The 548,141-nt window shown below is 37.7% G+C and overlaps 4 protein-coding genes and 1 non-coding gene across 25 annotated transcripts; 3 read left to right on the forward strand and 2 right to left on the reverse strand.

Moving 5' to 3' along the window:
- Positions 1 to 521: 521 nt before the first annotated feature.
- Positions 522 to 84,161, reverse strand: LOC149078056 (solute carrier family 7 member 14). Of its 2 annotated transcripts, none has more exons than XM_089241625.1 (11): positions 83,948 to 84,161; positions 48,054 to 48,216; positions 47,688 to 47,841; positions 19,745 to 19,975; positions 17,337 to 17,545; positions 17,087 to 17,245; positions 10,392 to 10,588; positions 10,163 to 10,287; positions 7,365 to 8,007; positions 3,262 to 3,389; positions 522 to 955 (listed from the first exon to the last, which is right to left on the reverse strand). In XM_089241625.1, the coding sequence occupies exons 2-11, from the start codon at positions 48,177 to 48,179 to the stop codon at positions 618 to 620; spliced, it is 2,310 nt and encodes a 769-aa protein (XP_089097751.1). In that variant the 5' UTR covers positions 48,180 to 48,216; positions 83,948 to 84,161; the 3' UTR covers positions 522 to 617. The 2 variants fall into 2 exon arrangements, with proteins under 2 accessions (XP_089097751.1, XP_089097752.1); XM_089241626.1 differs by having other exon boundaries at positions 48,054 to 48,213; positions 83,948 to 84,029.
- LOC149078057 (uncharacterized) lies at positions 24,627 to 28,580 on the forward strand. The gene is made up of 3 exons (XM_089241627.1): positions 24,627 to 24,825; positions 25,178 to 25,261; positions 28,141 to 28,580. Exons 2-3 carry the CDS (start codon positions 25,252 to 25,254, stop codon positions 28,461 to 28,463), a joined length of 333 nt encoding a protein of 110 aa, XP_089097753.1. The 5' UTR covers positions 24,627 to 24,825; positions 25,178 to 25,251; the 3' UTR covers positions 28,464 to 28,580.
- Positions 84,162 to 95,607: 11,446 nt separating the features above from the next.
- LOC149078058 (cationic amino acid transporter 2-like) lies at positions 95,608 to 124,867 on the forward strand. The gene is made up of 5 exons (XM_089241628.1): positions 95,608 to 96,124; positions 117,139 to 117,566; positions 118,918 to 119,435; positions 121,565 to 122,190; positions 123,711 to 124,867. Exons 1-5 carry the CDS (start codon positions 95,866 to 95,868, stop codon positions 123,881 to 123,883), a joined length of 2,004 nt encoding a protein of 667 aa, XP_089097754.1. The 5' UTR covers positions 95,608 to 95,865; the 3' UTR covers positions 123,884 to 124,867.
- Positions 114,838 to 114,909, forward strand: TRNAA-GGC (transfer RNA alanine (anticodon GGC)). Its single transcript has one exon. It is a non-coding gene; the product is annotated as a tRNA-Ala (tRNA).
- Positions 124,868 to 131,649: 6,782 nt separating the features above from the next.
- trol (terribly reduced optic lobes) lies at positions 131,650 to 460,132 on the reverse strand. 20 transcript variants are annotated; one of them, XM_089241633.1, is made up of 99 exons: positions 459,683 to 460,132; positions 294,860 to 295,178; positions 241,625 to 241,790; positions 240,996 to 241,165; positions 240,338 to 240,484; positions 237,956 to 238,075; positions 237,165 to 237,284; positions 236,517 to 236,648; positions 233,606 to 233,722; positions 232,272 to 232,394; positions 231,937 to 232,047; positions 231,313 to 231,444; positions 230,619 to 230,636; positions 230,468 to 230,488; positions 230,018 to 230,125; positions 229,215 to 229,331; positions 224,518 to 224,640; positions 222,234 to 222,344; positions 221,769 to 221,888; positions 221,038 to 221,151; positions 220,753 to 220,863; positions 216,983 to 217,090; positions 213,011 to 213,118; positions 212,397 to 212,507; positions 211,724 to 211,840; positions 209,358 to 209,474; positions 206,754 to 206,870; positions 204,611 to 204,724; positions 203,283 to 203,393; positions 202,530 to 202,637; positions 202,054 to 202,164; positions 199,456 to 199,572; positions 199,014 to 199,124; positions 197,721 to 197,777; positions 197,040 to 197,267; positions 194,565 to 194,615; positions 192,807 to 192,917; positions 191,110 to 191,229; positions 190,830 to 190,961; positions 190,120 to 190,407; positions 188,377 to 188,501; positions 188,064 to 188,276; positions 187,421 to 187,597; positions 187,125 to 187,270; positions 186,623 to 186,734; positions 186,333 to 186,458; positions 185,586 to 185,713; positions 184,838 to 184,876; positions 183,220 to 183,365; positions 182,944 to 183,017; positions 179,318 to 179,458; positions 178,776 to 178,958; positions 177,411 to 177,503; positions 177,219 to 177,302; positions 176,826 to 176,944; positions 176,119 to 176,344; positions 175,728 to 175,830; positions 175,528 to 175,601; positions 174,444 to 174,584; positions 174,105 to 174,305; positions 173,542 to 173,634; positions 173,360 to 173,443; positions 172,551 to 172,790; positions 171,972 to 172,085; positions 171,691 to 171,818; positions 170,585 to 170,671; positions 170,398 to 170,459; positions 169,452 to 169,739; positions 167,015 to 167,121; positions 166,709 to 166,883; positions 165,710 to 165,991; positions 165,050 to 165,328; positions 162,868 to 163,016; positions 161,775 to 161,892; positions 160,911 to 161,091; positions 160,587 to 160,684; positions 160,207 to 160,479; positions 157,907 to 158,005; positions 156,369 to 156,560; positions 155,806 to 155,820; positions 155,070 to 155,330; positions 154,745 to 154,907; positions 154,516 to 154,613; positions 152,472 to 152,543; positions 150,408 to 150,680; positions 148,715 to 148,951; positions 147,879 to 147,992; positions 145,922 to 146,101; positions 145,363 to 145,512; positions 144,922 to 145,230; positions 144,241 to 144,459; positions 143,875 to 144,122; positions 143,216 to 143,393; positions 141,212 to 141,346; positions 140,877 to 141,102; positions 138,599 to 138,682; positions 134,835 to 134,938; positions 133,617 to 133,764; positions 131,650 to 133,522 (listed from the first exon to the last, which is right to left on the reverse strand). In XM_089241633.1, the coding sequence occupies exons 1-99, from the start codon at positions 459,746 to 459,748 to the stop codon at positions 133,462 to 133,464; spliced, it is 13,878 nt and encodes a 4,625-aa protein (XP_089097759.1). In that variant the 5' UTR covers positions 459,749 to 460,132; the 3' UTR covers positions 131,650 to 133,461. The 20 variants fall into 20 exon arrangements, with proteins under 20 accessions (XP_089097759.1, XP_089097755.1, XP_089097767.1 ...); XM_089241629.1 differs by having other exon boundaries at positions 148,715 to 148,978; XM_089241641.1 differs by lacking the exon at positions 233,606 to 233,722 and having other exon boundaries at positions 148,715 to 148,978.
- Between the last annotated feature and the right edge of the window lie 88,009 nt (positions 460,133 to 548,141).

Here is a 548,141-nt window from a genome sequence, read left to right on the forward strand (position 1 = left end):
CGTAAACAAGAATACTTTTAAAAGACATATTAGTACAGAATACGAAACACCGAACATCAATATGAATTTAAAGGGAGTTATCATCTTAAGGCTACACATGTAGATTCATGTAACACAAGATACAGTTGTAGGTATTCGTTTTGTAATTACAATTTACTTTTTTTACGTAGATCTTCCAGAGTCGTTATACGAGTCCATGCTAAATTCATCCACATTCAATATCCTATGTGCGTGATACCAATCAGTATAATTATATTCAATATATACTCCTCGACTTTGTTTTCTCTTTTTATCCAAGTAACACCCTATACTCTACATTTTGTTATATGTACATGTCCTTTCCATGTTAACTGCAACATGAAAAGAAGCACGTTTTCTTCTGGGATTATCATTTAGAAAAAAATTTCCATATACATTTATTTTTTTAAGGTAATTTCTTCCTATAAATTTCTTTCCCGGGCTTCAGAGAAATTAAGAAAAATAATTTCGTTTCTTGCCACCTAAAAATTTTTTTTTTTAAAAAATCGAAACCAAAGGAAGAAAAAATGAAACAAAATTTTGTTTCTAAACAGAAAAAAGAAACCTCACGCACCCTCACAAAAAAAAAAAAACCCAATCTATTGTAGATCCCATTCCTTTCCGGGATAATAATCATGTTGCAGCTGCGGTGGTGGTGGTTGTTGTTGTTGCTGTGTGCTTGCTAAGTATCCATTAGCCGTTTGAGGCTGCATCCCGTACCCCATAGTTGATGTACCGTAAGGTTGCGTCGCTGTCATGTTGGTGACCCCGTAACCGAGATCATCCGCGACGTAAGGCTGCTGCTGCTGCTGTTGTTCTTCTTGGGGCGGGTTGACCTGAACGATCCGGTCCTGGGGGATCGTCAACTCGAACGGACCATCCGGTGAAGCCTCCAGGGAACTGTTTTTGATGCCGTACTTGAAATACATTATAAGGCCTGTGAAGAATAGAAAAAGTTCGTGAGGAATCGATGTGTCTGAATGTTAGGGTATGCATTGATAACACTGATAACCGATAGAGATAACGCTATAGGTATCAAGCCATTGACGTATGTCAACAATTATGCTTAAATAAAAGTGGTCACAATATTAGGTGAAATGAAAAAGTGACAAGTTCTGCAGGAACCGAAGGTGGTGACAAGCATCCAGGAGAGGAGGAGGAGGGGGGGGGGGGTGGATATTAGTTTGTCCAAAAATTTCTATAACCAATGGTATGACCCTCATGATTGAGTCCCTGGGATGCAGAGCAACTACCAACAGCCAGGTTCCTGTAGACATAAAAAAGTCTGCACCAGGCTTCAAAGAACAAACTGATCCGGTATGTTGAGTGTGGTTGCAGTGTCTTTGCACGATAACACCCTTCTTGCTAAATTCCACTGGAAAATACTGCAACACCCAACTTAAATGTTATCCGCTTCTGTTTCAACGTGAGTCATTTGTTTCCCTCCTCCCATGGGCGAGAGAAAATACAGGGGGGGGAGGGGAGGGATTGGGGGCATCCCCCCCCCCCCAGCGTAGAAGGTGGAGCCGACTTATCTAATGCATATGTGTACATATGAATTGACACCATCATTATCTTGCACCCAGGATATTCAAGTGTATTTCCGTCTACGTCTCCTCCTGAAAATCATCAAAAAGAACCAGGAATTTCAGACGCTTAGCCAAAAGACTAGAGGGATAGGCTGCCCTCACAGTCTAAGACAGTGGTTCTCAACCTATGGGTCACCGGGGCTTCCGAGAAGGGTCGTTCAAATCTGATAGCAGTCAGGAATTTTCGAGTTATGGATCACGACCCAAATTTGATTTACAGGGGGCTCCCGAGATGGGTCGTACCGATCCACTTACAGCCAGGGATTCTTGAGCTATCGGTCATGACCCAAACTTGATTCGCATAGGCTGTAGAGATGGGCCGCACAAACCCGCTTACACAGCCAGGAATTCTTAAGCTATGGATCATGACCATAACCTGTTCCGCATGGGCTTCCGAGTTTTGTCAGATAGAAATTCTTGAGCTGTGGGTCACGACCGCAGTGACTCTGATTCACAGTGACTTCCTAGATCAGTCGGACAAATCCACACATACGGTCCTGTTATAAATGCACTTATTGCAACTACTGGTTTCATTAATTTCGAAAAAAACAAACCGTTCCATGGGCAGTACCTAACTAGCCATTCCTGTTCCTGGGGGAGGGCTAAGTGCAAGAATTTACATTTAGCCCTCCAAGTGGGCCCTGTGCGGGTGCAGCTGTTGTACCTGCCTAGTTACGACACTGCCCATGGGTAGCGAAACTGATCTTGTTGTTGATTTTGGGCCGCGGCTGAAAAAGGTTAAGAACCCTAGTCCTGAGAGACTTCTTTAAGAACAACGTACAGGCACCTGCGAAACACTGGGATTCTTGCCAGCAGGGCGGGGGGGGGGGGCTTTGGCAATGACTTATGATTCTATATACGTCACATACAATTTAACGGTAACATAATACACACACAGAATGCATAGCAAACAGGGGGTATGGCATTTTACTACCGTCGATCCTAGAGCAGTTGTTCCCAACCTTTTTTTAGGCCATGTCCCACCAAAGCATCTCTGAAATCCTAATGCCCCTCCACCCCGTACTTTGTTCCACCTGCCCCCCATTTCTGTCTACTTTCACTTGGTCAAAAGCAATGGTTTTGCCAAACTTTCTAAACCCAGTTAGAAATTTTTTGCGCTGTCTCTCTTGATGCTAATAAAAAAAATTCCATGTTTGTAAGTGCAACATTCACTGAGATATTCGACTTCGAAAGGAGGAAATTTGTGAAAAAAACAACTCTAAATGCCGAAAAACCATTTTACCCGCATTTAACGCTGTTCCCCCCCCCCCCCCAAATCTGCTCCGTTTTTCGAATATCTCAGTGAATATTGCACTTAGAAACATGGAATTTTTTTTAGCTGGCATCAGGCAAGTCAGGGCAACAACTTTCTAGCTGGGTTTTGGGACACACGGGAACTGTATAAAAAGTTAATTTTTGTATTTTAATAATTATACAACCACTTGAAACATGATTGACATATTTCAATACTACTTGTTATTTGGAAACTTTTTATAACCGGAAGTATAACTCCAGGATCAACGGTTCGCCAGTAAAATGCAATACCCCCTGTTTGCTATGCACCCTGTATATATTTTATCGTCAGAACTCGTCGCGTTCTCATTTGATTAATTTTTAGAAATTATAGAAAGAAAAAGCTTATCTCCTCTCTCACCTAAAATCATCCATATTGTGAAACGAACTAAAGTAAGAATCGAGAGTTTGAATATGAGATAAATGTTGACGATGATTGCTATCGTCGGAACATATGGCACGCAGGGTGCTTTGAATTTTAGGTCACACCTGAAAAATAATCAGTATTAGAATACGGAGAAAGTCCTATTTGACAAATAAGAAATCGTTTTCGTAAGAGAAATTCCATCATGAAAATTTACATCTCACGTACAGAGGTTATAATATTAAGCAAAAAATAAAATCAATAATTTTGTTTCATTACCCACAAAACATATCGCATAGAATCCAAGCTCGATTGGTTTTTTAAAATAGTTTCTACCGACTGAACGGTATTTGACCCAGCACGTGCACTATTCTAGAAGTACTTGATGGAACCTGTCTTTCGACATCGTTTTTGAAATCACCTCCGACTCTTTCAGAGACATGGCTCCCGTATCCTGCAGCAGGAACCCCAGCCCAGACTTTTCTCTATAGTAAATTTATGGAAAAAATAAAAGAATGCCGAAAATCGTCCCGGGCCCCCATGCTTTTAGACCCGTCATTGATGAGAATACCCGTCTTTCGACATCGTTCTCGAAATCGCGTCTATCTGTTTTAGCACCAGCATCAATGGGAGAAAGGCATGCCCTTCAACAACGCACTTGAAATCGTCTTCACCTTTTACAGACCCGTCGTTGATGAGGGAAAGACGTTGCCTACTACTACTTCACCGCACACCAATTCCGGTCATATATCGCCATATAGCAATTTCCAACCAGTGGAGTAGGGTGGGAAATGAAGGCTCCATCCATCGGGGTTTACGGAAAATTCACCGCCAACAATTCACCGCTAGGAAAATTCACCGACCAACAATTCACCGCCATGCAATTCCCCGACCAACAATTCATCGCCATGCAATTCACCACTAGGAAAATTCACCGACCAACAATTCACCGCCATGCAATTCACCACTAGGAAAATTCACCGACCAACAATTCACCGCCATGCAATTCACCGCTAGGAAAATTCACCGACCAACAATTCACCGCCATGCAATTCACCGACGACAGTTCGATGCGAGTCAGTTAGCGAGGGAATGAGCGATTGAGTTACTGAGTGAGTGAGTGACCCAGTGAGTGACTGAGTGACCGAGTGAGTAAGTGATTCAGTGAGCGAGTGGGTTACTGATTCAATGAGCGAGTGGGTTACTGATTCAATGAGCGAGTGGGTTACTGATTCAATGAGCGAGTAAGTCAGTCCGTGAGTGAGTGAGCGATCTAGTGAGTGAGTGATCTATTGAGTGAGTAAGTGCCGTGTCCTAAAGATATGGCGGAAAGTTTAAATAATGACTTTATGAGAAGAAATTCAGATGATACGGGTTCGGGTTGCTGTATTTTTGAAATATATGACATCCATATTTATTGTGGGCATCTTTTTCTCAGCCACCTCGCTGGGCATTTTGCCTGTTGTGGCCTTGTATTTGTATAAATTACAAATTGCTGTTGCCCAATACAAGATAGTATATTCAACAAAATTCCATTAACTCTGTTTTACTCAGAAACTTCTAATGAAATGTTAAAAGGGATAATAACAGAATTAAAAGATAATAAAGTAAGTGGATACGCGATGAATTAACTTCCTAAAAATGCTTAAAATCATCTCCTGTTATCACTTTGATGTTATAAAAAACATCGCTGATCATCAGTAACCAATGGATTTTTTTATGATGAACTAGCTGTTACCCGCGATTTCACGTGATGTAATTTCAGGAATGCCGCCTTAGTGCGTATCTAGTATATGTACTCTATATTTACTATATACGTATATATATACTTCCTATGCAACGGAAATTAGTGACGATTTTTTTATTACGGGAATCGGTTACGATTTTTGAGTCAAGTTTTAATTTAACTCTTGCATATATCGGGACCCATTTGACACATCGGGACCAAGTAATGTGCATGTACCCCGAGTTTCCCACATCCTACAGCAGGTCCCCTAAGCTGAAATGGATGGCGGGCCCCCAAACTAGCTTTTTCACGTTCCCCTCTGTGCTTAATTTATAGTGTGAAAATATCAAAAAGCGATAAGAAACGTTCCGGCCCCTGTCAGCCCTGCCCTCGTGGGGGTCATGCCGAGAGGTATGTATACGTAAAATATACATATATCACCAGTGCTCCCAACATACAGGGTCGGGGTACCCGGGGATTGCACATATACCTTCATGGGGAAATTAAAAGGTTTCATTTCCAGGGGTCCTTGCGATAGTGGAAGCCCAAGGTATATCCAGTCTGGGACCCCATAAAATTTGCGAATTCGGTGAAGGGTAAATTCTTTAATCTCTGCGCAGAGTTCCGGTATTTCTTTCTCCTAATCAATGTGATGGTTTTGCCCACTTACAATTTGCTCCATCCAAACTTCATTCAAACTCTGTTCTCTTTTTATGGCACCGATATATATCTGGGTGGTGAGCAGATAATTGCTGTTGGAACACTCGATGCCATCCTTCTGTAGAATTGTTGGTATTAGGGAAACCGTTACGCGTTCCTTGAAAGCAGTTTCAAATGTCGATGTCAAAGCGCGGCTGACGACGACCACCACCACGAAGAGGACGCCCGATCCAAGTGTCTTCAAATCAACACTTCATCATAAATACGTTTTCGGAACAATCGGATTTTTTAATCATTTGTGACACTACTAGGTTAAAAACTAACTAACTAACCAATTCACTCACTCCCCAATTCACTCGCTCGCTCAATCACTTACTCACTCGGTCACTACTGGATCACTCACCCGCTCAATCACTTACTCACTCGGTCACTCACTCCCTCGCATTGAACTGTTGTCGGTGAATTTTCCTAGTGGTGAATTGCATGGCGGTGAATTGTCGGTCGGTGAATTTTCCTAGCGATGAATTGCATGGCGGTGAATTTTCCTAGCGGTGAATTTTCCGGACACGAATTTTCCATCCATCGGTGGTCGCCCTAGGTTCGGTAGGTAAAGAACTTGCTTCTGATGTTCTATGCCCGGATTCGAACCCATGGACCTTGATGGTAACCTTCATAGTGGAAGACGAGCATCTTTACCACTGCGCCACTCGGGCGCTAGACGTTGCCTACTGGAACCCGTCTCTTGACAACACTTCTTGAGATGACCAGGAACTTTTCCAGAACTATCAATGATGATAGAAAAACGAAATGCGGGAACCGGTCTTTCGACAACATCGTGATTAAAATTACCTCCAAATTTTTCCATCATTTATAAGAGAAAGACATGTTAAAGTACGTTTGAAATAGTTTCTTAAATCACTTGTATTTCTTCTTCAAAAACCCCCGCTGGTGAGAGAAAGGCACATTGTAACCTTTCTTCCGACATTTGAAAATCACCTCAACCTTTTGTAGAGCCGTCATGAGAAGAAGACACGCTGATCTTTTGACAATGCCCTTGAGATCGCCCCAATCTTTTTCAGAACCACCGTTGATGAGTCGTTTCAATATGAACTACGTCGTTTCAGATGAACCCGTCTTTCAATATCACCTCGATTTCCGAACCACCGATGACGAGCAAAATAACTGTCCAAGCATCTTCGATTTCATTCAAAGGGGGTAGCCTAAGTCACAGGGAGCATGGTCAGGTACTTTCGAAAAATACATAACTACTTTCTTTGTGATTCTAACTATAGAGAGGAGGAAAATTGGGTTGCAAACATCAACGTAAAAAACAATATATGCAAATAAATCATTTCGATCCTACAGTGCATGATTTTCTTTTTTGACAGATAACAGAAAAGATTTACATTTCTTTTCTTAACTGAGGAGTTTTACTGCCATCTATGAATGGCATTCAAACGAAAATGAAAAATAGGAATAATGAATGTCTCAACAATGAAGTAGGCAAAGGGAAAAGAAACATATATTTTAAGTAGACGTTGCCAATCGGCAACATTATGCACTGTAGGGTTAAAGATTGTGACTAATCTAATTTAGACTGTGAATGTTAAAATTATTCTCATTCTATATTTTTAACTAGCTTATTTAAATGCAACTTCTTGTTTTTTTTTTTCTATGAACGTACTGAAGTGAGGAGCGCAAGATGCCAACTTACTTTGTCTGAGGCTGCCTGGAGATGATGAAAAGGCAGAACATGATGCCGAACAGGAACAGCAGCAGGAAGAATATGGCCGCCCCGCTCCTGTTTTCTAGAGAAGATATACCGCACACAACGATCAGGTCTAGAATGAATATCAGCAGGTAGAGGACCCCCACCATCTTCATGACGAAGATCCCGGTGGTACTGGAGGCTTCGCCGGGGTTGAGCCAGTGGTACGGTAGGAAATACAATATCTTCCTGATGATCCTCTCAGGCACAGTAAACACTGCCGCCAGGGGCGGTGGTTTCGGCGGTGGCACAGACCCGTAAGTCGCGTCGGTCTTCCTTGCCGCATCGGACATCAGAAGCTCGTCGTCTCTTAGGGCAGGATCGCCGCGGGGCAGAGGCTGCCCCGTGTACGGGTCGATCTCGCCTCGCGGTGATTCGTCGCTGTCCGATGAGTCGTACCGATTCGTACGCTTCGTGTGGACCGTCGTAGTCGTAGCGGCTGGAAAGACCGGGTGCGGCATCTCCTTCGATGGCGTCGGGCAAGCTGATCGGATCGACTCCGGCAGAAGTTGCACGAGGGTCGTCCTCGGTGGTTGGTACCGCAGCAGCAAGACGCATGTCGATACCAGGGTGTAGGCCATCAATGTGCCTGATTGGAGCAAAAAGCAAAACGGTTAAAGGATCACTCGAATTCGATGTACAGGGTGGTTATAAAATAAGTTCCCCTCCCCCTGCTCAGAGATCTCTAGGGACGGACCGGAGAAACCACCAGAAACGTAGTCTCTGTCGCAGGAAGCAACGTAAGCACTTCGCCACCCAGGAAAACTTTTAAGACTGATTCATCCGAATTCTTCTTAAAATTGGTGTTAAGGCTATTAAAGCCAGGGAGAAGGGATTTTTGAAAGAAATTTTCATCACCAGATGGGGTGTATTCATGCAAATTTGTAAGGCACTGACTTCAAGCTTTTAAAGTGATGAATCATTATTGGAAATTCGAACCGTCTATTGTGTGCTTATAAATTTTTATAAGAAAGTAAGCTCCGTGGTTTTGATTATTAAAATCATAATTACAAATGAGACATTGCAGCGATGTTAAAGAAGCTTGAAGAAATTGGTGATTTCGGTGTAGCACCTGGAAGAGGACGCCGAAGTGATTTTTGACGATGTCTTCGTGGGATTGCTGGTGACTTTCTTGTAATTTTTAAGGTATGGGGATTCTCTTAAAAAATTAGATTCATTAAACAAATGTATGAAAGTCAATCGAATGCAAAGCTAATATTAATTCATTGCTTCATAAAAATCATTGGAAATAAAGTTTCAAAACTTATGTTTCCACGTTTTTGGGGATAGACATTCCTGGAGGGGGGAAGACACGGTTAAAGAGGATGATCACTAGAACGCTCCAAGAGCAAGATACGACGACTAATTTTATAACCACTCTTGTACATATGGCAAAGGCAAATAAGGTAATGAAAATTTGATGATTTTATCACCGGTTTTCACACTTGTGATAAGATTACGCATCCCGCTACTTCGATTCGCCTTCGTGTTCCTCTGGCTGACATGGTATAAGCTCATGTGAAGGATTGTTCTTATCTTCAAGATACTGTGGCTATAGCCACTGGGAAAAAATATCCAAGCCGACTGATCATCCACCATTAATGCACAGTGTGACGTCAGTATTATCAATACAGCCAATAAATGTTCTCTAGGCCGTTTTTGTTTAAGGAGTCATTCAAGTGTATTACGTCAGCATATAGGAGGGGGGGGGTTTGGATTTGCTGACTTTTGATGACAGGGGGGGGGGAGGGGGGTTTGAAGGTTGCTTACGTCATCAACCACCCCTTTTTGAAGATATGAAATATTCTAAGCTGATGACGAAATTTTGCTGACAAGGTGTTGAATCAGGAGGAGGTTATCTTTTCCCCAAACTGATCTATGCGTAAGATGTGTCGATCAATAATGATAAAAATGATTGAATGATTATTATTTTATCGTTCGACACAAGATGACGCTACAAAAGTTCAAGTGCAATATGTAGCTTTACTAGACCATATATATATCAAATAAAATTTGTTTTTTTCGACAATTCGCTACACTTTTCAATGTTAAAAGAGGTACGGCAGATACTTGAAAAATGCATTGTTTAGACAATATAGAGCGCTACGCTTTTCGAACTCAGGGTCAGCTCATGTGAATCGCATGAAATTGACGGAATTATTATCACAGATCAATACTACGCAACACTGTATTATCACTAGGGCTCGGATTTTTCATGACCTAAAGATGAAACTTCGTCGGGCAGGGCCGTCATTTCAACTTTCTCCGGGGGGGGGGGGGGGGCAAAGCACATGTACTCAATGTATGTATATATATATACATATACATATATATACCATTTTTAGTGTATTTTCAAAAGCCGTGGGTGGGGGGGGGGAGGGGCAACGGCCCCCTTCCTGTCCCCCCTAAATGACGGGCCTGCTGAGGGGTAGAAAAACCTGAATTTCAGGTCTAAAAAGAACCTATTAGCAACGAAATTTCATTTTTAAGTCATAAAAATATGAGCCCCTTTTTGATTATCACTGATTGTATGTGTACATAATATAATCCCCCCCGCCCCTCCACTTTATATCTCTTTATATCTCATGATAGAAAACAAGGCAAATTGCATATTGATAAAAAGTTTTCAGATTTTTTAGGACGGTCTCAAAGATTCCCGTTACTTGTGATGATTAATATCGAGTTTGTGGGAAATAAAGACAAAGAAAAATGTTAAAAATTTGTCAAAAACATTTTCCTCTTACCAATCGACATCATTTCTACTAGAACATCCAGGCTCATAATCAACGAGACGAACGCAGTCGCTACGCCTAAAACCGAAGTGGCAAATGCCGGGGTGCCTGTGATAGGCCAAACCTGTGAAAGTGACCTGTAAAGTGAAAGAAAAAGGTTTAGATTGGAGGAATTTAAATATACAAATTAGAAGTAAAGATCAACGGATATGTATTTTTGAAGAATTAACGTTAACGAGACCTGAAAATGAGGCCGTCCTTCGCCATGGCGTATACAATCCTGGGCATGGGGAACATAGACCCGAACATGCTGACAATAAGCCCAGCCAGGGCCCCGAGAGCCACCACGTACTTCGACTTGTAGGCTCCTTTCTGCGCGAACATCTCCACCAAAGCGGATTCCGCGTCGATCTCCTCGTATGGGATAATCAGCGTGAGCTGTGGATACAGGTTTCGATCGAATGAAAAATCAATCGACAAATAACATCATCCATTTTTTAAATCATGCAAGAAAAACCTGGTAAATTTCGATATTTTATATGTAGTAGTAATTATACATACGTTCAAAAAACAACTCAACTTGGTTAAATAGGCCGTATGTACTCTACAGGGTGTCCCGTAAGTCCTAATGCGGCCTTTATCTCATCAACCATTCGTCGTAGAGGTATGGTACCAATTTGAAAAAAAAATATGCTCGAAACGTATTCAGAAATTATCCTGTACCAGTTTTAAGAGTGAAAAATACAGTGAGTCACAAAATAAAAAATATACACGGCCCGGGGGCCTCGAAAGGAGAGGGGCCTCACAAAAATGAGAAGTGGTTGAAATTTTCAAGAATTTTCCAGGTAGGGCCTCAAAAACATCACTTGGCCAGGAGGCCCATGATGATCTTAAGACGGTCCTGGGTACAGGGTGATTTTTGATCACATTTTGAGAATTTTTTAAATTGGAACTACAACTCTACCATGAATTGCCGTTGAGATAAAAGACGCATGACTACTTGCACGACATCCTGTAAATCATCATTTCTCAACTGTTTTTCTTTTGCAGAGCCCTTTAAGTAATAGCCATATTCTTGGAAACCTACGGCGTCTCTGCCTCCTAGGCAGGACCGCCCTAATTAGACGCGGAAGCTGGTGCGATAATAATTTCGGGGCTTCATTGTCCCGATTATAATTATATATTTTGTGGTGGAGGGGAATCGGGAATCAAAAGATTCATGCATTATCTCAGAATATACGGGAATGCTGAAAAATATGTACTAAAAAAATACAGACACGATATCAAATGTAAATTAACACAAAAATTGCAGTAAATTTTGAATCGATGAAAATTTAGAATTGAAGAAAATTTTAAATTGATGAAAGAAATAGTTTGGTAACATAAAAATTAGGGTCTGATGATCTGAGAACTAATGAAAATTTAGAATTGATGAATAAAAAGTGAGAAATAATTGAAAGGTATAAAATTTGAATTCCAGCACCACAATGAAAATTCGGAGTTAATCCCAGAATCGATGAAAATTCAGAATTAGTGAAAGAAAACAATCTTAGGATTGAGAGAGAGAGAGAGAGAGAGAGAGAAGAGAGAGAGATGAAAATTCGGAATTGAGATGGAAAAAAAATTCAGAATAAATGAAAGAAATAATTCTAGAATTGCTGAAAACTGAAAATAAACGAAAGAAATAATTCCAGAATTGATGAAAATTCAGATTGAATGGAAGAAATTATTATAGAATTGATGAAAACTAAGAATAAATGAAATAAATAATTCCAGAAATGGTGAAAATTCAGAATAAATGAAAGAAATATAGAACTGAATTCAGAATAAATGAAATAAATAATTCCAGAAATGGTGAAAATTCAGAATAAATGAAAGAAATATAGAATTGAATTCAGAATAAATGAAAGAAATACAGAATTGAATTCAGAATAAATGAAAGAAATACAGAAGTGAATTCAGAATAAATGAAAGAAATACAGAATTGAATTCAGAATAAATGAAAGAAATACAGAAGTGAATTCAGAATAAATGAAAGAAATACAGAAGTGAATTCAGAATAAATGAAAGAAATACAGAAGTGAATTCAGAATAAATGAAAGAAATACAGAAGTGAATTCAGAATAAATGAAATAAATACAGAATAAATGAAAGAAATACAGAAGTGAATTCAGAATAAATGAAAGAAATATAGAATTGAATTCAGAATAAATGAAAGAAATATAGAATTGAATTCAGAATAAATGAAAGAAATACAGAATTGAATTCAGAATAAATGAAAGAAATACAGAATTGAATTCAGAATAAATGAAAGAAATACAGAAGTGAATTCAGAATAAATGAAAGACATACAGAATTGAATTCAGAATAAATGAAAGAAATACAGACGTGAATTCAGAATAAATGAAAGAAATACAGAATAAATGAAAGAAATACAGAATAAATGAAAGAAATACAGAAGTGAATTCAGAATAAATGAAAGAAATATAGAATTGAATTCAGAATAAATGAAATAAATAATTCCAGAAATGGTGAAAATTCAGAATAAATGAAAGAAATACAGAAGTGAATTCAGAATAAATGAAAGAAATACAGAAGTGAATTCAGAATAAATGAAAGAAATACAGAAGTGAATTCAGAATAAATGAAAGAAATACAGAAGTGAATTCAGAATAAATGAAAGAAATACAGAAGTGAATTCAGAATAAATGAAAGAAATACAGAAGTGAACTCAGAATAAATGAAAGAAATACAGAAGTGAATTCAGAATAAATGAAAGAAATACAGAAGTGAATTCAGAATAAATGAAAGAAATACAGAAGTGAATTTAGAATAAATGAAAGAAATACAGAAGTGAATTTAGAATAAATGAAAGAAATACAGAAGTGAATTTAGAATAAATGAAAGAAATACAGAATTGAATTCAGAATAAATGAAAGAAATACAGAATTGATGAAAATTCAGAATAAATGAAAGAAATACAGAATTGATGAAAATTCAGAATAAATGAAAGAAATACAGAATTGATGAAAATTCAGAATAAATGAAAGAAATACAGAATTGATGAAAATTCAGAATAAATGAAAGAAATAATTCTAGAAATGATGAAAACTGAGAATAAATGAAAGAAATAATTCTAGAAATGATGAAAACTGAGAATAAATGAAAGAAATTATGCCGGAATTATTTCTTCCGAGATGAAAATGCCGAATTCCCGAATTATTTCTTCACAGATACGGTAGTCGTCTTATTCCTACTAGCTGAGGAAATCGATGATAAAAATCGATTATATAAATTCTTAGTTTAAATTCTTAATGACCAATTTGCTACTGAATGTCTTAAAAAAAAGAGTAGACGTTTCTTTCTGGTTTTTCCTCTTTTTTCATTCTCATTATTCACCCAGTACAGTACTAATATCTGAAATGTTTTGTAACATTAACTGCATAAAAAAAATTTGAAATAAAAAATTTAAAGTTCAAAAAATTTAGTATGTGTGCTACGTTTGAGTAAACCGCTGATTCCCATCATCCGAGGGTTTCAATGTCCTTGATAAAGACGCTCCATAGTGAGAATGTCTTGATGAAAGCGTTCGTTCACCTTGTTCATCACTAGAAGCACTAAAATTTTTCGGAAAGAAATCAAAGTGCGAATGCGTAAAAAGTGGATGTTTAGTGACATTTTACATCCCATGCTCTCGTAGTTCAGTAAATCGATCATTATGGAAACATAGTTATTGCCTTTTCTTTTATCAAAAAAGTCGCAGATAATCGTATTGAAGAAGGACCAAGAGCAGAAGCAACTAATTCGTGATTCCCCAGCTTGGAATCAAAAATTTGATCTTTCGACATTTTTCTAATTAAAAACGATTAAGTTCCAAAAAATGTCGTCTTTTTTCTCTCACCGAATTTGGGAAACATTTCGGAAATATTAACTTCTTTACTGTGCCGTCTTAACGCATAGGCCCATCGGGGGCCTTATGAAAATTAGACCTGTTCAAAACTTTCAACAGTAAGCATGTAAATTGACAGACAAACATTTCTAGCTAAGTATAAGGCATTCAGAAAAATCACTTTGCCTGAGGTCCATGATGCTCTTGAGATGGCCCTGCTTCTTTATAAAGAGCTTTTTACGAAATTTATAAAGAGCTTTTATTACTAGGCCCAACTTGATATGAAGTGGAGGCAAAATAACTTTACCTTGGCCCAAAAAACAAAGTAGGGAAACAGTAAATTTCCTCACAAACTGTTATGTGATGTTCTCACGGATCACTCCTTCACTTCGTAGTGTTTATTGGGAATGCTTTATAGACAAAAAAGCAGAAACATTTTCTAGCAGAATCTACCCTGTAACCAGAACAATAACTTCCGAAATAATAGCATATCTACCATTAATGACCTTTATGCTTGATTGCATGTAGTAGCATAATCACGCATTCATGTTCATTTTCATGTTTATTGCATGCGCGCGGGTGGAAGGGGTGAGGAAGAGGTAGGACCTGCCCCCTCCCCCGAAAAATGTTAGAAAAGACCGAGTTATAGGGAATAGCATGCTGATAAGTCTCACGCTCCTCCTCAACAGATCATGGCCCGCGGCGCTGTCCCCATGAAGAGGTTCTAGTGGGTTGGTCGAAGAAGACCTGGACCGTGCTGGAAGCTGTGCATGTATGTGTCGTGAACCTAACGGGAAGTCCGTTTCTGAGCAATGCTTGTTACGTGTAGTGGTGCCATATGCCGCCAATTTTTCTAACTGCGAGTGAAGTGTAATGATATGCGAGTCCGTCACCATGACCACCGCAGCGGCTGTGGGTAAACCCATTTTTATTATCCACTCATTTTTTTTATATAACCGCGTATCACACACGCACATATTGAATTTTTTTAAAAACACATAAAAGTATCTGTACGGTCACTTTTGAACTGAAACCAATATCCCCCTTCGGCTAAAAAAAGTCCAATTTTTTTCAACCTACAACTCAAATTTCCAGCTTGATGTTCAGAAGGCTGCAAATAGTGTATCGAACCATTCAGGTCGTTCAATTTAATCGAAATGAGACGACGCATCATAATTGGGCCTCTGTACTTCTCTAAAAGGGTTATACCTAAAACCGTAATTGGTGGAACGGGGTTTCAACGGATAGTTATAATCCATCAAACCCCCGTCATCATGACTCTGCCAATTCCTGTGCAGTAGTGACGTAATAAATATTTTTATATTATTTTTTTGTGAATTCTATATTACTTTTAATTCATATCAACGGCAGTAAAAAATTCAATAAAATGACCAAAGTTATCAACATTTGATAAAGATGGAATCATTAATTTTCTATCACGATAATGTTAGGAATGCATTTCTGTTCAGTATGGTCCGAGCTACAACTAAGTGTGAACAGGCGGACGGCAGTTCGTCAAATTAATTAGAATGCAATTCACTCTCAAGTCTCAATGGCTTAACGGCCTGCTGAAAGAGTACCCTTAATATATATATATACGGGGTGATTATAAAAAAACTATCCCGACATATGGGCCCCTAACTATCATATCATTCACAGAAACTGAATAAAATTTTGGCATAAGGTATTTTGAGGTATGCGCTCAAGAATGATATGGAAAACAACAGTGTCACTCTAACAGTTACGGTTACAGTGAGAAAATTTCGAAAATATCAAATGGCAAAACCAAGTTTTTTGTATTGGAATGCGATCTCCATACTAAAAAACACTAAATAGTGTTGGAATGGCACCTGTAGCACAAAAATCCCCGGAGCTAGGCAAGGGAAAAGGACTTTGCCGTGCACCAGAGCATTAATGTTCGTTTCATTCGTCACACCGTCGTTTCTTCGGCTGAGATCCCAGCCTGATTAGTCCTCCACAAGGTCATGTGGAAAACACAATAAAATGCTTTATTTTATGCCGCTTATCTGTCCTTATTGGTTGTCCTCACTTTTAGCCTATCTACCGCCGGTGATTTTCATGCTACAGTTGCCGTTCGAACGCTATTTAGTGTTTTTCAGTATGGAGATCACATTCCAATACAAAAAACTTGGTGTTGCCATTTGATATTTTCGAAATTTTCTCACTGTAACCGTAACTGTTAGAGTGACACTGTTGTTTTCCATATCATTCTTGAGCGCATACCTCAAAATACCTTATGCCAAAATTTCATTCAGTTTCTGTGAATGGTATGATAGTTAAGGGCCCCATATGTCGGGATAGTTTTTTTATAATCACCCTGTATATATATATATATATATATTATTACTCCATCACACTGCCTTTAAAAAATTCCATAAAAATGAAGGAATTGGTATGTCTGGATGTGCGACGACGGGGGAATTTTAATTTTGGTACGGGAAAAGAAATCAGTTCAAACTTTTGTCGATAGAGAGCGATAACGACAAGCTCGTCAGGCATGATTGGAGATTTGAACCTTTTTTTTGAATCTCTTCTGTGTCCGAAACGTTCGTGAAGCTTCAGATGGGGATTCGCGGCTGTATAACAACTTTACGAATAGTGCAACATCATAATGAAAGGGTTATGTGAATGTTAGTATCAGGGAAATTCAGAAATAAGCGGTTAATCGTACACCTTGCATTTTACAGGACTCTGCTTTGCTTTCGTAGAGCGCCATCTATTGACAAAAATCTGAGCTAAATTTTTCCCCGTGTGGGAAAAAAAAAAGGCCCTGATGATATTTCAGGAGAACGGAAATACTAAGCGATCTCGGGAAAGGAGGGGGGAGGAGAGAAAGAGGAGCCGAAATCCAAAATTCGGGAAAAATACAACGATTATCGGGCACTCAATATAAGAGCACCGTGTTGAAGATGTCTACACCCTAGGGGCTCCGCAAACAAACCTGCGGTTGAGAAACGGTGATTCGTAATGATACAGCAAGAAATACCACGTTCACAAATTCCTGAATTGGATTTCTAAACACTCACCATCATGCTCGACGTGATGTAGGCAGTGAGTACTATCACAAGACTCAATATGACAGCCATCGGGATGGACCATTTCGGGTTTTTAGCCTCTTCTCCGGTCGTCGCAATAATGTCGAATCCGATGAAGGCGTAAAAGCATGTCGCCGCACCTGAAAGAACCTGAGGAAGCGGGGATCAAAAATAAGATACTGGAATTTCAACAAACATGCAAAATGTCACTTGTCTGAGCAATTGCCACGTAAAAATTTACCCCCGACCATCCCATCGGCATGAATCCGCCGTGTTTCGTCCAGTTGCTGGAATCGATGTAGAAGAAACCGGCCGTCATGATGAAGACCCAGATGGATAGATTGATGGCGTTCAGTATGTTGGTGAATAACAGCGATTTCTTAACCCCGGCTACCATCAGAAGTGTCATCAGAAACGTTATCAACGCTGCCAATATGTCTGGTGTATGTCCTGTAGTAGACAAAAGAAAAAGCGGTCGAAGTGAATTCGATATACACAATTGAAATATCACGTGACAGTCGTATTTTAGACCAAGTTCACACAGAAGTACTGGGTGTCCCATAAATTCTACCTGCCGAATTAAGAGATTTGAATTGATTTTAAACTTTTTTAGACCTTCCAGCCCTCAGCGTAATTCCAGGGCCACACTCGTGTCAAGCCAAGCCCAACAGTCATTCGCAAATATTTGCTTCCGATATTTGCCTTCCCCGATGCAAAGAAGAAGCAGCCTCATACTGGACCAGCTCGACTCAATTTTCCTTGGCGAATATTTGCTTCGAGAACACTTTCGGTGTTGTGACTGCTGGCGGTCTTTGTCGACCAATGTGCTTTCAGGCGAGAAGGAAGGCAGCAACTTTGACTTGGGCTGGAAACTAGAAGGTACTGGTCGTTCTGTTCGACCAGCTTTCCAATACCTTTCACCCTCCAACATTTGGCGATCATTGCCAATAATAGAGCAGCAACACTACTTGCCAATGACGAATATTAGAACGTATAGGGCCTTCTTAACACGAGCGTGGCCCTGGTTTTAGGCACAAAAGAAAACACAAAACCTGAAGGCATATCAAAGACATGTCAGACAAAATCATGAAGACATGTCAGTTATACAAATACAAATACAACACCACAACAGGCAAAATGCTCAACGAGGTGACTGAGGAAAAAGTTGCCCGTAACAAATATGGATATCATATACTTCAAAATTACAACAACCCTATTGAAAAGGCAATTACAAAAACTAGAAACAGTATATATACAAGATAAAATATTATATACAATTTTGACCTTAAAGAATACTTATGGTTGTCTTATTCTAAGAATGGATAGCTTCTCGATTTACCCCAACATGTTTATCGTATTTCTTTTTAAACGTGTCAATTGTGTTAGAATTTACAATCCCCCAGGTGTAAGCTATATTCCATTTATTAACAACCCGATTAGAGAAAAGTTCCCTGCGTCACAATAAAACCAAGCATTCTATTCAATTTTTTAACCACCGCTGAGCAATGTTCAGAAAACCTGAGCCGCTCGTCAATGAGAATTCCCAAATCGGTCACCCTAGTTGCATCCGGGATAGTGACACCATTCAATCTGTAAAAGAAACATGGGTTGTTCGAGCCAAAATGAGCGACCATGCACTTGTCAACGCTAAACGTCATGCTCCATTCATTTGTCCATGCTCCAATCCTGTTTAAGTTGATCTGGAGCAACTTCCAATCGCTTTGATTCCCGACTACCCCCATTAGCTTCCCGTATCTTCTAGCAATCCCATCAATACCCTGATCGAATTTATCGATAAAAAGTGAAAAAAGTATGGGGCCAAGGACGCTTCTTTGAGGGGACTCCACTCTTGACGCCTGTCCAATAATAGAATTCCCCGTTCACCATAACTTGTTGTGACTTATCTCTTAACCACGATTTTATCCAACTCAGCAAGTTGCCCCCAATCCCAATCTTGTGTAAAAACGCCTCCAGATTCGGACTCGATCGAATGCTTTCTGGAAATCAAGGTAAACAACATCTACATTTTTGTCCTTACAAAGCCCCATACACGTGATCATAAGAGCGAAAGAGATTAGTTACACATGATTTCCCTATTCTGAACCCATGCTGATTATCCGACAATACATTATATTCTCGTCTATCCACTTCACCAATTGCCTTTTGATAATAATTTCCAAAATTTTCGACAGGGAGCTCGTTAAACTCAGTGGACGATGATTGGACACAGCCACTCTACTACCCTTTTTAAATATCGGAGCAACATTAGCAAGCATCCAATCTCTTGGGACGATACCCTCAGCAGCACTACTCCTGTAAATCTGTGCGACTGGCCCCCAACAATTCATTAGTAAATTCCCTGAGGACCCTGGGATAGATATCATCTGGTCCCGGTCTTTTAGAAGAATAGGCTAAGACACCACTTCGAAATATTAACTGGATCCACACCTGCTGCATAGAGCGGCGGATGTGGATCCGATCCTTCAACTAGTGGAAAAACAAGTTTTCCAGTATGGCTAGCACAGCGAGGGCAATTTTAATGGTCGAATGTGAGTAGTCACCCTAAAAAAAAACCGGTTTTCGCGCAGATCACAATCACTTAGCGTGGCGTGGGTGTGGACCCGGATTTACATTAGAGAAATAACCTACCCCATATAGTTCCAAGGCTCCCCCTTATGGTAGCTCCAATCGTTCCACCGGACATGGCGTCGATGCAGGCGCTTATCGCACAGGCTCCAGCTGCCGTACCGATGAGATATTCCAGTACCATATTCCATCCTATGACGAAGGCTATGAACTCTCCTACGGTGACGTAACTGTACATGTACGCCGAACCCGTCGTGTGCGGTACTCGAACGCCGAATTCTGCGTAGCATACTCCTATGAGAAAGCAAGAAATGAATCAAGGAAACGTTAACATGTGAACATGATAAATAATAACCCTTCCTCTCCCCCAACCCCGCTTATTTCCCCCCCCCCACTCTGCAATATCGATTGAAAATGCAAATTGCGTCCATCGCGTGGAAAGCATGTAAATTAATGGCGTGATGAGTCCTCTGGTCGATTCTCACTAATAAGGAAGGAGACTTTATTACGGGGAAAATGGGGCATTCAATCCAGCAGCCCCATAATTTTTCATCTCCAAATATACCCTGTAAAATATGAATTTTCTCACCCAAGGCTATAAGAATCGGTCTCTTGAAATACAGACCAAACTGTTTATCTTGGAGTTTGGATACAGAGCCATTGTGAGCGTACTTGGGCAGCCAGTTTGCATTACTGCATAGACACAGAGCCCGACGGTGACTTGGAGGGGTGAGGGCAGCATGTAATGTATGGGACAACACGAGCACTGCCCTTGATAATGGGATTCGGTACTATGATTTCGAGAGTAAGTACGAATATTGATGATTGGATACTTCCACCTGGGTAGGAGTCCCTACAACAGGGGGTGCACGAATCGCTGGTCAGATCAGATATGCGGTAGTTCTGCGGCTCACGGGCCAGAAATGTAGGGTGACCTATATTTCATGGGAAATTCCCGTAATTGTGGTCATCCTAATTTTTTCATTAAAAAAAAAAAGTTAAATTTTTTCCCATTATTTTCAACGAGGTTAACGTGAATTTTTGAGGTCGTGAAATTAATTTGTTCAAATTGGCTACTTTACTAGCATTTGACAATTTTTTGGCTCAAATTGGCAAACTTGATTTGATTTTGACAATTTTTTTGGACCGAATTGGCAAGCTTGACTTTGACAATTTTTTTGGCTGTGACTGGAAACCACTTGCCTCTGACAATTTTTGTGGCTGTGATTGGCAGCGATTTCCTTTGCCATTTACAAATTTTTTTTGGCTGTGATTGGCAACTTTACTTGCTTTTGAAAATTTCTTGAATGTAATTGGCAACTTTACTTGCTTTTGAAAATTTCTTGAATGTAATTGGCAACTTTACTTGCTTTTGAAAATTTCTTGAATGTAATTGGCAATTTTACTCGCATTTGATAATTTTTTGGCAAAAAAATTGGTACTCGCATTCGATAATTTTTTGGCAAAAAATTGGTCACAACTCGTATGGATCGCGATTTTCCGTTGTTTTGAGTAGGAAAATACAGTCAGCCTAGGCATTTATCGTGTTGCGTCTGTAGATACTTTACTGCCGGAACACTTTTTGCTAGCCGGAGATGGAACATTTTTGAAACGCATTTGTTCCGCGCGCCGGAAGTTGTGCACCCCTGCTATAGAACATCCCTTGGTCCGAAACCCATGGTGCTGCTAAAAAGACTCTGAGGAGCAAGGCCGTCTTAACCATGGGAACCACCACCAAGTGCATGAGAGGGGGGAGGTTGGTGAATATGAAATGTAATATTGCCATTTTTTCGAAAAATTTGTTTGGGAATTGGTAGGTGGTTACTTCAAACTTGGTGTAGGGGGCTCCAGAATACTATTTTACACGGAGGACATATAGTAAGCTTACTGATAACACGGCTCTAGGAGCGTGGGGACGGGGGGAAAAGAGCCATTCAGGCAACATTCATGACTAGGAACTTGATTTTTATGATCAGTAGGCACGCATTCAAATACTGTCAAACTCAGGAAAACGACATCAAAGATTCTGCGAAATTTTGTTGTTATAACCGAGGTGTCGTAACAACCGAGGGTGACGTTTTTAAGACATTTTTCGACGAAAAAGTTAATCAGAAGCAATCAAATATTATACAGCGCATGGAATTTTCTTATTTCTTTAAGATTTAGGGTGACCATATCTGACGGAGAAAAATTTGTAAATACAATACGGGACATCACGTATTTTTGCCAAATTTCGAAATTTCAAGTATTGCTTTTAAATAACCTTTGGAGAGAAATACAGCGATACGCAAGTCTGCTAAAATGTAGACTATTCAACGGAGAGGGGGGGGGGGGGTTGAGCTTGAAAAATATGAGGGAAATATTTATAGTCAAATTCATTGTGATATAATTTATAAATTATGGAAATTGTACTATCATTCCTGATTCTCGTAAAGACAGGGGAATCAAAAAATAGCTCCGTTGAAAAAACGGGACATTTTCATAAAACAATAGTTGGGAAGGGTAAAATACGGGCATGTGTTTTTTACAGTGGTCATGTCAATGAGCAAGTCGAAACATCAAAAACATGCAATAAATCTTTTTTTCATTCAATGTTTGTTATAAAAGGTTCACTCTTATCTTAAGAATTTCTTAGGGAAAACGTTATTGGAAACGGAAACAACAGTGACGGAAAATTTGTCGTTATATCCGAGGTGGTTGCTTTTCATCGACGTTAGAGCAAGGTTCATTTACATTATTCTCTATGGGAATCAGTCCGGACCGCCAATTATTCACGTCCAGGTGCCGTTACAATCGAGTTTGTAATTGGTTGACGATTTTATCATATTTACTAATACAATGTGTAATGCATAATCACCGGTGAATGCGATAAGTTCACAAAATTTATCAAACTAACGAAATTGTTGGTTATTACGCATAACAACAGGCGTTTTTATGCATCCGTTATATTATCAGCTTTTATTATCCGTTACCGGATTCATCACATTTACCGTGACATCATAGACGTACAAAAATTTTCTTTTTAACGTCTTTTATGGGATGTTCAACTGCAAATACAGCGCCTCTACAATTTATGCTTCCGATAAATTTGTATTGTAGGGACTTTTGAAGACATTTTTTTGACATGTCAGTAAAAAAAATCTACATATGCTTTATATAGGCATAGGCGTAAGCAGAATTTTCTCGAGGGGGAGGGGTATACTTTTCCCTGCAAAATAACATTGTAATCTTGGTTCAATGGGGGAGGGTTAGAATTCAAAAACCCACTTTGTGTACGCCAATGTATATAGGTATACCGAACAATACATGGTGCGTATCAGTGTTTCCCAAAGTGGGAAATATCGCCCCCTGAGGGGTGATGGAATGATCGAAGAGGGTGGTAGAAGCTATGGGTTTAGTATAGTATCCTATGTGTTGGCTTGAGTTGGGGGCGATAAGAACAAAAAAATGTTGAGGAAGAGGAATGGGACAAAAAGTTTGGAAAACTATGTTGTATACCTTAGTTTCAAAACCTTTTTTGTCCCATCGCCCCCTTCTTCAGAAATTTTTTTCTCCCATCGCCCCCAACGCAATCTAACGCATAGGATTCTATGTTATACCCGTAGCTTCTACCGCCCCCACTGGAACATTCCATCGCCCCCACGCCCATGTTGGGAATCACTGGTGTATACGATACATGCTCAACTCATGGTTCGCGGACCAAATGTGGCCCTTATGAAGCACGTGGCGCCAAATCGAAAATTTATGAAAATTAACTGAAAACAACGCATTGTCAGATCATTCATAGTGACCCGCGTTGCAGCTCAGCATCACTTGAGTGGGCTGTGGCATATTCCTGGATCTATTAAGTGGGCCGTGGAATTTTCCCAGATCAATTAAGTGGCACGTGGCCCATTTCCAAATAACTTAAGTTCCAGTTCCACATCTGATCACTTAATAGGTCCACGACACATTCCCGAATAATGTGTGTGGGTGACCTTCTCCTTACCAGATTATGGGCCGCCGCTCTTTCTGGGTGAAGAGATATAAACAGGCTTTAAAAGAAGACCTAGGCCATGCTGGAAGCTGCGCGTGTATGTGTTGTGAACCTAACGTAAAGTTTGTTTCGGTGTAATCATTATTATAATGCTACTTGCCAACTATATCTCGAACTGTGAGTGGAATGTAATGTCCGAATATTTGTACCGTTGTAGGCCCGTTGCTCTCTGTGGCGAGACTTTTTAACTGAGAGATCGGCTCTCACATTCACGCCTCGAAGTTGGGAACTACAGAAAACCAATTTTAGCCGATCAGCACTGTGGCGCGGTGAGGCTGGAACCCGGTCTCGCGTTGCGAGTCCGTTACTATGACCACTCGACCACGACAGTGACACTTAGGTGACCCGCGGCATATTTATAGATCGTTCGAATGACCTTGACTTGAGTTGCCCGAGGCACATTCCTAGATCCCTTGAGTGATCCGCTGCATACTTACAGATCACTGCGGCACTTTTCCAGAACACTTAAGAGACCATCTGCACACTTACTCACTTAGATCACGGCGGCACAGTTCACTCAAGCGGCCTACGCCCAGGGCCGTCTTAAGAGCTTCAAGGGGCCCCCGGGCCAAGTGATTTTTCTGAGGCCCTAACAGGCAAATTCTCGAAAATTTCTACCAGATTTCATTTTTGAGAGGCCCCCCCGGGCCGTACCCAGGTGGCCCTCATGCCTTAAGACGGCACTGCCCACGCCGCGTTACAGATCAACCCAAGTAGTTTGCGATTTGCTCCAGATTACGTTAAGTTGCCCCGGGACACGTTTTCAATTCAGTGTAAGTTACCCGCAGTCTTCTAATGGTTGGAAACCCTTGGCGCATATTCGCGTTTTGCTACTTCCTGATGGTGACGAAATACACTTTCCCTATTTCGGTTTCAAAATGTTATCACGTTTTGGAGACATCGTTATCCAAACACTTGGGCTATTATTACGAACAGGGAAACATAATTTTTTTCCTTGCTCCGTTCATAGACGATATGTTATCTTATCGAACGCATTTCTTTTCCTCTCCATATTGAACACACTGAAATAAGCCTTTACTTCGAAAACGATACGCTTCTATGTGAGACAACGTCAGAGAAACTCTCCGAAGAATCGCTTTAAAATAAGGTAAAAGAAGCTTGTGTATTTATTTATTCTGGGAATTGAAATTTTCAATGAATATTTAATCGAGTGATTAACTCTTTAAGCGGCAATTAGAAACCGCTAAACTCCTCTTCAAAATGCCGTATCTTTTTTAATGAAGTAGGCTTTCCACACCGATTTTTTAGCCAGCGCAAACTCAAGGGGTATAGGGAAAAGTTTTCCATTGAGAAATCATTTTTACAAACGATCTGGGCTTTTCAATGCTAAAATAAGAGGTTTTCCATGCAGGCGAGATATCTCGTCATTGCCGCTTAAAGGGTTATTCCAATTTTTTTTAAGTTTATACATTTGTGTAATAATCTCTTCATCTTTTCAGATATCAATTTTCACTCTACGTATCGTTGACTCCGCTGTCACAGGCGGCCTCAGAAAGCCTTAAAGGAGACCGTTATGTATTTGGGTACGTACTACTTTAAAATATCATGTACCGTAATCCGGGCCTAAACTGAACTGAACAAACCGAGCACGAGAGACTCTGTTACATTGGCGATGCAATCTCAGTGCCCCGGGAGGCACGGTAAGGCCGGAAAAAACTCCGGTCCGTAGTCCGGCCGGTTTATCAACGGAACAGGAGAAAAGATAGAAAAGTGAAAAAAAAGTAACAGACAATGATAACAATTAAGCTACATACACATAAAACATCACAGAGCCCTGCGAGGCCTAGGCCAAAATTATATCAGCAACGCGGAGGGAGCACACAATATGGGGGAAGAAGCTGTAGCAGAGTCAATATCACTTTTGTAGGGCATCCCCTGTGAGGGGGGTCACATGTCCAGGGGTCAGCATGAATTGTGTACTTAAATCCAGCCACATCAAATTCACGAGTCCGTTGTTCGTGAGAGCTCGTAAGATATCGGCTGGTATCCCGTGTCGGCTTAAGGGCCACCTGGCTTGGCTGCACAGGTTCAGTCCCTATTCAGCCTGGTTCCCATTATATCCTTCCGCTCACATGCCGGGCCTCCCGTCCGGGCTGCATGGGAGTAGCACTGTACCCATCACGAGTAGGCGTCATGGGGCCGTATTCACCGACATGGTTTAAACTGTAGTCACAATTTTTGGATAAGAGATCAACATATATTGGTTAAAAACCAGAATTTGACCAATCCATGTTGATCTCTCATCAAAAAATTGTGACTATAGTTTAAACCATGTCGGTGAATACCGCCCTTAGTCTATTTATTCAACCCTTGGCCTCTTTTCTGTTAGGTGGGCCTCTCTCGTGTCTTTTGTCGAGTGTTTTGTCCCGATGACAAAAATGTTTATGGCATTTTTGACATCGGGATTTATGTACATGACATAGCGAAGTGTTGCATATGTTGCATCAGAACAGAAAATATTCATTAACAACAAATGCAATCCGGGGTTGGGCTCATGGTACTGTGCAGGCAATAAGAAGGCAAAGAGACCGTGCAGTATACAGAATATGACAGACATGTGGCGTCAGGTGTACAAAATTCCTAAAAACAAGAGGGTATTGCTGTATAGAGGGTTATATATTACATCATGTTATGTAGCATATAACATGATGCAAAACAAGGAAGAGGACTTGATGCAGTACAGAGATTATTTGCGACACTCATTATCGTATGAGACAGTTCTAAATGATGCAGAGAAACAGAGAGGGATCTGTACAACACGTGGGACCCAAACCCTAGGGTAGTTCTGAAGCCTTTCTCTGCGTATGGCAGATTATTTTACAAGAGCATGTTGCAGCCAAGTACAATATATTCGAGATCTCGTAATCCGGGGCTACTTTGCACCTAAAACGGCAACTTTGCACCAATCCTGAAAAAAGATTCATCGTTGCCTAGCGGCTATTCTAATCAAGATTCCCTAAACGGTTTTGATTTTTCCCGACAAGAGACATTATCGATCCATTATCCTAGCTAACAGCACAAACCGCCAATTACTGGTGAGCCGTTAATTCTAGAGGCATACTTACAATTAGAAAAAAAGTATCCCAATAACGTGTAGACCTCAGATACGTCATTTCAAGATGTTGTACAGTTATTAAGATAAAAAAAAATTAACTTTTTATACTGACACCCTGTGATCGAAAACACAATTAGAAAATTGTTGCACCGTCTCTCCTGAGGCCAACAAAAAAAATTCCACGTTTCTAAGTGCAATATTTGCTGAGAAATTTAAATTAAAAAAACTGAGGAAAAGCTTGGAAAAAACAGGATAAATACCGGTAAAACCACTTTTACCCCATTTATCCTGTGTGATGTGGTGCCCTCATGAGCTCGTATTGAAATGTGGTAGTTTTATGTTCCGCAAATCAAAATAAACATTAATTGCAATGTTTGTATCCCTTTTTATGCACAAAGAATAATCACGCCACAGCGCCGTCTGTGAGTGTCATTTTGAATGATTTTCGTAAATTTATCGAAAAAAAAATTTCTACGCCAAGATGAGTATTTGTGCCGCATTGACTTTTTACCAATTTTCGACAAGTGTTATGGACTTTTCGCACACGCTACTTTCTTCTACTTTTGACCGTGCATGCACCTCGTACACATTCCTTTGCGGAATTTCTAACGAATCGGTACACGCAGTGATGGTAACCTCTTCCAGCAAAATTTCCCTCAAAAATTTCCCTTTTGACTAAATTTTTCCCACTCATTCAGAAAAATGTGCTGCCATCTAGTGGGGGATATACGTAATCAAGAATTTTACAATAGAAATGTATTGCACTGCATTAATTTTATTTTTTGCAAAAATTCTTTTATTTGATGAACTTTCAAAATTTCCCACAAATGCTATGAAATTTCCCACTTGGGTGAATTTTGCCCAATTTTTTCCACGAATATGGGAAATTTCACACGAGTTACCATCACTGGCGATAATGTTCATTGGCGCTGTAAGTCAAACGAGTCGCAACCAGTGATGGTAACCTCTTCCACCGAAATTTCCCTTTTGACTAAATTTGTCCCACGCATTCAGAAAAATATGCTGCCATCTAGCGGGGAAAACACGTAATCAAGTATTTTACAATAGAAAAGTATAATTACTTTATTTTTTGTAAAAATTCTTTTGTTTGATGAACTCTCGAAATTTCCCATTTGCGCAAATTTTGGCCAATTTTTCCCACGAGTTACCATCACTGGGTACACGTCGGTACGTGTAGTGCGAGTGTAAGTAAATGCATAGCGCGACAACGTATTTACGTTGTCAGAGTTGTTTTTGCTGGTGCTGCCATCTATTGAACTGAAAGTGGTTTTTTGGCGCTGATATCACCCACATTGTATCTTATTAATTTTTAATTACTAATTACAGACCGTATTAGTGGATGGAAGCCTTTGAGAGAAGACTACTACAACGAAGTACCAGAGCTGCCTGGTGTTTATGAATTCAAGCACTGTAATTCTTTTTTAGTGCAATACATAGGAATGACTGGTGCAAGTTTGAGGAAGAGGATCAAAGATCATTTTTATGGGAATCAAGAGATTGACGTGTATATTCGTCGCAACGAAGCTTTTATAAGATTCAGGTTCAAAATCTGTGATTCTGAGTATGAGGCTAGAGAAGAAGAAATAAGACGATTGGACGCATTCGAAAGAGAACATGATGATTTGCCGGAATATAATCTCCGCCACTGAATACAGTGGATTTAATTCTCCGCGTCAGCGCGGAAGTTTGGACAAAAAATTAACGTAGTGATTATTTTAATTATAAATTTTGTTTTAATGGATAAATAAATAACCGTAATATTTTATAAATAATCCTCAGATTATACGTCAAAATGGTTTTTTAGCGCTCTTTATGAACTGTTGCGTATTATCAAGTTGCGTATGATAATTTGAAATCAAAATAACTATTTGGAAATATACAGTCGAATCCCGTTATAACGATCACCAAGAGACCGCAGAAATCACTTCGTTAAAACGAAATTTTGTTATAAAGGAATTCCAGATTTTTTGTATTGTTCCTATATAAATTTATCTGGGGGATTAGAAAAGTGTTTGTTAAAACGGGATTTTCGCTATAACGGTATTCGACTGTATATATATTTTATAGATAACAGAGGGCGTTTACGGAGTGCATAGGAAAGTATGTTTATCCTGGAGTAATTAACGAACCATTGATCCTACAAGCATATTTAGGGTCATTCAAGTATTACGTCAGCATCGAGGGTTTGGGGGGGGGGTTCGGATTTTCTGACTTTTGATGATAAGGGGGGGGGTTTGAAGGTTGCTTACGTCATCAACCACCCCTTTTTGAATATATATTGAAGAAATATTCTAAGCTGTTGACGAAATTTTGCTGACGGGGGGGGGGGGCGAAGGGGGTCAGTGTTTTGCTGACTTTTGCTGACGGGGGGGAGGGGATCAAAAATGGTTGAAAATCTGCTTACGTAATACGACGGTTCGCGAGTTATTTCAAGATAAAGGAATTTCCATATGCATACTATATTATAGCTGCCAACTTTGGAGAATAAGAATCCGGGAGGTTTTAGCGCGGATCCAAATTTTGTACAAAAATAAATGTAAAAGGAATCTTTTGAAACATTTTTTAGGGATTTTTCAATAATAAAAGGGATATTTTCCCGTTCCAAAAACGTGACATCGTGTAAGTCATCGCCAATCATGGCCAACCAGTAGGTTAATAAGTCCTTGGGTTAAATTACCTTTCAAAAATCGAATCTCGCTAACCAAAAAATCTCCGTCTGGCCCGAAGATAGAAGGCCTCTGCTCTGTTTGCCATAAACGTCATTCAGACTACCTAGCAAGTTTGCCACATTTTGAAACACATCATCTTATTCCGTTTCTTCTTATTTTGGCGTAGACTCTTCCTGATTGGCTCACAAATATCGCATAATGATTGGATGTGGCGCATAGAAATCGCCAATTCTGAGCGCGATAATTTCTTTTCCTGGCACGAGTAGGGAATTTTTTCCCCTTAATATTCTGATGGAAAATGGACTAACTTACTGACGTCACAAGCCAACTGCGGAGGCCTTCTATGTCTAGAAGGTGCTGGCCCGAAACGGGACATATGGATAAAGCAGATATACACGCGATCGTGTTGATTTTGAATTTCGAAAGGCCGGATTGACGCTTGCTGATTGGCGAATATTGTGTTTTCCCCCTCAGAAATGAAATATTTTTTGTGATTTGACGAAATGGCAACAATTTACAGAACGCTTATGAAGCAGCAGTTTTTTTTTTCCGGGTAAATTTTTGAGGAATAATTTTTTTCCCTAAATGTAGGGATTTTTCACAATCACGAGTGAAATTCGGGACATAAAAGAATTTTTCGGTAGATAGGGTAGAGATTCGGGAGCCTCCCTGAAAATCCGAGAGACTTATCAGCTATGCTATATATAGAAATAAATGCGGAAGAGTAAATGATCTTTTGCCTGTTATAATCACAGACTATTAAAATAGCTCCATTTCGTCGGTAACCAATCCGAATGTCGCACGACTGGACTTAAATGCAGGCTCACAGTTTCATTCTTACCACGACGTTTGACTTGTACAGACGCAATTTTTCCGTTGAGCAGCCGGGAGTTAAGATTGGAGTAACCAACCGAAGTGGTACCCACAGTCAACGTGATAGTGGTTATATTTTTCCTCTGAAGACGGGTACTAGTGTGCTGGGGTACTCAGGGTCTTGTCTGGACTTCAGGGTACTAGTGTGTGCCGAAATGAATTAGGAATTTCGTATCTTTTGGTGTATAGGAGAGACTGTTGTACCTTGGTACATTATTTTTCAAACTTTTTCTCCCAGTCAATTTCTACGGCAAAATTTCAACAAATTCATTTTCGGTATCTGTATACCGTATGAAACATTAGGTAAAATTTACTTTTTTTTTCTTACTGTTATCATGAAATATGGATTTTTGAAAAGGTAATGATGTTACTAGGTACAACAATTGGGAGGTGGGGCGGGGTGGGTTCGTACCTTGACACACACATGTACTGTTGTATCTTGAAATTATACAAACTGCGAAAATAATATAATGAGTATTTGTTTAAATATAAATCATATATTTTTAAATAAAAAATATCAAAATAATGACTCAAAATATGATTGTAGGGAAATTGGAGTAGTGAGGAAAGAAAGTCGCCAAGTTGCATTTCACTGCCAAATCGTTGATCCTAGAGGCATACTTCCAATTCCAAAGAGTATTCAAATAACGTGTGGACCTCTCAGATACGTTATTCATATTACAAGGGGGTTGTATAGTTATTAAACGTTATTATTTAACGTTAAAATAATAAAATTTAACATTTTATACAGACACTGTCCTTAAAAACCCAATAAGAAAGTTGTTGCCCTGTGTCTCTCTTCTGAGGTAAAAAAGAAATCCTCATTTGTAAGTGCAATATTCATTGAAATATTTGAATTAAAAAATTGGGGAACAATTGGGAAAGAAAAGAAAATACTAATGGGGAAAACTCATAAACTAACTCCTAAACTCCTTGCAACATGAATGACGTATCTGGGGACTACACGTTGTTTTGAATGGGATGTATGCCTCTAGGATCAACGGTTCGCCAGTAAAATGTGTCCGAGGGACTTGTCTTACTGACCTGGATATACACAAAAGTAACAATAATGGAGGTAGGGACGTATTTGTGTAGATGAAATGCATAATTATTGTACATTATACTAGCAGAAAGGAAAGTTGAATGTTTTTAAATCTTTAGTTCTGTCAGTTCCTTTGATGCTGGATGATTGCATTACAGATACAGCATCCGTGATGCCAACATTTGCTATATCTGGCGATGACGAACAATAAAATATTTTCTCACCTCTCCTCCTAAGAGGAGCTTGGAACACTTGTTAAAAATTTATGTTGGACGCATCACACCCCGTGAACTTTGTTTCTTACCCAATAAATTTGACGAGGCTAATAACCAAAGATGAAATGAAAATAGCTGAAGTTTTTGTATGAGGGGGAAAAAGTATGGAACTAAAATTTATAAAATATATTTTTAAACACAAAATAAAAAAAAATATTAAAAGTTAATGTAAGTTGAACATTTCGAGGTGGACTTGAGAAAATTTCAAGTTTTATACTGTTCCAAGGTACACGATCTTCCACAATTTGTAAAAAAATATTGATTACATTAATACAAGATTCATTGGTTATTTGTGGAGATGAAAATAGCAAAGAAGAAAATTCATCACTACCCCCATGGGGACTCGAACCCCGGTCTCTCGCTTGCCGGACGAGTGCTCTACCATCATCAAGCAGATAGAATATTTCAACCTTGGAGGGTATATATATGTATGTTGAAAGGCACCATACATGGATGGCGTCAACAATCAACTAATAGCTCGTAAATGACATAGGCCAACCAGATGGCCATCTGGTTGGCTTATGTTCTAGACTTTTTAAGCTACACATCTTTAGTTGAAGAACATTTTGGGACTTACGCAGCACGAGAATGGCCCTACATAGGCCCTATGTCATTCACGAGCTATTAGTTGACGCTGTCCATGTACGGTGTCTTTCAACATATATATACGCTCCAAGGTTGAAACATTCTTTCTGCTTCCATAGCTTAGATGGTAGAGCACTCGTGCGGCAAGCGAGAGACCGGGGTTTGAGTCCCCGTGGGGGCAATGATGAATTTTCTTCCTTGTAATCTTCATCTCCACAAATAACCAGTCTTTCAATGAATCTTGTATTGACAAGTGGAAAGGATATTTTCTATATGCATTGATAACGTTATTCACATTGCTTGGTATGATTTAGCATTAGGTATGGGTTATCAAGTGACTGCTTATATTATAATTACTAAATATAGTTCACTAAACTTGCAATGTTGAGAAGAAACATGGCAAAAACAAGCGCACAATTTTATTACTGTCTACTTAAAACATGCCTACTTGCAAAATCTGTGTTAAAGCCACAGACAAAGAGCTGAAACAACATTCAATTGTGAGATTAGGTCATTTCTGATCACTTGCACTCAAAAAACATTAGCTAGAATGCAATACTATCAAAACTGTTTCAAGTGTTTCAAGGTTTACTATGGCTAAGGTTCAAACTGTTTGCTCTATATGACTTTTACGTTGTTCTTCTTTAGTGGAAGAAATTCCCGGTTGAAGAAGATCAAAGAACATGTTTATGGGTATCAAAAGAAATTGATGAATATCTTACGGACAAAGCCCGAAATTGGCCAATTCGTGAACTTGCCAGCCAGTTGACCCCATAGCGCCCGAGTGGTGCAGTGCTAAGATGCTCGTCTTCTACCATGAATGTTACCGTCAAGGTCCACGGTTTCGAATCCGGGGGAAGAACATAAGAAATACTGTTGCGGATAATTTTTTACAAGACTTCGAGATTGCAAAACCAGAAGCGGTTCGATGGACAAACACAAATTTATTTACAGAACAGCAATTTACACGTATTTACAAGCTAATCGGAGAGCTAACAACTTTCTCGCAAAGTTTAAACACAACTGACTGTTCATCGAATCTCTCTATTCGAGTCTCTTTGAGCCTGCATCTTGTGAGCGCCACGGTATTTATAACCCGGATAGAAACTTCGAGAGAAATAGAACATTCCACAAAATTCTATTTTAGTTTCCTAGTCGGAGGCGCCACCGTACGGAGGGGTTGAACCAATGTCTGGAGGGGCGGGACTTTCTGGATTTTTCTCTACACGCCCTTCCAGTTCTCCACAATCGCGCATTCGTGCGCTTAACCGAAACCGGTATCAGCTCCCGTTGCCAACGGAAGGTTGCGATGAAGGATTGCGCCATCTATCGTTCATAGTACGTAACAATACGTTATTTACCTACCGAACCTAGGGCGGCCACCGATAGAAGGCGCTTTCATTTCCCTTCCAACTCCACCGGTTGGAAATTGCCGTTTGGCGATATATAGCCGGAGTTGATGTGCGGTAAAATAGGCCAATTGATTCGGCCTATGTCTGAAATTCCGCCGGAAGGGGCTGAAGATCCATGTAATATTGGTATGCGGCTATCCATTTTTAGTCAAATGGCTTGTACGTTTCATATACATGATAGCTGTCTTCATGGGGAGAACGACACGAGCGATTTGATACTCGTGAGCACTGGGCGAAGAGGGCCGCTGCTATTAATCTTCTTTTTCCAACACAACCTTGCCTCCTTTGAGATAACGGAAGTAAGTTGCTTTGCGTCAGCCCGGGGTTGTGAGCGCTTCTACCTATCCATCTAATGTTGTCAATTGTGTTAAGTGCACTGTTGTCAATAGAGTAGACACCTTTAAGCAATTTGGGGATTTTTTCGATTCAAAACTATCTTTAAAAAACACATAATAATCATTTGAGTGTAGAGATTAAATCGCAACATTAGGAATGTTTCCAATCCATTTCAAAACTACTTTATTTTGTGGTAGTAGTATCAAGATGCCACATATTTTTGAATTATGATACTATATGTTGGGGGGGGGGGGACATATTTCAGCAATCTTTAAGTGGAACATATTTCAACCCCTATAAGTGGATCCCTTTACATATGTATGTTTTTGATTTACTGTCAAAGCCACAAGTTGGCCACTTCTTGAAGTGGCCAGCCCAGTTTACCCGGCCAGGTTCCAAATTCGGGCTCTGGTCGGGCTTTGACCAGCCCCTATAAGTGGATCCCTTTACATCCCTATATATGTATCGCTAGGATATCGATATTCAGATTGTTTTGATTTAGGGTCGCAATAGCTAACTACAATAATTATGGTTAGCTATGGATAATTATAAATGGCCATAACTATTACAAAAAAAAAAAAAAATACTCCAACGCGGCCATGGCCCCGAATCACAGGGATCGATGTATAGGGACCAGCGGAAGCCCGAATTTCAAACATTTTCTGAGTCAGTTGGGCTAGCAACTTCACGAAGTGGCCAACTTCGGGCTTTGGCAGCAACATAATATATGTGAGTATTGCTTTTGTTTCACCTCGTTTTTATTTTTACCTACATACATGCATCAATTATTGTTTTTGTGGGCTCACAAGCTAGCTCAGCCCCGAAATATTTTGTGTCTGTGTTTCAAACAGTTGAATAAATTATCTTATCTTAATATCGATATCAATCCGCCAAAGACCGTGTTTCACAAAGTGTGCGTCGCGGCGAGCTAGATATACTGATTTACGTGCCTATTTATGCTTTGAAGTGGTTCCATTTACAAGTGTGTGTGAAAATATGTACTATTCTGGGGAGTCGCAAATAAGCCACGAATCGGGCAAGGGAGTCGCGGGTGGCGAAAGTTTGAGAAGCGCTGCACTAAGATATGGATAAACCGATTCCTTTGTGATCGTTAGGATTGCCACAGCTAAACATAATTATCACAAAAAATACGTCAACTTGGCGATGGCCCAGCATCATACCTTTTTTTTTTTTTGGATAGGAATTTCCAGGCAATTCACGAACTGGCTGGACAATGCCTGAAATTTCGGGCTTTGGCCGTATTCAGTCACAACAAAGATTCAGGTTTGAAGTTTGTGATTCTCAGTTCGGGGATAGAGAAGATGAAAAAAATCAAACGATTTGAAATAATTGAAATAATACACGGTGATTTGCCGGTTTGTAATCTCAGCCAATAAGTACAGCTGAGGAAATCATTCTTATTGAAAACTAAGTAAACTGATGTAATTTTCAGATATTTATACATTGAAAAAAATTTTAGTGCCAGTTTTTCCAACATAAGATATCATCTGCAGTATTTTTCTACCCAAGAGACTCAAATTAAAATAAATAATTTCAAACATATAGTTTTCTTAAAAGATAAAAGATGGCGCATAGTTACGAATGAAAGAATCAAAAGATTTTCGCCCTAAAAAACAACCTGACCAATAACACCTTTCGGTTCAATGAGATTTCATTTCTGGTAATAAATATGGCCAACAATCACTCTATTCATTTCCATTTTGGTGATAAATCGGCTGATCTTATTACGTAGAGAAACAGGCGGAAGATACAGGTTATGGCCAAAAAAGTCGAAAATGCCAATTGTTGACGAAATCGCTGGAAAATTAGTTATACGAGGAATTTTTTCTTCTATTTCCAAAATATATCTTCTTATCAGCAAACCGTTGAAATTACTTATACACTGAAGAGCCAAAAAAACTGGTACACCTGCCTAATATCGTGTAGGGCCCCCTCGAGCACGCAGAAGTGCCGCAACACGACGTGGCATGGACTCGACTAATGTCTGAAGTAGTGCTGGAGGCACCATGAATCCTGCAGGGCTGTCCATAAATCCGTAGGAGTAAGACGGGGTGGAGATCTCTTCTGAACAGCACGTTGCAAGGCATCCCAGATATGTTCAATAATGTTCATGTCTGGGGATTTAGGTGGCCAGCGGAAGTGTCTAAAGTCAGGAGAGTGTTCCTGGAGCCACTTTGTAGCAATTCTGGACGTGTGGAGTGTCGCATTGTCCTGCTGAAATTGTCCAAGTCCGTCGGAATGCACAATGGACATGAATGGGTGCAGGTGATCAGACAGGATGCTTACGTACCTGTCACCTGTCAGAGTCGTATCAGAGGTCCCATATCACGCCAACTGCACACGCCCCATACCATCACAGAGCCTCCATCAGCTTGAACATGTTGACATGTAGGGTCCATGGATTCATGAGGTTGTCTCCATACCCGTGCACGTCCATCAGCTCGAAGCAATTGGAACCGAGACTCGTCAGACCAGGCAACGTGTTTCCAGTCCTCAACAGTCCAATGTCGGTGTTGTCGAGCCCAGGCGAGGCGTAAAGCTTTGTGTCGTGCAGTCATCAGGGGTACACGAGCGGGCCTTCGGCTCCGAAAGCCCATATCGATGATGTTTCGTTGAATGCTGACACTTGTTGATGACCCAGCATTGAAATGTGCAGCAATCTGCGGAAGGGTTGCACGTCTGTCACGTTTAATGATTCTCGTCAGTCCCGTTCTTGCATGATCTTTTTCCGGCCGCAGCGATGTCGTAGATTTAATTTTTTACCGGATTCCCGATATTCACGGTACACTCGTGAAATGGTCGTACGTGAAAATCCAAATTTCATCGCTACCTCGGAGATGTCCCATCCCTCGTGCGTCGACTATAACACCGCGTTCAAACTCACTTAAATCTCGATAACCTGCCATTGTAGCAGCAGTAACCGATCTAACAACTATGTCAGACACTTGTTGTGTTATATAGACGTTGCCGACCGCAGCGCCGTACTCTGATTGGTTCCATATCTCTTTATTTGCATACGCATGCCTGTACCAGTTTTTTTGGCTCTTCAGTTTAGTTTTCAAAGCCTACAGGAAATCTGAAGTGAATCGAAACGCGCATTTCATTGAAAATCGTTGAACATGACGTGACATGAGATAAGAAGCCCGGCGGCAGAGACTCCAAATTTTTATGTTAACATCATGCCCCCCCTCCCCCAACATCCTGTAGCAGGGTCTTTAGGCAGGGATCTTTAGCGGGAATCAGATTTTTCACGAGTCCCTGTGTGAATTTATAGTGTGAAAAAAAAAATTAATTTCAATTGTGCCCCGGGCCCGCAGGCTGGAACCCTGTCAGCCACACCCTTGTAGAAAGGCAACGTATTTCATCCGCCTGATTGCTGAACTGCAATTGCCCGTCCCCGATAGTTTAAAATCTTATACGCGGTTATAAAATGAAACCATTAATTTTTTTTAATTCATTCAGTCCCATTAATACGAGGCCCGCATATGCACCTGGGGAAACTGGTACAGAATGATTCGTGAACACATTTTGAACATTCTCCACTACACGTCTACGATGAACGGTTAATGAGATAAAGGACGAATAAAGACGTACGGGACACCCTGTATAGTCATCCTAATGATAAAGGTAAAAACTAGACGATTTTTCCATGTGGATGGATTATAAGATGTCATTTTTTCATCTCAAAGTAGAGAAATTTGTTTATAAGCAGGAAATTAGGGTATTATAGGAATTAGCTAAACGATTAGAATAAATTCTGAGACAGCGAAAAATACGTTAATTAGTTGATATTTAAATTTCATGTGAATTATTTGGGGATTATTTCAAAGCAGGTGCCAGCCTTTGCTTTAAAATTACATTTTTGAAATCGTAGGAGTACAAAAAAATGCTATTTTTGTAAAATTTATGAAATTTTTCATCATTTCCAAGAGAAAGCATTTACTCTATTTTTTGAAGTCTTTAACCCTATCATGCATAAAGGATGTGCATAAATTTTTTGTTACCTTCCATTAATATATATTATTCCATCTTAAATTTTTCCATTTTGCACCTTTGCACTGATAGTTCATCAATAAAAGGCTGTAAAATTACAAATAATGAGAATTGTCTGTATTGTATTATCTATTCCTAATATATCCCCCCCCCCCACACACACACAAAAATAGATCTTATTTTTACACTACAATAGTTTGAAATGTATTATTTTGACCTTTTATATCCTGCACAGACTTTTCAGAGAATTTTGGTTAGTTCTTTGCATAGCTGAAAATCCCTTCTAGAAAATGTTATTTTTTTCATTCAATTATAAAAAAAATTCAAATTGGGGAAAAATTATAGATACAGTCAAACCTCGTTAGTGCGTCACCCGGTTAACAAGTCACTCCGCTTACCGGGTCATTTTTTGGAAGTCCCGATTGTCTTCAGGCAGGAATCGGCACATTTATGGCTTACTCCGTTTAACGAGTCACTCCGCTTACTAAGTCATATTTTTGGCTCTCACAAGAGTGACTCATTAACGAGGTTTGACTGTATATATTTTATATTAAAGTTCATTTCAACCTCTGTATGATGTTGGAAACGCGAAATCTGCTACAGTTGCAGCGATATTGACTATTGTCAATAATAACATCATCCGGGAGACGAATCTTCCATAAAGAAATAAATACAAAATAAGGTATATATATTTGTGTTGGTTGCTCATAGGGCGATGACTTGAAAGGAAAACCCAGGCCTTAATTTCCCTCCAAGATCAATAACTTCGCGTGTGTATGTATAAATCAATACGGACGGACACTATTAACAGCTTTGTACTAGAATATAATTCACAGATGGCACTCACGATATTTGGCGTATGTGACAGAGGTTTTTAACCTTCTTTATCCGCTACCCAAAATTAACGATACGATCAGTTTTGTGACGTACGGAACCATTTCGAATTTTAAAATGATTGTTAAGTACAGGGAAACACCACGTTAGTGGGTCACCCGGATAACGTGCCACTCCGCTTATCGGATCACGTTTTTGAAATACTGATCGCTCATCAATGGCGTTATTATGTTTTTCAACTCCTGATAATGCGTCTCCACACTCCGCTTAAGGGAGTTACTTTTGTGATAATAAGTCTTCATTAAATGCGCACGATAAACCCAATGCTTAATTATAATTAAGCTCTGGACTTGTAATACCATCAGTAATTATTGTAGGTTTTCCTGCCGTTCGGTAGAGCATGGGGTCTATTAATACAAGGTCTCTAAATGTTCCTGGCCTCCAGGTCATACTTAAGTAGCCTCATGCATTAAGATAATCCAGCAACTATGGCCAAAATCAGATTTTCATGGGTTTTTTTCAAACGAACAGCACAATAGACAGAACAAACTTTTTGATCCAAGGGAATACAAATAACCTTCAATGCTTCGAACTAATGAATTATATACAAAATTTCTTGGCAACATTCAAAGGTATATTCTACAATAGCTGCAGAGGCAACTCGCGCGCAAAATATATTGCTTTCATATGTTATACTAGACTCTGATGTATTGCAAACGAAACATTACAGACATATTTTTCTACATCAAACATACATATTTTTCTCCTTAAAATTCACAAATTCATTAACCCAAAAATGAAACGAACAACTCAACATCTATTATTTCCAGTTTTATTGCCTTCTTACACGTATAAAATGATTGTTGCTGCCTAATAATGACATCAAATTCTCTACGCATTCTAGGAGCAAGAAAACATAATTTGGCATCAAACTGAAATGGCGAATTAGGCGTTCACATGAAAGTCATGAAAATGATATTTTTCATATTAATTACGTTACATTATCGATAATTTTTCGGTAGATATTGCAATCTATAATGCTTTCATCATCTAAACAATTATTTAATTCGGAAAACTTTGAAAAAGTAACGCAAATTAGTCTTTGAACTTGTGTGTCTTTTAGTGAACCTCGATATTTGTTTTCCATTGCAATTTCGATCAATAATTACTGGTAGAGAATAAACGCATTTTTATATTTTTCAATATACTTTGATGATCTTGAAAAATTTATCATTAGTATTATTATTATTATTACTGAAGTAGTTTTTATTATAAAGCTATAAAGAGTCTACAGCAGCCAAAATAATGGCCCTATCTTGGGTTTTTGTGAAACTCCTCGAGATTGAAAAGAAAATTAAGGAAATAATATAAATTAGTATAATTCATTTTAATTAAGTCGATATTTATAATTATTTAACAACAAAAATTTATTAATCAACTAATGAATTAATTATTTAATTAATTTATCAGTTAGCTCAAGAATTCATTAACCACCATAATTAATTATTTAACTTACGCTAAACTGTAAAAACCCGTTTTTAATGAATCAATTAACCAACATGAACATGTTAGTTCATGAAGCTTACTGATGAATATATATAACTATAATTCATTAATAATTAACTGATCGCATGTTATCACATTTTAATATCAATTCTTTTACGCCGTTCTTTAAGATGTGTACTATCACTATTAAACTACTGATCGGAGGGGTTTAGAGGGGTCGTTCCCCCAACCACGAATTTGACGAGATGGAGGTAAATTCCCCCCCCCCACCCCCGTAGACCGCGACTGGCCACAGCTCTTACTATAGTCATTATCTTTATACTGATTCACAGAACGGATTTAATTTCATTCATTCTTATATTTTAATACTAGGCTCTACAGGTACTTTCTCTTTTGGACACGCAACTGTACGATAGCGATCACTATGATGGAAGTCTTGTCTCGGAGATTTTGAATTCACCTCAAGTTTCAATCAACAGAACCGTCGTAGGAAACTCCAGTGATGATTTCAAAGTCCACCCTTCCTTTGGTACACTTGACTAATTGTTAAATGAATTGGAGCATCTTCACGGAACGGCCTGTTCTGATGATCGTAACGTTAATGGGACTGAATCCGACTAGAGATGTGGAAAGGGTGCTTAGAAACGTTTGTCTAGAGAAGTTTTAATGGAGTACCAATTAATTTTAAAGACTTTCGTCAGAATCCTCTAGGTTGCTCGGCCATCCTGATTGAGCAATTAATTAATATTCACGTGAGTCATGGACGTTTAAATACTCATCACTGAAAGTGGGTTTCGGTTTTCAGGATCACGGAGATCCAAATTATGGCCAGAAAGAATCCTTTGACTAATTATAATTATCAGTGTACACAACTAGTAGCCGGTCGGAAACTCCGAAATATGACGGCAAAAGCTCAACAGGTCGCTTTCAACTGTGAACTCGCAATACAAAATCCCTTTGGCTGGCACCTGGGCTGGTCGGCAACGTCAAAGACATGGCTGAAAAGCAAGCAACCGCGCCGAATGAGGCATCTGTTCGCGTGGTGGTGATATTTGATAGCTGTTTTTTAAATGTTTGTAAATTAATTGCTATTGTAAATGTTTTGCTATTTGTAATTTCTTAATGTGTGTTATATTGTCGTGTATGCACATAGCAATTAATACATGCATAATAAAGCACCCGACACCGACAGCCCCCCCCCCCATCCGGGGGCTCCATTATTCCATCCTATACATAGGATTTTAATATGGGGGGGGGGGGTTAGACTCATTGGCCAAGATCACTATTGCGTCACTAGAAGACGAGGCGGGGCTAAGGAAAAAACGCTTTAGTATACAGTATATGTTACGGTAAATACGATAAATTGGTGTTTTGCATAATTGTCAATCGTTTCCGTAAGTTTCATAAATTTATCACTTTTGGCGGTGATTATACGTAGCACCCAAGCATTGGTAGTAAATTTGATAAATACTAAAAGAATTATCACTTTTACTGGCCATTATACATAATATCCCAGCATACCTAGCTAATTTGATAGTTTAAATTTATAATTTTTACCAGTGATTACGCATAGTAACTAAGAGTTGCAGTGATGCTCGAGTGATGCTGTTGTAAGATGTTCGTCTTCCACTATATTGAAGGTTACTCTCAAAATCCACGGGTTTGAATATGGGCAAGAACATCAGAAACAAGTTCTTCACCTACCGAGGAAACCACCGATAGATGACGCCTTCATTTCCAATAACCAACTCCACTGGTTGGAAATGGCCGTGTATGGCGATGTATAAATAACCGGAGATGGTGTGCGGTAAAATAGTTTAACTGATGAATTTAAATATGAGAAAAAAATTACCAAACTAGTCTAGTATGTTTGACCTACCCCGATTTAAGAGCTTGTCATGACCCCACATGAAGTCAATTGTCATCATTCCCTGAAGTCGGTTATGCATAATTACCGGTGAAAGCCATAAATTTCACGTATATATTGAATTAATCAGGTAGGCGTGGTGTAATGTGTAATATATGTGTAATCACCAGTAAAAAAGAATTTTTTTTTAGTATTTATCAAATTTACCAACGATGCTCGGGAAAAATGAATGTGTCGGTAAAAGTGATAAATTTGTCAAACTTACGGAGATGATTGAAATTATGCATGATAACCGATTTATCACATTTACCGTAAAGCATTTTGATCCTCTTGCCTCTTTAGACCCGCCTCGTCTTTTAGTGACGTAACCTCGTGTTAAAATCCCATGTACCGATGGAATAACGCATCCGGGGCAATAACTAAAATTGACAATTTTCGATAGAGACTGGGTGGTGAATGAAATTAAATAACAACCCGCCCACCGGGCCATTTTTGCCATCTATAGGCAAAAATTGATAACTATTCTAAAAACTACCCACTCTCCCTTTTTCGATAATCTTATGAGAACTAGGTCGTTATAGGCTTACGAGTAGGCACTACGAATAATTTCAGAATTATATTGATTTCACTCTGTGATCTTAGTATCCATAATTTTCAAATTATTCACATTTTATAATGGCGATATATTGATAGGTGTCAATTAGCGATGAATAGCTGTATTTTCTACTTTCGTCTACTATTTATTTCCCCACTCTTTTGTGGGTTGAAAATATCTTATCTCAGTTAATTTGCGATACGACAGTGAGAAATAGATGCAAAATTTAACAGTGTCATCTAGTGTTTTTATTTATTGGGTATTCAAACCTCGCCATTTTTGACAATACAGAGCTATGGCCTAAAAAATTTTATTAAAACAAAGTAAAATATATTTTATTATAATAATTTTAATAAATAAAATTGAATATTTTGTCCGTTAATACAAAAAAAAAGTTAAATTATACATAAAATAAAGTAAAATGTATTAATTGAAAGATTCAGCATATTGAAAATGATTCACTACTCGGGAAACTTGCTGACATGGGCTTCCCGCTGCATTTTCTAATATTCTTCTACGGCTAACTTTCAGAGTCAAAAATGGGAAAACATTATCGAACGTGCATCCATCAAGAGCCTCAGTTCCGCAAAGATCCTGTTTAGGCTCGCAGCTCTGGTAGGAATCATGACACTTTTTGCGGACGACGCCATCATATTCGCCAATCATAGGAAATGTAATAAATGCCGTGAAAATCTTCAAGAAATCGTCGAGGCCATTGAGCTGAACCACAGCAAGTGCCAATTTATTTGGTTCACGAGAAAAGCGGACCCAGGAAACGCTCCCATCTATATCGGTTTCGGGGCCGTGGAACCAGTAAGAAAAGTGAAATACCTAGGCTGTATTCTGGACCGGCTAATAACTTTTGGTCCGCAGATTGACTATGTCAGAAACAAGGCCACCCAAGCCCTGGGCATGCTCTCCAAAATGACATTTCCTCAAGCTTGTCTGTCCTTAAAGTCATACTATATAAATCTATACTTCGACCAATTATGACATATACAGTCCCGTTCTGGGCCATCATGGCAACATGCAAAAGCTACAATCTCAGCAAAACAAGATCCTAAGATCTCTTGTGACGGCACCTAAATTTATAAGTGGAGCTGACATTAGGAAAGACCTGGATATACACCTTCTTACAGTGGACTTGATCAAGGAGCTATCTACAACCCACCATGACGAACTACAGAACTCTGAATATGGCCATCTCAATGAGATAGCTGATTACGACCCATTGCAGAGAGCAATATACCATAGGCTAGAAAGGGTATTGCAGACTGACTGCACACTTTACTGTGATCTTATAAAGAAAATTATGTATTCTATTATTATTTTTGTCATAAATGTTTTCGAGAAAAATGAAAAAAGAAAAGAATACGAAAAAAAAAAAGAATAAATTTAAAAAATAGAAAAAATGAATAAATTGCAAAAAAGATAAATTGGGAAAAATACATATTTATATTGTGCATAAACTATAGTAGAGTTTCTTACTTTGTAGAATTTTTGAATGCGTTATATGATATATATGTGCTAAATAGCTCAATTAATAATTTTGAAGGTCAGACATGTTTTCCAAAACCATAGGAAAAAAGTCAAACATGTGCGCCCATTATGAATCCCCCCAATTCAAAGAAGAGATTTGGTATATTTATTCTCATCAGGACGTTTTCGTTTAGGAAATTCTCTCGCGACATCTTAAATCATAAACTTTATCCCCCCTCGAAGGGGTGTCGTGACCAACACTTCGGGAACCACTGCATCAAGACAATAGAGGTGAAGAAAGAAAAATATTTTCAATCGTCGTATCTTAAGGGTGGGAAAATATTATCCGCCTCAGGTGGCGGAATTCGTAGGGTCGGCTCTGGATGTGCAGTTTTTCAAAAAATTTCAGTTTTGAAATTAACTTTTTATACACTCCCCGTGTGCTAAAACTTCGAATTATTGGAATATAGACCATTTTGCAAAAAAAAAAAAAAAAAAAAAATTGTTTTAAATGCAATCCTTATCGAGGTATTGAATATATAAAAGCACTTTGCTTTGGCAAGTTTTTATTGATCCAAAAATGCCATTTTTAGGGACTACATAATTATAATGAACGCAACCACTTCACGTCTTTCTTTTAATTCACAGTAAATATCAATGACATTTTTCGACAATTATTTTCACAATTATAGCATTTTTTACATTTTTGAATTAAATTTACGTTTTGAAATTTGTGCGAATCACATCCCCAATCATTAGCGATAAATACTGGAAACTTCAAAGTAAAATTATTTTCATTAGTATTGCATTTAAAGATATGAAATTTCTTTGTAAAAATTTCCATATATTCAAGCCGCATTTATGTTTCACTAATTAGAAATTTTAACACAAGAGAGCACATAAAAAATTCATTTTTTTATATCCTTAAATAAATTATATATATATATATTTTTATACGACCCTTTGAGAAATATAAGATATTTTGAGCAACCACCCGCAATTTGAATGAAAGTATGTACCTAAAGTCAACGGTTACTGCGATATACGCTGAGTAAAAACAATTTGAGACAGCCTGTACAGTCGAATCCCGTTATAACGAACTCCAAGAGACCGAAGAAATCACTTCGTTACAATGAAATTTCGTTATAAAGGAATTCCGGGTTTTTTGAATTATTCCTATGTAAACTTATCTGGGGGGATTAGAAAAGTGTTCGATAAAACGGGACTCGATTGTATTATAACCGGAGGAAATTTACACTGTAACATTCAGATAAAAATTCACCGAGATATCGGTGATTGAAATTCTTGATTTCGCTTACTTTTCGAATACTACAAAGAACGAAATCTTAAAAATTCCACGGAGGTGGAAAATAATTAAGGATCTCTCACCATAGAAGAGAAACTCAAAACCTTTCATAGACTTTTAGTTGGCTCTAAATGGGAATTTAAGCAAGATAAGATGCTTTTGTTCATGCTACAACCATCACAAAAGATTTGCAAATTATTTTGTGGGCATTGAATTTATCGATTGGTCAGTATGCAACCCGGAGAAAAAAAAAACCCCGAGAATTTTTGGCGCATTACGTGAAGTTTCCGGAAATAGTCAACGGTATTGATCCGTAGATGAACCTGTAGGTGCATGGCGATCATTGAAATTACTTGACACGAAAATCGAGCCAGAAATCACACGCACACGGTATATTTTGTTCGATGAAAAACACATTTACGAGCAAAAATCGACAAAAATGGTAATTTGACTCAATTTTAAATCGAGTCAATTGCATTGGAATTTCGTGTTTAGACTTTGATACACCGTTAATCCTGTTTTTGTGCTATTATGTGTGACCTCTACAGAATATAATAATTTTAATTTCCCTCATTTTACATGAATTTTTTTTTTGCATAAAAAAGGATAGGCAAACATATGTACAACGTGTCGACCTTAACAGTAATTTGACAAAAAATACAGTGCAAGGTATTGTCACCATTTGAGGAAAAAGCTACGGTACTCATACTACAGTAGACATATAGTCCTGAGGGTGGAGGTTCTGTGATGTGATGCGGAGTATGGGTGTCTCCAACATTCAATGGGCACGCATCTTTAGCAATTCTAGATATGAGACAGGACGCACAAAAATACAGGGTGAATGTAATTAAAGTTTCCGTGTACCCTGAGCAGTTTTTCCTCAAAAACTGCTCACATCCGAGTGCAGCCAAATTTTTAGGATATTTTAATGAGACTATGAGAGAGAGATTTATGAAATTTAAAAAAAAGTTCATTTTTCGACCACCAGGTGAAAAAGTGGAGCTTTTTTAATTGCATTTTACATTTTGCGATGGTCCATATAGCGTATATACCAAGTTTCAATGGAATAGGTCTACCAGAACGGGCGCTATATAGGTCGGAGTAGTGTCAGTATACTGTGTCTACCGAATCTACTATCGTGCTATATACACTATATATATTTAGAGTTTGCATTAAGCACTCTGGGCTAGCACCTTTGAGAACTCTACTGATCATTTTTCTTGATGAGTTTTTGACAATAAATTTAGAAGTAAATTGCAAATTAAGTTCTATCTACGAATCTGAATTTGTCGGGGTTCAAATGCTGAAGTGCATGAATTTTCTATTCAAGCTTCACCCCTATCATAAAGGGGACGTGCTAGAACAGGGGTACTACACCTTTTACGAGAGTGCGGGCCACTTCATTGGTTTGAAAACGTGTCGCAAGCGGCCCGCGGTACATTTATAGATCACTTAAGTGATCTGAAATTGTGCCGCGGTATACTTGAGTGATCTTTAAAGGTACCGCGGGTCACTTAACTATAAATATTCCGCGGGCCGCTTAAGTGATCTGAAAGAGTGACGCGGGTAATTTTAATGATCTTTAAACATACTGCGGGCCACTTAAGTGATGTGGAACTACACTGCGGGCAACTTAAGCGATGTGGAACTACACTGCGGGCAACTTAAGTGATGTGGAACTGCACTGCGAGTCACTTAAGCTATCTGTAAATGTTTACAGTGGGTCTTTTAGGTGCTATAGAACTGTTCTGGGGGGCCACTCGAGCGATCTGTAAACGTGCCGCTTAGTTCATTTTTAAAAATTGGGCTATCAGGTTGCGGCAGTGCCGTCTGAATGCATGGGCTCACCTGGGCACGGCTTGGGGGGGCCCATGATACTCTTAAGACGGTCCTGGGTCGCGGGCCACATGACATGACTCAGAGCACCAGATTTGGTCCGCGGGCCATTTGTTGAGTATGTGTGCGCTAGAATGCATTCTCTGAAACTAGGTCAAGACGAGATAAATCGTCCACGCCAGTTGATGTTTTATTGAATTGTCAAGTTATTGTACCTCAATAGTAGCGGCATGAGTGAACTTACCTGAAAACAAGGAGGCCACTGCGGCAACTATGAAAGATAAGACTACGGCGGGTCCCGCCATGTTGTGCGCTACCATACCAGCGACGAGGTACATCCCGGTGCCGACGCAGCTGCCGATACCCAGTGACGTCAAGTCGAGCGTCGTCAGAACTTTCTAGAAAAATCATCATAAAAATGGCAATCAGATATGCGGTAATTCTTATAGTCATATGGAATGCAGTTAAGGAAAATAATACTATGCTATTTTCTGGATAACGCCACTTGCCAAAATTTATCAGTTATTTTACAATAATCATACATTTTGTAAATTAAGATTATTTTACATCTATGAAAATACATATAAATAACTACACAGGGGACTCTTACTTTCAGTTGCGTCTGAGCTCGCGCTTCCGCAGGGTCGGCAGTTTCGGCATCCTTCGTGCGTATGAGTTTGCTGAACACCACCAATATCTTCTGTCGCAGGTTCTGGGTTCCTGGTATGAACATCATGGCTGCAGTCTTATCAAATGGTTGCCGCAATCACCTACTGAAGAAACAACATGTAGATTCAACTTGAGACCAACAAACTACGAGTACGAACTGTAAAAACATGTAATTTGATATTTTTATGGTAATGTGAATGTATGTATTTATTTTGAACAGAACACTCTGAACGAGTTCAGCGGGAAGCTTTTTTTGCGTAGCGCAGTGGTTCTCAAACTTTTGTCCTACCAAGGCTTGTACTAGTCATGGCCGCTTCAATGGCCAACGAAGCTCGAAATCACGTGACTTTACCCGCCCGATCTCGGGCATGGCTGACTCGATGTGTTTGGTCACGCGGCACATTCCGGCTGATGCGCTGGCGATGAACGTAAGGAATGTACAGAGTGATTCAAAAATAACCATCGGGTTTTAAAAAAATATATAACTTGAAACATATAAGTTGTACTGTTTAATAGCAAACGGGGCTTGAAGAAGCAAATGTTACATTTTTATTCCCGTACATTCAATATGTTTTGTGTTTTGTAATATGCGGCATCTTCATCGCTTGTTTCAGTGTAACAAGCGTACAGAAGAAAATATGGGACACCGTCCTATCAGACGAGTCTGTAATGCAGAGGTCTTCAACCTTTTTATTGTCGCGGGCACTGCCTGTACACAGCATCGAAAGAATAGCACCGTCACGGCCGGCATTCACGTCTGAATGATCTTAATCCTCGAATGCAATTTGTACAGGGTGTTCAATTAGGACGCTGATCAAGTGTTCGCGAGCAGGAAATTTGGCACGAGCATAGAACGCTTTCAGTGCTTCAGAGTGCACCGTGGTGCCTGCTCTAAGGTCACAGGTTGTTACTTGTAATACTTTTTTGCAATATATTATTTTGAAATCTGATGATTATTTTTGAGTTAGCTTGTATTTATATTCGTAGGGAAGGTAGAGCCCAAAACTTCATCCCCAAGCACCCTATTTTAGAAGCGATTCGGACGAGTTATCAATTTCTATAATGTTAAGCCCTATGGCCTGCTCCTGGCGAGAGTACAGCAGTCAGGCGAGGATATACAACTTGCGGCCTAGACGACAGCGGACCCATGACTACTGAAGACCAATGCCGACAATCGAACTGATACGTGGAAGTTGGAAAACTGTAAAAACATGGATGACTGTGATTAGCTGATCCACTGCGATGCGAAATTTTATATTCATTATTGGCAATCATTAGATTTAGATTATTAACAATCATTCGATTAACTGATGATTGCTAGATTCTTTACGGGATGGAATATATGCCATCATCTTAACTTATTACTAGCAAATTCGCAGATGATGTGAAGCTAATGGGGGTAATCGGAAATGAAAGCGATAGGGAGTTGCTCCAGACCAACTTAAACAAGATTGCAGCATGGGCAAATGAATGGAGCATGACGTTTAGCGTAGATAAGTGCATGGTCGCTCATTTTGGTTCGAACAACCCACGGTTCTCTTACGAGTTGAATGGTGTCACTATCCCGGATGCAACTAGAGTCACCGATTTGGGAATTCTCATTGACGAGCGACTTAAGTTTTCTGAACATTGTTCAGCGGTTGTCAAAAAATCGAATAGAATGCTTGGTCTCATTTTCAAAAAGGTCTCTTCGCGTTCTCCTAAAGTCATTCTTCCGCTTTTTCGAGGCTTAGTTCGTCCTGGACTGGAGTATGCTGTAAGGTTTTGGAGACCATACCTACAGAGGGACATAGACTTGGTTGAAGGGGTGCAGAGAAGAGCTACGCGTGTCCTTATTGGCACACAGGGCTTGAGTTATGAAGAAAGACTTCATTTTTTGAATATGTTTACATTGGATGAACGCAGGTGTCGAGGAGATATGATCGAAGTGTTCAAAATTTTCAATGGGATGAATAGGATGGACCATGAACTTTTAGTACACCGCCAATCGACTGCTTTTACAAGGGGACACCAGTATCAATTGGTGAGGGACAATGCAAGGTTATGGTGTCGCAGGGAATTTTTCTCCAATAGGGTTGTTAATAAATGGAATAGCTTACCCCCGGAGGTAGTAAATTGTAACACAATTGACACGTTTAAAAAGAAATACGATAAACATGTTGGGGTAAATCGAGAAGCTATCCATTCTTAGAATAAGACAACCATAAGTATTCTTTATGGGCATTGTATAATATTTTATCAGGTGTATATATTGTTTGTAATTTGTGTTAATTGCATTTTTAATTGGGTTGCTGTATTTTTGAAACATATGACAACCATATTTTTATGGGCATCTTTTTATCAGCCACCTCGTTGGGCATTTTGACTGTTGTGGCGTTGTATTTGTATTTGTATCTTATAATCCTGTTTATAATTTTGATTGCCCATTGGCGTTTGATGCTTAGATTTTAATTACCTGTTATATCATTTCAGATTGAAGATTGTTTTTATATATATTTTAATTTTTGTTGCCTTCGTCTGGGCGACAATGTTCAGTTGTTTATAATAAAACTTTCCGGATACACCCATCCTTCGGGAACGCTTCGATATCTCTCTGAGATGGGAAGCGGGGAGTGTCCGGTCTTCAAAGGTCAAAGGTCTGCTCCTGGAATATCCAGCTTTGGAGCGACAGAGGTCAGATATCAGCGAATCTGACTTTTTTTAGGCTTAATATGAGGGCAGTTTAGTTCCGCCCAATGCTAAAAAGATTTCAGGCGTAACACAGTGGTGCGTTTTGCGAAAATCATGGCCAAAACCCCACCAAAAAAGAAAAGTTTTGTCGTTCAACCCTGATTTTTTTTTGCATATGAAAAGTAAATAAACCCCAGCATCTCGACACAAATGTTATTTTTTACGAGCATCAACTCTTAGTTTTTGCCCAAACGGGGCTCCAATGCGATGGTTCATGTAGCAGTGTGTGCACAGGGTCAGAACTGGGGGGGCTGGCGATGGCAATTTTATGTGGAAACAAAGAACACCGTCATAAAAGTATCGAATTTCAAAGTTGTGTGTGTGTGGGGGGGGGGGGGGCAAAAATCCTTGTGACGGCTCTGAGTGTGCATACCACACATCAATCTAAACCTTCTACGAAACCTCTCTCGTCCAGAAATTTCGTAGCTCTCCAGGGAATTTCATTCAGCTAAATTCGTTTCCTTCACGTATGTTAGCAATTTAAAAATGCATTTTGAATTTCGTTTTTGGTATGTTTATCAAAAAATAAGTTATTGTTTCAACCAAGTCATTTTTTTTAAAAAAATGTCCCGATGTGTCATCGTAAAATTCATTTCCTTTAGCATGTTTAGTTTATGAAGAAAGTGAAATTAGCTGCTTATATATATCTGCTACTCCGCTGACTGCAGCGAATTTTTCTGAAGCTTACCTAAACAAATGCAGAATATATATATATATATATTTTTACTTAACCCACACAGGTTCAATGAGGATTTTATAACAATAAATCTGGATGATATGGACGAAAATGGTCATTTTTTTGTTGTATAGAACAAGGAAACTGTTCGTATAATTCTATTAATTCAATGTATTACTCAGAGCTCAATGAAAACCATTCACAAGTGGTCGTTTCTAAGATGAAAGAAAATAAGGCTACTGGGTACGGTAACACCTAAAATGTTGAAAATAATTTCTAAAGATCATCTTCACGTAATAAAAAATTTTATCAAATCATCAATATTACATGGATTTTTCTATCCTGAGTCAAAATATTCCATTGTGCATCCGATCTTTAAAACGGATGATGTGAATGATCTGGGAAACCACAGACCCATTCCGATTCTTCCGGTTTTATTTCCAAAAATATGGAAAAGTGTATGAAAAGCAGTTAATCAACCATCAACTTTTCTTTCTCCTAACCAATATGATTTTCAAAAAATAAAATACACAAATGGCCAAAAATAATTGAATTAAATGATCTCTTAAATAAAGGATTTAACGACAATTGATGGTTGTTCTTCTATAACAGTCTTTCTGGGCTTAAGCTTTTGCTTTTGTAGACTCGGATATACTAACTGGAAAATTATCAATATCGGGAATAAGAGGCAATATGTTAAAATGGTTTGTAACTAATTACTATAATAGTCAACAGGCTGTTAAAATTAATGAAAAAATAAGCAGGTGGAATGTGCAGGAAATTCAGGGAGTCAAAAAGGCGTATCACAAGGATCTGTTCTAGGACCATTGTTGTTTTTAATTTATATCAATGATTTTTGCGAATTGAAGTAAAATGACAAATTGAAATCTTTTACTCAGGGTACTGTTCTATACATCAAGGGCACTGAAATAGAAGGTCTCGTAGATGTAGAAGAGGACTTGATTAAAACTAATTTAAAGCTAGTATAACATAAACTAAAATTAAACATACAAAAAACTGAATACATGTGTTTAAAATCCTGATGAAAAAAGCTAACAAAGGAATCTGCAATTCAAATATACAACTACTGTCACTGTGAAATAACAACCCGTCACTGTCAATAACATGAGCAACTGTCAAGAAATAAAGGGAGTATCTGAATATAATTGTTTTCGGGCATAATTATATATAATACAAGATGATTTGAAATGATCATTGCATTGCGAGGAAGTAATTAAAAAATAAGAATTTTTACAGCTCTTTTATATAAATTTAAATATATTGCAATTGAAAAATACCATAAAGATGTATTTTATGCTTATGATATATTAAATTCTGATATTTGGAGGAGGGAACAATGGCAGCATATATCAACTGAACAACACGTACAATAGAATAAGATCCTAAATAATAAATATTTCTAACCCAAATAAAATACAATATCATACATTGACACTTAGACAAAACTATACGTAGAGGATTGTAAAATTTACATTATTAAAATGTAATTGGTTAATAAGAAACAGAAATATATGAATTAAGCTAGACAAATAAAAATATATCACGTCCCACAAACAAATAAAACACTTTTTTTAAAAAAAGCTACTTTTATACAGCTCTAAAAATACTGAACTATTCCATGGCATTAAAAATATAATTAATGTTACAAATTCCGCAAAAGATATTCTGCCAATAGCAAAAAACTTAAATTATGCAGATATGATACAGTGAGATTCATTTTACTCAGATAAGACCAACGAGAGCAATACTATAATAACCAACTAAAATACCATAGTAACCAACGCTGCTGCATTTTAACAACTCCAAGTTGTATATTTCTTTTAGACCTGATGGAAAGATTGCAAAATCCGTGCAGGTCACAACAAAGTGTGTGTTAATTTTTTTTGGTCTACATTGTATGTTGACGTTTACTGTGTTTTTTGTATTTTCATCTAATTTTGTGCGTAATTGAAATGAAAAAAAAAAATTGGATTCAGGAAAATTTCTTTAGAAATGCCAATTTATTGGCCATAGCTTTCAAATTGAAAATTGCAAAATATGTTTCAGGTTTTTTTTTGTCTTTTTAATTTCAAATTCAAAGTGATTCACTCTGAGAAAAAACAGGAACTTTGACCGAATACTTAGGGCCCTTTCACACGGAGCGGATGCGGACGCGGATGCGGGTCCGGAAGAAGTTTTAACAATTGGAATATACTGCGCCTTTCAGACGAGCCGGAAAATCTCCGCACCTACGAAATGTTCATGCTGGTCCGGACGTCGTCCGTATGTGTCAAAACCTAAGTGCGGGCTCCGCATCCGCACATAGAAGTTTTGACAATAGGTCTATTCGGAGCTATTCAGACGATGCGGATGCGGAGCGAATTCGTCCGCATCTTTGACTACTTTTTGAAGGTGATTTTGCACGGAATTTTTTTAATTATTTGCCATAAATACCCTTAAAAACACCATATGAGGGTCCCTGTTCATCAAATACGATGTACCCACATACGTCTATCCCTTTGTTTCGTTCTGAGATTGAGATATAGCAACTTTAACTGCCTTTTGTCCATATTTCACAATTTTATACAATAAAACCTGTCAACAACGGCCACTGACGGGACCAAAACTATAAGCCGTTCTGTTCATTATGAATATTTAATTGACTACATACTTTAATAACTTTCAAATTTAATTTAAAAATTTTAATTTTTTTCTTTTTAAATTTTTAAAATTATAAATATTTGAAATATTATTTTAAATATTTATTATTTTTTTTAATTTTTAATCTTTTAATTTTTTCAAACTTAAAAAAAAATTCTTTTATTAAACAACGTTATCCACGTACGGTGTTCACTCGGGGCCGGATTAAGACGTTTGAAGGCCCTAGCACTTGAATATTTTTGGTGGTTCCCCCGATACCTACAAGTTTATTTTACTCAATATTCAGTCTATAAACTTAAAAAATGAAATTTTATATTTCAGAAGTGACTAATCTAAGGATGGGATTTCACTCTAAAAGGTTTATGAAAGTTATTTTATAAAACTTGAAAAAAGCAACTAATAAATTGCAAGTGCAACCGATAAATATATTAGTTGCTTTTTTAAAAGAATTATTATAAAATTTCTATAGTGTAATCCATACTTGAGGCCGGGATTATACTATAAGGTTTTGTAAAAGATCTTTTATAAAAGTTGAAAAATTCAACCAATAGGCGCATCGGTTGCATTCAAGCAAATGCAACCGGTGATCTTAATGGTTGAATTTTTCACGTTTTATCAAAGAGCTTTTACAAAACTTTTATACTGTAATCCCGGCCTAAGACAGAATTGTGATGTGAATATTTCTAAGCACAGACATTTTGAAAGTCCCAACCCCTCCCTTTTTTTATACTTGCAAATTCTTTGATATTTGCTGAATTTTTTTTTTTTTTTTTTGGGAACATCGAATGTTTTGGATGTTTTTGGATTGGATTTTTCGAACATTGGATGTGTTTTTGGAATTTTCCTTCATATTTTTCTGAAAAGACAGGTATTTTTTCAAAATTTTTTGAAAATATTTTAAGATATTTTCTCCCATCGACTACTTGTGAGGATCGGAATGGAGGCATCTTTAGGCTCAATGATAAAAACCACCAAAGAATGCCTCTAGGCTGCCTATGGGCACTGAATCAGGGGTGAAGGAGAAAAATAATTACAAAAATCGCGAAAAAACAGTTTTTATGCACGAATTTCGAACTAAAGATGCGGTCGATTTGTCCGAATCTTCAGTGCTCGTTTGAAAGGGTATGCGGACCCGCATCCGCATCCGCTCCGTGTGAAAGGGGCCTTATAAAGGATCGTGGCTCAAATTTTTAGTCAACAATGCATCGATGTAAGAAAGCAATGCACCGAAAACGTAAAAGAAAACAGAGTAAATTGCGCACGCGCGCACACACAAATCTCTACTGGTCTCAATAAACATTCTAATTTTCTGCGAAGCACACAAAGAATCGGTGGTGAAATCCACATCAGAATTTGCCGAGAGTAATAAGAGAAAGTATTAAAATAACTGATTCATTAAAGAAACATCAAATACCTTAAAAACGTAAACAAATTTCAAAAGTTTCTAGCAAAAATTTTCAATATGTGATGCATCAATTAGTAATTTTTCCGATCCAATTCATATTTAGCATTAAGAAACAGCGAAGAAAAGCATTAAAAGATTACCGCAAAACGTCGTCGATAACACAAAATTGTTTTTTTTTTGGAGCGATATTGTTAATAAATCATAATTACGATCATAATAGTACATTGATAGTTACGACTATAAGATATTACACCCAGAACTCGACCAGAAATATTTTCCCATCCATTACGAACTTTTTATTATAATTTTCTGTGTTCATAGTACGCTTTAGGCTTATTTTAATGTTCTCTTTTTACTTGTTTTTCGAATGAGAATTCTCTATGAATTCTAGATTCTATTCTTTTGTATGAAGCATGTTTTTAATACATGTTAGCAGTATTCTAGAGGTGCTTACACACTACTCTAATATGACGTGGGACCACGCCACGTCACTGTATAATGGTCTATATATGTTACTTCAACTCAAATATTATGTATGTGATGATGGGATATCATGAACAAATTCATGCCATGTTTTTTCGCAATTTTCTCAATAGCCATAATGCAAACGTGTAATTTTTTTACCCATTTCACTTTCTTAAAATCCATTCAATCATAATAATCCCTGCCGTTACAAAAAGCATATTTCTTGTTCCAAAAACAGTTTTCTCAATGTTACGCGAAGCATTTCAAGGCGAGTAAAGATTTTCGACCACGTTTTTATTTTGCAAAACGTACCACTGGGCGTCGGTCCCACAGAAAACTTTTGCCCTAAATAGAATTCGTCAATGATATATATATACAGGGTGATTATAAAAAAACTATCCCGACATATGGGCCCCTAACTATCATACCATTCACAGAAACTGAATGAAATTTTGGCATAAGGTATTTTGATGTATGCGCTCAAGAATGATATGGAAAACAACAGTGTCACTCTAACAGTTACGGTTACAGTGAGAAAATTTCGAAAATATCAAATGGCAACACCAAGTTTTTTGTATTGGAATGTGATCTCCATTGTGAAAAACCCTAAATAGCGTTCGAACGGCAACTGTAGCATGAAAATCACCGGCGGTAGATAGGCTAAAAGTGAGGACAAACAATAAGGACAGAGAAGCAGCATAAAATAAAGCATTTTATTGTGTTTCCACATGACCTTGTGGAGGACTAATCAGGCTGCCATCTCAGCCGAAGAAACGGTGCGACGAATGAAACGAACATTAATGCTCTGGTGCACGGCAAAGTCCTTTTTACTTTTTCCTTGCCTAGCTCCGGGGATTTTCGTGCTACAGGTGCCATTCCAACGCTGTTTAGTGTTTTTCAGTATGGAGATCGCATTCCAATACAAAAAACTTGGTGTTGCCATTTGATATTTTCTAAATTTTCTCACTGTAACCGTAACTGTTAGAGTGACACTGTTGTTTTCCATATCATTCTTGAGCGCATACCTCAAAATACCTTATGCCAAAATTTCATTCAGTTTCTGTGAATGGTATGATAGTTAGGGGCCCATATGTCGGGATAGTTTTTTTATAATCACCCCGTATATATATATATAGATCTAGCTAGATAATACCCTACCGTATCTACTCAAAGCCTCCTAGATACTACAAGCCTGAAACATGTTTTCGTGACGTCACAACCCGGGTCCTACCGCGTACACGCTTCTCATTTAACTTATAGGAGGCTTTGATCTAGTACGGAATATTGCAACCTCTCAATAGTTTTGATCATTTTGTCTTTGTTGCTTGTAATCCCGTTAGTTTTCCGGCCTAATATGGATCGAACACCTGCATTTTGATTGGTCGGCGAGTCCGTTCTTCCGTTCTCGCAGATTGACTGACCCAGACAACTTGTAGCACATCCAATAATCTCGAAGCCCACCGGAAGGAAGATCGATATGCATTACACTGGCTTTCAACTCACATGATTGATATAAATATCGATTCCGGAAGATCAATCAGATGATCCACGGGATTTCGTCTGGAATCGTTCCAGACAAGATTTCCGCCAAAAAAAAGGGAGACGATGGGAGGGGGAAAAAAACCATCAATGCATCGTTTCCTACAAAATGCGACTCGACTCCAATATTGGCCGCTATTCAAAAGCTTTCGTGGGTAACTGGATACCTGACGAAAAAAAGTGCAATCGAACCACGATTCATAGTTATCATTAATTTCACAAAACTCTGGCACTGTTACGAGTTTGGCGTTGTTATTGAATGACGGTTGAACCCGTGGAATCCCTATGTGAGAAATATTTGTTCACTGAAAGTTTCTGGTGCCAAGCGAGATTGGCGCTAAATCGGGTGAGCAGTGACGGAGATCGACTGTATAAGGGCATATCAAAATATTTAAGGCATCTAGAAAAGTGATTCCCAACGTGGGCGTTAACGTCCCCTGGGGGGGGGGGGGAAGATGGAATGTTCCTGGGGGCAGTAGAAGCTACAGCTATAACATTGGATGCTATGGGTTAGATTGCGTTGGGGGCGATGGGAGGAAAAAATTTCTGAAGAAGGGGGCGATGGGACAAAAACGCTTGGGAAACTATGATCTAGGCCATAGTCTCAAAAACTTTTTGTTCCATCGGCCCCCTTCATCAGAATTTTTTTCCTCTCATCGCCCCCCAACTCAAGTAAACCCATAAGATCCTATGTTAAATCAGTTGGTTCTATCGCCCCCTTGGACCATTCCACCGCCCACTTTGGGAAACTGATCTAGACCATATATGCTCAATCCATGGACCACGTGCTAAATGTGGCACCTAGGAGTTATTTGATGAAGCCCGTGACTTCGAACTTAATTTTGAACTAAGTGGCACTTAAACAGATCATTTAAGTGACCCGCAGTACAGTTCCCCAGTACTTAATTGGCCCGCGGGACATTTGCATATCGTTTGAGTAACGTGCGACACAGCTCCAGAGCAATTTAGCGACCTGCGGTGAATTTTGAGATCACTTGAGTGACCCGCGGCACATTTGTAACTTATTCGAGTGACCTTCGGCGCTGTTCCAGATCGCTCAAGTCCCCCACGACATGTTTACGGATCACTTGAGTGATGACTCGCGGCACAGCTCCAGAGAGCACTTGAGTGGCCGCAGCATGTTTTCAGATGATTTAAATACCCACTTTTATAGATCACTTAATTCTGGTCGTCTATTTCAAGATACAACTACTAGTTAACCGTACATGCACCTCGTACACATTCATCTACGGAATCACGAACGAATCGGCACATGCCGGAATGAGTGTTCTGAGTGTATGTGTGGCCCTAACGTATTTATGTTGTTCAGTTGCGCTTGTTCCGTGTTCGTGCTGCCATCTGTCTTCCATTTTCTGAAGTAAAGATGGAAATTGCTTAAATTTTCATGTTATGTCAGTATCATGTTGTTGGTCTGCCTGCTCAAGACAGATAGATATACAGTCGAATCCCGTTTTAACGAATACCGATATAGCGAAAATCTCGTTTCAACGAACACTTTCTAATCCCTTAGATAAGCTTACATAGGAACAATGCATAAACCTGGAATTCCTTTACAACGAAATTTCGTTACAGCGAAGTGATTTCATAAGTCTCTTGAAGTTCGTTATAACGGGGTTTGACTGTATTTCAAAATACTACAAGTCACGTGTATGCGTAATACCGTACATGTGCAAGACATACTGGCCCAGCCTGGCCAACACCATTAAGGTAACTTTTCTATTGATAATATTTTTCTATTCCAGTTCAAGAGTCACAACACTTGTTGGCGTGAAGCTTCGTGTGACGTCACTGAAGAAGGTCATCTCACTTCTTCAGTAACATCACGAGCTTCGCGCGGAGGCTTTCTGCTATAGATGGTGTTGTATATTGCATATTCCGTTACAGGAAATGGAAACAAAACTGCCCAGCACTGGGGACGGAGGCTTTGTTTCTTCGTTTCCCGTCACAGTGGAGGCGCTGTATATATATTTTTTGTATACATTGTGTATTTAGACCATTCTCAAATCTCTCCCACTTCAACATGCCAGCTTCTTCTTCTTTCTTGCCCACAAGTCTTTTCCACACTCCTTTCGAAATCCTAGGGGGCCGTTCAAGTATTACGTAAACAAATTTTTAGCCATTTTTGACCCCCTCCCACCCTTGTCAGCAAAAGTCAGCAAAACGCTGACCCCCTCCGCCCCCCTTGTCAGCAAAATTTCGTCATCAGCTCTGCCCCCCTCTGAATCCTAACTCATATTTTCATAAAGGGTGGTTGCTGACGTAAGCATTATTCAAACCCCCCTCCCCCCCTTGTCATCAAAAGTCAGGAAATAGGAAACTACCTTCCCCCCCCCCCATCGATGATGACATAATACTTGAACGGCCCCTATGCTTCGGTCTTCGACTTTTTCCGACACGACTCTGCCTCTTTTGAGGTAACGGAAGTAAGGGGGTCATTCAAGTATTACACGTCAGCACCGAGGGGAGGGGGTTTCTTTGCTGACTTTTGATGACAAGGGGGGAGGGGGGAAGGTTGGATGATGCTTACGTCATCAACCACCCCCTTTTTGAAGATATGAGATACTCTGAGCTGCTGACGGGGGGGGGGGTCAGTGTTTTGCTTAGTGCCCGAGTGGCATTGTGGTAAGATGCTCGTCTACCATCGTGAAAGGTTGTTGTCAGGATCCCGGGTTCGAACCCAAGGGAGGAAATAGATAAGTTATTTTCCCTAACGAACTCGAGGCGACCACCGATCGACAGCGCCTTCATTTCCAACCCATCTAACTAATGGCAGTAAATTGCAATATAGCGATATGGCCAGAGTTGGTGTTTGGTGAAGTAGTGTTTTGCTGACTTTTGCTGACAAGGGGGGGGGGGGAGAAAGGGGTCAAAAATGGCTGATAATCTGCTTACGTAATACTTGAATGGCCCCTAAATTGCTTTGCATCGGTCCAGGACTGTGAGCGGTTCCATCTATAGATGGTGTTGCCCCTGCTCGTCATGAAACAGCCCTTATTATATAGCCCTTGTTTGGGCCCCCATTAATTTGAAACGCGGTAAAAGCATTCAATTGCAAAAAGGAAAATATTGATTTTTCCGTTCAACTGAATCTCGGGGAACGGCGTCTAATCGTTAGTAATGGCGTCGAGACCACGTACGTAACTGCCCGCCTTTGTTTACTCGTGTATAAATCCATCGTTACCGAGAAAAAGAAACTGTAAAAAGCTAACAAACAAATACACACGCACACACACACAACACAACACAAAAGAAAAACGCCGACATTTCCTGAAACAGATCAATACAGTCTTCTTCCAGACAAAGAAGCTTAAGCTTACGTAGCTGTGTTCCAGTTTTTTTTCCGGGCTGTTTTGCCCTACCCTGAAATCAATAGCGTCCACACCTTAAGCCAGAGGTTTCCAACGAAAAAGCTCTCGCGGAAACCCCTTAATGGCTATAGAGCTGTTCCACGGGACCCCCAAACAAGTCTCGAATATTTCCCCCAATATGAAAGGTGTTCTCCACGTCACCATGATTCCACGGGAAAAATGATGAGCTGGGGAGAACCACCTCTTCCTTCTAAACCGAGCACAATACCTATTGCCATTGGACAATTTACTACCGTTCTACCCCTTTTCGGGGGAAAATGAGTTAAGCCGGAAGTATTCATGTTTGTTCCAAAAAATTAGAACGCCCAACTATTTACGAGCGCAGTTCGTGAAATACTCAAGTTATAAAAGCCCAAATTTGCAATAATGGGCTTTATATCATACAGGCTGCAAAGGTAAACAGGGCGTATAGCATTTTCTTGGTGAATCATTGAACCTAGAGGCATACTTTCAGTTGTAAAAGTATCCAAATAGTGTATAGTACTCAGATATGTCATTCATAGGCTGACCACATTTCTTCGAGAGAAATACGGGAAATTGTGATTCCAAATACGGGACATCGCCAATTATCGCTAGGAATAACGCTAAAAGTGCACAAAGTTGCCAAATATTGCTTAAATTATGGGAAAATCGCAATGGCGGGAAACGAAGCGTTAATGCGAATTGCAGGGGATTGAGATGAATTCCACGAAATAAAACGCTCACCAAGACAAATGTGGGAGATTAATGTTCATATTTATAGTTGTAATTATCATAATATAATTTATGAGTTGAAATGAATGTATGAAGTTAATCTTTGACTTCAATACAGAATAAAAATCCAAGTAGGTGTCATGTAAAAAACGGGAAAAACCAGGACACTTTTGCCAAAAAGTCGGGACGGCCAGAAAAAGAAAGAAAACCGGGACTAGGATTTCGAAAGAAGTGTGGAAAAGACTTGTGGGCAAAAAAGAAAGAAGCTGGCATGTTGAAGTGGGAGAGATTTGAGAATGGTCTAAATACACAACATATACAAAATATATATATATACAGATCCTCGACTGTTACGGGAAACGAAGAAACAAGTTCTCCGTCTACACAGTGCTGGGCAGTTTTGTTTGCCTTTCCTATCACAGAATATGCAATATATACACACACAGAAAACACACATAGCCTGCACTGCGACGGAAATAATCAAACAGAACCTCCGTTGACAGTGCTGGACATTCATATATTTGAATTACACACAAACATTATTTATTTTGCTTGACGAGGATACCATCCCTGCAACGAGTAGTTATCGAAAGACGTTGGCGAGGAACGCCATGGTTTTTTCATTCCTGTCGCCGTCTCGTATTTATGTTTGAGCGCGCAATAAATGTTTGAAAAATGGATGCTGTGTTTTCTCTCCGTAAAGAGCCCACATGAATGAATTAGCTGAGTACAACGTGTTATTTGAAAGCTGTTTCTAATTGGAAGTATACCTCTAGAAGCAACCGTTCGCCAGCAAAACGCCATATACCCTGTTTGATGTGCACTCTGTATGTTATTAAATTTTCGATCCGCTAAGGATACTTGGACCACTACTAAACTAGACATGCACCTCGTCCATATTCTTCTGCGGAACTTCTAACGAATTGGTACATGTTGGAATGTGTGTGTACGTATAATGAACTTTTCGTGAAGTTTGTTTCTGTGTAATGCTTGTTGTGTGTAGTGCTGCCATCTGCAATCAGTTTTTTTTAAACTATTCGTTTTTCTCAACTCATAGTGAGTGAAGTGTAATGAATGAATTATTATACCGTTGTAGGCCTGTTGCTCTCTGCGGCGAGACTTTTTAAGCTACAAACCTTTAGTTGAAGAACATTTTTGGGACTTACGCAGCACGAGAATGTGTCGGCCATGGTTAGGTTTCATTATTCACGCCATTAATTAAGTATTGTTTATATAAGGATATCTGTATTTACAGCGTTGACTTAATTTTACATAACATGGTAAGGTGTAATATGTGCTTCGTAATTGTGAAGTCCCGAAATGTTCTTCAACTACAAGTGTGTAGTTAGGGAGTGATTTGTGAATCAAAGTCGTCACAGTTAATAATAGCATTGGACTTGGCTCTACATCAGATATCACAACTTTTTACGGCTAAAGAATCTCGAGACCTGGCTTCACTTTTTACATGAAATGCTTTTGATGGGATTTTAATTAAATTGAACATTTTTAATTTTTATTTGTCTATAATAGTCTTTTCCTTTTCCGAATTGTGAAGTCTTTCAAACATATTCCAGGGTTGTTATGAAATTTTTCTATTCCGGATTTCGTTAATTTCAACCTCTCAATAGGAGTCGAAAAACTAAGGTTGTCTAATTGAAAAGCAACAGATAATTTGTCGACCAAGTCCAAAACATCTTTTAAGAGACAAATGCTTACAACTAAGTTGAATTCAGATACTGCCTTTAAAAAAGCCTGGAGGATTTGATGTCAGCCCACTTTTTTAAAAATAAAGGTGGGTGACGGGCATTATATACGGGGGTCAGAGCTAAAAGTTACGAATAAGCCCGTATAATCAAGTTGGAGCTTCTACACGGCTTACCTCTCTCTGAGAAACCCAGGTATATACATAATTTCTTTCAAACCGAACACCGCCCAGGCTCTATTGGTTTTAGCCCTTGCGCCTGTGAAGGGGCGGGACCGTGTCGGAAACCTAGGTACACATAAAGTATTCACTTTATGTTTATTGTCTTGTACATTTTTTTTTTTCAAAAAAAAAAAAAAAAAAAATTCAACCTAAATTTCGAGGAGTATTTCGATTCGCTAAGAAAATTTCGAGAAGTGAAAATGAATTTCAGGGGGTGAAATATTATTACGGAACGCTGGTTGTGTAACTGTCAAGGATTCCGCCAGAGCTTTTACGTTCGCGAAACCTCACCGTTATTGCATGTACCGATTTTTTAGACATCTCAGAAATGTTTGCGAGTTGCACAAGTACGGTTACGTAGTATCATAGAACTATAGCACTTCCATTAAACAATACACTACGATATTGAATTGCACACTCTTCATAGAACATGCATGAAACACCCACTGTATATGAAACATTTGATACACGTATTTTAAAAAGTAATTATTTATCAAATTTTACTTTTTTAAAGTATATATTTACCACATATGTACAGCTTTTTCTAAGTTTAACTAATCACAAATTTTAAAAAATGTTTACTAAGAACAATATCCCTTTACTAATAAAAAAATTTGTTTGAAATATATCAAATGCACAAAAATTCATCGCATAACGTTATTAGCTACTATTCAAAACCTAGATGGCGCTAACACCTAAATTTCAGAGAAAAAAAATTTAATTGATGCGATTAAAACTTTAAAAAATACAACTTTTCCGTTCATAATAACGATTTCTTAATAATTCGTTTCCACATCCAAAGTCCTAAAAGAAATCGTGGTATGGTGCAGTGTGTTCCGTGATGTTCTGCCGCGGATTGTTTGCTAGAAAAACATCTGGATTACTTAGTGTGGATTACAGACCACTGCAGATTATCTGTAGTCCAAAAAATTAACCAGTAACTGATAAGTTAACTGGCGGATAAAAGTAGAGGTTATATAAAATGTAACGTGAAAAAAACCAGCAGTTCACCGGCCTGTATTAGTCGCGAAGAATACTAATTTGCAATCGTTTTAAAATTCCCTTATACCAGTTAACGGTGAACACGACCATTAGTCTTGAAAACGCGCAGTAGAATTTATCGATCCGAAGTTGCATCAGGTAGTCCAAGGACAGTCAATTGCAGCGGCGTACTTTCTGCACTACACAAGCATTGATTATTGAGGGATCCATATTCCATAAATAGTCGGTGGCTTAAGACGGTGATCAAGTGCTCGCGAGCGCGAAATTGGACACGAGCATTGAGCACTCTGAGTGAGCACCGTGGTGCTCGCGAGCGACGAATTGAAGATGCCTTATCTACATAAAGACGATGGGTACGATTACGGACTGATTAACTGTGGACGACGTTACGATCACAATTTTTATTCCAGATTCCTTATTGCATATGTGTATACATGAAATATCGTTGTTTGCTATTTTCACATGAATTACGGCCGTATTCACCAACAAAGTTTAAACTACAATCGCAGGTTAAAAGATTAGCGATCGACACGGATTGGTTAAAATCCTCAATTTAACCAATCCGTTTCGATCTTCAATCCTTTCACCTGCGATTGCAGTTTAAACTGTGTTGGTGAATACGGCCGTTAATAAATTTCCGAATACAACCATCCTTTGGGAACGCTTCGATATCTCTCTGAGATGAGACGTAGGGTGTGCCCGGTCCTTCAATGTTCAATGACAAATGAAAACCCCAAATCCCTTTGTACCAATAAAGCGAAGGCCTCCAGCAGCAAGATCAAAACAATGGACTCTTTGCGCCAATGGAGCCTCTCTGCCAGTTTGATTAGTGCGTTTGCCGAGAGACATTCAGGAAGCTCTAGGGTTGCCGGATTTTTCAATTCATTCTTGGCCTCAATTGGCGTTGAAAATATTATTACTGTAAAACTTCGATTTACCGTCACCATCCGGACCAGAGCTGTGACGGATGACCGAAATCTCTTAATACATACGTACAGTAACGTGATTTCATTTCGGGCTTGGGACGAAAATTAATATAAAATCCTTTAAAAGTAAATAATACATACATATTGTATTTAATTTTACACACAAAACGATCAATATATAAACTTTAATATAAGGTCAGCCCAGACAGTGGTGATATTGAAAATAGCGTCCTTTTTGTTGTATCTCGTCCAAAATTCTTTGACAGTCATGACATCCTCCTATGAAAGCAAGCCTTCGAGAGAGGCTTTTCTGTAACGTCGCTTTATATTTTCAATTATGCCTGGTCCATAGTATGGATAAGTGGAGTTGTATTCACTGGGAGAAAAAGGAAGGGCGTACCCAGGATCTGAACTAGAGGGGGGCAACTCACTGGTACTAAATTGATACGTCTATGCTGTGTCAATTACTACAGTTTAATTTCTCTTTTGGGGGTGGGGGGGGGCAGTTGCCCCTCGCTGCGTACGCCCATGAGAAAGAGGCATTTTATTTTGCCATCATGACTTCTGAGTTCACAAGAGAGGTGTGTCGGGGCATTGCCCATTAACAGCAGTGTTTCCTGCGGCAACTGTTTTTCGGCCATGCGAGCTCTAACTAGAGGCACGAAAACCGTGTGGAACTATTCTGAAAAAAAATTTTTTTTTTGATTCATCCAAGCACTTTTTTGGGTATGATAGTTTACGGGCAATGCGTTCATATTTAAATTTTTGAAAAACACATGGATTTTTGGATTTACCAAATTACAAGCAGGGGCAATCCATGATTGCTGGTGGCATTTGGACATACCATAGCAGTGATTTTTGGGGACTGTTTTCTCCATCGTATTTTTTTTAAGACGATGACGGATAACAGAAACTGACAGTTAAACGAGTGACGGCTAATCGAAGTTTTACTGTATTTATACATTTCTTTCGAGTGACCCATAATAATATTCCGGGGGATTTTTTCGTACTTTTGTGCATATTTAAATGAGTAGAATCAATGGTAATTTTTTCGAAACTTTTTGAAGACGTCACCTTGTGACCTTTTCTTTGTTAGTTCTTTGTCCCTCTTCTTTGCCGCCACGTTTTCTCCCCCATTATTTCATAATTTTCACCCTGTGTTTTCTTTCTCAGACGTCGAGACGTGCTCTGGTTGATTGACTTAGACCTTGGCTGACCATATTTTCTCGAGAGTGGAGTTGTATTCACTGGGAGAAAGAGGAAAGGGCGTACCCAGGATCTGAAGTAGGGGGGGGGGGTAACTCACTGGTACTAAATTGATACGTCTATGCTGTGTCAATTACTACAGTTTAATCCCTCTTCTGGGGGTGGGGGGCAACTGCCCCCGCCCCCTCTGCCCCTCGCCGGGTACGCCCATGAGAAAGAGGCATTTTTTTATTTTGCCATCATGACGTGTGAGTTCACAAGAGGGGTGTGTCGGAGAAATACGGGACATCGCCAATTATCGCCAAAAACGATGCCAAAACCAAAGTTGCCAAATATTGTTGAAATTACGGAAAAATCACAATGGCGGGAAATGATGCAAAACTGCAAATTGCAGTGGATTAAATTGTATTCCACTAAAAAAAAAGTTTACCAAGGCAAATGTGGGAGATTAATATTCTCATATATACAGTAGTTGTAATTATCATAAAATAATTTATGAGTTGAAAAATAATGTCAATCTTTGACTTCAATAAAGAATAAAAATTCAAGTCGGCTTCGTGTGAAATACGGGAAAAACCGGGACACTTTTGCCAAAAGGTCGGGACGGCTAAAAAACAGAAAATACCGGGACTGTCCCGGGAAATACGGGATGTATGGTCACCATACTTAGACCTTAAACTTAGCATCGTTTTGCTTTCTAAACACACACACCCATATTTAGGCCTTTCTTTTCCTCTTATTTATTAAATTCGAGAAGAAAGCGAAAGGAGATTATTTCGTCGAGACATGGGTCTGAAGAGCTCGGATCGATTCCCGTCGAGGAGTCTCATGAAAAATACATCAATCTGTAAGTGTATGTGTGTGTGGAGGGGTTACCTAAATGGTTTCATGTTGTGATGATAATCGATATGTGTGTAATGTATTAAATATACATTATATCCAATAGGATTTTTTGTTTCATTCTTCAAATGTATGTATTGTCGATCGGTGCATTAAAAAAATATTAGCCATTGATGTCGATTACGATAATTTACATCTGCTTTTACATCGGACTTGCAGCAGATCGTTTGATAATGTCGTATGTAAGGCACTACGTAAGAGTGGAAGTGTCCGTTTACGATCGCGAGTAATGGCTGTGAGAACATGGGGATGACCAAATTTGACGTTGCGAGATAGCACCAAAAAATGATAATTTCATGACCTTCATTGTTCATAGTCATTAAATGAAATTTAAATGACGTGATTTTTTTGATTGATTTTATTAGGAGAAAATATCATTAGTTCATGACCTTCATTGTTCAAGGTCATTGAAAGCCTTTTGAATGACGGGATTTTTTTTATATTGATGCCATTCAGGAAATATATCGTCATTTCATGACCCTGATTGTTCATTTTCATTAAAAGACTTAAAATCGTGTGATTTTTTTTTTTTTGATTGACGTCACTCAGAGAAAATGGCCGCGTTTTCACTTCATATTTGACGTCGGGTGACTACTTGGGTCTTTAATGGATACATAGGTCCAAGTCGGTGCTCGACCAGGGGATTGGAAAACACTGGTCTAGACCTATATCTAATCCCGAATAGCTCTCAACACTTGATACTATTGACATTCTTATGAGTTATATAAAAATCAATTTCAAAAGCATTCCAACCATTTCATTGGCATAAATATGAAAACATAGCCATCCAAATGACAAAAATAACATAAAAATTTTGAAATGGTATTAAAAAGGAGAAAATTTGTTTTTACCACAAGTATTAAATAGAAGTTTTTTTAAAGGGCGGGGGAAATAGTTTAAAGTTCAATATTAGAGAAAAATGAATGAAAAGAATGCAAAGGAGCGTTTTTTAAAACGCTGTCCATCGCGTGTTCAGAAGCAGCAGCACGACATCCGTTGGAAAACTGCCAGAAATGAAAAGTCAGCGTTTTTTTCAAAGGAAATGACGCTCCCATAAAAACACCCGTAAAACGCCTAAAAATACGTATTTCCAGGCTGAAAGGATAAATCATTCCCGGAATATTTCTTTGGAAATAGACCGGCAGAAAATGGCCGAAACTTCAATATTATACCGCTTACTTCATCACTTATAGATATTACAGCTCCACGGTCTATTGACCAGCCATTAAGCTCATGATTTATGTAATTATTTGTATCAATATTTAATGATGATAATATCATTATTTTATTATATAAAAGAAGCTAAATATAATAAATTATAGAAGAGTTATAAGCTGTAATTGGGGACACGTATGATTTTTACACCGATTGACACTGATGGTGTTTGGATTGTGATGGGCCATCACAGTGTTTGGAGCAATTGGTATTTGCATAGCTGTGTATTTAGGCATGTTCAACATGCGTTGGTTAATTAAGGACATTAAATTTTCGGGTAGCAATTTTTTCAGGTACAGTGAAACTTGTAATGGCCACCTCCGAACAACGGTAATCTCAGCATAACCGGCCACATTTTTTGTTAGAATCCAACGCGTCCCCTTTGACTTAACGCTACCCTTAACGAACGACGGCCACTTTGAACATGGTGTCCCTTATAGCTATGAGAAAGAAAAATATTTTTCAAGAAGATTTTCGGGGGAGTTTTCTCGCCCTCCTCTCCCTCGCCCCCACGAATTCCATTGAAAAAAAAATATAAAAATATATGTACTCTTTCTTTTCCTGGGTACAAATGCCATATTGGAGGCAGCGGAAAGGGAAAAGAGCCACTCAAATGATCTATAGTTGTGCCACGGGCCACTTGAGTGACCCGTGGGGCATTTATAGGTGACCTAAGAAAATGTGCCACGGACCACTTAGATGAGCCGCGGATCACTAAAGTCATCTGAGAATGTATCGCTTAGTCCATTCTTATAAAAATCAGGTTTTAGATCGCTGGCCACATCAGATGATCCCGAGGGCCACATTGGGCCCGCGCGTCATGGGTTGAGCGTGTGTGGTGTAGTTGGTCGTGGGTGAGAACAAATAACTATTTGAGATTTATATAGTACACCGTCTTGGTCCATATCAGATTTTCCCGTCAAGTCGTTTCTGTTGTGTTTTCTCAGTACTGCAAGCCGAAATTTTAGGATACCAAAATAACGCTGTAGGTAGAGTAATCAATATATCATAATATTATCAATTACATAATTATTGTAATCAATTCAATAATTCAACTTTCATGTTATTATTTATATTTTCCACGCAATTAATATCTCTTTAACAATACAAATCGAATTGAATCGAATATTTTCTCTCATGTGAAACGGTAAAAAAAAGCATGAACAAATTATCATTACTTAATACAAAAAAAACCTGAAAAAATCAATTAATTTCCAAATTTGATGAAAGAAAATTATGAAAATATTAGTTTCACATCGTATAAAATTTCAAGTATAATTCAAATTTGTTTAACATTTCAATAATTTTTCAAAATAAAATTTAGGGAAAAGTGAAAAAATTGAATAAAATATTTAAAAAAAAAACATATATGTCTATGTGAATCGGTATTTCGGAAAATTCGGAAAAAGGGAATATAGAATTTGGAATTTAAAAGACGGGGGAAATTTTTCTTTTTACCGGAAGCTCCAGATCTCGAATTGATCTCCGGACAATACGATCTATAAAGTGAGAAAAGTTCAGGTAGTATAAGACAGATTGAGATCCGGAAAAAAGCAAACAAAATTTTCTTCTGGTACTGACAAGGGCAATTTCTAGAGAAAATTTTTCGCAGAAATTTTTTTTCTTCTTTCATTTTCCATGGAAATCGAAAATAGTTCAGATATGGGGGGAAAAAAAAAACACGTGTGAAAAAAAACATTTCTTGAAAAATCCAAGAAATAAGGGAAAAAAAGCAAGATTCCGGATAGAGCAATGGAATTTTCTTCCCCCTTCGGAAACTTATTTTTCTAAAATTTATGAATTTTTATCTTTTATGAGAGGAAATGTATGAGGAAAAAAATTATATGAGACCTGCAAATATTATTCAAATACAAATTTACAACTTTTATTCATAGTGATTTATTTATGTTTTTGGAAAAAAATTTTTAAATGAATTTTTCTGAAATTTAATTAAATTATTTGATGTCATGGAAAAAGTACTTTGGTATGTATGTATGTATATGTTATAGTAAATGTGTGATTTGTTATTTTGCATAATCTCCACTCGTCCCGGTACTTTCCTGGCGAATATGCATAATACCCAAGCGTCGTAATTTCCAAATTTCCAATTTTCGGTAAATTTGAGGAATGCTAAAAAAAATTATATGTAATGTCGTGGTACGATCGTGAAACATGTTAAATGAGGGTACATTATATCAGGGTACAATTGTAAAATTTGTTAAATAAAAGTTCGTTATATAGGGATCCGATTTTAGAATTCGTTGTATAGGAGTTTGTTATATTGCGGTCTGATTGTATACGCACGCAAAAAAAATTGTAAAAATTCATTAAATAAAAGAATTTGTTAAATTACAGTGCGTAAAACCGGATAGTAAAATTTGTTTTATATAAGAGTTCGTTATATCGAGGTTCGATTTCAGAATTTATGAAATAGGAATGATTTCGAGGATGTTTGGAAAAAATTCGCAAAATCAAAGTTCATTCTATCCGGTTTTGACTCTGGCTCACAAGTACTGCCATCTTAATAAAAATCTTATCATTACAATGCAATCGAGTTACCATATTAATATGAAATGATGATTATGCATAATAACCTGCCAAATGTGGTGAATTTAGTACGATTCATCATGATTTATAAAATCATCATAAATTATACAAAGATACGTTTTGGATTCCAGGTTGTGTAGCGGCAGTGATTTGACTTTCGGCACAGGGGTCCGGGACATCAAAAGGTTGGGAAACACTGGGTTAGAGGGTGCAGATAGAGCTGCAGCCGGAATTCCAATGTTGTGAATTAATTTTTGTGAAACCATAAATTACTGTAGAGGATCCCGTGAAAAATGTTGGCTCTCTCTTTGGAACTCACCATAAATCCCGGAATATGGGACCTGTTCCAGAATATTAAGGAGGGGGGTGTTTAGATACTTCAGAACCGTATGTATATGGGGGAATGTTGTGAGAGAGGACTGTTGCCGGGACTGGTAGGATGGTATCTGCATTTACAGTTCATAAGAGAATCCCACCTCCTCTCTTCTTCTGTTTCTTGATATTAATACTTTCTTTCAAACCGAGCACAACTCCTGTCTATCGTCATGGACAATTTACTATCGATTGAGTTACGCCGGAAGTGTGTGTGCGCGCGCGCGTACCCGACGCCAGTGCGTATTGTGTTTGATTTTCCAGTGCTGCCATCTATACTTCTGAGTGAAGCGCAATGATTGAATATTTGTACTACTATTCTGGGCCTGTTGCTCCCTGTGACGAGACTTTTTTTAACGGGGAGATCGGCTCGCGTCCGAGCCTCGAAACACAGAAATGATATTATTACTGATTACAGCGGGGCTAAGTAGGTGATGCAGGTTTGACCCAGCGCCATACGCAATTTTAGAGAAAACCGGACTCTGCAGATCCTGCCAGTAGAGCACTGGTAGAGGGCGATGGGCAGAACCAACAGCACCTATAGAAGGAGGCCTCCACATTAAGCTCGTGACGTCACTGAAGAGGGCCATGTCTCACCTATATAGCCATTGGATATAGCAAGCCGACGCATGCGCCATCTTTACGCTTTTTGTAGTATTTCAAAAATGGCTATAGGTGATAAGGCCTCCCTCAGTGACATCACAAGGTGGTGTTGGCAGAACCCCCGAATGGAATACCAATATTCAGCCCCGTAACTAGGCAGGTGCAACAGGTGCACCCGTACAGGGCCCACTTGGAAGGGGCCCAGAAGGTTTCTAAATGCAAATTCTTGAACAGGAGACACAGAAATGGCTAGTTACGGCATTGCCAATATTTAGCGCGCGAGGGTGCTCAACCTTTCGAGTGCGGGCCACTTGATTGGTTTGAAAACGTGTCGTAGGCCATGTAATTGGTTTGGAAAAAAACACATCACGGATCATGTAAGTTATCTGTACATATGCCGAGGGTCACTTAAGTTATCGGTATTGTGCCACGGGCCACTTAAGTGATCTGTTCGTACTCCGTGGGCCGCGTAAGTGCTCTAGAACAGTAACGCGGGTTACTGAAGGGATATGTAAATATTCCATGCGGGGTCACGTGAGTGATCTGAAATTGTGTCGCAGATCACTCAAGTGATACGAAACCACACCGCAGATCTCTTAAGTGATCTGTAAATATGTCGCGGATGCCTTGGGTGATATGGAACTTCGCCGCGGGTCATTCAAGTGATTTGTGAAAATATGCCGCTTTTAGTTCATTTTTACAAACTTGGTTTGAGGTCACGGGCCATATCAGATAACTCCGAGGGCCACACATTTGGATTTTCCTTCCTTTCAAACCGAGCACAACTCCGGTCCATTGCCATGGGCAGTTTACTGCGGAATGAGTTGTGCCGGAAGTGTGTATGTGCGTGCCTGAATGAGTCTGAGTGCGTATCTAGTGTTGTGCGTGAATATTTCCAGTGGTGCCATCTATTTTTCAAACTATATGAGAGAGGTCTAATGATTGAATACTGTCTTATTTGAACCGCAGCTTATGGGTTGAGAATGTATGGCATAGCGCAGGTACGTTCAACCTTTTACTCGCGTGCACCACGGTGCTTCATTAAACACCCATAGTGCTCTATGCCCTTATCGGATTTCGGGCTCGCGAGCACTTAATCGACTCTTCCCGATTTTACATCTTGCACAAGTTGCATTCGAGGATTGAAATTATCCTGATTTTTCACGCATGCATTTGTATGTCAAACTTGGAGTAAAAGTGCTCTTCTTTTGATGATGGGTGCTCGCGACTAGAAAAAAGTTTTAAGATCTCTGGTTTTTTTAGCGATTCGACAAAGGCGCCACCCTCTTAATTTTTTCCCAGTCTGTTCTAGGCTATGCTACTGAACATGCAGCATAGGACGACCCCGGGGGTCTGGGCATTTTAGGTAAGTATCCTTCATCAACATTGATTGAGGCTTGGTTTTTGGCTAGACACTTGATGGTCTTGCTCCCCTGCTGCGGGGGCTTTCTGCTATAGACGGCGTTGGAAAGAACGGAGTGTAAGAGGCGCGAAAAAAAAGTAAACAACCGCACTACGCCTGCACGGGGTCGGAAAAGTCGCTAAGATCCCCGCAGGTCGTCTGCTACCGCTCAGAATCATTTCCCTATACTTTCCATGCAACGGGATCAACCTTGCGAACACAGACAACTACGCTCTACTTGTTTATCGCTTCAAGTCCAGCCTCAGTACGGGTACGATTGTACCATTACCCCTTACGTAATACATGACTGTTCAGAATCATCAAAGGTAATGATTATATTTGTATAATTTTTTTATATTATAAATTTTTTATTTTTTAATATATCAAATGATATTATCATACCTTTATTTTTTTTATTATATTAATTTTTAATATTACAAATTTGTTTATACAATTTTTTTTAACTATGATATGCAATTGCAATATGTGGAAAATACAAACAAAAGTTTTCTGCACTATTGCGACAAATATGCAGCTCCATTGGTGTACGCAAAAAAAGGGGGGGGGGGTTTGGGGTTCTAACCCCCCCGAGCCAACATTAAAGTGTTATTTTGGAGGAAAAAAACGTAACCCCCCCCCAGAAGGAAAAAAAACTGAAACCTCCCCCTCTCGAGAAAATTCTGCGTACGCCTATGTGCAGCTTTGGCAGCCACTTACAAATTCAGACCTACAACATTATAATTATTCATTCATTACACTTCACGCTCTATGAGTTGAGAAAAAACTCATAGTTTAAAAAATTGATTGCAGATGGCAGCACTACCCATAACAAGCATTACACGCAAACCACTTAAGTGAATCGCGGCCCATTTACAGATCACTTGAATGACCTTGATATAACTTGAGTGACACCCTCATATCACATTTTCAAAGCACTTGAGTGGCACATTTTCAAAGCATTTGAGTGGCACATTTTCAAAGCACTCGATGCCTAGCTCCAGATCACTTAAGTGACTCGCGGCTCATTTAAAAATCACTCAAGTGACTCGTGGCACATTCAGAGATCATTTAAACGACACGCTGTGCACTTTTACATCACTTGAGTGATTCGCGGTGCAGTTCCACATCACTTGAGTGGCCGCATTCCCAGATAACCTGGCCGCGGCGGATCATTCAAGTGAATCGCGGCACATTTTTGAGATTACCTAAGTGGCCCGCGATACGTTTTCAAACTAATAAAGTGGCCCACGATCTCCGAAAGGTTGAGTACCTTTGGTGTAAACACTTTCTTTCGACAAAGACGGTTTTTGGTAATCGGATGGAAGTATAGGTCGGATGACCAGATGTCCCGGTTTTTGACTTCTTAAGATTTCGATTTCATCGACTCTCAATCTCATTTAAAATTCGATTTTAATTGAATGAGGTGGTCAAATCTCAAACTTTTTGCTTCATTTCATGAGCTGAACAGTTCGTTTTATTTTGAATCAATTTTTGTTCAATTACATTGATGTGATGTTTATCATACACGCAGTGTTTTTAGTGCATTTGTTTGAAAATTTACAAAAAATCAAGTACTATATAGGGATGTGTAAAATTTTTACTGGCAGAGGATAGAAAATACAATCAAAAATATGTATTTTTGCAGTTGAATATATTTTTAATAACATGACTATTTGAGCATAGTTTTTCACCATGTTAAAAGGCATATGTGACCCCTTAAATAAAATTCAATTTCATTTCTTTAATGGACGTGATTCAATCGAAACTCACTTATCCGTACATACTTGGAAAACCTGACTTTTTTTCGAATTCTCATCGTTGTCGTGTGCACATATCGTTAATTGGATCAATTTCTTGACCCATTTCTATTCTTGATTGAATCGTTACGACAACGACACAACAAAAGACGTCTTGTTCTGGCTGAGTCAGCAAATGCTCTTCCAATGCTCACTTCAAATGTCATCTCCCAATTATGGGGAGAAAAGGAACAGAATGAGAAAAAAAGCGAACGTAAGATGAAGAATACGACCTTAATGCGCATGTTTCCGGATAAGTCAGGAGAAATTGTATTTTCGGCTCACAGGCATTAGTTTAATTGCGATGCTCACTAAGGAATTAAATGAACAGCTTTCGAAAATAACTGGGAAAATTCCAGTATATATACGAAGACGGTACACTGAATATACAACTTTTAAGAAAATTGAAAATGGAATTTCAAGATATTTTACTAATATCATAATGGCCGTCTTTACCAGACGCAGGTGCGAAAATAATAGCGGTGCCAGAGACGACGGTGCTAAAAATGAAGGAAAATTCATAACTGATGGAAAAAATGAAGGAAAATTCATAACTGATGAAAAAATGAAGGAAAATTCAATAACTGATGAAAAAGAAGGAAAATTCAATAAAAGATAAAAAATGAAGAAAAATTCAGAATTGATGAAAATGCAGATTTTTACAGAATTGATGAAAATACAGATTTTTACAGAATTAATGAAAATGCAGATTTTTACAGAATTGATGAAAAATCGGAATTCCATAATTTATATGACAGTTCGGAATTTACTAAAGAAATTATTATTGTTACCGAAAGTGCGGGGTCCAGTACGACCACACCTGTCGCAAATCCATAACAGCTGTATAATGAATAATAGTCAAACTCGGTTATAAAGACATTGAAGATTCTTCGAAATCTTTTTGGTACAACCATAAACGAGATTTTGACTTTTCAAGACCTTTTTCGAAGGAAAATATTAATCAGATGCAATCAAATACTGTGTGTAAAGTTGTTATTTCAATAAAATTAGGATGACCATATTTGATCGAGAAAAGTACGGGAAGTACTTCCCTTATCATCCATGTACTCTCTCAATCAGTAACTTAAATTACAGTTGACGATATCGCGTATGTCTTTCAGAATTTTCCCGACATTCAACTGGAATTTTTATGTAAGTTATATATGGGATTACAAGTACGGGACGACGCCAATTCTTGCGAAAAATGTGGCCAAAATCGCTAGCAATCGAAGTAAACTTACTGAATATCGTTTATATACAAACCTTGGTGAAAAATACAACCATACAAAAAATTTGCTGTACATTTAAATATACGTTATCGGGGAGAGATAACGTTGAGTGTAGATATTTTTTTTCTATTTGTCATTATGGTATCTTACATACAAGGTGATTCAAATGTCAGTTGACATGTTTAATTAATATATTAATTAATTTTGGCTAACAGATGCATTGTAAAAATGCAGATTTTTGCTTTTTTTATTACATGAAGCGCTATCTGTAGCCATTCTTTTTAAACGTTTCCATAAAACCCCGTGCCGTTTCCAGCATGCGTGTCAATTTCAACCCTCTATATACATTATTCGGGGAATTATTGAACCTAAAACTGTCAACTGACTTTTGGATCACTACGTATAGGGCTTCTTTTCAACTGGAAAGTACACCTTTTTTCCGTCAGGGACTCTCACAATCATTTGAAGAGCACTTATAATAAAATTATTATTTTACACAAAACGAAAATATGGGGATGTCATACAATGTAATGCATGATACGTCTGAAATATATATGCTATAATAATCCCGCTTTTCCTCGAAGCCATACACATACATTGCTTGACAAAAACCTTCCGGTTGCAGTTAATCAATAATAACATAATCGTTGCTGCTTCCTTTCCTGGAGATATAATCAAGTTAATGTCTGTATTTATCGGTATCTAATGCAATAGTCATTGCCTTTTTATGTATTTTTAGCGTTAGAATAGAATACTGTACATGTACTTGTCCGTAAGTACAATTTCTATTTCAATCTCCGGAACTCGGGACTAATAATTTTTTCATTATTTTCACATGATGTATTGATTCTATATTTATCAAAATTGATTAACGATAATTATTTGCGAGCTTCTTAAGAGACTCGATAGACCGGTGTAAACCAAAATAGGTGATATCACCCCTTAAGGAGATGAAACTGACGAGGGGAGGTGAAAGCTAAAGATACAATATAACATGAATGCCCAACCTATGACCGAGGGTCAAATGTGGTCATTGGAGCCACCTGATGTAGCCCGAGACCTCAAACTTAATTTTTGAACTAAGCGACACATTTGAAGACCCGTGGCATATTTACAACCAACACAGCGCGGCACATTCCCAAATTGAGTGACCCGTGGCATATTGTATTTACAAATCACCGGCACTTACATTTATGCGGCATATTTACAAAAAATGAATTAAGCCCCACATTTCGGCATATTTACAGATTTCTATTCAAAAATTGGCGAAAACCAACTTTTGCAAGATTTTTGAATTCGAATATTGCACTTAGAATCTTGATCGAATTAATGCAAATAAATGTTCAGCCATCAATTAAAATGACATCTAATGACGAATCTGGGTGAAACGCGAAAACTCTCTGATTTAAAAAGACTCTAAATAGACATTTTCACGATGTTTTGACTCATGATAAAAATAATTAATTACTAAAAACTATAATAATAACTTTTTATGTGATCTTTGAATAATATTGAAAAACTTTAAAAGTACTTTTCATCATATTTAACACAAAATTATTTAAAGTCAGTCGTCCTGTCCAATCTCACAATTCTAAGAAATGGTGTTTCCTAAAATGGATCACACCAAAGCGGCTCGAGGTCTTTATACAGCTTTGGATCACACACTATGAAGTATGAGAAACAGATATAGACTCGTAAATCTTCATTAAGGAGCACTAAAATATGTCGGTGGACTGAAATGGAGCTGTCTTTGAACTGAATTTTATACGCAGTGTCTTTGATATCAACTAATTCAAGTCGACTAATTCAGAAATAACCTAATTCACGTACAAAGAATAGTATAGCTATGAGACGACTTTAACAAACCATTTAAAACTGATTGGTAGGAAATATTTTTCAACTAGAAATATATTGACAATAACAAGTACAATTATTTTGATTAAAATTATGGAATTTATCACTTTTAAATTAACTGAATTATTTTCATTCAAATTATTTTTTTCAAAAATTTGAATTAAAAGATGTAAATCATAATAAACACTGTTGTTTTTTCCTCACCAATATTGTAAACTTTCGGCTCTGACTCTGAAATAACAAATTCAAAATGTTTAACCGTTAATTTGTTCAGTGAGTAAAATTGGAAAACCTCTCTAATGTAAGAAACCCATAAGGAGAGTTTTCACGATGTTTTAATTTATGATATAAATTAATTAATTATAAAAAAAATAAAATAATAATTTTTATGTGCATTTTGAATAATATTGAGATATTTTAGAAGTATTTTAAATTATAATAAAAAAATTCATTTTATTTTGTGTACCGGAAAGAATGGTTTTTCATAATTGGTGGTTCCTTGGATGAAACACTGCGACCATCCCTTCTCATATCGCAATCACTATGAAGGTATTGGACGGTCTGGATTTAATGTAGAGTGCGTGTTATGAAACGAAACAACAGCAATAGGCTCACAAATCTTAAAGAACGCCTATATAGGCCGGTTGGCTGAAACGGAGATGCCTTTGAACTGTATTTGAATACACGGTGCCTTTAATATGAACAAATTCAAGCTGATCAGTACATAAATAAGCAACGCAGGTTGATTAAATTATTCCTCCCCCTTGCCGCATTTTACTGGCAAAACCGATGATTCTAGAGGCATACTTCCAATTAAAAAAGTATCTAAATAACGTTGAAGACTCAGATACGTCATTCGTGAGGCATATAGTTATTAAAATATAAAAGTTACCTCTTTATACGGACACCCTGTCCTAAAAAAAACAATTAGGAACTTGCTGCACTGTATCTCTCTTGAAGCCAAAAAAAAAAAGTAAATCAATAAATGAAGAATTATACGTTTCGAAGTGCAATATTCGCTGGGATATTTGAATTCAAAAATCGAGGATATATATATATATATATATAAAAGTTCTTCAAGCACCAATACCTATACATACATATATATATATAGGTATTGGTGCTTGAAGAACTTTTATTCTCAACTTAAATTATAAGAAAAGTGAACCCTCTAATGGTTAACCAAATCAAAATGTATTAAATTTTTTTTCTGTAAAAACAGATGTAAATTTGTACATATTTCTAATTGAAACAATACATCAGCACAGAAATTCAATTAATTAGACATTATTTCTTAATTAGCTGAAATGATTAATTAAGGGTAAAATATAGTTCGCCCTGATTTTAATGTTATTTATAAACAGCCAAAATCTTTCTTATTGAAGATTCATAGTTTGTACCTCGAATTTTATTTCCAATTCCCTCAATTTGGTGCGATTTTATAAAACTCTGAACAAGTAAAATTTCAGCAGCTCTCAAAAAATTACACTAATAAGCAATCAACACTTTCTAGACAAAAAGTGTTATGCTTACATAGCCGTGTATTTTGTATTGAAATGACACTTAAAGATGTAATTTCGAAAATACCAGATAAATTAGGAAACAAAATTAGTATAATTGGTTTTTTGACCATGTATTTGCCATGTACTGTGGGCCTATATACACTCATGTCCATAAATTAAGGATAATTCAGAATCACACGGAAATCGAAATCTAAAGTAAAAATTTCACCTGTAGAATTATCACACACATCTGCAAGAATGATACGCGAATTTCAGGAAGCCACCAGATGATGCCGATAGTACGTCACAATGACCAGAGTGTAAGGGGGGGGGGGGTATATAAGGAATGGTGGCAAAGAAGTAAAATTGTTCACAACAGTTCTGTAAGGCGCTCAGTGCCATAAGCGAATAGTTATGACACAGAGGACGCATGTGGATGATTTTTTACGTGGTAGAATTATCGGCCGCCTGGAATGTGGGCGTACTCAGATGGAAGTATCCGAGGAACTTGGAATTGCCCAAAGTGTCATCTTTAGGCTTTGGCAACGATTCCAAGATAACGGAAATGTCAGTAGACGTTACAGTACAGGTCGCCCCCCGAGTTACAACGCCGAATGAGGACCGGTATTTGGCAGTAACTGCCAAAAGAAGCAGACGGAGCACAGCATCCGACCTGTCTCGTCAGCTATCTGCAGCCACGGGTACCACAGTTTCAAGGCAAACCGTGTACATGCGTTTGGGAGATATTGGTCTATATGCTCGCAGGCCTGTTAGATGTTTTCCGCTCAAGGCAACTCACTGTCGGCAGTGATTAGCCTGGAGTACAGAACATGTAATGTGGACATCGTCGCAGTGGGCTTGTGTGATGTTTTCCGACGAGTCCAGGTTTAGCTTGCAGTCTGATTCACGTCGGATTTTCATATGGAGAACGCCAGGTACCCGTTACCACCAAGACAACATCATTGAACGACACCGTTACGGTGGTGCAGCATCGCTCGTTTGGGGTGGAATTATACTGGGTTCCAGAACAGATCTGCATGTTCAAACCGGAACCATGAAAGCCCAAATTTATCGGGACATCATTCTGGAACAACATGTACGTTTGTTTAGGGGTGCCGTGGGCGCAGAAGTTTATGGATGGCAACGCCCGTCCTCACCGAGCAAACATCGTAAACGAATGCCTTGAATCTGAGGATATAACCCGTATGGAATGGCCAACATTCTCACCTGACTTGAATCCGTTAGAACATGTGTTTGACATGCTTGGCCGACGAGTTGCAGCCCGTCAACCTCCTCCTACATGTGTACCGGAACTTCGGAGAGCATTGCTTCCTGAGTGGAATGATCTTCCACAAGATCAGATCGATAATTTGATACTCAGCATGCCTAGGCGTTGTACGGACTGTATTTCATCGCATGGGAGACATACAATGTATTAACCATCATACCAACCGTGTAATAGTAAGTTTTTGTAAAGGAGATATTTTTTACAATTGCTCCTGGGAGCAAAAATCGTAGTTTTTATGAATGGTATCATACATACACCATCGTTTTTGTTCTTTATCTATTGTTTAATAAAGGGGCTTTATGAATAAGTAACATTTGTTTTGTTTCTGAACCTTTATTTGCTGGAGCTGGATTATCCTTAATTTATGGACATGAGTGTAGTATTCAAAAATATACATAGGACCATAGAGGGAGGCGCTAAAAATAACTTTGCCTGTAACGTTTGTTTTTGTGTAAGTTTAGTATAATTGCACGTAAGCATACTTTACATGATAAATTATATTTGATTTTATAAATGATTATTTTGTGATGTATCAAGTACAATGCTTCTATCTACCATTTAAATTATTAGGAATTTTTTGTGCAGATATTCACTAGAAGAATAAAACGAGAACCAAAAAAATTAATATTTCTATAAAAATTGATTAAAAATTAGAACAAAGAATAATACGATTGAAGCCTCGAAGATTGATGTAATTATACATCAGATGTACTGTAAAAAACTGGAAAATTATCAAATTAAAATTCAAAAAATTCTGAAACAAATATTTACTTAAATGTAAACAATTAAAAAATTGTAAAAATTATCAAATTAATATTAATAGTCGGAAATTTCGGAAATATGAGATGAACCTCAAACAATTGTACTTGGAACATTGTGGAAAACTACTAAATTATTATTTGTTAAATTATACAGAAAATACAATGCATAATTTTGATATTAAATAAGAAATTAATTTCTCATTACATAACATTAATATTAATTAATTTTTTTACTCGCGGTCCCAAAATAACTTTTTATAAATTTCATTTCCTTGTTTTTTATCTAGGAAATTCGTATAGCCAATATACTATTGAAAAAATTACAAAACCAAAATTTTTAGCAAAATATAAAAAAAATTACAAGCCTTATAAATAATATATACATAATTTCTCCGACTAAATTGCAAACGTCCGTGCTTCATGATCAAATTAAAATCCATACACACGCACGCATTAATTGTTTAAATACGTTTATGAATTTTCATAAAATTTCTGAAGAACTGATAGCCGGAAATTTCTGAAATTAGAAATGACCTTAAATCTCAAAATATTTTAATCAAAAAACTTTGAAAAAATACTGAATAATCACTGTATATCATTAAATTATACATAAGGTAAAACGGTTTGATGTGCAATTTTGATTATAATTAAGAAATTAATAAGAAATAATAATAATAATAATAATGAAAGAATGAATAATAAATTAATTTTATATAATATTAATATTGAAAAATTCATGATTGCGAAACATATTTCTTTAAAATTTCATTTACATTTATTTTGAACTAGGAAATGCATAGAAATTTTAGAATTAAAAAAAAAAATAATAAAAACTTTTAGGATTTTTACTAAAATATAGGAAAATTATAAGCATAAAAACACGTAATTTACTCTGATTAAACTGCCGAAGTCCATGCTTCGAGATTAAATTAAAATTTATATACACAAAAGAATTGTTTGACTACATTTCTGAAAAAAATAAACGAATTTTCATAAAATTTCTTCAGCATAAATAGTTCGAAATTTCTGAAATTTGAGACGACCTTGAATCTTGAACAATTTCAATCAAAACATTGTGGGGAAAATACTAAATTATCACTGTATACCGTTAAATTATGCATAAGATACAATGCCTTAGTGCATAATTTTGCATTGTCATTTCACAGAATATATAGAAAGCTAAGAACAGAATAAATCCATTTGGTAATAAGTAAAAAACTAATTCTACATGAAATATTAATATAAGAAAAATTCACGATTCTAAAATAATTTTCCAAAAATTTCATCAACACTTTTTTTGAAAAAAAACAAAATACGTAGACATTACAGAACTAAAAAAATATATAAAATTAGAGTTTTTATGGTTTCTATAGTAAAATATAGGAAAATTATAACCTAAATTGAAGCACACTTAAAATATTACAAGCACGCATAATTTTTTCTGAATTGCAAAAATTCCGTGCAACAAGCATTGAAAAGGAAGATGATTCTATTAATGATAATTATATACAAAATAAATAATTGGTTTCCAACAGCGATTTGAGTAACCTTTCATGAACGACCTCTACATAACATTACAAAATAGCCTTGCACAGAACGCTATGTGCAATCTCAGGTCTCTCTTCAATGTCTCGATCTCTCTCTTTCTCTCTCGTCCATCGCCATCATGCGAGAGAATCCGCATCAAAATTACAATCACAAAAAAATCCACCGAGAGAGAAAATTGTTTCCAATTATATTATTTACTTACCTTCCAGTGGGGCTATTCGCCCCTTTCCTCGTTGTAAAGGTTGGGCCCTAATTTTCGTTTAAACGAAAAAAATCTATTTCCCGTATATCCGACAGTGTGTAGGGCGGTCGCTTTCTCTCCACAGTATTATTCTCTGTATCGCGATACAAGGCGCGGGAAGGGTCACCCAGTGTCTTCTAGGCTTCAGAAATCCATGGTCAGAGAGAGAGGAGGCGAAAGAATCCACCGAAAAATCGTAGAAATTGCGGCGCGATCTCAGCGTGCCCTGGTGGCGTGTATTTGAAATATCTGTGGGAGAGGGGGGAAAAGGTGTGGGGTTTTTTTTCTCTCCGGTTCTTCCTTTACTCGCTCAATCAAATACGATTAGGGCCCGGGATGTTGATAATTGATAAAATTTTGGATCACGTTCCACTATGGCTCAGTGTTTCTCAACCTATGGTTCGCGTCGATGGCATAGGTCAGGGGTCTTCAGCGCATATCCGCGGGCCATATTTGGCCGTCGGAGCTTTTTGTCGTGGCCCGCCAATTATTTTTAGAAAGCGGTTGTGAAAAAGGATTAATTCTAGAAATAATGAAAGAAATTATTGCAGAATAAATGAAAGAAATTATTGCAGAATAAATGAAAGAAATTATTGCAGAATAAATGAAAGAAATTATTGCAGAATAAATAAAAGAAATTATTGCAGAATAAATGAAAGAAATTATTGCAGAATAAATGAAAGAAATAATTAAAGAATAAATGGAAGAAATAATAGTGAAATAAGTGAAATAAATGATTTTAAAACAAATGAAAGAAATGATTTTAGAACAAATGGAAGAAATGATTTTAAAATAAGTGCAAGAATTATTGTAGAATAAGGAAAGAAATAATTGCAGAAAAAATGAAAGAAATAATTCCAGAATTAATGAAAATTCAGAATTTTTGAAAAAATTTCAGAATTAGTGAAAAAAACCTCATAAATCAATAAGAGAGAAACAATTTCGTAATTTCTGGAAGAAATTATTTCACAACACTGGAAGAATAATTGCATAATTATTGAAAGGTATGATTTTTCAAGATATAATGGAAAGAAAAATAATTTTTTTAGAATTACCGAATTTAAAGTGATTTCGGATTAAAATTAATCTCAGAATTAATTAATTTAATCAGTAATTAATCAAAAACTTTTTGGAATTAGAGAAAAACAAATATTTCAGAACTAGTAAAAATTGACAATTAATAATTTCAGAATAATGTCTTCAATTATTTTTGTCTCTGTTTAACTCGAGGCCCCATTGGTCCCTTATATTAAGACGCCACTAAATTATTTGATTTGATGGCCCGCGGGCATCATGGGAAATTCTAATTTGGCCCACTGTTGGTTGAAGACCCGTGGCACAGGTGGTCCGCAGGCAGACTTGGTAAAATTATTCATCCGTTATGATATATATAGTAGGAATATGTGCATATGGGTTCAAATAAAATTATACTTTGATACTTAGGTTCACACCATACATCATCGAGGAAATTGCGATCCTAAATACGTACGGGATATCAATAAACTTTGCGAAAAATTCAATTCATTGCTTTAAATGTAATTTGTTAATTACTGCTAAAATTGCTGAGGATGTGGAAATAAAGGGCTGCTACAAATCGCAGTAAACAAAAATGTATTTCACGAAAAATATATTCAAATGATCTATTGACCATATTTCATTGAGGAAAATAAAATTCGGTTAACTCAGATCTTCAATAGTGATCCGTAAAATACGGGGCATCGCTAATTTTCATCAAAAACATTGCCAAAAATCGTAATTAAAATTCAAAAAAAAAATTGAGAATAAAAAAGACATTAAACCTGACAAATATGTGAGATGAATATCTATAATTTTTGCCATAATTATCATAATATACATAATTTATATTGTGAGAATGGTGTGTGTATTTACGACTTTAGTAAACATTACAAATTCAAGTAAATATCGTTGAAAAAACGGAACAAATGTATAAAAAAAATCTTGATAACCAAAATTACAGGTATGTCCAGTAATACGGGACACAAGTGGCACGTCAAATTTTTTCAGACATTATACTGGTCCTTGTTTTCATAAATGTTGAGAAACACTGCTATACCATATAATTAAAATTTATTTAATATTTTATTACTTATTTTGTACAAATTGATCATACGTCCGGCGTTGCTTTACGCAGCTCCTGCCTGGATGTGTATGTTAGAAACCCTAACATTATATTGCTCTTGAAGTTTCAAAACGCAACACTCCGACGTTTTATCAGGTCCCTCTGGTTCATCAGAAATAAGCATATACGCAGAGATACCAAGGTTGGATTATGCCAAAAAGCTCTCCAGAAACTGCTATGATTCTCTTCTCAACGCTGACTATGAACATCTTCGTGAAATCTCCAATTATAATAATAATGATAATTTTAGATTTGAAAAGCCTAAAGCGTTTTTTGAGATTTCCGGACCCAATGATCCGGAACTTTGACATGTACTTGTATTTGTTATAGTAAATATGATAAATTCGATCGTCGAGAATTTTGGTAAGTTCGATAAATGTTCCTAAATTTATCACTTTCACCAGCGATTATGCACATTACCCAGCGTCGTTGGTAAGTTTAATAAGTACTAAAAAATTATCACTTTTACCGACAATTATGCGTAATACCCAAGCATCGCGTCGTTGGTAAACATGATAAATCGTACTATATGATATACTATACTTGATAATTGATACATGTATTGTATCACTATATCGGGGTACGATAGCAAAATTTGCTGTCATTATATCGAGTTCCAACTATATCTTTATCGCATATACTAGACTCATTTAGAATTTTTTTTCCATATTTATCAAATTCACCAATTACACTAGGTTATAATGCACAATCACAGACAAAGACCATAAATTTCAAGTATTTATCAAATTTGCCAACGACGCTTGTGTATCATGCATGATCTCCGGTAAAAGTGATAATTTATTTACCAACGACGCTTGGATATTATTCATATTCACCAGTAAAATTGATATATATATCAAACTTACCAAGACGATTGGTACAATAACCAGTTATTATACATATTAACCCATTTATCACATTTAACGTAACATATATATGACTAATTCGTTTCATTCTGGTACAGCCAGATTTGATACACTGTAAATACTTAATGACTGCACATATTATTTTCTCTATTTATCATAAGTAAAATACTATTCATCTCAATTTATTATTTTTGTCTACATTATTATATTCATATAGCGTTAACCACATCACTATTAACAGGTTGCATCTTCAGCATCTTATCATATGGCACTTCGAAGTTGGAAACCGCAGAAAACCAAATGTTTATGATGACAGTTGGTGATGTCCCGTATTTTTCCGTACTTGAGATCCAGGTTTCACTTATATTGTCAGTGAAATATGGTCACCGAGTCCTTTGAATAGTTTTTTCCGTGAAATAAATTACTTTTCTGTGATTTGTAGCCTCTTGTATTTCCTTACACTATAGAAATTTTAGCAGTAATTAAGAAATTTGTCATAAATTTCATTTTTTCACAGCTAGTTTCTTTCATTTACCATATTTCGCACCACAATTTCCTGCATTTTGGACAACCTAAATATGAAAAGGTATAATTTTATTTGAACCCATGTATTTATTAATAATATTAATTATATAACAATGTTTAATTAATGATCACCTAAATGATCTTTCATTTACAAAAGACACGGAAAACTGGATGAATGAAGAGATATCGTTGTTTCACAGGGAAGGAAAATTCATCTCTGCCCTCACGGGGACTCAAACCCAGTCTCTCGTTGGCCGAACGAGTGCTCTACCAACTTGGCCCTGATGTTATTTGCGAGCTATTAGCAGAATGTTGTCCGCCGTCCATTGCACGGAGCCATCCAGCATATACATACGTTTCAAGATAGTGTCTGTCTTCATAGCTTAGTTGGTAGATCACTCATCCGGCAAACGAGAGACCGGGGCTCGGGTCCCCGTGAGGGCAGAGATGAATTTTCCTTCCCTGAAACAACGATATCTCTTCATTCATCCAGTTTTCCCGTATCTGTTGTATTAACAGGGGATAGTGACGTCTTCCTACATATTTTCCATTTAGTTAGAATAAAATTACCAAGTCTGCCAGCGGACGACCTACGCCATCGTCACGAAGCATAGGTTGAGAAACGCCGATTTATTTAATTTCGTTTAATAACATCACTAAAACACATGAAATGCGTTTAACACGCTCGAAAATCTCATTTCCTTTCTCAACGTATAAGGATGCCGAACATCTTGGATCGTCAACCTTTAATCGAATCAAGAATTCGATCCAGCCAGTGGTAATGGCTAATCGATTCATGGCTCATTACAAGCAAGGGATCATCAAGAACCCCCCCTCCCCCCCAAGGAATATAATTAACCAATAAAAAAATACCGTATTTTGAAAAAAAGAACAAAAATTCCCGGCAGCGATGGAGAAATTGTTGGCTATAAAACAAGGAGCTGATATTTCCTTCGGCTATCAAGGGAATATAAATCACCCTACTTAATTTGGAGGATCAACCAGCCAATGAGAGACCAGGAGAGGGAGAAGATCCTACTTTCTCACACACACACACACACACACTCCAGATAGGACAACTTTCCACTTGGGATGTATGTCGCTTGCGTCATCCATAAAAGTACCGTGGCGCCGTCATCGGCCGGCTGAGGATATATGGAAGTGGCCTGGATAATCCCAAGTCCTCGTCGGGGGCTGTTATTGATCCTTGGATTTTTTTTTGGTCAGAAAAGGACCTTGGAACCTTTTTTTTTCCCGGAGGAAATATTAAAAGCTGATGTCCGTGTCTTCATCTCCTTGTCCGTATACGATTTCATTATTGCGCTCCCCGCGATAGGAATTTTCGCCACGTAATTCCTTTAAACTGCCATTAAAAAAGTTGATGAGAATTTATTTTTAGAATAATCATCAAAATTTTTAGGATAGTAGTAAATAGAGAAACTTCTCTTGACAACAGATACCTCACCTCTATACAAAGGCCACCTCTCGACAGGACAAATGTTCTCTTTGTTGATCTGGAATTTTTCACTGCACGTTAGTTTTTTGTCCGGTTTTATGAATGAAGATAGTCCATATGTCAATGTGATTTTACTGTGTTTTTATTGAAAAACTCACAAATAATTCCGCAAAATTTCTACTTTTCACTTTCTGTATCTTTCCTCGTACTAGGGCAGTGGTGCGCAAACTATAAGTCGCGATCCCCAGTGGGAACGCGTCAATGAACTGGGAAGTCACGAGAGATTCTCCAAAATAAAAACATCCAAATAAGAAATTCATTTTTATTTAAAAATATGTCAAAACTAAAGAATGCCTTTACACAGCTGAGTTGATTACCATGTATCATACAATGCAATTTTATCAAATTCTACTTGTACAATAATCAATATATCGGCTCAATACACCGTCGTGCCAGAATCATGAATGTGCAATGTCCATGCAAAAAAACAAAAAAGAACGTGGGAAATGACGTTTGAATGTTTACTCTACCCATATTACTCTATGTAAGTTATTTTCCTGAAATGTTTTGTAATGTGCGTTTCGATACGGATAAACATTCGCCTTTCAGGCACAACTTAGATAGGAAAACGAGGTTATTCAAACAGCTGATGAAATAAAAAAAAAGGAAAATTTGTACAATTCGTGCTTCTGTTATGCGGTGGACGATATCAAGTTAGTGCTTTTACAGGGTGACAGAGAGAATCCTCCGATTTCAAAATTGTATGTTTCTTAAAAATTAAAAACAGAATAGAATGATAAGCAATGTGTGAAATATACGAGGAAAAACGTTTTACGAACAATTTTTGTTAATGGTCGATTTCAAGTGTAGAATCATTGTGAGAAATCAGATGATTCTTCATTAATCAATTAATCACCCTGTATACGCAAATCAAGGACCATACACCTTGCTGCACTTTCATCTTGCATAAGGGACACTAAGTACATAAAAAAAAAGTAAATATTAGTGTGATATTAAAAAAATTGAATATCTTTGGAAGTTAATTTCACCAACTTGAAATCGAAAGAAGAGTTCCGAAAAGTGCTTTCGTGGCAGTACATTTACTGGGGGGAAAAAACGGAATGCCCCGGAAGACCGGGACATATGGCCAGCCTATATACGTGTAAGTTTTCATATAAATCACCGATAAATTGTTTGGTTAAAAGGGGGTCACGCTTCAAAAAGTTTGCGCACCACTGCTTTAGGGCATCAAGTAAAAGAGGGTCCAAAAATCTGAAAGACATCCAATCTGAATTTTCATCAGTTATCTCTCACGTGCATTCTGAAGTGCGAGTAATTTTTGTTAAGAAATAAGACTATATTTGAAACGTCATTTTGGAGGAAAATGTCGATATATTTTGCTTTTTGAAATTTTTATTCAAAGACCCATTTTTTGTGGCTCCAAAACGGGCCCTGTTTCGTTTATATGACGCTTAGAATTAAAGTTATGTTCACTTTTGTGTTGAATTTTTACATATATAAGTAATCTGTGAACTAAAACTTCAAACGCATTTTACGAAGAATGCTACTTTTGATATTTTGAGTTCCAACATGATTTCTAAAAGTCTGTTGATTGTATCTTTACAAAATGCTAACATGATATTTTGTCATATATTTTTAAGGTTTTGAATCAAAATCTAAGGTCTGTCGCATGTATTTGTCTAATTACAATTTGAAATTTCATACACGATCTGTAAAATTTCAAAAAATTCACACATGCATGAAGAGATTCGGGAGTCACACTTATGAGAATAACCGTGCAATTTTTTAAGTCTTAGTGCCAAACCTGCATCATTATTAGCTGAATTTACTTTGAAAATAAAAAAAAATATTTTCATTTCACAGAAATTATTGCATTTTTGTTTTGTGTATTACATGAATGTTTCTCAACCGCTTCGCTTGCAAGCGATTGGTAAGAAATTCTGATGATCTCTGTCTGACGAATCAATGATAAATATGATAACCTTGGTCTAACGTAATGGTATGTTCGAGTAAGGAAGGGGAAAAAACAAGTAGAAAAGTAAAAAGAAAAAAGACAAATGAAAGGAGAACAGTACATTACTATACTCTCTTTCTTATCTGTAATACAAAGTGGGCAAAAAGTCCGTAGAAACTTTAAAAAATTCATAAAAACTGGAAAAATAACCGAAATAAAAAACTTCTCTCAAGGTTGACATCGCTAGGTCACGGGAATGTTTTTTGACGGGAAAAACAAATAACTCAAAAAACAGCCGATAGGTGGCGCTGACGTACACAAGTCAAAGAAAAGATACGCCATTTACGGACAGAATGCCTCCAAATCGTTTATTACAGTAGCATGTGTTCCACATGACCACAGGGGATAACACATTGCATGCGAGTCACAAATCCAGCAACGGCAGAATGCAGCATGTCCGGATGACACCTCTCGGCGGATCGCATCTTTCATTTCCGACAGATTGGATGGACCGGATCGATATTTATTTTATTCAATATTGCTTGGCCGAAGCCTGCACAAGGGAATGCGATGGTAAATTTTCACAGAAGAGACTGTTGATGTTACAAAGGAAATCGGAAACTGTTGTACAATCAAAAATGTTTGGTGGGAGGTTGTTCCAATCGGTTATTGTTCGAGGAAAGAAACTAAATCTGAAACAATCAGTGGATGCAAAGATGGGTTTCAAATTATGAGAATGGTTAATTCTATTGGAGAAATATGAAGCTGGAGTTAAAAAAATGGAAGTGTCGATACGAAAATGGCCATGAAGGACTTTGAACAGGAAGATGGAAAGCGGTTTAATATTGAATTGGCGCTTCAGTTCAGTAACGGAGACGGAGGATGACCAACAGTTTAAAATGAGGCGGGCGGATTTAATTTGAATAGATTCAAGTTTGTCTAAATTGGAGAGAGTATGGGGAGGTCCCAGATTTCACAGGCATATGAGAATACAGGAAGGATATAGGTTTGAAAGCAGAGATGTCTGATGTGAAGGGTGGAGTTTTTAAGGTTTCGACGAAGAAAGAAGGCTTTTTTGGAGACACTTAAATGAAAGACGTAATCAACGTGGAGGTTCCAACGGAGTCGAGAGGAAGTCTTTTGAGATTAAGTTTCATAAAAACTGTTTTTGAAGAATTAAGGGGTAATTGCCAGGACGAGCACCATTCTGAAATAATGCTGAGATTGTTTTGAAGAGATGCTTGGTCGGATTCATTGTGCACTGTTTGGTAGATGATGCAATCGTCTGCAAAGTGTCTGATATGGTAATTGATGGAATTAGGAAGATCGCGTATATAAATCAAAAATAATAATGGCAAGATAACCTAACCCTGGGGCGTACCAGAAGAAAAAGCCCGATCTAATTCTGTAGCGTTATAAAAGTGGGAAGTCAGGTCAATGTTATCAATTTTAAGGGAAGAAGGGCCAGCTGATTTAGAGCAAAGAAAATTCCAAAATTTTGAGGGGTTAGTTTTAAGGTATTGAGAAAAGGAGTTAGTTATGTAATTTGATACACCCGGGATTTCAAATATCCCCATAACCAGAAGTCTGCCAGTGCCAAATCTGGAGAAATCAAATGCTTCCCTATGTACAGTATCCGCTGGTAAAAGTTCATGGCACGACCAATCTGTATGAGTACAGATCAAGGATTCCATGAAGAATATTGCGTATCGAGGATGGTAGTAAGCCCAAGCGTCTGGCAGCCTCACGATCACTGCTGGTCCTTGAAGCTGATTCGGACGTTAACGCTTCCATTTCGGCTACAACACGTGCCGAACGTGCCTTCCATAAACATGGTCGCCCGGCTCTTACACGATCCTCCAGCGTTCCAGTTTTCTCAAACCGCTGATGAGGCCTGTCGCTGTTAAAGGCCCTTTTCTAGTCCTCACATTCTTCTCAACTCAGAATTTATGCAAGGCAATGGTCTCTGATTCCTTTAATCACTTCACCAACAAAGCTTTATCCTTCGCACTACGCATCCTTGTTCACATACACGGTTTACAACGGTGAACTGATTGTAGATTAGGAGAGAAAGTTCATATAACCGTCTCATTTTTATATTTCCACTGAAGTCGCGCGTAACAGCACCACCTATCGGCTGTTTTTTTAGTTATTTTTTTTCTTGTCTTAAAAAAATTCCCGTGATTTAGTGATGCTAACCCTGCAAACCGTTTTCTATTTCGGTTATTTTTTCGGTTTTCATGAATTTTTAATGTTTTTACGGACTTTTTGCCCACCCTATACTTGCATATACTGCCCATATAAAAAATTTATGGTTGTCTTATTCTAAGTATGGATATCTTCTCGACTTATCCCAATATGTTTATCGTATTTATATTTTTAAATTGTGTTAGGTTAGAATTCCCGACCCCATGATCTATTCCATTTATTCACAACAATGTTAGAGAAACATTTTTACGGATAGATAAATTTTCCCTGTATTATTCGGCTCTTGGGAGGAGCGATCGCCCCCCCCCCCCCCACCCTCTGGATTCGCGCGCACACACAAAGGCTAAGATATTCAAAAAAACAAATTTCATGCTGATTACAAAGCTGTTTAGATCTGTTTCAGATTTTGGAATTGAAATACAAGGCCTTCCATAATTAAAATACCCTATTTTAAAGTAGCCTACAGGTGGAACCAGTCTTCAGGAAATTGTGAAATTTTGTGGAGGAATTCATGAAGTGATTGGAATTGGTTTCGGGGTGGGTGGGGGGGGGAGGTAGTTGCACATATCGCCACCAGAGGGCGTTTCACTTTAAATACCCGCAGTAAACATATGTAAATTTATGTGATGTCACGCAGCAGCAGCAGTTATAAAATCTAGAAACATTCGCGGAGATCTTGTTTCTCAATGTGTTTGCTGCTCACAATGACGATAAGTTTACGAGATCATGTTATCTTGGTCAAATTGATTTACCAAGACCGGAATTCCGCAGTAACTGCTCTACGGAAATATCGGACTTGGAAGTGGATTCCAAAAGGATTGGAAGTGGATTCCAAATTTTATGAAAACAAATATTTCTAGAGTATTAGAATTTGTGTAAAATAAAATCAAAGAACAGTTTGATGAATTCAATGAAAATATTTTGATGAATTGAATAAAAACATTTTCATGAATTCAATGAAGACATTTTTATGAACTCAATGAAGACATTTTTATGAACTTGATGAAGTTAATACACGTATTTTAATGATGATAATGAAATGAATATTTAATGAAATTGGTTCAAAATGGACATTATGATGAATTTAATAAAAGGAAGAAAACATTTGTTGAAATGTGTGCAGTATTTATGGAATTTCAGGAAAACAGTATTCAGTAGTATAAAATGAAAAAATATCAAAAATAGTAGAATTAAATGAAGAAAATATTTTGATGAACGTCATGAAAAAATGTCTAGTAGAATTAAACAAGAGTATTTTGATGAGTTCAATGAGAAGCTAATAAATGTTTTCTAACGAGGTTTATGAAAAAAATGTTTTAATGACGTTTATTAAATAACCATCATAATAAATTTAATGAAATAAAGATAAAATATTTTGTGAAATGTATGCAGTGTTTGATGAATTTGATGGAGAAATATTTTGATGAATTCAATGAAATTATTACATAATATATATTTAATGAAAATTGTGAAAGATCACATAAATTTTGATAAAAACAATAGAATATTTTAATGAAGTTTAAATATTCACCGTGCTGAATTTAATAAAAAAACATACATTCAAATGAGACAGAGATAAAATATTTGATGAAAAGCATGTGATATTTACTGAAAAAATTATTTCGATGGATTCTATGAAACATATTCAACACAAAAAATTATTTCACCGTGATTATTATCAAAAGTTATATTATTCTTCGACGAATCATAAGTTTTAATTAGATACGTCCTAAAATGAATCTGATTAATTAATCTAATACAGCGGTTCTCAACCTTTTTTGACTCGCGGAGCCCTTTTCAGTATATAATTGCTACGGCGGAGCCCTGTTTGACTCGAGGAGGCCTTTTTTTGTACATACTTTAAATGGCAGAATCTTGTAGGCCTCTCTTATTTACTTATCTATCAAATTTACTGATTCATTTTATTTTCCTCGATTCGCCGCGGAGCCCCTTGGAGGTGCACACGGAGCCCTTAAGACTTCGCGGAGCACCGGTTGAGAACCGCTGATCTAATGCATAGTTTCCCAACCTTTTTCGTCCCATCGCCCCCTTCTTCAGAAATTTTTTTCTCCCAGCGCCCCCCCCCCCAACGAAATCTAACCCGTAGGATCCTATGTTATACTCGTAGCTTCTACCGCCCCCCTGGAACTTTCTATCGCCCCCAAGGGTGCGTTAACGCCCACGTTGGGAATCACTGATCTACTTTAATAAAACAGTGCAAATCCATATATAAATAATTTTTGATAAAATTCTATTTCTTTTTGTCATTTAAATTCCAAAAATCAATTTTTTTAAATAAAGATCTCCAGTTTTTAATAATAAAAAAGATAATTCTTCTTTCTTTGTTGAATTCATCCAATTACGGAACATCATAATTGGCGGTATTATTGGCGAAATATCGCTAAATACAGCCAACTTCCGTTATCATTATATTCTTATGGGAACCGTTTCAGATGTGAAACGACTTTTGTAGTCCGCGGGACGTGTTTTCACATTCGTGAATTAACAAATTTTATTTTTTGATACGTTAATTTTCAGAAATTTTATTAATTCTCCAAAATATTCTAATTGATTGTTTTATCTAATTAATTAATTAATTAACTCAATTTTTTTGCTTCTAACGTGGACAGCCATATGCGATGCATACGAGAAGTATAATTGATTTAATTATTCATTAATTATTGGATAGAAACTTTTTTTCGAATCACGATGCCAATCTTCAAGAATCTGATGGTCATGATGATGAGGGTCAAGGCCCCACAACTGCCTCCGCTCGGTCCGAAACTGTCATCGTCATCGATCAAGATGGACAATAACACCAAGAGAACTGATTACGGGACGTGTTTTACGAACTTTGCATTGTTGTGCTGTTCGGTGTCATTCGGTGTCGCTGTCGTGTCCGAACAATTCCACGACGCGTCCTTTGTTGTGTGCCTTGCCGCAGCGGGATTATGTGCGGTTTTATCCGGTGAGTATGAATTTGGAAGTTCAATTTATGACTTTCACGGGCCTTATGTCCAAATTAGAAATATTTGTGTAGGGTGCAAATAATAGGGGAAGGGACCGTAAATTACTGCCTCCGACATCTTGCATCAAGGGCCTTCGGCTTGAACTTGAACTACCAGACAAATACCCAAGCTAATATTCCTTACGGAACCTCTAACGTAAAGGGTATCCTGTAGGGCCTTAGGCTGGAATCTGTGCCCCTTCTCGATGTCAGACTTCATGGACCACCTCTATAGGAACTTACAGCGTGAAAATTATAGGGATCGTCTTGGGCTCCCGGACTGCAACCCTGTCATTCTGGGACCATGAGCGTAATTTACAAACCAAACAACTTTGACCATTGTTGTGGGGAGTTTTCAGGGAAGTCTTAACGTGAACCAACGGGGGCCCCCCTGGCCTCAATTCTCGAAGTACGCAGAGGCCCCAAATTATTGAAGACTGTGTTATCATTAATTAATTATTCATTATTATTCTTTCATTTTGGATATTCAGCTTTTCTGAATTTCGATAATTCTGAAAAAATTTCTGCAATTAATTCTGGGAGGGATTTTTTTTCTATCATAACTCTGAATTTCCATTTATTCTATCATTTTTTACTTCTGAAAGAAATTAGTTTCTTTATTATTTCTGAAAATTTCCCTCATTTCCGAAATCGCTTGTTTCATTATTTTTGAGAAATTGTTTCGAACATTAATAATGAATTACAACTATTTTAAAAAAATCATTTCTTTCATTATTTCTGAGAAAACATTTCTTTCCTCAATTCTGAATTGTCATCATTTCAGAAATAATATGTCATTATAATTCTTAATTTTCATCGCATTTAAAAAATCATACTCTATTAATTCTTAATTCTCATCATTTCAGAAAAGATTTTTTTTCATTATTTCCGAATTCTCATCATTTCAGAAAGGATTCTTTTCATTAGTTCCTAATTTTCATCACTTCGGAAATAATATTTTTTCATTAATTCTTAATTTTCAGCATCTCAAAAATGGTTTCCATATTTCTTAAATTTCATCATCTTAAAAAGGGTTTCATTAATTCTTAATTTTCATAATTTCAGAAATCATTTCTTTTATCAACTCTGAAATTATTTATCTCATTAGTGTCTGAATTCTCATTAATTTTTGCTCTATCTATACATTTGATTTGGCATTTCCAGCATTTCTGTACGTTCTGTTTGTTCTTTGTACGTCGACTTCCCCCCCCCCCACTTTCTCCGAAAAAGAAATTCAATTGAAGCTCGAAGAGGGCCCCAGAAATATTCGCGCTCCCCGTACTAGTTACTAGGGCCCTGCATTCAATGCCCCCCCCCCCTTTGTCAAAGTCACGCCTTCTCGTTTTCATAATCTCACGGCACGGATTTTTATAAGTGTAATTCTGGGGAGGAGGCGAAGAGAGAGAGACAGAGAGAGATATTAATTAATTGATTAATTGAATTAATTTATATAGAATAGTTTATTGATTCATAGTTTCGGTTATACGTTTATTCATTAAATGATTCCAATGTAGATAAATGTCAAAGTTTTAAATATTTTGATCAAAACATAACACATACACCCCTGTCTATGACAAACCAGAGTATTTAATTAAAATTATGATAACAATTAATTATCATTCATTCTTTAGTTTCTGATTTTCAATTACAGTAATCTGAATTTCTGTGAGTAATTCTGAGAAATTGTTTCTACCATTAATTCTGGTGTCATTTCTTACTTCCGAAATTATTTCCTTCATCAACTCTGAATTTTCACAATTTCTGATTTCGTTTCTCCCACTATTTCCACCATTATAATTAAAATTTATCATTCTGAAATTGTTTTCATCATTTCTGAGAAATTGTTTGTGTCATTGCAATTGAATTCTCGTTATTTCTGAGAAATAATTTCTTTCTTCAATTTTGAATTTTCATCATTTCAGAAATCATTTCTTTCATTAATTATGAAATAATTGTTTTCATGATTTTTCTGAATTGTCATTACTTTATAAATCAATTCTTTCATCAATTCTGAAGTTATTTATTTATTTAATGTCCTAGTTTTCAGTAATTTTATTCTGGCTACACAGCAGTTCCGGTATTTTCAGCCTTATTTTACATTCTGTTCTTTTGTATGTCGACTTTCACTCTCCAAAAAAAAAAATTAATTGAGACTCAAAGGGAGGGGGGTGGGTCCCCAGAAATATTCGGGGCCCCCCGTACTATTTACGACGACCCTGCCTCCAATGCCCCCTCCCAGTTTAGTCAAAATCAGCCACTACTCCTTTTCATTACATCACAGCACTGATTTTTATAAGGGTAATTTAGGGAAGGGGGTGCCAGTGATTAATTAATTCATCATACGATCAAGTAAAATTTATTATTTTCACATTACTGAGTCATCACTAGAGCTAGGATTTCATATTCTTCGCATATTTTGCTATTTTTACAAGATGGAGCATTTTTTACGATTTTCAAATGATTTTTAAGGCATTTTTTATGATTTTCAGTAGCTTTGGGACATTTTTTCATAACCTTCAAAATTTAAGGCATAATTACATATTTATGGAAATTATTTTACATATTTCAGCACAACAATGAAGGGAGATTCCCCCCCCCCCACAAGCACTCTCTGTTCCCTACCTGCATTTCCCTCAATTGGCAATTATAGCAATAATTGGCAATTTTACTTATACCTTTGACATCGTTTTCGGCAACTATTGGCAATTTTAATTGTGTACCTTTGGCATCATTTTTGACAATGATTGGCGATTTCCCGCATTTTTCTGAAGGAAATATGGTCAGCCTCTATTTATAAAAAATATTTCTGGTTTTTACGGCATGTTTTTAGTCTTGGTAGGGCATTAATGCATTTTTCATAGAGCATATTCCGACGCCGGTGTTTAGGTCTTAAAAGCCTAGCCCAAGTCATCACGTATTATTAGAACTGACGACATTCGATGTGAGTTGTGAAGTTTTTAAACACTAATTACAATAAATTATTTATAGAAAAATTTATTTTGAAAAATTTTACTCAGAAATAGTATTACAAATTTCTCATTTTAAATTTATTTGATTGAAAATGGTTTATTTTGCATTAATATAGAATGATTTATAGATCATATACGTATGAACACGCCAAAAATAAATTTACATAAGCTATAAATTTACGCTAGTAACAGATATAAATACGGTAAAAATTTATGCTGAAATGGATGTAAATTTTCACGTTGAAAATGGGTATAAACACGCTAAACGTTCAATCTGGAAGAACATAAATATCTTACGTTCTCTATAAATTTACGCTGAAAATACGTTATAAATTCGGCGTTGAAAGTAATAAATACGCTATAAATATACGCTAAAACTAGACATAAATTGCACGTTAAAAATTGACGTAAATGCGATATATACAGGGTGTCCGCTGATATCGTTGTCCAATGACTATTTCCTGAACCTTTGGTTTTAGAGACAACGTTCAATTAGAGAAAATGTTTAAAGTAATGTCGCCCATCATTTTAAATGCCGTTCAAATGAAAAAAAATATGAATTAATAAAAAAGTTATAAAATTTAAATTTTTTTATATGGTCCCCCTGTCCTCTAATTTCCAATTAGAAAGTTGTTGCCCTGTCACTCCTGAGGCCAAAAAAATGTTTCTATGTTACCGAGTGCAATATTCACTGAGATATTTGAATTTAAAAATCGGAGATAAAAGTGGAAAGAACATATCGTAAGAGTTAACGTACAACGCTCCTTTCCCTCATGCCAAACTACCAATTTTACTACTACTACTAAACCACACACTTACCTCGTTCTACATCCTCAGCGGAACTTCTAACATGTTGGAATGTTGGTGTCCGTGTCGTGAACCTAACGTAAAGTTAATTCTGTGTAATGCTTGTTATGTGTAGAGAGCTGCCATCTGCCCATCATTTTTTCTAACTATGAGTGAATAGCAATGATTGGAGATTTTACCGTTGTAGGCCTATTGCTCTCTGTGGCGAGACTTTTTGACTGGGATGTCATCTCGCATTCGCGCCTCGAAATTGGTAGAATCTGCCAATTTTACTTACCTCTGACAATTTGTTTGGCTGCAACAGGCTACTTTACTTGCATTTGGCAATTTCTTATTTTGGCTGTGATTGGCCACTTTACTCGTCTCTGAAAAGTTTTGGGTATAATTGGGGACTTGATGCTTTGACAATGCTTTAGCTGTAATGGGTGACCCCTGATGCCTTTGACGATTTTCTGACAGTAATTGGCAACTTTAGTTGCATTTGACGATTTTTTGGGATTATTAGCAACTTTACTTGCGCTTGAAAATTTTTTGTGACAGTTGGCGATATCCAGTATGGGGATCCCGTTATTTATTTGTTATAAATGGTGGAGCGTGTTCTAGAAATAGCCAAATTTTCGAATTCCACGTTTGCTTTAAAAAACCAAAAATCGCTGAAACTAGAAGTCGACGCAAGTTGTTTGAATGAAATCTTGAGGAGTCAGTGTCCACATCAAACAAACACCAAGATACGCATCTGTTAAATTTAGACAAAAACGTCTCCAATAGTTACAGCGCATCTAATTTTGCGACATGACAATGATTCATGTTTCTGTTTATTCGTGAAATGTGAAGATCTGCAGGCAGATATGAAACAAAACACGACGGTGACATCACAGTGGAATTCCTTTCGAGTAGTTCGTTGCCACCCACTACGGGCAGGTGTTCAATCTTACACGCGTGTGTCACGGTGTTGAGTCATTATCAATTTTATGGGTGTAGATGTTCGGCATTTTTCCCAAAACATAAAAGACTATGCAGTGTCTCGGAAAGGACTTTGAATCTCGACGCATCTACACCGCTGTGTCGCGAAGAAAAAATATATACATTCATTTATACCGCAGGGCATCCCTTACCTGACGCAGGGCCCACTGCGGAAATCATAGGTGGAGATGGAATTGGAAGTCTGTTGGGGGGGGGGGACGATGATGATTGGTGGGGGAAGGGGGCATGATGATATGTCAATTCATATATACTAGGGGTTCTTAAAATATGGGTTGCGACCCGAACTTTGGTCGCAAAGGCTCCCGAGGTGAGCCCTAAAAACTCATAAATGCACATTTCCAAATTAAAGGAAAATAATTCCAGAATTGATGAAAATTCAGAATTCATGACAGAAATAATTTTGAGGAATATTGAAGGCTTTGAATAACCTGTACTTCCTGTTTTATTCAGGTCCCTTGTGGTCAGGCCCTGTTGGCTCACATGTAAAGAAATCATACACTGGGTTTAACCAACACCACCTATAGCGCAAGGTCTCCACACGAAGCTTGTGATCAATGGCCATTTCTCCTATTGCCATTCTAAAATACAGCAATCCAATTAAAAACGCAATTGCAAAAACTAGGAACGATGTAAAAAAGTGATAAAATATTATACAATGCTCACAAAATATATTTTTTAGCTGTAATTGGCAAATTAACTTGATTTCTTAATTTTTTGAAGCTTTAACTGGGCACTTTACTTGCCTTTGATAATGTTTTTGACTATAATTGGCAACTTTATTTGTCGTTAACAATTTTCTTTTGGCTGTAATTGGCCACTTTACTTGTCTCTGCAAATTTTTTCGACTCGATGCTATTGACAATTTTTTTAGCTAAAATTATGTTTCAGTTGCATTAGACATTTTTTTGCACTTGATAATTTTTTTGTGGCAATTGGTGATATCCAGAATGTATCCTGATTCCCCTTATTAATATGAGAGAAATATTGTCAGCCTAGGGAAGGGGTTTCCAACGTAAAGCTCCGCGCAGAACCCTTGATAGTTATAGTTATGGCTGTTCCGTGGAACCCTCGATGATAATGAAGTTGTTCTACACGGAACTCAAACAATTTTTTGAATAACTGTCCAAAAAAAGTGTGCGTACTGCTGACTCAGCAGCTTCATAGCCTCAGTGCAAAATGAAGGAGGAGCACCACCACTTAATTTGTATACTTATTGCCATAAATCATTGTATCAGAGCTTATCGTAGAAACCCCCGTGAAACTGAGGTTTCCGCCTCTACCCCACCGGAGGGGGGGGGGTGCTGACAGGGCTCTATCATGGGGGCACAAGAATAGAGAAAGGGAGTCATGAACAGTCTGACAAAAATTCGAATTTTAAAAAGAATTATTATTATTATTTTGTTTTTGTTTAACTGAACGTTTTTGCGTTTAAGAAATTACAGATTTGGTAATGATCTGCCACCTGTAAGAACTCAAATGAACTATTCTAAGATTTTTTTCCCTTACCTTTGAGAGTGGGAATTTTCAATATTTTGTAAATTGATAAACGAGGGCTCTTGGTACTTTTTTTAAAGCGTGGGCCTTCCTAGGAGGGTCTCATGATTATTTGAGATCCGGCGGTACAATTTTCAAGAGAAAGTATCTAAACTGGTAGGCTGTGAATTTCAGCCAGACAGGATCACCCGAACATCACTTTCACGATTTGCCTATAATGCTCTTAGATGCTCCTAAAGTCGATGCGTAGCACGAGGTAGGAGCCCTATGCACCTATTGGGAAGCATACTCACGAATCAAGAGCTTTGATTGCAAACATCACCAGAATAAAAGCACCCTCACAGGAACTCTTGACTGAAACTGAAATAATCAATATGAATCAGTGAATCACAGGGTGTTCATCTGAGTTATCTGAGCACGAAATCTAGCATCTGTCGTCAATGCGTAGTTTAAGTAAGCACCATGACCCCCACCCTCATGGGTAGACCTGGCAGGGCACGGGACAAAGCTTATTATGCACCTAAAGCTTATTATTTCCCTGTAAATTCAGTATAGAGGAGGCCCACTAAATATCTCAGTCTAGGGAGCCTGGGTCTAGGTTGTGGGAGGGCCATGGTATGCACCGAGATGCTCGCGGGAAAAAGGAAAAAATTCATTCCTATATATATATATATATATACACATGAAATGTGCCCTCAAACTTTTTTTCCCCAAATAGAGCACTATTTCCCATCAGCACGGACCTGTTGTTTCCCTGCGTTTGATATCTCGATTTCTGCGCGCAATGACAAAATAACATGATACCTTATACAATATCAGGAATTATTTTTCTGCCCAGCAAAAAATTATCTGTGCACGGAAACATTCTCATTTTTAGACTCTAAGCGTCTGTGATTTCTAAACTTATTCACCGTGAAAAAATGATGCCTTTCTTTGCTGCGTTTACCCATAACCAATAAATGGGTAGAAAAAAAAATTTTCCGTACATGGTCGGACCAAACTATGTCACTCTCCGCCATCCATACGTAGGTTTTTACAGAACAGCTGGATGATGCGAAGATATATTTTGGAAAGAGAGAAAATATTCAACAAGTGAAAGGACGTGGGTTCGATTCCCCGCAGTCGCATTTTTTCTCTCTTTCCAAAATATATCTTCGCATCAGCCAGCTGTTAAAAACCTTCCGTATGGATAGCGGAGAGTGACATCATCCTCGAAAAATCCGTTATAATTCTTCGAATGAAGTTCATAGCCGGGTGCTAATTAGTGCGCCGCATAAAAAAAAAAACCAATATAATATACATATTATATTAAAAAAATATTTTATAAGCAATAAATATATCAGTTTAATTGTCACGTACACTTTAAATTTTTAACAGTAGGTGTTTGTGTGCGGTAGTTGACATGACTTTTTTGTAATCGAAAAGTTGTGTGTTTGAGCAACTCCGTAGTATTCATGTATATAAACATATCACCTTTCTCTGAATAGAAATTTTATACTGTAAAAGATTGGTAAAATTTTGCTCGAATCCAGGGAAACAAATTTCCCTCAAAGGTTTCGAGATCCCTTCCTTTGTCATCGGGAGCATTTTCCGCAAGCCCCAAAATTTGGGCCCTGCCAATGGGATTGGAATACATACAGCAAAGCGGCATGACGCAGTTGAAAAAGTCGAGAACCCCGGACGAGCCACATCTACGGCCAGACCAAACACCGCTGTCCGTCCATTGATCCGTGATGATACGCAAAATCTCATCTCTTAGCACAGAAAATTTACTAATTTAATTGATATTAATTTTTACCGCATACAAACATTAGCTGTTAAAATTTTTAAACTAATGTGACAGTTCAACTAATATTATTAATTATAAAATATGTATTAATATATATATATCACACTATATTGAATTCTTTCATGTAATACACTAATCAGAAACCAGTCATCAATTTCAATCAAAGAATTATAACAGTTTTATTTGATAGGTGGCAGAAGAGAGTTCAGTTTCATTCGTGTGTTTTTCTACATGTTACTGTGCACTGGATAATAGTTTTCGATATTTTCTAGAAGGCACATTTTTAATGGTGAAATTTTTTATTTTTATCCGGTTATTGGTCATGTACAAAAGTAATAAGCACCATTTTTTCATGGTGGATAGGTTTACAAAATATAGACGTTTCGAGTCTGAGAATGTATTTGCCTGTACGCAGTTAAAATCTCGTTAAAATTCAAAATAAAGAACGTTATTTGCGAGTATCAATATCAAGTAAGATCTCTTCTTTGAAATCTCTCGGAGTTTCGGGATTTTTAAGGGTTGCGTGGCGTTCGATAATACGGAACTCCCAAAAAAAAAACCTGGCTGGGGGGGGGGGAGTCTGGTGCCCCGGGCGCTGGATTAGAAAGAGCGCTGAGTTTACCGTTTTCCGTTCAAATTTACGGGTAGTGGGAGTGGGGGGGGGGCAAATGAGCACTGGCCCCGGGTGACAGAGTAAATTTTCGTTTTTCAGTTGCCACCCCCCCCTTACCCCTCTTAAATTAGTACCACATTAGCAGAATTCCGTAACGCAAAAAACTAGTTTTGTAGTGTAGCTACACAAAATCGACCATTTAAATCACCCGCGCTGTTCTAGCCACAACTCAAAACCAGTTTTTGCATTGCGGAATTCTGCAGATGTGGATCCGGCTTTACTGGTGTCCGTGGTCGATTGACAAGCGAATGCCCTTGTTTCTAATCAATATTTTCTAACCAGTTTTACCTATTCAAGCAGCAATAAAAAAAATTCTTGTGTTTTGCCAATTGAGCCAAACACTTACGAACTTGGCGAGTTTTCAAGCCGGATTTCACTTAAATGGTTGAAAAATCCGCTACTATAGTGTTTTTATATGCGGCATGTACCAGGGCTGTTATTATTTTCCAGGTGACGATCATTATCCAGGTGAATCGACCATTAAAACTGAACGCGCTGTGCTGGCTAGACCATGAAACCGGTTTTTCCGGGGAAGCTGGTTGAAGCTGTGTAGCGTTACGGGTGCGGATTCAGATTTAGAAGATGGTTCTATATTATAGCTCATTCATTCGTGGTCAATGGTCAATTTACGGGCGTTGTCTTGTTTCTAATGACGGGACGTCCTTGTTTCTAAACAATATTTCATTTCCAATTCTAGCTTTTCAATACCAATGAAATAAAATTCTTGCTTGTCGCTAATTGAGCCAAAAACTCGCAAACTTGGCGAGTTCTCAAGCCAGAACTTATTTAAATGGCTAAAGAAACCCACTACCAGTGTGTTTATACGCGATGTACACCAGAGTCGTTATCATCTTCCAGATGAGATGAATCGTCTATAAAAATTGCGAGTGGTGTGGTAGCCACACCTTAAAACCATAACGTTGCGGGTGTAGTGTGGATTCGGCTTTAAGAGTGTCCATGGTCAGTTGACGACCGATTGTCCTTTTTATCTTATCAATATTTTCCAACTAATTCCAGATACTATATTTTAACACCAATGAAATAAAATTCCTGTTTGTTGCCTATTGAGCCAAAAGCTCTTCATCTTGGCTAGTTTTTTCAAGCTTCATCTCACTTAAACGGTTAAAAAGCCCGCTACTAGTGTTTTTATATGCGTAGTGTACCAGGGTCGTTATCACTTTCCACAGACGAGATAAGGGTATTTATGAAGCATCCAACGCATATTTTTGTGTTCCGTGGTAGTGTAACATAAGCGCACGAGCGCGCGTGAGTCTATTAAACCAACACCTGCATTAGATATCAAAAAGGAAAAGAAAAATGGTGGGCATGAGACGATTCTGGGAATAATTACGGAACATCTGTCGACAAAAATAACAGCGATAAAATGTCATTTTCTAGACGAAAAGTCAATGCAGGTGTTTCATTTTTCCACAAAAACAGAGAAATAAGAATAAAATGGAGGATAAGTCACTGAACATGACGCGCAGCATTTATCAGTACTCTGCAGTAGCTTATCTTTCAAGTATCTCTCAGTGGCACTCTCAATATTTGTCATAAAACCAAATTTTGGATTATCTGGTTGTCGCCAAATTATTGCAATCCTGAAATATAGTGTAAGTATATCGAACTGGAGTCAAATGAATCTTCAAGTCGTCCAGAAAGAGGAAACTAATAGTGAATAAATAATCTTTCCGGGAATGGCTTACAACAGTGGTTCTCAAACTTCTGTCGTACCCGGTTCCCGATTCTCGGTTCACCTGCGGCTCCCCAAGAATAGTTTAAGACATTTATTTCGTTTATTTATAACAGTTGTTAGATTATGATATTACCATGTACGTCTAGATTATTTCATGTGGTTTAGCTCTAATTCTAGAACTTTCTTTTCTTGGGAGCTCCAGAATTAGCGCTTTCAAGTAAAATATTGTGGGGGGGGGGGGGGAGGATGTGATTACTTTCAGAACTCAGCATAGCTGTGCGTAAATCAGGTCTATCTTAAACCACGGGCTCATGTAGGCAGGGCCCGGGGGCCTGCATGAGGAGATCTGGTATTATGATTTTTTTTTTCGAATGTATGTATGTGAATATGTAAGCTGTTACTTCTCGAGCTAAGTATGGGGCCCCAGGACATCACTTTGCTCGGAGACCCGTGATATTGAGACGGCCGTGAATAATTCCCCCCCCCCCCAAGAAGGAAACACCGAACTCTAGCCCAGTGTGAGTCCAGCACAACTCACCAGGTAGTAAATTGCCCATGGAGATAGACCTTAGTTGTGCTCGTTTTGAAAGAACGGGGTAAATGTATGTTTGGTATAGCAGTAGAGTAGTAGTAGAAATGGGAAGATGCGGATCAATGGTAATGCGTCAGGAGCGTCGACTGTAGGTTTGTTGTGCGGATCGTCTCATATTTCACACAGACCTATTTTTCCCATTTAATTCGGCTCTTAGGAAGGACGATCACCCACTATTTTTTTTGTGCACGAAAATTTTCTGAAAAACACATTTTCTCGAATTTTTCCATTTTCAAATAATATAAAATATTCTGCGTCTAACTGCGTTTGAGTTTTTGCTTCACCTGAACTAGCAGGCATTATACGTGGTGCATAGCAAACAGAGATATGGCATTTTACTAGCGGACCCCGTTGATCCTAAAGTAGAAAAAAAAATTTCCCAAATAACGTGTGGCACTCAGATATGTCATTCATGTTTTAAGGGGGTTGTATAGTTATCAAAATGAAAAATTAACTTTTTATACAGTCCACGTGTGCCCGAGAACCCGATTGGAAAGTTGCTTCCCTGTTTCTCCTGATGCCAACGAAAAAAATTCCACGTGTGTAAGTGCAATATTCACTGAGATATTCGAATTAGAAAAACTGAGGAAAATCGGGGAAAAAACTGCATTGAATGTGGGTAAAACGGTTTTCCCGCGTTTAAAACTGTTCTTTCCCGAATTTCCTGTTTTTCGAATTTGAATATGACAGTGAATGTTGCACTTAGAAACTACAGAGCCACTTTAGTTATCTCTTAATGATTCACGGATCCTTCAAGTCTTCTGGAAATGTTTTCGGGCCGCTTAAGTGCTCTGGAACTGTGCCACGCATGAATCACGTGATCCGTAATTATGCCACGGATAACTTAAGTAATCTGGGGATGTTCCGCGGGTAACTTGAGTGATGTAGAACCGCACTGGGGGCCGCTTAAGTGCTCTAAAACTGTGCCACATGTCACTCAAGGGATCTCTAAATGTTCCACGGATCGTTTAAATGTTCCGTAACTGTGTCACGGGTTACTTACGTGATCTTTGAGGCCTACTTCAGTAATCTAAAAATGTGCCACGGGCCACTTAAATGCTGTGAATTATGCCACGGGTCATTCAAGCGAATCGTAAATGTGCCGCTTAGTTAATTTTTACAAAGGTTAATGCCCCCTCGAAATTAGGTTTGGGGAGGGCAAACCACATCAAGATAACCTTCAGGGCCACATTTGGTCTGCGGGTCAAGGGCTTACCATATAAAAATGGCTTAAAAGGTGGGTCGCAATAAATTTTTTAAAGAGAAATTTTGAGTTCTCACCCTTCAAATAGCATTGAAATTAACAAAAATCGATTATAATGACATATAAAAAAGTGTTTCTTTTCGAAATTTTAAATTTTTAAAAAATATTTTTTGCATTAAAAAATAGTTTTTTTCGTCTGGGTGCGTACGTTTCTGATCCCACCAATATTCGTTAGGAGGTAGGGGGCAGTGATGACGAAATTTTGCTGACGGGGGGGGGGGGGGAGGGGACCAAAAATGGTTTTAAAAAAATTTTACGTAATACTTGAACGGCCCCTTTGACAAATTTTTCTTTCACTTCTCCCTCTCTGAAAGTCGAACTAACGATAAGTTTTTTTCTGTCGGCTTGTCGAGATTTGACTGTAATTGGAATATCCCGTAAAATACGGGCCATGGAGTCTCACTAAAACAATTCATTCCCAACAGTACGTAGTACACCCGACCACGTACAGTTTGAATGGTAACAGCGCACGAAAAAGTCTACATACCCAAATAATAGGATTTTTTTATTTATTGAATATAATAGTTTAAATAAAAATCAATTGCTATTTTCTAGCGCTTTTTTATCAATATTTATCATATAAAAATATATTACAGTATTACTCATCGAAAAACAATATCAAAAATACTGTGTCTGTATGTATATTTTTCATGACTTTATTTGATAAAAAATCTTTCGAAAATTGATGTTCTAGGTGCATTAAGGGCAGTAAAGTATGTATATATATATATACTCTACTTGGAAAATTCATAAAAATTGAAGAAATTTATGGGTGGCCAATGAAGTCTTTGACAAAAGAAATTGTTCTCCCGAAGTCAGAATCCGATAATGGAAACAAAATTACTTAAAATTTTTTTTTTGTCAATAGATGGCAATACAATAGTAATGGACTCTAGGCTGTGTTTTGCAAGGAGCAGATATTTGCACAACGTGAACCACATAAAGGACTATTCCACGTCCACAGAAACCGTAAAACCTCATGACACCGCGCATTCGTCTTTTCCTAAAGCCGGTTCCACACCAGCAGAACTCTGCAAAATACAGCTAAAAAACCGGTTTTATGGTGTGGCAATGCGAAACCAGTCATCAGAAAATTGTGAAATTTTGTGGATGACTTCATGAAGTGATGGGTAGTCGTTCGAGGGAGGGGGATTAGTTGCCCCACAGGGCGTTTTATTAAGAAATGGCACATTTAGGCAAACGTTTTCAATTTTAAGAATTGTTAAACACTTTTACAATTGTTACTGCAACAAAGCATGTTCCACATGATATGGCCATCATTTTCAGATACCATGGAAAATCGCAAGATGACATGGTCCACAACTCAACTGACCGAAGTGTTCGCGTGGAAATGTCAGCACGTGGCGTGAAATACTGCCTTTAAGGTCAGGTTAAGCTCTTGGATTGTCATGATTTACCAGACGTTTCAAATGTCCCGAAAACCGAAAATCGCATGGATTAAGGTCCGGGGAGGCCATAGATTAGGGAAGCGCCGGCTGATGATCTTCTGTAAAATGTGATTTAAGAACATTTCTTAACACACACTGCAATATGGGGGAGGAGCTCCGTCTTTCATAAAGATCGTGTCTGCAAGGCAGTGACGTGCTTGCATAACCGGAATAATTTCGTACTAAAACAGCAATGGATATCGCTTCCCGGTGATCAAACATGTCACTGTACCTGTAGAACGCAACTCCTCGTAGAAGTAGGGACCGAGAATAAATGATGCAGTAAATCCACGCCATACCGTCACTTTTGGTGAATGCAACGGAACCTCTAAGAAAGCGTGCGGGATATTCCGCATGATCTTATGGACAGTTGAACGTGGCCTATTCAACGCGTGCTACACGCCCGACACTTTTGAAACTACCACGAAAATTTGAAGCTGTCTTCTTCCACCTGAAGCGAAACCACCTGTACTGCGTTTATAGAGACAGGTTTTCTTCCTGTTCCAGGACGAACAGTCAACGATCCTGGGTTTCAAATTTCGTTATCATACTCCGAAGTTTTTTAACATTCATTGGACCTTTTGGAATCCACTTCCAAGTCCGATATTTCCGTAGAGCAGTTACTGCAGAATTGCTGTTCTGGTAAAACAAATTGACCAAGAAAGCGTGATCTCGTAAACTTACCGTCATTGTGAGCAGCAAACACATTGAGAAACAGCATGAGATCTCACAATGAGATCTCCGTGAATGTTTCTAGGTTTTCTAACAGCTGCTGCGTGACATCACATAAATTTACATGTTTACTGCAGGTATTCAAAGTGAAACGGCCTCTGGTGGCGACATGTGCAACTAATGTTTTTCCTCCTGAAACAAATTCCCATCACTTCTGAAGTCCTCCACAAAATTTCAGAATTTTCTGATGATCGGTTTCACCAGTAGGCTACTTTAAAATAGGGTTTTTTAATTGTGGACGCCCTATATTTGATAATTTGAAATTCATCTCTGAGGAAAAATTTTGTTGTGGGCAAAATAGAAAGAAAATGGTATCACTTTTTTTTAATAATTATTAGTTATTATTAATTTTTTTTTTATTGTAATAACAATTCTGTTTACTCGGCTCAACACTAATTTTATCCTTAAAGATATTTTAGTATGTTTAGGATGATTTTGGGGCACGCTGATTTCAAATCTCGCATTGGTTTTGTATGTAATGCATGCACTCAACAAAATGTGATTTGCATGATGCTTGTGCATTACCGTTGAAATTTAATTTTCACTTTATCTCAAAAAATGGAGATCCAATCTGACAAAACCAATGCCAGATTCGGAATCAGCAGCCGCAAATATATACCCCAAAACCATTAAAATTTCCATGAACATGGAAAAAGAACATGAATTTTTTTTTAACAGTACAATTAAACACATGAAATATTTATTGCGTTTTAAAAAAATATAAAATTCTAATAAAAGTCTAATATTTGATTTTTTTTAATTTTTAGTAATATTTGATAATTTTACTAGTAATGCACAAATTGCACTTCGGTATTTTTGGAGAAAGAAAATACCGAGAATATCCTTAAAATCCTCGGCTTGCGACGCATTTCATTCCTCCAGAACCAGTCGGCCAATCAATGAAGGTTGCTGTCAAGGTCCATGGGTTTTAAAATCCAGCGAAAGGAACATCAGAAAAAGTTCTTTACTATCGAGCCTGGGGCGACCACCGATAGATGGCGCCTTCATTTCCCACTCAACTCCACTAGTTGGAAATTGCCATATGGGGATATGTGACTGTAGTTGGTGTGCGGTATAGCAGTCGGCCAATCACGCCCGACGTAAAACGGTGGCGTGACGCATGGTGCGCTGTGTAGGGAGAGCATAATCTCCTACAGAGATTGAGGACTCCGCCAAGGCCGTCTCATGGTTACCATGTCGAGTCTAAAATGCGCCCTATTTTCCATAAGCTCTGTTTTCTTAGGAGCAGGTTTTTTGCGCCGCGTACAACACAAATCGTCCACTTACCAATAGGAAAACACTATGACTATTTTCCTCAATCAATGGGTAGGAAAAAAAATAGGTGAGTGGATGATTCACGTTGTACGCGACGCAAAAAACCTGTCCTAGGAAAACAGAGCTTAAGGAAAATAGGGGAAATTTTACACTCGATATGGTAACCATGAGACGGCCTTGGCGGAGTCCTTAATCTCAGCGGGAGATTATGTGCATAATGGCTTCCGTTGGTTCTTAGATGGTGATAGTGTGAGTAGACGCGTGTTGAGGATTATGTCGGAAAAGGAAGTTGAAGCTCGATGTAGACAGAAGAAAAAGAAACACGCTTATGGTTATTATATAAACATCTCTTTGACCTTTAATTCTCTCTGGTTTTGAATGTCTACAACAGGGGTCATGACCCGCGGGCCAAATGTGGTCTGTAAAGAAGGGTTTCACCCCAACAGCGAATGGCGTTTCAAGGCAAATATTACTACACACGTGATATGTACCTCAAGCTGAGTATATTTCTTTGGAAAAATGCATTCACTCGGGATCGTACGGGAAAAATACGAGAAATCGACAACTATCACAAAAATTTTTGTCCACAATACACAAAAAAAAGGAAAATTTTTGTTTGTTAAACCCAAACATTCGGGGTGGACAAAATTCTAAATTACAATGATGTCCAATAGCCACTGTGTGAATCATGTGGACATCGTGACAGACTCGCATCACGAGAACATGGGTCCGGAGGCACAATGGTCGTTGGCTGAAGTTGGTTTTGTGTGGTTTCCAATTTCAAGGAGCGAATGGGAATCTGTCTCCCCGTTCGAAACTCCCGCCACCAAGAGCAGCATACCTGCCACGGTACAAACATTCAATCATTACATTTCACCTATAGTTTAAAATGTAAATGACATCACAAGTTCATGCATAACACTCAGACCCGTTACGTACACAGGCACACTTCAGGCACAACTCATTCGGTGGTAAATCGGAGTTATGCTCGGTGAAACCCAAGTGGTAGCCTGGCGTGAAATTTGACATAAAAACTTGGTTATCTTGTACGAATGACACCAGCCGGGAATTTGTTTTAAAATGTATTTCAATGTCTTAAATATATAAAGGTCACAAAATCATGTCTTTCTTACGCTGTAAAAGTAGGTATGATATTTTAGGACGTCATTTTCTCATTATAAAATGACTTGAGTGCTTTAGAGCAAGGTGCACAGCTTCCTGCCCGCGAAGGATTTCCATCCGGACCACGAAAATTTGTCACGAAAGTTTCCCAAACTTTTTATTCCATCGCACTCTTCATCAGAAAATGATCGCCCCCAACTCAAGTGAACCCATAGGATCCTATGTTAATCATCCGTAGCTTCTGTCATTCCTCCCCCCATCTCACCGGGGGCGATATTGCCAAGTTCGAGAAACATTGCGATAGAGTAACAACACGATAGCACACATAACACGATAGCACACATAACACGATAGCACACATAACACGATAGCACACATAACACGATAACAACACATACCTAGGCTGACTATGTTTCCTTACGGATCAGTTGAGTGATGCTTGGCACAGTTTCAGAGCACCTGAGTGGCTCGGAGACATTTCCAGAGTACTTAAGTGACCCAGATACATTTCCAGAGCACTTGAAGGATCCGTGAAACATTTAGAGATCACTGAAGTGGTTCTGTAAGGGAATTATCATCAGGGAGAATGCTAGTTCAGGTGCCCGATAACTATTTTTCTCGTTTTCGGCGCACTGAATAAGATGCAATTAAGAATATTTCATATCTTCATAAAGGGTGGTTGATGACGTAAGCATCGTCCAAACCCCCCTCCCTTGTAATCAAAAGTCAGCAAGCCCGTCCATCGATGCTGACGTAATTTTCATAATGACTGAATACTGTAATACTTTAATGACCCCTTATATCCATAAAAACTCAAACGTTTCGTTGATCGTCGTTTGTCGATACACAGGTGCATGAGTATTCTTTGAGCAACCACACAAAATGCCTTTTTCTTTAAATTAGAGCGAAACCTCGCTACAATGATACTCGGTATAACGATAAATCCCTCTACAACACTATTTTTTTCAAATTTTGTTTATAATTATCTATAGCCTAATGTTAAACACCTCTCGATGCAACGACATCATCTACTACGATAAATCCCTCTATAAAGGTATTTTTGAAGAGATTTTTTAAAACAGCTACGATGATATATATTTTTTATATATTTCCCCTCAAAATCATCTTGAATTTAATTTTAACTTCGTCGCTTGTTTTCATTCCTCCAAGAGCGTCTAATGATATCGGTGTTTTGCACCACGTGACCATCAGAAATGCTGACAGAGCTGTTGCCGCTTTCTCTGTAAGACACGAGAGTGCAATACGGTAAACTGCTTTACAGGGGCAATGAATCCGAACGGGGATTTCGTTTTATTTAACCAACTAACTAATTACTTTCTTGACATATGACGAGAATAAGGTTCATCCTTTTTTAATTACTTGTTTTGGCGCATTTTGACCTTATTGGTCCTTGTGCCATTAAATCCGAAATCCAATCCTATAAACAGTATTTTGTTAATGAAAAATACTACTACTAAACCAGCCATGCACCTCGTCCATATTTCTCTGCGGAACTTCCAACGATTTTGTACATGCATTTAGAAAAGTTCTCTCCACTTATCAATACAAGATTCATTGAAAGACTGGTTATTTGTGGAGATGAAGATTGCAAGGAAGAAAACTCATCACTGTCCACACGGGGACTCGAACCCCGGTCTCGCGCTTGCCGGACGAGTGCTCTACCATTTAAGCTATGGAAGCAGATAGAATGTTTCAGCCTTTGAGCGTATATATGTGTCATTCACGAGCTATTAGTTGATTGTTGACGCCGTCCATGTACGGTGCCTTTCAACACATATATACGCTCCAAAGGTTGAAATATTCTATCTGCTTCCGTAGCTTAGATGGTAGAGCACTCGTCCGGCAAGCGAGAGACCGGGGTTCGAGTCCCCGTGGGGGCAGTGATGAATTTTCTTCCTTATAATCTTCACAAATAACCAGTCTTCCAATGAATCTTGAATTTGTACATGTTGGAACTTCACCTTCCGTGAAGTTTGTTTCTGTGTACTGCGGACATCTGCAATCGATTTTTTTTTTTTAACTATGAGTTTTTCCCCAACCCATAGTGAGTGAAGTGTAATGAATGAATAATTGTAACGTTGTGTGTAGGCCTGTTGCTCTCTCTGCGGCGAGACTTTTCAACGGGGAGATCGGCTCGTAATCGCGACTAGGACCGCAGAAAACCCAACTTCAGCCGACAGCCACCACTGCGGCGACTGCTGAAAAATACTAAAATCCATATTTTTATTTTTTTTAAAATTTATTAAAATTAATTGTGAAACATAGTGTTTGTAAATTTAAGCTTACATTATTTGAGAAAAATAATAACAATTAGTGTGAGTATATAAAAAAAAAACGATGCTTAATCTTAAAATTCCGAGTTCCGACCAACACATGAGTCTGGTGCATTGGTAATGTTAATAGTAATTGGTGAAAATTTCTTCAAATCACGTGAAGAATCAGATTCTCAACATCTTCGAGAGAGGGATCTTAATTACACAAAAGAGGTAATATTCTATCACCGAGGTCGGTATTTTAAAAATGCCTAAAAACTTTCTTATTATGCCTAGACCGTTTCTACCGGGTTTGTAAATATGTAAATTTTTGTACATAATTTTTCCTACAATATTTATTTTATTTAATCGCATTTATTTTATAATCTGCTTATTTTCATACTGATTTGTAAGATCAGATTCACTAGATCATCACATTGATACAACTTAGTATAAATAACTTTGTCTTACTAGACAAATTGTGATATAACATATGTCACAGCCATGGCCCCCACATAGGGGGGCTGACAGAGCTCTAGCCCTGAGCCCCGGGACGGTTATCATAATTTTTTTTGCTTTTTCACGCTATAAATAAACTACAGAAGGGGTCCGTTAAAAGTCTGACCGAGGGGCCCGCAAAAGATTCCAACCTAGGGGCCCCGCTATAGGATGTGGGGGCCATGGTCACAGCCCTGTTCAGTGCCTTTTTTTCTTTTTTATTCTGACCGACCCTCTGTGTGACCACTTGAGCTTTCCTGATACCTTTTTTTATAGTCCAATCATGTGGACAATAATTGTTTTTTTATTCCTTATTACAACTTAGGTTATAATTCATATTAATCTTTATTTTTACAAACCATGGCGTACTTCGCAATACTATCCTCGGAATGGCAGAGAGAGAGATTCGGTGTATGAACTGTTTGTTAATTTCAGTCAGGACCTCTAAGACCACTAGTTTACATTCGCCGAATTGTAATTGGTAGTGATGCCAATTTTTATCGGTGATTGAAAATAGAATTAATTTTTACCTGTGACTAGGGTGACCATGTCTCCTGTATTTGCCGGGACAGTCCCGGTTTTTTGTTTTTTTTTCCCTTGCTGTGTGTCTGTGTGTGCGTCCCGACTTATATGCAAGATTGTCCGGGTTCTTCACGTATTTTTAACGAAGCCAACATGACTTGTTCTTCACATCAACGATTAAAATTATTTTCCCAACTCACAGAAATTACATTACGATGATTACGATTACAAATAAGAATATTTATTTGCACATATATTTCTCATGCTTTTTGCGATTTGTCATGCAATTTGAGACGTGGTGCTTCAGTTTCCTCGATTAGTGACTTTTCTGTGATTTTAGCATTAGTTGGTGACTTTGTTTACTTTTGGCATCATTTTTCGGCAGTTATTTGCAATGCCCCGTATTTTCCCGTATTTCGAAGCCCAATTTCACGTATTTTTCTCGAGCAAATATGGTCAGCCTCCCTGTGACAATTATTTTTGGCTACTGAAATTGGTAACATTAGACAATATTTTGTGCCAATTGGTGATTTCACCTATGGATCCCTATTTCCCATATATTTATGGAGGAAATATCATCAGCCCAGGAATTTCGTGGGTCGGATAGAACTCCTTGGCAGGCCGCATTCGGCCCGCGGGGCCAGAGGTTGTGCACTTCTGATGTAAGCCTTTTTATTGGCAGGCCTATGCAGAAAGCTACGGGGGGGGGGGGAGAACACGTGGCCAACGGGCCATGCATTGAAAACCGCTGGACCAAGTTCAAAGTATTCTGAGGTAAATCTTGGTATTATTGAAACAGATCGAACTCACAGTCGGTTCTATGTATTGTCTTTACAGGTCTTTGCACGGCCGAATTCCTTGCGAACCACGCCCAGAATGGATATTCAGTATACGGCTCAGCTTACCATGGCGTGTGCGAGTTCTTAGCCTACGTCGTCGGATGGACCTGGATGTTAGCCGTCGGTTCTTGTTTGGCGTCCATATGCATCGTCCTAAGCTGTCGTGTGGACGAGCTGACAGGCGGCCAGTTCTCCGAGTTCTTCAGATCCAAATTGGCTGCTGGATGGCCGAACTTGTTGCCGACGATGTTCGTCGTCTCCGTCCTGGTGATTTCCGTGACTGGGATCAGCCACAAAACTCTTTGGCTGTTGGTGTCGATGCCGTTGGCTTTGACGTGTTGTGCCGGAGCGTACGCGTTAAATTACGTCGACGTCTTCGACGGCAGCTGGAGGATCGAGATACCGCGATCGTATGATCGAGAAAAGGTGAGATCGGGTGCACAGAAAATTCACCGCCGGAAAATTCGCCGGCAACAATTCATCGCCACGCAATTCACAAACGTGACGCGATTCACCTTTAGAAAAATTCACCGACAAACTGTGTTTTCATCGATAAAGTGACATAGCGAGTGGATGATCGAGTGGGTAAGGGTTAGTTGGTAGGCGAGTAAATGAGTGAGTGAGCATGTGAACAAATGAGTGAGCGGATGAGCCAGTGAGTTGGTGAGCACGTGAACGAGTCCCTCATACGGTTACTAATTCAATCTCTTACTCACTCGGTCATTTACTCATTCTGTCACTCACACACTCAATTGGTCGCTTGTACGGTCACTGACTCGCTCAATTGGTCGCTTGTACGGTCACTGACTCGCTCAATCGCTCACTCACTCGGTAACTAATACGATCACTGGCTCTTTCAATCTCTTACTCGTTGATTCACTGGTGCAGATCATTCACCACTTCATACGGTCATTCATTCAATCATTTAGTAATTCACCTACTCGCTCGAACATTTGTATAGCTATTCAATGAGTCGGTAACTCATTTGATCATACGCTTAGGCTCCGGAACCTGAGAGAAGGTTGTTTGCGTGCCTTTAATAAATGTTACGAGTGAGCTGAGCACTCCCCCAATACTTAATTATACAATGCTACGCACCACTCCTCCTCCTCCTGCATGAGACCTTGATTTCCGTATATACGGGATAAGTGTCAACTTTCAGTCCCCTCAATGTTTTCTTCATTTCACACCTCTGCTCATATGGTAACAGCCTCACCACTTGGCCATTCATACGGTCACTCACTCATTCCCTTGAATATTCATATGGTCACTTATTCAGTCATTCATATGGTCACTTATTCAGTCATTCATATGGTCACTTATTCAGTCATTCATACGGTCATTCACCCCCCAACTCGGTCACTCACATGCGGTTAGTCAGTCACAAAGTCACTCACTCACTAGCTCACCAATCACCTTCTCTTTCAGTAACTTACTCGTTTCCTTACCGAACCTGAGGCGACCACCGAAAGATGTCACCTACATTTCCGACCCAACTCCATCGGTAGTAAATTGCTGTATGGCGATATGCACCGTCATTGGTGTCCGGTACAGTAGTAGTCACTCACTCACTCATACTTTCACTAACTTGCTCAGTCACTCACTCACTCACTGGTGACGAACTGTTGTCGGTGAATTTCCTATCGGGGCATTGCGTGGCGGGGGGATGTTTTCGTTTAATTTTCCGTAAATTAGGCGAGGACTTGACCGCGATATGGTAAAAACCAATTTTTTAGATTTGTATTCACGAATAATTCTAGATTGGTTCTTATCACAGGTTTTGCTCGGAACCGCCTTGTGTTCGTCAGCCTTCATAGGATGCCAGAGCGCTCTCAGGTTACCCCGTTTCAAATTCAGCAGGAAACTCCGAGTTCTGCTGGGTCCGTTGAACATCGCCAACGTATTCCTCATCGCATCGTTTTGTCTGTCATTCTTCATCGTCTTCCAGAATCCAGGACAGTTGGGATCGACGAAGTTCGTCGATGGCAACGCGTACTTTCGTCTGGTCCAGATCGGTCTGAAGATCGCAACGCTCGTCTTTCTGGCCGTGGAGTATTACCATTCGCTTCTGTTGATCGTCCAGGATGTCTCCACCGATGGCTTGCTGTTCCGCTGCCTGTCGAGACAATGGAAGCCGCTGTTCCACAGGATACTCGCTTTCAGGACCGGCATCTTAGTTTCGTCGTTGGTGGCTTTACTGACTATGTTCCTCCCAGTTCTGCAAGTGCTTTCGATCGCTTCTGCTGGGATACTCTCCATAAACCTGATTGTGTCGGTAGCAGTTTTGATGCAGAGGTGAGAATATTCGAATTTGCACATTTCAGTAGAGCATTGTGTCAATGCATTTTGTTGCACTTACTGTAAAAAGTGTTGTGAGACGTTACTTGGGTCAGCAATACAATGAAGTTTCCCAAGTATATAGTAGCATGTTTACGATACCATCTTCACCCATTAGTTGATTGTTTTCTTCTCTGAAGACGATGACATGTTTCAGAATGACAATGGCATGTTTCCAATTGGCAATGGTGTGTTCCAGAATGACAATGACGTGTTCAAAAAAAGATAATGAAATGTTTCAAAATGAAATTTTCATGTTCCTGAATAATGACGTCATGTACAATACAATACAAATACAACGCCACAACAGGCAAATTGCCCAACGAGGTGGCTGATTTAAGAACATCATGGACCCCCGAGCCATTTTTTGGAGTCCCTACCTACTACTGCTACGCACCCCCCAACGAATCGGTACATGCGGGAATGTGCGTGTACGTGTAGTGCAACCTGACGTAAAGTTTGTTTCGGTGTAATGCTTGTTATGTGTAGTGCTGTCATCTGCCCCCAGTTTTTCTAACTATGAGTGAAGTGATATGGTTGAATGATTTACCGTTGTATGACTGTTGCTCTCTGTGGCGAGACTTTTTAACGGGGAGATCGGCTCGCATTTGCGCCTTGAAGTTGGGAACCACAGAAAACCAACTTCAGCCGACCACCACTGTGGGGTTCGAACCCGGATCCGGTGATCGATTCAGATACTTGGATTGCAATTCCCCTACTATATCTAAGGGGCCATTCAAGTATTACGTCAGCATCGAGGGGGGGGAGGAGGGGAGAGGGAGTTTCTGATTTGCTGACTTTTGATGACAAGAGGGGGAGCGGGGGTTTGAAGGTTGCTTACGTCATCAACCACCACTTTTTGAAGATATGAAATAATCTAAGATGCTGACGAAATTTTGCTGACAAGGGGGGAAGGGGAGGGGTGTCAGTGTTTTGCTGACTTTTGCTGGCAGGGGGTCAAAAATGGCTGAAAATCTGCTTACGTAATACTTGAATGGCCCTAATCAGCAACCAAATGTTCCAAACACACAATGACATGTTTCAAACCTACAATGGAGAGCCCCAGAAGGACAATGACATGTTTCAAAATAAATATATCATGTTTTAGAATGACGATGCCATGTTACAAAAGGACAATTTCATGTTCCTAAATGATGACGCCATGTTCCAGAATGAAGATTTCATGATATAGTCATCTCAAATTTTAGAAAGTGGTTTAAAGAGAGCTTTGGGTTATCAATCCAGATTGTTATTCATCCATTCCTCTCTTAAATCCAATCAGGAACCAAATGTTCCGAACTGACAGTGGCATGTTCTCAACTTACAATGGCCATCTCCAGAATGAAGATGGCATGTTTCCAGTTAACGAAGGTGTGTTCCAGAATGACGATACCATGTTTCAGAATTGCAAAATCGTGTTTCAGATTAACGACGGCATGTTTCGAATTAACGATAACATGCCCCAGAATGACGATGACCAAATATTTCGGAGCAGAATGATGATGCAATTCGCCAGAATGAGGACAGCAAGCTCCAGAATGACGTTGGACAGACATTCTGAAGCGGAATGACGAGTGTGTATTCAAGAATGGCGATGCCATGTTTCAGAATGAAGATGGCATGGTTTTTAGGACGACGATGGCATGCGCTAAAATGACGATTGCATGTTCCAGAATGACGCACCATGATATATTTCATTATTGCACTGCTCAGTCAAACTCAAAAAAGCCGGACATTCAATATTTTGTCGAATAACCTTTCACAAAATTCAAACACACGCATTTCCTTGGCAATAATTTTATGAGAAAAAAGTATACATCGTCTTCAGAGAAGAAAATATACATCTCTTCGTGTAAAGTGGCCACTAAGCATGATAAAATATTTAGCAGACTTCATTTCATTGCTGACCCTAGTCCAGGACGACAGAAACAACACCAGATTAGGAACAACACTTGCGCAGTTAGATAAAATAAAATAAGCTACACCTTTTCTTTGGCCAGGCAGTGTATTTTCAGTAAGAGTTGGCACATCACATAGAGAAGAAATATTTTTGACACACCATTTGCTTGCTCTTATTTCTCTTATAGGTACAATTTCCGTGATTCATGGAGGTACGAGCCAATGTTGCCAAATGGTTCGACCTCTCGTCATCCGTCCCGCACAACAGGCACCGAATTTACACCAACGACGAACTCCGATTCCACCGGTAGTCACAATTCAGATTCCGAAGAAGGCGAAGACACCAACAGCGAATCGGAGACCGACATCGACACCGTCGTACAAGAATACAAAGACAAGATGCGTCTGACAGAGGTTCCGGACCTGTTGAACTCTAGTCCGACAACTCGGAGTACCAGTGCCTTCCAGCAGGAACCAACGAGTTCGACATCGTTCAAGTCGAAGATTTTTGCGTCGTGTTACTTGGCGAACTGCCTGCTCGTTGGCATAACATTGACAGTCGCGATCCGGACCAGGACTTCTTTTGATGTGGTCTTCGTCTCTGCCATCGGGTTCACTTTGATACTGTCGTTGTTACTGCTATGCATGTTGCATCGCCTACCGGAGAACAAGAACAGTTCCGCAAGCAAGAAGCACGTCCTACAAGCACCGATGATGCCTTGGACTGGTGGATTCGCGATCCTACTGAATAGCGTGCTGTTAGTACACGTCATCGTCAACACTTGGCGGATTCTCCTCTCGTGGACTTCTGTCGGTAAGTACGTGGGTTGTTTGATAAGAAAGGTGAAAAAAAAAAATGTTCAAAATTTTTTCCTCACCACTGTTTCTATCAAGCGACACACTTTGTGCAAAGCCTAATTCATGCAATTTGGCCATAGCAATAGTGGATTTGTGAGATGGGGCAGTGAAAAGCTTTTCTTTGAGAGCCAATTTTGGTCGTTTCATATGCAGCTATTCCTTCAAATCTCCCAGAAGTGTACGACATAATATTCTCTTCAATTCCCTTGGTCTGATTTCTGGCCCTTCTTTAAGCCCTATGAGTATTATAATGACTTGACCCTTTAAGCGGCAATGAGGAGATATCTCGCTTCCATAAAAGCCGCTTATTTTAGCACTGACAAGGCCAGATATTTTACAGAGTTGATTTCCCAATGGAAAATTTTTCCTACACTCCTTAGTTTGCAGCTGCTGAAAATCGGCAGAAAGCCTGCTCAATTAAAAAAGATAAGACATTTTCAAGAGAGTTTAGTGATTTCTAATTTGCCGCTTAAAGGGTTAAGAATCCCAAAAAGTCATCACTTTTTAAGTAAACAAAACAGCCTTCCTTTTTTTTGAGTGGTGTTTCCTGCACCATGCTACATCCACTGCTTTGACTGTTGTTTTCGTTTAGATTTACGGTGGCGAATCCACGGGAACTCAATTCTCTCATCCCTCAAGCTCTCGGCGTCGATTTTTGATCATGAGTTGGATGAAAAACTTCATTATTATGAAGTCTATATTGACACATATCGGTACTAATATCGGCAAATTTTCTTTTGAAATGCCTTCCGCGTTCGCTTTTGATCAATCGTCAGTAATCGCGGCATCCATCTTGCAAAAAAGTTTTTCCATTTCCCATGGAGAATATTGTAAACCCGTTCCATTCAAATGCCCATAACATCAGCTATCTGAAGCATTTTCAATCTGCGATCTTCCAACGCGATACTATGGACTTTTTCAATTATTTTCATGGTGGTAGCCTAAACCGGGAGTCCAGGACGCTCTTCTCCTTGGATGTGTGGCCAGTTTAAAGTCGTTGATCCACAAATAAATGGCCTTTTTATGATAGTGCAAAGTCCCCATGAACTTATTCAATTCAGCTTGGAGTCTAAGCTGCTTGGTTTTGACGCGTTTTGCTGGAGATATTTTAGATTAAAAAAAAATTCAATGCAGAAAGGCACATATTATTATCCATTTCCATAGTAACTGCTACCACCAGGGCCGCAACAAGATGCTTGGTCAACCGGGGCAAGCATGCATCTTGGCACCCCCCCCCCCTAGTAATGTTAAAAAAGAAGTTATAACGTGAAATTTGCGCCCCTTTGGTCCGACGCCCAGGGCACCAGAGTCGCCTGCTCCCCCTAGTTGCGGCCCTGTCCACAACCCGAACTTATAACAACGTAAATAAATAAATAACTGAGCTCTTTTTTGTTTAAACTTGTTGTGACGGGTTCGGGAAAGTAATACTTAATCTGAGGCATTTATTGACTGAAGCCCGTTTTTGTTTAATTGCAGGAATCATCATCTACTTGCTGTACGGAATCCACAATTCGACAGCAGCCAGTCCGTTCCATTCGCTGCCGATGCCTGCCCAGGTGTCGATACAACCGTTCCCAAAAGAGAAGACATCTTGTCGACTCATCTATCCACAGAGGAAACCCAAGAACAAAATTCCCCTGACTTTATGACGAGCCGTTGTTTCTTGATTTGGGGATTTTCGGATGATTGGATTATCAGATAACCAGGAAAGATAAACAGAAGTATCGGACACGTTTCGGTGTTGCTGTCATTCGAAGATTTTCTGTCTTTATTGCCAAGGTTAACAATCGTCGTTTGTTTGGCAAGCAAATAGGAGACGTGTACCTTTAAACCACTCTGCTGGTGATTGTGGAAACTTCATAAGCAGCTCACAAGTAAAAATCAAATGTTTAGAAGTTGCTTGGAAGCATGAATGCCGAAACGAGCTCAAAATATGCAATGCCTTTATTTGAAAAATATGAGGAACTCGCGTGTTTCATGAGGGCAAACAGGGTCGAATAACGGATTAAACCAGTGGGCGCTCGATTTACGTAGAAAATTTCGATTTCTGAATTAATTCCGGGGTTGCTCTGAAGCGGGAAATTAAACACTGTGGGTGGTGCATAACACCCTATGATCCGATACCGCTGGTCACGTGACACTACGATGCGACATGCGAGTACATTCCAGTGGTTATAAGATCACCAACTGCTACGGTCACTAAATATATCACTACTGATATACCTGGAAACAGCATTTCCCAGACAAAAAAAAGCAGTATCCAGTTGTTGTCGGAGCCTAGGATACTCGAGTGCGTCCCCCCCACCCCGAAATAATTCAGAAATAAAAATATTCTACATAAACTTATTCAAGAACAGTATAAACAGGCAAGGTTATATAATATACATACTATATAGCCCTGATAAACAGGTCTGAAAACGCTTCAAAAGCCACTGGCAGTACCATGAATTATGATTCACCGCGATTGCCTGAGGACACACTGACATACTAACGGTTAGATACGGATCATTATATGATTGTATGTGGCAACCCCCTCCCCAGATTGATTCCTACTTTTTTTTTTTTATCCTGTCCCAACATCGGATTGTCAAATCTGTTACAGATTAAATTTGTTACACTTTTTAAACAAAAAATATTGTGTCATGTCATTCTTCTTGTTATGCGTACAGGGTGTGTTATCGATGTTCTCGATAGCTAATCTCTAAGCCTAAAGCCGGGTTTTCCTAGGAGCAGGCTTTCTTCTGCGCGTCCAGCGTGAAAACTGTGATTGGTCAAAAAACCTGAATTTCAGGTTTTTAACCAATCAACGTTTTCACGATGATTGGTTACATTGGCAATACACGTCGCAGAAATTCTACTCTTAGGAAAACCCGGCTTTAACGATGAATCTAAAGCCGGTTCCACATCAGCGGAAAACGTTTTGTGGTGGTGGCTACGCAAAATCGACTAGTCAAATCACCCGCGCTGCGCGAGCCTACACTTGGAAAACAGTTTTTGAGCTGCGGAATTCTGCTAGTGGGGGATCCGGCAATAGAGGTAACTTAATTATAAAAATATTTTACATTTTGTCGCTAAAATTTAAAAACATTAGTTACGGAATTTTTACAGTATTTTAACATGCTTAAAGGAAAGAACACCTTGATTTTTTTTTAGGCTTAAAATTCGGAAAAACGTTTTCAAAGATATTTTCCATTTCAAGATTTATGAAAAAAAAGATGTTTTTTTATTAATTAAAAAATAGAAACCACTAAAAATTCCTCATCACTCTCATCTCATACGTTCCAATCAGCTGTAGTAACTAGTTTGTTATCAGTCACACTTATCGTAAATTGCAAGAAAATGGGTAATTTGTTAATATTTATAATACTTTCCATGTAAAAGTACTTTCCAGTGCGCCGCCTTAACGCAGGGGTCCGCCATAACGTGTACGATCATAAGACTAAAGATATATACTACTATTATTACTCTATGGGCACGACCCAGGGGGAGCTCTCAAGTGCAGAGTAGCCTCATGAAACTGAAATCTAGTCGGAAAGATTTTTAGCTAAGTTGGGGGGGGGGGCATAATGATATTAAGATGGCCCTGAAGAAACGCCCCCAACTTTTAGCAAAAAGGATTTCTTTAAAAGGCCGAAACGAGAGGGTGGACCAGGGGTTCCGGCACTCCCCTAAAAAGTGAGAAAATGACCGAAATTTATGGGAAAACCATAGTAAATTATATTGCTCAAGCACTTTGGTTCGCCCTCCAAAATATATTTCTGGCTACGGCCCGTTTCCTTTATACGCATTAAAATATGGTAAATTTTTATACGGATTTAAATCTCTCGATTTGTGTGTGTATTGAATATCCAGTACGAGCCTTTCCTGGCTCCTTCGGTATGATAATTCCTCCACCTGAATATGTATTTTTCACGCTTTGAATAAATAAAAATTCATTCCGAATAAAATAAACTGTTTAGGTTATCAAATGAGGCAAAATATTTGGGATCCATTCATGAATATTTGATTTAAAAACAAAATTATTTTTGGAATTTCCAAAATTTGAGTCTTAAATTTAATTTCAAATAAGATTGAGTAAGTACAATGCCATTTGCCATATTTAATCGACTGAATAGTCTTCGTGTTGAATCAGTTTTTGTTTAAATTACGTTTTGGTTTAAAAAAAAAATGTCCAGCGAGCTATTTTCAATAAAACGAATTCAATAAAAAAATTCTTTTATGACAAAATATTGAATTTTAGGCGTTTTTCTCATCTGAAAATGATTTACTGTAGCCGGAGCTCTAAAAGCATAGGCGGAGATTGACTTGGAAGTCTGGGGGGGGCACGATGATGATGATGATGTCAGCTCATATATACACTCATTGCCATAAAAATTTGCTCACCAAGAAATAATTGTGGGATCGAAACGAAAGTTGGCCTGAAGGTACATGTCGGGCAGATATGCAAATGATTAGAAATGCAGCGTGATTGCGCATTGCGTAATGCCACTAGAGGGCGTTGAACTTCGTTCTCCTTGGAGTATAAAACAGGTAAGCAGAGCTTGCTGGAGTGTATTTAATCGTTTGCAAAGGAAATGCTGAGGTAGACATGCCGTTACGCCGCCGTCGAAGACCATATGAGCAGTTGTCAGAGTTCGATAGGGATGATGGAAGCTGGGTGGTCAGCTCGGCGAGTAGCTCGTCAACTAGGCCGTTCTGATTTTACTGTGAGGAGGTGTTGGGACCAGTGGACAGAAGAGACGTCATTTACACGGCGACCAGGTTCAGGACGCCCTCGACAGACCAGTCGTCGAGAAGACCGTCACATCATCCGAAACGCACGCGTAGAGCCAACTGCCTCATTGGCCGCTATCCAGACACAGGCAGCAGCTTCACTACGGGCCCCTGTGTCTTACCGAACCATCGCAAGGCGCCTGGCTGAAGGACATCTGGTATCGCGGCGCCCATTACGTGTGCTGCCAATGACACCCACCAACGCCTCCGTTTGGAGTGGTGTCGAGCACGACGGGACTGGACTGCAACGGAATGGAACCAGGTCGTCTTCAGCGACGAATCGAGATTCAACTTGAGCAGTGATGACAATCGTGTTCGTGTGTGGAGGCCCCGTGGTGAACGCTTCAATCCTGCCTTCGCTTTACAGCGACACACCGCTCCCACTGCTGGTGTCATGGTATGGGGTGCCATTGCTTACGATACACGGTCACCCCTAATATTGATCCATGGCACAATGACAGCCCAGCGGTACGTCCATAACATCCTTCAACCACATGTGTTGCCACTCATGGCAGGGCTCCCAGGAGCCATTTTTCAAGACAATGCTAGGCCACACACACAGCAAGGATGTCACAAGGCTGCCTCCGCCACATTACCACCCTTCCCTGGCCTGCTCTATCCCCAGATTTGTCACCAATCGAGCATATCTGGGATCATTTGGGACGGCAAGTTGGACACCCTACGAGGTTGGTCGAACTAGAGGCGCATTTACAGCAACTGTGGAACGAGATGTCTCACGACATCATACGGAACTTGTATGCCTCAATGCCCGCTCGTATCGCATCGTGCATTCACGCTAGAGGGGGGTCCAACAGAGTACTAAAACTTCTGTTCATCTGTACTTTTTTCTGCAATAAATGATCCTTTTTCTTGGATTTTCTAATCACTTACTTATATCAACGTAGTACTTACATGTGTAAAATTTCGTTTCATTTTGACTTCTTCTGGGTGCGCAAATTTTTATGGCAATGAGTGTACATTAGATCAGTCGACTCCACCTTTGACGCTGGGAAGGGGGGGGGGCAATTTCCCCCCCCCCCGTATCTCCACCCATGTCTAAAAGACCGCCTGTATTATATATTTATATCTAATATGATTTTCTTGTGATATTTTTCATTGACATAAAATTAGGAATTGTTAGATCGATGCAGATTAATAAATTTGATAAAAATTATTAGCATCTGAAATCAAGGCCGTCTTGAAAAGATTATCAGGGGGTAAAACGATTTTTCTGAGAGACTATCTTGCTATTAGTGGTAGGCAGGTATTTCTCATTTCTGCCTTCCAATTTACATGCATCACTCTAGAAAATTTTAACCATATCTCATTTTATGAGGCTGTGCATTTTGTATTCTCAGTGAAGAGCTGTTACAACATTAATCTTTTTCCTTTTCGAATGTGCTTCACTATAAATGACTTTCGGAGGACCTGGCGACTGAAAGTAAAAATAGTGTTTGTTTTATAAATTGTTTTCTACTCGAAGGGCAAATTAAGTTGATAAGTAAGTGAAAGATTGAAACATTTTTGAAATTGGAAGTTTCCTCTCAGACTAACATTTCACAAATTAGTTATTTAATTTGACACCCTGTGCATTCAGGCTGGAACCTTGAAACTAAGCATTAACCCGGGTATTTCACAAAGGACCCCTCACTTTGAAAATAAATAACTCGGAAACTGTGATAGATAGAAGCATGAAACCAGTGATACAACCCCGTAAGAATCTGATACAGAAACCTCAAAATTTTAGTTACACATTGCGCCGATAGATGGCGGCGTAGTCTGTATTACAGACCTCTGTAATGAAAGCTCAGAGGCCGAGAACGATCAGTCATGGAATTTCCGAATTTCCAAAAGTGTTAACCAATTATGAGCACAAACGAAATGGGGAAAAGTAGCGATATTATTCAAGACTGCTACTTCCTGTCGCCGTTTTGCCAACTCATGCTGACAAATAGGGCCGGGTGGCCGTCGACAATGGAATAGACGATGCTGAAGAAACGAACTCCATCATATTCTACAAGTACATTGTACAAATTCAAGACAAAATTATTCTTTGATTATTTACATAAGGACTATTACGATTACGGACAGATTATCTGTGGATGATGCGTGTGCTATGATCACAATTTTTGCTCCAGATTCTTTATTATATATATGTATATCGTTGTTTTTTTCACATACAGTAATAAATTTCCAGATACACCCATCCCCCGGGAAAACTTGGATATCTCTCTGAGATGGGAAGCGGGGTGTGTCCGGTCCTTCAATGTACAAATCCAGTTCATGCTGATGGTAATACTCCATCCGCATCAAAAGTCTGCAAAGCCGACCTTCTATTCCGGAAAATTTTCCGGACCAACGAAGGAATACGGAAACAGACAACTCCGGAAGATGTAGACAGGATGAAAAAAATCCTCATCCCAATATTCGACAACCACTTCATATCGCAGCAGCAAAAGCATCTGCGAGAAAGTAAAGAACAAGCTGAAGCCCAAATACAGGGCAGAAGACATACCAGTAGCTGACGCCGCTACACCGATCCACTTGGCCAAGAAAGGGAATACAGCCTAACCCCCCCAAAAGAAATCCCGGATACCCAGAAACAAATTCCAGGAACAGCCTGATCCACAGTGCAAGCATCATCAACATCACAAATGATGAGTAAAAACCACGTAAATAGCCAGAGCTCTCCTCCCACTTCTCCGGAGAAATCCCAAAACGGGAACAGTCGTCGAAGATTTCGCCGTTCAAACGTGACCGCTATTAGCGTATAATGAAAGAAATTCCGGAAGTGATGTATTCCATGGAGGAAAGTGTGTGTATTGTGTTGGGGAGTACCACCGATTAAATCACAGCCCTACCGCCACAAGGAGAAGTTTTCAAACGCGATTTCAAGTCGCAAAAGGCCCAGATGGAAGAACAATTCGTGAGCTATTCAAAAAATTGCAACAGATAGGCAACGTGACCGATGCGTTAGTCGGAAATGTGTTCCCCGGCAATCGTATGGGACTCAGGAGTGCCTACGGCTCCCCTCTCGCAGCGGGGTCGATTCTAGGGTTCACCCGCTGCTAAGGTATCCTGGTCCCGCGGCGCTCGGCTTGGGTAACCGAAGCGCCGAAGGCGGACCGAAGTGACGGGTTGCGTGGCATCCCCACCGAACTAGCCCGGGGTTCCTAGGAGCCCCGGAGAGAATGAAACACGGACCGTTCTGGCGGACGATTTTGGTTGAAGGTGATCGGAACGAGAAGACCGGAGGGAGATGTGCCGAACACGATGCGGCCATCGCGCGCCGCTCGGGGGAGGTCTCGACCTCGGATCGGATTTTTCCGAGTACCGATACCTGGTTGATCCTGCCAGTAGTCATATGCTTGTCTCAAAGATTAAGCCAGGGGCGTAGCCAGAAATTTCGTTCGGGGGACGACGACCAAAGTGACAGAACAATAGATTTGGCCATCTTTTTCCCTTTTTTCGGTCATTTTCTCACATTTCGGGGGGGGGGGGGGGGACCAGACCCCCCCCCCTGGCTACGCCCTTGGATTAAGCCATGCATGTCTAAGTCGGAAATGTGGGTCCCACCCACTCCGTCGTTACAATATCCCTCCAATTCCATTCTTGCAAACAGCAACGTTTTATCATCTCCCTTATTTAGTTTTTGATAAATTTTTAGTTGAAAATTTTGACACTCCCCTACCTATGACTTATACAGTCAGTCCCTCGTATTCGCGGGGGTTACGTTCCGGGGATGGCCGCGAATGCGGGAAATCCACAAATAACCGAAACCATGTGGTTTTTTTTAAATCTCGTTTATTGAACATCATGAGGAGAGTAGGGTAACACAGAGGTATAAGGAAATGTAAAAGAGGGTGCAGCGATTGTTAGCGATGTTTTCCTGAAGAACATTGCGATTTCTGTTTGCCGTTTCATCTTCATATCAAGTATGTTATAGTATCTTGACAAGATTTCTGCTAACAATTTTTCTACATGTAAAGAACATATCATCGAGGAATCTATATCATAAAAATAATTGCTGATTTGAACTTGCGAAGTCCTTTCACTATGTTACTTGTGGTGAACTTGCCTTCTAATTCTTTATCAAGATCTTCTTCATTTGGTACCTCTTCAGTTTCAGGAGCAGTCAACTGTATTAATTCCTCCTCGGTCAATGCCTCTGGATTACTATTAATTAGCAGTTCGACTTCATCTATATCCATATCCTTGAACCCTTTTCTCCACCCACCTGTTTCGCTAATGTGACAATGTCTTTTATAATCTCTTCAGTTGGCTCTGTGGAAATGGTTGTGTCCTGGAGAGCACATTGTGGGCAAAGGTTAATCCAACCCGAGTTAACCGTTTCTCTCTTACTTCCACACCTTCAAGACATTTTCTGCACTTGAATCTTCTTCTGTAAAATCATTAGGGCCGTTTAAGTATTACAAGTTTGAGCAAACCTTATTTGATCAAAAGATTGTCTATTTCAGGTGACCAACTCAGAAATAAACAATGTTAAAAATTTGAACAAATTTAAAACAATGAAATAAATTAGTTTAGTTTGGAAATAGATAAATTCATTGTTGGACATTTGAATTAATAAATTCATTTAAAATACAATTAAATGAAAATAACAAACAATAAGACTTCAGACTGAAAAATTTCCAACCCCTTTATTTAAATTGGCACGAAAACTGGTAAATTTCCAGTAACAAATGAAAGATTGACAAAAAACGAAAAAAAAATTCCGATTTTTTTTTTTCAACAGCTGATCAAATCACTCAAGAGTTTTGCGCATGAAAAAAAATCTTCAAATGCATGGCAAAATCTTGAGCAGCATGAGCAAATTAATTCAATGTGATAGTCAAAACAAATATGATGGCACATTAAATATTGATATACTATTTCATGAAATGAAACTTCAATTTTGATCAACAAATGACTGAACGAAAAAAAAAAAACACTGAGTGAAATGAAAAACGATGCGATTATGGCAGTGTCTGGATGAGACAAAAATTATGGCAGTAAAAAAGGAATTCTCGTACAATTAAACAAAATAATAATTATGCCTTGCCCGTTGAAAAATAACATTTTTCTTTTATCATGTGCCATAACAATCATATTTTATTCATTATATGTGCTTAAACATCAACAATTTTTTTTATCCATTTAAACATTTGTTATTAAGCCAGTAAAATACTGCAGTTAATACTGAAATGCGGCAAGTAAAAAAATGTGTTCATCCATATAAATGAGGAAAATTAACAAATAAGTCTCTGTAACATCACAGATTACACAAACATGAATACAACACAACTCTTCGAGACAAACGTAACTATGAAGAAAAAATAAAACAAGTTTCGTAACAAACTAAGCAAGCTTGGTGTCAAGTAATGTGTATGTGTGCGAGCGAAATTTTCATGCAGTAGCCACTAGTAACTCTTACGAGTATTTCACACAATAAATAACAAAGTAATCAAACAAACTCCCTTGACTTTGCTCAAAATAAAATGATATAGTTTTATTTGACGTTGTGGACCATTTTAGAACTTCCAGAAAACCCGCTTTGATCACAGATTATTGTATGACAACTGTCTGTTCAAAGAGTTTAGGCTCTTGCTTATATTTCCCCAAAATGATTTTGATTTAGAGAATTTTATGATTGTGAAAACATTCACAAGCATTAGTGAAAGATGTAAAATGGGCAAAGCAGAAATTGTGAAGTGGTTCATCATTTGCAATAACCAAAAAAGTCACTGAACATAAGTGTGAGGACGACATACGAAGCTTTATTCAGAGTGTCTAAAATTTTTTCTTAAACAAGGAGAAAATTAGATGAACATAGGTATAATGTCTATTTCGCTATTCACATGCATTGTGAGCTTTTACAAATGCAAGACTTATTGCTTAACCCAGGGAAATAGCTCTTGAAAAGGGGAAAAATTGTATTATTTCATAATTGATTAAGTTTGAACAGATTCGATGATATTGGATTCTTTGGATCACGTAAATTCAATTAATTCATTATGGATTCCAAGTCTCTCTCACTTGTACAGCACTGATTAGCAATTCGCTTCTTCAAATAAAATTTGCCTACTGTTTTTGAAACGGTAATGACTTAGATCAAAAAACTGATGCATAAAAAAAACTTTCTCTAAAATAAATATTTTTACATGGCACTTGGTGGCTACTGCAGAAAATATCAAATAGAGCTGACGTTAAAAAAATATAATAATTAAAATAACGACAAAACAACCGCGTCACAGAAAGCAAATCGCAGGAAAAATGTCTTTGCAAACCTTTACAGAAAATTAGACACATGGAAGACACTATCAACTACAGCTTTTCTCTATGTAGCAAAATGTGTTTTTCTTCTTTTTCTGATGTCCATATTTTACATGAAAATGCTCGAGACAAATGTCTTTTATGACAGATAGGAAAGAAATGGCAAGGATTTTGGAATTTCTCACTTCTGCACAAAGTTACCGTCCAGTTCCTCTAAAAAGTTTTCTCCGCTTGCCTCATCACTGTAATAGGAAAAGTATTTTGAGTGACCATGTGACCACTGAAAGATATAAAATTGAATCAGCATAAAAAAATGACTATGAAATATTTGCTTACTCTTCGCATGCTTCAGCATTTGCACCAGATTTAGCACTTGTGAAAAAGTTGATTGGTCCTGAATCTTGTATCTGTAGGTCCCATAAACAACCAGCAAAACCCCTTGGAAACTTCCCGGCAGTCATCAGCTGATGATTGGGAACCCCACCTGCAAAAATGTAAATAAATACAAGGTAAATTGGGTTGATAATCAAAATAGTCACTATTTTTTGTTGATACATCTGTGAATTCAAATACAGTGCATGGCGCTTAATGGTATTAAATTAGGACTCTGTTTCTGATAACAATACCTGATTAATAACTATATCCAAAAAAAGAATCCTGATTGTAAGTACAATGAGCAATATCCCATTTAGTGGAACGGAATGTATGGGGGAGAACTGGACAATTTCATTTTCCTTTCCCACATAGGTTTCACAATTTTAAATGGTACATTTTATTCTTGAACTGTTCTAAAATAGAATCTTCCCCCTTTTACGCTAAAATCCTTTCTTTTTTAATTCAGAAATTGTGAGAAAATAGAATAGAACTGTCAAATGTACATTACGAATTATGATACTTTTAGAATGTATGGTAAACTCTATAGATTCCCTTGTATCTTCCAGTTGAGGAACTACGAAAGTGGTCAGTTGAAAGAAACTGACTATGAACTGAAGAAAGGGACTCCTTAGACATGCCTTCACTCTAAGAAAAAAATTGCAAAAGAAGTGCTACTTTCATAAGTGGGCAAAGAAATGCTAGATGGATTTTATGGCACATATTACAGCAAAATAAGAACACAATGAGCTGAGTATGGAAATTTTTTTGTTATTAATGGAACCTTCTCACCTCTACAAATGGTCTTGCAGATTGGTAATGATAACTTATAGGGGGAAAATGAGTCCGGTTCAACCTTTTTTTTTGCTTGCATACTTTGAAACAAAATTTCCACAGAAAAAAAAGAATAAATCGAAGTCCTGATAACTATAAATGCATTTTTTCCCCTATGGTTTGCTATTGGTCTGTTCCATACATTGCGAAAGTGATAACAATATTATTCATGATTCAAATAAGCACCATCATTACGAGTTACATTACAATTTTATTTTTAAGCAACTAATTCTTCTCTTTCAGGTATCAACAATACAATTACACTTTGAAGTATCAAATAAATTAGATATGCCCAAAGGCCTGTTTTTTCTAGATAAATATATGGAAATGTTTCAGAAGATTTCTTACCAATAAATATATCACCATCAGTGTTCAGCATCTGCAAGATGCCCTGAGATTCACCGAATTGCTGATGGAAGTTATCAAGATCGAGGCTTCCATGTCTTCCAGTCCTGTTTCAAACCAACAAAATAGCAGAATATTAAAATCATTGCAGCGACTGTATAGCAAGGACCCCGGGTTCAAACCCCACCATCGCCACAGTGAGTGACTTTCTCTGAGTTTCTGTTAGATGTCTCATTAACCCTTTATTTACTGATGGGAGTCCAGTCAGTTTTCTGATGGTACCGTATTAATTTAAACGCTTCGAGACCCATTGGGACTCTGAAGGCCACTTATACACTATCTACCAATAAGTATTTGGACACCTGTGATAGAAAAGAAAAACTAACTTTATTCAAAAGTTAGCCTCCAAGTTAGTAGGGAGCCTCCACGAGAGGCAATTACAGCGTGAACCCTCCGGGGCATACTTTCCACAAGTCCTTGTGTGACGGCTAGTGGTATTTTCTTCCACTCGGCTTGGAGAAGACATGTCAGTTTCTTCACCGATTTTGGACGGGTAGGGCACCCCTAATTCGGGGATCCAACTCGTCCCAGAGGTTCTCGATAGGGTTCAGGTCTGGGCTCTGGGTAGGCCAGTCCATTCGATGAACCCCATTGGCACCATACCAAGCCTTGGTTAACCTCGCAGTATGACAGCTGGCATTGTCGTCCTGGAAGTAACAGGGGTCCACCCCGTAAAACTGCCACAACGTAGGAAGCACATTGTCATCCAAAATAGTGCAGTAGGCATCGGCGTTGAGCTTACCATGAATGGGGACTAAGGGTCCCAGTCCATACCAGGAGAAACACCCACAGACCATAATTCCATCTCCGCCGAACTTGACTGTAGGCACAATGCATTCTGGCAGGAGACGTTCTCCAGGCAGACGCCAGACCCAGACCCTGCCATCTGAACGGTAGAGGGTGAACCTTGATTCGTCGCTCCAAAGAACCCGTTTCCTCTGATCTACGGTCCAATTTCTATGTGCTTTGCACCACATTAACCGAGCAATGCGGTTGGACTTTGTGATCAAAGGCTTATGGGCAGCAGCACGACCATGAAAACCAATCAGATGTGCTTTCGTACGGATGGTATTCATTGAAACAATACTCCCGGATGCCTGTTGAAACTCCTCGCGGATGAGGGCCATCGGTTGGGTGCGGTTCTTCTGAATTTCTCTGGACAGCACCCGTCGGTCTCTATCTCCCAGTTTCGTTGGTCTGCCGACTCAGGGCAAATTCCGACAATCACAGCTCACCTTCCACTTCTTAATCACATAGGCCACTGTCGATTTTGGATACTTCAGCTTTTAGATATATCCCTTAAGGATCGGTCATTTTTGTGATACCCGATAATTATACCTTTCTCGAAATCAGAGAGCTCTGAACTGCGCGGCATCTTGCATGCGACTAATGCCGATGTTGTTTCCTAAACGATATATACCGGCGGAGGGTGTGACGTATTTCAGGACCGCAGATATCGTCATTTGCATAGGTGTCCAAATACTTATTGGTAGATAGTGTATAAAGTTTGTTTTTCAATTGCTGGATGGCAGAACAAGCTTATTTCTCTTTGGTAGCTTGATAGAGACAAGTATGTAAGATGACGTAAGGCCAAGATGGATGCCTAGAAGATTGAAAATTGTCCATGTGTTTGCATATATAAAGTACTTATTTGTTTTGCATTTTGGTAAGTTATGATTTTTAGTTATTATTAATTATATATAATGTAAAATTTGATATGTTATGAACTTTATGAGCCCATATTATAAAAAAATATACTATTTCATGGTTGGGACTTTCCAGTGTGTGGAAATATGTTTTGAGGTTAGATAATGTATTCGAAGATGATGTCACCCTCTGCTATCCAGACAAAGGTTTTTAACAGCTGGCTGATGCAAAGATATATTTTGGAAAGAGAGAAAACTCAACTGCCCCTGTGGGGAATTGAACCTACATCCTTTCACTTTCTGGGTGAATGCCCTAGACCTCTAGACTACAGAGGCAACGAATATCTCAATCTTTCCTTGGAGCTGTTCAGTGCACATGAGCTACAAGGAAAGATTGAGATGTTCGTTGCCTCTGTAGTCTAGTGCGTTCACCTGGAAAGTGAAAGGACGTATGTTTGATTCCCCACAGGAGCAGTTGAATTTTCTCTTTCCAAAATATATCTTCACATCAGCCAGCTGTTAAAAACCTTTGCATAGGTAATGTGTGCAGTCTGTATTTTGATATACTATGGTGTTATTTATATTTTTACTTTGCAATAAATTTATTTATCGATAAATTTATTGCAAAGTATAATGTTTCGAATGTATAATGTTTCTGAGTGCAATATTAGGCTTCATTGAAAATTTTAAGAATTGAGGTTAGCTTTATATTTACAGATATATATATTTATTCGTATAATATGTGTGTTGAATTTCATGGAAGGAAATCTGCATCTGTGCCTATAGACATCCTTTTCCAGAACACTGGGTGCCACTGGCCAACATTTGTCACATCATGAAGATGTGAAATGTGTGCTTCTAGGAAAGTTGAGTCAAAACTGCATTCAAAGTGTTCAGAATATAACATATCCCTGTGTGTAAATGAGAAAAAATATTGGTTTTTTTTGAATGCCATAAGAAATAGTATAGTGATAAAAGTGATCCACTTTCTGAATATAAGATATTGTAATAAATAAATAAATATTGACTATATTTTTCCCCTATTTTATATTTTTTTATATTATGTACAGAATTATTTCCTACAATTTTTTGTTTAACTTTTTGAATCTTTCAAATTACCATTAAAATTTCAAACATTACCAAATAATATATTATTACAAAAATAATGCTTCCGTAAAGTCCTGTCGGGACTTCGAAGTTCCAAATAATTTTGCATGTAATTAATAACCTTGGTGATGACTTATAATGAAAATTCTGCTATAGGGTATTCACTTGCACCATAAACTTTTACTTCTACAAATTTACTAAAATTATTTTTAAACGACAATTTGCTTTGCGTTTAAACAATTCTAGTTTCTCAAATAGATTGAACAAATATATACTCGCTACCAAAACTCTTCGAAAGAAGCATTCCCTCTTCTAAGAAGCTTCACAAAACTCTTCTAAAGAAGCATTTTACTTACCTCATCCCAAAATTTTGCATCTCTTTACCACCTGATATATTTATTACTACTAATTTATTACCTTTCAAAAGACACATGAAGCAATATATTTTTTAAATCAGTGACATTGAAAGTTTTTTTTTGAACTGTCATATGCTCCTTACTCAATTAAATTCTGAATATATCCAATCTTATGTATTGCAACATTATATTGATTTTTATTTGTACTCATCTGAGAAAACCCCATGCAATGTATATTTCATATAGCTGCACTACTTGCTATTGTCAAACATACTACAAATCATGCAAAAGTTTGTTGATATTTGATTTTTTCCCTCATATTAACCAAAAAAAAAAAAAAAATCAGGGGAGAAAAGGGAAATTAATTTTTAAATCCCCCTTGAGTTTTTATTTTATTTGTTTTTTTCATTTTAGTCTCTGTTGATATTATTCACTAATAAGTAAGTATTCATTATAAACTTAAAATGCATCAACTAGTATGGTCTTTAGACCCATTGGCTGACTTTTTTTGTCTCATCTTGTATTTTATGTAACAAAATGAAACAAAGTGAAATTAAATTGAATTTTTTTTTAAAAGTACATCAAGATAACATCTCACCTTTTCAAAGTTATAGAATGATCTTTCCCATCGTTGACTGGAATTGGTGATCTTATCAATGCAGGCCCACTGCCAAGTTCGTAGCTAAAAGATAAATTACAAGCATCAATAATGTAGTCACACAATGATTCAGAATTGAATTTTGCATCAGACAATCTAAAACTTGAATATCACTGAGGGAAAAATTACATAACTAAAAATCTAGCCAATAAAACCAATTGCCTCTTATCATAAAATTTGAAAGAATGATTCAGATATTTATTATGTCAGACATTCTTAAATGTATAATAATAAGGTTCATACCTTTGGACTGTTATGTCGTGTTCCAGGCTTCTTTTTATGAGACAGACGTTTTGTCCACTAGAGTGGTTCTGAAGACAAAACGTTTTGTCTTCTTGCTTGTCAAAAACTGCACTGAAGATGTCTATTTTTTTTTTTCAAACCGAGCACAACTCAGGTCAATTGCCATAGGCAATTTACTACCTAGTGAGTTGTGCCGGAAGTGTAAGTGCGTGTACCTAACAATCTGAGTGTGCATATAGTGTTGTGTATGATTTCTCAGTGCTGCCATCTATATCTCAGAAGTGAAGTGAGTGATGTGTAGTAACTGAATATTTGTATTGTTTGTAGGACTGTTGCTCTCTGTGACGAGACTTTTTAACGGGGAGATCGGCTCGCATTTGCGCCTCGAAAGTGGGAACCACAGGAAACCAACTTCAGCCGACCACCACTGTGGTGACGGTGGGGCTCGAACCCGGGTCCCCGCGATGCGAGTCCGTCACTATGACCACTCGACCACCACAGCGGCTGAAGATGTCCACTACAGTAGTGGATGAAACGTCTGCTTCAAAGAAGCCTGGAACATGGCATAATAGCCCGAAAGATATTAACTTTATTATCACCTCTGGCCGTGAAAATCTGCCTTCTCTATTCTTAAATGCATTTTGAAAGTATAATTATGCATTATGAACAATTTTGCATTTTCCATAGTCTCAGTCATAATAACTTGTAAGGTTGTTCACATTTTTTTTTTAATCTCTCAATTCATATTGGATGTTTGACAACACACTAAACTCCTTGGTTTGTGAGTAACTGGCTTGAGAAAATTTTAAAAGACACACAAAAATTAAAAACAAATTTTGACTAGATGAACGAGTGATGTCTTTTAATATAATGGATACATAAACCAAAAAAGCCTTCTAAACGTGGATAAATCTAGCTCTTGCGAGCTCCATATATACATTTTGTCTGCAGAGCATCACATGAGCGTAAATGAGCCAACTGTTCTTCTCAATGTCTTCCTCCATTGAAATGAGTTTCAGGGTACACAGAACCCAAACTTATTACAGGTGGCACCTAGTTGTAACAACCCCACGTTACGACCACCGGTAGGATAAATCCCAAATGTTTTCATAGAACGACTATCACATGTTTCACTTTCGATATAACAATCCTCCCAAATATAACGTCAGTTTTTGATGGAACAAAGGGGGTCATTATATTGCCACGAATTTGGGGCCCTTTTCATTATTATTTAGTAATAGCCAATTTAAAAAAATTATATGTATATGGAAATCAATGGATTCCTTCAATTATAGAGGAGCCCTTGTTTGACTCAGAGACCTATTCCTAGGCCTACTCATCAAAACACTGCTGACTGAGGAAAGTGGCATCCCTAGCACAACACCATGAATGGCTACAATCCTTTTTTGTGAGAAATCAAAATGAGACCCCAGCTTCTTTATCATTAAAAAAAAAAAATACTTGAGCCTATAAAGTAAAATATATAAACTGCAAGAATATAAAACAAATTAATCCGAATTTTATCTTTCAAAAGAATCATATCTGGTGTGAGGGACAAAGAATATTTGTTTTTGAACAAATCATTTGAGTTTCTGATATTTCTTATGGGGAAGTTCACATCGATTTACAAATGCTTTGGGTTATGAGACTTGTTTTGGAACAAATTATGCTCATGAGTAAAGGCACACAATTATCCTCATTCTATTTCACTGGCTCTCTCTCCCTATTTTCCCCCATATAAATAATTATTTCATAAGTATGAAAGCTAAACCAATTCGTATAATTATAATTGGAAATGGCCTTACAAAAATTATGCAAATTTCGGTTCAACATAAGTTCAAGACACATTCAGAACTAAATTCTAAACTTACAAAAATTTTCTGGTGGTAAAAGCATGTAAAAATAACTACTTTTTATAAAAGATTTGCACCGGGATGCATAGTGAGTAATGAAATAATACATGAATTATAATAACCTGAATTCAAGATAACCATTAGCAATAGCTACTGCTAAGTAATCTTGGCCCTTGCCATCGCTCTCTGGTTTCTGCCCATGGAACAAAATAAGTCCTTGGTCTTCAGTTGTATAGAAATGGAAGCTTATCTCTTCATCCACTGTAGTTGAAGTATGTGGAAGCAGCTCCCTATCTAGCGACAAGTAGCCGTCTCCTTGAAGCGACACCTTTTCATCAAACATTGTAACTGAAAATTGAAAAAAAAAAGAAAAATAAAGGGATTTTCTCAAATGGATACATTAAATATACATATTTTTTTTCAATTTATGCATGTAAAATAAGAGTTTGTTACGTACTCTCTTCACAATTGGTACCCATGTATCCCATTGGACAATTGCAAGTATAAGAACTTCCTTTGCCAACACAAGTGCCGCCATTTTTGCAAGGGTAGATTATATCACACAAATCTTCCTCTATTTCACACAGAGACCCTTGAAAAAAAAAAAGAATATAATTATTTAATGAAATACATTTAATATTCTGTTTCATAACTAAGCCAACACTTGAATCAGTTTCATTCTTGGCTCCTAGCGATATGACGCCTGCATGACCATCTGAAAACTTGATTGCTAGGGGTAGAAACGGGGGAAAAAATATCTACAGTTCCTATCCATCCATTTTTAAAAATCCCTTAAACGATGACACAGACAGTTGTTTGTGTCTTTTGTGAAAAGGGATAAAAACTTAATACAGATTTCTCAAATGTGAAAAAAAAATTGGTCATTCATTCATACTGCGGCCATTTGAACCCTTTAATTGCCAAGCACTGAAATATCTAGGAGAAGATTTTTGAGGGGTTATATCATAGCCCCAAAGCAGAATGTGCCAAAATCTGCGACGTACGTCGCAGAACAATTTGGAAGAATTTTAAGAAAATGTGCAAAAATGCACTATTACATGTATGGGGATTTTTACCGCAGAACATTTCGTCAGCTGATATCTCGTCGCAGAACAGTACTAAACATTCTGCTTTAGGGTATCATAGTTTCCCAAACTTTCTGCTCCATTGTCCCCTTCTCCAGAAATTTTTCTGTCATTGCCCCCCAACTCAAGCCTACCCATAGGATCTTATGTTATACCCCCGTAGCTTCTATTCCTCCTGGACAATACCATCATCCACCAGGGGGCGATATTACCAATTTTGGGGAACAATGGGTTATATTAATCAAATTAGGTACCATAAATGGCATCACATGAAAAAAAAAAATTTTTTTAATAATTAAAAAATATGGGATGATGCACTTTAGAAAGCACACTGCATTTATATAATTTACGTAGATTTGAATACCATAAAAATGTCATTTATTATTTGCTAACTTATTTTTAGATCATTGTTAAAGAATGCATAGCAATATGTCTCCTCCACACATGGTATTTCCCACAAAAATGCAAGGGTTAAAAATTGTTCTTCCTTGGATTGTCAAGAAATATAAGGCGTGTACCTTTGAGCCATTCTGCTAGTAATTATAGAAACTTCATAAAAACTCACAAATAGCAATCAAATGTTTAAGAGTTGCTTAGAAGCATCAGTTCCAAAAAAGTGAAATGAGCAAAAAATATAAAATGGGTTTACAAGAAAACCATGCTTTTTGAGAGCAACATTGTCAAATAAAAGATTAAGTATAAAAAGACAAATTATAACTTGGCTTATAGTTTTAAGCTGATTCCAAAGAACTACAAAGAAAATAGTCTCACACACAAAGATTTGAACTCATGTCAAACTAGAGTTTGATATATTTTCCAAGAGGTTCTTGAAATTGAAAAGAACATGTGAAGCTGTAGTCACTATAGTGTTTTGCTGAAAAACAAAGAAATTTGCATAAAAGTAGAAATTTAGCCATCATCTTATCTTATGCTCATAGACGTCTCGCATAAGAGGTGTTACATCTTTTTATTTTCTTTAAGTAATTTTGAAAAAAAAAAGAAGCTTCATTGAATATGACATCCAAGTATTACAGTCAAATCCCGTTTTAACGAATACTGTTACACTGAAAATCTCATTTTAATGAACACTTCTCTTATCCCGCAGATAAGTTTTCATAAAAGCAATGCAAAAATCTGGAATTCCTTTACAGCAAAATTTTGTTACAGCAAAGACATTTCTCTGGTCGCTTGGAGTTCGTTATAACAGGATTAGACTATATCTCAAATTCTACTTACAGAAGATAAACCTTCCACTTACTGATAAAAATTTTGAATAGCTATCACATATTCATAACAGATAACAAGTACCAAATTGCTACAAACATTTGTTTCATGCAGATGAAAAATGTAAGAGAGATGTGAAAAATCAAAATTACCGCTAAACCCTTCGCCACATTCACAGATAAATTTTCTGGATGCAGCTTGATCTTCAATGCACACCCCATCATTTAGACAAGGATTCTTCTCGCAAGGTGCCCGCCCTCCGCAATCATCAACATTAGAAGAATCGATCACAGAGTTCAGGAGATCAACTTTCACATCATTAACTTCGACCTGAAATATGATTACAATTTCTTTTTGGAAATGTTTGTAGAGTGATTTGTTTCAAATATTCTTTTTTCCACTTAAATTTTTCAAAATCATATGTATTAAATTCTAACTATTAACAATATCACCATAAACCCATGCAGTCCAACCTCATTAAGATGAAGTTGAAAAATCAAAAAATATTTTCTGCTAATTAAAATTCATTTTATCCAACAAAGAAATGATTTGATTATGAAAAAATTTTGTTTGTGTTGAGTTCCCACTGCATAAGTTTGTTAATGTTAGTCCTCTCAAAATAATAAAGACTGTCATGAAAAATATTACTTATGAATTGAATATGCTTTTTAAATGTTCAATAAACTTTTGCAGCTAAAATGTTAACCTCAAAATTAACACGTTACAAAGTACAGTGCACTAATGGACAATTTAATAATATAGTGAAAGCATAAAAGAGATTCAGATTCTGTTGATGCTAAGAAAAACTCACATGGGCAACACATCCGTCAAAGCCATGCTCTACATCAGCATATGGAGAAACATTCACTCTATGCTTATCCACAGAGCCTATGTAGAATGGGGTATTCAGATTGAGACCTCTGGTAACACCTGGAGACATTCCCTTTGCTGCAATTCCATCATTCACTATCAATGAGCCTTCTCTCATATCTCGTTCTGCAACAATGCTCAACCAATTATCAGCTTGGATAGGTTCCGGACTGCGAATTATAGCTGGACCTGTGACCGCATAACAATGAAACAAAAGACAAGCAGCATGAATATCACCACTGCCATACACCATGTATAATGCTATGATCAATAAAACATAAATAAAAATGCAAACACATTTACTCACCAGATCCCATATCATACCGGAATTCAACACTCTTATTTTTAATGGCAATAGAAGTGAAGTCACCGCTTCCATCTTCAGATTGTGCACAATAAGCAATGAGACAATCATCTGTTGTTCTTGGTTTAACCTTCATGTTTAGTTTCAATGTCCTTAAAGCTTTTGGTGTTGGATACGCGATGTAAGCATCATCCGAGAAAGCTGGCTCGACAATGACAATGTCTACAAAAACAAAAAAACATAAGAAATCAAACTTTGATATTACTTAAAGAGAGCTTTAATAATTGGGAGCTCTTGTTCAACTTAGGACTATGAGACTATGACATGTTAGCCTGCCTGTTCAGACACCACTGATCATTATTTAGACAAGGTCAAATAATGATCAAAAACATCTATTATTTGAAATTTTCATTGTAGTAATCAATTGCAAATTTCATACAATTTAATTTTACTGTGCCCATGAAAAATTAGAAAACAAAAACACTCAAGTAGCCTGTGTTACTTGTTGCGAATCAGTCATAATGGTCCATGCTCATTGAAAGGTTGAGCACTTCTAATTGATTGCGTGACAGGCTATTTGGTTACCACACAAAAAAAATTAGCCTTGTGATTCCTTTAGACTTAACTGTACTTGTGGGAGAATCTTAGTATTAATTTACATTGATAATGAAACACACTTTGTACCTTTCTCACAACGAAGTCCAGTTCTTCCAAGAGGACAGTAACAATCAAATCCTCCACTGGGGCGATTGATGCATTTACCTTCCCCACAAACACCAGGATAGCAAGCTTCACCAACCTTCTCGCAGTCTCTACCAGAGAATCCGGGTGGACAAATACACTTGTAGCCCACAAGGTTTAAAGATTCTTGGCAGACGCCACCATGAAGACATGGATTTGAACCGCAAGTATCACATGTGCCAATTCCATAAGTTTCTGCTTCCTTTAGAAGGTTATGAACAATGGTTCCAGTCTTGTAATGGCTAATGCAGCCTTTAAAAAAAGAAAATGTGAAGCCATTTTTAAAACAAAATGAATTGTTACAGAATACTATCCTATACACAAATAAAGAGAACGATTGGGAATAACTTCACAAATTTAAGAAATAAAAATTCTGAAACTCACCAACAAATCCTTTCACAGCTCCTACAGTTCGAGGAACACTATTGAAATCAGGAACTGACCCAATGTACATTGGTTCAACAAGATCGAGACCAAGGAACCTGCCTTGAGCAAAACCAGTCACATCTGGTTGGTCATCAACTTTAAGAATGCCTAGAAGTGATAACACAGTTAACAAACAAATTAAAATAATCTATGAGTCTAATTTAAAAAATTCAAATATTGAAGGTTTTAAAAGGAAAAGTATCATAACACATAACGAATGAAGGAAAATCATTCATCTCAATTATTTCCTCACATCATTTTGTACACACAAGAGCTAATTAGAATAAGAGCTACAATCTGATATAGATTAAAAATGATTAGACTTTGATGTCTAATACTGAGATCCCCACACAGACCTATCAAACAGAAAGATTGGTGTGGTAATCACTTGGTTGTGACGTGAACTGATTTTACGTTATCAGAATATAATTATTCAGACATGTATCTCAGCATAAAACTCATGTTTGCAAAAAATTAAATAGAGAAAATTATAAAAAAAATTACACGGTATCCTTACCAATTTTGCTATCTCTTGTTATTTTTACAACATGCCATTTTCCAATTTCTACAGGAGTAGCACTAGTAAGAACTGCTGGTCCAGATCCGAGTTCAAATCGGAAGTCAATATATCCATCAATCAATGATAAAGCCATGAAATCACCTTGATCACCCTTCTGGCCATTATACAACAAGAGACCTAAAGAAGGAAAAGCAAGATGTAATATATATAAATTTTATCGTTTAAGTTTATAAGTGTTTTTCTTGATATGAACAAGTCTTTTAAATAAGCTATCTCATATATATAAGTATCAGCTACATTGCAGAAAAGTTAATGTAATAAAGATACCTTAAGCTCTTACACCTGGAGAAATATGGCAGGGCCATAACTAGAGAGGGGCAATTTTAGGTGGGAACAGAGAACACCAGTTACAACATTATGGAATTTTAAAGTTGTGGGGGGGGGGGGGATGGCAAAATAATGTTTACCCTAGGTGGCTGAATCATGTTTGCCCTGGGTGACAAAAATCCTAGTTAAGGCTGAGTATGAGGTAAGTTTTTATTGCATCTACAGATGTATCTCATGAAGACCAAATCTTTTGCTGATGTTTATACAACTTCTGGTTTGGCTACTACCCTTACAGCACACTTTCATATTGGAATTGTTTTATGCTGTATCTCAAAAATTATATGACAAAAAAAAAAAAAATCTATGTTACTGGTGTTAATGTTTTTTGGTTTGGGTATTGGGTGTGAGGCAAAATTTAATAAAACCATTTTAATACTATATCCCAGAAAATATGAGATGCAGATAGAAGCCATTGGAAATGAACTTACGTACTCTGCATGATAAACAGGCCAGTAAACTGCAAAGGTAACAGAATAAGACAAATCCTGATTATAGTCCTCATACTAAAACAAACCAAGGCAACAGGATTCCATCCAGACGATCACCCTATATTTACTCTATCTAGATACTAGATAAACAGCAAACTTGTGTGCTACAACTGAAGATAACAGCTTCCTAGGAGCAAGTTGACTATTCTCCATGAGTGCTCTCTAACTATGCAGTGCCAGCATACATAGTTAGAGCAGCGGTTCTCAACCGGTGCTCCACAGTGCCCTTAGAGCTCCATGTGCACTTCCCGGGGGCTCCGCAGCCACTCGAAAATAAAGAGTAAATTTGAAAAAATAATTATAATTATTTTTAGATAATAAAAATAAATCAGTTAACTGATAAATTAATTTAAAAATATGCCTATGGGGCTCCGCCATGGAAATTATATACAAAAAAGGTTGAGAACCATTGAGTTAGAGAAATATTGATAAGAGAGGGCTGCTTCTGATCGTGAAGGACTGTTCGTATTCAAATTCAAGATTCCAATCTTATATTGACGATTATAATTAGATGCTTGTTTAGCATGAATATTCTGCAAAATCAGTTTATTGATCTAATTTATTTGTAGTGGTCTAATTGTTTGGGCTAGATGCTAATGAGTATCTGATTTAGAAACTGACATCATATGAACTTGTTCAGGCCACACATGATACCCGCACAAACACGCCACACTTTATGACATACACTAATTCATTAGAAATTCCCCAGAGGAATGTTTATGAGGTGCATGCACAGTGTAGTAATAGAGAGCCATACACAGACACCAATGGCTTCTATCTTAGAAAAATAACTCAATACTTCTATTTATGTGAATACATCTTCTATTTTTGCTACTGTACCAAATCAATAGTATTGCACTGTCAGGATATGTAAAAGATATATTCATATTCAAAATTGTGAACATGTCGATGACACAGCATCCGTCAAGTTTTGTTTTTTCCAAATTATATGAATTTTTCCACAGTAAATTATTCTTATATACCAGATAATATTCTAACAAAAATCAAATCACAAATAAAAATGTTTTCAAATATTATTGAGAAAAAAATGTTTATATTTATTGTAAACAGATTGATACCATTCATGCTTTCAGGCTTGAATGCAATTTCAACTTCAAAATTCAGGTAAGCATCTGACAGAGTGGGCATTTTCATGTATGATAAAGGTGATTGTGAGAAATAAGGAACAACACCTTTGAAAGAAAAAAAATAGAATTGTGACAAATACAAGAAAACATTCAAAAATACATATCAAGCAACTAATGCATTAAAAAAAAGGGATAAATAATGCTCCTGACATTGACTATATATTATTGAATCGGATATATTGATGGTATAATGATGTCCCGTTACTTTACTGGAATGCTGCTGTTGTGAGGGTTGAGGTTTGAACCCCATTGGCAGACCTTCAACACGACATTTACATAACATGAAAATTTAAGTATTTACCATCTTTGCTTCAAAATGTAAAAAACAGATGGACGGCAGCACCAGTAAGAACACAAAACAAGCACAACTCTGAAAACATAAATATATTAGGGCACGCATATGCAAACTAACTTGGTTAATTTAAATTGTACTAATTTTAAATTTTAATTCCAATAGTCTGAACTTAACTTTCTTTCTCACTTGAACTTAACTTTCTCAAAATTTCGGTTTTATGGAAATTTAATAGAAAATATTGCTTATGGTTTAAATTACAGAAGGCTGAAAATAGCCTATGAAAGTGACATTTTCTAATTCTATTCTTTTCATTCTTTGACAATATTTCTTCAAAACGTGCATAGTTATCATCAACAATTGGGAGGTTGATGAGAAAAATAATTTACAAACACAATGACAAAAAAATAAAATAATGTTGCTTTAAAATTAAACTGCTTAAAATTGGATTCAAACGTAGAAATATCTAGCTTACCAGTCACAACCAAGATTGTAGGGATGTCTATTACAGCAACAGGGTTTTTAGAAGTACAAATATAGGTTCCTGCATCTTCACCTTTGACATCAGGTATGGTAAGTTGCCCACCTACAACAGTAGCATCAGATGGCAATATGCCACCTTGTTTGTACCATGTGTAAGCAACTGGAGGATCAAGATTAGTCTGGCAGTCCATGACAACTGTTGATCCGAATGGTGCAGTCCTCCTTTCAACTTCATCGGGATGAATAGTTGGTGGAACTGCGAGTCAAAAGAGAACATAAAATTGGTTTATAAATGATTTTGCATGTTTACTCATAATCGGTTGCCAATAAAACATTTTTTTAGTTGGGATACTTGATTTCCCAAATAGTCGACCCTATTTAAATGGATAATGTGGATACTCCCACTTAAATGGATAATGTGGATACTCCCACTTAAATGGATAATGTGGATACTCCCACTTAAATGGATAATGTGGATACTCCCACTTAAATGGATAATGTGGATACTCCCACTTAAATGGATAATGTGGATACTCCCACTTAAATGGATATAAAATCGTGTGGAACCAAAATTTCTCTCATAGAGACAATGTTAAAAGTTCTCTGCTTTTATTAAAGTTATTATTTATTAAAGTTCCTTTTCTATTAAATTCGTAGCAGAGTACCAAAGTTTACCCCCTTCTTTTGACCATTTTCAATATTTTCTTGATATTTGTATAAAATTAACTTTGAATTCAAAGGTTAAAAAACCAAAGGTGGTCAGAAAGACAAAAAAAAAAATTAAATTATCAACATTTGGAGAACTATGTCCTAATGTTACTCTGGCAAATGTAGCATCTTTACATATTACGTAAAAAATTATGTAATTAACATACAGAAACAATTCAAACAGCAAATTATCTATAAAATTATGAATTAAATAATTACCTGCATTTTTATTTTCACTTAACGTATGATTTTGACTAATAAAAGTTTTTAAGAGGTTTGACGAAGTTATGATAATCTTTAACTAAAAGAAAACATGGTGGAAAACAATCAGAAGAATCATTCAGAATATATTTAAGCATCTCAGCACATTGTGATATTCTGATAACTGTTGTGAACAATTCTAGATCAAGAATGTAATGATAGCATGAAAACTCAACCTGCCATATAACTTCAAATATGAAAGTAATGCATGTCCTAACGTTACCATGGTTTATGATATAATGTGCTGGAATAATTGACCTACATTTAAGCAGGGTCGACTGTATATAAAATAACTTAAGATTTAAAAAATAGCTTTTTTCCTAAAAGAATTATACTTACAATAGATATGTCCATTTGAATGGAAAATAAGAGAGAAATATTTCATTATTAAAATTAAATGGAAGTGTCAGATATAAACATGAACACTTAGAAGAAAAATAATTTCTATGATAGTACATAAGCTATTAAGTGATAATTCAATAAGTTAGCATAAAAGTGATAACAATGCTCTATACTTTTTAAAATGTTCAATTTTTGGGAGAATTGAAGTTAAGGTGCACTATACAAAAGTGATGAGAATTTCTCACACAAACTGCACTTTTTGTGGTAAGTTAACTCCTTTGTTTTTAAGAATTTATTCTAAAATTTTACTGTCACCTCTATTTATGTTTTTGATATGCTTATAAAATTTTAAAGCCTGTTCAAAATATACAGACCTTGTATAGTCAGCACATAGTCGTCGCTAAATGTTCCAGCATAACTTTCAACACTGCATCTATATACACCACCATTTTCTGATGAAACTCCATTGATAACAAGAAGGCTGTTCCTGATCCTTACATTATCTGGTAATGGACCATCTTGTGCAACTTTAGACCATGAAATTCTTGCAGAGGCATCTCCAGATACTTTGCACCTCAAGTCCAAGACGTCACCCATGCTAACTATATCCTTGCTTGCCTCAATTTTAACTTCAAGTGTTGGTATAGCTAATCAAAGTTAAAACAAAATTATAGTCAGTAAATAGACAATATTTTTAAAATGACAACAGTCACAAAAATCTCATCAATTACATAAAATAATTTGTTCCTAGACTTATATTGCATATCAAAATGCAGTCGAACCTTAAGACAAATTTGAAGAAACACAAAGAATAATTATTACTAACTACTTATAGATTTGGTATCAACTGACAAAAAAGGAATTTCATTATGTCCAATCAATGTGAAGAATATGTGTTCTGTGTTAAGTTTGTCTTAACTAGGTTTGGTTATATGTTCTTAGTAAACAATGTTTATCAGTGTATGAATACACCACATATATTTTTGGTATAGCAAGACATATCAGACTAGGACCCTGAGTCTATAAGCCAACTCCAAACATTACACATTTCCTATGCGTACTCACAAGAATTTGAATCTGGAAATGTCGAAAAAAAATTTTATAGCTTTTTTTCCCTAAAAATGTACTGCAGACACCCTCTTATACTATGGGTATCTGAGGATATTTTTTACACATGCATTGTATCCCATCTGGTACAATGAAGCTAAATTTATCAAATAACAAAGTTTGGATTTCCTTTTATTGTGAAATTCTTTCTGCCAAAATGTGCTGTATGACTAATACTGCCCAAAAGTAAATCGTAACAAGAAGGAAAGACTTTTTTCTGGATATTATGCTGAAGTGTGGTTTAAGAAAGAAAAGTCTACTGGTTTCCATTGGGAATCAAACCCGGTCCTCTTGCAAACCAGGTAAAAAAAAGCACCACCGGAGGCATGACTATTCCTTCATTATTTATGCAATGTGACGTGATGCACCGAATTAGCGGCCCAGTAGCTTCCCTTAACTGCAGCCAATAGCCCTGGTGGCAGTAGCAAGAGTGAAATGCTTTGATTTTTTTTCTCAGCCCAATGTAAGAAGGAAAGACTTTTTTGCATATTATGCAGAGGAGTGACCTCAGAAAGAAAAGCCTACTGGTCTTTGCCAGGAATCAAACCCAGTCCTCTTGGAAACCTGGCAAGCGCACTATCCGTATAAATCATGAGGGTTTTCAATTTAAAAAAAATGTTAGTCAAGTCAATCTCAAGGTGGAAATCATGGAACATAAAGAGAAGGGTGGTTTTTTGAAAAAATGGAATGTTTTTGAAGATACAAAGTTCAAGTCAAAATAGGATAGCTCATTTAGCTGAGAAGTAAGATCACACGATATCCAGTGCACATTTGTAACTCTCAGATTAAAAGATAGGAAATTCCATACAAAAAGACCATCTCAAAATGTAAAATAAGGTCTCACAAAAATAAAAATAAAATATAAATAAATAAAAAATTGGACCCTGTTGAGTGTAGTGAAAAAGAAAAAGAGTGTGGTGCCAGTGTGTGTGCAAATGGTTAGTTCTAAATGTATGAGAAATATTTCTGTCAAGAACCAACTATTCTATTTCTAAAAAAGATACATCAAAAACAGGATTTCAAATGAAATTTTTAAGAAATGATGCACCTCTATATCTACTATTGGAATATAAGTTACAACATGATTCTAATTCATTACCACTTTGTCATTAAGTTCTGAATCATACATTGTGTCCAGAGTATTGTCTTTATATCTTTATTAATATAACTTGTTAGAAGGCATTATTAGCATTTTGTGAAATTAGCAATTTTTAATAATAGTTATGCATTAGTATTAGTGAAAAAATGAGTGAACAGACAAAAACGAAATTATTGATGCAAATTTTTGAATTAAAAAACAACACTGAAATGGAACAAGCATGCAAACAAACCCCGTTTTTGGTTATAAGCACTAAATTTGCGACCACTGAGAACTTTACACTTTCTCGCCATGCAATTGACAACTGAAAAATAGAGGAAATGTTAATCAAAAGATTCAAGCTCTTTGTTAAAATATTAATGATTTACACTACAATTAGGAATGATATTTACTTGAAAGCACCTCTCAGAATGAAAAATCTAATAAAACATGCATTCTACTTTTTTTTTTTTTTTGAAAAGATCCACAAACACAATGCAAATGCTAAAAAGTGAGAATTTTTTTTTCTGTAGTAGATTCTAAGGAATTATACTACTTTATAGTATTAAAAAAATTAAATCTCATTATGTACAGGAGAAAGTTGATACCCTAGTATTCATTCCATTAAGTAAAGCTGCAATAACTAAACTTTTTTTACTATTCTAACATGCAATGTGTAAAACTAATTCAACGAACTAACATGCTTTGCACAAACTAAATGGAAATGCTTTTTCAAAAACTTTTTCTTCAATAGCAATTTTAATTAAATTTCAACACTTTCCATAGAAAGTATTGAAAACCATTAAAAGTTACTCAGCATTTTGCTCTTAATACTACATTGTGTTTTTAATGCTACAGTCAAAGCGTTCTAGAGAAGCTGGGCTTTCCCACTAGTTCACTCAAATGTCCAGCAATTTACACTAAACCAATTTGTTTTTTTCCAGCTTCAAAGTTTATATGATTATATATTTCTCTTTGCATTATGTATCAAAATCGTAAAAATAATTTTAATTTCAATCACCAACTTCATTTTCACAAATTAAAACCAGACACCTGGAAATGAAGTTTGAAATATTACAGGGTTCCCATAAAGCTGCATATAAAAAAGGTTAAAATTTTTATCAAGAGAGGACACTGCCCGAAAGAAAATCATTAGAAATATACAAATCAGAGTCCTCATAAAACACAGGGTGTACTATTAACAGCTCATTTCTAAATTTACCTGTTACAGGCGCTTGCATAAGGTTTTCATTGACATGTTGACATTGGTGGATAAAGCACTATTGGTGAAAATGTTTTACCTCAGCCACGAATCGACGGCTGAAGCTTTAGAAACGTTTTTGACACAGAAGAGATGGAAAAAAGCCCCAAAGCAGAACATTTTGCATTGCTCTGCAACAAGCTCCCCCCCCCCCCCAATTGAGTGGAAATGTTCTCCAGTAAAAATTCCCATAATAGAGTTTTCTTAATTTTTCTTAAAATTCCTTCAGATTGTTCTGCAGTAGCACTGATTGTTCTGTGACGTGCGTCACAGATTTCGGCATAGTCTGCTTCAGGGGAAGAAAGGTTCATGTGTTCAAAATCACTCCCTTACCGGACTGATTTTCAGTGCCCTCTATCAACAGAAATTTCAACCAATTTTTTTTCAGTACCAAAAAAATCCCCTCTTCATGAGAGTAACTTAACAAGCCTGATAATTTTACTACTAATAATAATAACAACAAACCACATTCAAATGTTCCAGTTACTTCAATTTTTATGAATTTATAAACTATTTATGAATTTATGGGAAACCCTGTATATTTCGTAGAATGAACAGTATTTAAAATACATTGCATTCAGTATGCAGATAATTTGATAACAAAATAAGCTTCAACTTATGCTAAAACGATTAGATGAAATGTTTTTTAAATATTTCTTATCTCTGACAAAACTACATGAAAACTATACTATAAACTCAATTTTGAATGAAAAGGTTTCATAGTATGAAAAAAAAATTAGAGTCCTTTTTATCCGAAGTGTTTGTCAATGCACATTTAGATTCACGAATTAAAATTCAATTTTACTCTTAGAACTTTTGTTGAGTGAAAGTATTCTAAATTTCAGATAATTTTTTTCAATAAAGCTGTTTCTTTGTTTTTCATAAAAAGAAATACCCATCAGTTTACAATTTTATCCCTCAAAATTGTGGAGAAGAGTAAATTATTCATCAAAATTATTTTTTGGATAACACTGGTTCTATACAAATAGTTATCTAAAATGCTCTGATAATCTGTGTTTATGTGGAAAATTCCTACCTCTCACATTGAGGATTATATAGTCTCTTGTGCGTCCAGCATTGTTTGTAGCTGTGCATATGTACCTGCCAGCATTTTCTAACCTCACATCACGTATCCTACAGGAAAGAAGTGTTAAAGGCAATAGGGGGAACTGTAATTCATAGCATGAAAAAAATACTGTATGCATATAAGTTACAAGTATCAAAAGTTGATAGAACTTATGCAAAAAATTTTCAGGGTAACTTACCATAACTCATTATTAACAACTCTAGCATTGTCAGGAAGCGGCTCTCCATCTTTACTCCATTCCAGTGAAGGTGATGGGGATCCAGCAACAGAGCATTTCAACTGAATACTCGAACCCACAAATGCTGTTTCTTCTTTTCGGTCTGGTCTTATTGGTGGTCTTTCTAAAATCACAAAATTAAACTTTCACAATTAAAATTTTCATGAAAATTGAATAGATCATCATATTTCAACAAGAAAATTTTTTAAAAAATTGAACTTCTTTTGATTTTTTGATCTCAGTAAACAATTACAACAAAAAAAAAATTAATGAAGCTAAAACTCACCGCTCACAATCACTTCTCCGACACCTTCTGCTTTTCCAGCTGCATTCACAGCAGTGCAGAGGTAACGTCCAGCATCATTGATTGTTATTCCTTGGAACCTGATGATTCCTCCACTCTGTAAGACACTTGGGGCCATGTTTCCCCCAATTCTACTCCAATCAATAGATATAGGTTGATCACCAGTAGCTGTACAATGAATTTGTATCACATCACCTGGACGTGCAACTTGCCTTGGTGGACTAAGCTGAATCCTTGGTGGAGCTAAAAATAAGGAATGTAGTTCATTTAAGCTTCATATAGCTCATATATTCTTCAGTAATAAAATATTCAGGGGGAAAATACCCTACAAATGTAAAATAAAAATCTTGTTCTATTTCTTTAAATAAAAATATCTAAAAGCTTAATATGAAAATATCTAAAAACTTGAAATAAAAATAAAAGTCTTGTGATCAGCATTTCTCACCCGTTTTGAAGCCAAAGATCAGTAAGACAAGAATTTTGACACACCACAAACTTACAGTATGTGGGTCTAATTCTTCATTTAGCCTATTTGAATACTAATAGCAATCAAATAATTTTTAGTTGATTAGAACTGAATTTTCAGGTTGTGTGTAGATCACCTTCACAGACCATAGGGTTGAGAAACACTGATCTTGATTGATGAATGACACATTTCGACTGAATTGAAATTGAAATGAAACTATACTGCAAAAGGGATGAAAATTAACAGTTTTACCTCTTGCCCATACACCTTCAAGCAGCAGAAGAGAATAAGGAAAAGTAAATTAGTAAAAGAGAGTTTTGCATAACCTTTAAGTTGTACAAACCCTTATGATACACTGTGCCAATACTTTCGAAATTGTGCAAGATAGTGAAATTTACATGGCTTTTATATAAGTTATACAATTTAAAAAACAATATGTAATCCATAACTTTTGACAGTGGTTACCAAACTGAGCACTACTCCCCAGTAGCACACTGTATCATTAGTATATCGAACCAGTAAAGCATTGGCAATGTCGTACATACTTCACCAAACACACCAAACATTTATCATTTTGGCTCACATGTATTGTAAGAGTTAATACAATGTGTAACATATGAACCCACAACTATTTTATTACGAGTATGAAAAAATAAAAGTAAGAACCATTCTTTATTTTAATAAAATAAAACTTTTTTCAAATGTTATGATAATTAAATGTTTTTCTCAGCGGAATAAAGAATATACTTCATTCTCTGTGGATAAAAAAAATTGAAACATAATTTTAAAACAGTCGAATGAACATAAAGCCTTACCAACTACAGCAAGCCTTGCTTTGGCAGTGAAAAGGATTATATCATTATCAACAATGCCTAAACATGAGTATTCTCCAGCATCATCTTTCTGCACATTCTGTATGTACAGTACACCATTTTCTAATCGGTGACTTGCAGGCATGGGTTTGCCATCTGTGCGGGACCACTTAAGGTAAACATCCCTGTCAGTACCTTTTGATAGGAGAAAGAATATAAGTGGGCATTTTCTGAAATAATGAGATATAACCACATCCATAATGCACGATCAAAAGCCATTAAAAAACTCTTCAAAAACGACAGTTTAAGTTGTTCAGCTGCACAGTGATCTATCATTTGAGTGTCTGTACAAAGGAACAAGGGAAAAAATGTGTAAGTGAGAGTGAACAGCATTATTTATAAAAGATTTATAAATGAAGTGCATTTAACTGGTTCTTAAAAATACAGGAGAACTTCAGTCTGCAAATATAATTCGTTCTGAAAAATGTACTCATAATCCGAAACACTCGTTATATCAAAGCAAATTTTCCCATGAGAAATGATGGAAACTTAATTCATTCCATAACAGCCTCCCTCACAATAGCCACGACTGACAAATAAAAAGCAGGTTGATTTCTATTATGTTATTATATTTTCCACTTATTTTATATTGATAATTATTAAATATAATTATACAATATGATTTTAATACACAATCTATTTTTTTGTACATATATGAATATACATTTTTGTAGGACTATGTAGATGAATAAATTTGACTTTTAAAAAGCTAGAGTTATTTTTTCAGAAAGGTACAAAAGAGCAAAGGCTTTATTTTGAGATCTCAGCTTGCATTAACGCACAACAAAAGAGTCATTCATGGACTTCTGCTTATGAATGCTGATCTCATATTTATAGTGATGTCTTAACAAATGGGCCAGGGAAAGACCAAGTCAAGAAAGAGATCTTTAAACTAATGAAAGTTTTCATTAATATGCATGTTCGTGCAGTATTTTTTTAAATTTAAAACAATTCTGCCTTTCATTAAAATAATAAAAGGAGACCCAAAAAATACCTCTGCTTAGGCCCCTGAGCCAATTAATATGACCTTGCCTGCAGTGAGAGAAGGAGAACTGTCTGCTTTAGTTGTGATCATGTGGCAAACAATATGAATACTCGATATGATTGATGAAAAATACGAATACTCTATATGATTGATGAACAATATGAATACTCTATATGATTGATGAACAATATGAATACTCTATATGATTGATGAACAATATGAATACTCTATATGATTGATGAACAATATGAATACTCTATATGATTGATGAACAATATGAATACTCAAAGCCTTGGCCTTATCTATGAGGCTTTGGTACACATACTACTCGTATTGCAAGAGATACTTTTGTTTATCAAGTCAAAATCGGTCGAAAGCTTTAACATTTTTCCTTGCATTATAAGACGTAGCTCATTGATCAAGTCAAATCTTTTGTACACTTTGCAAAAAACTATAGTGATTCAAAGTTTTACTGTGAATGAGAAAAAAGTTATACCTCTAACAAAGCATCTCAGCTCAACACTGCTATTTACAGAAGCTGTAGTAACTCTGTCTTCCACCATCACTTCAGGTACAACTGAATCAGTTTCCTCAACTGTAGAGGGAGAAAAAATCACAAACATTTTGAAGATAATATTATGACTAAGTTCTAGTTAAGACAGTATAATACATGTCAATTTTGCTATTATATCTTTGGATGTTAATATTTAGAAATATTGAAAGAAAAAAATTAATCTGAGAAAGAGTATGAGAAATGTGTATACAGTAAAACCTCCTCTAACGGCCACCTCCGAACAATGGTAATCTCCAAACAACCGCCATATTGTGTTGGAACCAAATGCATCCCCATATTAACATTACAAGAAACCTCTGGAAAAACAATTTCAAACAATGGGCAATTTGGACATGGAGTCTAAATATGAGAAAATCACAATGAGAAAAATAATTTTCAAGCGAATTTTCCTGCTCCTTGAACATTATGAGGAAAAAAGATTATGTATGCTTTCTCTTTTCCTGGGTACAAATGCTAGATGAGTATATTGAAGGCAGTGGAGAGGAAAAAAAATTTGGAGATAATATAGGGAAGATTAGAAGAGACCTGTTGTCAGCACTCTAATCACTAGAGCAGTGTTTCTTAACCTTTCTGAATCTACGGACCAGTGAGAGTCTGAAACAATTCAACGGACCATAAACTTACAGCATGAGAGTGTCCCATATTTTACGGGACTGCCAGAATGATTAGAATTTTGGCTGTTCCGACTATTTTATAAGCTGGTCTTGTTTTTTTTTCAACAAACCTTATTTGAATTTTTAATGTTTTTTAAATTCATGAATGCTGATAACTTTTATAGCTTATAAATCATATGACAGTTATGGGTGCACTTAAATTAATAGTGATATTCAGTAGTCCTTCATTCTTTAAGCATTTGTAATTTTTCAGCAATTTTAGCAACTATTGTTGATTTATGGCCACATTTTGGTAACACCTATGGCAATGTTTTTGGTGACAATCGATGATATCCTGTATTATGCTGTATTTCAGATCCTAGCTTCCCGTATTTTACTTAATGAAAATAGTTACCAGAATTTTTTTTTCAAGAAATACATCTTTTCTAACAGCAATTTGCAGCAGCCCATCATTTCAGCAAATTTTTCAATGTTTAGCAGATTTGTCATAAATTGAGTTTTTTTTGGCTGCAATTACTGATATCATGTACTTTAGGTCGCAATTTCCCATATTTTCCTCGATGAGATATGGTGACGCCAAGTATGAAGCTGCAATTTTTATTTGAATCCAAAAGGAGATATTACCAATATCAATTACACCAATTGTACAATTTTTTCAATTCACTTGGAAGTAAATTACCAAGTCTGCCTGCAGACCACCTTTTTCATAGTCGAGGACCCAATCTCGTCCATCGACCACATGTTGAGAAATGCTGCACTAGAGGGATATGTAAATTATCCAATTACTAGAAAGCCTTTGTTTATTGGACACTCTCTACCATAAGGAATGGTTTGGTGCAAAAAAAATAAATAAATAAAAAATGGTGCTCCAAATAGGAATAGACGTTTAAAGGGTATCTTTTTTTGGGAATGTGTCAATCTTTTTCTTCCCTTTTTTTAAAATAAGAATGTATGTCTTCAGCTATTGGATTGGACTCAGAAATGCCCTGGAAAGAAGGTCTAGTTGAAGGTGCCCTGGAAAGAAGGTCTAGTTGAAGGTGAAATGCAAACAGAGAACTATCATCTGGGGTTGCTTGCAAACCACCTTTGTCCATATCAGTTTTTCTCGCTTATGGTGTTCTATCTGAGCACTGCAAGCCTGAATGAATTTTAGGATGTTATAATAGTGCTGTAGATCGATTAATCCATTATTATAATATTATCAAAATATAATAATAATTTTAATATAATCAATTATATAACTACCGTAATGAGTTGCAGAATGGATTATCATTTCACATGCTATAAATACACATAGATCACAAATTTTACCTTTTTTCCAGAAATAAAATTACCACTCCCAATAACAGCCACCTCCCTATAGCGACCACATTTTCACGGCCCTGTAAGTGGCTCTTGTTGGGAGGTTTTACTGTAAATTGCATATTTAGCACATAATACAACATAACACAATTGGTCATTAAAATGCAATAATATACTTGTTAACCAGATTAAAATAATTTTTGATTATGTGATATACCATTATTTGCAATTATTTGATATCTGTGATTATAACTACAAAAAATGGAAATAATAAACCATTATTTCATTGTTCCACATTATTCATACCAATCAACTGTATACGCTCTTCGGAAACACCAGATGCACTTCTGGAAGAGCATATGTAAACACCAGCATCACTCTGAGAAACTCTACGGATTTCCAAAATGGCCTTTCCATCCTCAGTCCTGCCTGGTTGTGCATAAGATACCAGTGGGTGCCTTAGTTTCCTCCACGATACACTTGGGCGAGGATCACCTTCAGCTGTACACTCAAGTCGCACAAGTTCTCCAGGTCTTACACGATATGGATTTGCTTGTAGAATTCGAACAACCGGAGATCCTGCCATATTAGAAGAATTTTAATGCATAATATAAAAAAACTACATCTTTGTTATGACAAAAGTTATATATGATTCAAATTAAAATATTCTCATGAAGTTACTTTACCTTGAATTCTGAGCACTGCACTTGCTGTAACTCGTCCACCCAGATTCTCAGCAGTACAAATGTATGTCCCTTCTTCATCGCCAGTAACTCTGTTGAATCTGTGAAATGGAAAGTGCAGAAAATCCAAATTGACTTCTATTTTATTATTTTACTGTTGTTAGGATTGTTATGTATGTATGTTCATTAAAAAAAAATCATGTTAGCATGAGATTACCAAGACATAACATAAAAAAAGCCAAGAGTTTTGTTTTTGTGAAAGTGCATATGAATAATTTCTCAGAAAGGTTACTTTACTTTGAAGAAATAAATGACAAGAAGTGTTACCTGATGACACCACCATTCAGAATTTCTGTGCTACTAGTAAATGGACTGCCATCAGCTCTAACCCATTCTACAGTAGGTGATGGTACACCAGCAGTTACGCGACACTGGAACAAACAGCTTCCACCTCGGATAATGGTCTGAGTTGCTTCTGGATAGAGCTCTATTGATGGAACTTCCCGCCCTGAGAGAAAGAATTGCATGCTTCAATAAGATTTGAAGTTATGAATCATTTATCAATTAAGACTTGAATATATTAGAAAAATAACTTTGAATTAAAAATAAAGCGAGTAGAAGCCTGTACATATAAATTTGAAACAGAATACTAATGGTACTAAAGTCAGAAGATTCTATAATATGCACATAACTACAGTAACCCACAACTATACCCAGTTGCAGGCAACTTATAATAATTTTGGTTCACATCTTATGGAGATGGGGTTAAGAAGAAGGAATATAATTTCCTGATGTGTAGATAAGTAACGTTAATTTAATAATAATACTATCCAGTTTGAATCTGAATTTATGTTAGTGGTTATGAAAATTATACATCAACTTTATTAAGTATAGTTTTTGTGCTTTCATTGTGAAATCTGTTATTCCTAAATGATGTAAGATAGTCAGCATGAACATTATATGAAAAAAATTTAACTTTTTATGACCTTACCACTTTCATATTTTATTTGAGGCTATTTTTGTCATTTCATCTAAACCAGAAATGCGTAACTCACACATTTGTACTGAACAAAAGATATTATAATTTCCTAATGTACACCCTACAGGAAAAGTATTTAATTTGTATGTTAAGCAAGATTGTCTAAATGAGGGTCCACTACTAATGCATATACATATCATAAGGTGTTTTACTTTCAACTTCAACTATAGCAGATGCTTGAGCAGTTCCCACTTTGTTCTCTGCTTGACAAATGTAGAGGCCTCTGTCTTCAACAGTCACATCAGAAATGTACAGGTTTCCATTTTCAACCTAACAAAGCAGAAAAAAAAAAATTACAAAATGAAATGAGCTACTTTATATGTCAAGTGATACAGGGATATAAATTGAAAGCATAGTTAAGTTGAATTGTAAAACTTGGTAAATTGCCAACCCTGGCGCAGATTGGATGAAGATATATGCAAATAGGGGTATGGCATTTTACTGGCAAACTATTGATCCTAGAGGTATACCTCCAATTAGAAAAAATATATAGTAGTACTTAGTGTAGTACTTAGATATTGTCATTCGTGTTTCAAGGGGTTGTTTAGTTGTTAAAATACTTTAAAATACAAAAATTAACTTTTTATACAGTCCCCAAGTGCCCCAAAACCCAGTAAGAAAGTTGTTGCGGTGTCTCTCCTGATACTAGCTAAAAGACTTCCATGTTTCCAAGTACAATATTCACTGATATATTCATATAAGAAAAATGGAGGAAAAGTGGAAAAAGCAGCTCTAAATGCTGAAAAACCATTTTACTAACAATTTAAATAAATGCAAGCAAAACAGTTTTTCTGCATTTAGAGCTGCTTCCCCCCCCCCTCCAAGTTTACTGTTTTTTGAATTTGAATATCTCAGTGAATATTGCACTCATAAACATGGAATTTTTTCCTTTTGACATAAGTAGAGACAGGGCAACAACTTTCTAATTGGGTTTTGAGGCACACTAGGAGTGTATAAAAAGTAAATTTTTTTTATCTGAGTACTACAACATTATTTGGAAGCTTCTTTTAATTGGAAGTATACCTGTAGGATCAACAGCCCGCCAGTAAAATGCCATATCCCCTGTTTGCTATGCCCCGTACATTTGAACAAAAAAATTTGCACCACAACACCATTAATTTTTTAATCATACTTACGCATTGAGATATTACAATCAATGGCACTATATTGCTAATCAAAACTAGCAAAATATGAAAAAATTACGCTTGCTGACCAGATCATAAGAAAGATAAATTTCATTCTCACCCTGTGTCTATTGGACAAATCTGCTCCCACTTTGGTCCATGTAACCGTTGGTACTGGTGAGCCACCCACTATGCAGCGTATTTCTCCATTGGCTCCTTGCGAGATAGTTTGATGCTCTGGCTCAACTTTTGCTGATGGGGGACTTCGACCTCAATAGGGGGGGGGGGGGAAATGGGAAAAATTAGTTATTTCTGAAAGCAATTAAATCAAAACTGTTTCCTATATTCCATTTTTTTGTATTAAACAAATCTACATTAATAACAAGTTTTGAAAACGACTGCTCAAGACGGCTGTCAAATCATTTGTCAAATGAACAATCTTTGTAGCCGATGATTGCAGGAATATATATAGCCTGCTTCCATTTACCAAAATTTTTTTAGATGGCGTGTGCTTACTTTGAATGTTCTGTGGGGCTGTATACATAAAACTATAAAAGTTATTGATTTGTTATCAAGTTCATATTGGTAATGTGATTATTTACATTTGTAGGAAATGTATTGAATGAAATTTGTTTATTTACAATTTACTTGTACAGTAAAATCTCTGGGATACTAGCAGGAAAAAACAATTGTCAATAACAGAGGAATGACCAGAGGTCCGCTCACAAAAGGGAATGAATCAATAGTTTGAAATGCACACTTTTATAATACACTGGGAAATTATTATTTGGCCATAAAAGAGGGATGACTGCATATGAGGAAGATTTGTTATGACGGGTTTTACTGCATAAAGCTTTTTCTTTATTTTAATTTTCATCTTTGTTCTCAATGATATTTAAAGAATTCAAAATTGTTTTAAAAAACCGCACACAAATTTTGTTTCATCTTCATCGCTGTGGTCTCATAATTTCGCCCGACATTAATTCATATTATGAAATGATAATTGTATCAAATTTAAAAAAAAAAAAAAAAAAATCAAACCTCATACATTGTTCAGATTTTTAGTTTAATTTAAATTTTTTAACCATGAATTCAATCATTGCAGATTAATGTTCAAACTTTGAACATCAACAAGTTGAATATCTTGATAAATATTGCATTTATAAAAATACAGAATTTTTTGTAAATAACTCCTCAGAGCAAGACTTGTACATTACTAGGCCTGCTAGAAGAACTTTTCAGTAGCTTGAGGCTACAAAGTGTGTTTGTAATATGTGTGTATGTAATTTTTGTGTATTATATGTTTGTATTTGTGTAACACATGTCTAAATTTGTGTATTACATGTCTGTATTTGTGAAATAAATAAAAAAATATTAGAAGATAAAATACAGAATCTTCATAAAAGTTGGTTGATTTTTTATGTACGCAACCTCTTAAAAATTTATAGCATATTAAATTTCCAAACGTATTTTAAAAACATTTCGTATTTGTAAGCATGTTTCAAAAATAACAAGTAACAGAGAGAACTAGATGAAGAATTTGGGGACAAAACATCTATATATCCACAAAAAATAAAATATTTTTTCTTAGGATCGATCATTCATAAAAGAACAAAATTCACATAATGCAGTTATAAATGTTTTGGTGGCGTAAAAATCTGAAAAATTTACACTGATACTTTGAATATAATTCTACATACATTTAAAAATTTTTACATCGCATAAGTTGTAGTTGTTTGGCCTAATTTTACCCATAAAATTGGAGACAAAAAAAAAAATAGATAGGAGCAATGCATAGGAGTATCTTCTTAATCTTAGTTCCGTATATCCCGCCCCCCTTTCCTTACATATATTGTACCATAACTATTTTTTTATTTATACGATTCTTATGCCATTGCTGTTTGTTTTTTCATGTAATCATGAGTATCTTGTTATATACTCCCAGGGGGTACACGTATCAGGGATTGGAAAGAACCATTAAATCAATACAATAATAATATACTCCTTACATGCACTTGCTGTTCATGAATAAGCAAAAATGAGAGCTTTTAAAGTTTTTAAAACTCTCTTAATGGCACGATTCATTATTTTATGGAAACTTTGCCCACGAGACGCTATCAATGAATTCAATGAATCACCTTGCATTTTATTTCACCATAACATTTTTAATAAGAGCAAATTTATAGGAATCACAATGGTGGATAATCAATATGACATTTAAAGCAATGTTTTCATTATTCATAAAAGAAAACAAAAATGTGAGCATGCACATTACTATACAACTGATTCCATCCAACACTTACGTCCAAAAAGAAGACGAGCTTGTGCTTGAGCAGTACCATGAACATTACTCGCTGTACACACATATACTCCTTGATGTGCTTCAGTTACACGAGGCAAAGTAAGAACACCACCAATTTGGCTGCTGTCGGAAGGCAATTCTCCTCCAGAGAATGCCCAAGATATAGACGGTGTTGGTGACCCAGTCACTCTGCATTCAAATCTAACTGTTTCGAATCTTTGGGCTTCATAAGTTGATGGAGAAATAGTCAACTGTGGTTCTTCTGATATATCTTTATCGTCTTTGATTCAAAATACAAATACAAAATAGTTAGATGAACACAACCTTTTTTTTAATATAATTATAACCATAAGATTAACATTTTAAAGACTGGATAAAAATTCATAAAGTAAATATATCACTAAACTTTAACAAATTTGAGAGGCAAAAATTAACATACCACCATTTACTTCAATGAAATACAATGAAACTTGCCTAAGATGGATACTATGAGACGGAAACCAGTCTTGAACTTACTATTTCAGTCCACTAACGTTCCGTTTCATAAAGGTTTAATTGTATTACATTTTAAATAAAATCAAAACATGTATGTTCTGAAACCACACATGATAAATCAATGTGCCTGGTATTGCTTGCTATTCATATAGCATGAGCTACTTACCACCTCTGACCAGAAGTATTGTCCTCAGCATTTCGAATCCAGCATCATTAGTGGCTGTACAGAAATATTCTGCTTCATCACTCTTTCTTGCAGATGGTATTCTGAAAAACCCTCCGATGAATGTTGCCTGTGGATTAATCTGGTTGTTTCGACCACCGGTCCAACGTATCTGTGGCTCTGGGAATCCCTCGGCAATACATCGGAATTCCACTGGATCTCCAACACTGACTTCTTGGTAATGAGGCTCAATTGTGAGACGTGGTGGAGTTGGTTGACCAGTACCTAAAAAATTAAAACAGAAATAAAAAGAATAATCTTTAATCAATCTGTCCACATATTTTATTTTGAATATTTTAATTTGATATATTATTAGATTTATATAAGATTCTGTTCATATATCTTTATCAAGATATGTGAACAGAATCTTATACCAGATCTTTATATCTCATGAACTGGCATGTTAACTGAATGTAACTGGTAGGAATCTGAGACCATATAGAAATTTAAATCAAATACTTTTTTCAGAAATAACTTTTTTAAACTTAAATGGCTTATAGCAGGGGTCTTGAATGCAAGCGGAGCTCTTTGGTAGCATTTGAATTACAGCTGATTGACCTGCCAGCCTCAGTAATATTTCTGAAATGTGGCCAGTGCTGTATTAACTTGTTGAAGATGACTGGTTTATAGGATGATGGAAGGCAAAATTTGAACTTTTTCTTTGCAATTGCAAGTTGTGAGCACACAAACTGGAAGTTTTTTTCTACAACTAATTGGTTGAGAGAATTAGCTATTGGGTAACAATAAGAGTCCCTCTGAACATGCATGAATGCCCAAATAAGTTGAAAATGGAATACAAGTTTGTGAATTTTTATCAGAATTAATAAAAAAAAAAAACCATGCACTGTTAACATGACAAATGCTGATTTCCAATACGCAAAATTACATCCAGAAGGTTAAATATAAAATCATATCAGAATATTTTTAAAATAACTTGCATACCTTCAACTAAAAGAGTTGCTCTGTCCTGTGCAACACTAGTCAGGTCTGATCCAGTGCATATGTAAGTACCAGTGTCTTCTGGACGAACACTTGGAATGGAAAGAACTCCACTGGTCTCTGTGGCTTGGGCAGGCATTGCAGCACCTTCTTTAGTCCAAACCAGAGTATATGTCACCTAATGTTATATAATAAAATAATAATTTGCCTGAATAAGAAGTTACTTTCAATTTGATATCCATGCTGATATATTTTTCAAACTCAAAGATATTAGAATTAGAAGCCTACAACAATAGAGGTTTCACTTACATCACTGACTTGGCTGACCCCAGTGCACCTGAATGTGACAGTTGCGCCAACTGGCACTCGCTGCGTCCGTGGCTCTTCAACTCTCACACGGATTGTAGGGCTAGTTCCTATATAAAAAATACATTAAACCAATATTTTTTCCTCTAGAGAATTATTTATTATGCTATTAAACTATTATTTATTATTATCATTATTAAGCTTGACAAAGCACAATTTTCAAACTTTTTTTGAAACTCTAAAACTACAATAAATACTCCTGAACTCTTAACAGAAGAACTATGCACAAATAAACAGATGTATAACTATAACAGATAACTAAATATAGATTATCATATCATAACAAGAAATGTAGAAAAAAAAATCATAGCTTGTATTTTTTACTACTCAGATTTCTAGAACAGTGGCTCCCAAATCGGGGGTGCCTATACCTCCTTCCCCCAGGGGTCTATGGCCCAATTGCAGAAATGCAAAAAAAAAAAATTAATGATAAGTTAAAAAAATAATAAATTACTTAAAAAGGAGGATTTCAATTAAATTAATGCAAAAAAGCACTACTGCAAAGTTTACAGGCTGTAGCAGTAACATTGTTATGAATTGACAAAAATTGTATTTGAGATGAGAACTCTCACGTGAAAGGTTGTTTTTGTTATTTTGTAGGTCACATTGTTATTGTATCACATTTACTTGTATTGGATAAAATGCCCTCCATTGTTCGAAAGCATTCTTGCTGATAGATGGCTGTAGTTTCTGCTGCTATAAATGGCAGTTACCAATATTTGTGGGGGTCCACCACTAAAAGTGTTTGGGAACCACTGTTCTAGAGGCTATAGTCTTCTAATCAAAAGCATCCTTAAAGTTAGCAAAAACTGCTTTACTGAAAACGCACTTATCCTACAGAAGTTTGCAATGAATGCACAATGACTTTTGTTCCCTTTTAAAAAGAGAAAAATTGAATGTTTACTCACATAATATAGCAAGAAATTGCAAAAAAACTTGTAACTTTTATGCCTCTGTCCAAGCATCATAACACAGCGAATACTTAACTTTATAAGTAGAATTTCACCGTTTTGTTTTTTTGCTTCTTTTGATCACATTTGGATGAAAAATGAGTTTTATACAAATAACTGTCAATCTCCAAAAAGTAAAATTCAATACACACAATATTATATATGTAAGGTTTGAGAAAAGGTACAATAATTCAGATTTGGTTTAAGAAAAAAAAGTCTGAGTTATATATGCAGCTGTCAAAAAAAAAAACAAAAAAAACACACATTTCCTCCCCCCCCCCTACTTTTTTTTAAAGAATAATATTTATTAATGCAGAAGTTCAAACAGTTAGTGGCAGGTCATAGGTTCAGAATTAGGATGTTTACAGGAGAAAACATTTTCTCAAACTTAATTTCGATTATTTTTGATACTTTAAAAATGTGTATGTGCCAATATTCAAGCACAATTTACAACACCAAAAATTATGCATGAAAATTCTCATAACATTACATGATTATAATGTACATGAATTAGAAAATGGACGGCTTTTATATAAAAGAAACCACAAGTGTCATTTTAAATATTTTTGAGATATACCGACATCTGAACTATTGAAAGAGGTGGGATTTTTCATCTAAATAGAACCAAGTGACAAATAGGCTGTGATGCAAAAAGTGTGCACTTGAACCAACTACCAAACTGAATCAAAGATAAGTTTAAATAGCTTTTTCTCAGTTTTGATTTAATGGCGCTTGATTCCTTTTATATAAAAGCTGTTCAAATGTGAATTATATGTTATTATTTGCATAATGACTAATGCAAAATACCATTACAAAAATATTTAATAATCCCCTTGAAAATTTTAAATAGCACAACTCTGAACAGTTGGAACATCCTGGAATCGAAAATTGATTAGCCATGATAATATGTCACAAATTTTCTTACACACGTATCCAAAATTTTCAATATACATGTGAAACTTTTTTTTCCTCTTTCATGCGTTAGTAAAACTACTTCTACATTAGATTTTTGTCAGTTATATTCTACAAATCTGGCATGATTTTAAACCAAGAGTTAGCACAAAGCTAAGCAAAATGCTTTTCTTTAGAAGTAAGTTAAGTTCAAGCGATTCCAACACAACATTGGACTGTCACAGATGTGCACACATATGAATATATAGACACATTTATATGAACAAAACATAGAGAAAGGACAACAAAAACAAAGACGTATACTGACTGCTTTTTTCTAAAAGGCATCTCTGCTACACAAGTACGTACTTAGAATTTCTGAGTCAGAAACAACCACACCATGAATAGAGAACATAAACGTTGAAGATAGGAAGGTAAAGAGTGTGAGGCATAGTTCAGTATAGAAAATAGAGCTCCTACAAAGCTTTTTCATCTACAGCGAAATGGCTGACAAGAGAAATAATTGCCCCAAAATTTACCCAAAATGGCCAACTTGGCGACTTTCTGGATGCTCCGATTTTTGGAAACTGCACGACAAGTATACAGCCCGTGGTGATGGCTGTCAACAGAATATATTGACAGAATGCTGCCTGAAGATGTACTTTTCACTGCAGTCGAGAAATCGGGTGGATTCACAGTGTGGTTATTATGAAGCCAATATACTCGATACGGTTGACCGCTGATGACAAAACACTCTATAGTGGCGTTTTCACCAATATTCTTTACCAGTGTCGTGGGTACCACAGATAACTGCAGAGTATCATTGCCTAAGAGAAGTAGTGTACAGCAAAATTTTTTTTTCATTGAATAGATCAATACAAGGAGTTGCTCAAGACCGATTGGTAAACGATTCATTTATCAGTTTAATTCATACAATTAAATTTGAAGATATTTCAACATGAATTCACAGATCATTTCATACACAAGTTTTTATTTTCTCATAAAGTATATTTGTTAATTATTATTTCAGCAGTCATTGAAAATATGTGAAATTTACAGTAAATGGGCTGAAATATTTTACTTTTATCTAATAATTTAAATGTTAAAAGGAACATTTTCTCATGAAAAGAAGGAATTTTTGAATGAGAGTTGAAAAATATTTTATACAATCACAAATACAGTTTTTTAAGAAAGTTACAAAGAATCAAATTATTGAGCTCAACTCACAGAACTATCAACTGCACATTATTCTATGAATATTGAATAAAATAAATAAGAAAAATGTATTTTGGGACTTCATCATGTGATATTAGGTTGCATTTAGGATGGCAAGACATTAAATTATAAGGATGTATATCAGTTCACAAAATTTTTTCTTTATTTCATTATGTAATTACCTATTTTTGAGCAATATCATTTGGAATTAATTAAAATAACATTGTTAATTCATATGCACAGAAAATTTAAAAATAAATTTTTTTTTACCTCCAGTTGGTTCACATCTACCTCCAGGTTGAACAGGTGTTCCTCTATATCCTGGTGCACACCTAAGAATATTCATGCAGATATAAATATTACCAAGAAGTATAGATAAATGTTCATTGTTTTTATATGTATAAAAAATAAATGCACACACACACACACACACACACAAAAACATTCCAGAACTTACTTCTCACAATTTCTGCCGATGTATCCGGGTGGACAAGCATTGCATGTTGGCTGCCCATCATTATCACTCAAACATGTTGGGGAAAACCTGAAAGTTCAAAAAAAAAAATTGTGAAGAAATAAATATATATGGATCATGTTCAATGCAATGTATACTGCACACTGATCATTCATATTCTTAAATAAATACATACATAAGTAATGATAATCAAAAGAGCCTATTATTCAAATTCAAACAGAAGCCATCATACAAATTAAACATGTTATAAATAATTTACAAGTTATGCAGGCTATACAACAAGGAAAAAATTCTAATTATAAAACCTAATCGTTTAAATTAGCAATACTGATTTCACAATGGTTCTATCAACCTTCCAAGTACATCAATTGCTTAAAAATACATAAAATATTTAAAGTTATGCTTCAGACAAAAGGCCTGAGAGGTAATACAACTATTTGAGCTCATTGAAATTTCAATGCAACCAAATCAATATTGAAACACTATGCCATAAATCATTCCATGCTCTTTTGTTTTCAGTCATACTTGAAAATATATAAGTGCCTTCACATCAAAGATGGACATTTGCAACCTTCATTAAGTAGAGAAAAAACTACTTTCCATTGTGCAACTTCCATTGAATTATATACTGGTGATTTCTTTTGAAGCCAGAAATAATGTGTTTGCATCTGTTGTTGATAGACACAGATTTTGCCATTCAAAAGAGTGAGAAAAATCCTATAGGAAACCAATGCTAACTCAATTTTGATTTTTTTTGACAGGTGTCCATTTTTGATATGAAGTCACTCAAATATAGTCAAACCTCACAGTATAATGTCTATGTCAAGCCTACAAACGGGAGGGAGAGAAATGACTTACATTGCCGTGAGCAATAGTGCCTGGTATATGTTAAGTTTAAAGAGCATAACTTCTACCACTTTTAATATCATCCCACTAATAACATCAATTTTTGAAGGTTTTTTTTACCAGCTTGATTGAGCAAACTTATTTATTAATTCCCTTAGCTTATGAAGTCAATTTTATTTAGTTCCCCCAGCAGAGATCATGCTATGCTGAAGTCAGATGCTATTTATGTTCAGGAAACTCACTGATTGGGAGCAGTAGTCAGAGGACATGGGCATGGCTTGCAATCTTCTGGCGTTCCTCTTGTTGCATCACCGTAAAAACCATCCGCACAACGCTCACAGTTTTCACCAACTGTATTATGACGGCACCTCTGAAGAGAAAAATGATTGATACGTTACTAACTCATACATAACACAAATGTGTATATATATATATATATATATATTATCCAGGTTTAATAAAATAACAAAAAGTCAATTAAAATAGTCTTATGTTAGATAAACTAGAAAAAAATTACTCTTACCACACATGTTCCAGTTGCTGCATGGCAAGATTCAGAATGACCATTGCAATTGCATCTTGTGCAACGTCCAAGTCCAGGACCACTTGTATCTCGTATGTAACCAGGGGCACATTCCTACATAGAGAATATAAAGGGTGAAAGTTACAATATGGCTAAAATAGATTTCGATTCTACATGCTGGAATTATCTTGATATATTATTATAAATCAGCGGGTCTCAATCAGTGCTTTGTATGCACTTCCCAGGGCATCCAAAACTACTCAAGGAAAATAAAGTAAATCTGAAAATTTGATTAAAAAAAAAAGAGGCTTATGGAGATCACCATAGAAATTATGTGCTATAAAAAAGATCTGAATCAAAGGTTGAGAACCACTGCCCTAAACTTATAAAAGAAATATCTCGAAATAGTGAAAAGGAATTTACATTAATAACTAATGTGGAAATAATACAGTATTAGTTTACCTAATACTACGTTTTAGTATAAATAGTATAAGAAGTAACACAAAGGTTATTAAATTCTTATTAAAAATATTTAAGTGTAAAATTTGACGCACTTATAATAGATAAATCTGCACAAACCTCACATGAAAGTCCAATATAACCTGGAGGACAGACACATTGCTCAACTTCAACTGCCAGCCTCTGACCAGTGCTCTGGGGTACAGCAACATCCATCTTCACATCTCGTAATATTGTCTGCTGCATTCTATTATGGAAAGATGCCCGGATAAGGAGAGCCTCAACGTTTGCTAAGATCTTCATGAAGTCCTCTCTTGTAGCTGAAGTTGGTCCCCTAGAATCAACTCTTTGCCAGTTTGTCTGAAAGCATTCATGTATTTGATTTTAGTAAAAAAATAGAACTTATCAGTATATCAATAAAGTTTATGTTAAAAGAAGAAAAAATTGCAATCCCCCCCCCCCCCCGCTCCAGAATTCGAATAAATATTACTTAGAATGAGAAGCAAACATGTATAAATGCAAATTTTCTTCCTATTTTTCATAGGAAGAGCACAGTAGGTATCACTAGGAGTTTTGCCTTGTTCTTAATGCAATGGATCTTGCTTATAATGCTTTTCAAAAAAATCCATTAAAAAATGTTATAAGTGGGAAAATGCTTTGAATGGGAAATCCCAATGAGTATTAGTAAAAGCTGGAAGCACAAAAATAAGTTGTACTAACCAGGAAAGTATTCTAAAAGGGAATTTTATGAACGAAACCCACTGTAAGAGAAAAACTGGTTCCAATTCTACATTCACCATCGAACCATGAAACCAATGCTTTATCTAATTTGTAATCTTCAGATATGGAAGAACAATGGCGGAAGAAACCTAACCAAGTACTGTAAAGTAAATAAGAATAAAAAAAAAATATATATATTCTCAGCTTACCTCTCTCAATTCAATTTCAAATGTTCTGACTTCTTGAGGATTTAATGTTGGAATATTGACATAAAACACTGATATACCATTGCCCTAAAAACAAATGTATAAAATATGATGTAGAAAAAAAAACATCCACATAGATATACATTGATTTGAAATGAAACAGGATAAATAAATGCATTATTTACAGTCATTTCAACATCTGCATCCGCATACAGATCTCCTCCATCACCAGCAGTATACTGCTGACTGTAATAAAGCTTTCCCCCATATGATGACAGCTGTAAAAATGAAAAATGAATAATGAGTGTCTGAAGTATCAGTTTGATTCTGCAAAAAATAAAATAAAATTCCCAGGAAATATGACAAAATTAATTAGGTTAGAGATAACTCCCATTTGTAAAACAAATATTCCTGCTAGGAATACATGTTTGATAATACATATAATTTTCTTTTGAACAATACCAAATGGATAGAATATCAGTTTCATCAAAGTAAAAATCTTTCAAACCACATAACTAAAACAAGAATAGCATTGAAAATTAAAAATAGTCATACATTGTCATGAATAAGTGAACAAGGTACAGCAGTGCCTTGCAATACAGAGTTCAAATTCACTGGGGCTGTAAATGCATGCAACTATCAAACAGACTTATATGAAAAATATAAGAGAGTAAGAATATACTTATAAGAGAGTCTTTGATAAACATGCATGAGGTATATTCAAGATGTTTCACAATTCACAACTTGCCTTATTTCCTAGGAACTGAGCTGGAAGAGACCAGAACAATGTTTCTGCTTGTTCTGGTTCACGTGGGAATGATGTGAAACTAACTTCATTTTGGCTCGGATTTACTATAATACCTTCTGTTATTGTTCTTGTTCGGAAACGACTAGTCAACTGGAAGTTGTGAGCATAAGGATCTGGTAAATCTTGTAGCCTCATTTCAGTCTGAATGAGAAAATAACAGAAAGCCAAAGTCAGTTTGATTTTAGCTAATAAATATGGAAATATAACACCCGCATCATTTATCACAAGGGAAATAAAAATTAAAGAAACTTATTCACAGTAATAAGAATCTGAGCATACTTGACTTCTGTAATAAGAGCTGCTACTACACTGCTGTGTCACACCGAAACAGAAGCATGGGGAACAGCCTTCAGGATTTCTTGCTTCCAGGTTGAAAAAGCCTTCTTTACACTGATTGCAATTCCTTCTTTGCACATTTGGCTGGAAGGGGAATGCAGAAATATCAATTGTAGCAAACAATGAAGTTTAACAACCCCCCCCCCCCCAAAAAAAAAAAATTCAAGGCATTTAGAATTGACAATTGAAAAATACAACTAGCTGAAGAATGCACATTTAGTTATATGCATGCACATAACATTTAACAATAGAATTCATGAAACTACATTTATTACATGAGCGTCTTTTCCCGGTGTATAATGACCTCAAAACTACTAATGTATGTTTCAAGAAATTTCATACCTTCTACTATGAACTTCATAGTAGTAGGTAGCAGTATACATTGAAGCAATTAAAATAATGAGTGGAAGTTGTGAAAGGGGCTTCTTTTCATAGAATAAATTTTATACACAAATGTCAAAACAATGATTACAGGTAATGAATAACCCTCTTGAAAAATATATATACTGTGAAGCCTGTCTAAGACATTCCACGAGACAGAAACCCGTCTTGAACAAAATAAAATAATCCCATTGGCCAGGGCCAGGCACTAGGTCAAAATGGCAACTAAAGAATTAGTATTTCGTAATTGGCGCCTAAAATTTTATTTTTGTAGTTACTAAATTGCAGGCTGAGAGCAGCATAAAATGTTTGGAATTTGTTGCAGCATATCTGCCAACATGAAAGAGGGTCACTATGTCCTGAAAAAGTCAAACAAAGCATTATTTTGGATCTTTTTATTTGGATAAAAAAAATTTGGCACCTAAAAAAATAGTTCTGACGGCTAGATTTTTTTGCTATTTGTCCAGCCCTGAAATCAATTATCATTGCTTTAATGTGCAATTTTATAGAACGGAAGCCTCACTAAATTAGAATATTATTTTGACTTCTTGATGTTTCATTTCGTACAAGTTTTACTGTATGTATTAAGAGAATTTATTATTCATTCACGTGAAAATGTTACATTACAATTTTTACACATACATACTTTGCATGGACAATTGTTCCTGAAATCACATTCTAATCCCAGACTGCCTCTAGAATCACATTGACATGATGGTTCTGCATAAAATATAACAAAAGAAAAAAAAATACATTATACTTAAAGCATAGAAAAGAATCCAAATCCTTTTTATAACAAATAAGTAAGCTGTGTCACTATAAATGACAGCTAAACAATCTGCTTACCAATAGCTGGTTGACAATCATTAGGGGTGCCTCCACTGGCATCACCAACAAAACCTGCAACACATTCTTCACAGAAGTCTCCTTCAGTATTATGCTGGCAGTTCTGCAAATGAAAATGTAAAACACATGACCACATAATCAATAAGATTCTAATATAGATAGAGTACATCAAATTCTCTGTACAATCAGCTTTTATATCACATTTCTGGAATGCTGAAATTAAAAAAAAAACATTTCAACTATTCTTTTGATGGAATAAAGTGGTTTGGTTATATGGAGACGCTACTATAATTATGGATGATTTGAATGAATATGAGTAATTTCTACTTTGCTTCGAATTTTAGAAGCTGCTAGTGCTTCTGTACTTGAAAATGCACATTAGGTAACTCACCCTGCAGATACCAGATTCTGGATCACAATCGCTAGAGTGACTGTTACAGAAACATGGTTCACAAAGTCCTAAATATAGACCAGCACCAGAACGAGTATATCCAGCATCACAATCTTCACAAGAAAGTCCTGTATAACCAATGGGGCAACGACACTGTTCAACAGATAATGCTCTTTCCCTTCCTGTTGGTCGATCTACAGCGGTCATTAACGCCACTTCAGACAGACTGCACACAGGAAAAAAAATTATGTAATAAATGTAAAAAATATATAGTAAAATACATGCAGAAGATCTTTTTGGTTTCACTTCATCAAAATGCTTCTTTGACATTCATAAGAATTATGTCTACATGATAAAATTAATGGTTATTTCATTTGTCAGGAAAAAAAGGTTAGATTTTGATGCACAGTAAAATTTTGATTTAACAAATCAGACAAGATGACAATTTTGTTCAATAAATCTTTATCAACATGATTGCAAATAGAGACAGAAAAATTCAATAAATCAAGATTCTATTGTACGTAATAGTTGTTGTCAAAGTGTGAATTGTGGCTCCCAAGGGTGTCACCAAACTTTGTAAATGACTTTGTGTCAAGCTGAAGATATTGATGTGTTTGTATTTACTAGTTAAACAGGAAGCAGACTCTATTTAATTCCTGCTAGACTTATTTCAATCATTATGCAAAATAAATTTCCTATTCCCTTACCTAGTAGATGTTGTTTCTCCTGTGTACGTGGCTTTTATCAGGATTGCATCTAGATCTGCTAAAGTCATCAATAAATGCTCACGGGTAGCCGGCTGGCCATCTGCTCTCAACCAAGATGTCTGAAATAAATATATTTGTATGACTCATCTTTCAGATACTTTTGCGTGGACACAGCACAGTGAACATAGCTAAGGGGTCTTTTGCAGATCAAATTCTGATACTTTTTTCTGTAGTTGTAATAATGAAAACAAAAATTGTCAAATAGGATCAGTTAGTTCAATTTATTTATTCACATTCATTGTTTATTTATTCTAAGAACCATCTGATATTTCACATAGTGTCATTATTGCTACCACTGAAAAGCACTTTACAGTAAAAAAAAAATCGACTTACTTCATACATTGGGATGGAAATGGCATGCTGCACACCAGGTCTTATAAGTTCTGAGTGTCGATACACCAAAACAATTCCATTGCCCTAAAAATTGGGAGAAAAATACATAATGCAATATAAGAAATCATAAGAAATCATAATTTTTCAAATAAAAATCTCTCTCTCAAACCTCAAAAAGCCAAATATTCATACCATGATCTCAACATCTGGATCAAGATTTGGATCAGCTCTGTTGCCTGGAACATACATCACTGTATAATTTAATGAACCTCCATATGCTGTTACCTGCATGAATAAAAACAAAAAAAAATCAATATGCATCATACACATAAAAAATATATGAAAATTTCTGAAAAGTTTTTGCTGTTTTTTGATAGAAGAGCATTTAAACATGTCTGAATTATAAGGAAATTACTGGGAGCAAATACAACCTGAATATATTATGAAAAATATTTTGAAAATTTCAACAGAAAATGTTTTATATCAATTTTATACCATTTCAAAGATAAAAGAAAACAAGGTGTGCAAAGTGAGAAGTCTTTTTTATCCAAGTTATACTTTCAAATACTTGATGTTTTTCTATTAATGAAAAAGCATAAATGACACATAAGTAACAAATGAATGTATTAATTTATCTTCTGGAAATATTTTATAGTGAACAGAATTAAGAGTTTTTTGTAGATTGAATTCCGTTAATTTTTTCAATAAATTTTTGCTCTCTTCACAGAGCAGGCAGACTTTCAGCATGAAAGTTACATAATACGAAAATTCAAGAATTTATCATATTCACTTCAAAACGCGGAAGACAGATGGCAGCACCACCATAGCATGAAATAAATGACACTGGAAACATAAATATGTTAGAGCCTCACAATCACTTATAACCCACAATCTGGCATGCACCAATTTGTTATAAATTCCACAGAAGAATGTGTATGAGTTGCATGTTCGGTTAAGTAGTAGTCAAAAGAACTGCACATACACTAAGTTCCAGCTGGTGCTCTAAATCTTAACAGACAAGTAACATTTAAATAAACCCTCTACTGTTGATATTTTTTTAATCAACACAGTAATGGAGAGAATAACCTATACAATATATAAGTTAGAAAAATACTGAAAGTGTTCGTTTTATGTAATGGACATATTCTTTGTAATATGTTCATAATAAAGCATCAATATTGAAGCTTTATTATGGACATATATTGCAGTCTTCTCACAAATAGATATACACTTAAGTAAATGTTGACTATTCAATGCATGGATTTTTATTTTTGCAATTCAAAATTGACCATGCTCAACCAAGTTTTTATGGCAACAATTTTTCTAATTTAGAATTTATTATTAGTTTCTAAGGTCTAGAATGCAAGTGAATAATTGCAAATTCCTTCATATGCTCATCAAGTGTAGTAAGTTATTATGCAATAATCATATCTTATCAGCAACACTATGCAAAATCAAATCATATCAAGAAATATAAATGTAAATTATGAGTGTGAGTTCTACACACACACACACACACAATAACTATTCACAAAAACATTCCTTCATACTACACACCTGATCCCCCAAAAATGATGGTGGCAGTTTCCAGTAATAAGTTTGAAGTGGTTGAGTTGCGAAACTCCTGAACAGCAATTCCCTGTTTCGAGCATCAACTTGCAAATTTTGACTGATATCAAAACTGCGGTGAATGTTTGTAAGCACAACGTTCTGAGAACTGCTGGTGAAAGACAATGAAACCTAACAGAAAACAATATCGAATTTAATAGTTAAAAATAATCAATGATCTCTTTGCTCTAGAGGTACATATATGTGTACCTTTGTTTTTAATGGTTTTAATAAAGACCTATAACTCACATGGTTCCAGTAAACATTGACACAAATTAATCAATTAACTGAAAAAATGATTTTTAAAAGGGCATTTTTAAATACAATAAATACAAATTAATAAAAAAAAGTTTTTAATAGCTTGTTTTGGCTCAGGTTTGAAAAGGAAAAACATAATTTTGACCCATTTGAGATTTATTTACATTATCAACTAAAAATTAAAAAAGGAAATAAATTACAGAATATCATACATGAACATGTTTTACACATACCGTATCTCTGTACCAAGTACTACTTAAACAATCTTTTGTTATTCCCATGCAGAAGCAGTCAATACAACCGAATGGAGATGCAGGGTTCAGTTGGAATGTATGTGGTTTGCATTGGTCACATCTTGCACCAGTCACATATGGCTGAAAGAAGACAAATAATAATGAAGGAATATTTGCGAATTCTGAACTAAAGATGAAAACAGCCGATTAGGTTCTTGCAACTGTTATTAAATGAAATACGATTTCAAGGGGCTGTCATGATTTTAAGTATCAACTCTGTATTTTTCAAACACCATTGGTAGGCATCTCTACACGGTGAAGAGATATTTGATGAAACTGACTCAGACAAACAGAACAGAATTAAATTAACACACTAAAATCAAATTGGATTATTAAGTAATCTGTATCCAAAATCTTCTAACGATGCTAATTACTAGTGTAGAAGAAACATTGAGGTAGTAGAAAAACTGGCAAAATCCCATTAGTATATAGAAGATAATTTTATTTATTAAAAGTACTACATATTGGGAGTCCAGAGACAAAAAGTAATTTGAATTATGCTGAATGAATAAAAACATGAATTTTTTTCATTTGCTTTGTTTAGTGATTCTCAACCAAGGAGCAAAGAATAGCTCAGAATTGAAAGTTCCAAAAAAAAAGATAAATATGCTGGCTTAACAGTTTTCAAAATTAAATTCAATATTTTTTCTAAAGATGTTTAATTTATGAAACTGTACTAGAAAAAAATTATCTTAATTTACACTGAAAACCTGTCTTCCCATCCACTGGATGAAAAGCGTAGAAATAAATTTAAATAAGACCAATTTTTTTTTCATTCATTCTGGACAGTTTTCAACAGATAATGTCTGAGAATGTAATGTTTAGCATCAAGTTTTCATATACTGTACTAACTAATGACAGATATTGTATTAAATATTAATATATATAAATATCGATAGATATTGTATTTCCAATATTGAAATAATGAACAGAAAATGAGACAAGATAATGAATAGAAAATTAATGAGTTAAAATATTCTATTGTAAACCTAATTTATAAAAAAGGAAATATTCATGATTTAGTAAGCTATATAAACCAATATTAATATACATTCTTCCAGTTTTTTCAAAAATAACTGAGAAATGTATTAAAAAACAACTAATCAGCTTTTTCAATAACAATTTTTTTTTTGCGTCTAACCAATATAGCTTTGAAAAAACAAAAGTATTAAAATAGCTATGGTCGAATTGAGTAATTATTCAAACAATGAATTTAATAACAATAAATATTCCCCCATTAGAGTTTTCTTAGATTTAAACCATGCTTTGATTATGGTGATTTTGGGTATTTTAACAAACTCTTTTCAGCAGGCATAAGAGGAACTGTACGAAACTGGTTTGAAACATACTATTATAATAGGCAACAAGCTATTATAATAAATGGTGAAATCAGTACATTCCAAAAGGTAATGAAAAGAGTCCCGCAAGGGCTGGTCCTAAAACCATCATTATTTCTTGTTTATATTAATGATTTATGTAAAATGAGTTCAAATGGTAAATTAATTTCATTTGCAGATGACACTATCCTTTATGTTGAAGATACAGAAATGATGTGTCTCAAAAAGTAATTGAAAAGGACCTATTTAGGATAAATATATGGCTAAATAATAAATTAAAACTAAATACTCGAAAAAAATATATTTGCTTAATTACATTACGTTAAATTACATTTGCGTAAAAAAAAAATCTCCAGCATGAAAAAATAGTTTAAAAAATTAGAATCTATGCAGCAGTCCTATATAAACTAAAAACACGATTGATAAAACCTTTCTAAAGGACATCTTTTATGCATGGATTTATTCAATAACAACATATGGAATATGCGCCTCGAGCGGGGCATATGATACAAACATACAAGAATTTAATAGCACTTACAGTAAAATAAGATCACTAATAACTAATACTAACTCAAAAAACTGAACAGAATGTCACACACTAAACATAAGACAAATCTCTCTATATATATAATATATAAAATTTGTAACAGTAAATAATACAGGGCTAACATTGAAAAGCAATAGAACATATATTCGATATAGGAATATTTATCAAGTGCCAGGAGTCAATAAAACATTATTTAGAAAGAGTTTCTGTTACATTGCACTTAAAATGCTAAATCGTTTCCATACAATGTGTGAACCATACTAATAGTGATGCGAGCTGAAATTTCAAAATTTATTCCTTTGCAAAAAATATAAACTATGAACAAATCATGCAATTAATACAGATGACTGATAACCATAACAAAAGCTGATGTAACTTTTTTTTACAACATTGATGAATATATTTTTTATTGTCAAAAATGTTTTGTTTTTTTCTAAAATATTACTGATTCTTTTTTGTTACTATATATTGCAAGGAATTGACTTTTTGGAATCTGACCATTTTACTTATATATACTGAAGTTGATCTTTGCAATCACTGCACAGTGTAAATATAAATGTCTGTTTTTTCCTTTTTTGTATGCTCTTGGATGAATATATTTCAAAATTTATATATTGTGAAAAAAAAAAAGGGAGAAGGGAAATCTATATTTAACACTGATTCACTAATAAGACAGAATGTAAATGTTCACATAACTTGGGGGCCATTCAAGTATTATGTAAGCAGATTTTCAGCCATTTTTGACCCCCCCCCCCATCAGCAAAAGTCAGCAAAACACTGACCCCCTCCCCCCTATCAGCAAAAATTCGTCAGCAGCTTAGAATATCTCATATCTTCAAAAAGGGGTGGTTGATGACGTAAGCAACCTTCAAACCCACCTCCCCCAACTTGTCATCAAAAGTCAGCAAATCCAAAACCCCCTTCCCCCCCCTTGATGCTGAAGTAATACTTGAATGACCCCTTCCCAGTAAATAATTGATACTACTACTTTAAAATTATCTTTTACATTTTTTTTTTTACATTTACAATATAAAATTGATTTTGTCTGGCTGTGTGTGTTTTCTATACAAATCCACAATTTTAGATCTATTGTTGCCAAATTTTGCATATATACCTAACGGGACCAGACTTAAATGATAGGCTACTTTATAAGTTTGTTAGATTTGGGCCAATGCCCGAAATTGACGGAAAACTGTCGGGTAACAATGGTTTCTCGACCTAAACTATCACTTTTGGAATGCTTACTTTGGTTCCCTACCAATGTGTTTCAGACATGCATATGCCTTTACAATGGTTTGGCATTTCTTTAATCCTGTCAGTATATGTATATAATAGTTTTTATGCCTTTATAATGGTCTTGTCATTTTTCAATCCTTCCAGTAATTGAAGAAAACACGGGCAGTGCCAGGTATTATAACTAATAACAAATTAAAAAAATCCTTGAAAAATAATGACTGTTGCCATGTGCCAACAGACAACGGATTATTTTTTGTAGACCTACTGTGAAAGAACACCCTAGTCCCTTAGAGTCAGAGTGAATGTTTCCGCTTTATGTATTTATATGTTTTTTGTGTGTGTCTGTCTTTTGTATCAGTTTGTACTTGTGTTAAAAAAAAAAACTGACAGCAATATTTAAGCATAGAAAAACATGTCATAAAAAATCATAAATTTGACCTGTTTACCTTACACTGGCAAAGACCTGTTGTTCTGCTTGGTTCAGGAGTTAGACTTCCAATCGGATCACACTGAAGGCCACCTGGAAATAAATACAATATCAGTTTCAATATTCATAGTTCAAATAACAAAAAATATTTAAAATAAAATTTATTTTTCTCACAAAATCAAAGCTCTTGATTTTTTTTAAAAGATCAAAGGCATGACATTTATTTTCAGAGATGAGTAGAACAGAATATGAACATATATATATAATCAAAGGAAAAAAACAACTCTGTATGCACCTCGAACTCTGCAACTGCCACCAGGAACATTTGGATTTCCATCATACCCAGGTGCACATCTTTCGCATCGGCGGCCCTGATATCCAACAGGACAAGCATCACAAGTTACTTGGCCATCTGTATCAATTTTACATGTGGGAGAGAACCTTCGCAAAATAAAATCAAAACACATTTAGAAAGAAAGTGAAATATAAAATGGCATGAAGATGAGTTAAAGGCCAATAAGAAATAATAAAGACAAACTACACACTATATATAGAGCATAATGTTTTCAATTACGATTTCTCACAAATTCAGTTTTTTTGCATGAAATGAGGAAAATGATAACTGATGAATCAGTTTTGAATCTGTTTACATATAGAAGAAAATATTTTCATTAAAGAATCAAGTTTCTGTAAAACTTACTAGAAATATTACCAGAACAGTGAAATGGCACATTAAGAAAAATAAGAGTATTAACAAATACAAATTAAGAGTGTGTGTATGTTACTGCCAAAGCATAAAATTGATCAATTTTCATTGACTATTTACTCAGCCAATGTCCAAATTTCAAGCTTTGGCCAGCCAGTTTGCAAAGTGGTTGGAGATCCCTAGCAAAAGTCTGATAACAAGAGATACCTTTTTGGTAATAATTGTGTCCATGAAACTACAGTCATGATGTGGTAATAGTTTTTCCTGTCAAATTTTAAAGAAAAATATATAATGGCTACATATTATTATATACATAGCTGTGTCTTCCAAAATTCTCTTTTTTTCTTCTTTTGTCACATGGGGCCAATACAGCTACTATACATAGGCATGTATCCCACATTGGAAATTAAAAAAGTACATTTAGTGCCCACTGGACACAGTCTTTCATCAGAACATAAAAATTTGGCCAGGGATCTCCAGCCACTTTAAGAACTGGTCGACCAAAGCCTGAATCATTTCTGAAAATCAGACTGACCAAACCTCTCAGTCACTTCGTGACTTGGTAACGCATAATAATGTAAGTAAGTATTAATGTAAGTAATGTATGTCATCTCATTCAGGATAAAAAAATTCTAATGCTCGTATTTAAAAATATTATTTCAAAGAACAGCAAAGGTCTAAATAACAGACACTGGTTGAAAACAATTAAAAACTGGAAAAATGAAAATACTGAACATAAAGTTTGTAATCAGTATGATAAAAAAAATTGAATGAAAACTTAAAAGCCATAAATTAATATTTTGTGACATATGAACATGATTCAGTCATGAATCTTTTTTCAATTCTACACACTAATATCATGCTTCAATACCATCTTTAAAATTGAAATGCATTAACTGTTTAGATAAAAAATGAAATTTAAAAGACTTTTTCTAGAAAAAGCAAACAAAAACAATAGTGACAATTCAAAAATGAAATAAACAAACTTAAACAAAGGAAACCATGCTCAAGATGTCCATATCTTGTGCACATAGTTGAATTTAAAGTAGTAATAAATTTAAAAAAAGAACTAATAAAAATTATAATTCAATGCAGAAACATTTTATGCTTAAACACAGCATGCAGATTCCATTGAAAAATAACTTGTAATATAAATTTTTTTTTTCTTTGCATGCACCACCAAGAAATTTGTGCAGTTTGTGTTTACCATTCTGAAGGGAGGGCACCACTCCATGTATCCAGAAGACTGATTTAATTAGAGAACCAGAAAAAAAATATAAAATTATGAATTTTCAAAGAATATTTTGACGAAATTGTAGAAGAAAAAATGTAGTGTTTACTATTAATTTAAAAAACTGACTATATGCTCTGAATTATTAGAAACAAACTAAATCAATAAGATTACCTTATATTTGTGTATTGAATGCCAAGAAAAATAGACAATTATTTAGGGTATGCATATATTATATTGACATTATAACCAAGATATGTGTATAAATAACACAAGTAACTAAAAGTAACACAAGTCCACAATTACTGCAACAATTCTTTTATTAAATATAAATATTTATTAAGTTTTTTCTTCTTCGGGCTCCCAAAAGCCTGCATGAATGACTCAAAAAAATACAAATTAAAAACTTTTCAGATTGAAAATATTGTTATACTATTATGTAACCTATCTTTTAACTCTGAGTGCACAAAACTATCAACTCTTTCTTTAGTCTCATTGTACAGCTTTTATCTTTGTAATTGAGGGGAAAAAATGGTGATTCCTCAATAAATATGTTTTAAACATCTTACAGTGAGTTAAATTCATAATTTGTAAAAAGTCAAGTTCTTTTTCTAAATAAAATGTTCATACAGGTTAACAATATTGGGTCAATCACTCATAAATGGGTTGAGCAGTTTGAGGGTAGATGAGAGATGCAAATAAATAATAAGACACCAATACATACTGATTGCCAGTGGTGATAAGTGGGCATGGACATGGCTGACAATCATCCGGCGTGCCTCTCCTTGCATCACCAAAGTACCCACGCTTACAACGTTCACATTGTCTCCCTTCAGAGTTGTGCTGACAATTCTATGCATATATTAAAAAAGAAAAAATTATCAGCAGGAAAAAAGAAAATGTGGCTCTCTTTTAATAATATGGTCACTTGGAGATGATTTCCCTAGTAGAATAAAAATTTACCATCAATAGAAAACTACTCGTTCAGTAAAAATAAAAATAAAACAATAATACAACAATGTTTTTACATTGCACCTAAAGAACATAATTTAAATAATGAAGTAAAATCAGAAAAATGTAATAAAAAATTGAAATGATTACTAATTAATTACATCAACCTGATTTGTTGAGTAAGAAACAAACCAATATGTGTGTATTTATTCTTTTGACTGTATGTGTGTTAGTTATATTTCATGATTATAACTTGATCATTTGCCAGTTTTAAAAACCCGTCTGTTGCCAAGAGTATATACAAACCAAGGAGCCCTGAACAAATCTTGTGATCCTTTGGGTGTAATAATTAGAATGCAATAAATATTTTGTATCTGTTAAATAAATTTCAAAAATGATGTTTTCCAAAAAATGACATTTTTAAAATAGACTTTTAGCTATCAAGTACTAGATGTTAGGTACCAATTTATATGAATGAGATCAACAATTGCAAAATTATTAGAAATGCAAATCTACAAACCAAGCATTCTCCTGATGATGGATCACAAAGGCTTGAATGACCATGGCAATTGCATGGTAAACGTGAGGGCACACATTCACCTATTCCAGATGAACCTCGTCTTCTAGAATAACCTTCAGCACATTCCTACAATGACAAAAGACATTGTTGTGACACAATTACTTGAAATTTTTTATAAATATACTGGCCATTATGATAGTGTTTCTAAACTTTTTATGTTGCAAGGATTTGTTTTTAAATTTTTCAAAGAAATTCAAGGAAAAGAAAAAAAATAAATAATGGAATCTTACTTCACAAGAGTTTCCTGTGTAACCTTGAGGACACGAACATTTCTCTACAAACACAGCTTGAGGTGCAGATGGATCTGCTAGAGAAGCTGATTCCATTTGGAAGCTGAGAATACTGAAAATGAAGAAGCAAAGCTGAATGCTATAAATTAGCTAGATAACACACAAAAGCAATTTGATAAAATACGTTTGCGAAAAATTTAATATCAAAAGTCTATTATTTGGCATTAAATTTTAGAGAGACAGTTTTTATAGAAAAATTTTTGCTGAGTCCATTCTCAAATAGCATTTAAATCAGCTTTCTTTGCCGCACTTTTTTCCACCCCATTTTTGCAATCTTTCGTTGAGAGTAATAAGGAGCATCAATGATTCATTCTTTATAATGATCTCCTTACGAATGCAAATAGGTTAATAATAAATTTTAAAATGTAAACATCCTTTTCAGACTTATGAAAAATATAATTCATGAAAATAAAAATATGATTTTTGCATTTGTATTTTTCACCTGGAGTCAATGAGATCTTCATCATAACTTGCTCGCAGATAAAATGCCTCAACATTTTGTAGGACAGTCATGATATCTTCTCTTGTGGTAATATCAACTAAAGGTACATCTCCTCTGCCCTGAGCTTCATCCTTATGCCATTCTCCCTTCACAGAAGAAAACAAAACAATTAGTGAACAGTATAACGATTCAAATTTTCATACACAAAACATATTTTAATGACATCAGAAACAAAGATACGTACAACAAAGTTCCATACAAATTTCAGAGATTGAAAAACGTAGTGTAGAACTTACTTCCCAGATACGAACTTCAACATTGTTGTCTCTCTGAGGTCCATAAGGTTGTTTGAGAAGATGGTGGAGAGTTATACCGTTACCCTTTATAATCAAGTCTGCAATTCTTGGTGGCCTCGGAACAAATGGTGCTCTGTACCTGAAGATGTATCTTATATAGCCGCCATAACTGTTAAGCTGAAAAGATTATTTACCCAATTACAGTATGTGTATAGCAGATAAAATAAGATACCATAACTCATTCAGAAAATTTACAACCCCCCCTTTTCTGATTAAAACTTGTCTATGCAAAACTTATTTATTCAAATCAAAATACCTAATGACAATTAAATATTTAAAAAAGTAGTCATCACACCTATATTAATTATAACTTGAAAATGAAACCTGAAATAGTTTCTTTAAATTTTTTCTCTCAATTAAGAGGGACATTATTAGACGCCAGGGGGCAATTAGACTAGCCATGAGAGCCTAAGCCAACACATCAAATTAAGAGGCACAAAAATATTCAAAAACATTTTACGAAAGAAGCACTTGGATAAATGAAGGTGCTCTAACTTCTACCGCACATTTTATAATACGTAAAATGCTCATTCACTAGCTACTTTTTAGACTGATATTTAACACTGAGGTGATTAATGATCACCTGATTTCCTAAGAATTCTGGTGGAAGGCTCCAGTAGTAATAAACATCTATTGGTGCTGCATCACGGATTTTAGCATCAACTCGATACTCTCTGTTACCAGCATTATATTGGACAGCATTCTGGTTTGGAGGATAACGGTCTCCAGCATCCAAATAGCTGCCTCTTGGATCTTTCTGTAAAGCTACAATAGATATTTCTGTTTGAAGAGGAACCTAGAGTTTGACAAAAATAGAAAGAAAAATTATTCAATACACCAGCAACAAAAAGAATTGAATTCAAAATTTTATACTAGAATGATCACACAGTACTCACTGTTACTCTGTGTAAGTTACTACTGTAACAAGTTTCTGTCACACCAAAGCAGAAGCATCTCAAGCATTCTGAGGACACCTCAGCCTTCTCGTTAAACAAAGGTGGGCGACAAACTCCTCCTTTTGCTGTGGGAATGAGAATTCACAAATTAATTTTTTCACATTTCTGTATCATTTTAATGAATGAAAGCATACAGTTTACTTTACAGAAATACAGGGTGGACAAGAAATTCTGGACACATTTTAAAAGTTAATAACAAATAACCTAATTGGCATAGAAAGGTGTGCATGGTTTGCACTAAAATACTTATAATGGACTAGGCTTTTTTTTTGATAACTTATAAAACTCAAATTTCACCCACAAGTGGCACTGTAAAACAAAAAATAAATAAAAAATGACATAACATAAAATTCACAAACAGTGCATATTTACTGTTCATAACAATTTGTGTTGCACAAAACTACCATATTTCAACACGAGCATCATTCCACACTTTTAGGTGTAGTCTGAACTAAAAAGGGCGCTCATATTGAAATGTGATAGTTTTGTGCGACAAAAATGTCATAAAAATTAATTATGCAGTGTTTGTGTTGTATTTCATGTGCTATGCAGAGTTTTTAATTTCACAGCACCACCTGCGAGTGACAGTTTAATTTGTTTAAAAAAAACAAACTCTAGGCCACAATATGTACTTTAATGCAAACTGCACCTTATTATGTAAATTGGTTGATTTGCTATTAATTTTTGAAATGTATTCAGAACTCTTTCCTCATCCACCTCATCCACTCTGTTTAACTACAAAGAACATTGTCTTAGAACAGATTTTAAAAATACTGCAGAGAACATAAACATGCAGAGAGAAAAAAAGTGCTATTAATCTTCTACCTCCTCCTCCTAACCAGATCATGGTCTGTCGCTGTGTCTCAATAAAGAGATTTTCGCAAGTGGTCGAAGAAGACCTGGGCCATGCTGGAAGCTGTGCATGTATGTGCTGTGAACCCAATGTGAAATCTGTTTCTGTTGTCAATTTTTCTAACTATGAGTGAAGTGTAATGATTAAATAATTGCATCATTGTAGGTCTGTTGCTTTCTGTGACGAGACTTTTCCAAATGAAGATCAGCTCTCATTCAAGTCTTGAATTTAGCTTTACCAGCCAAATTAACCTTTTAACAGCTCAATTCAAGTTTGGATTGATTTTTATAATTTTTTAATCTTTTCTGATCCTTCAGTTTCAATGAAACAATCAAAAAATTTGTAACAAAATAAAAATTTCAAATCAAGTTCTGAATCTCACACCTTCAGGAAAAAATAAATCAAGTGCTTTCGTGAACAAAAACATTTTTTTCTAATTAATAAAACTGATTAAAAGATTAATAAATGGCTTGCCCCCCTTCATTATGAATTCTTCAAAAATAACAAGTTTTTTAAAGAATGATTATAATCCACGATTCTTGCCATCTGGCAATCAAGTGGTTAGGGAGCTAGCTTCTGACTGTGCAGGTTTGGGTTCGAATCCTGGTTCAGGCATGGATGTCTACTAACACTAACAAAATCCCTGGACAGATCGTAAAGATCTCTTGGGAATACGTGATGATCATATTATTAAAATTAAAAATTTTTATTATTATTAATTTCATTTTTTATTTTTTAAATTTTTAAATTTTATTACTAAAAAATTTTAAAAATGAAACAAAAATGCAATTATTTCAACTGGAGATATATAAAATTAGCATGCTACCTACATTTTACAACAAGTACTGTATCAGGAATAGCCAGAACACTGTCCTTGCTGTTTATAGCCTCACAACTCCATGCACCTTGATCACTAGGTCGAGCATCACGAATTGTTACTGATCCTCTTCCATTTTCTGATGTCACAAAAACCCGAGGCGGAGATGGAATGTTACCCCAGTTCAGACGCCAACTTATGATGGGTGTTGGATTTCCCACAGCAGTACAAGAAATGGTAACTGTCTCTCCTTCCTCCACTGTCATGGTCTCAGGTGGTGGATGAGTAATTGTGGGAGAAGCTGAAAACAGATTACAATACTGTAGTTCAATAATATGATATAGTCAATAAAAAATATTTTATAGTCATTTAGAAATCGGTAGGCTTTTATTGAATCGACAGCCAATGACATTTGAAAGAAATCATCATAAATGTTACACATGAATAAAAAATGAATATGTTGACTAAAAAATTATGTCGATTTGGGGTAAATATAAGAATATTGATTAAAAAATGAAGCGAAGCTCCTAAAAAAATGTACAGCTACACTATAAAATACATAGAAATAGTTTTTGGTATAAAGTAGCAAATTATATGTATAAAAAATCTAAATTAAATAATTATTTTTTGGGAAAATCAAAACAGAATTACAATTTCAACAAATTGTTTCTGGTTAATTTCCTGAAAACATCATATTACAAGAGAAAGACACATTCAACATACCACAACCAATCTCGTCAGATTTGTCTTGACAATCCAGTTCCCCATCGCACTGGAAGCTCTTTGGAATGCACTGATCACCCGAGAGGCAACGGTACTCATCATATCTACAAGGTGAACCCGGTGGTCCTGGATCTGATGGAAAAAATATGAAAAATTGCGATTTGACTTGAAATTATAAAACTTGTTGCATAGAAGAACAATAACAATTTGCAAAAATTTATAAAAATTCAAAAAATTATGAGTCAGTAGTTCAATTCACTTAAACAAGGAGAGAACTTACTGCATGATTTTTCATCACTGTTATCGCCACAGTCATTATCTCCATCACATCTCCACACTTTTAACACACATTTTTTATTATCACACTGGAATTCATTTGGTTGGCACTGGAACTGGTACTCTATAAAAATGTACGTAGAAGAATGTTAAACATACTAGTTTAAAATGTATAGCTTGCAAAGGATGACCATTACACAAATTTGAATAGAAAGTATTAAAATTACTGTGAATAGAAGTTCTTTCACTACTTAGTCCTCTCATTATCACTGATTGGACATCACATGGTATTTAACTTTACAAGTCACATATTATATATGCCATTGTAAAAGTATATTGTAAGTAATTAGTTGTTACCCACGGCTTCACTTGCATTGATTTATGGATTTGGCAATCTGAGAATCACTCTGTGATGATACCCCCCCCCCCCAATCACTGAATTTTCAGAAATTACCCTCTTAGTGGGTATCTACATAAAAAAATATAATACCGACTGAATTTCATATTTATAGCTTCAGCGGTTTCAGCTTGGCCATGATTGCTCCCATAACTTTTGATCTGCCTTATGACTCCCACCCCTTAGAGGTTGGAGAGAGAGATTTTGAAAAATCCTTTCTTAGTGAGTCCCTACATTATAAAATGAAAATACTGATCAAATTCATTCATAGCTTCAACGGTTTTTGCTCAGTATGATTTCTTTATGTAACATTTGAACCATATTAAGGGTCAAATTTCAGTAAAACCCCTTTGTAGTGAACTTTTGCATCATGAAATAAAATTACTGACCACATTTCATAATTATAGCTTAAGCTGTTTCGGCTCGGGATGATTTCTTTACGTTGCCTTCTTTGAACACCCTTCCCAGCCAAACTTTTTATACGTTTTTACCTAATGAAATTTCATATTTATAGTTCTAGCAATTTCTGCTTCACAGTATTTCTTTATGTAACCTTTGAACCATCTTATGAACACCCTTAAAATTTTGAAAAATCCCTTCTTATTTAGTTTTTACGTCATTAACTAAAATTACTGACTAAATTTCATAAATACAGTTTCATTAGTTTCGGCTTGGCAATGATAAATTAGTCAGGAAATGTTATTTTATTTGCAGATTCTATTGTAAAGTAATATAATAAATATCACTGCTAAAAAAACCATGTTCCCAAGGAAATTTTAATGGTTTTAAGGTGTATACAGGCTGCTGATTTCAAAACTGTGTTGGTTCTGTTGAAATTGGCTCCAGTTTCTTAGATAATGCATAATTTAAACATTTCAATAAAGTCTGCAGCCACTAATTTTTGCTAGGAATTTTTAATTTATATTCCTATTTTATTCAATGCATTGTCCGATTTATATCATTATTAGATATCAGTGATTTTTATATATTGATATTAAGTTTATTAATGATTTACATTTCACACAGTTTCAATGTAATTTGTATGCTGCTTATGTACTGGCATTGAAAAATTTAATTTTCTCTTTATCCCAAAAACTAGAGCAAAATCTGACAAAACATACACTTGATTCTGAATCAACACCCTAAAATCACTGAAATATCTTTAAAAACAAAATCAGTGTTGAGCAGTGCATTACATATGGATTATATAATAAATACACTAGTTACATGAATTAAAATAAAATTTCAATGAGCATGCACATTCTCGGCACATACATCAGAAAAAATAATCACAATACCCTCACCACAATTATTTTCGTCTGATCCATCGGAACAATCAAAGTCACCATCACAAGCATATTCCCAAGGAATACATTCTCCATTCTGACATGTGGCTTCCGATCTTGAACAAGATCCTGGTGGACGAGTTGGTTGTACCGGAGGTGGTGTGTCTAGGGGAAGAAAACAATAGATAAATGAACAAAAGTACTTCTAATATATTTTCTGATTATATTTTATAAGATTATAATATCTGGCTGTTTTTCCTATCGGATGCGAAATCTCTTTATACATGTACTCACCATGAAAAGCAGCCCGATGAAAGCAAAAAACAAAAGGAAAAAACAGTCAATTGTTTCACAAGTATTTTTTAAACACAGAAGTTATTTCCTAATACAAAAACACTTTAACAAGCACAAAAGAGTGAAATCTAGACTATAAAAGATAATATGCAAAGCGGATTTCCATTGCATGCAAGCACTGACATTTTAAAAACTTCAAGGTGAATGCAAATGGCATGCTTTCAAAAAATCATAAAATAATGTTTGTGTGAACAAAGTATCAATACAGTCGAATCCTGTTTTAACGAATACTGTTAGAGAAAATCTCATTTTAATGAACATTTTTCTAATCCCCCAAATAAGTTTACATAGGAACAATACTAGGTAACCTAGAATTCCTTTATAACAAAATTTCGTTTTAATGAAGTGATTCCTCCACTCTCTTGGCGTTCGTACGGGATTCGACTGTGTATATATATATATATATATATGAAAAATCATTATTTAATACAGTAAACTTGAAATCCAGTATTCATTAAACTACACCTTGATCCATACTGATGGCTTTCAGAAGACTTGCAATAGTCAAATCCATGATATAAAACTTGGCTTTTTCAAAAGCAGATGACATTACACAATTTTAACGGTAAATTGATTTTTCATAGATATCACAAAAAAGAACAAAATTGAAATAAACAAATTAATTCAATTATTCCTATAACAATCTATGCATTCTTATTGTTTCTGCATCACCAGCAAAATAAGTTGAGCATTTCAATGTTATATATTTTGAAAAAGTATACGAGTAAATATTCAATCTAGGGTAATTTCTGAAACTTTATGTATATACTGTGTACACTACATGCCAAAAAACTAAACACTTGGAAATAATTAATGCAACTTTCTGCGTCGAGCGAATGAACTGTAAATTTGGTAAAAATTGAGGAGCATGTAATGCTTTTTTTTTACAATAGTTTAATAAAATTACCATAAGCTGTCAATTTTACAATCAAGTTAACACTTCTATGATGTTATAAAACACTTTCTTGAAGAAGAAAATTTTTAACAAAAGAATTATTTTATTCATCACTGTATAAGTACAGTAAAGCTTCCATTGGCAAATCATGCTTCACATCCATTAAAAATTGAAGCAATTAATTGCTTTTCATGTTGAGCATAAGTTGCATGAAAATAAATTGTCTTTATCTCAAAGCTTCATTGCAGAGGCAACAACATGTTTCATTGGAAAATAAAAAGTTATATGTGGCAATGAGTATTCCAATATATTAATATGAACATGAGACAAGTAATTGACAAAACACAAATTAACTGAAAAAAACTTTTATTAATATATGTATGTATATAAAAATAAGCAGATCAATGTAGCTATGGCTAGTAAAACGTGACATGACCTCATGCGAAAAGAGTGCATAATTTCCTCTACTACTGTAATATATCATGCAAAAAAAAATCATGCACAAATGCAGAGAAAAAGGTGCATACCTCCTGCACTACCAGTTTCATGTGGAAAAGTAGGTCGATAGTGAGGAACAGCTAGAGATCAATTGTGCAGTTAATAACACACACAAAAAATACAAACCAAGCAAGAAAACTGCATAAACTTGCAGACTTGTATACAGTTTTGTATAACAAATTTTCTTATAAAGCCAAAAAATAAAAAAGGCACAAGTTCAGATATAAAAGTCGGCATTAAAAAAATTCATGCAAGATGGCAAATGTCTTTCTTCTAATTAAATTTTGTGTCATTTCACAAATAATTCACAAATAATTTTTTAAACAAGTTATAAATTCTAACCATATTTTCATTATTTTACAACAGTCAATATAAATGGCTTCCAAAATGAATTTTTCTAAATTAGCTGACTGAGTCAGAACTTCTGCACACGTATGTACATAATACATAACTAGAAAAATCCAAAACTTTAAGACAATAAAATTTTGATAACTGTTATGTTTTCAGCTTCCACTATTTTATGTTTAGAGATAATTTTTAAAATTTTTCCACATCAAGTTCTAGTTAACCATCTTGCCGTTGAGGATTGTCGAGTTATTTTCATAAAATACATAACGTTCACTACTTTTGAGCACTAGAATCACTTTAGGGATTTAATGTTAGGAGAATACACTAATATTCAATGTATAATCAGAATCTATTACTACTTGTTACAAGGGCTGGACAAATCTATTGCCCAATGAACGTATTAATTTCGATGCCAGGTCATTATTCACCTATAATTCTCTATATTTCTTGCCATACTTTCTCTATAGTAAATACATAGGTAAAAGTAATCATCACTTCCATCCTAGGTACCTGGGCAGGAAAGTGCAGCTGCACCATTAACAAATGTATAAGCCCTGTCCCTACCCTAAACTAACTATCACAGAAGGTGAACGACAACTTGTCGACTTCTTTACCTGATGTCAGCAGTGTTAAAAACTATAATTAGTGATTTGACTATAGTTTTAGCTTGGTCGGGCATGTAGATGCGTGGAGCTTTGTCCAGTCCTGCTTGTTACGTTTTGAGCAGCTCTGGCTACAACTGTATATCTCTAATCACACTTTTTTGGTTAAAAACGCTCAATATAGTATTTTTTGTAACTGATGAAAACAATCAAAAAACAACGTTTTCTCCTGTTGAATATTGAAAGTTTCTAAATTTAAACACGAACTTCCTCAAAGTCCTAAAAAACATTCTCCACTTTTGCCTGAACAGTAAAATCTTATTCAGAATAACTTGGGCATTCACATAAAAAAAATGTATGTACAGTGATAATATACGTATATTAAAGCATCTGCTTAGGCATAGCTCATCAATTCACAAGGAACTTAAATAGCATAAGGACAATAAAAATATCTTGAAATGTATAGTGAAAAGCTGCATTGAAACAATAATATATCACAGACTACACAAAAGGAAAAAAAATCATCACGTGCTATTAATATACCATCTAGCAAGTATGACTATATAACACATGTTCATTATATTATATAAAATATGAATACAAATTATGAAAAAAACTGGTTATTTTATGATTTTAGAGGTAAAGAGCAATACTAAAAAGGAATACAATATTTTTAATACCGAAAGATCTGATTTATCCAAACATAAAAAATTGGGTAAAATTATCACAAGTTTTAAGGAAGATAATCAGTTACCAATATAAAAGAAAATACCGCTTTAAATTATGAAAATAATATTTTTAAATTTGATCGAAATTAATATGAAGACAAAAGTTATGAGTAAATAGACACAATTTATCCTCACAGACATCACCATGATACATGAATTTTGTGTCTACAAGAATGATACCTGCTTATAGCTGATATATTTGGTTTGGATTAAAACACAAATGTTAGTTTCAATATAACCCTAATACAAATGGAAAACTGAACCAAGAAATCATGCTGCATACATTTTTCAAAAGGGATTCATTCGCTATAATCCGTAGTTAGTTATATGCTTCACAAAATAGCTTAAATGCTCAATGAGAAAAAGCAGGGCCACTACTTTGAAGCTTGTTGACATTTCACAACTCTTTTTTGAGAATTTATAATTAACAAATAAACTACTTTTTTTCAGATGTACAGGTAATTTCACACATACTTAATATATTTCTCCCCCATTAAAAAAAGTATCTTGTGAAACCTACTAAATCTGATTGAAATTGTAGAAAATTAATGGAAAAGCTTTGCTATAGAAAGCATCAAAAATCCTTTTCATATTTACTGAATTATAAACGGAACATGGAAAGGGGAAAAAAATAAAATAAAAACACCACTGAACACTTTAGGGTGAATCAACATAAAAATTCTTCTAATTTTTTTAAAGCATGCTAATAAAGTTGCAGTGTTAAGCAGACATGCTCAGCTATGAACATGTTACTTGATTAATGCTCTCTTACGAAATCGCCTCAAGCCCCAAATTTTTGCAAGGTCACAATAATCTGCATATTTACATGGTTGAACAGTGAGGAAAGCCGCCTTCTGAGCTCCAGAGACTCCAGCCGGTGCATCTGTCGATGAACATATATACACTCCACTATGTTCTGGTTGAATGTTGGGCATAGTCAATCGTCCTCTCACATCTGTTGATCCGATCGGCAATGGTTTGTTTTCTGCTCTTGACCACTTAACTGGCGATCGACGAGTACCTTCATCTCTGCATCTGAAAACAACTTCACGACCTGAAAGAAAAATTATGTTTCCCATTTGCAGTAATTCAAACTTTACAAATAAATTCAACAAATTAAGCCTGAATAAACACATTATTTTTTTGGTAGAGACTTAAAATTATTCCATAGACATTGACTATTTGTTATAGCCATATATATATTTTCTTAATCTTTTACAAAACAAATTGTACTTCTTAAATTAGCTAACATTAAATGTCCTGTTATCATTGTGTTAGGATGTTGACTCCACGTGCATTTTCACCAAAATAAAATTCATAAAACCACATGTGCAATATAATGACAGAAGGTATTAAAAAAAAAGATAAATTATTCTTAATATATTACCTCATTATGCACAGATAAAAAAGAAATGAAAATGGCTTTGAATTTTCAACAATTAGTCTTCATAACAACATTAAAATTGTGATCATTCATTATTTATGCAACAACATCAATATAACATACCTTGCCTTATACTTTGTCTCTCCGGATACACTTTGATGTTTATCTCCCCTTCAGGAGCTGAGAGAGAAAAAAGAACATTTGAATATTATATAAATATAATTTCTTTTAATAAAGAAAAAGTTTCAAATTAAAGTAAATAAACTGATTTTCCTTTCAAATGAAGTAAAAAAATGGGTACATCTTCAAAGTTATTAAGCATGCTAATCTAGCCAAAACAAATGCAATTATAGTTATTATCAAAAATAACTTGTTTTATTTGAAAAATATGAGATAATTATATATAAAAAAAATTGTATTATAACATTGTTATACAGCTGAATCCCATTATAATGAACTCCAAGAGACTGGAGAGATCACTTCGTTATAATGCAATTTTGTTATAAAGGAATTTCAGATTTTTACAGTTCCAATGTTAAAGTATTACGCAGGGGATTAGGAAACTTTTTGTTAAAACAAGATTTTAACTATAACGGTATTCGTTAAAACGGGAATCGACTGTATAAAAATAAATTAGAATAAAACTAATCTTTAAAACCTTTAAGTGACATGGACAAGATATCTTGCCTACTTAAAAGCATGTTATTTTAGCATTGTGTGACAAGCCCAGACAGTTTGTAAAGTTGATTTCTCAATGAAACACTTTTGACTACACCCCTTACTTTGCACCTAATGAAAATCGGAAGAAAGCCTATTTCATTAAAAAAAAGATAAGGTATTTTGAAGGGTGATTAAAGAGTTCATCACAGATTTTTTTATGTAGAATACAGATTGCGAGAAATTTTCACCGAGTTGAAAAAATAACTGGCTAGGGTAAGGGGTTCAACACTAGGACTGGTATGCATTGTCTTTTGTGTTATTTGCTGAGCTCCTGCATAACCTGGGCAGGAGATGTCACAATATATTTTATTGCAAGACAAGCAACCCACATCAAAAAAAAAAAAAAAAAATGTTTGTGGGAATCTAATTGCCATTAGTGCAAAGAGACCATTCCTCGCAAATCTTGTAGGACATACAATTGTAACAATGCAGTCACAACATGTGCATGGATAGAAAAGGGGGAGAAAAGCAAAAGTAAAGTCAGGCTTATTTATTATAGGCAGGGCACATACAGTGTGTGCAGACCCACCTTTACATACAAATACTCATAACACATACAATATTTTAAACATACTTGGTATTTCTGCTAACATCCTAATTTTAGGCAAATACTTTATTGAACAAAGGTTTTGAAATTTTTAAACAATTTATAACAAGATTTGGTAATGATTGAATTTAAAAATAATAATTACATACCACAATCCGATTCATCAGAATAATCACTGCAATCAAATGTTCCATCACACCTCTGCCTTCTTTCAATACATTGTCCATTTGCACATACATACTGTCCTGGTTGACATGTCCCTGCAATTTCGGAAAAAATATTCATCAAGCTCATTCACCATTTTCAGAGGAAATGTTTCACACACTTCTATGTTCTCTTAGACCCTCTATTTTTAATTTAGATATTTGCAATGATAGATTTTAGTTCACATCTATCAATTCAATCTTCACAGAGAAAAATGAACAGGAATATCTTTTTATGCATGCCCAAATCATCAAAATCAGTCAAATCATTTTTATTTTATAAATAATTATTGAAGATATACATTGTTGAAAGAAAAGACTGAGATAAAATTCAGAGCGGACACACTCTACATGTAACAATGATCAGTATTAATGAGAGAAAACATACAGCAATCTAAATCATCAGATCGGTCAGGGCAATCAGGCATACCATCACAATATTTAGCTCTGTCGATACAAAGTCCACTCATACAGCGAAATTGAGAAGGCCTGCACAACCGAGTTTCTGTGAAAAAACAGTAAGCAAAGGACAAAGGAAAAGAGGCAGGAATGTTAGTGCAGTTAGAATGCAAGCATCTTGGAAGTTAGAGACAAACACATGCACATATGGGGGAAGATATTAAAGAGTATTTCGTTTCTTTAATTTTCCCATAGACATCTTCATGAGTTATACAATTTGCACTCCAACAACAGAACTGTTTCATAAAGAAATTTTATATATACATATATATATCCAACTGTTATATTTCTAGTAAACTGAACTTACTGCTTTGCAAAACTTTTAAAACCAAATAAAAATAAAGTGCCTTTTATAGCATTTTTTTGATGAAAAATTTATCTCTGAATACTCAAAAAACAAATCATAATTTTTTAGTTTGTGATTTAGAATCCGCTAACCATTAACCTGTGTGATCTTAACATGTTTCTGCCCAGTGTGTCCTTCCTCATTTGAGGACAGTGAGGATTTGGCTTTATAAAATATTTTAGCCTTGCAGCTAGATGTTGTATTTTTAGCACGTGTAAATGACATCCCTACTCAGAGATTGACATTGAAAAATTTCTCGAGAAGTTGTTTTTGGTTTAGAAACAAACTCTTGAAGTGTGTATATTTTATTATCTCTGTGAGTACTTTTGTTTCCCCGCTTACATTATTGACATTATATTATTATTTTCATGCAAGCGATTCTTTTGCAATTGATTATTTAGACTACAGTTTAATGTGAATAAATACCATTCAATCCCGTTTGACTTCAATTTTTTTGTTTCAATGTTATATTTTCTGTCCTCAATTGAGGACACAGGACACTTGTCATCCAGTCATACTTTCTGTTGATGTATTCAAAAAACTTCTTGGAATATTCTTAATTGGTTGTGATTTCAACAAAATATCCCAATAACAAAATGTAATTCAAACCCCACCAAGGTGCGGGCATCAAAGACATAAGTTTGCCAAGATATAGATCAAGTGTGACAATTTTTAAAATTGGAATTCCAAAATCTTCATAAGTATGTAGTATGCAATATTTTTTTATATGGAGGGATTATTTTCACGAAAATGGACCAAAAATGGAAAAAAAACGTTACAAAAAAAAAAAAAAAAAATGTCAACCAAAAATCCAAAAAAAAATGTTTTTTTAGGGACACTTCTTCACCTGCTAAATAAATGAAATATAGTTAACAACAAAGTTTGTTAAAAATTCATGTTGAAAAAAAATAATTTAAATTTAACCATGTTTAGAGCACTTAACTTGATATTTATGCTTGACAATCACAACATGTTCCATCTGTTTTGGTAACTCAGTTTCAACTTGGATGAGCACTGATATACTTTGAACAATTTTTTTGCCAATTGAATTTTTATTTTTTTTTTAATTTGTGTTTCTCGCTCACTTTTTCATCAATTTTATGGGGACAACTGATTTCTAACTTGCTAGAGCACGAGTTGCATTCTCAAAGGAAAGTGTTTAGATGAGGCATTACTACAGCTTGATGTTGTAACTAAGAAATTGATTTTTTTTTATTTTTTCCAATTAAATTATGGTCGAACCTTCCATCTGGTTACCTAATGCCAGGAGAAAGACATTTTTATGTGTTTTGCAACACTAATAAAAACTAAGCATGTTGAAAACATGTGCTTTTCAGAAATGAACGTAAACCTGCAGTGAAGTAAGAAATAATCATCAATTATATATTTATCACAAAAAAGAAGCCAGGAGTAAAACATTTAATAGACACTCGCCTCTTTTTTCTTGAATAAACATAATTTATGAATTAATTTACAATTCTAATTGATTTAAAAGATGTTCAAGTAATAGCTACATTCTTAACATTCTCAATGCAAAATTTGATAGGTGGCAACTGGTCTAGGATTTGAATCAATATTTTCCAAATGTCACGAATGGAAAAAAAAAGCTGGAGAAAATTTTCATTTGGCTATAAACTATTAATAAAAAATATTTAAAATTATGAAAAAGATGAAATACGAAAGTATACCAATTCTAGAAATATGAAGTATTGAAAAAAATATATATATTTTTGTGTAAGGATAGAAAATTATCATTTGAAAATTTGGAAAATGGGCTGGGGACAGTCAGGAGGACATTTCCCTAACAAATGAAAATTCGTTTAAGCAAACTTTAAAAATAGATTGATGAAAAAATTAAAAACAGTGGCGACTTTTCAGAAACTGGAATATAAATTGAAAATGGCGAAAAAAAAATTTCTGTGTCCAATATATGTAATGTAAACTGCTGGGGACACAATTTAGGCCAATTTCGTGAGAATGACCCATATAATACTAGAAAACATAGTTCTCCTATGAAACTAAAGAGGTTTTATATAGAAATTTAATCTTTAATTTATCGATCAAAACACTAAAGCTATCTTTTTAGTTTATGAATATATACCTATAGAATGCATTCAAATATTTTCTCAAATACAACAACAAACAGATATTGAGTGAAACAATTAATTTAAAAATATTTACCACAGCTCTGTTCATCTGAGTAATCAGCACAATCATATAAACCATCACATCGAAAAGTATCATCAATGCACTTTCCATCATTGCATTGAAACTCTTCTGCAGCACATTCTTCTGCATTGTTAGCATGCATTGTGAAAATTAATTTAGAGAACAACAAAGAGTAAGTAAGCTCAAAAGTTATAGAACAATTCAGAAGCAAGCAGGAAGTTAGAACAGAAAAGAAGTGATTCACAGAAAATAGACTCATTTTGAAGCAGGCGGCATTTATGTACATTCAACCAACTTACATAAGACATATTATTAAAAAAAAATCCCTATTTTCCTCTAATAATTTCAAGATTTTTGCAAATCAAAAAATAAAGAAATTTAATTTGAAGAAAGTTGCACTTATCAACAATAATTATTTGTCCTATAAATATAAACTCAGTCATAAGACAGTCAAAAATGTAACAAAAGGTATAATAAAATGAACATACGACAGTCTGTTTCGTCTGACGCATCTTGGCAATCTGGAAAGTTATTACAACGCAATCTTGTATCCAGACATTCCCCGCTGTTGCATTGGAATTGGAATGGGGAACAACCTACAAGAGAAAACATATTTCTAAGAATGATACACAATTTTAGATCCACTCAAGCAAAATATAATTCTTGGATCTTCATTTGCACATTGGGTTGCTGCAGATGATACTGTAGGAGTTGCATCTAAAATTTACATTCCTACTTTTAATCAATCCAATTCTAGTATTTTTTATTAGATTTTTATTACAAAATCTAATAGAAAATAACAGATTGATCAGAAGTAGAAATGTGAAAAATATTTTAAAAGTAAGCAAAAATTATCAAAATAGTTTTGAAAGGAAGCTACCATTCATCAAAATTAGGATATTTAGTCACACACGAAATGTGGTATACAAATGACAATATTAACAGCATTATCTTATAATGACATAATATTACAGTCATTATAACAACCTCCATTGTCCCATCAAAAATGAATAGTATATCAAAAACACATATGGCATGTGAAATCATTTGGGACTTTCTTACAACTTTCTTACCGGTCATTGTAATGGGATGATCATTATAATGTGGAGTCGTCATATAGAGCGTAAACATTAAAAATTTTTTTTAAAGTCAAGAAACAAGGAGTACTAAACAAATTCATCTGACTTTAAGTATTACAGAAAATTTTTAAAATTCAAAACAATGTAAAAAATATTTGTTACCGCAATCTCTTTCATCTGATCTATCTGAACAATCATTTCGTCCATCACAACGAAGTCTGGAATCAATACAACCCCCGTCATCACATTGGAAATCTCCTGGTTCACAACGTGCTAGAGGTGCACAAAAAAAAAAAGTTACTAAAGCAGAGTGTTTACCCTACAGATGTGTAGACATTCATATTACTGCAATTACTGAAAATGTAAATGAGTGTAAAATATTTTTCACATTTACCAGGTTTCAAAAATATTGTAGGACATATAAGGAAAACTGTAACTGGTTTATAAAGAAAAATGTTGTTTCTCATAGAAACTTGTTTTCGACATCATAAATAAATGAACAGCACAACTCTGCCACCAAACTTATTCCATTGCTGAGATCTCTTCCAGCCCAGCTTCATGACAGAGTCTGGAAATAAGTGTGTAGGTGCCTAACAATCTGAGTGTTTATAGTGCGTTTCTGATCTTCAGTGCTGCCACCTATATTTCAAATTATAAGTGAAGTGTCATGATTTAATATTTGTACCATCGTAGGCCTGCTGCTCTCTGTGGTGAGACTTTTTAATGGAGAGATCGCCTAACATTCTTGTCTCGAAATTAGGAACCACAGAAAACCAATTTCCGCTGACCACCAGTGAGACGCTGGTGGGTTCGAACCTGGGTCTTTGTGATAGAAATGCCACTATGATCACTTGACCACCATAGCAGCTGTTTTGACATCAATATTCATCACAATTATTTTCAACTTATAAAACAGATAGCTTTAGATTAGCAGAAAAAACAAATATCAAGCCAGACACCAAAAAACAGTCAAAAACACACACACCTACTATAATACATTCGAAGGAAGCAGTGAAAATATATGTTATACCTGTACCAGCTTAAAAAAAAAGATACGATTGAATACACTGAAATAGTATAAAATTTTTAAGTGGGATGCACTATTTTCATTAATATGGGCATTTGTAATCAAATAGATATTGAATTCATGAAACACTTAATAATTAAGGAAATAAAGTTTTACTTGAATCTTTTATAATGGAAAATATGTATTTGGTATATCTTTTCTGTAAACAATACAACATCCAAGAGACATGGGAAACAAATATTTGAATTAATTATTTTTTAATGAATTTAATAAGATATAAGATGAGTGAAAATATAGCATCTTTGCTTACACACATCTAAATACTTAATTCCAGTAAAATTATTTTGATCAAGTTTATGAACCAGACAGATTTAAAAGAAAAGAGAGGGGGATCATTTCTGAACTCTTTTACAATGGGAAAAGAAATGTGATTGAGTTTAGAGCTGAAAATAGTAGAACATACCACCACAATCTGCTTCATCAGACCTGTCTCTACAATCAAATTTCCTATTACATCTAAGGGCCCTGTCAATGCATTGTCCATCCTTACAACGAAACTGGGATGACGTACATGCAACTAAACACAGATAAAACTATCTAATTATGAAAGAAAAAAAAATGAAGCAAACTAGAAAAAATAAAAAAATAAAACAAGCAAACTGAAGTAATAAAATGATCTCTCGAAATTATATACATTTTGTTTTAATGCATGCTAATGCAACTAACATGGAAAGGGAGAAGATTAAATTCCACAAATAATTGCTAAAAGTAAAGTCTGTTAAAAATTAAAAGGCTTTTGAATTAATGAAAAGTATTTAGGCACAACATTTTTGAGGGAAACATTTAAATTTTGCAACATTTTATCATTATACTTTAAAAGCATGGAAAAAATGTCTTGTAACAAGGGTTCATAAATATTGAGATATTTTTGAAAATATCAAAAATATCCAACATTTTGAAACGTATTTGATATTTTCAATAGAATAGTCAATCTATACCTTCTATATATTCAGTAAAATAGTCATATCTCTATATATTATAATCAATATATTAATTATAACGTTTCCAGGTGTGATGTAAACTGATAGTTAGAATATATCCTTAACCTAAAAACCTTTTTCTGATACTTTTTAATGATCAAGTTTTTAACATAATTTTTTGTATCCAATATGAAAATTGTAACCTGATATTTTCGATACAATAGTCAAGCTATTGCTGATTATAAATGTCTTCACGAAAGATGTAAACTGAAATTCAGAATGTTTCCAATTTGACATCAATATTTCTATTTGATGTTTATTAATAAGATATTTTAAATACTTTTTTCATATTTAACTGAAGAAGCAGGTTTCTGTAAATATAATATTCTTAAAAATATCCTATACTTTTCGTGACTGAGAATAGACCAATCTTGAATGAAAATATCACACCCATTCTCGATTGAAAATATCAAATCATTCTTGACTAAAAATATGAAACTAACAATATCCGCACATTTCCATCTGAATGAAAATATCAGCCCATTCTAGAATGAAAATATCAGACGTCTTGACTAAAAATATGAGACTAAAGATATCAAACCATTCAGGATTGAAAATATTGAATGATTTTTAATGAAAATATCAAACCCTTTTTCAACTGAAAGTATCAGACCATTCTGACTTTTAAAAATATCAGGCCTTTGTTAATTGAAAATATCAGATCGTTCTCAAAAATTTGAAAACCAGTTTCAACTGAAACTGTCAGATCATTCTTGACTGTATATTTTTATTGCTGAACAAATCTGTTTATTAATTTGTTTACAGATAAACTAATTTATGATTGAAAAATTCATGTACTCATGAAAATATCAAACCATTTTCGACTAAAAATATTGAAAATATCACGTGCTATTTAGAAAATAAATTTGTGATATATATATATAAATGAACCCTGATTGTGTAACTATTCTATTAAAAATATTTTCGAATATTTTAATTAAATTCAATCAATTACTATTAAGCATTTGTGTTAGATTATTTTTTTGATATATGAGAATTAATGCAAAGAAAAATAACAAACAATATGGGAAAAAAAAACATTACAGTAGAGCATCGATTATCCGAAACAATTGGGGACTGGAAGTGTTGGGATAACTGATTTTTATGATAACCAATCACTCATGAAAAAAAATTGTGCCTATGTCACAGGAGCAATTATGAAACAAAGAAACTATTAAACTATTAAAAAAAAAGATATTAAACACAAAACTGCACATATTTTGTATCACGTCTTAAAAATAGCACAGAAAACTGACTAACCTAATTTGACAAATTCAGAAAATAGCCATTGAAGTAGGCCTACAATTTAGGAAAAGTCCAAAAATTTCTTTGAATTTACCAACTGGAATGCTTTCAATTAACCAATTCAGTTGATCTGTATTCGAATAATCGATGCTCTACTGTACTTTCAAAACTGGTAAGTACTTTAATGTTGCACACTATCACTGACAAGAAAAAAAAAAAAAAATCGCCAAACCGAAACACATTTAATAAGAATATATTGTTAATTTTTTTTCAAATCAAATGAATCAAATATTTAGTTAAGCTGAGATTTTAAACCCATACCACAAGACAATTCATCGGATCCATCTCTACAATCATATTTCCTATCACATTTTTGAGTTAGCTCAATGCATTGACCATCAGTACATTGGAACTGATCAGACCTACAAGCTGCCGGCGCTGATCATAAAAAAAACAACAAATACAAAATTCAAAAAATCTACAAAACATGCAAAACTATGGCACAAGTAGCAGAAGAAAGAAAACAAATATATCGCAATAACAAAGTAAACATAAATTGAGTAAATAATTTCAAAAAAAGACAATCATGCTATAAATTAAAATTGAGATAAAAACAAACTATTATCTAATACCTAAATACATATCTACAAACTGAATACTCATTCAGATAGTCTCTAGGGTATTTTTGCTATTTTGTTCCCTGACACCTGAGGTATAACAGAGTCAAATCATACTGATTTTCTAAGGAAAACAAAACCTTATGTAATACGTATAGTGATAAATCGGCCAACAAAGCTTTGTTTTTGCATTCTAACTCTCGCTAATGAATATAGATTCAGCTAATGAACATTATTGCTGAATGGATATGCACATTAACCTAACACAGCCACATTATCTGCTGAAATTTTATGCCAATCGTAATCAGAGAATTACTGTCTCTTTAAATACTTTTAATTTATTTCTACCTCATAATCTCTTTCTAGATGTACCTTCACTTCTCTTTTAGAAAAGTTTTACATCATTTCATGTGAAATGAAAGATTGAGCTCAAAGAAAATTCATGAAGAGAGTTTAGATTTGAATGTTTTCAGTGCAAGATATTTTTAGCACCAAATGGAACAGTCTGTAAATTCAAGAACATTGTGTAAACCAGTCATCTGGCTAAGACGGCATATGATGACATGCCAATTTTCATTCTAATTATTTTCATTTGAAAACAAATTTGTAATTTTTTCAATTATAATTTTTTTGTTGATGATTTAAAAACACAGTAAAGAGCATGATAAGAATAGAATCAATAGAACTCCCATACTGATTTTTAATTTCCGTTTCGAATACTCAAATTTCCTACACAATACTTCTGCAATGAGCCCTTAGCCGTGAGTGGAAATGTTCTGTAGTAAAAATCCTCATAATAGTGTTTTCTACACTTTTTTAAAAATTCTTTCAGATTTCGGTATATTTTGCTCTGGGGGTTGTAGTGGAGGAGGATAACTTAAAAAGTTCTGTTCTAGTTCTCTTAAACAGTCTTTAGTTCTTATGACTGCATTTTTAATAGGGCTGCTGTATATTTTAGATATATATGGCATCAATATTTGTTATGGGCATCTTTTTTTCTGCCACCTCATTGGGCATTTTGCGTGTTGCGGCCTTGTATTTGTATGATGAAGTCGGTTTCACATTGCATTAATAAAAAATTTTATCAGGAAAATTTACTTTATTAGCTCCAGACTTTTGAAAGGAGGAGGAAAAAGAGATTGATTGGCCAGTTTACTGGCAAATCTGCAAGTCTGAGATGACCAACATATCATATAGTTGGGGAGGGAACCTAGAAACCAACTGAGATGTGCCGCAGAGACCAACAATCATATCATGTATTACGTCTAATAAAAGATCTTCTGAGTCACGTGTCCTTGTGAAATTTCAATTATCTAATTTTTAAACTGTTCATTCAGACTTATGGTTAGTTTCTATCTTTTTTTATAGTGCTTCTGAATGTTTTATAGATCTTTAAATTTTGGGCACAATACCTGGAACAAATAAAATGATTCTTCATAGAAACCTATTTGAAATTAGATTTCAGCTAAAAAATGTGATTCGACTTTGTTAGCCGAGGTATGACACTGTATAACCTGCATAGTAATACTCTGAGCCTCTGAAATCATGGTTCCAAAAATATGAGAAACGCAATGATCATTCCAAGAAATATAGTGATATTGACAAATTAAGGCCAGGATTATTTTCATCTTTAACTTAAAAAAATTGATAAGAAGAGCTATTTTTGTTTAAAATAACTGAATTATTTCATAAATTATTTTCGCAAAATGGATATTGATATAAACTTTTGATAACTGCCATTGATTGGTAAGAAAATTCAAGCAGAAGCAAAAAAGGTTAAGCACACTATAACTACTGCGAAATGTTATGGTGCTCTGGCATTAGTGTAATGTTTCAGGACTTATAATGTGTGAAAGCTTAAAAAAAAAATGTATTCCGGGGGGGGGGGGGGAATAGTTTCCCAGTGAATAAAAAAATCTTGCCCATACATATACTCTGCAATTCATTATCAGAAATTAATTATTTCAATATATTTAACTGAATTACCTAGCTGCTGCTGAGTAATTTTTTAATTGCAGCTATATCAAATCAGAGGAAAATATTACCAAGATATTTTATACACTTTTAGAGCATCGCTTCATGTTGAAATTAATTTTCAGTTGATAAGCTGTGTTAAATCTTCCCGGATGATGAGTGGAATGAATTGGGCTTGAATTGAATATTAGCTCATCTATTATACATATGATTTAACATGGTATTTCTAAAAATTAATCTATAAATCATTTCATACTAATAACAAGAAAATCTATTTTCAAAGCCTTCCGATATAACTGCTAGGTATCATATTTTCTCTTGCAAAAGAACCTACCACAATCAATTTCATCTGAACGATCATCACAATGGAATTGCCTATCACAACGATGTGCTTTCTCAATGCATTGACCATTGTTACAGCGGAATTCGTCATTTTGGCAAGATTCTGGAACTGAGCGAGACAGGGCAAACTCAGAGAAAAAATTATCAAAATAAAAGGCCAATATAAAAAAGATTAATAGCGCAAAAACTTCACACAAAAAAAAAAGTGTCAAATAAATAGCTATGAAGAGTGCGTTTTAGTATGTTTTAGTACAAATGTTATGAATAACTACAGCAAATAAAGAGCATGACTATCATAAATATGCACAAAAAAGCAGCCTTTCAACACAAAATGGAGTTGCAAAGCGAGCTAACATTCTGTTCATGGAAAAAATGAATAATGAAAAACTACTCGGTTTGTAGGTTTGCATCTTTTTCTATAATCAGTTACAATTTATTCTAATCTTTTAGATTCGTTTCTCTTATTTATAAATAACTCTGGAAATTGCAAGTTGATAATCCTAATTTAGAGATATGTATACTGTAGAACTTTTCTCACATTTGAAAGGTGATAATTGCTCTTATTTTTGGTTTCTATATTTTAGATAAAGGGTGTCCCATAAATCCGTAAATATTTTACAAATCTGAGGAATAGGTATATCTGAATGCAGTTTCAACAAACAGTTTGAATGTAGTTTATTTTTTAGTCAAAACAACTTTTCGACAAAAAAAATTTTGTTAATAGAAGCAACTGCATGAAAGCAAATCACTGGAAATACACAGAGTCCTTATAAAATGCATAGCGTACGATTAAAAGCTCATTCCTAATAACGTGAAAATTCAAGCACTTCCCATCTTCACTTCAAAATATAAAAAGACAGATGGTAGTACCAGCCAGAACACAAAACAGGCACAACTCTGACAACATTCTGGTGTGGACCGATTCGTTATAAATTTCTCAGAGGAATGTATGTGAGATGCATGTAGAGTTAAGTAGTAGTGCAGTTGCTCATTTCTAAATTTTTCTGCCACTGGTGCTTACATAAGGTTTCCTTTGTGGCATCAATATTGGTGGATAAAGCACTATTCATGAAGTTGTTCACTTCAGCCCCGAATCCCGGGCTGAAGCTTTACAAATATTTCAGACACAGATGAGATTGAAGAAAGGCTTAGGTCCAATCACTCAGACCAGACTTTCATGCAGCCCCCTCAAGTGACAAAAAACTGAACTGATTTTTTTTCTGTGTCAAAAAAATCCCCCCTTCATGAGAATTACCCTTTCCCATTCAAATATACAGATTCCTTCAATTTTTTTAACTACTTCCAAATTTAATGGACATCCTTTATATCTATCTGTCCATCCATACTTTTTTTATGGACATTTATTTTAAGCCACCTTATTATATGTTTTGCCAGTTGTGGTCTTTGTAAAAACAGTAATTCACTGTAATAATTAAAATCCTTGTACTTTGGCATTTCGAATAAAATGTCATATACTACTTCTAAAATCTCACCACCTTATTAAACCTGACAGTGTGTAAGATTAATAACATATCATTTAAATAAAATCCAGAGATGGTTTTCATACTAATTGTTCAATACATAAGTAAATTAGACCAACAAAAAACAAATCACAAACTGAACATTATGCAGGGTGTACAGTCAAGTGTTTTTGACTTGAAGTGATTTACTAACAAAGAGAACTACATCACATAACTTAGATGATAAAGTACTAAAATAACATACTTTCAGATGCAAGAAACTTTTATCAACTCGCCAAACTAAAAATATTTCAATTGCTAGAATTTGCCTTTTGCTACATTATAATGAACGAAATTTACTTATTGGCATTAGCATAAAAATGCACAGAAATATATTATATGAGTGACTGAAATCATAAATTTTTTATATCCTCACCCAAATTATTTTTAAATGCTGTTGTTTGTTTCATCTAATTGAGAACGGCATAGTAAAATAAGTATAGCCAAAGTTGCATAGCTGCTTTCTGTTAAGAAGTTATTTTAGGTTGAAACAACTTCCCGATGCACCCTATATATTAAGCTTTAACATAACTCATAGTGATAATCATTTAATAGAGGAATCTTTCATTCTAAACGCTCATATCAATAGAGCTACTCTCTCAGAACAATCATTCCTTGAATTGAATGATAATTTAATTTTTGTGAACACAAAAGTTTACAAAAACGTTACTAATATTAGTACCAAATTTATATATATGTATAATTAACTATTTATAATATTTTATACATTTATACCAAGACCAATTATACAAAATAGTAAAGACATTGTGTGAATGTCTGTTAATGCATTATTACTTTTAAGGGCCATCCCTTTACTCTCCAATATATTTCTACATACCACAATTAAATTCATCAGATCCATCTGGACAATCATATTTTCTGTCACATCTCAATACACTTTCTATACATTGGCCGTTGTTGCATCGGAATTCATTTTGTTGACAAGTCTTGGGTTCTGTTATTGGATTAACATATAATGTACACAAGTCAGAGAAACTAATAACATGCAGAATGAACATGCAAAACTGAACTAAAAAGATTCGTGCAAGGAAAAAAAAAAACAAAAACACTACAAGTTTGGAAAACAAAAGTTTTAAAATTAGGCTTGAACTTAAGCAGGAATTATTAATTACATTATGCTTATGAGGAATCATCTTTAGAGTATCCAAATCGTCCTGGAAGCTTTTTGACCCTAGTCTAGTTTGTAGGACCCTTTGCAAGTGCACAAAATAAAAAAATAATCTTTTGCTTAGTAGTTAAATGTAACATGGATTGACTACCAAGCTGAAAGTACAAAGAAATAAAGCTGCTTAAGAAGTACCTTGAGCCTCAGAAACTTGAACTTAGCAATCTATAGAGGAGCAAGTGAAAATAACTGGTAATGAAAATTTTTTACAAATGTGAATTAGTAACCCAAGAAATGATCAAAAACTAGCATTTCTGTAAAATTTTCCCCAGATGATATTTTACTGGAAAGACAGTCTTGCTCTTTCTCGCTGCAGAATCCTTACCACAGTTCTCTTCATCTGAATTGTCAAAGCAATCCCGCCTTGTATCACAGCGTCTTCGCTCATCAATGCAAGTACCATCTGAACAACGGAACATTCCTTGGGAACATTGATCTGAGAAAAATACAAGATACATATTATACATATAATGTCAAATGTATATTTTTTCATAAGTATATACTTTCATTAATCGATTTTCCAACATTATTTAACTGATGATTCATGAAATGTATTGCTAAGAAAGGTTTCAAGGATTAATAATTTACAGCTGACACTATCATTTATGAACTTGTACAGATTCTAAAAATTATCAAAATCAAAAGGTTGTAATGTATGCTCAAAGAAATGGCATACCCTTTGTAAACCAGGGTATTAGTTCAAAAAATTGAACGTTGAAAGTACCATGAAATTTACATCTTCATGAGTTTTAAAAAGATAGCCTCAGACAATTTGGATAAACGCAAATAATAATTCATGAACAATATCCAAAACTTTGGAGAGAGAAATTTTTAAGATTTTGTTAAATAATTTTACTCTATCAACTCTTATAATTATTTAATGTTTTTGTAAAATTTAATTTAAATGAGAAAAAAGTTCAAACTGATTTTATTACATACCGCAACCAGTTTCATCAGATCTGTCTCTACAGTCAGGATAACCATCGCAGCGTCTTCTTTCGTTTATACATACACCGTCCGAGCATCTAAATTCTCCAGTATTGCACTCTATGAAAAAATATTTTTAAAAATGTCTACTTCATATATGCCATGATTTTTTTTTTACTTTAAATACAACAAATCATTCAGATTAGTGAGTAAATAAAAATTCACCAAAAAAAGTAAAGTCTCAAGCACATGCCATTAAAAAAGAAAGATAAATCATGCCAGTTATGTCAACTCTCACACACGCAGTATATGCAATTCAAAAATCTCAATCTTTACAAATAATAATACCATAAAGCCCAGATGATACAAGTTCTGCTTGATCATAGGTAGCTAAGAATATTCACATTCTTCTCTGGTGTGAACATCTTGTCCTCCAGCTACACTGGCTAGCACCCCTTACAGAAGATACTGTGGGGCACCAATGTCATTCCTAGAATTTTTATCTCTTCTCCTGCCATTTCAGACTATTTTCTTTTGTGTCATGGGCATGCAGGTTTATCTCCTACATTTTTATTCCTCCCCTTCCCCGTATTAAACTTAGAAACTGTTGATCATTCTACATTCCTTTATATCGCACAAATATATGAAGAGGTTCCTCACTTTTTCGTTTTTAATGTACAATAATGTAAATATATAATGTACAATAATGTAAATATATAATGTACAATAATGTAAATATATAATGTACAATAATGTAAATATATAATGTACAATAATGTAAATATATAATGTACAATAATGTAAATATATAATGTACAATAATGTAAATATATAATGTACAATAATGTAAATATATAATGTACAATAATGTAAATATATAATGTACAATAATGTAAATATATAATGTACAATAATGTAAATATATAATGTACAATAATGTAGATTTCTAGCATGTATATGAATCTGGTCATGTTTATATTTGCGTGTATTATGTTTCCGTATATTTGCGTGTTTTAATGTTTAGTTTTTTTTTTCTTCAATCTTTTGCATGTTGTGTTTGTATGGTTTTTTTTTGATTGATTCTTTTTTATTTCTGTTCCTCTTGCACATTATTTTTGTTCATCACAGTAATTGGGCTGCCGTCTATTGTGAGCGAATAAATCAATAAATATAAATGTAACAAAAGAGTGCACTTATTTAAATTGAACTACATATTTGTAAGTGAAAAAATGAGTGGTATGTGCCCTGCTTCTAATTTTGTCCAGATTTGAATTTGTTTTGTCTCTTGGATTTTATTATTTGACTTACAATAATTATAAAAGGACCATGACTTTATATTTCCAGTTTTTAGTATAGCTCAAATTAGTTACTGTCCCAATTAAGTTTGATTACCTTCACTCTACTGTATTTAATTGAAAAAAAAAAACCCATTATGAATCCTCACCACACTTATTTCAGGTTTGCAATACCCTTGAAGAAAGTATATACAAATATGATAGGACATCATGGATTGATGATGAAAAGCATCATGGGTGGACCAGATTATTTTTCTTGTTCTCACTAAATTATTTTATCTAGAGAGGAACATGTAAAACATTCCAGAAAAAATGTGATCTTTGACAAGTGTTGAACATAATGCCAAGAATGCAAAGACATTTTCTATCATAGGAGGAGATAGACTTGAAAGGCTGGGGAAAAGGAGTATGATGGTCTCAATTCATATATAGTAGAACTTCAAAATAACAGTCCTTATCAAGGACTTCACTTATAATGGACAGTTAAAAAATGTAATAATAATAAATGGCGTTCACTTTAATCTGATGAGTTTCACATTTTCAAGCGAGCAATTAAACATTGATCGTTGTTTTTTTTTTGGGCAAACATGAATGAGCTGCATGACTCATACTGATCACTAGCCAGAAAAATTGAAATTAATGCAGAGTATAAAATAAATTTTCTTTCAATTTAACCTATGTTGAAGGTGGTTTTATATTTGATACATAACGAACACTTTTTATAATTAACTACTGTACTTTTATTGATACATATCTTATTGCATTACACTACTACTACTACTAAACTATACATCCACTTCTACATTCCCATGCAGAATTTCTAACGAACTGATACGTTGAAATGTGTATGTGCATGTTGGAAACCTAACGTGACGTTTGTTACTGTGTAATGCTTGTTATGTGCTATAAATTTTCCTAATTAAGAGTGAAGTGCAAGGATTGATAATTGCACTGTTGTAGGCCTGTTGCTGCCTGTGGCGAGACCTTTTAAAGGGGGAGATCGGCTTATATTCACGCCTCGAAGTTGGGAACTAGAAGAAACCAACTTTAGCCAACTACCACTGTGGCATTACACAAAAAACTGGAGAAAAAAAAATAACGTACGATTATTTATAGGCAACCTATGTAAAGAACATTACTATGAATCTGAAAATAAGTTTGAAATCTGTTTACAAGAGTTAAATCAAGACAGAGACTATATTGCATAGCAATTATAAAAACTAGGTTTTAGAATTGATACAGTTGGACCTGCTTATAACAAGGTAAAAAAAACAATGAATCTATTTGTTCGCACAGATTTTGTTATATCCGTACCAACTTTAAAAATTGTGACTTTAAGAAAGATAAAACATTTTACATGCACGGTACACATTTTTCTGTAATCTGAGCAATCTTTAAAATGAATAGATAAAAATAATATATTTTAATAAAGATTAAAAATTTAAATCATTAAATTTAAATTGTAGCAAAATCTTACGTAATTGAATACATAAAAAAAAATATGTGTCAATCATTGCTTCTTTATTTTTTTCTTGAAATGATTGTGGAAGTGGAACGGTTTGCATTGTAATTATTTTTGCTGAATAAGCATGCAAAATGCACAAAAAGCCTATTATTTTACTATAAGCTCAGACACTGGAAATTTTTTTTGTCTAATTTCTTTGAACCATTCGCAAAAAAAACTAAATAATTCCAATTTTTTTAAATTCTTACTTTTTTTCCATTTTGACTGTCAGTTGGTATAGCTACAATTTTTGAAGCAATGTGTGTGAACAAGGCTTTATGTGAACATTCTCAAAATTGGTTTTCACATGAAAAAATCATCACAGCTAACATCTGAATGTAGTTAGAGAATGAAAAATGTTTTTGCACTGAAGGTATTTTGGAGGTCAGGCTCTTGGGAATAAACAACCCTAATCCATTCTTCGTAATAGGATTTTTTACAAGCAAAATGAGATTTAACACAGGAAAGCATAAAAAATGTGAAGCAAAATGGGATTTTACAGCACCCAGAACAGCCCTACTAGAATGTCTTCTGTGGAAAGGAAGGAGATATTATCAGTTACAGAAAGGTAAATTTACAGAAAAGGATCAGAAAATTATTACAAAGAAATTTGTGACCACTCAAGTTTGAAAATCTGTCAAAAATTCATTATAGATGTACTTTGCTGAAAGTGTTAGTTATAAACAATAAAAATAGCATAGATAAGCAAGATGAAATTTACGGGACATGAGAAAAATTTTGTTTTATGTGAAAATTTGTAATATTCACGTTTGTTATAAACAGTCTGACTGTATTCTGTATATATATGTAGTAAAAATTAAAATAAGTGTGACAAGATCAAGCTTATTAATCAAATTTATGTTACTACTAAGAATTCAATACTGATGTTCACAAGAAAATATTAAGAAGAAATTCATTTTCAAATATCAAATTAAAATGTGAAAATCTTATTTTTTTTAAACAGATGTCCCTAACCTGAAAAAATGAGACTAAATTTAGAAACACTTGTACTGCCCTAGCTGTGAATGTGCACACAACACAAGTTTTCATTTCCTTTAAGTAAGTAAACAAACGATCATGCAACATGCAATTTCAAAACACATAGATTCATTGACAAATGAATGAGAGACATGCATTTGTACGAGTAGACCCTTGGCCAACATGTTACTCATGCACATCACTCACCACAGTCAGTTTCATCAGTTCCCTCAAGGCAGTCAAATTTGCCATCACATCTCCTGCTGCCATTGATGCAAGTGCCGTCAAGGCAAGTTATTTCATCTTCTTTGCAACCTGAAAATAACTAAGGCTTGGGTATTTGGAAGTCTACTGTGCCAGTGAAATTTTCTACATCAATTTTCAAACAACGCATACATATTTAAATCATAAACTTTACCACAAACAGATGTGTCGCATTGGAATTGCCTTAAAATTGAACTGTTGGTAAAACATAAAAGTGAATTGTTAATTGTTTGAGCATTGTGAATCAGAGAAAACACCAAGTTATTCAGATGTGAATCATTATTTCAATGCATCAAGGCCATATATTTCATGCATACGAGAGCTAATTAAACTCTCACTGAGAAAGGGACTAGTGTCAAACCTACATTAAAGATAATATTAAACAGCTTTGTTCTTATGCTTCTTATTGGGATTTGGACCCAGAACATTCAGAACCTGGGTTGACATGATAACCACTTCTACTGCTAGATAGCCACAATAAAGTATAAAGTAATAGGAAAAATTCTCAATTTATGTAACACATTTAAAAAATAAGACTAGATTTTCCAACAGAAGATCAAATTCTTACTGATCAAAAAGAAAACCATATTATTGTAATAAGATACAGGATATAAAACATAAAAGGGTCCTCCGTACATTAATGACTTATATCTGTCAAAAGAAGAATGGAAAGTTTCCTATAAAAGATGGTTCACACTATTGGTGCTCTGGCTCATGCTCAAGGAATTTTCTGTGGCCTCACATAATGTAGATGGCATAACAAGTGATGGGACATGCAAGGCTGTGACTTACAAGGATACAATTGCTGCTGGTACATTAAAGATATATTAATAAACAGCTGTGGTCTACACTTTCACTATCTTGTATGAAGCTGCTCTAGTTGTGTGGACAGGACAATCCGATCATTTGACTCTCTTTATGATTATGGCTCGGACAATATACAGAAGTAGTCAGTTATAATAACAGCTCACAATAACAAGGAAAATTGTCGTTATAATAGATTTTACATCATAATAAAATTTGAATTTTTTGCTCTGTTAGGTAGAAAATTGTTGCTTTGTCTGTATTACAATGTTTTTCTAGATCTTTTGTACTAATTATATTAGTGAATGAACATAAATTTGGTCTCGCTTCAGTCATAAATTTGGTCTCACAGCAGTGGATTGTAAGAGGTTTTTGCATAGAATTTTGTATTATGAAAGCAATTTAGCCATCCAATCTCACTTCTATGGCTGTAGAGACTCTTTCCTTTTCACAATTTGTTTTAAATGACTAACTTTTAAGTTCTGGTTAAATAAGCCGTGGCAATGACCGTAGTCATTCAGTCACTTATAAAAAAAATCTGAATAAAATCGTCACATATGCTGTGTATATAGTAGAAAAGCCTTCTCTACCCTTACGATAGAAAGTGGAAATCTGACTTTTCTGTGTTCATTCTTTATTAGAAATACATCAAAGTAATGTTTAAGAGAAGCATGTGCAAAGTAAATATCATCCTTAGTTTCATTCTTGGAGAAAAAGAAAAAAATAAAGAAAAACACATCGCTTAGAATTTTTTTGACGTTATAACAAAAACTTTCTAATTTTAAACACACTATTACCAAATATTTTCTTTATTTGCAACATTAGCTCTTTATCAATCTCTAGCAAATCATTCATTACAGTGAGATTCTTGTTAGAAGAGGTATTCTTTATAACAGACAACTGTATTTTCAACACACAGTGAGAAAAAATTTTATCAAAAAAGACCATAACTACACAATATAACAGACTAGTACCAAAAGAGGAATTCCTTTAGGCTTCAGACCACATATATAAAGGATCAATTGAAACTTTGTCTAGGTAGATTACAGCCGAGCATGCAGAAAAATTTGAAAATTTGGATGTGATTAACCCATTTAATTTATTATTGGATATAAAGACACAGTCTTTATCTCACATCAACTGTCCGTCTTAGAGGAATGATTCCAATTTAAAAAATGCTCAACAGGCGTTCGGAAATTATCCTGTACCAGTTTTGAGAGTGAAAATCCAGTGTGTAACAAAATAAAAAATCTTAAGTTTTATACAGTCCCCCTGTGCTGTAACTTCAAATTAAGAAGTTGTTGCCTTGTCTCTCCTGATGCCAACCAAAAACATTCTATGTTTCCAAGTGCAATATTCACAAAGCTATTTGATACCAAAAAATAGGATATTTGGGAAAGAACAGTGTTAAATGCAGAAAAATCATTTTACCTGCATTTAATACAGTTCTTCCCCAAATTGCTTCAGTTTTTCGAATTTGAATATTGCACTTCAAAACATGAAAATTTTTTGTTAGCATCAGAAAAACAAGGCAACAACTTTCTGATTGAAAGCTAGAAGACAGGATCACATAGCTGCCAACTTTTGAAAATGAAAATTCGGGAGATTTTCGCGCAAACCTGTATTTTATGCTAAAACCACTCCCTAATAAATACAATAGGGATTTTTCCAAATAAAATAGGGATTTTCCAAACATAAAAGTTAAAGTGCAGGGAATAAAATCCCTACTCAAAAACTGAAGTCAAATTAAAATAGGGATTTTATACACATGGAAGTTAAACCCTTGGGAATAAAATTCCTACGCAAAAAACAAGTGAAATTGGAGGCCAAAACTTCAGTGATGTAAAAATAAATATTGTGTTCAATCAGAAACGCTGCATTCTGCGCGAATGACCCCAAAATCATCGGAAGATGAAAACACCGTCAATTTTTGAAGAATACTGACTTTTGTGACACTTGCTTGATGTTTTTTTTTTCATTTCACGAGTGATGATGGCAGTCTTTCCATGACCGATGTTTATGTCCATAACACAACTTGTACAAAAAGGAAAAGTCAGCCCTCTTCTGGAAGGTTTGATGAAAGGAAATTCACCAGAATAAGTATCTTTAAAATTGATTAAATATGTTTTTGCTTATCAGTATTCATGCTTTGTTATATCGCATGTACTTAACCTCAACAAAAGAAATTTTGACCATATGCACGTCGCTATAATCTTCGATTATTATCCAGGACAATTGGCTGCTAAGCCATTTCCCTGCACGATAAGACAAACAACTTTCTTGTCACCATCAGAGGGTTTGTAAAACTTCCTTAAAAAGAGAATTTCCCCATTTACGACGTGTGACGTAATTTCGAAAGGGGGGAAAAAAAAAGGCTTCATGCCCCACAAGAAATTCCTTAGGGATTGTTTTCATAAGCAGGGATTTTTTAATGAAGTAGGGAATTTTTAGGGACAATTAGGGATTTTTGTGATTTTTATAAAAATTTGGTAGATTTAATAACTTTTCGGGAGGTCAAGCGATGAAGCTAAAATTCGGGAGACTTGGCAGCTATGGGATCATATAAAAACTTAGATTTTTTTATTTTGTTACACACTGTATTTTCACTCTCAAAACTGGTGCAGGATAATTTTGGAACGCCTATTGAGCATTTTTTAAATTGGAATCATTCCTTTAAGACGGACGATTGATGAGATAAAGGCCATGCTCGCACTTACAGGACACCCTGTATATTATTTTATACAGGAAAAAACAAGAGCTTTGAGCACAAGTAATGTGGAACCATATTAAGATTATAATATTGTATGTAATCCCAACTTATTTGAAAACAAATAGTGTTTCAAATTCATGAATTATGATTCCATGTATTTGAACAGTATCATTAAAATTTAGATGTTCAAGATCCATACCACATTCCAGTTCATCAGTACTATCCGCACAATCTGGTCTGCTATCACAATGTCTGCGTTTATCTATACACTGGCCATTCTTACATCTGAACTGGTCTGCTTCGCAATCAACTGTGCGGAGGAAAAAACATGATATTGTAGGAGCCAATTTATGCAAGAAATTCAGCCGGGGCAAGAAAAGAATTTCAGAATCTGAATGTTCAGTTGATCATTAACAAGTTTTGCTGGATTACAAAAACATGATAAAAGATTTGAAAATGAAAATCATTTGATGCTCAAGCTTACCAGGACAATCAGCTTCATCCTCTCCATTTGGACAGTGACTCCTGCCATCACATCTGTATCGGAGGTCAATGCATTGCCCATTGTTACAGACATACTCGTTACTGCCACAACGACCTATAGATCACAACAAAGAGAGCAAAATTAATCAATAGAGCTGAATGTTTTTAAATTGATCTATTTGGTTTTTTTTTTTAAATCCTCTGCATCAGAAAAAATAATCAGTTTGTTTTCCAAAGTGAGGCTGTCAACCAAAGTCAAATAAAATAGCCCTTTCTTACACTGTACCTCATTGTAACCCATATTCAGATGTTTTATGTCTTTTATCAGATAGAAATTTTCATGCACAATCTAACAAAAAGTCATTGCAAACTTTTGTCACCCGCAGCTCCCTTGCCCAATTCATAATTCATCTGCTGCTCTCCAAAATAGTTTGGTGTATAATATTTTCCAATACAAAAGAACCATTTCAAAGCATAAACAACCACAAAAATATCATTATTTCCGGCTCACTGCAATACCCTTTACATAGATTGGTGACACCTCTAGGAGCCGTGGCGCACACTTTGAGAAACACTGGGTTATTGTATAAACAAAATTTATGAATCATTCAACTAGTGAAATGTTGATACATTAATTCGATTGTGTATATGAATTCATTTATATTAAAATTTTCTACGATCGCTAGAATCGAAAATTTTTTAAAATGAGGGAAAATGCAAAGAAATTCTCACCACATATTGACTCATCAGTTCCATCCGAGCAATGAATTTTACCATCACATTTTATGGTCTGATTTATGCACGTACCATCTCCGCAAGTAAAATCAGTCAATTTACACTGGGGTTTCACTTCTACAAAAACATAGGAAAGAAAAATTTATATTTTATTTAGATTTTTTTAAATGTAAAACACTTTTTTTTCTCTACTATTGAAGCTACTTAGTAAGAGGGTGAATATTAGAGAATTGTAATTCTAATATAAACGATGTAAAAAAATTTTTAGCTGTAAAAATAAAGCTAGAATAAGATGCATACAGAATTTGAAGACACTTTAGATCAGAGTAAATACCGTTAACTTAAAAAATTTCCTTGCTAAATCCAAAAAAGAATTTACTGTATCAAAGTTAAACTATAATCAATGTTTTTTATTCAAAAACATTGCTCGAGTTTAAAACTCATCCAAAAAAGTTTTCTTACCACAATTTCTTTCATCAGACAAGTCGCGACAATCAAACTCATCATTGCAACGAAGCTGATAGTTGATACAAGTACCATCACCACAACGGAAATGATTTTCTGGACACGTGCCTACAATTGAAAACAAAGAATAATTTAAAGTACATAAAATTGGCAAGAAACATGAAACCTACTGACACACATTTGTCCCGAGACATTCACCTTGGCAGTAATATGAAGTTAAAAGTGTGAGATACTATTTTGTCAGAATAAAAAACAATCTAGTAAAGCATTTCTAATCAAGACACCTCCACTGGGAATTTTTTTATGCTCAACTGGGACTTAGAAGTTTTTCTTTACCAAAACTCTGTATCAGCTCTTTTCTATTATATCAGGATGGATCTATTTTCCCTGGACGGATCATGCTGATCCCTTGGGAATACACGAGGATCACGTTATTATTTAATTTTTTTTTAAATTTAATTTCCCGCTGTATTTTTGGTGTCTACTGCAGTTGTAGAGCTTCTAGAAAAGTGGGAGACTATGATGGCATGTCTCAATGAATGTGATTAGTAGCAAGTTAGTTCTGATCAGAACTTTTTCTTCATTTCCCCCAGCTGCACAGTTAACCTTAATGTTTTAGAACTTGTCTGAGGCTATATTATTTTTTGCTATTACCTAAGTGACTTTCCAAACAAGTCAAAAACATCAAGTGATCTGGCAGGTACAAGCTGCAAAGGGAAACTTAACACTTGTGCATAATAACACTTTGCACAGTGCATACGAGTGAAAAGTTGAGCTTTTGAAAAAGCTTGAATGTAGGATACCAGAACAAATGCTGTGTGAAGAAAATAGATAATATATGTAGCTGTCCTTTTACAATCTATAGAGATTTTTTTCTGGTCTGTGCAATGCCTTTACAAAATATGTTTAACGAATAAGTAAAGGGATCTTTTTACTAAACTTCATGTAATTTAGAAATTATGATTTGAAATTAAATAATTATTATATATATGCATATATACAGTATATTGCTTTATTAATTTCCTTCCAAAATATGAATCAAAATGCTCAAAGAGGTGTATTACTGCTTTAAATATGAAAACTTGACAAATGAATGAAATTGGATATATAATCACCTAGGTCTTGAGGAGTCCATAATTAGAAAAAAGTTTTACTGCAATAAGATTACTTGCTACGGAAGGATTGTTAATTCAAATTTTTTGATGGTAACATCTTTTGTACTACACAACGCATACAGGAAACAACACAGGTAAGCGCAGAACAAAGATGAAAAAAAAGGATCTTGTTAGAGATAGTGTTTTTGAATAATTGATTCTAATGATATAATTGAAGAAAAAAAGAAATGATTGTGAACGTGATTCATTCACCATTTTGTTAAGAACTTCATTAAAAAAAACGATACTATCACCGATTCCTTCCCCTTCTTCCTATGCAGACGTGCATACACATATCAAACTTCTCACTTTATCTACATGTGCCCATAATAGCCTTCACAAATAAGAAAGTTTGTGTTTCATATGTAATAAATCAAAACTATTGGCATTATTTTTTACATGATGCAGTTTGTGTGTGGATCCATACCAATGATGAGAAAGCAACAGATCTAATATCAAGTGTCTAATTGACTTCCTTAACCCATTACCTGTTGCCTGAACTGGCTTCAGCAACTGGTAAGTGCAATATTTGCGATTAAACTATTTTTTTGTGATGAGAAAAACTAGTTTTTCTTCCCACCTTAAAGACCATTGAGTTTATCTTTTTTATTGGTATAATGCACCAAACTGAACTAAAAAAAGGAGACAATTTTTTATGCATTTTTCCGAAACATTTTCCACAGTTAAGAGGTTAAATATGATATTAACTGGAAATTTGATTAATTACACGTTTTATTAAAGTGAGCATTGTGTAGCATAAAAGCATGTGCTGCAAGGAGTGAAACTTACAAATTAAAGAGATAACAAAATGAATAGTTAAGTAAAACACTTATGTGTCACTTATTTTTAGAGTACAACCATAAAGCATAAAATTTTATTAACCCTTTAATCCACACAAGAAGTCACTAAACTCTGTTCAAAATACCATATCTCTTAACGAAACAAGGTTTGTTTTCCAATGGGTGAAAACTGGTGAAATATATGGGAAAGTGTTTTATTGAGAAATTAACTTTACAAAATATCTGGGCTTGTCAATGCTAAAATAAAAGGCTTTCAATTAAGCGAGATATCTCCTCAATGCTGCTTAGTGTTAAGAAAATGGGGAAAAAAAAAAACTGGCAACGTACTACAGCCAACTTCATCTTCTCCATTGGAACAGTCTCTGCTGCCATCACATCTTTGTCCAATATTCAAACACATACCATCTTGACATCTGTACTGGTAGAATGGACATTGTGTAGGTGGTCTTCCTATAATGTGAAGGAATCACGAATTAAGAGTTAATCAATAAGACGTGGAATTAACATACAATATGAATAGAGAAAAAGTTGAAAATAATGCAAAAAATAAAAGTAAACAAAAAAAAAACTTCACTTAGAGTAAATGATGTCATAAATTATTCAAATCCTCATACAAATGATTGTGTTTGATTCATATAGCAAGAGCTTCATCTTCCTTTCACGTTAGGAAACCGCTACACACTACACTGACATGATGTGGGTAAGCACTCTAATATTGTAATTTATACAAAAATTAGCTGCTGAAATTTACAGTCCATTCCATATCACTAATTAGCAAATTCACAAGTAAGATACAAAGCAAACTTTGCATCATATGTTGCAGATATTTGTTTTATTTCATTGAGCCTAGGCTATTCAATGGTCAAACTATTTTGTGAGGTACATATTATTCAATTCAATGGCTCTCAAACTTTTTCAGTACACAGTGCCCTTCAAGTAATTTTTTTTTTTTTGTAGCATCCAATTCAGAATATACAAGAGAGGTCTAATATAAATTTTGCAAACAAATAAAAAATTCATAGTAATTGACGGAACTAGAAATTTGAATGAAGTTTGGGAAAAAGGTTCTTCTTCCAAAAGTTCATGAAGAGAGATTTTTTTTGTTACAGAACAAAAATTAGGATTTACAGAAAAATAATATAGAGGACGCTGTGTAAGATTAACAGTTCATTTCTGAATATTCCTGTTACTGACTACTGGGGAGAGTGAGGTAATGCCAAACACTTAAGGGAAATATCTAATTACTCAAGTATTTGCAATAGTTCATGAAAAAATTTAGTATAGTTAGATACCCATAGGGAGTCGGGACAATACCGAACAGGGTCAGCCAAGTAAAGAATATAGCTTCTGTTATGTAGTTTTTATGAAATTAATTTAATTGCACAAATGATGTAATCAACTGTTCCTGTCAAAATATACAACTAAGGTGAACATAAAGCTAGTAATTGTTTTTAATTGATGTGAATACGTTCATGTTTTAAAAATTTAAGTAACATTTGCATCCATGTTCTTAAAAAATAGCAAAAATAACATAGACAGCGGATTTTAAACTGGTTTAGAACCTAACGCTACCTACAAAAATCACAAATTAAATTTTCTGCAGTCTCTTCACCACTGCATGCTGAGTGCATCCACCGAACAAAGTGTTCGGAATTGGCCCAAATGACACCTTGTGACAATTTCTCAATCTAACCTCAAAATGTACGCAGCAACCACACTTTCTTTCCACTTAACAAATAGCTAAAGAAATGTAGAATCCAGTGACACCAAGCTCACTACTCTAAACGTGAACGTATTTTACTTATCTCTTATCCAAATTAGCACTAATTTACTAACCAAAGTGCCAAAAACTGTTTTTTACACACCACTCGCAATAACACAGCTAGAAAGACGTTTGCCCACTCAATGAGTTTAGGACAACCTCAGACTGCAACACAAATCAAACCCCTCTAGATTCAAACAGTGGTGGAGAACAATGGTGTTCGGATTCCCGGCTGTTCAGTATAACCCCACTTCCCCCTACATAAGGTTTTCCTCCTGATGTTGACATTGGTGGATGAAGCACCACTTGTGAAGTTGTTTTACCTCAGGCAGGGCCATCTCAAGTGCATCATAGGCCCTCGGGCCAAGTGATTTTTCTGCCCTACCTAGCAAATTCCTGAAAAATTCAACTACTTATTTTTCTGAGGCCCCTTTTCTCTTGAGGCCTCCAGGCCGTGCCCAGGTAGGCCCATGGATTAAGATGACACTGACGTCAGCCACTAATCACCAGCTGAAGCTTTGTGAACTTCACTTCTTGGACACAGAATAGCTTGAAGAAAAGTTCAGGTCCAGTCACACTGGCTCGACTTTCATGCAGTGCCTTCTATTGACAAAAATTTGAAATAATATTTTTGTACCAAAAAAAATCCTTTGTGGGAGAATGAGAGAATATTTTTTTTCTTTGTAAATTGTATTCAAATAAAAGATACAATTCTTTTAATTTTTATGAACTTTTAAACTATTCATGGGACATCCTGTATTCAAACAACCATTGCATGAGACTTATATCTGTTATCTGGTGAGTAAAAGACAATAGTTCATATTTAAAAAAAAATCACATACAAAATTGGTAATATACAGTATGAAGAATATTATTTGGTTATAACACCCTTGATGAGATAATGCCCATTAGAACACAATTTGGCTACCACTAGTCTGATTAAACCGCTGTGGTGGTCGAGTGGTTATAGTGACGGACTCACCATGCGAGGATCTGGGTTCAAACCCCACAGTGGTGGTCGGCTGAAGTTGGTTTTCTGTGGTTCCCAACTTCAAGGCGCAAATGCGAGCCGATCTCCCCGTTAAAAAGTCTCGCCACAGAGAGCAACAGCCCTACAACGATAAATCATTCAATCATAACACTTCACTCATAGTTAGAAAAACTGGTGGCAGATGGCAGCACTACACATAACAAGCATTACAGAGAACCAAAAAACTTCACGTCAGGTTTCACTACACGTACACGCACATTCCCGCATGTACCGATTCGTTGGGGGGGGGGCGGAGTGCATGTGTGGTGTAGTAGTAGTAGTAGTAGGTAGGGCCTCCAAAAAATGGCTCGGGGATCCATGATGTTCTTAAGTCAGCCACCTCGTTGGGCAATTTGCCTGTTGTGGCGTTGTATTTGTATTTGTAAATAAGTTCTTATTCTCAAATATTTTCAAAAAGCCAGAAACCTTTACTGAACATATCAAATTTTAACATGGAATATGTTTCGTATTTTCAATACCTTAAATTAAATTGATTAAAAAATTTTTCTTTAAATTCATTTCTTGTTCTTTAATCTTCTGTGGTTTTTTGTCAGACAGCCAATAGATATTAATGTAAGTTTTCATTGAATGTGTGAACTGGTGTAAGTCTGAAAATTCTGGCAAAAGAAAACAGCTGAAACTAGACCATTTAGAACCAACAGACTGATTTTTGTATCTCATTTCTCGGCGCCAGATTTTGTGCAACATCTGGAGTCCCTCCGGTGGTCTGTCCTTGTGAACATTTTTTATATTTATTAATGACCTTTGCAGCTGCCTTTCATAATTGCTTATAATTTGCTGATGATTTTAAAATATTTGACTTAGTTGTAAGTTTTGAATCTTATTTTTCTATTCAAGATAAGTTATTCTCTATACTTATCACTGGTGTGTATCGCGAATCTACACGTGAATGTAAACAAATGCTTTGTTACATCTTTTACCCACATGAAACATCCTATAACACACTCTTATCATATTGGCATCGAGATTTTACAGAGAAGATATTCTGCTACTGAGCTGGGTGTGATTTATACCTCTGATTTTATCTTTCGTGATCATATGAATAACATTTGTAACATATCACAAACTTGGCTGGCTTAAAATAATAACAATTTTAATAATTCAGAGATACAATGATTGCTCTTTTAATTCTATAATACAATAAAAACTTGTATATTGGAATTATATTTATGTGATATTTGTATTTTAAGAAATATAGGACATATATTACAATTATGAATCTCCAAAAAAGAAGAAATTTTGTTCTTTTTAAAATTTTCTAGTGGTTGATTAAAGGTAATATTAATTGTTTTTTTTCTGTTATTTAAAGTAGGATTTTTGGTCACGCTACAATACCAGGTCAAATAAATTATTTAATATTGATCACTTTAGGACCTCGATTGGTCTTTCTTGTGCGATAACAGATTTTTTATTTTATATAACAGTTTACCTGAGGAATTTGATATATTTACATCACCTGTTGGTAAATTAAAAAGCTTCTCTCCAATTGACAAATGATTTTTTCTTCTGTATTTGATTTGTTGTGCTTCAATTTTTTTCTATATTTATTTTAAATTGGTGATTTTATATACGCCTACTTTTCATTTATATTTAAATTTTTTTTTTATTGATTTGTGTTTGTCTTTATTTACTGATTTGTGTTTGTCTTTATTTACTAATTTGTGTTTGTCTTTATTTACTGATTTGTATTTGTCTTTATTTACTGATTTGTGTTTGTCTTTATTTATTGTATATCTGTTTATTATTGTATATCTGTTTATTATTGTATATCTGTTTATTATTGTATATCTGTTTATTATTGTATATCTGTTTATTATTGTATATCTGTTTATTATTGTATATCTGTTTATTTATTATTGTATATCTGCATATCTGTTTATTTATTTATATCTGTCTCTTTCATTTCCTTAAGTTTGAATTTATTATTCTTTTATTGTTCCTAAAGTAGGAAGCAGCCTGTGTGTGATCCTTCAATATTCTTTTATATCTTTCTTACTTTGCTGTAATTGGATTGTTTTCTTTAGCTTGGTATATTTAAATAAATTTTAATAATTTTTCAATTTTTTGACAATCTAATTTGACCTAATTTTAATTGACAATCCAAGTTTATCATGTATAATATATTCATTACAAACTTTTTAATATTATGGAAAAACAGTAATATTGAAGCAATTCTAGAAAAATAAAATCACTAGATTCATCAGAACTCACTGCAGTCTATTTCATCTGATCCATCAGGACAATCATATTTCCCATCACATTTTGCAGATTCTGAAATGCAGGCTCTTCCATCTGAACACTTGAACTCATCAGGCTTGCATTGTCCAGCTGAGTATGAAAAAAAAAATATCTTATAATAATATATCCTAAAAATATGTATCCTATCAATAAGTCACTTTCACATACCAGAAATTTTAAATGTTCACATATTATAAAGCCGCATGATAATAGTACAGGGTCCCTTCTAACAAAGTTTTTTTGATTAGACATAACTTGTAAAAAGAGTTTCTCTATTGAATTTAATTGAATTTCTCATTAAATTGAATTAATTTAAAATGAATTAAATTGAATTTCTCAGTAAAGTCTCGATTTTTTGAAAAAGTTTTTAGTTATTGATTTTTTTTAATTGGTCAAACACTGCAACATGGTCACCATGGTTGCCAATCAACGTAGTTAAATAGTAGAAAAACAGAGATCTGAGATGGTTTTCCATCGAACATCAACAAATCAAGGAAAGATGTTTGATCATCAAATACTTTCAGGATATTATTGCTGAGTGAACTGTGAAGAAAAAAGTCTGAAAGGACTAGTGGAAACAAAACTAGGTTTCATGTTATGTAGCCAATAAAAAGTCTTTCCTATTGAAAAGTTTTTGGCACTCATGGGTGCTCTTATGTCAATGTTAAAAATTCAACATTCACTCTAGTGGTATATTGTTTTTAATTCCATTTCCAATTCAAGCATAGTCTGGAAAAACAAAGACTGAACTCAAAAGAAAAATCAAGATCACTTACGGCAGTTCTTTTCATCTGAGCTATCTTGACAATCATTGTATCCATCACATCTACGTCTGACACCAATACAAAAACCATTTTCGCACATGAACTGATCTGGTCTGCATGCTAAAAGAGCAATAAAAAAAAGGAGATTAAAAAGAGAAAATATTTCACAAACCTGAAGCTATTAAAAAACACTCAAATTGCTCTTAACTATCTGTAGTTTGGATGAATAATATGATTATGTCAGAGTATCTAACACCACACTGAACAGACTGAACAAGGTGATCTATACAGAAAAAGATTGAGGAAACATAATTTATCATCTGTTTTTATAAAGGAGACGCACTATGAAGATTTTGGATACTGACAGAAAATTTATAAACATTGTAAGCTTGTATCAGAATCAGAAATAGTGCCATCAAATGAGAATTTTTGCAATAGGAAAGTCAGAATTTGTAAACATACGTTTTGGTCTCCGCCTCCTTCCTGGTTGCATTTTAGACAGAAATTTTTATTTCAGTTTGTTTTAATTGTGATATAAGTAAGTTATTTTCAAACAATATTAAAATTGGTTTGAAATAGTGAGAAATAACTGCCATTATGTGAAAAGATTTACCTGGTCGCCTCCTGCCTTCTTCAGAAAGCATTAAAAAAAATTGAAGGCATTATTGAAGTATATTGTAATTGAATTATAATAAGTTAAGTGTGCAGTTACGTTTCCAAAATTGATCATATACAGGGTGTCCAGATCAAATACCTTTATTTTTAATTAGTTCTTTCATGTTACAAGAAGTTGGAAAGAATAAGAAAAGTGTATAAATCGAAAGCATTGCTCAAAAAGCAGTTCACTTTCACATGAATTCCTTTTATTGCCCAGGTGAAAAATAACCCAATGACTATATCACAGGAAAATGCAAAGCACACATTGATTTCGGCAATTGTGCTTACCTACAATGGTGAGCCCATAGAATGTTGCGTCATCTGAAAAATTATCCTCATAAGAGGAAATCAGGTTCGCCATTGATAAGGGCCAATTTCTCCACAGAACACTTCTCTTTTGGCAATGTCATTTTCTCTTTATTTGCTGGTAGCAATGAGAACATAGATAATGATGCTTCTAGAAAATTTTCCAAACTCGCAGAGTTGGGCAGCCAAAATTTTTCTGATATCTTTATCCTACATGAGGTTACTGATTTTTAATCATTAGAAATTAGGGACATTTGAGCTGGGCACCCTGCAGTTTGTACAAAATAAAAATAACTTTTTGGGGCTATTACTGTTCATATAAGTTCTACAAATATTGTACTTACGACAGTTTCTTTCATCAGAACCATCTCTACATTCCCGCTGTCCATTACATTTTGAACTCAAAGGTATACATGTTCCATCACTGCATCTGAACTGATCTAGAGCACATTCTCGAGATACTGGAGGAGGTACAGCTGAAAAAAATCAGTGAAGAGTCTCAAAGAGAACAATTTATTCAAAGTGAAATACAGTAGCATTAGTTTAGTTAATTACGCATATAAATTCAGCCTTCATTTCTAGAGAGTTAGACTTGAACAATTAATTTGTAAATTTGAAAGTTCCTGGAGAGGAAAGATGTTGAAAAAAAAGGCAAATTATTTGGGGCCAGAGAACTAGTTCCTAAATGCATGTTGTTTTACAAAATTGAAAATCGACTGCTGAAATAATTAAATCAATGTAGAAATACCTAAGAGTGACTATTTTCTTTCTCTTCTAGGAATGAAATGTTTGTCAATAATCAATGAATAAAACTAATTTTAGAATTTTTTTTCAAAACTTAGAGATGACATCATTATTAGATGAAAGATTAACAAAAATTGAGCATGGTATAGAAGATATGACCTGAACAGTTTCTCAAAATCAACATCAACATATTTGAAAGAATGACTGAAACTTGCTCAACTTACCACAATCTCTTTCATCTGAATTGTCATTTGGACAGTCATTTCTTCCATCACACAAAAGTCTCCTGTCAATGCACTGTCCAAAATCGCACTGCCATTCTGAGGAGCTGCAAGCTTGGATTTATAAATTGGGGAAAAAAATAATCCAAAAGTGACATTTAGCTAAAATACTACATGAAAAAAAGTGCTTATGCTTATTTTAAATTAAAAAAAACAACAACATGCCAAGAATAAAATAGTCATCAGATATAAGTTCATAATTTAATTTAGACAAAATTTTTTGTTTTATTTTCAAAAATTTATAATTAAATTTTGATTTTAATGTTATATCCACTTACGACATCCTTTTTCATCAGCACCAGATCTGTCAGGGCAATCTGACCTGCCATCACATCGACGAGACATTGGGATACAGGTTCCATCAGCACATCGAAACTGCCCAGTTGGGCAAACAAGACCAGCTGAAGAATAAAAATTATCAATAAAGTGAAAAATAAAATGTGTGAATAATACTACTATAAATTATTCAATGAATTGTTGGAACATCTGAAGGCTGTAAATATATGGTGGTTTGATGGAGGTACAGGCATCTCTAGCTTTACACAATCAATTCATTCAACAAAATAATTGTGCAAGATGAAATCCTGTAAAGTGAGTTGAATTTAACATGGGTAAGCTCGGGATTCAAGGAGGGGGGGGGGGGGAGTTTCTTCAAAGAAGAATGTCAAAAATAAACTTATCTCCTGAAGCAAAATTAATTTTCTTGAATGAATCAATCTTATTTAAACTTAGATGAATCTCACAAATTTACGCCATAATTAATCTTTACTTCTGACTGTTCTTAATTGATCAATTGGTTCTGGTGATTATGGATCTTTATCCACACTCAGAGCTCACGATGAGCGCTGATAACTTTCAAATAAAATAGTTGAGATTCAGAAAAAAAGTAACGTTCTTCATCTGTAGAAAAACTGTTGTAGAATCTTGAATATCACTGGCAAATATGCCAATCTTTCTAATCATTCTCTTAAAATTCTGATTGCATTGCTAATGTGTTACCAAAAGATATTCATTGGCAAGTTCTGATGAGTTGGGCTTGTTTATCCACATTTGTCTCATATAATGTAAATCCTCAAATATAAAACAGATTTTTTTTTATTGCAACAGAATCAATCATGTTTAATCTTTGATTTTAATTCCGAAAATTGACCTACAAATTTAACTCCAGGTGAACTGCGCACAGGTTAGAATTTCTTATTAATTTTTCAAAATCATTTCAAAGTGAAAACCCGTAAAGTGAGATCGCGTAAAGCAAGGGATACCCATACCATAACCTGTATGCTAATGCAAAATTGATCATATCAAAGTGAAAATACAGATGTAGTATAAATGAGCATAATTGGAGTACGTCAAGAGATTTGACAGATTCGTAAAACCATCTGATTTAAATACTACAAGACAAAATAATTTATACCTTAATGGTTCAGGGAGATTTATTTGTCATTCTATGTACTAAGCACTTACTTACCTCATGTATCTAACATGTTGCATAGAATGAATCAAAAAGTTTTAAAAAGAATGTATATTTTATCACATCATAAAACCTTTATAGATGAAAAACCATGAATTTAGCTAAATAAAAAAAAGGCACAAGCAAGCAAAACAAACTTACTGCAATTGAGTTCATCAGAGCTATCGGGACAATCATATTTTCCATCGCAATGCTGAAAGCTTTCAATGCAAGTCTTATCATTGCAGCGGAACTCATCAGGTGAACAATGCATTTCACCTGGCATTTAAAGAAATAAAAAAACAAACAAAAAAAAAAAAACAAATTGCAAATAAAGATAAGCGTCTGTAAATGAAAACGGCAGCAGCAATAATTGTGACCATAATGTATGCCATGAGATTTTGAAATAATTTTGTTCAATGCAAAATTGATGCTAAAAAAAAGTTGCAACACACACACAATAACTTACAAAGGTTTTTAACAGCTTGAACTTGAACTACCAGGTTTTTAACAGCTGGTCAATGCGAAGATAAATTCAGGAAAAACAGACAATTCAACTGCCCTTGCAAAGAATCAAACCCACGTCCTCTCACTTGCTGGGGGAGCATTGAATACCTATTGAGTTTTCTATCTCTCCTAAATTCATCTTCGCATCAGCCAGCTGTTAAAAACCTTCGTATGGATAGTGACATCATCCTTAGACACCATAACTTCCTGCATATAATCTGTAGATATGAATTTCTCTTTTTAAACAAATTAAACAAACAATATTGTATGGTCTGCAATGCCGTATAATCCACATGTGAAAATTCCATTGATCAATAATTAAATTTATAGAATGGAAGGGTTGTTTGTCTTTATTTTATATAACTAAAATATAATGCTATATATACAGTCGATGCTCGTTAGAACAACCCTCTTTGTTCCACAGAAAACAAACGTTATATTGAAACAGAGATCTTCAACCTTTTTCCAGTTGCGAGCACTGCCTGTACCCATCATCAAAAGAAGAGCACCCTTATGGCAAGTTTAACATACGAATGAATGAAATCAAGATTTCAATCCTATGAATATAATGGTGTTTAATTGAAACTTTGATCAGTGCTCGTGAGCGCAAAATCAGACACAAGCAACAAACACTCTTGGCACTTTAGGGAGCACTGGGTTGCTCACAAGTAAGGGGTTGAAGATGCCTATAGGTCGTTATGTAAAATATTTTTAAAAAAATGATGAAGTTTAGCTTCTTCGGAAAATTATATATTGTATTGATAAAATAAAATTCTTTTCATTCTGTTACAATAATGCAATAAAAATGTGTAAAAAAACACAATTTCAATTCATAGTGCAGTACCGTATATACATTCCACTTACAAAAATTCCATGTTATGCCAAAATCTAAACTCATTTTTTACTACATGCAACAAAATAAGTTTACTTGCATCTACTATATTCTTCCATGAAAGAAATCAAGTAAAAGCGTGCAGATAAAATTTAGCAGAAGATGAAAAAAATTCAATCACGTGAGAATTGGGAGTGAGCCACCATATATGAGAAAATAGAACAGGGCATAGATAAGAGCAAATTTTCCAATGATCTATCTCTAAAGCAGAATGTTTTGCATTGTTCTGCGAGTCCTCGGCTGACTGGAAATGTTTCTGTGGTAAAAATCCACACAATAGCGTTTTGGGTCAAAACAATTCCACAATTCTACTATTATTTTCTTAAAATTCTCCCAGATTCTTCTGCAGTAGCAATAATTGTTCTGTGATGTATGTCGCAGATTTTGGCAAGTACTGCTTTGGGAACAATGATGGCGAAGTTAACCATAGGATTTTTATTATCTTCAAACCATTTATGTTTCATATCCTTTCTTCTCCCACACAGCATCAATGCCAAATCCACTGAATGAGGATTTTGTCCATATCTTTGGAAAAAACAATGAACGGGGGAATGGGGGGAAGACAAGCTGAGTTCAGTCATTGTAATGGATTGAATGACGTTTACTAGTCCCTATATTGGATAGAAAATAACATGGTGAAAATAGGAAAATATTTGGGACTTCTTGTTATAATGGATAGTGGTCATATATATAACAAGTGTCGACTGTATATTAATTTTCACTTCTCAAATTCACATCTATATACAATCTACCATAAATCTTGAAGACTTTTATTTTTACTAATTAATTTTTGAAAAAATATTCATTTTTATTGAAATCTCTTTAAAAAACAAAACCGGTAGATACACAACATTATAAAATTCAGCAATATATTTCTGCTTTAACAAATTCTGGTGACTTTCTTTTTAAAAGTATAATCTGCAGATTATATGTAGGAATATGAAGTAGATATAAATCTAAAAAAACCTAGTCATTCCAAATCATAGTAATCCCTCATTATATTGATATGCCACAGAAGACAAAGAACATTTTTTGTATCGAAAGCATTGTAGCAAGTCTCCACTGCAAGATGGCAGATACGTGAGACACACACATTTGTGGCTCTGCAATGCAGACACACATTCTGTCATTAGGAATAACCCTCAGTTTTAATGATGCATTTTTTACATCAGTTTAATAGAAAGTGTGAAATATTGAAATGTACATTATAATGAGTGGCTATTGTATATTGTTTATAAATATTTCATTTATGGTCATAAACTTAATTTTCTTAACTCTTTTTTTTAAATGAAGAAACTGATGAAAAAAATTATGAAGCATCAAAAAAATTTCATGGACATACTGATTATGTAGAAGATAAAAACAGTCAAAGAAACTCAAAACTTAAGCAACAACACATTATGCAGCTTTGCAGCTTTAATATGAAAAGAATATTGTGAATTTAAACAACATTCAAGAAAATAAACTCTAAGCAGATAGAAAAATAGCACTAGGGAGACTTTGATTTTAATCCAAAAGACAAACACAATGGAAGAATGATAAATGATTATCCCAAAGTCAAAATTTGATCATATTTTTAACATAATAGTCATACTTAAGAACACATTTGGGCAACAATTGAAAAACTTGAAATATCTAAATAAGAAAGACTATTTTTTTATCTTTAAAACTCACGGCAGAAACTTTCATCTTCTCCATTTGGGCAGTCAACAATCATATCACATCGTTGGAAAAATTTTATACATTCCCCTGTGTTACACTGGAATTCATTTGACTGACACTGTTGTCGAGGTGGAGGTGTTGGTTCTGGAACCAAATTCAATAAAACCAATTAAATATAGGGAGAAAACTTGCTAATTTAATGAAAATTATAACATGAACTTTACTAAAGTTGATTGATGGAAATGTGAGAATGGAATTTTCTAATTTATACACTTTTGATTAGAAAGAAAAAATTTTCAATCATAAAAGGTTAATGAATAATGTTAATGAACAAAGGTTCACAAGAACTGGTTTATCAAGAAAACTTTGGGGGAGGGAAAAATGTGTGTTTGGTGTTCCCTCAAAGTTTATTTTAGGTAGCAATTATATTCTTAAAATGATACATACTACAGTCAAAGCCCAAATTTGGCCATGTCACAAATTGGCTGAAAAAACTGATTGGTCAAAAATTCTCATCAATTTATAAACTGGCCAGATTTCAGACTTTAGTCGCAACATATATACAAATTAAATATTTATATTTTTATAAAAATATGCTTATACTAATGGTAACTATCACTATGCATGAATTGGCAACCTAAAAAAACAAAAACAATATACCAGAACATCCGATTTCATCAGTTGAGTCAGAACAATCTCGTCGACCATCACATCTTCTCCTCTCATCAACACACCTACTACCATCACACTGGAATTCATTCGGCCTACAAGCTGGTGTACCTTGTAATAAGAGGGGGGGGGGGGAAGAAGGGAAAAATAATTATTGTCTTTTAATGAAAATACCTTGAGTAACATTGACTGACAATTACATGAGAGTAAGAAATTGCATCGATTTTGTTCAGAGTATAGAAACTGGATATCTTCTTTGATAGAGTTAAAGTAAAAAAAAATACTCTTCCAAAGTTTTTCAAGTATAAGAAATATTTCTGTTTATTACTACCGTAATTTTCTGCATATAAATTTGCAAATGCCAATATCGTTGCTTTGAGGAAGAATATCATTATATAAACTTCAGCAGTGAATAATCTGAGTGAAAATTCTGTTCATCAGTAATGAAACTTGAAGAGGTAGAAGGTGTTTTTTGTCACATTGAGAAAATTACTTTTTTTCTACTGGTATATCTATAAGTTTTCTATAAATTTTCAGCAAATGATTTTTTTACAATTTAATTTTGAAAACATTTATGTCTATTTCAACCTCTGGGAAAAACTGCAGATAAAAAAAAACACAGCACGAACAAAATCTACACTACAAAATTTATATTTTCCACTAATGTATAATTTGTGGATTGTATGCAGAAAATTCAAAGCAACAATCAAAAAATAATGATTTTCAACAAAAAAAATATTTCAATTATGTTTCCCAAAAAAAAAAAAAATTTAAGCCTTTACCAACACATCCAATTTCATCAGTTCTATCGGAGCAATCTGGTCGACCATCACACCTTTGTCGTTCATCTACACATCGATTTCCATCACACTGGAATTGACCGGGAGGACAGCCAGCTGGACCTGTGTAAATGTAGGAAATGAATTATTATACTGAAGAGCTGTTTTTTTTTTTCAGAAAAAAACTAGTATTTTCCTAAATTAACAATCATAATGAGACTAAACAGTTTATAGGCTCTGAAAAGTAAGACTTCTCTTGAAATAAGCCTTGTTCACTGACAAATACTGAATTTTACACTTATTTATGAATAGATTTTCAGCTAGGCTGCACTAATCAATAGTAATTTGTCACCAGACAGCCTGAGAAAATAACATTAACTTCATTCTTATTTCACTAAAAATGCTTCTGATAGCCTTGAAAGAGACATCTTGACAAAAAAATTTTCCTTCAATTCTGGCTCCTTGACTTAGAATTGATATACAATGATGCCAATCATAATAATACTGAAGTAACCTTTGCCTTCTCTCAGGAGACCCATATGACCTGTCCAGGGAAATTAAGAGTGTCACTACATCCATGCCCAAAACCACATAGGCTCAGGAAGGGCTATAATTAAGATTTTTTTTACAAGGGAGTGCAAATATGATTTTGCTGCACCCCCACCCCCCACTGTAAAATTAGATTTTATATAGCTGTGTTTTTGCTCTCGCCTAAAAGCAGTTGTTCTCTCCCCCGTCCCCCCAAATTCCCAGATTTGAACTTATACCTGCACAGCCTAAGACTAACATTCTAACCACTCAAGTGTCAGGTGGCATATACACCTAGGTGGCACAGTCTTATTCATCAACACTCAAGCTTTCTTCATTGTGAAAGTCAATTAAGATGCTATTGAATAGATAAATATAAGATAAATATATAACACATCAAACTGGCTTCAATCAGGTGCCCTTCGAGTTGAAACAAGATTTATGAATTGAAAACCAAACAAAGTTATTTTAAAGTTGATAAGATGGTTGGAAACATACCACAATCCACTTCGTCACCCCCATCTGAGCAATCCAAAACACCATCACACAACCGGTCACTGTCTATGCATTTGCCATCAGAACATATCATCTGGTCATCGCTACGGCAGCCAGTAGAGTAAGCTAGTTTTTGGGTTATATTTTTTCGAGCTGAGTACAAAAAAGGAAATAGACTCATGCAAATCTGGGCACCACTCAAATAGAAAAAATGATCGCCTCAGAAAAAAACAAATAAAAATATGACTATGACAACGTGAACTTGGAAAGCCTTATCAACAAAGCACACGAGGAATGAGACAAATGTGAATACCGAAACAGAAAAGACATCTAGAAGAAAGCTGGGTAAAATAGACACTTGGAAACACTTGGAATTCACAACACGACAAGCAAACCGAGGACAGACTATATGGAAGATTATGCAATCTAAACACAACAAAAGGGAACACAAAAGCTGGTAATGTAAAGAAGCTAATAGAAGCATAATTTAAATTTTTGAAATACTATTGCAACAATCACTTAAAGCAGACTACAGCAACAACCACCATAACTAAGGACACGGATTTTATATGTGAACAGATTGAACAAGATAATTATAAAAAGAATAATTTGATTCTTTTTCAGAACAAATGCTGAAGTAGTTGGAGTTTATTTCAAGTTAAAAAAAATATATTAACAATGTAATTTGCTTTTGGTTTGAAAAAAAAGTTATAAATTTGATTTAAATATAAAAAAGTGCTACATATAGGTTACAAGAATATTTGAACTTTTCCTTTATTTAATAGAAATCTGAAATTTTAACAAATACAGCAATGCTCTCGAGTCGAAAGTTTTTTTAATTGGTGAGTAATCTACAAAAAAAAAAAAAAAAAAAACACACACACACCACCACCACCACCAAAAAAACTAACTTTCAAACTTGCAAGCAAATATTTGAGTAGTGAGCTTGAAACATACAAGAAAAAGCTGTCCTATAAAAACACCTAAAAACTCCAGCGCTTTGAACAAGTTCAAGCAAGCAGAAATTGTCAGATGTGTTGCGACTTGTAAAAATAAAATTACTTCTATCCTGCATAGAATACACTGTATTGAACCATGCTAATTAATTTTTTATATAATTTTTGAGAGTGTGCGTGTGATAGTGTAATAAATGGTGTAATGTAATTTTTAATTGGAAAGTTTGCTTTGAGATAAGTTTTTCAAGAAATGAGTAAAGAGTTGTTATTCAAAGCATTATTGTGTTCAGAAATATGCACTACACATTTCCTGTTTTTTAGGTGTAAATGAAAGAGATTATCCAAAGAATTCATTATACAAGGAAACAATCAGAAATTAAAAATATCACATAAGTTTTGTACTTACGGCACCCAAGCTCATCAGAGGAATCTCTACAGTCATTGCGTCCATCACATCGTTTTTGGGCATCAACACATTCTCCTGAAGTACATGTCAACTGATCAGGCCGACAAGGTTCTGGTGGCGCGGTAGGTTGAGAATGACCACCAGGTACTATTTTTAAATTGGAAAATTAATAAATTGGAGAAGCATTCCATACAATGCATATACTCCTTTACATTTAAAAATATAAACAATTTTCTTCAATCACAATAAAATATGTCAAAAATTACTGCCCCCACCTATACAAATTACACTACATAGTTCATAATTATAATTGGCCAATGACACAGAAATGAGGTTCATATTTTATTAAGTTGTGCTAATTTAATTGACTGCTTATTAAAAATTTTTTCATCCCAAAACTAAAAATTATTATTTCATAGATAGTTTTACATTATTATATCCTCCCACTGCAGATAAAAATACTTAATGGATTTTGCATAGTTCTTGAACATTGATATTTGCAATATGCAGTTAAAATTAATGATGATTGAAGACAAATTAATGGTCCCTCTAGTTATTTTCAACATGAAGAGCTGTTAGTATTGTTTGATTTCTCACCTCAATCAAAATCAACAATACTACAGATTATAGTTTATTGTATAATATGGTTGTTACTCACCTCCAAACGCTCTAAAAGAGTATCCATCAGGTGAAACGCTGTACTTTGCTAAACTCCTGCTACTAACAACACCTTTGACTATACTTTCCACAGTTTGCGCATCACTGTTGCCAAGAGAGCCGATATCAAATGTGACTAGATTTGCATCCCGACCAGCATGCCGAACAGGCCTGAAACAAAATTCATAGATAAAAATCAGTTTTCTTCCTTATGTACTAATGTCACTTCCTTAAAACTATAAAATACAGTCAATCCGTTTTACAGCATTCCCACTTGAAACATTTTCCCCACTTAGTGATATTTATTTTCATGTGGTCCCAACTCTGATTTACATTAGGATTTTACATTTAAAGTGTTTTCACACAACATTTTTTCATGATTTACGTTTTTTTTTAATGTTATAAGTGGGATCCTCTGTATGATATTTTATTTAATCTCACAACACAACTTGCAAGAACTGAGATGAGATCAACTTATCACTTTAATAATATACGTTTTTTTTTGGTGCGTGGTTGAATGTATTATAACTCTGCCCTTTTTTGAGAGCAGGTTTTTCTCTGTTTTAAGTTTACTATTAAGAAGCATTTGACTACAAACTTTCATTTAATGAAAAAAAAAATCATGCTTACCTAAATGACAAAACTGTTACAGCTTGTTGACCAGGAATAGATTGGTATAATCTTTCTAAATGTAAAACAATTTCTTCTGCTACATTATGAAATACAAGACTTGACTTATCTTCCAACTCCGGGTTATATTGCAAATTGGTTAATGTGATAGTTACTCTGAAATAAACTGGTAGGGGAAAAAACCCATGAGAAACAAAGACATATTTTGATGTATTACAGCATAAAACACAATAATATAGCATAAGACACCATTTCAAAGCATAGGGATCAAGTAAAACTAATATTTAATTCTTAATGCAGAGTAAAAACGTGGAAGAGAAAATTTTATGTTTATGCAATTTAAAAAAAAAAAAAATTTATAGAAGAATTATAAATTTAATTATTCCATGTTCCGATGATGTTACAGAAACAAACCTAAAAAATCGAACACACACATGCATATACAGTTCCACATCTTTATTCCTTTGCAGTCCAATGTTGAATCAGGAAACACTGGTACTTTATTGTTATAACTCCTTGAGATTAAGGAAGGAATATGAATTTGGCTTATTAGCAGAACTTACAAGCTATACAAAAAATAGAAAGGGACCTCACACATTGTGGGGGAGGCGCTATAAAGTACGAACTACATCAACAAAGAGTGAAAAATATCTGGACTGCAAAAGGTTAACCCTGTGATGCCTTCATATTGCAGAACTTCTCCAAATCAACAACTACTAATTCATTTTTGTGCTACATTGATAGTAATGATAAATTTGCCTGTGCAGCCATATACCATCCGTTAATCACAGACACAATCAAAAACCTTGCTATGCACAACCAATAGCTTGTAGAAACACATGCAACACTTACTGACCTGAATCACATGTGCCTGTTCCTATCCTTACTCATCTGAATTACAATAACTTGAAAAAAAATGTACATGCAAGTCAGATCTGTGAGTATAAAAGGTACATTTGTTTTTACAAGTTTTTTGTTGTGCATATAATTAACAAATTGTACATGGCTGCACAAGCAAATTTATCAATAAATATAATTTTCCTAATCACTTTTAGCGAAAATGATTGTTTAGGGGCTTTATTTATTTTTAAAGTGGTTTCGGTCATTGAGAATAGTCTTGGTCAAGTACATTATCAAGTTTATGTTAGCAAGAATGACTTTTGCTTAGAAAATCACTGTGAGGTAAGAGGGGAAGGTTTCTCTCCCTTGACTGGGGGGGGGGAAGTAGAGAGATGATTATGCAAGGCAATGGATGGTGATGGAAGAAAAAAGAAAAGAGATCAGAGAAAAAGGACAGTTCGTGTTGGGATCTGCCGGGGGGGGGGGAGGGGGGCAGATGTGGCAAAAAGAGAGAGAGGCTACTGGAAGTGGCGAGGAAAAACGAAAGGCGATAGTTAATGAAATTGTGGTAAAAATAAATTGGCAGTTTTTGTTCACACATGGGCTTTTTTTGTTATGTGTTGTCAAAATTATTAAAATCTCAAAGAAAAGTACAGCGTGCTGGTATGATGAAATAGAGTATTTTCTTTTTTTTAAGAAAGGGTTTTGTTGATGAACAGTGAAACTTTACAGTGGTGGCAGCGGTGACACATCTGAAGAGATTGTGCGCATCAGCTTTGGAGTATCGAGTGGTGTGATCATGGTTCGACATTGAACTTTGTGAACTTCGCAGTAGCTAGTGGTATGAATGCTGGTCCAGTAGGTCGGTACGGCAGTGAGTTCCTGAAGGAAACATAGGCGCTCGACTTCAGTGGAAGAACGATGGTCGAGTAAGTCAATGTTTCTGTTCTTTTCTCTGTCCTTATAAGTTAGATGTTGGAATTTAGACGATATAATAGAATTGATATTAGATATATGCAAAAATTTCTACGAGTTTTTTTTCTGCTTTTGAAAAGTGTGAATGAAGGAAAAATGCTTCACAAGAACGAGCACTTTGAAATGAGATGCAGTATTTTTTTTTTTGTTGGCGAGTGCAAAGGTTGACTGTAATGATTGAGCTTGGTTGTAATTAGAAATACACAGTGTCCTTGAATAATTTCAATCGTTTGTTTGTTATTGTTTGGCCATCAAGATTTTGCTTTCCTTCCTTTCTTGTGTTTTTTTTTTCATGAATGTTTTAGGCATATATACACACACATATACTACAGCAAAATGTCCTACCTATGGAAGTATCGAAAAGAAGTGCTTAGGGTGCTGGCCGTAGAGCTAGGAGAAGAGGTAGCACCAGATGCAAATGTGTTAGATTTACAGAACATAATTTTGAACAGCACAGCATACCAGGAGGAAGAGGTTAGGGAGCTTTTAGAAACAACAAAAAAATGAAAGAGTAGAGAGGGAGGAAATCCAGATGGGGATTGAGCAGATGAACGTCAGTTTAGACTGGAAAGCGAGGAGCGGTTATCAATGGAGAAGTTGCACAGACTCAGCTAATCGGAACGAGACGAGAAATAGGGGGACTAGGGCCTTAGATGAAGTTTTGAAGGTAGTAAAGATGCTAAAAAGTCCCCTCAGAGCCTGAAGGCTAGAGCTATTTTTTACCAGCCTAGAAAAAGCGTTCCTTAGCGAGAAGGTGCCCGAGGAAGAGAGGGCAACAATTCTGATTTGCATGTTGGAAGAAAAGGCAGCAAATCTGCTAACCTACTTGAGCAGCAATCAGCACAATGATTACGATGAACTAAAAACAATTGTACTAAGGGAATATTAACCCTCAGACCTGCCTGGAAAATTTCAGGAAAGCTAAGCAAAACAAGAAAGAGACGTTTGTTTAGTTCGCGACAAGACTCATGTCACAATGGGAGCATTACATTAGTTTGAGGGGGGCTCAGGATGTCGAAAGCATCAATGCGTTAGTGGTGGCCGATAAAATGTTCTAAACGTTGGATCCAGAGACAGTGTTCCACATTGGTATTCGACAAGGGGAAGGTTGGCCAAGACCTCTGGAGAGAATACGACACATTTGTTGCACCTAAAGGAAGAAGCTATGGGGGGTTAAACTGTAGGGATGAACATCTGGATATATGAAATCAACGGGGACCAGGGCAGCTGCACAGCAGTGAGAACAAATCATATGAAGGTAATAAAAGGGGAACACAAGTGAAATGGGGCAGAGGCAATCCAGTTGTTTTGAGTGCAACTCAAAATTTCACTTTCGAAGCAACTGTCCGGTCATTGCAAAGCGCAACTCTCCTGAGTTTAAAGATTGTCACAGGAGAATAGGCATAAACCACACTCAGATCATAGAAAACAAGGTAGATGAACAGGAAATAGCGTTGGTTGCGAGAGCTAGCTTGGTCGGAAACAGAATTTCTCAGTTTTAAGCGAGTGCACCTCAGAAAGTAAAAAAAGATACCTGTTAGTGTAGACGGAAAAGTTGTCAAGGCGTTTGTAGATTCTTGCACGGAAATTACAGTGGTGAGACAAGATTTAGTTCCTGGAATTTCGATAAAAGGGAAACTGACCATTCTGTTGAGATTAATTTTCGGCCCCATAGCGGAATGTCCAGTGGTAAGCATTTCATTAGGCTTGGTGGGTGGGAGAAAATGAAACATGGCACACCAGAAAGTATTGTGTGCAATAGCCAAGACTTTGGAGGAAGAGGTTTTATTGCCCCTTAACGTTAGAAACATCCTAGATCGGAAAAAATAGAACAAGCCCAAAGGTCATGTAATGAGGTTAGGAGGGGTCAATGGCATGAAAGGGAAGGCAGAACCAGAAAGGAGGTACCCCTGGACATGGCCCCCACATCCTGTAGCGGGGCCCCTAGGCTGAGATCTTTTGCGGGCCCCTCGGTCAGACTTTCAACGGGCCCCTTCTGTAGCTAAATTATAGCGTGAAAAAGCAAAAAAATGATATTTATCCCGGGCCCCAGGGCTAGAGCCCTGTCAGCCCCCCCTATGTGGGGGCCATGCCCCTGGATAATGCAACGGCCGAGGGAAAGCAGTGGCAGAGTTATGTTAGATGGCATGGACACAATATTTTTGAAGGTCACAGAAATCTGTGTCCCTTTTAAGTTCAAGCGATGACAGACATATTGACATGGAAGTTATTTTTTTATGAGTGTTTTGTATTCATGTTTTATTTATTTTTATTGTCGTGTTTACTTATTGTCGTTATTACTTTCTCATGTTTGTATTGTGTCTTATACTCCATTATGTCTAAGTGAAATGATAGTTTTTGAATATGATCTGATAGTATTGTGTATGCTATATTTCAAATGTAGCCTATTAATATTCAACAATACTATAATCTTTCGGTACGGAAAATGGTTTGTGAAGTCTGAATTCCAATGCAGTTTATAATTGTAAAAGAAGAGCGGAAGGGTAACAGAAAAGCTATAGGCATTATCGCCTTGTGTGGTGTATTTAAGAAACAAGCCTCAGCAAAGTTTCTCTCTAGGAGGGGGTGACTGTAAAGTTTCACTGTTGTTCGTCAGCGAAACCCATTCTTCAAAAAAAGAAAATACTCTATTTCATCATACCGTCACGCTGTACTTTTCCGAGATTTTAATAACTCTGACAACACACAACAAAAGAAAACTCATGTATGAACAAAAACCGGCAATTCATTTTTACCACCATTTCCTTAACGATCACATTTCGTTTTCCTTCGCCACTTTCAGTGGCGCCTCTCTCTATTTTTCCCCCCGTCCACCCCCTGGCAGATCCTGACACCAACTATATTTTTCCTCTGGTCCCTTTTCTTTTTTCTTCCATCACCATCCAGTTCCGTACATAATAATCTCTCTCCTTCCCTGGTCGGGGAAGGTTTCTCTCCCTCATACCTCACAATCACCAAATCACAATTGGTAACTCATTCATATTTACAAAAACACCACACATACAAAAATAAAACATGCACTATGTAGCTCTAAGGGACCTATTGGGTCCTTCCAATAGTGTGATAAACATTTCCGTACACAATTTGCAACTGCACAGTATAGATATATTTCAGTTTTTAAAATATTGATACGAGGGCTAATTAGACCAGGACCTACAATTTATTGCCGATTCCGAACGGCAGGCTTGTTTTGGTTATACTCATCGAGAGATTGGTGCTCTAACCCCTCGATGGGGGACTCCTTGCAGTAGCAATTTTTTCCTGCGGTCTTGTCGTTGTTTTTGTTGTACCCGTGTCACAAGGATGCATCGGGTATCGAACTCGCGACACCTCTCAACAAAGTTTGCCTAGAATTTATTACCAAATGTTATTGAATTTTTTGTTAATAAATTCTACGCAAACTTTGAATATATGTTAGAAATTAGTACCACGGAGTTCTTGGATTACAGTATTAACATATTATTGAGAGTGATCCATTCCTTAATTATTACCTTAATTAAAAATATAAAACTGGATCAGTTTTGAACAAAAAGAGGATAAACATAATTCATAGACAGAGTAAACAGGATGTGAATGAAAGGTTTGTTTATAAACCCTCTTTTTGTCAATGTGGACGGCTTTAACCATGTGTGTTAATAAGCCTGCTTGGGGGAGTAGTAAAACCATAATTTCCGGGAGAAAAATATGAATGCAAATTGTTGACCATACGTCCTGTATTTCCCAAGACATTCAAGCATTTTTCCGTTTTATTTTTTTGCAATTTTTTTTTTTTCAACAGAGCAAACTTAAATAATTTGAAGTTAAAATAAATTGATTTTAACTTCAATTATTTATTTTTTTATAAAATCATTAAAAACATCTTCAGTTTTAGGCCTTTTGTAACATCCGTGAATTCATTCTCTGTCTTCGTGGAAGTACAGCTCCAGGAAGGAGAGAATATTTTTACTTATTAATATGGTCAGACTTGTCTCTAGTTGAAAAGATTAGATTTAGTATGGATGCAATAAGGACTTTTACTTATCATCATTTAGAACGGCTCACAACCCCAGACCAGTGCCGTTTTAACGCATGGGCCTACCCAGGCACGGCCACGACCTCCTATATAACCTAGGTGTTATCTAGGTGGTCGTGGCACGGCCCGGGGGCCTCAAGAGAAAAGGAGCCTCGCAGAAGTGAGATCTGGTTGAAATTTTCTATAATTTGCCAGTAGAGCCTCGGAAAAACCCCTTGGTCAGGGGGCCCATGATGCTCTTAAGACGGTCCTGCCCCGGACTGCTTATCATTAGACAAAACTGACTATGAAATGCGAAAAATTTTATAACAGGTGTTGAAAGACAAGAGTTTGTTGCATCGGGTGCCTTAAGAAGACTAGTAAATGAATGCTGCCTGGCAGTCAAGTGGTTAGGGAACCGGCCACTGATTGTGCAGGTCTGGGATCACATCCCGGTTTGGACATGGATTTCTATTTACACTAACAAATTCCCTTTCTTCATTTCAGCGCCTCTGATTGCGAGCTCCTAAATCTAGACACTAAAACAGTTTTGAGAAACTAAGACTTTTTCAGTTTATTTGATGTTGCAGCTGAAGTGTCGCCTGACGTTGATAAAAACGTTTTCGGTTCGTCCTAATTTGTTTCCAAAATAATCATTATGTTCACTTCGAAAACGATAACTGGACTTTAACTAAGCATTTTTGGAAGCTGAAACAGGCAGATGGATAACTTGCAAGTTCAAAAGTGGAGGGGCGGGGATCAAAATACTTAGCGCCCCGTAAAAAAAGAAAAAAAATATATTCATTTCTATGTTTCTTTAAATCTAAATTTGTTTATTTCATGATTCGCCATATTGGTTAACTTGGACACGGTTTGTGTCCCTCAAAGCAAGAGGGAGATATCACGTGATCCAAACAGCCTCATTGAAGAAAATCCGGGCTAGCTAATATATATATATATATATATTACTAAAATATGCGTCAATTCAGAAATTATTGTTTTAAGTCAACAGCAAAAGAGAATGCTAATAAAAACATTTCTCCGGCACACGCATCAACACATTAATCATTTTTCAAATTGCTCAACCAAATTGCACGTATTTTTCGCATATGATTACTTAAATAACATTTGAAGTTACAAAATCCTCCCCTCCCCTAACATCGCCTATGATTTTTGAAAATCAGACTGAGGGCAATCGACCTGTCGGCGGGAACATGAAACCCTTTCATTTTGGTTGCAATCGACAGTAATTGTGACCACCCCCTTAATTTGTATTAAAGGTTGAAGATTCTAAGTATGAAAATTCTTTTGAAGTTTTCAATGCTAAAAATATCTGAGTTCTACAGAACAAGGTCTCTAAAATTCAAGAACAAACATAAAACAATATCGAAATAGGTATTTACGGCAGGTAAAGTACAAAAAAGGCATTTTTACCTGAAAAGTTTGAAAACAGTCAAAGGTGTTAATGGCATTTTGCCTGAACTTCCAGGCTCTACTCATTGTTTTCCTCCTAGTATTTTTTATTCTTTTTGTCTTTTTAATTTTGCCCTGTTTCAAGGTACAACCCTACATGTTCCGAGGTACGTGACACAATGTTGTACTTTGGAACATTTTACCCAGGGTCCCCAACTAGATTCTTTGTCATCCGGGGCAAGCCGGCATTTTGGTGCCCCTTGTAATGCAGAAGAAGCAGTTAAAGGGGACAATTCGGTGCCCCCCTTCTGGTTCAGCGCCCGGGGCACCAGACTCGCCTGCTCCCCCTAGTTGTGGCCCTGATTTCACCTCGCTCTTAAATCGATATTTCATGGCTTTTCAGTAGTAAAACAGAAAGGGGATTCAAATATTCACTTATGTTTCATACAGCATGCAGATAATAGAAATGAATTGAGTGAAATTTTACGGTAAGCTGACTTATAAAAAAAATTTGAAATATAATATTCCAAGTTATAACAGTCTTCCCTATACAAAAACAATTGATAATATTAATTAATGACACTGTTTACACTAGTCTGAGTTAGGCAATCTGGCCTTCCGAAGACACTGTGAACGAAACAATCGTTGTTTTTTCAAATGATCTTGCGGCAAGAATTCCTATCGCCACTGATAACATTGATGTAGGCAGGACACCAGCGATGCATTGATTATACAAGCGTTCTTCAACCACTGGTTCACGAAACATTTCGTCAAATTCATGCAACCTCTGCACAATTTTATATCTAACAAATAAAATACCGTCACCATATTTGTTTTTATTTGTCATGGTCATCAGCTGGTCTGCGAATTACAGTAAAACCCCTCTTGCCGGACACCCCTTAGATGCGATCATCCCTCTTTTGCGGCCAAATAATAGTTTCCCCGTGTATAATAAAAGTATGCATTTCGAAGCCCTGATTAACGGTATTTTTTTGCGGACGCTTTTTTTGTCTCGCAAGTGTCTGCAAAAGAGGTTTCACTGCATTTATCCCCCAATTCATTTTTTCCGCGTGAAATTGAATGAACATTTTTACTGGTAAGCAGACATAAAAATATTAAACACTGGAATTGTCCATCAAGTTTTGGAAACACCTGGGGAAAACCAGCAGTTACGATTTTTGCCACGGCTTCTATTTCAGACTGGGGAAAAGGCGTTTCGTACACTCTCGTGGCTTCGAAAATTAATCTCTTTACTTAGAGACTTTTGGCAACAAATTTGGATATGCAGTTTACCAAGGAGAGACAAATCTAGAAAACCAGTATCATTATTTACAAAACTGGGGGGGAAGAGATCAGGTTTGTTTTTTCTCTCTCTCACCTTTCCTTATGTATGCGTTATATGATCTATTTTTTCAATCGTCAAACTGTAGCTAGAGAAAAGATTAAAAAAATAATGCGGGTGATAAGATAATGCAGGTGAGAGATAATGCAATGAAAGAGAGAGAAAAAAAAAGAATTTTCTTTTCCGGGGTTACCAATGAAGATTCTCGAAAGAAAAAAGTGCACTCGAATGTATTTCTTCTATTCACACATTGTCGAGATATCCCTGATCGTTAGGGGGTTAACGTTTATAAAACTTTTTCTGATGTGTTGGCTCAATTCGGTTTCGTTACTTATTTCGACAGAGTGTATACCGTATATACTCGCATATAAGCTGACTCTTCCCACTTCAGGACCACCAAAACCGCAATAAATGGAAAGCCCGATCCTAAAAAATCCGTGCATTTCTGAGAAAAAAAATTCTTACATTTCCATGCAAAATGAATAGCTTGCGGAAATTTACAATAGAAAATGATTCAAACTTTTTAATCCGTTTCTTCCGAGTCTCCAAGCTCATCGTAATCCATCAGATCATCACATAGGGTGCGGCATCTTCGTTTTTATCTTCATCTGGGCCATCGTCATCGCCATCATCATTTTCAAAGAGGATATCATCTTCAGTTCCGTCCATCGCATTGCTGATGCATCACTTTTCTCAGGATCGTATGATAATGTTGGTGGAAACAGAATTCTACGCCTCATGTACCCATTGGGGCAATAGACCAATGTCAGGTTTCTTCAAGGAACCACTTTTTTTGTAGTTTCTTTATCATCGGAATCATCCATTCGATCCACAAATTCCTCAAATAGTCTTTGAAAAGCTTGTTGATGCTGACATCTGAAGGCTGTACAATCAACGTAAGCCACCACCAACCAATGATGTTTTCGATTTCTTTGCCTCGGCTTTGACATTATCGGTTCTGTGAGGTTTGAACATATCTCATACAAATAATGTCGGTTTCTCGAACACTGCTTCAAAAATGAGTACTGATTGCAGGGGTTCATATTTTCTCATCAAAAACTAATCCGAATATAAGCCGACCCCCCCCCCCCCCCCCACTACTTGAGAAACGAATTTTTGCACAAAAAAACGCGGCTTATACACGAATATATAATTACTAGTTCAGCATACATGCACCTCAAACACACCCCTTTGAGGAACTTTAACGAATCGGAACGTGTGTGTGCGTGCGTGACCCTAACGTACTTATGTTGCCAGAGTTGTTCTTGTTTTACGTTCTTCGTTACCACTTGGCTTCCATATTTAGAAGTGAAGACGGTAAATGTTTGAATTTTCTGCTGAAGATCTGCCTGATCTCTGCGGAGAGACTTTTCAAATTGCAGACCGGCTTGCAATTTGAAAAGAATTTGTCCTCGAACTTGGAAAAGCCAGGCTATACAGTACAACCTCTCGTACCTTGATCAACCAAAACAATAATCAATTGCACGTGAATTTTCAAAAATGTGAGGTCTAACAGACTTGCGCCAGCTCAATTACACAAACGAATAATGTAAATATTTTTTTCTTCAAGATTTTATCAACACTACAAGCAAATATTGATTTTTAGCCCTTTATTACTGTCGAATTACTTTTCTTTAAGCTCTTTCACACTTCTTTTAGATGACAATATTTATGGAGCCCTTTTAATCTAATTTGTGAAGTTCAAATGAAAATTCATCGTAATTTGAACTATTTTACACACGTTTGAACGACTCTCACTTCACTTAAAGATTCATCATTAGATACACTTGACTATACTCGAGTCTTTCTTTCAAAGTAAAATCCTATAGCTTATTGAACATTTAATTAACTGCGCGTAAAATAAGAGGTCCGCGGTAGATAACTTCCCTGGCTTTCAAAAGTATAGAGAAGAAAAAATTTTCTTCTCACAAAATAATGCCATGGAAGTTATGTAGAGCAGCACCAACTAGTCAGTTCTGCACTCAGAGAGAGAAAGTTAAGGGGGAAAAAAGGGACATTAATTATGGTATCGCAAGCAAGCTAATTACTTAATTATCTGCTAATGGTCACGCAGCATCGGGAAACTTGACTTGTAAATAAAAATGTACACTTGTGAAGATTCTCGTACATATATATCCTCTCACGTCTTGAGACGAAGGATTTTCAATGACCCTTTGGGGGTCTCTCATTTCGCCCGTCGTTGATATGCATCAGCGATGCGGGAAATAATGATAATAAATACACTAACAAAAACACAGAACTATCGGTTCGTTTACTTATAAAGCTACTCTTTATGACCGAGGTGTTCCTTAACGAATTGATACTTGACTCCCGACTGGCTTAAGATGAAGGACCCTCCTGAGGGCTTTTTTTCTTTTGCTTTTCTACTTTTAACCCTCCCCTCTCTTTAGAAGCAATTACTTTTAAGGAATGAGATGTTCATTGTGGAAGAAAGTCAATGAAGTAGAAATAATATACACGGCGCTGGAAGCGGTTGAAGTAAAAAAAAAAATGCTGGAACCCTGTCATTATCGTGTCTACTTCGTAATGTTTAGGGCGGTAATGTATTCCCTTAATTGCGGGTTCACCGCGACACAAATCGTTCTAAAAAGGATCGCGGGAAGGTTTGTTGCACACCTTCATTCATGTATTCCATCATAGCCGTGAAATTCGGTCTAAGGTCGATTGTAATCACGTTTTTTTTTCTTAGTATCTAAAGGGGTTTTAAGGAGGCGCCTCGTCGGAACCCGTTCCTCATATCTTCGGTGGTGGGCTTCTTTCCGATAAAAATAGAAACACGTAAAATGATTATCCATTCGCATTACGTATGCAAGATTCAAGTGTGGCCATAAGCTTGGATATTCGAGGAATTTAAGGATTTAAAAAAAAAAAATTCGACCAATAAAAACGTTATTTTTTTTTTACGTGGGTCTCTTTCTCTAGTAATCACTATCCACAACCCCTCTCTTGTCCTGAGGACAGATACATCCGCAGGAAGGGGCACAGAGGGGCCCGTACCTACTCAAGACGATGAAACATTAAAAAGATTTTTAAATATCTTTGCAAACAAATTAAAACATCGGAAATAAATGCAGTTATATGCTATCTTAATCAGTTTCCGTTAATTTGAAATGATTTTCAAAGGTCCGAACTCGAAAGTCTCTGAGAGAAAAATTACTTGTGCCTCCCCCCCCAAAAAAAACCCCGGTGTGCCGCCCCCCTCTCCAAATGTCGATCCTGCGTACACCCCTGCTAAAAACAATATATGCGCGACGTTCTATCCAAGGAAATTGCTATCGTAAATACGGGATATCATTAAATTATAGGAGAGGGACATGTTTTTTTCCTCAGTCTAATGTATGAAGGAAAGCATTTTTTCAGAACATTGATGCCGAGGTGAACTCAGAAAGAATAGTCTACTGGTCTCTGCCGAGAATCAAACTCAGTCTTCTTGCATAGCGGGCAAGCGCGCTACCCGTATACACCAGAGGAGATACAAACATTACTTCCTTATTTACGCACTGTGGGGCAAATTGGCCATTTGCTAAAGTTAAGGAAGTCTATTGAGCCTCTACTGCAGTACACAAATAAGGCTACTGTGCGGTCGTGCGGGCATTGCACTGGATTCTCGTCCTGAGGATCCAAGTTCGAACCCCGTTGACGGCACAGTGGTAGTCGGCTGAAGTAAGTTTTCTGGGGTTTCCCAGTTCCGAGGAACGAATGCGAGCCGGTCTCCCATATAAAAAAGTCTTTCCGCGGAGAGCAGGCACATCTACACCACCATACTGAGTTGAGATGAAAATGCTTGAATTTTCGTGTTTACTTCAGAAAATGGAGTACTGATGGCAACATGAAACAAGTGCAACTTTAACAACCTAAATACGTTTAGGGCTACACACACTCAGAATACACATTCCAGTACGTGCCGTAGAGGAATGTGTACGAATGCATGTACGGTTAAGTAGTAGTATGTAAATAAGGAAAGAATAAACTTCGTATATACAGATTGACAACTTTCCAGATTTGCAAGAGGACTGTGTTCGATTCCTGGCGGAGACCAGTACTGAATTCACCTCTACATAGTATATTCAGAAAAAGTCTTTCCATCACTTTTTTTTTTGGCAAAAAACCACAACTTTTGAATTAAATGCAATTTTCTAATTACCAATAAAATTGCTAAAGGATAGGGAAATAAAAATCGATTACAAACCTTTGAAGACCAAACACACCCCGATTAACATCTCATTGAGATATCGAAGCGAATTTTTCCCCCATTACAAACCGCACTAAACAAAAATGTGTTCCACGAAAAAAAAAAAGAAAAGGATCAGATGACCATATTGCATTGAGAAAAATGCAGTAAACTGGTATCTTAAGTATCGTAAAATACGGGACATCACCAATTGTCTTCAAAAACATTGCCAGGCAAATAGACACAATTACCAATTTTTATTCAAATTGCTGAAAAATTGCGGAAAAACGTTGAGCCTGACAAATACAGTGAATACACTGTATTTGTCACAGCTAATATTATAAGCTAATATAATAGCTAATATAATACACAGCTAATGTTCCATAATCATCATATAATTTCTACGTATACTGTATTGTGAGAACGCTATGTACATATTTAAAAAAAAAAGAAATCCTGGTTGGAAAAGAAAAACGGGACAAATGAATAAAAGAATCGGAACAACCAAAATTACAGGAATGTCCCGTAATGCAGGACACAAGTGGTCCGTCAAATCGTTTCAGACATTTTTTACTGGTCTTTGGGCTCAGAAAGGTTGAGAAAAGCTGTTTCGGAACATTATTTTACGCATCAGTTACAGTAACATCTACCCGAAAACAAACTTTATAGTCAATAGACGCGTATCTGCGAGCATAATAGGCCCTACCCTGGGAATGAAACAGTGGGACTTGACCTTTTCGTAAACAATCTCTGGACAGTTTCCGCGACACTCCGGATGCATACACACATATCTGATATCTTCCCCGAGTGCTTTCCGTTTTCCGGAAACTCGGATTCATAGAGAATCTGGTGATTAATAACGAGATATTCTGGAATGCGGTGTCAAGTGACAGCATTCCAGACAGAACACAAAACTAATATGCGTGATACTACGTTGTTAACACTCTGGTGTGTATTAATTCAGATTAAATTTTTGAGACATTAACTACGAATATCTCCGATCCCGATGCAGTTTCCCCCATCTGAGAAAATGAACTTGTAGAATTCATCCTCATGCTTGCCAGATTATTCAGCCTCGTCACAGATTGAGGAAATAATGGTTTTTCCAAAAAATATGGCAGTTTTTAGCAATACCTTTGGTAATAACGCATTTCATCAGTGTAAGTGAAGCTATAATGAACGTTTTTATCGTTCACCTGCCGCGACCTGAAATCAACGTTGCGACCCATTGATCTATTTTAAATTTAAAAATTAAATATTTCTGATTAAAAACATTTTTAGTTTTCGAAATCAGTGAAATCAGTATGTAGTGTCTTAACAGGTGGGCGAACATGGCTCCAAATCCAACGGGGGGGGGGGGCAAATTATTGAAAGCTTTCACTTATATATACATATAAAATAACATGTCCTGACTGACTGACTCGTCATCGCCGAGCTGAAACCGCTGAAGCTATAATTATAAAATTTAGTCAGTAGTTTTATTTCATGACGTTAAGAATGGTTAGGGGGCGCCAAATGGCGCAGTGGTAAGATGCTTGTTTTTCACAATGACGGTTAATGTCCACCGTTTCGAATCACGAGGGATAACATTGAAAACAAGTTCTTTCCTATCGAGTCTGGGTGATCTACCCGATAGATGACGCCTTCATTTCTCACCCAACTCCACTGGTTGGAAATTGCCGTATGACTATAACTGGAGTTGGCGTGCTATGAAGTAGCTAAGAAAGGGTTTTTTGAAATTCGATCCATAAGGGGGTTCAAAGGTAATAGAGAAATCACGCCGAGCCCAAACCGCTGAAGCTGCAAATACGAAATTTAGTTAGTAGCATTATTTTATGATCGAAAGACTCATTAAAAAAGGATTTTTCAAATTTAAACCTCTAAGTAGGGGGGGGGGTCATAAGGCAGTTTAAAGGTTATACGGGGTAATCGTGGCCGAGCATGAAAGGGGCCATTCAAGTATTACGTCAGCATTGAGGGGGGGAATGGGTTTCGGATTTGCTAACTTTTGATGACCGGGGGGGGGGGGTTGAAGGTTGCTTACGTCATCAACCACCCCTGTTTGAAGATATGAAATATTCTAAGCTGCTGACAAAATTTTGCTGACGGGGGGGGGGGGGGTCCAGTGTTTTGCTGACAAGGGGGAAGGAGGGTCAAAATGGCAGAAAATCTGCTTACGTAATACTTGAATGGCCTCAAACCACTGAAGATATAAATATGAAATTTGCAGTATCATATTTTATTATGTAGATACCCACTAAGGCAGGATTTATGAAAATTCAATCCCCAGGGGTGGGGGGGGGGGGGTCGTGAGGCGTTCAAATGGTGCATGGGGAAATCACTGCCGAGTAATTTTCAGATTACGAAACGCACGCGAGCGAAGCCGCGGGTAACATCTAGTTCTGAAACTATGTTGTTTCACAAATTATGCGTAATTGAGAAATCACGTGGTTCCTTGATTAATTTTAAATTCTCACTATCTCTGAATTTTCATTAATATTTGTGTAATGTGTGTTTGTTTGATGAGCGCAGAGCCCAGGTCAATAAGATATAGTACTCGCCTACAGTACTAAAGGATGTTTAGAGATGCCGCGAGTTCGATACACGGGGCTCGTCCTTGTCGGAAACTTTTCTGACGAGCAGCTATAATATATATAGTGATAGCATGACCACAGTAAATGATTTCTAACTCAGGGAGTCCCACACCGAGGGGTTAGCGTTCCAACCTCTCGGCGAGTATTAAAAAAAAGCAAAAATGTCGAATGCTGCCGTTCGGAATTTGCAATAAATTATTGGTCCCGGTTTAATTAGCTCTCGTGTGTAGAAAATGACTGTGGTACGAGAAAAATGATAAAATTATAATTTTCAGTATTCGAGTGCGTTCTGCAGTAGTATGCCATTTTGGACGCGCACTTCTCAAACATACCATTTGTAAAATCATGGCTTAAAAGGGAGGGGGGGGGGGATATCTGAGTCCCAACCTAGGCCACCGAAATCGTTAAGACGCCCATGAATAGATTCGTATGACCCGTTTCAGGAGCCGCTGTAACCCAAGTTTTGGTCACAACACATATAGGTTGGGAACTCCTGATTTCTCTTTTATTTTCGCAGCGGGCTAAAGATTCACAATTTAGACCCGATGTCGTACGACTCGGACAAAGGCAACTGTTTTAGTAATGACGTACTGCAAAATTCCTGATATTCCACAAACATCGGCCTCAAATTTCAACATGCGCTGACTAACCAAACAATTTTCAGCTTAGTCTCACAAGGGGAAGCTTGATCCTCTAAGTGAACTGCCTCTGAAAGCCTCTTATTTTAGCGTTGACAGGCCAAGAAATTTTGTAAAAGTTAATTTCTCAATGGAACACTTCCCTATAGTAGTGCTTTCTACCTTCCCTTCCTATCACGGACCCCCTCTGTAATGAAGGTCAATTTAGAGCAGGGAGTTCTCAATCTGTGCTCCGTGAGGACGTTAGAGCTCCGTGTGCACTTCCAGAGGCTCCAGTACAATAAAATAGATCAGTAAATTTGAGTTAAAAAAGCTTCCACCCTCCTTTAAAAAAAGACCCCCCCCCCGCCTTCTAAAAAAGGATCTGGGAGTAAAAGAACCCTGAGAACCACTGACTTGGAGTAACCCCCCCCCCCCGATAATGTATTATTATTATTATTTGTAATTATTTTGGCATATCATAAACAAAAATTGATTTAATGAATTACAATTTCACATATAAACGTGCCATTCATGCAGTGGTAGTGAATGAAAATGATTCCGCGGACCACTTACAAAGTACTTTGAGAGATTATAGGTCCTTTTATACAGAGATTATAGGTACTTTGAGAGATTATAGTCCTGAGCAGATTATAGGTTGAAAAACACTGCCCTATGATTTGCAACTGCTGAAATTCGAAAAAAGTCTACTTCATTAAAAATGTAACATAATAGCAGTTTAGTGATTCCTACTATGACGCAGAAAGTGTAAATGCTTACTATGCCCAGGTCCAAATCAGGTTTGAGTCGGGTCCTGTGATTTTAGCCTAGACCTACTGAAGCATATTAACAGCTCTTATACTTGTTTGATCTTCCCCATAAATTGTTCGAAAAACAAAATACGGGAACAACATCGGAAAAAAAAAAATGCAATATTTCCTACGGATCATGTAAAACGATTTCCTGTCCCTTACACTATATACAAATGATAATGAGCCCACGACAAAGAGCATCACTGAAGCACTAAACCAACATTGCAGGAAATCTTTGCTTTGTATATACAGTATATCATTTACATTCTTGTCAGCGGGGAATAATGGATTATCATGCCACCCGCCCTCTATTTCGCGTAGATATATTTTCGGAGGAAAAAATATTTTTTGACTGTGGGAAAAAGAGGAAGGAAAAACAAAAAAGGAGCGGTTTTTTTTTTTCCCGACACCGTAAAATCCATGGTTACGCTCTTTCAGTTCCAGTTTATTACCTTCAAAAATAGCTTTAGGTTCGTAGTGTCGACCAGATTTCGGTACTGAAAATGATACCTTTTCTCATCCTCATCTTGGAGTGCGTTGTTCTCACCGAAGACTTAAAATTCGTTGTTTCTTGTCTCTTCCCATTTCAAAAGAGAAAACATTTCCATCCCATGGGAATTCGGTATTCTTCGAATAACTTCAGTAATGGTGGAAAATTTCAAAATGGCCAGTTTGTTTTTCGGATAATACTTTTCTAAATTCCTCGGGGCAATGGGTACAAGTCGCGCAATAATTGCTTTATCAAATATTTTCAGACCATTCATTCAATCATGGATGAACCGTTGTTATTTCATTTTTTCGTTCCAGATAAGTAAGCTAATAAATGAAAAAAATAACCTACTATTTTAACATGAAGAATAGTTCAATAAAACAGTTACAGTGAAACCTGTACGAGACGGAACGTCAAGGGACTGAAATAATATTTCGTTTCAGACAGATTTCCGTTTTATAAAGGTGTAAATCAAAGCACTAATCATTGAACGGGCTATATTTTGATTCCGTTTAGGACAGGTTTCCGTCTTAGACAAGTTTCACTGTATTTCGTTTTTATGGTATTTTAATTTCGTAGATATTTAATTATTGCAATTCGAAAAAGTTTATCCTAAAGACCATTGTTGCACAATGAATGCGTTTGTTGCCAAGAAGAGAGATAAAATGTGGATATCTTTCAAATATCCGTTATAATAGAGACTTTTAAAAATCTTTCACATTATTTATCACATTTAAAATTTAGTTTCAAGTAATTGCTAAAAATTATGGATAATTTTTATTTTCCAAGTTACTACTGATACCTGGATGAAAACACTCATTAAAATTCTAGAGAAGGATATGTTTTGAAATTATATTTTAGGAGGTTAAAAAAAAATGTTGCATAGACCAAGCACAGCTCTGGTCTATCACCATGGGCAATTTACTGCTGAAATGAGTTGTGCTGAAAATGCGCATGTGTACATAACCGCCTGAATGCGTATCTAGTGTGGTTCGTGAACTTTTTTTTTTAGCGTTGCTATCTATCTTTCAAACTATGACGGAAGCGTGTAATGATTGAATATTTAAATACAAGGCTAAAACAGGTAAAATGCCCAACGAGGCATTGTACAGTTGTAAGTCTTTGATCTATGTTTAGGGACTTTTCAACGGAGATCAGTCTCGCTTCGAAGTTGGGAACCGCAGAAAACTAACTTCAGCCCACCAAAACAGTGCCGACGGTCGATTTTTACGCTTCCTTGTTAGAAGTTATTGATAATTCAGCATGAGATATACATACTTTATTCCAGAAATTTTTCTTAATATTTATTGCAGCTCTAGAAATTTGTAATTTCCCGATTTTAACAATATCTTTCTCACGCATAACACACAAAATAAACCGAGTAAATCAAAAGCACCTTCTTAGGCTGTTTACTAGCCCGCCTGTAATACTGCCATAAGCTCTTATAGCTGGGCATGGGGAGGGCACAAATTGTGTCTAGTCCGAGATATACGTATAGCGTTACCCGGTTCCTAGGAAAACTGGCCTATACAGAGACAAACTAATATATAAATAAAAAACTAACCAGAACAAATTGGTCCTATGGCGAGGTGGCCCTTTAGAGAGGTTTTCGTTGTAAGATGGATACAAATCATAATTTCATGGAAAATAATTATCATACTTCTTATAGGCATAGAGACATGTAATCTCATCTATAATTCCGTTTAATGTACGAAAATAGGATATTTATTTTCGCAGACTGATATACCGTAATCACTTTGAATGAGAAAAAGGGAGAAACAAGAACAGATTTTTTGATCGGATTTCCGCAATTAAATTACAATATATGTCCGATTGTAATGAACTGTTTAAACACGTTTAATCATAATTCTATTCGGTATCAAATCAATTACGATAAGATTTTAATGATAAAATATTTGAAAATGTGATTCAAGCCTCTATCACAATGTAAAAGAATCGAAAGAAATATAAGAAAAAAAAAAATTTCTATCACTTCAAATAATTCCATTCACCAAAACTCACCATAAATGGGAGGTGGGACGACTGTAGAGACAACCGTTGTCGCATTCATTATCAGCTAAAAATAATACGGGGATTTTTTTTTTCCTTTAATTCTCCCGGCTTCTTATCGAAAGATCATCAAGAGCACGAGGGAATCATCTTATCCTTAGATAGAGTCTGTGGCTATCCAAAACACGATCACAGAACCACCGCCCAACGAACGGACATTCGAAAGCTAGTATAGTAACACACACACATACACGAACAACCAGACACGAGGGACAAGATCGCGACAGAGAACGGAATGGCACCGTTGATAAAATAAAAATAAAATGTGGTAAAAACAATATAAAAAAAAATGTAAGCAACAGCAAAAAATACTCGAAAAAGTTTTCGCCGGGCGGTAAGAGAGCGCGAAGAGGAAAAAGCTTGAAGAGTTCTCTCCTGATTGGCAGAGATTAGATGGCGCGTGGGATGATGACAAAGAAGAGGTATATACACTTTTTCTCTTGGACAGAAAAGAAACCTTTCGCTTCTTTCTCGGCGTCTTCCCGCGCTCGAACTTTTCATCCAAAAGAAAAACCTTATTACTGGATATTAGTATAAAAATAAACGCCAACTCCAAACAAATAAATTTTTTTTTTCCTTAAAAAATTCAAGGACGGAAAATGAATCGTTACGCAACATATACTTTGCATTCCAAGTAGATGATGACTGATTGCATATTCAAGAAAATATTCTCTCAACACCTCGGAATGATGTTTACAAGAAATTATATGCTTCTTTATGAAGAAAGATTTCTGTAAATAATATTGCTGAATAAGGTAAATTTTGAGAGTGAAGTCTGTCGAATAAGGTAAAGTTGTATAATATTGGAGGGGGGGGGGGGGGAAAGAATCAATTATAAATTAATGCTGTTAAATTTATCATAAATTACTGAGCTACTCAAGTCCAGTCTAATATAACGTTCCTACTTGAAACATTTTCCCGCCGCACAACTCATTTTCCTGGGGGGTCTTTCTCCCTCTCTTCCAACTCTTTTTAATACTCATTGAGATATCCTGTACAACAAAATATCCTGTCAAAAAAGCGAATAGAATGCTTGGTCTCATTTTCAAGAAGGTCTCTTCGCGTTCTCCTAAAGTCATTCTTCCGCTTTTTCGAGGGTTAGTTCGTCCTGGACTGGAGTATGCTGTAAGGTTTTGGAGACCATACCTACAGAGAGACATAGACTTGGTTGAAGGGGTGCAGAGAAGAGCTACACGTGTCCTTATTGGAACACGGGGCTTGAGTTATGAAGAGAGACATCATTTTTTGAGTATGTCTACAATGGATGAATGCAGGTGTCGAGGAGATATGATCGAAGTGTTCAAAATTTTCAATGGGATGGATAGAATGGACCATGAACTTTTAGTACACCGCCAATCGACTGCTTTTACAAGGGGACACCAGTATTGATTGGTAAGGGACAATGCAAGGTTATGGTGTCGCAGGGGGGGGGGGAATTTTTCGCTAATAGGGTTGTCAATAAATGGAATAGCTTACCCCCGGAGGTAGTAAATTGTAACACAATTGACACGTTTAAAAAAAAGTATGATAAACATGTTGGGGTAAATCGAGAAGCTATCCATTCTTAGAATAAGACAACCATAAGTATTCTTTATGGGCATTGTATAATATTTTATCATGTGTATATATTGTTTATAATGTTTTTAATTACATTTTTAATTGGATTGCTTTATTTTTTAAATGTATGACATCCATATTTATTATGGGCATCTTTTTTTCAGCCACCTCGCTGGGCATTTTGCCTGTTGTGGTGTTGTATTTGTACAACTTTTGACCTGAATACGTCTTTTCAATGATCTGACGATACTAGATGCATTCGCAAAAAGTTGCGCAACGAAATAATAACTTAAAGGCTCATATATCGGGAACTATTCAGCACCTACCATTGTTTTTGATGTCCCCTGCGAGGTAGATCTCATTTAAAAACACGTCCAACGGTACCACTCTCGTTGGGAATCAGTCCGCACCGCCATTTGATGATGTTGCAGCCGAGGAGTCGTTATAATCGAGTTTGAATGTATTTCTACCGTTGGAAGTATAACTTACTTCTTTTTTCAGTCTACTTCAAGCACTTTTAAAATTAAATAAATTTGAGGTGGGAACAACGTTTGTATAGTAGACATGATGAAACACTTGGTCATCCACTGGAAGCTATTACGAGCAATAACAAGTCGCGTTGTATTGTGCTACATGCGACTTGTTTTCATTCCTAGTAGCTTCAGCGGACGACCGGTCTCAGGAAATGTGTTTTGGATGATCAAAGAAAAATGAAGGCTTTGAAAATGGGTCCCATTAGGACTTATTAGATCGATATCTGATTTTATAACAAAATTAATTATGCTATTTGTATTGATCTTGTGAAGTTCTACTGAGTTCAAAAAACTGTCACACAAAAATTCACCACCCTATACCATCACACTGTTTTTATGACATCACAGATTTCGCGAAATTTCGTCTCTATTAACAGAGGTTGACGTTGTCAAGACGAAGACGTGAGGTTATTGAAGAAAAATTTAATCAGATACAATCAAATGCTGTGTGTGAAGGTGTATTTATTTATTTATTGTGATAAGGATGGCCATATTTAATCGAGGAAAATACGGGCCATCGTCAATTTTCGCTAAAAATGTAGCCGGAATTGTCAAATATTGCTTATAAATTTTCCTTGACGGGATATACATTGTACACAAAAAGTCTGCTAAGATTTTGATCATTTTTGTTGCACCACGGTCATTTTCTGCACACGAAGGCTATAAAATGTATTTCTCGAAAAGAATAGAAATATTAAGCACGACAAATTTGGTAGATTACTTTAATCATATTCAAAAGTTTCCAGGTAAAGAACCAACGCTATAGAGGAATACCACCTATAGAACAGGCATCCGCACGAAGCAAGGGACGTCACTAAAGGCGGCCATATCACTTATTGCCATTGGATATAGCAGGTCGACGCATGCGATATCTTTACCCTTTTTTGCAGTGTATCCAATGGCAATAGGAGAAATGGCCGCCTTCATTGACACACAAGCTTCGTGCGAAGGCCTTGTTCTATAGGTGGTGGTGTATAGAGCCGATCTCCTATTTGGAAAAAAAACGAGATGGCGGCACTTCAAAGCATAGCAAGCATTCTCCAAAAACAAACTTCACGTTAGATACATGGCACATTCCGACATGCACTAATTCGTTAGAAGTTCTTTGGATGAATGTTTGCGCGGTATATGTGCGGTACGGTAGTAGTGCTGAATGGTTTTCGACAACTTCGATTTCGGGTTATTTTTTAAACAATTTAAGATCATTAAAAAGGATGCTAAATTTGCAAACAATGCTTTGCTATAGATCAGGGGTTCACATGCTTTTCATTCTGCAGGACAGATATGAGGCGATTCTGCCACTCGACGCAGGGCTGTCTTAAGAACATCATGGGCCCCAGGGCCAAGTGGTTTTTCTGAGGCCCTACTTCTCTTGAGGTGCCCAGGTGGGCCCATGCGTTAAGACGGCGCTGACTAAACGGATGAAAACTTACGTATAGGGTGACCCGTATTTTAAGACACATTCCCATAAAATTTTGGCCTTCAACATTTTCATAAAAAAACGTCTCGTTTTCCCCATATTTTCAACAAGTCTTTGTTGACTTTTTGAAATTAAGAATTCGGATTATTTTCACATGAGTTATAAATTGTATTATAATTATGACTAATTAATCATTATTATAGTGATATAAATATATTCATCTCACGTACTCACGGTTTTTTTTCGAATTAAATTTTGATTTTCTGTATACATACATAATCTTCCACGCGATTGGCGATTTTTCAGAAATTTTAGCGATAACTTGCAACTCATTTGCCTCTGACAAGTTTTTTAGGCTGTGACTAGCAACTTTGCTTTTGATCGAAACTGGGAACTTTATTTGCTTTTGATAGTTTTTCCGGCTACCAATGGCAACTTTACTTGCCTTTGGTAACTTTTTCGGCTGTAACTGGCAACTTTACAAGCATCTGACAATCTTTTTTTACTGTAAGTAGCAACTTTGTTTGCCTTGCTTCAGATATTTCCGGCTTGAAATGACAACTTTACTCGCCTTGCTTTGGACAAAGATTTTGGCTGTATAAATGATGACTTTACTGGCTTTTGAAAACATTTTTTGGTTGTAAGGTGCCGTTCAAGTATTACGTCATCATCAATGGGGGGGGGGGGGAAGGTTTCCGATTTGCTGACTTTTCATGACAAGGGGGGAGGGGGATTGGATAATGCTTACGTCATCAACCACCCTTTATGAAAATATGAGTTAGGATTCAGAGGGGCAGAGCTGATGACGAAATTTTGCTGACAAGGGGGGTAGGGGTCAAAAATGGCTAAAAGTTTGCTTACGTAATACTTGAACGGCCCCTAATTGGGAATTTAACTTGCCTTTGAAATTTTTTTTTTTGCCTGTTACTGCAAATTTTAATTGCCTTGTGAAGTTTTTCTGGCGATACCCTGTACTTTTATGAAAGAAATATGGCCAGCCCAGGTATTTATCGTGTTGTGTATATTGATACTTTTATATCGGAACAGCTTTCGCGAGCAGGCAGGCAGGATGGGACCCGCCCAACGTACCCTTAGGGTCGTTAATGATATCCTCCAGAGAATTTTCGTTTTCTGAAAAAGTATCTGCAATCAAATTGTTCCCTCTTTTTTAAAAAGAAATTTCTTAAGCAATTTATATTTGAGTGAAGATCGAATTATTCATGATGATAATATAATGCAGCGAATTTTTTAAAAAAAATTATACATTGAATATAACTAAAAATGAAAAATGATTTTTTAATTTTAAGTTAATGGAAAGAAAAAAAAAATTCACATGATGGGCTCCACCAATTTCTCTTCACGTCAATTTAATGAGATGTTTTGCATAATAATTCATATTTGATATTTAAATATACGGGTTTTTCTTCCAAAACACATCAAGTATTTAATGAAATTCTTGACGTTCATAACAGAAAAAAATAAGTAAATAACTGAATGAAAAGTGAAACCTTCGGTTAATTAGAAACATGACAGTGAAGGGGAAAAGGTAGGAAAAAGAAAATTTGTTTACGGTGCTGAGAGTTGGTAATAAATCTTTGTGGTTAAATAAACCAACTTTAGAAATAGTGTCATTGATGTAAAATTGCTGATTTGCATTCTACGTGCATAAACACATGAAGTCGTCGTCCATTACTTCCGTCACACAAACACAAGGGTGGTTCCTTCTTCTCTCTCTCTTCTCCCCCCCCCCCCTTTTTTTGCGGCCCACATGCATTTTGCTAATTCACAGTCACGGGTATCGCATCTATTCTTAGCCTTTACTAAATGCGCGCGTACATTTAGCGTGGCCATGGACGTTATGTGCGCTGCGCGTGTTTTTTTAAGCTTCTTTTCTCTTCAAATACGGACGACTTTTGTCACTTTCTAATAAGACGCTGACGTAAGCTTCGTCAAATTTCCGGGATTACGACACGGTTTCCGAGACCATGAATCATTTTAACATCGCAGCATCACTGTCGATGAAAATTGTCATGCAGACTAATTTCTTTTAATACCGTTTGCCGAGCATTTACCATTCATCAACGGGAAGGAAAGGGGGATTATTTGCATGGCGTCATGAACTCGATAATTTTTATTTTTGGTCAAGGTTGTGATCAACACTTTTCAAGAGCAATTGAAGTTTATCAAGCCGCTTGAGTATTATTAATTTACATTTTATGATGGTTTAACTGAGCATAAATTGTGTACGGAAACACATTTAAGAGTGTTAATGTCACTGTCAGTACATGTCACGCCAGCCATTTCCTTTTGAAGATTAATTAACAGACCTCAGCTTAAAACGGGTTCTTATCCCATGGGTAACGACCCAAACTTGGATGATTGCTTAAAGTCCTAGCGTCCCGCCCCTCGGGGCATACGCTGGAGTTCTGACGATCAAAATTACACCTGGATTCCCGCTCATTTAAGGTAAAAGTAAAATTTCCCGAAAAGGGGTTCGATTCAGGGAATTGGGGTTTCAGAGATGAGTCGTACAAGTCCACTTACAGTCCTGTTATAAATGCACTTATTGCGTCACTGGTTGAAAACGGGTCGCGGCTGAAAAGGTTAAGAACCCCTGGCTTATGCATTATTATAAAAAAATAAGTGTCTATCTATTTGGATCATAATTGCTAAAAGCTTAGTGTGTCACTATTTGAATCTCATACATAGAAAGTCCGTTCGCTTATGCGGATAGAGAATCCTCTCGAACAGAATTTCTCCTACAGACGCAATGTTCACACTACAGTTCCCCCGCTTAATTGAATAAGTTCAGCAACTTTTCTCTGCTTAATCTAATACAGCATTACGATTTCACGGCAATTGTTGATACACATCAACCCCTATGTGTATAATATTTTTATTGGACAAAACATTTGAAATTAATGACAAATATGTTGTCAAGTTAAGACTTGGAAAAATCCTAGACTTAAGAGCGTGAACTGTTGGTATTGCGACCGTTGTAATCCAATGTAATTTTCATTTCAGTTTGATGCCCGATTCATTCCAGCTTCATTAACATTGATCCTTCATCAGTTTTTAATATGCAAACTATACTAACGGTGATAAACACCAATTGACTTGTTCCCCGTATAACCGAATACCCCACTTAATCGGATACTATATGCTAGAACAGTTTAAGAACTGTTTAATCGGGTTAACTGTTAACCACTGCGCCCACCAGCTTGATGCCTCAACTGCAAAATCAAAGATCCTGCATTATATCTATAATTACAGGCTTGAGATTTAGCAAAGGTTTATATTCGCTTCAACCTATGAGAAATGGATCACTCACAAACTACAGGCCTATCGTTGCAGCTTTTACATCAATCCGGTCAACTTTAATGGGATACTTGATCATTAATATTTATGTACGTGGGCAGTGCTGTAACCGATTATATCAAAAAATATAGCGAAGTCGTTTCCTAGTGAAAAAGTTGAGGAAGGGTAGCGAGATTTGAAAATAGGGGGTGTATATAGTTTTCTTTATCCCACCACAGTATCATACACAGCGATCGAAATTATGGATGCTGAGAAGAAAATACATGCAATTAATCATGTATTCCTTTTTTTTTTATAGTTCATATATTCTTGAATTTCAATGTCACACTTCGTGATCCATGACACTCGAAAAAACAAAATGTGTGTTAATTTCCGATGGTGGAACGGTTAATAATAATAGGGGGTGGGGGGGAAGGAACGATATATATTGATATTGTAATTTTCATGAGGTTATCGGTTATGGGTGTGAGAACTAAATCTTTTATTTTCAATGTGAACGTAAAATAGTATTTTCTAAACGAGGTGAGTGAAATCGATAAAAAAGAAAAAAATGCAGCGAGATATTTTGAGGGTGAAATTATATAGATTATTTTTGTGTGTGTGTTTTGTTGCGTTCCCGACCAGTGCGTCCTGGCAATTTAAGGTGCTACTAAAGCTCTTCGAGATATTTAATATTCGCATGTGTGCCGCGAACGGAATAAGTTTGGCTGCTGTGAAAGATGACAGGTAAAAAATTCTGGAAACACAACTATAACATTTTTATGCAGTCAATTCGAGATATTTGAAGAAGTTTCTCCACATATATAGAGACCTTCAACACGATACTTGCATAACATGAAAATTCAAGCATTTACCATATTTTCATCGTTTGCTTTCCTTCAGTTCCGAGTGAAAGCGATTGTGAATATACGCTACCGTTAAAGTGTTATTCAGTTATTTCATAGAGTACCTAGTTATTTCACGAAATAACTGATGAGTTAAAGTCAGTTAAAAAGTGTGTAAAAAACCTAATAATTCCAAACTTTTATTTTATGAAATAACTGAATTATATATTTTAACGGTGAAAAAGCATACAGTTACTTAGGCCAACACAGGCAAAATGCCCAACGAAGTGGATGAAAAAGGATGCCCATAAAGAATATGGGGATGTCAAATACTGTATATCTAGAATACAGCAACCCAAAATAAGAGCAATTACCACTAAAAAAAATTCATTAATATGATGAAATATAATACACACCACACTTAAAAAATTATGACTGTACCAAAGTATTGATAGCTTCTCGATTCATCCCAACATCCCAATATGTGAATATCGTATTTCTTTTTAACAATTGGTTTTAAGACCAGAGCAATAAAATATGAATTTGAATTATCAAATTATTTTACTTATTATTTCTTTTTAAAAGTGTCAATCGTATTAACGTTCGTGTAATTCTTGGTCGTGCGTACATTTTACAAAAATGTCGAAATGACAGTTGAAAGTTTTAGGCTTAAAAGAAAAAGGAGAAAAACTTATCGATGAAATAGAAAAAAAACTACGGACATTATTCGTACAAGACTCTCTTCAAACGTGAATGAAACGAGAGGCAATAAAAAAAAATTGCTAAATATTTTACGGAGTAATAATCTTGCTTTCTTTTTCTTCAAAAATGTCGAAACGAAAGATGAAAGTTTTAGACTTAAAAGAAAAATGAGAAAAAAGTTTCCTTCAACGTCTTATCTCGCATAAGCTTAATTTGTACAAATATTTTGCTCCCATAATACGTACGTCCATTTTTTGTTAAACATTCTCCTTTAATTGAATTTATTCTTTAGGCATTACAATAATTAAATATTGCCAATTTATTTATGCCCAGAAATTTGATATTTTTTATTGATACGATATTCGTAAATTGCACTGTTATAAAAAAATCGGTTTTTCACTGCATATTCGACTAATCGATATTTGATTGTAATTATATGAGCAAGTTTTCAGCGCCATCTTCCAGCTAATAAAGCGATAAATTTAATTTTTCGAGTATTACAAAAAAAAACCGGTAGTTTTAAAACTAACTTCATTTATACGTTGATTTACATAGAGCTCTGCATTGATTTTTAATTCGTTGAAATTTTCCAGAGATTTTGATTGTATTGAAATATCCAGAAAATTTATTTTAAATCCCTATTGAATTGTTATAAAATTGACAACGATTCCAAGCGCTGTAGAGGATACGTTCTACATCAATAATTCTCAGGAGGTTGAGTTATGGTATCTATATTCAGACAAGAAAAGAGAATGACATGAATGTCGCTCTCCACTTGTTAATATAGTGTATTCCACTTTCTTCTGTATATCTTGTAAGAAAAGAGAAATTCTCATAGGTTATCGCATACATGCAAATCAGGAGGTACACAACCCTTTCAGTCTTCGGGACAGATATGTGGTATTTCTGTTGCTCGCGGGACAGAAATTTGTATATGAAAGGTGACTATGTCCCGTATTTTACGGGACGTTTGCTTAATTTTGGTCATCCCGCCATCTTTAAGAAAGTACCTGTTCTTCCCTCATTTTCAATGAAACGTATTTGAATTTTAGAAATCAAGAACTGAAATTGTTCTTATGACTTAGAAATTAATGCCTTTGGCTATATTTTTGGATGCACAGTAATTGCACTCTTATTTGCCTTCATGACTATTTCTGGCAATGATTGGCAACCTCATTAGAGCCTTTGATCATTTTTGTCGCTGTAATTGACAAACTTACTTGCCATTGACAATTTCTTTCGCCAGTAATTGACAGTAATTCTGAGTGTAATAGACTTTACTTGCCTCTAACAATTTTGTTTTGCCTGTAGTTGACAGTTTCACGGATGAAGTTGACATTCTTTACTTGCCTTTGATAATTTTTTTTGTCTGTAACTGGCAACTTGCATTTGACAATTCTTTAAGCGATATATCGTATTTTTATGAAGGGAGTATGGTAAGTTATTTTATCGTGTTTTATACATTGATACTTTTCTACCCGTACAACTTTCGCGGCCGGATGGAACCCCTTGGCGGGCCACATTTAGCCCGTGGGCCGGAGGTTGCGCACCCCCCGTATCAAGGTATCCGATTAATTAATTTTCATATCCTTCAAAGTGTACTTGTAAAATTGTCAACGACCCCAAACACTGTAGGGTCGATACATTCTATCATCAATAATTTTTCAAGAGATAAGGAGCTATGCCACCTATTCGGATAAGAAAAAAAGAAATTCTCACAGTTCACCGCGTATATGTAAATGGTTTTGACATATTATCATACGAGAATGAAATATATGGAATTTTCAAGCTATTAATTTCAAAGCGTGATCCTTTTCGAACCATCGATAAAAGAAAAGTGAGGAAAATCACACGAGGAGAAAATGAATAACGTTTCGGAAACAAATAGCCTTGATAAATGCGATAACCTCAAGCCTACAGTTTTGGTTCCACATAAAAAAGACGCGAAATTTATTTTCCAAGTCTATCCTAAGAAGGATAAGAGAACAATACAATATGTACCAGTGGGCGAAACATTGATTTCGGAGTTGAGGTCTAATTTCTCTTGTCCGAATCATTCGACCACACCCTTTCACAGCTGGTTCGACATTTGTTATGGCAAGACCTACACTTCACTATTGCAATTAGATTTTTCTAGACTTTAAACTTTTATTATTATTATTATTATTTTGCATATAGCTACGTAGCTCTATCGCCGTTTGAGATTTCTTTTTTAATTCACTGATGTTTGTAGACTCCTTCGGATTTCATTAGAATGCTATTCGCGGCGCTTGCGTTACAGATAACAAAGACGCATTTGATGAATTCATAATTTAAATCACTCGATGAGAAATTTGAAACTTCATTACTGTAATTTATTAAAAATATTTTTGTTGATGCGTCAGTAAGAGGTAGATGAGATTTTTCTTATAAAAAATGAAGGTCTTATATTCCTTATAGGAAAAGTCTTTTCTTTGGTCGCTTTCCCTTGGTTATATAAAAATTTAGTTTTCAGCGTGTTTGCAAAGATGATTATAATCTAATTTTCACACACTGCCTGGCAAATTAGAAAGCCATACTTAAACACTTCATTGGAAGACTCTAAACAAAAATTAAACACGAATTAGTCATGGAATTAGTTTCATGAGGTCATGAAGTACATCTCAAAAATTATTTTAAGGCAAATTTGAATCTATATTGCATCAGTTTCCTTTGGTGGAAGCAGAAAGAGTCAAATTATTCCTCAGACACCTCTATGGTAAGTTCCTTAGTGCTCGTCTGAGCACTATGGAACGATGCATTGAGTACGATGTTCCATTGAGTGCTTTCGATTGGATTTAGGAGAAAACTTGGTAGATAATAATCCAAGTGTGCGAACGACGAGTCGTGCTCTTTCAATCACTTTTACATTGCGACGCATATAAAATGTTACAGCAACGTCATAACATACGTTCAACACTCGTTATAACGACTATCATTGTTGTGTTAAAAACGTACGTTATATCGAGTGGTCGTTGTATCGAAAAGAAAAACATAATGGATAGTCGTTAGTCGTTTAACTTTGTCCAGAACAATAGGAACATTTCCAGATTAGAGCACTTCGTTTGAGGCTTGCACAGCAGGTGCAATTATTTTTTTGGCCAGGGAATAGATTAAAAATATTAATTATTCCAAGCCGGTGAAATTCACGAAATTATATTAATAAGGGAATTCCAGTTTAGCTCATTATTTGTTTACGTACCACGGACATTTCATGCGTGCAAGAATTAGTAACAAAGGGAACACCATTCAAATCAGGTAGTCGGTTGTGAAGTTTGTTTTCTGCGATTTTTTAACTTCAGGCACAAATACAAGCCGGTATCCCATTAGAAAAAGTCTCTACGCAGAGAGCAGAAAGACTTTCAACGCGATACTTATAAAACCCGAAGACTCAAGCATCCACCATTTTTACATCAAAATATGGAAGCCAGGTAGCAGTACAACTAAGAACACAAAACACCAATAACTGGCAAACGTGAATACATTAGGGACACACAATACACTCAAAAACACACGTCACGGCACGTACTAAAATATTGGAAATTCCTCAGAGAAATGTTTGATGGGTTGCATGTACGGTTAAGTACAGAAGTAGTCAAAGCAGATTTTCGAAGGGCTTTGAGTTCATGCTTATTCACTGGGATTCAACCGATAAGTTTTCTTTCTCTCAAACCGAGCACAACTCCGGTTTATGGCCATAGGCAATTTACTACCGAAATAGTTGTGCGCTGATTAACCGGAGTAAAAATGAATTCAAAGCAATTTCTGATACTGGGAACCTCAGTTAATTGATAGAAAAGATGTCCTATTAGGGGAATGTATACTTTTACATTTAGTGGCCAAAATACAAGACCCTTGTATCTACCGAGACATTCTTCCGATGGGTGAGAGAAGACGCTCATTCATAGAATAACCATTTCCTTCAAACTTCGTACTACTTGTGGCAATTAGAATATAAAGAACGAACTCATCATAATATAACACTTTCAAAACGCAAGGATGCATCCGCACCTATTTCTAATGAGTCGACGTGACGAGCAATGACGCGACACCGAGCGTGTTGCTACGATGAGAAGCAGCTCGAATTCGTCACCGAACTAACCTAAAACCGTGATTCCAGTCATCCTTGGTCAGGCCACGAGCGTCGGTTGATAGAGACTTCAGTGATGGATACACGTGTCTTTTATGGGGTCACAGTACATCACGAATTCTGCCGAGGGAGAAAGAACTTTATGTAAAATTTCAACTAAAGTCAGGTACAATAAAAGAGACAAAGGAAAATAAACCGTGTCGGCGACGGGAAGTATCTCTACAGCCACGCTACAACACCAGCTCTTAAACTCGACAGGAAGAAGAATCGTAAATTCCTGCTGGATAAAGAATGACAAGTTTTAAACACCTGGATTACTTTTATGACAGACAGACCAACGTAAAACAAATCGGATTTATCGCAAAATCCGAGTTCTTTTTTTCCACCCCTTTCTCTACCTGAGAGGAAAAGATCACAATGAAGACATCTGGGTTTTTTTTTTTTTTTACTTTAATTGCTTTCACAAAACTTTAATGACTTTCAAAGGTGTCATGGGGGTTGAACACTTGAGGCTGTCCTTGACCTGAAAGAGAATTTAAACTTCCCACTCGAGGGATTGTTACAGAATATAACTTCTCTCTTATTCCCATTATATTTTATGGTAGCTTATGAAGAGTTGCCAAATGCTACGGGTTGTTCGTAGTTTCTATGGACTGCCGAATAAACTACGGAGCAACGGAATATACTAGGGATATCGGTTTAAAAAAAATCGGGTCCGAGTTTCTTGCGGTTTCAAACAATTTCCACGAATCAGAGTTCACCACGTCTCTGATATGACGTGAAATCACATCACGTCGGTGTAGTGTGTTTCGGCCTTAGGGACCGTTCAAGTATTACGTCATTATCGATGGGGGGGGGTAGGAGGGTGTTTCCGATTTACTGTCGTTTGATGGCAAGGGGAGTTTGGATAATGCTTACGTCATCAACCACCCTTTACGAAAATATGATTTAGGATTCAGAGGGGAAGAGCTGATGACGAAATTTTGCTGACAAGGGGGGGGGGGGTCAAAAATGGCTAAAAATTTGCTTACGTAATACTTGAACTTAACTCGGAGCCGAACTGTTTTGTCTGTGTGCGGAAGGCAATTTCTAAAGCCGCGTCTATACCCGCCGCTCTAACTCGATTCGATGCCCAAAAACATGTTTTCCGTCAAAACCACACCACGCTGTGGGCTAAAAACCGGTTTTTGAATGGTTCGGCGCGGCGAGTCCGGACCTGGGTTCATTTGCTTAGTGCATGATCGAGCTCGCGGAACTAGTTATGGGAAAGAATGTTTCGTCATAGGAGCTCCGATACGAAGAAAACGAACGAGGATGGGGGGGGGGTCTACCAAAGCTTCTTAGATACTACGTCACAGTCTCTCTAGGAGGCTTTGGGTCTACGGTTGCTATATATCCGTATATATGGCCCACAAGGGCGTATGCATGTTGGGATTGCATTGGATATTCATGAATTATTAAGGGACTCGGCGACCTAGGAACGTTGCTTCACTGCTCCGGGGGATGTGTTCGTAAAGGAGAAAATTCTACCGGTTTGAAGACGGAATACAGTTCCATTCCCGGAGGAGACCAGATGACTTGTCTTTGTGAGTTCACCTACTCATAATATCCAGAAAAAATCTGTTTCCTTCATGTACTGAGCTGAGAAGTCGTCGTCTCAAACTTTGAACATGTTTTTCTCCGATCGAATTTCGGAAGTTTTCGCAACTCATGCGTTAGATTTAAAAAAAAAAAACTATTACTACTGCACCCAAAATTCTTAAGTTGACATTTAAAGACAAATCTACCTCCGATTTAGTTATTGACTAGACCAATGGGAAGTATTTTAAAAAATGTTTAATTCATATTTTTTAAATTTATCTTTTCGTTTTCAAAATTCTAACAAATGATCAGATATACACTTTTGAGGTTCATTTTACCGACACCATGTAAAATATACGTACAAAATTTTCACCAATCTTGGTGCTGCAGTTTTTTTTATATATTTACGCACAAATTTAAAAATCTCAATTTGAACAAATCACGTTACGGTAAATGTGTGAAATGACACGTTTGAAAAGATGTGAAGTCCTGGTCCGCATCTCTAGTTTCATTTTGAAAAAAACATCTCGGAAATTTTTCTTATAATTCTTGCTAAATTGGTTGTGCCTCATGATCCAATTCAATTAATGAAAAATTTCCCACCGTACATTTTGTATGGCCGAACACTAAGTTGAAGACGAACTCATTAAAAACTAAAGAGATGTTAATAGGAAATTCGTAAGGCTGAAAAAAAGGTCCGATACTTTTTTTTACCCAAATCAAGTCCAGGAATGACGTTTAGAATCCACTTATGCAGAATCCAGACAAAACAGAACTGTTTAGACGCACTCAGGAATCCTCGAAGAACTTGCAGAGATACGCTTATCTTTTGTTTTTCAGACTGCTTATCGGCAAAGATCAGACAACCCAAAAAACACATCATTGCTCTAAGGCGGAACTCTAAACACTATGAAGGGGAATAGGGAGAAGAAAACTTATGTAATCACTCACGCATTTTATACGAAGACATCATTGCTGGAATTTTTTTGGCTCGAACTTCTCTCTTCACGTATATCTTTCACATCCTCTATTTTTTTTAATTGATAAGTACTAGTCTAAATTCGCCGTCCAGACTAACATCCAGACGGAAGAGGACCGACCAAAGCGCAAGAGGAAACCATTCGCTTCGTGGTAAAGAAACACAAACAAAAGATTATGTCTACGAAGCCAATTGTCTTTAGCAAAATGCTGACGGTAAAATGTATAACATACATACATATAAAAAAGGGACGAAATTAAGAGCTCTAATTGCAGCGATATGCAAAAAAGAAAAATAGATTTCATTCCCTAAGAGCTGTCTGCAATGACTCAAGGGATAAAAAGAACTTTTGTAATGAATGAAAGCAATAAAGGACAACGATACATCGACGTCCTTCGCAATTACAGAAATAAATAATAGCAAAAGATCGTTCTTCCGCTCCAACTCGTCGCGTCAAACGGACTCCTTTCAAGACGCATCATTTTGATTGAAGTCTAGTAGATACTTTACACCGCTGAACGATGATGATGGCAATTCGCACAGTCACCGGGCCCCATCTGTTCCAATTGGAGACAAGCGTTGAAGCCACTCGAATGATTCGTACATCGTTTTTCAAGTTGACAAAAGAGAGAAACGCCCCACATCGAGAATCGTGCTACTTGTCCCAGTGATCGATGGTAAAAGATCGATAATAATTTGATAATGCTACGGGTAATTTCCATTTGGACAGATGAGAAGTGAAAATGGCAAGTTATCACGTAGAGAAATCAAATGCACAAAAGAAATTTAATTTTACCACGAAACAAACTATTTTAGAAATTCTGGTAAATAATGAATCCACCCTGCTCCGTAGAAATAAAAGTCAGTTCTAGTGCTGCATAGTTCCCCAAACTTTTCGTTCGACATCATCCCCTTCCGAATTTTTTCTCTCATCGCTCCTGACTCAAGCGAACCCATAGGATCCTATATTATACTCGCAGCTTCTATAGCACCCGGACAGTTCTATCACCCACCGGAGGGGTGGGGTGCGATATTGCCCATTTTGGGAAAAAGTGCGATTAATTCTAGAATCCCGTAGAACTACTCTCGTAGATTCATCTCCCCACCCATATAAGAGGGATGCTGATATCGCACCAACGGTACCTAGCCCGAGGGTCCGGAGATCTACTCTGTTCATAAAGTTTTTGTAAATTATAAATTTATGTAGGACGGGTATCACTCTCTTCAATGTGGGAACTGGTTGAGACGGGGCCCACAGAAAAGTAGAGTGGCCCAAAGGAGGCTTATCCTTTGTAAATCACAGTTTCAACCTTGACATTTTTGAGTCTCGAATTTTTTTCTTTCAGACAGAAAGAACGTTAACCTTCCGTGATGATGTCGCTCCAAAAAACAGTTACATTTCTCGTTGGAGAGCCCCAGTTACATTAAGCACAAAACCCATCCCCCTACATTATTAAATGTGTCGGCGGCAGCTTCTTACGTTCCGGCCGCCAAAAAGAAAATAACAAAGCGTTCGACACGTACAAGCAAGGCTTTCTGATAATCGCAATTACCGCAACGAACTCCCGAACACACAGTGCTTCATTAACATCTTCTAAGAGTCTTGGATCTCCACCTACGCCCTTTTAGAGAGAAGTACAGGCGTTAAATGGGAACACACATTGGAAAGATCTGGGGGAAAGGAAGGAAGGGAGGGAGAGAAGAAATGCCTATAAGGCTATTTTCTTATTATTTTCGTTTTTGAAACGATGATTGTAAGAAACAAGGAATTCTGGCCGCTCCTACACTTATATACAAATGGATTCAGTCTTTTTTTTTTTTAATTCCACTTTCTCAAACGTGTGTTGACGTCATTATGCGAATGACGTAATGGTGATGTATTAGAATAATGTGTATAGGTTCTATAGCCTGTCCACCACTCCAATGGCATGATGAATACATTAAACAGAGGAAAGAAAAAACCTACGCAAGTGCGAAGCCGTAACGTACCAATTCCGGGACCCATCGTGATGAAGGATTATCTTTTCCTTGATCTAATTTTTTCATGGGCTCTAATTGGGTGCCTCAGGTGGCTTGTCACGACCAAGGTTGCATTTGCTATGCACGAGGATACGAAAGCGATGCAAGGGTGAGAGATAACAGGATATAAAAATCCATGACGTTTGTGGGGAGTACCGTTGAAGGTGATCCGTCAGATGGAGCCACTCTTTTTTTTCTCTTGGGAACACTGCTCTCTTTCGAACGTCATCGACGATTTCTAGGCGATTACGTCAGCTTTTATATCGTAATGAAAATATATAACGTACGGAAATGAACTTAGAAGAGTTTGAAATTCGAGGGATTGAAAAATTTGACTGAGCAACCCAACCCTTAATCACGTAGTGTTAACTCCTTTAAGAAAGTATCCGTGACTCTTCCACAGAGTTTTCTGCAGTACGTCATTTTGAGCTTCATGAATGGGGATCTAGTGTGTGCAGGAAATTCATCGCCACGCAATTCACCACGAGGTAAAAAATCACCGACAAATAATTAATCGATAAAGTAACACGGTGAGTGAGTGAATGATCAAGTGAGTCAGGGACTTGCTGACTGAGCAGGTGAGCAAATGAATGAGTGAGCGAGCGAGCAGGTGGTCAAATGAATGAGTGAGCGAGCGAGCAGGTGGTCAAATGAATGAGTGAGCGAGCGAGCAGGTGGTCAAATGAACTTCACTTCATCACCAAACATACTCCCGCTCTGTCTCCATGGGAGATAAAAGCTGGGTACCCTAAGGGGTGCGAGTATGCTGGAAGAACCCGGCAATGTTAATGCCCGGAGAGCGTTCCAGAGCGCGAGGGAACAGTCAGAATTAACAATTCAAAGATTAACTCGTACTTCCGTTCAACTTCACTGCCGAAAACCATGTATTGCAAAGAAACAAACAGACGTGACATCTTCACGCGATTGGTCTTCAGATTTTTCTACTCAATTATCAATTTACAGTTAACTATTGAGTAGATTGTTATAGATATGGTCAGTATGTTTTTCGACTCAATTCTTTTATGGGAAGGGGATAGAAAAATGCTAATTTCTTTCTCCCATACATAATTCAGTAAACTGTAAAAAATTCACGACTTGTGATTTCAACAATTTTTTCTTCACAAATATATCTCTAAGTACCTTTTCCATAACTGTTAAAGACTCTGATGCTTCAGCTTACGGAAGACGAAATGAAATAACACATTTGAAATTCGAACTCAAACTTTCTTGAACAAAATAAATATACGCTTATGTAATTTATGTATGTGGTATGTGTACGTGAATTATGTAATGTATGTGTGTAGAATGTAGAATATAATTTTTTGAAATACATGACATCCATATTTTTATGGGTACCTTTTTCTCAGCCACCTCGTTGGGCATTTTGCCTGTTGTATTTGTATGTAATTATATATCTAGGGTGACCATATGTCCGGTTTTTAACATTGTCTCGTAATCATTGTATCATTGTTGCTCTACACATTTTGGTCCCAGTGGAATATGGTTAAGAGGGGGATTTAGTTGAAGGGGGGACAAAAATTTATGGAAGAAATTCACACACAAATTATTTTTCAAGCACTTGAAAATTATTATTATTTTTTCCCAGGACTGCAATGATTTTCAAGGACTTTTAAAGACTTCAAAATAACCTTTTCTTTATTCAGGGACTTTTAAGGATTTTCAAGGACTCTACGAACTCAGTGGAAATGCTCCGTTTTAGTGGAAATGTTACACTCTGATTAAAATTGGAGCCGGTTAAGTCTGAAAAATTGGAAATCTCTACGCCACCTGTTGATTCCAGGGGGGTTTACTGGTTTCACCAAGCCACGGAAACTATCCTTACTGCTATCGCGTGAGTAACATAAGAAACACGATCATTCTATAGCGGAACCTCCCATAACCGTTTTGTTATGTTTCCTTTTGAATAAAAAAAATACCGAACTGAATGAACAAGTTGAAAATTTTCTCTTTCGGTAGAAACGACTAATTTTATATTGTAATTTGTATCAAAAAATTCCCGTTCGAATAAATCCAACAGGACTCATCCCAAAGACACAGAAATCGTCACAAAGTGCGTTTCTAGAAAAAATAAGTAGGACAGTGCTTCCTTTTGAGTGTCCCGCTGCACATTCCGAGATCACTTGAATAACTAACGGAATACTTACAGATGACTTAAGCGACCCGCGGTAGATTTATAGATCACTTGAGTGACCCATGGCATGGTTACAGATTACAAAAGTGGCTCACGGCATGTTTTCAGATCACTTTAGTGTCCTGCGGCACATTCACGGGTCACTAAATTTGCTCACGGCACATTTAAAGAACAATTAAGTGTCCCCTGGCTCATTTACATATTATTTAAGTGGCCCGCGACACGTAACCAAACCAATGAAGTGACCCACATTTTCCTCAATATTGAGCACCCTTGGTGTAGGCATATAAAAACGTTCTCAAAATGACAGGACTGTGTTTCCGCTCACATTGAGAGCGCATTCATGGGAACGGTCATTTTGAGAGCAGAGGGTGTTTCCACTCTTAAAAACCATGGAGTCATTTACAGATAACAGGGGAGGCATCTAGAAAGAAGATCTTTTGAAAAGGCAGCTATTCCGCTCATTCCGTTCATGGTTCTTTAAACCAGACGTTTGCAAAAGCTAGGGAGTTTCTCAGAAACGATGGAAGTTCTTTTTCTAGAACCGTCGCTCACTTGATCGGTTCATGAGCGGATATCCAATCTCTGCTACGTAGGATTACGGGACGACCGAGCTAAGAGAGTTTTCTTCATGATGCAGATTACACTAGACGACACATATAGACGACACGTTGAGCCGTAATATACTTACTTAACCGTACATGAAACTTCCCCTACGGAATTCCTAGCACATCGGTACATGGCGAAATGTGTGCTGAGTGTATGTAGTCCTAACGTATTTATGTCATCAGAGTTGTACATTTTTCGTGTTCTGGTGGTGCCACCATAACTTGACCGCACCCGCACTACGAACATATCGCTGTACAACAATTCACAACTGATCGAGTACGGTCGGAAAGCTTTCTTCCCAGAGAAAGCCGTGTGGTGTTACCCATACTTTTGTCCTCGGTGGTATCCTTCAGGCTCCGTAGGGAAAGAATTTACCATCCATGTCCTTCCCCAGGATCGGACACGAGCATCTTGCCATTCGCACTCTAGTTTTAGATGGTGCTACAATCGGTCTTACTGTTTTGAAAGGAAAATAACGAATGCCTGAATTTTTCATGTCATGCAAGTACCGTGTAGAAGGTCTGCCTGCTCTCAGCGGAAACAATTTTGGCTGAGAAAGAGTTGGTGAACCGCAGTATACCAACTTCAACCGACTATCACTGTGCCGTAAACGGGAATCGAACCCGGATCAGCACGACGCAGATGCAGCCGCACGGTGCCCATAGAGAAAGACTCATTTGAGAGGTGATGGATTACTTTACTTACAATTACTTTTCCTTGCTGTGAAAATTTTTAGTCTGAATTCATTATATTAATTGGAAATGAGAGAAATTAAAACAACACACTATTCCAGATAGCAAATGTTTAAATTTTTGGAAAATTTGAGTGAGAATTGATAAAACTGTCAGAGTTCTGACAGTGGTTGAACTGTCACATTTGACAATGGCGTATCTACGAAAGGAGGAAGGTGGGAGGGAGGGGAGCTCAACTGGCTCAATGCCCATAGTGGCATTTTTGGGGAATCAACGGCTATGAAAATAAGTAGAATGAATGAAGGGCAGCCATGGTATAGCTCACCCGCCTTTGCCCAGAAAACCAGACTGAATCAACGTGTGACAGAACAAGTAACCTAGAGAATTTTAAAGCACGTGAGTGAGACAAATAGTGACCTAGAGCATGTGCACGCATGTAAATGACCAAAAGCATGACTAGGGAGTTTTTGAGCATGGGAGTGGCCAAAAGCGTGACCTAGAGAGCAAAAAACTAGGTCAGCGAGACCCTGAGCGTGTGCAAGCATGTTAAGGACCAAAAGAATGGCCTAAAAAAAGAGTGAGCACGAGATGAGTAAGCGATCAAAAGAGTGACTTAGATATACAGGCGCATTGGGAAGGGGCAAGCGGGTTGCAGCACAAAGTGTCGAATCCGAGGAAAGAGTGGTCAAGGAAATTAAAATGGGAGAAAGGGTGAAAAAATTCATATAGTCCCAAGGCTGCAAAACTGTAAATCCGTCCGAGTTCTAACGACTCCAACTCAATGTATTCAAAAACCAGAACCTGTTATTGCGCTGGATTTCCTCAACGTCCAATAATGATTCTACTGTCAAAAATTAACAAGCGGAAAAACTGCCCTGCTTATTAATTTTCTCTCGAGATGATGAAAAAATAATAATAATATGGTTCCACTGAAAGATAAGCTCCCATTTCGCATGTCCGTTAAAGAGTAGCGCGTTTCAATAAGCGAGCAGACATTGAACCTTCACGAGACCACCCTTTAAACATTCAATTTACAAGGTACTTGAGTCAGAAGAATAAACAGTGGAAAAGGCCACTTTAGAAATCGCCCCCGTACGAAAACGAACGTTGTACCCTTTCGCACTCTAAAAACGCAGACTCAGTCGATTCTTTTTTCTTTTTTGCACCGAGTCCTCCTCACAAACCACATGTTTTAAGATGACAAGTGCCGTCTGATGATTTTAAAAATAACCAGAGGATTTCTTTCCTTTGCACAAACTGTTCTTGAGTTTTCAGCGAGAGCTTGATATCAACGAAGATTTCCTGCAAAAAAATTGCGACGAAAGGAAAAAAAAAACAAGAAAATATCTGCTGTAGTTCATCCGATTATTTTATGTTCGGTATACGAGGGTGCTGATTAAGAACTGCGGAAAGGGAACTGGTGAGTGAGTGACCAGGAGGGAATGAACGAGCTCGTGAAGTTGCGAGTGACTGAACGAACGAGTAAGCAAGCCACCCAATAGCCCCGTTTACATGCGCAATATTGCAGTAGTATTGGAGTTCTATAGCACCCGCTTGACAACTTTTTCATTCGTAAGGAAAGAAATAGAGAGCAGTCAGTCATTGGTGAAAATTCTTGAAGAGGGTTTTAAACCCGTTTTGTCTATTTCCCATATAAACGGGACTAACGAGTGAGAGAGGGAGTGAATGAGCGAGAGCGTGGATGAGTACGTTATCAAATGGGTGAGTGACGGAATGAGTGAGCGACTTATTGACTGAGCAAGTGAATGAATTACTGAAAAAGTAGTTGAGTAACTGACTAAGCAAATGAGTAGGTGAGCGAGTGACTGAGTACAAGTGAGGGACTGAAAAGTGGGCGACCGAGTGACTGACTGAGCAAAGTGGGTGAGCGAGTGATTGAACAAGTGACCGAATAAGCGCCTCACTCCCTGACATACGTTTTCACTGACTTGCTCACATACACATTTTGGTCACTGTTGTTAATGAATTTTTTTGTCTGTGAATTTTCCTGTCAGTGAACTTTCCAGACACGGCTGTTGATGGTCAATAACGAGAAAGAAAAAATAATCATACAAGGCATGGATATTCAAAATTGTGACAAGCGGCCATTGTCACTCGGTCATAATGCTTAAACATGTCACAACATCCAACTGACTCGCAGCCAAGTGAATTACCACGACCGTGAAACGACAACCAAGTTTAAACGGTAAAACTTCATGGAATCTTCGATTTCGTTGTAACCGAAATTCACTGTATTTCAGAGCATCGATTTCTGCAGAGCACTTTCCCATCATCCGAACATCTCCAAAGAGATAAAAACAAAACGTGAACCTTTATTCTTATATCGAGGTGCCGCAGATGAGACTATAGCAACTCGTGCCACCTCCACTCGCTCTGCCAATGCTCGTGCTCGCTCTGCGAATGAAGACCGGAAGCGCATTAAAGTCATGGTTTTTGAGTTAAGTAACGGTAGTAGCGATGATAATTTAATAACCATCACCCGTAAAAGCATTTTTTTCACATAATTAATTATTAGGTCTCTGATTTTTATGCCCCAAAGATGAAACGTCGTTGCCGATAGATTTGAAAACCTGAATTTACCGATCAGCAACCACGTTTCATCATAGGGTTACCAACCGTCCTCCTTTTTGATGTCATTTCACACGTCCTCCTATGTTTCGGAAATGGAAAATTCGCCCCTTTGTCCTCCTCTTCAGGTATCCGGAATTATTTTTCTTTTTTCTGGTCAAATTTCTTTTTCCACTTTGAAACATAAATTTCTTTATTTTGTATGACTGTTTTCGTGTTTTTTTTTTTTCCCCTACACGCACTCACCAACAGCCATTGAAATTCCCAGAATTTTTCTGTCCCCGCTCTTTTTTAGCGGTTCCTGTTTCAGAGTTGGGGAAATTATTGTTGTAGCCGGTTTTATTGGTGGAATTGTGGCGTCATCTATTGTGGAAATTGGAATAAGTGACGTCACGAAGGGTGCAGACGCAGGCGTCCTCCTTTCTCAGTTTTCGAATATATGGTCTATTCACACATTACTGTTGGCATAAATTTATGGTATAACTGCGGAGCGAATATCCAGAATAGTTTAGCAGATATTTTCATTTGTAAAAGAACCATGTCAAAGCATAAACAGGCGCACAGATCACTATGTGCAGCTAGTCGCGACGCAGTTGATAAACATTGGTGACGCATACTTTGAGAAACATTGGGCATAAAGCAATATTGAATTTCGAAATATATTCAAAAGTGTGCGAAGGCGTCGCAGGGATGTGTTTCAGTACGAAACGGAAATTAGCATAAACAATTTAGAAAATATGTAGCTTTTTCTCGGCCCAATATTTATATCCAGAAAATATATGTTTCCTTGATATATTGGGCTGAGAAAAATCAGTCTATCTCTTCCTCTACCGTCCCACCTGAGGGGCTATTTGTTGTTAGTTATGCTGAAGTTACTAAGGCCTCTACTTCGGTGCCCCACAATAGACTGCGCGAAATGGGGAAGTCAGGGTAGTACTCCAGTGATGTAGATGGTAGCACGCTTACCCGGTTTGCAAGAGGGCCTGGGTTCAAGTCCTGGTGGAGACAAGACGACTTTTCTTTCCGAGTTCACCTCAACATAATATCCAGAAAATATATCTGCTTCCTTAATTTAGAAAATACATGTTCATTAATGAAGTACCGTCAATCGGGGTGATATTGATAAATCGGGGTGATTGTGATCAACATGACCTTTTCGCGATAAATGGTCAGTGCTGCACTCTACAACAGTCAGAATGAGTGAAATAGGTAGCGGAATGTTTTTAATACGAGAATCTCTTTGCAATGATGGTTTCGGTTCCCGCCAGATCGATCAGGTGAATGTGTTACTTCAATATAACTTCTACTGTACACAATCGCTATTAAAATTTATGCATTCCAGGTAGTTTTTTTTTAAATTCTACAACATTTAAGGATGATGTTGCCAAATTTCTTTTTGTTTTAGTGTTATCACAATTTGCTGTCGCTAATCACAGAAAATTTGGTTTTTTCCAGGGCTGATACTGATCAGGCCAACATGCCGCGAAATTACAAAAAAAAAAAAAACTTGTTGGTCCTGGACGAATTGTTCAATTGCAGCAGTTGGAAGAACTATGGCGGCGATCAGGGATTGAGTTGGAAGGTCATGAAAGCAACACGGGACCCTCAATTATTCATGATATAACTATGGAAAATGACGAGGATGCCATTGGAGATTATGTGCTGGTAAATTTTAAGTCATCCAGGATGTTTACCGGAGTCATTACAGAGATAGGAGCTGATAAATTAACCATCAACTTTCTATATCGGTATAAAGATGACAAGTTTCGTTTTTCCACGTGTCGTGGATGAACAGGTCGATAGACAATATGTTCTAGAGAAAAATAAGAGACAAGATTATTTTCAGCAGCATCGACCGTGTTGAATGATTTTCGGTTTCCAGCGTTGTTTTCTCATTCAATTTTAATATTGCATTTATTTGATGTTACATTTGGAATTTAAGTCTTTAAACCATTCATATTCAGTTGAAAAAAAAAATTTAATAAAAGTTGTTGGAGATAAATTTTTTTTTAATTACCTTAAATAGGTATAAATTTTTAGCTTCAAAGTGATCGGTATCATCCCAGAAAGACGCCGAGAATGATTTATAGCGATTTTAGAGGGTGCTAATTATCACCCCCAGGTACGAAGGTGGTACTGATAATTTTTAATTTAAAAGATATGCACCTATAAGAGTTCAAATTTCCAATTTTGATGCAGTAAATTGTTCGTAAAACGCTGGAGAGTGTAAATCATTTTTTAAAGAATTTTAATACAAAATTCACTTGTACTTCAAAATGAAAAACTATAAAAATTGATTATCACCCCAGCCTACGGTACGGCTCTCTTGCGAATGACTAAAACAGCAACCTTGATGAGCAGCATCACAACTTTGTCAAAAATGGTTACTTTATCCCCCCCGTAACAGTTATTTACATTTTCTCACAGCAACTTGTAAGTCATTCCCGGATCTAAAGGAAAGGAGTGGAGCGTGCTTTGGCTACCGGGAATAGGCAATGGACTAGTACAGGTGGATATAGACAGACTGGATATAGTACAGGTATCTTCGCTTTTGTATAGGCTTGGCCTTGGGTATAGAATCTAAACGTCCTGAAGTGTATACAGAGACGTCGGAGGTATTCCGAATCTGTGGATGCTCGTCTAGAGTTTCATGTAGGAAACTTTTATTTCTGAAATCAATTTCTGGAGGTACTCAGATCCGTTATACGTTGCTGGAGCGCCACCAACTTCATACGTCATCTTACTATTGCAGAATAATGTCCTCTTTTGAGAAGTGAAAAGTTAAAAATATTTCAGGAGGCATTTAATGCACTAAATTTAAATTTCCGTGCGATGAGCATGCTCAAAAACCTCTTCAAGAAGATCGTAATGCAGTATCACTGACAATACATGTAACTGGGCTCTCCAACTTGAGCATTCCATAGATTAAGCTCGAAAACTTCCAATATGTTACCACACAATTTCTTTGAGGGGGAGAAAGCCTATACTTGAATTTCCGCAAAGATGAGGTATGAAGATTAAAGTGAGTGACATTCAACGCATTGTCCCGCCGAGAGCCGAGATCTACGGTAACGAGTTCAATTTTGCTAGGTGGCCGGTGGGCTTCATTAAAATATCAAATAAGAGAGCATTCCAATAACCGATTTTAATAGTGTATCTACCGATTCGAATTGATGAACCTGTCAGAACGCATGGGAACCAAATCAACATCATTTCAGAGTTCGTAATTCCAAAAGTGGGTAAAGTGAAAGAAGTGATGCCAAGAGAAATGGGGTAATGTTCCTCACACAGAACACGGTCCATTCGGTGAATACATGCAAAGGTTCAAAATCAGCCAGACCAGCACGTGTAGATGCGGCCATCCGGGAAGCGGGATAAACTATGTGACACAGTGTGAGTACACAAAGGAATATCACTTAGAAGCACCAGCAAACGGACGGGAGATCTTACGGAAACGAAAAATTATTTTACAAAGATCTGCAACGAGAAAACTACAAGTCTTGAGCTATCTGATATAAAGAAACTATTTTGATAATAACCGAAAGCACAGTAAACATTCCACTAGTGATTCGGAGTAGAATCTGAAAGAGCTGCAGATTCAATATAGAGGGCGCACCTAGACTCCTATACCATAATACTTAAGTAATACACACTATAATTTATGATTGGGAAAAGATGTGTTTTTTTAATGTGTGAGCTTTATTTTTGAAAGTAAATAATTAGTATCCTCACAAGGTGACACTCTCCGTGACCCTGTCCTAAACAAATGGAAGAATAAACAAATGTTTTTGTATATACCCTTTCATAGTATGATAATAATTCTATAACCTTGAATATTTGTATGAGCTCATAATGACATTTGTTCCCAATATGCATTGTACACAGTAATTTTTATGTGCATCACCAATTTATAAAAAGGGAAATTTATATTATGTAAATAACGCATAATATATTATGTAAATATATGTGAGTAATTCAAATGTGATCGCTGCCGCCCAGCACTGTGAACGGAGACCGTGTTTCATTAATTCCCGTCGAACTTTCATAGTATAAATAATAATTTTGTAACCTTGAATATTTGTATGAGCTCATGATGATGTTTTTTCTTTTTGTAATATGCATTACATTTATAGTAATGTTTATGTACATTCTCAATTGTATAAAAAATGGAAATTTTTGATTATTCCCGTCGAGGCTGTTTGACTATTCCCATCGCAGAGGCTCTGTGTGTGTGTATATAAACTGAAGAGCCAAAAAACACTGGCAAAGGCATGCGTATGCAAATAAAGAGATACGGAACCAATCAGAGTACGGCGCTGCGGTCGGCAATGCCTATATAACACAACAAGTGTCTGGCATAGTTGTTAGATCGGTTACTGCTGCTACAATGACAGGTTATCGAGATTTAAGTGAGTTTGAACGTGGTGTTATAGTCGGCGCACGAGAGATGGGACATAGCACCTCCGAGGTAGCGATGAAATTTGGATTTTCACGTACGACCATTTCACGAGTGTACCGTGAATATCGGGAATCCGGTAAAAAATTAAATCTACGGCATCGCTGTGGTCGGAAAAAGATCATGCAAGAACGGGACTGACGAGAATCATTAAACGTGACAGACGTGCAACCCTTCCGCAAATTGCTGCACATTTCAATGCTGGGCCATCAACAAGTGTCAGCGTGCGAACCATTCAACGAAACATCATCGATATGGGCTTTCGGAGCCGAAGGCCCACTCGTGTACCCTTGGTGACTGCACGCCACAAAGCTTTACGCCTCGCCTGGGTCCGCCAACACCGACATTGGGCTGTTGAGGACTGGAAACACGTTGCCTGGTCTGACGAGTCTCGGTTCAATTGCTTCGAGCTGATGGACGTGTACGGGTATGGAGACAACCTCATGAATCCATGGACCCTACATGTCAACAGGGGACTGTTCAAGCTGGTGGAGGCTCTGTGATGGTATGGGGCGTGTGCAGTTGGCGTGATATGGGACCCCTGATACGCCTAGATACGACTCTGACAGGTACGTGAGCATCCTGTCTGATCACCTGCACCCATTCATGTCCATTGTGCATTCCGACGGACTTGGACAATTTCAGCAGGACAATGCGACACCCCACACGTCCAGAATTGCTACAAAGTAGCTCCAGGAACACTCTTCTGACTTTAGACACTTCCGCTGGCCACCTAAATCCCCAGACATGAACATTATTGAACATATCTGGAATGCTTTGCAACGTGCTGTTCAGAAGAGATCTCCACCCCGCCCTCTTACTCCTACGGATTTATGGACAGCCCTGCAGGATTCATGTTGTCAATTACCTCCAGCACTACTTCAGACATTAGTCGAGTCCATGCCACGTCGTGTTGAGGCACTTCTGCGGGCTCGCGGGGGCCCTACACGATATTAGGCAGGTGGACCAGTTTTTTTGGCTCTTCAGTTTATATATTGCATATTCCGTAAAAGGAAAGGGAAACAAAACTGCCCAGCACTGTGGACAGTGGCTTTGTTTCTTCGTTTCCCGTTACAGTGGAGGCGCTGTGTATATGTATTTTGCATATATTGTGTATTTACACCATTCTCAAATCTCTCCCACTTCAACATGCCAGCTTCTTTCTTGGCCACAAGTCTTTTCCATACTTCTTTCGAAATGCCAGGCTGCGATCTCCGGCCCATATGTGCCACTGGGCGCACGTGCAATTTTTCTCCCTAGTCATTGGATTCAGCTATACATTTTAGTCAAATGGCTTGTATATTGCATCGAATTGATGGCTGTCTTCAGGGGGAGATCGACGCGACTGATTCGATACTTGCGAGCACGGGGAGCCATCACTATGAATCATTGCTAACTTTTCCGACGCAACTCTGCCTCTTTTGAGATAACGGAAGTAAGGTACCTTGCATCAGTCCGGGGTTGTGTGCGGTTCTATCTATCTATCATTCACAGTTGGAAGTCCGGATATTATTAAACCACAAGAAAAAAGGCAATCAGTGAAATTGTTTGAAAAATCTTTGTGTATTTTTTTTTTTATTTCAAAAACTCTCAAAGACAGCAAAAAATTGCTTTGGTGTGTACTTCGCAACAGTTGGATATTTGTCTTTTTTTAAGACACGATGTGCAGATTTCAGGGGCGTAGCCAGAAATTTCGTTCGGGGGGGGGGACCACTTTCATTTCGGGGGGGGACCAAAGTGACAGAACAATAGATTTGGCCATCTTTTTCCCTTTTTTCGGTAATTTTCTCACATTTCGGGGGGGGGGGCAGACCCCCAAGTCCCCCCCCCCCTGGCTACGCCCTTGGCAGATTTCTATAATGTGAAATGTATAATATATGATGTATGTGTGAAAACCGGGCCTATAACGGCGAATACGGGACGTATGGTCATCAGAGTGATGATATACCATTGGGGAAAAAAATTCAATTATTACGAATCCAAATGTGATATTTGATGCCATGTTCTTGTCCAGGATTCTTTCATGGCTAAGGCTTCACATGTATCCTATTTGTTTAATTGTAATTATTATTCTTCATGAATGCGATATCGAATTCATTTACGTACAGTATTGTAGCTTAAGAAAAAGATTGCTCATCATTTCTGTAGATGATACGAAGCTCAAGAGATGGCAGCACTATCCACCCTCTTCATTTGGCTAGATTTGGCACGCAATTTAAAAGAAAAATAGTCAACTTGATCAGGTTGAAATTTTTTTTTCCCCTTGGGAAATCTTTTACTATCAGATCGGGGCTGCTCTTGCTAGACGTGGGGCCCGGTGTGAAATAATAGTGGGGACACCAAAAATGTGTTTAGGATGCTGCCCCCAAGCTAGAGTTTATATATATTTTGTTTGGGGAGGGGATTTGAAATCGGGCCTATATTATTTCAGAATACGCAGGAATGCTGAGAATTATCCATACAAAAGATTTCACAATTAAATATAAATTAACACAAAAATTGGTGGAAATTCCGCACTTTATATACCGTGTTTCCCCGAAAATAGCACCCGGTGTTATGTTAATTTTTGCCTCAAAAAATGCACTAGGGATTGTTTTCAGGGCATCGTTTATATTAGGAGCACCACGAAAAATTAAGCTAACAGTTATTTTACCAAAAATAAGCATCTTTTTGAAGACATTTCTGAATGATGGTTATGCAAAGATCGACAAAAAGTCGCAAATGCTGAACTACATAAAACATTTCTTTTGGGTGCCGGTGCCGTAGTTTAAAGTAAACAAGAAGTTCGGTTCAGATTTCCAGGAGCAAACGAGGTGGTCATGCGCCCGTGCCCGCCGGAAATACTTGTCGCTTCATTGGGTCACCAGTGTTAAACTGTATCGGTTGTTATGGCTGGAATCGCACTATAAAGTTTGACAAAAGATCTTTTACAAAACTTGGAAAAACTTTGTTACATTCGCTCGAACGCTACCGATACGCTTATTGGTTGCATTTCTTTTAAAAATCAAAGTTTTATCAAAGAGCTTTTACGAAACTTTTAAGATGTAATCCCGGAATGTTTCATACGACAGGATTACACTATAAAAGATCTAGAAAAGTTTTTTTTTATAACGTTTAACTTATTGGTTCTTTGAAAAAAACGTATTGCTAATGTAACCAATACGCTTACTGGATGCATTTTTCAAGTTTTATAAAAGAACTTTACCAAAACGTTTATAGTGTAAAATGAGTCATATGCTGCTTTATTTATCATCAGAAACACTGCGAGTAGTAATTTTCTTCGTTTTCTTTGATAAAAGTCAAAGTCTCAAATTTATCTGTTTACGTAGGCGTTCATCTCTCGGCCAAGGAGGCCTGCTTGGGTCTTAGAGAAATTAAATTTTCGTTTACAACTTATTTCAAGTATAAATTTCAATGATATAATTTATTAATTTAAAATTTTTATTTGATAATGAATAATAATAAAACCATTATCTCATTTTATATAGTTCAGTACATCCGCAATGTGTTGCAACGAGATGCTAAATGCGTCAGATTGACGATTTCAGCTCGGGCTTATTTTCGGTGTAGGGCTTATATTAGGAGTATCCTGAAAAATGACGCTAGGGCCGCCCCAAAGCAGAATGTGCCAAAATCTGCGACGTACTTCGCAGAACAATTAGTGCTACTGCATAACAATTCGGGAGAATTTAAAAAAAAAGTGCAAAAATGCACTATTACACGTATGGGGGATTTTTACCGCCGAACATTTCGTCAGCTGATATCTCGTCGCAGAACAGTACTAAACATTCTGCTTTGGGGGCTAGGGCTTATTTTCGGGGAAAACACAGAAATTAAACTAGTGAAAGGAACAACTCGCGCGAAACTAATGGAAACATTGCATTTGACGAATTAGAAATAATTGAAAGAAATAATTCCAGCACCAATGAAAATTCAGAATTAAAAGAAAAAAAAACTCCAGAAAATTCAGAATTACTGAAAGAAATAACTTCAGAATTTATAAAAAATTCAAAACCAATGACAAGGGAAAGAAAAAATGAAAGGTAATTGAAATTTTAAGAACGAATTTGACAAATAATTCCAAAACTGACGAGAGAAATAATTTCAGTATTGATGGAAATTCAGAATTAATTCATTTGAGTCGCACCACGGTCATTTTCTGCACACGAGGGCTAATTAGACCGTGACCTACAATTTATTGCCGATTCCGAACGGCAGGCTTGTTTTTATACTCATCGGTAGGTTGGTGCGGCAACCCCTCGATGGGGGGACTCCCTGCGGTAGCAATTTTTTCTGCGGTCATGTCGCCGTTTCTGTTGTACTCCTCTGTCAAGAAAGTTTTATGATGAGGACAAAACGGTTATCGAACTCGCGACACCTATATAAACATCCTTTGGCACTTTAGGTGAGTATCTTATCGAACTGGGCTACCGCGCCCGAATTAATTCATAGAATAACTGAAAAATTGGTGAAAGCCTTCCAATAATTTACAGGGAGTGAGGGGGCCCTCAGGAAGAGCGGGGCCCGTTGCGACTGAAACTGTTGCACACACATCCCTAACAGCGGCTCTGGATCAAGACAAAAACAGATGCAAAGACGTGCACCGGACTGATTGCAGACAGATGCAATCACATTGTTACACATAACACGAGGGGCCGCAATACTGGACTATGGGTTCAGCGATAGTGGGGGGGGGGGCTCCTCAGGAGCTCTCTACCCGTGTGGTAGTTATTTTTGGTGCCCCCCCCCCCTTCTAATCACGTTTTCTTTTTGGTCACTCAAGCTTTTTCTTTCCCCTCTCAACTCGAATTCAGTGCCCTTCATAGAGCGTCATCCCACGTGGTCACACGGCTCAAAAACCGACCCTGGCCCTAATAAGTGCATAGGAGTCTCATTAAATGAGATATGAATGAAAAAAATTAATACGATATATAGGAGTTAAAATTTCGTTTGACTGGTACTCCAGTGCTGCAAGGAGAACACAAAGGCAGTTTTTTCCTTGAAGCCCTGAAACGACCCTGTTGTGCAATAGGTTAAAATACAGTGGATCCTGTTTATAACGTTCTCAAAAACTGCCACTAAAAACTATGCAAGAGGGAAAACAGGAAATCTTGATGAGCATTATTAAGAGTTGGGGGGGGGACCACGAAAATACGTCGTACTATGCGGGGAAACATTCTAAGCCAGAACTAGGAGAGTATGCAGGATGGACGATGTTTGAAGGGGGCACAAACGGGCTTTTGGAGGGGGTACGAAAATTTTCATCAGAGAAAGTTTGAGTTTTTCCCTTTCACGCTTCAAGAAACATTTAAATCAACAGAAATTGGTTGAGAAGCATTGTAAAGGGTGTGTTTTCTTTTGATATTTTAATTTTTTTTTCTACCGAAAAATTAAACTTTTCTTAACTTTTTGGTCTTATTGGGGGGGGGGGGGGGCACGGGTCCCCCCCCCTCTATGTACGCCTATAGTTGAAACGGTACAAGCGGTATCCACTGTATATAACCGATTTATTTTAACTTAATTGCTTAGAAAATAAGTAACATTTTTAAATAAATTACAAAAACATCTCTCATCAGTAATTTGAACCTTACGTCTTGCTAACAGACAGGGAGAGTCTCCTTTCGGATAACGCCCAAGCCCGGCCACAAGTGAGGAGCTAAATCAAACCCCTACCACCTAATTTACTTTCATAGTAACTGATGTGGTTTCGGTTTTCTCCTTTAAATCAGGGAGTCTTCTAATGTTCTATGTTGTAAGCTTCTATGTTCCTTGGAACCCTTGTGACAATAAAATAAAAGAAACTGACCTCCTTCGCCAATAAAATTTAATAGCCACGAACAAAAATTTTGAAGGGAAAAAAGTTAAAAGCAAGTCAATTGTTTCACCTATTCAAGCTCGCGGACCTCCTTGAAATATTTCCATAGACTCCTGGTTGAGAACCCCTTCATTACATTGAATCGTTGCAATTTATTTAGGTCATGAAATTTCGGTATGTCTTCACAGCGTGGTACTCAATACATTCGCAACGAAAACAGCAAACATAGTGGTGTCTCAAAAAGCGGGGCCTATAGAAGCCCCGGATAGAAACCTCCGATCTAAAGGGGGAATCTTCAAATATCTTTATTTTACTGTGAATTTATTTTACCCAATATTTCATCCTATTCTGTTAATCTCGACTAAGAGTTTTAGACTTTTTGCAGAAGTAAGAAGGCCCCCCAAACCCACAAAGAGTCTTGGGTCCCCTGAATTTATTAAAAATGTCCTGTAAATGTTTAGGTTTCCTGCAGAAAGAATATGGCGATAGCCAAGTATATATATATTTTTTGAAGGTCAACTTACAGGGACCAGGTAAGCGGGTTTCTGTCCTGGAATCAGGAGTGACCGGGGTTTCGAGGGATCCTTCACCACTCTCTTCGAGGATCTCTTCACCGGAAGGTCCGTCACCCGAGTGCCTGTAGAAGTCTTCGTCGTCCAGCAATGACGGGGTCACAGACCGCTTGTGGACGGGCTTCTTTTGGCGGCCGGGCTCGACCAGGAAGGGACTAGAGAGTGGATGGATGATGGACGATAGGGAGGAGGCATTGCCACTCCTGGTCGTGCTGCTGCTGCTTTCTTCGTATAGGTTGCTAAGATCATCGAAATCCAGATCAGAGTCAAACTGCAAAAACAAAACAAGAAAAAAAGTTATTTACACATCGAACAACATTTCTTACGAATCACATAAGTGTTTTACATCAAGTGTTTTTAAATCCCTTAATTAAATCAAACGAGTTGGGTTTTTATGCTTTTTTACAAGTTAAATAGCGGTGTGCGGGGGGGGGGGGGTCACCACACCAAGAGTCTGATAATATGGTAGAGTGAACCTGTCCCTAATGACTAGCAAAAATTGCCTCCTCTGGCACATCACTCTGGATTTTCGCCTGGGTGGGGGAGGGGGGGCAGTGACTACAGTTTTTGCACCGGACGTCACTAGGCCTAAGACCGGCCCTGCCCCCGCCCTGGCAAATATAATTCGCCATACGAGCATTCATTTTCTCCAAAAAAGAGGAAACTTTACATCCTACTCCAGGGAGCATCATTAACAACTCGCGAGCAGCAATTTAGTGCCCGAGGTTTAAAATAATTATTTCACATACTTATTATAATAAGTATACCTATTATATTTTACATAATAATTATCATATTGTAAATATAAATTATCAAAATTCTTCCACATTATTGCTATGACTTATTTCTTATAATTTGTATCTCGATGCATGAATGAAGTTTAATTATAGTCAAAACCCGGTCACCGAAAATGTTAAATGCTCTGTTTGCAATACACATCAGTACTTAGCAACGTTTACATAGTTTGTTAGTCTTGTACGTCGATTATAAAAACACAGAGAGTAAACGGGTCTAAATACGGGATAAGGCATACATGCTCAACCCATGGTCCATTTGTCATCTGATGTGATCAGTGACAAATAACCAAACTCTACTCAAATGGTCCAGAATTCACATAAGTGGCCCGTGGCACATTTCTAGATTATTTCAGCGGCACGCGGCACATTTCCAGATCATTTATGCCACCAAAGGCACATATTAAGTGATCGGGATAACTTAATTGATCCCAAGCACATTTCCAAACCACTTGAGCGACCAACGGTGCGCCTCCAGTAAGGCGCGGACCTGCGGAGGAGCGAGGGTGAACCCCTCCCCCCAAGCGAAACATGAACTATTGCTCTCAAAGCGATAAGTTATGAAACTTTTATAAATTTTATATGATAATATTGCATTCAATCAATCCGTTAAAAATTACTCGTATCTAGGTTTTCGATTAGATAATTAATTCAAGAAAATTTCATATAAAAAACGGAAAAAATCGGAACGGAGAAAAAGAACTGAAAAATACGGACTGTTCCGGAAAATACAGGATGTATGGTCACCTTATTTACGACAATTTGGGAAGTCAACTCTCCCAACAGTGAGCTCTAGATCCGCCCCTGCCTCCAGTTCACTCAAGTTCTTCGCTACGGTTCCGTGTCGAGGAACTTTTAGCTGATGGGTCGCGGCCGGAGAAATCATCCAGAGAATAGAATAATCACCACTGGCCATCCCAAGAGGCTCTCTAATGAATGTTTACCCCCGAGGGAGTAGGACGACTTTGAAATAACCTCACTCATGCCGGAAACCGGAAAGAACCGGATTTTCGAATGTAAACCTGTATAGGACTTTTTTGTCGGAATTCACGTGTTGTTTTTCGAAAATTGACGTATTTCAAAGAATATTTGAGCATATTGAAGCCTTATTTGTCCCATTGCACAACAACTGATATTGCAACCATATAATAGATTTTTCTTTTGAAAATATACAGGGAAGTGTACTATGTCTAGCATAACTACGAATAAGCTAATTTTCGAGAACATATTTTGATGAATTAAAGATATTGAATGCGGACTTATCCCATTGCACTTTGAGATATATTATATTGTTCCAGATAATATCTCTCACAAGCCCTTGAAATGGGCAGAAGATGAAACAAAATGCAAGACATCAGATTTATTTCAGAGTACAACCACCATTTACATGCAGAGACCTTGACGGAACGCGACCTACAAATAGAATTCAATCGACCAAACAAAGTCTCATCTTCCCGATACAATTTCAACAACTGTAGAATCAGACATGACCCAGGCTCTGTCCTATGAGAGATATAAGCCCCTTACTCCGAGGGGTTGGGCTACGCTGGAGAGAGCTGAGTGCGCCGTGCCAGAAGGCTTGGATGCCAAGCCCCCCGATGCGTTGCCCCTAGCCCTCGATCCCTATGATTGGGGCTACAGCCGGGCACCCTACCTCGATCGTCCAGAGCAATTTGCAGCCCCGGGGCAAGTCCAGGAGGGGGCCCACAAACCCAAACAATCGCCGCAGGCACCCCGGTCACACTCCCAGCAACCCGTGTCCGCCATTCCCCAGGATGCTTTATTTGTCAATATCAAACTTATTTACAAATTTTACATTCAGTAGCACTTTCAATCAGATTTGTTACCGCTGGAAGGCGCGACAATTGCCTCTATTGGGCGCGGTTTTTATTCGAATTATGATTCTGCCACGCGGGACATGCCATTTCGGGCGCAGTTTAATGTCAACGGAAGTGTCTCTGTGGTGGAAAGCCCAAGTGCTGGGCCACTGTCGTAGCGGCTGATTGACTCTAGTGAGCTCCCGGAGTATCCGTGGTGGCCAGCCCAGGTGCTGCGACAAACAACTGGGCCTATAGTCCGTTCCAAGTTAACTTAGCAGTGAAGAGGAAGCTACGAGGGAACCTCATCACTCGTTGCTATGGCAACAAAAGCCTTTTAACCAATGTATCGATGCGCGGCCTCTGTAAGGTATGGACGATTTCTAGGGTATCCGCACCAAAATGTCGTTGTGGTTGCTATAGATTTTTGGATAATGGTAAAAAATATTTTTTTCTAATTTAAAAATTTTAAACGAAGAAACATCGGTTCAAAACGATATTTTCTCATTATTTTTTCAAAATAATTAAAAAAAAATTGAAATATTCTGTATAAATGATCATTATAAAACTACGATTTATGGGAACTTTATTTTGCGGCGAAGGAATACACTCTCTACCTTTCTCTCCACTGCAAAGTTAACCTGAAAGGGACTATAGTTCCATTTTAGTGGTGCCACTTAAATATCACGACCAGTGGGATCATCTTTTCGAGATCAGTTAAACCAGTGATTCAATAATTGCATTAATAAAAGTGGCCTTTGTACGACCCATCTCGCAAACCCTCAAATCAAAGTTGAGTCGTGATCCATAGATTAAGAATCCCTGGATGCAACTGGATTTGTACGACCGATCTCGAAATTCCTGTGGCCTAAGTTTGGGTCGCAACCCATAAATTAAGAACCTCTGAGTTAGCTGAAAAAAAAAAAAAAAAAAATGTGTAATATAGTTCTGCCCTCCCCCTGCCACCTATATGTCATTTTAAGAACTTGAAAACACCAAAATATAAATTCAAATCATCAATACAAGATATACAGAAGACTGGATGTTGTGAAGATATTTATTATTTGAGATGTTAATTTTTTGAGGAAGGAAAAAACTCATCTCTGCCTCTACCGGGAGTCGAACCCGGGTCCCTCGATTGCCGGACGAGTGCTCTGACCACTAAGCTACAGAGGAGATAGAGATTTTCCTTCGCTAGAGCGTATATATGCCGAACGGAACCGTGCAATGGACGGTGAAACCGATCAGCTAATAACTCATGGACAACGAGCCACCAGAGGGCTATATATATGACATTCATGTCATAAATCATCAATAGGCTATTCAACAGCCTGCTGCGGCTCATGCTGTTTAAACATTCAATCTCATTTTAAAAAGGAATCAATTCCAAAGTGAAATCAATCATTTCCAAGTGAGAACTTCACATAGTATCAGTTTTAGCGCACGTCATTGGCCTTGAGGAGATAATGACTTGAGGAAATTACTCAGAAAACGGCGAATCGATCACTGTCTGGAGTTTTTCATTTGGACATTTACCACAAAGGAGCGCGATAGAAATCACGGAAGGAGTTAGTTTTGTAAAAAGTCTGCTAACAGCTGTGTGATAAAAAAGGAAGGATGTGCTGCCAGAGAAGAAAAAAAAAACCCAAGAAGCCATCTTTTTTAAAGACTAAAATTAGCGACGACCACCACGACAAGGAGCGAAGAGAGGTAGGGGGGGGGGGAACCCTTGGAAATTGAATCAACACGAGTCGCGCCTGAGACAGAAAAAGTAGTTGGTGTGTAATCCATTTCAGTATCCAGAGAAAACAGCAGCAAGACTATATGGTAGGACATTCCTCGACTTTTCGACTCAACGGAAGGTTTTTTTTTTATAAATGCCAAAGAAAGCGACACCCACCTTTCCTATTTGGAAAAGAAATCACGTGATGTCGACCCTTACTAAAGAGCAAGGGGGGAAAAAAATCAAATCACCAACCGGCTATTTAACAGCTGCAACGCTCTCATGCCGTTTAAAAGCTCATATCCAGTCTCATTTTAAACGAAGTGGGGAGAGGGGAATAATTTCCCAAGTGAGAACTTCACATTGTATCAGTTTTAGCGCACGTCATTGCCCTTAAGGAGGTAATAACTTGAGGAAATTACTCAGAAAACGACGAATCGATCACTGTCTGGAGTTTTTTTTTTCCTCGGACATGTCACCACAAAGGAGCGCGATAGAAATCACGTCTTGCGAAAAAAAAAGTCTGCTAACAGTCGTGTGATAAAAAAGAAGGGTGTGTTGCCAGGAAAAAAAAACCAAACAAACAAGAAGTCATCTTTTTAAAGACTAAAATTAGCGACGACCACCATCACTAGGAGAAAAGTTAGGAGGGGACCCTCAGAAATTGAATGAACAAGAGTCGCGTCTGAGACAGAAAAGTAGGTGGCGTGTGTGCAATCCATATTTTTTTTTTTTTTTTTTTCAACGTTATTCAGAGAAATGAGCAGAAAGACTAGTAGGACATTTCTATCTTCAGCGACTTTTTGATTCAATGGAAGGTTTTTTTCTTCTACGCCAAGGAAAACGAAACCAACCTTTCCTACTTGGAAAAGAAATCACGATGTCGACGTTTCTCACGTGAGATCACTGAGTTAAAAAAAACAAAAAAAGACTACACTAATGTGATGTCTAGGAAGAGACGATAACCATCTCGTCACCTGAAATACGACACTCCAGAATTTCTCACGTATTACTAGTTTGCATATTACGTAAATGATACTCTTCGCGTCCTGTTCTCAGTAGATCGTCGAGATAAAATCCCAGGATTTGAATAATGAATGCTAATTAATATTACTGAGAGAGAGATAAATGTACGTGTATATATATATGTTTTTAAGGATTGCATTACATTTCCGTCATTCAAACGGATTATAAATTGTACTACTAGAGACACCCAGACGGTGATCATTCAAAACTCATGGCATGATTAAATTTCAAGTTTTAATTTTTCATTGTGGAAATGCATTTATGCTCTGAAAAAAATATATATGCTGTACATGTGTTACGGTCAAAGTCCGAAATCGGCCGGTGGACACGGTCAATGTTCGAATTTCGGGCTTTGGCCAGCCTGTTCGCGAAGTGACTGGAGCTCCATAACCAGAAAAAAGACACGATTCGAGGTCATCGCCAAGTTGGCGTATTTTTTGTAGTAATTATGGGCATTTATAATTATGGTTAGCTATGGCAACTCTAGCTATGAAAGGAACCGGAATATCGATATCTTAGGGATTTCCAGCCACTTTTGGCCAATGTCCCATATATCACATATTGGGTCAAATATGGCGAATTCTATAATATTAATTATTATATTTTTTATGTTTTGTGACAACTCACAAACCTTTTTACCGGTATTTGTGGTACATAAGATTTACACCGGTATGCAGAAAAATAATTTTATAGTCATATGATGCACTGATAATTCTCATGCTGCACACTAGTATGAAACCAACAGTCAATTTTACTTGGATAATTTACAATAAACAGTTCTTTTTTTATTCGATAGGTGGCAAAAGGAGTCCCCATCGCAAAGTTTCTCTCTTTCCATCAATATTTGTACGCATTTCTTTTCTGCGCAAAAATATCGGAACGGGAAAGCGAAAAAAATTCGAACTCATTTATCAATATTTTAAGCAACATGATTTATCATTTTGACATTGGCATTTTATTCATGTAGCACCTATATCTGCATTTTCATTATTCCATGCTTTCAATTTAGTTCCCGAGAAGACTGATCTGGTGTCATCAATAAATTTTTTGTGCTAATTGTTTCATCCGAAGTCTGAGGTTCTTGGACAAACAATAAAGCCGGTATTACACTATGAAAGTTTTATGAAAGTTCTTTTATAAAACTTGAAAAATTCAACCAATAAACGTATCGGTTACATTTGCTCGAACGTAACCAACAGGCTTATTGATTTTTTTCCAAGTTTTGTAAAATAACTTTTATTGAATTTTTATAGTGTAATCCCGGCCTAAGGTAGAGGTTCTCAACCTTCTATGTTCCATGACTATAAGTAACAGTTTACATACTTACATTTAAAAATCATAGTACTAGATCTCATCGTGTAGACCTCAACGAATATGAGGCCCCGGATCCTGCCAACATAGGCTCATCGGTTAAGATAGCCTTGATACTACGGACAGCTCTGCTTTTGCATCCTGAGAAATAGTTCATTTTTTCCCCCACCATATTTCACTTGAAAGCTTTAATTCTTCATAGCTCTCTCTGGCCCCTTTCACCACTCGTCGTGGCTCCCCTTTCATCTGATTTTCATCCGTTGCCCCCTTAGAATATCCCAGGATCACTAGGAAGCCATATGGGTCTCGGGATCAGAACCATCACTCTACAATATATGTATATCTGCGTCAATGTAAGAGATCGTCCTGACCTGAAGACCCAACAAAACTCTTGACCTAATTAGAGTAGGTGGGAGCTGTGTCAGAGAGAGGCAGATCTATAGCAGACACCACCCCTCCTGAAAGTTTATGGACAGCATTTAGGAAATTAATGTATTAAATGCTCTTTCGGGAATTTTAGAGCATTCCTAGGACATATGTTCCGGGAGGATTGGTATTGGTGACGAAGTTGAAGCTATGTAAGAATCAGTGATATAAACACGCGCAGACAACGACAGATAACAATATAAAAATCTTGGTGTAGAACAGTGCTATATGAACATTAGTGCTTCGTGGCTAAAACGTTTGGGAACTACTAACTTATATCTGAAAGGTAAGTACCGAGAAATAACTAGGATTTTTGCAGGGGGAGGGGTAGCAAACGTGGTTTTGCCACTCACTCCAGAATAAAATTCGATAATTTTATTTTAGTTTTTTTGTTCCCCACAAAATTTTCCGTCCGGAGTAATTGCTCTCCCCCCCACCCTCCTGCAGTTCTGGATCTGGATCAGGTCAGCAGTCACTATCACTGACCATATTCGTCCAACTATCCAACCGTACCAAGAAAAAAAAAACATTAACGTCACCTTTTTCTTTCAGTAAATTCGCGGAATCCCACATTGCATCGGTAGCTAATATCGTGCTACCCTGGTCCGTTCCCAGCGCCTTCCACAAAGTGATACCACCCACTTGACGAAAACGCCTGTTTAAAGAGCAGAAAATTCCATAGAGAACGAGAAATTAAATCAACCCTACCCCATTGTCGTGCCAAAATTTTCCAACCCAGCAATTTATTAAACCAAACTCTACAAGTACATTGTGATCCAGGAGCTCCTTTTCCTCCTTGAACCTGTAGACAGAATTCCTAATGGACGAAATTGAGGCTCCTGTCTCGAACAGAAACTAGAAGAAAAAATAATATTCTCTGCACGCAACCATCATCGATCACTTCCTGTGTGAACGAATTGCCGATAATACATAACACTTCCTTCTCATCCATCCACCCTATAACCTATCTCTTTCACAACCAGCCTACACCACACTCATAATTCAAAAAAAAAAAAGGAGCCATGAATAAATGTTCGGGATGCGATACTCGTTGTTCGGAAGAGTCTTAAATCACTTAAATTGGACCTCCGCCGTTATATAGACGCCACTGAATTTCTAGACAGTGACGGGATATAACCACTACGCTATGGGGAAAAAAGTAGTGTGTTTTTTTTAATATCAGTGACGAGTAGATTGATATCAACCGTGTTGGACCCTCCGGTACCGATCGATATAGAAGAGAGAGACAACGGACACAACTCCGATCAATCTAATTTCCTGACAGTTCCGTCACACGTAAAATTTTCAATTTCAGCCGATCCGGACAGCCCCAATACATACATTTCGGTTGAGTTCACCACCAAATTACGGCAGATAATTTCAGCGGCGATTGGACCAGAAACATCGTATCCGTAGATATGGAACGATCCTGCCCATATCTAGCCGCATTATAATTTTCCAGGAATTTTTCGGAGCGTTAGTAAAATAAAAAAAAAAATCATTAATTCAGTTTATAATAGATTTCTCTCACGAAAAAAAATTTCATTTGACTTTGAAGAAGTGGTGGAGGGCGGAGAACAGCAGAATTCAATCTAGAAATTTAATAAACTTGAATATTCACGGCATGTTCGTATTCGGTGAAAATGGGCGAGTTCTCTGTCTCTCCACTCAAAAATGGCAAAATCCTCAACGGAAAGCCAACTGGAAATGGGATCAGCGCACGCGATACGTAATTTACGCGGAACTTGTCGCGAGGATGGAGAAAATTCGGACGCTCGGTTCCGAAAGCAGCTGATTTGGTTACAGAAGATAATGCCATTTTCCTTGGTTTCCGTGCACCGTTTTGTCTCATTGCATTTCGCATTACCTGATTCAAACAGCAACAAGATATTTCATTCGTGATTAAAAATTGCAATACACACACTAGTCATTCTTACGCATTTCCTATGATGAAACAAACCATGCACCATTCTGATTGTATAGGTGGTCATTCTTCCGCGCTCATCGTCAATAGGAGGAGAGTTTCCCGGGATAAGTATGGATGACCAGACTTCAATGAAACTAAAATGAAGCCTCACAAGCCGATTCTCTAAAATCAATAGCAAAATACTCAGAGGTGGATTTTACCTACAGTAGGCTATATATATACAAACAAATTTCACCGCCCTTCTCTCATTTCAGTCTAATTTTCTTGGCCAATCGTTCCTCAAATTTTCCTTGGGCTAAAAGCCGAGGTTGGAAATTTTGCTCCCATACGTCTAAGTTTTCTTTTTTGGTGCAAGCGTGTGATGCTTGCAGGTAGGAGCACTTTGCTCCAGACTCTGCAATGAAGCTGGGCTGGAAGAGATCTCGGCAACCGGATAATTCCGGTGGCAGAGTCCTGGCGTTCATTCGTTCAGTCACAACTACGGGAAGGGCCCCCTGGATGCTAGTTTCTGCGGTTTTTGAATAGCTCAGGAGCCGAATTTCATGGAGCCTTCCTGTAATCGGGGGGGATGGGCGTTAGAACAATGAAGCACCGTTTTTTCTTGATGCCGATTTCATTTCGACGAGACCGCAAAGAGTTAATTCCGATTTTTCCCCCACTTCAAATATGGATTTCCATCAATCCTGAAATTATTAGTTTATTAAATATGAATCTCCATCAATTCAGGAAATATTTTCTCCATAATTTTTGGAAACATTTTTTATTTATTACGAATTTTGTTCCCACCAACTCCAATATCGTCTCAATAATTCTGGATAAGATCCAGCACTGATTTATATGAAAATAAATATGCACATCAAGAAGTGCTGCCCAACTCTCCACTCTCTCATTTTGCCCTGGGACTATGATGCCGTTCAGAAGACAGTAGGGGACGCACTTTTTTTGTTTTGGATAAATATTTTAAAATTTGTTTCAGTTCCATTGAACCATAACAGAAAGAGTTCCGCGAGAAATTTTATGTCAGAAAACCTGCGCTATAAAAGCATGGTCGTGATCTTGTGTTTCTAGTGCTGCCCTCTACCCTCCTAATCGCGAGTGAAAAACTACAAATTGCGAAGACTTTTTCATGTGCGCGGTTTTTAGTGCCTTGATTGTACTCTTCGGGAAACTCCAGGTTTTCTTGAAAATGTATGGCAGGCAAAGTATCACTATTGAATAGCGGTGCAGCCGCGATTTCTTGCCGCGCAATAGAAAAGCTTTGGGGTGACGTTTCCAGTCAAGCTTTCCTGACATGACGTTTCATTTTGATCCTCTCTAGCTTCCCCTCATAGGTTTTATATGGATTTTGGTCAGAGGCGTATGTAAGGGAAGGGGACATGGGGTGGGGCGAGATACACGAGTCCCTAAGCCGCCCAAAAAATTAAAACAAAAATGTATTTTCGTAGAAAAAAACAATGGAATACCGAGTAGAAATACCTTTTATATGATAATTTAAGATATTTCTGTTAATTTGAATGCTTTTTGAAGGATAGTAACTGAAATTTTCTCTAGGAAAAAAATCCTTGTGCCCTCAGCCAAACCTTTCGTACCTCCTCCAAAGGCCGATCCTGCGTACGTTCCTGATCTTGGTGTCCCCTGCCTTTCATTTGGGCTTAAAGAACATTTCGTTAGCAATAAACGATTAATAAGACGAATAATTTCTATCCTTAAATCGGTGAAAGGAATAAACCTTGAAAATAAATTTTCTTTCGTCTCTTACTTTATCTCTGGGATTAATATCTCTCTATACCACCTCTTCGGGACGGCTTGATGACCACCTCAGCCAAAGCTGAAGTGGAAACGCTCTAAGATAATTGTGCAACGCCGGTGGGACTTGCCCACGAAATTTCACTTTTTCGCCAAAGCCACAACTTACCGTTGTGGCAAGCAGCAGATACAGATTTGTCTGCCTATTTATGCTTTGAAGTGCTTGTTTTAAAAACGAAAATATCCATTAAACTTTTCTGGAAAGCCGCAGATGAACCCCGATTCGGACAAGGGAGCCGCGGGTGACAAGTTTGAGAAACGCTGGTTTAACCCCTTCGCGTAAAGGTTTTTGAAAACAAATGTGGATCTATAATTGAAGTTTAATGGCAAATAATAATTCTGAAAAAAAAAAAAAACTGTTTCCCTTGTTAGCAGATTAGAAAAAGAAAGGGGATAGGAAGAAATATAAGAAAAATAAAGGGAAAAACATTACAGTATATAAGAGAATACATTAATCCTGTTTCACCCCTTACCCTCTCTCTCTCACCCTTCCCTACGTATCGTATTTTCTTTCTGTACAATATAGTAGGAAGATACATTATATGTCGTTGAGAGGATCACTAAACGTATAGAAAGGAAGGCAAAACAATTCGCTTTCATAGGGTTGCAGTAGAGCTTCATCGGTGATGAGAAAAGAATCAAAGAAAAATCAAAGAGAGCTGCAATGAATTTCTTCCACTTGCGTTTGGACGAGACATCTCGTCCAAGATTGTCAAGGCATTGAAATTGCTAATTTAAGATATAAGGCCGACACTCGCTGACTGTTTGCTTCGGTAAAAAAAAATTTCTATCCCTTCTTCTACACACATATACTAAATCACACGTACTATGACGACGACCAACAAGATTATCTCTAGCTATTATAGTGATACTAGTACGAATATTCTAAAGGCTCCAGCATACTCCTTAATTCCAGTCTAATTTTCAGTCACTCAGTCCGACCCTGTATATGAAAAAAGTGTGGAATATCACTTTATTCTTTCCCGCCAATAGCAGAAAATTGGAGAGGGAAGTTTATTCAATCAGGAATGGAAATTGCGCTACAAAAAAAAAACTAATCATCATTAAAGACTGGAGAAACACATTTTTTTTAATGAATTGTGTTTTTTCCATTGAACTGTATTTCAAACAATATGATCTCAGAAGGAAATGAGGTGTCTTGTATTAATTATTTAGGTTATTTCAGATTTATACAAGTACAAAGGCCACCAGCAGGGGCTGCGGGGGGGGGGGGGGGGAAAGATTGCCTTAAAAGGAAAATTTGGATGTCTAATATATTTGAATTACAGTAACTCCAAAAAAATAATATATATATATAAAATCATTTAGTGCCATCTGGATTTATAAATTAGAGAAAAAAGGTTACTCCCCGTAATGCATGACCTTCGTTAGTTCAGTGATCGGATTTTTTTTAAGTAAAAGGAACATTTCACAAAAATATTCAAAATAAATAAAAAGTGAGGAAAAACAGTAATTTACGTCGATTGAATGATATATAATTAAATATGATGATGATAATAATAATAATAAAAGTTTTAGAATTTTACGTATCAGCATTAATAACTAAGTTACGAATACAAAATTTTCCGTTGTATAGCGTAGTGGTTCCCAAACCTTCTTTCCAGCGCGACTTTCCATGTATATTACTGTATATTATGTGTGTGTGTGTGGTTTCATACAATATTATTCACGGATGGAAATAAATTATTATTGATCAAGACGTTTTCATTTGAAAATTCTCTTCTTCCCCCCCCCCTCCTCCTCCAGTTTATCAACGTGATCACTCCGGGGGTGGAAATCAGAGCAGAAGCAACGCGGCATATGGTCACTTTGATTGACTCGTTCAAATTAATTCAATTACGTGCAAAAACATCGCTCAGAAAAAAATAAGAAAACAAATTAGAGAGGGTTTTTGTATTCTTTCCGACAAAAAATACAAAAATTATATGTGATTCCCATGAATTCATTCACTAGAGAGAGAGAGCGTGTAAAGAACAAATAATTATTATTCATGAATTCAAAGCCTTTTTATCAGATTCCGGAAATATTATTCATAAACTAGGAATAATAGAAAAAAAAAGGCATCCAAGGTTATTATAAACCAAAAATTAATTACGATTCCCTCGTATAAAAGCATTGACAAAAAATAATAAATTCTAAATTGTGCACAGAAGCTACAGCTGCTGAAACTATCCCCCAGTTGCGAGCTTCGGCAAACACCGACGTCTTTGTGTGTATGAATATATATACACCCGTTTTTCCAACATCCACAAATTGAATAAAACACTGGAGCACTGCTGAACAGCCGAAATGGAAGAGTGGTAGCAAAAAAAAAAGGGTAAAAAACAATAGGTCTTTGTTTATAGTCCAAACACACAAATAAAAGAAAAAAAAAACAAAACCCATATACCATCGCCATGCATACATAGCCCCCACACACACACACAGTTGAATAAACAAACCAGGGCCGAGAGCGGGGCTGTTCTTCAAACAACTGGAGATAGGAAATTTGCATGTGAACAGCTGTTCCCTTAGCTGATGCGGAGAATGGAATGATACTGAACAGAATGAAATAAAAGAAAAAAAATGTATGGACGAGAAGATGATTCCGGATGTTGCCATTGAAACATGATGCGAATCTGATCAAATACTAAAATAGTATCCATGAAAGAGATTAAAATACACAAAATAAGTTACGGTAAACGTGATAAATCCGTTTATTATGCATAATAACCGACACTTTTGGCAAGTTTGATATAAATTCCACTAAGTTCATCCATATTTGTTATGGGCATCTTTTTCTCAGCCACCTCGCTGGGCATTTTGCCTGTTGTGGTGGTGTATTTGTATAAATTTATCATTTTCACACACGCGATTGTGCATAATACCCAAGCGTCGTTGGTAAACATATAAAATTACACTAAATTCATCACATTAGCAGGTTATATCATGCGTAACAAATACTTCGTATTGGTAACTATAACAAATTGGTTCCATTGTCATGATGAAATTCATTATTTAGATGACCGCAATTGTGAGCCAGAGTCTGAACCGGATATTATGAACTCCGATTAAACGAATTTTTCGGAACATTCGGAAATAGCTCTTGTAATTAACTATTATTTGACATCTTAAATTCCTCCAAAAAAAAAAAAACTAATGTTGATTTTCCTCGACAATAATAGAGAGCTTCATAACAAGACCACAGCAGCCGAGGAGTGAGGACTTAGGAACAGGGCAGAGACGGTGCACATAGCTGAGCAGAGCGAGTCAAAAAGAAGACAGGAAGGAAAGTGGGAACAGTAAGATTTACCACGCCTGTAAGGGCCCAACCAAAGCCGCTTGAAAGTTGACCTCTTAATGCAGCTTTGGGCCCAACTGAGCAATGTGAGCTCACCTGGGAGCACACCACCCAAAGACCCATTGGCTGGCCTCAATGCCGGCAGGCAGCAGGGGCTCAACCGAACGCTATCGCTCACTTAGGACCCCGCCACCCAACTGCCCACAAGATCTGCGAACGTTACTCGAAGGAGGGCAAAAGCTACGTCGTATGGGCTTCTATCGCGAGGCAGAGCAATGAAAACTACGCCAATTAGGCAACTGCACGCGAAGCGGCTGAACTTTGAAGCTGGGCCACGACTGGCCAAATGTCGCGAGGCAGCTTTGTGTATTATTTGTGATGTATATATTGTATATATTCGGTTTCGCGGCCCGGGGGACGCATGAGATTCGGAGGGGGGCACTCATGCTTCCGGCACAACTCAATCGGTAGTAAATTACCTAGGGCGATAGACCGGAGTTGTGCTCGGTTTGAATGAATGAATTATAAAATCTATACAATGTTCTCTTTCATTTAACAAATTTTACTACCGTACCCCGATATAACTTAGGCCGGGATTACATTATATAAGTTCGATAAAAGTCCTTTCATAAAAACTTGAAAAATCCAACCAATAAGGTTATAGGTTACATTTTAGAAAATGCGAACGGTGACCTCATTGGTTGCATTTTTCAAGTTTCATAAAAGGACTTACCAAACTTTTATAGTGTGATCCCGGCCTAATTCACGTTTATGAAATTTTATTATAAAGGATGCGTATCTTCCTAGTTTACCGGTTCTGAGCTGCCTACAGCTGGAATTATTCATCATTAAAGCCACGGAATTTTAGAGATGTCTTAACGAAGATATGGGAAGAATTTTCAAATCCTCTCCTTCGAGGAAAAGAATTTCCGCAAACCTTCAGGCTCGCCAGCTAAGCACATTTTTAGACTCAAAACCATACTAATTAGCGAAGAAATGAGAATGAAAACTATTCTTAAGATTGTTTGTGTACCCCCCTTTTATGAAGATCGAGCAGATCAGTAGCTGCACTTTCATTTGCCTAAAAAACACTCTAGTAGTAAAAGTCTCGTAGCCAAATTTTTCGTTTTCCCTCACGATTCAGTATAATCTTTTCACAGTGTAAGATCCGCATTATCAGAGTTAGAAACGTTAGAGACATAAGCTCCAATAAAAACCGGAGTTTAGTACTATAACATGTTACTTTTTTAACTTGATAACAGATATAGCAGGAAGTTTCACTAATAAAAAGCTTTAAGGTTTTTTAACCTTTCTTTAATAAAAGAAACTAAAGTAAAGAAATAAAAATACTTCAATTATTTTTGTCCCTGTTCTTGTTGGGCCCCCATTGGCCCCTTCTATTGAGATGTGACCATGAATTATATGAGAAGCCCTTGTAATATGTGTGATCCTAACATATATGTAAGCCCTATATTCCGTATTACAGGAAAAAAAATCTATCTTACAACTTTAAATACCTCAGTATTAATTGACCCGCGGCTTTGTGGTAAGTTTCAATCTGGCCCACGGTGTCTGAAAGATTGAAGACACCTGGTCTAATATGACTCCCACAGTTGGATCTAATAGTCAAGTTTTAAGTCGAAATCCCAAGCATTTCTATCGTAACTAAAGTGTGGGTGAAATATTATAAATGAAAGAAAAGTTCACTAATTTCTCTTAAAATTTCTATTTGGTTTAATTTTGAAACTATCAGCTCAATTTGTTTTTCTTCCGAAAAAAAAAAAAAAATTAGGATTTCTCATTCAACAACTCAATCTGAGAAAATGACCAATATATGATCAGAAAACTGCTAACGAATGCGTTCTTAAACCTTTAACGGCTCTATGTCGAGGTGGACATAGGTACGCATCAGAAAAAAAACCGGTATTTCATTGTTACAACAGCCCCTCGTTATAATAGGAAGGCCCTGTGAATTCAGCTTTTTAGCAGACCTCTCATAACTTAAACAAAAGCTGCAAAAGGACAAACTTCCAAAGACCTTCCTCATCGTGGGAGAAGTGCTATAAAGTGCGAACCGTACCAACGAAATGCCGAAAAATCCTCTAGACCGCAGAGCTTATCTGCAATATGAATCCAAGAAACAGGCTTGATCTATCGGTGAACTATTTCATAAACAGCTTGTATCTTGTCATTCACTCATACGGTCCCCACTTGATCACTCATGCTGTCAATCACTTGGCCATTCATAAGGTCACCAACTCACTTCTTCACTCATCCAATCACTTGTTCACTAACAGTCAGTCTCTCACTCAGTTATTCATAACGGTCAGAGAAGGGGAAATGTACTGGGGACGAAATTTTCGGATCCCCGGTTGCATTCGAGCAAATGTAAAAAAAAGGAACAATAAGCCTATTAGTAACATTTCATTCGATTAACATTCGCTCGAATCTAACCGATCGGCTTATTGGTTGTATGTTTCAAGTTTTGTAAAAGATCTTCCATGAAACGTTTATACTGTAATCCCCGCTTTAGGCCGGCATTACGCTATAGAAATTTTGTGAAAGCTCTCTGACAGAACTTGAAAAATACAGCCAATAAGCCTATCGGTTAGATTCGAGCGAATGTAATCAAAGACTTATTGGTTGTGTTTTTTTCTCCAAGATTTATAAAAGAACTTTAATGTAACTGTTATAGTGTAGTCCCAGCCTTAGGATGATGTCCAATATTCGAAATGCACTTGAAAATTTTCTATGTGATCAAATATTACGGAATTAGATACTGAAAAACGATAAAAGAGGACGCTCTGTAAATGTAAAATATTGGCAGCGAATATGCGTTTTTATTTTCAGAATTTCTGAAATACGTTAATAGGCAATAAAAACTTTCCCCGTCACCATCTTACGTCTGTAGAGACGGATGATGAACCGTTGCCTATCACACAGGTGCATCTCTAGGTTAACGTGATTCCGCTTTAATAGCGTATCATTTCCGCGGCGACCTCCTCGACCTTTTTCGCTCAACCCTTCGCCATTTGTAGAAACTTACGATGAAGGAATCATCTGCATTAATAGTTTTTTCTTTTCCTCCCACAATCCATTTCGGATCTCTCTCATCGACTGCACCTGATGATCGTTACCAACGACTGACCGGAAAGGTCCTTCCGGTGAATATTTCATCTCGGCGTGACGATCTTTAATTCATACTTTTTCCGTTTTAAATGCCGACGTGATATAATCTTGGGAATCGGCAGAATAGCTCAAGAGAAAAAATTTTTCTCGAAGGAAAGAACCGGTTCATTAACAGTAAAACTCAGGTATAACGACGTCGAAGATTCCGTGAAATTCTGTCGCTGTAATCGAGGTGACGTTATAGTTGGCATTTTCAAGGTTTCTCAGATATGAAAAATATAATCAGATGTAATCAAAAACTTGTATTATATGAAGTTGGAATTCCTTCCCAATTTGGGTGACCATATTTTATCGCGAAAAATGAAGGAAAATGAGATAGCGAACACTGGACATTGCCAATGCTCACCAAAAATGTTGCCTATTGTGAGCGAAGTTGTCAATTATTGCTTGTAAACAGCATTTGGCGGAATGACGAAGTACTATATAACATATTTTATTTGTCATATTATAAGCATATTAAATTGTGTTCGAAAAAGATTAGTGTTGAACATGGTGCATATGAGTTTTTAGTATTTATACATAGGCATATGTGTTTTCATATAACTTCACCAGATTTTAGTAAAAGATTATAACTTATAAGTTTCATTAAAACCACAAAAAATAAATAACTGGGACATTTTCATTAAAAAAAGGGGGATGGACAAAATTACGGAAATGACCCGTAAGGGTCATGTTAGTGAGCAAGTCGCAGCGTTAAACATGCAATAAATCTTTTTTTCATCGTTACAACACATCAATTGAAACAACAGACAAATATTCCAAAGCAAAGAGCACATTAAATGTGATCAGCTATAGTTCTAGGAACTTCTTACGAAAACGGAAGCAAAGGCATGGGGAAAATATATAGTTTTACCAGAGGTGATTGAATTTTATTGACATTATATACAAGGCTCATTAACATTGTTCACTACGGGAGCTCCCAAGCAACAGGTTGAAGATACCAGTTGCAGAAAATACAATGCACGAAGGCTTTCAGGCTCGGCGTATAAAGAGTAGTCATTATCAAGCTGACATATAGCACCAAGCTCCAAGGTATGACGTGAAATTTAGTTGGGGGATTTGTGAAAAAAGACTGACTTCGACTAATCCTATATACACGTGTCAAGTAGTAGTATTATAATCATTGGCGTACGCAAAGGGGAGGGTTTGGGGTTCTAACCCCCCCCTCCCCCGAGCCAAGATTATAGTGTTATTTTACAGGAAAAAACGTAACACCCCCCCCCCCCCACTCAGAAGGGAAAAATCCTAAACCCCCTCCCGCTCGAGAAAATTCTGCGTACGCCTATGATTATAATAACATAATAAATAAAACTTTAAGTCTCATGAGTTCTCAAAACACTGTCCCAACGTAATCAACTAGTCTAGTGATGGGCAAACGGCCCGCGGGCCAAATGCCACCGCCAAGGGGTTCCATCCGCCCAGCTAAACGTGTTCTACTAGAAAAGTACCAATTCACGTAACACAATAAATATCAAAGCTGATCGTATTTCCTTCATGAAAATTCGGCTTTCTGGCCCGCGAGCAACAGAAATACCGCATATCTGCCCAGCGGATTAAAAAGTTTGCGCACCTCTGAAGTAGTCAATGCTCAATGCATAACACGAAGCCGCGCCCTCTGGTGCATGAGCATAGAGTTTACTAAACCACGAAAATAAACCAGATTGAATCCAACTTAACGGCGTTTAACTGGCCCTGACTGAGATAGATGCATCATCTCAAGGCGTGGGCTAATAAGCTCGCTGTGCTTTCCCCATGGATGCTACTTCATACGAACTGGTTGTAAACGGCCCATAACATCTGCACATGTTTTAAACTACAGTAAAACCCTCTTAACGGAATACAACAGATTCGATCACAATCACGAAAATTGACTGACATGATCTTTTTAGGGCATTTTTACGAATCATGGTGGTTTGCATTATGCGACATCTGATGTATTACTTTTTTGGGACCAAGTGTGCAAATATGTAAGATTCCAGATAAGTATGGCGCCCCCACAACATCACTTTTCCCGGGCCCATGGTCCTGCATACTTGGAAGCCCACGAGAGGGAACCTCACTTAAATGTAACTCTTAATTGAATCATATAGAAACTTGCTTTGTTTCTCTTAAATTTTTTTCTTCTTTTAATTTAGTCAAAAATAAATTCGATTGATAAAAGAAATCTCGTAGAAAGGAGGCCAAGAAAAGGAAAATATGGTTCAAATCGAAAGGGAGGTGGCATGGACAGAAAAAGGTTGAGCAACACTGCTATCGACAAACAGGGCCACTTTTATAACACGCGTTGTCCGGCGCGAAAATAATTTCGGGGCACTTTAGCCCCGATTTTATATACTTCGAGGGGAAGGGAAATCGGGCATCAGAAGATTCATGCATTATCAGAGAAAATACAGGAATGCTGAAAAATATCTACTAACCTAGAAAAATTCAGAATTAATGAAAGAAAAATCAGAATTGATGAAGGAAAAAAATCAGAATTGATGAAGGAAAAAAATCAGAATTGATGAAGGAAAAAAATCAGAATTGATGAAGGAAAAAAATCAGAATTGATGAAGGAAAAAAATCAGAATTGATGAAGGAAAAAAATCAGAATTGATGAAAATTCAGGACTGATGATAAATATATTTCAAAAATTGATTATAATTCAGAATTGGTGAGAAATAATTCCAGAATCGATTGAAATTCAGAATTAATGAGAAAAATATTTCCAGAATTGACGAAAGGTGTAGCCCCAGAATCAAGAAAAATTCCAGAATCAAATCAATCGAAGCTCAGATACCTTGTTTAGTACGGAAAAATGTATTTGATACATACAAAGTGGTATATTTTTCCACTTCTATTACTGTAAATATTGGGGAGGGGGGCAGCAAAACCCCAGTGTCTGTGCGACCGCACATGTCACACACTCCTAAGGGCGGCTCTGTAGACCAAGGAGCAAACGAGGGCGAGAAAACGCCAAAACACAGGAAAACTATCCCCGCATCGTCTTCCATGTAAATCTGGGTTATATCCGAATGCCAAACAAAGAACTGAGAAGAAAACCGGGGGCTTATCTCGACTTATGAATATTGCTGGATCGAGTTCTACGGTGGCAAAAACAAATCGATCCAGATTATAGCTCGGTGTTTCTTCGCCCACCTCCTCTCATTCTTCTCACTTTCACTTGAACCCGGCCCTGATTTATATCAAATAAACACGCCGAGAACAAGACTAAGTATAAGAAGGCGACGACGACCATAATCCATCAGAGTTAAATGTCAAAAGAAGGGACAACAGAAAAAAATAAAAATACGACACAGTGGGAAAGGAAACCCGTAGAGATTAAAGCTCTGTTCAAGATTAATAGATCCCATAAGTCAATTCCGACTTTTGAAGGATTATGGCGGGATTAGCTAGAAATTCGAGCAGAAGCAATGTATTGTGTTGCTGCAAAGAGCCCGGGATGTAGCACTTTTTATAGAGAGCGAATTTACTGTTAGAGCGTTGGGAGAGGGGGGGGGGTGCACAACATCCGGCCCGTGGGTCAAATGCGGCTCACCTCACGAAAGGTGTTCCAGTAAAACAGTATCAGTAGTAAAAAGGCCGACCATATTTCCTTCGTGAAATTGGTATCCATACGGGCAATCGCCAATTACCTCTAAAATAACTTCAAATTTAAGTAAAGTTGTCAATTATAGCCAGCAAAAGTTGTCAAAGGGAAGTAAAAATGCTAATAATAGACAAAAAAATTTTTCAAAGGGAAGTAAAGCTGCTAATTATGGTCGAAGAGATTGTCAAAAGGGAAGCAAAGTTGCTTATTACCGACAAAAAAAATTGTCAGATGGAAGTGAAATTGCTAATCATAGCCAAAGAGATTGCCAAAGGGAAGTAAAGCTGTCAATTATAGCCAAAAAAATTGGCAAAGGTAAAGTGGCTCATCACGATATAGCCATAGGCAATTGTGGAAGGAACGTTGCCAATTGTAGCGAAAATAAATTGTCAAAAGGAAGTAAAATTGCTAATTACAGCCAAAAGAAATTGTTAAGTGGAAGTGAAATTGCCAACTGCAGCCGAAAGAAATTGGCAAAGTGAGTAAAGTAGTCAACTTTCGTTAAAATTGCTAAAAAAATAACCAATGGTGGGGAAAATAGAGATCTGCCGCAACCCACAATTGATTGCAATTTATTTCTCAAAAAAAATTACGTTTGACAAGTATGTGAAATAAATCTGAATATAACTAGAGTAATAGTTATCACATATAATTTTAAAAATCTCAACGCTGATTTCAGTAAAAAAAAATAGAAATTCGAGTAGAATTCGTTGATAATCGGAGTATTTCATAAAAAAGTTGGGAGTTCAAACTTACGGGAATGTTCTGTAAAATACGCGAGCGGGTCATATGGTCACCTTATATGTTCAGGTTTTTGGTCCTAGGAATTGAAAGAATGTGTACCCCTATTAGAGGGTCCTCAAAGAAAATTTACAATTTTTTGCGGTGTCCTATTTTGGCAATGAGTTTTTTTTTTAATGTTGGAAGAGTGGTGTCCTCTGTCTTTCACATCGGAAGTGAAAGTGGCAAATATCCGAATTTTAAAGGTTCGCCTGCACTCTGGTGACAGAATTTTTTTTTTAAATAAGGAAGAAAGATTCCAGTTCATTGGCTAATTCGATAGCAAACAGGAGCCTCGTTTCAAGTCTGTAGCTTTCACACATTAACACTTGATTCGAAATTAATTTTTCTCCAGACTCAATGTGTTAATATGCATTTAAAATAAATTTAGTATCCAGTTACCATTGATTTACAATTAGTACATCTCGCCAATCGTAAAACAATCCAAAATGAGCATTATTCATCAAATGGATGATGACTATACATAGAGATGTATTCGGACCTACACTGGTGAAATAAATTAAGAGAATTTGCATATTTTATCGAATTTCATGAACTGAATATAAAACCACTGCTTCTAGACAAAAATGCAAATCTTGTACGTCAAATACGTAAGCGTACACGTGTGTGTAGGCGGAGCCAGTAGAGAAACAGGCTTTATAAGCGCGCGTAAGTTAAGACGCATTTCGTTCGCTAGTACACCTCGGCGAATTTCTTGGTGTTATTTTGCAGCAATCGGTTAATTTCAAATTGTAACAGTCCCGGTTCAGCCTAAGCTCCGATTCTCACCGTACGTTCATATGGAGAGAACCAGGGACTCGCTACCTACCCTCCAATGTTCGCGAAATCGACCATTATAACGGAGGAGGTTTAATGGTCTGGGCAGGCATCATGTTGGATGGCCGCACACCTCTCCATGTCTTTGAAAGAGGCACTGTGACTGGTGTGAGGTCTTGGAGCCCTATGTTCGCCTTTTCAGGGGTGCAGTTGGCCCTGAGTTCATTTTGATGGACGATAACGCGAGGCCACATAGAGCTCTTCTGCTTGACGATTTTCTAGAGTGAGGATATTCGCCGGATGGATTGGCTAGCCAGATCTCCAGACCTTAACCCTATAGAGCATGTCTGGGGAGGGCAATTGCAACTCGCAACCCCCCTCCGGGAACCATCCAGGGAATGAAAACAGCGTTGCTGAACGAGTGGGACCAATTGCCAAGGAAATGATAAACTGCCTTATTTCAAGTATGAAATCACGCTGCGAGACCTGTATATCTGTGAGAGGGGACCATACCCCCCCTATTAACCCATTTTTTTGTTTATTCTGCAACCACTGTTTCATACCTTCCGACTCCAACGAGTGTTACGCACGATCATGCGTGTGTATTACAATTATTGAATGGTTATTTGTTTTGTATTGCATCAATGTGTGTACATATCAAATTTCATTAAAATCGGTACAGTAGTTCTAGAGATATTCGACCAAGTCTGCAAATTCTCTTAATTTCTTACAGCAGTGTAGTATCAGAGTAATCTCTTCAAGTGATTAGTGTTCATCGGACATCTTAAGACCAGGTTTAGCGGGAATGAACCCGGACTTGGGTCAGGTACAAAGTGGACCGATACGATAAGTCATACATGCTCAACAAATGGCTGCGTGCCAAATGTGACCCTCGAAATCATCTGATGTGACGTGAAAACTTAAATGTAATTTTATAAGAAAAAAAGAACTAATTCGTAAATTTGCAGATCATTTTAATGACCCGCAACATGTTTACAGATCACGGGAGTGACCCGCAACACATTTGCAGATCACGTGAGTGACCCACGGTATATTTTCAGATCATTTAAGCAGCGCCCGTGTGGCCCGTCTGCTACCATGAAGGTTACCTTCAGGTCCGCAGGTTTGATCCAGGCGAATAAAATAGATAACTAATTCTTTGCCCACTGAACCAGAGGCAACCACCTGCGCTTTCATTTCCTACCCTACTCGATTGGTGACAAATTGGTGCACGCCGATATGACCGGAGTTGCTGTCCGGTAAAGTAGTACATCACTTGAACGGCCCATTTCTAGACCACTTTAAGTGGTCTGTGGCACATTTACAGATCACTACGTTGGCCCGTGACATGTTTTCAAACCAATGAAGTGGCCCGCACTCTACTAAAGCTTGAGCATCCTTGCGATAAGTGATACAACCCGCACTCTCCTAAAGCTTGAGCATCCTTGCGATAAGTGATACAACCCGCAACTCGCTGTCCAGTGCGTACGCAGCTCTTACATAATGCCATGCGATATGGTAACAAAATAATTCATTCACTATCCACGAACGGTCACGAGTCCTTAATGAGCGCCGCGACTGAATATAATAACAAGGACAGCATTCAAATATTAGCTACACCCATGGCTTCAATTCAAACAGATTCGTTTCACAGATGTTTCATCCAGTATTTACTCAATGAATGGAGGGGGGGGGGGTCTCAGTTGACGTGGATCCATCATAATATCCGGCTCCGATACCAACATCTCAATCTTAGTATACGAGTCTGAAGAAGCTCGTTTTACAAAGATGTTAACGGATCCCGAGATGATATTTTCTATCTTCCAATTTTTTAAAAAAAAAACAAGAAATGAGCGATGAAGCTTCAGAGAAACAAAAGAAACGAGAGGAAAAAAAGGTCTACGGAGTAGGCGACCGGACGCGTAGGAGCATATTCAGAAGAAGAAAAAAAATGGGTCCCGGTACAGAGCCATTGAACTTCATGAAACTGATACCTCAACGGCGAACAAATGTTTCGTGTCTTCGGTCTAAAACGAATGACTGACTGAGTGCCTTTCATCCCAATGCCAACTATTCATGTGTCGACAACATATAAAATGGGAAGTTTCGAATCTAAAAGCGGACACGATTCGGTTTTCGAGCTCTTCTAATCTAAAAACAATTAAAATGGTAAATAGGCCTGTGGAAATCCGCGATTTCTGCAGGTTGTGCCGTGAGAATGGCCAGGAGTAGCCGAACTAAATCATTGTTTATACCAGGGCTGCTCAACCTTTTGAAGAGTGCGGGGCCACTTCAGTGGTTTGAAAACGTGTCGCTGGCAACTCCAGTGATCTGGGGAAGTGCCGCGGGCCACTCAAGTTATTTGAAACAGAGCCCCGAGTCACTTAAGTGAAAAAAAAATGAGCATGTAAATGCACCGCGAATGTTCCGCCACTCAATCAGGTGATCTAAAACAGTGCCGTGGGTCCCTTGATTGATTTTTAAATATGCCACGGTTCAATTAAATGGTTTGGGAATGTGTCGCAGGCCACTCAAGTGAGCTGAAATAGTACTCCAGGTCACTTAAGTGATCTGAAATAGTACTCCAGGTCACTTAAGTGATCTGAAATAGTACTCCAGGTCACTTAAGTGATATTTAAATGTGCTGCAGGTAATTCAATTGGTATAAGAATATGCTGCGTGTACTTAAGGAATCTGTTTATGTGTTGCTTTGCTCATTTTTACAAAATCAAGTTTGAGGTCACGGGCCACATCAGATGTCTCCGAGGGCCATGGGTTCCAGTCAACGACCAACTGAATTCGAGGTTAGTTTCATCGATTACTTGTTGGAAATCGTTTAAATTAGTGTTTCTCAAAGTGTGCGTCACAGCGAGCTGGAGATATTGATTTGTGTGCGTATTTGTGCTTTGAAGGTGGTGGAATAGGTGAAAATATCTGTTATTATCACAAACTGTTATGGGAAGCCGCAGACGACCCACGAATCGGGCAAGGTTGCCACGGGTGACTAAAGTTTGAGAACCACTTGTCGAAATGAGACTATCGGGGCTTGACAAATCAGAGCTTCTGCATACCCCTCCACACTGGCATGGCTGGAAAACCTCCAATGCAGAAAAAAAAGCCCCAGGATGATGTAATCTAGTTATAATTTTTGGGAGTAAAATATATTGATTGGTTGGCAGGAATTTCTATCGAGATGGGTGGGGGTCAAAAAAGTTCTTGGGGGTTCTATGGTGTCCAAAGAGTCTGAGACAAATTCCTGGTGACAAACCCCAGACCCCAGGTCATTTTTCCAGCATGACCCAAGTCTTTGGCCACCTGCTTATATCTTTTCGTTGAGATAAAGCAGTGGGGCCATGTTCTGGTTAGGAGAAAAATTCACCGGGTCATCACATGCCTGAAATAATCTGTGTTATTATATAATAATATTTGTGCGATTACATATTGAAATTGAGCGCACAAAACCACATTACGTCGTTATTTCTAAAAAATTGTTGCCGACACCTGAAGTTTCCTATCTGTGTTATTACTTGACAACAAAATTTTTCCCATCGAAGCTAGTATGTCTACCAACATAGAAAGAGACCACAGGGTCCCAGAAAAGTCGGGAAAAAGTTATTTCGCATCTTTTTTCTCGGTAAAATGTTCGACTCCTTAGAAATTTGGGTTGGCGCCGAATACATTTTTTTTTTACTAGCCATGTTCTAAAACACATACACATGGCCATTAGAAAATAGGACCTATTACTGAATCGTGCCATTTTACAAACGAGATATACGTACTTACATCATAAATTATGCACAGAAATATCACAATACCCTCTTTTCCCCCCACTCGGTCCATCCTTTGTTTTATCGCAATGGCGTTGGGAATGCAAAGGAATAACCCCCCCCCCCCCCCGGCCGAAAGCAATCGAACTTATTTAGATCTTAAACCTCGCCGAATACAAATTTCATCAATTGAAACGTCGACTAGGAAACAAAGACACCGAATATATATTGATGAGGGGAAACAACAAAACAGGCTGAACCTTCCCTATGACAAAGATGTCATCACAAACATGAGCGACGAAAACATTTGAGAGAAAGAGGAGGAGGAAACGCAAAGCCTATAACTAGTGTGAATAAATTAGACGTTGACATAGACTCCAAAAAAGAAACACAGTGAAGAGAAGATGCAAGCCAAAAAGGCGAAGGAGACACGCTTCCCTGTCTTTTCGGTCCTGGACCAGCTCCAAAATCTCCCACTTTTAAAAAAAGGGATGGGTCCAGACAACTGTTCTGGAGGAATGAATGGCGCCGCACCACTTCCGGAGTATCGTCTACGACGAGACACCATTTATATATGAAAGACGACAGAGAATACAAAAATATATATATATATATATAGACATAATTTATACTTTTGGAATTTTTTTTGAAGGGATATTTTAAAAGGCTATATCTTCTGGGGGAGTTCAAAGGATATACGAACATATATTTGTGTGCATTGTGTAGTTTTCGAAGATTATTCATATTTTTGCCTTTTTATTTTGGCTTCGTTTTTATTTGGAAAAGTTCCATGTCGGACTCTAATTCCTCGGTAAATAATATTAAACAGAAATTACAAGACATAAATTTGATGATCATTGCGAAAAAAAACCGCCATGATACGGGCAACCATAAATTAAATTAAAGTATCCCTTAAATAATACGCTACTAAATGATCCAACAAATGATTAATGATCTCTGAATATAAGTGTGCGATTTTAATCATATTTCGATTGTTAATTTGAACGCGATTATGTCCACTATACATTATTGACTTTGAATAGAATAGATATGACGGTGGAAAAAGATATGGATAATTTTCCCTAGAAATTACATAAAATTCGAGTAATTTTCAAACAATAGAATAACGACTAAAATATCGAAGAGATAAGAAATTATGGTAATTATTCGTCACTGCGTACAGATTCATAGATGCGAATTCCGATACTTTGAGAACGTAATCTAACGGGGTCACGGCCGCACGTTTTAAGAGAGTAGAATACGTTCCGCGTGACCGACCAGACCATAGTCAAATTGTTGCCCCCTATGCTCAGCCCCAATTGCCGATAGGGGATGGTGATATATGTTCAAAACATGATATTTGGCAAACTTGAATGTCTCATACGTTGAGTTCCACGCTCACCACTCTTCCTCATCGGCTACTAATACACTGCTGCGAACGAGCAACTACAGTCCTGCCCGAGCAACGCAATGGTAAGATGCTCGTCAATTATCACCATGCAGGCTGTCTTTGCTTTTGCGAAAGGGCATGGATAGCAAGTTCTTTCCCAACGGAAACCGAGACAACCACCGATAGATGGCGAATTCATTCTCGACCCAACTCGATCGGCTGTAAATTGAGGTATGGCTATATAAGGGTATTGCTGTGCGGCAGTCCCAAACTCCTACACCATTGCAGAGGACATTGATGAACATCCACGTGGATATAGAAGGGTATACTGATGAGGAAAAGCATTCAAAGCCAGCAGCTCATGTGTCACTGCTTCCTCAGCAGTGACACATAGGTGAAGCACTCACCGCTCCCAGGGCTCATATGCCGCTGTTGAGAATGTGCCCTTCTTGGACGCAACGGGTGAGGACGAGCAACCACAAGTTCCTATCTTATACGATACTGCTGAAGACGAGCAGCCAGAGCTTCTTGGCTCCGACGCCGCTGCTTAGGAGAAAAGGAAAGATCTCACCAAGGGATTGGCGCTCTAACCCCCCCTCCGAGAGGAACTTCCAAGCGGCAGAAATATGGATCTGCATAGGTATTTTCTACATGTTTCTTTGTCTGCGTCTAGCTCAGAGGACCCGTCTTATGAGACAACAAGAGAGGTAATGCGGATACCTATCAAAAAATATAATTTACGCCCAAGAAGACAAGCGGCAGTTGTTTCATCCACTACTGGCGGTGTGAAATGGAGGCACCAGCCATATAGACGGCAATCTATATCCTATTACGGCGTGATTGCTTATACTGAAAATCAGTGAGATTGGTATATTCTAGATTGGATAAATTCGGTTTACGGAAAATCCACCACCAACAATTCACCGCCGGAAAATTCATCGACAACAATTCACCGCCATGCCATTCACTGCGAGGAAAATTCATCGCCGGAAAATTCACAGCTAGGAAAATTCACCGACAACAGTTCGATGCGAGTCAGTGAGCGAGGGATTGAGCGAATGTGTGAGTCACCGAGCTACACAATCCGTGAGTGAGTGAGCTACTGAGTGGATGACTGTTCTAGTGAGTGAGTGATCTAGTGAGTAAGTGAATGAATGATCTAGTGAGTAAGTGAATGAATGATCTAGTGAGTAAGTGAATGAATGATCTAGTGAGTAAGTGAATGAATGATCTAGTGAGTAAGTGAATGAATGATCTAGTGAGTAAGTGAATGAATGATCTAGTGAGTAAGTGAATGAATGATCTAGTGAGTAAGTGAATGATCTCGTGAGTAAGTGAATGATCTCGTGAGTAAGTGAATGATCTCGTGAGTGAGTGTGACCCAGCGAATAAGTTAGTGAGTGACCTAGTCAGTGATCCTAAAGATACGGCGGAAAGTTTTAATAATGACTTAATGATAATAAGGAATAATAACAGAGAATTAAAAGATAATAAAGTAAGTGGACACGCGATGAATTAACTTCCTAAAATGCTTAAAATCATCTCCTGTTATCACTTTGATATTATAAAAAACATTGTTGATCATCAGTAAGCAATGGATTATTTTTTATGATGAACTAGCTGTTACCAGCGACTTTATTGGTGTGGATTCTGCAATCTTCAAATGTACTCAGCGATGATTTCCTCCCATACCACTTGAACACCTCATGATCCCCCATGGGTGATGAACTTTCAGAAATCCCGTTTTAGTGCGTGTCTACATCTATATACTGTATATAAAATAACATGTCCTGACTTATTCATCATCACCGAGCCAAAACCGCTGAAGCTATAAATATGCCATTAGGTCGATATTGTAATATATACAATATAACATAGAACAATCAGATTTTTTTAATCATTTGTGACACTACTAGGTTAAAACTAACTAATTCACTCACTCACTCATTCAATTACTAGGTCACTCACTCACTCCTCTCACTGACTCAGTAGCTCACTCCCACGATAACTGACTCGCATCGAACTGTTGTCGGTGAATTTTCCGGACACGGATAAATTCAATTCCAGATTCTATCATACACAAGACACGCGCGATTATTGTGCGATTACCTACATAAGTACAATGGTGCGATTACGGACGGATTGATTTTTATTCTAGATTCTTTATTGTATATTGCTCTGTTATTTTCACATAAATTAATAAACTTCTGGATACACCCATCCTCCGGGAACGCTTCGACATCTCTCCGAGATGGGAAGCAGGGTGTGTCCGGTCCTTCAATATTCAATGCCTGCGTCTAGCGCCAGCGTTTATGGTGCTTCAGTTACCGTTTCAACGCCATTTATGGTTTTTTACTGCTTCGAAAACTTTGCAATGCATGAAAGTGAGTGTTGTCATTTGAATTTTTCGAAATTTTGTTGCTAAAACCCTGACCGCAACACCTAAGTTTTCGTTTCTCAATTCATTCGTTGAGAAACGGTGTTGCAGAGCATTCATGCGCATGCTCTGCAACACCTATATCTTAAATTTAATTTGCATTCGTTGATTTTTTTTTTCGGCCGCTAGGGGCTCGTATATCCGCAAAGTTTTTTTATGACTACCCTGAATGTCAGTGTGTTTAGGCCTTTTGAATTCATTATTAGTGAACAAGTTTGTTGTCTATTTCTCTATTTTAACTTCATATGAAACGATGAAATTTCTCGGTCCCTTTAATCGTTATAACCGAGTTTGACTGAATTATAAATCCCATTCGCACGAAGAAAAGACAAGTACTGAAGCTGTAGATGACTGCATGTAAAAATTCCAGCGATTGATAAATTGGAGTTAACAAAACAACATGGGCGCAGTTTGTGTTCCTTAATATAAGAAATTTCTAATGGTAATTAGATCTGCGTGTGTGTGTGTAGTTTTGAGAGGCGTTTTAAAAGAGAAATCAAGGTCAATGCAAGTCTGTGGACATTTCTTTCCAAACCTGTCTCCGCCTTTCTCCAGTGGCTTGTCACTTGTCACAGCGAAAACAACGTCCGATTGATTTTAGATTACGTCAGCAAAGGTTCTTTTTTCCCCTCCTCCTTTTCGAAGCTGTGACCAAATATTTCTTGCACAAGACTTTTCTATTCTCTGCTTCCTTTTCGTGGGAATCTTCTGTGTACAGTGCAAGAAAGAAATTCTTCTCTAAGAATTTTTTTCAAGTAAATCCAAGAAACGTGAAATTGCTCCCGAAATCTTATTTGACTATTTTTCGATCGCTCAGACGTTTTGGGAAACCAAAACTATGTATTCATTGAGGAAGTTCCCAATAGTCACTCCTTTTAACCATTAAAATGCTTTCATCGATTTTAAATGATGGACTTGATGGCCTGCATCAGTAGATGATTTAAGATGAAATTCTTGGAATGACATATAGATGGCGAACGAATGGGCTATCTTTCGTAGATATAAATATATAAATTTTTTCAATCTCCCAATTCTTTGACAGGGTTTCTTGTGTTCCGTATTCCTCCCCCCTTTCACATACTCTATCGAAGCTATGCAGCGTTTGTGTTCCGTTGTCATTCATCTTTCACGAAAGATAGACTCGATGAATGAGCAATTTCTTGCAAATGGAGCAAAAATTTCGAACGCTTTTAACAGATTTTGTCACGATGTAGAGATTTCTCGCAATACAAGTTGTACGTATACCAAGGAATCTGAGATGAGAACTAGCCAATAACATGATTTGCGTACTCGCGTTATATGTTGAGCCTCGCGTAATAGCAGCTAAAAACCGACAGTTCTCTTTCTTTCATTACTACTAAACCACACATGCACCTCGTCCATATTCCTCTGCGGAACTTCTAGCGAATTGGTACATGGTGGGATGTGCGTGTAGGTGCTGTGAACCTGACGTGAAATTTGTTTCTCTGTAATGCTTGTTATAGTTCTGCCATCTATTTGCAATGGTTGTGTACTAATCTTAAATGAAAAGATTTTTACCGGTGTTTGCTTGTCGCTCTCTGCGGCGAGACTTTTTTTTTAATGGGGAGATCGGCTTCCATTCGTCACTCGAAGTTTTGGAACCACAGAAACCAACTTAAGCCCACCACTACTGTGGCGTCGCTGGTGTTCGAACCCGGGCGATGCGAGTCCGTCACTATCTTTCATTCGCTGAGTTCAACGCCGTCATAACAAGTTCAGGGATTGAATCTCATTAAAGCAATTTTTTTTGCTCTTGTTGAAATGTATTTTGTGGGGCACTTTTTATTGCTTCAATTAAAGAGCAAATTCAAAAACCAAGTATAGTATAGTGTATGCACAACATGCAAACGCATGGTCTCCAACGCATGGTCCGCGAGTCAAATGTGGTCATTAGAGGTTTTTGGCATGGCCCGCCGATCATTTTGAGAAAGTATATACATTGAAAAGAGATTAAATAATAATAAAAAAGTTTTTAGTCCATTTACCACCGAGTGTTGCACTTAGGCATTGATAACTGCGAAATGCTTTTGATACTCAAAGCGCATCGTCTTAAAAAATTCGGGAGTTGAGGGGGGGGGGGGGCCCGAGCCCCCCCAAGCAAATTTTTAGTCATTTTTGACGCCCTCCCCCCCCTGTCAGCAAAAGTCAGCAAATCGCTGATCCCCTCCCCCCTCCCCAGCAAAATTTCGTCATCAGCTCTGCCCTGATCCTAAACCCTCTGAATCCTAACTCATATTTTCATAAAGGGCGGTTGATGACGTAAGCATTATCCGAACCCCCCCCCCTTGTTATCAAAAGTCAGCAAATCGGAAACCCCCTTCCCCCCCCCCCCATCGATGATGACGTAATACTTGAACGGCCCCAAATGCTCAGTGGCGTATTAAGTCTTTGTGAATCTTTATATCATCTTACAATTCTAATTACCTCAGCATCATGACTTGGACTGCGGGCTTTAGGAAAATTTCAATTTGATCCGCAATGTCTGGAAAAAGTTGAAAACCCGTTGCATCTGCGTATTAAAGAACTTCAGTAGTTAAGGAACACAATATTGTTTGACTTCATGCCTATTCGTTAAGACACCACCAACTACGAGTGACGTTTTTAACACAAGCCCATGAAAGACCGTCTCACCCGTGTGAGGATTTCAAAATGAAATCCCAATCCGGATCTACAACCACAGTGCTACGAAGCTTCAAACCGCGGAAAAATCGATTTTGAGTCTAGCTAGCATAGTGCGGGCTATTTTATTCTAATGGTAGATTTTGTGTGCCCACCCTTCTAAAACCGGTTTTGCGCAGCTCAGAACTGCGTTAAGGTGCGTACGCATTATCGAGCAGAACATGTACGCTAAGACCCTCCATCCGGAGAGGTTCTAATCCGTTCTTGGGTACACGAACTTGCTTTGTGTTCGTTGAGTTAACTGACTCCAGGTGGTCCGGCTCGAACGGCTCAAAAAAGATTAGTTTGTCGTTCACAAAATTGTACAACTAATTGCCGAACACATTACAGAGGATCCACATACCGAATGCACGTATACATTACACGATCCGCTCACTAACGTATACGCGCCGTTAGTTATAATTATTATAACTACGTATTTTGATCAACGCGATCCTATTTTTTCCTTGTTGCTCCATGTTTCAAAAGCAGATAAAAACAGAACTTATTTTACTGTTTGGCCGGGATTACACTATAAAAGTTTTCTAAACGTTCTTTTACAAAATTTGAAGAATTCAACCAGTAAGATTATGGGTTGCATTTGCTCGAATGTAACCTGTTAGCTTTATGACTGGATTTTTAAAGTTTTATAAAAGGGATTTCCTCAAACTTTTATAGTGTAATCCCGGCCATTCGAAAAATAAAAATATATAGGATGCCTGTATAACTGCTATTGAAATTTCATATTGTTATAGGAACTCCTATTATAAATGTTTTAGGTAAATATCAAGAGAAGAATTATTTAAAAAATATTATTACATTTCAACTCTCAAAAATGCATGTGCTTCAAGCTAAGTCAACAAACAATGATAATCAGTTCAAAAAAGTATCGCAACATGTTTTTTTTACTTTCTGTAACTATGCAAGATTACAAAAATTTGAGAGAAAACATGTTGTGATCATGCAAGTTCGCAACATGCATAATTACAAAATAGGAGAGTAAACAAGTACGTAACTGGTTTATTCTCCCATTTTGTAAATATGCAAAGTCGCAACATGTTTCCGCCTCAATTTTTGTAATTATGCAAGTTTGCTACATGTTCTCTCCCGCATTTGTGTAATTATGCAAGTTCGCAACATATTTCAATTGTTTCATTGTTCACAAAAAATAATTTCTCAAAAAATGATCAAACTATAGAGGGAGAATCCACATACCTGCGAATATCCATATCAACATTATATAGAAATTCCATATGCAAATACTATTTTTCCAAATAACTGAGTCTGGACTTACCTGGAAGAAAAATTAGATTCATTTAATTGTAGTTATAATGAGTTTAGTTTTCAGGAACAAATAGTGAATAAATTAAATAGAATTTCACGGGAATAAAATCTTCTATTTTTTCCCGATTAAATTCACCTAGCTGTAATAAATACATACTTCCTGAGATTGAGCTTTCATGTAAAAAATGTAACAATGTAATATTATGCTCATATCTACTCTACAACTGAATGTCATATTCTAGACGTGGCGAACAGCTGACCCCCGAGGTGATTTTGTACAGTCCGTCCACGACAAGATGAAAAACTATTATAATTTTGATTTTAGTTTCGGTTGACAAAAATCGCGGTTAATGTAGGGACAAATTTATTTGATTTCACAAAAGCAATTAGTGTTTTCTACACACAAACACAAAAACTTCTTTAAACAAACAGGTCACTTGATTGATTTCAAAAACATACTGTTTGAGTTATGGAAGTAACAGTAGCGGATTTTGTTGCTCAATCAATCGAAGTTCAGTGATAGTAATTTCGACGAGAACAATTTTCTTCCGGAAATTTCTTTTTAAGTAAGTAAAACTAAAAGAAACACGCAAGACACCAAAAAAAGAATTGGCCGAGCTGCGTGCAACTGACATCAACTCGAGAGCTAAAAAACCCCAACCAAAAAAAATCTCAGGCGGAGATTAATTCCATTAAGTTTGAAAAATTGGAGAAAAGATACACCAACACCACATTTCTATCGTGAAGTGCTTGGGAAAAGTTCAGCAACCACGAAGAAAGCAAAGTTCAAAATCCAGCCATCGGTGAAAATTTTTCCGAGACTGGACGTAAAGTATCTAATAACTTCGTTGAATCTGATGAGAAACTCGGAGAAAAAAAAATCACGTGTCAACCTTAAAAGTATTGTGGACTTACGGAGTGCATCTCCCGACTTTGACAAAAACTGCGGAAAAATGTTATCCAGTGAGAAGCCCGGTCCTACTGAGTACATGAAATACACCTTTCTAGGCTGTTTACTAGCCTATCTGTAATCTCACCATCAGCCCCGAGAGCTGGGCATGGGGACAAACATTCGAGTCCGGTCAGGTAAGAAATTCTAGTTCACGCTGCAGCTATTTACGCAGTTTCCTTCTTCGCTGATTTCACTGTCTGTCTATGAAAGCACATATCAATACGCTTTTCCAACAAAATGAGAATATTTCATTCAATAATTCATTAATAAATATTTATAATTAACAGTTAATTAAATGAAGCGTTTAGTTAATTAGTTAATTAATATATCCCGTCAAAATGTTTGTGGCCCCACGATGCCATAGTAAGCAATCATACTGGGTGCGATTTATATGACGGAGTTCTTTCCCCCTTGTGCATGCAGCTCCTGTACTGGAGTTTTATCCCTGGTGCGGGCCGTGACACTGCGTCTGGCCATTTTATTGGCCTACGAACAAAGAGAAGTTGGCCACCCCGTCATATATTCTATACTTGCCCTTCTCCTCCTTCGTGATAACAGTATTCGAGATTACTGTGATTATGATTGAGTACAAACCTAAATATGAAGTAAAATGTACAATGCACAAGGAGTATAAAGATTAATGAATAGATATGAATTTGCGGTTTTGAATTAAATATATACAGTAATTTCGAGAGCCATAATCTAGAGCTTCCCATCAGAGATATGGAGAGACATACTATAAAAAGCTGAACATACAAAAGCCACTTTTGCGCGTTTATATTTTGATCGCGCACATATTTTATTTGAATGCTTCATATCTGTGTTTTCTGCCTTTCTCCTAACCACAGCATGGCCCACCGCTTTGTCTCAACGAAGAGATATAAGCAGGCGGCCAAAGACCTGGACCAAGCTGGAAAAAGTGTTTTCTTATCGGTGTCTGATCCGTTTTGAATCAACTACCATGGCACAGCGTTTAACTTAGTGAACATCAAATAATCATTATTAAGCCTATATGAGATATTGTAGAAGGTGTTTTTCTTTTCGTGACAATGATCGCTATGTTATCACATTAGAATCTAGAGTGAACGAACCGCTTTCGACGAACCTTTTGAAGAAGAGACTTTGACCAGCTAAGACCAGAAGGTAGTCTCTACCTACCCAGTTTCACCTACGCCGAGACATTGGAACAATAATTCCCAGGTGGGGGAAGCTTCGTGAGGTATCAATGTGTTTTGTGGCAATCTTGTGTTTCCTTCGCATTTCCGAAGGAAACACACTGACAAGGACAAAGCAGGTGTCGAGCTCGCGGCACTTTTCAATTTCTTAGAACGTTGCGCGAGAATATTATCGACTTTGGCTAGGCGCCTAGAAATGGGTGCAGGCTCATCATCCTACATCTTTGAAAAAGAAACTCGTTTTGACGCTCCAAATGATATCTGATAGAACCCCTATATACCCATATGTATATGAAGGCGTCTTAATATCTGATCATTAAAAAAAACAAGAGAGCAGTTATTTTGCACTTATTTTGTTAAAGTGGCGTCTAATCGTTAAAAAAAAGGATAGGGGGACAGAGATTACCTGTAGTGATAAAACTGACGTCGCAATTCGCACAAGATTGTGGAAAAGCCAACACCTAGTTTGTGGAAGAGCACAAACCTGAGTTACGCGCTAAAGCTCCTTCAAAGACTGCTTTGATTACTACAGTAAGAAATACTCCTAATCGAGATAAACCTCCGCAACCACGTCCGAGAACCAAGACAACCGTCTCAGAACAACGTATAAAGTAGTGAAGATTTCTATAACTATGCATACCATACTGACTGAGGTAGATACATTTTCTTAGGGCGTACCGAGTCTTTAAGACTCCCATAAGCTTCCCTGTTCGATGCTGCTCCGTACGAGTTGGATGAAGGAGTTAAAAAACTGTATGTGATAGTTGAGTGTACGTGTATAATATAGACGTGTCAATATATAAAAGGTAATAAAATTCACAGCCTATGCTGCATTCAGAGAGTCAGTATGTCAAATTAATTGAGATCATATTAGAAAAAATGAATTCGATAAGTTGTGGCTTACTTATCACAGAAATTTGGAATGTGTAGAGCTATATCTGAAGGAGGTGAAGTATCAAAACTTAAGAACACATTTCATATGCAATTACAAAATCTGTCAATTATCTCAACAGAAAAATTGACAAAAGAGCGTGGAATTCTACACCTAATGGTTACAACAGAGTATATATATACAGTCGGCCCCCCGTATTCGCGGGGGTTACGTTCCGGGGGTGACCGCGAATACGGGAAATCCGCGAATAACCGAAACCATAGTTTTTTTTCCTGTATATCTCGTTTATTGAACAACATAAGAAGAGCAGAAAAACGCAGAGGTATAAAGGAATGTAAAAGAGGATGCAACGATTGTTGGCGATGTTTTCTGAAAGAATATTGTGATATCTGTTGGCTGTTTCTTCATATCATCAAGTATGTTGGAATATGATGAATGACAAGGCTTCCTTTGCCAATTTTTCTACATGTGAAGAGCATATCATAGAGGGATCTATGTCATGAAAACAATCAATTGCAAATTTGAACATGCGAAGCCCTTCCGCTGTGTTACACATGGTGAACTTGTGTGTGTGTCTTCTACTTCTTTATCTTGATCTTTTTCATCTGGTACCACTTCAGTTTCAGGAACAGTCAATTCCTCCACAGTCAATACCTCTGCATTGGTATTAATTAATAGTTTGACTTCTATATAAATATCATTGAACCTTTCTCCACCTGTTTCGCTAAAGTGAGTGTCTTTTATAGTCTCTTCAGTTGGCTCTGTAGAAATTGTTGTGTCCTTTAGCACACATTGTGGCCAAAGAGTGACCACCCCGAGGTGACTTTCTCTCTTGGGAGCTGTCACGGCTCTAGTGATGACAGTAATGTCATTAGCGAGCCATCCTAAACATGCACAATTCAAATTTTGTAAACAAAACACATGAATGACGATTTGTGTTGCAAAAAATAAAAAAATCCAATGAAGGGGAAAAAACCACGAATACGGGGGGGGGGCGACTGCATGTTCATTCTAATGCGTGAAAATTTAATTGCGGGATTAAATACAATATATATGATTACATGTGGGTACCAGATTAAATGCGATAAATATGGGTAAGCGTTCAGTATATAGGCAACACTATGCCTCGAATCAATGAAGAGAGAATTAGAACTATTTACACTTTTTACAAAACTAAACCAATTCATTGACCCCTGATTAGGTTCTAGTATGTTCATAAGACTGAAAGAAACTTCAATATCTCTCCCGCAGGATAAGGCGAGATGTCACTTATGAGCTGATATTTTGATGTTTCTGATATCCTCTACATAGTTGACTAAATAGTCATGTATGGTTTCAATGTTCAAATCTTTCATTATGTCGAGAGATTTCTGATATACCATTGTGCCCCGGTATATCACCGAAGCATTTTATTTTGTTGCACTTGTAATTGTTTGATGACAGAGGGTTTCACTGTGGAAAAGCACGGTGCTGCATAGCACATAATTGGTCTAATGACAGACTTGTGCATAATGGTTTTGTTTTTGAGGCTAAGTGCAGAGCGTGTGTAACAGACTGTTTAGAAGTCCTGCAGTCTTAGCGGCTCGAACTTTCGCCTCATGAATGTAAGCTTTGAAACTGAGCTTTCTATCCAAAATAACACCAAGATATTTTGTCTGAGACTTGGGTTGTAATATGGTCTGCCCCACTGTGATAGTGGTGTTCGGCGGGAGTTGCCTTCTTGCAAACCACATAGTTACATTGGCTCTCGTTTAAGACCACTGCATGTAGCTGACACTAGATCCCGACCCTTCGGACCATTTCTTGCAAGTTCCTCAGAGCTTGCTGAGGGTCCCTGGATGCCTTAAGGATTTTGGAGTCGTCAGCATAAGAAGCTAAGATTACTCTTTGTGGAGCAGGAAAATCGTTAATAAAAATATTGAAGAGTATTGGGCCAATTACTGACCCTTGACAAATAGATGCCTTAAGTGGGCGTCGAGTAGATAGGGCGTTTTTGATACGGACCTGAAATGTCCTATTCCTGAGGTAGCAGTGAACCATATGTATAAAGTGGAGGGAAACCTTCCAAGTATCATAATGGCAATCAGTGTTGAGTACTTCACCTTAGCGAAGGCCTTCTGTATGTCTGAATCAAAACATGCTACATAATCCTTGTGGATGAAAGCATCTTGTATGTATTCAACAACACGGACCACACAGTTGTGTTACACAATAATGTCTGCTACGAAAAGCATGTTGTTCTCGGATAAAGCTGTTATCCTCGAGATACAAAGATAATCTCGCCTTAAAGACTCGTTCAAAAATCTTGGACAATCCCGGAAGCAAACTGCTCGGGCGAAAATCATTCGCAAATAGACTTATCTCCCTAGTTTTTGGAATGACTTTAATTATGGCATGTTTCCAGCAACACGAGAAATGACAAATTTTTAACATACCATTAAAGATGTTTACTAATGTGGTGGTAATATTAGATGGAAGTATCGTCAAAGCTGTGTTTGTAATATTATCATACCTAGGGGCCTTTTTATCTTTTAGTCCTTCAATTATCTCCTCACGATCAGTGGGACCAGCCGTCAAGATGTTATGTGGCTGGTTGTTTTGTAGAAAGTTATTAACCACCTGTTCAAAGTGTGCTTCTACAATAGCCAGTTGGTTACTATTTGGTGAAAACTGGTCTTCATATGTATTAGCGAATGACTCCGCTATCTCTTCTCATCAGTGTATACAAGACCATTTGTACCATGTATTCTGTTGATGGCTCTAGGCTTGCAAATTGTAATTAATTTCCAGAGAGAGACCCATCAGATACATCATCCTCATCAAGAAAATCATTCCACTCCTGAGAGTGATATTCCTTGAGGCTGTTTCTTATTTGTCTGGATATACAGTTCAGCATGTTACGGAGATTGGGTTCTCTCGTACACTGTACTCGTCTTCGGAGTCGATTTATGAAATTAATTTAACACTTAAACTCCTCAGGGATCCCATAATTTTTGAAAGGCTTAATACGCCCAGTCGAAATATAAACGTCACTTTGGACTATACGCATTACATTAAAGTATAGCACTTATATAAAAATATATATGTATAAATTTTGTTAACATAAATTTTTATTCATATTTATTATAAATTTATATTTAGAAAAAGTTTATTTTTTTGAGTAAAAAACATGAAGACAAATAAAATGGAAGTTTATTGTAATTAAACTGATCAAGATAACATACAATGTAGATGGCGCTGACATGAATGTCTATTATATTTTTTGAGCGTTTTTCACCACTGGTTGTGTGGGCTAGCGTTTCCCAAAATAGGCAATATCGCTTCGAGGGGGACAGACGCAAATCCAGAGATGGGGCGATCACCCTTACAAGAGCAGAAAAATATAGGAAAATTTTGTCTGTCCCGTAATAAACAATCCGACTGGTCCTACACAATAAATCGTTCCTCCCGACACATTGCCCTAAATCTTCGCCTGCGTAGAGGGATTAAATACAAATACAAGGCTACAACAGGTAAAATGCCCAATGAGGTGGCTATAACAAATATGGAAGTCATATTTCAAAAATACAGCAACCCAATTACAAATGCAATCATAAAAACTATACTACATAACAAAATGTTATACAATGCACATAAAATGTATTTATGTTTGTCTTATTCTAAGTATGGATAGCTTCTCGATTTACCCCCAACGTGTTTATGGTATTTCTTTTTTTTAAACGTATCAATTGTATTAGAATTTACTACCTCGGTAGTAAGCTCTATACCATTTATTAACAACCCTATTGAAGAAAAGGAAAACTTACCGGGAACGTTGTACAAGCTAAAGATACAACATGGAATCGATCTTATAGGATGGCTAAGCCAGAAAGTGACAGAATTTTTTTTTCTGGGCACCATGGTGCTATACGAGTTATTTAAGGGAGCTCGATGTCAGAAGACATAGAAAGTCTGACTTTCAGAAGTCTGGACTCTCCCCGTTCCACTCGACCATTCCCCAGTCGGTGACGACCACAAGTTGCACGTTAGATGCACGGCTGTTCTTAAAAATTTCACAAATGAGGTGGTTTCACTGATACAGTAGACTCTAGACCAGTGGGTTCTCAACCGGGGCTCCATGAGCACTTCCATGGGCTTCGTGACCACTCGAGGAAAATAAAAATAAAAAACAGTAAATTTGAAAAAAAATTATATAGTTTTTTAATAATAAAAAAAATAGGCCTACGGGGCTCCGCATAGAAAGTATATACCAAAAGGGGCTCCACGAGTCAAAAAAAGGATGAGAACCGCTGCTCTAGACTGTTCGGCCAAATGTGGCGGAAGGGCGGGCCGGATAACAGAAAAGCTGGATAGGCCGGAGTTCCTTAAATGCTCATTTCTCCTACTTCCACCCATACCATCAAAAACAGCGTTTTTATACCAAAAACTGCTCCTATTCATATTTCCAGACCTTAAGTACAGGTGAGTACTCGATAAACGTTATGAACTGAACTAACTGGGCGCGGTAGCCCGGTCGATAAGATACTCGCCTAAAGTACCAAAGGATGTTTAGAGATGTCGCGAGTTCGATACCTGATTCGTCCTTGTCAGAAAACTTTCCTGACACACGGGTACAACAAAAAACGGCGACTTCACCGCAGCAAAAAATTGCTACCGCAGGGAGTCCCCCATCGAGGGGTTAGCGCACCAACCTCTCGACGAGTATAAAAAACAAGCCTGCCGTTTGGAATCGGCAATAAATTGTCGGTCCCGGTCTAATTAGCCCTCGTATGCAGTAAATGACCGTGGTGTGACAAAAATGAGCTGAACTAAGTGTATTTTAAAAATTACAGAATTAATGGTCCAAGAATAAAAAACATTGGACATATTTTAGATATTAGGATAAATTCTTTCATGTCAATCTTGATTGGAGGAACATAATATCATGTGCACTGTACAGTATGAACACATACCGTACACTTTCAAATAAACAAAACCTTAGGTTTTACGCTAAGTAATACAACCTCTGACAAAGTTCGGTGAATGAAGTCAGAATGGACGATCTGGCAACACTGGCGAAGCAAAACGCTGCACATGCGTAGCGGCAGATTTTGACCATCTGCCGCCGCCGTTGTTCAGTTGAGCGTCGTTTGTGTTCCGTGAAAGACTTGTTTTACAAAGTGCTTGTTTAGTGCGTTGGTTCTTAACTGAGAACAGGAAAATGAACGAACAAAAGATCACTGAGGATGAGTCCTGGTGTCTCGGGTACGACCCTGAAACGAAACGGCAAAGCATGGAATGACGTTCTCCTGCATCACCTCGTCGGAAAAAGGTCAGAGCAGAAAAATCACGCATCAAAACGATGCTAATCACCTTTTTTGATAGTCAAAGCATTATCCATAAGGAATTTCTATCCGAGGGAACGACGATGAATGCTGCAAGGTACATTGAAATTTTGACCCGTTTCATGAAACGTCTACGCAGGGTACGACCTCAGTACGCACAACAAGGTTTATGGTTTCTTGTTCACGACAATGCTCGCCCTCACACAGCCAATATCGTCAAACAGTTCCAGGCAAAAAAGGGGGTGGTGCAAATTGAACATCCACCATACTCGCCAGACCTCAATCCTCCAGACTTCTTCCTATTCCCACGACTCAAACTCGCTTTGAAAGGAAAGAGATTTGACGATATTCCTGACATTCAACGAAACGTGACGAGGCTTTTGAACTCCATCCCAAAAGAAGACTTCTTGCAAAATTTCCAGGACATGTATAGAGATCTCAGCGGTGCATAGTAATAGGAGGTGACTATTTCGAAGGACAGTAAGGTAACTTTCTTCAACATTTCATCTACGTTAATGTTACAGGACTATTCACCGAACTTTATTGTCAGAGGTTGTATAATATTCTTGCAAATATCATTTAAATTTATTTCACTCTTCATTGCGAAGCCGATTTTTCCTAGGATCAGAATTTCTGCTCCGTGTGCAGCGTGAAAATGCTGATTGGTTAAAAACTTGAAATTCCGATTTTTTTTACCGATCATCGTTTTTATGCTGCAAATGTTATAGAAACCTGCTCCTAGGAAAACCCGGCTTTACGCTCTAACCCGTGCAAAAACCGGCCCGGTTATAAGGCGTGGCTAGTACAGCGCGGGAAATTTTAAATGGTAAATTTTGCGTAGCCACACCCCAAAACCGGTTTTTGTGCAGCTTGGAATCACGGAGAATTATGATGTTAGATTTTTAACTAGGTCGGATAATCGAGATTCTACTGTGTGGCTCCGAACTTCCACAATCATTCTACGTTCAAAAAAATGTTAAATGAGGGGAAGGGAATGTGTGATTTATCTTCACAAACAATTCACCTATACCTCAGGAACTAAGATTTCCTTCTGTAATACTAATCTAGCCCTCAAACGGCACCAATCATTTGCTTAAACCTTTTGGTGGTAATAATAAAGTTTCCACTCAGTGTACAACGTCCATTGACCGTGGAACGAGTGGGGTCGTTATAACAAACGTTGCCTGTAATTTATTCGATCATACATCATTAAATATGATTCTTTTTATACGTTCAATAAATAATATAATTCATAATCTTATTGTGCTTTTAAGATATTAATGGTACACAATTTAGAATCATGGATAGCGAATTCTAATAGAAAATACTGTACACAGAAAGGAAAAGAAAAATAATTTTTCTCATTATGTAATTGAAAGTTCGCATCGCATAAAGGAAAATGAAATGAACACTAAAATTGAGGTCATAATCCAACTGAATCATGAAGACGCAAAATATCTTGTTCCATTTTATTATCCTTGCAGTAAACAAACCTGAAGGATGTAGAATGTCTCGGATAATGATGAATTTTTCTATTCATGGAAGAAGCGCGTTTATAATATCAGAGACAACATGTGAATATTGTCTGGATAGTGAAGGAAAAGAGAATAAAAAAAAAAACACCTCATTATTTCTCGAAAAGAAACCTTGTAATAAACTATGCGGAAGATGAAAAATAAATAAAACGAAACTCACCTTAATTTATATATATATATATCATTTTTTTAGGAGTTTGTGTTTTATTATATTATTTAATGAGATTTTTCTCAGTGGAATTTCTTGTCAAATTAATGAATTTCTTTGAGGAAAAGGTTAAAAGAAAAAGACATTCAGTAGCGTTTTCATTTTCTTCTTTAATAACATGTGTTGGGGAAAAAAACTTTTTTTTTTTCAAATATTCACGGAGTTTTGGTCACGATTCATCCAAGAACGGAAGAAGCTTCTTATGATTTTTGAATAAATCAAAAAAAAAAAAAAAACCTATTCAATTCGTTTTCTTTTTTACTTTTTGTAACTAACCAGATTAAATTAATCGAATCATAATAGCGCACTGAATTGAACATTAAATGATGTTCAATCTTTTTTTTTTCAAAGTTCTTAATTGAATCATGGGGAAAAAAAAAATATGAGAAGGTTACCAACTGTTCTGATATAAGTATTCAAAATGCTGTATTAGTACAATATTTATTGCTGAAATGCATAAAGTTATTGAATGAGATTATTGGTATTTCCATTTTTCGAATGATAAATGAATTAGTTCTCAATAATATAATCCATTTAATTATAATTATGATTTTTGAAAAAATCGAAACCAAAGAACTCATTTAATACGATTTATATATACTCATTTTATACGTTTTTTACACATTTTATACGATTTTAATTTGTTAACTAACGAGATTGAATTAATCAAATCTTAATAAGCACACTGAATTGAATTATATATATATATATAAATAACGTTCAGTTCAATTTCTTTTTTCAAATTTGTTGTTTGAATCATTGAAGATGAACAAGGTAGTCAGATATTAGCATTCAAAATGCTGAATGGTTGGTATTTGTATTTTTTGAATGATGCGAGTTAGTTTAACCCTCAGAATGCTCCCATCATTCACAGATGATCAGCGTAATAGCCTGCTCAATCATCCTGTGATGATGTGAAATTTTTCCCTTTTTGTGATGAAGTTATCAAAATGACGTTTAGATGGCGTAAGCGAAATATATTTTTCTTTGTTTTTTTATTATTTCCCCCAATTTCTAACAGATTTGCTTGTACTAAATAGTATGGAGGTATATTGTTCAGTAGTGACAGATTGTCTGCCATCAAGCACTATCTTGTAGGTTATTGTGGGCTTGAACTCGAATTCTTTGCTTGCATTTTTTTTCCTCGATTGTATTATACAGTGAAACCTGTACCAAACGGAACGTCAAGAAACTGAAATAACATTCAATTGGAAAACACTAAAACAAATTTATCAGTTAAAATCAAGAACACAATGTCGAACACAAATTGCAAATAAGGAAAGTTCTTAAACAGCTGTGAAAAATATGGAAGTTAAATACAGCTGAACGCGATATACGTGAAAAAATTTTCAGTAGAGGCTACCACATCCTCCTTTAAATTCTTATTTATTCCATTTTGAAGCTGTTCATATTAGCCTTCCATAAGTTTTTGTTTTTCTTGTAAGGAAATCTGGGGCCATCTCATGTTTATAGATTATAGACATCAGGATTTAAAAGAAAAGCTCTGCAGAGAGCAGGCAGACGTTAGACACGATACTAAAATAACATGAAAATTGAAGCAGTGTTGCCATTTTCCCTTCAAAATATAGTAGACAGGTGGCACACCATAAAAGACAAGCATATATCTGACAATATAATTACGTTAGGGCCATATACATACAACACGTTCCTGCATGTACAGCCCTGCATGTATTCTTTAAAAATCACACAAAGGAATGTTTACGAGATGCTTGTATAGTTGAGTACAAGTGGTCGGCTGAAATTGGTTTTCCGTGGTTCTCAATTTCGAGACGCAAATGCGAGCCGATCTCCCCGTTAAAAAGTCTCGCCGCAGAGAGCAACAGGCCTACAGACAGTACAAGTATTCAGTCATTACACTTCACTTACTTCACTAAAGAAATATAGATCGCAGAACTGAAAAATCAAACAATACTAGATACGTACTCAGACTGTTAGGTACTTACACTTCCGGCACAACCCACTAGGTACTAAAATTGCCCATGGCGATAGACACGAGTTGTGCTCGATTTGAAAGAAAGTTGAGTACAAGTAGGCATAAAACAGTATATGGGCTTCGTTTTATACACGTAAGAAGCAGGGGTGTATGCGAAATCGGCTTTTGGAAATGGTACACAGGATTTGCGGGAAGGGGAGGGGGCGAAAGTAATCTCTTCGATGCAAATTTTGGTACACTAACATTTAAAAAAAGTTTAAGTTAATGGAAATTCATTAATATTGCTTATAGAAGTGTTCCGTTAGATATTTAAATTTTTTTTCTAAAAAGTTTTAAATTTTAGATCGTCTTGGGAGGGACATGGGTCATCTGTGCCCCATTAAAAAAAGGTGAAGAACCTAACCGATTTAAACATTTCATATATTCTAATTGATATATTGGATTGACAAGTTCTAGAGCTGGACATTTAACTTATCGTATTAGAAATTTTATTTTGAAACTCGCTGTATAACCACCTTCAACATCGGATTTCTGGTTCGCTTTTCATTGAGGTTCCATCAAACGTCATACGAAACAACAACAAAAAATATATATATTTGGTGTATTATATTCGAAGAAAAATATCCATCTTCAGGGAACGTTTCATCATGAATGTTGGGATATATTTTCAGACCAGAATTTCGATACACAAAAATTCCAACTCATCGCATCATTTCCTCTTCGAATTCCCCCCACACACAAAACGTAACTCGTCGCAATTTCCTTCAACTCATTCCATTTATTTAGAAAAGAAACAAATGGAGAAGTACTATCTGAACTGCACATCATCATAGAAGATGGAGGGAAAAAATATCTTCTGGAATAACTCAATTTCTTCAGAAACATATTCTCTGATAAATTCGAATCGTAAAGAAAATAGGGGAAAAAAAAATATATTCACCCCTAAGACAAAAAAAACAAAACACTTGAATAGGGAAAAAAATCGATAAAAATGGACTATTTTATTTAGAAAACAACAATTCTGAACATAAGTTGAATGCATGAAGAAATTCCCGAAGAAAAAAAAAATATATGTGTGTGCGTGTTCGCTAGAATGCAGAGATAAAATTCGAAAGAAATTTCCATCACGTTGAAATGCAATGCAAATAACTTTTAGCACAAAAAAAAGGAAGAAGAAATAAATAAAACAATAAATTTCTCCAATTTAGTTTCCAATTGAAGAGAAATTCCGAGAAATAGAAACAACTTTTCTTCTCTATTCCGATGTTAATACTGCGAATTTGAAGCTTTATATTTGTTAAATGTAAATTTTATTATGTGAGGATATTAGTTTACATTCGGATGTAAAACACCGATGCTTGTACAGCATTTGTGCGTCACCTACCGAACATTTTAAATTATGTACAGACACTCTTTATGTTACTGAGGCCCGTATTACACTATGGAAGTTTGATAAAATCCCCTTTTATAAAACTTGAAAAATCTAACCAATAAGGTTATTGGCTACATTCTAGAAAATGCAACCTGTGACATTATTGACTGCATTTTTCGAGTTTTATAAAAGGACTTTTATCAAACTTTTATAGTGTAATATGGGCCTAAGGCTGGGATTACACTATGAAAGTTTCATAAAATTTCATTGATAAAACTTGAAAAATGCAACCAATAAGGACATCGGATGCATTTGCTCGAATGTAACCTATGGGCTTTATTGGTTGGATTTTTTGTGTTTTATAAAAGGGATTTTATCAAATTTTTATAGTGCAATACCGGCCCAAGAGAAATTATTTTGCAAGCTTGACCAACACTATCTATAGTAGAAAGCCTCCACCTGAAGCTCGTGACGTCACTGAAGAAGTTATTTCACCTATAGTCATTGGATAAGCTGTAAAAAAGGTAGACATATCGCATCCGTCGGCCCGCTATATCCAATGATTATAGGTGAAATAATTTCAGTGAGACGTCAGCTTCGCGAAGAGGGTTTCTGCTATAGATGGTGTCGGCTTGGCAATATTTGACGGGATTGGATGAAATCAACCCCTTCACGTACAGGTTTATGGCAACAAATTTGTTCGAAATGTATTTGAAGAGCAGACAATAAATCTAAAAAAAAAAAACTGGTTCGCATGCTCGAAATAAAAGGGGGAAAAAAAAGAGCACAGTAAATTTCTCTTTCGCTCTCACTCTCTTCTACGCATAAACGGATACAGGCTCTCCGAATGGGGAGGGGCGAACCACCGACGGTAGGTATAGTGAACAGGGCTGGGATTTTCTGCCTCTCGCCTATGCTATTATTAAATTTCTCTGGGGGGGGGGGAGATAGGGTAAAATCCGCTCCCCCCCCCTTCGTATCCGCCAAAGCCTCTTCCTCTTATATAAGATACTTATGTGGGGGAGAAATAAAATAACTAAACAGTAGTATAGAAAGAACGGGTTGGAAAAAAAACTGCAGTTACTAGAGCACCTGGGCCGCCTTATCCACTATTTTTGTGAAAAGTGTGAAGCCAATATTATCGCTACAGCCAATATAGCTCTGTTCCCCTATGTAATTTTTTCTACCGATCAGACGTAACTTTGAACAGAAAACCGGATTTTCTACACAAAAATGGAGGACGACGAGTATGCTAGCTATTTCAAAGTCACCTTAAAAAACAACTTCCTTTCATAGGGTGGCAATGAAGCTTCGTGAAGAGAAAAGTGCCAAAATAAAACCAGTGAGAGCTGGAATGAATTTTGGTTTGGACGAGATATCTCGTTCACGATCGTTGAATGGTTAAGTTCTATTGCGCGAATTCAATTACGTGTTGAATTCAAATTCATAAACAATAACAGAATTTAATAGCGTATCTGAGACAATCAAAAGTATTGTGACCAGGCGTCCCGGTTTGGAGGCAGCGAATTTTTTTAGTTGTCTCACAAAAGAACATATTCAATCATGCTGCACGTTGGGACGAGAATAGGTGTTATTTCACTGGATGTCATTATATTGAAACATAATCCGACTAATTATGAAGATCTGTAAAATGGTGAGGCGCGGTAGCCCAAGTGGATAAGATACTTGCCTGAAGTACCAAAGGATGTTTAAGCCGGGTTTTCCTAGGAGCAGGTTTTCTGTGCAGCACGCAACGTGATCCGCCCAGCTTGACACACCGTAAAACACCTCCTTTCAAACCCCCTTCCAAAGAAAACACTGAAAGATGGAACGTATAAATTTAAACTGATATGAAAAATTAGGCGTTCCAAGTGAAGAAAAAAACAAAAAACAATTGTCTGATTGCTCCCTTGTGGGTCGTGGGCCCCGACGCTGTGAATCACTGGGATAGGCCAACAGGTTCTGAGTTCAGGACCTTAAATTGAACAGGGTCCCTAAATTATTGAAAGCTTTCACTAACTCTGAAATTTTTTAATCCATGAAAGATGAATTCTTATTAGTCCTAGAATTTCGCATTAATTCTCGACTCCCAGTCAAAGATTTATGTAAATAATGCTATGCACTTATACGTCAGGTGTACGTTATGTGTTCCCCGAACAAATTATGCCAGTAAGACGTCGTCCGCCCCCCCCTCCCGCGCTAATAAAATGAAGGACCCTTCGAAAAATATTCTATATATATAACAATGTAAAAACAATAAGTTGTCTTCCCATGCAAGATCACGGACCTCCTGGAGTCTGTCCAAGGACCCATGGTCAAGAACCACTGCGTTTGACTAAGTAAATGACCTTTAGACTCCTTCATCGTGAACAGGAGTTTACTTTTTGAACAACAAAAATGACAAAGGGGAAAGTGACACAACTTGAGGGGGGGGGGGAAGGGAATTTAAGGACGCAAAAAAATGCTTTCACACGGCTGGGGGAAGTTACCCAATCCTGACGAGAGTTCTAGTTACGGCTCTGACGGGGGACATCAGGAGATTTCAGAGATTCTTCGGTGGGGCATTTCCTAAAAAAAAAATTTGGGAACCACTGGGCCTATCCATTAAGAGGACGCTGACTGGTTTCACAAATTTCGAAAAATCGAAAATTTCGTTATTCAGGAATATTCAATGAGCATTTTTGAATACGAAATAGACTCGTGGGACGCGAAGTTGACCGCGTTGTCGATTTCGAGTAGCGTCTAAAAAAAAGTTAAGAACCCCCCCCTATCCTATGCCATGCAATAAACGTAACTTTATATGTGTGTGTTTCCCGACAGGGGACTTGTAACCAGAGAAATATTTTATTGCATGCAATAAATAAACGTACAGTACGTACATAGCATACAAAGAAAATTCCTTTTGCTAATATATCAGAAATAAGAGCATTCCTTATATATATATGAGGAATAGCGCAGATAAATAGACTATTTCAGTAAACTACACGAAAAACACACATTAGGGATCTATTATAAAAATATTTTCTCTCAAAACATAAATGACTGATAATACTCAAAACGATTTAATCTGTGAAATTTTTGAAACAAACGACCAATCATATGGTCTGTATTTTATTTGAATGAGTTTCGCATGATTTATGAAGTATTCCGCGATAAATTTCCTTATATTTTTGGACAATGTATACGAAGAGTATGATAAATTCGGAAAACTTCATATTAGTAATCGACGTATATATTGATTTCTGATACTACTTATATAATGAAATATGAAACATTGCTTATTTGATACGTAGCTGTGATTGTGGCTCGAAAAATGGAACATAGTCCAGACGAATTGTTTCCGAACAAAAAATAAATTATCCGTAAGTTGGAAACTCATTTTACACCATTGTTTAGGCTTTCTCCTGGAGAACTGGGCGATTATTCATAGGCTACGGTCATCATAGTTCATGCATAGCGGGAAAAGGGCTGATAGGGCTCCAGGCATGAGAATGATGAGAGATCCTTTTATTACTTTGTTTTTCACAATGTTACTTGACTTTTGAGGGGACTGTCAGAAAACCTGGGGATCGCGATGTGCGGAATTCAATACACTCGAGTAATTCCATTCCAGGAACTTTGCCTGGTTTTAATTTATACAAAAATTGCCACGTTTTCAAGACAAATAAAATTTAATTGGTCGAATGGTCGACGCGTTTCGGCTCTTCAATGGAGAGACGTCATCAGGACCTCGTGGTCAGAATTCACACGAATTAGTCGTGGAGGGTGATGTTTACGTCTGGTCGTCCGGAGAGTTCGCCTTTGTATTTGATGGTCCGAGACCGAGTGGTCTTTGGATGCGAACTGGTTGAAAATTTTGTCTCGACTGAAATTAATAAAACCTGTCCAAGCTGACGAAATAGGTAGCGTGTTTCTTCCATCATTAACGAGGAAATTCTGGCTACATTAATGGATAGACAAAGTATTTTTAAACGTATAACAAAGTTAGATTACTCGTAAGCACTAGTTTTCAGCTTAAATGGAGTATAAAATGACCAGTTAAGGTATGCTAAGACCAGTTTCTCCAGACACCTCTATATAACGAAACTCTGCGAACCAAGAAAAGTATCGTTTTACAAAGGTTATTTTGAAATAAAGTGGTAACATTATCATCAGGTACTGTAGAACTCCAATTATCCTTATTAGTTGGGACCTGACCCCATTGTGAAAATTCAGTTCGTTTTTCCACCCTGCAAAGTAGTTTCGGGCATAAAACTTGTGTGCTAAGCAGAAAATATCTTCACGGTAACTTCAATACCACTTTCAAAAGGTAGATAATGAAATATGTTATTAGAAATTTCCGGTAGAATGAACTCTGGTGAGAAATTTGAAAAATATATTGAAGGTAATTTTGAGCGATGTAAAAAAAATATATCGTTGCGGCGGTTTCCAAATATCTTCAAAAATATCGTTATAGAGGGGATTTAGCGTAGTAAAAGACATCGTTGTATCGAGGAGTTTAACATTAGACTACAAGAAATTCCAGACAAGATAGAAAAAAATACCGTTGAAGAGGGATAAATCGTTATATGGAGTATCGTTGTGGCGAAGTTTAACTATACATTACGCAAGCCAAAACTAAACTATTATTCCTCACCTATTTTCTGGAGATCATTTTCCTAATTCAGAACATGAAAATAAAAGCTAGGAACTTGATCTGTTTTTACCGCAGTGAAATACTAAAAAGGAGTAAAAAAGTCGGGGCCCTTGCATCATTGGCGCTTTTCAATCAGCTACTGTCCCCATATTGAATTGATCACAATCGTCTTACGACTACTATCGTAAAAAAAATGATAGAATTTCACCAAATATTATTTATAGTCACGAAAAATTGAAAAATAACAATTAATGGCAGCATCTTACGCTATATCTTTCATTCATTTCTTCGAAAACCATCCAGGAAACATTACTCTGATATAGATGAGCTATTATAAATAGCCCAGTATTAGACCCCAAAATAAAAATAATAATTGCACCGCTATATTATATTTGGGTAACATCAATTCCCAACGAATTCATTGCCGAAAATATTTATATTACGTACGTGATACGACTCGAGCGTATTGCGTAATTTTCTGGGATATTCAGAATGAAAAAAGAGGAACTCGAAAGAAAACGATTCCCCAAAAAATAAATAAAAAAAAGATGAGCAGCAGCAGCAATATCACAAACTCTTTCCAATAGGGTAAAGAAAAGATAACCAAACAAGGGGAAACCCACAATTACATACATAAAAAGAAGCCAAAAGAAAAGCCAAGTAATTGAGCGGGAATCCGAACAACAGAACCTTTTGTTCGTTTCCTCCAGAAAACACCAATCGAGTTTCTTGTTCGACTATTCATATAATATGTCTAGTACATGCTACGCTTAGAAATCGTTCGACTCTATGGACAGGTGCCTTTGTATTTATATATATATATATATTTGGAAATAAATAAGAATACGTAAGAGAGAAAACATCGTCAATTATGGGGTAATTCATGTTGTGTGAACCGTGTGGTCGTGAGTTTTTATATACTATTATTATTAAAAAAAAAGCGTCTAGTAATCGCATGTCTGCTACGTGAATAATGCAATAGAGGAAAAAAAAAACAAAAAATAAATAATAAAGTCTTAGGTCTTCGACCTGAAAATACGCGTTGATGAATGATGCGAGTTCTTATGAAATATTACACTCGTCCGACGAGTTTTTAGTCCTCCTTCTATAGCGAAATTTCGTTTATGATGCCGTTCAGGCAGACATTTTTCTCCGTCGCCACCCCCCTTAGAAAATAAATTTGTAAGATTCTCAATACTACTTTTTTCATGCTTGTTTAATTGGATAGGAAACCTATCTGAATACAAAATTCCGCATCCCCTTCCTCCCAAAAAAGACAACTTACAGAAACTCCAAATTTCATAATATATTCCTTGATCAAAATTTCACGTAATGAATCCCGAAATTCAATCAGTTTCCAAGATTGAGATTCACAGAATCTTTTTGTATCAGGAAACTGATTGGTTTCAACCTTGAATTATTTACAACATTCTGTTGTGAGATAATTGACTAACCGTGTGTGATGGCTCGATCCATATCCTACGGAATTTCTAACCGTAAACGGTATGTTGAGAGCTAGGAGTTTCGATGACACTAAAAAAAAACACGAAATAATGCACCATTCTAAGAAAAATATTAATAGTAATTAAGGACCTGTTGCGTTTCAGAACTCACACTTCACGTGATAATCAAAGGTAAGGTGGCGTATCTGTCAAACCACAATATGTGAGACAAGGGAATTAAAAAAAAGTAGCACGAGGTGTTGTAAACGACAAAACAATCAATGAACAGAAATGCATTATCGCACGCATAGGCAGTGGCGTCGGAGCCGGGGGTGCTGTGGGTGCTGGAGCATCCACAGCACCCCCAAGAATTGATACAGAAATTAAAAATTTCCGATATAAAACTAAAGACGAGCACCCACAGTTTCGAAACACATCCGACGCCCCTGCGCCTAGGCGTAGGCAGAATTTTCTCGAGGGGTGTTTTACGTTTCTCCTGTAAAATAACACTATAATCTTGGCTCAAGAAGGGGGGTTAGAACCCCTTCCCCCTAGCGTACGCCAATCGATTGCACGAAATATTGAGAAATTGGGTGAACTATAATTTTCAGACTTAAGCACGAGTAGTTATGGCTTGTACAAATAGTAACAAAAATAACACAGGAAATATCTTTTCTTCAGAAATGACGCCTTGAATAGGTTTTGGAATTAGCTGAGTTTAGTGCATAATTTTTCTGGGATTTTTTTTAATCGTGAAATAAAGCGGTGGTTTTTATCTCAAAGATTCCAAATGTTCAAGTGTGTATGAAATTCTAGATGGTTACGGCACTTCCATGGAACCCAAACAAACACGAACACTTCTCTACTAAATATATTTTAATTACAACGTAAATGAAATGTTTTACAATTTGACAACGTGGGAATCCAGGGAAAGTTCTCGCAGAGCAGCGATTGGAAAAATATGGTATTATTAGGGCTGTTTCAACAAATTTTCAATCGCGATCATAGTCGTAAATTTATTGGAAATATTGGGAGGGCTCAGAATTATTGGGGGACCTCATTCCTAATATTTCCCATAGGTTACTATGTAGATGGTGACAAATGTTGAGGGGGGGGGGAGGGCTCTCGCGTCCATTGGCCAGATACATGTTTACGCTATTGATCGCGATTAGAAATTCTTAGTTGGTAATCGGCTCAATCAATTCGATTAAGTTTCATTATGGTCCGATTGATATTTTCCTAATAGGACTTCATAAATTAACTGTTCATTCGACAAAAAAAACAGGTTAGATCATTTAAATTATATTACTATAAACTTGAACAAAAGAAGGGATAAACTGATGGCACGCGTAGCATGTAAAAAAAATTTCTCAAAAAAACGGTGTGAATAAAAGATACTAATTCCTTTGTTTCCGCATGCAGCAGTGTTTCTCAAAGTGTGCGTCGAGGCCCCCATGGGCATCGCTAACCTGGGTCGCGACAAGCTGGAGATACTGATTTGTGTGCCTATTTATGTTTCGAAGTTTTTCTTTTATATGGGAAAATATCTAACCACCTTTTTTCGGGAGTCGCGGTTGACTAAACTTCAAGAGCCACTGACACGCGGGCTTGCCATAAAATGACTGCATCTGTAAACGTGCCGTGTGATGGCTCACAATATACTTGTGCATATTGAATTTCATTTGCATACCTCATTTATTTTGAACTATGCGATTGTGTTGATGGCATCAAGGAAATACTCAACGTCACGGTTATAGCAAATTGGAACAACGCGATTAAACCGAAAAGGACTTGAAAATTAGTTCAGCGCAGTTTATTGCTTTCACCAGACAATTTCAATTTCTTTTTCCATTCGGGAATTTATTTTTCTTTTTATAAGCTAACAAGTGCGTTGTATGAATGAAGAAAATTCTTATAAAATGTTCTTTTTTTAAATATAATTTCAAACGTTCGTCACGTAAAAATTACCAATTAAAAATTAAATTGATTTAATCGATCAAAAATTTTCGATTAATCAGTACAAAAAAAAAGTTGAATTTGAGCCGGTGTCCTATTTGGAGAGAGCAGGCAGATTTTCAACAATATGTTTACATCACATATGAAAATTGGTTAATTTGACATTTTCACTTCAAAATATGGAAGCCGGTGGCAGCACTAGTGAGATACTAAACAAGCAAAATTTAAACCGATATAAATGTGTTAAGGGTATGCATGCACTCACACCCAATACGTTCCTGCATGTACCAATTCATTAAGAAATCCCCCAGAGGAATGTTCACGAGGTGCATGTAAAGGCACGTATACATTAGCGCGCCGATCTTGTAGCGCACGACCCCCTGCAGCGGTTCTAATCCGCTCATGGGAAAACAAACTTCCTTTGTGTTCGTTAAAAAAAAACCGATTCCAGGTGGGTCCAGTTTTAAAACAGCTCAAGAATCCTTCACAACACCGTACAAATTACTGAAAGACCAATTGCGAATGCTTTCATTGCATGATCCGCGCGCTAATGTATACCTGCCTTTATTATATCACGTAAAAATCATGAGATAAGTTTGATGGAGAATAACTGTATTGGAGAGCAGAGAAGCGCGTTTGAAATATAACAGAACCCGTATCAATATATCAATCAAAATTCGATGTTCTCCAAAAAGAAGGGGAACTAGTGGATCACGTTTGTGTTTGAAACGAGTCAAAGCTTGAACCTACGAACATATGAGAGTGATTGACGGAATGATTACTTCCTGATGTATAACATACAGACTTCTCAGTAATTAAACTCCGAACACTAGCAAGCCATCATCATTATGAGCAAAGTGTCTTGGGAATTCGGGGCGTACACAGTTCTATCAGAAACCGAGAGAGGAGGAGGAGGAGGAGAGGAGGAAGGCGGGTGAATCTGATACCAAGCGATGCGGTAGGAAGCTGTGTGTGTGTGAATTGGTTAAAACAAACTTTTCCCTCGCCATCGGAATTTTGCATACGAATAAGTTTCGGTTTTCTTTCCTCTGGACAAATTACGATAAAGAAACTGATCGCTGCTCCCCGAAAGTATTGATACACTTTCGTAGCCTTTTAACATATTCCCTAAAACGATTCATTTCCAAAACTGATAGGTCTGTTCAAAATGTCACTTGTTCCATTAAGCGCTAATTTTGGCTCTGTAAATCACTTGCCTAGTAGGTTTCTTAATGGTTAAAAGGCAGTGGTTCCCTATCAACAGTCATATATACTGAAGAGCAAAAAAAACTGGTCCACCTGCTTAATATCGTGTAGGGCCCCCACGAGCACGCAGAAGTGCCGCAACACGACGTGGCATGGACTCGACTAATGTCTGAAGTAGTGCTGGAGGTAATTGAAACCATGAATCCTGCAGGGCTGTCCATAAATCCGTAGGAGTAAGAGGGGGTGGAGATCTCTTCTGAACAGCACGTTGCAAGGCATCCCAGATATGTTCAATGATGTTCATGTCTGGGGGTTTAGGTAGCCAGCGGAAGTGTCTAAAGCCAGAAGTGTGTTCCTGGAGCCACTTTGTAGCAATTCTGGACGTGTGGGGTGTCGCATTGTCCTGCTGAAATTGTCCAAGTCCGTCGGAATACACAATGGACATGAATGGGTGCAGGTGATCGGACAGGATGCTTACGTACCTGTCACCTGTCAGAGTCGTATCTAGACGTATCAGGGGTCCCATATCACGCCAACTGCACACGCCCCATACCATCACAGAGCCTCCACCAGCTTGAACAGTCCCCTGTTGACATGTAGGGTCCATGGGGTTGTCTCCATACCCGCACACGTCCATCAGCTCGAAGCAATTGGAACCGAAACTCGTCAGACCAGGCAACGTGTTTCAAGTCCTCAACAGTCCAATGTCGGTGTTGTCGGGCCCAGGCGAGGCGTAAAGCTTTGTGTCGTGCAGTCATCAAGGGTACACGAGTGGGCCTTCGGCTCCGAAAGCCCATACCGATGTTTCGTTGAATGGTTCGCACGCTGACACTTGTTTATGGCCCAGCATTGAAATCTGCAGCAATTTGCGGAAGGGTTGCACGTCTGTCACGTTTACTGATTCTCGTCAGTCGTCGTTGGTCCCGTTCTTGCGTGATCTTTTTCCGGCCGCAGCGATGTCGTAGATTTAATTTTTTACCGGATTTCCGATATTCACGGTACACTCGTGAAATGGTCGTACGTGGAAATCCAAATTTCATCGCTACCTCGGAGGTGCTATGTCCCATCTCTCGTGCGCCGACTATAACACCACATTAAACTCACTTAAATCTCGATAACCTGCCATTGTAGCAGCAGTAACCGCATTTCCAAAACTTTTCGTACTCTAAGGCCGGGATTACACTATAAAACTGATAAAATTTATTTTATGAAGCTTGAAAATATGCAATCAATCAGCGTATCGGTTGCATTTTAGGGAATGGAAAAATTCAACCAATATGCTTTTAAAGTTTTATAAATGAACTTCTGTAAAACTTTTATAATGTTATTTCAACGTTGCACACTTGAGTTGGGATTAAAAAAACAGTTTTGATGACTTAATTACTTAAAGAGAATTCCTGAAGGGCATTCCTGAAAGAAAACTTTAAAAAAAATTGCAAAATAATGTTTGGACTTCAGAAATAATTTAGCCACTTTGCTTCGAAACTCTTCGTGGCGCACTGACGATTGGCACTACGGGTTGAAAAACCCTGCTTTAAGGACTTCAGAAATGCATGTCATGCTTGCATATTCCTTAAAATGCGTAGGAAAACGTCGCACAGCCAGAAATACAAAATAGGTTTGCCTACCTTCTTGCATCAAAGCAGAATATTTTGCATTGCTCTGCAAGGAATCTGAGCGGAAATGTTCTGCGGAGGTAGCTTCTGCTTATGTAGAAAATTAAATTGTAAGTTTAATTTAAATAATAATTTAATTTTAATAGTAAACACACTATTAAATTCCTTATAATAGTAGGAAAAACAATATTATAGGGACTTTAATAATGTTTTTAACACTTTTCTTAAAATTCCAGATTTCGGCGTATTCTGCTTTGGAGCCGCCTTGTATATATTGCGCATTTCGTGACGTACCCGAATAGGCATGAAAATGACAGGTTGAGAATCATAGGTGCCGAAACCTAGGGGCTGAAGTCATTTGAACGCCCCCCCCCCCAATAATTTTTTAAGGGACTGAGCTCCCCTCAATAATTTCTAGAAAAACAACGCAATACATCTTCTCTCTCCTATGTACGCACTTGAGTCCTGTATAATGCGAGAAGACCAGCAACTTTCGGCCCTCCTCAATATTTTCTTCATGTCGGCGCCTCTATTGGGAATCACCCATTCAGAGAAACAAAAAAGCCATGCAGGGTCAGGTGTGAATGAGGTAAAAATTAAATACTGCATTTGAATTGACTGGAAGTTCTCAGAGCGGTTTAAAAGCTGGCATCTTGATACAAAATGAAAGCTGTCTATATAAGACAGATTTTTATAATTGCGTCTGAAGTTGCGTACAAGGCTAACTACTACTTGTGTCTGTACGGTTGTGCATGCACCTCGTATACATTTTTCACCGGAAGTTCTAACGAATTGTAACTGCCGGAATGTGCATGCACGTGTTGTGGACCTAACGTGAAGTTTGTTTCTGTGCAATGCTGTTTTTTTTTTATTTGCAGTGATGCCATCTGCCATCAGTTTTTCTAATTATGAGTGAAGTGTAATGATCCCGCTTATCACCTATCACGATGCTCATTTATTAAATCTCTTCACATCCACAAAAGGGTGGTTGCACTTATACATTGCGGGCGGAGCAAATAATGACATACTGTACATACAAGGGTGAATTAAATTAAAATGGATATCGACTAGTCAAAGCTTGATAGTCTTTTACAAAAACGCGTACATCCGGGTACTAACCAGGTCGGATGGAAAGCTATTTATAAGCATTGCATTGCAAGCCCGCCAAATACATGAATGCTTTAATTAATGCTTTTTCGCAAATGGAATGCGAAAAAATGCACAGATGGTGAATTCTGGTGCGAGAATTCATGAAGGTGCGATGAAACAGTCGAAATGTAGGTTACACCATAGATAATTTTGTACAGCAGTTCCGAGTCATCGATAAGTCTGCTACTTCAAGAGTTGCAGAGTCGTTCAGGATATTAAAGATCACACAGACTTCGTGAAACTGTTTTAGGATTCTTCAATTACTTCGCATGTCACCAATCAAATGAGGGTTCCATAGCGATGCGTTCTCGAGAATCTGTCGAACTAAAGTGTTCAAGGCACACATCAACGTCGCTCTGTCGCATTTCGAACAGCATCGTCTTGTCTTATAAGCAACTGGGTCACTTTTGCCTGTGATTTTTCATATATAGCTGGACATTGAAAGGCTGTGGTCTATAGCGATATCTAAATCAGAATGTATGGCTGCTGATTATATTACACAGTTATTTAGAAAATATCGACATTAAGGATTGCAAGGGACAGATTACGTTCCCAAACATTCCGAAATGAAAGAAAATTACAAATACAGTATACATTAGCCACTGCTTGTAAGAATCACTGGTTTTAAAAAATCAAAAAGTTTATAGCATCACTATTGGGTTGACTGAACGCGATTCTCATTCGCGCCGGCTACTGTGTATGGGATCACCAGGTTAGGTCAAATCATTTTAGCGCCATCTCCGAAATACCAGTGTCCTCCCCATCCCTCCAAAAGAAATTCCTGGCTACGGCCTGACTACTCCGAACAAATGAATTCGTTCATCATCTATTTTTAAAAATTTCACACCAACGTGGCGCCCAAAAACACGTTAAAAAGTTGTTTTTTTTCATATTTTGCGTGCGATTTCAACTTCCCGTTTATGCAAATTACGCTTCCCACGTGTCACACACATAGGGCGGAAAAGCAACGAAAGCCTCGTTAGTAATAGGTAAAAAGTGATTAATTGGAGTCTTTTGAGTAAACACCCCTTTTTTAAATTTCCGTCAGCAGGTGGTAATTAGAAAACAATACTGAACGCTCAAATGCATTCAACATTTAGAAATCCCCAAGGTACAGGTCCGACGGTGGATGGCGCTGTTAACCTTCCAATATGCAAAGCATAAATAAAGGGAATGAGACAACTGAATGATTATAACAAATACAAAGGCCACAACAGACAAAATACGAGGTGACTGAAAAAAAATCTACCCATAAAAAAGTATGATTGACGAATATACTACAGGGTGCATAGCAAACAGGGCGTACGGCATTTTACTGGCGAACCGTTGATCCTAGAGACATACTTCCAGTTAGAAGAAGTTTCCAAATGACGTGTAGTACTCAGATATGCCCTTCGTGTTTCAAGGGGTTGTGTAGATATATATAGATATTAACATATAAAAATTGACTTTTTATACGGTCCCCGTGTGCTCCAAAACTCAATTAGAAGGTTGTTTCTTATGTCTCTTCCGATACCAACTACTACTTGACCGTACATGTACCTCGCAGTCATTCCTCTACAGAATTTCTAACGAATGCCGGAATGTATGCTCTGAGTGTATGTGTGGCCCTAACGTGTTTGTTATTGACTTGCGCTTGTTTAGTATTCATGCTACCATCTGCTTTACCGCACACCAACTCCGGTCATATATCGCCATACGGCAATTTCCAACCAGAGGAGTTGGGGGGGGGAAATGAAGGCTCCACCCATCGCCCCATTTTCGGTAGGTAAAGAACTTGCTTCTAACGTTTTATGCCCGGATTCGAATCCATGGACCTTGATGGTAACCTTCATAGTGGAAGACGAGCATCTTACCACGGCGCCAGTCGGGCAATCATGCTACCACCTGTCTTCCATTTTATGAAGTGAGGATGGAAATGCTTGAATTTTCATGTTATGTCAGTATCGTGTTGTAGGTCTGCTCGTTCTCTGCGGAGAGACTTTTTCAAATTGGGGGGACCGGATTGCATTCGCACCTCGCGAAGCAGGATAACCGCAGAAAACCAACTTCAGCAGACCACCACTGTGCTGTCAACGGGTTTACTTTGAGATCAAGAATTGTTGATCATGGGGATCATTTTTATTGACTTATAAATTATTGCCATTGACAATTTGCAACTTCACTTGAAGGGTCGGGGGAATGATTTTTCAGTCCAAAAAAAAAATTGAAATTAATGTTTTTACGTTCTTGTATAGCTGAGTATCGTCTATTTTAACCACGTAGAACATCAGCGGCAAAAAAGCTTCAGTCCGCTGTAATAAAGGAAGAAAGATACTGTATAAGGGGGGAACAATGATTTTGATCGTTTTTCCACCATCTGCGTATTTGTCTTCCGTGTAGTTCGTGCTCGTGAATTTGAGGTTAGTTCGTGCATCAAAAGTATCACTGAGTATAGATTTACGTTGTGTCCTTAGCACAAACGCCCTCTGTCGAGATTCCAGAAGAATAGATGGTTATAAGAAGCGGTCTAGTAAAACCATCTCCTTTCGGTAGCGATTGGTTGTAAACAAGAAATTTTGATAGCTTGGACAGGTTGTTAGTTCTACACCACACGTTTAGTGTACCACCGTTCCAGTTTCTTTGGTAGTCACACCAGCCATGAAGTTACTGTTGAAAACAACCGAAAAGGAAGAAAGGACAATCAACAAAAGGAGGACATGCCTATCGAAGAATTGGACAAAGTTTGAACGAGGACCCAATCCCAGTCTCCCGTACGAAGTACAACGACCTGCAATCTTTAAGAGCTTTTACAACTTGACGTGGCATGATGACGTATACTTGGAATATACACTCGACCATGATGACTAAGGATAATAAACTTTTTTTTTTTTGCACAATATTTTTCTGCACTAACCACCAATAAATTTTTGTCTACTTTCAACTTAATTCATCATATCATGATCAAATATCATAATTATTCGAATTTTGTGCAATGTGTGTGTGTGTGTGTGTGTGTTCGGTTTCAGAATTCTGTTCAAACTACATACTTGGGGGGAAGCCAAGAAAAAAGATCTTTTATACAACCTTTCTATTTGCTTTTTAGAAATGATTGGATTGCGTTTTATACATCACATCCCACGATATAAAATTAAAGCTTTAAGTTTAAAGTTTTAGTTTATAAAATAAAGTTTCTAACATGGTAATTAAACCAGATTTTTAACGAAAAACTTTGTTTCATAGACTGAATAACCCTTTCACTTTCATTTGACAATTTTCGGGCTGTAATTGGCGACCTTACTTGCCTTTAATACTTTCTTTTGGCTGTAAAATTGGAAAAACTACTCGCATTTGACAATCCCTTGGAGATAGTTGGTGGTAACCCTTATGGGTCGCGATTTCACGTATTTTTATAAAAGGAAATATGGTCAGCCTAGGCATTTATCTTGAGTGTATTTATACTTTTTTTTTTTATCGGAACATCTTTCATGGGCCGGATGGATCCTCATAGCGGGCCACATTTGACATGCGGGCCGGGGTTGTGCTCCCTCGCTCTTAAAATAATAACAGACTTAAAAGACTGATGGTACTGACAAGAAAATATTAATTATCTGATCCAGCAGTGCGTTTGATGCCGTTCAATCACCAGCATCAGTTGATGTTTCGCAACTCATATGGGGAAATTCAATTCCCTATTGTGCATATAAATACGACTATCTGTCTACCACGACAACCTTGACTATCCCACAAACAAGAAACAATAACGGACGCTTTTCCGTAAAGAAATTCCAAGACCCATTCCGGACATCACATAAGGTCGCGAGTAGGTGGCCAACAATAATGTCATGCGAATGTTATTTAAATTGGAAAAGACTCTTCCCTTATCACAAGCGCCTTGACAACAGAGACGCAACGTACAATCGGATATGATGATGACGGCTGTCCATACAATGACAGGGCGGGTCCCGGACATATTCAAAACGAAGATGACTCCACAGCAACAGACGTAAATAGACGTGGCGTAACTGCTAACGATTACTCCCTTCCCCCCCCCCCCCACGTCCCGACGAGAGGTTCCGAGCTCTCCACCAACAACTGACAGGACACAGAGAGAATCGCATTAATAAAGCGAGCGAATTTCACAAATTCTAGGAGTTGTCGAATTATCGTGGTCCTGTGAAACTGGCACACACACACACACAGACACTCGCTATAACGTGACCAATGCCAGAACGTGTGTGTGTTTCTCATGAAATTCTGATCATTACTTGAAACGCGCAAATAACGTGTCGTGAGAGTGCTTTTCGAAAACACGACAAAACGGGTCAATCCAGTTATTTTGATCGTCGTCCCGGTATTAATACGAACCGTGAGTGGCTAATTGATGCTGAAACCAAATCTATGTACTAGAAGTTGATTCATGAGAAATTAAGACGGATGGGCCCCCGAAACGCATTTGCAGCGAATGCAAATCACACTGTAGCCCATTATGCATGGGAATGATGGTAACGAATACAACTGGAAATCAAATTGAAATAAATTTTCAGATTCACTTGAAAACTGGTTCATGAAATCATTGACGGCATCTGGCGGGCCAATCAATATGAGGCAACGGTGGTCAACCTTTAGGGGAGTGCGGGCCACATTCATTGATTTGGAAACGGGTCACTTGATTTAGTGATCCGCTACTGTGCCGCGGGACACTTAAGTGGTCTGGAAATGTGCTGTGGAGACTGCTTGAGTGATGTGGAAGCACTGCCCAGGCTTCGTTTCCCGTCACAGTGGAGGCGCTGTATATGTTTTTGATGTTTTTCTTTCTTTCAAACCGAGCGCAACTAAGGTCTATCACCATCTATGGGCGATTTACTACCTAGTGAGTTGTGCCGGAAGTGTAGCTGTGTGTGTACCTAACAGTCTGAGTGTGTATGCAGTGTTGCGTTTGATTTTTCAGTGCCGCCATCTATATTTCACAAGTGAAGTGAGTGATGTGTTATGATTGAATTAAATTTGTACTGTTTGTAAGTCTGTTGCTCTCTGTGGCGAGACTTTCCGAAGGGGAGATCGGCTCACATTCGCGCCTTGAAGTTGGGGACCACAGAAAACCAGTAACTTCAGCCGACCACCACTGTGGCGACGGTGGGGTTCGAACCCGGGACCTGGCGACGCGAGTCCGTCACCATGATCACTCGACCACCACGGCGGCGTGTTTTTGATGTCTGCGGGTAGATCTCGTTAACACAAATCAAATCATATATACCCCACTCTGGTTTGAATACCTCTTCCGAACTGGGCACCAGACCCACGGCCCGCATTAGTAACGGAAGTGTTTTACGCTATATCTCGAGAAGTCCGCAACGTAAATAGAAGACATTGGTATCGTCTGTTAGTTATTCCGAGGGCAAATCCGACGATACTAATTTCTTTACGTCAGCACCTACCACGCGATTGAAGTCGCAAAGAACGTATTCACATCAAAACTTGAGACAGAAGGCCCTTGCAGTGTTTGCCATAAACGTCATTCAGACTACCTAGCAAGTTTGCCACATTTTGAAACACAGCATCCTATTTCGTTTCTTATTTTGGCGTAGAATCTTCCTGATTGGCTCACAAATACCGCATAGTGATTGGATGTGGGGAATAGAAATCGCCAATTCTGAGCCCGATCATTTCTCTTTCTCACAACGCTGATACTGGCACGAGCAGGGAATTTTTTTCCCTTAATATTCTGAGGGAAATGGACTATTTACTGACGTCACAAGCAGAGTGCGGAGGTCTTCTACCTCTAGGAGGTGCAGGTCTATGACACACAACATACCCTAATTTTTATCATTGGATAAAGCCCAGGGGGGCAAGTCTTTAAACTTTCGTCAAGTCGACTGTTATACGAAAAAATTAGTTTTTCGTAAATCATAGGAGGCAGGAAATCACGGTAATTTTACTTCGCAAAGAATAACAACATAGCAACACGATTTTTTTTCCTCCAGGAATTATAATTATAACTGTGAGATGTATCGAAGAGATAATTAAAATCATGATCAAAATTACATTTCTCTCTTTTTTTTTAAAAAAAGTTTTGACCATAATAACGTACTGAATTTTTTTTTAATTCCAGAGTTCCGTGTTAGTGCCATCTAGGTTTGTAGTGATAGCTAATAACGTAATGCCATACGTTTTTTTTGCGTAGATAAAATGTATCAATCAAGTTTTTGTATGAGTAACAAAAAAAAAAACCATAATTTCTTGAAAGTCATTTTTAAACTTGGGAATAGTTCTAATAGACAGTGTTTGATATGTGTAAAAAGTAAAATTAATTGAATAATTTATTCCTAAATTTCTAATAAGTTATTAATATCATCGCTCTGAAAAGATTTCAGAACAAGACTCTGAGGAGATACACAAGACTACCTTGGTACGTTAGAAACGTTAATATCAGACGTGATTCCGGAGTAGCTGATGTAACGTCATATTCAAAGAAACTGGCAAAGAACGTATTTGATAAATTGAACGATTCTGAATTTCCCCACCTTGCGGAGATTTCATCATACGACAGTAGACCCAAAGCACGATTAAAAAGACCAAAAAATTTTCTACACATGCCTCGACCTGTGTTGCCAGGTCTACGAACATTTGAAAACTACGAAATTATAGCTCGAAATTATAGCTACGTAATTATAGACGAAAAAAAAACCCTTGGGTCTCCGGTGAACCTACGTCTTCACCCACCTTATTAGAATCTATCATTGCAAAGCGCACTACTGCACAGGAATTGGCAGAGTCATGATGAAGGGGTTTGATGGATTATAACTATCCATTGGAACCCCGTTCCACCAATTACGGTTTTTGGTTTCTACTAAGTTTTTATTACACAATGGTTGCATGCTCTACTGCAAGAGTGCAGTTTATAGAAGTTGTAGTGACGATTCTCTCTACCCTTTCAGCAGCAGAGCAAAAATCACTGTCAAGGAAGTAAGCTTTCTTCCGATTTTCAGCAGGTGCAAACTAAGAGGGTATAAAGGGAAACGTGTTCCATTGAGAGAAATCGCCATCACAAAATATTTTTTTTATACTAAGGCTTGTCGATACTAAAAGGAGGAGACGAGAAATCTCGTCAATGCCGTGTAAAGCTTCTAGTGTATGAGTGAAACGAAATTCCCACACACAGAATTTCACTGAGCAATCCATGGGGGACGTTCAAGTATTACGTAAGCAAATTTTTAGCCATTTTTGACCCCCCTCCCTTGTCAGCAAAATTTCGTCATCAGCTCTGCCCCTGTGAATCCTAACTCATATTTTCAAAAAGGGTGGTTGATGACGTAAGCAAATCGGAAACCCCACCCCATCGATGATGACGTAATACTTGAACGGCCCCATGTGTTTACAGGAGCGATGTGGCTTCACGCATCTCGAACTCTTTTCAATATTTCATTAAAATTAATAACTACGCATTTTTATACGTTAGTTCAAAAAATTTCGAATCAAAGAGACAAAAAATAAAATCCAGTTTGTCTTTGCATTCTTGTAGTTCCCGTTAATCTATAATTTGTATTCAATACACTTGTAAAATCTTATTCCCGGAAAAATGGCATTTGTTTAAACAAACATATAATAAACATAGGGATCTTAAAGTAATGTGGAAGATATTTGAACCGCATCTGGAAGTTCGAAATTGTTTTTAGAGAACACGCCCTACCGATATACGTCGGGTATAACGGAGTTAATTGAGAACCGAATTAATTAATGCAACAGGAATGTGTCCTCCCTCTCCCTTACTGAAGCATCGGCCACGCTCACGTTGAATAATCCTTCAGATTCGGTGAAAAGGATCATTGTTTCGTTCAACACCTACTTAGGAAGAATTCCTTAGAACTACACAAGCCGAACCCTATCGTGAAGAGTTTTGTGTTCGAAATTGAAGAACGGCCTTCATCAAATGAGAGGGCGTCGGGGGACACGAAGAGGTTGGACGGTCGGACACTCCTTCATTAGTTTTATCTCTGCTCCGGTATTAAATTTATTATTAAAACCGCACGTTCGCAGCAGTTTACCTACTAAGGCAATATCTACGACCCGGAAGGGAATTTCATTCCCCGTTTGAGAGAGAGTGTTCTCAAAGCTACTTTTTTTTATAAGTTGTTTGTTGTTATATGGACATGATGGTGGACGTGTCCTCATCAGCCAGCGGATTCGACTAATTAAACCCACTCTGACTTAATCACTGCCCACGCGGGAACCCTGACCACCCTACCGACCGTACGCCCCGCGTTTGTTCGAAGTCAGTATCGGCTCGTTTTGTTGGTCATACAGGCGAAGGTCGGCCATTAATCCTTTAGTCTCTGCTTGAAACTAATTAGCAGCAACCGAGGCGATGAGGTCCTAATTAGAAATCCTTGTACGTACGAGTTAAGCTTGCCAGGGTGTTCGGAATATTTTACGCATGGTTCGGATTGAGAGAATAACGGGTGCTTATCAAGGCGGGATGCCTGTTTCCCCGATATTCACATCAATAGACGTTCGGGAAAACAGAGTGGGTAATAATAAGTAGTGGGTGTGTTAGATCTTAAAAACTCAGAAATTAACAAAAACAAATAAAATATATTGGTTTGCACGAATGGGATCAGAGGAAATTAGATGTTTTTAAATAAGATTAAAAAAAGAGATTTTAAATTTAAAATGCAATCATATAAGCCAACACCCCCCCCTATAGATAAGATATCTTATCTATAGGGGATGTTGTGTAAGCACGGATCCGGGGTGACGTGTCAGAATGGGTGACAAACAGTGTATTTTCTTCAAATCACTCCGTACTTCAAGGGACAGACAAATTTGTACTATATTATTCTACTGTTGGAAGGGGCGATCGCCTCCCTCTGGATCCACGCCTGCACCGATATGTAATATATGTAGATTTTTATGCAAATCAGGCCGTCAATAAGAAACAACAGGACAATTCTGCATTCCATATACAGACAATATTCGTTATAAAATGTCCCCCCTCCCCATTCTTCTTCCACTAAAAATGGATGTTACATTTAATGGTAGTTATAGTGAACGTTTACAAAAACTTTTACATCAAAAATATTTTCATTATTCATATAATAAGTTGCTATAATGCTGCTGTGAAAATGCATCACGTTAGAAAATAACGAAATTGTAAAAATTAATTGCATGTACACACTTACGAAATTACCGAATTCTCCAATATCAAAGGATTAGAGGTCAAACACAATTTTAAGAAACCAAGAACACGGATTTTGTTTACTTCTTTGCAAAAACAATAGTTGACGCCGATCAGAATCCGGGCGTTGTATTGAATGGTCGTTACATTGGATGAAAATAACTTGCGAAGAATAGGAAAACATTCGCGTAGACTGCATTTATTTCAGTAATATCGGCATCGGATGAAGAATCTACATGCATCCATCACTTCTTTTTTGGTGGCCTGATTTGCATACATTTGCATCAAATTCTACAGGTCAGCGTTATCTATCTCACCAACTTCAAAAATAATTTTTCCGCTTACAGTATTTAAAATAAAACATCTGATTTCCCTCTGATCACATTCGTGCAAACCAAAAAGTTTTCACTTGTTTCATCTTTATTAACTCCATATCGATAACGAACGAGATATCTCGTCCGAAAACGCAAATGGTTGTTCATTCCAGGCTTCCAGGCTCTTCCTCGATTTTTACATCTTTTTAACACAACGAGGCATCACACACACACATTGTGTGACTTTTTTTCCTTCCCATTATTTCTACTATACCTCTAATTAATGATTTTTTCCACCGCTAATAATGTATCTTCCCACTAAGAGAAAGGGAACATGTAGGGAAAGGTGAGGGTGAAAGCGAAAACTACTGTACTGTTCTCCCCCCTCCTCGTCTATATTTTCTTTCATTCTTTTCCCTTTTTTGAGATGCCAACAAAAATTAGTTTCTTTTTAGAATTATCGCCGATACCTCTAATAGAAATCATTCAAATTTGTTGCCAAAAGCCTGTACGTGAAGCGTTAATTTTGAAAGTTGCAAAGATTTTAGACACACTCGGTAGGTTCAAATGAAACGATGATCGAAACTAATCAATATCACACGAAAAATCTTCCAGAGCGGGGTTTTTTTTTCTCGTAATCATTCACGAATGGATGTAAACCGCAACCCATGGGCAGGCAGCTTCGTGGACAACGAACACTAAGAATCCTGCCGCATCTCATTCAAATTCACCAGTGAAGCTATATTACCATAAGCTCCACTGAGAAATATCGTGACACATACCAGCGCATGGATACAAGCATGTAACACGAGACATCCAGGACCGATTTCTCCTCCCCTCCAAGGAACCTATCTTGATGATAGGTCATCAACGCGAATCAATCGGTACCCATCTATACCGGTCATGTTGTGCACGAACGATTCCACAGTCCTTTCAAAACCGATAGAACTCATTCATGACAAAATTGAAAACTGTTTCCCGGAGAGCGATATTTTCTAGCAGAGCAGATGACATTGGCCTGTCGATATACGTAGAGAACTTCCCGGATGCTACGAAATATTAATAAAAATATATATATATGTTTCGTGGGGATTGTCGGGAAATGATATTACGGGGTTTTCTGCTTCGAATAAGAGAAAGGAGAAAAAATATTGATTCGATCCGTACTTCATCATCGACATAAAATGTCCCGCTTCCAAAGCGATAAAGTCTCCGAGATTTTTATCATTTCTTTACACTACGGAGGTAATTTCTTTTTTCTAGGTCTAGGATAAAAATCATCTAAGTTATGGGCAATAAGAATACGTTATAGTTTAGGGAGAGATGAAATATATATACCGTATTTTAAGTTCAAAGAGAAATAACTTGCCATTTTTCTGATTGAAAGTATCAATAATCAGAATATTTTTTGATAATTCTAGTCAGTATCAGATTCCGCATGAATATATCAACGCGTGAAATCAATAATCCAATGCCCGCACCGTAAGAGACGAACCCTTCCATCACGAAACTCGAGAAAATAACTGCTGCTGTACTAGAGTGAGTGGCGCTAAACTTGTCTTATAATTTTAGTGGTTCCCGGTAAATTATGGCCACGATAGTGCAATAGTTTATATAGAACAATCAAATATATGATGCTGCATAAGAGCGTTTCCAAGACCTTTTCAGTGCGAGGGCTAGATATACGATATAACTACCGCTCGGAGCCCAGAAAAAAATTCACAAATCCTCGCGCCTGTCACTTGAGTGATGTAGAACTGCAACGCCAGTGACTTGAGTGATTTTTAAAAATGTGCAACTTAGTTCATTTTTAAAAAATTATGTTTGAGGTCGCGAACAACATTACTCCACGTTTGATTTGCGGGCTGTGGGTTGAGCATGTGGTGAAATATGCCACAAAACGCCCACGAAAATTTACGTATTAGTGGTGGACATGTAATTTATTCTCTGGGCAGCGGGGACATAATTGTTGAAATTTTTCCAAAAAAAAACCCCCCTCTTCATTCCTAGCTATGATATTAACTCGATAAAATCATCTCAACCAACCGGGTGCCAATGAAGTCACAGCGTGAAGCTAGGATGCACATGAACAACGGGTCATACCACGGCTGAGAGGGAAAAAACTTGAAAAATTGTCTTTTGTTAGTCTCAATTTAAATACATCCCAAATAACCATTAATAACATATGTACATGTATTACAATGTTTTTAGATAGTGCATTTCCACTTTTTTTTTCAACCCTCAATACATCTCAATTGTGTGATGGTAATAGCTTCCTCCATTAATCATCCATAATCTTGAATCACAATGACTTCAAGAAAAGGGGGGCATTAAACCCATTCCACAAGAGGGAATAAAAAACAGCTCATCGAAAAAAAAAAAACTACGGCATGTAATTAATTTATTCACATTTTCTAATACCATAATCCCGATACATATAGTGAGTAAAGTAAACAAGAAAAAAATGAAGCGTCTGCGATCCAATACGGGGACAGCTGCGTTGTATCCGTTTTTATTGCTGTTAAAAGCACAGCGCCGTAGCCCTTTAACAGAAATTAATTAACTCTGGTAATTAACGGATGCTATAAAGCCGGAGACAAAAAGCCGGCCGGATGTCGAGCTCCAAAGAAAAAGAAATAGATGACTTGTCAGACTGTGCGACATTATTGTCTTTTTTCCCTATTTTGTGGTCAGACATCAGATGGAGGCGGGGAAGAGGGGGAAAAAAAAACAAAAGCTAACCCGAGACATGTATTATTACAACGAAGAACATCTGGGAGACAAAAAACCTATGATTAAGGAGGGAAAAGGCTTTTCATCATCAACACACACTTTCCCTCCTCCTCTCTTATTATTATTTTTAAGGGAGTTATCTCTCTGCCTACTCCTTTTTCTTTCTTTCTCCCGAACGGATATTCACACCGGAACTTGTCAACATTGATGGAATTTTTTTTCTTACTCAATTTTTTTTTCCTTCAAATATTACAGCTCTCTTGTCTTGTCATGAAAACTGGCTGCTGGGACAATATACAGCATAATATGTATCCATAGTGAGGAGTGATCCTCATGCGTAATTTACAGAAGCTCCAATGGGAAGCGCTACGGAATAGGAATTGGGAAGAAATCAGTTTTCTTCGATGCAGAAGACGCCGCTTATTACAATCACGGATAATGTTATCATTCGGGTATTGTTATCATTTTGGTAAAAACGGAACAGACCAATATTATAACATGGGAGAATATTTTTTTTATTTTTTTATTGGGACTTAGGTTAATGTTATCTTCCTTTTCCTTCAAAATTGGTTTTTGAGCATTAAGGTTTATCAAAACACCCCCCCCCCCCACTGCAAATTATCGTTAACAGGCAGCAAGACTATGTATGAGGCTATGTTCTCTTTCCCCCACCCCTGACCACGGACTCGCATCGCGAGGACCCGAAACTAACCATGACCCCCCCGCTCTGTCTGAGGATATAAGCTGGTAACCCAGAGGGTTTAGGCCATAGTGGAATAGTGATGCAACGTCCGGAGCACTATGCACCGAAAGACCACCAGCGGGCAAGAAGACAAAAATCGTGCGGACTCTGGTTCAATCCCCACTATCACCACAGCGGTAGTCGGCTGAAGTTGGTTTTCTGTGGTTTTGAACTGTGAGGTGCGTGTGGGGGCCGATCCAACAACTCCTGTAGCAGAAGGTGGTGGACCAATGAGGGAAGATTGAAGCAACTGCTCAGTTGCATCAATCCGGCGCTTCAGAAGGGCGATCGCTCCCACATCGCTTGACTCAATAAAATTGATATTAATTTAAAAAATTGATGGCAGATGGTAGCATTACCCACGAACAAGCAATATACAGAAACAAACTTCACACTAGATTCACAACACATACACGCACAGCTTCCAGCATAGGCCCAGGTCATCTTCGACCACCTGCTTATATTTATCCATGGACTCAGAGTGGCGGGCCATGATCTGATTAGGAAGCGATCGCTAACATTACCCCCCCCCCCGCCTTCCCGCATAAAATGGTTAGGGGTCATTAAAGTATTACGTCAGTGTCGAGTGGGGGAGGGGGGTTTCGGATTTGCTGACTTTTGATGACGAGGGGGGAGGGGGGTTTGAAGGTTGCTTATGTCATCAACCACCCTTTTTGGAAGGTATGAAATATTCTAAACTGCTGACGAAATTTTGCTGACAAGGGGGGGTGGGGGAGTCAAAAATGGCTAAAAATCTGGTTACGTAATACTTGAATGGCCCCTTATGCACCATTTTCAACATTTACAAATGAAAGTGTTTTTGACTGAAATTTTTCTTTTCATTAAATTACAAGTGATAACTCGACTAACGAAGGTAATTCATTCCGGAATCACATTCGTTTGTCAAAACGTGATTTCCTATAGGTTTCTATGGAAAATCGTTTGATTCGTTCTAGGAACTACCCAAAATTTCAAAGTGATTCACATAAAATACCAAGAAGCACTGCAATAAAGACAAGTACTGACCGAAGGCTGAGATAAACAACTTCACAATTGGATGAAGGAGGTTCTAAAAGAAGATGAAAAACTTACCGTATCTCTTTTATTTTATACTATATACACTATACAGTCGTGAGCCAGAGTGGGAAAAAAATGTGTGAGGTGGTGTGCTTCATGTAATATAGTAAGCTAGCTCATTTCTCTCACACACGTAGATGGAAAAGATCAATTTCTAAAAGGCCCAGACCGTTCAGTTTGGCAATAATAGTCTTACCATATGCACTGAAACCATTTACACAAGTCTGAGGATTCAGGTTTTTACATTTTTTTCAAGTCTGTCAAACCAATCCACACAAAGTTTTAATGAGTATATAAAAAACTTGAAAACTGATGAAAAAACTCAGTATCTATGAAATTCTTTTCGATCAAAAATCCGCTGTGTTTTCAATATTTCATGTCGATATTCATTTCATTTTGTATAATCTTAAAAATTTAGAGAAAGGAAAAAAAAGTTCTTGAAATAAAAAATAAAATAAAATTACAGGAAAAGAATGAAATTGGAACTGTATTTACTTCAAGACAAAACAAAATGACAAATTCCTCGTTACATTGAATCCATACGTCCGTGACGTCAAAACAAAAGTCAATATACTTTTAGTTGTTTAGATACAAAACTTTAATATTTTATCGACGAAAAAAGAATTTTTGTGTGTTGGTTATATACCGTACAAGAAAAATCCCTTCACTCTTCACTATTGTTCTGTTTCTTGAAATAAAAAAGGGATTTTTTTCTTTCTCTCTCTCTCCCTCTTTCTCCAGATTCACTTCAATAGGAGGACAAAAGACAATGAAAGAAATCCGCATCAAGAAGAAACTCGAGAGTATTATAAAAAAAAAGAAATTTTTGTACTATTGAACACTAATGAGCAAAAAGAAAAATGTTCTCCTCCAAAAGATGTTCGAAGCTATTCAAGAGCCTTTCTTTTTGCTGTTCTTTTCCTGAAAAATAAGAAATAAAGCCAATGCGACAAGATCCTCACGACCATAAAGAAAAAGAATCTGCGATGAAAATCATCTTCCCGTGTTAAAGAGAAGATTTTAAAATAATAACTATGTCTGAAAGAGGGAGAAAAATAAGAGATTCAATATTCTTTTTTATTTTCTTTCCAACCGTATTTCTTTGTTATAATGCAGTCGTAAAATTACTTGGATTTCCCCCCCTCTTAAAAAAAAAAAAAGAAATCCAAGGAATGCAAGTAGAGATATTTTTATTTTTTGGTGAAGAAACTCCGTCGTCCATATTTATGGGAAGCCGATGTTAGCCACAAGTTTGAATATCCGTAAATGAAATCCTATTTAGAAAAAGAAAATCGTAAATGATTTCATAAATTCAATTTTGGAAAGCTTGATAATTATCTCGAATTGGAAGAAAAGCTTTATTTTTTTTTAGATCTTGGAAATTTGTAACCGTAAACATAATCCCAATTCTTTCATCCCTTTCAGACCAAAGCATTAGTTTTTTGCAATTTTGAAAGCGTTTTTTCATTTTTGATTAAAAAGAACTCAGCAAATCTTTTTTTCTTCTCTTTTTTTGTGAAGAATAATTTACTTCGTTCAAATTTTTCCAGTCAAGATGATGTATGTAAAGATGAATATGCCCTGCAATTTTTTTTCCAGAATTTTATTGCTAAATTTTACGTAATTTAGCAAACTTTACCTGGAGGTACGTTCTGTTCGGGAAGTCATCTTAAAAAAAACCCTGAAAGTTCAATTTTAAGTGCTGCCCTCTGACGAATAGGCCCAGAAGTTCATATTTCTAACTCAAAACGAACACAATCCTTTAAGTGAGGGCTCAACATCGTGAGGTAGAAAAAAAAACTAGCGAGAAAAACAATCCACACGTTTGTGGCACCAGGGTCTGAAAGAGCTATAGAAGCTCTTTCTCAGGCGATGTCTCAGCATGGGCGACTAGATGTGTAGGGTTCGATCGCCACGTGTTTTACTGTGGACAGATAATTTTCCCATACAGTATTATCCGGCTCTTGGAGCGATCTCTCCCATTACTTCCCCCCCCCCCTCCTCTGGAATCAATGGCTATGCAACATAGTCCACATTTGCAATTGAATGTGTGCTGTTGTTCTTCAATCAAAAAAAATTTTCATTAAATTACAGTGACACCTCCGCTATAACGAAGATAATTCATTCCGAAATCACATTCGTTAGCTATGACGTGATTTCTCATAGGTTTCTATGGAAAATCGTTTAATTCGTTCGATGAACTGCCCGAAATTTGAAAGTAACTTACATAAAACACTAAGATTCACCCACTATAGAAAAGACAAATATTGACCGAAGGCTGAAATAAACAACTTCCCAACTGTATGAAGGAGATTCTAAAAGATGAAACACTGAACATATCTTTTATTTTACACTAAGTACGCTATGCAGTCGGGTTCGTGAGCCATAGCGAAAAATAAAAGTGCGTGAGACGGTGTGCTCTATGTGATATAGTCAGCTCATGTCCTCTCTCCCACACATAAGCCGATGAAAAAGATACATTATTGGAATGTCCAGACTGTTCAGTTTTGTAATAAATTTCTTATAGCATGCACTGAAACCATTCACACAAAAGTCGGAGGACTTTTTCATTTAATGCTTTTCTCTTAGCTCATTCATTTCATATGAAATAATCTTTCTGAGGATTATTCATGTGAGCTCTAATGATAATTCATGTGAGATGTAATGATAATTCGTGAGAGATCTAATGATGATTCGTGTGATTAATGATCTAATATTTCACAAATCTTTCTGAAAGAGAAAAGAAATTCTGAGGTCGAAACAAATTTACCTGGCTCATGCCATAGCTACTCATTGGAGATTCATTTCAAATGGCACGAAAATTCAGCTCACGGTGTGAATGCTCTATCTTGGAGCAAAGTTTTTCAAACTATGCGCTATCGCCCCTTTTAACAATTTTTTGGTTCTCATCGCTCCCCCCCCCCCCAACTTAAGCCAAGCCATTAGATCCTGACCCATAGCTTCAGATCCCCCAAGCAACGACATGGCCCACTTTGGGAAACACTGCTTTAGCGCATTCATGCATTCATTTCGACAAAGATGTTTGTCAGCCAAATACGTTAGTCGAGGCGAAAAAAGCCGAAAAAATTCGTAAGCCGAAGTATCACTATACAGTAAAATTTCAACTAATCGAGACACTGCGAATTACGAAAAAATATCGTTGTAGAAGGATTTATCGTTGTAATAAGTCAAGGGTGCTTACTTCAACCTCTACTTATTAGCTGGTCATTTCATTGGTTTGAAAACGTGTCGCGGGCTACGTAAGTAATCTGGAACAGCGTGTCTGCAATTGTGCCGCGGACAGCTTGAGATATCTGTAACTGAGCCGCAAGTCACTTCAGTGATCTGCAAATGTGATGCGGACAGCTTGAGTGATTTGTGACTGAGCTACAGGTCACCTAAGTTACTTGTAAATGTGCCGCGATGCACTCAAGTGATTTGAAACTGCACCGTTGGTCACTTAACTGATCTGTAAAAATATGCCACGGGTCACTTAAATGATCTGTAAATGTGTCGCGGTCCACTTGAATGATCTGGAACTGTGCGTGGACCGCTTGAGAGATCTGGAACTGTGTCGTGGGTTATGCAAGTGATCTGTGAATATGTCGCAGGTCACTCGAATCATCTACATGTTCCGCGGATCGCTTTACCGATTTAGCTCTGCGGCTGGTCACTTCAGTGATCTAGAAATGTGCTGCGGGCGACTTTAGCGATGTGAATCTGCAGTGAGGGACGCTTAATTGCCATGGAACTGTGCCACAGGTTATCCAAGTGATCTGCGAATCCGCGGGCCGCTGAGTGATCTGAAAATATGCTGCGGGCACTTACGTCATTTAAGTGATCTGGAAATACGCCCCTTAGTTCATTTTTACAAAATTAGGTTTGAGGTCGTGGGATACATCAGATGACTTCGAGGGCCATATTTAGCTAGCGGGGTATGGGTTGAGCATGTATGTAGTAAGGCTTCACTGTATTCAACTTCGTACCCTTTTCAGAAGATGCTTGTATTTTGAGAACCATTATGGCCAAAAAAAAAAATTAAGATATTACTACTAACTATCTTCGGGGGAAAAAAAAATTGTAGACGCTCCTCGTATTACTTCTAATACACACAAAAACCTTTTGTCACTTATGAAATATTAATACAGGAAATCCCTTCCTGATCCCTATGGCAACAAAAAAAATTTCCCTGAATCGGGAAAATAAATAGCAGAAAAATATAAGAGGTTTGTCTTTAGGGGCTCGAAAACATTCTCAAGTCTCTTTTCATTCTAGACGAAGGCCATCTATCGCATGAAGAAGGAAAAAGAAAATTCACCATCCATTCGACCAAGGAAAGCACCCATTAATTTTGTTTGTACCATTAATTCAATTTGCGAGATCCTTTTCCTCTATATTCAAGGAAGACGAAGAAAAGAATTTTTATGTCGTAAAGCAAACATTTTAGTTCTAGATACGCCTCCCATCCCCTGAATTCCAATCGGTCCAGACTCAGTAATCCTTTGGATTCATTTTAAAATTGAAGAGGACAAATAAGGGGATGAAACATTTACGGATTTCTTAAATGGACGTGGGAGGGGAAAAAAAAATCCCGTTCATGAAGATGAAAGAGTTTACATGAGGACAGATGGGGGAGAAAAATGGTCAATGGGAACATGGTCGGAAAGCATTAGGGACCATAATAAGAAATGGAACTGCTGGACACAAAGAATTATTGTACATCAGATAAAAAGGGACGCTGAGGGATAAAAGGGGGGGGGGAGGGGGAGAAGGATAGCGCGACGACAGGAAAGGAGTAGTCTCCGGAACGGATGACAAGAAAAGAAAATGTTTCTGTCCTGGATTTTCATGTCCTCTGACTATTATCCTGATGGTCAGGGGGTTAGGACCCAAGAAACTGAAGATGAATAGTCATGTATGAATGGATATACATGGGGGAAAAAGGATAATGAGAAAAGAAGTAATCTGCAGGGGAAAGATATATACCCTTGGGAAGTAGAATCCCTACGCACGCAGCCAATTTTATCCGGCTAAAACACAACCAGATCAGAAAATTTGTGTCACACTCAAGTTCAACACATACTGAAGATTTTATACGTATGCTTGCAGTAAATTTTAGTCTGAATAAGCACCAAGGCTTCTTCTGACTTTTTCAGGGCATAGCGACCCTCATTCATGTTGACAGAGATATGCAGCTATAAATTCAAAACATTTTTGCTTCGCTCAGCCTGCAATTTAGTAATTGCATAAAGAAAATTTTAGGAGCCAATACCCATTTTTTAGTCATCATGGCGACCTGAAGCCTGGGGTTTCCCCAGTCCCCTCCCCTTAAATAGGAGAAAATATCGACACAGGGAAGTCCACGAGCCCTCCATCCCCACCAGAAATACCACTTGTCCTTGAATGTAATTTCTAGCTGTGTCACTAATAACTCCTTCTATGGAGGACCCGATACTTCAAAACTTGAGAAAGAAACATTGTAGACACAGATAATTTTGATATAGAATATTTTTAAATATCTATGTATTGATTTAAAAAAAAGTATCAAATGCTTTTATTTGCATTTATTTTATTCTTACTATATACAAAAAAAATTATCGATGAATTTGTTTCGAGTTGATTCCAAAATATCTAAAATGTAAGAGAGCGCTAAAATATTAATACCTGCGATAAGCAATAGACGACGCTGTTGATTTTTTTTTTTTTACCGTTGTTATTTCACACCGCTCGATGTTAGACGTACACTGATACCTCGAATAATACGCATGGTGGATCGTACATATAGGCCAATTTCAATCGGCAAACCGTTGACAAATGCACATTTTAGCATACCTTTATCCGAAGTGAGATGGAAATCGAGGGCTTGGTTCAATAAGAGTTGACTCAATCAGAACGGGATTTTGAGGAGTGGGGGAGGGGTAGCAGGTGGGTCTGGCTGCCCTGAGGGCTAAATTAATCTGTAAAATCAGACCCTGACGGTGGATGCTCAAATCCTCTCGATACAAAATATCGTTTAATACAATAAATCCTTCTGTAACGATATTTTGTGACGATATCTTGAAACCTTTCTACAACGATATTTTTTGTATTTCATTGAAAAAAAAAGGCACACTCAATGCATTTTTAAATTCCTCCCCAATGCATATTCTTTCGAGGGTGTTTTATAATATATTATAAAAGTGCAAAATCGTGATTGTCGGCGGTTAATGAAGATGCCAGGGAGCTACTTTCTGTGTAGTACACAAAAATGGTGAGCAAGAAACTACTTTACAGAGGATAAAAACTTGCTTGAATTTTATTCATCAACTGGATACATTGAATTTTTTTTGTTGCGAATAAATTCTTGTGTATAAATGCATTTTATGGTGGTACTTGCAACGCCTGTCCATGGTACATGCAAACAACAGCATAAATTTGATGGCGCTTTATGTGATTATGTTACCTCTCGATATATAACGATAACCTCTCTATTATAATATTTCTTTGTCCCTAGAGTATTGTTATATCGAGGTATCACTTATGTTGAATCAAAGTAAGTCTGCAACAACCCTCCTCACTTGAATAGCACTTGTCATCTAAGGAATGGAATTTCTAGCTTTGTCCCTTAACACTACCTTCATGAAGGAGCTGATATATCAAACATCAAGCCAGAATCTCACCGCCCATTAATTTTATATCAATATTTTTGCTATTAATAATTTGAATAATTTGCCATAATTTTGGATATTATATCGAGGTGAACAGGAAAAAGTTGTTGTTTCTCTCCACCGAGAATCGAACCCAGGATGCCAGAGGTCCTGGGTTCGATTCTCTGCGGAGAGAAACTTTTTTTCTCCTGTTCACCTCGGCATAATATCCAGAAAGCCTATTGATTTCAAAGAGATTATATATTTTACTTTCTGGTGCGATTTTATTCCACAGCCACAAAGTTTTCATAAGCACTCTCGACATTGTGCCTGTCGCATTAAATTAGATCAATGTGACGACCCTATATAACAGTCAAAGATTTCCACACAATCCACGACTATACCGGCTGCAAATTCATGGTAGGTGTATATCAGATTGAAACTTCCATATGCGTGATACTCCTACATACCCGACGGATGTAAGAGTATCGCGCATACGCATTCTGACCAGAGGCGGATTTAGGATTTTTGCAAATCGTCTGTGGGCTACACGAATGTTTCCACCTTTCTCTCATTCCACGATAATTTCCTTGATCACTCATTCCTTCAATTCATCGCAATGAGTTGTAACGCACTAGGTCAAATCCTGTAAATCCACCTGTGTCTTTTAAGTCACTCTTTTGGTCATTCAAATACTTGCACACGCTCTAGGCCACTATTTTGGTCAGTCCCCCATACTGACATTCTGTATGTCACTCTTCTGATCACTCATGGACGTGGTCCCTCTCTTTCTAAGTCACTCTTTTGATCATTCACATGCTTGCACACTCTCTAGGTCACTCGTTTGCTCACTCGCGTGCTTGCGGAATCTCTAAGTCATTTATTTGGTCACTCACTGACCTAGTCCATCGGTCCCTGGACGGAAGTGTGTTTATGGTGGGTTATACAAATTTTGCCGCCCTTTTCCCATTCCACTAATTTTCTTGGTCACTCATTCCTCAGATATGCCACCCGTTCCCGGAGCTTATATACCTGAGGTATGACCCGCTAAGCACCTCCCCCTCCAGTAAATACGCCACTAATTCTGACAAGGTTGTCAATTTATATCCATAAATACGATTCATTCTGTAAAAACATAAAACTTCATTCTCCAAAGTAATTTAACCGCTTCACAAAAACAGATGTATATATACACACACACAGGGTGTTCTGTTAATGGACCGACAAACTCAGAGGATTGTTAGTAGGCATTAAGAGGAACAAAAATTGCAATGGAACATGGTGTCGCAAACAGGGTTCAAAATCGCGGAAAACGCATGCGGGCTCTGAGTCCAAGAGAGACGAAAGGTGGATGTCAGTTGATCGCTGAATGCGTTCGCTCACCATATCTGACGTAAGCAGCGTCGCGAAGCGCATTCGCTGGGGTGGGATCACGCACTACGGACGACGAAACGGACATCAAAAGCATACCTGGTATCTTCGAGTGCGCGTCCGGGAATCGTTTTTACGTCGTTGTAGACTGTTCAATGACGTCAGCGGCCACCACTTCAAATAACTCTTGTAATAATTAATCAAATTTATTTTTTTTGTAGTTATTGCACTTTTTGTCGTTCCAGTGTGACGCCGAAACCTGCATGCGTTTTTCGCGATTTTCATCCTCTCAACGTTGTTTGCGACACCATGTTCCATTGCGATTTTTGTTCCTCTTGATGTCTATTAACAACCCTCTGAGTTCGTCAATCCATTAAAGAACACTGTGTGTGTGTGTGTGTGTGTGTGTGTGTGTATAACACCCTAGTCCCAAAATACTGAAAGATTAGCACTACCATGCAAAAATGGCTAATTTGTGCCAAATGTCTGCATCAAGATTAACAAGTGGCTACTGATCATCTTGTGGTCTTCCCAAGAAAGAAAAACTGTTTGTTCAAGATCATAAAGAATGGATCTTGTTACTCCAAAAGTGAACACACATGCTGTCAAGTTTTGAGCACCGCTCACACAAACCCTTCTTTTGTGCCAATATCTCAAGGGGGAATTCATGTATAGGGAGGAGGGGGGGGGGAAATGAATGAGGTACACATGCATCATCCAAGTGCTTGAAGAAGCTTGTTTCAGTTTTCAAAAAAACAGAAGGCTGTTCATAAGGGGGGGTATTCAAACACATTTCATTTTTCCTCTCGGCGTTGCGAGTGGTGAAAGTATCTGGTACTTCACTGGTTAAATGGACCACGACGAACCGGGAAGAACACAATACATTCAACACCAACCACAGGCGTACTTCCACACCCCCGAGAGAGGGAGAAGACTCGAATCTTTCTCGGTTTCCTCTTCTCTGGGAGTCATTGTGAGTGTGGCATCAATTAGGAGTCTCGGGCGTGAACTGGGTCGAGAATTCCGCACGCTTATATCCCAGTCATCATAACCCTTTTGAAAATTACCAAGAGAGTAGCGAAACGAAAAAAAAAAAATCATGGGCTTTCATGATTGATCTTCGCCGCTGATGATTACGTAATCATGTGCAAAAAGCTAAGCCAGTCATTGCCGCCATTTAAAAAAGAAGAAAAACTGAAATAAAGCTCTTCATCTCGTCCGAATGACGAGCCGCCATTGACATCGTCGTCGACTTTGAAAAAAAAAAAAAAAAAATCCCTCGAGGCTGACGACCGAACTTACTTTTTTTTTCGTTTTAATTTTTTTGGCTGACGTCTTCGTCGGGGATGTAAAAGGAGGATGTGGTGGGAAAAGAAAAAAAATGTCAAAGAATGTCTCCCATTTGTTTTGAGGCAATGACAAGACACCTTGTATGATGCTGGTATTGTTTTTACTCTGTCTTTATTTCTGAGTTAGAGGACATGAACTAACACTTCGTTGTTTTACAACTTGTGTCTATTATGAGTTCATAAAGAATGACAATTTTCTTTCTTTTTTAAATCGCAACATCTCTACCGACTTTCGATGGTCCCTAGCTGCTGTGACATTTCCTATAGGCTAATTTATTTGCTCTCTACATCGATCAAAATAATCTGAAATTAGCTGTGATGTTGCAATAAATTGTCTGGGTCAGCTTCCACTTTTAATAACTAACGATAATTACAAGTTAGCATATCGATATCGTTCTACTCACTGACGTACGGAAAAGGTGGTTTGGGGTTATACCTGGGCTCCGGGGAGGGGGGGGGAGTTTAAGGGTTTTTTTGTAATAGTTGTTTTCTGTTAACCGGAACATCCTTATTTATAGCTTCTAGGATGGGGAAGCGTATAAATAAAGTTTACATTCCAACGTGTACCAGGTCTAATAGAGCAATTTAGCGTCTCATGATAGGTCGCAATGAGCCAATACGTAACTTGTAGAAAAGTGCTTGGCAAAGTTGAATGTAGTGTTTTTTTATTTATTTATTTAATTACAGTTGAAAATATGTGTCTGCTGTGGTGTAGTTTGTAGACCAGATTTCGTGCTCGCGGAGCACTTATATATGTAATCGTGCTTAGATAAACACCTTGTGCGAATTGCATTCAAGGTTTGAATGCAAATTCGTATGCCAAACTTGCCGTAAGGTTGCTCTTCTTCTGATGATGGGCACAGGCAGTGCTCGCGACTATAAAAAGGTTGAACAACTCTGTCGTAGACTATAGGACTCTGATGAAGGTCGCAGGTTCGAATTCCGTTCAATTCGCTTTAATTACTTTTCTTTCCTCCCTTCTCCATCTTCGTTTTTTGACGATCTTGTGATTTGTTTTTCTTCAATGTAATTTTTTTTAAACAGAAAAGTACTTGACAGAAGGGGCACGATACTTTTTCGATAGATAATCTGGCAATCTTTGAGAGTATTTGATGTAAAAATAATTATTTTCTTTGAGAAACGAATATATATATATATTTCCATAATTTTTTTTCTCTAAAACTATTTCTTTCCAGCTGATATGCACGTGGTCAGCGCTGGCAGTTGCGTAGCCAAATTTTGATAGAAGCCTTATTTTCTTGGGTTTAATTGTTGCCAGTGAATTTTTCGTTGACCCTTTTAACTTTCCACCTTAATAATGATTTTAATAATTGAATTAAAATTTTGTATGCTGTGTAATTCCGTTAAATCGCTTATTTTACACTTTAACTGTCTATCATTAGTTATTTCATTGAATAACTAGTTAGAGTGTGGAATTATTGTTCCATTACACACTTCAACTGACTTGATCAAATGATTCTATAAATCTGTTGTCCCCCCCATAAACTTGATAAAAAAAGAACGAGAAACACAAAAAAAGATAAAATTGACAAAAAAAAAAATGTTGAAAATATCAGTGCTTGTACAAGCTGAAAATGAGCTACTGAAATAGATGGGACGTGTTGCGATTGTTAAGGATAAATATCAAGTCAAGTGCTGAAAGACAAAATGCCTCGTGGGATCTTTATTTCATTTGCAGTAAAACTAACACAAAACACATTTTCAAAGACAAAACAAAACCACATAGAAAGGAAAAGCACACATAATAATCATATTGGGTCCCAAGGGACACAACGCCCCTCCAGGCACGATTTAGGCCCATTTTATTTGCCTATCCCTTAACATCGTTAAATTTAAATTTTTTCATCATGAATTTTTAACGACATTGCTGAGTATACTTCATTTATTAGCAGGTAAAGAAGTGTCCCTTAAGAGTTTTGTATTTTTTCGTTGGCATTTTTTTTGTCCAATTTCGTGAGAATGACCCATTTCTATTTTAAAGATTGCGATCCCGAAAGCAAGGTAGAAATTTTTCATGAAGCTTCGGCAACGTAATTAAAAGATTTTCATTGAGCGAAGAAATTACGTGATTGTATCCCCTCATTACATGAGATGGAGGAAAAAAAAATCCACAAAAGAATTTCTTCCCCCAACACACAAATCAATATGACCTCGACAAACCCTTTTGAATGCCCAAGGCAGAGAAAGGAAGAAAACAAAAAAACCCAACGCGATTGAATTCGATTTATCAGCTCTTAAAAAAAAATAAAAAATAAAGGAAATGTCTTATAAACATTTCCAAGGTGCGTTAAGAGAAGGGGAGAAGTCAGCAAGAACCGTAATCTTGACCTCCAAGAGCTATAATAGTCATTACCAGATGAGTCCACATTCAGGTAAGGGTTTTCTTTTTTTTTTTTTTTCCAGCACACGAGAGGATCAGCAAAGGGCTTCTCTTTCGATCTTCATCAGGGTCAAAGGCCAAAGTAAAACCGAGGAAGGACATGAAAATGCTCTGATGATCTCTCTTTTTCTCTATTTTTTGAAGGACAACCAGGTGCGTTTGTATTCAGGCAGCGAAGTTCTTTATAGGATGATGTCATGTCCACGGTACATTGGATGTAATCCACCATTAGTGGGGGGGGGGGGGAGGAATCAGTTCTACTTCTATCAAGAATGCGAGGAGAAGGAAAGACATTCCTAATATTTCAGGATCATCAGGTGGTGGACAAAGTGCAATCTTTGTATGTGACACGTGACTTTTATTTTTCAATATACTGTCATGGATCGAAGTTCTTTTCAGATATGCCATTTATTTTGCATCGAATGAAAACGCTTTCCATTAAGTTTCAACGTGACACGCTCCCCCCTTCCCATATCCTGCACCAGATCTCTTGGCTTGATGTTCGTCGAATCCCAGCCCAGATATTTCACGGGCCACTTTATAGTGAATGTGTCCGGTTTTAGAGTTCCTGTGCTTTCATTCATTCATGTATATAATGAATTCATAGCGTGGAAAAAAAATAGTCAAGAATTGCCTTTAGCTCCACATCCCTCAAACTAATGTGTGTGATGCGGGGACGCATCTCTTAGTGGGGGGGAGGGGCATGATACAGGGTGATGCAATTAAAGATCGAAGATAATAAAGAAACTATAGATACATAATTAAAGTTCTCCTGCAAAGAGCTGTCTATAGAAGTGACCCTTTCTTTCAAACCGTGCACAACCCAGATCTGTTGCCATTTACAGGGGTACAGATTTTCAGTCATTACACTTCATAGTGTGAAAAATAGATGGCAGCACAATAACAAGCATTACATAGAAATTGGGTTACCAACCGTTATACGTTTTGATGTCATTTCAAGTGTCCTCCTACATTTCTGAAAATTAGCCTTTTTGTCCACCTTTTCAGGTTCCCGGAATTATTTTTCATTTTTCCTGGAGAAATTTTTTTTCTCCGCTTTGAAACACATATTCCTTCATTGATATGAGTGTTGTGTTATGTGGTTTTCCCTCACGCGCATTCACAATAGTAGTCGGAATTCCTTTTTTTTTTTTTTGCTTTTATTTAGCGGTTCCGTTTTAGAGTAGGGGAAAGTTATTGTTTTGGCCGGTTTCATTCGTCGGAATAGTGGCGTCATCTATTGAGGAAATTCTGATAAGTGACGTCACGAAAGATGCATGCGCAGACGTCTTCCTTTCTCAGTCTTCGGACCTGGTAACCCTACATAGAAAGAAACTTCGTAGAACACGTACATTCCAACATGTACTAATTTGTTAGAAGTTCCGCAGAGAACTACGAATGAGGTGCATGCATGATTTAATAGTAGGTCTGTCGCCACTGACGCGATTAACTACTGTTTCATGCAGGAGTGACTGACTTACCGAACACTAGTGGCAGTTTATCAGAAAGCTGCGAGTCCTAATAAAAAACCAGTCAGAAATGGAGAAAATGTTTCGAAATTCACTTTCAAAGGGAGATTTTACTAATCCTTTAGCTTATATTAGCGCACATGCCAATTTTCGCAGTGTTGGCCCTTCTACAATTTCGAGAAGTGAATGCGAGTCACTTTTCCAAACAAAAACTCACCTCTAGAGACTAGACAGACCAATAAGACTTTGTGGTTCAAAAAGAACCACAAAAAACTTTAATTCAGGCACATCTGCCACTTTTTCACCTACAATATTTATTTATTCATTTTTGTTTGGCCGAGGCTTATACAAGAGGATGCGGAAGTTATGTATGACAAAAACGACAGAAGTATGTTTACGAGGTGCATGTAGTTCTAGTAGTGATGGTCCATAGTCACGTCACGGTAATCACAGTCCGCTCTCACATTTTGTGTGTGTAGAGCATTTCAGTTGAAACGGGTATTTTTTTTCATATTTAAATTCTTTACCGAACACTGACGTTGAATTCACGAGAATGTGTAACACTGGAGAAGTTTTTTGCATTCGCACCTCAAAGAGATCGGAACCACAGAAAAGAAAAGACAAACTCATCGAATTCTAAATAAGAATCGGTGATAACGAATTTTGGAATTTACAAAAATGAATTCTTTTCCCACCCATTTCATTACGACGTTCTCAGTTCCGTGCACTTTTTGGTGGGCAGTTACAGGCTGAAGACTGCTCTGAACATGGGCAACATCAATTATAGACACCTTGTATTTTTGGTAGATGCTTTTTTTCCTGGAGAATAACTACTGTACAAAAAAACGTATTTTCATAGAAAATGCAAGGAATTTTCTCAATTAAGTTTGTTTATTCGATATCCGCTGATAGCAATAATTCCCAACTCGTTACGGATATCAACTTTTGAATCAGAAATAAACAAGTTTGAAAAACAAGAGGTTTTCATCATGATCTGTTGATTAAGTTCACATGTGTGAGATGACTGAATATCCTATCACTAAAGAGAAGTAGGGTAGCCCCCCCCCCTCCCAATTGAATAGGCGCATTATGGCCCAGTGAACTAAATCATTGATTATAATCCTCTTAGTTGAAATATTCCGGCGTCAGTATGACATTAGTTTTAATGACCGGCCGTTATCACAGCTTGAGAGCCTGCAAATCAACGGATCATCATCATCATAATGAAGAGAAGCGTCACTGATAAATGGAGCATCCGAACGTATTAGCTCGGTAGGGTATGCGCGCTTTAGATGAAACACGCGACTTCTCACATTATCACAGTGAAGTTTGTCGAGGAAGGGGTGTCATTTAGAGATCATTAACAATAAATGTTTCGTATACACGTATTATTTATAATGGGAAGACATTTCCCATCTTTTTCAAGGAAGAACAAAGTCGTTATGTTCTAATGCTCTATATTCAGAAACGGTAACATTCGAGATCTATCTGCACGTACTTCCACTCCTGAAAGCCTTTTACAGGGTGTCTATAATAATTGAAGCGTGTTTTTATACATATATAGCTGCTTACAATGTCAATTATCCATTAGAAAATTTACGAAATTTCAGTAACGTCATGATGAAAGCATAGAGAGGATTCTCGGATTTGAGAACCGAAAATATCTGTATAAGTTCTGGTAAGTAATTTTTAATTGCGCATGAAATTTACATTTCATTTTTTCATAATTTGGTTGCCAGGTGTATGATGCAATATATTCGAAAATTCCAGTTGAATGTCTGAAACTTCAGAAACATATACGTGATATCGTGAGCTGTAGTTCAAGTTACTCGATGATAAGGAATTTTCTTTTATATAGCACCATACACGTCTTCATTCATTCGTATGAAGTTTTGCGCTCAATTTTGAAATTATCAAATAGTATAAAATAATTGAAATACCAATTTGAGGTCGTCCAAGTATTACGTGAGCAAATTTTTAGCCATTTTGACCCCCCCCCCCCCGCCAGCAAAAGTCAGCAAAACTCTGGCCCCCCCCTCAACCCTCGTCAGCAAAATTTTGTCATCAGCTCTGCCCCTCTGAATCCTAATGCATATTGGTGGGATCAGGGGGGGGGGGGGAATAGGGGGCACGAATAACCCCCCCCCCCCCCAAGATCAAAAATTAATTTTTTAATGCAAAACATTATTTTTTTAATTGAAATTTCGGAAGAAAATACCTTTACATGCTGTTATAATCAATTTCTGTTAATTTCAATGTTATTTGAAGGCTATGAAGTCAAAATTTATCTTTAATAAATTCATTGCGATCCACCCTGTAAGCCATATAATGATAAATCACAAAGGCTCTTGGCCCGCAGACCAAATATGGCCCTGGGGTAAGCTGATGCGGCTTGCCCTCTTCAAACCTAATTTTGCAAAAATGAACTAAGCGACAAATTTACAGATTGCTTCAGTGTCCCGTGGTACAATTCCAGAGCATTTTAGCGGCCCGTGGCATATTTTCGGATTACTTAAATGACCCGGGACAGTTCCAGAACACTTACGCGATTAGTGACACATTTAGAGATCCCTTGAGTGACATGTGACGTAGTTTTAGAGTGCCCCCCCCCAGTGCGGTTCTACTTCACTCAAGTTACCCGCGGCACACTCTCAGATTATTTAAGTGATCCACAATGTATAATTACGGATCACTTCAGTGATGCGTGGCACAGTTCCAGAGCACTTAAGCGGGCCGGACACATTCCCAGACCACTTGGATCCGCGAAACATTTAGATATCACTAAAGTGGTTCTGTAGGGCACTTATCAATGGGGGATGTTACTTCAAGTGCCCACAAACTATCGGAAGGTTTTTCTAGTTTTTGGCGCACCGAGTAAGATGCCATTAAAAATATTTCATATTTTCATAAAGAGTGGTTGATGACGTAAGCATTATCCAAACACCTCCTTCCCCCCCCCCCTTGTCATCAAAAGTCAGCAAATCGGAAACTCCCCCCCCCCCATCGATGCTGACGTAATACTTAAATGGCCCCTTTGTGGAAAATCCCTTATCATCCGATAACTTAGATTACAGCTCACGATATCACGTATATGTTTCTGAATTTTCATGTAAGTCGCATTATATATCTGGCAACCAAATTATGAAAGAAAAAGGAAATAGATATTCCCTGCGCATGCGCAATTAAAAATTATTCACAAAAAATACTCGTATCTCATTCAATAAAAAATTACCAAATTCTAAATTTCTACAAATGGCACCTCAAGTATGGCATCAGATTTTCTGTGAATTTCATAAAAAAAAATCGGTTGAAAACTCCGCATGTTATAAGCAAAAAAAAAGAACATGCGATGAAAAAAATTGGAGGTTCTTACATAAAACATTTATATCTCCGTGAACATGGGTGTTATTCTCACGAAAATGCGTACACGTATTGCACGAAGTTACGTAACTTTAATAACATATTTTACTATCGTTTGCAATTTATCATATAGGGTTGATCAAAAACCTTTTTTGTATTTAGGTTTAAGGAAATTGCGAGTACACTCATAAGGTTTGCGTGACCGAAATTTCAGAACGATTTTCCCAGTATTTTTCTAGAAATTCAAGAAAATGTCGAAACTCCAAAAAAGAACGGACTTTTGATCAGGCAATATAGTCACTGCAGTTTGCATAGAAAACACATCCTAGTGTGATGAAATTGTAGATATTTACTTTTCCATCCATTCATTGTGACGTTCGTAAAGTTTCATAGCTTTCTGACGGGCAAGAACAGCTTGCCAGACTATTTATGGGATGGAATATACACCACCATCTTATAATCCTGTGTACAATTTGGATTGCCCATTGGCGCGTTTGTTGTTTAGATTTTAATTATTTGTTATATGATTTCAGATTGACGATCGTTTATATACCTATTTTATTTTTTATTGCCTTCGTTTGAGGTGAAAATGTTTTGTTGATTATAATAAAACTTTCCAGATACACCCATCCTTCGAGAACGCTTCGATATCTCTCCCAGATGGGGTGTGTCAGATCGCCAAAGTTCAAGAACAGCTACCGACAGCTCAGATCACGCCGACTTCCATTAAAGGCACCCTTTATTTGCATTGAATATTTGATGGCTCAGAGACATGAAACTAAAAAGACAGTGGATCCCGTTTACGTCTATAACATTTTTCAAAAACAACCGTCATGATAAACGTTGTAAGTGAGAAAACGCTTTAAACGGGAAATCTCGATGAGTATTAGTAAGAGTTGGGACGACGGCAATGTGCCGTAGTAAGCGAGAAAACGTTCTAAGGGGGGACGTTATAAGCGGGATCCACTGTGCGATAACTCTTTACATTTGTTTTTTTTTGTTTTTTGTTTTTGCTCTGAATATAGTCAACCCTCTTTCAAAATCAAGTATTTGAGAATTTCTATTGCTCTCAAGAGGAACGCGGAAAGTCGTGGCTTCATAAAGACGCTCGAACTTTGGGTTTCAAGAAAATTACGAAAAGCGCCTTGGTGTCAAAAAAGATGATAGATGGTATCAGGAAAGAAGCGAATAGCCTTAATAGTATCGGGAAATACGCCCCCCCCCCCCGGAAGTCATGATTTCAACAAAAAAAAAGACGCCAGAATTCTCGGTATTCGTACCAGGAAATACGCCAGAAGGCGTTTTCAAAAAAGACGCTAAAATTCTTGGTATCAGGAAAGACACTAGAAGTCTTGGTAAAGACACTTGGAAAGACACTAGAAGTCTTGGTAAAGACACTTGGAAAGACACTAGAAGTCTTGGTAAAGACACTAGAAGTCTTGGTAAAGACACTTGGAAAGACACTATAAGTCTTGGTAAAGACACTTGGAAAGACACTAGAAGTCTTGGTAAAGACACTTGGAAAGACACTATAAGTCTTGGTAAAGACACTATAAGTCTTGGTAAAGACACTTGGAAAGACACTAGAAGTCTTGGTAAAGACACTTGGAAAGACACTAGAAGTCTTGGTAAAGACACTTGGAAAGACACTAGAAGTCTTGGTAAAGACACTTGGAAAGACACTAGAAGTCTTGGTAAAGACACTTGGAAAGACACTAGAAGTCTTGGTAAAGACACTTGGAAAGACACTAGAAGTCTTGGTAAAGACACTTGGAAAGACACTAGAAGTCTTGGTATCAGGAAAGACACTAGAAGTCTTGGTATCAGACAAGATGCGGAAAGTCTCTGTATCAGAAAAGGAAGTCGTGTTTTTAAAAAAGACGTTAGAATTCTTGGTAGTGGTATCAGGAAATACGCCAGAAGTCGTGTTTTCAAAGACGCGGAAAGTCTCGTTACCAGAAAAGACGCCAGAAGTTTGGTTTTCAAGAGAGACTCGAAAAGTCGTGGTTTCAGGAAAGACGACAAAATTTTCGGTTTCAGCTATCAAGAGAAACATAGTAAGTCTTGGTTTCTTCTATCAAGAAAACGTGGAAAGTCTTGGCATCGGGAAAGACGAGAAAATCTTAATATATTTGACATAAGGAATAAAACAATCAAATTCAAATGCATTTAAATTTTTCACCCGATTAGAGCATACTTTGTTTCAAACATGTTGCAAGGTTGTTGAAGAGCTCTTAACGATCAATTTATGTTTGAACGAACAGATCTTTGTTAATGAATATAAGACGGTATACAGTTAATGGCCGTTTTTCTACATATCGTATATTTGAGTTGAATGTTACCCGCAAGGGACGTTTCCCATCTATTTCTCATATTTACATTGTCATTTCTTTTTTCTTGCGAGATAACCTAACTAGTTTACAAACATCAAGAGAGAGAGAAAATAATAATTTCGCTTTAATTAGCCGCTATCACGGGAATCATTGGAGGAAAAACTAATTAAGGCAAAGGTAAACAACGTTGCGGAGATCATTTGTTTCAAAAGGTAATTAAAAACTTTGAAAGGGATTGCTTTATTTCGAAACTCTTCAACGTAATCGAAGCCCATAAACCGAGTGATTCGAATAATGAAAATCTCCATTTATTCGACGGAGATCATTTACAGCAATTAAAAACATAAGTCATCCCAAGGCTGTCATTAATAATTAGATATGATTATAAAAACACCACAGGTAGTTCCTTCAACACGTAAACCATGTCCAATATAGGTGATCTCATAGTGCAATCATTCTCAAAGTACGCTTCACGGCTTTCGGGGGGAAGGCTCGTGAAGTCGAAGATTTTGATGTGCACCTACATTATTAGAAACTTTTAATTATCGCACGCCCACGAAGGTATACGAACAGAAAACATAAGGCAAAGACACACACGCGAAGAAACGCAGATAATACAAATTTAGTGCACAGACAAAAAAAGAAAAAAATTGTATCTATGTGGCTCCGACGGACATTGGTCTTTCCATGTACTTTTCCCGACTATTTGAACACATTTTTTACTGTTTTGAGAGAGTCACGGGTATAGTGTGACCACGGAAACATATGAACTTCACGACCAAAAGAAAGGGTCATTCTTCAGTGGAGAGAAATGGAGGAAAAAAGAAAATAAGCATTCTCCAGGGTTCTTGAAATTAATTTTTTTACTCTCGTGACTCCTTTGGCTCAGTCATCGTTTATCCGCGGCTCCCCAGAATGGTCAAGAAACGAATCATTTCAAATCACTCAACGGGGACACATCAATAAACCTACTACCCATGACGCCTCCGAAAGAAGTTGTCGACTCCCCGAGCAGCCGTGACGCACACTTTGAGAAAACCTGGTGCATAGGAAAAGTAAAAAAATCCAGGATAAGGTAAGAAAACACATGTTCGCTAGGATAATGATTAGTTATATATGACCGTTAGCAGCAAGGGAGTCCTTGGTAAATTATGGGAAGTATACTAATGGACCCGTGGGTGCATGACTGTTATAGCAAGGGAAAATAAATGAAGGCTAGGGTAACAAACACGCTGGCTTATGACTATTAGGGAAACGGGTGCAAATGATCACTAGAATAAGAGAGCCACGAGTTTATTGTGTAAGGGAGCCGCCGGATGTCAATAGTTCGAGAACGATTATCATAGTCGTATGAAATGGAGGCGAATCTGCCATCGACATTATAAAACATCAGCAGCTGTCCGACCGACCGAATTTAATTTTTCTCGTCGGTGCCTAGTCCGAGGGGAATTGCTTGGCGACTTACCGACTGCCCTTGATGACTATGAAATGGTTTATAGACAAGTTTGTGCGTATTTGTGTAGATGTGAAGTGCTTGTAAATTAAATAGAAAGGTGAACGGTCCAGTAAATGACACCATCAGAATATCAGTTCAGATTTTTTTTTGTCAGACGCTCCAGGGCCAGGTTTTTACCCTGGCCAAGACCCTACGACCAAAACAAACACTGGGAAAAGCTGTCGGTAACTTGAAGACAACCACTGGCCTTTGAAGCAACAAGACCGTTGATCCGTGATAAGCAAAATCTTGTAACTATTAAGTGAAAGCACCCGTCATGATACTGTCGAGTCGAAGAAAAAAAACTCAAAATAACAGAGGAGACTCATCAGCAACTATTCCGATTTTTTTAAGTATTTTTAAAAGAAATCTTTATAATATAGTGAACAATTTTCTAATTTGAAGCGAAACGTCCGTGTTTTTTTTTTTTTATTCTCGTATCACCATCACTGTATTTATATAAATTTTAATCCACTTCCTTCCTTAAATAATGTTATATATCCGACTTATCTCAGCGAATAAGACTGAAGCGAGGATTCCGAAAAATGTGAGCCCCGATCACTCACGGGACCCGTAAGACAATGAAACTATTAAAAGCGAAAACGAAAAGAATGCTATCTTTCTCAACGCTCAGAAATCCTCAGAGAGGTTTAAAAGCATGAACTGGAAAAGAAAAATAGTATTTAGTATTAGGGCATATGTACTGAAACCGAAAAGGAGAAGCGGCTCGGATTTCCGCGCGTTAAGCAGATACCATCGCTATGAGGAAGGCTAGAAGTGACACGTCAGATTTGATATCCTTGATGTCAGACCGTATTTATTCCACCTTATCCAGACACACTCAGTGGAGAAGACATAAGGAAGAGTGTGTTTGGATGACAACAGAGAAAGAGAGGAGGGGGGAAAAAGACCTAAAAATAATCTCTGGAGAGGAGTTTTAAGCGAATCTTCATGATCAGCTAATGTTTTGTCTGGATGCTTTTTGTTTTTCATTTATAAAACATTTTTAAACATCTGATTTTTCTTCCCAATAAAATTGAGATTAAGAAAAAAGTTCTCATCCTCTCAAATTTTAAAAAAGGAATGACAATTTTTCTTAATCTTCTCTTTGTCTCGGAATAAGGGAAGGAATTTCAATCGCAGTGACAACCTTTTCTAAAAGTGGATAATGGAATTATGTTCGTTGAATCGATTGTGGAATAAAATTGAAATTAAAATATTATAAAATTGTGCCAATGCACGTTTAGACCAAGCAAAATGAAAACGGCCATAACTGTCTTGAAGAGAGGGATTTCAGAAATACGTAGTTAATACATTGGCATAAGAGTAAAAATTATGAAAGAAACTGAATAAGTAATAAAGTCAATTTTTCATCTATGGCGATGGTTCCTAATCTTTTTATTTTACCATGCCCCAGCAAAGCATTTCGTAAAATCCTGATGCACCCTCCCCGGCTTCAGAAGACAAGCGGGGGGGGGGGGGGAGAGACGATCGAAAATTGATGAAACATTTTTAAAGTTAAAACATTGAAAAAGCATTTAAAGAATTTTTATTCAATCAATTTTTTGTGAATTTGAAACGCTTTTTTTTTAAGGTAAAAAACTCGACATTTTTTGTGTTGGAGAGATTCTCTGTGCTTCCCCTCAAACCTCGAATCAGCCTGTGTGTGCGCTTCTACCCTCCCCACTCCAAAAAAAAAAAGAAAGTAGGTCCTACTTACGCCCCTATTCGCGGGATTTTCAAATTCGTTCTTGGCCTTTAATGGTATTCAAAATATTAATATTTACATTTTTGTTTTTGAGTGACCCATAATAATCCGCCCATGGGCGGAGATACGGGGGGGGGGGAGGCGGCATTGTCCCCCCTAGCGCCAAAGGTGAAGCTGACTTATCTACCGTACATGCATATATATATATATATATATGAATGATAACCCTCATCATCATGACACTCCCACAGATTCCGCCTATGATTCCGACGGATTTTTTTTATATTCTTGTGTGCGCACATTTAAAATAAGTAACCTCAGCGGTAATTTTTTTTTCAAAACTTCTTGAAGACGTCACCTCGGAACCCTTTCCTTGTTAGAGAGGTCTGAATGAAGTTCTGTATACGATATAGAATATAATAAATAAGACGTAAGCAAGTATGAGTGCATGAACCAAAATTTTTCATGTGTTTCAAAAACAAAACAAAATTTTTGGAATTTGTGTCTCACCAACAAAGAAGATAGTCCAGGAAACATTAATCTGGACCTATTCTCAAAAAAGAATTGGCTTCTAAAATATTTTTAGAACAGAATTTTTTAAGATACGTAAATTCCTACAATTAACGGAATCACTTTCCTAATTGTGAATATTTTTTATAGATAAACATGCAAAATTAGTACAATGCCCCTTAAGAGAGTAAATAGAAATATTGAGAAAAATAACTAAAATAAAATGGAAATATTAAGAAAAATAGCAAATATTCTTGTTTAAGAAAAATCTAAAAAAAAAACCATGTATGTATCAGAAAATAAATTTTTAACGTACGTCGTAATACATGCCATAAAGCAGAAAAATGCGCGGAATTTTTCTTCTTTGTCCGAGATATTTATCTTCAGTGCCTTTCATTTTCACTTTACATTGCCTTGAGGCAGTTAAATAAAAATTCATATAAAAATCAGAAAAAAAATTGCAAAAAAACTAATTTTTTCACTTACTCTGGCTTTTACGAGTATTTTTTTTTTCTTTTACACGTCGTCGAAATTGAGTTTTGAAACCTTAAAGCAAAATACCGAGAGGGAGAAAAAAATTCTCTTTTCTTTTCAGAAATAATATTATAATTTCTTTCTCCAGGAGGAATTTAATTCCCCGAAGAGGAAAAAAAAAGCTCGTAAATTCCGATTTCCAGAGCTTTTTAAAAGTTGTATTTAAAGTTTTAGTTTCCCAAATGTCAAACACGGAAAAAACGACAAGAAAGAAAATAACATATTTAATATACATTTTTTTCCCCCTTTATTCCTCTTTTCCTCCTGGGCTTATAACGTTCCAAGATTAAAAGTTATTTATTGCGTGTACGACATGGATAGGGATTATATGCAAATGGAGCGACTCCCTCAGATACAGGTAACTGTTTTTCTTTTATAAAAAGTTGCTTGTTATCAATACAAATGCTTTCGGGAAATTTCGCCCCCGACGTTTCAACAACGGCCATTTCCCCTGACCTGACCGGGTGAGCGGCGAAGTGAGTGGAGGGGTGAGTTGACAAGTGAGTGACCATGTTATTAGTGATCAAGTTAGTGACGATATGAGCGACGAAGTGCGTGAATGTTTGAGTGACCGTGGGGCAGAGATGTATGAGTGATCGTATTAGTGACTGTATGAGTGATCGTATTAGTGACTGTATGAGTGATGAAGTGAGCGATCGTATGAGTGACCAATTGATGGGGTAAGTGATCATATGAGTGACTAAGTGAAGTGAGTGGGTGAATGACCGTATGAGAGTGAAGAAGTGAGTGGGTGAGTGACCGTATGAGTGAAGTGAGTGGGTGAGTGACCGTATGAGTGAAGTGAGTGGGTGAGTGACCGTATGAGTGAAGTGAGTGGGTGGGTGACCGTATGATAGACCAAGTAAGTGTGGTCACTCATATGATCACTAATTTAATCACTCACTCATAGTCAATCGCAAACTCACTTGATCACTCACTCATAGCCAATCGCAAACTCACTTGATCACTCACTAACAATCAATCACAAACCCACTTGGTCACTCACAGTCAGTCGTCACTCATGCAGTCAATCACACATTCACTTGGTCACTCATACTCACCCGATCACCCACACAGTCAGTCAATTACTCTTCATCACTCATACGGTCAGGGAAGACGGAATGTCGGGAGCGAAATTTCCGGATCCAAATACAAATATGCAACTTACGAACGTTCTTCACTGAAAACTTGAGTGTCAGAAAAACAATATACAAAAATACTAATTGCTGATTTTAAACAACGATCTTCAAAACAGAGCCCAAATCATGAACAACACCTTAATCATCTACAACTCCAGCAAAACTAATGTGAATCGTTATGCAAAATCAACAACCGACTTCCCGGTGAGCCAAGTAGCCCCAGGGTAGTGATCGGTTGATCCCGTGAGTTATGACTGTTCCACTTTCAAGAAAAATTAATTCCAATGAAAAAAAAAACAATACGATTTGAAGCAGTAGTGCTCATTAAAGTGAACGATATCGCCCACTGGGGCGACGATGGAATGGTCAAAGGGCGATAGGGTACAATATACGATCCCATGAGTTTGAAGGGCGATTCCCTAAATCTTCACGTTTGCGGCATCCTCTAAAATGAGATTTGAATTTGAAATATTTTGCACATACTGCTCAATGTGAAGGAACCTCACCTTAAAATGTCGCGGCATCGTTATCGGAAACCACCACTACGGTTATCATTATTACATCGCTTTGCAAGCCGGCATTCAGAGTTTGGTGATACTAGTTGAACGCATAACATGCAAAACTAAAGTCTTAATTGGGGAAACCCAGGTTCTAGCAGTGTGCCCGAGTGGCAAGATGCTCGTCTTCCACTATGAAGGTTACCGTCAAGTTCCACAGTTCGAATCCGGGCAAGAACATCAGAAATAAATTCTTTACCTACCGAACCTGGAGCGACTACTGATAGATATGTTTGGAAATTGCCGTAATGCGATAGATGAACTGCAGTTGGTGTGAGGAAAATTAAAGAGGTTGGTGCTGTGCGAATCCCTAATTTACTTTTCTTTGACCGCTTGCTCAGCATTAAGGGGAAAGGATGGTTAAATTTATGCTTGCCCCCGAGTGACAAAATATAGCAAGACCTCGGTGTAATATCAACGACGAAAGGAATGTATCGTTACTTTTTATTGGTCCCTGTAAGCATAATTAATGATAGCATCGTAATGAAAAGTATTTTAATTTTTATTACGATGCACTATATGTAATCTTTGCCCTATCCATAAATTTTGGTGTTGCCAGAGATAGATAAGTTGCTATAAGGTAAGCTTAAGTTGCGTCTTTTGGCAGAGCCTGGGTGACACTGATGGTCTCTCCAGCATAATTAGTGGATTGGAATTACTCGTGATTAAATAATCTCGCTGATGAATTCATTTTTATTCGGTCCCCAGGACTGACGTTTCCGCTGGCGCGGCCCTGCACAGAACACAATTCCAAAGCACCTCATCTCGCGACAATGCAACAGCAATGGAAAATTTCTATATATCGTCCCTCCCCTTACTCCAGAGACACGAATGTGCGAATTTTCACTTTTGTATTCATTAGCTAATTATATCCCTTATTTTGCTATCTAAGTTTTGCCGCCAGAAAAGCGGATGTGTGTATCCTCCATTGAAACACATTTCACAAAACATTTTAGGACAACTACCATAAAGTAACATGGGTATAGAGTAAACATTGAAACGTCGTTTTCCAAGTTCTTGAAATGTGCACATTCATGTTTCTGGCATAAGGGAAAAAATACATTCTGCCGTCTTCACAAAGAAAAAAAAAATGCTGTATGGAGATTCCGTGGATTCTCTGGGTTATTCGAGTTTAATATTCTCTTAATTTTCCGTTTACATCTTTCCTTAATTACAAGCTTTAATCCCAGCGCTTTCTCGCCTCCCGAAATGCAGCTACGGACGTGTTCTGGGACATAACCTCAACCGGACTTCTCACTAGAGCGCATATCAAATCACCCACTTCAATGTTTTGTCACCGAGACAGGGTCTTTTCAACAAGACGACCTCCTCCATTTCTTTTTTTTTCCCCCCTTCTCATGAGTCTGGATCACTACCATACAAGTGGTTAGCACTCATGCATCAATGTCGATTCTTAACACCGTTAGGATTAAAATCTTAATTGCATACCAGACAAAAAAAACTGCTCCAAAGGCTTTGGGAAAGAGAGGCCACCTCTCTCTTTTCTTGGCCTAGTTAACACGTTCAAATTAACCCGGAAGGCCGATGAAGCTTTTCGCATCCATCCCCTTCCCCCCCCCCTCTTCGACGCCTGCCGCACGCCCATAGGAAAGAGATGCGTGATGAGCAACTAACTTCTCTTTTGAAAAGATGGACTCTTGCCAAAACAAAGAGAAAGAAATTTTCTCCTTCGGCAAACCATGCCATCATCAACCAAATAAGTGGTTTTAAATATGCGCGCTCTCTCTCTCTTCTCTTCACAAACTACTATCACCATTACTGGGGTTCAAAGCAGATACCGTTGGGTCAATTAACCTCGATGAATTTTTGCGTGGGTTTTTTTCCCCCCATAAAGCTAGTAGCCATTAGCGGGAATCCGCTTTTTACTTCTCGGCTTCAGTCGGATGACTGAAATAAATACTGAAACTTTCATATAAGCATGTTGACATCAATACCTACAATTTTTAGAAATACTATAATATTTTCTGAACATTGAAAATTTAAACACTTAGAGCTCAAACACAGCGATTGAATTATGCACCGCTGAACGAGCATGGTATTGAAAATGAATATAAAAGTAGAACTTTCTCAATGATTTATTCTGCATCATATCAATGAATTGCTGGAGATCTTTCAGATAGCAAATAACACGCTTCATGAGACCTATATGAAATCCGATCACATGTTCCAAAGAATCATTTACCATTCAAAAAACTTCCATTACGCATTACAAACAATCACACCATTCAACATCCATCACGTGCCTAGAAAAATCAGAGTGATCAACGTCCATCACATATTCCAAGCAATCAAATCATTCAACACGTCCTCCACATGTTTAAAAAAAAAAAAAAAATCACATTATTCAACGTCCATTACGTGCTCAGAGCGATCAACGTCCATCACATACTCAGAGCAGTCAACTTTCATCACATATTCCAAGCGATCACACTATTCAACGTCTATCCAAATTTCGAGCTATCACATTTAATGTCCGTCAGTCATACCCCAAGCAAGTCGCATCATTCAATGACTAACACGTGTTCCAAGCAATCATATTTCATTCAACATCCATCACGTGTTCCAAGCAATCATATCATTTCGTTCAACGTCCATCATGTGCTCAGATAAATCAGAGCGTTTTAATCAACGTTATCATACGTTTTAAAAAATCACATCATTCTATGTCCATCACGTGCTCAGAGGAATAAAGGCAGCTCCGTGTGGAAAATTTTACTCCTTAAATAAAACGTCCTTAAAAGGCCTTCAATACAACTTCCTGGGGAAAAATCTTCAAAGAATGGAGGGTGGCCTCTTCCCCTCAGACAGGTCTTTACTGCAAATCGATTAATTCAAATTCTAATGTTGAACTTTCTGAATCTTCGGTTCTGGTTGAAACACAAATTTTCTCAAAAAGAACTGATTTCATCAAAAACAATCGTTAATTACTTAAAGTGCACTAGCTACAGATAAAAATTAATGTTGTCAAAGTCTCTTTGTCAATAAAATAGCTGTAATTCGTTATTATAATACTTTCCTTGCTCAAAGAAACTGATAGGTTGAGTATGTGGTGAGAACAAACAAGGCACTTACAACCTGTCACACACAGAGAGAAGGAAGCATTTATAAAGTTCCCCCGGTCGTAAATTAGACAGCTTTTTGAAGCATAAAATATGCGCTTTTAATTCGGAAACAAATTCTTGAACACCAGAGCAAAAAAAAAAAACTGATCTTACTACCACTTACAGTAATTTACATTTTAGAGATGAACACCTTTGACTTTCATCGCTTAAAAACGGCATATTTTCCAAAATTTTTCTCGAAGAAAAAACAAAAATAAGCAGTATGTACGTGTATAATATTTATTCGGGAAAAAGGCATCGTTAGCTGTCATTTCCAGATGATACAACGTTCTGAAGTTCCCAAAGTCTCAAAAACGGAGAAATCGCCCGAAACTATAGGAAAACGCTAGATGGATACTAGAAACACATGCTTCGAACATCACAAGATAAAATTTCCTAGGCTTTTGAAGTTTCAGAGCTTTGTGTCACAAAATTCAATTAAATTTGACAGCAGTGATGACGTTAATAATTAGCGAGGAAATCATAAAATTGTTCACGGGAGCGTCTTCTCATCGAATCTGGCACGCAAACAATAAATTAGATTAATTTCAATGAAATGAAAATCGGAAATTGAGTTAGATAAGCCAGCACGAACTACATTATAAGATAGCGCATAAGGATACACAATTCTTCTCCTACAGCAAATAAAAGCGCCAGATTTTATTGGGAATGGGAATTAGTATCGGCATTGATGGAGAAAAATTGGAAAGTTGTCGTAGTAAATTGAATAAGTATATTTGTATTTATCGGACCAGGCATGAGATTTGTCGATCTCCGTCTTTCTGAAGGATACCTAACGAGTTATAAAGTTTATTTTGTCCACGTAAGTTTTAACTCTCGGAGTTCCAGAGGTTTTTCTCGGCACTTCGTTGGCACAATTCGTATTTTTAAAGCGCTCCTCCCCCCCCCCCCCCAAAACAAAGTTTGGGAGTAAATTTAAATAGCAAACAATTTTCTAAGGTGACGGAAGGTGTGATAGGATTGCATTATTATAGAAAAGGAACTATATCTTGTTTGATCTTTAGCACAAGAAAAAGTGATTGTACAAAACATTTAAGTTGAACATTGCTATTCCTAATGGTTCTGCTTGGCCACTCAGACTCTAATTATTCACAGTAGCAAATTAATTTTGTATTCTAGACTGTTTTAGACATGAAGCAAAAATATATGCCATTCATGATTTGCTGTCTGATTGTAAAATATATCGGAATTTTCCAAACTGACAATTACAGTATGGTTGTCGAAGCATTTTTTTTTAATCAACAGAAGCTTGAAGAGTTTTTATTAACTTCAGTCCTGAAAAATGAAGAGAAAATAATTCTTGAAGCTGTACGTAAAAAAAAATATAAAACAAAACCAACGTGGCTCAATTGAACAACTTGCAAAGAAATACTAGCGATTACAGATTTTAGTGAACGTTAAACGAAGAAAATAAACAGTTTTCCGAATCTTTTAAGAATGAAAGTGATCATGAGAATAGCGTTCTTGGTCAATCAACTTCGGTTTTATATTTTTTGGTCTGGACTTCTGAAAATTTATCTAATTGTAAATTAATTTTTATAATCTTTAAAGATTATAAAATACGGTTATAAGATTATAAAAATCGTCATAACAAAAACTTTTGATAACTCTCACCATTATCGAGAGAATATTCTCGAACTAAATGTCATTATGAGGCGATTGTGCTGAAAACTGTTTTGTTTCAAATGTTTCAGGCAATGAAGACAATTATATTTCATAATTTGAGAAAAGACTTGTCGATTATTTTCAAATTTTTATATCCAGGACAATTTCCTCCGAATATTTTCGTTCTCAAAGAATATTTTCGCCACACATATCTAACATATAACATGTGATTTTATTCGACTTCAGTCGTTTCCAGTAACTTAGAGACCAGAACTGACAGTTTAAACTCGTTTCCTAATGACAAAAAAAATAGTGCTAAAAAACTTTTCGATTAGTGTAAAAATGTCAACGAGTCCATATAGCCACAGAAGTGAACAGCAATATGACAATGGAGAATTTTAATTGCTCAGTTGGTTACCTAAATCGCTTTGAGACTGCTGTGAAAACATGTTCATTCGTTAGTATTACTAATTCATTTATCAATCTTGGAAAGAAATTTTCTAAAAGTTGCTTTAATGTAGATAAAAAGCTGCAATTTTCTATAATTTTGTAACCTGACAGAGCAAAAAAATGGAAATTCGTTGATAATGAGAAGTCCGATACATTGAAAAATTTCCTCGTGAACTGTCGTTTTATCGGATTTTCACAGCAATTGAGTGTTGATGTAAATTCAATTTTACAGATGTGACAAATCTCTGAACTGAAAACACACAAATTTAAATACAAAATTTTCTCTTCTCCCCCATTGACGTTAAATCTCATCGTCCTTGACCAACAAATAAGTTGTTTAAAAAAGCACGTGACCCACTTGCGGCGAGATTTGACTTCTGGCACAAGATACCTTCGAGACCAAGGAATCGCTTCAAGAAGTCGCAAGATGCCAAGAAACCCTTTCCTTCATCTCCAAGGAATTTGGCAAGTCATCAGAAAGGCAAAACCACCACTGGATTTCTGAATGATGTCGGATAAATAACAATTCACCAAATATCACCGTATCGCAATGTATCATCGGACGTTCATACACACATTCACACCCCCACCCCCCGCCAAAAAAAAATAATGTTCACCCCGGTCTTATGAGTAATATACGACGATTCAAATTCGCGCTATTAATAAATAATAATCACTAGAAATGCCTTGGCGATGAAATTCCCGCTCAATGAGGATGCGACGAAGCGACCTCCCCACTTCCTCCGAGTATCAATTTCCATAGTCTGTTAATGACCCTCGATGCACGTTAATTGGCGAATACGTCATGATATACGAATGTACCGAAGATGTAGCCACAGCTCATCCCGTTCTCTCCCTCCATCCACCAATCGGACAAATATCGCCGAATTACATCGGGTAATGAACCGGGACTCAACTGCGGCCAGTAACAGGGCAATGAAGCGCAAAAATCAATTAAGCCAATTTTCAGCTTGCCACCAAGGAAAAGCCCGTAATTCAATCTAATTCCAACCACCCACCATTTCCCCTCCAATAAACCTTTTCTCGGACCGGAAAAGCTGATAGATGCCGTCCCTATTTATCCACACACGGCAAACCCCCCCCCCCCCATACACGTGTATATTCTATTAACCTTCTAAACGGTGAAGACTCATATATGAGTTCGAAGACAACTACCGTCATTTCGGCCTGAACTCATATATGAGTCCGAAGACAACTACCGTCATTTCGGCTCGAACTCATAAATGCGTTCGCCAAGAACCAGTTCCTTCCCCCGTCTCATTGTACGGTAAGTGACAGGTACACAGTGTCGTCAAACTGCCCCTTCCTGCAACAATACAGTCCTCTCCTCCCCAAACTCATCAATGTTTGAAAAGAAGAATAGCTTATTGAGAAAAGAAGGATTACTTGGTTTGAAAAGGGCACAAATACCCACGTTGTAGTTGAAAAAAAGAAAGAAAGAAAAGGAAAGTTTTTACCAGTAAATTAGAGATTGTTAATTTATTTGACAAAAATATTTATTATTCGTATCTGAATATTCGTTTGAATATATATTCAAACCTATGAAATTTAACCACTGTTCTGAGGTTTATTCCAAATCCAATAATTCATTCATCATCCACGCAGAAAGCTACAGCTTGTGCTAAGAGAACTAGTTATTAGTTCTTTCTCCAGTTATTACTAATTATATTTGAGCTAATTCACTCGTTAGTAGCTTGGTTAGGGCAGCGGTTCTCAACCGGTGCTCCGTATGCATTTACGGTTACAATTTTGGTTCAAATTTTCATTTAACTCTTGCATATTGGGACCAACTCTTGCATATCCCCCATCGGGACTAAGTTATGTGTAAGTACCGAGAGGCTCCTACTTCCTACAGTAGGGGCCCCTAGGATGGGAGAGATAGCGGGCCCCAAACCAGCTTTTTCACGGGCCCCTCTGTGGTTAATTTATAGTGTGAAAAATCAAAAAGTGATAAGAATCGTTCCAGCCCCTGTCAGCCCTGCCCTTGTGGGGGTCATGCCGACATTGTATAATATACATAAATCACCGGTGCTCCCAACACACGGGATCTTGGTACCTGGGGGTGGCATTGCACATATATCTTCATGGGGAAGTTAAAAAGCTTAATTTCCAGAGGCCCTCGATGGACCTCATTGTTTTCTTGCTGCTTTAAAACTGAAAAATTTCCGATAGCGGAAGCCCAAGATATTTCCAGTCCAGCCCCCCCCCCCCCCCACCTCATAAAAATCTGCGAATTCGGTCCAGAGTGATTGCGTGGGGCGCTGGATTTTATTCGTTGGTAAAATGAATACAAATGAAAATTTGCCATGGCCCTCACAGGGGTATACCCGATAAGCTTCCAAGTCCAGTTGGAACATTCCAATTCATTTTTTATCTCTTTCAAATGCATATATAATTTTTTTTTCAATTTTGCGTGCATTTTTTTTTTCATTTTTGATGCCATAATTCGGGAATATTCAACGATGGTTTCAATTTTTCGCATATATACATCCTTTCCAAAAAAATTAGAACACCCAGAAATTTACGAGAGCAGTTCATGAAATATTCAAGTTGGAAAGCGCAGTTCAAGGTTGTAGCAGTACAGTTTAATTTGCATTTTCCTTTTCTATCATGATCATATCATATGAGCATTCATATCTTGAGCATATCGGTGTCAAAAAATTTGCATAAAGTAGATTAAACGCGTCGTAAAATACCAAATTAATTTTTTCCTCTTTGTTTCAAAAAATTGGAACACTCCGAATGCTGTTTGAGAAAATTAGAACATTTGTCTTAAAACCTATTACTGTATTACATGAATTTTTTCATGCAAATTTACATCAACTTGATCGAATAATAGTTTCATGTCTTTCCTCGTTATGTATGCAAACCTACAAGCATTCAATGTTCGCAATACGGGTAGAAAAACGGGAAATTTCTGAAAAACGCAGAAAATTACGAATGTATTTGCTAGGACTGTGGGGGGGGGGGGGACGCGTGCTGATATCGTACGAATACATTGTGCTGTGGCCATCTTTGGTCTTGGCCATGGACTTTATGCATCAAGACATTCAATTTATGAGTGTCCGGCACAGACCCGAATCGGGCCTCAGCTATAAATCCCATCTTCGCTATCGGCTCCCCGATAGCGGTTTGCAATTGATCAGTTTTTATTAATTTATTTATTTTAGCTCGAGTCCGCAATCTCTTGAAAAGACTAGTATCAGGTACAATCATCAGATATCACGAAACCATCGAAATATCGATGAGGTTTGATACACATTGGCGAATTCTTGATACTATCTGCGTTTTTCATCTTCAAACGAAGTCTTCAGAGGAAACAAAAAATAGAGGCCAATGGATTAGAAGACATTTCTTGATAGAGGTGTGAACGTTAGGCTCTCTACCTTTTGATTCCAGAAGTTGAAGACGTATGGTATGGAGAAAGAAATTGCATTTTCTATCGTGATTTTGACTCTTTCTAAGCTATTACTTAATTGCTGCAGCAAGTCACATAGGTGGAAAGATGAAAATGTAAATTACAACCATACCCTTAATTTGAGCTTTCCAACTTGAGCTCTTTATGAACTGCTCTCGTAAATTTCTAGGGTGTTCTAATTTTTTGAAAAAGATCGGATGTTTTTATTTCATGGTATATTTCGACATTTTTAAAAATGCAGATTAAACTTTATTTTTAGTGCATGTTTTAGCGTCTAATCCGGGCTCTAGTTACAACTTTCTTTCCCGTTTTGAATTCCAGAGACTTTATTTACTTCTAGTATTTGCGTATTTAAACATTTTCTCAGTATGTTACTTGTTTTCATGTATTTTTTTTTTGTAACATGATTTAATGCACCAAATTTATATATTTCAGAGAGAATTCTTTCATTATAATCCGATGCAAATGACTGTATATCTAATATGCGTATTCAATCTCACTAAACCTACGCTCATTATTGAAATTAACTCCACGATCATAAGATATCATGAAAAAAATAAATGAATATTCAAAAAGAATGTGAGTAAAGCATTGAGAAGCAGTTTTATACCCGAAAGTTTTGATAAATTAATTATTTAATGATGTTCCAAGGTTGGGAAGTAGCTGTAGTTTTGCTCGAATAGATTTGTATCAACTGATAAATATCAGTTGTTACAATGCCTTGCCTCGAATAGGAGTAATTCCAACAACACTGATTTAATCAACGCTCATTATTTACGAAAAAGCTTTGCGATTTTCAAAAAAAATTTACATTTTAGGTGAACCTCAAAATCGCGAGAACATACTGCAACACTTGCAAATTTAAAAAATACAATTAAAATATTAAGCGGCATATATATAGAATGCTTCTCGAGATTCAGAATACTTAGAGTGTTCAACTTGAACATATTGGGACATTTTTAAATACCTAGTGGATGGGTTAGTAATTTCTTCTTAGTACGTTCTGACATTCCGTTACTAAGTTAATCATATCAATATTTCACAAGCGAAAGCATGTAAATTTTATTGCCTGTTAAAGCTAATCTATATTGGTAGAGTTATTTACCATAGAATGCTGAGCATCTATAAACACGCTACAATAATTTCGTTCAAAATTTTGCGTATATCCCGCCTTTATGTGTTTTTTATTTAGTTCGGAAAATATAAAAACTTTGGAGAATGAAAGGAGAAAGTACATTTCTGGGAAGAAAGGGTCAATCACCGGGCGTTACCAGCCTGTCACTTCGGTTCAGCCCCCTCTCGACGGCTTATCATGCATGCCAATTACCCATTGTCACATATTGGGGGGAAAGCATTCTAGAATCACGTGACCCTGTGGTCATTTTGAAAAGATTTCGTGAAAATAAGTAGCTTTTTTTGAAGAGGTTTTGTGTTCGACCCTGAGCCGTCGATAGGGTTAAAGAGTGCGTGAAAGCAATCGTCACTAATTTATAACCCGTGGCAATTGACAAGTGACTCGTTCTTTCTCAACCCCCCCCCCCCCTTCCACTACCACGAGGAAAACGTCACCGAAGTCTTAATTAACATCAGCACCGACAGCGAAACATACGATTTCTATTTCACTCTTGGTAATTTTCTGAGAATTGCTCAAGCTTGTTTCCACATGGAGAAAGGGGAATTTGGTTATGGCTACGAGCGGACAGGGCTGTCCAATTTCGTTTCGTACGCAAGTGATGAGTCAACGTAAATATTGATCACTAACATCAAGTTATGGTAACGCAAGTGAAGCAAAAGGTCCACCATTTGTCATGTGGTTCGTCCCTTATGATTCGTGCCTCTAATGACGATGGATATCGGTTTTGAAATGTTTCTTTGCTTTGATACGATTCATCACTGGCATAATTAACCAGATGGTAAATATATAGACCAGCGGTTCTCAACCGATGCTCCGTGGACTCCTTGGGACTCAGTGTGCTTTTCCAACACCATCTATAGCAGGCATTCGTGCGAATCTTGTGACGTCACTGAAAGTCATCTCACCTATAGTCATTGGATATACTATAAAAAAGGGTAAAGATGGCACATGCGTCGGCCATCTTTACCCTTTACTCCGTTAACTCGTTTCTGTTATATCAATGTCCCTTATTTTTCCAGATAAAATTTATCACCCTAAATCATAACGAAATAAAAACTTCATGCAAAGTATTTGATTTCCTCCGATTATATTTTTCGTCGTAAGGTCTTAATAACGGCATTTTCCCGTGAAATGCGTTTTAAATCCCTATGAAATTGCTATGAAACTGCAATTCTCGCCAAGGCTTATTTTTTAAGGAATAATTGTCGATTTGGCCGACAACTGGCAAAATTTTAAGCGAGAACTGTCATGTACAGTATTTATCATATCAAACATTTTCTGGTATTTTCCCTGATCACTCAAATATTCACTGTAATTACAACTTCATACACACTATATGATTGCGCGTCATCATATTTTTTATACTTAAGAAGTCTTGAAAAAACCTCTGTTGTAACGTCAACTCGGTTATAACAACGAAATTTCACGGAATCTTCGATGTCGTTATAACCGAGTTTTACTGTACAGTGTACATCCTTGTCTACACCGTGCACACAAAAGGGTTCCCACGCTGGTAATTTGTGAATGTTCTTGGTGTCAATATGAATGAATAATATGAAATGTCATTCAGGCCCCCGGTGATTCTCAACCTGGAGCCGTATGGTTCTCCTTGCGGCTACTGGTTACGAGATAATGTAAGGGAGCCACGGATGAAAATCAGGTGAAAGGGAAGTCCCCGAGAGAAGTGATGCAAGAACGTAAAGCTTGTGAAATATGGAAGAAAAATGTGCCTATTACATAAAAAAAATCCAGTAGAACTGACTCTTAGAACCAGTGATGTTAACGCATGGGCCTATTAACGACATGGCCCAGGGGCTTCATACAGTAAAGGGTCTGTGATTTTCGACAGTAAATATGTAAACTTTTACTAACGGCCAAGTACAGGAACCCAGAGCATCGCTTTTCTCGGCATCTTATAAAACTGAGTCGGCTCAGCATATGGGTTCCCCATAGCAGAGCTCACTGAACTCCAGGGATCCGAAGAAAAATTGAATGTTTCACCCAAAAATTGAATTAGTAGATAGTGTCTCACTCCTGGGTGGAAGGGGAGGAACACGGGGGTTCCACAACAAAATAATGGAAGAAAGAGGGTTACGTACGAAAAATGACTGAAAAACACTGATTTATGCATTTTGCTGGAGTAATGGAGTTCGATAAATTTTTGAAATTGGTGAAGCGGGGTGTGTCCGGTCCTTCAATGCTCAATGGTGGCGAATTGTTTGGTGTTTATTTCTTCTGGGATAAGCGGAAACAAAGTTGTTATCAAATTATCTTCCAAAATGGAAATTTTCGCATCGAATACTTATGGTCGATAAATGTAGACTACGAAGATGATTGTCTCTCACACAGCTATTTGAATCGCATCATAAGCAGATACAGGTTTCTTGAACGGGAGAGGGCGAACGTCCACCTCCACATAATCACTGATATTCTCTGCGAAAGGGGGAAAAACGATGCCAAATTTTGGGGCTAGGCTAGCTCTAGCGCATTCATCGTTGCATGCCAAACATCGGTTTGATACCTTGCGAGTACTATCCATCAATCTTGTCACCTGCAGACAATTTTTGTTTCCAGAAATAAAAACTGGAAGTGATAGCGGTCGAGATTTGTCTGTATTTTGTTACCAGACATCTGAAAAATGAATTCTCCAGAATGTATGTTTTTCCGGAAAGGGTCTGACGTCGAAGACTAATCGAGAGGATTAAAAGCAAGTATGAGAGAAATATCTAGCTTAAGTTACTGTCTTAGGCCGGGATTACACTATAAAAGTTTGATAAAAGTAATTCTATAAAACTTGAAAAACGCCACCAATAAGATTATCAGTTTCATTTGCTCGAATGTAACCTATGAGCTTTATTGGTTGAATTTTTTGAGTTTTATACAAGGGATTTTATCAAACTTTTATAGTGTAATACCGGCCTAAGACTGGAAGTACACTATAAAAATTTGAGAAAAATCCATTTATAAAACTTGGAAAATTCAACCAATAAGTGCATCGGCACTTATCGGTCACATTTTTCAAGTTTGATAAATGAACTTTTATAAAACTTTTATAGTGTAATATCGGCCTGAACCCAGTGTTACTCTTTAAAAGTTTAATAAAAGATCTGTTACAAAATTTGAAAAAACCATTCGCTCTAATATAACTGATACACTTATATTGGCTGCATTTTTTCAAGTTTTACAAAAGAATTTTTCTAAAACTTTTGTGGTGTTACACTTTAAAAGTTTTGTAAAAGCGCTTTTATAAAACTTGAAAAATACAACCAATAAACTGATCGGTTGCATTGGCTCGAATGTAACCGATCAGCTTATTCGTTGTATTTTTCGAGTTTTATATACAAGCCCTTTTACAAAACTTTTTATAGTGTAATTCAGGCCTAAGAATGTTTGCTTGTGCAGACTATGTTAATAGGATCATCAAAAGCAATAAAACTTATTTTCGAGTGAATTGGTGCAGGGGCGTAGCCAGAAATTTCGTTCGGGGGGAAATAAAGTGATAGAATAGATTTGGCCACCTTTTTCCCTTTCTTCAATCGTTTTCTCACATTTCGGGGGGGGGGGGGGGGCAGACCTCCCAAGTCCCCCCGCTACGCTCTTGAATTGAAGCGTTACATTTAAAGGAAATGCAAAGACACCCCCCCCCCCAATCTAAGATATAGTTTGAAAAAAATCTATAAATTTTTCAACATTAATTCCCACTGCATTGATTTGAACTGGTTGCCACCCATTGACAACCGACTAATTTCTATAAGACTCAACAGAAATTTGGTGATGGACTACGATCCTAGACACAGTTTCATCTAGAAGCATGGCTGAACTCCCGGTATGTGATAATTTAGACATCATATAATTAGCCTGGATAACTACGATCACCTAAGCCTGTGTTTTTCATCTTTTTTAATTTCTCGGACACTTGAAGCTACGATTGAACTGTTGCGGCACACTCGAATCGGGATTTTAAACAGTACACAGTTTTAATGATGTTGAATTACTAACCTAGACAATTTATAGCTAAATTGAAATGACAATTAACATTCCTGAAACTATAAGTTATGAAATGTTCCGACTCCGTTTAGAATTATTTAGTGTAGTCAATTTTTTATCATTGTACGGTCTTCCATGGCGCACCAGCGTAGCGCAGCATAACGGTTGACAATCCTTGACCTACAATAAGAACCACTCAGGGGATCAGCAGTAGAAATATGCCCCAGTGAAGTTGCACTACGTCACTGACTGACTTTGAACTTTTTGTTGTGACGGGCACCTTCTAAGTACACCCCTGCAATTCCCAAAATTTTAATTATTATTCAGTTTACACAATTTATATAATTATAATCTATTGGAAAAAAATTAACTTTCAATAAAATGATTCGACACCTATTTTTTGTATAGTTTCAAATTTACACACAGTACATTAGCAATAAATTTAATTTTTTTTCAATAATTGGATTAGCTTGGATTTGTAAATGTAACTGACAAATTACCAAAACTACCGCGACATGGTAATAGCTCGCGAATCTATTTTTTCCAGTAGTAGGAAGTTAATGAAAAACCGACAGTTTTACGGTTTTTTTTTCTTTTTTTCGTAGTGTGCACAGCCACTTTCCCACACTCAGAGTGTTCGACTTATGGATTTCTCGAGTTGCGAACCGAAATACTCTGTGGTCTTTTAGGGAATTCTAGATTGACCTCGGTGATATCCGTACGCAGAATTTTCTAAAGTAGGGGGGGGGGGGAGGGTTCAATTTTTATCCTTTCTGAAGGGGGAGGTTTACGTTTTTTCCTGCAAAATAACGCTATAATCTCGGCTTGGAGGGGGAACACGCCCCCCAACTTCCCCCTTCGCATATGACAATGAGCAGAAGTTATTCGTTGGTAAGTATAATGAGCGAGTGACTCAATGAATGACTGAGTGAGTAACCGTATGAGTGAACAAGTGCACGATTGATTAAGTGACCGTGTGGGTGACCATGTGAGTATCCGAATGAGTGGGTGTCATTAATCAGTTCAGTTTTACCCTGAATTTTTCTCGCCAGAAGGAACCCTCCTCTACTTGTGGAAATAGTAGATTTGCGTACGTTTCTTTCAAATTAAGTATTAACTTAGTTTGAATAAGTATTTTCAATATCAGGGCATTGGAATGCCTGCCACCCAAGTTCAAGGTATCAATCATTTCTCAAGATACATCCATATCAATCATTCATAATGGATAATAATAACAAAATTTTTGGAACATTTTCGAAAATAATAAACACAACATCGAAGTGTTAATTAGTGTCACGTGATCAAGATACAGAGGGATTAGCTAAGAAAAATAAACAAGCGGAAGTCGATAACTCATAAGAGTATTCAAGCTTATTCTTCTTGATAACTTTCCCGCCACGGGCAGATGATTGGGGGAAGGGGGGGGGTGCGGAGAAGTATATCTTAAGTTGACCCACTTGTGGCATCTTTCATTAAGCGTTGAACATCTTCAATCATCATCAACATCAAACATTGTATCCAAGGTCTCTGTTTAACTTATGGCGACAGACATGAACGAGCGGACGTTAAATACATAGAGGGGGGCGGGGGGAAAACAAGATATTGCAATATCATTGCAAAATAGTCTCTTTAAAGTTTGTTAAACACACTCTTTTTATCGTCTTCTATCGTGTGTATGTGCGGACGGCCATGACATTCATTACTGACACTGCGAGGATGGAATGAAATATGTCTACTCCAGCCTTGGGAATTGAATAAGTGCGCTTGTGAGTCACTGCCTCACTCTGAGGCGGAACCATCAAGGAAATGACCGTTTGATAGAAAAGGCGAAAGGAATAACCTGTATCAATTCGTTTATCGCCGAGACAATTTTCTCCACTGATGAGGCGACAACAAAATAGCTTAATGCAGCTTTGGGCGACAACGACAAAGCTCCGCTGGAGACCGGAAGATGTGTGCGCGTCTCTATGCATCATCACGGCCTTTTGTTAATTTACATGTCTTCTCAGGACGCTCCGGGGGTATTTCCGGTTCTGAATGTTTTTTCTCGCCATCAACAGCTGAACATCTCACTCCCCGATTTACGTCCAATTCGTAATTAGCGACCTTACACTAAGAGGAAAGTAAAGTCGTTTTCTTGACCTGAAAGGTCCGAAAAGATGAATATGGACTCATAATTTTATTATTGTAGAGAGGTAGCCTCAGTTTATCATTTGGAAAAAAAAGCCCTTCTAGCCAAATTTTATCAAAAGCCCGACTGTAATTTGAAGTAATGTGTAAGGGGTCGTTCAAGTATTACGTCAGCACTTTTTCAGCCATTTTTGACCCCTCCCCCGTCAGCAAAACTGCCTCCCCCAGTAAGCAATATTTTGTCATCTCTGCCCCCCATCTTCTTATCACATTGGTGAGATCAGAGACTTCGCGGGGAGGGGGACATGGGAGCACATGCCCCAACCCCCCCCCCCAAACGATCAAAAAAACAATGATTAAAAAAAATATTTTTTACATTAAAAAAGTTGCGAAAGAAAATACCTTTATATGTTATTATAATCAATTTCTGTTAATTTCAATGCTATTCGAAGGCTAAGAACCCAAAATTTCCTTTTAGGAAATTCATTGTGATCCACCCGCTAAGCCATATAATGATAAATCCCCTGGCTTGTGGACCAAATGTGGCCCGAGAGGTTATCTGATGTGGCCTGCTCCCTCAAACGTAGTTTTGTAAAAATGAACTAAGCGGCACATTTATAGATCGCGTAGGTCACCCATGGCACAATTTCAGAGCATTTAAGCGGCCCATGGCACATTCACAGATCACTAAAGTGACCCGCGACACAGTTCCAGAACACTTAAGAGATCCGTGACACATTTAGAAATCCCTTTAGTGACAGTTGGAACTGTTTTACAGTACTTAAGCGACCCCCAGTGCATCTCTACATCACTGAAGTTACCCCCCGGCACATTCCCAGATTATTTAAGTGATCCGCGGCATAATTACGGATCACTTGAATGATGCCTGGCACAATTCGAGAGTACTTAAGTGGCCCAAACACATTTCTATATCACTTGAAGTATCCACGAAGCATTTAGAGATCACTAAAGTGGTTCTCTAAGGAAATCAATAGGGAAATTGTTAATTCAGGTGCCCACAAACAACAGTTCAAAATGTCATTAGAATATTTGATATTTTTTATAAAAGGTGGTTGGTGACGTAAGCATCATCCAAATCTCTCCCCCCCCCCCGTCATCAAATCGGAAAGCCCCGATGATGACGTAATACTTGAATGACCCCTAATCTGAAAGGACCGCAACTGAATAATGTAATAATCATTTTAATCCGCTTGTAGGCATTCGGTCACCCCAACGAGCGGATTCACTGTACCGTGCTTTGCTTTGAAACCAAACTGTTCCATTCAATTTAAGTTGAATTCGTCGGCACTCCACTCGGTGTTGATGTAAATATCTTCTCGATTACGTTGTGTAAATGCAGAAGGGGGAAAATCTGACTGCGTATTGCAATCAACTTAACTAGAATATTACTTGACAAAGATGGGGAAAGCCTATGAATAATTATATTGTATTAATTAACGAAACTTCAAGTTGAAGAAATGAGAGTAACTTGGAATTAGTTCAATACAATTGGTTTTTATTAAAAATAAATCAGAAAAATTGAAGAAAGAAAAACAAATTTATAATGGCGTCAAGTTAGAAGTTTTTTTAAGCAATGAATATTGCAATTTATCACTAGATCACGCTAAAACTAAGGAGTCATTCTTTCAATATGTCCCAAGTGTGATGGCACCGAGTCAACTCGACAAACGGATCACCAGCAACTGGAACTGTGACAAACGGCAATACGATGCTTTTGCCGTTTGTCACCAAGACCTATGCGTTAATAAACCTCCGAATAGGGTTTCCACAGATTCGAGCGAAAATTCCAAAAATTTTTTTTTTTGTTTGGACCATGGCTTAATCTGAAAGCTGCACGTTTCATTGAACCCCCGTCATTAAAGCCTAAGATCAAGCCTAATTATTAAGGGCAAGTTATTCATATCCACTACATGGGTGATCAGTTCATGGTTCTTAAACTTTCCCTTCACGTGTTACCGTTCACAAACCCATTTAATCGACATAGGGCAGTTCCTGACCATTTTACTGAAAATATATTTTTCCAACCTAACAACAGACACATTCTGAATATCAGTGCATAGATAAAGTTGGTAAAGGATGCCAGTTTGTTCCACCAGGGAATCGAACCCGGTCTCTCTTGCTGTCCGGGGAAGAGCGCCATCAAATTAACGGAAGAGCAGATGGATCTCGGCTGTAATGCAGTGGTTCAAAAACATTTTTCCATCCGCTGCTCCTCCCTCGGCTTTATCATTCGTCCGCGGCTCTCCAGAATAGTATAGAGATCGATCACTCCAACGCTATGATCTAGCACAAACCACTACAGCAACTGACAGCATTCTTGATAGTTTTTATCGACGCTCCTGAATGCTGTGATGCACACTTTGAGAACTGATGTATTGGATGGCGTACTTGCTCGGACTGCAAGAGGATCTAGGTTCGATTTCCGATCTAGAAAAACTACTTTTTTTTTTTTCAAAGTTCATCTCGGCACTAATATCCAGGAAGTACACTTTCTTTGATGTTATACAGTTTTTCTTTCTTTTATATTTTATGAACCAAACCGTTCAGGAATCTATCTTCCAAGTTAGAAATGAGAAACTGGAGATAAATTAATCTTACTATGGATGTGATTTAAATGCAGCGGAAGACCGTTATAACGAGTGATTGTCAAATAGCTAATGGCAAAGATACAAAAAAATATTCGATTATAGCGAGTTAAAAATCCGGAAGCATTCGTTAGAACATCAAAACTATTCTCACAAAACTGCAAATTTTTTTTCTTCAAGAATTAGACATAACCTTGAATTTTCAATCGTATATGAGACTAACATGAAAACCAGACGTGGCTCAACGTTAATATTCCTAAGAGACTATGAGACTAACGGTTCATAGCCGCTCCATTATCGCTCTGCGAATTAAATGCATTGAAGCCATGGTTGGTATAAGGGAACAGAGATAACAATTCAAGAGTCATCTCATACCACCATTAAGATGGCTGGAATATTAGAAGAGAAATGTGGCTGGAAAGCTCATCTTCACCACAGGAGTTACGAGCCACCTCCACAGGAATTCATGGACCACATACATTGATAATATCTGATGCTAACTAATAATATGCGTCAATATGATAGCATGATATGATGCTGAAGGTATAACATGTTAATAGTGATGCGATTAATGCTATATGATGATGCCATAAGATATACAAAGTGCTGAAAAATAATTAAAAATTAATTTTGAGATAAAATGTAGAATATAATATGCTATGTTTTAAATGAGGTTTCCTGCAATGACACAGGCAGTGTATCGATTCTGGTAGTACCAGAATGAAGTGAATGAGAACAATGAAGAAAAACGGGGCGGGGGGGAGAACATCGTTTTTGAAAATTATTGTGATCGCGGTACATACTTTGCAGAAAAACTGAAGGGTACGGTAGGGGAAACTCAATCATGGTTTGTTAGAAAAACGCAATTTAAAAGGCGGCAAAAATCAGTAAATACTCAACCTTACTTTGAAGAGTGGAACGATGGGTTTTCAAAGATAAGGAAGGCATATTAAGAATCTATACCTCAAAATCGATATGCTGATAATATGCCAATGCAATAATGTGCTAATCTTTTTCTTTAATGTAAAAAACTTATTGTAAGTCCCAAGGCACCAAATTGCTGCTCGCGAGATGTAAATGGTGCTCCCTGATGTAGGAGATGTATATAATTTTTTTTTTGCACATTGAGAAAATAAATGCTCCCTTCGGGGAACCCCCGTATGTTGAATTATATTCACCGGGCCGGGGGTAAGTTACTCATACCTTAAAATCCAATAGACAGTGCCCTCAGGACATTTTCGACAGAAAATGCGATGACGGGGAGGGGGGTTTCCCCATACTCCTTGAATTACTTTGAGGTTCTTCGAACAAAGGATCGACGCAGAAAAATCTAATTGCTTTAACTCCTTATTTCCGGATTTCCCTACTGGGGAAATCCGGAAATAAGGAGTTTCCGAATTAAGGAGTTCCGGTAGTACACATAAGTTATGTGCTATTACTCGACTCAAGTCCTAGTGACCAAGAGACCAGACCAGGATCAGAACTTGTAGTTCAAAGTCGTTTCCGAAAAAATGACTGGAAAAATCATGTTGACAAAACTTTCCGATTAGTGGGAAAATGTCCCTACAGCTATGGATGTGATTATGAATTTTGACAAAATTTTTCAGTTGGTAATGATTGGTTTGATAATACGAAATTAATCCTGACAAAAATATCTTAGAGACTCAACTACCGAAATACCAGAACGAAACGATCCAAAAGACGTTTCAATGCAGATAAAATACCAATTTTCTACAATGTCGTAACCTGACGAAGCAAAGAAGTGGAAATTCGCTTAAAGCCAGAAGTCCGTTATAACGATCATTTCCCTCGTGATTTTGAACTGTCGCTTTAACGGACTTTTACCGTATCGCAAGCCTGATTACTCTCACAACGGAGAACAGGACTTATAGTACTCGTAAAGCAAACTTGACACGCTATTTCAAGACCAAAAAACTGTACGCATCTAACATGTCTCAATTCAGACGATACATGAAGGCACTCTCAGACAGACTAGTCATCAAAATATCACTTTCCACTACTCGTTAACAAGGGGCATGTACGGACGTGTTCGATAAGCAACCATGACTTAGGCTGGTATTACATTATAAAATAATTTTTCTAAAAGTCCTCTTTTATAAAATTTGAAAAATTCAACCAATAAGGTCATCGGTTGCATTTTCTCGAATGTTACCCATGAGATCTATTGGTAGGATTTTTCAAGTTTTATTAAAAGGATTTCACGAAACTTTTATAGTGTAATCGCGGCTTTAATCACACATCACTAACCGATTCCCTAGTGACCCCCACCCCACTCATTTACACCACAAATACTCAACCCCTTGGTCAAATGTGGCCCTCTGAATCAACTGCTGTAGACAGCGACTTCAAAACTAATTTTTTGAGAATGAAATGAGCGGTGCATTTCTCCAGATAACTTTAGTAACCTGTGGTGCAGTTCCATATCACTTGAGTATTTCGTGGTACATGACCAGATCAATTAAGTTTGCTTGTTCAAGACCAGACTCGTTGTCCCTGGCAGATTTTTTTTATAACGATCGGCCAGGGACGAGTCTGGTCTTAAACAAATTTGAATGATCTAGAAATGCGCCTCGGCCCGCTGAGTTTTGTGGAAGTGCACCGCAGGTCACATATGCGATCATTATGAAAAAAACTCACTTATGTGACCTGCGGTGCACAAAACTCAGCGGCCCGATCACTCAAGTGTCCCGAGACACATTCCCTGATCATTCAAGTGACGCAAGGCATACTCACAGATCACTTAAAAGACGTGGCACAGTTACAAATCTAGATCACTCAAGTGACCCGCGACACGTTTTCAATGAAGTGGCCGGTACTCTTTCAATTCGGAAGACATACGAATGCGCACCCTCTTACATAAACTATTCAAAATCGCTAAAACACTTTCCAATATTCATTAAGAAAGAGCATGTACGGTCCTACTCCTAAGCAACCGCAACTTCCTCTGAAATCATTAACCGATTCCCCCAATGACCACCTGATCATTTACATACTTATAAAAATGTAAATTTTATCAATGTAATAAATTATTAGATTGGGTAAAAGAAAAAAAAAAGATATTTCTCCCACTGACAGTTTATAGTTAATGATAATCCATCTTAACAAGATTTTTCCTTATTATATAAACTGATACAGCCAGCGTATCAGAAGGGAACCTTACTCAATTCATCTTCGAACCTCGACACGTCATAGAAAAAAGAAAATTCGACCAATGATTAATTTAAAATTTCATCAAAAATTTCTATCCAATAATTAAAAACGGCCACCAAAGGGGGGAAAAAAGAATTTAGCTTCACGATGCAAATTACATTTTCTCTCCTATAGAATAATCTTAAAAGTTTGATTAATTGAACGTTGTGAGCCTGAGACTTACGTGCCCCTTTGAGATTATAACTCGAAACTTGTTACGCCGTAAAAAAATATTAAAAATTATCCCATTATATCGGTATTTAATTTGCGCTCCCGACAAGCCCGAGTTATTTTTAACCGGAGTCCAGAGATAAGAGAGATAATTTATCATAAAGACGAAGAGGTACACTATTTTTGTGCTCGCACGCCCCTCTCCATTGCAAAACTTACGCCACTGCCGGAACCGCACGCTCTCTCTTGCTATTCAAAACCTGACGTGATTGAACGGCGAGCGTAACTTCGGTTCAATTTTTTTATTCCCACAGCAACAAGTCTCTGTCTTCGTGTTGTTGGTGGAATGCTTCCGGGATCAATCGCGATATTTCCTCAACGTAATTGTGCGTGCGAAAGGCAATATTTAATATGTCCTGCTCTGTCTGCAGTAGAGGTCTGTCAGCTATTCCATCCGATTGCTATGAAGATTAGGCATTTTAGGAACCATAAGTAATAATAATGTTCGGGGCTGGGATAAGATTGAATCTTGTTGTGGATTTTGAGATTCTTTTCGCCAGGCACTGAGGAGAGGTTATACAGTATCTGATCAAATAATGATTTTCCCACGGTGGTCTCAGTGCATAGAAAGTTTCACCATGTTGTTTTCGATTCATCGACAACTGAGCTTCGAATTTGGCATCTCAGGTATAGCAAGGCTTGACTAATTCAAAAAGAAAATTTAGGCACCAGTAAAAATTTCATAGGCATCTAATTCCCCGACAAAATCGGTCCAAAATAATGAACTATTACTTTTGACCGCGCCAGGGTTGTTTGGTTTTAACCAGGGTTGGGTTTTTGACATGACAAGCGTCAGAAACAAGTTTAAACTGTCAAAAACTGGTTTAAACCGTCGAAAACCTAAATGAATGCTTTTTGATAATGTTTTGAACACACTCGGTATATAACATGATGAAAAACTTACTTTTTTATATATTTGTTTTATTTTTAAATATTCATTTATTACAATAATTAAAACAAAATATTAATTATAATTTGCAATTTTGATTTTTTTTTTTTCAACATAAGAGAGTAGAACATATAAAATATAGTTTTGGGGTTCATTTTAATCTAAGCTACTGATTACCTGCATTCAATTTGTCAAGTAGAATAGAGCTGCTTATTCAAAATATGTATGATAGGGACATCACATCAAGTTAGGTTTTAGACTTCACAAACTATAAATCAGTATTAAAACAGTAAAAAACTTATTGTCAATTTTGTCGAATAGTTTTTTTAACCTGATAGATATGCTAAATAAAAAAACACTCACTTTTTGTATAAATTAAAGCGTTTTATATTCGGAATTGTAATTACTGCGAATCTTATTTTTATATTTTAAATTTTCTGATCTGCCCAAAATTTTATTCCATATAAAAACTCTCATGCAGCATCTGTTAATACACTAATTAAACTAATTTATTTTCATCTAAAAATTTCTTAGAGCTCAGGGTGTATAAATTCACAGAGTTTTAAAGAGTATTTTCAACCAAAGAAGAACCAACAGGACTTGATACCCAAAGCATTTGTTTTACACGTTTAAATACAGCTGGAAAACCATTGCATTTTAAATGCTAGTAAATATACCATATCACAGTGCTGAAGTAAGAATAACTAAGTTTCAGTAAGGATAAGTTACAGGAGTTTCTTAAGCTTCATGTACAAGCTAGCATTACCAAATTAAATGACATTTTAGTTGTACAATTTAGTGTATTTTGATCGCTAGATATATTTCAATGTTATGCACAATAAGAGAGTATCTCAGTGATTATCTAGATAATTTGATAACAACAGAAATCAACATTACATATACGATGTAATACTTTTTTAAATACTTATCTGTTGTAAAAAGAGTACAGCAGATGGTTTATATCAGTGCACCCATATATAAGCAGTTGAAGAAATTTTGGGAGGTCAAGAATCACCTTGAATCAGAGAATGTCAAATCATTCCATAGTTTTCCTTCCGGTGTTTATGCTATGCTTTATTCAATTGTATATTTTATAAGAAAAAACCAATATATATATTTTTGCCCAAAATAATTCTGTAGAGTGTGTAAAATTATTTTAGAATCATTAAATATTTATTATTTGTATAACATAGTCACTTTAAACATTACATGCAATTAACGTGTGCATTTCCAATGAGAATTTCTATATTCAAAACCAATATTTGAGGTTTTTGACGTGACGGTTTAACCCGTCGAAAACTGCCATGTGTAAAAAACCTGCCAACCCTGGTTTTAACCAAGTGGTTTTTAAAATAAAAAAACACATAAAAGTGGCCTAAACATATTTTTTTCCCTTGAAAAATATCATCGTTCATTGTTAGCCAAAAAAAAATTTTTCATTCTTACCACATTTTGTATTCTTGGGGTACATTCTGATGGTATATCTAAATGATAAGTGTTTTTTTTTAATTAAAAAAAATATCTCAAAAATGCCTGAATATAAATTTTCTTTCATATTAAGTATCTCAGTTGCTTATATATATAAAGTTATATACAGTAAAGTTTCTACAGTAAGTTATATACAGTAAAGTTATATGCCAAAGATTCTCATTCTTACTGCATTTTCGAACTCTGCTTAAGATGGAGCATCAAGATGTAGCGCAAACTCATGAATTGCATCACGAATGCATGAATTGCATTGCAATGAAGATTGCTTCACGCATATGTGTATTATGGTGGTGTATTATCTCTCCCCCCCCCCCCTTTCACAAAGACGCAACAACAGCAGACTTAATCGTTATGCTAAGGGCAAGTAGTCTTATAATCCAAAAAGACACCAGCAGCTCTTAAAGGACAAAGACCAGTGTACCAGTTACATTTACCTCACAGACATTTTCATTTTCTTTCCATAGGAAGCAGCACATCTCGTATTGTATATGCTTCATATTTTCAGCATTACAACCAGTTAATCAAGGTTCTACTGTACAGTAGTAAAAGCCCAAGATTGGCCAGTTCGTGAAGTGGCCGGTGATCCTTGTCCAAATAATTTTCAGTTAGAAATTCCTTGAAATATGCACTGGGTCAGTGATTAGGATGTACAGTAGTGAGTGATTTATGAAAAATAATCAGTTATATAGAGGGTGATTATAATTAAAAAGTTCTGATTCCAAAGCGCGAGTAACTGCTCGTCAGAATGGCTTGATTATTTGTATGGATCTATTGCATGAAGCAATGGAATTTTCTTTGGCGAAAGGAAAAAAGAAATGCTTTAAAATGTACAAGATGATGATGCTGTACTTGGCCAGCGGTATAATATATTTTGCGCAACCACATCATTTTGGCACTTTAACAGCATCAGTATGTGAATAGCAGGGCTGGACAAATCCCGGATGCCGGGGTGACTAGAAAATCGGTTTTGGCACCTAAAACTTTATATGCATCATTACTAAAATAAAGTGTAAGTATGAGACATATTTTTTATTTCGTTATAATGTGTCTTCCAACACGAGAATGGGTCATAAAGTCCCGGAAAAGTAAAAAACAAAATACTCCGGACTGTTTTTCTTAGCGAAAAACATGCTTCGCTCTTAACGAATTTGGCTGGTACCTAAATTTTTTGTTCGATTTGTCCAGCCCTGGTGGATAGCTTTCATCAAGATGCACATTGCAACACCAGCGAAGCAGCTGCTGAAGAACCATTTTGATAATAACAAGATCCCATGACACCTGGCCGCCATGTTCACGTGACAGGCGAAAACTTCTACATGTAACCCTTGCATATTTTGGGTTTGGGAATACCCCAAAATGTTATGTGCAGTGGTCGGATTATAAACTTTGGTAAATTGAAAGCACATCCACATCATTACCACGATATACTGTGATCTGTTTTTAAACGAGCATTTTTGCATTTCCACCTCACAGCCAGAACACGGTGAGCAACATGTTTAGCATTTCTTGTGTATGTTGTAGTTGTTTGTTTAAATGACTTCATTTCTGTGATGTTTCCAGGAATTATGAAATCGTGCAACGCCAACTAAGTTATCGTTTTGCCTTGACTGGCTATAATATCCATTCTGCAAGCAAATTTCCCATGTGCGGGATGAGTACAGTGTCATTTATTTTACAATTTTAAGTATTTTTCCCCCTTCGCTATACTAAATTCCATTGCCTCAGGAACATTCATGCAAATTTCCAAGTCTGACCAGTGGTTTTTATTTTACAGTGTTTTGAAATCAGAACTTTAGTGTCGGGTGTCGCGAGACGTTTTTGTAGTAATTTGTGCCTACTCAGTAATTTGAAGTTTCTTCTCCAACCTATTATGGGGAGCCGCAGATAAACGAATATAATACCAAGGGAGAAGCGGGTGGAAAAAGTTGAGGACCACTGACTTCGATGCTGCGATTATACGTGGAGAAAAAAAAAAAAATACATGAAAGAGGAAATAAAATTTTATTAATTATATTAAAAAAGGGGTTTTTTTCGGTGACCTATTCAACATGAACGAACAGCATCTTTGTCTTATTTTATAAGTCTGCTGATAAGAAATCTCACGTAATGAATTATTACCACCAGCGCGGTTCCATCTCATTTGCCCTCCCATACAACTATGAAAAAATGAAAAGAAGTTTTTCTTTTATTATTATCTATTTTATTTTTTCCCCCGTAGTAGAATCTGTTATCAGGTAGAGGATATGAACCATCTTCTACGTGATCTTTAATGATTATTAAAAGGAAAGAACCTTTTTGTTGAATGGAACTCACGATCGTGAAGAAAAAAATCTTTGGTTCTTTCATTGAAAGAAAAAGGAGAAACGGAACAAGTTTAATAGCTTTCTGATAAAGCATATCTGATTACAGCAGAATAAAAAAACATCCTTTCAGAAAAAAAAAAAAGATTTCGGCCCTTCCCCTTAGAGTAAAGTCACGATCACGAGATTTGATCAGTTTCGACATGAATTACTGCAAACTGAAGCAAAAAACAGTGGACAAGAACAAGAAAAATCGTAGATATTGTCTCAGTTGTGTGTCATGAAGCTACATGCAAAAACTTCCCGATAAGATTTATGATAGTCTTTTGTTGCGCCATCTATTGAACATAAATAATAATTCATAGTATTTGATGAAATCGATGCCCCGCAATACCTGCATTCAGAAAAATGCAATAGTTAGAATTTTTCGAAATTTTTTTTCATACGAGCAGGAAAAAAAAATCTATTAATTTTATTTAAAGTATTATATTATATAGAATATTTCTAAAAACTTTGTAAGATGGTTAATTACCAGTTACTTCATCTATAGATGGTGAGCGTAATATCCTGTATAATATTGTCAGACGATTTTAATCCCCCCTCCCCAAGATAGTCTTTAAAATGCCGCTTTGATCTCACACGCATACATGTTCTAGGTTTTTCTTTTGCTACTTCTCCATTCTCTGTCAAGTTCGATTGTACTGATGGGAGTGGGTGCATATGGAATGGTGTGGTGGTAGAGTGTCTTCCAATAATCAGTGTATCGGTAACAGTATCACTTTCCCCCCCCCCACACCTTTTTTTCATTGGATTGGACTTGCAACGTCTGAATATGATTACTATGGCCCGGATATCTATGTCTTTGCATATTTCAATATTTTTACGTGATAGAACGTATTTTCAAAATTTTCGACTTTAAAATTTTGAAAATACGCTCTATCACGTAAAAATATTGAAATATGCAAAAAATAAAAAATATGCAAAGACATAGATATCCGGGCCATAGTAATCATACTCAGACGGGGGAATTTTTTAGCGTTTGTGGAAATTTTTGGGAGTTTTTATCTAATAAAAAGAATTATTTATTTTAATTTTGTGGGATGCTTTCATGAAACTAAATACTGTACTTGGCTAGGTATTTTCACCTATAGATGGCAGCATATTAATTCTGAATTTGGAGGTAAAAACGCTAAAACGGAAATTTTTGGGGAAATTTTGGCTCAATGAGAAAATGAATTTCTGTTCATACAATAAGTAATGGTTCAAAATAGTTTAGACTGTATGAACACTTCCCATTATCATTATTTTGCTAAAACTAATGTTATTTGAGATAAGAATGAAAAATATATTTTAGGACATTTTTCGTTTTGTAGGGCATATTTGCAGTTTTTTTAAGAGCATAAATGCATATTTTATAGTGCATTTTTCAGAAGTTTTTAGAGCATAAAAATCCTAGCCCTAATGATTAACATCCTTATTTTCCTAAAAGAAACCGAAAAAACAAATTGTTCCCGCTGAGAGTGAAGAATTTCTCAGACTGTTCGCGCAGCCAGAGTTTAAAATGGGGAACTCAAACCGAATAGTTGAATGAAGATTTCACAGTGATATGACTGCGTAAATCGCAAAGCTCTTTTTTTGAGTAGTATCCATACTTCCAAGCAGTAGCGTAAGCAAGATGTCCTTAATACACAGAAAAAAGGGGTAACCTTTTTCTTCCTTCCCAAACGGAGGGAGGTTTCATTCACCGTCAAAGAAATGGAGCTATAATCTTGGCTCAGCCCCTCCCCCTCCTCGCATACGCCAGTGCGTCCAAGAGATATGGCAATCTCTCCTGGAAGCGAAGAAATCTGAGAAAGCAGTCTTCGAAGAAAGCAGCGATACCGTCAACACGTGCGACATGAAGATTTGGGCATTTGTCATTTTCACTCCAAAATATGAAGGCAGGTGACAGCATCTGTATAATATAAAACAAGCGTAATTCGGATACCATATACCCACACGATACATTTCAGCGTGTTTCAATTCTTTAGAAATTCGCCAATGGAATGTTTACAAGGTGAATGTACGTTTAAGTAGTAGTCTTTCTAACAGTTTTGCCACGTCAAGGCACAAATGTGAGCCAGTCTTTCCATTGAAAATTTTGAGCTTTTACAAAACTTCTATAGCATAATGCCGGGATTACACTATAAAAGTTGAACTGCTCTCGATACAACGATATTCTTTATTACGATAAATCCCTCTATAACGATATATTTTTAGAATAGTTCTAAACTCTGCTGCAATGATACTTTTCATAGTTTGCTCAAAATCACTTTCAATATATTTTTAAATACCTCACCAGTTTTTGATCTTTCGATGGTGTTTAATAACACATCGGTATTTGAGTCTAAAGTAAGTTGCCGTGAAAACTGCTTTACAGGGTTTAAACAACCAAGTGAATTTTATTCATCAACTAAGCAATTCAAATTTTTTTGCTCTGGTTAACCACTCGTAAATGCATTTGATGGTGACACTAACAGCTTGAATTCAGAATAGACGCCAACAACAGCATAAATTTGGTGGGGCCTGATATGATAATGCTACATCTCGATACTCTTTCTTGGTCAACCGAATATCGTTATATCGAGGTTCCGTTGTATTTTACTGAACGCAATTAATACTTTCAAACCACGACGCTATCAACTTCGGATTCTTTTGACAGCTCATTTATGCTAATATTAGTATTTTAATATATATAAATAGATTTAAATAAAATTAACCAATGCGTAGCTCGCACTGTTTTCACAAATATTTTATTAAGAATGAATAAGGTATAACAAATAAACGAATAAGTATTAGGTAAGTTTCAACGAATATCGGCGGGACAAATTGGCCACTGCTACAACATGGTACAAGCCGTAATCAACGGAATTTCTAGCTAAACAAAGCGAAGACATTAGAGAGAGAGAGAGAGAGAGAATTAAACGTCTTTCTCCTAATCCGAGAAGACAGTGAATGGCCTTCACAAGATAAGACACGTCAATCTCTTTGATGAGTTCTCGACTCCTACGCCTTCAGCCTGTAATTTGGTTATCGTTTCTTCTCCTCTTCCCCGGCATTTTCCTCTGATAAGATTGATATAATGTAATATGAACGATGACGGAACCCGAAAGGAAAGAATAATGCGATGAAGGCGCGGTGGGTTTTTTTTTCCGTACTGCAGACAGTACTCACAAGAGAACGACGTTAATTTCTTTTCCTCTAATGTGACAAGACGAGAAAGATACACTGTGGGATGTCTTTCTTGTAGAAAAATGTATTCTCAGCTATATATATATACAGTGAAATCTCGCTATATTCGAGAAAACTATATATATTCCTCTACAACGATATTTTTTCAAATCTTGTTTAGAATCACCTATACCAGAGGTCTTCAAACTTTTCCCAGTGGCGAGCACTGCAATGTACCCATCATAAAAAGAAGAGCACTCTTACGGCAAGTTTAATATGCGAATGCATCAAATGATGATTTCAATCCTTGAACGCAATGTCTCCAAGGTGTTTAATCGAAACGTTGATCGGGTGCTCGAGAGAACGAAATCGGACGCGAGCATCGAGCACTCCAGGTGCTCTCTGTGAGCAACGGGTTGAAGATGCCTGGCCTATAGTCTGATGTTAAACACCTCTTGATACAACGATATCTTCTACTACGATGAATCCCTTTATAACGATATTTTTAAGAGAGTTTGAAACTACTACAACGATATTTTATTATTCTGCTCAAAACCGTCTCGAATTTAATGTTAACTTTGTCATTGTTTTCATTTTTTTTGAAAGCGTTCAATAACATCGGCGTTTTGCACAACATGATCACCGAAAATGATGATATAGCTGGTGATGATGTCACTTTATCTGTAAGACACAAGCAATACGGTAAACTATTTTATAGGGGCAATTCATCTGGAATGAATTTCAGTAATCAACTAATTAATTAATTAGCTTTTTGTGACAATAAATACTTAAAGCGTGTTTTCCAATGCTACTAACAATGCAGATTTAGTTAGCAGATGGTGGTACGTGATGACAATGTTGCCTCTCAATAAAACGAAAGATAATCCCGACGACAACGATATATTTTTTTTTTGGTCAGGAGAATATCATTATATCCAGGTTTCACTGTATATATTGATTATTTTGGGCGCAGGCTGCGAAATTCATTTTACTTGAACTTCTCGAAACCCCAGGCAGACTTATCCGCCATCTTTGAGCCAGAGTGTGATGTCAGTATTATCGCTATAGTCGATCGTTGTTTCCCATCTTTTTGACGTCCCTTGGAACGGCATACCAGTTTTTTGTTCTGAGATAGAGGGATGATGAGGCAACTCTTTCATAGGCACCTTGAATAATGTAATTTAGACATGATTACAATGTTATTCCAACCAGAGCGATTACAAATATAATTTTCGGTGAATCCTCCCTTGTCTGAAATATTTTATTACACAATGATCAACTTTTAAGAAAGAATCATGTCTCCAGAGAGGGAGATTTTTCGGAGAAACGCAGGAAGGCCCTCTCAGAAAGGTTTCCACACTGTGATAATGATGATGGTTATGTAAGAAAACAGTAGAAAGAAGCGCGAACTCGTCATCCCTCATCTTTGAACAAAAACAGGTTTCGCAGCTCGAATTGATGTCTGATCGTTAAAAAAAGGACAGTATAGAGCTCCTGGAAAGCTCAGGGTGACTTATCCGGCCATCTCTGAGAGAAGCGTCACGTCAGTATTATCTCTATAGCTAAAATCACTGTTTTCTATACAGTTTTTTCACCGATTAGACGTCACTTGAAGTGGATCGTCAAATGTTGGATGCTGGAAGGTATTGGAAGGCTGGGTGAAGAGAAGGACCAAAGTTTGGGAGAACCTTCCAGCCCTCACCACAACGCTATACATAACAAGCAAGCATTACAACGAAATGTGTAATGACGGCATTATGGACTTTGTTATTCATACGTTATACATTTCATACAGACTTCACGTTAGGTTCACAACACATATGAACAACTAAAATCTCTTCATTGAAACAGAGCGGTGGGGCCATGATCTGGTCAGCAGAAGGAGCCCTTACCCCCAAGTCAAAGAAACCGCCTGTCCTCCAATCCACCTGGCCACGCATTGGTCGAAGAAAGCCATCAGTCACAACACCGAGTGTTCTGGAAACAAATATTTACCAAGGAACATTAGGTTAATGCGTTACCAGCTTATACCGCTGGTGCTTCATTGCAGCAGCGGGGGGGGGGGGGGACATTGGCAGAAAATATTTGTAAATGACTATTGGACCATTGTGGACAAAGGTGTGGGTGGGCCTAGCTTCCGCCAAAATTATTCGTGCGATAGTAAATACCGCCGTGATGTTGCATTTGACCTTCTTAACCCGCAGCAGTATTTATAGAAAATGGGAAATAATAGGGTTGGCATTTCCTCCCCTCCCAATTGCAAGCGTGGATCAAAAAGTCACAGAACTATCACAGGAATTCATTCGATGCGGTTAAAGAGACGGATTTTTTACGGCAGTTAAATGATGCTCCCCCCCCCCCCCATATAAAGAGATAATTGAGCAGAACCTATAGAGGAGATAACGATCAATTTATTACTAAATGAACAACTATTCTCCCTTTGGCAAGCCGAGAGGCCGGTTCCGTCCAGAAAAAGACATTATTGTCTATGTTCCTTGTCTACGTTAATGGCACTACAGAAGATACAAAATGCTTTTCTGCCCTCCTTTGTTTGAGGCGTAGGAGAAAGGGACATTGGGAAAACTTGCGACATTCGCTCGAGATATTAGAGTGATTCGCAGGAAACGTTCTTCTCTACCCTGATGTGGTGCCTCAAATGTTAACGCGTGCGGCTGTCTTTCGCTAAAGAATTAGGAAATATTTCTTCGAAGGCCTATTTTGTCATTAGATACAAGAAATAAAAAAAGAAAAATGGAGGAAAAGGCTTTTGTAAAATGACATCAAAAAATATATATCAACAGAGCCACAGGGTGCGTCGTACTTTTTTAATGGCTGGGACCCGAAATTCCCATAAAGATATAAAGAGAACAGTTAACTACACGTGATGTTGTCACACTAAGCGCTTTAAAGCGCCTGACTTGTTAAGAATCGTTTACCGGTGGATGAGACGCAGAACATCTGCGACTAGAAGTTTACAAGATAACACCACGATAACCTGAATACGAACCCCGGCGACCCATCATTTTCCGCTCGGGACACGCGATAACGTTTCATGCACATAATTTTTCCAACGAAAATAAAGATAACACCGTTTTTCAAATCTCGACTAAAACAAACGCATTTCACGTTGGTCATATTGCGAGCGTCCCTCGCTTAAAGCGACTAATTGGTTCCGCTAAATTGTCGCGCAAGACGAAATCGCGTAAAGTGAGTTGAATTTAACATGGGAAAGATACGGCATTGGTTTCATAGGAAGGATTTAAAAAAATTGAACCCAACAGCAAAAAGGACCTTTTTTCAAAAAGTGAAATAATTATTCAAACTTATTAAATCCCGTGACTTTAGGCAAACTGAATGAATTAAATCAATACTTTTTTTGTCTTCACTACTTCCGATTGATTCTAGAGCAGTGTTTCTCAACCGCCGGACCCTGATATCATTCATACCGGGCCGCGAGTGATTAGCCATTTCATTTTCCTTCATTCATTTTCCGTTGGTCGTGTTTGATGGGGGGGCCTTCGACTCCCAAAAATGAATGAAACGGGGCCACGGGCTTGAAAAGGTTGAGAACCACTGTTTTAGAGAGAGTGGATTTTCTTCTTTCCTGAAGAGCCTGGTATAATTGATGACAACTCTTTTTAATAAAACGGTCAAGATTCGGCTGACAAGCAGCATTTTTCGTCTCCTTATAAAAACTTTGGCAGCAATAGCCAGAGAACACGTATTTCTCGCAAATATGAAAATTCTAGTTTCACTGGAACCATTTTTTTTGGATTAAATTTTCTCATCTCATTGCCAATGTGATACCAAACGTTGTTCATCAGTGAGATCTGGTAAGTTGTATCAGCACCTCCTAGAGATAGAAGGCCTCTGCAGTGTTCGCCATAAACGTCATTCAGACTGACTAGCAAGTTTGTCACATTTTCAAACACAGTATCCTATTTTGTTTTTTCGTATTGTGGCGTAGAATCTTCCTGGTTGGCTCACAAATACCGCGTAGTGATCGGATGTGGGGCATAGAAATCGCCAATTCTGAGCCGATCATTTCTTTTCCTCACAACGATGATACTACTTCAAACACCAACTCTGGCTATATCGCTATATCGCAATTTACTGCCATTAATGAGATGGGTTGGAAATGAAGGCACTGTCTGTCGGTGGTTGCCTCGAGTTCGTTAGGGAAAATATCAATATCCTCCCTCGGGTTCGAACCCGGGACCGTGGCAGCAACCTTCACGGTGGTAGACGAGCATCTTACCACCACGCCACTCGGGCACAACGTGATACTTGCACGAGCAGGGAATTTTTTCCCCTGAATATTCTGAGGGAAATGGACTACTTACTGACGTCACAAGCAGACTGCAGAGGCCTATCTCTAGGAGGTGCTGGTTATATCCGAGAATTTGTCTGAGCTTTTTATATATCATCAAATCCAACGTATTTCATTAGGATTTAGCTATGTTATATATCAACACAGGGTGTTGGATTGAAATTTTGCAGCACAGTTCAGTGTCAGAACGTAGACGATTGCGTCGATGATGATCTCTCCGCAGAAGGAGGAAAGAAAAAAAAGGGGAGGGGGGGGGGAACGGACCAATCAGCACATCGAGGTGAAAACAAACAGGATTGTTAAGTGACGCACCTCGTTGAGCGGCCTCTTTTTGTCCCGTTCACATGTGTAAATACTGCGGTAGGTAGCATTGGGAGTTCGAAGAGCGTGTCCCACGATCCTTGGTCGACGACGCAGGGTAAAATAATTAAAGTAAAAGATAAAAAGTCTTTGTTGGACATAAACCGCAAAAAACCACAGCCGGCGTGAAGGAAATCCCGTAGTTGTTCGGAACAAACACACGCCGGCTGTGGTTTTTGCGGTTTTATGTCCAACAAAGACTTTTTATTACCTTTTACTTTGATTACCTTACCCTGCGTCGCCGACCAAGAATCGTGGGACACGCGATCTAGAATCCGCTTGAAGACTTTTTTCCTTCGTAAGGAAAAAAAATGGAGGGCAGTTCGAACCCGCTTTTCTATTTCCCAAGCGAACGAGGCTCTTCTCGTCTTTGTCTCGCTCCTCGAGCATGTGCTTTGTAGAACAAAATAATACAATGGTTTTCGTCGCTAGCCTCTATTATCCATTCCCGTACCTCGTGGTCGCCTTCACTATGTGTTCGGCCTTATAGATAGCGAGGTTGTGAAGCAGGCATCTTCGACCCAGTGCTCTCTGAAGTACTGAAAGTGCTCTCTGCTCGTGTCCGATTTCGTGCTTGCGAGCACTTGATCAACGCTCGAATTAATCACGTGGTACAAAATGCATTCTAGGATTGAAATCATCCCGATTTCATGAATATGTATGTTAAACTTACCGGAAGGGTGCTCTTCATTTGATGATGGGTACAGACAGTGCTCGTGAATGGTAAAAGGTTGAAGACCTCTGTTGTCAAGTCACTGCGCGCAATGATGTTGCATCAAACAGGGTAGGAAGGGATGTGAATGAACCAAAGCAAATGGAATTTTTTTTTTCCCCTCCACTTACGGGCCGTTCAAGTAATAGTGTACGTAAGCAAATTTTTAGAAATTTTTGACCCCCCCACCTCCCCCCCACTTGTCAGCAAAATTTCGTCATCAGCTCTCCCCTCTGAATCCTAACTCATATCTTCATAAAGAGTGGTTGATGACGTAAGCATTATCCAAACCCCCCCCCCGGTCATCAAAAGTCAGCAAATCGGGAAACCCCCCCCCCTCCATCAACGATGACGTAATACTTGAACGGCCCCTTAATCAAAAATTCCGAACACTAAGTTTTCATCTGCCCTCGATTTTTTATACCGAAAGAAATTAATTCCGCAACATTTAAAAAAAACTAACGATATCAACGTTTGCGATGCAGAAAATATCTGACTTCCTACAAGCGATCTCCAGAGTTTTCATTTTAGCAATAAAAAAAGCTCTCTAAAGAGAGGGGGAAGCGAACTCATCGAACTCCATCTTTGAAGGAAAATAAAAATGGTTTTGCCGCTTGACGTTAAAAGAAGCAGGATAGGGAACAGCGATTGATTGGCTTCCATGATAATATTTCGCTCAAAAATGGTAGTGGTATCAGCCCGAGGTTTCAAGGAACTCTACCCCTACCCAACCCTGGAAGTCATACGTAAACAAGCGGCAAAAATAAATCAAGAATTGCAATCTCGACGAATGTTTCTTCAAATGTATGCAACTACTTCTGGTGAAATAGTGCAATTGATTACTTTGATCAGCCTTTTTGCTTCAATATTTGCAGTGTATATTTTCTATAATTTTTTTTTAACCCTGCTCTTCCCATTGCTATTTCCCGTAAGAATTGCTCCCGTTTTCAGAATTGCTGATAATATTCTCACATTGAATCGTATATTGACAGGAAATCAGAATCTGGATGTTTTTTTTATAAGGCAGACCCTTTTTTGCTGTATTATATCGAAATGAGGAAAAAATCTCGGGACCTTATTACGGGATAATTAGAATCGAATTTCACGAAAACGAGCATCCAGCAGTGGAACCTCATTAAGGCTACTCAGGTCAATGTTAAGTCTCGAGGAAAAAAAAAAGGGGGGGGCGAATGCTCTTTTTATGGGAAAGTAGAGAAATGACAGAGGGTTGGGAGAGAAGAAAGAAACTAATGAATCGGGAGATTTTTGTTAGGCAAATAAAGCGGTCATTAGCAAGCATTAAGGACATGGAAAAGAACCATACAGAAAAAACCCCCTTCCGTTTAAATACAAACTTTTACGACATTCCGTGGCCGGTACCGCGCAACGCAAGACGTTTTCGTGACTAGAATGTGGGTTATTGTTTTCTTACATTAGAAATGAAAATTATTTGCGAGTAAAATATGTAATTAAAAGCTCCTATCTAGGGTGTCCCATAAATTCGCAAACAGTTTAAAAATTAAAGGAACTGGTACATTTGAATGCGGTTTCCAAAAAGGGTTAATCTCACGATGAGGGACTTTTTGTTTTTAATTACCTTTTGGTAAACCGCGTTCAAATACAACGATTCCATTAATTTTTATGAATTTTCAAACTATTTATAAAATCATGGGACACTCTGAAAATACGAATTGAGAGAAAATAACGTATTTCTCATGAAGAAATGGCATTAAAAAAGGTTGAATTTTTTGTCAGTAGAGGTCAGTGCACGAATGAAAATAATTGTTGATGAAATTTGAACCTTTCTTCAGTCCCTTCTGTATCCGACACATTCGCAAGGCTTCAACCGGTCATTCGTGTGGCTCAGGTAAAACAACTTCACCAATAGTGCTTTATACACCAATGTCAACATCACAATGGAAACCCTATGTAAGTGCCAGTGACAGGAAAATTCAGAAATGAGCTGTTAATTGTATACCCTGCACTTTATAGGACTCTGATTCCCATATTTGCAGTGTTGGCATACTTGCAGCGTCCTCTATCGACAAATATTTGAACTGCGTTTATTTTTCTTCTTTACCAAAAGAAAAATCCCTCTGAGTGAGAATAACTTTTTCGTAAACCGCATCCAAATGTACCGATCCCATCAATTTTTGTGAATGTTCAAACTATTTACGGGATACCCTGTATATACGAATGGAAAACTATGAAGAAACCGTGTATTTTTGAACTGGAGTTCAGAGTAATTGATTAAACAAACCGCTTTTTCAGTGCTTCATTTCCGAATGACGGTGATATTTTTGGTGTCAAACTGCTGATTAAAGCAAACTTGAGAGAGATAGGAGGGAAAAAATATCCACCTACACTCACGTCGCAACAGAAATGCGAAACTGCTAATCTCTAGCGTTATCATAGCATTTCGCCGTTTCCAGGAACACTTGGAATATTTGGTGCGGTAACCCATTTTAGAGACATCTGATGAGGCGTGCATGCTAGCCGACCACCCATGGTTCTAACGGTAGGGAATGTTTTTTGGGGGTGCAAAACCCCCGGTCCGAGTAGCCAAATGGGGCCTATCCGGCCACGAAAGTTTTTACAAATACAACGCCACAACAGGCAAATTGCCCAACGAGGTGGCTGACTTAAGAACATCATGGATCCCCGAGCCATTTTTTTGGAGTCCCTACCTACTACTGCTACACCCCAAATGCACCCCCCCCCCGCGGAACCCCCCAACGAACCCCCAACGAATCGGTACATGCGGGAATGTGCGTGTACGTGTAGTGCAACCTGACGTAAAGTTTTTTGTTTCTGTGTAATGCTTGTTAAGTGTAGTGCTGTCCCCAGTTTTTCTAACTATGAGTGAAGTGTTATGGGTGAATGATTTACCGTTGTAGGACTGTTGCTCTCTGTGGCGAGACTTTTTAACGGGGAGATCGGCTCGCATTTGCGCCTTGAAGTTGGGAACCACAGAAAACCAACTTCAGCCGACCACCACTGTGGGGTTCGAACCCGGATCCTCGCATCACGAGTCCGCACTATAACCACTCGACCACCACAGCGGCAAAATAGATCAGATAGATTGCGATAGGAAAGTATAGTACCAATACACAGGGCCGCAACTACGGGCCAGAAGGCGTAGCTGGTGCCCCGGATCATTAGGGGCCTCCGAATTCACCTTTTAAGTACTTCTACTACATGCAAGGGGCCCGCCAAAATTCTGGCTTGGCCCGGTAGTCAAAGTCATGGCCCCCACATCCTGTAGCGGGGCCCCTAAGCTGGGATCTTTTGCGGGCCCCTCGGTCAGACTTTTAACGGGCCCTTTCTGTAGTTAATTTATAGCGTAAAAAAGTAAAAAAATGATGATAGTCATATCGGAGCCCTGTCAGCCCCGCCTATGTGGGGGCCATGGTCAAAGTATCTAGTTGCTGCCCTGCTAATACATACAACAAGGTATACAGTGTCCCATCAATTCGTGAATAGTTTAAAAATTGAATTTTGGTTTACGAAAGTAATTCTAACGAAGCGGAGTTTTCTTTTCTTGTACAGAAAAAAGAGAAATTAGTTCAAGCTAGAGTGCGTGCGCTGTAGAAAGCCAATCACTAGAAATATGCAAATTAGAGCTCTATAAAATTTTTAGCAGCGCATTTCTAAATTCTCCCCTTTACTGGCGCTTATAAGATTTTCATTGCGATGATGACATTGGTGGATGAAGCGCTTTTGGTGAAAGTTATTTTACCCCAGCTGCACGAATAAGCGGCTGAAGGTTTATGAATTTTTCGGACACACAGAAGAGACTGAAGAAAGACTTAGGTCCGATCACCGGTGATTTGTTTTCACGCAGCGTCCCCTATGGATAAAAATTTCAAATACCTTTTTTTCATGAACAAAAAAAATCGCCCTTCGGGAGAATACCTTTTTCGAAAATAGCATTCAAATATACCAATTTCTTCAATTTTTTTATGAGTTTTTAAACAATTCACGAATTTATGTAATATCCTATATACCAAGGTTGAACAAATATACAGTCGATCCCGGTTATAACGTTTCCCCGCTTAGTGAGATTTATTTTCATAGTCTCAACTCTAATTCTCGTTAAGATTTCTCGTTTAAAGCGTTTTCCCGTTTACAACGTTTTTAAATGACGGTTTTTGGAAAACGTTATAATCGACTCTATTCGATAAAAATACGGGAAATCAGGATCCTCACGGTACTTGGCCAATGATCTATCGTCAGCGGGAAGAAAAAAAAAGTTGTCAATTCATCACTGAAATCACCGAAAAACCGTCAATGGTGGGAAACGAAGTACTCACAAATCACAATGGATTAAAATGTAATTCAGGAAGGGGAGGGAGGAGAAGGGAAATCGTTTAGTCAGACAAACATTAATAATTCAATAATTATAAAAATATTGCATAATTATAATATAATTCAAGAGGTGAATGAAAAGATAATAATACACAATAACGATAATATACAGTGACATCCATCTTTATTATGGGCATCTTTTTCTCAGCCACGTCGTTGGGCATTTTGCCTGTTGTGGCGTTGTATTTGTATAACGATATCCTTGGTTTCAGTAAAGAATGAAAATTCAAGCAAAGCCTGCGTTAAAAATATGGGGGAAAACATGGGACAAATTTCCAATGTAGTCTGTAGTACAGCCGAAAACATACCGTAAAACACGAGTCACATATGATCCAGTCCCTGATTTTAGACCAATGTATGGTTTCCAACTTTTTTCCTTTCCGCTCCCTCAGAACAATGCGACTTACCTTCCCACATCCCCTTGGATAATACGTTTCTTGTCAGAAAATTCAGGGGTTTTTTTTTCTGCAATTGATTCATTTCTAGCTCTTTGCTGATCATTGAAAATATTATTTATGCTTCCTCATGCCTTAAAAATACAGAAGACAATTGAATGCTATTGGGAAGCATCAGAATCATCAAACGTAGAATTGGCGTATGAATCCAACTGCTTTGTAATGCAAACTGTTATTTCACCTGTACACAGCATGTGGACTATAATTTTGAACGATGAATGTTAGTTACTGTCCAAGACCATGAAAAGTAGTAAATAGAATATTATATTTTTCATCCAGACTGGAGTTTTTAATGACTGCTGCTCTACTCGTTGAACCCTCAAACTAAGCAAATGGAAAATTAATTAAGCCAAATTATCCACATACACTTCCCCCCCCTCCACAAAATGACCTTAAAAACGATGCAATTTCTGTTTTTGCGAAATTTTAATTGCAATCTATAACATTTGTAATATTTGGCAATATATCGATGATTCCCTGCTCAATTAAAATCAATTACACGAATTTCGTTGATAGGATTTGGTAGAAAAGTAGGAAATTTTACCAAAAAATAGGAAAAGTAGGACGAGTGGGAGCTCTGTTAATTTCTATGAATTCTTTTACTTATTGTTTAATGCAGTGATTCCCAACGCGGACGTTAACGCCCCCTGGGAGCGATAGCGTTCTAGGGAAGCGGTAGAAGCTACGGGTATAGCATGGGATCCTATGGGTTGAGGTACCAATGTAAACAAACTACGAAAAAGTTTAAGCAATTAATGGTATTTTTTCTCAGCTTACGACGCAAAATTCGTATCACACATTTATGTGAGCAGAAGTCAGAAGATTGGAGGGATGGGGGGGGGGGGGAATCTAAATATTGGTACGATTCGTATTCTTTTAGGAATTGAAAAATTCAATTTTTATCATTTTTATTTTCCTGAATAATCAGTCAACATGACGTATTTTTTTCATCATCTAGCACCCCCCAAAAATGCTCTCCGCATCCCCGATTGGGAACCACTGACTTAGACCTTTGAAGGAATCGGACTATCCTGAGGGAGAGTAGCGGATCCTTGCAAAAGTCAGTAGGATAGTGTGGCCCTCTGTAACCGATACTCCCCGTTAACGGATACCTGCGGTCAACGGACACATTTGAAAACACTGGAAAAGTGTCTCAATGTATTTCGATTTATATGAACAGGAAACACTCCCCATCAGCGGACAAAAGTTTCGGTCTCGTGATGTCTGTCATGGAGGGGTTACTACTAGACTGCACGTACACCTCATAAGAATTTCTTTGAAGAAGTCCGAATGAATTTGTACATGAAGGAAAATGCTGTGTGTGTGTTATTCCATGATAGAGACACCCCCTCCCCCCCCCCCAATTGTTTTTTTCCCCTCCTTGTATGTTGCACACATTTCTACGTTTTCGTATCATATTTGTGTGTATACACGTTAATTTGAATCTCGTATTTTGAATGTATATTGTCAATATGAATGCGCATACATGATTAGGCGTCATTTGGATTCCATGATAGGGTGTATAGGCACATGGAGAAGTGACTTTTCAGCACACCCAAGCTCTTTCTTAAATTTCTTTTTTTTCTTTCCACGCCCCCACTTTCTGTTCTATTACATTGTTAAAGTTTAACTACTTTTTTTTTATCACTAGAATGTCGAATGCTTTTGGAATACTTCACACCAAATTATTTTTTACCGGTAAATGTTACGGGAAAAGTGGATGGAATTTGATGGATTTTAATGTGTTTATCACTTTAACTGTCGATTGTTCATAATTTCTAATTGAAGTCGGTAAATTTGATAAATATAAAAGAAAATTATCACCTCTGTTTTCTTCATTTAATCAGTTTATTAGTTTGCGATACGTCCGCGACACGCATTTTGGCATTAAAGTTAAATAAAAAGAGTTGAAAGTTTTTCTTCTCACATATAATTATATTCAAATAAAGCCATTATTAAGATCGATTGCTTTAATGAAAAATTATGCTGTACACTGCCTAGAAAAAAAAGTAACAAATTTTACAGCAGATACTGTGCAAGCGTCAGGAAGAAGCGTTTCATCTGGGGTTTTTCCTACTATAAGAAATTAAGTGAATATTTCAGCATACATATATAATGATTTATTCATCTATGAAAAGGTGTTTTCTTCCTTGAAGACGAAAATGTGATTCCTGTGACAATGTCAAAGTATATTTGTCTAAATCTATGAAGAATTAGTTGAAAAGCATCAGCTACCATGTTCAGATACTTGGATTGTCATTCACCGAGTAAATCTGATCCAGATCAACCCCCACTAATACACAACGAATATTGCTGATCATTATATTTGTATATATTGCTTCATATATTGTCTCTCACAAACAATTATTCCAACACGTTATTTACAGCAGAATTTCAGAAAAAGCTTGCATGTGTATTATAAATTATATTATTTCTCATCTATAGCCTATATATCTACATTTTGCATACATTTTCCCATTGTTATAAAATACGTATATTATAAAATTGCACACATAAGGGGATACAGGATCTTCGAAAGTGGGGAGGGCAACTGTCCTCCCTCGCGCCTATACTAATACAGAATTTTTTTTTTGGGAATGGATTTCAATTTGTTTCAGGGTTTTGCACAGCCTTCCTCTGTATCCATCTATGCTTTGCACAAATCTGTGGAATAATTGCACCAAGTTTGACAAGGGGATACATGCATTCGATATTAAACCTACGGGATATCATTTTGGTCGAAAAGTTTTGCAGAACTATAGACAGGTAAAAGAAATACGTTTACCGGACCGTACTTTGAGTGAACAGTGCAGGGCGACACCATTTCTGTACTGCGGCGAGCGTGGACTATATTCAGTTTATTTCTCGTGGAACGATATCCGATGGAACTCTAGTAAGAAACGGCATACTGTTCGATTCTGTGGAAATATATTCGGTGGGAAGGAACGATACTTCATGGAAATGCGTGAGGATAATAATAGAGTAGGCTTCGAGCAACGATATTCAGATGGAAATAATAATCAGATACAAGGAATTTCCTTAAAATGAATTCATATAAATATTTAAAATTTTTAAAGGAGGAAATTTTTGACATTCGAGATGTTAAATAAGATATGAATTCCATGGTTTCACAAGAAAAATACAGAGACACACTGTATTTCTCTTCAAACTAAGAAAATATTCAAATGTCGGATATATTCAAAAATGCCCGGAAAATGTAAATGCGTGTCATTAATCGCACGAAAGAATATCATTCCGGTAAACGTGAGAGAGAAGAAATGTCGCAATCCCTCTTTTAAAGCATTTGAAAGGGCGGTAATAATCGGATGCATTTTAACAGCTCCAGGAGACATAATAATAACCTTTCCCAACGGAAAAAAAATGTCTCAAAGGGGGGGGTAACTCATCGACGATCAATCATTCCCAGCGTATAGTTAACTCGGTGAGGAATGGATATAGCAGGTGCTTTTCACGCCTTTGTTTTCAGAATAATTTCGATCCGTATCCAGTAGAATATTTAATGACACTTTCCTGATCGGCGCGTTTTATATCGTCAAATTTATGTTAATATTGATCCGTATCGTAAAACGTTAACGCGGCACTGACGTTTCGGGTATAAACGGGGACTATTGCTGCGACATGTAACTAAAATCCACATGGTTGACGCTGGTTTTTACTAAATGTTTCACTGAAAGAAATGAACCATAATTCATAATGGAATTATTTGGGTGCCTAGTAAGCTCTACATATTAATCTGCACCATAATAGAGAATCGCAATGGTTTTTAAACGACAACTCCGCCAAATCACTGGAAGCAATTTACAGCAAGCCTGTTTGCTTGCCACCTTCTGCTCAACTAGAGCGGGTTGAGGTTGGAGAGGAAAAAATATCAACTTATAGATCCTATATGTTAAACGCTCGACGACTATGAAGTGGTCTAGAAAAGCGTTGCAGTCTACTAAAGCGATCCGTACTGGAGTGATCTGGAAGACACTTAAGTGATCCGCGCCACGCAGCACTAGATCATTTAAGTATCTCACTCAGTCCGTAACTCACCCACTAACGTGGTCACTCAATCGCATACTCACTCGATCACTCACCCACCGAAATGTCCGAGAGCGAAACGTGCACACAATCGCATACTCGCTCGATCATTCACTCTGCCATTCAACCACTCACATGGTCGACCAAGGTATGAAAGACCCCAACTCGCTCACTCACCGACTCACTTGTTCACTCATACTGTCATTCACCTACTCACTAGGTCACTCATACGGTCACTCACCGACTCACTTGGTCACTCATACTGTCATTCACCTACTCACTAGGTCACTCATACGGTCATTCACCTACTCACTAGGTCACTCATACGGTCATTCACCTACTCACTAGGTCACTCATACGGTCATTCACCTACTCACTCGGCCCTATCCGGATCCCCGATAAGACTCCAATACGATTACACCACCGCACAGTTGCGTGGACACTAAATAACACAGCACAGTATACCCGTTCGTTATTGATGCGTAGATATTACTCCTTTATACCAATGAATATCATTCGCGGAAGTTCTCCTGTTTATACTCAGACTACATGAAGACATCTCGGAATGGTCTCAATGAATACAAGGGATGTAATACAGAAAGAAAAATTTAAAAAAAGACATCCAATAGCAAGGTTAAGACATGATAGGAGAAGGTCAAGGCCAGAGAACGACGGCGGCGACGGCTCTACCAGCACATTGCCAAGTGGAAGATCAATTTCAATGAAATAAATAAATGAAATCCATAACAACGAAGTTAGATGCAGACAAGAATAAGAGGGGTGAAGAGCCACATCGGGAACTTTTCTGTCATCTCAGCACCCGCGCAATAGATACACAGAAAGAGGATAAAAAAAAATACCGAGAGGATAAGCTTTCCTTCAGTAAGTAGTAAAAGCTATAGACGATAATGATTATGGTGATGCTAGTCGAAGTGTGATCACTTCCTGGCGCCCGTCTTTTTTCTTTCAGCCGTTACTCATCAGTTATCTCACAGACCTGAAGTGAACTGCAAACAACTCTCGCCTGTGGTTTGATGACATCCTGACATTGACTAATGAAACAGTCAGCCGAGCTTGTACTCCTCAATCTCCAACACACCCAGACGAATTCTGAAATAAACCAATTTGAATACGATGGCGACGTCACGGAGTATTAGTATCCTCTCTAAAACTGTCCTGTCGGTCGGAAATCTTTCTATTGCTCTGTGATCATTTTTGTCGCACCACAGAAATTTTCCAGCACCGAAGTGCTAATTAGACGGGAACTCACGGTTTACAGCTAATTCCGAATGGTTTTCCTCAAACGTCTCTAATCAAAAAGCTGATAATTTAACTCAGTGGTTCCTAACTTTACACAAGTAGGATGCGAGTGCAACCCATTCAAAATCCATAGAAAGCCCCTCCATGTGCTTGAAAATATGCAAGATGCTTGCTCATTCAAACGTGTGGCAGTTCTTGCTCACTCTTAGGCAGAGTGCACACTATTTCACCACACACCAACTCCGGAAATATCGCTAAACTGCAATTTAATCAGTTAACTAGTTGGGTGGAAATGAAGACGCCATCTATCAGTGATCACCTCAGGTTCGTTAGGGGAATTACCTAAATTCTTCCCCGGTTCGAACGTGGGACCGGACGTTAGGCACACTGGACTGTTAGGATAAGCGATGCAGCCCGCAATGAAAAGGGAGTGGTTAAAACATTGTTTTCTTAACCAATCCTTATCTCGTTACGGGCTGCATATCTTATTATATCGGTCGAGTGTGTACCCGTCCTTGGAAATGCGTAGGTGAAGTGCATACCCCTTGAAATGCACAAGAGGCTTGCTTATCCGTGGAGACAGTAGGATTGCTTACCCCAATCGATGCGCAAAATCTTAGAGATGCGTGAAAAAATTCCATATCTCCAGGAATGCGTCGGAGGGCTTGTTCACTAGAAATGTGTAGATCGTCCAGCTTATCCCTAAAAGGCAATCTTATGCCGCCCCCCCCCCCCCCCAGTGAAATTTGTCACAGGACTGCTCAGTTCATCCCCATAGAAATGTGTAGTAAGTATTGCTTACAGCTATAAAGATATGCTACCTGAATATGTAGGTTTGCGTAATGCCTAGAAATGTATGAGTGGCATTCTTACTAGTAGCAATGCGTGTTACTAGAAATGTGGGGGGTGTGTGGGGGGGGCACGTAAAACCCCATAGAAGTGCATAAGAGGTCTGTTTAAACCTTGTTATGCGTTCGAGAGAAGCATGTATATTCTCCCACATATTTGTATCAATTACTTTTCTGCACTTTTTACTACTTTGTAGTGTCACGTAACCACGAACCAATGCTCTAACCTCTCGGAGTAAATATTTCTTGCGGCAGCATAAATGTGCTTCGAGGTTTCTCGAGCTAAGATCGATAGTACGAAATCAACACGAGTATTGGACACCAGGTTAAAGCTGAAAAACAGTGGTTTCAAAAACTGTTTGACGTCACGGACTCTCCCCCCCCCCCTGTAGTGAAGGTGAATGCACCGCTGACCCCTGTCGTAAAAGTCAACACTCCGTGGACGGGGCTGCTCGAGTGAAAATCTCAACTCGTGCGGGACTATTTTTGGCACCTCGTGACAACATTCATCATTTTAGTTGACAAAGCTTCCACCTTTCAATTCGGATTAGGCACCCCTCTCAAAGTGGCACCCCATATGACCACATGGCCTAAGAGCCACCCGTGTCCACGGACCTCCCATACAGTCATGCCTACAAACCACATTCTGAAAAACACTGCTGTAGAGTGTCAACCAATATTTCACGCACATCCCGTATATTTAATACACAAGACACTTTAACAGTCACGTTATTTATCATAAATCCATTCCATATGCCTATCGAATCTGTCATTGTGCCGACTGCAGACATCCCTGGTTCAGTATTCATCACTTTCAACAGTCACGGATTTAATATTTGATAAATTCTTATCCTCCTCTCACTAAAGCGATTGTCCGTGATTGTATATGGTCAAACGGAGGATGCATAATCCGATTTCCGGTGCGGGTTCGATACACTCAAACGTAAATACGAAACCGTTAATGACCGAATCCCATTATAATATCAAATGTACACTAATAATTCATCTTCAATCCCCTAAAGCAATATCCTATAATAGGAAATGACCGACGCTAATTGGCTGGCATATGTTACTTCCCGTCAAAACCAAACAAGGCGATTCACTCGGAACAGAACAATCTGCAGGTACCGAGAAAATAGCCCATTGGCCAAAAGAAATAAAACCAAAAAAAAAAAAAAGGAAATTGAGATGATCATTGATTGCTCATTACATTCTATTTACGATACGATTCACAAAGAGAAAATCTTCTTTAAATTAAGAGGGGGAAAAAAAAGAGAAATCAAGTTTTTTTTCTTCTTTTAATGTAAATTTCGTTACAGATCAGAGAAAATGTGAGAAACCATTTTGAGAAGAGTTTAAAAAAAAAATGAAACCATTGTGGATCAACTAAAGAAAAATTAAGAAAGCGGAAATAAATTGCCGTTCATTCAAGCGCGCAATCAAAATCCGAAGTTTTGTGAGGCGGAAAATTAAAATACAATTTATAACGATCTTTTTTTTTTGTTATGAAAAAAAAAATGTTTTCTCATTATTCATGCAAGATAAGAATATATACACACATCAATAGCGAGATTATTTTTTGTTATTAGACAATATAAAATAGTAATTTTTATGAGGTTTTTTCCCCCCACATCTTAGAGAGTTCCACAGCTAATTTTGTGATTTTAGAAGAGAAAAAAAAAAGCACTTCTTGGAAGTTTTATTAAATGTTAACGAGCAATTTCATGACAAAGAAAAAGATCATCAAAGAATTGAATTTCATTGCTGAGAAAATTAGATTTCATGAGAGATATTAATAAAAATGATAATCAAATTTTTGAGATAATAGGAAAAAACTTGATGTTTCCAAGAGGATTTGAATGTTCATAAGAACTGAAATTTGATTAACATTTTCCTTTGGCGAGATCAGAATTTTGGAATTTGAAACAAAAAACAAGTTATTGAAGTCGGACACCTAATCAAGTGAAAATTTTGATTTTGAAAATTTAATATTCTTGTTTATAATAGATAACAGTCGAAATTAAGATTGAAAATTATTGAAATTCTAAGATTAAAAATCCCACACTCCTGGATGGTAGAGGAAAAAATCTGAGTTCACACACACACAGATAGTATGAATGCTTCTATGCTTAAGTGAAGAAGAAAATAATATGTATTGTACAAAAACATGAAAAATCTGATTTCAAAATGCTGAATTCTTTAATGACGAGTCTGAATTTACGGGCAAGAAAAATTATTCTAAGAATCTCAATTGAAATGAACATGAAAAATCCCACAATAAAATATATAATTTGCCGCCCGACAATCCAGTTGTTAGGGAGCTAGCTTCTGACCGCATGTGTGGTTTGAATCCGGGTTCGCGCATGGATGTTTACTAACACTAACAAATTCCCTGAACAGATCATACAGATCTCGTGGGAATACGTGAATATTATGTAATTAAAAATTAATCGCAAAAAAACTAACGAAACACTCAGACAGTTGAAAACAGCTATTGAAAAAAATTCGTGGACAAGTTAAAAAAAATTTAAATTGGAGAATTAAAGAAAAAAAGAATTCTTGGACAGTTATAAACAAAATACAGGGCGTGCATAATTAAAAGACTCCATTTTAAAGTAGCCTACAGGCGAAACCAGTCATCAGAGAAGTGTGAAATTTTGTGGAGGACTTCATGTAGTGATGGGAATTCGTTTATGGGGAAAAAATTAGTTGCACGTGTCGCCACCAGAGGATGTTTCACTTTGAATACCAGTAGTAAACATGTCAATTTATGTGATGTAACGCAGCAGCTGTTATAAAACCTAGAAACATACGCGGAGATCTTTTTCTCAATGTGGTTGCTGGTCACAATGATAAGTTTACGAGATTGCGTTTTCTGGTCAAATTGTTTTACCAAAACAGTAATTCCGCAGTAACTGCTCTACGGAAATATCGGACTTGGAAGAGGATTCGAAAAGGTGTAATGAATGTTAAAAACCTTCGAAGTATGATAACAAAATTTGAAACCACAGGATCGTCGGCTGTTCGTCCTGGAAGATGATGAAAACCCGTTTCTATAGACGCAGTGCAGGAGGTTTTGCTTCAGGTGGAAGAGGACAGAGCTTCAAATTCTCGTGGTAGCACTAGTGTCAGGCGTTGGATAGGCCACGTTCAACTGTCCATAAGATCATGCGGAATATCCTCCGATTATTACATCCGTACAAACTTTCACTTGTGCAGCGGTTGCTTCCACATGATTATGCGCTCGACTCCGGGGCTCACTGCAATTTCTAGCTCGCGTTGAGGTCTATTCAGAACGGCCTTGGAATATCCTCTGGACAGACGAAGCGCATTTTCACTTGGATGGTGCAGTTAATACTCACAACTGCGGAATTTGGGAACCAGAAAATCCGCACGCTATCTTAGAGGTTCCGTTGCATTCACCAAAAGTGACGGTATGGTGTGGATTTACTGCGTCATTTATTCTCGGTCCCTACTTCTACGAGGAGTTGCGTTCTACAGGTACAGTGACATGTTTGATCACCGGAAAGCGATATCCATTGCTGTTACAGAACGAAATTGTTCCGGCTCTGCAAGAACGTCACTGCCTTGCAGACACAATCTTTATGCAAGACGGAGCTCATCCACACATTGCAGTGTGTGTTAAGAATGTTCTTAAATCACATTTTCCAGAAGATCATCAGCCGGCACTTCCCTAACCTATGGCCTCCCCGGACCTTAATCCATGCGATTTTTGTCTTTGGGGGCACTTGAAACGTGTGGTAATTCGTGACAATCCAAGAACTTTACCTGTTCTTAAAGGCAGCATTTCACGCCACGTGCTGAACATCTCCCCGCACACACTTCGGTCAGTTGTGGAGCACGCCATCTTGCGATTTCACATGGTATCTGAAAATGAAGGCCATCATGTGGAACATGTTTTGGTGCAGTGACAATTGTAAACTTGTAAACGTTTGGCCAGATGTGCCATTTCTTAATAAAAGGCCATCTGGTGGCGACATGTGCAACTAATTTTTCCCTCTTAAACAAATTCTCATCGCGTCATGAAGTCCTCCACAAAATTTCACAATTTTCTGATGACTGATTTGGCCTGTAGGCTACTTTAAAATAGGGTCTCTTAATTATAAGTACCCTGTATATTAATATTTTCGTAGATGAAGAAATGATCTAAATCTATTGAGAATATTAAGTCTCATTGTTCAAGAAAGGAACAAATGGTCTTATAAGCAAATGAGAAATCCGATTCTAAAAAGCTGAAGTCTTTTCCAGTTTTAATAATGAATCTGAACCATCAAAGAAAAACGATAATGAAAAATTGCGAAATGAAAATAAATCAAAAAAACTAAAAACACTCAGACAAGTGCGGACAACCAAGACAAAACGAAAATTGAATTCTCGGACAAATAAAAAATTATGATTCTTAGACGATAGAAAGAAATTTTAATGGGAAATGGGTAATTAAAAACATTCTTGAATAATCTGAAAAAAAATTGTATAGTTAGACAATTACAAAATATAATAATATTCTCGTAGATTGCAAAAAGAAAAAAAATAACCTGAATCCATAAAGGATATAAAAGTAACATTGCTATAACGGAGAAACAAAGAATGTGTTTTATATAAAAACTTCAGAAATCTGATTCCAAAAAACCAAATTATTTGAGTCATGTAAATTCTCAGACAAAATGAACCTCAAAAAACTAAGGCAGTGGACCTGACATTCAGAGACAATTTAAAAAGAATGTATTGATAAAGTCGAGTTCGGTTATAACATACATCCTGGCTGATCCGAGAAGGTTATGATATTAACCGACGTGTATGTTATAGGCGGTCTTGGGATCGGCTGAATTGGCAGTTGTAGTCATGTGTTACTGCCAATTCGCGACGTGGACGGCCACTCCAGTTGCATTAAATATTGACCCGGCCTAATTTCGAACATTGGTCGGACAGTTCGCGAAGTGGCCGGTGATCCCCGGCCAAAGTCCGATAATAAAAGACATGATTCGGGATCATCAAGTTGGCATATTTTTCGTGATAATTAACTCCACATTAGTCATGGTAATCCATCAAACCACAGCCACGATGCGGTAATCATTTTCTTTCTCTGCAAAATAAGGCAGAAAAAAAACTGTTTACATGATTATTTTTGCAGTTTTTTTTTTCTCGTCACATGGAGCTAATCCAATACAGCTGCTATATATAGACATGTAGCACACGTTGTCGATTAAAACAAAAATTGGCTCCTACCGAGCAGTCTTACATCGGCACATCATGCTTTGTCCAGGGATCTCCGGCCACTTCACGGAATGGCCGGCCAAAGTCCTAATCATTTCTTCAATTCGGACTAAGACAAAAACTCTTGGCTAATTCGCGAAGTGGCTGGAGATGGTGTTTGTAATTTGTGTTTTGGTCGATTAGTTCTGTGTCTGATACTTACAGATGGAAAAGATAAGCTCCTAGAGGGTCCAGACTATTCAGCTTGATGCAAAGTCTTGCACTGAAAGAATGCATGCTCTGAAAACAAGGGTTCGTTTTTTTTTTTTTTGGTTTTTTAATGCATTTTCTATTTTGGCTGAATCTTCATTTTATATGAAATGGTTCAAAGAATTTCAGGGAAAAAAATGTAGGTACATCTGAAAAAGATTCCGAGGTAGACATGATCGTTCTCTATTGACAGTAATTCTGATGATTGGTGCGAAAATTCAGCTCATGACGGGGCTATTTTATGTTAGTGCGTGAATTCATATCATCGAAAATGTTCGTTAGCTGAATCCGTATTCAATAGCAGAGGCAGAAAAATCACGAAAAAAATCTTCGTTAGCCGAAAAAATTCGTAAGCTGAGGCGTTTGTTTATCGAGGTAATCACGGTACTTAAGGAATCAATTTTTTTTTTCAACACTTGGTACAATTTTACACCTAATTAAGAAAATAGCAACCATCATTTATTCTCAAGTATTAATCCATCATAACATTAACGACTTATTTATAAACCTCTCTAGATGTTATTTGCCCCTTTCAGTAGCTCAATTCGTTTCTTGTCTAGGAACATCCTGCAGTTAGTGAATTTTGTGTAATTCATGCTCACTTCCACATTATTGCGGTAGAATTTCAGTTTCATGTTTCCGTTACCCTAGACATTGTCTGACCACCACTTTCACAGAAAGAGATACACGTGACACAGTAAAATGTAATCAGTAAATTTTTAATTTAGGGGCCGTTCAAGTATTACGTAAGCAAATTTTTAGCCATTTTTGACCCCCCCCCCCCCTCCCAGCAAAAGTCAGCAAAACTAGATCAGAGCACTTGAAGGATTCGTTAAACATTTAGAGATCACTAAAGTGGCTCTGTAAGGGACTTATCAATAGGGAGAATGTTAGTCAGGTGCCTAATAACTATCGAAAGGTTTTTCCATTTTTGGAGCACCGAATAAAATGCCACATTAAGAATATTTCATATCTTCATAATGAGAGGTTGATGACGTAAGCATCATCAACCCCCCCACCTTCCCATCAAAAGTCAGCAAATCGGAAACCCCCTCCCACATAGATGCTGACGTAATACTTGAATGACCCCTTATGCGAAAAACCCCAATTAATATAACTTTTTTTAATCAGTTTGTTGTGCTCAGACTTACTCAGACATTCGGCCGAATACCGAAGCATTGCTTTGCCGGGCCGAATATTCGTCCCATCTCTAATGAATCATATAAACAAGGGGTTGATAAACTTATAGCTCGAACTTTAAGATGATCCGAAAAAAGAATTGGTTAGGAAAGAAAAATTTCAATTTGAAGGTGGTCAAAATCAGAACAACCCCAATGAAATTTGATGAAATCAAATAATTATCTATTATCAACATGATTAATTGAGCCAGCTTTTTTAACGAGTACTTTAACAGGAATCATTTCTTGTTAGCAGTTATTTCGACTCAAATAATCAGATTCAAGATTTCCAGTAACTGCGATCAGATCCGGTTCAGATATTAATCAAGATTACACCTTATTTCAACGACCAAAACTCGTACCTCATACAACAAAATAATTTCGCATAATTATATTTTTCCCCAAGCTTCAATTTGATAACGATGATTCTATTCGGGATAAACAAAAAAAAAATCCAATAAGGAAGACATACATCAAGGCGGAATGCACTGATGAATGCATAGAAACCAGGATCAAACTATAATGGAACATTTGACAGCAACTTGAATTAGCTTATGATGAATAAGTTTAGCCCCTCGTAACAGTCTCGAAAGGATCGTGGTATATGCTGGTGTAATACAAACATGCATTAAGATGGCAGTATAAAAAAATAAAATGAACAGCTGACTGTATCGCTGAAATCAGGAATGTTCAATGAGTTAACTAACTCGCCGATCCCAATTTTACGTGATCCATTTAACACAAGCAAACGTTCTATTGAGCAACTTCCCAACATCATTATACAGAAGCGCGAGATAGGACTACCGGTATGGCCGCACCTTTGTCAAAGAACGCCCGTTTACATCTCTGACATCTACCAGAAGCTACATCATAATGGATTAAAGAATAAGGTGTGTAACGTAGACTTAAGATTCGGGATGGCTCTTCCATTGTGAAGTTAATTTACTTGACTGATGATTGTATGATGATGATTATGCATGTATATTAAACCAATTTTTTTCAAACCCTTGCGCACTGGGATATTCTAAGGAAGGCGAGGCACAGATGAACATGAAGTAGAAGGGATCACAGAGTTTTAAAAAACATTCATGAAGCTTTTTGTTTCTGAGCGAAAATATGGTAGGTTGAATTGTGAATACTTTAATCAGGCAGAACTGCCCATAGAACCAATCATCTTAACCAAAGTCGTAACTAGGATATTTTTAGGGGGAAAGAGGATTGTAAACATGATTTTGCAGCCCCCACCATTACAAAATTTATTGATTTTGTGATAGTATTTTCATTGCCTCAAAAAATAATTATTGATGGCATTTGAACCTCTTCTGTGTCCAAAATGCTAGTAAAGCAAACTTAAGCTGGCGATTTGTGGTTGAGATAAATGACCATGTTTGTACGTATATGAACAATGTTGCTTGTTTATAAGTAAATCAATACAAATTCTGATTTTGAGGACCCGTGATGTGATACACCGCATTCAAATATATCTGCCATTTTTTTCAATTTCAAATCCCGTCAATTTTTATGAATTTTTAAACTATTGACAAAATTAAAGAGCACCTTGTATGTAAGCTGTTACTTCCAGCTTAGCGTAGGAACACGGAACATAATTTTTGTCCGCAGTGCCGTCTTAACTCAAGAAATGAGGGGCCTCATAAAAATGAGATCTTGTTGAAATTTTTGAATTTTTGAGAATGAGCGTGTATATTTGTCAGGGAGGGCCTAAGAAAAATCGCTTGGCTCGGGGGTCCCTGATGGTCTTGAGGCGGCCCTATTTGTCCGGCAGAGGCATATTGGGCCTCTAAAATTTGAAAAAATGTAAAGTTGGAGCTTTGCGAGGGCCCTTCAGAAGTCGGGACCCGGCGCGCATGCCGGACACGCCACTGTTGCCCGGAGATCCATGAGTCAGAGAGAGCCCTGCATACCCCCGGCCAAAAGAAGTATGCTCTCTGAACTCCAGCTCAGGCATCTGGAGATAGATTTTATAAAAACATTGTCCTTTGTAAATTTACTTCAAAAAATGAATTCAATTAAGCAGAAAAGGTCTCAAATGGGAAATAAGGGTCTTGGATTTGTCAGGAAGGGCCCACGAGAAGAAAATGTAGTCTAATGGGGGAGAAACCCTGTATTAAACCACTATCCTTTGTCTGGTTTTCTAAATATTTTTGCCTCAACTAGACCCTTATTTCTTTTTTAAGGCTGCTTCATCCCAAAGCACAAGACATGAAATGAATGCAAGAATATTATATAAGATTTTTTTCTTTTCTTCCGGCTGGTATACAAGGTTGAATACCAATACCACCAGCTACTTCCGCAGAGTAGTTGGTATCCATCATACGCACACATCACTACTGAGGAAACTTTTTCGTGACGTGTAACGCCCACGTAAGTTGAATTTTCAGTCCCTTACAATGGGCCCGTTGACCGAATCCCATGTCAGCGTGATCCAAGAGAACTAGCAACAAGGTGGTATCGTCTTTTGATTCATGTATATTTACTAGGCTAGACACATTTATGTTATTTCTTCTGCAATAGAAAACTTGAATACAAAAAAGGAGGGAATCCAAAGAATTATTTCTCCCTTAATATCCCCCATCTCTAAAAGTGTTGCCACTTCGCAGAAGGAAAAAAACTCTCCAACCAGTTTTTAGACGAGAAAAATGAAATTCCTATGTAACACGTGGTCTTCCAGCTAAAATGAAAAAATATACATATATATTTTTTCTACGTTATAATCCTCTGTTTTTCTGGTTGTGAAAAGTTGTTATAATCGGATATTTCTCGCGCTTGAAATAGCTCTTGACAGCTTGATAACATAAAAATGTTTTGCTTGAAAAAGTGAAATCTTGACCTTTGATATATAATAGTTTTAACGCCTCCGCGAAGTTCGACCAACGCCCTCAGCGAGAGATTAGAATAACAGTTTATGCACCCTAATCTGACAGGCAGATTCAGAGAGAATACATGTAATGCGCGTCAGAAATCCGTCGGGACGAGAGAGAAGGTGACATTCTAGGGTCACAATCTGGTATATTGGCCTTTTCGGATCAGCGAACGGAACCCTCATGGCGTTCAAGATATATGGACATATCTTGGGATATCCTATAAACGCTCATAAATGACTCGTGAAGTTCTTTTGGAACGTTCACCGACAGAAAGATTAATCGAGAGGAAAATTCACCGAGAATTCATTGACAGAAAAATCCACCGAAAATAAAATTCATCGAGAGTGAAATTCACCGTCAAGAACATACTAAAAGAAAAATTCACAGAAAGATAAATCTCCGGAAAGTAAAAGCCACAGAACAGAAAATTCATCGCTAAGAATACATCGAAAGGCAAATTCATCGGCAGGAAAATTCATAGACAGCAAAATTCACTAACAATTCATCGACAGTTTTCCAAAGAGAGAGGGCGAGTGACTAAGTGAGAGATCGAATGAATCCACAAGTAAACGAAGAATTGAGCAAGTTATTGAGTGATTTGACCGCGACGCGCCTACTCGCTCACTGACTTTTCTCGGTCACCCACTCGCTTATCCTCTCTCACGCACTGATTCGGTCACTCACTCAATCTATCGGTGGCGAGCTGCTGTCGGTGCATTTTCTATTCGATGATTTTTTCTTTCGGTGAATTTTCCGGACACACTTTCGAACACCTACGCATACTACTTAATATCTCCCACATAATAGAGAGACTGGGGAACATGGTCGTACTGAGGGACACCTACGTAACCCTTAAATGACCAGTCACGTAATCCGAACGGTTAAGCGTACAACAAGTTGGAGCGTGCAGAACAATCGGAAACTACATGGTGAGAAGTGGGGACCCATGAAATGACTTGATGGAATCTGTTTGCACAGCTGATTCGGCCCCGTCTAAGGGGAAAAATCAAAGGAAGAGGCAAAGTAAACAGTGCTATACGGGCTACCGTTCGTGCTAGTACAATATCTCCTCCTCCCCCCCGCGTCAAGATCAAATCCGAAAACCACAGAGCTGTGCGGAACTGGACTAGAGCGCTCGTAGCAAATCAATGATTCTAAATTTAACGCGACAGGTTATAAAGTGTTTAGACAAGGGTCTTGATTATATACCGAGATCCGGAACGGAGCGTAAACAAACAATGGCAGGCGGGACCAGACACCGAGAGTAAATTAATTACCAGACAGAACATTAACACAACTAGATCACCTGAATTTGACTTCGGCTTTTTTTTATCCTCTTCTGTGTGTGTCTGGCGGGTCGAAAAGACAATGGCGACGCCAAAACAAATGCCAAAAAGCATTTATTTCAAGAGAAAAAGAGACACGTGAGTTGGCCTGAAAGTAATCAATAAATAAAATTTCCGTCCTAAATTATCTTTAAATAGACCAGGAGATGCCTCTCGTTCCCTACGGATACAAAGATCACGGGCATGGGAAACTCAACGGTTAATTTTGTAATACATTGCGCGGAGGGGGCATAATTTTTTAAAGTCTAATGGCAGGGGTCGCAAATTCATCTGTACTTACATGGGGGCCACTTTTTTTTTGTGAACAAAAATACAGAGCCGTAGCCTGAAATATTTTTCAGCGGAAGACAACCGATATTATGAGGCGGGAACCAGTGGCGTATTTGAAGGGGGGCGAAGCGGGAAGGTGATGATAAAATTCGGAGGGGTGACAGATTTGAGGAATAAGTGGCAGAAAAAATTAGTGTAATGGAAAGACGAACGTCGAAACCATAAATCCACCTCTGTCTAGAGAGTGAGTGACCACACGAGCGATGCAGAGAGTGTACAAGCACGTCAGTGATAAAAAAAAAATGTGAACAAACATGTGAGTCCTAATGCATCTCGACACCAATGGGTGTAGTCTTCAGAGGAAAAATGTTTAACTACTAGTCACGCTGACCGAGTTCCCCAGTTGGGTTGAATCTTATCGGTTTGCTGAGCGGAAAAAGTACGCCTGTTCATTTCAACCATCGTGGTCAGAATGAAACTGAGCCTGCGTGAGATACTAATGCAGTGTCCTGATTGGTACCAAGGCCACTCAAAGAAAGTAGTCATACCCTACGATCCAATACTCTCACTGAAGATCAAACCGATTCCTTAAAAAGTTTAATCTAACAACCATAGATGTAGAAGAGTTGATCCACTTTGCCCAAGAATATTTAGAAGACACCAACGAATAAGGCAAATACACAAAAAAATAATAAAAGTCCTAATGCATTTCAACACCAATGGGTGCCGTCTTCAGAGGAAAAAAAAAAAAAAAAAAAAAAAAATTTTCCTCTGAAGACGGCACCCATTGGTGTTGAAATGCATTAGGACTTTTATTATTTTTTTATGTATTTGCCTTATTCGTTGGTGTCTTCTAAATAACCATAGATGTGCCCACTAAAAACTTTGGTTTCATGCCCCCCCCCCCCCCAAAGATGCTATACCACAGAATAAACAATGGGGACATCTATTACATTCCATGTGGTGATTGCCCCCTTGGTTATACAGGACAGACAAGGAGAACCATAAAAGCAAGATTAAATGAATACGCTCGCTGTGTGAAAAATCGGCCATCTTGATCAACTCTTCCAAGCATGTGGGAGACCGAAAACAAGTGACCGAGAGATTGTGTGAGTATGGGAGTGACTGAAAAGAGTACGCAAACATGCGAGTAACCAAAAGAGTACGCAAACATGCGTGTAACCAAAAGAATACGCAAACATGCGAGTAACCAAAAGAGTGACTAAGAGACAAGCATATTTACAGGAGAGGGTAAGCGGATTCCCTAGCAGAGTTGCAAATTCGAGGAATGAGTGGTCGAAAATTAGAATGGGAGAAAGGCGGCAAAATTCATGTAGGAAGGTTTTTCAGCAACTGGCTTCTATGCGGACTTCTATTTCTCTAGTCTGGGGATCGACCTTGTGAAATTTACAAGGGAATACAGTGATACCTCGGCTTACGAATTTTCAACTTGAGATTTTTTTTGTGATATTTCTGAATCGGATAACGAATACGGATTCGGCTAACGAACATTTTTGTAGGCATCGAACTGAAAAGTCTTTACACTCTATTCTAGGAGCTTATATTTTCTATCTATTTGTATCAGACACAGAAAGGAGCTGGCCAAATCACTATAGATTAGATTGGAATATTGGCATATGTAAAGGGGGGGGGGGGTTAGCCTCCCCCCCCTTGAGCCAATATTATAGTGTTATTTTGCAGGGAAAACGTAAACCCCCCTCAGAAGGAAAAAAAATCTGAAACCCCAAGAAAATTCTGCGCACGCCTATGGATGGGAACAACCACAAACTCGACTGGGATTTGCCAACATCAGCTTTAAGTAGACTGAAGCTGGTGCGAAATAAAAGATCTTCAGTATCTCATCATGCTATTAGTTCTCATTCATGCGATTTTGAAGCTGGGGAAAAAGATATAGCGCTCTTCGGTGTTTTAAAGAAAATTATCGTTTAGTTTTGGACTGCTATTGGAACGAATTAAACGATATCCCATAGAAACCAATGGGAAATCACGCTTCGGCTAACGAAAATTTCGGTTAACGAACGCGTTTTCGGAACGAATCGTCTTCGTTTACTGAGGTATCACTGTATTTGGAAGGGGGGGGGGGGTTCTGCAAAAAAACTTTGTCTGAGGGCGCGTTTCAAGAAACGGGATCCTAATCAGGGGCTAGTTACACTACGTTTCCATAAACTGATACTATCTATAAGTTTATAGAAAGCTTGTTGCTTATTGTAATGTTAAGATACGCAGAGAGGGAGTAGATTTTTTTTCCCAGTAAAGATGAACTCTCCCTCCCCTCTATAAGCGTGAAGTTACTGCAAAAAAAAAAACCCACCAAAATCTCGGTTCTATTGAGAGAATCTGCTCATTAATAACGTACATTCTGGACGAGCTTATTCTAGTTTAAAAATCATGAAATAATCAGTTTCCATATCAGTGGAGACATTCCAACGCATGATAAAGACTTTCTCAACTACTACAAAGTTTCTTTAAGAGGCTTTAAATATGACTATCATGCTCCGCCACTGACGTCATAAGAAAAGATATCAGTCGACGGCTGAATATAGGAAGAGAGATAATGGAATGGGAATATACGGGGGTAAGGGAGAAAGAGTGGATCAACCTGAGTTTTGTGAACATTAAAGATAAACCTTCAAGATATGTTTGCGAGGGTGGGCGACTGTTTATCATACAATGAGAACGAACCCGGAGTCGTATCACAAGCACACTATTAACTTCCACTTGGAGACTCTTCCATGGAAAAGAGGGTAAAAAAAAATGTTAATGGTTGCCCATGGAGGGCGCACCCAAGATCCGTAGATTCTCAGATGAAAAAAAAAAAAATTCAATGCAGGGCCTGTATTGTGAAATTACAAGGGAGTTCAGAATTCACTAGTCCCTCACGAAAAAGGAATTTTGGAACCATTTAAAGATCAGTCTTAGTATACTTCTACAGTGATTACACAAATGACACCTATGAGCCCTATAAATGAGCCATAAGAAAGAACGTTCCCTTTCCCCAGTTACCAAAATATGGGCAGAGTATGAAATGGGAAGGGTGTCACAGGTGATGTACTTCTCCCTTATGTCAAGCCGGTATATCTCAACTACACTTTCGGGGTGTGTAAAAAGGGAATAAAGACATGGGCGTTCATGAATAGACCACAAGGCTATAAATCATGCTTTCACAGTAGTCCAGGGAGGTCGGACGACTATTATTTAACAGAGTTCGGCTCTTATTATGTTGCTCTTGCATTGGTCACGGTGAAGAGGGATAGGCAGGGAGAAAGCATCCAGTGACTACTAGTTTACGCGGTCTTTTGTAACTCGAGACATCTAGCTACACAATAGAATGCACTTCAAGTTTTGTAAAGAAATGAGGTTGTGGTCCAAGTCGATAAATACAGTCGAATCCCAATCGTAAACTAACCCTCGAAAACTAAGATAAAATCTCAGTTTTCGAGGGTTACGATCCCAATACAGCACGCCCTGATTTAGTACCACAAATTTTCAGTGAATAGATTTTATATACCAGTGTTTCTCAAAGTGTGCGTCGCGGCGAGCTAGAGATTTCCATTTGCGTGCCTATTTATGCCTTAGGCCGGGATTAGACTATAAAAGTTTGGTTAAAGTCCTTTTATAAAACTAGAAAAGGGCAGCCAGTAAGGTCACCTGTTACATTTTCTAGAATGTAACGAATAACCTCATTGGTTGGATTTTTCAAGTTTTATAATAGGACTTTTATCAAACTTTTATAGTGTAATACCGGCCTTAAAGTGATTGTTTTACAAGTGGAAATATTTACTAAACTATTCTAGGGAGCCACAGATGTACCATGAATTTAGTAAGGGAGCCGCGGGTGACAGGAGTTTGAGAACCACTGTTCTATACGGATATTGTAATGTAGTTGAATGATGATTCGATTTGACGCCAGCTATAACATCTATTTAAAATCTTGTACATCTTGCCTATCATGGAGCAGATCACTTCAATCATGGTCGCAACTGGAAGGGGGGTCTTTTAGCATGAGCTATATGTCCAAGGCTATATGTCGGAGCGAGTTAATTAGTAGGATTAAAGGTCGCATAGTGAATGTACGTCGCGTATTTTACGGGACAAAACATGGCACCCCAGAAGGAAAATAGGACTCCAGCCTAGGGGTCCCAGACTATTCTTGTTTGACATAAATTTACTATAGAGATCCTGTGAAAAATCTGTTCTAGCGGGGGTGGTGGTCATAGATCCAAGAATAGGAGCCATGGGGGCAGAATCATCATTTCTCGCTCTGGAGGAAAGTGCGAGCGACTTCTCTGGTTCTGTACCTAAGGGCTTTTAAATGTAGGCTTTAAAAGGCTTTTAAAAGGGCTTATCAAGGATGCTCTACGTACCTTAAAATAAGTCGTCGTCCCTAGAACTCATTGTGTATAGCCAGAATCTCTTTGTTATGCGACCTCGCAAGTATTTTGTATTTATACCCCGCTTATAACGTTCCCACTTGGATTTTCCTGTTTAGTACGAATTATTTTGCGATTCCAACTTTTACTGATATTCATCGAGATTTCTCGTTTAAAGCGTTTTCATGCTTGCAATGTCTTTTGATGACTTTTTATACAAACGTTGTAAGTGGGATCCGCTATATCTACTGCAAAACAAAAAGACACCTAATCAACAACGTCGTTTTAAAGAAAAAGGAAAAATAAAGTTGAATTCTAGATCTGCAATTTTAGCTATCGATCATTATGTTAATAAATATAAGCCCACTATCTATAATAAGTGCTCTCCACATACTGTAGTTACTTTAATAACGACAATCTCACACAGCTTTGCATATCGCGAGCCATCCTCTCGGAACTTCCATAATTCCATCCGGAAACTTTTGAGAACTTTTCCCGGAAAACGAGACGGTCGAGTTAAAACTCTTCCTCCGAAGACCTTGTTATTAAAAGCCCTTAAAAGATCTTTTCGAGAGGACGGGGGGTAGAGGGTTCGCCTCTTCCCCCTTACACATTTTCGTGGAGATGGAAGATATGCAAATTCTTTCGGCTTCGGAAAGCAACTCACTCTATAGCTCTCTTAAAACAGAACAGACACAGAGCTCTTCAAGGAAGGGGGGGGGGCAACGAGAGTAGACAAGGGCGGCGTGTTCTTAAGAGATAGAGGTTCGAGGTCCTGGCACTACATGGAATCGTGTCAATCATTTCAGGGGCTCCATCTCGTGTATAATTCCGCCGGTCTGTGCATGCGTCTTGGCGGCCTGCCCACAAAATTACCTCCCTCGGAGAATCATGCCAGAGAATCTTGAAACTCATCGTGATGCGGACGGGGGAAAGAGGGAGGTTTATGGAGGACAAGGCCGTCGGGCTTGCTAACAAGATGCTTTTCCTCAGCGTCCTTAATTATGATCTGATAAACATCCATCATTATCATTATAATCACTTCATTCAAGTCTCCCTACCCTCTTTCTTTCTCCATTTCTAATGTATGTTTTATTATTTATTAATTCGCTCATTAGAGAGGAATGAGTGACTTCATATTTTCATATCATTTCATTCATTTATTTATTTAAAACGATGATGAATCACATCCGAAAGTTAAAAAGTGATTTTTAATGATGGAATCATTGAAACAAGGAGATTCGAAGTTCCTCATCGCATAATTATGAGGTTATTTTGGGTCGAATTTCTTAGGTCCATGTAATGAATCGAATAGTGGCCCCGAACCTCGTCGAATTTTCATAAAATATTAGATGAACTTAGACATTATTTCCGCACGTGCCAGTGGGGCCCTTTTTAGCACAGCCTCAGAAGTTTTAGGCATTCGAGTTAAAACGCTCTCTCAAACGTCTGGGCGATTTTTCACTTCAATCCTACATATTCTGCGAGGCATGAAAGTTTAAAAAGGTATTCATTCACTTGAAGGGATCCTTTTGAGATGCTACTGAATAAGGCATCTCAAAACTGAACCGATAGGATAAGGGATACAACCTGTAACTCGACACGGGTTTAACCAATCCGTATCGAGTTGCAGGTTGTATATCGCGACAAGTTTTATTAAACATTTTTGTCCCCTACAAACATGGTCCACTCCTAAAACAAAAAAGGATTTTTTTCATAAGAATTTATTACATTTTTCTCGACTGGTCGAGGGGACCTTAAAGGCGAAAGATTAGCCCGAATTTGGAGAGAAACCCCTAAATACCTCCTCTGTCAACTCAAGTCACCCTGGACCAGTGTTTCCCAAACTTATTGATGTCACGGACCCCTCTCCCCCTAGTGAAGGTCAAGGCACCACGGACCCCCCCCCCCCGTAGCAATGGCCTCCCACACTCAGCAGTAAGGCCCCTGTGCTGGAATCTTTGAAAGGGGGCTGTACAGGTATAATGAATTTATAGTGGAAAAAAAGCAAAAAAATTGAGATTTGTTTAAGAAACAAGAAATGCCTGCGGACCACAGGTTGAAAAACATTGCCTTAGACTAATTATTACTTATTATAATAACAATAGTAACTACTATTCTCTTAGTCTAAACAAGTCATAATCATGTCCCCTGATGCTACTATCATCAACGGTATGGATCTATAAATTAGAATGACAGACTGGGTCAGATTTCTGCAGGAAAATGGGTATTTTCCTAAGACCAAATAATTGAGGGTTCCCCCCATTATCAAAAACTCATTTTTACTGACAAACTAAACTTCATTGACTCTAGAGAATGGAGGGCCGTTTTAAGAGCACCATTGGCCTTCGGGCCAAGTGATTTTTCTGAAGCCTCACCAAGTAAACTTATATGCACATTCATTGATAATTTCAAATATATCTAATTTTTGTGAGGTCCCTTTTCTCTTGAAGCCTCCGGGCCATTACCGGGTGGATCCATGCGTTATGACGGCACTGTACTCATGCGCAACACATGGGAAAGGTCGAAAGGCCTTCAGCATAGAATGAATTTTTTATTTACACTACAATTGGAGGACCAGTGAAAATTCCTGATTTATCATAGGTTTCTATGGGAAATTGTTTGATTCGTTCCAGCTTCTGCCAAAAAATTTTTGATACGTTTTTAATGTACTCGAATGTAACGATACGCTTACTGGTTACATTTTTCAAGTTTTATAACAGAACTTTCATAAAACTTGTATACTATTATATTACTTTACTATATGCTATTCATGAAATTTTTATCCCGGCTTGCACTGTGAAAACATATAGGCTCCTTTTTTTCCCCTCCAAAGCATTTTCTATTTGGGCTGGATCGTTCATTTTGTGTGGAATGGTTCAAAGAATTTTGAAAAGAGAAGTGTACATGCATCTGGAAAAAGATTCCGATGTAGACATGTGTTAATCGGACTAAATTGACAGTAATTCCGATGATTGATGCAAAAATTCAGCTCGCGACAGGGATATTTTATGTTAGTGTGTGCATTTATATCATCGAAAATGTTAGTCAGCTGAATAAGTATTTGTCAGCCGCGGCATTCGTCATCCGAGGTATCACTGCACTTACGGAACAATTTTTTTTTTCAATACTTGTTACAATTTCACATCCAATTAAGAACAGATCAGTCACTATTTATTCTCAAGTACAAATGCTTCATAAAACTCAACTCATTTTTCCTCTCTAAATGTTCTTTGCTCCCTTTCATTAGCTCAATGCGCGTTTCTTGTCTAGGTACATATCCTTCAGTTAGTGAACTTTTGTAATTTATGCTCACTTCCACATAATTGCAGCAGGATTCTATTTTTCAGTTTCATGTTTTACTCATTCTAGAAATTCACCGAGACATAACCTCTTGCACAAAAAGGGATACACACGATACAATAAAATATAATCAGTAAATTTTTAATATATGCGAAAAATTACAATAAATATAGTTTTTCTAAAATTAGTTTGTGGTGTTCAGATTAATAAGCACAGACATTCGGCCTAACCTAATGTTCGGCAAGAGATCCAATGCCGAATAGCAGCCGAATATTCGTCCCATCCCTAGAGAATAGGATTCATAAGTTCGGGGGAAACTGTTTAGAATGATTCATAAACTTTGAAAAATACTAGAAATACTGAGTTAATTCTTCGGAACTTATCAGCTAATATTTATCTAACATCGATCAGAAAATTTATTAAGGGTTAAATATCGATAAATACCGTACAGACTTTCTTTACAGGTGATTAAAGGTTTACAACGTTCAAGACAGAGCTGTTATTAGAGCTGAAGTCATACCGTGTTAGCCCCATAAATTCGATAATGTTCAAGGAATAATCATACTGGCTGTTTTGAGTACAGTTAGGGCCGTCTCAATAAGTTCTAGGCGCCAGGGCTAAAAAAAACTTTTTGAGCTTCTGTCCCGTGTTCCTTACAGAAACAATAACAAAAACAGTTTTAAAATACTTGCAATGTACAGAAATTGCGTAAAATAACAAAAATGAGCTCAAACTGAAAATAATAAATATTCAGAATTAATAAAAATCTTCAAGAATATTGTAAGGCGGTGGATCAGTATTTGGATTTCATTGCAACAATGCTTTGGCCGGCGAAAGCCTGACCGAGTCCAGGCCTCGTTGGCCCTCCCATTAAAATACCGAGTTATCACTTTACTTTTTCTCAAATATGTTTCATTCTAAAATTAAATTAATAAAGCAGAGAAATACACATATTAGCAACGTGCAATTTCTCGAATATGTCCTCTGTACTGTAGACTTCCGAGTCGGCGTCCATGATAATTCAAAAAAAAATTATCAATTATCACAAAAAATTAATATAGTTCGAAACACAAATTTTATAAAATTCAAGAAGTGTTCCACCATGGTTAGACGAATTCTTCAAGAGGCCCAACCCACTCTACTGACATGCGAACTTACATGAAGACTTTGACGAAAACATGACAGAAATGAATGTAAAACATGTTTGAAAACATGACGAAAAATATGCACATAATTCATAAAACACATGTAATTTATAAAATATTAATATACACCGGTAGTTCTAGATATTACCATATTTTTGTAATTTGATATCTCCACGGCATGCTCAAAATAGAATATAAATAAGGAGGGGGGGAAACATATATAGGATATAATTACAGCTAATAAATGTTCGCAATAAATATTACCTGTATACTAGATGTTGATTGCGTCCACAGTAAAATACTGATAATTGCTAAGGCGACGCACGCCATTTGCCGGTTTTTTACCGCCGGCTTTACGGGTCCCGTGGCACCGGTTGAACTATGTGTATCTATATTTTACGTATATTTTTTTATGAGAAGTTTTCACAAAAAACGTTGGCCGTCTTTATTTGGATTTTATCTCGAAAAATCTTCTTTGAGGAAATTCCACACAATAATTTATTTATTTTATTTTTGGATTTTTGATCCGACCGAAAACGTTGTCAGTAATTTATTTTTTTGTTTCCGAGAGCGAAAAATCCCCGCGCCGTTGTCACTTCACATGCACTCACTCCACTAACCAACAACACAAACACACGCTTGAGGCAGGAGGAAAAAGAAGACGACAGAGAGATTGGGTGGGCCTTGACTGGCTGCCGGTCGAGCAGACGAGAGAAACTCTCGTAATAATAATCTTCTGAAAATTTCTCCACACACAGCTTCCCTAAAGATCTCCTTCGCCTCTCTCTTAAGACGACTCGCGCGCCCTCCAACGGTGCTATTCACCATCTCAATGAGTATCATAAGTTTTAGAATAATTTATATAGAAAAAGATAAAAAAAAATTGCCCGTACCTGTCAACTTAAGTTTTTAGTAATAAAAAAATCTTAATATAAGAAAAAACTACAAGTTTAGAAATTTTGAATGTGACTGCTGTAATTGAAAATAAATTTAACTATTTTTTTTTTTTTTAAATTTAGATGCTAACATGATTTGTGTATACAAATAAGTGTCAGTTTTCAAAGCTCGCATTATGTTGCTTGTGCGGATTCACTTATGTTGCATTTCATCATGTATAATCAGCTTACATTTCAGAAATACCATACCTGAAAAAGTGGCGGCATTTTTACCAACTTGCAAAAAAGCCAGGCTTAAATAAATGTAGCATCGACTGACTCCCCGAATTGACTTTTCTTCTTTTCTCCACATACATACACACATCATACTGACTTACACTTTCTCTTCCTATCTTCATAAGCCTACCTGGGCCCGTCTTTAATCCCACAATCAATCCTTAGGCGCTGGGAATGGGGGCAAACTTTGATACTGGTCTAGTCTGGTGTTCTATTATCATATTCTTCTATATGTCGCATAATTTAACCCTATCAAGTAGAAACAACGATGTCCCTGTGCTCCTTGACACCCTTTTCTTGTTTTTTTTTTTGCAGAAATTACAAAATTGTGGAAAAATCTGAAGCCATGACAAAATTTTTATTTCTCTACACAACATGCATTCATACCACCACATACTCTCTTGTCTTTCTCTTCACACGGGTTCCCCCCCCCCCCCTACAAAGAGGTCCAGCCCTTAAGTCGACTTATATGCCCGCTTTATGGGGGCCAGGCATCGGCATTAAAATTCTGGTTCTGTGAATTACAAAAATAAAAGATTATGCATAATATAGTTATCATCATTGAGGACTCTCTCTGAAGACCCTGCGAACCCAGGGCAGTCTTAAGATAGATAGAACTACTCACAACTCCGGACTGACGCAAAGCAACTTGCTTCCGTTAGTTCAAAAGAGGTAGGTCCGATACAACCTCATTGATGACACCGTTTATGCATGATTTTTAGTGCATGATTCAGTCTTGATAGTATCATGTCTCTCCCCCCCCCCCCTCCCGGCTAATTTATATGTTCACTCTCGAAAATGTCCAGATCTAATTTTTGTGAGGCCCCCGAGTTACAACGGTACTCTGCGAATCAAGTTTAAGTCGGGATCCATAGCTCAAGAGTTCCTGGATATAAGAAGATTCGTAAGACCCTTCTGGGAAGCCATTGCGAATCAAGTTTGGGTCGGGATCCATAGCTAGAGAGTTCTTGGCTGTAAGTGAATTTGTATGACCCATCTCGGAAGCTTAGTCTGGTTCGCGACCCATAGCCAAAGATGCCTCACGCGGGACCGTTCTCGGACCCCACCTGTGCCACAGTGGTAGTCGGCTTAAAGTATCCAGTTGAGTTCGAAAGCACTTCTCTATAAAATGGTAATGGAGTGAACTTCAATAACGTTTTTTTGGTAGAAAGCGTTTCAAAATGGTGAAAACAATAATAAATTTTGAACTACTTCTGTCATTTTCTGTGGAGAAGTCATTTTTGTGTCAAATTTTAAACAAAATTCATGCAATATTCTAAACACGATTGCGAAAAATTCTATGAATGGAATGTTTTGTTATTTACACAGTACATTCAGCCAGTGACGGTTCAGGTTATGAATCAATATTTAAACGATTGTGTGATATGCTCATAAGTTACACTCAACTCTATTAGCGTATTTCTTTTTTTTCTTTTTTTTTTTAATTCATTCCATATTGCGTCTCTAAAGCAATGTAAATCAACACATACATGTGATAGACCTTAGATTTCGGTTCATAACCTAAACAATATATAGCACAATATTGTATTAAAATTTCGTAATGATACAATTAATAGATGTTTCGAAATCATATTTCAAACTCCAGTAAAAGGGACCAAAAATAGCATTCTTCGTAAAACGCGTTGAAAATTTTATTTACGGATTACTTATGCGTAAAAAAAAATCAGCGATAAAGTGGGCGTAACTTCGATTCTAAGCGTAATATAAAGAAAACAAGGCCTGTTTTGGAATCACTGCAAACAGGACTTTCGTAAAATTTAGAAATAAAAATTCATATTGTGTTCCAAAATTGCGTTTTCAACGTAGTCGAATATCTTAAAGTTGGTTTTCTCTGATTCCCAACTTCCAGGCACGAATGCGAGCCGCCTCCTCGTAGAAGAAGTCTCGCCACTGCAAATGGTACAAATATGTTCAACCATTACACTTTAGTCATTTAGCTTCTGAAATATAGATGACAGCGCTCAAAATCAGACAAAACACTATGGACGCACTCAGATTGTTAGTTACACACACTCACACTTCTGGCACAACTCACTCGGTAGTGAATTGCCTAGGGCGATAGACCGGAGTTGAAAAAAAGATAGATTGGTTTGAAAAAAAAAGCTCAAAAGAGCTCCAAGTTGTTAGTGGATTTTGAACGACCCATCCAGTTCGCATAGGGACCCATTGATCGAGGCCCCCCTAACATGAAACGTCATGGCACATACGAAATTTCTTCGTCACGCAATTATTGTTACGGACATTAACGACCAACATCAATAACAATAAAAACAAAAAAATTACATTTTCGTAGAAAACAGTTGCTATTTCATTAGTGGCAATTCCTCGTCCGAGAATAAGAAATGATAATGAGAATAGGAAAAAACTCCGGCAATTATAATAGCTTGCTAAATAAAGCCAAACCCTTTCTAGAGATATCAACCAAGTCCACGAAAACCGTAAGAAGAGGAGGGGGGAGGTTTTGGAAGAAGGGCTAAGAGTCTTATGAGTCATCTTAAATTCTGTCTTCTTCTTGAAGTTGTACTTTTGGATGAAGAAAACATATTAAAAAAAAAAATAGAAGAGAAAAGATACTTTGTAACTAGTATATCTATCCTTTTACTGTGTGTGTGTGGCTCATAAACCAGATGTTAGCCCTTGCGTAGGAGTTTCTTTATGAGGGTGGATTTCTCTTCTTTTAGCTGTTGTTTTTTTCTTTCCTTCCAAGTTCTTCTACCAAAATATTCCACAACTTTCATGGGACCCAACTGGGAGAGATGAGTTTTCCCTATAATAATTTTTTTTTTAGTTTGTATATCGCTTGGAATTGTTTTAATATCTTTCCAAGGGAAAAAAATAAAAAAATACCTTTAAAAAAAAAAAACCTAAGAGATATTTTTTCTCAGAGTCAAGGTCGTCCATGAATATTCCTCGGAAACTTCCTGGTGTGTTCTTGAAGAAATGTCTCGGAGAGAGTTTTCCGTTGAAAGAAGAAGAGCTCTCTTGGGAGAATATGTGATGGGATTATTTCTGTTTTGGTTTTTTTTTTTTCCCCCTGTTGGGTATAGGGTTCGGGAATAATGTTGTTATATCAATTGTGTTATCCACATGTATTCTGCCTCGATAGGTTCTTGCCTGCAGGAGTCTATGCAATGCGTAGCATTATACACTGTGCATACTTGCGTATATTTGCGCCCAAAGGCCGAGATCATTGCCCCGGTCTTTGTGGGCGGATATTTTCACTCCCCTTGTAGAAAATGTATTGCGTAAAAAATATGTATGAATAGGATTCCCCTCCAACGCATCCGGGTTACTAGTGCTCTACAACGGTACATTTATTCAATCATTACACTTCACTCACAGTTTAGAAAATTCATGGCAGATGATAGCACTACGACAAACATTCATCGTCATCATCAACCATTTAAATTCTGGATGAAGGGTCTCCTGTAAATTTTTCAATACAAGCATTACACAGAAACAAACTTCACGTTAGGTTCACAACACGTACGTTCACATTTTCCAGCGCGGCACAGGTCTTCTTCGACCACCTGCTAAAATCTCTTCACTGAGACAGAGCGGCGGGTGATGATATCGTTGAGAGGAGGAGGAGGATTACTAGTACTAAACCGAACATCCTACATGCTCAACCCATGGCCCGTCATCCAAATGTGGCAATCGAAGTCAAACTTAATTTTGTAAAATGAACCAAGCGGAACATTTCCAGATCGCTCAAGTGTAGTACGGTGCCGTTGCAACATTATTTAAGTGACCTGCGGCACATTCTCAGACCGGTAGGGCAGATCACGGCATGTTTACAGATTGCTTGATTTGACCCGCGGTATATTTCTTACCCCTCACTTGATTCTCTGCTATCTACAATTCACTAGTTTCGCGACCATGTAGTGATTTGTCCGAATATTTTTGCCTGGGGAGGGGAGGATATGGCATTGTGGGTGCGTGTGCCCAATATTGTGAGATGATATGCGTTCAGTAGCTGCTGCCATCTGTGATAAAAAAAAAATTGCATAATTGGATTGTATAAACACAGTACACAGGGTTCAGATTTTTCTTAACCCTGAGGGTGGACATCAACGACTAAAACTGTTTCTTAAAGAAAAATTGCGAAGTCAAAATAGCTTTAGAAAACTAGTTGATTTGCAAAAAGAGTATAAATTTATATAGTAAATAATGTATTTAAATTTATACATCATTAATCTTGATATCGCTGCTCCAAAATCTTGGAAGTCAATGCTGACCATGCGGTAATGACAGGATTCCAATTTAGAAGGGACACAAAAGGCTTCTTTTCGAGAAATTATGAGTTACTACCCTTCAGAAAGCATTCTTATCAACAGAAAAATGGTTAATAAAAAAAAGGGTATTTCTCTTTCTGTATATTAATTTTTTTTCTAATTTTTCAAAGGCTTTTTGGGGGGGAACCCTCCCTCCCTCCCTGCGTACGCCTCTGTTCTTAGGTCTACTCGTTTGGTAGGCAGAGAAAAGCATTCAATCAATGTCCAGTTTTGTCTCACAGTTTCTCGTTGGAAAGAGGGTTCCAGAAAAGTCATGCTGACTAAGGAAGAGTGTCTGTGGGTCTTGAAATTACCTACTGCAGTTGCTGCGAGTGAATGCGCGCTTAACCTCCTATCGGTCAAGGACGAGATAGCTCGTCCTAACGCACATAGGAGAAATTCATTTCAGTCCTTCCATGTGGCCGCTGTGGTGGTCGAGTGGTTATAGTGCCGGACTCGTGATGCGAGGATCCGGGTTCGAACCCCACAGTGGTGGTCGGCTGAAGTTGGTTTTCTGTGGTTCCCAACTTCAAGGCGCAAATGCGAGCCGATCTCCCCGTTAAAAAGTCTCGCCACAGAGAGCAACAGTCCTACAACGGTAAATCATTCAACCATAACACTTCACTCATAGTTAGAAAAAAAAACTGGGGGCAGATGACAGCACTACACATAACAAGCATTACACAGAAACAAAAAAAAAAAAAAAAACTTTACGTTAGGTTGCACTACACATACACGCACATTCCCGCATGTACCGGTTCGTTGGGGGGGGTTTCGCGGGGGGGGTGCATGTGTGGTGTAGCAGTAGTAGGGAGGGCTTCCAAAAAATGGCTCGGGGATCCATGATGTTCTTAAGTCAGCCACCTCGTTGGGCAATTTGCCTGTTGTGGCGTTGTATTTGCGTATTTGTATTTGTATTTTTTTACCCTTTCTTTTCTCATCATCCTGAAGCTTCATCGTAAGCCTTTGAACGAAAGTTGTTTCCTTACCGTTCTTTCCATACTTATGTTTGGTGATTCCCTTCCAACATATAATGTATCTATTGTAAATATAATGTAAAATATGTTATTGGAGAGCGGCACACAGGGAAAGGGAGACCGAAATCTACTGCACTCTTTATCGCCTATGCATCCAATACAGATCATCGAAATTTGTTGCCTAAAGCCTGTTCGTGAAGTGGGTTAATCTTGTGGAAAACAACATGTGCTATAACGCGTCACCAACATGTAAAGCCAAACCCAGTGGGAAGCAGGCGGGTCTGGTGCCCATGGTGCTACACTAAAGAGGGCGCAAATGTGCTCGCGGAATCAATGCGTAGGAGTCTCGCGCATCCCCTGGAATCATAGTCCTGCTTATGAGTAGGATTCTAGCGTACTCCTGGGTTAAGAGGCAGTCGTTCTGCATCCCTGGAAAGGCATTCAAGACACGCATACTCTACTATGTTGAAAATACAGTGCAAGCCCTTTAACGTGGTTACTTCCTGCTAAAATCCTGCATTTCTTTTATTCAGCCATTGTGAGGTGTTAGAACTAAACTGTCTGATGTGTATCATGAATTACGTTTTTTAATCTACAGTTCGCTTCATAGATCCGTTGAGAAAGCCTCGAGGAAAAATAAATTTGAATCTGGTCACAACTGAAAGAAACTGATCAAGAACTGAAGGAAAGGGCTTTTTTTTTCATCATATATGTGCCATCAGTAAAGGAATTGCAAAAGCAGCTCCACGCGTACAGTACATGAATCACAGTGAATAAATAGTACGGACAGATTACGGAGTATGGAAATGTTTGTCAACGAGGGAGAGAGGAGTGAAAATCTTCTAGCACTCTTTATAGTCTTGCAGCCTGATACCTTACTGGGGGGGGGGGGGGGGGATAAATTTAGTGAAACATTAGCTGCTTCAGAATGTGCCACAAAAAAAACTTTCGACGGGGAAAAAGAGAATTAAGAACATTATATCCGAAGTCTCAGTAACTAAAAACGAATTTTCTTCCAGTGTGATGATATTGGTGTGTTCCGTGTTTTGAAAAAGTGATAACAAAACCCGAATGATAATATTATCCATGATTTTAATAAGCGGCTTCGACCGTATGAACATTTCGAAGTGGAACATAATGTCGCAAACCACACTGAGAGAGTGAATATCGCGAAAAACGCATGCAGGTTCTGAGTCCAGAGGAGACGAAAGGTGGATGCCAGTTGAATGCGTTCGTGGGTTCACTCACCATATCTGACGTAAGCAGCGTCGCGAAACGCATGCGTTGGGCAGGATCACGCGGTGCGGATGACGTAAATTAGCGCTAGTAAGCACGTGTAGCTGTTAGTGTTGTCTGTTTCAATGAGTATCGTGATGGCTGACTACACGAACGTGACATACTCTTATAGGCATCTGATTTACGGTCGAGCAGATGGCAATGGGTGCTTGGCACAGCGGATGTACCAACATTGAACATTGAAGGACCGGACACACCCCGCTTCCCATCTCAGAGAGATATCGAAGGTTTCCCGGAGGATGGGTGTATCCGCAAATTTATTAATTTATGTGAAAATAACAATGGTATACATATATACAATAAAAAATCTGGAGTAAAAATTATGATCATATATCATCATCCACAGATAATCAGTAATCGTAATAGTCCTTATATAATCAAAGAATAATTTTTGTCTTGTATGTGATATAATCTGGAAGTGAGTTTATCCAATCTAGAATATACCAACAGCAATATCCGATGATGATCTCACAGCGCGGATTGTCGTCGCTGCGGCAGACATCAAAAGCATACCTGGTATCTTCGAGCGCATCATGGAATCGTTTTTACGTCATTGCAGACTGTGCAATGACGTCAGCGGCTGCCACTTCCAACAACTCTTGTAATAATTAATCAAATAAATCTTTTTGTAGTTATTTTTGTACTTTTTGTCGTTCCAGCGTGACGTGGAAACCTGCATGCGTTTTTCGCGATTTCCACCCTTTCAACGTGACTGGCGACACCATGTTCCATTGCAATTTTTGTTCCTCTTGATGACTACAAGCAACCCTCTGAGTTTGTCTGTCCATTAACAGAGCACCCTGTATATCTGGAAATCAACTTGTGGAGAATAAAATTTATATTTCTTACGCATGCGCAATCAATAATCATTTACTAAAAATGCTCATTCAATAATGATTTGCCATACTTTTATTTTCAATATAGTATGTCTTATCTGTAGCGTCATGTTTTCCGCGAATTTTGTAAAAATTGATTGAAAACTCGGCACGTTAGAAGCAGAAATCATGCTATGAAGATTAGAACTTTTACAGAAAAAATTTATATTTTCGTGAATATACGTTCTATGATCACGGAATTGCGCAAAAGTAATGCACAAAGTTAGTACAATATTTGTTAAAGTTGCAAGTCATTTGCAATTTTTTTGACACAAGATTGATCAAAAACTTGTTTTATTTTTCTTATTTAATTTTTTGTCGGTCCCCTAAATGCACTCGTGACTAAATTTTTACTGGAAATGACGAGTACCGATATAAGGTATATATGACCGAAATTTCAGAACGATTCGCCCAGTACTTTTCTACAAATTCAAGGAAATATCTCCAAAAAGGACATAGACATTTGGAAACAGTTTGTCTTTCAACGCACGCGTTCCTCATTTTACGCCTGTATTAAGTTCATTCGAATGTCTTATCGTTGTTCTCGTATTTTGTTTCACATCTCAAGAGGTCTGATAACATTTTAAATAAGAATAACGTCTCTGAAAGTTTATCCTGAATAGAAAGAAATCTCATATCTCTTCTCTCTCTCTCTCTCTCTTATATATAGATAGAACACTTTCTCATAGGCGTTCAAGTGTTTCTGAAGAGACTTGGACCGGAGCGATGATGATTTAAAATAAATAACGGGTTAAGGAACTGTCTTGCTTTAGAGAGGAGAAAAATAATGACTGGAAGTGATAATTATTGAAGAAGAAACTTGTAATGAAGTGTCGGTTTGCTTACGACACTGTACAGAGACTGTCTGGTATGGCGTGGTATGTTCTGGTCATCGCTTTGAGACGAACCAGAAACTTGTCTGACGAAATATCGCTACTATTAATTAGGGCCTGCATCTTCGTTTTAATGTGTGAACATTCGCGCAAGTAACGAATCAGAAATATTCCATAGGCTATATGGATCGTTATTTGATCATTGTTATGCGTACTAGGGTGAATTCAGATTTTCCACACAAAAAAACTTCAGATTTAAAGAAATTTTGAAACAAAGAGAAATTCAGAATTAATTGAAATTCTGATTTATATAAAAACCATGAAATAGATAAAAAAGTTTTGATTAAAAAAATCAGAACTTTTGTGATGCTGGTGCTGGTGGATGTCTGGTTGTTATTTCGGAAACATAAAGAGTCATAACTCCTTTTCTTTTTTTAGTTATTTAATAGAAGAGAGAGATATTTTTACGGCATGTTCGGTCGACAGTTGGAACCAGACTGAACTCCAATACAAGAACACACTAGATAATGCCTAGCTAGTGAGTGGAATAAAAAACATAATAAAAATATAAAAATTGTGCAAGACAAGCAGCGCCACAGTACTCCCCCACGAGTCTGAAGGACGGCATATGGCACAATGCAAACAAAACAAAAAAAAAGATAATATAGTTACGGCAACTAATATAGCATTGTCATGTGCAAAAAAATTTGTTCGAAAAATTAACGCAATACGAAAATTTTTTTCAAAAGTAATGAAATATTCATTCATATGCGCAATTAATAGTCGAGCAAAAAATAAATTACAAATGTATAAATGTATGTAATGTTAGTAAATGTATAAATGTATGTAATGTTAGTAAATGTATAAATGTATGTAATGTTAGTAAATGTATAAATGTATGTAATGTTAGTAAATGTATAAATGTATGTAATGTTAGTAAATGTATAAATGTATGTAATGTTAGTAAATGTATGTAATGTTAGTAAATGTATGTAATGTTAGTAAATGTATGTGTATGCAAAAACGATTACTAGAATAGATAATAGACATATAAGAAAATTGAAGAAAGAAAATTTTGCAAAACATAATAATCATTTTCAAAAAAATGTTGTAGAAAGCAGCGCCACAGAACTAATTTTTATTCACATTTAAAAATAACAGATTTAATTGGACATTTGCGATTAAAGTTTGGTGGTGTTTTTTAATCTGTAGGGATTCAAATGAACTATTCTAATTGGGTTTTTCCTTCGATCTTTGAAAGCTGTTGTTTTCAACATCTTGTAGAATGATCAATATTCACCATTTTGCGGGGACTCTCAGTGCTCTTCTTAACGCATGGGGCCCTCCACCCTGGAGCCTTAGATGCATAAGCGAGTCATGATCATTTGAGATTTGGCAATATGATTTTCAGGAGGAAAGTGTGTGAACTGGTAAGTGGCGAATTTCAACCAACAGATAGGGGATACCATGATGCTCTTAAGACGGCCCCTTAAGTCGATGCGTTGGCACAAGGTTGGAGTCCTGACTGCCTATTTGAAGGCATATTCACGAATCAAGAGCTTTTATTATAACATATATATATCCTGTTATACCCACGGACCGACAAACTCAGAGAGTTTTTAGTAGACTTCAAGAGGAACAAAAATTGCAGTGGAACACGGTGTCACAAACCACGGTGAGAGGGTAAAAACCGCGAAAAACGCATGCGCTCACCGTATCTGACGTAAGCAGTGTCGCAAAACGCATGCGCTTGGGTAGGATCACGCGCTGCGGATAACGTAAATTAGCGCTGTTGCGGTAATAATCACGTGTAGCAGTGTTGTCTGTTTCAATCAGAATGGTGATGGCTGACTACACGAACAAGGCATTCGCTGATATGCATCTGATTCACGGTCGAGCAGATGGCAATGGGCGCTTAGCACGGCGGATGTACCAACAGCAATATCCGATGAGGGGTTGTCCGCACCTCATCCTCCGCATATAGTCAGCATGACCCTACCCCAGCGCATGCGTTTCGCGACGCTGCTTACGTCAGATATGGTGAGCGAACCCACGAACGCATTCAGCGATCAACTGACATCCACCTTTTGTCTCTTCTGGACTCACAGCCTGCATGCGCTTTTCGCAATTATCACCCTCTCAACGTGGTTTGTGACACCATGTTCTACTGCAATTTTTGTTCTTCTTGATGTCTACTGACAACCCTCTCAGTTTGTCGGTCCATTAACACAGAACACCTTTTATATATAAGAATAACTCCAGCACAAGAACTCTGACTTTACTTGAACTCTGCTATAAGTGAAAAATTATAATCATTGAATCATTGGGTATTGAATATCTGAGTTGTTAATATCTCCTGAGTACGAAATCAAGCACCTATTCTCAGTAGTTTTAATGAGCTCCATGACCCCCGCACAAGGTCAGAGCTGGCAGAGCTCTAGCACGAAGGCCCGGGAAAAATTTTATTATATATTTTTGTTTACTCTACAAATTCACTATAGAGGAAGCCCGCCAAAGATCTGTATGGAGAGGGAGGCATGGTGGCTACCGAGATTCCCACGTGGAAAGGAAAAATTTTATTCCTAGTTGAAATGTACTCTATTTTTTTTTTAGATACGGTGCACATTCTCTTTTATTTCACCTGCACAGACCTGTTGTTTCTCTGCGCACAGAATTTCGATATATGCGCGAAATGACAAAATATCACACTGAGAACTTGTATTTTCTGGATGTTAAAAATGCTGAAACTGATATTTGGAAAAAAAACGCAATTTGCCTCCTCCGAGAAACGAACCTGGGTCCCCTTGCATACCGGGCAAGTTCGCTAACCAATACACAATTTTCAATTTCTTATAACACACATTAGTACCGTGAAGCGCTAAGTAGGGACATAGCAGCCTCCCTTAACTACAGCAATTTTCGCCCCAGTTGGCGTTTATGTATGGAGAGATGGTATTCCTTCTGCCCGAAAATATACTGAGAAATTGTATTTTCTATATTCTATCGATATTTCGAAAGTGATTTGTCTCCTTCGGGAATCGAACTCGGGCGAAATCGATATTTGGAAAGTGATTTGTCTCCTTCGGGAATCGAACTCGGGCGAAATCGATATTTGGAAAGTGATTTGTCTCCTTCGGGAATCGAACTCGGGCGAAATCGATATTTGGAAAGTGATTTGTCTCCTTCGGGAATCGAACTCGGGTCTCCTCGTATGCATACCGGTAAGTGCGCTAACTAATACACCAGAGATACACTTTTCAATTCCTTATAACAAGTGACACATTGAAAAGTGTATTTCTGGTGTATTGGTTAACGATCTTGCCCGGTATGCGGGGGAGGGGGGTACCCGGGTTCAATACCCAGAGGAGACAAATCACTTTTCTTTCCAAATATCAATTTCGGCATTTTTAACATCCAGAAAATTCAATTTTCCAGTATATTTCCTGCCAAAAAATACTATCTCTTCATACAAAATATCATGTGGGAATTTTTTTTTCTGCGCAGCTAAAAACTCTGCGTACACGGAAGCATTCTTAATCATTCCCAGATTTCCACATTTTGAAACCTTATTCGTCATGGAAAAGTGATGCCATGGTTTGTTACTTTTGTCCAAAACCAATTAAACGGGTATAAATCAAATTTTATCGGCAAAATATGCCTTCTAGAAAATATTGAAAATAACTATACAGAGTACAGTATATTACATTGCATGTAAGAAACGTCTATCAACTCCTGTGGTTACTTATCAGTATACAGGGTGATTCAAAACTTCAACATACAAACTGTTGGGGGAGGTAGAAAACGCTAAAACAAAACAGAATCACATAGGAATGTATGACCTATATGGAAACCCCACCTGATCAGCTGGAGGATAAACAAAGATGCAGAAATGTTATTACCAGGTATGTATGTTATGTAATGTTATGATGCCAGGTATGTATGTTATGTAATGTTATGATGCCAGGTATGTATGTTATGTAATGTTATGATGCCAGGTATGTATGTTATGTAATGTTATGATGCCAGGTATGTAAATGTTATGATGCAGGTAAAAGTTATTACCATCCACAGTTATGTGCGCTTGGGGGCGGGCTGTTCGCCAGCTGTAGTTGGAATGCCGCAATAGCCATTTAAAATTCCGATTGTGTACGGAGAGCATGCAACAATTTACGAACGCTGAAATGGCGGACATGCCCCTTCTTTCGAAACTTAAAGTGTATACTTACCGTCCTCGTGTAAGGTATCGCTAAATAAAGAGTTTTTCCACCCATTATTGGCTTTTCATTTCTACATCTTCATTTATCCTTCAGCTGATCGCGTTGAGGTTCCCGGTCATACATTACTAAGTGACTCTGGTGTGTTTTTGTGTTTTCTACCTCCCCTTAAAAGTTTGTACGTTGAGTTTTGAATCACCCTGTATAAAAACACAAGTGAAAAATAACACAATCAAAAAACACTTGCTACAAATTTTCAATATTGAAAATTATTTCTGATTTCATCCTCAGATTCTCAATCATTCCCTGTTGTGTGTGTGTTACTGTCTTTTCACCTCCCGCGGTCGAATTATTCATTAAAATAACCTTGCTCTCCACTGTTGTTCTCATAACTGTATGTTGATTTAGGGGCCGTTCAAGTATTACGTCATCATCGATAGGGGGGGGGGGTTTGGATAATGATTACGTCATCAACCACCCTTTATGAAAATATGAGTTGGATTCAGAGGGGCCGAGCTGATGACGAAATTTTGCTGACAAGGGGGGGGGGGAGTCAAAAATGGCTAAAAATTTGCTTACGTAATACTTGAACGGCCCCTTATAGTCTTTTTATGATCACTAAAGTACCCCTCTGTGACCGTTGTATTATTGCATTATTTATATATATTTGTATTATATATGTTTGTGTAATCGCATTCCCCCCTCCTTCTTATTTTGATGTTTTTTCATAATTTTTTGTTTTCAATCTCAAAAATCATTACATAGTGACTCTTTATTTTATACTGTATGATAATTAAGTATTATTGAATTAACTTCATGTAACAACCAGTATGGGACCTTGGTGTCTCCTTGGGGGTTTTCATTAACCTAATGCAGGGGTCGGCAACCTTTTGAGTCGGAAGAGTCAAAAATTACAATTTACAAAATTTCAAAGTTTTTAAAGAGCCACAAAATTTTTTCTTGCCAACAATAAATAGCACTCGCATAAATAAAGTATTTTGATAAAAAAAAAACCTAATCTATTTATTCATAAGAAAAAATATCTATTTATTCATATACAAGTAGTGTTTTTTCACAACAAATTAGATAATATATATATATGGCATTATTAGATAATTACTTATTATTTAAGTAAAAAATTAAAACAATTAACATTTACTTACAACACTAACTTGTACAAATACAAATACAACGCCACAACAGGCAAATTGCCCAACGAGGTGGCTGACTTAAGAACATCATGGATCCCCGAGCAATTTTTTGGAGGCCCTACCTACTACTGCTACACCACACATGCACCCCGCCCACACCCACCCCCCAACGAATCGGTACATGCGGGAATGTGCGTGTACGTGTAGTGAAACATGACGTGAAGTTTTTTTTGTTTCTCTGTAATGCTTGTTATGTGTAGTGCTGCCACCTGCCACCCGTTTTTCTAACTATGAGTGAAGTGTTATGATTGAATTATTTATCGTTGTAGGACTGTTGCTCTCTGTGGCGAGACTTTTTAACGGAGAGATCGGCTCGCATTTGCGCCTGGAAGTTGGGAACCACAAAAAACCAACTTCAGCTGACCACCACTGTGGGGTTCGAACCCGGATCCTCGCATCGTGAGTCCGTCACTATAAGTACGTACTTCAATAACAAACAATTGAGCAAACAAATTCAATGGGAGCGATGGCTTTGCATGGTTATTCAAGTAGAAAATTTAAACTTAACTAAACAATGTAACTTGCACTTAAAATAAAAAAAAACAATAACATACATTTGAGCAAACAAATTCAATGGGAGCGTTGGCTTTGCATGGTTTTAGAAAGTTTGGATAAATTTGGCTCATAACTTATTGTTTTAAGTTTCAAACACGACTCTAAATTTTCATTTGTTAGTTGGCTTCTTACTTTACTTTTAATTATATTCATGCAAGAGAACGCTTGCTCGCACGAATATGTCGATCCGAAGATAGTCAGCACTCCAAATGCCAACTTCTTCACCTCACTGTAGCAATCTGGAAGACTATTCCATGCGTCGAATATAAGTGCCTCAACTCGCGGCATTTCTTTTAAAGCTGCCCACTTTTGTTGCGTTACGTACATACATTTCTGGACCTCCAACTCTTCCAACTTGCTTTTCAACTCTGTAAATTTTCCACTCCACAAAGCTTTACTTTTTAAATCGATCAATTGTATTTCTAGAGATCCAGTATCAATTCCAAATGGCTCAATGTGGATTTCGTTGCTATTTGTGTTGAGAGGATTTACTATGAATGCTAGAGTGGTTTTGTTGGTTTTGAATTGCTCGAATCTGTCAGCAAATTCATCTTTAATTTTTTTTATAACTGTGCTGAAGTAATTCGTGTCAACAGTTGCACTGGTTTTATCGCGATATTGCTTTAGAAATTGAAAATGAAGTAATTTACCGCTCTGAATATCTTCTGCAAAAATAATTAATTTTTCTTCAAAACAAACCAATTCTTCTACCAAAACATAGGCTGGGTTTCCCTATCCTTGCAGTTTTAGGTTCAGCTCATTTAATTTCGATGTGATATCCACCATAAAGTAAAATTTTTGCAACCATTTGTCGTTCTCTAATTCAGGGTGATTAATGCCTTTTTCATTTAAGAATGTATTTATTTCATTCAAGCACAAAGCAAAACGTTTCAACACCTTACCTTTGGAAAGCCATCGCACTTTATTGTGAAGAAGGAGGTCGGAATACTGAATCTCCATTTCGTTTAAGAATTCTTTAAACTGACGATGGTAGAGTGCTTTGACAAGATGCTGTTAACAATCTTGATTACCAAATTCATGACCTCAACTATTTCGGCCGGAAATGTTTGGGCACAAAGCGCTTCTTGGTGTATTATGCAGTGAAACGTAAGAATTTCGTGGTTTATTTTGCTCTGAAGAATCGTTGTTGCCCCTTTATTTTTTCCTGTCATACTTCTGGCTCCATCAGTTGCTATTGAAACGATTTTATTTAAATCGATCTTATTGTCTTCAAGGCATTTTTGCACGGCATTCGCTATATCTTCCCCTCTAGTTTGTCCCGAGAGTGGTAGCAATCCTAGAAGTTCTTCTTTTGGACCTTGGGAAGACATATACCTGACAAAAAGGGCAACTTGTGCCGTGTCTTTTATGTCGCAAGACTCATCTATAGCAAGTGATAAGGCAGAAGAAAGTTGAATATCTTCCACCTGCAAATATGTTACATTTGAAGACATTTTAGCTATTCTATCTTGTACTGTTTAGCGGATAGTGGCATATCTTTGATTTTTTTCAAGATTTCTGGTTTGTTTTTGAAATTACGAAACAGTTCTTCAGATGCACGTATGAAGCAATCCTTGGCATACTCACCATCTGCGAATGGTTTGCCTTTTTTTGCAATTTCTAGTGATACCGCGAAGCTTGCCAGATTAACATTACTTGTAGATTGCGTCCAGTTACTTAACATGGAACTTGATTGCTGTTTTTGTTTTTGGAGCTCGTCGACAGCTTTTTTTCGTTCTTCGCCGGCCGGATATTTACTAGCAAACTGAGTATGTTTTTTAGTGAAGTGTCTGTCTAAATTTGATTTCTTATTGTGTGCGAGTTTTTCGTGGCAAATGAGACAAGTCGGAAGGCCATCTGAGTTGCATATGAAAGCGAACGACTCCGTCCAATCCCGATTGAATTCTCGATGCTCTTCTTCAGTTCTTCTCTTTTTTTTTTTTTTGTAGATGCCATGCTTGCGGTGAAGCTGTAATAAAGCATTTTTAAAATTATTATTTAGGTATCCAAAATAGCAGATGACAAGTTTTGCAATTATTTACTATGTCAACGTATACCTAAGTAAATACATACGAGAAGCTGGGCATAATGAAATATAATTTATCAAAAAACATTTTACAACGATATTTCCCAATTAAAAATACTTACCTAAATAAAATAAATAATTCTCTAATAATTTAATTATTAAAATAAATAATTTAGACACGAAACACTGTTTGTCTCACTCTCTCACGTACTGATTGACTATAAGTACATAGTTTCGTCGCATCTGTGGTCGTCTCCCGTGTGCGGTGTTTGCCGACTGGCACGAACGGACTTGTCAGAACGTGTTTATCACGGCGCAGTCTGCACATTTTAGTTGCTTTTTTTTTAATTTTGGCAAATATTAGATACTTAGTTTACGAGTGAAGGTGTTATGCCCAGCTATGCCGAAATCAATGAAAATTGCCAAACATATAAACAATCTAAAACTGCAAATACCTACCTACTTTGATCCTCAGAGTTCGAAAATAGATTTATTAAATAACAATTTATAGGTACTTACACTTATAATTATTATTTTAACGCTAATTTTTAAATAATAAAATAATAAAAGCTTATTATGATAATACTTATATACTAAATAATACTTATTATGTTACCTACCTTTACTTCGGTTTTTTTATTATTATTATATATATATTATATATATATATATATATATACATACATACATAACTTTGAGAAGATAATTCGCTTCTAACTCTTTTACTTGAAACAACAAACTATACGTCGCAGCCAAAGCACTGGTGAAGACGCCAACTTGTCTTGCGTCGAAAGCGAATTAAAACCTACATAGAAACATCCGACGACGGCGTCATTCGAGAGCTTCCGATGGACTGACGGCAGTGACGACGCGTGTCACGGGGGAGGGGTGCGGTGAAGAGCGAGTACAAGTGGCTGAGAGATGGAATCGGTGCCTAATCCTCGCTAATCGATTCAGAACGATTTTTAAATGTTTTTTTTTTTTTTTTTTGATAAAATAAATAATATTTGCGTATGGAACTAAAGAGCCGCAGCTTCACATCCAAAGAGCCGCATGTGGCTCGCGAGCCGCAGGTTGCCGACCCCTGACCTAATGTATTGCTATCATTCGTCTAATATATTAATGAAATTGAAAATTGATGACCATTCTCGAATAATGTACCGACTATATTTTGAAGGCAATAATATTAGTTAAATTATTAAGTTTGCTTCGAAATTTAAACAGTGCTTCTTTGTGCGTCGTAAAATAATTTAAATTAAACTCGCACAAAAAAAGGAGTCAACACTTCTTGGTGTTTTCAATCCAGTAAGACTTCCCAAACGGAAAATGAAGGCTGATTTACTTTGACAAAATATACTTTTTTCACTTTGCAACATACATATAACAACTGTTAGAATTTCAAGACAAACTTGATAATTTAAATTAAATCATTGTTTTTTTTTAATTCGTCATTATCATACCATATATTGGTTTTTTTATGCAGCACATTTTAAGCGGACTAATGCTTGCTGATTTTCTATACTTAATAGATGCCAGGAGAAGCTCTTCAATGTAACATTTTTATTCATTATCCTCCCGGTCAAATAAAATAACGCACCAAGAAGAAAATTTCGGATTTGAACGGAAATTGGCATGTGTAATTGTCATAGTAAAATGTTTAATGATCACAATATCAGAACAAAACGATCATTTATATTGGACAACAACACATTTACTCTAAAAAGAATAGTACCTTTCTGAGTCGCCTCTAGGGCGGATACAAGAAAAGAAACGGTCTGTCATTGATACAAAAGAAACGGTCTGTCATTGATTTATGTTGATTGGTGATTATGTTGATTTATATATGTTGTTCTGGGGCAGATTTGTTTGTCGCCATGTTTGTTGGCATGACATCTACTACTTGCAAGCTCGCAGGTTAGCGAAGTCGTCGTCCCAGCTGGTCCCGTATCTGCTCGATTGGTGGCAAGTCAGGCGAGTAAGCCGGCAAGAAAGGGTTTCAACCAGACTTAGACATGGTAGATAAACTGCAGGTGAGCATCATCATATGAAAAATTACTGCTGGAAGCGCTACCAAAAGTGGTAAAATACGTGGTATCAAGATTTCCTGGGAGGATATCGTCGTGCTGTTACGGTTCTCACATTACGGCTAGAGACTGTCTTTCACAAGGGATGGCTTTCCATGCCACCACACCTGCATTTAAGCCTTATGCTTTTCCGAAGGATAAGCACACTATTCGCCAGCTGACCTTTGGTGACGAGCACAACCATCATTGGACGCCAAGCAGAATCGCCATTCATCCCTGAAAAAAAAAACGATACGGTACCAATCCACAGCTTTCCAGATTCATCATTCTTGACGCCACTGCAAACGAAGTCGACCATATCGGGCTGTGAATAACATAAACTGAACTGGTGCTATGAAAACACAAACCTCCTTCTTCTGTCTGAAATGGTCCGGTGTGGCACAGGCTTCTTTGACAAATACGGCATCTGCGATTTGATGGGTGGGTGCAGTCATCATTGGTGTTGCTCCAACTGGCCTATATATGAAACGATCCTCTACTGTTCAAGCGACCTAAGGAGCCCGGAGCCTGTTTGACGCCTGTGCGCACCTTTACACATCCACTGCTCTCAACATCTCCTAACAGCTTGACCAGAACGGCGAAGTTGAGAGCAAAAGGTCGATTTGTTATCTTGCTTTGCTCAATCCAATGATGCGGCCTCATTCAAAGACCTGCAGTCCTTGCATGCGTCTCAGAGGCATCTTCATCAATCAACATTAGTTTATCGAGTGAAACCAAAGGTACAATTCGCGCAAGCAGTCTTTGGGGTCATTTTGAAGAGCAAATCGGGAACACTTTCACGCCCTCTGGCTGGGGAAAAATTTGAATAATACTTTTGCAATATGCAAATCATTTGCATAGCTACATCTAATAAAATTGTCTGTTCTCTAAATCATGATTTTCAACTAAAAAATACTTGCGGAACCCTTGATGATAATGAGATCGGGGCGGTAGAAGCTACGGGTATAGCATAGGATCCTATGGATTCGAGTGCGTTGGGAAGCGATGGGAGAAAAAAATTTCTGAAAAAGGGGGCGATATATAGGACAAAAACGGTTGAGAAACTATGGTCTAAAGCAGTGATTCTCAACCGGTGCTCCACGGAGCCCTAGATAATTTTACCTGCTCTGCTCTTTTTTCAAAAGTTACTTCATATCTCTGAGGGTTTCTGCAACTTTATGTGGTAGGACGTGGACAAGGTGACAGAGGTTCTGGGATTCGATCAGGAGACCAAGGATAGAGCCCCATTCACCTTAACATACATAACATAACATAATCCCAGTTTATCTGAAACCAGTGGAATGGGCCAGAGGTAAAATTATATTTTTTCTCACATCGTTTTCCGTTCCCGACATACCTGCGGCAGTTTAAAAAGACAACTCACGGAAAATACCTATGCAGGCTTCATTACGCACATCTCACTTCATTACGTAACTGCCCGCCCGCCCACCTGTCCGCACACAAGCAAATTCTGGACGATGAAACCGTCGGTGGCGAGAGACCAACGATCATCCAAAACTCGGGAGAGGAGGGGAAGGAAGGATCTCACAAGATTTGTTGAACACAAGAAATCTCGAAAGAAAGTCTTTCTGGAGCAGGGAAAGACTCTTTTCTGGATATTATGTCGAGGTGAAATCAGAAAGAAAAGTCTATTAGTCTCCTCCAGGTCCGGACAAGGTGACTTATAATGGAAATTTCTAGGAGCTATCGACTACTACTACTACTACTTCTAAATCACATGTGCACCTCGTCCATATACCTCTGCGTAACTTCTAACGAACTAGTACATGTTGGAATGTACGTGAACGTGTTGTGAACCTAACGTGAAGTCTGTTTCTGTGTAGTGCTTGTTACTACACAGTGCACTTGTTATGTGTAGTGCTTTTTTTTCTTTCTCTCAAATCAAGCACAACTGAGGCCTATCGCCATCTAACGGCAATTTACTACCTTCTGAGTTGTGGCGGAAGTGCAAGTGTGTGTGTACCTAACAGTCTGAGTGCGTATCTAGTGTTGTGCGTTTATACTTCAGAAGTAAAGTGCAATGACTGAACTACATTTGTACCGTTTGTAGGTCTGTTGCTCTCTGTGGCGAGACTTTTCAACGGGGATATCGGCTCATATTTGTGCCTCGAAGTTGGGAACCACAAAAAACTAACCTCAGCGTCACCACTGTGGCGCCGGTGGGGTTCAAACCCGGGTCTTCGCGATGCGAGTCCGTCACTATGACCACTAGACCGCTACAGCGACGGTATGTGTAGTGCTACTAAACCACTTATGCACGTCGTCCATATTCCTTTGCGGAACGAACTGATATGTGTTGGAATGGGTGTGTACGTGTTGTGAACCTTGCTTGTTATATGTGTATGCCAACACCTCTTCTCACTATGACTGAATAATTTGTATCGTTGTGGGCCTGTTGCCTGTATGTGGACGTGGACAAAAAAAATTATTATTATTTTTTTATCAAACGTTTCTTGAATGAAAACTCAGCGGAGGAACTGCAATTTTTGATGAATTGCATTTGGCTGAGAACACAACCAAATAAACAATGGATAAGCGTTGGTTTATGAAGGAAATGTAGGAATGCAAAACACACAGGGTAAGGAGTTTAGCGACTAAATTTACCAGTGTTTCACCTTACTACTCATGACCAAAAGGCTCCGACTCCTATGACTGCAAATTTTGCAATTTCTACGCGATAAAGCATTTCTTTTCATGATTTTCAGAATGCAAGGGATATATCTTCATTTTTCTGAACATTATTTTGCATATTTCAACAGATCCCGCAATTGTCGATTTTTCGACGATATTAGCAGAAAATGGAAATTTTAGTTAACTTTGGGACTCTTTTTTGGCAATAATTGACGATTTCCTACTGATATTAGCAACAATTGGCAATTTTGTTTGTGTGCCTTTGGCATCATTTTGGAAAATGATTGGCGATATCCCGTAATTCCCTCGAGGAAAAGGCCTATTTTTAAGTCTATTAAGGTTTTTACAGCACATTTTAAGTTGTCGGGGTATAAATGAATAATAATTTTTTTTTTATGGATGTTTTTAGGTCTTAAAAATCCTATCCCTACTCACAAATTGGCGAGATTTCTGGGCCACCCTAATGCGGCGCACGTCACTGCAGTTATACAAATACAAATACAACGCCACAACAGGCAAATTGCCCAACGAGGTGGCTGACTTAAGAACATCATGGATCCCCGAGCCCCTACCTACTACTGCTACACCACACATGCACCCCCCCGCGGAACCCCCCCCCCCCACCGACGAATCGGTACATGCGGTAATGTGCGTGTACGTGTAGTGCAACCTGACGTAAAGTTTGTTTCTGTGTAATGCTTGTTATGTGTAGTGCTGCCATCTGCCCCCAGTTTTACTAACTATGAGTGAAGTGTTATGGTTGAATGATTTACCGTTGTAGGACTGTTGCTCTCTGTGGCGAGACTTTTTAACGGGGAGATCGGCTCGCATTTGCGCCTTGAAGTTGGGAACCACAGAAAACCAACTTCAGCCGACCACCACTGTGGGGTTCGAACCCGGATCCTCGCATCACGAGTCCGGCACTATAACCACTCGACCACCACAGCGGCATTATGATGGCCCTCGAACAGAAAGAACAGGCCACATATTTAATTAGAGGTCGCTGAATTAATAACGCTAATTTCTTATTTTTTAGTACAAAAAAAAATGTCTTAAAAGTTTGTTAAAAGTTTAAAAATCAATAAAAAAAAATGATGTTGAAAAATTTTGATTTGTATAAATGGGCTAACAAAAACGTTGATGTTTCTCTGAATATAAAAAATTTCAATTAGTTCTAATAAAATAAAAAATTTAAAATTAGTTCAAATAAAATGAAAAATTAGTTCTAGTCATCAAAAGTGGATGGCGCTCTAACGTACAATATTCAAAGTAGAATTACCCAAATTAGACCGTCAGTAAATTTGAATGGATGCTCGTGCATTTTTCATTCGAACCTAGCAACTTGATTTGCATTATCCACTTCATTAATGTGTATGTCAGTGCCATCCATCGTCAACTCTCTGAACTTTTTTTTTTTTTATTTAGAGGAACAACAAAACATATAAGAGCAGCTGTTGGAAAGTGTTCTAGGGACGTCACCGAACTTCGTCAGGGGCGTTATACAGAGTCAACTGCACCGGCACAGTGGAATTAGACCAGTGTGTAATAAGTAGAAATATATAGCCCTAAGGGACAGCTTTGGCCATGACTGGTCTTAAAGTGTGTAATAAGTAAATAATATCGCCTACTGTGGGGGATCGAGCGTATCAGAGGGGAGGGAGTAATAAACGGATATAATATACCAGTGTTTCTGAACTTTTCTGAAAACAAGGACCGGTAAAATGTCTGAAACGCAATCGACGGACCACTTTCACCCAGTATTACGGGACATTCTTGTAATTGTCGTTGTTCCGATTTTTCTTATACATTTGTCCCGTTTTTTGTACCGATATTTTATTTGAATTTTTAATATTTACTATCATCATGAATACACACACACACATTTTTCATAATATAAATTATATTGTATGGCAAAATTATATAAATACTGATCTCATATATTTGTCAGTTTTAACGTTTTGTTCGCAATTTCTTGGGGGAATTTTAATTACGATTGGGGGTGATTGTGCTTACTTCTGACCATATTTTTTTATGACAATTGGCAACGTCCTTTATTTTACGGACTATTATCTGTGAGATTCCAGTTTACCGTATTTTTCGCAAAGAAATATGGTCATCAAATCATTTGAATGTTTCTTTCGTGAAAATACATTTTTGTTTACTGTGATTTGTAGCAGCCCTTCATTTCCACACCCTTCAGCAGTTTTAGCAGTAATTATCAAATTACATTTTAAAGCAATAAATAGCAATGTTTCGCAAAACTTAGCGATATCCCGTATTCAGGGTCACAATTTCTAGCATTCTTCTCGATGATACATGGTGAACCAAAGTATGATCATAATTTGATCATTTTTGTCGCACCGCGGTCATTTTCTGAACACGAGGGCTAATTAGACCGGGCCCTACAATTTATTGCCGATTCCGAACGGCAGGCTTGTTTTTTATACTCATCGAGAAGTTGGTGCGCTAACCCCTCGATGGGGGGGACTCCCTGCGGTAGCAATTTTTTCTGCGGTCATGTCACCGTTTCTGTTGTACCCCTGTGTCAGGAAAGTTTTCTGACAAGGACGAACCGGGTATTGAACTCGCGACACCACTAAACATCCTTTGGTACTTTAGGCGAGTATCTTATCGACATGGGCTACAGCGCCCACCTAAGCATGAAGATATAATTTTATCTGAACTATCTGGATATTACGACTGGGGGGGGGGGGGATAGCCCAGACAGGCAAATTTGAGAAATGACTCATTAAGAAAATTGCACCCAGAATGGGAGAAGGGTGGCAGAAATATAAATCCACATCTCTCTCTGCCTAGAGATCAAGGGATTAGGTCAGTGAGTGACTGAAGCGGAAATAAACATGTGAATGTCCAAAATAGAGTTCAAGCATGTGAATGACCAAAAGAATGACAGAGAGCGAGGGACGAGGTCAGTATAGTGACCAAAAGAGTAACTTGGAGAGTGTGTAAGCGTGGGAGGACACAAAAGTGTATTTTGGGGGGGGGGGGGGTAAGCGGGCATTTCCAAGGAATGACTGGTCAGAAAAATTATATTGGAATAGGAGAAGGGCAGGAAAATCAGTGTAGCGCTCACAGGCTGCAAAACCCTAAAATCCACCTCTGTTTATGGGGGGGGGGGGGGTAGTGGATTGTGTGGTTTAGTAGTGGTATTAGCAGCCAGAAAACTAATCAAAATTTAATTACCGATAATTCTTCTGTAATCCCTGCTCAAATCTTGAAACTTGTTGGTTTATTGCCTCTTTAAACCCTATCGGAATATTTAAAAAATATATAAAATGATGGAAAAATGATGCTTTCCGGCGTACTTTAGTTCTTTCCAGTGGCGTGCCAGCAGTGGCGAAGGACACGCGACGATGGAAAGAGGAGGCAGGTTCACATGCAATCTAAAGGCAGGGGAAAAATGAATTTCCCGGCGTTCACTAAGAAGATTAATGAGTAACGGGAAGTGGAAATTCAATTTGTCCATCGATCGCTGTCGGGAACATAATCTCTTTCAGTGGCGTACAAACAAGTCCTTCTCCTCCACCGCAACTTGAATCCATCCTCTCCGATCACTCTTCTTTCTTCTTCAGGCAGCAGCAACATGAGTTGTTGAAGTAGCAAGGATGGATGGGAACAACACACTGTTTGCAAAGAGAGTTAAGTGAGTGTGTACCGAACAAAATCCTATATTTCCCAACAAAAGCCTCTTCCTTACCATCTCCTTACGTAACAGCTAAAAGGACCGACAACAAAGAGAACCGGACGGAGATAATAAGAGGAATCACCCTCAACCAACCATGTTGTTAAACGTGGGTCTTGTGTGTAACGCTTTATCTGCTACTTGATGGGGGGGGGGGGGCGGCTTTAATGATGTTTCCAAATAATTGAGTTTATTCCTTTTAATCGAAAAAGAGAGATTCTCCAGATTTTTGATAAAACGCGCCCTGGAGCGTTTTGCTCACCTGTGTATCATTATCCTGAACTTATTATGATTTTGATTATACCAACACCATTCATAAAATGCGCTCACAATGGAGGATCGCTGATGGAACTTTTTCAGAATGTTCACGAATCACGTGGTCTTAATGAGTTTGGCTGCCCGACCGGAGCCAAAACGTTTTTTCAGTCTTATCTTGAGCATTGATTTTATACGTAGGGTGTCCCATAAATTCGTTAATAGTTTAAAAATTCATAAAAATTTAAAGAGTTCGTATACACTGGATATTTTTATCCAACATTTAGTCTTAGATGCATAAACCGGGTCGTTTCTGTCCGATGAATCTCCTTTTAAGCTATAACTTTTCGTAGAGAAAGAATTTTTTTTTTTCGCACTCCATGCCCCTTCATGACATCTCCAATAGATCTTTTCTTCACATTTTCTGCCACTGAACGTTAAAGTCATCATCATCAACCATTTTCAGTACACTGCCGAATGAAGGTCTCCTCTAAAAATTTTTCCATTTCACTCTGTCTGATGATTTTGCCAACCAGTTGACTCCAGCCACTTTTCGGATCTCGTCAGTCAATGCTATTTCAATATGGGTCGTGGGTGACCCAATTTATGCGTTAGTGGGGAAGAAAAACCACCCTGCACCTAAGGGTTGAATGCTGTGTGCGAAAAAGTACTCATCGTAAAGGTGGTATTTGCCGCTTTGGTGGTCGAGTGGTTATAGTGACGGACTCGCGATGCGAGGATCCGGGTTCGAACCCTACAGTGGTGGTCGGCTGAAGTTGGTTTTCTGTGGTTCCCAACTTCAAGGCGCAAATGCGAGCCGATCTCCCCGTTAAAAAGTCTCGCCACAGAGAGCAACAGTCCTACAACAATAAATTATTCAATCATAACACTTCACTCATAGTTAGAAAAACTGGTGGCAGATGGCACTACACATAACAAGCATTTCGTTGGGGGGTTCCGCCGGGGGGGGGGGGTTGTGAGCGGGGTGCATGTGTGGTGTAGCAGTAGTAGGTAGGGCCTCCAAAAAATGGCTTGGGGATTCATGATGTTCTTAAGTCAGCCACCTCGTTGGGCAATTTGCCTGTTGTGGCGTTGTATTTGTATTTTTTGGTAAAAAGTAACTAAGAATAGCTTTTCCGCAAACCACATTCGAATATTGGTACAAATCTTATGAAATCGTGGTCATGCAATAGAGCAGAGGGTCAAATTCATTTCTTTCACGCAGCGCGAGGGGCGGCTTGAGCTTACCTGCCGCCCGGGTGCAAAGCCTCATATGCCGTCCCATGGTGACCCTGGCAATGAATGAATGAACGCCAGGGTCTCTGCCACCGGACTTATCCCGTTGCCGAGATCTCTTCCAGCCCAGCTTCGGGGCAGAGTCTGGAGGGCGACCCTGGCAGGAGGCTGGCAGGGGTTCAGTGAAAGGGACCACGAGATAAACCTGATTTGTTACAGAAGAAAGCCACACACCATTGTGTACCGTGCAAAATGTGCGTGACCATACGTCTCGCTTTTGAAGTAGGTTTTTTTTTTCTTTGTGTGTGTGTTCCAGAATTATTTTTCCATTCTTAATAATGCCAAATAACTAAATCCTTGAAACAGCACTTATTTTTGTGAGCCACCATCACTTAAGAAAATCCTTGAGAAAATTTTTGCGAAGGTGTTCCTTGTACTCCAGGAACCGGACAAGTAAGAAGCCGAATTTTTCCTTTGTTTTCATTTGACTATTCTGGAACAAATTCTGGAAGAGAGGAACCAAAATGCACACTTGCCCCCCTTGTGATAGAGTACGGGGGCGGCGCTTGGCCTTGCGACTCATTGAGGCCGCTCCGGGTGCCGCGCAAGAGGGGTACTAAGTCGAAATGAATGGGCAAAAAAAAAGTCTTCTGTCTGCTCTGGAGGGGGAAAAAAAACTTTTTCAATACATGTTTCGTAATGCATAGCGGTGAATTTTCCTAGCGGTGAATTATTATCGGTGAATTGCTGGCGGTGAATTTTCCGGACACGGTTTGAGAGTGTCTATGGTCGACCATCTGGTTCATTGGCGTACGCAAGGGGGGTTTTGGGGTTCTATTCCCCCCCCCCCCCCCCCGAGTCAAGATTATAGTGTTATTTTGCAGAAAAGAAGTAACCCCTTTCTCATCAGAAGGAAAAAAATCTGAAACCCCCTTCCCCCCCTCGAGAAAATTCTTCGTACGCCTATGATCTGGGGGATAGAAACAGTGTGTAGTTAGCCTAATAAGACCGAGAACTGACTGCGGCTATAATCGAATGGATGTAGTGGCTATAAATCGAATGGATGAATTCGATTACAATATGATTTTTTAAACTTGTTTGAGTACTCAAATAGGATGAAGCTGGTCAATCCAGAACAACATCCGTTTGCAGTCACTAATTGGAATATAAAGAAATCACATGGTACAGAATGTGGTAAGCGGACTGGTCATGGTAGGCGTACAGCTCTCCCCATGTAACGTTTCCCTGAAAAAAACTGGGGGAGGACAAATGTGTGTGTGTGGAGCTTGGCAGAACCCACATTTTTATGAATTGTATACAGTATTACAAAACACACACTGCACTCAGTTATAAACGCCGGATTACCAACAAAACGGAGAAAAGCTCCTCTTTCTACTTTCCTGCCGAAAACAAAGTAAGTAAATATCAAATATAGCTACTCATTTCTGATAAGTTCATACATTTTGTAAGAGTTTTCTTTAATGGTAATTTATGAGCAATCGCCACAATTCAATCTTAGCTAATTTGGAATCCTCTGTAATACTTGTATTTAATAAGGCGTTTGGTTGCAAAACCACACGAAGTTGACTCACATCCTGGTCTTAGAATTTTGTACATAATCTTTGTATGTATTGTTATATATATATATATATTTTTTTAATATGTCGCTTTCAGTATAAAAGTAGCATAGAGAAAAGAACAAAAGCAGTTTAATTTATAAGAATTTCCTTGTTTCTAAGTATTTACTGAGATATTTGAATTCAAAAATAAGAGGAAAGTTGGAAAAAAAAAAAGCAGTGAAAACTAATGGACAACGCTTCCTTTCCTACTTTTCTCCGATTTTTGAATTTAGATATCTCTGTGAATATTGCACTTAGAAACGTGGAAATTTCTTCGTTGGCATCAGAAGAGACAAGGTAACATTTTTTAATTCGTTTTTTGAGCACAGGTTCTACGTATAAAAAGTTAATTTTTTTTAATAACTATACAATCACATGAAACATGAATAACATTGAAACATGAAGCTGCAATTCCTGACTTCGCACATTTACATTCCGCAAAAATGACTTTAATATCTGTCACCGTTTTCTTGCTATTCCCATTTTGAAAAGCGTCAGGTGATTATGGGACACTCTGTATATTCAAATAGTGTAAGCATTTAAATCACGAATGCACAAACCGCTGGCGGAGCCTGTCTAGAATTTCAATCGGTCCACCAAACAATTTTGAAAAAGTGTATTTCACTATTACAAAATACACTTTAGCACGTGCAGTCAAATATAATATATGTATAGATATTATGTAATACATTGTTGAGAGAGATTTTGTTGCTAGACTACAACTAATCAATGGTACTGAGATACTTTCATATTCGAATGTATGCACCATACATTCGAATATGCTCTGGAACTGTGCCACGCATCACTCAAGTGATCCGTAATTATATGCCGTGGATTACTTAAATAATCTGAGAATGTGCCACGGATAGTTTGAGTGCTGTAGAACCGCACTGGGTATGGGCGGAGATACGGGGGGGGGGCGTGAGGGGCATTGCCCCCCCCCCCAGCATCAAAGGTGAAGTCGACTGATCTAATGCATATATGTATAGGTGAATCGACATCATCATCATCTTGCCCCCCCCAGCAATAATGACCATGCCCCCCCCCCAGACTTCCAAGTCTATCTCCGCCTATGGCACTGGGGCCACTAAAACTACGTCGCATGTCACTCAAGGGATCTCTAAATGTGTCACGGATCGCTTAAGTGTTCTGGAACTGTGTCCCAGGTCATTTAAGTGATCTGAAAATGGGCCACGGGCCGCTTAAATGCTCTGGAAATGTACCACGGGACACCTAAGCGATCTGTAAATGTACCGCTTAGTCGATTTTTACAAAATTAGGTTTGAGGAGGACAGGCCGCATCAGATAACCCTAACCAAATGTGGCCCGGCCCGCGGGCCTTTATGCGATTTATCATTATATGGCTTAGAGGGTGGGTCTCGCAATCAATTTACTAAAGATAAATTTTATGTTCATAGCCTTCAAATAACATTGAAATTAACAGAAATTGATTATAATATCACAAAATCATTTTCTTCCGAAATTTTGATTCAAACAATATTTTTTGCCTTAAAAAAATAATTTTTTGATCATCGGGGGGGGGGGGGGGGAAGAAGGCACGAGCCCCTTTATGCCCTTTCCCCGTGTACGTCTCTGATCCCACCAATATGCGTTAGTATTCAGAGGGGCAGATCTGATGACGAAATTTTGTATACACGGGGGGAAGGGGTTCAAAAATGGCTAAAAATTTGCTTACGTAATACTTGAACGGCCCCCTATGATTTATTAGTAATGGCATGGGGAGGGGTAAAAAAGTTAGATTGAAATAGGAAGGGGCGGCAACATTTGTATAGCCCGCAGGTGGCAAAAACATAAATACGGCCCTGATCCCAGGGCCACAAACGAGCCACGTTGCATCAGAATGCGAACTACTGCAGTATTATATAACATGCAAAGAAAAATCATTTCACTGAAACTTTTACTGTCACCTATCGAATAAAACTGTTATAATTTTCCGATTGAAATTACTAACCAACTTTTTAATAGCGTAATGAAAAGTATATATTGTATCATATTGATTACATTTTAAGAAGTAATAATATACATAAAATTACTAAAAAAATTTTATCAGTTGATATTTGTGTAAAGTAATATAATAATGAAAAATTTCATCAAGTGAGGCCGTCTATGAATAACTAAAGGTGAAACAGACGTCTCATAACCAGGGACGGCTCTACTTTGTACAATTACTCATATTATTTTACTTTACTAAAACATTAACCGTTAAAATTTTTGAAGCAAATTAAGTAATTTATAAATTATTACTGTTTCTAAAAATATTTTATTGTATCATATTATATTACTTTTTCAATATAGTTCACCAATTGGAAAACCTTTTATCAATGTCAATTTAAAAAATTGTATTAGTTTTATTCGTTAGGTGGCAGCAGATATATCAGATCAATTATTTATGTTATCAACATGTTAGTTTAGCCCTGCATGGACCTTTCCTCAATCTCAACAGGCAATCTCAACGAACCACGTGGCATCAGAATGCGAACTACTGCAGTATTATATAACATGCAAAGAAAAACCTTTTCCCTGAAACTTTTACTGTCACCTATCGAATAAAACTGTTATAATTTTCCGATTGAAATTACTAACCAACTTTCGAATCATATTGATTACCCGTGTGAGTTCATTTTTGTTTCTGGTAAGACGCCCCTGTATGTCCCCTCAAGTTTTCTCAGCATTTTAGTTGTCAAGGTATGACTCAAAAGAGTGATGGCGTGTGGTGTCGTGTGAATTTTCATTATTCCAAAATTTTAAAAATCCGTAAGTCTACACAAAAAGCCACCCATTACAACTTGCCACCCAGGAGCACCGCATCTCCTCGCACCCTCGCTTAAGCCGCGCCTGGAAGGACGACATCCCCAACAACAACAACATCGTGAAAAGATATATTCATTATACTGGGTGTAAGTGCTTATGTGTGTGCCTCCTTTATCTCATCAACTGTCTGCCGTAGAGGTACAGTTTGTTTTAAAAATGCTCAGGAGCTTTCTTATTTTGTTACAAACTGTATTTTGACTCTGAAAACTGGTGCAGGGTAACTTTTAAACTCTTTCTGTGAGCATTTTTTGCATTCAAACCATACCTCTACGACTGAAGGTTGATGAGATAAAAGCAGCATAAGCACTTACAGGACACCCTGTATGTACTACATACTAATATCTCCAAAGCTTACACCTCTGTTATAGTGACATATTTTCCCGGTTCCTTGAATCGAATATCATTATAACCGAGTACACGAGTAATGCACAAAAAACATCGATTAGTACCGCTCCGAAAAACGAGAAATCCTCCACAAATTCCAAAAAGCGACGACACACACATTCCCAGAGATTTCTATTTTTATTTAATAATATATTCGTCTCTCCGGGACAAAACAGGGTAAAACAAAAATGGATACATTCAGTGAGACAGACAAAGACAGACAGACAGACTTTCAAGCGAATCCCGCTATCAGAATCGGCGTGTACCAGGGGGGGAGATGGTGAATCGTGAGACAGTTCCCAGAGGCGTCCGAATCATTGATCCAGTTTGGACGCCGTCTGGACTGGTGACCCTCAACTCAAACCCTCTCCAATACCAATTTCCTCCACTTTTTCCCATTATTCCAGGCCGTCACTTTTTCAGATATATTTTTCCCCCCGAATGCTTCTTGGGTCAAATTGGCCTCGGGGAAAAAAAATCTCCTGTTTTCATAAATACGTAGCAAAATGAATAAATAAATTGGATCCGCGGGACTATGTATATGGCTAGGCCATTGTAATTTCGTATGCAAATAGCCCGCGATAAAATTCTTGTTGTTGTTTTTTTATGATAATAATAATGATTTTCTTCTGGAGAAGGAATTTATTTCTCTTGAGTGGAAGTCACGTGCTCGTGTTCCTGTTATCACGGGACATGGGAAACGATACATTGAATTTACATGAAATTTTTGTCCAATTTCGCAAATGTACGAACATGAGATCAACTTCTCCCGGAAAAGAAAAAAAGGGGACGGAAGATACTATTTATGTAGCAGGAATATCCATCCATCCACACGAGCTCTTCACTATTTCCCGCGGGACATTGACTCGCTTTATATTTTGACAACCTCTTGTCGACTTCACGTCTTGTTTGCGCTTCACGTGTTTACCCAGAGAATCTTCGAAGGAATTGGTTCCGTTTTTTTTCCTTTCGTCTGGATGTAATTTAGGACTGCATCGCATCCATTTATACGCTGGAGAAATCTCCTTACTCTATGTGTATGTATTTTAATATTTCGGATATTTGCGTAATTTATACGTATGGGGGTTGGTTTAAAGGGAAAGGTTTAGAGACTTCCCTGTTTTATATGCCTGGATTGACACATTTCCATTTTCCCCTGTCATTCTGATCCCTTAAGCTGCTCCCGTCGCTTCCAGGTGGCGACTTAAGTGGCCTGCACGATCATCTCCTGATGATTTGAATTAATGACATCTGGTGAAATTCTCATGCAAAGGCCGCAACAGGCAAAATGCCCAACGAGGTGGCTGAAAAAAAGATGCTCATAAAAAATACGGATTTCGAAATATACGCGAGTCTTTGTATGTAATTAAAGTTCCAGTTTGAAATGGCCACATAAAAGGATAACTACTGTACAAATGTTATCACACTTGGTGATAGGTTTACAGGAGGTCATGGGATTCAATTTTCCGCAATAAAAAAAGTTCAAAAACTGTATGCAAAAAAGGCGCTGTATGCAATATTGTTAGACGAAATAAGACACGAAGGCATCGGTTTAAAATGTTTTTTAATCGTGTCTAAAACGTGTTACAAAGCATATTCAATGTGGCGTCCACCATTTTTCTGAAAGCAAGTTAAAACGCACTACTGCGTTTTCTCAACAGTAGCTCTTAGTATATCAGGAAGAATGTTACGGACATGTCGGTTAATCGCATTTTTTCAATTCCGCTGAATTGTTTATGTTATCACCATGTGGCCAGAAGCCACAGCGGTTGCCAAGAAATGGGAAAGTGTCGGCTTATAATCCGGTCATCCGTGAAATGGCGCTGAAGTAACGGTTTCACTCATGTACCAATGTGAGGTCAAGCCCCCCACGTTTTAGAAACGATTAAAAACATTTTAAACCGATACCTTCATGTCTTATTTCGTTCAACAATAATGCATACAGCGCCATTCCCCGCTGGTGGTGAGTTTCTGAACTTCATTTTATTTTATTTTTTTCGAGGAAAATTGAATCCCATGACCTTCTGTAAGGGGCCGTTCAAGTATTACGTAAGCAAATTTTTAACCATTTTTGACCCCCCCCCCCTCCTCCTGTCAGCAAAATTTCGTCATCAGCTCTGCCCCTCTGATTCCTAACGCATATTGGTGGGATCAGAGACGTACACGGGGGGAGGGGGGCATAGGGAGATTGTGTGCCCCCTCCCCTACGATCAAAAATTCATTTTTTAATGAAACAAAAAATTCTTTTCTTAAATTGAAATTTCGGAAGAAAATACCTTTACATGATGTTATAATCAATTTCTGTTAATTTCAATGTCATTTGAAGGCTATGAACCCAAAATTTATCTTTAATAAATTCATTGCGACCCACCCTCTAAGCCACATAATGATAAATCGCATAAAGGTCCATGGGCCAAATATGGCCTTGGGGTTATCTGATGTTGCCTGCCCTCCTCAAACCTAATTTTGTAAAAATGAACTAAGCGGCACATTTACAGATCGCTTAAGTATCCTGTGGTACAATTCCAGAACATTTAAGCGGCCTGTGGCACATTTTCAGATGTGAACAATGATCACGTCAACACTTAAATGACCCGGGACACAGTTCCAGAACACTTAAGCGATCCGTGACACATTTAGAGATCCCTTGAGTGACATGTGACGTAGTTTTAGAGCACTTGAGTGGCCCCAAGTACGGTTCGACATCACTCAAGTTACACGCGACACATTCTCAGCTTATTTAAGTGATCCGCGGCATATAATTACGGATCACTTTAGTGATGCGTGGCACAGTTCCAGAGCACTTAAGCGGTCCGGACACATTTCCAGATCACTTGGATCCGCGAAACATTTAGGGATCACCAAAGTGGTTCTGTAGGGCACTTATCAATGGGGGGATGTTACTTCAAGTGCCCACAGACTATCGAAAGGTTTTTCTGGTTTTTGGAGCACCGGGTAAGATGCCATTAAGAATATTTCATATTTTCATAAAGGGCGGCTGATGACGTAAGCATTATCCAAACCCCCCCCCCCCCCCCTTGTCATCAAAAGTCAGCAAATCGGAAAACCGTCCCTCCCATCGATGATGACGTAATACTTGAACGGCCCCTAAACTTTTACCAACTGTGATAACATTTTGTCCAGTAGTTTTCCTTTTATGGCCATTTCAAAGTGGAACTTTAATTGTAAAGACGCTATATATCAAAGGCCGGGATTACGCTGTACAAGTTTTATAAAAGTACTTCTATAAAACTTGAAAAATGTCACCAATGAGATTATTGGTTACATTCTAGAAAATCCAACCGGTGATCTCATTGGTAGCATTTTTAGCAGTTTTATAAAATGACTTTTATCAAACTTTTATAGTGTAATCCCGGCCTTAACTATATCAAAAATACAGCAGCCCAATAAGAGCAATAAAAAACTAACAATTATAATAAAATACTGCTCATAAAAAGTTATGGTTGTCTCATCAAAGTATGGAGAGCTTCTCGATTTATCCCAATAACTACCATTTACTACCCCCGGGGGGTAAGCTATTCCATTTATTCACCCCCCCCCCCTATAAGAGGGAAAAACTCTCTGCGACACCACAACCTAGAATTGCCCCCTCATCAATCGGTAGTGGTGTCTGTCCCCTCGTCGAAGCAGTCAATTGACGATGAGTTAATAACTCATGGGTCCATTTTATAAAACCCGTTGAAAATTTTAAACACTTTAATCTTATCCTTGCGACATCTGCACTCGTCCGATGTAATGGAAGAGCGTAGATTATAATGACGTATGGTATGGTGTACGAATGTACGTTCTGTGGTTTTTTTTTTTTTTCATTGTTTCCCTACTCTCCATGATCAACACATGAACCGCGGGACAAATGTGGCCCTCGTAACTGCAAGCCTGATTTTGCAGAATTGAACTAAGCGGTACATTATCAGCACATTATAGATCACTTAATTGATCCTCGGTGCAGTTCCTCATCACTAAAGCAGCCCGCGGCGTTTCCTCATCACCAAAGCAGCCCGCGGCATTTCCACATCACTTTAGTGACCCACGGCACAGTTCCAGATCACTTTAGTGGCCCACTTGACAGTTTCAGAACACTCAATCGGCCCGAGAAATATTTCTAGATAACTTACGTGATCCGCGTTGCTCTAACGTCTAACAGACAGATCACTTAAGTGGCCCGCGACGTGGTTCCAAAGTAGTTCAATGAAGTGGCCTGCACTCTAAAGTTTGAGAACCCTTGCTCTAACACAGTTTTCCCAAAGTGGGCAATATCGCTGATAGAAGCTACGAGTATAACACAGGATCCTATGGGATGGCATGAGTCGGAGGCGATGAAAGAAAATAAATTTCGGAAGAAGGCGGCGATAGAACAGAAAATTTAGGAAACTGTGCTCTAACAGCTTCTCTTGTGTGTTGTAACACCCCCCCCCCCTCCCGACATCTTCCGATTCTATTGGATCTATAAGAAGTCTTGAGTGTTTTAGTGCCACCTTTTTGCACTCGAGTAAAATAAATTCCAAACCGTTCCTTCGAAAGAAAAAAAGAAAATGCAAAGTGTATGTCCAATCATCTGCGCCGTCTCAGGAAGGTCTGCTTTTGTGAGATCTGAGATGTGAAAGCATTTGAGAGAGGAGCTTATTTTAAAAAGGGGAGCACTCCCACTTTTTTTCCGAAATGCACTTTTTAATGGTATATGAATCATTAGGATGAGCTCCGTCAAATTATGCAACCGGGATTATTCAAACGGGAGTGCTTTTAGTAGAAATCTATGTACAGGGTGGGTAAAGCTGATAGGTGGCACTGATACGAGCGACTTCGGTGGAAATATGCAAACGAGACGGTTGTTAGAAAGATAGATAGATACAAGTAGAACCGCTCACAACCCCAGACTGATGCAAAGCACCTTACTTCCGTTACCTCAAAAGACGCAGAGTTGTGTCGGAAAAGTTAGCAAACATTTATAGTGATGGCTCCCCCATGCTCGCAAGTATCGAATCACTCGCGTCGTTCTCCCCATGAAGACAGCCATCAACTCAATGCAACATACAAGCCATTTGAAAAAAATGGGTGACTGAATCCAATGACTAGGGAGAAAAATTGCACGTGTGCCCAGTGGCACATAAGGGCCGGAGACCACAGCCTGGCATTTCGAAAGAAGTGTGGAAAAGGCTTGTGGGCAAGAAAGAAGAAGAAGCTGCATGTTGAAGTGGGAGAGATTTGAGAATGCTCTATATACACAATGTATACAAATTACATATATACAGCGCCTCGACTGTGACGGGAAACGAAGAAACAAAGCCTCCGTCCACAGTGCTGAGCACTTTTGTTTGCCTTTCCTATCACAGAATATGCAATATATACACACGCAGAATACACACAGAGCCTGCACTGCGACGGGAATAATCAAACAGAGGACGGTTATTAAAACTTCGTGATCCTAATCCCCAACCAGTTCACCGTTGTAAACCGTGCGTGGACCTGCTGCACTCTGTCGTTGCTGGATTTGTGACTCACCTACAGTGTGTTATCCCCCCTGAGGTGGTGGTGGTCACGTGGAACACATGCTGCTGTAATAAACGGTTTGGGGCCGTCTGTAGAGCATCATGGGCCCCCGGGCCAAGTAATTTTTCTGACGCCCTTTCCTGCCCAATTGTCAAAAATTTCGACCGGTTCTTGTTTTTGTGAGGCTATGAATTTTTTTTTTGCAAATTCAAGTAAGACTTGTTACAAAAAATAAGGATTATATGCATGCCCCCCCCCCTCCCCACATCCTGGAGCAGGTCCTCCAGGCTGGGATCTTTTTCGGGCCCTCCAGTCAGATTTTCCACGGGCCCTGCTGTGGTTAATTTACAGCGTGAAAAAGCAAAAAAAGATGAGAATTGTCCCTGGCCCCAGGACTAGAGCCCTGTTAGTCCCGCCCTTGTGAGGACAATGGTTATATGGTCATTTAATTTTTAATACCGGGGGGGGGGTTCCCAGTTGGGGGGAAGAGTCCACGGTGTAATTGTAGAATTATAAAAAAATAAGATTGATACCAAGTTGAAAATATACAGCAGATCCCGCTTATACCGTTTTCCAAGAAAACCGCTATGAAAAAACGTTGGAAACGGGATAGAACGCTTTAAACGGGAAGTCCTAATGAGAATCAGGTAGAGGTGGGACCATGAAAATAAGTCGTACTAAGCGGGAAAACGTTATAAGTGGGAATGTTATAAGCGGGATCGACTGTATATGAATATATTGCTTAAAAATAAAAGTTTTAATAAAATTAACGGGCAAGAGCACCTCTGCAGTGTTGGTAGGCTTCAGTACTGAAATTGTTATGAGATTTTACAAAAATCGCAGTTGTAGCGACTTCTCTCGATAAGAGTTACGAAATATTGTTTTAGTTCTTCTGCAGTTCAGTAGATGGCATTGCTATCAAATCACGTTTACTAGTACTGGATAGAATATCGGCTATTGACGATTCTCGCCGAAAGATGGCTGTAGTTTCTCAGCTGTGAATGGGGGGTACACAGCAGACAGCAGGAGTTCTACTACTTAACCGTGCATGCATCTCGTGGGCATTCCTCTACAATATTTCTAACGCTTTGGTACATACCTAAATGTGTGTTCTGAGTATATGTGTGGCACTAACGTATTTATGTCTTCGCAATTGTGCTTGTTCCGTGTTCTTGCTTGTGCTGCCATCAATCTTCTACACTAGGCCAAGATTTCTGGGGTCCACGAATGAAAGTATTTGGAAACCACTGTTTTATACCACGGGTATTTAATACCATCTGGGATATTTCTCTTCCTCCCGAGTGGCGAGGTGGTAAGATGATGTCACCGTCCTGGGTTCGAACCCGAGGGAGGATATAAATTATGTCTTTTCCCTAGCGAACTTGAGGCGACCACCAATAGACAGTACTTTCATTTCCAACCCGTCTCATTAACGGCAGTAAATTGCAAATAGCGATATGGCCAGAGTTGGTGTTTGGTGAAGTAGATCTCTCCCTCCTTGCTGTTTGTTATCTTTCCCCTTCCCTTCAGTTCATTCTGTATCCCATTTTCTTCTTTCTCAGCCTTTCTTTCTTCTTTCTCCTTTCTATATCTCATCTGCCCTCTTTCGTTCTCTACATAATTTCTTCCTTTTCCTTCTTTGCTCTGCACTCACTCTATCTTCTCTCTTTCCTTTGAAAATAGGGGGGAGAGAAAAAGACGCTTTTTCTTCCACTTCTTTCCACTCCTCTTTCTCTTCTTTCCGTCTTTTCCTGTTCTATCTCTGTATTTTCTGTTCGCTCTCTTTCTATATCCCGCTTCTGTCTTAATTTATCTTTCCCCGTCTCTCTCCTATCTCTCTCTGGATTCTCTATCTTCTTTTCTTTTTTTTAATATTATTTATTTCTTCTCTCAGCTCTGCCAGGATGCTCTTCTCTGTTAGGATGCTTTAGCCTTCTCTGTTTTAGAAGGTGTTGGCGCTTTCTAAAGTATAGAACGGTACGCTCGGGTACGCTCTTCTTTTTCTCTCTCTCTCTCCTCCTTCTTCTGCCCCCCCCCCCCACCCTTCCCGTCCTAGTTTTCAGTAATACTCCTCTCTTATTCTTTCTGACTCTATCCTTTTTCTGTCCTCTTTTATTTCTTTCCTATCTTTGTATCTCTTCATGATTGTCTCTCTCCTATCTTTCCATCTGTTTATTTTTCTCTCTCTCTCCCCTATCTTTCCATCTGTTTATTTTTCTCTCTCTCTCCTATCTTTCTACCTCTTGATGATTCCCTACTTCCTATATTTCCACCTGTTAATGATTCTCATTCTTTTTTCCTTTCTATCTCTTGATGATTCTCATTATTTTTTTTTCTTTCTATCTCTTGATTCTCATTATTTTTTTTCTTTCTATCTCTTGATTCTCATTATTTTTTTTTTCTTTCTATCTCTTGATGATTCTCTCTCTTATCTTTCTATGCCTTTAAAAATTCCTCTCTCCTTTCCTTCTGTCTTTATGATTCTCTTCCTCCTAGCTCTGTCTTTATGATTCTCTTCCTCCTAGCTCTGTCTTTACGATTTTTTATCTTCTATCTCTCTTTACGATTCTCTTCCTCCTAGCTCTGTCTTCACGATTTTTTATCTTCTATCTCTCTTTATGATTTTCTCTCTCTTCCGTCTCTTGATGATCTTTCTTTCATATTTCTATCTCTTAATGATTATCTTTCTTTCATATTTCTATCTCTTCATGATTGTCTTATGACTCTCCTATCTTTATATATCTTTAAGAATGATTCTCTCTCTATCTCTAAGATTCATTCTCTCTCTCCATCTCTTTAAGATTGATTCTTTCTCTCTATCTCTTCACGATTGTCTTATGACTCTCCTATCTTTATATATCTTTAAGAATGATTCTCTATCTCTAAGATTCATTCTCTCTCTCTCTCTCTATCTATCTATCTATCTCTAAGATTCATTCTCTCTCTCTCTATCTATCTATCTATCTCTAAGATTCATTCTCTTTCTCTCCATCTCTTTAAGATTGATTCTTTCTCTCTATCTCTTCACGATTGTCTTATGATTCCCCTATCATTCTTTCTTTCAGACTGATTCGCTTCCTCTTCGCTCTTCCAGCTCATATTATTCTCACTTAACGTCACTTTTTCTATCGTCATTTTCCATGCCTTTTCTTCCTCTTCATTTTTCTCTTCTACACACTTCCTTCTTTCTGATTCGAATTTTTTTCTCCTGCCCATCCCCCCCCCCCCATCCCGTGTGTTATCCCTTTCTTCTCTAAATTTCTCATTCATTCCGTATCTATAAACACCCAGTTGGACGTAATTACCAAAAATGATCCGAAAAAGTCACATAATGTAATTTTTGCGATATCCTTCGAATTTCATACTTCAAAACTATTCCTTATTTTTCCATCGAGAGGATCGATGCGTAGAGATATTTTAGTAGCGGGAATTCATAACACACTGTATATTTAGATTTATCACATATTATCAATCTCACTTCGAGTGGACGGGAAATACGTCGAAAAATTCTTGTCTTCAATTTCGAGTAGAATTTTAATTATTGGATTATTCTCCAATTATCTCGAGGCAAGCCATAAAGAATTCCTCCTCCCCCCCCCCCCACTTCTGATAATGATAACTGATATAAATTATTAAGCTTATGAATTAATTATCTTCATGAAATATGCATTATTCTCTCTTTTTTCTCCCGATGCTGTATCAGATACTTTGTCGTGTGTGAGTGCACGTGAAACATATTTATCGCGAAATTTCATTAAATTGGGCGTAAATTCTGTTGCTGAAGGTTTACGTGTGTGTTCGTGAGAGAGAGTAAGAGCTAATTAGCTTAATTATCAAGATAATCGGCTTTTCCCCCTCCCAACAAGGGCGAAACAAGAAGAATTCAATAGGATTTTTCCGGAATGTCCTTTTACAATGGAATGGAATCTGCGCTCCTACATTTACGGTATTTGTGAGATATTAACAAGGAATGAATATTTAAGCTGGGATTTTCTTTTTGATGCTGCCATCAATTGAGCATTGTAATTCGTTTTTCATTTTCTTTTTAAATGTATGAAGGGAATGATTCAGTTTGATCCATATTAATATGTAGTACAGGGTGATTATTAGGGCTCGGATTTCTATCTTTGCATATTTTTTTAGCTATTTTTTTGCATATTTCGCTATTTTTACGTGATAGAGCATATTTTTTTTAAATTTTAAAGCACATTTTTTTTGCATACTTCACGATTTTCGATGAAGAGTAAATTTTTTCCTCGCTATTCAAGACTGGTTTTTTGCGGTTCCCGCCTCTGACGAGAGCTGTAGGGGGGCTAGGATTTTTATGCACTTAAAATGCAACATCGTTGCTGATTTGTAAAAGATCCTGAAATTCAGGTTTTTCAACCAATCAGCAATGGCATTGAATTGTTGGAGCATAAAAATGCTAGCCTTTCAACGACACTGGTGTGTGTGTCTGGCTGTAAATAGATTAATCATCTGAATCGGTGGTGGCAATTCGTGGGGAAAATTGACTAAAATTGGTAAATGGGGGAATTTTTTTAGCGTTTGTGGGAAATTTTGAGAGTTTTTATCAAAAATGAAGAGAATTATTTATTTTATTCCATTTTTTTTTATTTTGTGCTTTTTTTAACGCTAAATACACTACTTGACTAGGTATTTTTACCTATAGATGGCGGCACATTAATTCTGAATTTATAAAACTTACTCAAAAGGGAAATTTTGGCTCGATGAGATTAGTAAAACTAAGAATTTCTGTTCATAATAATAAGTAATGGTTCAAAATAGTTGATAGCATAAACACACTTCTCATTATCAAACTATTTTGCTAAACTAGTGTTATTTGAGATAGGAATAAAAAAAAATGTAGGACATGTTTCTCGTTTTATAGGGCATATTTACAGCTTTTTTAAGAGCATAAATGTATATTTTATGGAGGAATTTTTTAGAAGTTTTTAGAACATAAAATCCTAGCCCTACTGATTATAATTAAAGTTCTCTGAGCAGTTTTTAGTTTATCTGAATACAGCCAAATTTTTAGGATATCTTAATGAGACCATGTCAGTGAGAGATTTATGAAATAATAATAAAAAAAGTTGAATTTTCGACCACCAGGTGGAAAAGAACCGCTTTTTATTGAATTTTCTCCCATAGACCATATAGCGTATATACCGAGTTTCAATGGAATACGTCATCCAGAACGGGCGCTATATGGGTCGGAGTAGTGGCAGTACACTGACGGGCGCTACACCGGTGTCAGCAGTGTCAGTATACTGAAACTACTCAGACCTATATAACACAAGTTCTGTGGAGGACGTATTCCATTTACACCTGGTATATACGCTATGTGGATTGGATTGGATTTTGGTTTTATTGACGCAAGGGCAAATTAGGTCAAACTGCGCCAAAACAAATCACCATATAAATACGCTACATGCACCATGGGAAAGTGTAAAATGAAGTTAAAAAGCGTCACTTTTTCACCTGGTGGTCAAAATTTGAACTTTTTTTATTTCATAAATCTCTCCTCGATGGTCTCATTAAGATATTCTAAAAATTTGGCTGTATTCGTGAACATATGAGTACGTGAGTGAACGTATGAGTAAGTAAATGTGATTGGTGACTGCATGTGTGAATGAATGAGTGATCGAGTGACCGTATAAGTGACCAAGTGAGTGATCGTATGGGCGTCCAAGGGAGTGATCGCATGAGTGAGAAACAGTATGAATGTCCAAGGGAGTAATCGTATTGGTGGCAAAGAGAGTGATCGCATGAGTGAGAAACAGTATGAGTGATCAAGTGAGTGACCAAGTGAGTGACTGTATGAGCGAATGAATGACGGTATGAGTGACACAGTGTATGATCATATGAGTGAGTGTGAGTGACTGAAGTGACTGTATAGTTGAGTGAACACCATATGAGCGATCAAGTGCACTCGGTCACGCATTTGGTTGCTCATCGGTCACTAACTTGATCACTAATATGGTCACTCACTTGGTAGCTCATACGAGGACTCACTCATACAGCCACGCACCCACTCACTTCGTTACTCACACTGACGGGACAAGCGAAATGTCTTAGGCGAAATTTCCATAAGCCCTTCCACTGCAGTAGAACCTCCCATAACGGACACGTGGAGAGAACGGACACTATTGAATTCCGTCAACGGGCTTCAATGTATTTCAATACCTAATAACAGACATTCCCCCACTTCGGGACAAAATTCTCGTTCCCATGGGTGTCCTTGTTCGAGGGGTTCCACTGTGCACAGTACACGCCACTTAATGTGATCACAACGTGACTCACGTCGTTTCTGATACAATAACCGATATAAAACAACTCTACCCGAAGCAAAACCAAACGAATACAGGGGAACCTCCCATAACGGAACCTTCCAGTAGCGGGCACCTCCCATTAACAGAAAAAAATAAATTTTAAAAATATCATGCAAGGTGTCCTGTAAGTGCTAATACGACGTTTATCTCACCAACCGCCTATCGTAGAGGCGTGGTTCCAGTTTAAGAAATGCTCAAAAGTTACCCTGTACCAGGTTTGAGAGTCAAAATACAGTATGTAACAAAATAACAAAATCTAAATTTTTTCACTGTCCTCTTGTCTTCCAGCTTCCAATTAGAAATTTGTTGCCCTGTCTCTCCTTCAATGTTTTTGAAGGAGAACTTTTCAAACATTTTTCAAGACTTTTTACATTAAGAAAATGCATTTTTGATCGTCTGGGGGGCCATGCCCGCGCACACACGCGTCTGGTTCCACCAATATACGTTCGGAGGTAGGGGGACAGAGCAGACGAAATTTTACTGACAGGGTGGTGGCATAGGGGTCAGAGTTTTGCTGACTTTTGCTGAAAAGGGGGAGAGGGTCAAAAATGGCTAACAAATTGTCTGACGTATTACTTGAACGCCCCCAAACGACACATTACCACTTACAGGACACCCTGTATATTAGCGGATAAAATTCTAGGTCTCATGGTTACCGGTGTACAGGAAGTATGGTCAATTTTTTATGCAAAATGTTCAATCGTGCTGCTCCTGCATTCAACAACGAACTTTTGTTTTGTCTTTTTCCATGTTGTGATATTGATCCGGTTCGTACTTTTTTGCTGAAGTGACAACATTATCTGTGATTCCGAGAAGTGAATTCTCTCAGATTTATTTTTTTAAAGAATTAAGCGAGGAAAGCTATACGGAAGTCATAATGCATTTTCATTCGTTGGGAAAAGTCACCGTACGCACTGAGCCAGGCCGAAACACGCTGGCATGACGTGATAATCGCGTCACGTCAGTGTAGTATGCTCCCCTCCTTATCAAGCCTTAATGACATACGTGCTCAACACATCGCCGCGGGCCAAATATAGCCCTCGGAACCATCTAATGCGGTCCACGACCTCAAACCTGATTCCGTTAAACTAATAAACCGCAATTTCCAAATCACTTGAGTAACCCGCGTCACACGTCCAGATCAATTCGGTGGCTTACGACACATTTACAGATCACTTGAAATTTAGGTACAATAATCAAAGTTAAAAAGGTTTCATTGCTACCGTAAGTGAATTTCCTCCTAAACTGGAATGTGTAAGGGATCGACTAGTCGCAACGGTTTGTGCTTTGTGAATAGTGTTATTTTGAATTGTCAGTATAATGGCGTGCGTTCTCACCTAATACGTAGTTACGGATCAACGGTCTTGTTACTTCAACGGACAGCGGTTGTCTTCGAGTTTCTGAAAGCTTTCCCGGGGTTTGTTTCGATCGCACGGTCTTGCCCAGGGTAAAAACCTGACCATAGACGTGGCTCGTCAAGGTGATACGTTCTCGACTTTTTCAACTGCGTCATGCCACTCTGCTGTATCCTATTCCAATCCCATTGACAGGGCCCCGTTTCTTGAACGAGAATACGCACTCTAATGGCAGGTTAGCTACTGCGAAAAAGGTTGACCACTCTGTCATGGACGTTCTCAATGTATCTAATGACTTTAATGGTTCTGATTCCCTGAGCAGTGATTGTGATTTAGTTAGACTGTTTAACCTTTGGTATTAGAATTTCTAATGTTTATGCTCATTTGAGTACTTCTGATTCCATGAATGCTACGGAGAACGATGATGACCTGGTGGGCGCTCCTAAAAATTCTGATGCTAATGTCAATAATATCTTGAGTGATGCTGAGTGTAAATCTGACTTCTGATCTGAGATGCAAAATAGTGTGTTAAAAAATAAAACGGGTTACAAAAATAAAAGTGTGTTAAATAATAAACAGAATAAAATATTGAGAACCCTTGTGAGTACCCCAAAGTACATCAGGTGGGGGGGGGGGACTGACATTAGAAAAGACCTGAATATTCCAACCATCCTCAGCTACATCCAACAAATCTCAGAGGATCACTTTGAAAGGATGAGGAACTCAGAATACGAGCATGTGAAAGAGCTGGTCGATTGCAACCCACGTCAAAGGCTAAAATTTCTCAGGCCTCAAAAGCTGCTGCACGTGCCATGGTCGGTGCGTTGGGGCCTGAATTACTCAGCTTTGTCTATGTATTGTAATATTTTTGTACTACTTTTATCTTGCCATCGAATTTATCGATCAACTCTATTGCATAGAGTAACATTGTGTTTAAATGTACATGGCTGATCTTGCATTGTACCAATTAGTAAACTCTCGGCTAACACACTTGTTTTTCTATTACTTCTTTTGCATGTTAGATTTATTATTATTACTTATTTTTTTCCTTCATTAATGCATTATGTAACATTTTTGGTGGATTGAACATAAGTGATTTCATTTTTGTATCCATTATTATACTCTCATTTATCGCATAATATTTCTTTTCTTACTATAGATTTTGCTGATCAACTCTATTGCATAGAGTGGCATTTTGATGAAATATACATGGCTGATCTTTGTGTATTGTATTATTCTGACGGTAGCATTTACCGGATCGTATTTTTGTGTTTTTAATTTCTTTTTCTCGCTTTTAAACTTACAAGCACTTCACATCTACACAAACACGCACGAACTTGTGTATAACCCCCGTCATAGCCGGCAAGGGCAGTCCGTAAGTCGCCAGGCAATCCCCTCGGGCTGGGTGGCGACAAGAAAAATTAAATTCTGTATGTCTGTGTCACGTAGGTAACTCGCGATGTAGTTCTAACATGGGCGGAGATACGGACGGACCCTATGCGTTCTAAATCACTTGAGTGGCTCACGGCACAGTTCTAGATCATTTATATGACCCGCTGCGTACTAAAAGATCACTTCAGTAACCTGGTCCAGATTACTTAATTAAGTGGCCCTTTCAAACGTAGCGTTTTCAAACCAATGAAGTGGCCGGCACTGTACTAAAGGAAGAGTACCCTTGACCTAGAGCATGTATAAACTATGTGTAAAATGAACAAAATAGTGGCCTATAAAGCAAGGAACCATATCAGTGAGCGACCGAAAAAGTTACCTAGAGTGTGTGCAAGTATGTGAGTGACCAAAACAGTGCGCAAGCATGTAAATGAGTAAAAGAGTGCGAGCATGGGAGTGACCAAAAGAGTGATTTAGAGACACGGGTGTACTTGCAAAGGGGATAAGAAAAAACGAGCAAAATCACTGGGTGGCGAATTCGAGGAAAGAGCAGTTGAGAAAATCAAACCAGGATGGGGGGAAGGGTAGGGAAATTCGTGTAGCGCCCACAGGCGGAAAACGGTAATGTTTTAGCGGGGGAAATACCGCATATATGACCCGCGGACTGTAGGACCGCGGGTTGACCCGGGGGACACCGGGCCCATAGGCACAGGAACATAGGGGCTGAGGTCATTTGATCCCCAAATAAATTTTGTAAGAGGGCTGAGCCTCCTCCCCCCTCCCCAGTAATTTCTGAAAGAAAAAAAAAAACGCAATGAACCCTTCCTCTCCGTATATACTGGACGACCAGCAACTTTCAGCCCCTGCCAGAATGTTTTCTTCATGTCGACGCATCTGTCCGAGCCAAGTGATTTTCCTGAGGCCCTAACAGGCAAACTCTCGGTCAGATTTCCCCAGATCTCGTTTTTTGTGAAGCCCCTCTTCTCTTGAGGGTGGGTTTATGAATTAAGACGGCACTGGCGGACTGAAAACGTTGTGCACCCCCCTGGTCTAAGTGTTTGAATTATGCTATTCAATTAGAAATTATGAATCATAGAATTAGATCCATGAATTTTATTCTGGCCCGCGGAAAAAGTCAGCTACCAGATCGCTCAATCGGCCCGCACTCATCGGAAGTTTTTAGCATCTCCCGCTTCAAAAAGAAACCTCGTTATTCCATGGTTAACGTCGATAGCATTAGAAGGAAAGTTGAAGGCGGTGGATGATGTTTTCGCTCCATCTTGTCCGTGACCTTATACCGAAAAAAGATACCACGATGCACTTTGGCTACCTCAGCATTTTATTTTTTAGTTGTTGCCTTGTCCTTGTCCCGTTAGTAGCTCACGGTCGCTCAAAAGGAAAAAACATAAAAAATAAGACCTCTTTACGTTGTGGAGGTGCTCTTTTTCCTTATCCCTTATTTTTAGATCCCACTTGAAGGAATTGAAGGGGGTGATGCAAAATAAAAAGATTTATGGCTATACTTGAAGGGAACAGAAAATAAAATCCAGATTTTTCTTTCCCCTTCGAACAGATGTGTTTCCGGGTAAATTCAGTCTTTTGCGGCGAGAAATACGTTCGCATGTATGTTATTTTCCAAGAAATATTGAAAGTTGTTTCATTTCCGGATTTACTTATTTTATTTACTTTACGAAAGTAATGTAGACGGGAGAAAAGAGTTTTAAATCGAATTCGGTTATGTCTTGGTTCAATATATAGATTCATCTCATCATGTCTTGAGGTTCCCTTCCGCATTATATTCCCAATATAATGCAAGCGGATGAATTCAGTTTGCTTCAAAACGCCTAGTAAAAATAGCATCTACATGAATCATATTCACTTAGGAAAAAAAGACTGGAAGTGTCATCAGAAGAGAGGCGTTGTTTGCTCTAGGCGTAAGATTCAGACTCCCTTTCTGTAAGAGACCTTCAGAGATAGTACGGTTGAAACGTCCGTTGCCAATGAAATGAGTCTCGCGGCAAGAATCAGCATCACCGTTGCATCACTTCACCTATGAGCTTCCTGCATCACTGTTATCAAGCATATACCACTGCATAGACAGCATGGATCACCGCATCGCAGGGGAGCTTCATGCTCCGCTGTGTCACCGTTGCATTTCATGCATAGCTGCATGTGAGCGTCATGTTAAACCCCGCCACAGATGAGTTCTATGCATGAGATTCAAGCATCATTGCGCCAAAGATGAGATTCAAGCACCATTGCGTCAAAGATGAGATTCAAGCATCATTGCGTCAAAGATGAGACTCAAGCACCATTGCATCGTTGGTGACCTCCATGTTGAACCACATCATCAGTGAGCTTGATGTTAAACCACATCATCAGTGAGCTTGATGTTAAACCACATCATCAGTGAGCTTGATGTTAAACCACATCATCAGTGAGCTTGATGTTAAACCACATCATCAGTGAGCTTGATGTTAAACCACATCATCAGTGAGCTTGATGTTAAACCACATCATCAGTGAGCTTGATGTTAAACCACATCATCAGTGAGCTTGATGTTAAACCACATCATCAGTGAGCTTGATGTTAAACCACATCATCAGTGAGCTTGATGTTAAACCACATCACCGGTGAGCTTCCTGCGTTACCGTTGTGCATTCCATGCATGACTGCGGCACCGGTGAGCTTCCTGTTAAATTACATCACAGATGAGTTTCATGCATGACTGCGGCACCGGTGAGCTTCATGTTAAACCACATTACAGATGAGTTTGATGCTTCACTGCATCAAAGATAAGATTCAAGCACCATTACATTGCCGGTGAGCTCCACGCATCCTTACGTCACCAGTGCCAAACATATACCACTGCATAGGCAACGAGTTTCAATGATCACCGCATCGCAAGTGCGCGTCATGCATCCCAGTGTCACCGTTGAGCTTTTTGCATGGCTACATCGCCGGTACCACACACGAGTCACAGTATCCTCTATGTCCCGCATCCATCACAGAAGTCACATATACCTCACTGCATCGCGCGCGTCACGCACTCATAACTAGTTCCCCCACATAAATCACTGCTAATAAATGCGATGACAAGTCACGTCGCCAGGGCCGTCCCAAGAGGCAACGGGCTTCTCGTTCACACTACGGCTTTTAAAATTTCAATGTCCCAACAGGAACGAGTACGAATAATGCCCCCACCCCACCCCCCATATTTTTATACGAGGAAGAAAGGTCAGAAACTCCACCGTAAAATGGTAAGGTGATGGTTTCAGGCCTTTCTTCCTCATATAAAAATACTCGTATGAGTAATTTTAATGCTCTATATACACTCAAATCTTCTATACGTAGAGTTTCCAACCAGCCCATATTTCCAAAAAAAGTGCGATCAATAGCCATTTTCTCCGGTCGATACTCCGAGATGTTTTTTTTCCCCCATAATGCCTAAAAAAACAATATTATCGGATAAAAAAAAATCCTATTTATAGAAATTTTTCTTTGAATCGATCATATATATATTTTTTTACTTGCGTTTTAGTTAATCTCGGACGGGAATCGACTTCGTAAGCTCATCAAAAAGGTTCCTTTGAAGAGAAAATAAAAGTCCGAGTGCTTGTGAAGCCCGGTTCTCGGGAATCAGATGGAATTCAGGAGGGAGTGGGAGTTAAGGACTTTCCTAATCCTCTTCTAGAGGACCAAATGAACTCCAAAGAAAGACCAAAAGAAAAAAATACGGGATTCACAAAACGGGGAAAAAAAAAACCGAAATCGCATACTCAGCTGTATCCATAGATATCGATTTCTCTCACGATTATTTTATCTCATACTGAATTTTCTATCGATAATATCCGTTCACCATGTGCATATTAAAATAGTTTATTGTGCTGTCTTCAGTTATAAAGCATTAAGTGTGAAAATATTCATTTATTAGCCATCTCCTATATAGAGAGTTGGTTCATCTATGTCTGAAAATTTCTGTTAAAATCTTTCTTTAAGGTATCCGACTACCTTTCTTGTCACTTTTCTTTAAATTGGTACTGGAGTGAACTTTAATAACATTTTTTGATAGAAAGTGTCTCAAAATGGTGAAAACAGTGAGAAATTTTGGTCTACCCGTTTTTATGTCAAATTTTAGGCAAAATTCATGTGATATTCGAAACACGATTGCAAAAAATATTGTTAATGAAATGCTTTGTGATTTTCACAGTGCATTTAGCTAGTAATGTTGCAGGTTATGAACCAAAACTTAAAGGATTGCATAATATGCTCATTTGTCTATAAAACACTGTAATTCAAAAAATATATGTGATAGACCCTTTTGGTTCATAACCTCAATAATGTATAGCAAAATATCACATTAAAATTTTGTAAGGATGCAATGAATCAATTTTTACAAATCATGTCACAAACTCAAGTAAAATTTCAAAAATAGAATTCTTCATGAACAACGTTTAAAGTCTTTATTCGCGTATTACTTGTATGTAAAAACGCAACACTAAAGTGAACGTAACTTTGATTCTGAGCATCATATAAACAAAACGAGGCCTGTTTTGGAATCACAACAAAGAGGGCTTTTATAAAAAATAAAATAATAATCTATATTTTCTTCCAAAATGACGTTTTCAACGTACCTTAACATGAAGAAACGGAATTTTCAACATTTTTTTTCAGGATCATTTAAATGAAGCATGAACTGTATTTTACTTGATCTTTTTAGGACACGGCTCGAATAATGCCTTTTAATTCATGTAAGACATTAATTTCCAACCTTTCATGACTCAGAGTATCCCCTGGGGATTCGTAAGAGGATGACGTACCCAGAGTAATGGAGTATGTACCTTGTGTATGAGGAGGTATGCATACATGCTTGTCCAGAGAGATAATTAAGCTCCCTACGCATTTATGGAGCTACGCAAGCTTGCTACGCATGGATTAGAAGAAAAATTAAAGCTTCCAACGCTTTTACGAATGTCAAGATATACATGTATTTGCATTTATGGAGATACAAAACTTCTAACGCATGCATGAGAAAAGAAATGTAAGCGTCCTACGCATGCACGAGAAGAAAAATGTAAGCATCCTACGCATTTATGGAGCTACGCAAGCTTGCTACGCATGGATTAGAAGAAAAATGAAAGCTTCCAACGCTTTTACGAATGTCAAGATATACATGTATTTGCATTTATGGAGATACAAAACTTCTAACGCATGCATGAGAAAAGAAATGTAAGCGTCCCACGCATGCACGAGAAGAAAAATGTAAGCATCCTACGCATTTATGGAGCTACGCAAGCTTGCTACGCATGGATTAGAAGAAAAATGAAAGCTTCCAACGCTTTTACGAATGTCAAGATATACATGTATTTGCATTTATGGAGATACAAAACTTCTAACGCATGCATGAGAAAAGAAATGTAAGCGTCCTACGCATGCACGAGAAGAAAAATGTAAGCATCCTACGCATTTATGGGGCTACGTATGTATGACCAGATATCTGGCAGATACCCAAGCTTCTCAGACATGCATGTCTACAGAAATGTAAGCATTTACGGGACTAAACAAGGTTCCTACGCATACATGTCTAGAGATATGTAAGCGTTCTACGCACTTGTGAGGCTACGCAAGCCTAGTACGCATGCATGTCTACAGATCTGAAACATTCTTCGTACTTGCGGGGCTACGCAAGCTTCCTACGCACTTCCAGCGAGGTACACCAGCTTCATACGCGTACACGCAAGGGCGTAGCGAGGGGGGGGGGGACTTGGGGGTCTGGTCCCCATCCCACCCCACGAAATGTGAGAAAATGACCGAAAAAAGGTTAAAAGATGGCCAAATCCATTGTTTTGTCAGTTTGGTCCCCCCCCCCAAAATGAAAGTGGTCCCCCCCCCCCCCCGAACGAAATTTCTGGCTACGCCTCTGCGTACACGTCTAAGAATATGCAAGCCTCCTACGTATTTATGGGAGATGCCCAAGCTTACCACGCATTTCAAATGGTTACACAATGCACGTCTCTTACCCATCATACCCATTTGTAGGGCTACGCAAGCACCGTATGAATGCATATCTAGCGATGCCCGCACTTCCAGATACATTGCAATTCTTCAACTTTTACCATAACTAGAGCTTCGCGCTTTCCATGACTAATTTTTCTGTCATTGCTGGTTAGGGGACATTCAAGTATTACGTCAGCATCGGGTGGGGGGGGGGAGAGGTTTCGGATTTGCTGACTTTTGGTGACAAGAGGGGGAGGGGGGTTTGAAGGTTGCTTACGTCATCAACAATCCCTTTTTGAAGATATGAAATATTCTAAGCTGCTGACGAAATTTTGCTGGGGGGGAGGGGGAGAGGAGGAACAGTGTTTTTCTGACTTCTGCTGACAAGGGGGGGGGTCAAAAATGGCTGAAAATCTGCTTACGTAATACTTCAATGGCTCCTTATCTTTTGTATTTACGGAAACTTTGCTTCCGATATTTCGCCCCTAACACGTTTCGTCGCCGATACATTTCGCCCCCCCCCGGTACATCGCTTCCCTGAACTTTTGAGTGACGATGTGAGTGACCGTATGAGTGACCAGACCAAATGAGTGACGTTCACTCACACATAGTTACTCATATGATCACTCACTCCTACAGTCACTCACTTGATCATTCATATGGCCATTTACTCAACCATTGAGTCAACAGCCCACTCACTTGGTTACTCATACGGTCACTCATCGACTCGTACGGTCACTCACTCACTTATATGGTCATTCATTTAATCACTTAGCCCCTCACACAGTCAGTGTCAGTCACTCGGTCATTCATACGGCGGAATGTTCGGGTTGAAATATTGGGCTCGAAAAGTACCGGGGACGAAACGTCGGGAGCGAAATGTCTCCTCATCCCATATTTTGCGTAGGGGTACCCCCCCCCCCCTGCTATCTTTCAAACCGAGCACAACTTCGTACCCCATGGGCACACATATTACAGGTTGTGGGGGGGGGGGGGAGAAACCACTGTACCGAACGAAAGTAGAAATTGAAAGGTTTCTTGAATTCCGAGTTGAGTGTCGATTCTGTAAATCCCTTTCGCCAAACAAAGAAAACACGTGGAAAAATTCCATCTTGTGATTCTTTTTCCCCGTTACCCGCCATTCTGTGATTGATCTCCAAACATGCTCACACGAGGGGAAACTTAAAAAAAAGGGGGGGAGGGGAACAGTATTTTGATGTTTCGTCGACGAGTCTCAGTAACATTCCAAAACATCATCCATCAGAGTTTCGGATGTTTTTGTTTCAGTCTTGGTCTCGTTAATTTTGTGTTTTTTACCTTCAGAACGAGAGAGAAAAAAAAACGGCTCGTAACAAATGATCTTTGTTATACGAACCGGCTACAAGAAAGAGGAAAACGTTATATACGAGTTTTTAAAACGTTGCAAGAGAACTAACAAACAAAAATATACCGACGATTCTACGACGAAAACTATTTCAACAAAGTAGTGGTTGAAGGTTTCAACGGCCTCCGCAGGACAGGACCTCAGATAAAAACTATTATTTTTGGCGCGGCCACCCTTACCAGACGCTGGGCCCGGTGCGAAACTGCTTGCCGGGCCTGAGGTGTCTAAATAATTTCGGGGTCCTTAGGGACCGTTCTAGTATTAAGTCAGAAGATTTTTTTTTTAGCCGTTTTTGATCCCACTTCCCCTCTACAATTTACTACCGTAAATTGTCTAGGGTGATTGAGTTATGCCGGAAGTATGAGTGCCCACCCTCCAAATCTCCTGCGTCCCCCCGGGCCGCGTAAACGATTATATACATATATATATATATGTATACATCACACCAAATACACACACAATACGATTATACACCATATATACATCACACATAATGTACTAAGATGCTTCATGACATTTGGCCAGTCGTGACCCAGCCTCTTCGTGAGCAGTTGCCCAATTGGCGTTGTTTTCATTGCGCTGCCTCGCGACAGTTGCCCATACGGCACAACCTTTGCCCTCCTTCGAGTAACGTTCGCAGATCTTGTGGGCAGTTGAGTGGTGGGCTCCCAAATGAGCCCCAGCGCTCGGTTGAGCCCTTGCTGTCTTGCGATTGAGGCCAGCCAATAGGTTTTTGGGTGCTGTGTTCCCAGTAGAGCCCTTATAGGCATGGCAAATCCTACTATATATTCCCGTTCTCCTTCCTCTTTCCTTTCCGACACGCTCTGCTCAGCTATGCGTACTGAGTCGCTCATTCCTCCTCCGCTGCTGTGGTTCTACAACCACCTGGATGGTAGAACCCAAAGCCGCTTGAAAGGTAACTCTTAATGCAGCTTTGGTAGAACCACAGCAGCCGAGGTTTTTTAAACAATTAGTCGGTAAATAAATTATCTAATCTGATAATTTAAAGTACCGTCAGTAGATATAGTAGTTCTGAAAAATTTTTTCACTCGCGGTTCCCTGCGTTCTCCCCAGAATAGTTTAGTACATACATGCTCAACCTATGGCCATCGTGCCATATGTGGCCCTCGGAGGTATCTCATGTGGCCCGCGACCTCAAACCTAATTTTGTAAAGTGAACTAAGCGGCACATTTCCAAATCACTTGAGTGGCCAAATCATTTATTCAGATTCTTCAGACCCTCCCTTAATGCCCTCAGGTTAAAAAATGAATAAATTTCTACAGTGAGGAAAAGCAACCCTTCACATTTGTCCATGCAGACTCTGAAAGGGGTTATAAAATGATGTTTTTTAACATGATTTATAACTATAGAAAACATCCGATGACCTTTGCACTCAACAGGTTTAGAAAATCAACAACGTATTTACATAAACACGGAAACAATTTCCTTTTTCCAAAGCTATTTACCGAACTTTCTAACATAATGCCAACAATAATGATAGCAAATATATAAGGACAATAACAAACGATGCTATAAAACAAGTTTAGAGAACACGTTTTAGAAAATACTGCAGTATATTTCGTTTATAGCGATGATAATAATAATAACACTTCTTTTGAACCTGGTTTTTTTTTATGAAATCAGCTGTTGGAAGTTTTTGTTCCCTTTCAACAGCTGTCTATATAGAATTGGGTTTTTTCTGTTGTACTTGTGAAGTACATAAAGTCTCCATTTTGTCGGTCGAAGGCATTTCTTAGAAGTTCGTGGAACCAAAGATAATTGTTATCCGGGGCTGAAACTAAAATCGACGATCCTCGTCTTTCTTGAGAGCTTTCGTCCGCCTCAGTAAGCAATACAAGAAGACTTTTCCCTTCAGAAGGCCTTAACAGTACAGTACAGTACTCAACGCCCGTAACGTCGACGTTTATTGATTATTGGATTACCTATTATAAATTTCGTCTCTTATTTCTTTTTTCATGTATCGTTTTAACTGTTATCGTTACATTTTCACCCGGTTTAAGGGGATTGATTTTCTTTAGGTTTTCCCTCCGTTATGTTCCGTTTGGACGTGGGGGCAACTTTTTTTTGTTTTTTAAGGTTCTGTAATGAGGCAATAAAGAAATTGGTTGTTTGTAGAGGTTTCCTGTCGTCTTATCCGATGTTGTGAAACATGGGTTTGTACCTTGGCTTTCGGTTAACGATTCGTTTTTTTTTTTAGACTGGGATTGTTATCGTTATATCGGTGGTAAAGACTGAACTAAGGGTTTGAATTGGATGTAAAAGGTGTTGACAGTGGCGAATTTACAAGTAGGCTTAGCGGGCTATAGCCCTGGGCGAAAAGTTCAGAAAGGCGGAATGAGTGGCCAAGAAAGTTAATAGAATGGGAGGAAGGCGGCAAAATTTGTGCATTACTAAATAAATCCGCCTCTGCGGAGACAGTAAGGGTCTAGGTCAATCAGGGACCTAGAGTGTTTGCAAGCACGTGAGTGAGAAAAAGAGTGGCTTAGAGAAGGAGAATGCATGTGGATGACCAAAAGAGTGACCTACAAAGCGAGGGTTAGTAGCCAACCTAGAGCGTACGCAATCACGTGAATCCCCAAACGAGTGACTTAGAGAGTATGAAAGCGTGCCAATTGGCCTAAAGAGTGATATACACTTGCTCTGCTCGTCCAAGCATGTAAATGACAAAAAATGACCTACAGCTCGTACAAGAATGTGAATGACCAAAAAAAGTGACCTAAAGTATGTGTAAATGATCCAAATAGTGCCTTATAATGCGTGGAACCATGTCAGTGAGCGGCCGAGAAAGTGACCTAGAGCGTGTGCAAGTATGTGTGTGACAAAAACAGTGTGAAAGCATGTGAGTGACCAAAAGTCTACAAGCATGTGAATGACCAAAAAAAAAAACAGACCTAGAACATGTGTAAAAGTGTAAATAATCATAAGAGTGACCTATAAAGCAAGAAAACCTGTCAGTGCGCTAACGAAAGAGTGAAATAGAGCGCGTGCAAACATGCGAGTGACCAAAATAGTGTGCAAGCATGTGAATGGCTAAAAGAGTGACTTCGAGAGTGTGAGAGCATGGGAGTGATCAAAAGAGTGATTTAGAGACACAGATGTACTTGCAAGAGGGGAGGGGGGCAGAGGCCAAGCTGGTTATGGCGAAGGGTGGAGTATTTGAGGAAAAAGTAGTCAAGAAAATTAGATTAGAATGGGAAAAGGTGGCAAAATATTCATGTATCCCACAGGCGGCAAAACCGTAAATGCGGCTCTGGGCGCTGGGTAACCGTAGGTTGCTGTAATGTGAGGTATTTTAACTGTTAGTAGGAGAGATGGAAATTCTCCTACTTGTCCAGGAGAATAGGGGAATTATATTTCATCAGAGTAAAACTCCTGCCACCAAATACGGACCCCCCTCTCATCCAGACCATGGATCAGCAGGTCATTTCAGACTTTATGAAGCTCTGAAGAGACTGCGAGTTTTTCACAGAGAACCATCAATTCGGCTTATATTATATTTTGTGGCCAGATAGAGCTGCAAGCGCAGATTTTGAGGGCTTTGACACTGAGATTAAGATGGTACATGTTCACGAAACCAGACTTTGCTCTGTGGCTTCGTTTTCAGAGCCAACAAGCCAACAAGGATAGACGAGTGGTCCAGGACCTGGCCTGGCCATGGCGGAGGCTCACCTGAGCCAACAAGCCAATGAGGGAAAACGTGGTCCAGAACTTCGCCTGGACACGGCGGAGGGCTCACCCGAGCCAACAAGAAAAGACGCGTGGTCCAGGACCTGGCCTGGTCACGGCGGAGGCTCACTCGAGCCAACAAGCCAATGAGGGAAAACGTAGTCCAGGACCTCGCCTGGTCACGGCGGAGGGCTCACCCGAGCCAACAAGCCAATGAGGGAAAACGTGGTTCAGGACCTGGCGCTTGGCCACAGAGAAAAACAAAGAGATCAAGCTCATTTCAGTGTTGGTTTAATGCATAGTTTCCCAAACTTTTTGCTCCATCCCCCCCCCCCCCACTCTGGGTCACTCTTTTGGTCATTCACTTGCATACACACGCTCTAAGCCACTCTTATGCACATTCACGTGCTTTTACATTTTTTAGCAGTCCCGACTTAACGCATAGACCCACAAAATTCCATATGAAGGGTGCCGCGTGGTCTGGTGTAAAATTCACTTCCGGCAGCTACATATTCAGGATGCCATGGACATCCACTTAGAGAGGTCTATCTATTGGCACCTTCAGCTTGTTGATGTCGGATATAATTTCCGAGATTCAGTAGGATACCATCGTCCCCCAACTCAAGAGTCAACCCATAGGATTCTATACCAAACCCCTAACTTCTACCCGCTTCCTGGACCATTTCATCTTCCCCCCAGGAAGCGATAATGCCCACTTTGGGAAACACTGGTTCAATGATTGTCTTTGGTTATGCTCGGGAGCTGGCGCAAAAGTTCACGCCGGAAATCCTCGGAGTCCCTGGAACGGACATTTCACATTGATTCCTATGGGAAAAATTATTTTGATTTGCGAACATTTCCATTTACGAACGGATTTCAGAAACGAAATGAGCTCATAAACCGAAGGTGCACTGTATGTAATTCCAAACAAAATTCGAAAAAAGTATCGTTGTACAGAGAAATTTGTCGTTGTAGCGAGGTTTCACTGTATAAATATCGAGAGGATATTTACTTCTAGATTGATCAGAAGTTTAACATTAGAATATAGGCCAAGGTTACTCAACTGTCATTCATTCATTGGTTTGAAAACACGTCGCGGGCCACTTAATTGATCTGTGCATATGCCGCGAGTCACTTAAGTGATCTGTGCATATGCTGCGAGTCACTTAAGTAACTTGGGTATGTGCCGCGAGCCACTTACGTGACATGGAACTGCACTACTGGTCACTTAAGTGATTTGTAAAAGTACCGCTGGTCACTTAAGTGTTCTGGAACTGTGCCGCTGATCACTTAAGTGTTCTGGAACTGTGCCGTTGGTCACTTAAGTGATTTGTAAATACACCGCGTGTCATCTGGAGTGATCTGGGAATGTGCGACAGAACACTCGAGTGATATGGAACTGCACTGAGAGTTACTTGAGTGATGTGGAACTGCACTGAGAGTTACTTGAGTGATGTGGAACTGCACCGCGGCTTTCTTAAGTGAGCTATAATTGTGCCGCTTAGTTCGGTGGTCCTCAACATTTGAAAGCCCGCGGCCCGGTTGATTTATTCTATGTGAGTGGAAGGCCCGGTCATACGCACTCCTAATGGGGGTATAAATGGGTAAAAATGAATCGGTGAGCTATTCACGGCCCGCATTGACTGTTGTCAGGGCCCAGTACCGGGCCGCGGCCCGGCGGTTGAGAAACACTGGCTCAGTTCATTTCTAAACAAATGGGTTTCGGATCACAGGCAACATCAGATGACTCCGCGGGTCACGGGTTGAGCTTATATGCTATAGGCAATTGCAAAAAAGATTCGAATTAATAACGTTGTAGAGAGATTTTTCGTTGTGGCGAGGCTTCACTGTATAAAAATGTCGAGAGGACATTTACTTCTAGATTAATCAGATTTACCGATAAATTCGCTTTTGGCCAGAATATCACAATTCGGTTTCAAAGCAGAGCACGGAAACAGTGCATCGGAGCTCGTTAAGGTTATCAAATAAGTCTTGAAAAATCTCAAAAATATGCGGATTATTCAGTTGCAACCCTTTTAGTCGGGCTTTTTTGATAAAATTTGGCAGGAATTTGATTAAAATTTGTCCTTTCTTTCAAAATGATTACCAGGGGCTGGCTGCCTACCCCTCTACAGTAATCAAATGCTTGAATTCACATGTTAGCTTATTTTCAAAAAAGTGAATATTTCCATTTTTTTCTTCCGAAATGCACTTTTTAATGGTTTCTGAATCTTTGAGGATTATGCAACACGGTTTATTCAAACGTTAATATTTTTAGTGCAAAGTACAATGTGTTGTCCCCTTTTGGTCGTTTCTACCGAAAGGAAACATATCCATTCATTTCGTTATTCGTCATTCAAAATTGTACACATTAAAGCGGTTGTCCTACTTTCTTTCTTTCGCAACTCAGGTCTATAGCCATCTATGAGCAATTTACTACCTAGCAAGTTGTGCCGGAAGTGTAAGTGTGTGAATAGGCGTACGCAGAATTCCAGACTTTTTAACCGGGGGGATCGGCTAGCATTGACGCCGCGAAGTTTGGAACCGAAGAAAACCAACTTCAGCCGACTACTACTACTGTGGAGACGGTGGGGTTCGAACCCGGGACCTCACGAGGCGAAATTGTCCTTATTAGTATCAAAAGTTTTTTTTCCCAAACGGCACATTTTTCAAATACGCTTTTTCGAAGTCGCATTTCTATTTCCCACTATTGCAAAGCTGAGCTGAGCTGAATGGAACTTGATTCGCCGGTCCCGCGACACAATTTTTGATGGCCGTTCTACCGGTCTTAGCAGTGGGCACAAGAAGTACTTGGCCTAGTTTGTTGTGTAAAAGTGTGTGTAGCTGTATGTGTAGAAATTCAAGTCAAAATCGGGACTCTAAGCTCGTGTAACAGATTATTTCAGGCAAAATGCCATATCCACAACTGAAAGAGAATTATCATGAGTTACTATAATTATGCACTATAAATGGTCATGTTTTTCCTCAGAGAAGGTAGGTGTCAGCGTCATTTGTTGGGCTGATTTGGGGAAGAGAGGTGGTTTTTTTTTTTTCAGTTTCGGGAGGTGGTCTCGGTCCAAGCACATTTTATTCTGGCGTTGACACAGTTTTTCAACGTAGCCAGCACAGTTCATGTGTGTTTGTTATTCACTGTGTCCACAGATATTGAGGGTCAGCACGTTTGTCTATTTTCCCCCATGGGGAACGGTTCCTGTGCCTGCCTTTGTGCATTTTAGTTTCTTCGCTGGGAGGTTTCTATGCCGCCTCCCTAGCGGTACTTAGTCGTCAGCGGTGAGTGTAACATAGTGACGTCACCTTCAACGTGACGGTGTCTTTAAACATAGAAATGAAGACTTTTATCGTTAGTAGTGGACAATAGCGGTACTGCAGCGCAGATAGATACAGGCGCTTGGACACTGTCCGAGACAGATTACGAAGGCGTCTTCTCTAATGAGCGTGTACGAAGATAATGGGAATAGCTAATTGCTCCCCGCAGAAACTCGGTAGGAAAGCACAAGCGATTTGTGCTCTTATACGCCCAGGAAGAATTGCGCATACAATTTCACCAATTGGGACAATCGCTCAACTGCCAGGAGCAGTTTCCGAGCATCGTCTTACCGAGGGAAGAGCCCACTGTGGTATCACCTGTGACCTCTACGAAGACCCGGGAAGGACTTGCAACGATGGATCTTGCAATATTTTCCGAGGTGATAAACCAGGCTGATCACAAATTAGAAATGGAAGAGGCATGTGCAACATCGATTCAGGGAAAGGGTGTGGCAATCACAGGTGATGATTCTCGGAACAATACACATGCGTTCTTTTCGTTGGTCACTTACGTGACCCACAGTGAATTCACAGATTACTTGAGACGCGGCACAGTTGCAGAGCACTTAAGCGGCCGCGAAACATTTTCAAATCACTTTAATTACTCGCCGAACAGTTCCTGGTCACTTAAGTGACCTTCGGCACACTTGCAAATCATTTAAGTGACCAGCAGTGCAGTTCCACGTCATGTAAGTGGTTCGCGGCATATGTACATATAACTTAAGCGGCCCGTGACATGTTTTCAAACCAATGAATGACACGCACTCAACAAAAGTTTGAATATTGGCCTACATTCTGATGTTAAACTCCTCTCAATACATGATATATTTCATTCGAAAATTAATACTATATACTCTCGAAAATTTTAACCAAATCCCATTTTTATGGGGCCCCTGGGCCGTGCCCGGTTGGGGCCGTGCATTAAGGCACTGCAGCCAGGACTCACCACATCCTTCGATCTGGATCTTTGTGCACACTCAGCCCTCAAGTCAGGGTAAATTAATGAGGTTCATACATAACAGAACCCCTGGAACCATGTCAGCCTCCGCCTATAAGGAATCCATGACGTCAGTTCTTTAATAAACGCTTGGTAAAATACACGTGCAGTGCGATATGATCTAAATACGCTCCCAAATACTACATGGCGTGATTCAGCAATCATGGAAGACGAGAGATAGGGAGTGAAAAATCTCTTTGACACCTCTGGGGAATGGAGACCTCCCAGGCCGGGCCACCTGCTTTCACTGGGGCCTCTCATTCAGAAAATACATGGCTAAAAGAAGAACAACTGTTCTATCGTTATAGGCGGAGAAATACAACTTGTGTGGTACTAAACGGAATAAATATATGAGTTTCCTCTATCTTAGCGTATATATTTCTTTGTGCCGTCATTGCAGGCACATAATTTCGACCGCCATCTTGGATTTCTTTACCCAGTTGCCTCCACTCCCAAACATCGTGACTATCTCCAGAAGGTTCTGAAACATTGTAGGTGGGCTTTTCTAATATAGAGGGTGGATGAAATCCTGAACGCATTTTAAAAATTAATAAAAAGTCAATCAGTGTTGACATAAAAAAAAGAAGTGCAATTCGCATCATAACATAGACTCCGGAAGGGGTCTATGTTTATGCCTTGTCTCAGCCTAGGGCAGGGGTTCTTATGTGCCACGACTCAAACTTGGGTCACAAGGGCTTCCGAGATGGGTCGTAAAAATTCTTATTACAGCCAGTTATTCACTACGGGTCATGACCGAAACTTGATTCACAGGCGGTGCCGTCTTAACGCATGGGCAGAGGCGGATTTAGCGGTAGGCTCACCCGGCACGCGCCCTGGGCCCCGACTTCTGAAGGGCCCCGAAAAACACAAACTTTACACTTTTTCTAACTTAAGAGCCCCCAATGTTTTCTCTTGCGCCCGGGGCCCTCATCCGACTAAAATCCGCTTCAGCGCGTGGATACATCCGGGCACGGCCCGTGGGAGATGGGGGGGGGGGCACAAAATAAGATGTAGGGCCTTACAGAAACGAGAAGCAGTTGAAATTCTCGAGAGTTAGTATGCAAATTTGCCTGATATGACCTCAGAAAAATCACTTGGACAGAGGTCCTATGATGCTCTGACTTCATGGCCCTGTGTATAGGGGGGTCTTCTCAGATGGGTCGTATAAATCCATGTACAACCAGGGAATCTTGAGCCATGCGTGTCACGGCCCAAACTTGATTCGCAAGGGCTTCGTATAGTCGTACAAATCCATTTTACAGTCCATTATAAATGCACTGTGTGTGTGCGTTACGGGTTTCATTGATTTCGAAGAACAAACAGTCGCATGGGTCGCAAAGATTATCTTGTTGATTTTGGGTCGTGACCCAAAAAGGTTAAGAACCCGGAATTAGCTCAGCACAGTGAATGAAAAAACAGATAAAGCTCGGGTTTGAGTGCCAATCACCCATCTACCGGGTGACAACCAGAGGCGTATTTACGATGTTTCCACGTGTGATTACACAAATTTTTCCACCCTTCTCTTATTCTAGTCTAATTTTCTCGACCACTCATTCCTCAAATGTATCGCACTAGGCCCGCTCAGAACCCACCCCACACCGTTAATACGCCTCTAAGTCCCTCTTTTCGTCACTCACATGCTTGCACACTTTCTTAGTCACTTCGTTTGGTTTTTCTTTTGGTTGTTCACTGACTTGGTTCCTCACTCGTTGGGTCATTCCTTTCCTTACTCCTTACACACTCTCAAGGTCACTCTTTCGGTCACTCCTATACTTACACGCTCTCTAGGCCATTCTTTTGGTCGATCACATGCTTGCACTCTGTTTCGATGGCTCACATGCTTGCACTCTGTTTCGATGGCTCACATGCTTGCACTCTGTTTCGATGGCTCACATGCTTGCACTCTGTTTCGATGGCTCACATGCTTACATACACTCTAGGTCACTCTAACGGTCACCCCAAAAATTTGATCTCACGTTCTCAAAGGCACTCATATGATTACAAACTGTTTTTTTAATTCACATGCTTGCACATTATTTTGGTCGCAAGCATTCTCGGTCACTCTTTCAGTCACTCGCTGAAGTGGTCCCTTGCTCTCTCGGTCTATCTTTTGGTTTCTTGCACGCTTGCAAATCCTCTAGGTAACTCGTTTGCTCACTCACTTACCTAGCTCTCTAGTATGGTTTTACCACCTGTGAGCAAAACAAAGTTTGCCGCCCTTTCTACTAATTTTCTTGACCACACTTTAGTGAAAATTTTTCACCCCTCGGAACTTTCCGCCCTGGGCTATATCCTGCTAAGCCCTCCTCCTGCGAATACGCGACAGCAACAATGTTATTCAACAAATGGATATCCCATTCTTAATCTTGAGTGAAATCTTACAATGCGCTTCTGTAGTATTGAAAAGCCTGTTGAAGGTCATTAGAATTGCAGATTTCAGTCCGGTAAGACGTGTTTGCGTCTGCTCTCCAAGGAAGGACCTCTCTTTGAGGTCTAACCTAGACTGAAGTGAGTATAACAGTTTCTTGTGCTTTGGGGGGGATTGACATGGTTAAGTAGCTTTGGGAGGATTTCCCAATGTTTTCGTTGTGACGTTTTTGTGGCTCGTTGTCCTCCCGGTTAGATGGGGCTCAGCTCAGCGGATCAGCGAGGTACCGAGTTTCTTGACCTCCTGGCTGGTTGAGTCGAGAACCCTTTGTGTTCTCGAGCATCTCTCGCATCATTGGAGGTCAGTCGCTCAGCCACTTACACTTAACATCGTCGTGGCAATGGTAACGCGGGCTAGTGTCTTCTAGTCACTGTGCCACTTGGGTGCCGGGTTTTGAGGTGGTGGGCTTACTGACCCAAAGAGCTGAGCTCAAAATCATTTGATTCCAAATTGTACGCAAATGTGCATACACATTTAAAATACAGGATCCCGTAGCCCAGTGGTTCTCACCCTTTAAAAGCCCGCGGCCCGGTCGATTTCTTTTTTGTGAGTGGAAGGCCCGGTCATACGCAAGACTATGGGAAACAAGACTAGAATGGGAAATAAATGGGTAAAAATGAAACAGTGAACCACTCACGGTCAGGCGGTTGAGAAACACTGCCGTAGTAGAGGCCGATTACGATCCGCTTAATGGACCAGAATAATTTTGCCCGGGGGCCCGTGATATTGTTTAGACAAATGTTTATCAATCTGTAGAAAAGCCCGGTTGACTCTAAACACCGATTTCGAGCCATAAACTTTTCATTCTATCATCGAACAATGATGTTTCACATGAATTCCCACAGTCAGCTCTTAGTGAAATTAGGGCGATGATGTTCTTCAGATTTTTCCGTTGCTTTTTATTTATATATTTTTTCATGTATATCTTTGTAATCTTTTTCTATGTATTTGCATTTACTCACATATGTATCCGTATATATTTGTAAGTTCTACGCTCTGCTGTGGTGAACCATGAATTACCACAACGCTGGTTTTGTTCTGGAATGCATTTTGGACTGATGTTGTGTGAGACTATTTTGTGTCTAGTCTCTCGAATTCCCACTGCTTTGTAATCCTGGATATTCATCGAATGGACTGTGATGTTTCATTGGGAATATTTTTCACCATATCACTGTAATTTTTTTTTTTTTTGCTTCGTCCCACCCATTTAACAGAACTGTGATGTTTGTCATGTTGTTCTTTCCTGACAATTTCCACTCTATGTTAAACATTTGCTGTCATTTCTGTTCAGTGCTTGCTTGTGCCATGTATGTATGTTTTCTTTCAGGTGGCAGAAGATCTGAAGCGAGTGATTGGCAGTCGAGATGCCACGAGTCCATCTACAGATGGATTTGTGGGGACAGAGTGTAATGATTGCATAGACGGACACGAGCTGCTGGAACGGGACGGACGTTTGGTTCCATTCTGTTGCTCCTTCGGGCGATGAGTAGCGGACGGGGGTGTTCTTTTGTGAGCTGGTGGAGCCGAGGACCGCCGGGATGTTTCTGCTGATTCTGGTGGTGCGATGCTGGCTGGCGGTCCACCTGTGCTCCTTCTTAGCCGATGGGGGTTTCCAGGAGCTTCCCGGAGTGTGGCTGCTGCTGCTTGGAATGGAATGGAGTCCCGGTGGGGGAAGGACCGGGTGGCTTGCAAGTCGGGGGATGTTCGCCGGTCCCGGATGCCATGAGAGTTCTTGCAGCATGGCCCAGCCGCAAGGTAATCCGCTTATATCCCGCAAGGGACAGAGCGGGGGCCATGTTTGGTTTTAAGGTTGACCCTAAACAGCAACTGGCCCGTTCTCAGCCAACCTGAGAAGGTTTAAATCAATTCCCAACAACCGCTGCAGCTGTGGACCAAGATCGGAACCAAGCTACATTGTCACCTCATACCAGCATACAAAGGAATTTCACTACCAGGCCTCATCAGACAGTGCCGTCTGAACACATGGGCCCCTCACGAAAATAAGATGTGGTTGAAATTTGCTTGAAACTTGTCCCGTAGGGCCTCAGAAAGATCAATGTGCCCAGGGGTCAGTGATACTCTTTATATGGCTCAGATACTCTCTAAGATACTCTCTCAGAGGCTCCATAGAGGGAATGAATTATAAACATCCAAAAGCGACTCCATAAGACAGGTGAAATTTACAGAAAATGATTCCCCGAGAGAAAGCAAAGATGATCGAACCGGACCTAGTCGAAGAGGAGCCCAGCACCATTCCAGTAGAGTTTAGACCAGTGTTTCACAAAGTGAGCGATAACCCCCCCCCCCCTCCCCCGGGGGGTGGAATGGTCCGGAAGGAGGGTGATAGAAACTAACGTATAACATATGATCCTAAGGATTTGCTTGAATTGGGATGATTTTAGGCGATGAGAGAAAAAAATTTCTGAAGAAGGAGCGGTGACGGAACAAAACCTTTGGGAAACTACGGTCCAGACCAGGGGTTCTCGAACCTTTTGCACCAACGACACCCTAATTTCTATTCGATGCTTATCCGCGAGCTCCACCGGCTCCCCCAAAGCTTGTTTAACAAAGAATATTTTCGAAAAACCTTTGTCAGGGTGACCGCTTCGCGGCGCCCCCGAGAAAGGGTTGAAGGGCACATTTTTTAAGAACTCCTGGCCTAGACCATAGTTTCCCAAACTTTTTTTTCCATCGCCCCCTTCCACAGAAAATTTTTCCCTCATCGCCCCCGACTCAAGCGAACCCATAGGATCCTACGTTGTAGCTTCTATCGGCCCCGGACCCTTCCATCTCCCACCGGGGGCGAATTTGTCCACTTCGGGAAACACTGGCCTAGGCGATCGGGAAAGACCCTGGCGAGGGGGAACAGCTCCTTCTTGCTGGGCACCCCGACTCTAACTAGCACAAGTTCAGCGGAATCGCGCGCGCACTTGCAGCCAGGAATTCACGACCGACACTTGATTCGGAGGGGCTTCCTAGATGAGTCGCACAAAACCACTTAAAGTCCTTCTATAAATGCACTTATTGCGTCACTGGTGTGTGCCACTAATAACAATATAATTTCGAAAAATAGTCATTGGTCGCGAGGCTGATTTTGGGTCACGAGTGTAAAAGGTCAAGAACCCTTGGCGTAGGGGCTGTAAATTAGGGGCTATAAATTTTGTGATAGGGGGGGGGGCAAATAGCTAATGAATATACAATGCAATGCAGCATTCCACCTCCTGCGAACAGGCTTGTGTCCCGTATACACGGGACGGTACAAAAAAGTTTTAACAAAAAACATTGAACGCCACACACGTAATTCATAACTACATACATATTTCATTCATTTGTAATAGCATGCTAATGTAATAATGTACGCTAATGTTTTTCTTTAATGTAAAATATTCATTGTAAGCCCCAAGGGCACCAAATCGCTGCTCGCGAGATGTTAATGTTCCCCTGGGGTAGCGGGGATTGTAAATATTTTTCTTTCTTTTTTTTACATCGACAAAATAAACGTTCCCTCTGGGGAACTCGGGAGGAACGGGGCCGGGGTGAGTAACTCATACGGGACGGATAATGGTTTTTGGCCCCCTTCTTGCATGTCGGCACCTCTACACCAAAATATTTATGGAAGCATCGAAGTTTTTCTTTATTTCCGTTCAATGTTCAAAAGCAAAAGTTTAAAATTTCACTCACACAGATCTCACTCACACGGTGCTGTATCCTTAGAATATCTACAGACCACATAAAATGCGACACAAACAGTGCACATAATTAATGTTTATTAGGATTTGCATTACAAAAAAATACCACATGTCGATTATGTTTCGAGCATTTTTACTAGCTCGGGATACGTCTAAACGGGTGAAAAGGTGCTCGAATTGAAAAAAAAATGGTATTTTTATGTATTGGACGGCTTTCATATAAAAGAAACCAAGCGCCATTTTTAACATTTTTGAGATATACCGACATCTGAACGGTGGGGAAAGAGGTGGGATTTTGTATATAAATATAGAACCCAATGGCACACATAGGCTGTGATGCAGTCTGTGTGAACCAACAACCGAATTGAAGAGATAACTGTGAAAGTAGAAAAAGATAACTTTAAACAATTTTTCTCAGTTTGGATTTGATGGCGTTTGGTTCCTCTTATACAAAAGCCGTCCAATTATTCACTGTTTGTATCGCATTTTGTGTGTTATATTGACATTTTTGGGATACAGAGCCATCTATGAGTGAAATTTTGAACTTTTTTTTTATTCTAACAGAGCACGTTTAGTAGCTCGGGCTTACATATAAATGAGTGAAGTGCTCGTATTGAAATATGGCAATTTTACGTAACTCTAATCCAAATAAACATTGATAAAGCACTCAAATGTTATGTCGAGCTTTTTAAGCAGCGCCATCTGGGAGATGAAGTTTGAACTTTTTTATTATTCATAAAAAAACAAAAAAAAACTCGTATTCATACGTATTTCGCTGCAAACTGCATTTTTTTTTTATGCCAATTCATTGGATTTTTTTTTTTAAATTAATTTTTAGAATGTGACCAGGACTTTTCGCCCACCCTGTATAACCAAATTCAGATGATATCTTTGGGTCTTTTTTAAGGAGGGAAATATGGAGATATTCGTAAATATATAATTACTCTTACTGAAGTAAGAAAATGGAAGTAAATATGATGCCATCATGTGTGTGTGTGTGTTCAGTTGCGTAGTTGTACCAACTTATTGCGGTCGAAGTTGTAACATGGGATGTACGCGATGCACATAAATAAACCAAACTGTAACAGCGGGAATCCGCGTAGGCGGGGAGCCAAGGTCTACCGCATGTCACCTGATGTCTTTTCTAGATCCGTGACGTCACCAAGATATTTGAAGTCGCCCATCATCACTACTGATGTGAGTCACATCACCGATGAATTATGGCGGGCATAAAAATCTCCCTCGCTTTCATTTTGTTCTTTCTAGTCTGGTAAATGAATTATTCAATAGCACATGAAAGTAGGTTCCCATTCTGATATTTGACATCTTTCATATTTGAATCCGATCAGTGCAGTGTCAAATGTGATACGAAATGCTACTCGTGGGATCAGGGCCGGACTTAGGCAGGTGCGAAGGATGCGGCCGCACCGGGCCGCTAAGTTTTTGGGGCCGCAAAAGGGATAAAAAATATTTGATTCATTTTGACTTCAACTCAGTCAACAATTCAGTCCAATATGGAGAACCTCTAAAGTTGAGAGCCTGGGTAGATAATAGGTTTTCTAGCCCTGAAAGCCCCAAATCTTCGAGTGCCCGGGGCCCCACTTTCAATTTTTTCACTGGGAAGCGGGCACTTTTGTCCATATTTATTACCAAATGGCATTTTTTATGACTGCGAAGGAGTTTTAAAGTCGTTACCAGAGTATCCATGGACACCCTAGGGTATTGAAAAACCCCTGTTCAGAGGGGCCGCAATTTTTTTTGCACCGGGCAGCAAAATACTTGAGCCTGTCCCTGCGTGGGATACACACACACACAACAAGTTATACAACGTTACCATGCCTTTCAATAGAGTCGGTCGTAAGTGTCCATCGGGTTCACGGGTTCGATCCAGGACAGCACGTGGAACATTCAGCAGGCAAAGGATAACAAGTTCTTTCCATATTGAAATTGAGGTGACAACCGATAGATTGTGCCTTCATTTTCGACCCAACTCAACCGGTAGTAAATTGTTGTATAGTGATATGACCGGAGTTCGAGTACGGTAAAGTAATAGCCTCGTCTAGCCGAGGTACCGTTGTAATTCTGTGAGAACGTCATAACCACTTATATACCCTTTGGGGACAGAGTGGGTGTCATGTTCTGGTTTGGTGGTGGTGTGAGAACGTCAGTGGCGTATTCATCAACAACCACCAGATCATAACATGGTCTCCGGTCTGTCCCCCCACCCCCCAAGGGGACTTGAGCAGTTGGATTGACCCTGCGCTGGGAGAAATTTTCTCACCGTCAATCCGGCCAAGAATTCCCGCAGGCAACGACAGTACGACTCGAGGAACTGAATTCAGCGGGGAAATCTGGAAAACAAAACCTGTTAAAAACACAGAAAAAGACGCGAAATTCAAAGGCATGATACAGATAGTCGATAAGAAGGTGTCCCACTATTAACCTCTTCGCTTACAAGTGATTGGAGGAAGATCTTACAAGACATTTGGAGGATCTCTGTTTGACGAATCGGCGATAAATATGGTAACCCTGTCCTAGCCTAATCGCATGTTTGAACAAGGAAGGGGAAAAAAAGTAGGAAAATAAAAAAAAGAAGAAATGAAAGGAAAATAGTATAATAGACAAGTATAAGAAACTACACACTTTCTCTCTCTCTCTCTCTCTTATCTGTAATACTTAGAATCTAAAGAACATTACTGTTCATCGTAGAGTTGAAGCATAGCAATTGTGTGGAAATCGTATAAACTTCACTGTTCGCATCGAATATGCAATATAGAATGAATAGGAAAGAATTGAGAATATAACAATTTATAAAAGCAATCGGTTCTAGGAATTTCAAATCATAGAAATTAGTATTTATTTCATAGTATTATTTCATACCATATAGCGTAGCATTGTGTGGATATATGATTGTGATATTGCTGATATTCAGCTTAAACTACCAACAATATAGCATATTCCCGATCATTTTTGTCGCACCACGGTCATTTTCTGCACACGAGGGCTAATTAGACCGGGACCTACAATTTATTGCCGATTCCGAACGGCAGACTTGTTTTTCATACTTTCAAGACTCGAGAGGTTGGTGCGCTAACCCCTCGATGGGGGATTCCCTGCGGTAGCAATTTTTGCTGCGGTCAAGTCGCCGTTTTTTTTTTTTACCCCTGTGTCAGGAAAGTTATCTGACAAGGACGAAACGGGTATCGAACTCGCGACACCTCTAAACATCCTTTTGGTACTTTAGACGAGCATCTTATCGACCGGACTACCGCGAATAATATAGCAGAACAATATAGCAGATAACAATATATCAGAAATCCTCAACATCACTGCTCATTGAGAATATGAATTACGTACATTAAAAAAATGCATTATAAACTAAGGAATATAGTATATTCATCGACTGTATTATACTGTTGCAGAAATATCGGAAAATTTACAGTATAGGTAAACGTGCTTATAGACGAATCCTGCAAAGACAGTGGTACCCAGTTGATGCGAATAGATCTTCATATATGGATATCAGACTGAAGTCATGCATTTGTGTACAGTATGGGCGTGTAAACGACATATTTACATCTAAATTTGGGCCGTATCGATAGCACACTCCATTGCAACGCAAAGCCAGCTCGCATTCTTCCTCGAGGCGGAAATGAAAAGAGACCAAACCTCATCTAACCACTGTGCAGCAGTCACAGGGATCAAACCCTAATTTGGCGATGCCATAGTGATGCCCACATTGTAATAATAACCAACAGAGATTTACCCAGAAATCCTAAGAATAGGTCAAGGTTCCGTTCGCCATGGGAAAAAGCTTATAACAACTCTCCGAAAGCAAAACACAAACAACACAATTTTGGAGATAAAAACTTTATTTAATAAATTGAATTTCTATCGAGAAAAAAACTCTAAATTGGTTTCCGGCCCATAGTCTCCTAAAAATAATAATTATTGTTATCATCACATCGCTGTGAAGAGTTAGTCAAAACAACTAATATGTAGGCAGTACAGAACCAGTCGACCTCGTGGTAAAATCGCAATTCCAATAAAGAAATGGAGGGGGATTGCAGTTTCCAACAATCTTTTCTTCGAAAGTTTTCCCAAGCTGAACCTTGAAAATTTTTTGTTTTACGCTTTGGTATTTCTTCCGGGATATTTCAGTGCTGATGGATCGTTATTTTGTTCCACGGGGAACACTCTGCAATTGCAACAAAGACTCAACAACAATCGGACTCTATTTTTAAAAGTCTCTATATTCCACCAACGACCGTTTCGATCAACAAGACTATTTCGCGTCTTATCTTTTAGAATGAATTTCGTTCCAAATTCTTTTCTTGAAAGGTTTTATTTAGTTTCCCTTCCTTCAATCTCTAAGTGTAGTTGGTAATTTATGGAGATGGATCGAGGAGGAGTCCGGGAGATAGAAAATGAAGGCAGTTGTCTCCTCCAATGATAAAGTTGTCTGCGGTTGCGTCGAAATTTATGTTTTATTACTATGACAAGGCGATGCTGAAGCGAATTTGCTCGACGTTATTATAAGTAATAATAACTCAGTTTGGGTTTTTTTTCCTTCAACACTGCAATAACCTGACAGCTTTGAGTATGAACATTTTCGTCTCACGTAGGCCATCTTTACCCTAGACTATTAGTTCTTAAATTATGGGTCGCGACCCAAACTTTGGTCGCCGGCAAAGGAGCATTTATGGTTTTCCCACTTGTGGGCTACATGAAGTTTGCTGCCCTTCTCCCATTCCAATCGAATTTTCTCCACTATTTATTTTCCCGCGAACTCGTCGCCATCCTGGGCTATAACTTGCTTTGCCTACCCCCCCCCCTCCCCCCCCCCACAAGGTCACTCCCATGCTCACACACCCTCTAAGTCACTTTTCTAGTCATTCGCCTGCTTGCACACTTTTGATAAATCGCATACTTGCAGACGCTCTAGGTCACTCTTTTGGCCGTACACTTAAAGTGTCAGGTCAACTCTTTTGATCATTTACACGTTTAAGCTCTAGATCACTCTTTTGGGCATTCACATGCTTTCCTGCGCTCTAGGCCACTCACTGACCTGGTTCCTCCCTCTGTAGGTCACTCGTTTGATCACTGAGATTGACCTAGCTTTTTACTGTCCCGGCAGAGACGGATTTATAAGTGTAATATCAAATTTCGCCACCCTTCTCCTCCCATTCTACCATTTTTCTTGGCCACTCATTACTCGAATTCGCCCCCCGCCCTGAGCTATAGTCCGGTAAGCCCCTCTGTAAATACGCCACTGGTCACCGGGGCTCTTGAGATGGGTCGTTCAAATATACTTTACAATTCGGTTAGACATCAATCAGTGTCGTCACTGGTCTCAGTGGCGTCTTAGCCATTTCGGTGACCCCCTGGTCTGGGACCCAGATATTTTTAACGGTACTCTTGCGCCATGATTTTTTAGGGGGGGGGGGAAGAATTCGGCACCGAAATAGACATAACATTATTGTTGAATGCCCGCAGGAATGCTGAAAATTACTTTTTGCCGCACAAAAATATGAAACGCACTAAGCAAAAATTGATGAGAGAAATCATTCGAGAATTAATGAAACAAATAATTCCCAAAACAATGAGAATTCGGAATTTATGAAAAAATAATAATATCAAAATTAGTGAAAACTTCCAATAACTTTGGAGCCCGTGTTGTATTCGAAGGCCCTTAGGCTCCGGCCCTGTAGGTTCACCTGTTAACAAGCCATGGCCCGGCTTCACTAATTTTTAAAAACCAAAAATTTTGTTAATGAGGTGTATTTGATGAGAATTTTCAAATTCAAAATAGACCGATGGGTTACTGAAGTGATAGTGTCATTAGTTTTGGGGGGTCGCGACTGAAAGAAGTTAAGAACTTTGGTGCAGCCCGGGCTCCTCAAGTCCATAGTGACCAACCCCATACGGTAACGAGATCTTGTACTATATGATTATATGACTGGTTAAAGAGTAATTATGTAAATGTGTAGGCTGTTATACTGCTAGGTTGGTTGGTAGAGGTTTTGCTGCCCTTCCCCCACCTCCGTGCTGTTAAGAGACCAAGGGTGTCCAACCTGTAGAGCAGCCATCTTCAACCTGTTGCTCGCGAGCGCTTGATCAATTCTTCACTTAAATATATTTAAGTATCATTTCAGTGCCCCGCGGAAAATTTACAGATCCCTCAAGCGCGACCCGCAGCACATTTACATATCACTTGAGTGAACCGCAGCATATTAACAGATCACTCAAGCGGCCCAGAAAACAATTTCAGACCACTTTAGTGGCTCGCAGCACATTTACTTAAAATATTCACGGCACATTCGCAGATCACTTGGGTGGCCCACCGCACAGTTCCGGATTATTAAAGTGGCCCGAGGTACATTCACAGATCATTTAAGTGACTGTCGAGTACTTAATTGGCCCGTGAAACGTTTTCAAACAGATAAAGTGGCCACACTCTCCTAAAGGTTGAGCATCCTTGGCTTAAGGGATGCTCTTTGTTTAATGATAAGTATAGGCAGTGCGCGCGACTCGAGAAAGGTTGAAGACCACCTCCTGCAGGTAGTGTGGGCCGCTTGATTGATTTGAAAACGTGCAGCGGGCCACTCAATTGTGTTCTGGACCAGCGTCACGGGTTTTAAGTGATGGTCGAATAGCGTCAAGCTCAGCTTGAATTACCTGGAAATGTGCCGTGGGACACTTAAGTGACCTGGAAATGTTCCGCAGGATACTTTAGTGATTAGAAATGTTGAGCAGGATACTTAATTGATCTGGAAATAATTTGAAAATGTGCCGCGGAACACTAACGTGATTCTGAAAAATGTGCCTCACCCTCCCCCCCCCCCCCGTATCTCCACCCATGGCCCACGCCAATTCCCGCAGTAGCGAAACACAAACTTTACAAATACATCATAGCTGTGTTACGCGTCTTCGGTGCCATCTTAACGCATGGGCCCCTCTACCCGGGCACCTCAAGAAAAGCTGGGCTCACCAAAATGAGAACCGGTTCAAATTTCCGAGAATTCGGCGGGCCTCAGAAAAATTCGCTTGGCCCGGGGCTCCACGATGCTCTTAAGACGGTCTCCTGCGTGTCTCCAACTCTTTCTGTTCCCACAGTACCTGTGGAAAGTTTGTACTTCATCACCTATGCATTTAATACACACAGATGTACTACAACTACATCTCTACAGCTAGCAGGGTACGCACGATATTAAACAATCAAAACGTAATAAACAATCAAATTTTTTTTGCATAAGGGGCCATTCAAGTATTACGTAAGCAGATTCTCAGCCATTTTTGACTCCCCCCCCCCCTTGTCAGCAAAACACTGACCCCCCTGTCAGCAAAATTTCGGCAGCAGCTTAGAATATTTCATATCTTCAAAAGGGGTGGTTGATGACGTAAGTAGCCTTCCCCCCCCCCCCTTGTCATCAAAAGTCAGCAAATCCGAAACCCCTACCCCCCCCCCCCCTCGATGCTGAGTTAATACTTGAATACCCCTAATTCAAAATGACTGTAAAGAATGAAATCGTGGCTTTCGTCTCAAGACCAGTATTTTCTGCGATTTTGGCCGTCCCGAAATTTTCCGAGTGTAGGGTCCAAACCAAATTGGGGGATTTCATTGTTCGATGACGATTTTATCCTGGCAACATTATCATATATTCCATAGATGCTCAACCCATATTCCGCGGCAAAAAGTGCACTCAAGTGCCTCCCCCCCCCCCCACCTGAATCCTCTAATGTGGCCTCCGACCTCAAACCTAACTTTGTAAAAATGAACTGTGTGTGAGTGGCACATCTCCGGGGGCACTCAAGCACTCGTGGAATTTTAACGGATCACTCAAGTGACCCGCAGCACATTAAAAAGATCACTTAATTCACCCACGGTACAGATCACTTAAGTGACCTACGGCACAGTAACAGAGCACTTAAGCGACCAGAAATGCAGCAGTGCCGTCTTAACGCATGGGCCCACCCTAGCGCGGCATGGAGACATCAAGAGAAGAGGGGCCTCACAAAAATTAGATCAGGATGAAATTTTCGAGAGAAGCATATAAATTTGTCTGGTAGGTCCTCAGAAAAATCATTTGGCCCGGGGGGCAATGATGCTTTTGAGACGGACCAGTGTATAGATAAGAAAATCCTATCCATAGGGGGCGTTGGCTGGGCCCCTGTTCACCTATGTGGCCTGCGACCTCAAACCTAACTTTGTAAAAATGAACTGTGTGTGAGTGGCACATCTCCGGGGGCACTCAAGCACTCGTGGAATTTCAACGGATCACTCAAGCAGCACATTAAAAAGATCACTTAATTCACCCACGAAGAACCTTCAAACCTCGTTATTAAACCAGGGTTTTCCCAAATTATTGTATTGTTATTATTATTTATATGAAATTAATTAAATTTGAATTTTCATTTGGTAATTGTTGTTTCGAAATTTTGTGCTAATGATTCCGAAATTATTTTGTTTATTAATTTTAGATTTTCATTAATTATGATTAGAGCACGGACGTTTAGGCACTAAAGATGCTGAAAATAGGCAGGCAAAAAAGGGCACTAAAAATGTCTGACATTGAAGAGTTCATATACAGTGAAGGTTATTGTCCCGGATCCCAGGGTTGGAGCCCTGTCAGCAGTGCCGTCTTAACGTATGGACCCACCCGTGGGGCCTCACAAAAATGAGATATAGTTGTAATTTTCGAGGAACATACATGTAAATTTGCCTGGTAGGGCCTCAGAAAAATCACTTGGCCAGAGGGGGCCCATTGTGCTCTTAAGACAACCCTGGCACCCGAACAAAGTGATGTATCTGACCTTCCCCCCCCCCCCAACCCAACTTCTGGCTGGAAGTGCTCACTTAATAATTTGCATGAAAAATGCTCCGAAAAAAAGTTCACCAAATCCTATTATTCTGAGACCCCGGGTGGACCCTGGCCCGTAAAATGGCTGAGGTGACCAGAGTACTGCAAATGGGGGGCTTAAAAAAACAATATATACTTATTTTGCATTCTAATAAATATTTTCAAGAGCCCCAAGAAAGTCTGCCCCAGGGCCCCGAGAAGGCACTCTATGTCCCTGAATGGATTCCCATAGGCTCCTTCCCACAAGCAGAGTCGCAACAGGGTCGATGCTTGGTCAGCCGGGCAAGATCACATTTTGGCGCCCTTTGTAATGTTGAAGGAGGGTTAAAACTTGAAATTGGTGCCCTCTCTGGTCCGGTGCCAGGGGCAGTGGACTCGCTTGCACTCTTCCCCCCCCCCCCCCCACTAGTTGCGGCCCTTCCCACAAGAGTAGACAGGACCACAACGACTGCAACTAGATGCTTTGTCAGCCGGGGCAGGACTGCAACGACTGCAACTAGATCCTTAGTCAGCCGGGGCAAACACGCATTTGGTACCCATCCTCCTCTGATTCGACGCCTGGGTCACAAGACCCCGCGTGCTTCCGAGGGCCGCAACTAGAAGGGAGCAGACACGGGACGATAATTATCATTTTTATTGTGTGTTTTCCCGCATTATAAACTTACTCTAGAGGGGGGGGGGAGCATAAAAAGTTTGGCCTGGAGGCGTATCAGAGATCCCAGTCTAGGAGCCATGCTGTAGGGTATGGGATTCATGGTTTTTTGACTCGCGGAGCCCTTTTTGGCACATAATTTCTATGGCGGAGCCCCATAGGCATATTTTTTTACTTATTCATCAAAGAGTTGCTGATTTATTTCCATTATTTAAAAGTATTCAGAATTATTATTTTTCTGAGATTGACTGGCCCCTGGGGAGTGCGTACGAAACCCCAAGGGCTCCGCGGAGCACTGGTTGAGAACCGCTGCTTAAAGACATTCATTTTTTAAAAATATTGTTTATGCTGCTATCTACTTTCAAAATCAGAAGTGTCTTATGTGGTGATGACGAAGCTCAGGTATAAAAAACTAAATTCTTCATTCACCTTTGCTCCTTATAAACTGAACTAAAAGATCAAACTTCCAGTTCAGTTATTTTTTCAAGACCCAAGGAGATATCCAAAACAAAGTACATACCTCCAAACAAGAAGACGACAGGTAAGATCGTGAAAAGTAAATTTTTCCACACTCCACTTTATAGTAATGTGCTGCCATCTAATTTCAAATTTAGAAGTGACTCACGTGGTGATGAAGTTAAAAATAAAAAACTATATTCTTTATTCCGCTTAGTTCCTTATAAACGAAGCTCATAAACTGAACTGGAAATTCAAACTGAGAGTTCGGTTATTTTATTTGAGCATAAGGAGGAGTCCAAAACAAAACACCTCTATTATTGAGCAGACGACAGACAAGAAGTCGGTTTGTTCGGTTCCCTACAAGCTTAGCTCACAAACAGAACTGGAAGTTCGAACTTCCAGTTCAGTAATTTTTTCAGGACACAAGGAGACGTCCAAAACAAGGAACCTGGATAAAAGCAGACGACAGAGATTCTGAGGCTTGATTTATATACTGTTAGTGCTGCCATCTAATCTCGAAATTTTAGACTACTCATGCGATGATGAAAAAAAAGAGGGAGAGAGAGTTCTTTTGTTATTTTTTAGCATAATTTTTTTTTTATGGGACGGAAATTGCGGTAACAAAATTCGTAAATTTGCAATAATCGATTTTATGTAGAAAAAATAATTATTTCTTTCCACAAAAATATCCAGACAATATGGACGATCGAACAAATAAGTGAAAATACGGATTATGTGGTCTTCAGATAGGGTTACCAGATTCAAAACTGAAAAAAGGGAGGACGCCTGGTGCTAACCTTAGGCAGTGCCGTCTTAACACATCCCCCCCCCCCCCAGGGCCGTGCCCGAAGAGCTTCAAGAGAAGAGGTGCCCTCCAAAAAATCCCTTGGCTCAGCGGGGGTCTGTCAGCCCCACCCTTGCGGGGGTCATGGAATTCCAGTACTTGATTCCTTTACTTTTATTCATTTACATTAATTAAACAAAAACAACAACTGTTCGTAACTCGAAAAGTTTGTAAATATGGGATCAATTACAGAATTTTTTTAGAGGGGCCGCAAAAATTTTTTGCATTGGGGGGCCGCGAAATTCTCCTAAGCCCGGACCTGTCTCCGATTTTTAATTTAAATATCTCAGGGAATAATACAGTTAAAAACATGCAATTTGTTTGTTGGGTTCAGAAGAGAAAGACCAGCAACTGTCTAATTGGAAGTTAGAAGACGGGGAGGGGGGGGGGGTTATCGTATAAAAATTTACATTTTTTATTTTGTGTACACTGTATTTTCATCTTCAAAACTCCCACAGGGTGATTTCTGGTCACATTTTCAGAATTTTTAAAGTTAGAAACATACCACTACGACAAACGGATGATAAAGGCTGTAACAACACTCCAAGGAGAAACCATTGAATCTTAGAGTGGCCATAATATTACCAATAGGCGGAGCCGCAACTAGGCGGGTCTGGTGACCCGGGAGCATCACAAAAGGGGGCGCAAATTTAACCTATCCTTCAGTATTACGATGGGGGTGCCTAAATGAGTAGTTGCCCCGGCTAACCAAGTATCCAGTTGCGGCCCTGCCATAGGTATCTTATTTCTGACGAATCGCCGTTATATTGGGTATTTTTTCTTTTATAGATAACGTTACATTATCAAGTTTGTAATTTACAACTGGTAGCATTTATTTTACTTCTATAGATCAAACTTCACAGTTGACCTACTTATGACCTACAAAAATCATGTCCTTATTCTGTAGAACTTGGTTTACTGCATGGGCCCATCTGGGCACTTCTGACACCGGGGTGTCAAGTGACAATTAGATCTGGTTCCGATTTTCAAGAGTAAATATGCAAATAGGTAGGTAGGAATTTTTAGCTGGGGCCATTCAAGTATGACGTCAGCATCGATGGAGGGAGGGGGTTTCCCATTTGCTGACTTTTGATGACAAGGGGGAGGGGGGGTTTGGATAATGCTTACGTCATCAACCACTCTTTATGAAAATATGAAATATATTTAATGGTATCCTACTCGGTGCGCCAAAAACGAGAAAAACCTTTCAATAGTTTGGGGCACTTGAAGTAGCATTCCCCCCTTATTGATAAATGTCATTTTAGTGATCTGAAAATATGTCCGGGTAGCTTAAGTGCTCTGGAACTGTGCCACGCATCACTCAAGTGATCCGTAATTATTTGCCGCGGATCACTTGAATAATCTGAGAATGTGCCGCGGGTAACATGAGTGATGTAGAACCGCATTGGGGGCCGCTTAAGTGCTTTAAAACTACATCACATGTCACTCAAGGGATCTCTAAATGTGTCACGGATCGCTTAAGTGTTCTGGAACTGCGTCCCGGGTCATTTAAGTGATCTGAAAATGCGCAACTGGCCGCTTAAATTCTCTGGAATTGTACCAAGCGATCTGTAAATGCGCCGCTTAGTTCATTTTTACAAAATTAGGTTTGAAGAGGGCAGGCCGCATCAGATAACCCCAGGGCCGTATTTGGTCTGCGGGCCAGGGGCCTTTATGTGATTTATCACTATATGGCTTGGTGGGTGGGTCTCAATGAATTTATTAAAGATAAATTTTGAGTTCTTAGCCTTCAAATAACATTAGGCAGTCATCATCATAAGGTCATTTAAGGAAGTCGTGGCATATTTACAGATCATTAAGTGATCCATGACGCAGATCCAGAGCACTGAAGCGACACGTGACGCGGTCCCAGAGCACTTAAGTGTCCCTCAACACATTTCCCCCACCACTTGCGTGACCTGCTACACATTTACAAATCACTCACGTTACCTGCGATATATTTACAGATCATTTAAAGAGTGACGTGTGGTACAGCTCTAGATCACTCAAGTGACATGTCTGTTTTCCCTGCCCAAGGTCAAGGCAAAAGTGGGCACTGTGTTCAACATTACTTTATTGTCATACAGCCGAATCCCGTTTTAACGAATACTGTTACAGCGAAAATCTCGTTTTAATGAATTTCAATTTCTAACCTCCCAGATAAGTTTACCTAGGAACAATGCAAAAACCTGGAATTCCTTTATAACGAAGTTTTTCGTGATAACGGAGTGAGTTTCCCGAAGTGGGCAATATCGCCCCCTGGTGGGTGATGAAATTGTCCCGGGGGGGGGGGGCGATAGAAGCTACGAGTATAACATGGGATCCTATCAAGACCGTCATTTCAACTTTTTCCAGGGGGGGGGGGGCAAAGAGCATGTACTAAAGGTACGAATATATATATATATATATACCATTTGTACTGTATTTTCAAAAGCCGGGCGGGGGCCGTTGCCCCCCCCCCCCTCCCTAAATGACGGGTCTGGATCCTATGGGTTCGCTTGAATGGAAAAGGGGCGATGAGAGAAAAAATTTCTGAAGAAGGGACGCTGAGACGGCACTTGGCTTTCGATAACGTGAGTGACGACTTATCGAGGTTTTACTGTATTATATTTCCATTTCTAATGATGTTATGGAGACTGGTTCGTATTCAAAGTCACAGGACAGATATGACATCATCATCGACGATACAAATGGTCTTCCCTCTCATAAACAAACGTATATCCATTTGCTAATCAAGTATTCATTGCAAGAGTGTAAACTAAGGGATTTATGATGGGTAATTACGTCTTCTAGGGTGAGTCATCGAAATAAAAAGCGCTGCTGAATGTAAAAGTGCATCTAAATAGGGGGAAAAAAATGGTTCAATGACGTCACCTATCGGAAAGACATCGAGTGACGGGAGGAATATATTATACGATTGGCCTTGGCTTCACGCCTCCGCAAGAGAGTCCCGTAATAATAAATAAAGCAATGTTTGCTTGTGTAACGTTTGTTTAGATCGCGTGTTGAGTGAGAATTTGTGACTCGACTGTGAGTGCTGGTCAGAGGCAGATTTGCGGTTTTACCACCTGTGACGTAGGAGTGAGTGGCCCAGGACAGAGACATTTTTCAAATCTTTGTGAGTCTTTCCCTCGCCCCTCCCCTTGACCATTCCCGGTGGGGCCCCATGTGTTAAAACGGCACTGGAATGACCAAGAGAGTAGAATTTGCAAGCTCGTAAGTGACCTAGAGAATTTGCAAGCATGTGAGTGAGTGAAAACCTAGAGAGTTTGCGAGTATGTGGGTCAACTAGAGAGTTTTCTAGCATGTGAGTAACCGAAAGTGTGACATAGAGCGTAAACAAGCATGTGAGCGACCAAAACAGTTTGCAAGCATGTGAATGACCAAAAGAGTAACCTAGAAAGCGAGGTACTAGTTCAGTGAGTGACCAGAGGAGTAAACGTAGGAGTGACCGCAAAAATAAGTGTGCGAGTGTTTGATGGACCAAAAGATTGATCAGTAGAGCGAGGGACCAGGTCAGTGTGCGATCAGAATGTAAGCTTGGCCTGAGTTTGGTCCGGCCGTCCATGTACGGTTCCTGTACACGAGCTCCAAGGAAATATTGAGAGATTCGGTGCCTCTGTAGTCTAGTGGCTAGGGCGTTCACCCGGAAAGTGAAAGCACGTGGGTTCGATTCCCCGCAGTGGCAGTTGAATTTTCTCTCTTTCCAAAAAAATATATCTTCGCAACAGCCAGTTGTTAAAACCTTCGCAGAATGTAAGTGTCCAATAGAGTTACAAAGATGTAGAGGCGAGGCACAAAACAAGTATCCACAGTGGGCTCTGCCGCAGACGAGTTCGAAGGGTGCCGAATTTAACGAATGACTGTGGGCTCTATCCCTGCGCGGCGAACTTTACGAATGATTGGTTCAGAAAATTAGCGGAATGTGAGAAAGGCCGCCAAATTGTAACCATAGTCGGTAACACCATGAATCCGCCTCGGTTAGTGCGACCTGTGGCCTTAAGCGTATACAGGCTCTTCGAACGGCGGGCAGTCGCTCCTTCCCGTGCCCTAAACCACTAACTATAATAGAAGGAATTATCTGATTATCTGGCAACTAATGAACATTCAGAGTCCCTGAATTCAAATGAGAAAAATAATTGACAGAGATAATTCCACAACCTATATGAAAATTCAGAATGAATAAAAAGGAATAATTCCAGCGCTTATGAAAATTCGGAGTAGATGGAAGAAAATTATTCAGGAATTGATGAAAATTCACAATAAATGGCAGAAATAGTTCCAGCACCAATGGAAATTCAGAATAAGTAAAAGAAATTATTTTAGCTCCCATGAAAATTCCGAATACACGGAAGAAAATAATTCCGGAATTGATGAAAATTCAGAATAAATGACACATAATACCAGCACCCGTGAAAAAATTCAGAATAATAATTAAAGAAATAATTCCAAAATTGATAAAAATTTAGAATTTATGGAAGAAATAATTCTTTCGAGACGAACATTTTTTCAGAAAATTCCAGAATTATTTCTAGAAAGATGAAAATGCAGAAAATTTATGAATCATTTCTTTCTAGATGGAAATTAGGAAATTCCAGAATTATTTCTTTATACATGAAAATGCAGAATTCCAGAATAACTTCTTTCTAGATGGAAATGCAGACCTCCAGAATTATCCCTTCAAAAATGAAAATGTAGAATTACTAAATTATTTCTTTCTATGTAGATAAAAATGCAGAATTTTAGAATGGGTGAAAATTCAGAAATTTTCAGAGGTTGTGAAATTTTTAGGGTCGCACACCCCCTAAGAATGGCCCCGCTGTCTTCAACATGTAATTAGCTCAGCCTGGATGGACAGACTTCCATCTGATAATTAAATCTGAATTTTATTGGTGGTATTAGGTTATTATCGCGGGTCTGTGTTTGGGTCTAGCTTTAACTTCCATCTCGTACACTTTGCCCTTGTAGACCGTGAGCTGCTCTTTCAGTTTTTCGATCTCTGTCTTGTATTCGTTGAAATACGAGTGGTACATGTTCACTTGGACGTTCAGGCTGTCGTACTTGTCCTTGTATTCCTGGTATAGCCTCTGGAAGTGCCTCATTTTCTCTTGCACGTCCTTCGCAGGTTGCCTCTCCAGGACATCTTCGAGTTTCTTGATCGTCACCCGACTCTGTTCGATCTCGGCGATTCTATTTTGAAGCTCGGTACCGCGCATCAGCAATTTCTTCTGCAGCATTCGGTTCTTCTGGATGAGCTCGTACCTATCGGGATCCGTTCCCTGTAGGAACCGCCACCTGTGGACGTTGTCCGTGCGCTTCAGGTCCACTTCCATCGCCTTGTTCCTCATTTTCTCGCTGATGAGTTCTTGCTCCGTTCGAACGACCTGATCCCTCAGAGGCTCGAAGATAGAAATCTGGTTGCTTGTGAAGGTCAGTTTCTTGGTTACCGTCGAAAGTTCGCACTTGAGGACCTTGATGTCGCTGACCCGATTGTTGTACTCCTGCTCACCCCTACGCAGAACAGTATCGTACAGGTTCATCTTCTGCACGTACAGGGCTATGACCTGCTTTTTGTTGGCTAAGATGGAATAAATGGCGCCCTTCTCTTCATGCAGTTGTTTTGCTTCTACTTTGAGACGTTCCGTGATTTTTTCCATATCCGGTATACTCTTTTCTAGGTGTCTTATTTGTCTGTCTTTCTTTCGAATTTCCGTTTTGGCTTCAGCGGTACCTTCCTTCTGTTTCGTCAGCTTGTTCCTGAGTGATTCGTTCTCGATCCGCAACTTGTTCAGTTCCTGCCCGAGGGACGAAAGTCGCATTTCCTGATTTTTGATGCCGTCCTTGAGATTGCTCACGTAGTTGTTCAATCCCTCGATACGATCCTTGGCTGTCCGAAGGTCGTCAGTGGTCTCAGAAAGCTTCTGCGTCTTGAGGTAAAGTGACTCTTGCTGCTGTATCGTCACCTCCTGCTGTTCCTCGAGGAGCATTTGTATTTTCTCTGAGTGGCGTTGTTTTTCGGCGACTCTGGTAGCCAGTGAGCCTGCTAGAGCTTTTTGTTCCTGGAGGTTGACGCGAAGGGTTCCTGCCACGTCGGAAAGCTTACTCTTTTCCACTTCCATCGCATATTCGTGCTTCCTGACTTGATTCAGTTGGCTTACGGTTCTGTCAAGTTCCAAACCAAGGAAGTACTTTTCTTCCTCTTGAGCCTTCATGTCAGCATTGAGGTTGTTGATCTTGTTCTCGAACTTGTGCAATGTGCTGCCGAGTTGGTGGTTCTCTTTACAAATACGCTCAATTTCTTTTCGCACATCGGCGTTATCTTTCACGGTCGCTTCTAATTCTTTTTCGAGGCTATTCTTTTCATTTCTCAGTACCTGAAGTTTCGTTTCGGTCTGGGACTTGAACTCTTCCAGGGCAGCCACGTGCTTGGCGGTGACGTGTTTCTCCTTGTTCAGGACGGAAATTTCTAACTTTGTTTCACGAAATTGGGCATCCATTCGTTTCACTTCAGTGCGAAGTTCATTCCGCTCTCTCACCGCGTCGGTCAATTTCAGACTTTGACCGTTGAAATCTATCTTGAGCTTGTCTAGAGTCGAGACTAGAGTGTGCGCCTCCGTTTGGTACTTCTTAGCCTCTTCGTCTTTGGTTATGTATTTCTGACGCGACAGCTCCAGATCGGAGTGGAGTTGCGACACGTCAGCTTCCAGAAACTTTATACGGTCGTTTTTATGTCGAATATCTTTTTTCATTTCCAAACCATCTTTGATGGACTTACCTAGTCGCTTTGATTCAGATTGCAATTCACTTTTGAGGAGCAAAACCTCACTGTGGTCCTTTTCAGAATGGGCCTTGGCCTCGTTAAGCTGGTGATGCAGTAATGCGTTTTCGGCCTCTTTCGAATGGAGCTTCGATTTGAGGTCTTCGATCTCGCGGTCAAAGGAGTTCCTGTACTGAATCGCTTCCTCCCGTAATCTCGCGATTTCTTTCTTAAGTGATGAAGACGATTCTGCCTTCAAGTCGGCGGCGAATTTCTCCTCCTGCGACTTGAACTGTTCCATCATCTCACGTCTCGCGGCCTCGACCTGACGTACGGCTTCGTCCCTCCTCATGTTGGCCAGCTCAAGGTTCTCTTTCAAGTTATTGCATTCCCTGTTGATTTCTTCGAGCTTCGCCTCTAGTTCTTGCACTACGTCGGCTTCTCCCTCCTTCTCAGCGTCTCTCACTTCCATGACCGTGGTCATTTCTCTCACCTTGTGCATCAACCTCTGCTGCGCCGTGAAAATTATTCGGAACTTCAAGAGGAGATTGGACAATTCGACGTACATCTCCATCAAATTCTCGTCTTTCTCCGCGGTTTCCAACACCTTCTTGTAGTGGTCGTTGATAGCTACAAACTGCAAATCCGTCAAGGGGACTGCGTCCTTCACGATGGAAAGCCTAGCCATGTTTTGGATTACGGTACTTGGTTTCTCTGGATCCCAATCGATTCCGCTATTGGGCTCGTTGGCATGTGGTTCCGGATGCCCAGTGTCGATACTTGCTTTCGGTTCCATGGGGGAGGGCGGGTCGTCCACAATTTCGGCTTTCGCTTCCACGCCAGATTTTTCCTCCTCGTTAGTGGACATGGTAACGTGCCAGAATATTGGACTTGAAAATCAACCCGAAAGCCCTCAAAATAATAGAGAACTGTTTCCTGGAAGGGATCAGTCACAGACCACTTCTTTGAGTTAGGCCATCTGAATTTATCTGGCTATTATGAAATTCAATAATGAAAGAAATTTGGTGTGGAGGCAGAGATTTCATTGTTGATAGATTTCACCTCAAAAGACCTAACACTCTACAGGGATCTGTCTAGAGCAGTGTTCCCAAAGTGGGCAATATCGCCCCCTGGTTGGCGATGGAATGATCCAGGGGCGATAGAATCTACGGGCATAATATAGAATCCTGTGGGTTTACTTTAGTTGGGGACGATGAGAGAAAAAAAATTCTGAAGAAGGGGTCGATGGAACAAAAAGTTTGGGAAACTATGGTCTAGCGCAGCGGTTCTCAACCTTTTTTTAACTCGGGGAGCACTTTTCAGTATATAATTTCTATGGCGGAGCTTCGTAGGCCTTTTTTTTATTTATACATCGAAGTTACTGATTTATTTTTATTTAAAACATTTATAATTTTTTTTTCAAATTTAGTGGTTTTTTTTTTTTTCTTCGAGCAGCCGAAGTCTCTGAGGAATGCACACGGAGCCCCAAGGGCTCTGCGGAGCTCCGGTTGAGAACCACTGTTCTAGAGCTACACATTTTTGTAGGTTGTCCTGTTGACGTAAACACGTCTTATGAATACGCACGATGTTTCAGTGTCACGAAACTAGGATCAAGCTGTGAATCCAAATAATTGCTGGACAACACTGTGAAAGTCCAATAGTTCGTTTGAAAGGCGAAGCTTCAAAATTTCTAGTGATAAGAGAAGAAGTTATATCCACTGGGAACTCTAGGTCAAGGATCTTCAACGTATGGACAGCGGACCGCATTTGGCCCTCGGAGCTTTTTGTCATGGCTCGCCGATCATTTTCAGAAAATGGTTGAAAACATTGAAAAACGATTTATTCTGGCATCAATTAAAGAAATGATTTCGAAATTCATGAAAGAAATGCCAATTCTAAAATAAATGAAAGAAAAATAATTTTAAATAAATGAAAGAAAAATAACTTTAGAATGAATGAAAGAAATAATTATATACCTATATAGAATAAATAAAAAAATTTCCACAAAATAAATGAAAAAAATAATTCGAGAATAAATGAAAGAAGTAATTCTAGAATAAGTGAAAGAAATAATTCCACAATTGATGAAAATTCAGAATTACTAGAACTGAAATTAGTGAATTTTTTTTTAATTTTTGAAACAAATTCAGAATTGGTGAAAAAATAACATAAACCAATGAAAGAAATAATTTCGGGATTTTCGATAGAAATTATTTCACAATCAATAAAAGAATAATTGCATAATTATTGAAAGGAAGACTTCAAGATATATTGGGAAGGAAAATAATTTTTCAGAATTACCGAAATAAGCAATTACAGAATCGTTTGAACGAAACTTTAAGAATAACCCTCAAAAATTTTTCTTCTGCCCAGGCAGCAAGGAAAGGTCAGTGAGTGACCAGAAAAGTGATTTAGTGAGAAAGCATGTGAATGATCAAACGAATGATCTGCAGAGCGAGTGACCTAGAGCGTGTGCAAGTATGTGAGTGACACCAAAACAGTGTGAAAGCATGTAAATAACTAAAAGAGTGATTTTAGAAACACAGGTGTACTTGCAGGGTCGAGAAATTTAGACTAGGATGGCAGAAGGGCGACAAAACCATATAAATGCGCCACTGCATACCCACCCCCGTCCCGCTTCTTCGTCATTTTTTGCATTAGCGTCTGGTTCAAAAAACACACACGTCGTCTCAAGAAATTTCACGCGGCCCAATGCCCAAAAAAATACTTTTTCTGGCCTCCCCTTTTTTTTGGGCCCCAGTTTCATATATTTTTAGGGAAGGATCGACATGAACCATGCATACACTTGGAATATGCAGAAATGTTAAAAAAAAAAAAAACCACCAACACATAAA

The sequence above is a fragment of the Pholcus phalangioides genome, unplaced genomic scaffold (genome assembly GCF_987345545.1).
Source record: "Pholcus phalangioides strain wild (caught in Gottingen) unplaced genomic scaffold, Ppha-v1.0 ptg000014l_1, whole genome shotgun sequence".
In the NCBI taxonomy this organism is placed as follows: Eukaryota; Metazoa; Arthropoda; class Arachnida; order Araneae; family Pholcidae; genus Pholcus; species Pholcus phalangioides.

Excerpts from the sequence above, each read along its gene's own strand:
- trol (XM_089241629.1), bottom strand. The coding sequence starts at position 459,748 with ATGGCGTGCGTCGCCTTAGCAATTATCAGTATTTTACTGTGGACGCAA. Across the intron at positions 176,945-177,218 it reads TTTCCATCCCAATGTATGAA|ACATCTTGGTTGAGAGCAGA; the intron begins GTAAGTCGATTT and ends TATTTATTTCAG. Across the intron at positions 166,884-167,014 it reads GGGTCAGCCAAGTCAGTGAT|GTGACATATACTCTGGTTTG; the intron begins GTAAGTGAAACC and ends ATATAACATTAG.
- LOC149078058 (XM_089241628.1), top strand. The coding sequence starts at position 95,866 with ATGCCAATCTTCAAGAATCTGATGGTCATGATGATGAGGGTCAAGGCC. Across the intron at positions 96,125-117,138 it reads ATTATGTGCGGTTTTATCCG|GTCTTTGCACGGCCGAATTC; the intron begins GTGAGTATGAAT and ends TTGTCTTTACAG. Across the intron at positions 122,191-123,710 it reads CCTCTCGTGGACTTCTGTCG|GAATCATCATCTACTTGCTG; the intron begins GTAAGTACGTGG and ends GTTTAATTGCAG.
- LOC149078056 (XM_089241625.1), bottom strand. The coding sequence starts at position 48,179 with ATGATGTTCATACCAGGAACCCAGAACCTGCGACAGAAGATATTGGTG. Across the intron at positions 47,842-48,053 it reads GAGCTCAGACGCAACTGAAA|AAAGTTCTGACGACGCTCGA; the intron begins GTAAGAGTCCCC and ends TGATTTTTCTAG. Across the intron at positions 8,008-10,162 it reads AGTAGAAATGATGTCGATTG|GCACATTGATGGCCTACACC; the intron begins GTAAGAGGAAAA and ends TGCTCCAATCAG.